At 37.0% G+C, this 576,716-nt stretch overlaps 2 protein-coding genes, 5 long non-coding RNA genes, 1 other non-coding gene and 1 pseudogene across 35 annotated transcripts in view, besides 13 other annotated features; 5 read left to right on the top strand and 4 right to left on the bottom strand.

The window, feature by feature from the left end:
- MMACHCP1 (MMACHC pseudogene 1) lies at nt 1,390-1,638 on the bottom strand (annotated as a pseudogene).
- On the top strand, nt 19,498-23,080 carry LOC107986052 (uncharacterized). The gene is made up of 3 exons (XR_001740575.1): nt 19,498-19,608; nt 21,207-21,354; nt 22,873-23,080. It is a non-coding gene; the product is annotated as an uncharacterized LOC107986052 (long non-coding RNA).
- Nucleotides 24,275-24,783: an enhancer, noted in NCBI's record as "OCT4-NANOG hESC enhancer chr3:172571656-172572164 (GRCh37/hg19 assembly coordinates)". NCBI's record gives its function as "activates a minimal SCP1, AML or CMV promoter by ChIP-STARR-seq in naive H9 embryonic stem cells {active_cell/tissue: H9 hESC(naive)}" and the evidence as "EXISTENCE:reporter gene assay evidence [ECO:0000049][PMID:30033119]".
- Nucleotides 24,408-24,702: a silencer, noted in NCBI's record as "tiled region #706; HepG2 Repressive non-DNase unmatched - State 24:Quies". NCBI's record gives its function as "represses a minimal TATA promoter and a strong SV40 promoter by Sharpr-MPRA in HepG2 cells {active_cell/tissue: HepG2}" and the evidence as "EXISTENCE:reporter gene assay evidence [ECO:0000049][PMID:27701403]".
- Nucleotides 24,784-25,291: an enhancer, noted in NCBI's record as "OCT4-NANOG hESC enhancer chr3:172572165-172572672 (GRCh37/hg19 assembly coordinates)". NCBI's record gives its function as "activates a minimal SCP1, AML or CMV promoter by ChIP-STARR-seq in naive H9 embryonic stem cells {active_cell/tissue: H9 hESC(naive)}" and the evidence as "EXISTENCE:reporter gene assay evidence [ECO:0000049][PMID:30033119]".
- Nucleotides 31,668-32,258: an enhancer, noted in NCBI's record as "NANOG hESC enhancer chr3:172579049-172579639 (GRCh37/hg19 assembly coordinates)". NCBI's record gives its function as "activates a minimal SCP1, AML or CMV promoter by ChIP-STARR-seq in naive H9 embryonic stem cells {active_cell/tissue: H9 hESC(naive)}" and the evidence as "EXISTENCE:reporter gene assay evidence [ECO:0000049][PMID:30033119]".
- Nucleotides 53,064-53,264: a silencer, noted in NCBI's record as "peak4926 fragment used in MPRA reporter construct". NCBI's record gives its function as "represses an SCP1 promoter by STARR-seq MPRAs in K562 erythroleukemia cells {active_cell/tissue: K562}" and the evidence as "EXISTENCE:reporter gene assay evidence [ECO:0000049][PMID:32103011]".
- On the bottom strand, nt 59,766-311,644 carry SPATA16 (spermatogenesis associated 16). Of its 3 annotated transcripts, none has more exons than NM_031955.6 (11): nt 311,512-311,644; nt 287,529-288,158; nt 219,358-219,503; nt 189,895-189,984; nt 147,377-147,461; nt 127,086-127,233; nt 95,755-95,901; nt 94,617-94,726; nt 86,726-86,890; nt 84,070-84,153; nt 59,766-60,101 (listed from the first exon to the last, which is right to left on the bottom strand). In NM_031955.6, exons 2-11 carry the CDS (start codon nt 288,138-288,140, stop codon nt 59,979-59,981), a joined length of 1,710 nt encoding a protein of 569 aa, NP_114161.3. In that variant the 5' UTR covers nt 288,141-288,158; nt 311,512-311,644; the 3' UTR covers nt 59,766-59,978. The 3 variants fall into 3 exon arrangements, with proteins under 3 accessions (NP_114161.3, XP_006713841.1, XP_016862797.1); XM_006713778.4 differs by lacking the exon at nt 59,766-60,101 and adding an exon at nt 76,309-76,508; XM_017007308.3 differs by lacking the exons at nt 59,766-60,101; nt 84,070-84,153; nt 86,726-86,890 and adding an exon at nt 92,571-92,693.
- On the top strand, nt 130,933-136,573 carry LOC105374221 (uncharacterized). The gene is made up of 3 exons (XR_001741022.1): nt 130,933-131,203; nt 133,120-133,179; nt 136,331-136,573. It is a non-coding gene; the product is annotated as an uncharacterized LOC105374221 (long non-coding RNA).
- LOC124906369 (small nucleolar RNA U13) lies at nt 145,551-145,651 on the bottom strand. Its single transcript, XR_007096336.1, has one exon. It is a non-coding gene; the product is annotated as a small nucleolar RNA U13 (small nucleolar RNA).
- Nucleotides 284,697-333,302, top strand: LOC105374220 (uncharacterized). The gene is made up of 3 exons (XR_001741021.1): nt 284,697-284,761; nt 324,069-324,167; nt 333,221-333,302. It is a non-coding gene; the product is annotated as an uncharacterized LOC105374220 (long non-coding RNA).
- Nucleotides 311,130-311,631: an enhancer, noted in NCBI's record as "H3K4me1 hESC enhancer chr3:172858511-172859012 (GRCh37/hg19 assembly coordinates)". NCBI's record gives its function as "activates a minimal SCP1, AML or CMV promoter by ChIP-STARR-seq in naive H9 embryonic stem cells {active_cell/tissue: H9 hESC(naive)}" and the evidence as "EXISTENCE:reporter gene assay evidence [ECO:0000049][PMID:30033119]".
- A 43,684-nt stretch (nt 333,303-376,986) lies between the features above and the next one.
- Nucleotides 376,987-430,958, top strand: LOC105374224 (uncharacterized). The gene is made up of 5 exons (XR_007096171.1): nt 376,987-377,354; nt 381,275-382,167; nt 383,619-384,084; nt 430,104-430,222; nt 430,884-430,958. It is a non-coding gene; the product is annotated as an uncharacterized LOC105374224 (long non-coding RNA).
- Nucleotides 415,745-416,314: an enhancer, noted in NCBI's record as "OCT4-NANOG hESC enhancer chr3:172963126-172963695 (GRCh37/hg19 assembly coordinates)". NCBI's record gives its function as "activates a minimal SCP1, AML or CMV promoter by ChIP-STARR-seq in naive H9 embryonic stem cells {active_cell/tissue: H9 hESC(naive)}" and the evidence as "EXISTENCE:reporter gene assay evidence [ECO:0000049][PMID:30033119]".
- Nucleotides 423,842-424,380: an enhancer, noted in NCBI's record as "OCT4-NANOG hESC enhancer chr3:172971223-172971761 (GRCh37/hg19 assembly coordinates)". NCBI's record gives its function as "activates a minimal SCP1, AML or CMV promoter by ChIP-STARR-seq in primed H9 embryonic stem cells {active_cell/tissue: H9 hESC(primed)}" and the evidence as "EXISTENCE:reporter gene assay evidence [ECO:0000049][PMID:30033119]".
- Nucleotides 457,092-457,592: an enhancer, noted in NCBI's record as "H3K4me1 hESC enhancer chr3:173004473-173004973 (GRCh37/hg19 assembly coordinates)". NCBI's record gives its function as "activates a minimal SCP1, AML or CMV promoter by ChIP-STARR-seq in primed H9 embryonic stem cells {active_cell/tissue: H9 hESC(primed)}" and the evidence as "EXISTENCE:reporter gene assay evidence [ECO:0000049][PMID:30033119]".
- Nucleotides 523,379-524,086: an enhancer, noted in NCBI's record as "OCT4-NANOG hESC enhancer chr3:173070760-173071467 (GRCh37/hg19 assembly coordinates)". NCBI's record gives its function as "activates a minimal SCP1, AML or CMV promoter by ChIP-STARR-seq in naive H9 embryonic stem cells {active_cell/tissue: H9 hESC(naive)}" and the evidence as "EXISTENCE:reporter gene assay evidence [ECO:0000049][PMID:30033119]".
- LOC124909458 (uncharacterized) lies at nt 544,770-545,400 on the bottom strand. Its single transcript, XR_007096172.1, has 2 exons — nt 545,256-545,400; nt 544,770-545,125 (listed from the first exon to the last, which is right to left on the bottom strand). It is a non-coding gene; the product is annotated as an uncharacterized LOC124909458 (long non-coding RNA).
- Nucleotides 566,007-566,086: a silencer, noted in NCBI's record as "silent region_14900". NCBI's record gives its function as "represses an Ori minimal core promoter by ATAC-STARR-seq in GM12878 lymphoblastoid cells {active_cell/tissue: GM12878}" and the evidence as "EXISTENCE:reporter gene assay evidence [ECO:0000049][PMID:35858748]".
- Nucleotides 566,107-566,196: a silencer, noted in NCBI's record as "silent region_14901". NCBI's record gives its function as "represses an Ori minimal core promoter by ATAC-STARR-seq in GM12878 lymphoblastoid cells {active_cell/tissue: GM12878}" and the evidence as "EXISTENCE:reporter gene assay evidence [ECO:0000049][PMID:35858748]".
- The window catches only part of NLGN1 (neuroligin 1), an 898,421-nt gene continuing 888,065 nt past the window's right edge, over nt 566,361-576,716 (top strand). For 12 of the 26 annotated variants that reach the window (XM_047447708.1, XM_017005902.2, XM_047447707.1 and 9 more), the window contains exon 1: nt 568,153-568,472. The gene's annotated coding sequence lies outside the window, so the exon portion shown is untranslated. Of the gene's footprint in view, nt 567,105-568,152; nt 568,897-576,716 lie in introns of those variants that run through there. The other 14 variants (XM_017005893.2, XM_047447706.1, NM_001365924.2 and 11 more) reach the window with 3 other exon arrangements.
- Nucleotides 566,422-566,921: an enhancer, noted in NCBI's record as "H3K4me1 hESC enhancer chr3:173113803-173114302 (GRCh37/hg19 assembly coordinates)". NCBI's record gives its function as "activates a minimal SCP1, AML or CMV promoter by ChIP-STARR-seq in naive H9 embryonic stem cells {active_cell/tissue: H9 hESC(naive)}" and the evidence as "EXISTENCE:reporter gene assay evidence [ECO:0000049][PMID:30033119]".

A 576,716-nucleotide genomic window follows, 5' to 3' on the forward strand; every position in this document is an offset into this window, starting at 1 on the left:
TACTTCATAAGTGAGGGAATCCTGGCTGGGCACGGTGGCTGACACTTGTATTCCCAGCACTTTGGGAGGCTGAGGCAGGTGGATCACTTGAGGCCAGGAGTTCAAGACCAGCCTGGCCAACATGGTGAAATCCCATCTCTACCAAAAATACAAAAATTAGCCAGATGTGGTGGCACGTGCCTGTAGTCCCAGCTACTCAAGAGGCTGAGGCAGGAGAACTCCTTGAATACGGGAGATGAAGGTTGCAATGAGCCGAAATAGTGCCCCTGGGCCACAGAGTGTGACTCTGTCAACAACAACAGCAACAGCAAAAGTGAGGAAATCCAAAAGGCTAAAAAACTTATTTTAAAATGTTCAATCTAATCCATAATGCAGGATTGCAAATCAGATTCCATTGCACATGCACCATTGTGGCTTAGCACAAATGGAAAGCAAAGAGAAATTTCTTCCTTTACGAGATAAGAAGTTGCTGTTGGTAGGAGTGTAAATTGTGTAACTATGTATAAAACACTTGGTCATTAATCAGTAAAGTTTAAGATACGCATACTTTGAAACCCAACAATTCTAATCCTCGATATTGCCAGAGAAATTTAGAAATATGAATACTAGGATCCATGTGTAAGAATGTTCATAGTTGTTACTGTATATAAAGGCCTGAAACTGGCCAGGTGTGGTGGCTCACACCCGTAATCTCAGCATTTTGGGAGGCCAACGTGGGCGGATGACCTGAGGTCAGGATTTCGAGACCAGCCTGGCCAATATGGTGAAACCCCATCTCTACTAAAAATACAAAAATTAGCCAGGCATGGTGGTGCAGGCCTGTAATTCCAGCTACTCGGGAGGCTGAGGCATGATAATCGCTTGAACCCGGGAGGCAGGGGTTGCAGTGAGGCAAGATTGCGCCACTGCACTCCAGCCTCGGTGACAGAGTGGGACTCCATCTCAAAAAAAAAAAAAAAAAAAAAAAAAAAGCCTGAAACTGGAAAGTCAGAAATTTATATCAATATTAGAATGGACTAATACACTGTGTTATAATCAAGTTTGTTTTTTCCCAAATGTTTTACCTGTGTTAATTCAATCTCCACAAGAACCCTATGAGGTAGATATTCTAGGGGATGTTTGCCCTTGAGGCCCTATAAAAATTAGCATCTTGGGGCACTGCATAGAAATAGTAACACATGTAAGAGTCCCATATTCGAAGGCAGATGAGAATTCTAGATCTTCCTGGGCTTTTGACTTGCCTTGGCCAAACCTAACTTCCTTGAGCCTTGTTATCTTCATGGAAGATCTCTACCACGTTATCAAAAATAGTCATCTTGTACCCAAAATGAAACCTCTTGCTTTGCCAAAGGCCTATCAAGTACCACCATAAATTGGGGTCCCACAGGGAAGAAAGGTATCAAGGGACAGGGGATCCAGGTGGAGAGGCCGTGGGCTCTGCTGAGCTTTTGAGGCTTCTTGGGGGTGAGTGTGGTGAAGGGAAAGTCAGGGTATGGAGAGCGAGGCTTCTCTGAGGGCTGAGCCAAGCCACACAGGGCCAATCCTTGGGCAGGCAGACTGGAAAAGTAGGCCTTCTGCTCTTCTGAGTAGCACTCCTGGGGTGTCACAGCATCCTGATAAGTCCAGTGACGCCATTCATAAGATAAGTTTAATAAGTTTCTAGTCAATAAGTAAAAATCAATTCTATTTCTATACCCCAGAAAAAAATCAGAAGCTGTAAAAAAAAAAAAAAGGCAACCATTACAATAGACAATAGCAATGAAAAATATGAAATGCTAGAAATAATTCTAACGGAAAATCTGCAAGACTTTTATGGAGAAAATTGAAACCTTCTTAGAACACATTAAATAAGATCTAAGTAAATGGAGAATTCTTAGATAGGAATCTCCCAAATTGATTATATATCTTGAATAAAAATTTTAATTTATGAAACTAGCTGATTTTAAAATTCACTGCATAGAGCAAAAAGCCAAGGGCAGTTAACATATTCATGAAGAACAGGTGAAATAATTTGCTTTCCCAAATATTAAGGCTTATAAACAGTATCTTATTTGGTGCAAGGATAAATAAATTGACATATTGATAAGTAAATTGATTTATTGAACAGAAGTCAGTTTGTTATTATATAGAGAAGTTGTACATGACCAAATTTATATCCATTCTTACCTAGGGAAACACATGTGCACAAGCAAACATGTGCACAAGAATGTCCGCAGCTGCACTGCTTATAATATTCCCAAATTGAAACAACCCAAATGTCTATCAATAGGACAATTGATTGACATATAGCCATGAAAATAAATGCTTGCTAACTATATGCAATAACATAATTTTCAGAACATACTGAGTGAAAAAGCAAATCGGAAAAATATCCATAGCATTGTTCTACCTACATAAAATTTAAAACAAGGAAAATTGAGTTATTTAGGGATAGGTCGCGCTATCACTCTAAAGATGAATGTGCTATTCCGGATAATAGTAACATCTTGGGGGAATGCGTGTAGGCAGAGAAATGGCGGTCAGGGAGGAGCACAGAGCGGCTGTCTAAGGTACTGGAAATTTTTAAGTTCCTAAACAAGATGGGATGTACATGCGTACTATGTACACGCTGTACACGTGTACATGCCCTCAAATTAAAATGCACTCTTACCATTTATCAGTTTCTTGTAACATTCTGATCTTTCTTCTGGATATTTTATATTGTTTACTAATCTAGTTGTCTATTACCATTACAGTACTAAGTGGCTATTTATTTTGTTATTCTCACAACGTGCACTTTATATTTTAAGTTGTGTGTATTATATATTTCAAAGTAGAATTTTTAAAAAATACAATAAAAGTTTCTTTATTTTCTTCTTTTTTTGAGATGGAGTCTCACTCTGTCACCCAGGCTGGAGTGCAGTGGCGCCATTTTGGCTCACTGCAACCTCCGACTCCCGGGTTCAAACAATTCCTTGCCTCAGCCTCTGAGTAGCTGGGATTACAGACGCCCGCCACCAAGCCCAGCTAATTTTTTTTTGTGTATTTTTAGTAGAGACGGGGTTTCACCATCTTGGCCAGGCTGGTCTGGAACTCCTGATCTCGTGATCCACCCACCTCGGCCTCCCAAAGTGCTGGGATTACAGGCGTGAGCCACCGCGCCCGTGCCCGGCCTATTTCTCAAATTACAGAGGTGGGTGGTCCAGGGCTGCTAGGGTTGCTTTGCCATTCTTGACAGACAATTTCCCTTTCAGCATCTGAAATGGCTGCAGAACTCTTACTCCTGCCTCAGCACTCCACAGAAGGAATGCGACGAAGGGCAAGGAAATGCATGCCCAACTACTTTTTAAAAATCTCAAACTAGAATTTTTTAAAAGGAAAGATATCATCCAAATAAAATAGCAATAGAGGATAATCACCTAAACATGTAAAGACTTTTTATAACAATGAACAGATAGCACAGTACATAATAAAATATTAACACCATTGCATTAGATTAAGAAAACGTTAAATTAACCCTCCATTACCACAACTATTTGGTTTTTAAAATTTTAGCTAAGTCCAATAATACAAGAAATTATTAATTAATTAATATAATTTTAAATCAATTAATTATTAATTAAATTATTAATTAATATAATTTTTTAAAAAAGAATAAGCAACAGTGTTATTCTTTTGCAGATAATGTGGCTATATATTTCAGAGATTTCCTAAAAATCTCATAGAATTAATATTCGACTGGTTACACAATAGATATACAAAAATCAAAAGCTTTTCTTCAACATAGAAATATCCAGTTAGCATTTGAAGAAAAAACTTAAACATTTAAAAATGAAAAAAAAATTTTACAGTAGTTCTAAAGTATATGATTTGTCCCTTGGGATAAATTTAATAAAAAGGTACAGGTACTATGGAAACCGTCGTTAAAAGTCGAGAATCAATCTTTAATGATTGTAGAGACTGATTTATCCTAGATGGGAATACCTAATATTTAAAACAATTTCCCCCAAATTAATATATAAATTCACTGCATTTCCACTTAGAGTCTTACTTTTTGACTTCTCCTTTTTTTTTTTTTTTTTTTAAACAGGTTGAAATGATTCTAAAGTTTGTAGAGGAAAACAGCTGAGACCAGTCAAAATTCTTTTCTAAATTAATGAGGGAAGACTTGTCTTCTCAGGTATCAACACCTCAAAGCTACCATAATTAAATCCACGTAGTACGGTAATGGTAATGGAAAACTATATTAGTAAACAATATAAAAATATTCAGAAGAAAGATCAGAATGTTATGAGAAACTAATAAATGGTAAGAGTGCATTTTAATTTGATGGCTAAGGGTAATTTATTTATAAATATGCTGGCATAATGGGCTATCCGTCTGGAAAAAGCAAAATTATATCTACAGTTCATATCATTTTGAAAATAAATTCAGTTTTAAAATATAAAAGTGTAAAATATAGAATGAAATTTAGGAAAATATTTTGTAAACTTGATGTGTTAGAAAAACCCAGAAGCAAAAAAGTCAAGATAGTTGTGCTTAACTTCATAAAAATAACTTGTTTTTATATGATGAAAAATTCTATATACTCAAAAGATTTTAAAAGACCATAAAAAAATTTTCAAGTCATATGGCAAAGGGCATATATATTGAAAATACTTGGCTTGGTGCAGTGGCTCACACCTGTAATCCCAGGACTTTGTGGGTAGAGGTAGGGGTATCATGTGAGCTCACGAGTTCAAGACCAGCCTGGGCAACATGGAGATACCCTGTCTCTACAAAAATACAAAAATTAGTAGGGTGTGGTGGCGCACCTGTAGTCCCAGCTATTCAGGAGGCTGAGGTGGAAGAATTGCCTGAGCCAGGGATGTCGAGGCTGCAGTGAGCTGAGATTGCACCGCTGCACTCCAGCCTGGGCGATAGAAAGCCTCCCCAACCCCCAAAAAAACTCTTTTTTTTTTTTTTTTTTAATTTGAGACAGAGTCTCATTCCAGTTGCCCAGGGTGGTCTTGAACTCCCGGACTCAAGCAATCCGCCCTTCTCGGCCTCCCAGAGTGCTGGGATTACAGACATGAGCCACTGCACACAGCCAGTACCAAGGGATCTTATAAAATTATTTGTGAGGAAAAAAACCAACAAAATTCCAGCAAAATAATGTGTAATGAAGTCTTTTAAAATTTACTTTTAAATATTAAAAATGATAATAAAATTTACTTTTATTATCATTTAAAATTTTTTAGCAGAATAGCATAGGTTGCGTTGAAATAAGTCTGCCTGGGATTGAATTCCAGCTTCATCCATTTGTAACTAACTGGGTGGCTTTGGATAAATTGCTTCACCTCTTTTTATATCACTTTTGTCTATAAAATGGAGGTAATAATAGTGCCTCCCTCATAGGTCGACTGTGAAAATTCCACTTAGAATAGTGCCTGATACCCAACTAGTAGTTAACAAATTATTTATCATTATTATAATTTTTTTAAAAATGAACTGGAGATGATACTAATAGTCCCTTATATCATTGGATACTATGAGAAGTAAAAGAGATGATCTATGTAAAGCATTTAATATGGTACATTGCACACTGGCATGTAGTAATAATGTTAATTATTATTCTTATTGTAAATGTTAATTAGTGTTCTTATTGTTAAAAATTCAAAGTGGCAATACTTAGAACATTACGGTACTGGCACCAAAACAAACAAATTAATGGAATAGAATAGAAAGTTTAGAAAGAGACTTAATAATATACAAAAATTAAATTTATGACAAAGGTTTTACTTCAAATCATTTTGGAAAGAGAAAACTATAGTATTGATAAATGAGACTCAATTAGCCAACCCTTTGGGGAAAAACAACTTAGATCCATATGTCTCATCAAATACCAGGATAAATTCTAGCTAGATTAGAATTTTTAATGTAAACACTAAAAATACTAGAAAGAAACAAAGGCAAATATTTATATAGTTTTGGGGAGCCTTTCTAAGCATGGCATCAAGGGCCATAAGTGAAAAAAGATATCCCTGAATATACCAAATAGAGAACTTTCATGTATTTTTGAAAATACAAAAATATATTTCAGTTGATACTGATTAGCCCCGGGGCTTAAAATTGGATGGAAAAAAAATAAGATTTAGTTATTTTTGAACATACCTATTTTTTATAATGGAAGAACTAACAAAATAAAAAGTGCTTTAAAGTGCCCCAGACAAAATCAAAAGGCAAATGAAGAGCTGGAAAATATTGGTAACATCCCTAACAGTCAAAGTCAAATGCCATATTTAATACATAAAGCTGTTGTATCAAGATATAAATATGATGAATGGACAAGTCATTAGCAGGCAGTTCATCAAGAGCTACCAATAAATATATGAAGACATTCAACATTACGAGGAAACAAGCAAATACAAAAAAGTAAGATGCTATTTTAAAAATCACATAGGCAGATATCAAAAAGAATGATGCAGCGTTGTCAAGGGTATGCTTTTACAGAATGCTTGGGCTATAAACATTCTGGTGCATCATTTTATCAGAATCTTTCAACAAAATAAACATATCCTTTAATCCAGTCAGTCTCCTAGAAACTGATCCTGTGCAAATAGGCAAATGTGTATAGTTGTATTGCAGAGTTGTCAATACAAAAATGTTTTATGTCCTTTAACAGGGAATTGGTTATTTAAGTTGTGATACATTCGTGCCATGGAATCTACACAGCCGTTACAAATGACATTGTAAATATAGATTTATAGACCTGGAAAGATGTTCATTACCTATTGTTATACAAAGAAAACAGGTTATAAAGTGTTATATAGAATATGGTGACATTTTTGCTAAAAGTAATGCATATAAATAAGAGAAAGTCTAAAGGGAGATAGACCAAAATTGTAGCAGTTGTTATCTATGAATGGCACCAAGGGTGATTTTTAAAAATCTTTCTTCTTTCCTCTATTGTCTGAATTTTAAAATGATGAACAGGTTATTTAGCTGTCTATCTATCTATCCATCCATCCATCCATCGCCAGTAGGGGGAGCAGAGAATCTTATGTTGTTGTTTCTGCCTGTCTTTATTGGTCCCCCAATTACTCTGTAATCCTCTGCTATTTGGCTTCTGTATCTACTTCTCCATGAAAACGAATTTGCCAGAGTTACCAATGACTTCCTGTTTGTCAAATCTAATAAATACTTTTCGGTTCTCATCTGTTGGACCCTCTGGTTCTGTCTTGTAAACTATTTGCACCTTTTAAAAACACGGTTCTCCTTTTTTCTTGAAACAGAGTCTCACTCTCTTTGCCCAGGCTAAAGTGCAGTGGCGTGAACTCGGCTTACTGCAGCCTCAACTTCCTGGGTTCAAGCCATTCTCCCACCTCAGCCTCTGCAGTAGTGGGAATTACAGGTGCAGGCCACCACACCTGGATATATTTTGTATTTTTTTTGTAGAGACAGAGTCTTGCCATGTCGCCCAAGCTGGTCTTGAACTTCTGGGCTCAAGTGATCCACTTGCCTTGGCCTCCCAATGTGCTGGGGGATTACAGGCATGAGCCACCCCTCCCAGCCTCTTTTTTCCTTTGAGTCCTCTGTGTGATGGTTAATTTTAGGTGTCAACTTGACTGAATTAAGGAATATCTAGAGAACTGGCAAAGTAGTGTTTTTAGGTGTGTGAGAGGGTGTTTCCAGGGGCCATTGGCACTTGAGTCAGTGGACTGAGTATAGGAGATCCACCCTCAATGTGTGTAGGCTAAGAGCCCCGATAGAACAAAAAGAGGAAAAGATTTAGTCTCTTTCTCTCAGAGCTGGTACACACTCTTCTGCCCTTGGTCATCAGAGCTCCAGGCTTTGGACTGCAAGACCTACACCAGTACCCCCTTCTCCCTCATCACCACTTCCTGGGTTTCAGACCTTTGACCTTAGACTGCGAATTACAGCATCAGCTTCCGTGATTCTAAAGCTATAGGACTTGGACTGGACTGAACCACACTATAGAAATCCCAGGGTCTCCAGTTTGCAGACTGCCAATTCCCCTAAGTCTCTCTCTTTCTCTGTCTCTCTCTCTCTCTTTCCCTCTCTCTCCTCTCTCTCTAGGTATTCATCCATCCCTCCCTCCATTCATCCTATTGGTCACCTCTCTAGAGAACCCTGTCTAATCCACTGTGTCACCACTGTTTTCTCCTACATATTGAACCACAACTCAGTGTATTTCACAAAATCTTTTGCCCACCCCTTACCTGCAGATGTTCCCTAAATGTCCATCTTTCCTCTTCATTTCTTTGCATCTTACACATTTACACCATGTATATATATGTATGTAAAACTGCCACAGGGCATCGTCCCCTTGATTTAAAAGCACCTCACACTTGCGTGTTCAAAGACCCACATACCCTATAAAAGACTCGTATCTAGGATATAGAAAGAACTCCTACAAATCCAAGAGACAAACACCCTTCCTTCATTTCTTCAATACCACTCTCCTTTAAAAAAATATTATTATTATTATTTTTATGGATACAGGGTCTCACTATGTTGCCAAGGTTGGTGTTGAACTCCTGGGTTCAAGCAACGCCTCCTGCCTCGGCCTCCCAAAGTGCTAGGATTACAGGCGTGAGCTGCTGTGCCTGGCTATTTTGTTTCTGTATGGCTTTCTGTGAATGGTATCCCTATCCACTCCACCACCTGAGTCAGATACCTGAGAATTCTCCTAGGCATAGGCTTATCTTTCTTCCTTATTCCTCATAGCCAAGGTGTTGATCCCACGTCCTTGAGATCTTGTGAATGAATAATCCATTCCCTTGTCTCCATTTTCATTACCATGCCTTATTTCATGTACACATGACTTTCTCCTGGATTTATCTGGTAATCTTCATTCTTAAACTAGGTTCCATAAAGGCAGAATCTGGAACAAAGACTTGTGTTAGGTTTATTTAGAGGTTGTTTATCATGAGGAGTTGAAGTGAAGAAACAGAGAAGGAAGGAATGCCAACACGGTTTTGCTATATCGGGTTAGCCACTACCACAACCCACTGTTGCTGAGTCCTGTGGGAACTTTTCATCTGGGGTGTGAAAGGGAGAAGCATTGATCACTCAGCTTCCAGCCCAGTTGCTCAAGAACGGTCCAATAATAGTAAGTCCCTGGCAATTCCAGATTGTACTTGCATGAATGCCCAGAGGTATTGATACTCCAAAGCCTCAGAAATTCCTGGGACAGGAGTGAGAAGTGGTGGCACATCCTCCAGCAGTGGCTCCAGTAGGAAGAGGTGGGGCTGAGAGGGTTTAAAGTGGCCCATAAGACATGTCTGGTTCACCTTTCAACTGATCTTCCTGTACTCCTTCTGCTAGCCACTTTTTATAGCCAGAATAATCTTAAAACAAAATGACTATATTATTTTTCTGCTTGAAGTGTTTTGATGTCCCTTTTAGAGACCTTCAGAAAAATATTCTCTCCTTAGCACATCATAGAAGCCCTCCCTTTATTATCTGGCCCTCTTCTACCTCCCTAAAAGTATGACTTCTCCATATAAACCCTTCCCAGCTCTTTATCTGTGCTGTACCCTCTACCTAGAGTTACCTTCCTCTCCTTTTGTGCTTGCCTATTTTCTCCGTATTTGCAAGCCTTACTTGATGCTCTACTCTTCTTCCCAGGCTGAGTTAGTTCCCTCCTGTATGTTCCAAGAGCACCCTGTGTTTATCATCATCATAGAATTTATTACATTCCATTACATTTTTGTCTGATTTATCTGTTAGACTACATTGTCAACTCCTAATACAGAACCTGACAAATAGTAGGTGATCAATAACTGTTGACATTGTTTCACTATCTATTGCAAAGCTGTATACAGGGAAAGTGAACCAAGTTTATCACTAAAATGAAGAATAACCACCTTCAATGTATGCTTAAATATCATTGGGGTTTTAGTCCCTCCAGAAGGTGTTAATCTAACATCTTCCTGTAAGATGCGCCTTAGGAAGAATACAGATTATAATCATTGTATGGAGGAGTGTTGGTCAAAGAGATGAAAAAGGCGTCGGCTCTGAGAGACCAGAAGGGTCGAAGAGCTGTCGCATTCCTACAGGTGGTAATAACCCTTCACTGATCACCTGCCTTCAACAAGTGTGAAAACTGACAACCCATGTAGCCATCTCTTAGAGAGAGTGTCTTAGCCTTCCACACAAGTTGCCCCCACAAGCTGTAGCCGGGAAGCAGACACATGAGCCATATGAAATTGGGCCAAGGGCCAGTAGAATTTTAGTGCAGTTTGAAACTGTGACATACGGCACTAATATTATATTTCCCCAAGGTTGGAGTCTCGCTGCCAAGAGGTGTGGCATTGCTATCACCCTGGAAAGTGCAGCAAAGACTTGGGAAAATATCGTAGGCTGAGAGATTACTTTTCACTTCCAACTAAAGCTGGCAGACTGAATTCTCTTGTAAAAGAATAGATTCAGCTTGATTTGTTTGGCTTTGGGGATTTTGGCATTCATAGAATTGCCAAATGTATGATAACTTTATTTTAAAAAGAATAATTGTGTAATTATTTATTTAATTAGAAAAAATAATAAATGCTTGTAATTATTTCTGGTTTAAGTGTTTCTAACTTGAAATACAAAACACTACTTTTTCTTCAGCTGTCAGCTTTAGACGTCACTTATTAGCTGAAGTTCTGAGAAGCTGAAAAGTGTTTAGTCTATTTAAGCTATGTCTCCCCTCCCTTCCTCTCCTCCCACCTCCCAACATACAATAATTGTTTTTTTTTAGATTTAAAAGTGATTTTTAGATTTGAATATTAATGGTGTTAGATAATATTAAACATTTGAGTGCTTACTGTACGCCAGGCACAGTTCTAAACACTTCACATACAATAAATTCATTTTCTCCTCATATCAGAGAATTATTATCCTCATTTTGAGACATGGAAACTGAGGCACAGAGCAGTTATGAAACTGACTTGTTCAAGGTCATCAGTTAAGTGGTAGAACTGGGATGGTTGTATTATCTGTGCAGTCAAGAGTATGCTTTGCTGCTCCCCATAGAGGAGGCTGTTAGAGCCCCTAGCCTTGCCTGCACTTCACCTTTCCCCTTTCACCCTGTGTCTCCTGATAACAATTACATTCTGCTATGTAACGTTTTTAAGTTTCCCAGGTTTGGTTTGTAGGTTAATTCAAAAGCTGAAAATTAGTATACGATATTTACATTATTACGACTAAGTGAATATTGTTCATTATAGAGACAATTAATGCTTTAGGATTATAAATTCGATGTTTCAATTTTGGTACCAGTCAAAGCCAAATGATCCTTGCATCCAGTTCTAATTAATTTTTATTTCTTATTAATTCTCTCAATTGCTCAAAATCATGTCACATTTTAGTTTCCATGGTTTTTGGGCATGACTTTCTCGTACAGTTCTTTACCCTGCTATTTCTTATTACCTTCCTCCTTTCTCCTGTTTTGATAACCCTCCCCCTCCCCCTCCTGGAGTGTTGTGTAGTAGAATTTTAATTAACCCCTTCCTTTCAGCTCCCTTTGCCCCGATTTGTTCCTCTGACCCTGAACTTGGAGCCTGTCTGCAATCAATGTTAACCTCCTTCCCTCCCTCCCTCCTTCCTTTCCTTCCTTCCTTCCTTCCTTCCTTCCTTCCTTCCTTCCTTCCTTCGTTCTTTCCTTCCTTCCCTCCTTTCTGAATTCTGGGTCCTTGCCTTCTCGTTTGGTTTCATCTTTCAATAGGCTTCCATCTTCTTTCCATCTCTTAGAAATGTGTTTAAACCTCTTGCCTACTGATGTATCCCCCTTCTGTCCACTTCTACCGGATTATTTCTTCACACTTTCTTGGAATTATTAGATAATCATTTGTGCTTAAACTGCAGTTTGAATTAGAAACCCTATTTGGTCCACATCCTAAATAGTCAAAGTGATATGTGTATGTATATACGTATGTGTGTGTGTATATATATATAATGTATGTATGTGTGTATATATATATGTATATAATCTTAAATGTGTACAAATAGCATTGTCAGGTATAAACAGCATTTGCTTCTTTAAAATTAAATGGCTTACACATAGATGAATATTTACTTAGAAATACCTAAACATTAAAGAAAATGATTTCAGAACCTTATTCGCCACCTCCTACCCAACCCAGGCTAATAACACAGAGAAAACTTTGTTATCAGATCCACCATTATTAATTGGAGTCCTCTATCAACTTAATCACACTTTTAGCACAATAAAAATGGATGTTCATATTGATGTCTTTAAGGCAAAGCAAGACCCCAAAGCATCTTCAGAATCACTAGAACAAAGTTAAATTATGTTCAAGATTAATTTTAGTGCAAATTATTTTAAGCTAGGTCTATAGGCATTTGTGATAAATGTATTTATTGCCCTGCCACAGTACAGAAAGAATTTGAGATGGCTTACATAAATACATACTACACAAAAAGATAAATAAGAACAATGAAGAAAAGAGTAGGAATGGTAGGATGAAGCTGGGATTGAGATTGGGACCCAAAGTTACTTCAGAGTGACCGGTGCATTTGTTAGGAATGTACCACACATTTTATTCCGAGCATCTAACGGCTGACCAAAACCATTTCCACAGCCAGCAGGTCAAGTTCATTAATCCACATTGCACACAGCATAAAAACAGTTTGCTGTGGAGAACTATTGCTGGAAAAAGACTGGGGCGAATTACTTCCTGTGGGTTCTAGTAAAGCACATATGTGAAATGTAGAGAATGATGTACTTCGTAACTTCTTTACAGTAAAGATAGCAATATGATGCACGTAGGAGTTTTAGTAATATGAACGAGCAGAACTCCATAGGGCAGGATTATAAGCAACTTTATTCTCCCACTTCCCACACCACAATCGCTAACCATTTAATGCCATTAGATTTTCCCCACCCTTTTTATGAAAGTTAATCTCCCAGTTTTCTTACTCTTTTTTAGTTTGTTTGTTTTTGGTTTTTTTGTTTCGAGGCAGAGTTTCGCTCTTTTTGCCCAGGCTGGAGTGCAATGGCACGATCTCAGCTCATCACAACCTCTGCGTCCCGGGTTCAAGCAACTCTTCTGCCTCAGCCTCCTGAGTAGCTGGGATTACAGGTGCCCGCCACCATGCCCGGCTAATTTTTTTTGTATTTTTTATAGAGATGGGGTTTCGCTGTATTGGCCAGGTTGGTCTCGAACTCCTGACCTCAGGTAATCTGCCTGCCTCGGCCTCCCAAAGTGCTGGGATTACAGGTTTGAGCCACCGTGGCCAGCTCCAGTTTTCTTATTCAAAAACAAACAAACAAAAAAACAAAAAACAAAAGAAAACAAAAACCACTGTTTCCATTCAATTTCATTCACTGGGATAGTCTCCTTGTAGCCATCATTCTGTTCAGTCCACTGAGATCATCAACACTGTACTTCATGTGAAGTGAAACTTTTCTCCTCCCCCAGGTTGAGTTGGAAGCCTGTGGTGGTAAAGAAGGCGTCTTGCTTCTTTCCAGGTCTTACCATTTTCTCTCTCTCCTTCCTTGCTACACCCTTACCTTCCACCGCCATGTCTCAGTTTCCCCTGACTTGGGGAAGACAGAAGAAGTCAGGGACAGGAAATACCTTACTTGCCTGGTAGTGCCATGCCTCTCTACTGGTGCATGTGTAGGGAGAGCCTTCTCCAACCTCGCCTCTTTCTGGGTTCTCCTATCTCAGGGGGTAAATCCTCCAGGGTATGTCAGACACCAGTGCCCTACACATTGCAGGAAACCCTTATCAACCTCTATAAATGTTCTCCTGAAAGCCTTTTTCTTTAAGCTTGAGGTAAAAGGGAAACATCTTTCTTCCTCCTCAGTGGATGAAGGAGGGAAAATGTGAGAGCACATTCTCCTAATTTTCTTTCTTGGCCTTTTCTACAAAGGCCTCTTCTATAAGGGCCTCTTATATCCTTTATGTGGTGTTGAGCTAAAGGTTAAAAAATTAGTTTTCTGACACCTCCTTTGCCTTCTTAAATGATGCAAAAAGAGTCCCATTTAATATCTTATTCGATCTTTACTGAAATCTTATAAGTGTATAGGAAATATTGTTGACGAGCTTTTCTGCTTTGAGGCTCAAAACAATGTAGGCATGAAATACTGTGTTAGTCTAGGTAGATGGCATTTCAATCTAGCAATGTATCTATATTCTCCATTTAAACTATAAAATTGATACCTATTCATTTTAGATAGACTAGAAACATTGAGGAACCAAAAGAAAAATTATTAAAATGATTCTGTCCCAACTTTCAGGGATGGTTACTATTAACCTTGATTTATGTCCTTTCATATTCTCCTTATACTGTAATGGACATCCCTTGCCATCTGAATCTCACTATCCAAATATTTGTTTTAAGAGCTTGTAAAATTTTTTTCTTGAATTCACTATCTGAAAGGAAAACTTGTTATAAGAAATCTACATTGTCACAGCAGTAAGACTGTTTGATTTGTGCACAAATTCTGGGGAGAAAATAGAGTTGCTGCGGTAGATTCTCAGCTCTTCTCTTGACAACACTGAATCTTGTGCTTGCAGTTTCAACATGTAGTGCATTATCGTATCAGATCCCCACATTATTATATGAAAATGTCTTCTAAGAGTGCTGAAAAGCCTGTGAAGAAGTACGAGCCTGTGAATTGCTGAACGCTATTGACAAAGGTGATTCAACTGCACAGCACATTTTTAATGTTGATGGAATTGATCTGCTTTGGAAATGTATGCCATCTTGTATGTTCACTTCAGAAAAGAAGACAAAAATGCCAGAACATAAAGCATCCAAAGTAGTCTAACACTACTTTTAAGTGAATGTGAAGTTAAGCTAAAACCTCTGCTTGTGTATCACTTCAAAAGCCCCAGTGCCTTTTAGCGACTAAGGGAGAGTGAATTGCCTGCTGTGTAATATTCAGCTCGTAAAGATAGGATGACCAAGGCAGCTTTCAGTGATTACATGAGGAGCTGTCTCTATTCATCAGAGTACACACGGATGGAAAACTTGCAAACAAGGCTCCTTTGATAATAGACTAAGCTCCCAGATGTCCTTCTAGTGTTGACAGTTATGGAGATAATATCGCAATGGACTTTTTGCCTTCCAGCATGATGCCATTATCATAGCCTCTGGACCTGAATCACTACAGCCTTCAAGGCATATTGTTTGCAGATGGTGATGCAGTATGTGGCACTTATATGCTGATATATGGTGTGATGATGCAGGCAACACTGTTTCAGCACAGAATTTATAGAAGAGTTTTGACATTCAGAAGGTCTTCACATTTATCAACTGGGTTTGGCATGTATCATAACAAACAATGAATGGACTATGGGAGAAACTAGTACTGCAATATGTTGCTGACTTCCAAGGTTTCAGGGAAGTGATTAACGCAAAGCAAAAATCCTAAATCTTGTGAAGAGGGCTAGATTTAGTGAAGTGGATGGTAAAAAGACCTTAACGTATGACCACAGAACTTGTTCAACTAGTTGCTCATTCTACAGCCCAGGAAGGGAAAGAAGAGGAGCAATAAATGCTCATTGCTGGGTCTTTAGGAAACGTGAAATTATGCAGATAAAATACTTGTTTTTGCAAAGTTTGTTTTGTTTTGTTTTGGTCCATAACTTTATCTGCCATTACAGATAATGGTTCATAGCCATGCACCTCTAGTGTCTCAAGATCCAAAAAGAGATGAGCGTACATAAGATCCTTGGACTTGAAAACAGGTGAACCACAGGCATTTGACGCTCCACTCACTCTCTGCCAGCTCATTCCCACTCGGCTTCACATCGACTGAGCAGTATTAACATCTACCTGCCTGCAACCTCCATCTCCCTCTCTCTAAACCTCTCTTTATTTGGTTAGTAATCATTTTGTAAAATTTCCATGTTTGCTTATTTTATTTAACTAAATGTTATTTGTATTTATGACATAACTTTAAAACACACAGTAGCTTTTATTTTATATTAAAAATTATGCCTGCTATAGTACATAAGGAAAACTAATTTCTATTAGATATTCTGTTGTATTGTTGCATATTACATAAAAACATACCCACTAAAAAGCCCATTAAGTATGAAATAATTATGTAGTTGATATTTTGTACAGTATATTTATGCAAAAATCCTTGGAAGTGTTACTATGCAGGTGCATAGGAAGGTTTAAACAGGTTCACGCCTGTAATCCCAGCACTTTGGGAGGCCAAGGTGAGCAGATCACGAGGTCAAGAGATGGAGGCCATCCTGGACAACATGTTGAAACCCTGTCTCTACTAAAAATAAAAATTTTTGTAAAAATACAAAAATTAGCTGGGCGTGGTGGCGCATGCCTGTAGTCCCAGCTACTCAGGAGGCTGAAGCAGGAGAATCGCTTGAACATGGGAGAATTGCTTGAACCAGGGAGGCGGAAGTTGCAGTGAACCAAGATTGAGCCACTGTACTCCAGCCTGGTGATAGAGCAAGACTCTGTCTTAAAAAAAAAAGAAAAAAGAAATTATCTGATCTCCTGTGTGGGCCAACAAAGTGCAAGCCGAACAAATCACACCTATGTTCCACATGTGGCTTGTTTTCAACTTCTGACCTTTCCAAGGGCAGTCAATGTGTGAATGTTCCAGTGACCTCTGACCTATGAGACAGCTGTCACAAAAGCTTGCCCAGTCAGTGATGATGGCAGTTGTCTTAGTCTGTTTTCACACTGCTATAAAGAACTGCCTGAGACTGGGCAATTTATGAAGAAAAGAGGTTTAATTGACTCACAGTTTCTGAGGCTTAACAGGAAGCGTGTCTGAGAGGCCTCAGAAACTTACTATAATGTGAGAAGGGAGAAGGGGAAGCAAGCACGTCTTACCATGGTGGAGCAGGAAAGAGAGAGCACGAGCAAAGGGGAAGTGCCACACACTTTCAAACAACCAGATCTCGTGAGAACTCACTATCACAAGAATAGCAAGACAGAAGTCTGCCTCCATGATTCAATCACCTCCCACCAGGCCCCTCCCCTGATATGTGGGGATTACAAAGAGATGAGATTTGGGTGGGAATGCAGAGCCAAACTGTATCAGCAATTAATACAAAATATCATATTCCCTTGGGAATTTATATAATATATACAAGGATTTAGTCAGTGATAAGGGGAGCAGAAGATAGAATACCCTCATGGAAAAGGTTGACAGGAGGAAAATAAAGCAGTAGATGCTACGAGTAAGAGAAAATTATGATTATTGTAAGCTAAATCATACAGCACAGGGGAGGATATAGTTGGTTAGTAGGTAGAGTAGGAGTAATTAGGTAGAGCTGAGTCATGATGCAGTCAGGATGAACAAATTCAGAGTGATGACAGGAGAACAGATACTCTGGTTTTTTAAGCTGCTGGGTTTTGAATAGCTCTCGAATTCTCTGAATTTTAGCCTTTGGGAGGTCTTCATGGATGGTTGCACTTGCACTTCCTTTGGGAATTGTATTTGGTTCCATGAAGCATGATCATGTAGATAAGACTCTCAACTTCTTTTTGTGCCATTTATAGTTCCAATAGGTACTGACTTACTGGAGACAAATTGAATAAGTCTCTCTTTTTATAACCCAAAACATTTAACAGTATTTATGTACCATAATATATTTAATCAATTCCTCATTGCTGAACATTAAGATCATTTCAAACTTCTAATATGCATACAATTTTTGTCATGAAATTCTTTGTACATTTATTATAGTGTACTTGATGTTCCTCAGAATAAATTCCTCTGGGTGAAATTCCTCAATCAAAGAATATATGGGCATTCTAAAACTTTCTATATGTATTGCCAAGTTGCCATCTAAAAAGATTTTATAGATTTACACTCTTTACTGGCAATCTACAAGAGTGCCAGCTCCTCACTCCTTATGAGTACTGGATATCATTTTTTATTTTTACTTACCAATATTTTGAGTGAAAAATGCTGACCTGCTTTATTCCTGATATGTTTTATTGCTCCTCTAATTGAACATAATTTCTTGGACATTAATTGTCCATTTGCATTTCTTTTGTGAATTATTCTGGTATGTTCTTTGCTTATTTTCCCAAGGGTATAACTTATTTGTTTATTAACAGTAGTGGTATTATTAATTTAGAGCTATGTGCCATTCATTATGCTAAAAACTCTATAAACTTCATTTCATTTAATCCTCACAAAAACCTTTGAGGTAATTATTATTATTCACAGATTAGAGAAATGCAAACTAGGTTTAGAGAATGCTATGGTCTGAATGTGTCCCCAAAATTCATATGTTGAAACTTAATCACCAATGTAATAGTCTTAAGAGGTGGGGACTTCAGGAAGTTATTAAATTATGAAGGTGGAGTGATGGGATTTGTGCTTTTATAAAAGGTGCAAAGGAGCTGCCTCTCTCTCTCTTATCCCTTCCATCCCTCCCACCATGTGAGGGCACAGCATCCTCTTGTGCAGCAACAGGGCACCATCAGGTGGATGCAGGAGGATCCGGTAATGGGGCACCATCTTGGAAGCAGAGAGCAGCCACATGCCATCGCCATGATTTTGAGCTTTACAGTCTCCAGAACTGTGAGAAATAGATTTCTGTTCTTTCTAAATTACCCAGTCTAAGATATTTTGTTATAGCAGCCCAAACAGACTAAGACAGAGATTTAACATGATCAAGCAGCAAGTAGCCTGATGTATACCCAGGTTTACTGAATTCAGATCATGAGGTTAATGTGCTTTCACAGTTGCCAAGCAGAGTCACTGCTTATGGTTGCGAAGATTATGCTCCTGTCTTATCTAGAAGCACAATATTTTTAAAACAACAAATACAGACACATGCCGATGTTGTGAATTACATAATTTAAAATGTTGGAATTAACTTGAATTAAGATGAGACATGTCATTTCTGGTGAATACTTCATATATTAGAGAAAACATATACTTAAAAATCAAAAGATCTGGATTCAAATCCCAGCTCTGCTATTTACTGGCTGGGATATCCTTGGTAAGTTTCTTCTGCATCTTTACTTGTAAGATAAGGATAATAATGCTTTCTTTTTTTTTTTTTTTTTTGGTTGTTATCAAGACTAAATAAAATTTCATATGCAAAGATGGTATCCCCAAAATGTTAATTAATTCCATTCCTTCATGTGTATAATAAGCATGTCAATACCTTCAAATGGTGACTAACCTACAGAAGCCTCATTATTTGGGATTGTAACCATGATATACCAGAAAAATAAATATCAGGAGCCACAAAAGAGCAATAGGTTCTTGTACCATATATTTTCATTTTTATTAAAATTCTCACTCAAGTTACAGTGGTACAACCTCTAATAATTTGCCTGACTAGCCAAATGTAATTATTTTTTCCTAAGAAGTAAAGCTCTTCTCAAATCTTTCATCCTTACCAAGCACCTAGGGCAAAATACATGGAGTGGGCCAGAGGACTCATTTTACAGATGAGGAAGTTATTTGTTCTCTCTAAGCCTCAATATTTCCTCCTGGGAATAAAAGAGCTAATAGAACGTATGTTTCCCCACTTTTCTTTCTCCAAGGGAAATAGTTGGATGATTAATGAGATAATGAATGTGAGGAGAACTCCCTGGAGGAAAGACATTTCACAAACATGAAGTGAAGACTCTGGCTGACTCACTGATTTCAGCAGCTCAGAGGTATGGATAAATCTATTGGTATGAATCCTAGCTACTTAATCTACCTACCTCATGCACACCTTAAAAGCTGGATTTTGCAGCATTTCTTAAGTGTCAAACTGATCCTACTTATAGCAAAATTCATCATCCAGTAATTAACACCAAGTGTTTATGAAATTAAATGATTCATCTCTCAATGTTTTGCAGGGTGGGAGGCAGAGAAGTACGCAGGACAAACTTGGAATTGAATCACTTGTATAATGTAGCCAGGAGCTGCTTTGCTTGGGTTTTCATAGTCTTTCAGAATAAAAAGTCCTATCCCAGAACCACTCCCTTTAAAATAAATTGATGTTTTCAGTGTCTGAAGCTTTTCTAGGAGAATGGAAATGAACTGGTAAAATTTTAAAAAGCCAAAGGCAAAAGAGAAAAACTAACAGCTGGAAGAATTAAATGAATACTATATCCAGCTGTTTTCTAAGGACCTAAAGTATGTCATGGATGTCAAGATGTTACTGTAGATGTGGCTGGAAGCTCAGTATTATGCCTCTGACTCTGTGGGTTGAAATGGAAAACAATTCCAGAAGAACAAATAAAGAAATGATTTTTTCCAGCCCAACTCTTATGTCAAATGAGAGCCATAGCACTTTTGTTAGATTAGAAAAGAAGTCAAGAGATGCATGGCAGTTGATACCCATTTAAGATTGTTGTGTATTCTTGATAAATTGGCTTATAAAATATTCCTCCTCGGCATGTACTCTAGGGCATGGCTTCCTTTCCTTTCCTTATTGTTGTAGATTTAAAAATTAGTTTATTAGGTGCCATCCAGCCTGGGCTTTTAAATAAATGGTGCTGGACAAATGGGTGGCCATTTGAAAGGAGATAAAAATTAGATCCGTATCTCACACCATACACAAGAATCACTCAAGAAGGGATAAGGATTTAAATGTGAATAAAGAAAGCATATGAGAATGCGAAGAAAATGTGGGTAAATTCCTTTTTTACCTTGTAGAAGGTACAGGGAAAGCCTCTCTAATCATTACTCAAAATCCAAGGTCAATAAAAGTAAAGATTGAGAAATCTGACTACATAAAAAATTTAAAAAAAAACTTTCAAGACTAAAAAGCACACATCCTAAACAACACCAAAACAGCTGACAAACCAGGAGAAAATATTCAAGACATACATACAGAGATTGAGAAATGGAGAGAAGAAGGACCTAGACCTGTTAGAGAAAAACCATGAACAGACACACAAATATATAGCCCTCAAATATATGAAAAACTTATTCAAATTCACTTATAATTAGAGATAAATACTCAGGTACAATTTCTCACTATCAGACTGGCAAAAATTAAATAGCATGTCCACACATTCAGCTAGTGAGGCTGTGAGGGCACAGATACTAGCTCACAAATTGCTGGTAAGAAGGTTTCACTCGTGAAACGCAAGTTGTTCATACCTAACAAAACTACATATGCACTTACTCTTTGACCCAGAAATCCCACTGCTAGGATCCACCGTGACTATATACTTCCCCAAATACAAAAATGTATATACCAAAGTTATTTATTGTATCATTGTTTGTAACTGAGAAATATTGGAAGCAACTTAAATTTCAGCACTTCGGAGGAGTGGTTGAAGAAATTCTAGCACACCTACACAATGGAGTACTATGCTCCTGTAAAACAGAATGAGGAAGATCTCCATGAGCTGATACGGAATGATTTCCAGGACATACTACTCCGTGAGACGGAAAAGCACAAAAGGGTATATATAACATGTTACCTTTCATGTGAGAAAGAACTAGATATAAAAGCATAAGAAAATACACATGCATCTGCACATGTGTGCGAAATAAATTCAGGAAAGATAAATGAGAAACTAGAGACTGGTTACCTACAGAAGTTGGTGGGAAAAATATGAGAAGAAGTGAATATGGGCACATTAGTAGAGAGGAAGAGGAAGAAACATGTTTCTGAGTATATTTTTAATAAAGTTTTGACTCTTAGACCCATAGTAATGTTTCACATACATGCTTTTCCCCTAATAAATAGTTACAATCAACCAGGAAGTGGGATAAACCCAAAATGGAATGTAATCAGTAACAAATGAACCTAATGTGTGACAAATTAATTCATAATCACACTGAAGTGAATGTGTGAAAATAATACGTTGACTGGATACTGTGAGACTAAAGAGAAAAATAACTATATACAAATACTGTTATCTGGAAATTTGCTTCTTATATGTATAGATTAGTAACTGTTTAACTACCTTATATGTACACTATTAAATAAGTGAATGTATTGTAGATAATGAGAGCCAGGTTTCTCACTGCTGGAGAAAGAAGTCACAGTTAAATGAAGGGGAAGCATGGAATGAATGTCATGATGTTGGATTGGTATCAGAGGTATCGATATGTACTCATGATTTTATATATATATATATATATATACACACACACACACATATATGTACATATATGTGCACACACAAATAGATGTAGAAATAAGTATAGATGTGTGTATGTGTGGGTTAGTATTCATATATATATTTCTTAGCTTTGTCCACTGAGAGGGCCTGAGAGTAATGATACCTGAGTAGCCATGAGCATACCTACTGGCAGAATCTTAGTTTATAAATACTATTCTCCAAGTAAAAAAAAAAGAAAGCAGAGCTCCTTGAAAAAGTGGTTGATTCTAGAGTTGGGAAAGAGAATATAAAAGATGAGACTGGAACATCGTGTGGTACCAGAAAATAAGAAAGCGCTCAAAAAAAAAAAGAACGAGGTCATGTCCTAAGGACATAGGAGCTCCTGATGGCCAAACATGTAACAATTTGAGCAATCAAATATCTAATGATAATATAGGATTATAACCAATAAAATAAATAAATATCCTGAATTCCACACTTATAAATAATCCAAATAAATAAATGTATAGGGAGAAGGGACAGCTCTTCCGTATAGAAAAATTCCAATTAACAAATGTAGAAGACATGAAGGACATACAAAGTTATTACTAGGTAAACACAGCAGTAAGATCCACTAAATAAGAGGGATGCTAAAATCATTGAGCAAAAGTTTGAAAATATTACCACAATCTCAAACTATCTTCATTAATTTCAAGGAGAATAATGAGAAGTTTAGAGAGAAAAAAACCTTGTAGATACTACATTAGCCAATGATCAAAGCTAACACCACTAGTGTCAAGGCATGATTCATTTACCCTCTGATATATACTGAGAAAGAGAAAACATTACTTATGTAGTATTCTTTCCCAAAAGGAATAATGTTGAAAACATGAGACAAATTCATATTGAGGAACATTCTAAAACATAACTGACCAGTACTCTGTCAAGAACATTAAAGACAAGAAAAACATGAGGGGCTGCCACAGATTACGTGGAGAAGAATGAGGAAGCAGTGTGGGATCCTTGATTCGATCCTGGAGCAGGAATTGATGGAATTGGAATAAGGTCTGTATTTGTTAGAAGCAAGGAACTAGGTCCAGCTCACACTCAACGGCGGGAGGGGGGGTGGTGGGGGTTGCACAAGGGATTTACTGGGGACTCTCTCAGAGGCTGCCTATGGCAAGCAGCAAACAGCAAAGGGAGAGCAAGAGGAAGAGCAGGGTTGGAAGTCAGGGAGGGGTAATCACTTCCATTTTGGACATATTGTGTATAAAATGTTGATGAATCTTTAGGTGGAGATGTCTGTCTGGAAGTTGGATGTTGAACCTGAGGCTCAAGTACCAGATCTGAACAAGAGGTGAAGATTTAGGTATCTTTAGCCTGCCAGTGGCAATTAATGCCGTAGAGATAGTAGTGAACATCACTCAAAGAAAATGTGCAGGCTGAAGTGAGGAGTACCAATATTTAAGATACATGCAGATAAAGAAAAGTCCAAAAAAGAGATACAAATGGGATGACCAGAGAGGCAGAGGGATAATGAAGAGTGAAAACCTCAGAAACCAAGAATGAGAGGGTTTCCAGGAGAGGGGAGAAGTGTCAACAACCACAGGGATGTTTGTTAAGATGAGTATTGGGAAATAGGCAATGAATTGCACTTTTATTTTCTTAGTCTCATTCTTCCATCTCACAGAATGAATTTGAAATTAAGAGATCTTTGGGGACCTTGGCAGAACTGGGTTCGGTGGACTGGTGATAATGGAATGCAGGTGCTTTGGTTGAAGACTGAACATGAACTGAAAAAGGGGAGACACAGAATGAGTTTAGTCTACCATCTTGAGAAGGCTAGAAGGAAGTTATACACCGCCTCTCATCTGAGTGTAGTGTTACACTCGTGGCTATTTGAGAATGAGGAAAAATTCCCTTGCTAGCAACCACTATCCAATAAAAAGGCTGAATTTTAAAACGTCTTCTGTTAGCTCTCTATATGTAAAAGATGATTCTAAATTTTTTGAGAATTTTTTGAGCATGTACTTGTTCCTATGCTCTTTAAAAATGGTAAAATATTTCCACAGTTGCTGACCATCTAAGATGCATTTTCTATCACCAGTCTCATAAATATTCAGCTATTGTACCTTTCCCCAAACAGCCAGCGATTTATTCATTACATTGAATTGCAATCTCACCCTTCCTTTCCGCTCCTTTGTAAAGAGATAGGCAATATTTCGGCAGTTTTTGTAACGCTTCTGTCTTGAGGGAATGTAAATATAAGCATAATTGATTTTCTGAACTTGATTTTTTTTCTATGTTCCAGTGCTTTATGCATTATAGGTAGGATGACTGACAAATCAGCCCTGATTGGTAATTAGGATGCAGAATATATTAAAAGCATAGCACATATATCCAGTTTGCTCTCAGTGCAAACCCTGGAAATGTGAAGCTTCTCAACGCTCTAGTGCTTGTTGTCTAATTACCTGCTCTTTTGCTTTGACTCAGCCATTCAGGAACTACAGTAGCTTAGTCTGGCAGTTTAGGGGTGATTGCTAGCTAAATGCTGGAATTCACTTTGCCCAACTTTGACTCATCTTTCCTTCCTCTTCCCCCTCTGAAATGACATTCTTCCTCAAAAAGCATTTCTTCCCTTCACGTGTTGGCTGGATAATGAAGGCTTGTGTTCTCCCCCTTGTTTGAAGGCTAAATTCTCAAGGTAATTTTACTTCAAGGATTGGTGAAATAGGAATTCTGTCCCTTCCTTTTTCTAACTCCTGAAATAAATAGTTCTTTTTGTGTCAGTGTCAGTAATGGCAAGGCAAGATCCCTGGGGCTCCCATTCTTCCCTGCATCACCTCAGCAATCAGCCCATGGCCCTGAAAGGAGAGGCCATCTTTGCCTTTGTGTTGGAAATGAGAGTTCACTATTCACACCAGGAAATCTGTGGACACCTGGAAACTGAAAAGGAAAAATTGATTTTCTTTCACCTTCCCACGAATCTGAATGTCACTTCAGAAGCTCCCAAGATTTAATTGATCTGAGACAACTTCACAGCAACTCCACCCCCTGTTGAATGATTAAGAATATTAATAAGGTTGAGGGCGCTGGCAACACTGAGAGGTAGGTATCTGCTTCTCCTCGCAGGGCCTCGTTATGAAGCATTTGGATAGAACTTCATTCTTACAAGTGCTTTAACCGAATTTCTCTTTGTGTGTTTGAAGGTGGCTTGGAAGCATCATTGAAGACTGAACTATATAAAACTGCCAATATTTGTGTCTTTTTTGAACTGTAATGAAGGCAGTTTTATAAGATTCAGATTAATATTAGCTACTGCCAGAGAAATGGAAGTTTGAAGCTTGTATTGATGAAATGAATTCTGATTCCCCATCAAGAGTCTTTGTCCTTATAACTAATGAATTAGTAAAATAATTTATTTTTTCATTAACAGAACATTTGTTGTATATCTATTCTTCAGTGCTTAATTACCCAGTAGGCAGATCAGGCATGCATGTGGGGACCCATAAAATAAGGCATTGTGTTTTCTGTAATTTAGTTCAATATCATTCAGCATAGAAAGTATGACACATATGTGTGTGTTTAGTTAGTTTAACTTACCTCCAGGGGCACCTTGCTAATATTTGAAGAACCCTAATCAGAAATACACACTCTAGGGGAGATTAGTTAGCATTTGAAAGACTCTAATCAGGTAGCTACTCTAAATGTTTAACTCTCAGCAATCACAATTAGCACTAGAGGGTTTATTAACCAGCCTGAGGGATGCTAGTAATAATTTTAAATTAGTGAAATAAGTACTATTCAAGATAAGTATATTGGTTAGAAATAGGGCACAAGCACCACTGCCTTAGCATGAACAGAATACAAGAATCTAGGGTGCTTCTGACCCAGGTCTGTTTCCCATTAGAAGATTGTCTGAATTCTGCTACAAGGCTACAATCGCGTTTGCATTGAGTCTTTCATGAAAACGATTGAATTTGTTTTCAGAAAAAAAGCATTCTGACAGCAGTGCAGAGGATGCACTGGGGTGTTCAGGAGCTGGAGAGAGAGTGAAGATAGTGAGACCAGTTAGGAGGCTCTGATAGTAGCCCAATGAAGAAGCTCTGAACTAAAGTTGTGGCAGTGTGAGTGCATGGAGTAGAGAGGATAGATTGGAAAGGTTTACAAGAGAAAAAGAAATGGATTTGATGAATAACTGGACATGGAAGAAGGGTATGTCGGTGAAAAGAAAGACATAAAGACAGCTTCCAGGGTTCTGATTTTCACAGTTCCATTTACCAAAATAGAAAACCAAAGATAAAAAAGAAGTTCAGGGCCAGTGAAAAATCAGCTACTTTTGAATAAGTTAATGTGAGATGTCTGCAGGACACCAAGTGGAGTGATCCAACAGGTAGATATTTATACACACATGTACAGAAGTACATATCTGCTATCTGGGATTCAGGAAGGAGACCTGGGCTGGAAATAGATATCTAATGTGTTTAATAAACATGTATTAGTCATTTACTATACTCCAGACCAATATTAGTGGTGATCCTTGCCTTCATGATGATTTCAGTATTTGGCAGACACCAAGTAAGGGGGACATTTGAAGTCTTGAGAATGAGGTCACCCAGGGAAAATGTAGAGTTAAAAGTGCAGAAGCAGGATCCTTTGGACAATTAATATTTAAGATGCAAGAGAAAAAAGGATGAATGATATAAATGGTATATGAATTGAAAACAAGAAGGATTGGCCAAATAAATAGGAGGAAAATGAGAAGAGAATGGTACTAAGGAAGTCAAGAAATATAAAAGTTTCATCTTTTATATGAAAGATGAGGCCGGGCGCAGTGGCTCCCGCCCATAATCCCAGCACTTTGGGAAGCTGAAGCGGGTGAATCACAAGGTCAGGAGATCGAGACCAGCCTGGCCAATATGGTGAAACCCTGTCTCTACTAAAAATACCAAAAAAATTAGCTGGGCATGGTGGCACATGCCTGTAATCCCAGCTACTTGGGAGGCTGAGGCAGGAGAATTGCTTGAACCTGGGAGGAGGAGATTGCAGTGAGCCAAGATCGTGCCACTGCACTCCAGCCTGGGCAACAGAGCGAGACTCGGTCTCAAAAAGAAAGATGAGAGAATGGTGATTGGTATCAAATATTGCAGAGACCAACTAGAAAAAGGAATTAAAACATCCATTTAATATGACTCTTTGGAGGTGCATGAATGGGACCATTTTCTTGTAGTGAGTTGAAGGCAGAGGATAAAGGAGACACTAAGTAATAGAGTGGAAATGAATCTTTCAAAAGCTTGTCCCAGGAAGGAGAGCAAAAACTATTGGACAGGTGGTTTTGGAGAGACAGAGTTGGCCAGAGCTCTGCTTTCTGTTCTGTATGTTAGTGGGACAGAACTCTATGGAAGTGAGTGTCAAGGAAATGAAGCAGGGCAAAGTAGTCCAAAAATGAAATGCTAAAGTATTAAAGATACATTAAAATAAATTATTATTTCTAAATCTTGTTCATTTTAAATGAAACAAATGCCTTGGTAGCTATATATTTTCAAATGCAACTTGAGAAGTGTTGGCATCTTTAACACAGGCTTATCATGTAAGCATCAAGCAGACAGAAGGTGTCTTGTGAACATGCTGGCTGCAGTGGCGGGGAGAGGCGCCATGACCAGCGAGGCCCTTTTATCTCTACTAGAACTCTGACAGGCCACTTTATATGGGACATGGTTCCAGGAATGACATTCCATTACAAGTGAGTCAGCATTTCTGGGACTGTCACAGCTTTACTGGAAAGTACAACCTTATCTTCCTGAACAATTACTTTCAGGAAATATGATGGAAAAAAATTTCAAAGCTCTGACCTCTCCAAATTTGCTCTTTATTTTTTCAAATTTCCTGTAGAGTTGCTCATAGTTTAAGAATTGTTTTCATTAGAAAATACATGTGGAGTCTGTTGGCAATTAAAGGCAGCCAAATCCTGCCCCAAAAGCAAAGGTGAGACATTGCCTAGGCTAGAGCCAAAAACATAGCTTTTGAGGACAGATTGGCTTGGGCATAAGTTCCAACCCTGTAATTCATTAGCTGTGTGACCTTGGAGATGAATTACTTAGCCTTTCTGAGACTCAATTTCTACAGCCGTATAATCAGAGAAAATAAAAACAACAGATATGTTGTGAAATAATATACATGAAATGTTTTGGAAGAAGTAGTTTGTTCAATAGCCAATAGTTTCTTTTTTTTTTTTTTTTTTTTTGTATATTGATTAGCTTGACTTGATTGGTTAAATTTGAGTAACATTTGTTCAGCACCCATGATGAGCAAAGTACTCTGTCCACATACACTGCAAAAAGGTAAGAAATAGCCAGTATAAATGACGGTAAGTAAGTTCTTCATTTACACCAATAGCTCAAGAAAGAATGGAGTGAAACTGATGCAGGAGGGATTTAAAGTGAAGCAGAATACAATTTCAAACCACAGTGAAATGCCATCAGGCCACTATAAAAAGAGTCAGTAAGAAATCTCTAGTGGAGATTTAAAAGAAAAGGATAGTAATTGTTATTTTGAAATGATTTAAGCATCATCACCATGGTTTCATGTTATCTTTATTATTTTATATTCTCAGAGAGGCTTGGACCATTTCCATGTATTGAAGCACCCAGTGTATATACAAATGGAGAAATGTCAAAATAGGATTAAAAACTGTGCTGTATTAAAAAATATGTGTGTGTTTGTATATGTATATATATGATCAATTATTTCTTTTAACACCAAAATACAGTGTACTATAAATAAACTTTTCACAAGATAGTAACAAGATTGATTTTAAAAACCCTATTTCAAAGTGTACTATAGGCACTATGAAGAACATGTTGTTTCAGTCTAGTCACTGTGTCTTTGGGAAGACTTTACAAACCTATGTTTGATGGGACTACACTGGCCCTTTGTGTATGTGAGGTCTGAGCCACAGTGGGGTGGCCACAGACTCGTGGTGATGGACTCCGACCAGTACCTCTGAAAGCACAACCCTTGGCATAACGTAGATGCTCAAGAAAACTTTGTTGAATTAATCAGTGAATTCCTATGTCCTGATTACCACTTACGAAGTGTGCTGAAGATCTTTAAAACTGGTGTGCTGCTAGGTTTGGGTAACAGTTTAAGATTCCATTGTTACAAAGGGAAAGAACACATTGCCTTTGTGGGGCTTCTGCATTCTTTACATGGGTGACTGCCTTAGAGAGGGCTCGGTGCAGAGAAGAAGAGGGGAAGTGGAACATGATGAGGGACATGGACCAAGGAGCTCTCTCAGGCTCAGTTTGCTCGGGTTGTTACTGTTCAGAGTGCTTGAGGATTTTGGGGTTTTTATAATGCATAAATGACACAGCATCAACCCTGTAATATATTAATAGGAGAAGTTAATTCTATCAGCAGCAGCATTAGAGCATTTCTAATTTCCCTAGAAATTAAGAGAAATCATCTGTTTTTAAACAAAGGCTTTTTTTTCTAATCTATAATGCCTGTTTTAAATAATAATTCAAAAGTGTGCTAACACCAGAGATATGACCGCCATCTTTAGAGTTTGTGTATCTAGAGTAGATTATGTCAACTAACCTCATGCAAGATGCTTCCTGTCATTGCCAGACCACCTTCTCATCTAACTGTGACTCACTACTGACAGAGAAAGCAGGGTAAAGGATTTAAATCCTCCTCAAGTTGATGCAGCTTAGCAGGCTCAGCTTTGAAGCCCTCTGAGTCCGGAGGGCCTGGTTTTCCCATTCTACATGGAATAATGCTTCTGTTCATTCCCCCAAAGTAGGTAATTAATTCTTGGTAGTGTGGTGGAGAGAAGGTGAAGGCAAGTTGCTTTAGTTTTGAGTCTTTCAAAGACTCTGGTCTCCTTTACCCATGGGATCTTTAAGTATTCTGGTGCACAAGAGGTAGAAATAGTAGTAATGATAATAATAGTAATAATAATAATAATAAACTCATTATAGTCTTGTATTTAGGAATGACTCATCTACAAAAACCTGTGGATTTTTAAAAGTATGACTTATCTACACATCCTCCCTAAAAGTGAAAGAAAGATTCACTTCACTGAGGAAATTCAATTTAATGTACATACATTGAATGTTCAGTGTGTGCTTGATTCTATGTTAGGCATTTTGTCTGGAAGAATATAAAGATGATTCTAGATTATGGTCTTTTTAAGCTCAAAATCTAACCATGGAGGCCGGCAGCACCTAAGTAAAGGAAGCCTTGCATGTCTCAGTGCCAAAGCCCTGGCCCCATCATCTTGCTGACACTTCCCGTCTCCTTTCTCTCCTCCCTTCCCTCACTCACTTCAACTACCATTGACTGGGTGCCTGTTTTGTGTTAGGCCAGAGGCTAAGTGCTAGGGGTATGGACATGAATAAAATTCTGGAAATGTTCTCCAGAAGTGCACAATCTCACAGTGTCTTTCTCAAAAGCACCTAGGCCTCTTGCAAGCACCTGCGCATACTTCAAGGTAGTAAGAGGCCCAGATGCTTTGAGAAAGACACTAGGTGTGCATGTGTGTGGCCTGGAGCGCAGACACATCGGCCTCCACTCTTCCTCTGACTCTCTTCCCAGACACTTTCAGTGAGAAGAAAGTGGAGAGTAGGGCTCAGAAGAGATCTTCCCAAAATTCTTGATATGTCAAAAACCTTAACTTCCCTTTCTTTTGCTTAATAATGTTATGGGCTGGACTGTTCCCCACTGACCCATCCCCCTCAATTCATATGTTAAAGTCCTAGCCCTCAGTACCTCAGAATGTGGCTGCATTTGGAGCTAGGGTCTTTAAAGAGATAATTAAATGAGATCATATGGGTGGGCCTTAATCCAATATGACTTGGTCCTTTTAAGAACAGGAAGAGAGGCCGGGTGCGGTGGCTCACACCTGTAATCCCAGCACTTTGGGAGGCCAAGGCAGGCGGATCACCTGAGGTCAGGAGTTCAAGACCAGCCTGGCCAACATGGCGAAACCCCATCTCTACTAAAAAATACAAAAATTAGCCAGGGGTGGTGGCAGGTGCCTGTAATACCAGCTACTGAGGCAGGGAGATTGCTTGAACCCACGAGGCAGAGGTTGCAGTGAGCCGAGATCGCACCACTGGACTCCAGCCTGGGTAAGAGAGCGAGACTCCATCTAAAAAAAAAGAAAGAAGAGGAAGAGACACCAGGAGCACACGTAGGGAAGACCATGTGAGAACACAGGGAGAAGGCAGCCATCTACAAGCCAAGGAGAGAGGTCTCAGCAGAAACCAACCCTGCTGACACCTTGATCTCAGACTTTCAGCCTCCAAAGTTGAGAGAAAATAAATTTCAGTTGTTTGAGCCACCCAGCCATGATGCTTTGTTATGGCAGCCCTGGCTAACTAAGATAACTCATTCATGCACTACCCTGCACAAGTGAGAGTAGCTAGACTTTTCTACTTCATCTTTTTGAGGAAGCTCCGAGGTTTGAAAAGCTAAGGTAGCTAAAGACTAAAGATGTTTAGTTTTCCAAAAGTTGGGAAATGTGGGATCATCTTGAGCAGTTTGGTTGCTGAGGGACTTACAAGAGGATGAATGCCAGGAATCAGGCACCTTAAAGTCAGCACAGCTGATGAAAGATTATTTAGAGATTTGTGGAATGTAAGAATCTAAGTATATCAATTATGGGTGGGTGAAAGATGTTTATATTTACTTGAACAACATAGTAGGGACATACAACTATCTACTAAATCAAGTTTAAATTCTGTAACCTAGATTTTGAGATCCTTTGTTGTTGATCTTTGATGGCATTCTAATTTGATTTCTTACTACTCCCCAGTTGACCTTCTATGCTTTGGCTGAATGAACTGCCCCCTGAATGTATTTTCTCACCTCAGTGTGTTTGTTCATGCCAGAGGGAAGTCTCTTTGAGGATGCCTTTCTCCACCCGAATCCCTATCTTCCTATTTATTCAAATCCAATCTATCCTTTATGCCCCATACCTCTGCTTTCATGAAATACTAATCTTTCCCAGCATGGAGCCACCTCCCTTTCTTTTGAAAGTCCATTGCACCTAATTTGAATCTCTTTCAAGCTTGCATGACAATTTTCTTTTCATGTTCTCTCCTTTAATAGGCCATATGCACGTCAAGCCCAGGGTCTACATTCTGGATCATTTTTGCATCCCTTACAATGCCTTGTACATAGTAGAAACGCAATAAATATTTGATCAATAAATACATATTGTCATAAACTGAAATATCTGGATAATAGATATTTTTGGCCATTATATTAAATTCTCAATTGTTTCAGTGGCTCTCTCTCATCTTTCTTCTAGATCTGATTCTTATCTTATAGCATCTTTTCTCATCAATTTCTAATTTCTAGTTACCCAGACTCCCTAGAGCTATTTCTGACCATTTCTTCTTCTTCTTGACTTCATAACTGGTAATTTCTATATCTTATTAATTTTTTACTTAATAAGATCTGTTGTTGTCTAGATTTTAGTTGTCTGGGGTTTTCCAACAGCCTGATTGTTTGCCTGTAGGCTTGCCTTCTCTAACATCCCTTCCCACCACCCCACAAAGCCAGACTCATGTATTGATATGGTTTAGATTTTTGTCCCTGCCCAAATCTCTTGTTGAATTGTAATCCCTAATGTTAGAGGTGGGGCTTGGTGGGAGGTGATTGGATCATGGGGCAGAGTTCTCATGAATGGTTTAGCACCATTCTCCCTTGGTACTACATAGTGAGTGAGTTCTCGTAAGACCTAGGTGTTTAAAAGTGTGTGGCACCTCCCACCCCCGCTTCCTCCTGCTTCCACCACATGAGGTGCTCGCTCTCCCTTTCCCTTCCGCCATGATTGTAAGTTTCCTGAGGCCTCCCCAAAAGCCAAGCAGATGCCAGCATCATGCTTTCTGTATACCCTGTAGAATCATGAGCTAATTAAGCCTTTTTCTTTATAAATTACCCAGTCTCAGGTATTTCTTTATGGCAATTAGAGAATGGACTAATACACGTATTTAACAAGTAGTAGTAATCATAGACAATATTTATTGAGTACTTCGGAAGCACTGTATTTATATATTGCATCTCATTTTACCTTCTGAATAAACCTAGGAGGTAGTGTTTGGATTGAATGCTTGTGTCCACCCCCAAATTTATATGGTGAAGCCCTAACCCCCAATCTGACTATATTTGGAAATGGGGCTTTTGTGGAAGTAACTAAGGTCAAATCAGGTCATGAGCATGGGACCCTGATCTGATAGGATTAGTGTCCTTATAAAAAGAGACACCAGAGACATGGATTTCTTTCTCCGTGTGCACACACCAAGGAAAGGCCACATGGGGAAGCAATGAGAAGGCTGTCATTTGCAAGTCAGGAAGAGAGCCCTCATCAGAAATGACTAGACTGGCACCTTGGTCTTGGACTTCTAGCCTCCAGAAATGCAAGAAAACCATAAACATCCAGTCTATGGTATTTTGTTATGGCAACTTAAGCACACTAAAGTGAGTTAAGTTACATTATTATCCCACTTAATGAATGAGGATAATTAGGTTCAGAGGAGCTTGATGACTTGTTCAAAGTCTCACAGCTTATAGATTGTAGAGCTAGAATACTAATTGTTGTCTGCCCAATTCTAGATTCTTATTTACTTAAATATTTTGAGACAGGGTCTTTCTCTGTCACCCAGGCTAGAATGCAGTGGTGTGATCATAGCTCACTGCAGCCTTGACCTCCTGGGCTCAAGCAATTCTCTCATCTCAGCCTCTTGAGTAGCTGGGACTACAGGCATGTGCCACTGTGCCCGGCTAATTAAAAAAAAAAATTTGTAGAGAGGGCGTCTTACTATGTTATCCAATCTAGTCTCAGACTCCTGGGCTCAAGCGATCCTCCTGCCTTGGCTTCCCAGAGTGTTGGGATTACAGGAATGAGCCACCATGTCTGGCCCCTCTTTTTAACCACCATGCTATATTCTTCATTCTTTCATATTATTACTCCCAAAGGTGTGCTGGAAAACTGGCTTTCTGAAACAAACAAAAAGAAGCCTGATTTGTAGGGTTTGTTGATTTATATGATATAAATACTCCCACATTTTAAGGTACCCATAGTTTAACAAGCAGTTCACATTTCAAGTTACCAATGGTTTAACAACTAGTTCTAAATATTTATTTACTTATTTATTTGAGACAGGGTCTCACTTTGTTGTCCAGACTGGAGTATAGTGGCACAGTTGTGTCTCACTGTAGCCTGGAACTCCTGGGCTGAAGGCTCAGCCTCTGGAGTAGCTAGGAGCTAGGACTATAGGTGCATGCCACCATGCCAAGTTATTTTTATTTTATTATTTTTTCTTTTTGGAGAGAGGGAGTCCTGCTATGCTGACTAGGCTGGTCCCAAACTCCTGGCCTCTAGCGATCTGTTTGCCTTGGCCTCCCAAAGTGCTGGGATTACAGGTGTGAGCCACCATCCCCAGCCTGGTTTTGAATATTTAATAATTGGCTCTTGTAAGCCAGGACAAGCTGCCTCTAGCCCACCACTGGTTGCTCCTTTGCTCTAGAACCTATCAAGGGAAAAAAGAGTCTAATAAGAGTAAAAGCTCCATGAAAGCAGGAACAATGCTTGTCTTATTAATTAGTGTAGTGGGCCTTCCATAAGTATTTATTGAACATTTATTAGCTACTTAGGAGATTTTATGTGTATTACTTCAATTAGCTAATGTTCTGTGCAGGTAAGCATTATTATCTTCATTCTACAGATTTTAAAAAGTGAGATTAAGTAGAGTAAGTCCCTTGCCATCTTTCCATTCCTATCCTGGGGCAAGGATTTTGCCTCCCCTGTAGTGTCAATAAGCTGAGTTTTAAGTAAGAGCTCAATAAATGCTTGATGGATGATTGTTTACTTCATCCAGAGAATTCTGACTCCCAAGGCTGTTACATGCACAGCCATTCCTGTTAAATGGTTAAATCCTGTTTTACATAGGTGATATGTGTGTGTATGTGTGTGTGATGAGATTATTATATGTTTGTGTGCATGTACCTGAAGTAAAAGCATTGGGAAGTGAGGAAAATAATAATAAAAAAAGCGTTTTTTTTTTTCTTAAATCCACTCAAAATAGTAAATCCAGAAACAAAACAAGAGGTGTGTTTCTGCTCCACTCTGAGGGTTACGCACATACTGTTCAATGCCTGCGAGGAGCCAGATCCAGGGGCCAACCTCCCTTTGAGGAGAGAATAAAAGATGCTGTTAATTGGAGCCACATTTAGTGCTGTGGATTTGCCTGGCATCCTCTCACTCAGACTGAGACAAATTTCTGTGCCAGAAATGCAGGATCTGGAGAGAAGACATCCAAGCTTGATTAATTTTTAGACCTGCCTAAGAGTATATCTTCTGGACCCAGAACCAGGGTTGGAAGAGAAAGTGCTGGGCCCCCAAATCCACTCCATGAGGAACAGCTCCAATCAAAGGCCTATGTACTGAGTGGGAAGTCAGCTGCAGGAGGTAACTACTACATGTGCATTATGTTTAAAATACCATTTCACTCTCTTGAACCTAGTTTGTAAATGGCAGCTTGTTTAAAGGCCCAAGGATGAAGTGGGTGAATACATACTGATGTCTCAAATCCAGCGAAGCAGAAAAAGGTGCTGCTTCTTCAGGACACTTGACTGCTATTTGTCTGCAAATTTTCGTACGGAATGGGCAGATGTATGATCGACAGGATGTGAGTGTCATCCTCTAGAATAGAGCAGGGCATAATCTACACATGCTGGGGCCCTGCAGGGATTATCCAGGGTGTGTGAAAGTATAGTGACGCGGAGGGCAGGGGAGTGAACAGGTAGAAATATAAATTTAGTCAAACTAAAAAAGGATTCTTATCCAGGATCTATAATGTGATGTAACATTTATATAATCTTCATCATATTCTGAGTGGCACGAAAATGTTAAAATCTAATTAACCTTTAATGCACTCATCTGAGATTATTATGTCAATTTTAAATGGATCAAAGTGAAGGAAGGAGAGCAAATTCCTGGTCCAAGAGTGTTGAGGGAGCGGCATGGCTAAGGTTTAAATGTAATTTTCTCTAGCTCTCGGTTGGAAGGGCTTGCTTTTTCCTCATCTATCCCTGGCCACCAAGATGAGACTTAAGCAAAGCTTTAAGATCCAAGTGGAAAGTAGCAGAGGCTGAACATATAAATGGATTTGAAGAAGGTTTAGATAAATTAATAGATGACAGACCCATCATGGTAACCAAGTGACACCTGAAAAGCATCCATGACTATTGTATGCAGTGGCAGCAAACAAGGATGTCTTTTAAGGGGGCCACTGGCAGAGTTAGAGAACTAGGACTCGGGCTGGTATGTGTATGTGTTGCCTGTCACCCTGGGCCACCCTAAAATTCCTACTAATGCCTATTAATGTTCTCTCTCCCCCCTCCCTCCATCACTTCTTTCCTTTCATTTCCAATTTTATAGTCTCCTGCAGGCATAGACTATTGCTGCAAAAGAACAAACAGAACTGGGGCTTTATTTCCAATTGCCTCAGAACCATGGAATGAATGTTCAGTGTGAGACCTTATTCTTGTCTATTTACTGGAACATCTATTATGATCCTTGCTTTTATAGTTGAGGCCTCCTTATTGTCTGGAAAAAATAGAAAGGGCAGGCTTACTCAAATCCTAGTTTCAATTTCAGCTTCCAAATTTTTTCTTCCTTCACTGATTGATTGCTTTATTGACTGAGTCATTCATTCACCAGGAGTAACGAAGAGCTTTCGTGTACAAAATATTTGACTGGGGTCTCTAAAGATGAATAAATCACAGTTCCTGGTCTCAAAGAGTTATGTATTAATAATGATTATGGTGACAACTAAGTAAAAATGATAATAACAACAGCTAACATATATGGAGAGCTTACTGCATGTTAGGCACTGAACTAATTTCATTATGTACAGACATTAATCCTACTCACAATGATCCCATGGAATAGTTATTATATCCTTTTTATAGACCCAGAAACTGAAGCATAGCGAGGGTGAGGGGTGACAGCGTGCTGGCAGTCCTCACAGCCCTCGCTAGCTCTCGGCGCCTCCTCTGCCTGGGCTCCCACTTTGGCGGCACTTGAGCCCTTCAGCCCACCGCTGCACTGTGGGAGCCCCTTTCTGGGCTGGCCAAGGCCGGAGCCTGCTCCCTCAGCTTGCAGGGAGGTGTGGAGGGAGACGCGCGAGTGGGAACCGGGGCTGCGCGCGGCACTTGCGGGCCAGCTGGAGTTTCGGGGGGGCATGGGCTTGGCGGGCCCCGCACTCGGAGCAGCCGGCCGGCCCTGCCGGCCCCGAGCAATGAGGGGCTTTAGCACCCGGGCCAGCGGCTGCAGAGGGTGTACTGGGTCCCCCAGCAGTGCCAGCCCACCTGCGCTGTGCTCCATTTCTCGCCGGGCCTTAGCTGCCTTCCCGCAGGGCAGGGCTCGGGACCTGCAGCCCGCCATGCCTGAGCCTCCCACCCCCTCCGTGGGCTCCTGTGTGGCCTGAGCCTCCCGGACGAGCACCGCCCCCTGCTCCACGGCACCCGGTCCCATCGACCACCCAAGGGCTGAGGAGTGCCAGCGCACGGCGCGGGACTCGCAGGCAGCTCCACCTGCAGCCCTGGTGTGGGATCCACTGGCTGAAGCCAGCTGGGCTCCTGAGTCTGGTGGGGACGTGGAGAAACTTTATGTCTAGCTCAGGGATTATAAATACACCAATCAGCACCCTGTGTCTAGCTCAGGGTTTGTGAATGCACCAATCCACACTCTGTATCTAGCTACTCTGGTGGGGACTTGGAGAACCTTTGTGTCCACACTCTGTATCTAGCTAATCTAGTGGGGACGTGGAGAACCTTTGTCTGTAGCTCAGGGATTGTAAACGCACCAATCAGCACCCTGTCAAAACAGACCACTCAGCTCTACCAATCAGCAGGATGTGGGTGGGGCCAGATAAGAGAATAAAAGCAGGCTGCCGGAGCCAGCAGTGGCAACCGGAGTCCTTTTCCACACTGTGGAAGCTTTGTTCTTTTGCTCTTTGCAATAAATCTTGCTGCTGCTCACTCTTTGGGTCCACACTGCCTTTATGAGCTGTAACACTCACCGTGAAGGTCTGCAGCTTTACTCCTGAAGCCAGCGAGACCACGAACCCACCGGCAGGAACGAACAACTCCAGACGCGCCGCCTTAAGAGCTGTAACACTCACCGCGAAGGTCTGCAGCTTCACTCCTGAGCCAGCGAGACCACGAACCCACCGGAAGGAAGAAACTCTGAACACATCCGAACATCAGAAGGAACAAACTCCGGACACGCCGCCTTTAAGAACTGTTAACACTCACCGCAAGGGTCCGCGGCTTCGTTCTTGAAGTCAGTGAGACCAAGAACCCACCAATTCCGGACACAAGGGGAGCTGACTTTCATTATAAAGATTTTCTCATTGCAAAGTGAAAAAGAGAATAATAACTTTAAAACAAGGCAGAAAGTAAAGAGAACTGGAAGCGAGGAACATGCTCTGAACTAGAACTGGCAACATGAGAGATGAGCTCAGGCTTCAAAATGGTGTCTGCACTGGGTCTTGAAGGAAGAGCAGAGTTTGGGCATTTAGAAACCAAGAATTCCAGGTGAGGATAATGTGTCATAGATATTTCTTGCGTTTGGCTGCCCAGCCTCTATTATTTGTTTTTTATACCCAACACTCTGATTTACGGTTGGGGAAATTCTCTCCATCCATTGGGTAAAGTTCACAAAATATTATTTACAGAGATGCTCTGATTTCCTCTAGCTAAAGCCAGGTCAATTGGATTTTCTCTGTAATCTGAGCAGAGTGGCAAAAAAAAAAAAAAAAAAAAAAGCAATAATGTGGCCCTCATTTGTTCACTCTGGTTGTGCCCTGAAAAGATTGTCCCACAGTTTTTGTTACTCTGAGATCTTGTCCCCCAACCCCAAACTGAGCTTTCTAAGCCTAACACTTCAGTTTCTGTGAATTTCTACACATCCTTCCGGTATATCCCCATTTTTCTAAGGTAGCCAAAATCAGTTTTTGTGGCTTGAAACAAAGGACTGTGAAGTGCCAAAAGTAAATCCATGTGTGGGCTACACTGCAGAATGCCAAACCTTCCATAGTGTCAGCAGTGCAGAATGCATGAAGGAGAGTAGTGAGTGACGCATCTGGAAAGGTAATTGGGAGCCAGGTGGTCTGAAGTCAAATGACAGGTTAAGGAGATTGAATTTCACTTGGTGAAAAGGGGAGAACTATTAAAACATCTGAACTGGGTAATATGATTACATCTCTTCTTTAAGATTACTCTGGCAGCAATGTGGTCATAAATTGGAGAATGTGGATATTAGAGATAGGGAGACCAGTTAGGAAGCTATTGTATTGGTCCAGGCAGGTGGTCATGAAGGTTTGGACTCATGGTGTGGAAGTGGAAATGAAGAGATATGCATGGATGAAAGGGCATTTTGTTCTTCTGGATAGGAGCCAATGGGAGAGAATGCTGATTTGCAACAGAGCTGGTGGGGAGTACATCCCACAGGCATATAGAGCTGATGAATTCTGCTGCATTGTACCTTAAGCACCCCAGAGAAGGCTCATAAAGAGGAATGCAGCAGCTCAGTCTGGAAAGCAAATCAGTTGGATTTGGACCAAATTAATATCTTGAGTTGTCAATGCTGAAGCTTTGACCACTCTCTGGACAAATAATTTTTAGTTGAGACAGCAGGCAAGAGAAGTTCCCATTGGGAAGATTTGGTATTTCTGTATTTTTTTCTGAAAAAATTAAAATAAAAGCCCCAGTTTTTTTTAGTGGTTCATAAAAAGTTGCAAAAGGGAAAGCATTATTGAGCAATAAAAGGTGTGTTTATGTGTATTCATAAGAAGTGGGCTACAGGCCAACTCCCATAAATGCTTTAGACTTGTACCTCGGTACTGAGCAATTTCAAGAACCCTGGAGGCTCCTATTTCACTGGGAAAATGGAATGGAGGCAGCTTCTGCAGCCCTTTCAGGCTAATCAACTTGATACAGACTGAATTGGGAAGCCTGCCCCTTTAAGTGTTGACAGGAAGCAAAATTGTAGTGTAGCAAAAATGGTCTTTGGAGTCCAATTCTTTCTATTCTCCTCTCTGGCTTGGCAAACATCTGTGTCTCCATGTGCTCCCTTGCGTTTCCAGCCAGTATCAACGGCTGTTAACCTATCTCAATTAACATCCACTGCTTATCAGGTTTGGGGACACCACTTTTCAATGGACATTTTGTCATCCAGGCACTATAGCATTGTGAAAACTAGATCCTTGATATCCACAGATAAAAGACTTTCTTACAGAAAGCAGGGATGATAGCCTATTCAGCTGGCTGTGATATTACTTTCCTAGGTCTCAGATCCCAGTAGAGAAGTGGGAGGGACATTTCTAGGGAAGTAGTTGGGGAAACCCTTATCCTTCCACATGAAATCATACTGCAGAAGCAACTGTTCATTCCATACAAGAACAAGGCTAGTTCTACCTCCCATAGTGTGTATTGCCTGAAACATACAAGGGTCTTGGAGGCCGAAGATTTTGCCCTGTAGTCACTTGGCTCTTCAGTCCTTATTACATAGAAACCATCTGGTCATACAGGATTTACGGTTCTCTTGAAGGCAGAATCTATCAGGAAGGAAATGCCTCAAATATTAAACTTCCTTCTTTTTGCCTAAGTCTTAGCTGAATGCCTTGGATTTTTACTGCTTCTGTAACAAATTTCCATTAATTTAGTGGCTTAAGACAACATAATCATGGCCTCCTACAGTTCTGGAGGTCAGACCTGGGCTAAGAGCAAGAAGTTGGCAGGGCTGCATTCCCTTCTGGAAGCTATGGGGCACAATCTGTTTTTTTGCCTTTTCCAGTTCTTGGAGCCTGCTTGTGTTGCTTGACTTATGGACCCATTTCATTTTCGGATCCAGCAATGGCTGTAGGGCTTTCTCACATAGGATGCTCTAGCTCTTCTTCTGCTTCTTGCTTCTATTTTTAAGGACCCTTGTGATTACATTGAGGCCATTCAGATAATCTTCCTGTTTTAATATCAGCAGATTAGCGATCTTAATTCAACTGCAATATTAATTCTCCCTTACCATGTGACATAACACATTTATGGGTTCTGGAGATGAGAACTTGGACATCTTCGGGAGGCTATTACACTGCCTGTCACAGTGAGGAAGGATTAAAAAGTCTGCTCCTTCTCTTCTGTGTTCTGGTTACTCTTAAAACCTTTAAAATTCTTAAAATGTATTCACACTAGCTTACAGGCCTCAAAAGTAGTACATCAAAAAATAGTTTTCAAATGAATTCAGGGTGTAGACCCTGTGTTAGGAGCCACCGGAAGTACGCAAAAGAACATGTGGGATTATAATGCCTTTAAGGAATTTTTAGACACTGTTTGAGTGAATGAAACACATACACGCAGACAACAGAGTAGAGCAGGATTTGAGAAATGCCATGGACTGGTTCAGCTGATTCATGCCGTGGGATAATTTAGAAGAGGGAACATCACTCTGAATCCCACTGATGGAACGTTTCCCCTCCTCCCAACCTACAGTCAGTCTTTCCAGTGGAGCATTTCAGTAAAGGCTTCATGGGAGCAAATCTTCTATTATTTTTTATTGTTGCAGGTATCCCTCAGCCTGGGGGCTGGGCGTGGGGGAGAACAAATGCCAAGTATTCTCACCAGCTGGCCCTAGATAGCTATAACTTACATGATCCTCCCTTTATACTACCCAATGCTGGAGAGTGTTCCCCCCTCACCGCCGCCTTTTCTTTTAAAACAGCCGGTTTCTTCAGACTGATAACAAGAATCAGCAAAAGTCTGAGAGCAGGAGTGCAGCTCATTGGTACAGCAGCCATAGTAAACAAGGAGGAAGGGAATCCCTTCATGAGGACAGGAGGGAAAGAAGGAGGATTTACTTTAAACCTGTAAGTATTTCCAAGGCGACTGCTGGAGAGAAGTAAACAGCAGCTATAAATAATTTTCTACCCCAAATGCTTTGGGGTCTTTTTAGCTACCTTCACCTGTGAGCATCATCTGAGACTTGACATATTTAGTGAGGAGACACTTAAAGAGGGGATGGAATGAACATAAGTGCCGTTGGGGGTAGCTCTTGTAGACATTTTAAAACGGAGTCTTTGTGATTTGCTTCTGTGCCTCCACTATTTGCCGAACAACATACTACTGGTGATACCAGAAATGTGCTATGGTGACTGCTGAAGAGGTAATCTCAGAGGTGGCTTCCTTCTCTGCAGTGACCATCCAGCCTCGTAAAGAACAACAAAGGTTGAAGGGCTGCCCCATGATTAATATCTGTGGTCAAGAGGGAAAGCCTGGTTTTTAGTCTGCTGGTAAATGCAGTCAGTGGCAGGTCAGGTTGCTGTCCCCTGGACTTCCTTCAAATTAATTGCAGCATTTCCTATGATAGTGGCTTGGTGATGCTGGAAGCCAAAAATTTATTTTCTTGATTATTTAGAGCGGCAGTAAACTGTATATAAGAAGTCAGGTGCATTACCTAAACCATGGTCATATAGGGAATGACTTCCTTTTCTACAACTTGCAATGCTGCCCATGATAGGGATGTCGGTCAAATATAAATGAGGGAGTATGACTTGTTTTTGTCATAGAAAAGCAGGCCTATAATCACAGACCTGTCCAGAGTGAAGGAACTGTAAAGGTTACCATTCTCCCTTTTAAAGAACATATTCCTTCTATACCCTGGATAGATCCAGCCTCTACTTGAATATTTCCTATAATGAAAATATCACAGTCTCAGCAAACTTTTTCAACAAAGGGCCAGACAGTAAATATTTTAGGTTTTGCAGGCCCTTGGGTTTTTATTTTAATGTAACTACTAAACCTGCTAATGTAGGAAACCAGCTATGGACAATATGTAAGTCAATGGGTATGACTGTGTTACAATAAAACTTTATTTACAAAAACTGGCGATGGGCTGAATTTGGCTCACGGGCATAATTTGCCTATCCCTGAGATAGGCCATTATTTTGCAAGACAGCCATAGTTTTTAGAACTTCTACCTCGAACTCTTTGAGGACTTTCACTAGTCCTGCAGTGAGTGATTTTCCAGCTTCCCTCCATTCTCTGTTCATTCCCTGATTTGCCTCTGGGCTTCTGAGGCCCCCTGTGCACACACTGTCAAATAACTCAACGCATCGTATTATTATAGTCTGACTTGTTTCTCCTCAACTACACTGTGAAAGTAGAGATCCAGCTTTATTTCGTGTTACCACATTAAGCACATTACTTGGTACATAATAATAATTGCTGAACCAATGTTTGCGAAGTGAATAAATGAGAGAACAAAGGAGATTTATCATATATCTTGAGCCAGAGTCTTGATTAACACTGGCTAGCCCTTTGATTATTTGGAGATGACTACCAATGCAGAGTGGTTCAGGGAAGGGAGGAACACAGATAGATGCTTTTGTACAGACCTGTACTGTCTGATACCACAGCTGCTAGATATATGTGACTATTGGGCACTTGCAATGTGGCTAGTCCAAATTGAGATGTACTGTAAATGAAAAACAGGTACTCAATGTTAAACAGTCATTAATGTCTCATTAATACTTTAAAATTATGCTTACATTAAAAAATTATAATATTTTGGATAGATTAGACTACATAAAATATATTATCAAAATTGTATCTTTTTTAACTTTTTAAATGTTGCTATAAAAATTAAAAATTGTATATGTGGTTCACCTTCGTGACAACTCATTACATTTTTATTGCACAGCACTGATGTGTCTTAGTTTGTTTTCTGCTGCTATAACAGAATACTACAGACAAAGTAATTTGTAATGAACAGAGTTTTATTTGGCTTCTGATTCTGAAGGTTGACAAGTCTCAGAGCATGGTGCTGGCATCTGGCAAGGGCCTTATCCCATGGCAGAAGGCAGAAGTGAGTACACAAGACAGAGGGAAGAAGGAGGCCAGACTCCCAAGGTAATCAATTCCTTCCCAAGAGAAAAGCAGTAATATGTTTATGGGGGTCATGGCCTAATCACCTCTTAAATGTCCCACCTCTTAATACCATCACAATGGTAGTAAATGTTAACATAAGTTTTAGAGGGAGTATTCAAACCATAGCAACTGGTATAGAGAGCAGATCCTCCCTGGGGAAATGGTTGCTATACCCTTCCATCTTGAAAGTTTGGCAAGTTGTTTTTGCATTCACATATTAGGTCTTCTTACCAGATCATGTGTTTTCATTTTGTTCTTAGAAAACAAAGCTTGATTACCACATAGCTTGATTACCATGGCAGTAATCAACCCCTTGAGAAGTTGCCCTGTTCTATGACCCGTGGCATAACTGCACTGGAGATATTCATAAGGTGTAGGAAGGCAGGAGCCATTTGCTCAGCCAGTTCTTGCAATACTACAGCTGAAGACCCTGTGGCCTGAAATTTTGGCTGACCCCTTTGAAAATGTCTCATGCCCTGGATTAAATATTTCTTTCTTTCTTTATCATTTATTTTATTATTACTTTTTTTTGAGACAGAGTCTAGCTCTGTCACCCAGGTTGGAGTGCAGTGGCGCAATCTCAGCTCACTGCAACCTCCGCCTCCCGGATTCAAGCAATTCTCCCACCTCAGCCTCCCGAGTAGCTGGAACTACAGATGCTTGCCACCACGCCCAGCTAATTTTTGAATTTTTAGTAGAGACAGGGTTTCATCACATTGGCCAGGCTGATCTCGAACACCTGACCTCAGGTGATCCACCCGTCTCGCCCTCCCAAAGTGCTGGGAATACAGGAGTGAGCCAGTGTGCCCGGCCTGGCTTAACCATTTATTACTCACCTGGGTAAGTCTTAGTTACTTGGCAATACTCAACAAGTTTGGTTTGATTAATTCCTAAGACCTGTGAGATCAAGGGTGATGACAGTGTGAAAAGAGCATGTTAGTTGCTGTTTTGTGGTTATTAGTAACAAAATCTCACCTTTGTTCATACCGCTAAAGAGGAACAGAAGCAAAGTTCCAAATTATTTGTACTGGAGTTTTGCCTGTGTTATGTGATTTAGGGAAGAGAATGGGGAGGCGATGAAAAGTAGATATCCTTTACTTAATTATATTTTGCTTAGGCCGGAAATAAAATTGTGTTCCCTCTGTATACATCTCTTTTGCTCTTTCCTTGATCAGGGATTCCTTTGAGCTTTCTCCATTTGGAAATGTCCTACTCATCCTTTAAAATCCAACTCAAATAGCACATCTTCTATGTTAAACATGCCTGCTTGGGTCTCTTGGCATAGATTTTTATTTGATTTTGAATTTTACAACAACACACAGATAGTTCTGTAATTTAACTGTTTATATTTCTCTTCCCACTAGACTATATGCTTTTTGAGAGCAAGCACTATCTCCTTGCCATTTTTGTATATCCCACGCTTGCTACCTTTTCACACTGCCTTGTGCATAGTATATGTTCAGTAAATATTTGTGGAATAAATGAATGAATAAATGAAAGAGTTATTTTACTGTCTGAGAATAGTAATGATTATAAAAGAACTGGGTGATTTTTTTTTTCAAGTATTGCTTGCCAAATCTACATGCAAATAATGAAGAGCAGAGTGCACATTTCATTTACATTTGTTTAATGACCACAATTAAAATAACAAACAAGAGGCTGTTTATATATCCAACTGGAGTTCCTGAGGCTACCACATCCATCATAAAACACTATGCAGAAATGCTCTAATGCTACATATGATAGGATTTACCCCATTTTGCAGCCTCCAAGAGCAAACACCTCATAGGTCCGAAATGTCACCTGTGTATAAAGCCATCCAAGAGCAGATAGAGGATAACATAAGTGATGGGTATGGGAGTGCAATTCTTCAATCAGGTCAGTTGTCAGCATCATACCAATTTCTTATGCTTGATATATTTTCTATGGTATAAAAGGATAAGCAGTACCGCTGGACCAAGAGGAAAAAGAAATCAACAAAGAGAAGAAAAAGGTCTCCTTTTTAATTTTGAAATCACTGGATTTTTATGTTATCCTTTCAGTTACCCACTTTTGGGATTTGAATAACACTTAAAAAATGTAACATAATCTGTGTCTTCTTTTTTCATTTCTCTTTCTCTGGTGCAGCTATAGTTTTCCATATATAGCACAATAATACAAGTAAGTGCACACTGCCGTGGCCCCACTGTGGGCACTAACAATTAATAGCCAGAATAGAGCCCAGAGGCATTGGATCCAAGATACTTGCATTTGTTTCTTTGCATATGAGCTTTGATACCTTCACACTGCATTTCATGAACAGGAAATTTCTAGAAAAATCAAGATTTTTGTTTGTGATAGCAGTCCTTATCAATTTGATAGAAGTTCCTTTAATACATGCAGGAAAACAGATTGAGCTGAAAAAATTCCCTACTAAGGAATAAAGAGCATTCTATTGTAGTAGGGTGTTGTAGGAAAGGGAAGGGTAGAAATTTCCCCTGGGTTACTGGTACATAAAGTACGTATGGCCAGAAAGCATTAGAAGAATGTCATTTAAAAACCATTCAGGAAGAGCCTCGCTTTGTGTCGTTTCTTATGATTATAAACCGTGAACATGGAACAAGATATCAGCATTTAAAACCTCAGCTTGTTTATGAAAAACACTCAGCAGCAGGCTTTTTGGCTTTAACCTTTTTAATATTCTGGATGCTAATTGTCCAGACCATCTCACCCTTCCAGGTTAATGAGGTGGCTAACAGGCCACAAAAGAAAATGACTGCCCAATCAAATTATGATAAACAAGCAAAACCAGAAAACAAAAAGCAAAACAAATGGAAAGGTTGCAAGTTACACAGGCTTTTATTGTCTTCAAGGAATGTACAGCAACATTACCATTCCGTTGTCTCCTTGTGATGGATTGCAAAAAGAATCAGAAAAGGCACAACATGAATCTGCTCTCAGGACAATGATCGTAATCAAAATAGGAAATGGTACAAATGTAAGCCATTCTCCTTGCAGTTTAAAGATTATAAATCCCTTATTCATCTGTTATGATCCAGGGCCTACTTGTGATTTTTATGGTTCTTTACACGCTTGGAATTTTAAAACTATAATGTGAAGGGGCTACAGCTGTTCTCTTTCTGATCTTGATGTTTAATCCCCGCTTGTAGCATTGCACCCTGGTCTCTTCCTCTGTCCATCTGCAGCCTGAGCCTGCTGCCAATGCCTTTCACGTGAGAAATTCAGCCCATCCTGGTCCCTTCCACTCCAAATATTAAAACACAGCCTCTACTTCTCTAAGAGGTTCTGGAAAAGTTTAGGAGCACTTGTTAAGGGTTTTGCTCTTTCTGGGAAACTTGAGCTATTCTCATGATCATTATGTAACTTATAATGGAAATGGGACCTACAGCAGGTTTGGACCCAGAAGACTTGGATTTTTATCTTCAATGTGCCTCTTTCTGGGAGTATGACCTTCTTTCTCTGAGCTTTTGTTTTTTCATTAGGAAAATAACTGCCCTGCCTACTGCGCAGGGCTGTGTCGAAGATCAAAGGAGCTAATGCATGTGAAGTGCTTTGGGAACTGGGGCCAGCTTTTCAAATGTAAGATGTTGTCAGTATTGCTATCTGGCAGTGAGGTGAAAAAGGCAAGTGGGACATAGTAGTAACAGTGATTTGTAGCCTTGTAGATTTCTTAAGTACATTGAGTGCTTTGAGCTAGAGCTAGATGTTTCCTGTTTGTAAAAGACTCTTAACAGTGACTCTTAACCTCGTGGTCCCTTGGGAGGCCTAGTTTTTCATGTAGTAAACTTGGGAGCCGTTGGGTGTAAGAGAAATTATTTTCTTACCTGCTTCTGGGGGAACAACACAGGCGATGCATGCTCTAAGGTACTCGGCTTATACCCTGGAAGATTCTTGTTTGTTGGGTCATGTGTTCTCACATATATTTTTCATTTTTTCTTTTCATATTGAAAATCTTCAGTAATTATCAAGATAAATATTTATGTTCCAACATATTTACAGTGAATGAAGCTTAATGCTTATTGCAATCCTTTCTATTGATCATCATAGTCATGTTTTGAAAATGACATCAGGCTAGGCGCAGTGGCTTACGCCTGTAATCCCAACACTTTGGGAGGCCAAGGCAGGTGGATCATGAGGTCAGGAGATTGAGACTCTCCTGGAAAACATGGTGAAACCCCATCTCTACTAAAAATAGAAAAATTAGCTGGGTGTGGTGGCACATGCTTGTAATCCCAGCTACTCGGGAGGCTGAGGCAGGAGAATCGTTTGAACCCAGGAGGCGGAGGTTGCAGTGAGCCGCGATGGCGCCACTGCACTCCAGCCTGGTGACAGAGCGAGACTCCATCTCAAAAAAAAAAAAAGAAAAAGAAAAAAAGAAAATGACATCAAAGCTTGACACTGACACAATTTTACCAAATATGCCCTTTTCCTGTTCTTTGAAGAGTCCATTTCTCTCTGGAATGACCATCCTTTCAACTTTGCTCTACTTTTTGCCTAAGAAGACTCTTTCTCATGGCATCTACCTTGTTGGCAAGTTCTTCCTGTTTTCAGCTGTGCTGGGATGGCAGAATCCCTGTTTCCTCGTCACACACTGCTCCTTCACTTGTGGCTGTGCCTTCCTGCATAACCCATGGGACCTTCTATTCGTGAACAATTTCTCGTTTCCTATGGTCAAAGCTGATGCAGAGCCTAACGCTTTTAACTATTGGCATCTTTGAGTTGGATGCCTGACACTTCCAAATTTGGGTAGCACAATTTATTCTGTGGCTATTTTGGTTTTGCATTTTCTAATTTCATTCATGTCTAATTTCTTTCATTTCTAATTTCTATGGAGGGAAAAGCAGTATTAAGCCTACCTTTTACCAGGTGGTGTCATGATTTTAAAGAATCTCCACACATTAAAATTCCATTTTTGTGTAATATCATTTTAATAGAAATGCTCATTTTATGGAAGGAAAATGACTGATAAAATGTGAATGATTCTTAGGAGCCTCTTATACCCTTTTTATTGAATTTTGGTGTGGCTTAATTCATTAATAAAGGTGGAAGAGTTGGAACTGTGGCATGTTTTATCTCCTCTCATTATTCAACAAAAGAGAATTTTTTTCAATAAATATTTAGAGAAAATTTCCAATTTTTCTTTTCTCAATAGTACATTTTTTAAGAAATAGAATGACTGCAGACTCAATTCAAAATTGGTATTTTAAAGCCACTCTTTCAATTCATTTATTCTCTTAACAGTTCCAAGGAAGTAAGATATAATATTATTATTTCTATTTTGCAGATGGGGTGAGTGATATTCAGAAAAACAATGTGGGTTGTCCTGGAACACAGTGCGGCAACAGCATTTCTAGGAACTAGGCTAAAAACCAGTTGTTTTAGATTTTAAACCCAATTGCTAAACACTCTTTCCTTCTCTTTCATCTTCCCCTTCTTTCCTATAAATATTCATGGAGAATTCACTCTATTTTAGAAACTGGAGGAGCTTTGGGGACAAAAAGAAAAAAAATCCTTGCTCTCTAAAAGTACACACTGTAATGGAGAAAAATAATGTGTACACAATTCATTCTTATATGATATGACATGACCAGAGTTATGCTGGTGGTATGAAGAAAGTGTTACACGAAGATCAAGTAAAGTATGATTAAGTCTGCCTGGATGTTGGGGAAGGGAAGTGACTGGGTGAAGGTTTTAAAGAATGAGGACATTTTGAGTTGAGAATTTGAAGACTGAGCGGGGAAGAAAGGAAAGGGTATAGGGAAGATCATCAGGGTGTAGTACTAATATGGTTTGGTTGTGTCCCCATCCAAATCTCATCTTGAATTCCCATGTGTTGTGGGAGAGACCTGGTGGAAGGTAGTTGAATCATGGGGGCAGGTCTTTCCCATGCTGTTCTTGTGATAGTGAATGGGTCTCAGGAGATCTGATGGTTTTAAAAATGGGAATTTCTTTGCACAAGCCCTGTCTTTTGCCTGCTGCCATCCATGTAAGATGTGACTTGCTCCTCCTTGCCTTCTGCCACGATTATGAGGCCTCCCTAGCCATGTAGAACTGTAAGCCCAATAAATCTCTTTCTTTTGTAAATTGCCCCGTCTTGGGTATGTCTTTACCAGCAGTGAGAAAATGGACTAATATAGTAAATTGGTACCAGTAGAGTGGGGTGCTGCTAAAAAGATATCTGAAAATGTGGAAGCAACTTTGGAAATTGGTAACAGGCAGAGGTTGGAACAGTTTAGAGGGCTCAGAAGAAGATGGGAAAATGTGGAAAAGTTTGGAACTTCCTAGAGACTTGTTGAATGGCTTTGACAAAAAATGCTGATAGTGATATGAACAATAAAGTCCAGACTCAGGTGGTCTCAGATGGACATGAGGAACTTGTTGGGAACTGGAGCAAAGGTGAGTCTTGTTATGTTTTAGCAAAGAGACTGGTGGCGTTTTGCCCTTGCCTTAGAGATTTGTGCAACTTTGAACTTGAGAGAGATGATTTAGGGCATCTGGTGGAAGAGATTTCTAAGCAGCAAAGCATTCAAGAGGTGACTTGGGTGCTGTTAAAGGCATTCGGTTTCAAAAGGGAAACAGAGCATAAAAGTTTGGAAAATTAGCAGCCTGACAAGGCAATAGAAGAGAAAAATCTCATTTTCTGAGGAGAAATTCAAGCCAGCTGCAGAAATTTGCATAAGTAACAGGGAGCCAAATGTTAATCCCCAAGACAGGGAAAATGTCTCCAGGATATGTCAGAGGTCTTCACAACAGCCCCTCCCATCACAGGCCCAGAGGCCTAGCAAGAAAAAATGGTTTCATGGGCTGAGCCCAGGGTCCCCGTGCTATGTGCAGTCTAGGGACTTGGTGCCCTGCATCCCAGCTGCTCCAGACATGACTAAAAGGGGCCAAGGTACAGCTTGGGCCATGGCTTCAGAGGGTGCAAGCCCCAAGCCTTGGCAGCTTCCATATGGTGTTGAGCCTGCAGGTGCACAAGAGTCAATAATTAAGGTTTGGGAACCTCCTCCTAGATTTCAGAGGATGTATGGAAATGCCTGGATGTCCAGACAGATTTGATGCAGGGGCAAGGCTCTAATGAAGAACCTCTGCTAAGACAGTTGGGAAGGGAAATGTGGGGTTGGAGTCCCCACACACAGTCCCTACTGAGGCACTGCCTAGTGGAGCTGTGAGAAGGCCACCATCCTCCAGACCCCAGAATGGTAGATCCATCGACGGCTTACACCGTGTGCCTGGAAAAGCCACAGACACTCAACACCAGTCTGTGAAAGCAGCTGGGAAGGAGGCTGTACCCCGCAAAGCCACCATGATGGAGCTGCCCAAGACAATGGGAACCCACCTCTTGCATCAGTGTTACCTGGATGTGAGACATGGAGTCAAAGGAGATCATTTTGGAGCTTTAAGATTTCACTGTATTTCTGGATTTTGGATTTGCATGGGGCCTGTAGCCCCTTTGTTTTGGCCAATTTCTCCCATTTGGAATGGCTGTACCCAATACCTGTACCTCCATTGTATCTAGGAAGTAACTAACTTGCTTTTGATTTTACAGGCTTATAGGTGGAAGGGACTTGCCTTGTCTCAGTGAGACGACTTTGGACTGTGGACTTCTGAGTTAATGTTGAAATGAGTTAAGACTTTGGGGGACTGTTGGGAAGGGATGATTGCTTTTGAAATGTGAAGACCTGAGATTTGGGAGGGGTCAGGGGTGGAATGATATGGCTTGGATGTGTCTCCATCCAAATCTCATCTTGAATTCTCATGTGTTGTGGGAGGGACCTGGTGGGAGGTTATTGAATCATGGGACCAGGTCTTTCTTGTGCTGTTCTTGTGTTAGTGAATGGGTCTCATGAGATCTGATGGTTTAAAAATGGGAGTTTCTCTGCACAAGCCCTCTCTTTGCCTGCTGCCATCCATGTAAGATGTGACTTGCTCCTCCATGCCTTCTGCCATGATTGTGAGGCCTCCCCAGCCATGTGGTACTGTAAGCCCAATAGATCTCTTTCTTTTGTAAATTGCCCAGTTTCAGGTATGTCTTTACCAGCAGTGAGAAAGCGGACTAATACAGGTACCCGTCGTCCTGAAATATGGGGTGCTCCAGGGTGGGGTTACCCAAAAGATAGGGCAGCAAGTTAGGTAGAGCTGGGTCTTGAAATCTCAGTGCCTTTAAAGTGTCTGGAATCTCTTGTGGAAATAGGGAGCTGCTGCTGGTGTGAAAGTGTATGACATTCATACACCCATGCAGATTCAGATCGTGAGATTCATAAAGATTGTTCTGATCACGGTGTGGAGGAGGGATTGGAGTGAGGAGAAATCAGGGAGAATAATACCTGTTATGGGGTGCATCATTGTGACTCCCCAAATTCATGTGTTGAAAGCCTAAGCTTCAATGGGATGATATTAGGAGATGGAGCTTTTGGGAGGTAATTAGGTCATAAGGGTAGAGAGTTAATGATGGGATTATTGTCTGCATAAAGAGATACACAGTAAGCTTGCTTCCCTTTTCTACTCTCTATCAGGTGAGGATACAGCAGGAAAGCACCCATCTGTAAGCCAGGAAGAGGGCCTCACCAGACATCAGATCTGCTAGCACCTTGATCTTGAACTTCCTAGACTCCATAACTAGGAGTAATAAATGTTGTTTACGCCACCCAGTTTATGATAATTTGTTATAGCAGCAAACTGATTGAGGCAGGGCCCACCTGCAATGACAACTTGTAGGAGATGTGAAAAAGTCTGAACTAAGGCAGTGACAGTGGGAATGAAGCAGGCAGGGTGGAAAAATTTGACATTTTGAGCTAGAATAGAAAAAAAAGCCTGCCTTGTTGTAAAGTATAAGGGAGAAGACATACTTCTATCTTAAAAAGATCTAGAGTTCTGGTAGAGCACATATATTTTTAGTTTTAAATTGTTATTATTTGGACCACAGCTCATTAAATACCTCAAATAACTGGCTTTTCTGTGTTAAACATTTATGAGAAAGGCAAATGGCAATAAAATAGCTTGAAAGCAATTTTATTTTCAAGGAAGCCATTTCTACTTCCTGTTTTGGGACCACTTCATATTAGTTCAATTTCATACATCTTTGGTGTCATATTCCTGTCCCTCTGTCCTCTGAGCATTCATTTTCTGGTTGTCCTGCATTCACACACCCACGCAGAGCTAGCAGCTCCTTCCTCCCTGCCACATAGAGGTACTCAGGCAGCACTATCAGAGATATTTCAGGACAGTCCTTTGCAGGCCTGCCCCTTCTGCTATAGTGTTAACTCCTTTAGGCCAGGGACTGTTTTTTACTCTACTTTCTATCTCAGAGGGAGGACACTAATATTTAGACTCTCCATTATGTGTCACACACTATTTATACCATTAAAATATATGGGGGCTCTCAATACACATATGAGGACTATTATCATCATTTCATGGATTTGGTAACTGAGATATGGATTACACAATGAGAAAGCCAATGCTTTCTGTATTACCTCACATTACTGTCCTAATGTCCATTCTGTGTCCTGGCATATATTTGGATGCTCTCATTTAATTAGCATTATATGGAGGTCAATTTTCTTATCAATAGATAGCTCTTTCTCTGCTAGTGGAAAGGAATTCTCTGTCCCTGGAGTATATAAATAGTATTGTGTTTCTACTTTGTTCTTGGTTAAATGCATTGTGTGTGCTAGTTCAGGAACTTCGCTTTGCTACCACTTATGTTTTTATGGGATAATGTGACTCAAGGGACTAACACTGGTTACAGATGTTCCCAGTATATCCTTGGCTTCTCCTGTGTTAAGTAACCATGTGTTACATTAACGATAAGATCACAAATCTCAATGCTCTTTGAGTATCTACCTTCCTACTAGTAGAAAATTTTGGGCTTTTCCTAGGATTATTCTGCTCAAGTATTCCCAGGAGGCACTGTTGTGCAAGGTGGGTCCTTTAGCGATCACCATCTGTCTTAAGCCAAGGCAAATCCTATAGTTCTGCTTTATAAAGAAAGGCTTTATTAGGGAAACAATGCAAGGTTCAGTCAGATGTAATATTTGTCATGTCCACAGCAAGATGTGCTGGCTGTAGGGCATTGTGTTGGACACACTGTGGGTGCACATTCTGGGAGCAGAACCTTCTTCCTTGTTGATCTCTCATCTTAAGGAAAAGTATTAAAGGGGATAGATACTGATGTGGTCTGGCTCTGTGTCCCCACCCAAATCTCATCTTGAATTGTAACCTGAATTGTAATCCTCATGTGTTGGGGGCGGGACCTGGTGGGAGGTAATTGAATCATGGGGACAGTACCCTCATGCTATTCTCATGATAGTGAATGAGTTCTCATGAGATCTGATGGTTTTATAAGGGGCTTGCCCACCTTTGCTCTGCACTTTTCTCTCCTGCCTCCATGTGAAGAAGGACATGATTGCTTCCCCTTCACCTCCCACCATGATTGTAAGTTTCCTGAGGCCTCCCCAGCCATGTGGAACTCTGAATAAATTAAACCTCCTTCCTTTATAAATTACCTGGTCTTGGGCTGTTCTTTATTAGCAGTGAAAGAACAGACTAATACAGATACTAACAGACTATAGGACTTTCATGGCCGGTTGTCTGGAAAAGCCAATTGCCCTGCTCCTGGGGACCTTGGGTTCACAGAAACTTACAGTCAGGGACTGAAGGCTGAGATCCAGTTCAGCTCATCCTGCCAGAAGAAGGGAAGAGCTCTCAATTCCATCTGACTTATTGTCCAGGCCAGTGCTGTTCAACAGAAATATCATTTGAGCCACCTACGTAATTTTGAATATTTTAGTAACTACATTAAAAAATTAACAAAAAATGGGTAACATTAATTTTAATAATATATTTTCTTTGAATCACTATATCCAAAAATTGTTGTTTTATGTAATCAATATAAAAATTGTTATTGAGGTGTTTTACATCCTTGATACCAAGTCTTTGAAATTAAGTGTGTATTTTACACTTACAGCACATCTCAATTTGAATGCTAAATTTTCATCCAGAATACTTGATCTGTATTTAGATTTCATAAAATGTAGAGTTAAAAAGTCAATATTCATACCCAAGTTGTTCCAAATATACTTCAACATTTTCCAATAACTGAATTGAGTATCAGTTTTTAAATTTAAATTTAACTTTAACAAGTTAAATTTAAAATTAAAAATTCAGTTCTTTGTTTGCACTAGCCAATTTCAGGGCCTCAGTTGTCCCACATGAGTAGTGCCTACCTAATTGGATGGAGTAAGTTCCCATGGTCATTTTTGGGCAATCTTAGGCATGTATATTTCTAATTTTACTTAGGACCCACAAGGTTCTAAAAACAGTGATATAAAAATAAAACACAGAAAAGCAGTATATCAAGTCCCTATTCTGGAGTAAAACTGCCTGGTTCAAATTCAAGCTTTGCTACTTTCTAGCTGTAAGAAAGTCACTTCACCCCTTGGGCTTGACGTTACTATTAGGTAAAAAGAAGATAACATTTCTTGTCTCAGCATTGTGATAAGGACAAAGCTGAACAATGTTTGGTTTATAGTGAGTTGTCAATACAGGTAAGGTATTATTGCTTCAGTGTTTAAAAATTATTTCATGATTCATTATGTCATTTATTCCTTACTAAAACCTTATTAGGTAGGAAAAGAATTATCCCTTTTTACACAGAGCTAGGATTTGAACACAGGTCTTCAAAATCTAAGCCCATTTTGCTTTTCATATGATGATTACTATCATCATCAGCTAACTTGGGTGGCACCTGTGAGAGGTATCTTTCTATTTAACAGCTGTACTATACCAGCTTTCCCTTCTGGCTTTATGGAAGCAGACCTGAGACAACTATTTATATCTGTCAACCTGTTGTATGAGTTTTAGAGAAAGGGCTGACTTCCTGTTAACATCAGGGATTTGGTCTTCTCATTTCTCACTAAATATTTGCCTTGCTACTTTTTCAAACATTTATTTTAAAAGGAAGCTAAAGTCTTGATTATTAATGCATATTAATTCTGCACATTGCCTTGGATTGGTGGATCACAATAAAAGCACATATTCAATATACAATTTTCAAGTTCCCATACTATTTATTATATCACATGCATGGAGAATAATTTTGAGCTTTGATTATCTCCTGTGGTGTGAGTGTCTCTGGCTTTTTTTCATTAAGATACAAACAGAGTATGCTCGCATTAAAACTTTTGGGATGCTCTTTGGGTCTATTTTCTGACTTACCTTTCCTTTGATGGTTTGTCATAAATAGCTGCCTGCCTCCAGGTGTCATTACACTCCATCTTGACAATCTGCTGCTTGTCAAGATTGTACAATAGTCCTTTGTATCCATGTCCATGAGCCCAGGAAACTGCTGAGTGGATCAGGCCACTTGTGAAATATCTGATTGAACTTAGACTCCATCATATCATCTCAATGAATCAAGCCACTGTAAATCACAGCTTTGCTCTGCCAGTGGTCTCTCAACCTTCAATACATTTTGATTTAAGGGACGTTGGTCTGTGATCATCTCATATTTCATGAGATGATATACTGTGAGTACAGGGAAAGAACTAAACAAAATAATCGGAGGAGAAAGTTATAGGGAACACAAGTGAGAGAGACAAGGGACAACCCACATATTACCATATTTGTTATTTGTAAACACAGATAAAACACCATAATTGGTTCTTCGGTAATAGTTACCTAGTGACCTTCTGGACTTCCTGCACCAGGGATGCTTGGTGGGGGCAGTCATAAAAATTTTTATACCTTAAAGAATTCTTTAAGTGAAATGCTTCCTTTGGCTTCTGTCTGTGCAATCACCATTATTTATGATGCCAGTATCAGAATATATATATATATATATCTCAGAATATATATGCATATATATGTATACTCTGAAAAAATAATACTTTTTTCTTATAAAGAAAAAATACATATTTTTTATATAAACTAGGAAGAAAAGCTGATCTGAATTAGTTCTTTCTCTGCAAAGTGATAATAAATAATAATAATTTTTAAAGACTTTTTTTATTATCAAGGAACATATTCCATAACATTAAGGAAAAGATAACAAAATTACTCTTAACTACTCCTACTAAAGATAGCCATTCTTAATATCTTATTTCTTTCCAGTGTTTTATAGGTATATATTTAATAACAAATATATATTTAATTCAAATTATAATGTAGTTATAATTATGTGGCATATATTAGTAGTTTTATATCTTACTTTTTTCTTTTAACATTATAAATTTTTGAAAAGTTTTATTTTCAATTGACAACTCATAATTGTGTATAATGCGATATTTCATTATATGTGTGTATTGTGGAATGATCCAATCAGGCTAATTAACATACCCCTCACTGCAAATATTTATCACTTCATTATGGTGAGAACATTTAAAATTCTCTTTTAGCTATTTTGAAATACACATTATTATTAACTTGTAGTCACCATGCTGTGCAATAGATTACCAGAACTTACTCCTCCTTTCTAACTGTAATTTTGTCCTCTTTGATCAATGTTTTCCCTTTACCTGTCTCTCCCAAGTTTCTGGTAACTACTATTCAACTCTCTACTTCTGTGAGCATCCTTTCTGTTGCAGGGGTGTGTGAAAATGTGCAGCCACTCCTCTGCTTGGGAGGGTGAGTTGCTGCCAGTGGTTTCTGTCTTGGCTCCATTAGTGGCAGCTATAGGTGGGGAATGTCAGTGGGATCCAGGAATGTGGAGGTGTAGGGGTGTCTGGGCCCCAGGGCAAGATGCTGTGTGGTGGGCACTGGCTTCTCAAACTGGCATCCTGCTGCAGCTACTTAGGACCTGGGTGTTCCTGGGACTCTTTGTGAGCTCCCTCTCTGGAGTACAGTCTTCAGGCCGTTCTTTATGTTACTCAGGGCCTGCAAGGGTCAAGGGGCTTTCCAGTGGCTAGGACTGCAGGAGTCTGCAGTGGGAATATGGACCAGTTGAGGGGGGGGTCTCTCACTTACCCTTCACCTGCATTAGAAAGCTTCTCCAGGCTCCCAGCCAATCCCAGCTGAGCAGGCTGACCTGCTTCCCTTTCCTTCCTTGCTCTCAGTGTTTCCTGTCCCTTGTCAGATGAATTCCAGTGTTCTCTCTCATATAATCTATTTGAAGTATAATTATCTACTTGCTATTTGGTTCTTCTTTGTGGAAGAAGCAAGTGCTAGATGCATTTAGTCAGCCACCTTGGACTGTTTTGTCCCCTGATAATTCTTTTACCTTATTGAGGAATCCCCATATTGTTTTCCAAAATGGTTGTACTAATTTACAGTACCACCAATCATCTACAAGGGTTTTCTTTTCTTCAAGTCCTCAACAACACTTAATATCTTTAATCTTTTTATAAATAGCAAATCTAGCATATGTTAGGTGATATCTCATTGTGGTTTTAATTTACATTTCTCTGATGATTAGAGTTGTTGAGCATTTTCTTATATATCTGTTGTCTACTTGTATATCTTCATTTGAGAAATGTCTTTTCAGGTCTTTTGCCCATTTTTTAATATGGTTATTTGTTTTATTTTTACTGAGTAGTTTGAGTTCCTTGTATATTTTAGATATTAGTCCTTTGTCCAATAAATGATTTGCAAATATTTCATCCCAATCTGTGGGTTGTCTCTTCATTCTGTTAATTGTTTCCTTAGCTGTGCAAAAGCTCTTTAGTTTGATGCAATCCCAGCTGTTTATTTTTGCTTTCATTATATGTGCTTATGGGCTCTTAAGAAATCACAGCCCAAACCAATGTTATGCAGCTTCCCTTCTATATTCCCTACTAGTAGTTTTACAATCGCAGATCTTACATTTAAGTCTTTAACCCATTTTGAATTGATTCTTGTATAAGGAGTGGAACAAGAGTCCATTTTTACTCTTCTGCATGTGGATATCCAGTTTTACCAATGCCTTTCATTGAAGAGATCATCCTTTTCCCATTGTGTGTTCTTTGCACCTTTGTCAAAAGTCAATTGACCATAAATGTGTGGGTTTATTTTAGGGCTCTGTATCCTATTTCACTGGTCAATGTGCTGTTTTTGTGCTAGTACCATGCTGTTTTGATTCCTATAGCTTTGTGATCTATTTTGAAATTCAGTAGTGTGATGCCTCTAGCTTTAATATTATAATTTTTTGTATGTTATTAGGTTAAGCATTGGATAAACTGTCATAAATCATTTAGTCTATTACTTCTGCTGTGAAATTTTGATTGGGTTCATTTTATTTTTTGAGCTTTTATCAATGTATTCCAAAATTCTATTTATTTTTCACTATTAAACAAATTATGTTTTTCTATTTTACTCAGGATCTGGGCTCCTCCTCCTTATTCTATTCTCAGATCTTTTTATTGGCATCAGTTGAGGTCTTCAGTGATGGCTATCAACTCACTACCTTGTCAAACATGCAAACTTGACTATCTTGTCAAATGTGTGTTGCATAGCTTAAGGGGCAGAGAAAATACAATATAAAGGATCTAGAGGAAAAAAACAACTTAATGAGACAACTTAACTGATGTCAGACATACCATGTATGACTATCTTTATAAGAGTTGGGAAAGTACATTATTAGTTTTATAAGTTCAATTTTGCATTTATATTGTTTTCTGTATTTGTAGGTGGCCTGTGAATGATTCTTAATGAATATACATGATTATAGATGTATACTATAAGCATTATTGGGTAGACCTGATATACCTTTGTCCATTTTGAAAGATCAAGGCAGTGAAAGAGGTATCAATGGTTATTTTATAAGCTCTTTAACTAAACAAGAAAAATCTGAACAAAAGTCAAGTCAAACTTGCTGAGAATATTTATTGCTGCCAGTTGAGATTAATGAAACATAGAGTGTCTTTGGTAAAGATGAACTGAGGGGAATACCACCTCTTTCTTTTGGTGACAAGCTTTTGTTATCCAGCTTCACAGTACTAGGTGGGCATTGGAGTGGATGCCCTTGCCTCTTCTTCTGGGATATCTTAGTGGTAGTGCCTGCTCCCTAATGACTACCTTTGCTGAACAGTTTGAAGTCGCTTCATTTTTGTTTTTTGCCTTCGAGCAGTTCTCAGTTTTTTAGTTTTTAAGAAACTGTCCTCTAATTGGTATAGAAAATCTTCAATTTGTCCAACCTAGAAGAAATAAACAGATGCAACAAGATTTGTTGTTGTTTTCCTGGGTTTTGTATACTTATAAAAACGGTGAGGTATTTAAAATAAATGGCACATACAAATCCATGTTGGAACAGAACTGGCAGAAACAGAAATGATTACACATAAAAGCCTTCTTCTGTTTCCATTACAGGTCTCCCTGTTTTACTAACTTAACACAAAGCAGAAGTGCAGGAGTTTGCCTTATCACTTGGTCCAAGGTATTGGGAATGGAAATGGGGATTACTGTCACCATGCAGTTTTTAATGGTCAGTAAAACCAGGGATTTCAAAGGAAAGTGAATGGTAAAAGATTAATCCATGGCAAGCCTTTTCTCCATCTCCTTTATCAACAATAAGAGTGAAAACAAACAAACAAACTTACCTCCTTCAAAGCCAGAGATTCTAGCATTTAGATGCTCCTAACCAACATGGGAGAAAAATGAGTATTTGTATAGTCTTGGCAAGAATCATGTCTCCTTTCAATCAAAATTCTGAAAGAATGCATTTTCTTAAAAAATGCCACACTCCAGGGAATAAGGTAAAATAATGTTATACACAACAATTCTTGAAAAAGAATTAGTCTTTCTTCAAAGAAAACTTGCAATTATTCAATGGCAGTTGATAGAATGTAGTATACTGTTTGTCAGAAAAAACTATAGAATAAAAGTTTACACATATGCTGAATTGATTTCTCATGAAAGTCAGTAGATATACGATTCATACTTAACCCTGACTCCTAGGACCTGCATATTGTATTAGCCTAACATTACTCACTGAAGAGCTCATTGTCATAAAGTTAACTCAAAGCTAGAGCACTTACTATTCAAGGTACATGAACGTATCATCACTTAAGATAAAAGCACTTACAACTTCAATTTTCCAATTTTGAGTTCCACTTTTAAATTGCTTGATTTATCATTCAGAGTAATATCCAAAGGATAATTCAGATTGTCAAAAAGAGAATAATAAATGGTAGCACTCATCCATATGTTATGCTTAGGTCTCATATCATACCAGTGACATAAATGGTCCACTGTTTTTTTTTTTTTAAGAAAACAAGATAAATTATTTATATGAAAACTATTCTTTTTGAAACCCTTGTAAAAACTATTTCAGGTACATTTTTTAAAAAGCACATTGTTTTTTATGATGTCTGATCATTGCAGGACACATAAAAATAATTTGACAGAATCTTTTTGGATTCCTCCATGAAGTTAATGCATTATTCTATGTATTCCATATATATATACATATATATATATAATATGTGTATATATATATACACGCACACACATACACATATACACTATCTGATTTTCACCAAAATAAGACATTAAAAAATTAACATGGAGCACAGTCAGTGCAAATATAATGGATGGCAGCTTACCATTACTTCAATAGTTGAGTTGATGATTCATTCACATTATTTGTATTGACAATGTATCATTTAAATCAAAGTTCTTTACAATAAGAATATTTGCAATTAGCCCAAATATAATTTTAAATTACAATTCTAATGCAGCAAAAAGCTTCCTTCAATAAGACAGTGAAATAATTGTTTTTAAATATCCATTAGGTATCTGCTGTCTTTTAAAAACAATTGTGTTCATTAAGAGCAGTACTGAGTAATGGGGTTGCATTTTATTTTAAAAAGACAAGAAACACAAGATATGTCACTGGAATAAAAGAATTCCGCTGAATTAACTGGGCAGGTCCAGAGCACATACTATGTGCGTGCTGTATCTGGCCTGTATGTTCACCTCCTACCTGGCCTGTCTCCCTCCTGTGCTTTAATCCATCTCATAATGATGCTGGAATGAACTTTTAAACAGATAAATCTGATCTCACATCTTTCCCTTGCTTAATTATATTAAATGGATTTCTAAACCCTTAACATGGTCTATACACCTCTACACCTGGGTTATCAGGTTTCACTTGTATCTCTGGTGCTGTCTAACATCAATCCATCTGCTTTAGCCATGTGGGACATCTCTCAATTATCTGAGCACAGCCATGCATTGTTCTATGCCCCCTCGATCTTCCTAATGGAACATGTCCATTAGAACACTTACATATCCTCTAGATTTCAGGTCAAACATCAATGCTTCAGGGAAGTCTTCCTTCAGAACCCAGGCCAAGTTGGTTGTCTCAGTAACATTTTTTCATCTCTTTAGATATTGTAATTTTTAAACTTAATTGTTTATAATGATTTATATAACATCTGTCTTCTCATCTGGACTTTCAGCTCCATAAGGCAGGGACCAGGTCCATGTTGTCCACTATTTCCAAAACCTAGGATATTGTAGAACCTCAGTAATCCTACTCCCTGATAAAAGACTTGAAGAGTTTCACAAAACCATGTGTTTTTCCATATTTAAGTCATGCCTGGAATGAGGGATATCAGAAGGCATTCTTTTCTTCTATAAATTAAATAAACATTACTTTCTCTTGCCACCATTCTTTTACCATTGTTTAGCTTTGAGAGTGTCTTGCCTGTGTACTTGAAACAGCCAGGAGTAGAAAGGGCACTGGATGAGGAGTCAGTAGGAATGTTGAATTCTGCTCTCGGGTTGGCTTCTAACACTGCTCTGTGACCCCAGGGAAATTACTTGGCCTTTCTGAACTTCAGTTTTCACCAACAGTTGGTATTAAAAGAGGGTTGGCCTGGATAATTTCCAAAGACACATCTGGTCATAAAATTCCATGACTCACACTCACATCAGAGCCAAGTAGTCCAATCCTAAAACTGAGTACTCACATTTTCAAATCAGAGGTTATTCCCTTAGATTACACCATTAGATAAATGACACGATATGCAGCAAAGTAAGTCAATTTTAGCTTCTATACTTACTGACGTGTAGGAGAGCTGCAACATGTTTTTTAGAAAAGCTGGTTCTTTATTTTCTTTTTTTTATGTCAAGGAAAGAAAAATGCTGGTTAAAGAGAAAATAGATTCATATAACTAGAAGAACAGATTGCAAATGATAGAAATTTCTGTAAAGCCCTTAGGAAAATAAAACACAAAGAAATATGTAAGTACACAAGAAAGGACACAGTTTTTGAAGCAGAGGCTTTATTAGACTCTCTTTGGTACAGAATCTACTTGCTTAACTGTATCAGATAGGCTACTTTGTCATTCTGGGTCTAATTTTCCCCGTTGAAAAATGGGCAGATAACTTTTTTTGTGTATATATGCGCCAATGCAGACTTGACATTACAGTGATATGGACATTAGACCAAATGAGCTTGTAGAGAATTTTAGGATGTCTGATGATTGAGGGGAATGAAATATCTCAGTAGGAGGGCAGGTTCTGACCCATCATATGACTGTTGGTCATAACCCATATCAAAGAGTAAGGAAATTGTCATCAGTCAGTTTCTCAACACCTTTTAATTCACACTTAAACACTACTATTATGGGTTGAATTGTGTCCCCCTCTAAATTTATATGTTAAAGTCATAACCCCCAGTACTTTAGAATGTGGCCTTATCTGGAGATAGGGTATTTACGTAGCTAATCAAGTTAAAATGAGGTCCTTAGGGTGGGCCCTAATCCAAAATGACTGGTGTCATTATAAAACAGGGAAATTTGGAGACAGATGCACACACAGGAAGAATACCATGTGAAGAGGAAGGCAGAGATTGGGGTGATGCCCCCACAAGCCAAGGTACGATAAAGAATGCCAGCAAATCACCAGAAACTAGGGGAGAGGCAGGGAACAGTTTCTTCTGCACAGCCCTCGGAGGGACCCAACCTTGAAGACACTGATTTCAGGCTTTTACGCTCCAGAATTGTGAAATAATACATTTCTGTTGTTTAAGCCCCTCAGTTTGTGGTACTTTGCTATGGCAGCCCTAGCATCTGAATATAACTACTAAGCCATAAAGTGAAGGGAAGAGCAATTAAGTTATAATTTTCCCCTCAAACATGACTTTGATCCTTTCCAAAATTATCATTTCCCACTGATGTTCCCTACTTGGTTGGTGCCCCCTGGCACAGGCTTAGTGTATACCTTGGGAACCAGGCTTCTCTCTTGCCACTAATGGCCGTGAGAAGAAGTTGATCTCAAACATGAATGAACAAGTAAATTATACTGAGAAGGAAGATGCTGGGCTTGAATTTAGGCTTCCTATTAAATTTCATGTAGTCTGAATCAAGGAGAGAGGATTAGGTGTGTTTATATGGGTTTGCTTGCGCATGTTCATGCCTTAGGAATTGAGGGCTCAAATAATTTTTTTTTTAATTAAAGCTTTAAAAGTTTTTTTAAAGAAGAAAGTTGAGGAAATAGGAATAAAATTCATCAGGAATAAATATCAGGTTTATATGAATGTAGTGGTAGTTACAGAATGGGAATGTGTTTTCAGTGATTAGCAGTTTGGACCAAAATCCTCTCGGTAAAACAGACATTTCACTCCACCACAGTGGATTTGATAACATTAGTTTCTTTGCTCTGTTCCAGTTTTATTTCCAGACCAAAAGCTTTTAAATATTTATCATCCAAAATGGTTTGAATTTTAATTCTTATTAGAATTACAATTGTTTTCAAATAGGCTTGAAATTAATTTCTAAAATAAACTTAAGTTTCTGAAACGGAGTTGTTTCTACTATTCATAATATAGCAGTTTCCTTTAGCTTTTGGCTAGTATTCAAACAGACAGACAAGCCCCTAAGTTTTTTCTTTTTCATTTAGTGAATTTGGTATATTATTTAGTATTTTAGTCATAAGAGTGTAACATAAAAATCTGGGGTACCTACCCCTGAGATTTTACAAAACATGCAAAAAAAAAAAAAAGCCAAACTATATCACCAACTCTTGAAAATACCCATAATGATAACACTTTTCAGTATATTTAATATAGAGTTAGAAAACTATTATGAAATTTTGCTATCACATAGTCCAGGAAACTATGTGTTATGGTCTGAATGTCTCTGTCCTCCCAAATTCATATGTTGAAATTCTAACTCCCAAAGTGATAGTATTAGAATGTAAGATCTTTGGGAGGCGATTAGGTCACAAGAATGGAACTCTCGTGAATGGCATTAGTGCCCTTATGAAAAGAGGCCCAAGGGAACTTGTTTGCTCTGTCCACCATGTGAAGACACAGCTAGAGTGCACCAACTATGAACCAGAAAAGGGGCCTTCAGTGGACACTGAGTCTGCCACTGCCTTGATTTTCCAGCCTCTGGAATGATGAGAAATACATTTCTGTTGTTCATAAGCTACCCAGGCTATGGCATTTTGTTATAACAGCCTGAACAGGCTAAGGTACCATGTATCATAGTTAAAAAAAAATTAATTTTGGTAAGATTTATCTGAAGGTTTGAATATATATTATTAAATTAAACTTTTGTGTTGGGATAATTGAGGATTCACACACATCAGTAAAAAGAAACTCAGCAAGACTCAGCATATTTTTTACCCAGTGTCCGTCAATGGTAATATCTTGCAAAACTGTAGAATTCTACAGCCAGGATACTGACATTGATACAGTCAAGATACGGAACAGTTCCATTACCACAAAGATCTCTCATGTTACCTTTTTATAACCATCTGTTTTCCTCCTGGTCCCTAACCTCTTCTTAAGCCCTGACAACCACTAATAAACTAATAAGTTTTTTTTTCTTGTCTTTTGTTTTTTGAGACAAGAGTCTTGCTGTGTCACCCAAGGCGGAGTGCAGTGGTGTGGTCTTGGCTCACAGTAACCTCTGCCTCTTGGATTCAGGTGATTCTCTTGCCTCAGCATCCCGAGTAGCTGGGATTACAGGCATGTGCCACCACAGTAGGCTAATTTTTGTATTTTTGGTAGAGACAGGGTTTCACCATTTTGCTCAGGCTGGTCTTGAACTCCTGGCCTCAAGTTTTCTGCTTGCGTCAGCCTCCCAAAGTGCTGGGATTAGAAGTGAGCCACCGTGCCTGGCCATAGGTTCTTCATTTATATAATTTTGTTATTGCAAGAAGTTTATCTAAATGGAATCATATAGTATATAACTTCACACTTCTATGGAGATTTATTCAGGTTGTTGTATCAATAGTTTATTTCTTTTTATCACTAACTAATATTCCATGGTATGAATTTACCAGTTTGTTTAACCATTCATTAGTTAGATTATTTCCAGTTTGGGGTTATTGTAAAATAAGTTACAATAATTTGGGCTATTGTAAAATAAGTTATAAACATTTGTATACAGGTCTTTGTTTGAACGTAAGTCTTTATTTTTCTGGGATAAAAGCCCAGGAGGGCAATTTCTAGGTTATATGGTAGCTGCATATTTAATTTTTTTTTTTCAGTAGTGCTGATTGGTTGGATTGGAAATGAAATCAAAGGGAGTCAAAGCTGTCTTGTGCTGAGTCAGTTCTGGGTGGAGGTTACAAGGTCAGATGAGCCAGTTTATCTGTCTGGGTGGTGCCAGCTGATCCATCACGTGCAGGGTCTGCCAAATATCTCAAGCACTGATCTTAGGCTTTATAATAGTGATGTTATCCCCAGGTTATATTTAGTTTTATTTATTATTTTATTTATTTTTGAGACGGAGTCTCGCTCTGTCACCCAGGCTGGAGTGCAGTGGCGTGATCTCGGCTCACTGCAAGCTCCGCCTCCCGGGTTCACGCCATTCTTCTGCCTCAGCCTCCCGAGTAGCTGGGACTATAGGTGCCCGCCACCACGCCTGGCTAATTTTCTGTATTTTTTAGTAGAGATAGAGTTTCATCGTGTTAGCCAGGATGGTCTTGATCTCCTGACTTCGTGATCCGCCTGCCTTGGCCTCCCAAAGTGCTGGGATTACAGGCGTGAGCCACCGTGCCCGAAACTGCCGTATTATTTTCCACAGTGGTTGTACCATTTTACATCCCATTAGTAATGTATGAGTGATCTAATTTCTCTGTGTCCTTACCAGCATTTAGTATTGTCATTATTGCTTATTTTAGCCATTTTAATAGGTGTGTAGTGACATCTCATTGTGGTTTTAATTTGCATTTCCCTAATGGCTAGTGATGTTGAACATGTTTTAACATGCTCAATTGTCATTCACTCTGGTAAATGTCTGTTCAAATCTTTGTCATTTTCAAATTGGATCGGCTTTTTTTTTTACTCCTGAATTTTAAGAGCTCTTTATAGAATCTGTATATAGTCTTTTGTTGGATGTAGGGTTTGCAAGTATTTTCTCTCATGCTGAGCTTTTTTTCATCCTTTTTTATTTTTTTAACAGAGTCCTTCCACAGGTAAAGTTTTTAATTTTGATGAAGTCTAATTTATAAACTTTTATGGATTGTGCTTTTGGCGTCAAGTCTGAGAAGTTTGCATAGACCAAAATCCTGTAGATTTTTTCCTATTCTTTTGTAGAAGTTTTATAGTTTTACATTTTGCATTTAAGTCTATAACCTAATTTGAGTTAATTTTTGTATGAAGTGTAAGGATTAGGTCAAGGCTGTGTTTTAGTTTTCTTTTATTTTTGGTCTACAGATGTGTAAATGTTCCAGCATCATTTGTTGAAAATGCTATTTTTCTTCCACTGAATTGCTTTTACTCCTTTATAAAAACAATCAGTACAGGATATATCGGTTTATTTCTGGGTTCTCTATTCTGTTCCATTGAGCTTTGTGTTAATCCCTCCATCAGTATACAAATTCTTGATTACTGTAGCCATATAAAAAGTCTTGTATTTCAAATTTGAGAGTTTGATGTCTATATTATGTGAGGTCTTTCAGTCCATAAACACAGTATATCTCTCCATTTATTTAGATCTTTGATTTCATCACTGTTTTGTAATTTTAGGCATACAATTCATGTAGATGTTTTGCTAGATTCACACCAAAGTATTTCATTTATTTGAGCAATTGTAAATAATACTGTCTTAAATTTTAGTGTCCCTGATCATTGCTGTTATATAAAAATACAACTGAGTTTTGTACATTTGTCTTGTATCTTGCAACCTTGCTGAACTCATTTTTTTGGGGGGATTTTTATGTAGACAATTATGTTATCTGCAAATAGGGAAGGGCAGATTTATTTCTTCCTGTTTTACATGCCTTTTCTTTCCTTTTTGTGCCTTAATGCAGTGGTTAGAATTTCCAGCACTATGTTGAATAAGAGTGGTGAAAGCTAATATCCTTTCCCTGTTCTTGATTTTAGAGGGAAAGATTTTATTCTTTCACTATTAAGTGTATTTAACTATAGAATTTTTGGAGGTGCTCTTTAACAATTTGAGGAGGTTCCTCTTTATCCCTAGTTTTCTGAGTATTTTTTAAATCATAAATGAGTGTCAATTTTGTCCAATGCTTTTTCTGCATCAATTGATATAATCTTGTAATTTTTCTTCTGTAATCTGTTTATATGGTAGATTACACTGATTTTGAAATATTCAAACATTCTTGCATCTATGGGATAAATTCCACTTAGTTATGGTATATAATTTTTAAACATATTGCTAAATTCTATTTGTTAATGATGTTAAGATTTTTGCCTCTATATTCAAGAGAGATTGGTTTGTAGATTTTTTGCGTACTATTTTTGTCCCATTTGGTACTGGGATAATACTAGATTTATAACATGAATTGGGAAGGGTTTGCTACTCTTGTTTTCTCTGAAAGAAATTGTGCAGAATTGGTGTTAATTCTTTAAATGTGTGGTAGAATCATCCAGTGAAAACGTCTGGGCTTGGAGATGTCTGGGGAGTTTATAATTATGAATAGTTATAGGGTTAATGAAACTATTTTATATTGGGTGAGTGGTGGTAGCATGTTTTTTGAGAAATTGGTATATTTATCAAAGTTGTCAAATTTATATATGTAGAATTGTTCTAAGATTCTCTTATTATCCTTTTACTGTCTGCAGCATCTGTAGTGATGTTCCATTTCATTCCTGGTATTGGTGATTTGTGTCTTCTCCCTTTTTTATTTGTTAGTCTTGCTAGATTTTTTTTTTTTAATTTTACTAACCTGTTCAAAGAACCAGCTCCTTGTGGCATTGATTTTCTTTATTTTTCTGTTTTCATTTCCATTGATTTCTAGTTTAATCCTTATTGTTTTCTTCCTTCTGCTTGCTTTGTTTATTTTGTCCTTCTTTTTCTAGGTTTTTGAACTCGGATTTCAGTTATTGATTTGAGATAGCTTCTTCTTTTATAGTGTATGCATTTAGTGCTATACATTTTTCTCTCATTGCTATTTTACCTGTATCCCACAAATTTTGATATATTTTCATTTTTTTTAGTTCAATATATTCTTACATTTCCTTTGAGACTCCTTTTTTGATCCATGAACTATCCAAGTATTTGCAGATTTTTCTTTTATTGACTTCTAGTTTGAGTCCATTGCAGTTGTGGAACACATTCTTTATGATTTCAGTTTTTAGAAATTTGTTTAAGTTTGTTATGATCCAGAATAGCATCTATTTTGGTGCATGTTCCATGGGCACATAAACGTTGATTAGATTCTGATGCTTGATAGTGTTATTAAGTTATTGCATATTCTTGTTGATTTTCTATTTAGTTGTTCTGTCAATTGTTGAGAAAGGGAAGTTGAAATCTCCAACTATAACTGTGGACATGTCTATTTTTTCTTTTAGTCCCATCAGTTTTTGCTTCATATATTTTGCAGACCCTCTTGTTTGTGCATACACTTAGAATCGCTTTGTCTTTTTGGTGGATTAATAATTTTATTGTTATAGAATATCATATCCCTCCCTGTCTCTGGTAACTTTTTTTGCTTGAAGTCTCCTTTGTCTGATATTAATATAACCACTATTGCTTCCCTTTTGTTAATGTTTACATGATATTTCTTTTTACATTTTTTAACTCTTAAGCTTTCTACATCATCATATTTGAAGTGAGTTTGTAGACAGAATATTTGGGTCATATTCTGAAGTCTATTTTGCCAATCTCTGTCTTTTAATTAGTGTATTTAGGCCACTTAAATTTAGTGAAATTATTGGTATGTTAGACCTTAGTCTGCCATTTTATTTTTTATTTTCTTTGGTTGTTGCTTGTTTCACTCCCCCTACCTTTTTGAGGTTAAACATTTTTCAGAATTCCATTTTGACATAACTAGAGTTTTTGATATATCTTTTTGTATGGCTTTTTGAGTATTTGCTCTAGATATTACATGTGTGTGTACGTAAAATATGTGTGTGTGTTCATTTTAAATTTGAAGTATAGAATCATTGCTTTGTCTCTTCACCCTCTCCCATTTTTAATTACCTTAAATCCTTTATATAAATTCAGAACTACATTAAACAATGTTATTATTTTTGTTTCCCCCACCAAACATGATGAAGAGGAGAAGAAAAGTGTATTATTTTTAGTCATACTTTTGCTTACTGTGTTCTCTCAGCCTTTTTGATATTTCTAGGTCTTTCTTTTGATTCCTTTCTATTCAGAAAACTTTCTTAAGCTATTCTTTTTGGGTAGGTTTTCTGATGATGAATTCTCTCAGTTTTCCTTCATCTGAGAATGTCTTAATTTCTTCTTTATTCCTGAAAGATGTTTGCATTGGGTTGGCAATTCTTTTCTTTTAGTGCTTGAAAAATATTATGCCACTTACTACTGGCCTCCATAGTTTCTAATGAGAAAGCCATTGTCATTTATTTTTTCATATAGATAATGCATCATTTCCCTCTTGCTGCTTTTAAGATGTTTTTGCCTTTAGTCTTCAGAAGTTTGACTATGATGTATCCCGGTATAAATTTCTTTGGGCTTATCCTAGTTGATATCCACTCAACTTCTTAAATTTATAATTTTGTCTTTTGCCAAATTTGGGAAGTTTTCAGCCACTATTTCTTTGAGAACTTTTTTCATCCTGCCCACTCTTATTCTTACTCTGAAACTCTGATGTCATGAATATTAAATCTGTTATTACAGTCTTACAGATCCCAGAGCCTTTTTTTTACAGTTTATTTTTTCTTTGTTGTTAAGAAGAGGTAATGTTTTTTTTTGTTTGTTTGTTTTTGTTTTTTTGGTGGAGTCTCACACTGTTGCCCGGGCTGGAGTGCAATGGCATGATCTCGGCTCACTGCAACATCCGCCTCCCGGATTCAAGTGATTCTCCTGCCTCAGCCTCCTGAGTAGCTGGGATTATAGGCACATGCCACCACGCCCAGCTAATTTTTTGTATTTTTAGTAGAGATGGGGGTTTCACTATATTGGCCAGGCTGGTCTCGAACTCCTGACCTCATGATCTGCCCACCTCTTCCTCCCAAAGTGCTGGGATTCAGGCATAAGGCACTGCGCCTGGCCTAAAATTGGGTAATTTTTATTGTCCTGTCTTTCTTTCACTGATTATTTCCTCTGTCCCTTTCATTCTGCTGTTGAGTCCATCCAATAAATTTTTTGTTATAGTTATTTTATTTTTTCAGTTCTAAAATTTCTATTTAGTTTTTCTTTATATTTTCTCTTTGTTGATACTTTCTGTTATTTGTTGTGACTGTGTTTTTCACTTAAATGTGTTTGTAATTGCTCATTAAATCATTTTTATAATGCCTGCTTTAAAACATCAGATAATTCTTCTTTTTTTGAGACAAGAGTCTCACTCTATTGCCCAGGCTGGAGTGCAATCGCATGATCTCGCATCACTGCAACCTCCACCTCCCGGGTTCAAGCGATTCTCCTGCTTCAGCCTCCTGAATAGCTGGGACTACAGGCATGTGCCATCATGCCTTGCTAATTTTTGTATTTTTAGTAGAGATGGAGTTTTGCCATGATGGCCAGGCTGGTCTCAAACTCCTGGTCTCAAGTGATCCACCTGCCTTGGCCTCCCAAATTGTTGAGATTACAGGCATGAACCATTGCACCTGGCCTAAAATGTCAATAATTCTAATATATCTGACATCTCTGTTTTGGCAGTCATTGATTGTCTTTCTTCATTCAGTTTGAGATCTTTCCGGTTTTTGGTGTGATGAGTGATCTTTGAAATCTGGACATTTTGGGTATTTTATTATGAGGGAACTGCCTTGTTACTTCCACGTGGAAACAGAGGTTCAGGTTCCCAATTCACCCTCCATAACACCTGACGGAGAGGCTTCTCATTACTTCTGGGTGGTGATGGGAGTTCAAGCTCCTCACTGGGTTTCCACTGATACCTTCGTGGCTTGGAGGGTAGGAATATCTTATCACTGTTTCCCACGTGGCCTTCACTGACACAACATTGTGGGAGAAGACTCACTACCATTGCTGGGTGCTAAAAATCCTGACTTTCTACCAGGTCTCCTCCAACACCATACCAGCAAGGATGGGGAAGGAAAAGGGGAGATTTACTTCCTACTGGGGATAAAAGTCCAGACTCCCTACTTGTTCTTCTCTGACACTACCCTGTTAGGGTAGGAAGATTGGGATACCTTGTGTTTTTATTTTTGAGAGACGGAGTCTTGCTCTGTCACCCAGGCTGGAGTGCGGTGACATGATCTCGGCTCACTGAAACCTCCGCCTCTCGGGTTCAAGTGATTCTCCTGCCTCAGCTTTCCAAGTAGCTGGGACTACAGGCATGTGCCACAACACCCAGCTAATTTTTGTATTTTTTTAGTAGAGATGGGGTTTCACTCTATGTTGGCCGGGCTGGCCTCGAACTCCTGACCTCAGGTGATCTGCCCACCTCAGCCTCCCAAAGTGCTGGGATAACAGGCATGAGCCACCACGCCCAGCCATGTCTAGGGATTTTAATTGTATATAATGGGGTGAATGGGGGAAAGCAAATCTACTCTATATTCTTCAAAGTAGAAGTACTCTATCATAGGTTTTTAAAAAATGATTTTGACCCCTGTGCCTTAGGAAGATGTGCTTTCATTTCTTGAATCAGTTTGACCAGTTGCTTCTAAATAGCTTTATTAATATGATAAAGTGAATCACCTATTGTAAAGCTGAAGGAGCCTTCTTTCCATAAGAGGTCTTTGGAAGTTAAAAGCCTTTCAAATTTCTTGTAATAAGAGATAGGTCTTACTTTATTCTACATCTAAGTTAGGGTCTCTCCAACATATGTCCACACTCATCTTCTCACCAGCCCTCTCATGTTCCTCTCCAGAGTCTATTCTCCAGCAGAAAGTCATTTCGGTAGAGTACACATTAGTTTAATTCAATTTTGATGATGCTGAGAGACATGGGTATATTTTGCTGTGGAATTTGTGTGTGTTTTAGATTCCAGTCTTGTCCCCTTCTCCACAGGTATCATTTTAAGAAAATCATAATCAGAAGGATAAATGATCCATGTCTTCCTTTAGAGCTGCATGTAAAGGCACTTTTATTTTTGCCCTTCTCCCAGAGATGAAAGGTATAATGAATACACTACAAATGACTGAATGAGCTACAAGTCAATTGCTCTGAACTCTGTATTAATCCCACTTTCAATACAGAATGGAAGATGTCCTATGGTTCATTTAGCTACCAAGTGGTATAAGCTGTTATTCTGTTATTCTCCAGAATTATAAAGGATTGCAAAACGTAATGTATAAAAGACAGGCAATAAAATGCTGGACTGCCAAGCAAAGAAGACATTTTTAGTAATTTAAAGGAAGCAATGTATAGAAGGAACTACAAACTTACTCTTCAGTTCAACATGCAATTGAGATATATGTTTCCACTCCTCTCACCAGAATATTACACTGAAATTTGGAAAGATGCATTTTGAAAAACTTTTGCAAAGATAAAACTCCTCTAATAGATTTGGACTAATACGAGCATTTCCAATTTCTGTTTTAGTCACTTCCATAAATTAGCTCATAAGTGGATCAGGCAGAGAAAGTGCTCAGGAAGTGGAGGTGGTAGACTTTGTGTTGGTCCACTTCCAGCCTCAAGACCCCCTGTGCTGTGATGGTAAAACTTGGAGGGGTTATGGCAATATATGCTTATAAAATTGTGTTTTCACTGAAAGCCTGATGCATTTCTGGATGATAATTCAGATTATTCACTAGAGAGTGACCCTCAGGGCGACAGTAAGTATACTGCAGAAATGTCTAGATTTCTAAGCTGTTTCCTTGAAGTTCTGAAGTTGCAGAAAGAGGGAAAATAGTGAGCTATCAAAGCAAACCTTAACATGATATGTCTACAAAGGGAAGGATGGTGAGGGAGGACAGTAAGAGCATCATGATTCAGGGAAGTGCAGTGGGTCAGGCAGCTACCACGAAGCAGTGTGGGCAAGTCGCCAGATGGGCAGCAAGCTGTGACCTAGTGACAGACAAAGGATTCCCTGCCAAAAAGAAGACTCAAAGATTGTCTCATTGGCTGTCTTACAGAATCTGAACTTAGGTCAGGCAACGTTCTTTGTGCCATTGACTTGTGACAGCTTTGTTTGGTTTAATATAAGTGTGCTAGTCAACAATTAAGAACAAGCCTTTGACCCAAACAAATCTATTTCAAAATTAAACCCTGTCACTACAAAGTTGGGCTTGTTTTCTTAATTCTACACAGCTATTTTCCCTCATCTTTCAAAAGAGAGATAAAGATGTCTCTCTTATAGGGTTGTTGCAATCATTTAAATGTGATAATGTATTGAAATGCTTGGCACACACTAAGACATCAGGAATAATAACTGATAATATCTGTCATCATCATTATCAGTTACTTATCTGAAATAAATTTTTCTATAGCTTGTTCCAATTGTGATAGTTATTCAAAAGCAAGCTTCAGACAAACTAACATAGTTTGATAATTTGTGGGGTAATACAGTATTTTATTAGGTACATGTGAATGGTGGCAGATTAGCTTTGTCTGCCCCTTGATAAATTCTTGTTTAAAAGTGGCCGAGCTCCTGGATACATGCTCCCTAGATGAGGGCCATGCCATGATTTGACGCCTGCTCAGAAATACTTCTGCTGCAGAGGTTTCCTGCCAAATCATCAAAGTTTTAGAAGACAGTATTTTCAGCCAACAAAGCACTTAAAAGAGGTGTTTCCAGTTTTGGAGGCAAGGCCAACTACAGGTGCAAAGTGGGTGATTAGCAAATGCAGCTGCTGAAAATGTTTTACCTATTAACCTTATACTTTTCCCTGGAAGTCAGAGGAGAAAGATGTTGGTTTAAATTATAATTGAAGTTTACCATCTAGATTTGGAGCATTGGACTGTGGTGGGAAAGATGGCCAGACCAAGGCTTTCGGCTCTCTCCATTCCACAGGCGAGGCTTGGGCTTTGCTCTGTAAACCATCTGGAAATGAGGTCCTCCCTTCCCGGGTCCGATTGCCCCAGGGCTTAGCTTCTGAACACAATCACGAGGCTCTGCCAGGACTTTGGTTAAGGCTCTTCCACTGCAGTTGCTGGCCTGGATGCCATTAACACAGATCCATTAGTCCCAGGAACCTGGCCTCTTTCAGCCCCTTGGGTCTTGTCTCCCTCCCTGCTTGTCCTAGGAAACTTTCCTCTCCTCCCCAGCGTGATCAGCAGTAAAAGCACTTAGGTTTCTTTCCCTGCATGATCTGCACTACGCCTTGGACAGAACTGCTTAGTAGTGCTTGGAGCACACACACTGTAAAGGAATTTGGGGATATGCTAATAAGGAAGCCCATAACCAAAAGCAAGAAGATTCACAATCAAATTGCAATAAATCTGCAGAGACTCCTTAAAGAACAAGACACACAGGAAAAGGCTGACTGCTGGAAAGACTGCTTTGCAAATGAATGGTACGGCTGCTGAATCTTCGAAAAGACAGCAGTACCCTCAGAAGTACTAACCCAGCCACATATTAGCCCAAATGACTGGCCGATGAATGATAGTGCCATGTGTACAATCTCTCTCAGAAGAGTTTCTGGAAGGATTTGGGCTTAAATGCTGATGTGGAAAGTAAATAAAATGTTCCAACTGGCTTTTCCCTCTACCTCCTCAACCAACTGCCCCTGCCTCATTTCCCAAATTTGTATTCTCTCCTGTTTGCTTTGCCTACCTCAACAGTCTTGAACAGAACAGAGTTGCTAAGTAACATGTAACTCCATCACATTTTCATCCTAAAAGACCAAATTAGTATATCAGTGAATGCCATTTCCGTAGGATCACAATAAGTATGATTCATAAGTTAAGATTTTGAGGTTAAAAAGGAACACAAGAAGCAAAATAATTTTGAATAAATTCATATGGATGGTTTAAAGGATTACCTATACTCTATTTGTTGGATTCATTGAAGCTTAGGAGGTACTATATTATATTAGATGAAATTTTAAAGTGGCATTTCTCCTCAGGAAAACTCACAGGTCCGAAAGTATATGCTGGAGCACTTTTCTCATTACTTTTAATGTAACAAAGTTTTATTTTCCTCATTTAGTCTTCAATCAGTGATCCAGAGGCATAGCAGAACAAGACAATACTGTATGTCATACCAGGTTAAATGCTGATCTTCTCAATGCCAGGTTTAGGCTTTATAAATGAAGAGCAAATAACTTTTTCTTCTTAGTTGCAGACAGAGTGTTGCTTAGCTGTTTGATTCTATGACAAGAAGAAATAGAAGTGTTCCAACTTAACAGTTGGTGCTTTTTTTTAAGACCCCTTTTTCTATTTACTTTAAGCCTAGTTCTTAAAACTCCAAGGGACCTTGGGATTCAATGGTAACAGAAAATCATGGGATCTAAAAGTGATGTGGGCAAGGACACATCATGCTTCTCAGAAGGCTATAACTTGCCCACTGTCCTGTGAGTGGGAGCTGAATTAATGGTTAAGGATTTGCAGATTTAGGCTCTGTATTCTTTCTGGATATAGATGGAAAACTAAGGAACAGAGATGGAGGATCCTATACAAGTAAGTTACAGAGGTAGACTAGCATAAATTCCTCAGTGACTCTTTGGCTCAGATTGAAAGAACTTTATTTTGAGAACTGAAGACAAACTGGGCTGGTTTATAGCCAAATTCCACTTTGGTTGGAGGTCACCTTAATTCCCCACTCGGCCTCACACCTGAATGTTCAACTACAGACAACAGTGCTGGTCACTCAGGCTGTTTCAGGCAGCACAAAACTTGGGCTTTTATCAAGAAAGAGTTTAGGCTCCAGGGTCAGATGAATTCCTAGCTCTGCCATTTACTGGCTGTGTGACTTTAGGCAAACTGCTAAACTTCTCTCTAATACATTTTACTTTTTTATTTTTTATTTTTGAGACAAAGTCTCGCTCTGTTGCCCAGGCTGGAATGCAGTGGCGCAATCTTGGCTCACTGCAACCTCCGCTTCCGGGGTTCAAGCAATTCTCCTGCCTCAGCCTCCCCAGTAGCTGGGACTACAGGTGCCCGCTACCACGCCCGGCTAATTTTTTTTGTATCTTTAGTAGAGATGGGGTTTCACCGTGTTAGCCAGGATGTACATTATACTTTTTACCTCTCATGAGGATTATGAGTTTGGTATATGTAAAGTAAATAGGAGAGTTTGGGTCCCTATTAAGAGCTCAGAAAATATTAACTCCTATCCTTTCGTTTGATGATCTGACTTTCAAAAGGCCTGTTCAATCACAGCTGCAAGGGGACTTAGAATCATCCAGCGCAATATCCTTATTTTACATGAGAACACTGCAGAGAAAGGAAGTGGCTTCCGACTTAATTTGTGACAGACACAGGTCCCCAAATTGCTAGTTCAGGGTTTTCCTGTTTTATTTTGTTTGTGTTTTCTTATACTAGTCTCCCTCTAAATCAGCCTTTGCCCTTCTGAATAGATCACTTCTCACCTCCACTCCTACCACTGCGTTCAAGGGTTAAGCCACCATTATTGCTCTCACTGCAATAACCGACTAACTCATTTCCCTACTTCTATTCTTGCCTTCTTCAATCTATTTCCAACTTAACAGCTTAGAGTGCTTCTTTGCAAAGCATTATGTCCTCTCTCACTTCATCTCTTACTACTCTCATTCATTCAGCTTGTTACCCTACCCTGCTTGCTGTTCCTTGTGCATGTTGGCACACTCCAATCTCAGGTTTGGTGTTTTTTTTGTTTTTTTTTTGAGACAGAGTTTCACTGTTGTTACCCAAGCAGGAGTGCAATGGCGCGATCTTGGCTCACTGCAACCTCTGCCTCCTGGGTTCAAGCGATTCTTCTGCCTCAGCCTCTTGAGTAGCTGGGATTACAGGTGCGTGCCACCATGCCCAGCTAATTTTTTTGTATTTTTAGTAGAAACGGGGTTTCACCATGTTAGCCAGGCTGGTCTCAAACTCCTGACCTCAGGTGATCTGCCCACCTCGGCCTCCCAAAGTGTTGGTATTACAGACGTGAGCCACCGTGCCCAGCCCAGTCTCAGGTTTTACATGTGCTATTTTCTTTACTTGGGATGCTTTTCACCAGATATTTGCATGATATGCTCCCTCCTCTGGCACTTTCCATTTTCCTATTGCGCTTTCTCCCCCATGGGGCATTCACTACTTTATAACATATCCTGTATTTCTTTAGGTAGTGTTTGCCTACTTCAGTAGAGTGCAGACATTATGAGGGCACTGCTTGTTCATGGCTGTTTCTCCAGTGTCTAGAATGATGACTGACACAGAGGAGGTATCCAGTAAATGTGTGATGAGTGCATAAATGAGCAATGTGTCAACAGGATTTGTGGGATGTTCAAAAGAGTATGTTTCCTCAGGTGTTTTAGTCATATAATAAAACTAAGCAAATGTTCTATCCTTAATTAAATATGCTGTGGCAGCGGACTTTCCAACACATAAAAATTTACCTTTTTTTAAAAAAAAATCATAACCTGGTCATTTTGTATTTGCATAGCTAAACCTACAGACATCTATCTTTCTTGAGTTAATTGTTAGGAAATACTCTGCAAAGCCAAACCAAAACCACAACCACTTTCTGAAAACTCTGTAAAGAATATATTTCCATTCTGGTGAATCAAGAGAAAATACATTTGTTTCATTCTGTCTCTTTCTGGGCTCTGAGAGAAACTTCAAAGAAAACAAAATGTAGACAGGAGGTCAGCTTTCATGAATCAGATTTCATCTTGATCGGCTTTTTATAGACCTATAGCAAAGTAGAGCCCTGAAAATTGTGTTAGGTAATGGGGATTCTGACAGACCCTTTAACTATGTGGAACTAGGAGGTTCTGCTATAATTCTGCTGCTTCAGATGAAAATTTCAAGTGTTTTCATTAGTTACAACAGCTGTTTCTATTACAGATAACAGATCTCAGAGGTGGTGATGCTGATATCAACTTCTACTGGGCTCAGAACACAGTGTAGCTTGTACAATTAGGTTTTTTTTTTTAATTATTTTTTTTTCTGCACACGCAAATTAACTCTGTAGCAGTAAAAGGAAATTACTTACTTGCTACCGGAATTGTCTGAAAGTGATACAATCATCTTTTGTAGAGTCACATTAACCAAATTAAAAGCCCTTGGGAAAAATTTGGCACCCTGTTCCTTCCCATTCACATCTTCCTCAAGACCTCTCATTTAGAAAGTGATGATCATTATCAGGACTTTTAATTTGGAAAGATTGGCTGCTCACCAGTGAGCCTTTCTAGATACCCAGTGGTTGGGTAGAGTGGCTGTACTGTGTTTCAGCCTTGGAGGCCTTGACTTTACTATCCTCCTGCTTGCTTGAATGTATGATTTCTAGCCTGGGACACACAACCACAGTCCTGCTACTCTACATTGTTACCAAGATGGTGCCATCATTTTATTCTCTCATTGAATACAAATATTAATCCTTCATTGAGAGGAGGTGGATTGATTCTTCCAACTCTTGGAACCTAAGCTGGCCTGTGACTGCTTTGATGAGTGGAATGTGGTGGGATTTGCTGTGCAAGTTCTAGGCTTACCCTTTAAGAGGATTGATGGTTTCTACTTCCTTTCTCTTAAAATACTCCCCTTCTTGACACCCAGTTCATAGGAGCACATTCTGTGATGGATTTGCCACTATTTTGCCACGCTGTTTAAAGCCCAATTCACATAGAGAGGCCACGGTTAGGTACTCCAGTCAACTACCTCAGTGATTAGTGTCAACTGTAAGCCACGTGAGTGAACCATCTTGGATTTCAGTCCATTTTAGCCTTCAGATGACTCCAGCCCCATGCATGGAAGCCATTTGACTAAACTGCATGAGATGCATTGAGTAAGAGCCACCTACAGGAGTTTGGTCAACTCAAAGAACTAACTGTGAGATAATTTTGAATTGTTGTTTTAAACTGCTACATTTGGAGTGGTTTGGTTTGTAACGCAGCAATAGATAACAACTGTAATGTCGCAAAATAGTGGCAAATCCATCATAGGATGTGCTCCTATGAACATGGGTATCAAAGATCTTTTAAGTGAGATGAAATTAGTTGTTGTTTACATGATATAGACAGATATCATGTCAATCCTTATTGTATCTTTTTAGCTGGTCCCTAGAAGTTAATAATTGGATTATTGTTCTGTTACCGTTTGGATTTGTAAATACAAATATTTACTGTACAAATGCAATTTTTTTGGGAGAGGTAATGCTCTACACCAGAGTACAGCAAATGCTTTTTTTTTTTTTTTTTTTGAGACAGAGTCTCACTCTGTCGCCCAGGCTGGAGTGCAGTGGTGCGATCTTGGCTCACTGCAACCTCTGCCTCCTGGGTTCAAGCTATTCTGCTGCCTCAGCCTCCTGAGTAGCTGGGATTACAGGCATGTGCCAACACACCTGGCTAATTTTTGTATTTTTAGTAGAGATGGGGTTTCACCATGTTGGCCAGGCTGGTCTTAAACTCCTGACCTCGTGATCCGCCCGCCTTGGCCTTCCAAAGTGCTGGGGTTACAGGCGTGAGCCACTGCGCCCGGCCAGCAAATGTTTTCTGATGGTGCTAGATAGTAAATATTTTAGGCTTTGTGAGCTATTATGGTTCTTGTGGCTACTACTTAACTCAGTCAAGTTGACTTAGATAATATGTAAATAAATGGCATGGCTGTGTGAAATCAACTTTATTGACAAAAATAGATAACATACTAGATTTGACCTGCAGACTGTAGTTTGTTGACCCTTGTTCTAAACAACTATTTCTATAGCCAACAGAGATATGTGATTATATTGCTTGAGTCTCATGAGGACCACGTTTGGCTGCTCTATCTCTAATTCCTCTTGCCAGTCCTTCTTAGTCTCTGTCATGGGCTTCTCCGCCTAAGTTTGAAATGTGCTCCTCAAGGCCCTCTTCTCTCCTTACTCTATTATACTCTTTCTAAGCCATGATTTCAGCTAATGACAATTTGCCAATGACTAAGAAATATCTATCTTTATTCAGTCTTTTATCCGGAACCCCAGGCTTTTGTATTTCCTGTTGGATGTCTTGCCAGCACCCTATGTGAACATAGGTGCACTTTCGTGCCAGTTGTTAACCTATAGCCTTGCAACTCCAAATCCGCTCTTTTATACTCAGCTCTGTGATAAATATGGCTGGGACTCTGCAATTCCATTTCTTTTTTGCCAACTGTTAGATTCTGTCATCAGAGGGCATTAGAAGGAGAAAGAAGGGACTTGCTTCTTCTTTGCTTCTTGTTTACTTCTGTCTGCTTTAGGGTTCCTGGGAGTATCTCTTCAACAAACCTTCAATCAGAAACATACTTTCTTTTCTGTAGTAGCAGCCAAATTTAGTTTTTCCAAAAGTTGCAAACTACATCCATTACTACCCGCCTCCCCATCACTTCCCATAGCACCGGTGGGTCAGTGGCCCCTTCTTGGAGGTTTGGGTCCCAGCCCTTCAGGACTCTAACCTCAGGGACACCAGTACCAGCTGAGCAGCACCTTCTAGTGGGGAGTCTGAGTTTTGGCTTAGTAGGGTCCCTGCTCCAAGTTTCTAAGTTTTGGCCATTCCAACTTCTCTTTGATTCCCCAGCCCGAAGACATGGTGGTTGCTTTCTTTAATGGTTTTCTTTGTGACAACTTACTGTTCTCCTTTGCTTCTTCAGTTACCTAATTAACAACTTCATAAGTTACTTAACCATTCTTTATATTAAATTTCCATTCATATATCTGGCATGGTTTCTTTCTCCCAACTGAATTCTAAAGGCATTTATATTCTTGGCCAAAAGCTGCTCCTATGAGAGTGTCTTCTTCTTTAGTAAGTGGCACCAGCAAACCTTTCCCTATTCCCTGCTCAATTGCTCAAGCAAGTATCTAGGCATCATTCTTAACCTTTTCTTTTCTCTCAACTCCCAGATCCCATCAGTTGAACAAGGCCTATAGATGTGGCTTCCTGAATATTTCTTAGGTCCGTCTGCTTTCTCTTCTTCTCTGTGCCCACAACCCTAAACCAAGACACCAGCATATCTCACCTGGATGATGATCCCTACTTTATAACTGACTTCCCCACATTTCTGTAGCCCCTCAATCTCTTCTCCCCACCACAGCCCTAAAGATGTCTTAAAAACATTTTCTAGTTAAATATACTCTAAAACATTCCAAACCTAATTTATAAGTCCTTCTGTAATTTCTCCTGCCTCTGCACTTCATTTTGAAATATCTTCTGTACGTTCTGGTTAGTTTTTGAATGTGCCATGCTTTTTTAAAAAACACTTCAGTACGAAGTGGTCCCTCTGTTTAGAAATATCCCCTTTTACCTGGAAAACCACTACACATTCTTTAAATGCTGTATAAATATCATTTTCTTAGAGGCAGTGTTTCTGACCTCCCAGACAAGGCTATTCTGCCATTTGTTTCCATAGATCATTGAACATCCCCTTTATTTTGCAATATTCAGTTAGCCCATAAGTAGCTTTGTAGATCATAAGGACCATACAGGCAAGAGCTGTGCCTGTCTTGCTGAGCACAATATTTCCAATATCTAACTATTTTTTCTGGCATGGTAGATATGTATTCAACACATATTTGCTGACAGTCAGTTTCTGGGTTTTTTTGTACATACAGTGGACTCTTGAGCAACATGGGTTTGAAATGTGTAGGTCCATTTATAGGCATATTTTCTTCTGCTTTTGCCACCACTGAGACAGCAAGACCAATCACCTCCTCAGCCAATTCGACATGAAGACAACAAGGGTGAAGACCTTCACTTCCACTGAATGAATAGTAAATATATTTTCTCTTCATTATGATTGTCTTAATAACATTTTCTTTTTTCTAGCTTACATTATTGTAAGAATACAGTATATAATACATATATACAATACGTGTGAATCAACGCTTTATGTTACCATAAGGCTTTCAGTCAATAGTAGGCTATTGGTAGTTAAGTTTTTAGGGAGCCAAAAGCTAATTGTAGATTTTTGACTGTGCTCCTAACCACCACGTTGTTCAAGGGTCAACTGTATATCACAGGGCCTCTGAGTTCATTACAAAAGACACGTGTTTCCTCAGGTGCTCCAGAATCCCTTAGGGTTGGCTTTTAAACTGAAGGTTCTTTTGTTTGTTTCACATCTCCTGATGCCAGTCTCCCCTGGTGGGTTCTTACAGTGATGGGAGGAAGATGAATGGGGAGTTGATTGATCAGAACTTAATACTTTGAGTTTGACTGGAGAACCAAGATTACTAACTTTCACATTTTCAGAGGGTCCTGTTGTGTCACACAAGTCTCCTGAGTACTTGGGTCCAGGTGCATCTCGGCACTTCCTGCATTTAAACCCCAGTAGCCAATGATGGGATGTTCCTCTATTTCTAACAATTAGTATGTTAGTTCTTTACTAAAAACATCAATGTGCTAGTTTCTTTGTAGTTCCCTGAAATGTAGTCATTATTCCTCAAGTGAAAAAAGTGGAAATATAGTTGAGGAGTGGACTAAAACACTGATGAAAGGGCTTTAAAGAATTATAAAACCGAGAACGAAGGCGCAGATAATGAAAATAGAATATGAAAATGAGCATGATAATGAAGAAAAATCACGAAAGCATATGAACACAGCCTGTTGGAAAAGAAGCAGATTAAATAAATCCATATTTGATTTTGGTCACACTTCCAGGGAGAGAGCTGCATTTAATTAAAAAAGGAAAACAAAAAAACAAACCAAAGAACTTGGGTTTCTTTTTATCCTCCAAACAGATTTGACCCAAAATGGACATTTTCTTTGAGAATAATAGATCTTTTTCCTTCAGCTCAAAGTTTTACCTTTTGGATCATATTCCACACACGTTCATTATTGTTTCTTCTTCCTTCAAGGGTGTCCATAGCATCTGCCATTAGTGACTGCAGCTGTGGCACCAAGATAAAAATTATCAGTGTGGAATTCACACAGAAATAACTTCTCTAAATACACAGATTAAAACCTAATTAAAAAATCATTTGTACGCTGATGATTTTATTACTCATCTTTCCTACAATGAATATTGCCACCTCATCTTTGCTTGTCATTGCCGAATATTATTGCAGATATAAAATACTGAAACAATGAAAAGATTCTTCTCGAAAATTTGTAAAAAACATATAGGTTTTAATGTAGTAAGTGTTGATGTTTTGTGAAAAACAGATTGGGGTTGTAAAGAATGAAGGCAGTAGTTAATTCTCTCAGGAAATGGCATGTAGTACATGAAGGCATTTTAGCGTTTTCTCCTGAGGCTAATGTATCATAATTCTAGGCATCAAGCAAAAGCTCACCAGAGGACAATACTACAATTATGCTGTTTTATTGCCTCTTAAAGAATCTAGCTCATTTAACTTCTTTTACTGTTTTTTTCTTTGTTAAAATTTTAAAATAGCCAAGTTTTTTTTATTTTTAGGTCCCATTCGAAGGCAAGTTTTAAACATTCTAACCTTTGCCCCAAACAGGCACCTGCTGTACTCTAATGTGAAAGTATCCTGTACACATGGTGTGTATTTGACCACGAAAGTGAAATGAAGTTACATCAAGCCATGTGCTATTCAAAGGTTAAAAAAAGTTCTTAAAAAATACCAGTTCAGTTCACTATGACATCAAACAGTAATGGACCTTAGATAATCTTTCTTTGGTTTAGATATTGCAGCGTGAAAGCAGGAGGAGAGATAATTGAGTCACTCAAAATCTTCTATTAAGCAATCACTGTTTAGATAGCAGCATACAGGGTATTACTAGGATTAATTCTCTAGGTTAACCCACACTTGTAAGTTGCAAAGTAAAATCTATTATTGAAGGTCATCAAACCTTATAAGATATATAATGTTTAAATGCTTGGCATACAGATATACATCCACATATATTTAAATATTTTTCTGCTGGGTATATAAGTACAAAAATATCCAATGAAATTTCATTTTATAGGGTTTCAAATAGAGAAAAATTACACTTTAGAAAGGAATGTCAATAATGCTAGTTTGAGGCTCTTTGTATATATTTTGAAAAATAAGTATTTCCAGTAAAAAAAAAAATATAGATGTGTGATTAAGAAGACTTAAGTGCAGAGAATTCCCCTGTATTTTTCATTTAAATCTTGAATGTGCTTTTCAGGAAGACAGGATCAACATTTTGCCGGCTTCTTAAATTAACATTTTCTTTGCTTCCTCTTATCTCAGAGGAGCATTAATCATCTAAAATAGGCTACAATATGCACTTTGAAAGCTCCATACTTACTATACTTCTGAGTGCCTTATGAATGGCAGGATAAACATTTAACCTTTTAGAAGGTGTTCTTTTGCACACAACCATAAAGTTTAGAAAGTATTATTGCCAGTTTTGACTTGGTAATTCCTTGATTCATAGACTTATTTCATAGTTTTCATCTTTAGTATGCATAGTTTTATTATTTGGCTAGTCATACAACTTCCTGTGCTTACTCTGAATATCAGTATTTATTTAACATGCTTTTAGCAGGTTTAGATGAACATTATAAATGTTGGCAGCTCATTTCTTGAGTAAATCTTAAAAAGCTCAAAGGGGGAGGGTTTCTTTAGTCATCTGAAAATTACAGGTAATCAGTTTGGGCTGTTCTCATCATTACTATGTGAATTCAATTCAGGGCTATAATTAGTTTTAGCTGCTCTCAATTAAAGCTTCTAAGTAAAGGGCCTTTCCCTACAACACACTAGGAGCTTCATATAGAGTAAATTTTACCTTTCCTTGAACAGGCAGCACACTGTTTAGTAAACTGTTTTTCAAATGAGGTGCTATCATTTCTAATATTAATTATGGTTATAATATGCACATCTGTCTGAAGATTATTTCTGTGAGAATCCCTTCAACTAGTTTTTGCCTGGGTCTGTGTGTGGCTAAAGTGTCTGGTTTTCTGAATAAACTCATCAGTTCAGCTAAAAAAACCCCATCTATTTTGACTAGCTATGTTTTCCCTTCAAATAAACAGCTTTTGTTGATTTATCTAAGTGTACTAGTGTTGGCACTGCCAATATCTATTTTAACCCTAGAAGTGATTAAGAAAACTCTAAAGATGATTTTCTAGGGTCATTTTTCTATACAGCAATTACTCTTTTGTCCTCTCACTTTTTCATAAAAGAGAATCATATATCAATATATCTTGGAGTTTATTAAACAATCTCATTTTACCAAAAACCAGAAGCCTGACACATGATATAAATAACCAGCCTCTTTCTATGTTTTTACACATCACAACGTTTTTGCTGTAATAATGGAAGCTAGTTAATGTGAGCAAATAAAAACCAGACACACACCTTCCTACATTTTTCAGTTTTGCCATTAGAATGCTTCAAGAAGGTTTGGGAGTTTGCCCTCAGGCTACATTTATTACCACAGGATTTTTTTTTTTTTTTTTCCCCAGACCATATCACTTTTCTGTTGGCTCTGGGCCTATGAAACCCTTAAACAAAGAAAAATACTTACCAATTCTGCCTCCTGTTGACTGATGTCCTGTAGGTAGGGAATGGTTGCTAGCTCTGCCATTGCTTGATTAATCACCTGGGACTGCTCCTTTACTCTCTGCAGCTGGCTGAGGAGGCTGGCATATTGCAACTTCTCCATCACACCTGAGGATGCAGGAAAACTCCCCTAGTCTCAAAGTAAAAGAAATGTTTTAGAACAAAACCACGGAAATAGACCTCTCCCCAGGGCTGGAAGTCAGGGCTTGTGATAACGTATTTACATCTTTTGAAATAACGGAATCTAGTACAAATACATGTTTCCTTCTACCATTTTACAGAATTGTCTTATACCTCTTTTTCTAGTAGGTAAATATACATAAAAGGGAGTCCTTTGGAGAACTGTTGAGACGGATTTGCTGATTGTCTTGCATTAGGGAGCTAGGCTGAGGGGAAAAGAGGGGACTAAATTTGAATCTGCACTTCACTCACCCAGGAGTGATCCCACAGAGCTGTGTCTGCCTAGAAGGGGCGACTTTATCTATATCACCAAAGCATCATAAAAGGTAAGAGTTGCCTACTATCTTGTTTATCTGAAAGAAAATTTTTTAATGCAAGTTGAATCTTGACAAACGTTGTATAAGTTGAATTCTGTTTACCCCAATAGCTTACATGAAACCTCTAAGCTCTGCTTTTATTTCCAGTTCTTATTGGATAGCCTTGCACAGTCTCCTTTTCTTTTTGACTAGCTTCCCTCTGTCTACTGGGACCATTTCAACAACTAACATGTTCCATCTGGACACAGACTACTGTGTGCCTTTGTAAGGACTGCCAACTCCCATGGCATTTTGGGCTTTGTTAAGATGGGGCGCATTTAGAAAAAAGTGGCCCACCAAGGTGCCTGTTACTGCCATCCACAAAAGAGGAGACATTATCTTCTATAAAAATGTTTAATACAAATTGTAATGCTTGATAGGAGAGGCAACGTTAGTCATGAAATTCTTAAGTTTATCTTTAAGAAAAAGTACTTTTGATTTGGGGGTATATAAGGGTTAACATAAAAGCCTTGAGTTTCTGCTGCATTTAGAGGGTGATGAGAAATGGGAATTCAAAAGAGGACTTAGTTTGGCAATTGCATTTTACATCCTGGTGCTCAGAAGAGAAGTGACCAAGTGCCCCTTTAGAGCAGGGGCCCCCTGGACTGCCTACACCAGAATCACTATGCTCGCTTGTGGACTTGGCAGTTAGCAAACTGAATATTGGGCTTCACCCAATCACAATCTCTTGTTATGTGGCCCTAGAAATACAAATTTCAGCTAGGTGCCTCCCCAAATATTCAAATATCTCAAACAGAAGTTTGAGACAAACCACCACCTTAAAGCTTAGTATCTGAGTAAAGACTATTTTGGTTTGCGCATACTTATGAAACAGAATTTCTTCTAGAAATTAGAGAAGGCAGACATATAATTTCACTTTCTTAAGAGAATCTCCTCTAAGGAGAAAAACTGCTAGAAACTAATATTACTGAACTTCAACTTAAAATTAGAATGCACTTCTTTTTGAAAGGCCACACTCGTATTCTGACTGACAGCAACCTCTGGAAGCTGACATTTTCTCTAGAATCTTGGAAATAAAGAAAGGCTGGCACCATCGTGCTGTATCTGCTTTATTTGTCCCTAACACCTACATATGCTGTTCAGTGAATGTCTTCTTACTCACACTAATTTGTTCTTTCTGATTAATCATTTATCTGAAAATCTATAAATCTATAAGATTGATGATTGCAAATGGTAGATATGGGGTTCCTTCCTGAATTGATGAAAAACCTAGCCTACCCATCAGTTTAAACATGTAGCTAAACAATGGCATTCTGTCAAATAGAGGAAAGCAAGTTGGAGGAGAAACGGTTTTCATTCTGAAGAAAAATTGCTTTCTTTGTCCTTCTTTAAAATAAACAATGGGGCTAGTTGTAGGAAAGTGGTGTAGTGACTCAACCCTAAAGAGCAGAAACAACTGCAGGCTGCTCAGGAACATAATCTGTCAGTGTAATTTTCCAAAACGTCAGGAAAATAAACATAGTGGAAGGCAACAGTTTTAGCCTGATTGTTGGATGCATAACAAAACAGGAAGTGCTCTATTTGAATAAGATAACAGGGAAAGAATACAGTTGACTGCTAATAGTCACCCCTCCTCCCCCCGAAGCCAAATGCAGTTTTGGTTATCAGGAAACTGTAGATTAATATTTTACCTATCCAAGATAGGGGTTTTTGAAAGACAAAGTGAAAAAGAAATAAAATTGATATCTAGTGTGGCAGAAATGTTTTAATGCTGTTGCTTTAAGGAAATAAAGAAAATAATAAAAAATAGGAATTAGCTTAAATATCTAATGCTAACAAAGACTAAATCTAAAGGCAGGTAGCCCTCCCAGTGAGACTTCAGGAATGATCAAAGGGCTCCTTAGCTGCTGGAGAGAGTGTAATAAAGTGGCCACGACTGAAGCTAAAACCTCACACAGGTACAATGAGGGCTAGGTGATAGCAAGTTCAAGTGAAGGTTTCAGTCAGAGAACTGTCAAGATTTAATAGCAGTTACAAATAAATATTTGGCAAATAAGTGGCACTATATTATACTGCTGAAAAGCGGAGTCCAAGTCTTTGGAATGTATTTCCATTTGGCATAAGATACAGAAACATTCATTGCAAAAAAGGGGTAGGAAACACTTATTATTGTTCATTTCAAATGTGCATATGTAAACATTTTTTATGCTTCACTTGGAAGAAATTAAAAGTAAAATTAATGAAGTATTAAAAACATGGTTAGTTAGGTCATTTTTTGGCAAGTCATCCTGTGAAGGCGGCTTCATGCATGGCAAGAGATTTGATTATTTTAACTCTTTAACATTTAGCCCAGAAAGCACAGTACATAAGGTTTGAAACTGACAGCAGCCAATAAAGTTAATGAATGGAAAAGTATAGTGCCATCCAGTAGCATGTGAAATAATTAGGACAGAAATCCAGAAAATGAAAAATACCATAGCAGCAGGGCTGCTGGCTGAATGGGGTTGAGGTTCAGTAGGATTAGAAGTCACCAGCAAGGTTGTATCATATTGTAGATTATAACTCTTAAAATGCTAGAATCATCCTTGTTTGGCCATGTATTGTGTACCTAGTAGACTAATCTACAAAGATAAGGAAACCAGGGTCAGAAGTGTAAAGAGAATCATTGTCTGACACATAGAAACCTCTCTGAGACCAGGAAACGTATTTACCGACTGTATTCACCACCTCATAGCAAGAGTTGAAAATTCATGTTCTTTAGCAAGCTTTTTACAGTTAATTTTTGGAGTGTAATTTGTACATTATATGTTCATTTTAATTTTTTTTAATTCTTTATTTTTTTTTTTTGAGGCAGAGTCTTGCTCTGTTGCACAGGCTGGAGTGCAGTGGTGTGATCTCGGCCCACTGCAGACTCTGCCTCCCAGGTTCAAGCAATTCTCTTGCTTCAGCCTCCTGAATAGCTGGGACTACAGGCATGCGCCACCACATCTGACTATTTTTTTGTGTGTTTGTGTGTGTGTTTTTAATAGAGACAGAGTCTCACCATGTTGGTCAGGCTGGTCTCAAACTCCTGGCCTCAAGTGATCCACCCACCTCGGCCTCCCAAAGTGCTGGGATTACAGGCGTGAACCACTGCGCCCAGCCTATATGTTCATTTTTTAAAAATTGAATCCAGCTATGGAATCATTCCTATGTTGTGTGTTATGCATGTTTTGCCTCTGGCAAGGATCATAACTTTAAATCAAAGAGATGTAATATGATTTAGTAAAAGAATATTGGCACAATATTCTGAAGCTCTGATTTTGAGCCCTAGCTGTGTGAACTTGAATATATCACTACTCTGAGCCACAGTTTCCTCATTGGTAAAATGAAGGTGACACAATGTCACCAAATTGTGAGGGTCAAATTAGAGAATGTGAGGGAAAAATGCTTTTTAAATTGCAGAGCACTATGCATGTGCTTCTCCTAAACCATAGTTCCAAAGTAGAAATTTCTGCATGCAGTCAGCACCTAGTTAATGACCAGGACTGCTCTGTACTTTAAAAAAGATATGTTTGAGTAAAGAAAACTTCTTGACTATCAAATATTTCAAGGGTTTGGAAGCAAGAGTGTTTTGTTAGCTTTAGAAGAAAATTTTACTCACTTTATATTTAAAATGCTTTGGTTGAGAGTAAGTTGCTATACTATCTCTTTATATGTAATTTGTGGAGAACAAACATATGTATCTTTTAGTTTAATGGAGAAAAATTGAAAATTAGGGCAGCCAAAAAATATTCCCTATGATATTATAATTTAGTGTATTATTGCCAAGTTAACTTTTTTCTAATTAGATATTAGGTAGGTATTATAAACCTAATATTTACAAAGTGACTAAATATTCAATATGTTTAGGGAACAGATCATGAGAATTCTTGGCATTGTTTAAGTATTGTTTAGAAATCTACATATTTATCATTATTTATGTGACAGTATAAATGTGATAATAAAACATTGTGTAACTGATTCTGGTCATGGTATTATGTCAAGGACTAGTATCATCTTTTGGGTCTCCTGCTGTTATGAATGCTGAAGTTTTAATGCATTGCATTTTCATATTCCAAGCCCATTTTCATTAAATAACTTTGTCCAAATGAATTAAACATCTCTGAACATATATGGTATGAGGCAAAGTATATTTCCTAGCCATTAGTTCCACTTTTTTTGTTTTTGTCTTTTTTTTTTTTTTTCCATTTTGGGTAGAATGGAGTCTCACTACGTTGTCCAGGCAGGTCTTGAATTTCTGGGCTCAAGCTGTCCTTCCACTTCTGCCTCCCTAAGTGCTGGGATTACAGGCAATTTTTTCCTAGCCATTAGGCCTTGATGAAAATGTGACATTCTACTAGGGTAAAGAGTTGTCTGTTTGAAACAGACAACAGAAATGTAAACTAAAGCCTTAGCCACTAGTATTAAGGATGACTGAAAAATCTAAAATTCTTTAAGATAAATGTGTTGCACAAGACACTGGTCACTCACTGTCTTCTAATGGAAGTGTCTTTGATATTGGCTCTGTTCTACCAAGACATGTGAGGCTGCTTGTCACACGAGCATGGTCACAGCCTGCTGTCAACAAGACTGCAGTCCTGAGTCCAGTTCATGGCTGGAAATGGCATCTCAAATCCTGCCTGAGTGAAGGGATCTGAGCAAATCACTGATCAAAGGAAAGTAAGCTAAGGAAAAAAAAAATCAAAATTCACAGAACACGAGTGGAATCTTCATATTAGAAGAAAAATAGGTAATTTCAAACTACACAGCTTGGATAAAGAAAAAAAGAAGGTCTGTAAAACAGTCTCTTTGTCAAAGCAAACCAAAACCAATACAAATAATTAAAACTAAAATTCTTAATACTTTACAAAGTGCTTCAAGAACATGGATTATGTATTTATGGTTCACAACAACTCTGTGAAGTGGGCCTGGCAGTTATCAGCCTATTTTATAAATGAGAAAAAAATAGTTCAGAGGTTAAGTGACTTGCCCTAGGGTTACTTGGCCAGAGCATGGCCTTGGGCAAAAGTCTTTGTCTACACGTATCACAAATTAGGGTAACAAATAATGACAATTCAATGCCTAAATATTCAAGTGAATGTCATTTGGTATCTGACAAGAAAGAAAGAACACCTTGAAGGGTCTTAAAAACACTACAGAGGGCTCCTTGGGTTACAGTCAATGGTACCGTGTAGGAATAATTTCTAGTCACCAATTCATTATTTGCTTCATTAAGCTAGTTTACCTTTGCAGCCAATTTTATCAGTCCTCCCTTATGAAGCTGTGGCTGAGCAAATAATAAGAAACCTAGTACCTGATATTTAGATATATTTGTGATCCCTGGGCACTTTCAGGCTTACCTACTTCAATTTCATTAAAACTCTTTGAAACAATCTTCCAAAAACTGTTATTTCCCTTAAAAGCAAACATAGGAAAGTTGATGAAATTCCTTGCAGACAGCAAAGTGGTACTGAGACTCAATATGAGAAGACTGAGTTATTAATTAGATGTTAAGAATCTCATTAATTATGGTTTTAAAGTCTCCTTTATAGTCACATAAAAGATTCATGTCTAAACAAATTTCCAAATGGCCAGAATACTCTTTAAAAGGTGATAAGAAAATGAGTTAAGAACACTGAAAAAGTGCATAATGCCCAGTAAGGCCCAACCTATGTTCACATTGTGAAATCGGAGCTGGCAACAGATGATGTGGTCAGTTTCCTGACAAGTGACAAGGTAAGGCAGGCATTGCTTCAAAGAGCCAGGCCTGGCCAGGCATGGTAGCTTATGCCTGTAATCTCAGCACTTTGTGAGGCCAAGGCAGGTGGATCACTTGAGGCCAGGAGTTCAAGACCAGCCGGGCCAACATGGCAAAACCCTGTCTCTACTAAAAATACAAAAAAATTAGCTAGGCATGGTGGCACATGCTGTAATCCCGGCTACTCTGGAGGCTGAGGCAGGAGAATCATTTGAACCCTGGAGGTGGAGGTTGCAATGAGCCAAGACCGCACCACTGCACTCCAACCCGGGTGACAGGGTGAGACTCTGCCTCAAAAAACAAAAAACAAAAAACAAACAAAAAACCCCAAAACCCAAAAAACTAAAAACTAAAAAACAAAGAGCTAGGCCACAGGCAGATCACATCCACAGCACCCGATACACTGGCTCTGCTAGGCTAGCCATGCACGGATGAGATGAAATAATGCTACACGGTGATGGTTCTGGTTAGCAAAGCTTTCCCTGCTTGCATGGGCCTGATGATGAGGGTAATGATGTGTGTGGGTCTTTAGGTTGGTGTTTTGTTATGGCAGCCTGAGCTGACTAAGGTAGAGATGGATTTCTTATTAATAGAAATATAGAGGAGATAATTGAAACATGGTTGTGGGGAAGGGGTAGCTTTGTGGTAGGAACATCAGTGAAAATGTGTTTTTGTATTTGTAATACATGGAATCGCAAATCGTGCAAACAGATTAGGTGTTTTTTAGCTTTTCCAAAATGCTGAATAATGTTATTGAGCAGATAAACTGCTGAACAGATGTTAAGTAGCTGTTTGTGATGACCCTCTTAGCTCCCCTTTTAAGGTAAGAACATCAAATCAATGATGTAACACAAAAGAGGGAACAGGAAGGAAATTCTTTAAAATTTCCAACTTACAAGCCTTTTGAAAAATATTAAAAAAGGAGAAATCTGCAGCCTTTATAGCCTATTAATGAGAAGTTCTCTTTATATACTTTCAGTACAATGGCTTAAATTTTGTAAAATAGCAGTGTAATTCAGGTCTTATTTTGGGCTCTTTAAGACTGAAAAGTAGAAAAGGCATATTTTTCCTGGATCATAGAAAGAGATTAGATAATTTACCTTATGGCTATATAAAGATCAATTGCCAATGTTTAGAGAAGCATCCAATTCATCAGTGTGGTATGAAGGCACTATCTTGAAAAGGTCTGAATTCTTGTGTAGGTAATGAGATGGTTATATGCAATAGCTCAATAAGTGAAATAGAGAAAACATTGTGCTTGCTAAAATTTTCTTATTGATTTGAAATGAGAAATTCACTGCAATGTTGAATTAGATATTAGGAAGGCATAAAGAAAAGGTTCTTTAAAGAGACACTATCCTAATAAGTGCTTGAAATTGCAAAGTGTAGCATTATAGTATGTTTTAGAATAACAGAAATAAAATCATTAGCTAAAATTTGCTTGTTTTTGCAAATGAGATTTACTATGAACGTTTCCAAAATCCCCTAACACTTGCACTATTTGCCATGTAAGCCTTATATACTTCTAGAATTCTCTAATATTTGTACATTGGACAAATATAAAAGACTCATATACCTACATTCAATTGGGTGCTTCTAATAAAATCCAATATTGGCAAGATTCGCTTCCCCATTGTCTCCATTTGCCTCACTGTATCTTCTCTGGTCAGACCGAAAGGTGTTTTATGCTCTAAAAATTGTAACAATAAACTTTTATACTATTTTCTCCAGACTTCCATTTCAAAATATTTTCTTTAGCAAGCTATAAACGAATATCTCAATATTAATAGATACAAAATCTTTAGTATAGAAACTAGTCCCATCCCTAGACCATATGTATAACAAAGAAAGATCTATGGGGAGAAAGGCAGAGGAGATGCTGCCCTTTCGACACTATCATTTATTTATTTTGTTGTGTTTCTTGATTGAGAGATCTAAGAGACAGCCTATAACAATTCACCTATCTCTTCAGACTCTGTTTTTCCTGAGTTGTGAAAAAATGCGTCATAAATGTGTCTGATTCTTGTCTTGTTCCTCCTAGGTATTATTCAAGTGTGCAGATCCATTGACTTTGAATGTAGCTCAAAGTTCAGATAAGCCTCAGAGGATACAGTGCCAGACAAAACACAAATACTTAATTATGTGGTTAGAGCTGCAGGAATAAATTTAACCTGGTCATGAATTCAGCCCATAAGTTTGAGATTTCAACTCCATGTGAATATTTTCTTGAGTTTTGAAAGTTTCGACTCGGATTACTGAACACCATTTAACTGTAATACTCTCCAGGAGATCTAAACTCTTGGCTAATTACATAAGAAAAGCGGGGAAGAGACATTAATACAACAACAGAGAATACAAGTAATTTAAGATTGTCATTGGCTATATTTTTGATTTCATATAGTAGTTTTATTGCATAATTTTCTTCTACCTCTGCTAATTGATAATGATGAAAACTAGTATTCTTTAAGCACTGTATGATCAGGCATTGATGACTGCGGTGGGTGGGGTAAGATGATTAGATGATTAGAGTGAGGGGGGTGGGCATTCCAGGATTGTGTGTGTTCTTGGGGAAAGATTTCCTGGAACCAGAATTCCAGGTATTGTTAACTAACCCACAAAGAAGATTAGAAGGAGTTAATTTTAACTCAAACATTTTTTGGGGCCCAAAACTCATCACAGGCTACTATATGCTAGACCTTGTAGGTTCAGATGATTTACCTGTGAATATCGGCAGCTTCCTGCTTGATATTTTTTCCAAAAATTTTCCATCATCTTTGTTTTTGAACCCAAGAGTCAAGAGATATTGTTGGGGAGGAAAAGATGACCAGTCAACTGTCTGAGGCAACATGTGGAGTGCTTGAAGATCTGAAATATGACAGAAAGAGAACTAAGAGGCTTTGTTATGGTTTTAATATTTTTAGGGTTTTCCCCCCCAGATTTCAGGAATTGTACTTGGAAAAAATAATAACTATAAATGTGAAAGGTATGAAGTAATATTATGTGTATCAAAAGGTCAAATAGATAACATATCAAAATCATATTTCATTACACTTTTCTTAGTAATCTAAGCATACACAAAGCATAACAATAAAATATGGCTAGATCACATGGTCATCTTTCCTCGTCTTCAGAATAATAGACATTCAGGACCAGCTTGCAGGCTTATTATTTTTTGCTTTGACTCTTTACAAGAGACTTCGATTTTTCTTTTTTTTTAGATGGAGTCTTGCTCTTGTCGCCCAGGCTGGAATGTAATGGCTCAATTTTGGCTCACTGCAACCTCTACCTCCTGGGTTCAAGCGATTCTCCTGCTTTAGCCTCCTGAGTAGCTGGGATTACAGGCGCCCGCCACCGCGCCCAGCTGATTTTTGTATTTTTAGTAGAGACGGGATTTCACCATGTTGGCCAGGCTAGTCTCAAACTCCTGACCTCAGGTGATCTACCTGCCTTGGCCTCCCAAAATGCTGAGATTACAGGCATGAGCCACTGCGCTCAGCTGAGAATTTGATTTTTCTCTTCCTAGCTTAAGATGTAAGGAAATAATGTTAGTTATAAAAAAAAAAGGAAAAAAATTACAAGTGAGAATTAAAATATAAAGCTAATTAATTTAGTTACCATCCTTCATCTAGCCATAGGAGGAAATTTAAAATGATAAATGTACTGACTATTGTAATTAGACTTGGAAATAATTCGTGTCATGAAAATGGTTCTAAAACAGACTCAATTCTTAATGACTGTAAGAGCTAATATTTACTGAGTACTTATTTTCTATCTGCCCCTGTTCTAAGAGTTTTGTGTGCACTGTTCTTTGAATTCCACATAATAACTTCACAAGGTTGGTGCTATTGTCCTCACTTTATGGATAAGAGGTTGAGGGACACAGATGGGAAGTAACTTGCCCAACAGCACAGCTCCAAAGCAGGCAAAGCCAGATTCACAACCAGGTAGTCTGACTCCAGACACCACAGGCACAGCCACTGCACCCTTCTTCAAGATCGCTTGGCACTAAGTTACTTTTGGGGTAGGGATAGAGGCCCACCTTACAGATGATAAGACTGGTGCTTGAAGAGGTTACAAACATACCCAAGATCACGAATTGAGCAAACAGAGGGACCAGAATTGAAAGCCCAAGTACAAAGGCTAACCTCTTGGGGACCTGGAGGCAAGATTCACTTAATTCATTTCCATTTTGAGTAACAAGGCTTTGGTTTATTAAAATAGATTTCTCAAACGAAGGATGATGAACAGAGAGGTAAGCCCTCTTCGTTTAACACTGCCAGAAAGGGGGAAAGGCAAAATCCCAAATATCATTGAATGATGGTTTAGTTAAAGGTAAAATATTAACGTAGACTCAGAACTCAAATGGTAATTGTTCAAATATAGCCTTCACTATTTGTCTGTAATACTTCTTTTAAAAATAAAATAGTACACCACGAGTGTTTTTTTTAACACCATTCCCCTTTTTAAGCCTCAGAACCTTTTGTCCAAACTAAAATTTTCTGACAAGCCCAATATTAAAAGCCAATAAAAAGTAGGGATGTTCTGTTTGAATCCTGGCACACTGATTACCCATCCTCACTACTGAACTCTGTTCTATACCCTACTCACAGATGCCACCTCGAGCTTCTCCACAGAACCTCAGTTTTTCAAAACACTGTTTGGAAAACACTGCAGTAAGTTATTTGTCACAGTTTGGTTAAGTAAACAGTGTATGTCTGTCAAATTGAGAGTTAAAATATATGCTGATTATTGAAATAATTAAAATATCACAAAATGCCTTTTAAACCCAAACACAGAGCAAAAACATCTTAATCCCAAACATATGTTAGTTTTTCTTTGGTGACTTAGGATCAAGGTCACCCCTTACTGTTAGTGAGGGCTAATATTCATCTGGCGCTTCTTCTGTGCCACACACATTATCAGGGTTATCTTTTTCAATCATGGAGTGGGAAGCAGGGCATATTATCAGGCCCACCTTACAGATGATAAAGCTGGAGCTTCCAGAGGTTCCAAAGTTGCCCAAGATCACACACTGAGCATAGGGACCAGAATTGAAAATCAGGCAGCTGGATGCCAAAGTACAAAGGCTTACCACTCAAAACTATCCTTGTGACAGTCTAGGGTCATGGTTATAAAAATCGACGGGAAACATGCCATAGGAATGCCAGTAAACACTCTCTATCTAGAAAAGTATACTAAATGCTGAAGAGTTCCCAAACTAACAGAGTGACTTTTAGGCATCTTAACATACAGATTGCAAGTATTAGATGCTTCTTCTTCTTTTTTTTTCTTTTTTTTTGAGATGGAGTCTTGCTCTGTCTACCCAGGCTGGAGTGCAATGGCACTATCTTGGCTCACTGCAAACTCCGCCTCCTGGGTTCAAGCAATTCTCCTGCCTCAGCCTCCCGAGTAGCTAGGATTACAGGCACGCGCCACCACACCCAGCTAATTTTGTATTTTTAGTAGAGATGAGGTTTCTCCAAGTTGGTCAAGCTGGTCTTGAACTCCTGACCTCAGGTGATCCGCCCAACACACCCTCCCAAAGTGTTGGGATTATAGGCATGAGCCACTGCACCTAGCCTTAGATGCTTCTTTAGTTGGTGGTTGTGTTACAAAATGCCTCTTTTTAAAAGGATGGCTCATTTTTATAAACAAGGTAAAAATGTGATTTCTACTTTTCAGTTTCAAAAGTGCAGGAAGTTTCTTTGCTTTTGAAATCTGCAGCTGATCATCACAGACACGCCTCTCTTTGCAAGCGAATACTATTTTGCTGAAATATTAGCAAGGGGAGAGCTTACTAGTTTTACTGAAGTTGCCAATAACTGGATTGTATGAAAAGGCAGCTGAGTAACCTCGAGATTTGGCATTTTCTGGTGCAGCACTATTGCCAAAACCAGCCTGATGTTTGAGGACCCCCTTATGTAGATAGATAGCATAAAGACTTTGAATGGTTTACCTCTTCTTGTCCTTAAATATTTGATAGATAGATAGGAGAGCAATACTATTATTGGCAGTGATTAGATGGAATAGAAACGAGTATCAGTACTATACTATGGCTAATTTATTATAAAACATGCTTGCAAAAATGTAAATATTCTCTGTTCCTTCTGATCCTATATGCTTCATCCTGTGAGTATTTGACCCATTATTAACTTCCAGTTGAAGTTTTAAAATGTAGGAGGCTCCTATATACATATGGTTAAATTTAGAAAAAAATTTTTTTTCAAGTATCATTCTTTTTCCATTTGTATGCAGGGTAAATTGCTGTTGTATGAACATTTAGCCTAACAGGTGGTCTATGACCCAAAATGACAACACACTTACCAGATGTTGAATCTCATGTAACATTAATTTGAGTGCTAATTGTTCTCGATTTTGTGCTCATAAACCTCTACCTGTGTCCGAAAAGCTCTGTGCCTCTGATGGATATAAAAGTTAACCAGATTATATTACCCTTCTGTAGGAAAGTAGAATTGATTAAAAAATGTCTTCTTTGCTCCTGTCATGTCAAAAGAAACTTGGGAGAAACACATCTTTTAATGCATTCCTTTACAATTTATCCCAATTGGAGATGAAATTTATATGACTATGACTGAATTTATTATTAAAAAAAAATCAGTTTGCATGTGTGAACAGCTCCAAATTTTTACCATTAGCAAAGTGGATGCTTTAGAAAATAATATCAAAGATAGATTATGCAGATTAAATTTCTCACAGAAACATAATCTTTCAATTTCTTTTCCCCTAGAGAAAAGATGTCAAACTTTCACTGAAAGAGGTAAACAGTTTTCCCTTCTTCAGAAATATTTTATTGTACTCCAGAAGGCTGAAACTGACCACCTTGCAAGTCCTCAAGCTATTCTGGCTTCTTGACTTTCTGGTATTATTGTCCTCTCCTTAAAAATCATCTTCCTGGAGTTCAGTAGTAGTCTCTCTCTCTCTCTCTGACACACACACACACATTCCCCTTTCTCCTCCTGCCTTCTCATTCAGTGCTCCTCACAGCTGTCCCCAGCTCACTGATACTCTCTTCATACATACACCCTTGGGAATATCTCTAGTCTTGTCTGTGGCTACTATTTTTAACCAAAAAATTGGACATCAAAGCTACAGTCGCAGCTGGAAATTTCCACCAAATTCCAACATGGCATTTCCAAATACCTACTGGGACATTGCTATTTGCTCATCACTCCAAAAGTTAGTTAAAATAGAGCAAATATGTTCCTCAAAAGTGATTTTCATAATCTCTACAACTTCTCTTTTCCTTTTTCTTCACCAGCCTATTATGAGGAAAGCCATTATTCACCCAATTATTCTGGCTTAAAAATTTGAAGCCATTGTTGACTTTTCTTTCCTCTTATTCCCCATTTAGTGAGTCTCTCAAAAGCTAATTAAACCTGCACATTGCAATGCATCCCATATCAGCCTGTTTCTTTGCATTATCATTGCTATTATCTTGGCCAAATTTCTCATCACATAACATCTGGATTATTGAAGAGTTTCCCCACCAGTCTCACTGCTACCAGTGTTGTTTCATGCCAATACATCACTACATCACCACTCGATGAATATTTTTGATACATCACCTGCCTTTTTCACTGTCACATCCTTCCTCAGGAACTCTGGAGATGTTTCCTTTCCTGGCATTCAAGGCTCTCAGCAGTGTGCATCTGCTTCACAATCTAGCCATGATTCTTACATTTTCTCTAGTATCAACCTTTATAACCAGCTCTGCTGATTTCACTGCCTTTGCTTATCTGGCCTCTGAACTTTTGCTTGTGATTTTCCACTCAGAAACAACTACCTAGTCTCCCCATTTTTCCTTTATTCAGTCTATCACTGTCCTTCCAGATGTGTCTAAGTCCCATCTAGCTCATAAAGGGTTTCCTGAATATTACAGTATCTTCCAATCTTCCATTCAAACTCTTTTTTTTTTTTTTTTTTTTTTTGAGATGGAGTCTCGCTCTGTCGCCCAGGCTGGAGTGCGGTGGCGCGATCTCAGCTCCCTGCAAGCTCCACCTCCTGGGTTCACACCATTCTCCTGCCTCAGCCTCCCGAGTAGCTGGGACTACAGTTGCCTGCCACCATACCTGGCTAATATTTGTATTTTTAGTAGAGATGGGGTTATGTTAGCCAGGATGGTCTCCATCTCCTGACCTCGTGATCCACCCGCCTTGGCCTCCCAAAGTGGTGAGATTACAGGCGTGAGCCACCTTTTTGAGAGGGAGTTTCACTCTTGTTGCCCAGGCTGGAGTGCAATGGCACCATCTTGGCTCACTGCAACCTCTACCTTCTGGCGATTCTCCTGCCTCAGCCTCCTGAGTTGCTGGGATTACAGGCGCCTGCCACCGTGCTCAGCTAATTTTTGTTATTTTTAGTAGAGATGGGGTTTCGCCTTGTTGGGCAGGCTGGTCTCGAACTCCTGACCTCAGGTGATCCACCCACCTGGGCCTCCCAAAGTGCTGGGATTACAGGCGTGAGCCACCGTGCTCGGCCTCAAACTCATAAGGAACATTTATGTTCACTCCAGAGTGAATCTCCTGTTTCATAGGGGCATGTCTTAACACCCTGACAACTCTTAATCCTCTTCAAGATCCCATCTTTTTTGTTTAATTTTTGGTTTTCATTTTTGAAATAGGGTCTTACTCTGTCACTTATGCTGGAGTGCAGTAATGCAATCATAGCTCACTGTAACCTTGAACTTCAGGGCTCAGGCAATCCTCCTGCCTCAGACTCCAGAGAAGTTGAGACTAAAGGTACATGCCCCCATGCCCAGTTAATATATTTTTGTTTAATTTTTAGTAGAGATGGGGTCTTGCTATGTTGCTCAAAGTGGTCTTGAGCTCCTGGCCTCAAGCGATGCCCCTGCCTTGGCCTCCCAAATCACTGGGATTACAGGTGTGAGCCACTGTGCCTGGCCACATCTTTAAATTATCTTCATGCCTCAAGCACCTAGCAGATGCTCAATCAACATTTGAATTTAATCTGAAAACATACATTCCCAAATCTTGAATTTTTAATGGTCCAAATAAGAATAGAACTGCAAAAAATCAAAACTAATAAAATATCTAGAGCTTCTGAGATATGATTTATTTTCTGTTACTAAACTTAGAAAAAAAATCACCTTATCTTTGTTCTTCATTTTGCCTAAACCCCAAATGGGTTCTGTTCACCTTATGAAGGGTGAGTGAAGTAAAATAATTTGTACTGTGTGACTCAGTAGAGTAGATGCTCAAATGAACAGAGCAGCTTTGCCTGGATGGAAAAATTAGTTTTATAGTTGGCTTGCTGCAGCTTTTTCTCTGGGAAATATGAACTCAGTCACAAAAGATTGGATTAATGGGGAGAGTTTGGCTTAGTGCAACCAATGGCAGCATCAGAAAAACATCTGCAAAAACATGAAATATAGACTGTAGATGAACAGACTCATCTATATATGTGAGGGATAGCTGTATTTGTTATGTAGTTAAATATCCATAAAATAAATTTTAAGCTCTATGGAAATAAAGCACTAAGCATAGACACTATTGTTATCTGTATTTTCTGTTGGACACCTCATCATAACCACAGCCAACAGATCATGAAGGAACATTGCAAAGCAGTTTCTTAAAAAGAAAAATCATAGAGATTTAAAAACTTTTTTAGAAAGATGCAGATTTGTTGGGGTCTATCATTACTTTTCTATAAGTTTCATTTTCTCCTCTCTTTTCTGGTGTCTGTGTCATTTCCCTGAACTTTGTCCATAACAAAATGTTCTGACATTTAGGTTAAAGCAAAATCTCATTTTTAAGGTCCTGATTGTTTAGTGTGAGATAGGACCATGTAAGTTTTATATGACTCCTTTTTACTGATCAGTTTCAGACTTTCGTTTCTACAGTACCTTCGTAATGCCAACACTTTGTCATTACTTCTTTCTCAATCGTGTTCTGAGTTTTATTTTGTACTCTTTTTAATGCTAATACTTCTATCTTGGAAGTTATCCACAAATTCACATCAGCAAGAAAATAGCAAAAGGTGGCAACTTTGAAGCAAAGTTGTTATTATTATTGCCCCCCCATAAATAATAAAATGGTCTCTACTTTTAAAAACAGATAGTATATTTTGATTTTTATATTTGATATCTGAGAAAGTCATATGTATACTATATAGATAATAAATTGTACAATAAATTATATTTCCCTTTGACCTTCATTATAATTTCAGAGTTATAGACAGAAATAGAAAAAAAATTGGTTTTCATTCCCGAGATTCCTAATTTTCACTTCAGGCTGGTGGTCTACTTCTCCAAGATCAATTTTTGTATATTTAAGTTTTCTCTTGCAACCCACATAAAAACTTAGAAAGACACATAATCCCACAGGAATTTTATACACAGCTCATTTCTCTTTCATTTGAAATTCTTATTGATTCCAAAGTTTTATGTTTAATGAGCTGTATTGGATCTTTATTCTGGGCTTTATTACACTGAAGTTCCTTGATCCTACTTTTATCAAAGTAGACTAGAGACAATACAAACATTAAAGATATTAAATACAAACATTAAAGATTCCCTCTCAATGTTTATTAGACTCACATCATTGAAACTGATGTCTTCTTGCACTGTATGAGAGTTGGAATGATCACTGGTTAATTGGCTATCTGGCATGCATTTCTCTCCTCCTCCCCTTTTTATTCCTTGGTGAATTCTCTCAATCACCCCCTACTCTAAAAGTGAGACCCAATTGACCAAGTCAATCAATCCATGCCATTTCCCTCGGTCCCTGTTATTCATTCAATCATAAGCATATGATGCAGTTTGGGCCAATGCAAAAGAGTGGGATCCGGGAATTGTGTGGAAGGGGCACTCTTATTCCTTGGTAATAAGTGAGATTTGAGATCTGTAATGGCATTTGAGAATGTTGCTATTATATTCAAGAAGCTAGCACTTGAGGGCATGGCAGAGTTAGCGGAACACCAGGTAGAATTTGAGAATAAATTCTCAAGTTGACTGTGGAAACAGAGTGGTGAGAGATAGTAAGTGAGCTATTGGTTGGATCAAGCTATGCTTAAAAGCAGTCCCACCTGTGGATCTTCAAGTTATGTAAATCAGTGTGTTCCAATGTGTTCTGCCCCTTTAAAACTGACTTCACTAAGTCAGTTTGAGCTGTGATTCCTACCACTTGAAACCAAAGATTCCTTATACAGGGATTTAGCTAGTAGTTCAATATATCTTACAAATAATATAGGATCCTTACTATAGATGAGATGTAAGACAGAGATGAAACTGTCATGTTGAATTTCTAGGAAGCACGTTTTTCTTATTTAAGAAAAATAACAGTTGGGGGATTTGGAATTATTACTTTTTACAGCTAGCACAAAGGTAGCAATATTGAATACATCCTGGTGATGCCATTATTACAACATTATTACAATATTATCACTGGTAACAAGACTTACATTTATAAGTATAATAAAAATAATAAATGTTTAACATAATCTTTCTTGACCTAAATTATAATTATTATTTTCCCACTTTGGATTAAATTCTACATCTCACAGAAAATGACTTGTGGGTAGTTAATTTAAACATCACACAATAAAAGTCATGTGATCTCAAAGCCTTAATTTTCCTTTCTGTTCAGACTGGTAACCTATTCACTTGTTTATTTGTTTATATTTCCCTTTGTTCTGGAAGTGTAATGACTTGCCCTACATAAATTCATATGAGATAAGAAAAAGTGTAAAGTAGTGTGTTTGAAGAAAATAGATCAAAAGAAAAATTAAGAGATAGATGATGAAGCCATAAGTAAGATTAATATACAAAATGTATTTTATAAGGTCCTGTATATTTGCTAAAAGTAAAGAGGATCGAATATGTCATTCACAATGTTCTTAATTAAAAAACTTCTATCATCACAGAAAAGCACAGTGATTTCCTTTCCTGGAACAGAGACTTTCTTTCTTGCTTTTTGTTGAAATTGGTTTATAAGTACTATAACTTTTCATGTAATAAGCTGAATTATTAATGATAATTTAAAAACAAAGAATTATGTACAAAATTATTATTACTCATGAATTATCATGATTCATAAGCAAATAATCTTATCAGAAATTTCCTGTAGTTAACATATATACCAATTTTGAAAGTCAGCAAGGCTTTGACTTAGAATTTGAGATGAGATGCTTCTTTATATATGGAAATCTAAAAGAAGAGACACCTTGATATATAGATATTAGATATTGCTATCCACTCTTTACTATTAGTAGTTAGTTTGGTTGTGATGAAACAACTTTTAATCTGTTTTATTCCTGTTAACCTCAGAAACAAAATAACTGTTTTTGACCACTATTATTATTATCTACGGCTTTGGAACTTTAGGACAAAGTAATAAGACCTGAAATAAAAATGAGAGATATAAACATTGGAAGTAAAGAGACCACCGTATTATTACTTAATAATAGATGGTTGTAGAAAATCCAAGAGGATAAACTGAAAATCAGTTAGTATAGACAAGAGTTCACTAAGGTATCAAAAAAGAAAATATATAAAACTCAATACAAACGTGTAAGATTTAAAGCTTGACATGGTGGTACGTGTCAATAGTCCTACCTACTTAGAAGGTTGAGGTGTGAGGATTGCTTGAGGCCAGGAGTTCAATGATGTAATGTGCTGTGAGCACACCTGCGAATAGCCACTCAAAAATAGCCATTGTTTGAGACCCCATCTCAAACAAACACACAAACAACAAACCATGTAAGATTAAAAAACCCAAAATATGTAGATATGATAAAATATGCAGTATATTGTAAACAATGGTTTGATCCATAATAGAAAAAACATAAAATATTAGAAATAAGCTTAGTAAGATATATAATTTTGATAAATAATTTGATTACCTAATTTACTTGACAAATATTTTTAGGCTCTTCTTGCAAGAATTTACAAATATAAGTCAGACGTTAGAAGGAAAAGGTAAGATAATAGAGGGCATGGTGTTGTTTACTATTTGGTGCCTGTAGTACATAAGTACACAGTCAATTATAATACAGCATGGTACATTATTAAATTAAGGTGAAATCGGGGTATCAGTAAAATGATAGAGATAAAAATTTGAATGATTGACAAAGGGAGAATAAACTTGTTTGACTTGTTTGGGGCCTAGACTAGAATTTTTTTTTCCTCTGGGAATTTTCACTATAGGCATGTGGGTTAAGGTTTGAGTTTATGCTACCTGGGTAGTTTAGGAACTCTCATGTCTAGGAATAAACTGCTCTGATTGGTAACATTCTATGGTATGGAAAAAGAAAAAGAAAATCCTCTGGGGAAGGATGCAAAATAACCCTAGACTGCACAGGATTCTCACAGATCAAGCCCCACTGAATAATGGCTTACATCTTACACATAAGAGTGGAAAAACACACAAAGATACAATTTTCAATGAGTGAGAGGTGGTGTGGTATCATAGAAAGATATTTGGTCTTTCTTCCTAGTTTCTGGCACAAAGCTCCTAAGACCTTTAGAATTACCTGAATTTGATAAGGATGATAGGAGTGTCTTTTGTTCTAATGAGGCAACATTTGGAAGGCCTATAATAGCTTCAGGATGGGGCTGGTCACTAGAAAAACCAACCAACCTCCAGGGAGGAAATAGGGAGTAAAGACTGAGTTAATCACTAATAGTCAATTATTTAATCAATCATGCCTACATAATGAAATCTCAATAAAAGCTTCTCAACAGCAGGGCTTGGAGAACTTCTGGGTTGGTGAACACATTGAAGTTATAGGAGGGTGATATTCTCAGAAAAGATATGAAAGCTCTGTGTACCCTCCCTCTTCTGTCATGCATTTCTCTATACATGCTTCTCTTTCATTTGGCTGTTTCTAAGTTGTATCCTTTACTTGCTGTTACTGCATTCACTGTTTTTGTTGCTCTTATGGTATTTTGTTGCTATTATGTTGCTAAATGGTAAGTCCCGAGTTTTGTGAGTTGGTCTAGCAAATTATCAAATCTGAGAAGGGGATTATGGGAACTCTTGATTTATAGTTGCTTGGTCAGAAGTATAGGAGGCCTGGGACTTTATTTATTTATTTACTTATTTTTTATTTATTTATTTTTTTTGAGACAGAGCCTTGCTCTGTCGACCAGACTGGCATGCAATGGCGTGATCTCGGCTTACTGCAACCTCTGCCTTCTGGGTTCAAGCCATTCTCCTGCCTCAGCCTCCCAGGTAGCTGGGACTACAGGCATGGGCCACTATGGCCAGCTAATTTTTTTTGTATTTTTAGTAGAGATAGGGTTTCACCATACTGGCCAGGCTGGACTCAAACTCCTGACCTCAAGTGATCCACCTGCTTCAGCCTCCCAAAGTGCTGGGATTATTATAACTGGTATCTAAAGTGGAGGGCAGTGCTATGGGACTGAGCCTTTAACCTACAGGGTTTCCAGGTAGTTAGTGTCAGAATTGAATTGCAATATCGAACACCTAGTTAGTGTCAGAAAGCTAGAGAAATAGTGATGTGGAAAACCCTACACATTTGACATCAGAATATTGTGAGAAAAAAAAATCACTTCAGAACTGGTATCAGAGGTGGGATTTGCTAGAATGGCCCTGACTCACAGAAGCATGTGGTTTGGGGAGAGAAAGGATGAAATGGTGAGGGAGGAGGAACCTTTGATTGGTTATTCATGGTATGGAGCAGCAGCTGTGCTTCAGTTAGTTATTAAATGTAAAAGTTACCAATGGAATTTAGCGGTGAATCTGATTCCCAGCCTTTTGGTTTGCTGAATACATAGGGTAATACAAACTAATAGAAAAAAATAAAATATACAATCCCTTGGCTATTATTATCTGTAAGAGCTAAAATGAAATTAAAAATGACTTCCAGGTTAAACTTCAATGCTGAACCAAGCACAGATTTCAGTTGAGCTGAACTTCAGTCACTAGCACCCAAAGTCTCTCAAGGGAGGAAATTATGCAGGAACAACTGAGAGTACCTTTAAGATCTCTGATTACTAAGAAGGTGGTCCACATTGAGGGGTGGGCAAAACCGAGAAACTACTAAAACTAGGGGGTAGAGTGTAAATATATATACCCAGGGGGTATATTTTATTTTGTAGATCAGTGTCATCAGCTTCCTTTACTAAAATGCATTGTAAGAATGACTAACTTAAAAAAAAGTAACTGTTTTTCAATTTTGTAGAGTAGGAAGGCATGTTTGGGTGGATATAGGATCCACTGCTCACTATGGAACCATTGCAGACGGGTATACATCATCCAGACAGACAGCAAGTTATTCCTGAAAGAACAGCCAGCCTGGTGAACTAAATAAAAGTGACTATAAGATCTGTTTATCCTGAGAAGGGGGGTAAACAGATCCCCCTATAAATGACAAGTGGGAAATCTCAGATGAAGCAGCTGATATGTTTCATATGCAAGCCACGTAAGATTGGCTTCATAATAAGCAGGATATTTATCCACTAAATATGCCCATTACCCAGGTTATGGTAAATTGGTGCCCCATGTAACTTAACTGTTGCAAAATGGAGCAACAGTTCTTATGAAATTTGCTTTCTCAGCTTCCCTTCATGGGTCTTACAGATGCTATAAAAACATTAGATTATTTAACAAGAGAATGAGGAGAGGTAAAAGGGAGAGGCGAAGGACTTGTCCCCGTGATTTGGAAATTGTTAAGTGGTTATTAAGAAATGGGGTGAATACAGCAAACATTGATAGGAGCAAACAATAGGGAAGAAGGAGAGAGTCAAAGGACTCACCTCTGCAGGTGGAAAGCTTTAGATGGTTATTAAGAAATGGGATAAATAGATGGACATTGACGAGGATGAAACAAAAGTCTTAATACAGCACTATACAAGGTTGGGTGGACCAAAGGGATCCTCTGCCAGTCCCTCAATAATAAAGCGCCTCTAACAAGTTCTATTTACCCCAATGTTAAGACAGAGCAGAGACCCCCTCTTTGGAGTCTGCGGGCCTCCTTAAGTGTGAAAATGAGAAAAATATCTTGAGTTTCTTCAAAAAAAGTTTCAGGCACCTAGGTAGCCCTGAAAAGTAAAGTAAATAAATAACTTGATAAGCAAAAATATAGTAATAGCTTAAAACAATAGCCAAAAAAGTTAGAATCACAGAAAGTTTGGTTCTCCTATAAAACCTAAAAATAACATCTTAATATACGTCTCTGAGTTGTTTTTCAGAGATCCAGACCCCCCCACCCCCCCGCAACAAATGGATCCCCTGGCATATAAACCTCAGATAAAGGAGAACTGAGGACTGAACTCTAACCATGATTCTTGGTTCTAAATGTCTTCCTGAGGGGTCTGGAGGAAGTCACACCCACATGCCAGAGCTAACATTCTTTTCTGCTGACCTCAAATTTTAAAAGAAAGCTTCTATTTGTTAACCAATTAGAAATTAAAAAGTCTTTAAATCTACTTATGACCCGGGAGCCCCCGCTTCAAGATATCCTGCCCTTTTAGGCCAAAACCAATGTATACTCTCCATGCATTATGATTTTGCTTATAACTTCTGCCTTCCTAAAATTTACCCTTGCCTTTAAAAACTGTTGCCTGCAATACGTCGGGGAGTTTGGAACTTACGCGTTAGCTGCCTGATCCTTCTTGCTTGGTGCCCTGCAAATAAAGCCTTTCTTTCTCCTACTATAAACCTTGATGTAAATATCTGGTCATAATGTACCAAGCAAGTGAACCCCAGTTTGGTTCATAAAAGTGTGGGGATTTTAAAAAGCTGGAAGGCAAATATTACAATGAGAAACCTGGTCTGTAGTCATTTGGGGCAATAGACAGGCAGACTAATCAAAATAATTATTGACAAAAGGGCCAGAGTCTCTTAGCTTGACCCCTGGCTGCAAACCCAAAATCTTATGCAAATGAATAGGTAAAATGTGGTGAAGAAAAGGTTATGGAATTTTTTGACACGGAAGCATCATGCACTATGGTAGCAAAATTTGTTGGTGAAGCCCTAACACAGACTACGATTACACTGAAAGAATATAGAAATGCAAGGGCTAAGAGTAATGTCCTTTTAAAATAATATTTGGTCTTTGTCCCCAGTTCCTGACACAGCTTCTAAAATGACTGAAATTTCCTGAGTGATAGGAGCATCTGTTGCTATTCATAACAAGCCCCTTTCAACCCTATCTGAGTATATGCTAATGAGGTGACTCTTGCTGGGCCCTTAGATAGCTTCAGGATGAGGGCAATTTGCCAAAGAAACCAACTATGTGATTAGAGGCTTGGAATGTTCAGCTTCATGCCTCCCCCACCTCTGGAGAGAGGAGAGATGCTGGAGACTGAGTTAATCACCAATGACCAATAATTTAAACAAGGATGCCTATATAATGAAAAATCCATAAAAACCCATAAAAGTTGGGGTTTGGAGACCTACCAGGTTGGTGAACACATCATGGTGCAGGGAGAATGGCATACCAAAGAGGGCCTGGAGGCTCCACATCTCTCACCCCTACTATCTTGCTCTGTGCATCTCTTCCATTTGGCTGTTCCTGAGTGATATCCCTTATAATACACCAGTACAAGCAAGCATTTTCCTGAGCTCAGCGAACAAATTACTGAACATGACGAGGGGGTTGTGAAAATTCCTGATTTGTAGCTGGTTGATCAGAAGTATTGCAACTGGTATCTAAAATGGGCACAGTTTTGTCATACTGAAGCCTTCAACTTGTGGAACCTGACACTAACTCTATGTGGATAGTTATCAGAATTGAATTGAATCTTTGGACATCCAGTTGGTTTTGGAGAATGGGAGAATTGATTGGTTTTTGAGAAAATATCCCAGAGATGGCAAAACAACAAATAGCAGAATTAGCTTTCCGAAATCTTGAGAAATAGCACTATTAGATACAAAATATAAAACGTGTGTAAAGTACTAAATATAATAAAAATCACAAGAATAAAACTAGGTTTTTAAAAGTTGCCTTGAAAAAGATTTTAAACACATGGACACATAGAAGGGAAAAACACACACTGGGGCCCCATAAGACAAGTTTACCTATATAACTTGAACATGTACCTCTGAACTTAAAATAAATGTTAAATTTAACAAAAGGGCTGGGTGCAGTGGCTTATGCCTGTAATCTTAGCACTTTGGGAGGCTGAGGCAGGCGGATTGTCTGAGCTCAGGACAGACCAGCCTGGGCAACATGGAGAAACCTTGTCTCTACTAGCATACAAAAAATTAGCTGGGCGTGGTGGCACGTGCCTGTAATCACAGCTACTCGGGAGGCTGAGGCAGGAGAATTGCTTGAACCCGGGAGGCGGAGGTTGCAGTGAGCCGAGATCATGCCACAGCACTCCAGCCTGGGTGACAGAGAGAGACTCCATCTCAAAAGATAAAAATAAAAATAAAATAAGCAAATTACATAAAAAAAAGATCTCAAGAGAACTTCTAGGAGTGGAAAAACAATTACTGGAATGAAAATCTTGAATCTATTAAGGAGTGATCTAGACAGAGCTAAAGGAAGGATGAGAATGCAGATCTGAGAAAATTTCAAAATGAAGCAGACAAAGACATGGAGAACATGGACAATTTAATAAGCAGCCTCAATGATCTGGAGGGTAGAATAAATAAAAGTAACAAATGTCCAGTTAAAATTCTTGAATGAGAGAATAGAAAGAATCAGGGACTAAAGTATTAAAAAGGAAACGGATTGCAGTTTTTCAGAATTTATGAAAGACTTGACCCCTTAGATTGTGAACACAGTGACCAAGCAGGTTAAGAAAAAAAAATTATTCCTGGACACATCTGTAGTTAAACTGTAGAACTTCAAATGAAGACATGATCTTAAAAGCATCAGAGATAAAAGAAGATTATCTACAAAGGAATGAGATCTGACTTCCCAACAGCAATGACACAAGTCAGAAGACAGTGAAATAATATCTTCAAGGCACCAATATTTTAGATTAGAAATTTATAACCTGTTGAACTGTTATCTAAGAACTAGGGTGAATTAGAGACATTTTAGACAATCAGAAATGAAGGGAGTATACTTCCAACAGACTCTCACTTTGGGAACTTCCAAAGGATGCACTTTAGAAAGAAGGAAATAAAATTCAGAAGAACTGAAATGCGAGAAAAAATTGGTAGACATGTGTATATAATAATTATAGATAAATGTTGATTATGTAAACACATTTATGACCATAATAATTAATTTAAGGATGGTGTCAGGGAAAATATCAGGTTAGAATAAAAATATATTATGTATAATATTAGGGGGTGATTTTCGTTAAAGTATTCTATGACCTTTATCTTGCTCAGTTGATAATCATGAAACTACGATTTTGTTAAGATGTCTATGTTTACAATAACATTTAATGTTATTGTAAATAAAGAAAAAATGAATAAAAGAAATCTTGAAGAATATGAGAGAAGGCAGGTTAGGAGGGGGGAAAAGCATGTGGACTAAAGCCTATAATATGGCAGAAATAACCAAACATAACACAGAAATCGACAAAGATCTATTTAGCACTTACTATTTGTCAGGCACTATTTAAGCCTATGGTGAACAGACAGAGATTTCCATGTCTCAGGGACTTATACTCTGGCAGAAAAACTCAATCAATCAACTCAGGAATTAAAATAAGCTTACTTATTCAGACAGAGATTGACTACATAAATAAGTAATTAAATAGATAAATAAGTCAGCTGTATGTCATTTTTAAGAGAATATTTTAACACGAGGGCATAAAATGTTGAAAGTAAAAGGATGTGAAAAAGAAATACTAGAAAAATACTAATCAGAATAAAACTAGTGAATTTATTAATATCAGACAAAATAGATTTTAATACAAAAAACGTTAACATTAAGGTGAAGAGTGTAATTACATAACAATAACATACAATTAATAATCTTAAAACAGGCACATTGATGCTGAAACAAAAAGTGAAAACTGACAAATTATAAGAATAATTGACAAACCTACCACTATTTTGGATTACTTTAACATCTTTTGTTTCCTATTTACTGATGTCGAGTAGACAAAAAATTGTAGCATCTAAAAGATATAAGTAATTTTCAAGCTTGATCCAGGTAATGAATACATTAAAAAACCCTGCATTCCAAAATTAAAAAATGACATTCTTCTTGAGCACAAATGGTATATTAATGACAGTTGACCATATATTAGGGCGTAAACCAACCTTAACAATTTCAGGAATTATTAAAATTTAGATTATGTTTTTGAACATGATGCAATTAGGTTAAAAATCAATAACAAAGGTAGCTAAACGTTTCTATACATTCAGACATTAAAAACTGTGTATTTAAGTAAGTCATGGCTCAAAGAAGATTTCATAATGAAAGTTAGAAAATATTTTGAGATGAAATACAATGAAAGTGTTTTTCAAAATTTTTAGGGCACAACAAAAATCATTCTTGGAGAGAAATTTATAGTCTTTACTAAAAACAAGGGAAGATGTTGAAAATTATTGACCCTAGAATTCAGTGAAGAAAATTAAGCAATCTGTTATAAGTTTCCAAAACAGGACATAAAAGAAATAATAAATATAAGAGCAGAAAGGAGTTAAACGTAAGAAAAAGGATGCAATAGAAAGGTTCGACAATGTCAAAACATCTGGCATAATATGAATAAACGACAACTTTTAAACCTGATAAAGAATACTTATCAAAGATCTACAGCAAACTTTATACTTAGTGGTGGAAATTTAAGTCTTTTTAAATGGAACAACATGTAAATGCCTGCTATCACTCCTTTATTCAACCTTGTGTTGCAATCCCAGCCATAACAGTAGTAGAATGAACAAACCAAAAAGAAAGAATGAATATCTATGTACTGGAACAGGGATGGATTTCTTAAATATGATACCAAACCACAAGCTGTTAGGCTGTGGTGGGCAAATCACTTGAGGTCAGGAGTTTGAGACCAGCCTGGCCAACATGGTGAAACCCCATCCCTACTAAAAATACAAAATGTAGCTGGGCATGGTGGCGCATGCCTGTAATCCCAGCTACTCGAGAGGCTGAGGTACGAGAATTGCTTGAACCTGGGAGGCAGAGGTTGCAGTGAGCCAAGATTGCGCCATTGCACTCCAGCCTGGGTGACAGAGCAAGACTCCATCTTAAAAACAAAAACAGAAAGAAAATTATCAAATAACATTAAAATTTAAATCTCACTTCATCAAAAGTCACCGCAGAAAAGTCAAGCTCCTTGATGAGATAAAATATAAAAACTTCAATAAATCAATAATAAAACTATTCAAAAAACCCAAATGAACAAAGAGCACAAACATGCAAATTGTAAGAATATAGAAATAGTAAAAATACCATTTTCATAAATTTGAAAATTTTTAAGAATTCTTCTATTTATCCTTTAAGGAAATGGAACCACAGGACAAATAATGACAACAAAGATGTTCAACCCAATTAACAGTCATGGAAATGCAGTGAAAAGGCAACCTATAGAATGGGAGGAAATATTTGCAAATCATACATCTGACAAAGAATTTGTATCTAGAATACATAAAGAACCCCTACAATTCGAAAACAGCAACAAAAAACAACTCAATTAAAAAATTGGGAAAGGACTTAAACAGACATTTCTTCGAAGAAGACATAAAAATGGCCAATAAGCACATGAAAGATGCTCAACATCACTAATCATTAAGGAAATGCAAATCAAAGCCACAGTGAGATACCACTTCATATCTGTTAGGATGCTATTAGCAAAAACCAGAAAATAGCAAGTGTTGATGAGGACATGGGGAAATTGGAACACTCGTGCACTTCTGGTGAGAATGTGAAATGGTGTGGCCACTACAAGAAATGACATGACACCTACTCAAAAAATTAAAAATAGATTTACCATATGATCCAGCAATTTATATGCCAAGAATAATTGAAAGCAGGGAAATACTTGTATACCCATGTTCATAGCAGCATGATTCACAGTAGCCAAAAGGTGGAAGCACCGAGTTTTTCTCAGTGGAAAAATAGATAAACAAAATGTGATATACACATACAATGGAATATTATTTAACCTTAGAAAGGAAGGAAAATCTGACATTGGCTACAATATGGATGAACTTTGAAGACATTATGCTAAGTGAAATAAGCCAGACACAAATGGACAAATACTATATGATTCCACTTGGAGCTGTCAAATTCACAGAGACAGAAAATAGAATAGTGTTTGCTAGGGGATCTGGGGGGAGAAGAAAATGGAGAGTTATTATTTAATGGGTAGAGTTTCAGTTTGGGAAAATGAAAAGGTTTTGTAGATGGATGGTGGTAATGGTTGCACAATAATGCGAATGTAGTTAATGCTGCTGATCTGTACACTTAAAAGTGTTTAAAATGGTACATTTTACATTGTGTATATTTTACTATAATAAAAAAGGAATAATAAACAAATTTATGATAGTGATTACCTCTGGAGGGGAGGGAGTAGATTAGGATCCGAAAAATCTTGGGAACTTCAACTATACAATACTTTTAATGTTTTATTTCTCAAATAAGATGGTAATTATGTAGGTGTTCATTATTTTTGTGTCTTTTAGCATATTTCAAATATTACATAACTAAAAAAATAAAAGCTTCTGATTCTTGTAATCTCAGAACAATTTGGACCAACCTTCTTTCTGAAGACAACTAATATTCCTTGAAGAAATCTAAAAAGTAGATTTTTCTAAGAACATCAAAGAGCTAATAAGGAGGAGGCAGAGCAAGATGTCCAAATAGAACTCTCCAGTGATTGTCTCCCTCATGGGAACACCAAACTGAACAACTATCCATACAAGAAATACCTTCATAAGAACAAAAAATTAGATGGACCATTATAGTCCTTGATTTTAACATCACATAAAGGAAAGAAGCACAAAAGAGGGAAGGGAAGATAGTCTTGAATTGCTGATGTCACCCCTTCCCCATTCCCTGGCAGTAGAGAGAGACTGTGTGCGTGGTGGAGGGAGAATACAGTAATTGTGGGACTTTGTATTGGAACTCAGTGCTGCCTTGTCACAATGGAAAGCAACATGGGGGCAGAACCCAGTCAGCACCCATGGAGGGAGCATTTAGATCAGCCCTAGCCAGGGAAGAATTCTCCATCCCAGCGGTCAGAACCTGAATTCTGGCTAGCCCCACCACCATGGGCTAAAGAAGCTCTGGGGTTCTAAATAAACTTGAAAGGTAGTCTAGGCTACAAGGACCTCAATTATTGGGTAAGTTCTGGCGCTATGCTGGATTTGGAGTCAGTGGACTTGGGGTACATGACACTAGGGAGACACCAGCTGGGGTGGCTATGGGAGTTCTTGTGTCACCTCTCCCCCAACCACAGGTAGTACAGCTCACAGCTCTGGGAGAGACTCCTTCCTTCTGCTTCAGAAAGGGAGAGGGGTGAGTAAAGAAGACTTTGTCTTGCAACTTGGATACCAGCCCAGCCACAGGATAGGGCACTATTCTCTCAGACAACATTACCAGACACAACCTGAGCTGGAAGGGAACCTGCTGCCTTGAAGGGAAGAGCCCAGTCCTAGCAGGGTTCATCACTTGCTGATTAAAGAGCACTTTGGCCTTGAATAAACATCAGAAGTACCCAGGGAGTACTCACCGGGCACCTTGGGTGAAATCCAGGCCTATACTGGATTCAGATGTGGCCACATTCCTAGCTGTGGTAGCCATGGGAAGAGATTCCTTCTCCTTTAGGAAAGGAGAGAAAAGAGTAAAGGGAACTCTGTTTTGCAGCTTGGGCAAGAGCTTAGTCAAGCAGGCTCCTGTGGTCCCCAGTTTCAGGCCTTGGCTACTAGACAGTATTTCTGGATCCGCCCTGGGCCAAAGGGAAGCCTCCTGCCCTGAAAGGAGAGACCCAGCCCTGGGAACATTCACCACAAGCTGGCTGAAGAGCTCTTGGGCCTTGAGTGAACACTGACAGTAGCCAGACAGTACTAGCCATGAGCCTGGGTAGCAGTGGCCCCAGGGGGAGACTCCTTCTGTATGAGCAAATGAGACAGAAAAATGGAAAGGACTTTGTCTTGTGGCTTGGGTGCCAGCTCAGCCACGTAGAACATAGTACCAAGTAGATTCCAAAGGTTCCCCTCTCCAGGCCCTGGCTCATGGACAGCATTTCTGGACTAGAGTTGGGCCAGCAGGGAACTCACCACCCTGAAGGGAAGGACGCAAGCCTGGCTGGATTCACCACCTGCGGACTGAACAGCCCTTGGGCCTTGAGTGAATATAGGTGGTAGCCAGGTAGTGACTGGGTGGGTCTTGGGAGGGACCCAGTGCTTTGCAGTCTTTGCATCTTATCCAGCATAGTCCCAGTTGTCATGGCCATAGGAGTGCTTGTATCACCTCTCCTGAAGCTTCAGGCAGCTCAGCGCAGAGAGAGAGACTCCACTTGTTAGGGGAAAGGAAAGAGAGAGAATTAGAGTCTCTACCTGGTAGTCCAGGGAATGCTCCTGGATTTTACCCAAGACCACCAAGGTGGTACCTCTAATGAGTCTGCCAGAGTCACAGTGTTACAGGACTTTAGGTGCCCCCTAATGCAGAGATGGCTGCAGGGATCAAAGATTTAGATCACAACACTCAATTCTCTTTAAATACTTGGAAAACTTTCCCAGAAAGGATAGGTACAAACAAGCCTAGACTGCAAAGACAACAATAAACACTTCTTTAATAACTCTTCAAATAAACTCTTTATGCCCAGACATTGATAAACATCTACAAACATCGAGAACATCCAGGGAAACATGACCTCACCAAACAATCTACATAAGGCACCAGGGAACCCACCTTGGATTTCCTTTACGTAATGTATGCTCTGAGTACATGTGGGTTTGACTGGATTTGTTCATACCTTTCCAGAAACACCTCTCCATGTTAGCTTACGTTTCGCTTGCATTCACAGAATATCTGAATATTGTTTACAATAGCAACACGGTGGTGTAGGGGTAGAGGTGCTGATTAGAAGTGGAATACTATGCAGCCATAAAAAGGATGAGTTCTTGTCTTTGCAGGGACATGGATGAAGCTGGAAACCATCATTCTCAGCAAACTAACACAGGAACAGAAAACCAAACACCGCACGTTCTCACATATAAGTGGGAGTTGAACAATGAGAACACATGGACACAGGGAGGGGAACATCACTCACCGGGGCCTGTCGGGGAGTGAGGGGCAAGGGGAAGGAGAGCATTAGGACAAATACCTAATATATGTGGGGTTTAAAACCTAGATGATGGGTTGATAGGTGCAGCAAACCACCATGGCACATGTATACGTATGTAACAAACCTGTACATTCTGCACATGTATCCCAGAACTTAAAGTAAAATTAAAAAAAGAAAAAAAGAATGAAGCATGCCTTCAAGATCTAGAAAACAATCTCAAAAGTACAAATATAAGAGTTATTGGCTTTAAAGAGGAAGTAGGGAGAGAGAGAGAGATTGGGGTAGAAGTCCTTCAAAATGATAACAGAACTTTCCAAACCTAGAGAAAAATATCACTATTCAAGTACAAGGTTATAGAACACCAAGCAGATTTAACCCCAAGAAGACTACCTCAAGGCATTTAATAATCAAATTCCCAAAGGCCATGGATAAATAAACGATTCTAAAAGCAGCAAGAGAAAAGAAACAACATGCAAAAGACCTCCGATACGTCTGGCAGCCGACTTCTCTGTGGAAACCTTATAGGCCAGGCCGGAGTAGCATGACATATTTAAAGTGCTGAAGGAAAAAGTATTTTACCCTAGAATAGTGTATCTGGTAAAAATATCTTTCAAGCACGAAGGAGAAATTAAGACTTTCTCAGACAAACAAAAGCTGAGGGATTACTTTTTCTCTTTTTTTCTTTTAATTTTCTTATTATTTTTTGAGACAGGGTCTTGCTCTGTCACCCAGGCTGGAGTTCAGTGCTGTGATCATGGCTCACTGCAGCCTTGACCTCCTAGGCTCAAGTGACCCTCCCACTCAGCCACCCGAGTAGCTGGGACTACAGATGTGTACCATCATGTCCAGCTAATTTTTAATTTTTTTGTAGTGATGGGGGTCTCGCTATGTTGTCTAGGCTGGTCTTGAACTCCTGGGTTCAAGTGATTCTCCCACCTCGGCTTCCAAAGTGTTGGGATTGCAAGGGTGAGCCACCACGCCTAGCCAAACTGAGGGATTTCATCAATACCAGACCTGTCTATTCATAGGACAGAATATTATACAGCAATGAAAATGAATAAACTAATGCTTTTTGCAACGTGGAAGAAGTTCATAAACAAATTATTGAGCAAAAGAAGTCAGATACAAAAGAGCATCTACTCTATGATTTCAGGTTTATAACATTTCAAAGCAGGCAAATTGAAGTCTAGAGTTTAGGAATAGATAGGTGGTAATGCTGTAAAGTAAGAAGATAATTACTCTGAACTTTAGGACATTAGTTACCTTGGTAGGGGGTAGGGAGTTGTTTGGGATTAATAAAGGGCCAGTAAAGGGTATCTGGAGAGCTGGTCATGTTTTCTTTTTTGACTTGATGTTTACTCCATAATAAATTAGTTAAGCTGTATTTTAAAATGGATTTTTTTATGTGTGTGATACCATAGAATGTTTTTAAAAATAAAACTACTAAAAGCAATAAATAAATAAATAAATGGGCTGGATGGGGCTCTACTTTAGTTGTAAAATGCAGTGATTATTTGTAGACCATAAGATCATCAAGAAAATGCTAATGCTCGTAAGGTGTAGGTTAATTGCGAGCCAAGTATTAGAGGAGAAATAAATAGGATTTGAATGCTGAATATACAAAGAAAAAACGTAACTCTACAAAGTAAAAAAATTTGTAATTCTGTGCAACATTGACTTCAAAATTTTTTTAAATTCTCAATTTAAAATTGTTATATACTACTGAGAGTTCAGTCTTCAGGGATTTTAATGCTTGGCTGCATGATTTATTAGATGGCAGCACCTAATGATTAACTATATTGTTGACAGAGAGGCTACATTATAAAACATAAGTAAAGTGATTCAGGAAAAATAAAGTGTTAACGGTTGAGCACTTACCTCACTCATATTGAGAACTCCGTCGCCTGCTAAAATGAGTTCTGCTTGTTTGGAAATGGCCTTGGGGCTTTCTTATGTAGACCGAGATAATGGGGATGGGTAAGAACCTGAGAAACTGGTAAGACCATCAAGAATGACAGTGGAAGAGACTCATCAATTCATGAGGGAATAAATTTAGAGGACGTATCTGGAGAATTTTGAGTAGGAAAGGAGATTGAGGGAAGCTGCCATGTGAATGTTTGTGTTTATGTACATGTGCATTTTACAAGGTTTTGCTGAGCATTATGGATACAATATCTACAATACCTGTTTAATTTCTACCACATACCCCATTACAACTGCCTACCCTACCTCAACTCATGGGTTTTCTTGAGAGGCTGCAGGAAAAATTTATATTACTTCCACTTATTTTTGGATTATTGACTGCTGTTTCTTTAAATGCAACTTGTCTGCCTTCTTCAGTCAGATCCCGTAAGACAATATGCTAAGCAGAAGACATTGTAGTTTCAGGGGTTTCAGGTGCAGTGGATGATGGAGACCAGAGGCAAACAGCGCTGTCACCTGCTACTGCAAAGGACAAGTGAACTGCTGGTTGAGAAGTGGTTAAATGGAGGTGAACTCCATTAGATGGAGCAATGCCAGAGCACCATACTTCCCATTGGGAAGATCAACGTTTTAATATTTTAAGAAAAGAGAATTTAGCCCCATAGATGAGGGATTTCTTTACCTTGGGAACAATTTTCTGATTCTAAGAAGAATTCTGCGGTGCAAATATTAGATGATTTATCGTCTTATAACCAAACTGGCTTTAACACTTTCATAAATATTGGGGCTGAAGACTGTTTAATTCTATAACTTTTTCTATTCAAGAAAACTAGTTACAAAGAGGAAAATAGTCTGATTTTGAAAACTCTTGATCATGATAAAATTACAATAATTTAAAGAAGAAAGAATAAAATGAGAAATGTTAACTTCATGTTTTAGACAACATAAGAATGTATTATTCTTACTGGTAAATGATGACTGAACAAGAACAAGGTTATAAATTTCAATGAAAAGTAATTTTTAAAGGTCTAATTTAAAACAATATATTATTTATGCGAACATACATATTTACTCTTGGGATTTAAATTGCATTGGAAAGACAAAATATGACTCTATCCACCTAAGTGTTAAAGTAATTGATATCTGATCCAGAAAACTTTTCTATTAAACATTACTAACCACAGATCCATTACTGAATATTTATTTATTTAGCAAATAAATCTTGATATTTTCATCAAGAGGAGACAGGATATGCGGATTGTATTACTTTATTATTATTAAAATACAACCATGCAAGAATAAGAACTATGCAGAATTGCATTATTTCATTGGAATATATGAATAAAAATCTCAAGCCAAATCTTTATAAATGAAAACATAAAAATTCTGGGGCTGGTAAATTATTATTTGTTTTATATACCCTGACTACTCTGTATGAATCAAGCTAGGTTTTTTTCTTAAATAATAAAAATGGATAGCTATACTGTGAAAAAAAATCAGTAATTTTTTTCTCCATGAAATATAATACAATACAGCTCTATTATAATACGACTTTAAGATTTTGATGGGTTTTATTATATTCCTGAAACAGAAAAGGATGCACAGTAAGTTCCTGAGCATGTATAAACCTGGTTGATCTACAAGGCAGATTTGAATTTTAACTCTCCCTCATCAGTCTCATAGAAATTATAAGGGTAATATAATCTTATACCTGCCACTGGAAGTGAATAGGTCTTCTCATGATAATCCACTGTAAAGTTCATAGATAATGCGATTGGCTTATTTGATAATTTAAAAAAAAAAAAATTTAAACCTAAATACATTTCAGAATGAATTAATTTTATACTTTTCCCCCTTGTGTCTGTTTTTCCCATGGATATCCCTGACAAGGGTGACTGTGAATTGGGGGCTGGCTGGAGAGAAAATACTGCCTGGAGGACCTCCATTGTGAATACTCTCCCTGCTCATCACCAGCACCTCTGCCAGCTTGTGCTGGGCTCATGGCACTGTCACGTGACCAGGGAGCAATAAACTCGACACTATCTATGCTTGATGAAGGTGACCTAAAGTTGGGCAGAGTTTCTGAGTTGGAGGTTTGCTTGCCAGCCTCCACTGGGTGAATTAAATATGCTAGTCTCCAAGTTTTAATGATAATAATTACTTCTCCAGCAAAACTTTGATAGGTAGACTCTTCATCCAAAATCTTCAAGGTACAGATTGTACGACCTTCATCTGTTGATTATTTATTTAGATGACTTCTATAATTTAGAAATTCTTACATATAGCTTCCATTTGTCTTGCTGCAGTGAAAGCTTCATAATTGTATTTTATCTCTTGGAGCATCAGTGTCTCTCTGGAAATATTATCTTTCTGTGGGCGGGTACAAACACATGTTTATGAGAACATCATCTGTAGCTGTCTGTGGAGGGGGGAGTGTGAGGTAGAGGAATAGATATATGTACAAATGCTGAGTGTTTTTGAGGATGGAGTAGGCTGCATGTGGATGAGTGTTTATTTGATCGAGTTAGCAAGAACTTGTTGTATACACTGTAGATGCAGTAGGAAGCTGCCTACTTGTTATGATGTAGGACAGAAAAATATGTTAAAGTTACCAGATTTAACAAAGAAGCTCCAAATCTCAGTGGTCTAAAGAGAGATAACTGTTTTTTGTTCATGTGGGTATTCAGAGTATTCGGAGGGTGACCATCTACATGGACATTCAGGAATCTACCTTCTTTTGTTTTGCAGCCTCTTTCCATGCTTCTCCCCACTCAGCCAGTGGATGGGGAAAGAGAATTTTACATAGGAGGGCTTTATGGGCCAGGCCTGGAAGTGACATATATCACATCTGTCCGTTTTTCCTTGACCATTACTCAGTCAGAAATCTTCATCTAATTGGAAGGGAGGCTGGAAATGGATTCTAGATGTATGACTGAGGTAAAAAGAAAAGAGTTTGGGCCGGGTGCAGTGGCTCACGCCTGTAATCCCAGCACTTTGGGAGGCCAAGGTGGGTGGATCATGAGGTCAAGAGATTGAGACCATCCTGGCCAACATGGTGAAACCCCGTCTCTACTAAAAATGCAAAAATTAACTAGGCATGGTGGCGTGCCCCTATAGTCCCAGCTACTTGGGAGGCTGAGGCAGGAGAATCGCTTGAACCCGGGAGGTGGAGGTTGCAGTGAGCTGAGATCTCACCACTGCACTACAGCCTGGCAATAGAGTGAGACTCCATCTCAAAAAAAAAAAAAAAAAAAAAAGAAAACAGTTTGGTAAACAACTAGCCAGTTTTTGCCATATTAAGTGACAACAACCTCTATTCCCAAACTGCTCTGTTTATCCTACATAATTCTTTTAATTAGAGTCAGCCTTCCATTCCACAATTAGAGCTTTGGTTTTTGTTGAAAATATTCTCTAGGAAAAGGGAAAAATATGGTCCAATATTCATGCTGAAGTATAGCTTACTAAAGTCGGATCCTTTCTTAGGAGCAGTTGTATTCTCAGTACCACCTAGAGTACTGTGTAAATAAATGTTCGCTGAATAAATGAATAGATGAACAACCCCCCTCCCACCTCAATCTCCATTGTAGATCCTCTTCTTGTCCTAAGGGTCCTGGCTTGCTGGAGAATGCAGCAAGGGAAAAATGGCAGAGTAACATAGCCAGTTGAAGAGAGGGCTACGACAACTTCTAGTCTTCTGTGGAATGGAGGGGATTTATTGAGTAAGACTCAGAAAGTGGCTGGGTTCACAAGCTAGCAGTCCAGCAGGAAGAGGAAATCTCAGAGAGTGGCTCTAGTTTGGGCCAACTGGTACGGTAAGGGTGGTTGGAGTACATACGAAGAAGCAACTACACCAATAAACAGAATGGAGAACCCATGTAGATGCCTTGGGTCACTTAATGGGCCACATAAATGAATCCATCAGGTCCTGCTCAAGACGCCAGAGCTGATCTCAGGTAGCACCAGCCGTCTGATAAGCAGCTGTACCAGCCTGCTACAGATTGAGAAGAGGATGTCTCCCTTATGTGTTCACTGACCCTTTTGGACACAGGGTATGCTTGAGCTCTATGAAAGCTAAACCAAACCACAGGGAGAAGAAAAACTCTTGAAAAGGAGAAGGAAGCTGGTGAATGTGGTTAGATAGGTTCTAAAGATAGATTAATTTTAGAAATGACTGGATTATACTGAGTGCCCTGGGATGAGACAGAATATATTTTGGCTCTGGGCAGAGCAAAGAAGAAAATAGATAGGTAAAACATATAGACTCTTATGTTTGCACACATCTGCTGTGTGACAGTCTATTCATACTGGTTGCATGAATATATGTTACAATAAATAGCTGAATAAATTTTCATCAGGATAGAAGCTTCTTAAATTCTATCTACAAGGCTGATAATAGGAAGATGCATTAGTTTGTTCTCACGGTGCTAATAAAGACATACAGAAGACTGGATAATTTATAAAGGAAAGAGGTTTAATTGACTCACAGTTCCACATGGCTGGGGAGGCCTCACAATCATGGTGGAAGGCAAAGGAGGAAGAAAATCACGCCTTACATGGCAGCAGGCAGGAGAACTTGTGCAGGGGAACTCCCACTTATAAAACCATCAGATCATGTGAGACTTATTTACTACCATGAGAACAGTATGGGGGAAACCACCCCCATGATTCAATTATCTCCACCTGGCCATGCCCTTGACACTTGGGGGTTATTACAATTCAAGATGAGATTTGGGTGGAGACACAGCCAAAAGACATCAGAGGATTCTGGTTTTTGGAAACTACCACGAAAACAAAGTGTTTACTCTTCTAGGCCCTATCTGTCTTTATGTTACTTACTTCTTAGCTATTACCTTCGGCTACTGATGCAGCTCTAATCACCTCTCTGCATCTTCTGGGAGAGGTGTCCAGAGCTAAAAATAACACCTGACCTTTCCTCTTCCCATGCTGTATGCCCTCAGCCACCTTGGAATTGCCTGGGGGAAAAAGAGTTATACCTCCAAGGCTGTGCACATACAGTTAGTAACAGTTCTTTCACCATTATTCCAGCAATGGCTTTGGGGAAACCCTTTAATAATTTGCAACAGAGGTAAATAATGTCACCAATGCAGTAGCATTGTTAACCCAAAGCACAGTTTCCACAGAGCAAAGAACTTTATCAGTCCCAACGAAATTTAAATTCTAGACTCCTTTCTCTACCTCACGTTCCTCCTCCAGAAGCTGTCTTTTCTATCAAGATTCTCTATAGCACTAGCATACTCTAGCAGTTTGTAATTATAAGATAATAGAAACAATCATTAGTAACTTATAATTATCTTCTCTCCCAAAGTGTAAGATTCTTTAGCATGAATCGTCTTGCCAACAGATCATAATTCATCTTGATAACAGGTTTGATAGAATTACATGAGACATGAGTCTGGCTCATTAATGTTATTATTGTTTTTAAACTCTTGGCAGTGGTGCTTCCGAACTATTAATTAATCTTCATGACTGCTCTGTGAAATGGGTTAAATATAACTAAACTTATTCTACCAGAAGAGAGATTGGCAAACTGGTGATCTCCTCAATGAATCTCTCTTCGTTACCAATGGATCTGGGAGTGGAAATGGAAATAGCTGAATCGAACTCATTTTTCCATAATGCTAGATAGATATGACTTTTATGTGCTGCTAGCATACACCCTCCAAAAAATCCTTTAAATATCCATAAGAATAATGAATAATTTGTAACAATTAACAAAAAATATGAGTTCGAAGACTTTTTTTTTAACCTGCTTTCTTATGAAATGCTCAAACTAAGTAAATCAGCACATATGGTTATTATGGCCCGTATTATGCTTCTCCTCTTCCCTTTCTCTGCCCTCAAATTACCATTGTTCCTTAGGGATTTACTATTCTGTTATCACTAGTGGGATTTATTTGATATCTTTCCCTTGAAGAGCGTGAGGGAATGTGGAGAAAAGTACGAAATCCATAGGACCTACATTTAATGGTTTTGTCACATGGAAATAGTGTAGCTTGATGGCATGTTCACGGGTTCAAATCCAAGGCCTGTCTAATTTGCTGTGCATCTTTGGAAAAGCTATGTGTCTTCTCTGGTTATTGTTTTCTTGTTCCTAAATGGGAAGCACCTTACCTCATTGATTATGGGAATATCAAGAGATAATGAATGTAGAGTGTCTGGCACCTTAATAGTGATCAATAATGGAGTACATTATTAACATTATAATTCAGTGACTCAGCCGCAAAACTCTGAGAGAAGGGATGAAGGGGCCTGAATAGAAGGATGTGATATCAGGTGTATGCATTTAGAGATTTTCTTAACACGGAAGTCATTGTTGAGTAGCTCCTAATTTAATGCCAAAAAAATCCTCCTCTTAAACCAAAATAATGCTTGATGCACAGTAGGTAGTACAAAATATTTTTTGCATGAGAATGAGAACAAGTGATTTCCAAAGATGAAAAAGGGGAAAAAACCTAATACCAGTTGTTGTGTCCTCTATGGGACTCTTAGCTATCCAGATCTCATTTGGATACCAGTGATTCAAGAGCATAAGGAAAGAAGAAGGTTTGAGATGTGAGATAGATGGGGGGATAAGTAGAAATAGTAGGGACTGGAAAAAAAATCCATCTGCAGGAAAATACTATAATCATCTGATTATCCTTTACTGGTAAAGGATAAGGGGAAAGATGGCATTTTACTACAGGTCATTCTTCCATTTTTTAAAATGTTAGATTTTCTAGGTTTTATCCCTACTTCTTAAAATATAGAAATATGAAAGTACAAGAAATATTGTGCTAGAACTATAAGGCTATCCTTATTTAAAACCTTAAAAATTTCTTTCCGTTTCAAGTCATCAGATGAAAACAGTGTACTCCTAAAACAGAAACAATAAACTAATAAACCAGAAAGAACCCTGTATTTGTTTTATTTGAAACAAAATATCAGCTGATAACTTGAAGATATTGAATCTTACCTGTGTACATATACTCTGCATATGCAGGATGAGTTTTTGTGAAAGCATCTTTTACTTTTTCTATTTTATCAGCTCTTATTTTTGTCGCAAATGGTGTGTACATAACCGAGAAAGATTCAGCTCTGGTGATGGCTTCCTCAATCATGGCCTAAGAGGAAACAAACAACCCATTTGGCATCAATAACAATATATGACTTTTTAAGAATGTAAAAAATATAATTACCTTTATGGATGACTTAAAAATCTATATACTGTACTGCAAAGATAACATATTTTGGTCTTGAATATTCATTAGAACAAAATTTTAATTAGTTCTGGAAATACTATTTCATATTAAGAAAACCAATTAAATGAAGAAAGTTTGTAAACAGGCACCTCTAAACTGAGCTTGTTTTAAGATAAAAATATAAATTCTGTTTCCTAAGGTGTCATGTTTTACTTGATTTTAAAAGTCAAATTCTTGAGTCTGACATTATAATTAACTTACTCTTGAGCAGACATTGGTGAGCAATTTGTATATGGAGAGATTTCTTTTAAAAACTAAAATATCTAAAGTATATTCTGTAAATAACACGGCAAACTAGACAGACGGTATTTTTTGTTTTCTTTTTCCAATACCTGGGAAAGCCTTTTGGAATTAAAAAAAAATCCTTCCTCAATTTCCTCCCAGAAAAGCTTCCCTTCCCTCCAGATCACAAGAGCTGTTTAAGGTGGCTTTGGCTATTTAAGAATTTCTTTACATTATTTTTGCTCATGTACCATTCTTGATAAAGCCCTGCCATCATCCTCAGCTTCCTGTTTTAAATAGGTCCATTACTATTTGTAACAGACCTAAAAGAAAGTTATGTGAAGTTTTAAGAGGAACTTACTCCTTTCCTACAACTTTTCCTTCTAATGAGGCTTGAACATTGAATAAAACGTGGAAGTGTCTATGGTTACCTCAGTTTTTTAATATGGCATAAAAGCATATTATAAAACAATCCATTTTTATTTATAGGAATGAAATTCTCCCAGACAACTAAGGTACTAACAAACAATACGGAAAAATAATAGATATAAGCTTTTCAACAGAGAAAAAACCATTTAACAAACAACAATTTACATTATTACCCTCACAGTATTTTGAAAACAAGTTTTCCATTGATAATAAAAACAACAGGGAGTGGATTTTAAACTGGGAAGTCTAAATAAACTTGTTCATTGCTTGCTTCATTTCTTAGTGACTTCAAATGCCTCTATGATCATCTACATTGCTTGTAAAAGAGCAGCTTTGCAATTATTTTCTGGATGCAAAGGGTCTTCCTTTCTCTGAGACTAGCTTAAAATTATGTAAAAATTAGTGGTGGACAAATTTCTGAATGAAATTCAACAAACTATTGGATAATTGAATGCTAGAACTTGCATGGCCTTCAACATTGTCCTGTTCAAGTTCAAGGAACTGAATGGGGAACAGAAAATACATAGCGGTTCTTCCAAACCCAGAGCCAGCCCTCAGATGGAGTTAGTGATGGAGTGCATGGCAAATAAAGGAAGAGACCAGACAAGGAATTGCTGGACGTAGAGACCTGGATGCCAGCTTTGGAAGGCTAATGGGGATAATGCAGGCAGCAGGTCTGGGATTCAGAGTTGTGGATTAGGAACTCAAATAAGGTGTTTAGGCACCAAGTATTAGCCCTTCAGGAAAAATGAAGGTATTTTATATTGAGGAGGAGGAATAATTCCTCCAGTTTGGTGCTTACCTGTGTTCACTGCTGGAACTGATCCTGGGATGGCCTGTCCAGACCATCAAGCGCGTGGTTGCACATGCCTATGTGCAGTGATGTGTCAAGGAGGAAAGCTGCTTTAGACCTCAGTTCTAAGGTCATGGCTGACTTTACTGCCTTTGTAAGCTATTGGTGCCTGTATCAGTTTCCTAGGGTTGCTACAACAAAGTACCACCAACTGGGTGGCTTAAACAACAGAAATTTATTTTCTCACAGTTCTGGAGACTGGAAGTCCAAGACAGTGGTGTCAGCAGGTTTGGTTTCTTCTGAGGGTCTCTCTACTTGGCTTGTAGATGGCTGTCTTTCCCCATGTCTTCACATGGTCATTCCTCTTTGTGTGTGTGCACGCACGTGTGTGTGTGTGTTCTAATTTCCTCTTTTTATAAGCATGCAGTCATATTGGATTAGGGTTCACTCTAAAGCCCTCATTTTAATGTAATTACCTGTTTAAAGATTCTGTCTCCAACTGTGGCTGAGTGTGGGCTAATGGAATGCAGTCTAACTCTGAGGCACTAGGGGTTAGGACTTCAACAGATGAATTTTGGAGAGGTACAGTTCAGCCCATAACAGTTCCTAACTCAGAAACAGCTTTCTGATGGTCTCTGAATATCTTGCTGAAGGGTATTTTGCTTTAATTTCTGGATTAACAAATCTAGCAAAGGTATAATCCTCCAGTTTGCTTCCAGAAAGATATTAGTGATATCCTAGTCAGGCTAGGATAGAAGAAAACGCTCTCTCCACCCCATTTCTTTTCCAACTGCTGGCAGCTTAACTGACTGCTGGCAGGGTAGCTTGGCGAAGCCATCTCACAGTGGGGATGGTAAGACTCGTGCCCAAGAACCTACACCAGCTTTTAAAAAAGTGGCAGAAGTGTAGGTTTTCATGTGGCAGCTTGATCTGCTCATTGAAGGATCTGTACTCTTGGCTTAATGCTCAAGGCATTGCCTTCAGGCCTTAACAGGGCTCTCACTCAGGAGGGTATGCGCTGGAGAGCAGCCTCCCTCTCTCCCCACTGAGAACCAATAGAGATGGGTTCTTCCATGGATTCTGCTCTCCAACCTGAAGACGATGGGTAAGGAAGTGGGTGAGTAAATAGAGAGAGTATGTAATTTACAAATAGAAATTGTATTCTCCATGGAGATGCTTTCTTAAAGGAAATTATTATAGCCCCAGGAAGAAATAGTACAACATAGAGTAGAAATGAGAATACAGATGACCCTTGCACCAGATCTTGAAACATCCTTTTGTGTTTTAATGTACTAATATTTTTTATTCTTCTAGAGACAGACAATCTTGAGGCTTTGAGCCTGTCCTACATTGCTGTTGTAAAGAAATAGAGTAATATAACATATATATATATATATATATATATATATATATTTAGCATTATTGGTATTGAATGGCATTATTGAATAACTAGTGAAATCTAGAAAAAACTTAGCCTTTGTATTCAATTAAAATAGTAGGATTTTTTTTGACTGTTTTGGTTTAGATACCAAAAGATTAAATTTTCACTTTGTGATGATAATAATTTGGCAATTTAGAGTTGGACTTGTCTTTTTAAAGAGTCTAATATGTGTAAATTAAAAATTATACTTAAGGACTTTAAAAACTAGAATGATTTGATATAATCTTAGACATTAAAATATAAAAGATAGATTTAAATTTACTTTTTATAATAAAAGATTTTCCTTGATTTTGCGAATAAAGGAAGAGACCAGACAAGGAAATGCTGGTTGTAAAAAATAAGCTATACTAAAAATGGAAGCAGATTTCAAATGATACTTCTTAATTTGACATAAATATTCTGTAATTGAATCATTCTTTCTGGACCTGTGAACTTCTCTGATGTCAGTAAATGTTGCACGTGTGCAGAAAATGGAGAAAACAATCAGTCCTTGTGCCCTGTTGTTAAATGTACATTGCTGTTAATTATGCTTTCTCTGCTGTTACTCAAAAATAAGCTTTGAAATTAAGTGTTTACCTTTGGGAGTTCTAATAACTCTCTTTTGTTACTCTCACATTTATCAAGTTGTAAAGCTCATAATTTAGTTACATAAGCCAAGAGTGTAAGTGGGCAGCTCATTTTCTCTACAAACAGTAACTTATAATAATTTCTCCTTGTACTGTAGCTAAGTAAAAAGAACCCCTTGCTACCTTAGAAATCAACTTGCCCAGGATGACTGTACAAAAGAGACCATGGGACAGCAAGGAGGAGAGATATTCCGTCAAGAGGAAAAGAAAAGCAATAAAAGTAGGGGGAAACATGACCAGCAAAAAAGAAACAAAATTCATCTCCCTCATCTAAACTCAAGAGGGCCGATTCTTCTTGGTAAAATTTTAAGAGCACTCAAGGTAGCCAGAATTAAGCTGGCAGAAACTATAAACTTCAAACATTTTCGGGATGATAGAATTATGTAACTTACTTTCTTTCTCTCTTTCTTTCTCTCTCTCCTTCCTTCCTTCCTCCCTCCCTCCCTTCCTTCCTTCCTTCTCTTTCTCTCTTCCCCCCTCCCTCTCTCTCTCTCTTTCTTTTTCTCTTTCTCTTTCTTTTTTCTTTCTCTTTCTTTCTTTCTTTTTCTCTCTTTCTCTCTTTCTTTCTTTCTTTCTTCTTTCTTTCTTTCTTCTTTCTTCCTTCCTTCCTTCCTTCCTTCCTTCCTTCCTTCCTTCCTTCCTTCCTTCCTTCCTTTCTCTTTCTTGTGGAGGAGTTGGGCAAATTGTAACTTTTGAACTATGTGCTTGGTGAAAGTGGTTTACTAAGAATCTTGTCACGTGAAATTAGAAAATGTGATGATGATTATTATAGATTATCATCAAATTATTCCTTTCTTGCTTCCAGTCTTAGGGTTGACTATAATCATAGTAAATTGATTTATTTAGAAGATTAGATCTGGAAGGAACCTTAGGAATCTTACAGCCCAACTTCTTGAGATTTGGAGAGGCTTAAGAGACTTTTCTAAAGGCTTTTCTTTTGAGATGGAGTTTTGCTCTGTAGCCCAGACTGGAGTGCAGTGGTGTGATCTCGGCTCACTGCAACCTCCCACTCTGGGGTTCAAGCTATTCTCCCAGTGCAGCCTCCTGAGTAGCTGGGACTACAGGCGCCCACCACCATGCCCGGTGAATTTTTGTATTTTTAGTAGAGATGGGGTTTCACCATGTTAGTCAGGCTGGTCTTGAACTCCTGACCTCAGGTGATCCTTCTGCTTCGGCTTCCCAAAGTACTGGATTACAGGCGTGAGCCACCATGGCCGGCCTTCTAAGGACTTATTAAATGACTTTAAAAAATTCTATAGAATTTAGAATTAGAGTCTCTAATGTTATATTTCACTTTCTTTTTTGAAAATTATGACTTTACCTCGCAGGCACATAATAGGCATTTTCCAGACTCCCTTACAATGAATTGTGGCAGAATGTGGACCAATGGAATGGAGGTGGGAGAGACATTAACTTTCTTCAGGCCTGGCCCATGAAACCCTGCCTAGCATAATCCCCTATTTTCTTTTCCTGTCAGCTGCCTTAAGAAAGAGGACTCAGCCAGGCACGATCCTCACGCCTGTAATCCCAGCACTTTGGGAGGCCAAGGCAGGCAGATCATATGAGGCCAGGAGTTCGAAACCAGCATGGCCAACATGGTGAAACCCTGTCTCAAATAAAAATATAAAAATTAGCCAGACATGGTGGTGAGCGCCTGTAATACCAGCTACTTGGGAGGCCGAGGCAGGAGAATTGCTTGAGCCCAGGAAGTGGAGGTTGCAGTGAGCAGAGATTAAGACCACTGCACTCCAGCCTGGGCAACAGAGCAAGACTCTGTCTCAAAAAAAAAAAAAAAAAAAAAAAAAGGACTCACAGGTGGGAAGGAAGATGGCACTACATAGTGGAAGCATTGTGGGTTCCCAAGTTGATGATTAGAGTAGATCCAATCAGAAACATCCATGTTGGACTATGAGTGAGAAATCAAATTATTTTTCTATTGTTTTAAATTTCTGAAATTTGGGGTTGTTTGTTATAGTAGCCTACCCTAACATACCAATACTAATAAATAAAATTTGAAACTTGGAATCTCTCTCATAATCCCTTTTTATCTACTAATACTTGTGTATTATTTTGAAAAGTAAAGAAAAACATGGCATTTAAAGAGATGAAACAACAACCTTTCATTTAGCAGTGTGATAAATGCTTTTATATAGGCTATTTCCTTTAGTCCTCATAAAATCCATCTGGGCAGGTATTACTAGTGATTGAATATTACAGTTTTATTGTTTTATTTTCAGAGTTAACATTATTAAATTCAAAGGAAGCAGTACTATACTTGCAAGCTATAAATGATTGAGGTAGGTACCTTTAGTGTTTAATGGCTAATAAACCTCTTTGTTATTATATTAATAATAATGCAATTTTAAATGATGATAATAATTTTCTAGAAAATGGAAAAATAAAATTTTGTGAGCTACGTTTTTCAAATTCAATTTTTAAAATATACATAGTGGTTTAATTTGGAGGATTTCAATTTTCTTGAAATTTAGAATTGATTTTAAAAACAGATTTTCATAAATATGCTACCTTGAGACAACCCTATAAACACAATCACTGTGTCGTTTATGTAATAGTCAAGATTTACATTTTTATGATGATTTTAGTATAATGGTGTGTCAGAATAGAATATGTAATAATTGACTGCTTGTCCCTGCTGCAATGATCAACATTTTGATGCTGAATATTACCCTGGGTTTATGGAAGCTATTTTATGAAAGAACATTCGCAATAAGTTTCATTTTTTCTTAATATAAAAGAATATTTGGCAGCTTTGCCATTACCTCTGTCAGCCCAGTGATGTGAAAGTTATAAATATTTCATGCAGTTTAAATAAAAATATTTAAATTTTACTTGCATTATTTAGAAATCACTAAAAATTGCATAAACAGGTTACTTGTAGCAAGGGAAATGGACTTTTATATAGCTTTTTTGAATTCTGTACTTTGCAACCCTTTCTGTTTAAAAATAGTCATAATAAATATAATATTAAATTTAAAGTATTTAATTTAGTTTTGTAGTGTGTTACTGCTATATAATTTTAGAACATATATATGTATATACACATGCATGTAATTGTGTAAATATATTATTTGAGCTACTGTCTACCATTCAGTATGTTTAGGGTTAGAGTTTTCATTATATGTGATGCATCCATTAACTAAATAACTTCTGCACTTAATGCCTAAAATTTACCCTGCATTAATTTTTAATCATTTATATTTTATAGTAAAATGTTATTTCCATGGTCCTTCAAGATAGAACTGAGGACATGGAAAGGATCTAAAATATTATTTTATAATCACTAAACTTTATAACTAAGGAAACTAAAGCTTGATGAGTACTGGTGATTCTTCCAAGGTTACAAAATTAGAAATGAAAGCAAGATGAGAGCCCAAGTCCCCTAAGCCAATCTTTCTTCTACAGTGAGCAACATTTTATTCTTTTAATTAGATTGTAAATTCTCGGAAGTATAAGATCAAGTTTTGATTCCCTTCTTCTTTTTTCATCACTATCTACTTCTGTCTCCACAGACAGCTAGAATTTGACTCTAGCACAAACAGAGAAACAAACAGACCACATCAAACCATATCCAGATCAAGATCCTCTTTATAACAATTCTAACACAAAATGGAATATTCATCACTCACACCTACTGGCCACAAGTAAGACTGTTTTGTCCACTGGCCCCTCATTAGATTTAGGACATGCTATCAGCTGGCATGCCAGTGTTGAAAAGAAACATTTACAAAAATTAGATGAATGGCTTTTTGATAGGGGGCTTAAATAATAACATGCTTAGGTCAGTCTAGCTTATTTAATGGCAAAACATATATAACTTATAAATAGAACTTAAAGTATGTTCTTGTTCTATAGACCCTGAATAATTTTCTGCTTGCACATTAGAGAAATGCCAGCTGAAAGAAACTCAGAGTTACAAGTGTGGGTTTCAGCAGCCTCCATACTCTTTAGGATGCCACAGAGCTTTTATTCTTGATGACTTAAAATGAATCACCAAAAGGTGTCACAGAAATAAATAGCTACATTACCTGCAATTAGTTCATAAGGACAACTGGGTATTACTAATGAGCTTTAGCCTCTGTGTTCAGTAGTAAATGTCAACACAGCTTGGGACCCTTTTTTGTCATTGTGCATTTCATCTCTATATTTCATTTAGTTGTATGAAGGTAGGTATTTCTTTTCCTAACTGTATGTTGTTTTTTGATTGTATTTCTTGACCGTGGTTTTAAAGTGGGGTATGCCTTGCCAGTACACACAACTAATTAATGGCAGGGTTGGGACAAAGACCTGGTGACTTCGTTCTCAAACTTGTACTGCTTTTTCTACTCAGAATTTGTTTTATCTTTTGGGCTATTATTTGAGATGACTTTGAGTGGAAAGATCAGGGATACCTCTGAAGAAGTGTATGTTGGAGAACAAATTAAAAAGATTTGAGGACGTTTCATCTGGAGACAAGATTTAGGTTTCAAGGACTAACTTTCTGTCATCAGGTAGCAACGTGTTCTCAGATTCTCTCTATGCAGACTTTATTTGGCTTACTGATAAACCTGAAAAACTCATTTATTTATCAAATGAGTCTTCACCTGTGCGTTGGCGAAGTGCTGTAGATAAACTATTCTGTTAGTTTGCTAAAACAATGCTGGAAAGCAAGCATTATTACTCCATTTTATAGTTGAGGAAAACTTAGTCTGTAAAGAGCTTCTACAACATGGTGAATTTCACACAGCTACTTCATGACAGAGATGGGATTCAAATTAGTTACATCTTAGGGCCTCTTCCTCTGAGCCATTATGCTATGCTGACTTGTAAATGATGTTTACAGCCCTGTCCAGCACTAAGATAGGATTCCAAATATATGAAAGGTTCTTGCACAGAGCTTCAGAGGGCAGAAGTGGAATCTTTAGCAGGAAACAGAGGCTTCTAAGAAGGGAATTGTTCATCTTGGAAGCTCGTAGCTCATGACCTTGGTGGTGTGCAGATCAAGAGAAATGAGTGTATCTGGAATCTAGTAAGAGGGATGACTGTGCTGTGGAAATATTACTCACAGTTTGTTCTGGTCTTCTCTTGCCTCCCCGTAATTTCTTTTCTTACATAAGTTTCAGCTTTGCCTGGCAATCAGACACCTTATATTTTTCTTTATTATTTATTATTTTTTTTTTGAGATGGAGTCTCGCTCTGTCACCAGGCTGGAGTGCAATGGCGCGATCTCGGCTCACTACAACCCCCACCTCCTGGGTTCAAGCGATTGTCTAATTTTTGTATTTTTAGTAGAGATGGGGTTTCACCATGTTGGCCAGGATGGTCTCGATCTCTTGACCTTGTGATCCGCCCGCCTAGGCCTCCCAAAGTGTTGGGATTACAGGCGTGAGCCACTGCGCCCGGCCTTTTCTTTATTATTTCTTTAATTTGTCTGCAATTAATGTCTTCCAGGTTGTGGCCTCTCCCAGAAGACTTTATATTTTAAAAAGAACAGATCACAGAAGGATAATTTTATGGGGCAGGTGGCCTCCTATACATGACTTCCCATGCTTTCATCCTAACATCAAAATGTCTCAGAGGGGAAATAATTGCACCTGTGAGAAATGCAATGGACTTGTCAAAATACATGTATAATATATAGATCCACATACATTATATACCTATATATGTTTCTATGTGCTTTGTGACAAGAAAAAAATCACAATGTCACGTAATATTAAATGAAATGAGATAAAGTGCTAACTTCAAGAGACCTGCCACTATACTACCAAGTTCTCTGTCCAGTCTCTGGTTACATCTCTGATTTGCATCTTATATGAACGTTACAGCAGGCCAACCTCCACCTGATGAAGAATAAATAATAAATGAAGTGAAGGCTTGCCAGCTAAATATGATATTTTCCATCCCTTTATGTTTGGGCTTGAAATAATCCTCCTGAGGTTTTCTGGAAGTTATTGTTCCTCATAGGTTGTTGGTTCCTGGTGTAGGCTGCACTATATATATATAATAGCACCTATGCTTTCTTGAATAAAAATAGGTTAGCTTAACAGTTACTTTATAATCCTGAGAAAAACGAAATCATGCCACATGTTAAAGGCTGACATTTGAAATGCCAAGGTCTCATTATTTGGAAGGGAGAAAATTATCATGAAAAAGAGAATGATTCAGCCCAGGTACAGATAAGTAGGCAGTCTTCAAAAATTAGCGAAGAAAATACAATCATATGAATTCAAGAAAAGAGGAGAATTTATTTTAATTGGTGTGCAATACCACCAAAATGATGGCTGAGTATAAATAAAAACATTAAAAGCTTTGAGCTTTACAGATTATCTTATACCTGAGTGAACACAGCTTAAAAAATTTCATGATTTCATGGAATAGTTATTACACATCTCCAACTGCTAAAAAAAGTGACCTCAATTTCTCTGCAAGCTTGTAAATCAATAACCCATAAAAATCTATGGAAAATAGAAAAGATAACCATAAAACCCTCTAAATTTGGTTTTGCTCATAACAAGTTTTGATTTTCAGATGCAAACAAACACAGAGAAGGAGTCAACATGTTTGTAAATTTAGACTGGAAGGCAAAGTCTCTATGAAAATAAAATAACCTCATGGAAACCATGCAGAATAGCCACAGGCCTCCTGGGAATCAAATATCTAGACCTAAATTTGTTAAAGTAAAGAAAGGCCTGAATTGCTTTACATCTCTAAGCGCATATCTTTCTCAAATGAGAGAAAATGAAAAGAAATTTGGAGGTTAGTTTTTTTCCTCCCATAGAAACCATCAGAAACCCAAAAGCTTTTTAGGAGGCAAAAAAAGTAAAGAAAAAGCTGCATTTAAATGATGTGGGCTTCTGCCGTCACCTACTAATAATACTGAAAAACCAAACCAGGAATATTTTGAAAAAATAGACATTTCTGAAGAAGATACAAAATAAACATTACTCAGGGGTCACTGAAGATTAATTGTCTTGCTTTTTATGATGCCTGAATTTTTTAGTTTATTTATATGTTATTTTCATAGTGATGGGAGTCTCATTATGTTGCCCAGGCTGGAGTGCAGTGGCTATTCATGGGTGTGGTTACAGCCTACTATAGCTCAGAGATCCCCAACCAGGCCACAAAGCAGGAGGTGAGTGGCGGGCCAGTAAGAAGCTTTATCTGTATTTACAGTTGCTCCCCATTGCTGGCATTACTGCCTGAGCTCCACCTCCAGTCAGATCAACAGTGGCATTAGATTCTCATAGGAGCACGAACCCTATTGTGAACTCCTCAGGCGAAGGATCTAGTTTATGTGCTTCTTATGAGAATCTAATGCCTGATGATCTGTCACTGTTTCCCATCATCCCCCGATGGGACTGTATAGTTGCAGGGAAACAAGCTCAGGGCTCCCACTAATCCTACATTATGGTGAGTTGTATAATTATTTCATTATGTATCACAATATAATAGTAATGAAAATAAAGTGCACAATAAGTGTTATGTGCTTGAATCATCTTGAAACCATCCCCCCACCCTAGTTTATGGAAAAACTGTCTTTCACAAAACCGGTCCCTGGTACCAAAAAGTTGGGGACCACTGCAATAGCTTTTAACTATTCCTGGACTCAAATGATTCTCCTGCCTCAGCCTCCTGAGAAGCGGGGACTGTATCAGCTCTGTTGCCTGAATTTTCTAACAAGCCTTAATTATCAACGTGCAGAGAAGGCTGATGTGCAAGTGAAGCACGCTGCCCCTTGCAGGGCATATTCTGAGGCACTGGCAAGGATTAGTGCCCTCAAATTCTTGTATGATCTGGATGCCTGACATTGTGTTGGTAGCAGGGGACTAAGCCATTTATTTCTCAGTGAGAGTTGGGGCTTCAAAGGCAAAAAACCTCCAGAGAGGTGGCATTGTGCTGAAATTCACACTGAGGCAAAGCAATTGAATGCTCAACTCATTTTCGAAAAAAACTGCCTATTGGCATGTACATGTTGGGTTGAAGTGGGGATAGCGTGAGGAGAAGAGAGGAATGGGGTAGTAAAAAGCAACCTTACCTACTTGACAGTCCGTCTAAATCAATGTCACTATGTATATGTATATAGTAAAATCTACACATTAATTTATATATGTGTATGGTTCAGGTTCTTGCCTCTCTCCCCCCTTTCTTCCCTTTCTTTCTAATGCCTGCAGCACTCACAGAACATCAACAGAAGAACTACACAAAACTATACAACCAGCAAATAATGTCACGGTCACTATCTCCTTCATGGGAACACTCAACCTTGGATCAAATACATGCCTCAATTACATCTTTCATTTAAAAGTGAACCTCTCCTACTGGCATACTACCTCAAATAGCATCAAAGCAAAATGAAACACAGGCAGCATTTAACAACGCTGGTAACCATGGAAACATATCATTAAAGAATGTATAAACAGGAATGAATAATTAGATGAGAAATTTATGTCTACATTTATCTTTTTGCAAGACCCAGGAAAGGAAGCTCTCTTTTACCTCTCACCTCAATTTGGATACTTCCTCTTTAGTCTGTCTTCTAATTGAAAAATATGAGAATTCATAAACTGGGAATTTTAATATTGTCTAGCTCAATAGACAAATTTCTTTGTAGGCAAGAGACTAAAGAATATTGCATGCCCATTGTTGTCTAGATGTGACACTTAAGCAGCCAAGAGGTTTGCTTCAGGGATGTGAAGTACACAGGAAAATCTGACTTACATCATGGGGAGAAAGGGACAGCAATTATTAACTGTTAACAATGGAAAACATAAGCTGCCTAATCTACTGGGAGGTAATCTAATAGTGGGAATATGGAGGGGAGAATCTGGGTCTTATAAAGTATTTAAATTGCATTGTCAGGTAGGCAGGATCACCTGTGCAGGTCATCCAATGTCATACCTTTGCACATAGGGCAGTCCCAGATAAACTCTATGGTGGGCTAAGTTGGTCACTAACTTAAAAATTGGAAATAGCTTTTGAGACATATGCCTGGGGTTGTGCATCAGAATCACCTGGTTGAAGGGGGACAATAGAAAAATACAGTTTTTAGTATCCCACTCAACTCTAGGAATCTAATATTTTAAATGCTTTTCTAAGTGACTCTGATGCAGTTGGTTACTAGACTGGTGTTTAAGAGCCACTAACCTAGGCCAACTTCCTCACTGGAAGGCCAACAGAAGCAGAAATGAAGGCCTAGAGCAATTTTGGTAGATTGAGTTGTGGGTCTCAATTTTTCCCCTCCTTGTTGCAACGTCATCTCCACCCCTTTGTCTTGGCTTTGTAGTGGGCAGAAGAATCTACCCTTTGCTCTTGGGCTTGATCGTGTGGCTTGCTTTGGCTAATAGAATGTTAGAAACGATGGTATGAGCAGTGGCTTAAAATGTGCTTATATGGTTTGGCTTTCTCTCTTGGAATCCTGCATTTTGCCATAAAAAGAACTTGCATCAGGTAATCATTGGACAAAGGAGAGCGAAAGATCCGTGAAATACACTTGGACCTCTCTGCAGCTTGGAGGTAAGCCAAGCCCAGTCGAGATTACCCTCAACTAGTCAAATTTGAGCCAACATATTTATTTGGTAAGCCGCTGAGTTTTAGAGTGGTTTGTTACACAGTATTATTGCAGCAGTAGCTGGCTAATAAAAAATTGCATTATTTATTAAAAATTGAGTCAGCTTTGGAACTAGAAGTTAAATTTCCTGAATCTCAGGCCCAACCTTTTTCTCCTGCTCCGTGATGCCTATTTTCCTTTGCTTCCTTTCCTTGACAGAATTAAGCACAGATGTCCATTGTCTTCGAAAGGTACTTCTCGTTGGCCTACATTTCCTATATTTCTGTCAAATTTTCTCATTAGATCTTACCTTTCCCTATATCTTATTCTTATAGAATTCTGCTTTCACCTTTCAAAGAAGACTAAGAAAGCTCAAATAAACTAATTTTTACAATTCTATTCAGAGGTAACAATGTACTTAGTTAAACACTTCTAGATAAAATTTCTTCTGCATATGACCTAGGGCTGACTGGACACTCAATGCCAAATGATAAGAATTTAAGTATGATACATAGTAATTGATGGGGAAAATATTTTTGGGTGAGTGTCTTTAGTGCTTCTCAAATTACATCTAATCTAAATACTATAGAGCCTGGGCTGCTTTCAGACATTCCTCATGCAAATAATTTAGAAACTCTCTGCCTGACAGGGCCAAATAAATAAATACACTACAAATATAGGCCACTAAGAGAAATGTTCAGATGGTATTGCTATTTTGTTCCTTTCTGTGGAAAAATTTTTCACATGGAAGCAAATCTTCAGAGAAAACACATTTCTCCAGAAAATGTAGGTGTTTTGTTAAAGATAAAAAATATTTTTCAGTTCCTTGACCTTACTTTGCCTGTAATTTCATGTTGAAGATTTTATATTTATTTGGGGTTAGCATACATTTTTATCAGGTAATGAGTAATATTGGAATGATTTTGCACTATCAAGAAGAAAAACAAAGAATAGAAGAGAAAAAGTCATCATTATTAGTATAAGTAATCAAGTCATGTTCAGTGTTAATTTATTGTACATGATTCTCTGGTCTGTTTAGAGAAATCTATTCACTTGCTGCTCCCTTGATTGTCATGTTTGAAAGAAGCAGTTAGGAGGCTAAGAACTTGGAACTTCCATGAAGACACCTCTGAGCACAGAAATTAATGAGCCTAAAAGATCTATTGGAAACCTGCAACTTTCTTCAAAAATTCTATTGATCCCAAACTCAACTGAAGCACAAAAGTTGTTTACAATTGTGAACTTGGAACACATGCGCACATACCTAGCAAAATGTTCATTGGATTCATAATCACTGGTTTTTAAAATTGTAAAACAACTATGCCAAAATATTCTCATGTCAAATGTTATTGGTCTGAGCTTCATGTCAAACCAATATTTAATTTGATTGATTGATTTAACAAATCTGTATCAAGCTGCTTTTTGCAATGCATTTTGATGGTGGTGCATTTTGAAAGCAGATTAACTAGAGGTGGTATACAATTTAAGTACCTTATAGTCTGTAGCTTTTCCTGGTAATAGTTTGCGCTAGAATATATGCTCCTTGAAGACAGGCAATGTCTATTTTGTTCACTCCTGTATCTCCAACATGTAGCACAGTGCCTTACATACAGTCACTAAGTAAGTATTTGTTGAATGAGTATGAATGACAAATACAATTTGAGCATAAATAATAAAGGTATCCACTAACTTAAGAAGACTCTGGACACTATTGCCAAGGTTTCAAGCTTGAATGACCATGGTGCAGTTTATGGAGTCACTCATGACAATAACATTGTGGGTGCTATTTTTTGCTTTGAATGTTAGAAGCAGTAAATGCCTCCTGGTAGGCCTAATAGCAAAAAGAAAAGGGGTTGTTGCAATAGTGACAATCATGTAAAGAGAAGGAGTTGTAAAAGAGTCTTAGCCTGTGGTCTGTGAACCCTGAAGTCCATAGAAAGGCGTTAGGGGCCCACAAACTATGGGCCGTCTTTGAGCATGTGGCTGTGGAAAATCTTTTTTGTCTCTCAGTTCAGCCAGCTCCCAGTTTTGTCCCTTGAGAGTAGGACTAATCACACCAAAGAGATATTTCTTTTTGGTAAGCTGCCTTTGGAAACCATATAGGCCATTGATAGCTTTGAGATGGGAAACATTTCAATGCCAAGTGCAACTTGAATTGGATGGGAAGTCTTGGTGTTCTCTGCACAGATGGAAGACCTGTGAAGCTGGCACTGCCTCAGCCTCTGCTGCTTCACTGAAGAAAGATGCTCCACATGTCATGCTTTCTACACGGGCCTGTGTTGGTGTCAACAGCTCTTCCAACAATCTCAAAAGAGGTCTTTCTACTGCTGTGAAAGTCTTCAGCTTCTTTGGAGCCAAGAGCTTGAATTAGTGCCTTTTCAGTAGATCTTTGTCAAGATACAAGAGCACACCATGAGGTTCTTTCCTTTTAGAGAAGTTTGTTGACAATCCAGAGAAGAGATTTAGATGTGATTTAGTTTGGTTAATTCTTTACAATTTTTTAAGAGAAAAGAAAACTCCTTCTTAGAATAATTTGATGGTGAGAAATTCCAGGACTAGCTTTGTAATGGCTGATACCTTAGGCACATAAATTAAACAAATCTTTTGATTGAAAATGCTGAAGTTACTATTAGAGATCCTGCTGAAAAACTATAAGCTTTTTTTTTGGCCAAGCAGCTACTCTAAATGAGGTGACCGAAGTCAAATAACAATATGGATTTTCCAACACTGAAGGTGAGACTGACGAAGACTTGAGAGTTTTTGGGGACAAAAATGTACAGACACTTGGCAAGTGGCTTATCTCTTATGAAGGTCACTTTTTGTTCAGACAGCCTTAAAATGGAAACAAATTGCCGACATAGATAGCGTTGATGATATAAGCCTAACAAAGATGACCTCATTTACTTGAGGACAAAGGAAATGACGTATTATAAATTTTAGTTGAAAATTTTGGTAATTGTTGATTCATGCTGACCCATCTGAGATATTGTGTAGTATTGGAGCTCTAACTCCATTTGCTAGTAGAGACTTTGTGAATCAGGATTTTACCCGTTATTGACATTAAAATGAAATGTTGAAATTGATGCAATATGAAATATTTCAATTCCTTGATCTAGAAAAGCTACAAAAGACTTTTCACAAGAGTGAGAAAACCATAATTTTCTGTAAATGCTGTTCTGGTATTCTGACTGTGTATAGGAGATCAATTTCCAATTCAATCAGATAAAAAGTAAGCATATATTTCATGTGTGTGTGTGTTTATGACTATTGTTCTAGGTGGATGCTTGTAAATGAATTAGATTCTCAGAGGGGTCTATAGCTCAAAAACATAAAAATAAAAAAAGAACCATTAAGGTAGGGGATGAGCTGATCAGGCAGCATGCCCCTGTTTAGTGGGGTTCCTCTGCACTTGTTTTGTGGGAGTTCTGTGATACAATTAGCTGTTACCTTTTCTCACTTCACTTTGCTGAGCACCGCAGACCAGGGTTGGCTCTGTTATTCACATTACATGAGTTAAAGACACACACATGAAAACTTTTGTGCCTCAGAATGTGGCTGAAAGTGAATGCAGCAGGACAGGACAGGAGAGTGGAAGATGGAGGAAGCTTGCTTGCTTGTTTTCCTCATGTTATTAAAACTAGCCCTGGATGTAGTAAGGAGCAGGGAGAGGTGGACTAGATTTTAATATAAAGTTCTTGTAATAAAATTAGTGTAGGACCAATATATAAATACGATAGGGCAGCTATTTCAAAAATAGCTTAGTCTAAGCCTGACTTGGTACTTTCTATTTTGCTAATTACTTCAGGATTGTGGTGAGGTCTCCAGGTGTTCTCAAGGAGAATGGCTGATTACAGATGCCTGGATGTCGGGTTGCAGAGGCATTGTGTGCAAGTACAGTCATGACAAGTTATTTTCAACCCTCTCTAGCTCTGAAGAGGTGACACTATTATAGAATAACATGTGCAAACACTTATTCAAAGTGATATATCCCAGTGTGAGCTGTCATATAGTATAGTGCTTTATGCCTTTCTTTTCCTTGCTGGGTTGATGATATGAAAAATGTTCCTAATGCAATTGAAAGGTTCTTGAGTTCACCAAAGCAAAGGTCCATTCTTCTGCATCTGAGAGTTTGTAAGTCAACCATGTATAAGAGTAAATATAGACGTGTTCTCAAATTTTTACATTCTGAAATTTTCCATTTCCTGTTAAGAAGAATAACCAACTAAAATGGTATGGATTTTATAGGGTTGAAAAGGAAGATATACAGTATAGTAACTTCTGGCAAAGGTGGTGAAAATAGTGTCTATCTATTTAACCTTAATGGATGCCTATAAAAGTGCATGAAAATACAGTCTCTAGTCTGTGATGTTTGGGGACATTCTTGAAGTCATCAGTGAAATTGCTAGGGTGGATTGGGTAGTGGGGCATATGTATCTTTAAAGATGGCATAGACTTGGCACTCTCTGGCAGGGTTTAAAACCCCCTTCTGATTTAGGACAGAACAAGGTTTAGGGATTCGAATGTATACATTTGAATCAAGATCAAGGAGAAGCTGGTTAGCAGCAGGAAGTATATAATGGGTGAGTGAATGGTTTGGTGTGCTGATGTTGGGGCTTGATAGAGGGTGTTAATTTATAGAATTTATCTGCAGGAAGTGATTTCTAATTATATTGCTTCTTTTTCCCTCAAAATTGGTGACATCATTTTGGATATGCCTAAGATTTTGGGTAAGATTTTAGTGCTAAAATGGGCTTTAAGAATAAACCTTCTCAAACACTTTATTCTAGCCATCCTCACTTTCCAGTTGAAGCTCGCTACAGACTAACTTGCCCTAAGTTCAATATCTAGTTAGTATTAGAACTTACGCCAAATCAGACCTGACTTCTAGACAAGAGCTCTTTTCCTTTATGCCAGGTTACATCCAATCAAGAAACAGGGAATACAAAAAGAACTATTTTTTATCTTTTATTAATGCATAATAGTAAAATATTCATTTTATTTCTTTTTATATCACAAACATGCATGCATTTGGTAAGTGGAGATTATTTTCTTAGTCTGAGGTAAATAAAATAGGGATATTAATGCTCTCTGAAAGCTAAAGGAAACAGAAAAATTTTTTCGCATCAGATGGATAATGTGCTGACATAACAAGATTGGAAGGAGGCATGTCTCACATGTGAGCGTAAAAACAGAGTTATCATGCTTGTGAACCACAACATGGTCAGACAAAATTTTTATTTACGAAACTTCCAAGGTCTTACTTTGTCTTAGGTTATGCTGACATTGGATCTATTATTTTCTTAGTTCAATGTAGAAAACAGGATAGGTACTCATATACATTTGTTTAATGAATAATTAAATTAAGTCAAGCATTCGCTGGGGACCTAGTATATGCCAGGCCTGCTGAATATTTTCCAATCCTTAAGATTCACAACTCCTTTCCCACCTCTCTTAAATCCTTTATAAAAGCCTCTGAAATCCTTATAAAAAAGTCCTCTTTGTATAGCTATAGCCCATATTATTTGCTTATTTTTCCCATCTGGCATTTTTAAACGACTATTTAGTTACATGTTCATCAGCCATTACTGCTGTTTGTATGTTCCAGATTATCTTAGGAAGGTCTTAAAATTATCAGAGAAGTAATAGGTTGTTTTGGGTTTAAAGGTTTGTCTACCTGGAGATCAACATTTGTTTTTTCATTTTAAAATAATCACAGAACTGAAGTATAATGTGACTAATTTAAATTTTTTTTTAATAGAAGGTAAATTGATCTCCAGATAGAACCATGTGCATTGCTGGAAATTGTGTATGATAAACCTGACACTTTAATATCTAACAAAGATAACATATAATATAGAGAGACAAAAAACTAGGGTCCAAGACATGGTAGTGAAAATGTGGGGGGAAAAAAAACAGGAAAAAAACAGGAAGCTTCAGAAGGCTGTTGATGATTATTTCTTACTTTACAGTTAGTGGCTTAGAACATCTTATTCTGGTTGGTTCAAAAGGTTCGTATTCAATTAAATTAAAACATCTTGAAATACAAGGAAAAAGCTCCACACAGTCTGGAGAAGAGAAAACATGGAGGAGAAAGTTGGCTTTTGTAGTTGATTTTCACATATTTATAACAATTTCATTGGAAATGGGTTTCATGTGGTTCATGTGGACTCATCAGAAACAATGGGATGGAAGTTTTAAGGGAGTAGAAATTCAATTTAAATGAGGAAAACAGTTTAATAGTTAGCAAACTGGATGTTATTTTTGTGGGGGTTAAGTGAGCTCTTCATTTTGGATATATGTCAGCAGAAACTTATTGACAGCTTGTTGGGGGAGGGTAAAGTAAGAACAGATTCATGTCTTATAAATGAGATTGAACTAATAAATCCAAAATTCTTCTTATACGTTTAAGAAATTATGAATTTCTTCTTGGCAGCTGATTGACCTTTGGTATGACTTCTTGCTGCCATTTTGAATAATAAATGAGAAACAAGATCTGCAATTTGATATTGGTTAAGTGTTTCAAATAGTAAATAGTAAACAAATACATCTGATCTTTGCATTTTTCCTTTATTATGTAATTAATATTACTTCTAGCATCTGTTTTTACAGGCTGTAGATCAGTAAGAATCTATGAAAATACAATGTTCATATTTTAAATAATCCTAATATTATAGTAGCACGCCTGGAAAAGTAGTTCCTGGGATCTCTAAAATTTATATTGAGTTGTAAAACTGAAGTATGGGCCATGGGTTAACAACCTTGAATTTTGCCCCTAGAATTAGTCTTAGAAAATCTACTTCGTTATGAATACATTATTATTCAGTACCTTCTTTCTGATTGATATGCCCAGAGCTACCTTTTTCTTCAGTCTTTTAAGCACCAATCTTTCATTTTGGCTCTAAAAATGAGATGGGTTTCTCCTCCCTAGTTGGGACATCAATTTTTACCTGCCAATACAGTTTGATGAGCTTGCTTATGCTCTCTTCCCTTCCTCCACCAAGCCAGAACATGTAGTCAGCAATCATGGCACTCCTAAGAACAAGGACAGATTAAAAAAAAAACAAAAACAAATGTATAGGACAGAAGGAAAACCATAACAGGCACTATATACAAATACTGAGGAAGATGATTTTTAATGTATAAATTTGTCTAGACTAATATTAAGCAAAACACAAAGCACATTTTAGAGTGTTGAAAGTAGGGATTTTTTTGGGGAGGTAGATAAACCAAAACTATAAAAGAGAAGCAATAAGCTATTTGTCTTCTAGGTGCTTTTTAAATTTGTACAGTATAAGAATATTTAAAGATTATGAGAGAATGTTTTGTTTTGGTTGGCCTATATTAAGCTTCAAAGCCCTTACAGAGTGACACAGATTTTAGGAACTTTTAGCTCTTCAAACCTAGCATAGCGTATATAGCTAACTATTAGATTGGTATTTAAGCATATCTCAGACTTTACCTGAGTTAAGTATTATTCACCTCTTAATAGTCTCCTGAAAACAGAAAATAAAAAAATCTCCAATTCAAGGAAGAATCCTCTCCCCACAGATTTTTGTGTAATTGAATTGATTTTAATGTCTAGTGTGTAGACTTTCTGCATTAATCTTATTAAGTTGAGGGGATATTAAAAACTATTGTGCAATGGATATTAATTCATTACTTAGTACCCTTTGGAAAAACAGTTTACTTTTATGACTATTTCTCTGCTAGGTCTCTCTATTTCTTTCTCCAGAGATTCCAAATCCAATTAAATGTGACTAGAAGTAATTCCAAATTGTCACGTTAGCCAATTAAACATATAATAATCCTGTGTACCTAATCACTAGTACCAAAAGTTTATTTACTTAAGTAGAGCTATGACTGTGTACCCCTGAATGTTTTTCTTATCTTTGCCTGCAGATATGTGTAGTTTCTTGACATCATTGTAAATTGAATTAGAAAATTTCCTTTTCTAAATATAAGTTGTATAAGTCATAGCAGTTATAAACTTACTCTGTTGAAATAATTTAAATGTTTAGATTCTTCTTCAGGACAGACAAAAATTAGGACTCTAAAAAATCAATGGTGGAAACAAATACCACCAACTGGAGGATTATTCAGCTCTCTCTCTCTCTCTCCCTCTCTCTCTCTCTCTCTCTCTCTATATATATATATAAACACAGGTAGTATTGGAAAGAAGCTGCCCACTGACATTTCAAAATAAATGACAGTAATTTAAGAATAGCTAATTTAAGAATCCTTTTATATTTTTCAAAGCTCTTAATGATAAGGTAAAGAGAGGTAGGAGGTTTTGATGTTGTGTGAATATGAATGGGACAGAAACAAGTTATAAAAATCATAGATTGTAGAGGGACAAAAGTGCATTTCAAATGTTTGCATTTTGATAGAAGCACATGGAAACATTTTCTTTTCATAACAACCTAAAAAGAAAGTTTACTCGACATGGAGGTGCCTGTTATTTAATAGAAATTCATTTAATAAATTCTGAATTTAAGAAATCGATGGAAAATATAGAAATTTTACTTTCAAGGACAACACGCCCTATATTTATAGGAGTTGGGTACACTTAGGTGACAATTTGGTCTGCACTCTGATTGCTTCTACCATTAACATTTGGATTTACAAATATGGTTCAACAAACATTGCTTAAGAAGTATACCAGCCATTAGTTAAATCAAGGGTGGGCAAACTTTTCCTGTAAAGGGTCGATAGTAACTATTTTAAGTTTTGTGGGCCATGTGGTTTAACAACTACTCAACTTTGCTTTGCAGAAGCAGCTATAGACAATACATAAACCAATTAGCGTGGCTGTCTTCCAATAAGATTTTATTTACAAAAAACAGATTGGGTTAGTTTAACTCTAAAATAAGAAAATTAGTAGGTTGATCAAGCCATGGTGGGCATTTATATAATTGTCAATCAATAGTCTGATGCTGGCCGGGCGCGTTGGCTCATGCCTGTAATCCCAGCACTTTGGGAGGCCGAGGTCGGCGGATCATGAGGTCAGGAGATCGAGACCATCCTGGCTAACACGGTGAAACCCCATCTCTACTAAAAATACAAAAAATTAGCCACGTGTGGCGGCGGGCGCCTGTAGTCCCAGCTACTCGGGAGGCTGAGGCAGGAGGATGCCGTGAACCCAGGAGGCGGAGCTTGCAGTGAGCCGAGATCGCGCCACTGCACTCCAGCCTGGGCAACAGAGCAAGACTCTGTCTCAAAAAAAGAAAAAAAAAAATAGTCCAATGCCAGTGTGTACATATTCCAGCCACAGTGCCCCTTGGATATTTCAATCTGCTATTTTCTCTTCAAGGGACAACATAACATGCACTAATATTACTGAGCAGAGTCCAGTAACTAAACTTGACAACTTGAAACATGCAAAAAATGTAAAAGATAATTCTGGATCATAGACACAGTGGCTTGAGTCAAGTAAAAGCTAAATTGATAAGAATTTTTATAATGTTAGTTATTGTCATTTTTGGATTACGACTATTGTGAAAGAGAAGGAGGTAGATCACCCCAGTGGGTTTCTAAGGCTTTCCTGATTTTTTAATGCTTTTGGTAATTTGGTTTTGTGTTCACCATTGTAAAATTAGAATTTTTAGCGCTTTTATTAATGTTATGCCAAAGTTGCTTTTTCTGTAATAATATATTGTCGCATTGTTTGCTACATTCTTAAGTGTGCTTTTTCACCTGGGGGCTCAAGTCTTTTTTTTAAAGGAACACAGCTCTCCAAATTGATATTGAAACCATGAAGAATTAAGATGCATTGAAATTCCTTACCTGCCATACCTCAGTGAAGCATAAGTATTATAAGAGCAAAAGGATATTAAAATTAAATAACAAAAAATGATTTCCTAAAGCTCCATATTAGCTGAGATATATTTCATAAGTATGATGTATTTCTTTCGATACCTGGCATGTATTCATAGAGGTGTGTTCATGTTTGGAACACAATTCAGATTGTAGTTGCTCCAAGCCCCTTTTTCTTCCCAGTGGAAATGGCAGCTGTGCTTTTACTACCTGCCTTCCTTTGTCTGGTTCTCTATTGTAACTCTGCCCTACTGCTCAGCCCTCATGAATCAGTGAAACTTAGTGAAATGATATGAAAAGTGCATGGAAATAACATTATGTCATGCAATATTTGTGAGGGAAGAGCCATGGGCTTTTCATCGTGCTGAATTTATAAAAGGCAAGATAATTAATTGATCAACCCATTGAGCATCCATAAGGAGTCAAGTACCATGTGAGATCCTGGTTCCGGCAGACTCATCCCATGAATCAAATGTAAACAGTAACCCATCATTCTTTCTATTCTCCTTCAGGTATCTCTCTACCATTAGAACAATATCTAGGTGCTAGTCAATGTGATTCAATGTTGCTTCCGACTATTTTCATTTCATTGTCATGATTCTGTTCATCTTATTTTCATTAATGTACTGAATGTTGTACCTGCAATGGAGCTATAAGATCATGTTAGGCAAACCCTTTTAACTGACGATCGGCGGCTTAACATCTGCTAATTTTGAGCCTTTATGAAGTGATAAGCACCATGTTAAGCACTTTATGGAGCAGAGTGTAAACCTGACCCACCCACTTCTGCACTAGATCTCATCCAATCGCGCCTAATCATGGAAACTGCTCCGCCAAGTATCTCACTCTTCTAGTTTCTTTTCTCTCTTTCCATTTCTCATTTTCTCCTGGAGCTTTTCTGCCAGCATACACAAATGCTGTTGTTTCTTCCTTTTAAAAACAAAACAAAATACCCCAAAAGCTTCTCTTGCTCCATGTCCTCCATTCCAATTATCACCTGAATTCTTCCCTTCACTATTAAAAAGCAAACTGGAAAACCTCGCACTCTTGAAAAAGCCGTGTGCATTCTCTACTTCTAATTTTTCTCTTCCTGTTGTCTCTGCGACTCATTCCAGCAGGGCTATCATTCCCACCACGTCACTGAAACTGCTCTTGTCAGTACCACTAATAGTTTCCGTATTGCCTAATGTAATGGTTCAATTTTCAGTCTTCATTTTCTATACATTCTCAGGCGCAAGTCATACAATAGCTCATGCTGTCATCTAGTGTACACTCTCCCACTTGGCTTCCACTGTGCCATTATTTCTGGTTTTCCTCCTATCTTTCTCGTTGCTGTTTTCATCCTCCCTTGCAGTTATCTTCCCAGCATTATCATCTGGTCCATAATCTCTCACCTGGATTACTGCAACGGCCTCCAAACTGGGCTCCCTGCTTCTCCATCGGTTTATTCTCAACACAATAGTCAGAGTGATCCCATTAAAATTAGGATGCTAGAGCAGGTCACTCCTGTGCTTAAAACTGCAAAGCTTCCTGTCTCTCTCAGAGTGAAAAACTAACCTCTTTATAGTGGCGTTTAAGTCCTATATCATCTGGACACATGTTGCTTCTCTGACCTCATTTTCAACTACCTTCTTAGCTCACTCTGCTCCTGACAGGGTCCATCCTGCTGTCCCTCACAAAGAATGGCCATACTGTTGCTTCTGGGATTTTGCACATGACAGTCCTTCTCCTGAAATGCTCTTTCCCTAGACATTCTTATGACTCTCTTGCTCACCTCCTTCGGTCTTTGTATGTGTCATTTTCTCAGTGAGAACTACCCTGACCAGATTCCAACACTATCCATACCCTCACTTGTACTTTTTCCATACTACTTATCACCATTCAACATAAAGTTTATTTTGTTTGTATTAGTTTTGGTGGTGTTTATTGCTGTCTTCCCTTACTGCAGGGTCAGCATATTATGGTCTGTGGGTCCCATCTGGTCTGCTCCCTGTGTTTATAAATAACGTGTTAACGGAACACAGCAATGCTCATTCATTTGTGCACTGCTTACACACTGTCTATGACTGCTTTTGTGCAACAATGGCAGAGGTGAGCAGTTACAAAGAAATCCTATGTTTCACAAAGCCAAAAATACTCACTATCTGGCTCTACTGGAATATAAGGTCCCCAAGGGCAGAGATTTTTGTCTGTTTTATTCACTGCTGTATCCCCTGTGCCTAGAATGGTGCCTGGCATGGTAGTCACACAATAAATATTTGTTGAATTAACAACTACACATTATCTTATTTATTTATATAAATTCAAAAAAATAAATTCGATGTTACAAAGAGCCTGAGACTAACAGAATTACATAGCTTACTAGGATTCTAGCAGAAGCAGTCTGGCCTTAGAGCTATCTCACTGTCCATATTTAAGAGAATGCTTTTGTAGTGAAAGTGGCATGGTAATGGAGTGACAGAATGGGCTTTGTCAGTCTAATTTGTCCAATGCAAAATTTAGCTCATATGAGAGCTTAATGAATGCTAATGGATGCTGATGTATTTATGGCATAAATTGAAGAGGAAAGGTATTGGGAAACACATTGGCCTAATGTGTTGTATCTAAAATTATTTTTTACATGATGCCTTCAGTCATATGTCAGCAGTTATTGCTTCCCTGCAAGGAAATGTTCACATTTTGTTTACTTAATACATATGTTAAGTATAAAAGGGCCAGAATCTGGTTTTTAAGTATCTACACATATAAAATAAAATGTTTTTTATGTTATGAACTCAGCTTATTGTGAATCAAATTTTGTTCCTATAGAATGGCAAATGCACAATAAAATAATGTGACATGTTATTATTCATCAAATAGGTACCAGTTTTATTTTCCAGTTTTATTTATTTATTTGTAATTAATATCACAAAAGGATTATGAGTACAAGCACATTTATGTTAGGTGCTTTTACAGATTGGATATTTCTAAGACTGTGCAATTCTAAGAGTATGAGAAAATACTACTGACATTTCTCAAGGCCTATGTTCAGATTCAAAATTTATAACATTTCTACTCAGTGTGGCCACATGGTGGTGTAAAACAATAAGATATGGGTAAACAAAAAAAAATCACAGCACACAATCAGCTGTGTGGTCTCATTGGGCTGACTGGCTGAGACCTTGAAAAGTCATTCCGTTCATCACCTTGCCTTTAGGCAGGATCACACTTAAACCTTTCAAATGAGACTGATGAGAATCTATTCCGTTTTAAAGACCTCCACAGAAGGACATTGCTCTGCTCTCCTCACTGATTCCAGAGTTTCAGAGCCATAAATAGCATCTTCTGCAGTTTTAGTCTGCTGGCTTTAGTTCTCTCTCCAGTGTTAATGCAACCCAACTACACCGTATTCTCTGAATAGAAGTCTAAATATCCTCACAATAATTTATTAATCTTCTTTTCCCTATGTTAATTAATTAACCCCAGTTGCTTCCATCTTTCTCCAAGTGACCTCTCTTTTTTTTTTTTTGCCATGAGTCAGTTTTGTGGTTGCTTTTCCAATTTATTTAAGTTTCTCCTTTTCTTCCTTCTACAATTGGAAAATGAACTCTCTCAAGAGTCTATGAATAATCTGTGATCTTTATATGCACCTATTTCATGTATGTAATTGTATAGGTACTTCTTAGAGGTATGTGTATGAGATCTAACTACAGAATTCTTTTGTATTATTGATATGTTTAGGAGGTTGTTTCCTTTCTCCTATACTTAAAAAAGCTCAAGAACATATGTATATACGTTGTTAATTTTAGATAAATTAATATTGTTGCAGAGTGTATTTTTCTTTTGACTATAAATACACACTAATATTAAAGATGATGTTCTTATGGGGAGAAGAGTGGAACTAGTAAATTCATTCAAGCCAACACACACACACAAACACACACACTCACACACACACACACAAAGCATCTTTATCTAGGCTCACATATTTTCCACACAGCAGCCAGTCACAATGTTCTTTCCAAAAACGTAAAGGAAAATTATCTCAAAACCCAACCTCCTATGGTAGCCTACAATTCTTAACAGGCTGTTTTCCTCTTCAACACATTTTCCATAACCCTCCAGTCAAGGCCCCACCCCCACCCCCTGGCCCCGCCCTGCTATTCCTAAACCAGAACCTTGTCCTTTTTCTAAATAAGCTTCACATTTTGTCATTACCTGTGTTTACTTGCTTATTGCCTCCTTTCTCTAGTCCTGTGCTGTCCAATATGGGAACAACTAGCCATCTGTGGTTATTTATATTTAAATGAATTAAAATTAAAATTTTTAATTTAGTTTCTTGGGTACACAAGCACATTTCAGGTGCTCGGTAGCCCCATGTGGCTAGTGGATACCATCCTCAATGGCACAGGATATCTTCATCATCTCTGGAAGTTCTATCTGACGACGCTGATCTAGACTGTAAGCTACAGGAGCCTACCATTACAGTGCCTCCTACAACATCTGGTAATAGTTGTTGCTCAGTAAATTTTTAATAAACACTTTGCCTATTTAAGTGATCAGTAATTCATATCTGCTGTGTTTGGGCTTTCCTTCGGTTATCCATCTTCCTTCCCCCTTACTGCCTGCCCCTAGTCATTTGACAATCATTCATAAGGAGACTCAGCTTTGATAATGCTCTGGGTTCAGGAGTTTCAGTAGTTGGTGGTCACTGAAGAAGTTTTTCGGTCTCTGGACTTTTGTAACAAGCCTTCTTCTATGCCTAATTGCCTGATTCTAATATCTGGAATTTTTTCCTGAGACTGAGTCTCTACCTATTGCAGCCCAAATCAAGTTTATAGGTTCCTGCCTTGATTATAATTCCAGATTCTGATGATTATTGGAGTTCTAGCCATGCTCCTGCAAGACTATCAAGTAATTGATGGGAATTTTTCTTGAGGTTTACTGCCTTCCTGCTAGTCTGAAATTTCAAATATTGCCTGTTCCTAGATTCTCAATTGGTAACAACAAAAAACAACGGTACTACTACTGCTATTTGTAACAGCAGCTGATATTTACTGAGAGCTTATCATGTACATAGCAAGTGCTTTTACATCTCATTTAATTCCTAAAATCAAGCTATAACTTGAAGAAGCTGAGGTTTAAGGAAGTTAATTTTCCAAAAAGTAGATGGCAGAGTTAGGATTCAACTAGATATATGGGACGCCTGAGGCTAATTTCATGTCAAGCTGTTGACTGTTGGTGTCCTCTCTAAAAACTATATTCACTGTGGTTGATTCAACTGTGTGTAATGCTATTGCCTGGTGATGCCTGGTCCTCCTCCCTTATCCCCCATGCATGCTTGTCTCACTAGCAGACATGTCCTATTCTTAGTTCTGGCTTATTAATATGACATGGTCAATTTTTTCTTTTCTGGCTGTGTCAAGAGAGGTGTTATTAAATCTATAGCAAATATATGCCTGATTGAAGAGGAATGGATAAATAGAACTCATTTCAGATATTTTTATGAAGTTTTGTTTTATTTTTGATTTCTTTTTCTGTGTGGAGCCCAAAAATCAGCAAATGTTTCTTGTTTTATTATAATAGGCAAGATTTGGAGTCATGGCAACATGCAGAAGTATGAAGACATGATGCCGATCTCTATGAGCTTCCAATTGGGCTATCAATATGACATCCATATTTAGCATATTTGACATGCCAAAATATCAGGCATTTTATATCCACAAAGAACCTTGCAAATGTTAAGTACCTTATGTTAACTAAGAAGTACAGATCATAAGTGCTATAGAATTTTAAAGAGGAAAACGATTACTTTTTTACTGTAATGGAATTTTCAGTGCTGAGACCTGAAGAATGGCTAGCATTATTTTTAAATAGTAATGAAGAAAAGGTAGCAGGTTTTTTATTTGGTTGGGGAGCAGGGACATATCACATGCTAGGGAATTGAAAGTAGAGGTATTAATGCAGAATCTCAGGAGAAGCAGAGGGTTTGTGTAGAGGAAGAAAGGGGGGAAACGCTAGAAAATTATGTTAGGGACAGATTATGATAAACCTTGGATTTCAGGCAGATGAATTTAAACTTTATTCTATAGATGCAAGGGACAATTGAAGAGTTTTTGGAGGGAGGTAGCATGGGAACTTCTGGTTTAAAAATCTCAGCCATTGCTAGTCTGGATTTAATAATGGAAAGGAGGTCTTACCTGGCCACAACCTGCCAGGCTTGTGTTTAATAGGGACAGTGATACTCTCTGGCTATATTGGGAACAATCCAGGGTTATCTGTATTTTGCTTTTTAGGTATGGGTTTGTAAGTGGTGTCTTTAATGTCTGGACCCCATTTGCTGTCTGGAATGAAGAAGATTGTCTTACCATGTTCATAGCTAAGTGCTCAGTAAATATTGATTGGCTGCTGTTACAAATAGTAATAGTAGTATTACTGTTGTTGTTTGTTGTTGGGTCCTGATAGGGCCATATGGATCTAGGAAGAGATGTAAATACATATGAGTACTGGACTTGTATTTGCATATTTCATGAGTTTCTCTGTTCCACAAAGATGAGGATACTAAGACGAGTCAGCCATTCCTATCATTAAGGTCTAATGAGGGAGGAAATATAATTATATAACAATAAGTAAAGTGGATAAATCAATATATGTACTAATGCAGCTGAGAGGGTTGGTGGTATTCAGGGAGGGGCACCTAGGTCAGCTTAAAATGATGAGTAGGAGTTAGCCAAGCAAAGGGAGCATAAGCCCGAGAAGGGCATTCTAGGCTTAGCACACAGCTTGAACACAGGTGCAGAGGTTAGAAGCAGGAGGAAGAGCAGGAAACTCCAAAAGTACTATCTTGCTGCATTTTGAGCAGGGGGGGGAATGCAGAGGAAAGGCATGAAGAAGCCTGGATTTCATCCTGTGGGTAATGGGGAGCTGTTGTACGGTTTTAAATAGAAAGTGGCAAGGGCAGTTCTGTGGTTGAGAGAGAGAACCTTGATAACACTTTAGAGGATGTATTTGAGTGAGAAGACTGGAGGTGGGAGGTGATTGCAGGAATTCTGGGGGACAGCAGACAAGTCTAAACTAGGGCAGTGACTATAAGAAAATAGGAAATTGAGATAATGACACCATTCTTAAGGACAAAGTCAACTAACAAGGAATGTGAGAAGACATTTATGACCTTAAATATGGTACATTCCAGGCCCTGTGTGATTTAGTCTCAGACTAGGGTGGGCTTTCATAGAGGAAGAGGCATTGAAGAAGTTATTGTTCCTATTAATAGTCCTATTAATCTTTTGAGGAAAGGAAAACCTAAAACTGACTTCTTTCCTTTTCCAGATGAATGAACTAATATCTGATGCTCAAGGAAACCATAAATGATAAAAGGATAATGGGCTCGGCCTGAAGCCAACCGTGTAACTCTTTGGTAGAGACTCACTGGTAATCACAGGCCAGCAGTCAAATAATCTGTTGCTCTGATTCTCTGGAGTGTTGATGGTGCCTGGTAAACCTTAGAGAAGCTTCCTTCGCACTCATTTTTCAAGAGCTCCTCCTGGAGCATCCCCACAGGGAATTTTCCTACCAGTGACCTGTCTCCTGTCCCACCATATCCCGGGTCACTCTCCCATGATGGACAGTCAAGCATCAGTTCTTGGAACATTTCCCTACCAGCAGAGGGAACCCTCACCTTCAGGTATGCATGGAAATCTGGAATGTATGGTTCTTCAATCTTGAACATGGATCCTGAAATTTTATTTAACGTTTTGTGGGATCAAAGGAAAGGAAACAATTAGGAAAAACTGAAAAATGTCATATTAGGTCATGCTGAAAGGGGACAAAAGCTAGAGGAGAGTCTGGCTGTACAAAAATAGGCAATCCTGAATTTAACTTCGCTTTCAGTTCTTCACAGCAGCAGTTTCTGGAGCCAATATAAAATGTAAAGCAGTTGGAAATAAGAGTACTTAGAGCAGAAAATAAACCCATTCACAGCAGAGAAACAGCTTACAGAGAAAGTAGCCAGAACTAACTGTCTTGTTACTCTCTAGAAGTAAAGAAATCAAAGCACAATCTCAAGCCTTGTAGCAAGTCAAGGGGTGTGCTTCGCATTCCATCTCCTGATCTCTGCTTGGGTAGGAAAAAAATCCCTCAGAATATATAGAGATTATACAGCCTGATAAAATATCCTGATTATTTAGCAAATAGTGCAACTCAACCACAGTCATAAACTCAGATGCCTATTTCTCAAGAGCCTGAGACCTGTAGGCAAAGAGGGAGAGAGTGAGGAAAACAGTTATTAGCCAGAATAGGCAGGCCCTGATATGGTAAACTGATTATTTGAAACTTGGAGCCCATTTTCTAATAGAACCAAAGTATCTTATACACTGTGGTGAGGTTGTCAAGGCAGCCTACAAACATCTGTTTTAAACCAAAGTTTACTGAAATGATACACATTTATCAGTTATGCAATGTTTTGCCAATGAAATAAAACTAAATAAAAGGGTAAAGTGACGTAAAACATCTGAATATTTAAGCTGAGTAGAATCAGGTTTCCTTTTCGGTGTTTCTCAACTGCAGTCACTCTTGTAAATTTTAGGTAGCTATACTGTGTAGTACGTGGGCTGTCCTGTGTATTGCAAGAAGCTCTGTACCTCTAGGCGCCTCCTCAATATGCCAATCGTGCTTGTCAGTTACTTTGGCCACCCAAATACCCTCACTCACTTTCCAAGAGATGGGGAGAGGCTGAGATCCACTCAGAGATGTTCATGGAGATTCTGGGGAGGAGGCACCTTAAAGGTTGATGGAACAGATGCTTAATATTTTGAAGTTGAATTTTACTTTATAACACTTTAATTTTTTGGGATGGAGTTTCACTCATATCACCTAGGTGCAATGGTGTGATCTTGGCTCACTGCAACCTCCGCCTCCCTGGTTCAAGTGATTCTCCTGCCTCAGCCTCCCGAGTAGCTGAGATTACAAGTGCCCACCATCACGTCCAGCTAATTTTCTGTATTTTTAGTAGAGACGGGGTTTCACCATGTTGGCCAGGCTGGTCTCGAACTCCTGACCCCAGGTGATCCACCTGGCTCCGCTTCCCAAAGTGCTGAGATTATAGGTGTGCACTCTTCCAAGAGAGTGGAGAGCTGTAAGATAATATATAAACATGTGCTAATTTTTATGAGTTACATCTATTCAGAGCAGACATTAGGCAGAATTATGATGTGCTTAAACTTGCTTTCAGCACTTTTCTAGACCCCTTTGGATAGTCCATATCTCTGCTCTGGAATCTTCTTTCTTTCCAATGTGTTCTGCTTGTACTAAAATCTTCCACTGTGAAACCCACCTAGGCCTGGTCCCTCAGGACAGTATTATAGGATTCAACCTTTCCCTCTCTCAAAATATCCATCCAAGTGTATCCATTCTGTATCTAATTTTTTCAAGTACACAGTTTATCTAGAGATAAGTAGGTAATTTCAGGGACATCAAAACATATTCTGGCTCACAAATCTTTCCATCAATGACTTAAAGTGCCATAAAATGACAGTTACTTCTTTAGGTTGAGATATTAAGTGGTATTGCACATTCGTGTTTCATTGGAAGGTGAAGGCATTATTTCTCATTAATAATTTTGAATAAATTATTTTTCATCAGAGTAACAGAGAGACAATATGGCACAGAGGTTGAAAACTCTGACTTGGGAGCTAGACAGCGTTTGTTTGAATCTCAATCCTGTTATTTGCTGGCTGTGTGACTTTGGACAAGTTACTTAACCTATCTGTGCCTCAGTTTCATCATAGTACAATGCGGATAATAATAGTTGCCAACCTCATGGAGTTGTCAGAAGGAGTAAATGCCCTGTTAAATGTAGTGCATATTAGCAGTGCCTGATACTTGGGAAGCACTCAGTAAGTGGTAGCTTCCCAGTTAGTATTCTGCCCAGGTCTTAACACTGATAGTTTGGAAAATAAAATACACATTGATTTCTTGAAAAGTTTATACCCCAATAGGCTTATTTAGACTGCTTGGAAAGGGTATTGATTATCTCATTGTTATTAAAATTTTTTCTTGTGCTTGCAAAACTTATAGAAGCTTACAACTAATATAGGTAGTGTAGGTTTGTGAGTCCACAGTGAGAATGCCATTTCTTTGGTGCAGCCCTCTTTAACCCTTATTACAGTTAACCCTTGAATATTCTTGTTTTCTACCCTGTCATAGCACTTTGCTTATGTCATCTCTTAGAGCCCTCTAAGTCTCCCTTTTAAATTAGCTATTGGTATTCTTTAAAGGCATCTACAGTAGAAAGTAATTTTCTGGAGGTCAGGGATCATGTCTTACTTATTATGAATTCACCAGAGTGAATTGCACAGTGCAGGCACATGCCATGTGATTCTTAATGAATGAATGAATAATTGTAAGCTCCATAAGGGCAGGCATTTTTGAAGTTTTGCTCATTGCCATCTATATCAGCAAGTATCTAGAATGGTGATTGGGACATAGTAAGTGAATAAATATTTGCTAAGTGATTTTGTTAAGTGAAGGGAGGCACAGATGTGCTGTTGAAGTTAAAATGGGATTCTATATATTAAACCAACATTTTCACTGATTACATTAAACATTTTGAGATATATTCCTCCAGAAAAAAATTTGCACTGGGGAAACCAACTATAATACATAAACTAGTACATTTACTTGCTCCTTTGGAAATATTTCTCTGAGGTAGGGGAGGATAGCAATGGTCAGTATTCATAAGCTATATTCTCCTATCTCTAGCCATAGGTACCACTTCATTCATTCAACCAAAAGCTATTGACCTCTTGCTTCATGAAGGGCACTCTGGCTGATGATGGGTCACATGAGACAGGAAGGATATGAAAAGATGTTGATCACAGACTTTATGTCTGAGTACCTGGAATAAAGTGTTATGCTCTTGCCAATTGTGAGTAAAGTGTGATGTTCTTAACTAGTCCACTTCTAAGAGAAAATGCCTTGCTCATATCTCTCATGAAGAAGCAGGTCTAGGTGAACTCATTCCCCTTTTCTGTTTGGACCAGGGTGACAGTCAAGTTTTAGAGATCAATGAAATCATCTAGTCCAAAAATCTTGGTCAAACCATGCTTGACTAGCAATAAAAATGTATGAACTAAGAGATTTAAAGGAAAATCAGTGAGCAGCAGCAGGAGAAGGGCAAAAGAAAACAAAGGGCAGAGGAAAACAAACCTCCATTCTCTTGTCATGACTGTGATGCCCACACTCTTGATCCCATGCTAGGGGTGACCATACACCTAGGTTTTCCCAAGATAGTCCTAGTCCATCCTTGATGTCCTAGGGTAATTAGGCCCCTTTCACTGAAAGGGGTTTAGATGTCACGGTTTCAATGATAAATTATGTGAACGCCTATTGTTCTCTCAGGGGAGATATTTCAGAGTGTGTATGCATGTTGCACAGCCAGCCTCCATGGTTAAATATACCTGTTTAGTACTCTATGAAGAGAACAATATATCCTTTCTCTACTAGGATTGTAAGCTCTTCAAGGGCAGAAATCTCATTTTCTTCTTTTCCTATTCCTTCTTCCTAGCAAGAGCTGATTATATAATAGGCTGCAATAAATTCTTACTAAACTCTATTGAACTTTTCCCCTAAGAGTCTACAGAAAAAAATGCGTATACATGCACACCTTTTTTCTTCCTATGAGATATATATTTTCTTAGAGATAACATGTATTTATCTGCAGCCAGCTGAACTGCTGGATGGCTTTCTTATAGAATTTATCTGATGCAATCCATAGCAACCTTGATTTTTACGCTGAAATTGTGCTTTCCAAACTCATATTTTCTAGCTTTTAATTTATACATTTAAACCAGAAAACGGGTTAATAAACACTTAGATGCATTTCACTGCTTCACAGATTATGCAACACACACAAGAACACTGATAACAGAAAGGAAAGTTTCTATACACAGTTCCTTAGGTAAAAAGGGGACACAAGCAAGGCTGAAGAAAAAAACAACAGGGAGCCAGATATGGTGAACAGCATAGGCAAAGTTATGGAGTTGGGAAGTGGAATGCTATGTGTATTGAAAGCAAACAGTTTTTTATTTATCAAGTGTTCACTATATGTGTTTATAGTATTTATATTACTTGGGCTTCAGAGACAGAATACATGGGAGAACTGAGAAACTGAATTCTTTTACCACAGTTGTTGAATTTACAGGGTAGTCTCGCCTTTCCTCTCCTTAGAAGTTTTGCACCCTTGAACTAGTTAATGGTATGGGCGTTAGGAAAATTCTGCATTCCTTTTGTGGCACAGTACAATACTCATTTGTTTCTTTTGAGGTTTGCTTGAAGGGGGGTAATGCAGGCAGATGATGCTCTTTTTTCTTCTATTTAAAAAACCACAGCTTGCATGACATTTGTCTTTTTAAAAATTGTTTTTTTAATTTTGCAAATGTGCCCAGAGGCATTAAGTAATGGTAGCATATTTATAAATTAAAATATAAATAAGTAATTTTGGAAAGCAATAACAGCTGGGAAGTATTTTTTCATGTGAGTTGCTTTTAAGGAAAGCAATAAACAGTTTTTTTGGGGGGAGTGAAGAAAGAAACCATACCAGTTCACAGAGGAGTAGACAGTGCAACAAGAGCTTCTTAACAAAATTCCAAATTTTATGAGGACTTGAAAGAGAAAAAGCACATCCCTTAAAGGAAGGTAGGGGACTCTAGGGTGTGTGTGTTGGCTTGGTGGGGAGGATTGAGGGCAAGGGGAAAGGGTTAAATACAAGAAAAAAATATTCATGACGCAGGCATGATGACTCTGCTTCTTACTGAGTTTATATAATCCACTTGATCCTGGGTAGAAGGGAGTTGATGGTGACCCTGTTAATGTACTTCTGAGCAGCTACTACTGCCCTGGGCATGATCAAAGATGAACATCAGAAGACTCAAGGCCCTGCCCAAATGGGATCCATTTTCGCTCTTCCTGATTTAGGAAAGGACTCCTCCCATCAAAGGGTTGGAGCTTGCACCCCTGAGAGACAATGCTGTGCTCTGGGAATAAGTGAAGATTTAGGAATTTACTGCCATGGCCAGGATTTTACAGAATTTATTTGAGGAAAGCAAAGTCTTTTACAGAAATCACTTGATAGAGGCAATTCAAAGACAATCTTTTGAGCAATTACACCTAAAATACAACAAACCCAGAAAAAGAATGTTTTGGAATCCCTACGAGAGTATCCAGACTACACTATTAGAGAGAGAATTCTCTTATCCCCCAGTGGTTGGGGCTTATCCCCAGTTCCTTGGCGAGGGATCCAGAGGCTGAAGATTGATCCCAAAACTGAGTGAACAGAAAGGTTACATTATGCAGGTTTAAAATCCAACCTTTGTTGGATTTTAAAATATTAGTGAAAAAAAAAAGAGAGAAAATGAAAATTAAATAGTGGCAAGTGACAGCTTGCCATTCTATTCAATAAGGTTAAGCTCACAGGCAATGGATGGAATCAGTCAAATCATCAATAATCAAATTTGAAACCTATTTTTAAAAATGTTTTTAAAATATGAGAAAGATGTAAGGGTTTCCTTGATCAATGGCAAATAAATCAAACATCTTGTGGGCAAGTGGGTGGTCCTCTAAGCCTTCCAGGAAAAAAAGTAGTAATTAATTGAGGGCCAAGGAAGAGTTTGTTGGACAGATAAAGTCATCTGTGAAAGACGGAATGATGATGATGAACAGCAAGAGCCAACAGGATAGAATCTGCATTACTTTGCTGAAGTATTCCAAGCAGAGAAATCCTTGAGTGACAGCTTCTGATTATAATCTTCCTGTGGCATAATTACAATAAATATTAAATGTTTATGTGAGCATATTTGTGTATAGGTTGTATACACAAAACAACACACATAGCAGCAGATGATACAAAAAACTTCTAAGGGTATTTCTGACATTACCTCTTTGCTTTTCTTCTCTTTCCCCCTCCCCCGCTTAAGATGCTAACCTCTTTGTACCATGCTGTTCTGCTCTATTCTTGTCTGGAATGCATGTTAGCTGGCCACCAGGAATCCCAGAAGACAGTTGGGGGGACTGAAGTCTTGTATTATTCTGGTGGGGATATAAGCTAGAATATTAACTTGTTGCAGTTCTTGTGATTTAATTTGTGTTCACATGTTAATAAGGCTTAGGGAAATTCAAGTCATGGAAGACATAGAGTAAAAGCCATAAACTTTTCATTACAGAGTCTGGGTCACATCATTCCCAATACTTTTGTTGACTTTTATAAAGGTCTGGAATAAGGAGCTCCCCTTTTATTATGTATTTTAATACACAGACACCTGTTCTAAGAAAATCTTACCTACTTTAGAATTAGATTCAAGATTTAGATACCAAGAGTATGTGACTCCTGGTAGGGAGCCCCCTTTGGAAGAAGAAACTCTTGGTGAATCAGTCAGTTCTAAACTCTCAAGAAACCCATGCTATTTTAAGTTCAATTAGCATTCACGGAATATCCACTAGTAGCTGTATAGGCAAGGCATAGAGATAGATAGCACAAAAAAAGAGGCGTTAATTCTACTGGGAGAAAGCAGAATCAGAGAAACCAGGGCAGATAGGTCCTGAGAAGGGCTTCAGAGGTGACCAAAGAGGAAAAAGCTATTTTGAGCACAGAAGATGGCATAGGCAAATGTGTGGAAGCATAAAATAACATGCTGTGCTTGGGGGGTATTTCAGTACTGAAATCTGTGTGTGTGTATGTGTGTGTGTGTGCACACGCACGTGATGGGAAAGGAGGCCAGAGTGACAAACAGGGTCTTAATTATAAGATAATTTTTAATTTTTTCTGGCCAGGAATTATTTTGTAGATTATGGAGAGCCATTTAAGGTAATTAATCTGGAAAGAGATGTGTTCAAATTTGTACTGCAAATAAAGCATACTGCACATACAGTTAACTTGCTTTAATAAATTAACAATATGGTGTGAATATATTCCACATTAGTAAATATTCATTTGTAGCATTAATTAAAATCTTTGCATTGTATTCTGTGGGCATTTTAACTTTTTAATTAATTAATCCCTTATGTTAGGCAGTTAGAATACTTGAGAGTTAAGTTTTTGAGACCAGTAAAAATTTAAGTTTAGAACATGTTTTGCTTGAAATGCCTGTAATACAGCCAAATGGGGGTGCTTGAATATTCAGATGGTGCTTGAATATAAAAGGTGGAGCTTGAGGGGAAAGATCTGAGAATGTAGACATAAATATGGGAATCATTAGTATATTGATTACTTAAAGTCAGAAGGGGATACTTAATGGACAAGGAAAAGAAAATGTGCAATTCTTTTTTAAAAAAGTAAAGGGGATAGAACCTTTGGAAATACTGTTTTTAGGCAGTGAGTTGAGTAATAAGAGATTGGGAAAGAAAAATCAGGGGGATGGGGTAAAATCTGAAGAGTATGATGTAGGAGGATCCAGAGGAAAAGAGAGAGTTGATTCCTATAACAACTTTTGGAGAAGTGAGACTAGGTAATACTATTATTATTATCTACTTTCCACAAAGGCTAGATGTCTTCTTGGGGCTAATACAATTGTAAACATTAAAACTGGATTGCTAATCCTGATCTTCTAGCTTCAATTCTAACAGAACTGGATTTTATGATTCAGGTAATTAAAGAAAGAGAGTATAAAAGAATAGCAGGATAAGCTTCAGAAGCTAAAATTAAGTTGGAATCTGTAGGAGATATAACGTATAGAAAAAGAACATGTTCTTAAATTAAAGCAGGCAAAGAAGGATATCCCAAAATAGGCTAGGAGAGAAAGCTGATAAAAATGTCTTGAAATGTTAAGTCTTGGCTTTCAAATTTGAGAATATGGTGGATAAGATAATCAGAGAAACCCTACCCAGTAGAACTGATACTCTTAAACATAATGGACTGAAAACAAACATAACAAACAAGCTATTTTAAACAACAACTTTTTTTTACTTTGAAAGAATTTTAAATACATAGAAAAGTTACAAAACAGTACATTAACGTATACTCTTTCACCCAGCTTCTCCAGCTTCATCTAACTTCAACAACTTACATAATTGTAGTACTACACAATTAACAAAACCAGGAAATTAATATGGGTGAATTAATATTAAACTATGGACTTTTTCAAATCTCACCAGGTTTTCCGTTAATGTCCTTTTTTTCTGTTCAAGTATCCAATTTAGTTACATAACCTTAGTCTCTCCAATCTTTGACATTTCCTCATTTTCCCTATCTTTCATAGCCTTAACACTTTTAATGAGTACTGACTAGTTATTACATAGAATGTCTTTCAAATTAGTTTTGCTTGATGTTTTCTCATGATAAACTACACATTTTAGGCGAGACCACCATAAAAGTGATGTTGTGTCTTCGTTGCATACTGTCAGTGGGTACGTGATGGTGATGTCTTATTACTGGTAATATTAACTTTGATTACTTAATCACTTATTATTATTACCAAATGGCAAATATGGCCAGTTGCCCAAGGTGGTATCTGCTGGGTTTCTTCACCATAAGGTTAACAGTTATTTTTTGTGATTGATAAATAATTGGAGGACATATTTTGAGACTATGTAAATACATTTTTCAAAGTTTTGCTCATTGATTTTGGCATCTACTAGTGGATGTTTTAAAAATTTTTATTTAAAAATTTACTTTAAATTAATAAGCTTTATATTTTTAGAGACACTTTAGGTTCAAAGCAAAATTGAGTGGAAAGTACAGAGTTCCCACATACTCCCTGATCTCTTCCTCAACCCACCACAACCTCCCCGACTGTCAACATCCCTCACCAGAGTGGTATATTTGTTACAATTGATGACTTATATTTACATCATCACCTAAAGTCTACAATTTACATTATAGTTCACTCTTGGTGTTATACATTCTATGGGCTTTGACAAACGTACAATGATATATATCCTTCATTGTAGTACCATATGTAATACTTTTACTCCCTAAAAATCTCTGTCTTTGCCTACTCATCCCTCCCTCCTTCCTAAGCCCTGGCAACCAGTGATCTTTTTACATATTTTGCCTTTTCCAGAATGTCATATAGTTAAAATTGTACAATAGGTAGTCTTTCAGACTGGCTTTTCTCACTTAGTAATATGCAGATGAGTTAAAAATTTTTTCATGGCTTGAGAGCTCATTTCTTTTTAGTGCCAAACAGTATTCTATTGTCTAGATGTTCCAAGAAGTTCATCTATTCACCTACTGAAGAACATCTTGGTTGCACTTATGTGTCTGCAATTATGAACAAAGCTGCTATAAATATCAGTGTGCAGGTTTTTGTGTGGACATAGTTTTCAACTCCTTTGTGTAAATACCAAGGAGAACAATTGTTGGATTCTATGGTAAGAATATGCCTTAGTTTTATAAGAAACTGTCAAACTGCCTTCCAGAGTGGCAGAGTGGCTGTACCATTTTGCATTCCCACCAGCAATGAAGCATTTGGTGTTGTCAGTGTTTTGGATTTTGACCATTTTAATAGGTGTGTAGTGGTTGGTATCTCATTATTGTTTTAATTTGCATTTCCCTGATGACATATGATGTGAGCATCTTTTCCTATGAGTACTTGCCACCTGTATATCTTCTTTGGTGAAGTGTCTGTTAAGGTCTTTGGCCTTCTTAAAATTATATTTTTTTTTACTGCTGAGTTTTAAGAGTTCTTTGTATATTTTGGATAACAGTTCTTTATCGTATGTGCCTTTTGCTAATATTTTCTCCTGGTTTGTCTCCTTTTTTATTTTCTTGACAGTGTATTTTGCAGAGCAGAAAATTTTAATTTTAATGAATTCTAGCTTATCAATTATTTCTTTCATGGATTGTGACTTCAGTGTTGTATCTAAAAAGTCATTATTATACCCAAGATTTTGTCCTATGTTATCTCCTAGGAGCTTTATAGTTTTGAATTTTACATTTAGATCTGTGATCCATTTTGAGACAATTTTTCGTAAAGGATGTAGATCTGTGTCTAGATTAATTATTTTTGCATCTGCATGTCCAGTGGTTTCAGCCCATTTGTTGAGTTGACTATCTTTGCTCCATTGTATTGCTTTGGCTCTTTCGGATTAAAGATCAGTTGACTATATTTATGTGGATCTATATCTTGATTACTGTAGCTTTATAGTAATTCTTGAAGTAAGATAATGTCGGTTCTCTGACTTTGTTCTTCCCCTTCAATACTGAGTTGACTATTCTGGGTCTTCTACCTCTCTATATATATTTTAGGGTCAATTTGTTTATATAAATGAAATAACACTGAAATTTTGATTGGGACTGTGTTGAATCTATGGATCAAGTTTGGAAGAACTGACATTCTGACAGTTTTGAGTCTTCTTATTCATGAACATGGAGTACCTCTCATTTATTCAGTTCTTTGATTTCTTTCCACAGAGTTTTGTAGTTTTTCTCATATAGATCTTGTACATAGTTTTGTTAGATTTATATCTAAGTATTTTATTTGTTTTGGCACTAATGTACATGATAACATTAATGTAATGATTTTAACTTCAAATTCCTTGATTATTGCTGGTTATAGGAAAGTGATTGATTTTCTGTATCATTGGTGTATCCTGCAATCATGGTACAATCATTTATGAGTTTCAGGAGTTTTCTGGCTGATTATTTTAGATTTTCTTCATTGATAATCATGTCATTGGCAGACAAAGACAATTTTATTTCTTTCTTACAAATGTGTATGCCTTTTATTTCCATTTCTTGTCTTATTGTATTAGCTAAGACTTCCAGTGACATATTGAAAAGCAACGGTGAGAGGTAATAGTCTTATTTTGCTTCTGATCTTAGTGAGAAAGTTTCAAGTTTCTCACCATTAAGTGCAATGTTAGCTGTAGGTTTTTTGTAGACTTTTTTTAAAAAATGAAGTTTGGGAAGTTCCTTCTTATTCCTAGTTTGCTGAGAATTTGTGTCACGAATATTTGTTGAGTTTTGTCAAATGCTTTCTCTGAATTTGTTGCTATGATTATGCGATTCTTCTTCTTTAGCCTGTTGATATGATGGATTACTTCAATTTATTTTCAAATATTGAATTATTTTTCTATACCTGGAATACATTCCACTTGATAAAGGAGTATGATTCTTTTTACGTATTATTGGATTCAATATGCTAATATTTTGTTGAAGATTTTTGTTCATAAGAGATACTGGTAGGCAATTTTTTTTTTCTTGTAATGTCTTTGTCTGGTTTTGGTATTAGGATGACGACAGCCTCATAGAATGAGTTTGGAAGTATTCCTTCTGCTTCTATCTTCTGAAAGAAATTGTGAAAAATTTGTATAATTTCTTCCTTATGTGTTTGTTAGAATTAACCAGTGAACCCATTTTGGCTGGATGCTTTCTGTTTAGGAAAGTTATTAATTAATTATTTATTTTGTTTCTTTAATACATATAGGCCTATTCAGATTGTCTATTTCTTCTTGTGTGAATTTTGGCAGATTATGTCTTTCAAGGAGTAGATTCATTTCAGTTATCAAATTTGTGGACATAGAGAAGTTAATAATATTACTTTATTATACTTTCAATGTCCATGTGACCTGTAGTGATATCCCCTATTTCATTTCTTTCTTTCTTTCTTTCTTTCTTTTTTCTTTCTGAGGCAGAGTCTCGCTCTTTCATCCAGGCTGGAGTGCAGTGGCACCATCTTGGCTCATTGTAACCTCTACCTCCCTGGTTCAAGTGATTCTCCTGCCTCAGCCTCCTGAGTAGCTGTGATTACAGACGTACACCACCATGCCTGGCTAATTTTTGTATTTTTAGTAGAGATGGGGTTTCACCATGTTGGTCAGGCTGATCTTGAACTCCTGACCTCAGTTGATCCGCCCGCCTAGGCCTCCCAAAGTGCTGGGATTACAGGCGTGAGCCACTGCGCCTGGCCCCCTATTTCATTTCTGATATTAGTAATAAGAATCTTTGTTTTTCCTACCCTGGCTAGAAACATCAGTTTTATTAATCTTTTCAAAGCACTAGCCTGGCTAGAAACATCAATTTTATTAATCTTTTCAAAGCACTAATTTTTAATGTTACTGATTTTCTCTATTCATATCTTATATTTAGTTTCCTTGATTTCTGCTCTAATTTTTGTGTTGCTGTTGATGTTGAGTTTAACTATATTCTTACTGATTTTCTGCCTCCTGGATCTGTCAATTTCTGATAGAGGGGTTTTCTAATCTCCAGCTATAATAGTGGATTCATGTTGAAACTTAGTCATCAATGTAACAGTTAATAAGAGGTGGGCCTTTTGGGAAATGATTAAGTCATGAGGGCTTCACGCTCCAGAATGGGAATAATGTTTTTATAAAAGGGCTTGAGGGAGAAAGTTCATTTCTGTTTTGCCCTTTCCAGCATGTGAGGACATAGAAGGAGCCATCTATGAGGAACAGGTCTTCACTAGACACAGAATTTGCCAGCACCTTAATCTTGGACTTCCCAACTTCCAGAACTGTGTGAAATACATTTCTATTGTTATAAAGTGCCCAGTCTAATGTATTTTGTTAGAGTAACCCAAATAGACTGAGATAGTGATTTTTTTTCTCTCAATACTTTAAATATTTCACTCTGCTCTCTTCTTGCTTGCATGGTTTCTGAGGAGAAGTTGAATTTAATTCTTATTTTTGCTCCTCTATAATTAAATCTTTAATCTTTGATTTTCTGAAGTTCAAATATGATATGTTTAGGTGTAGTTTTTGTTTTGCATTTATTTTGCTGTTCTCTGAACTTCCTGGATCTGTAGTTTGGTGTCTGACACTAATTTAAGGAAATTCTCAGTTACTTCAAATATTGCTTCTGCTCCTTTCTCTCTTTTTCTCCTTTTTGTTATTCCCTTTACACATATGTGACATCCTTTTTGTCCCACAGTTCTTGGATATTCTGTTCTGTGGTTTTTTTTTTTTCAGTGTTTTCTTCTTTCTAGGTTTGGAAGTTTTTATTGTCATATCCTCAAGCTCAGAGATTCTTTCTTTGGTCATGTCAGTCTACTGATGAGCTCATCAGAGACACTCTTCATTTCTGTTACAGTGTTTTTGATCTCTAGAATTTCTGTTTGATTTTTTTCTTAGAATTTTCATTCTTTACTTTTATTATTCATCTGTCCCTGCATGTTGTCTCCTTTTCCCATTAAAGCCCTAACAAATTAATCACAGTTTCTTTTAGAATTCCTGTTCTGGTAATTCCAGCATTCCTGCCATGTCTGATTCTGGCTCTGATGGTTGTTCAGTCGTTCTCTTCAAACTGTGTTTTTAGCCTTTTAGTGTGCCTTGCACGTTTTTATTAATGTAGTGGGTAAAAGGAACTGCAGTACAAAGACTATAAAGACTACGACGAGTAATGTAGTGGTAAGGTGTGGGGGTAGGGGAATTGTTCTATAATTAGGTCTCAGTCTTTTAGTGAGCCTGTGCCTTTGAACTGTGAACTTGACCAATGCTTCTCAGTTGTTTTTTTTTTTTTGTTTTCACCCTTAGGTGCAATAGGACGGCTAGAGGGAACTGGAGCTGGATATTTCCCTTCTCTCAGGTAAATTAGGTTCTAGTAAAACCACAGCAGGCTAGGCTCTTGTTAGTTTCTCCTGAGGGCAGGCCTTGTTAAAGAACAGAATGCTGTGGTGTATTTCAAAATGATTTCATTTCTCCTTCCCCTGCCAAAAGTATGAGGGGTTTTTATTCTGATCTTTACCGTAAGGACCTGGTATAGCTCTCAGAGGTAAAACCTTAAGCGTCACCTCTCATTTGAATTTGGTCCTCCAGAAATTTTTAACTCTCAGAATTGTCCACATTGAGCTTCCAGCAATTCATCAGTTACATTTCAGGTTTTGTACCTGGTAGTGGTTCCTGATGAGGTTTCCACTCAGGGTTTCTCCTTCAGTAAGCTATTATTCTTTGTATCTACTTGTCTGTCTCTCCAATTTTGGGGGCAGTGGTTTGCTCAGTGACCTCACTTCTCTGACTAATCTAAAAAAATTAGGTTAGTCTAGATGTTGATTTTTTCTGTTTGTTCAGCATTTTACTTGTTGTTAGTGTGGAGTAATGACTTCTAAGCTCCCTGCAAACTGGACTGGAAACCAGAAGACCATTAGTAAATTTTGCCTGCAATAATTATTACTGTGGTATTTACTCATATTGATTCTTCCATTCTTCCATTCTTTCTACATTTATTAGTTGGTAGTATTCTGTAAAGAAGAGCTTTTTTTATTTATCTGCCACACATTTATCTATCAAATTATTTTTATATCAGTATGGATGCATAGATATTCATTTAATTCTAGAGGTTATAATCGGATACTATCAATATTTATTTTGATTTTAAAATTGTTTCAGCTTTGGCCATTGGGAGTTTTTTATGCTTGGTTCCTGCATCTAATAGACATTTTTAAATATAGGGTAGGGTTATATAATTAAGAGAGTTTTTGGTAAACACACACTGAAGCTGGTGTTTTTTCTGAAAATATCTGTTAGTTCTTAGAAGTCTGGTAACTCTGTTTTATTAGGATATGCACATGGGGAAAAAGAGACAAAGACTGGAGTTTGAATAAAATGCAGACTGAATAAATGATTACCCACAAGAAAGTTTCCTTAAGAAACAACATGCTCAGTGAAAGAATTAGGAGAAACTTTTGCAGAGTGAAATGGTGGAACTAATGCCAGTCTTGGTCTTGGATCTTAGTGCAGCAACAGAAAAAGTAAGAAAGTCTTCCTTGGGAATTCCTAACCAGAACCTACACTATTCTGATTTGGAATTCAAGTTCTTTTACAATGTATATGAAAGAACAAAAGGCAAAGAATAGACATGGCATTCCTGAAAAAGAATCAGTTGGAGAGATTTGCTTTGCCAGATAACAAGACATGTTACAAAATTATCTTATACAGCATAGTGTGGTTTGGTGGTGCAATAGACAAATAAATGAGTAGCATACAGACAAAAGATCAACATATTCATATATGGAAAATGGATGTGGACAGAGCTGATATTGAAGATCAGTAGCAAAAAGATTTGATAAAATGGTGTCAAAATAATTGGTTATCCACTGAGGTGAAAACTTGATAGCAGATTCCTAGCTCTCTCATACGCAGAAATCAATTACCATTGGGTTGAAACTTTAAAGGAAAAGGGAAAACTGTAAAATGTTCATAGATATGGAAAACTATGTTAAAGAGCTTGATATTGAAGAAGATTTTTTTAAACTCAAACATTGAAAATCATAAAGAAACCTGATTATATTTGATACACTAAAACCAAGATTTTAAGCTTATTTTCATCAAAAGACACCATGAAGTTATCTTAAGTCAGAAGAAATTACCTACAACACATATTACCAAAAATTATTAGAACTGAGAATATATAAAGAAGTCTAATATTTGATGATGAAAGACAAACAATCCAGTAAAAAGTGAGCAAAAACAAAGATACAAATGAGTACTTTACAGAAGAAGAAACATGATTGTCTAATAAATGTACTAAAAATGCTCAGTAAATATACTTAATATGCTCATTAGTAATCAAGAAAATGAAAATGAGAACCACAATGAGACAATACCATTTCAAACTCGATGAAATGAAAAATACAAATAATTCTAACAATACCCTTATCATCCTTTCATGCAGGAATTTGGGTCTTGACATAAAATAAAGCACAAAGTCCAGATTTGCTGCTTATCGGCAGTGTAATCTTCGACAAGTCATTTAAACTCTAGCTTCAGTTTGCTCACCTACCAAATGCAAAACATAATTTCTCTGCAGAGTTATGAGAAACAAAGATAATACACAGCAAGCATCTGACAAAGTTTGGCATAGAGCAAAGGGTCATTGATGATGGCTGCTCAAACTGACATAAATTGGGATGACAGTCCAGGAACATACTGTTCATACCAGTGTTTCACTCAATAGAACTAATTCAGAGGGAATGTATTAAGGTTTTAAATACCATTCTTCAAAACTTGTATCAACAATGACAGCAGTAGCAGCAGCAATGACTAATTGAGGGCTTATAATGTGCCAGGCAGTGAGTTTAGTCTTTTATATTCATTATTTCATTTAATCCTTATGATTACTTTGTAGTGCAGTATATATTATCTCTAGATATATTATTATCTCCATTATGGTTGAGGAAATTGAAAGTCAAAGAGCTTAATTTACTTGCCCAAAGTCACACATAGGGTCATTTGCAATTCTGGGAGTAGAACACATGCCTCTCTGGCTTGACCGTGATTCTCTAGTGTACCTAATTACTCTTTAGCAGACCGATCCAGAAACAGAACTTTTCTCTTGTAAGCAACCTTCACAATTAGTGGCATCAAGATTAATTTATGTGCATAATAGTGTGATGAACTGAAGCCAGTATTTTTTAAAAAGAGTAAGAATTTCAGAGTTTGCTGTTAGAATTTCCAGCCTGATCTTTGTCAGTGTTACTGTCTTTGACAGAAATGAAGGAAAGGAAAGAAGGGGAGTTGGAGTCGGGACCAGCTGACTGATACAGTCTTGCTCTATGTAATTTGAAGTTCCACCTTTCCATCTTGGGGGACTCCACACTCTAACTCCTTTCAGGAATAATTGAAATATCACTCAGAATGAAGCAGACTGCTAAAATTCATGGCATACCATATACAAAAAAAAAAAAAAAACACCACCACCAACAACAGCCAGACTCTTGCTTGCCCCTCTCAACTCCTTAAATCAGCCAGAGTCTTGACCCTTCATCCTCTATGTTAACAGTGGGCTTTCCAAAAACATAGACTTGGAATAAGTTGGGGTTTAATAGTCTTATGCTATAATACCCCAGCTAAGTGATTACTCAACTCATTTGGGTTTCAAGATTGAGAAACTCATTGTTTTTTGAGGTAGCTTCATCTGTCTTCAAAGAGCTCTAATTGTTAACAATAACAAAAACAACGACAATAGCTCATTTTTAAAATTGAGAGTTTATGATGTGCCAAATACTGTGCTAAGTGCTCTATATAAATTGTCTCATTTAATCCTCATAACCTCCGTGACATAGACGCTATTATTATCTCTGATTAACAGGTTAAAAACTCAGAGATTTAGATCTATTTGTCATAATTTTAGTATTTGCAGACTAAACAAATTCACTTGGCAACACTTAGGTATTAGAAAACAGCACAGAACTCTCCAACTTAAACCTCCACTCCTTTTGGCTAAATATCTCTATGCTTAATTGGTTCTCTACATTACATTTTTGTAGAAAATGTAGAATCAGGCCGGGTGCGGTGGCTCACGCCTGTATTCCCAGCACTCTGGGAGGCTGAGGCGGGTGGATCACGAGGTCAGGAGATCGAGACCATCCTGGCCAACATGGTGAAACCCTGTCTCTACTAAAACACACAAAAACGTCAACCAGGCATGGTGGCACAAGCCTGTAGTCCCAGCTACTTGGGAGGCTGAGGCAGGGGAATTGCTTGAACCTGGGAGGCGAAGGTTGCAGTGAGCTGAGATTGCGCTACTGCACTCCAGCCTGGTGACAGAGCAAGACTCTGTCTCAAAAGAAAAAAAAAAAAAAAAAAAAGAAAATGTAGAATCAGGAGGACATGATTGAAAGGGAGAAGGGAGGGAAGAGATTTAACATGACATTTTGGGGCCTCTCTGTGTTCCCTCTTTTGTAGTTTTTGTTGCCCCCACCTCTGACTTTTCTTTAATATGCAAGGCTGGATCTAAGCAAAGAAAAAGTATCTTTCTTTGTACTCTGCCACAAGTTTTCTAAACCAATATTTGCAGAAAGTGCACACAACCCAAGAATTTTGCACGATAAATTATTTTAGAAATGTTTAGAGGTAATGCAAATTCATAGCATATCATTCAAAAGAAAAAAGGGGCAAAAATAACTATCATGATTAACATCAATGCAGGATGGAGAAATTAACAAAGTCAATCAATGTTTGTTTTTCACTAATGGGTTTTTGGATGTCCTTATCAACAGCCTGAGTTTTTAAAAAGTGTTTTTCTATATTTTTACAGAAAAAATATGTATCCTTGCCATTATTTACTAGTTATTTGGAACATGTTCAAAAGGCCATCTTTTCATAAGGTCACCTGCTTTTCTTCAACTGCCTGCTGTCACTGGAACATTAAAATTAGTGTTTTTGTTATAAGATTATATGTTTAAAATTCTGTAATTTTAAATCCTTAAAAGAGAAGAGATGACTATAAACTTGAAGTTTTACTATATTTTAACCTTCATCTATTTTCTCAAAATTACAAATATAAGACTTCTACTACTTACCTAAATATTGGATGAGCTGTAGTCTTAAAGTCAGATATTTGACCTAAGCTATGGCAAATGACTCAATCTGTCTTTATTAATGTCAGTTTTAGATATCATACACCAAGACACAACATTTTTACAGTGCTTAGCATTCATACAGCTTTATGATATTTAGGGAACAGGAAAGCCACTTAGTGGTGGAATTATCATGTCTATCTTCCAGTGTGTAAATGTATGTTACAAAGATTAATGCTAGAACACACTAAACTGCCCTGAGAATGGTGAAATGCCTTGAATAAAGAGAAAGCCCTTCAGGCAGATGGCCAGTTTAAGAATAAAAATTAGCCAGCCTGTAGGCTTCATTTAATCTATTTGTAGGCATAAATGAGAACTTATTTTAACCAAAAAAATCTGCGATGTATTTTTAGAATCTTGCATGATGAATGAATGCATCTTAGACTTCTAAGTGAATAAGAACTAAGTTAAACTCTCAACACTACCATCATCTCTTCAGAACCACTTGTCTTGAGTCTACCTGTGAGAATATTCTCCTCCCTTGTGAGATACATAATAATCTCATTTAAAATCATAGAGTTCCCTGACACCAAAAAAGCTGACACAGTTTCTCCCCGCTTGCTGGTACAGTACTTCTTCTGAGTGATTACTTATCTACAGCAATGCTACTGTTTTATGTTACTAGATTTCTGAACACCTCAATTTATTTTTGGATCACTCTTTTCTTTTGGCAGATTGTGATTTATATATGCATTATTTCCAGTAGGATTAAATTTTGTAAGCCAAGAAAAAAAAAAGAAAGAAATAAGCTGCTGCTTGGCAAAAATGGAACAAGGTATCTTGATAATCATTTATAGCACAGACCCTAAATGTTATACTAATTCTTGTTCAAAAATGAATACTTTAATGTGTCTCGTCTTAGGCTAGCAGATCATTCATTTCTAAAGGAAATGGCTGTTTTTAAGGCAATTGATTGTCTTTGAGGTTTTTACTGTACACTCATCCAGAGAGCAGGTTTCAAATATCTCAAACTCAGAGTGTCAAAATAAAATAAAACAAAAGCAATTGTAATCACTGATCAGTTAAAACAACAGCAATCACTAAGGAGGGCCAAGAGCTTATAAGACTGCATGAGATGTTTTGAGAATGGCTTATGAGTGAACCAGAGGGCGGGTTATGCTCACATGGGGGAATTATGCTAATCTCTGTGGAGCAAATTCTGAGAAGGGAATGGGAAATTCTGAAGAAGTGGACAGAGGTATAAAAACAAGAAGAAGGACAGGTGCGGAGGATGATAAGAGCGGCAGGCAGCTGATATGGTAAAATAGGAGTAAACAGAAAGACACTGTCAGAGGCCAAGAGTGAGAGAGGTGAAGCTGAGAATGAGCTCTGAGGGAGAAAATTCTTAGTGTAGTGGTAGGCAACTGACACAATTTAGTGGGATCTTACCAATTTGTTGTTTTTCTTAAATCCTGAAAGGCATGTGTAATATAAAATAGCTTTGAAATCCAGTGTCAGTTAGTGCATTATTTTAAAAAGGCTAAAGATAAGAACATTTTAGAATACCTATTTTTATTATTTAATCTATTTCTCATGATAATAAATGTTATATGATATTAAATAAGAGTATTACAAAATGAAAAGGAGAAGAGACCAGATTTGTGGCAAATAGTGAATTCACCAAAGCTATTGAATTGAACTTGGTAAAATACATCTTTTTTTTTTTTTAACAGCTGGCTTTGGACTAAAATATTTCCCTAAATGATTTAGGACAAAATTTGACATGGGAAGGATCGCTCTTAGTGGTGAAAGGAAGCTCAGCCTTTACCCTTAAGCTTTTACAACATTTAGGGTAAGAGTTTGCTAAAAACATATTTTAAGAAATAATCTTATTGAATATATTCAACTGATATGAATACATATTCATATGTACATTTAGCAATTTTTTATTTTAGCAAGAATTGTTAAAAATATATTTAGTGATATTTTTGATTTCAGTGCATTTTCAAATTTTCGAAAACGAAAGACATGGAATGGTTTATTCTGTTGAGACATTAAACTACAGGATTCATTTACAACTAGAAGACAGGCTTTGATCCAGGTTGCAGATCCGATACTGTGGCCCTCAGCCTTCCATGGGCTCTTAGTTATTTACCAGCTGATGAGTTTGCCGAATGACCAGTTTGTCAAATTCATAAGCATATTTATTTACAAAAATTTGTTTATTTTAACTCTTTAGACAATTTATAGCAATCCTACTAGATGGACTTGCAGGGAGCCAGGACTCCAGAGATCTGGGGCCTTCCATTTCTCTCTGTTCTTCAGTCTTCCACTCTGTGGGATCCGCAGCTCAGATTGTGCTAGGCGCTCACTGTTGATTTTCCCTATTTTGGCTTCTTTAGTTTCAGAAGATAAAGCAGAGAGCTGTTGCAATTGTCTGATTAATATGAATTCTTGCAAATGATATTACTTGTTTAAAATATATTTCATTAAATAGATACATTTGATCACTCTGCAAAAACTGGGGAAAATTCTAAAAATAATAAAATATTAAAAACAGGAAATTACTTTTTGCCTTTGATCTTAGCCAAAGGGTCTAGAAGCAACAGAATATGACTTAAAATTTTAAAAATAAATCAGTATAAATTTTTAAACTTCCAAATTAAAATTTTAATTGTATTCATAGGAATAGTAATAGAATATATTAAAGAACAACAGTCATAACTACACACAGAAGAAGAACATGTTAATGAGAATAAATCATTCCGTGACTTTAGCTTTTGAAAATTCTCTAAAATTAAAAAAATTGCTAAACTTTTTAAAGCAATTTTTGCTAAAATAAAAAATTGCTAAATGTACATAGGAAAATGTACTATATCAGTTAGATATATTCAATAAGACTATCTCTTAAAATAAGTTTTTAGCAAACTTTAAAATTCATGAATTCTGCAAATTGGTCACATGGTAAATTGATTCTACTGAACTCATTCATTTCATAGATAAGACCACTTCAGCTTTCTTAAGATGATTCTGCACTTTAAAAAAACTGAAATAACTGGCAATATTTAAAAATCGAGGGTTCTGGTTCAAGATGGCAGACTAGAAGCAGCTAGAGCCTGTGGCTCCTGGAGAGAAAACAGTGGAGAGAAAACACTAAGCTCTTCAAATGCATCCTCCAGGAGGCCAAGTTGGAATTCACCAAGGAAGCAATACACAACAGGACCCAAAAGAGAGGAGCAAAGCAGGACAGCCACCCACCTGGGATTGGTGCAGAGCCAGAGGAATTGCCGTGTCGTGGGGGAAAGGGTGATTGAATAAGAGCTCCTGGGGGATCCACAATTCCACCACAGGCCTTTGTAGTCCTGGCCATGGAAGAGCCCCTCTGACTCTCCAGGGTCTCCAGACAGACACAGAGAGCTGCCTGGAATCTGTGCGGAGGCACCACTCAAGCCCATGTGAAGCCCAATGGATCTTGGATCCCAGAGCACCCTAGAGCCAGCTACAGTAGCCCCACCAACAGGGGAGGCTAGGCTCTTTCGCATGCCCTTAGGATAGCTGCAGCAGCCGCAGTGCTCAGGAGCAGACTACAGACCGCACCTCTGCTGCTGCTCGCCAGGCAAGTCCCACCGGCTTGGGCCTCCAGTGTGCACACCTGCCTGTGTTACTGGTCATAGGCAGTTGTCCAGGTTCTTGGTGTTTTGAACAAAGAATTAGAGAAAATGCACACACAAAGCAAGGCAGCAAAAGCAGAGATTTATTGTAAACGAAAGTGCACTTCACAGGGCAGGAGCCGGCTGGAGCAAGCGGCTCAAGAGCCTCAGTTACGGAATTTCTTGGGGCTTAAATACCCTTTAGACGTTTCCCTTTGGTTTACTATATGCAAATAAAGTTCCGTGACCAGTCTGATTGGTTGTGGGAGGGAACCACTCCAAGTGATGAGTAGGCCCATGACCAGTCTGATTGGTTGTGGCAGGGGACCAATCAGAGGTACTTTCATTTTTCGACTGCCACGCAGGAAAAGGAGGGGTTAAAAAGGGAGTAGCCTCTGACACTCAGCATGAATCCGCAGTAGGTTCCTTACCTCCAGACCCTATTCTTCTGCCTCACCTGAGCACTCTGGTTGGCTGCAGCTCTGAGTTTCTCTGGGACACAACGGACAGACCTACCGTGATTGCCAAGGCCATTGTGCCCCCCTCTGTTGCCCCCAGGTTGGGAGGGAACAAAGAGCCTGAGCTCTTTTGCATGACTCCATCAGAGAGGAGGCCAGGCTGCTTTCCCTGTGAGCCCCTGCCCTACGTTGCTCTGTTACAAGGCCCACTGGTTGGGGCTCCCAGCATAGCTGCCCCACCCGGCCTGACCACTCTGGCACGTTGTGGCGTGTGTGTGTGTGTGTGTGTGTGTGTGTGTGTGTGTTTGTTTTTGTTTTTGTGGTGGGGCTCCCAGAGGTAAGTGACAGGCCCTCTGCCATTGCTGCTGCCGTGGTCCTTACCCCTGCTGCCCCCAGGCTGGAGAGGGAACAGAAAGCCTAAGTACTTTCGTGCCTCTAGCTTGCCGCAACTGCCCTGCAGACAGACAGCCAGACTGCTTTTCGCTTGACTCCGTGCCCCTTCCCAAACGGATCTTGGGGTCTTATGGCTTCCAGTGCACCCACCCAGCCCCGGCCTGAGCATTTCAATGGTGGCTCAAAGTACTTCCGAAAATCGTACCCCACAGGCCTGTGATTTCCGTTGGGCTCCTACCACCTAAGCAACTCTGCTTGCCCTCACCTGAGAGTTCAGCCAGTGACCTGAGGCTGCCCCTCCCCATTACAGCCAGCACCTGAATCCTCGAAACCCAACTCCCCTAGACAGACCAATATCGAGTTCCAAAGTTGAATCAGTAATAAAAAACCTACCAACCAAAAAAAGACCTGGACCAGATGGATTCACACCCAAATTCTACCAAATATACAAAGAAGAGCTGGAGCAATACTACTAAAACTATTCCAAAAAAAATCAAGGAGGAGGGACTTCTCTCTAAGTTATTCTACAAAACCAGCATCATCCTGATACCAAAATCTGGCAAAGACACAATGAAAAAAGAAAACTACAGGCACAAAATCAACAAAATACTGGCAAACTGAATCCAGCAGCACATCAAAAAGTTAATTCACCATAATAAAGTAAGCTTCATTCCTGGGGTACAAGGTTGATTCAACATAGGTGGATCAATAAATGTGATTCATCACATAAACAGAATTAAACACAAAAACCATATTATCATCTAAATAGACACAGAAAAAGCTTCCAATAAAATCCAACATTCCCTTCATGACAAAAACCCTCAGCAAACTAGGCATTGAAGAAACATACCTCCAAATAATAAAAGCCATCTATGACAAACCTGGAGTCAACATCATACTTATGAGATCAGGTGCATTCAGGGTGGTATGGCTGTAGACCAGCCAGCAACCTACTAAATGGGCAAAAGCTGGAAGCATTCCCCTTAAGAAAAGGAAGAAACAAGTATGCCAGCTCTTATTCAACATCGTACTGCAAGTCCTAGCCGGCAAACTTAGGCAAAAGAAAGAAATAAAAAGCATACAAACAGAAAAAAAAGAAGTCAGATTATCTCTTTTCACAGACAATATGATTCTATGCTAGAAGACTACCAAAAGCTCCTAGAACTGATAAATGACTTCAGTAAAGTTTTGGGATACAAAATAAGTGTACAAAAATCAGTAGCATTCTTTTTCCTTTTTATTTATTTATTGATGTTTTTAGAGACAGGGTCTCACTAGGAGACAGAGTCTGAACTCTAGGATGGAGTGCAGTGGCATGATCATAGTTCATTCCAGCCTCGAACTCCTGGGCTTAAGCGATCTTCCTGCCTTAGCCTACTGAGTAGCTAGTACTACATGTGTGTGCCACCATGCCCAGCTAATTAAAAAAAAAAGTTTGTTTTTTCTTCAGAAACAGAGTCTTGCTGTGTTGCCCAGGCTAGTCTCAAACTCCTGGCCTTGAGTGATCCTCCCATTTCGGCTTCTTAAAATTCCGGGATTACAGACATGAGTCACCATGCCTAGCATTTTTATACACCAATAATGTTCAAGCTCAGAGTCAAATCAAGAATGCAGTCTCATTTACAATAACCACACATACAAAAATGAAATACCTAGGAACACAGCTAACTAAGGAGATGAAAGGAGAACTATAAAACACTACTGAGATAAATCATAGATGGCACAAATAAATGGAAAAACATGCCAGACTAATGGATTTGCAGAATTAATATCATTAAAATGGTCATATTGCCCAAAGCAATCTACAGATTCAACACTATTCCTATCAAACTACCAATGTCATTTTTCACAGCATTGGAAAAAATATTCTAAAATTCATATGAAACCAAGCAAGAGCCCATATAGCCAAAGTAATCCCTAAGCAAAAAGAACAAAGCTGGAGGCATCACATTACCTGACTTCAGACTATACCATAAGGCTACAGTAAGCAAAACAGCATAGTACTGGTACAAAAACACACACAGAGACCTACAGAACAGAACAGAGAATCCAGAAATAAAGCTGCACCCCTAACATCATCTGATCTTTGACAAAGTTAACAAAAATAAGGAATGGGGAAAGGACTTCATATTCAATAAATGATGCTAGGACAGCTGGCTAGCCATATGCAGAAGAATGAAACTGGACCACTACCTTTCACCATACACAAAAATTAACTCAAGATGGATTAAAGATTTAAATATAAAACCTCAAACTATAAAAATCTTGGAAGAAAACCTAGGATATACCTACCATTCTAGACATTGGCCTTGGCAAAGAGTTTATGGCAGTGTCCTCAAAACATAATAATTGACAAGGAGGGCCTAATTAAACTAAAGAGCTTCTGCACAGCAAAATAAACCATCAACAGTGTAAACAGGCAACCTACAAAATGGGAGAAAATATTTCCCAATTAAGCATCTGACAAGGTCTAATATCCAGAATTTATAAGGAACTTAAGCAAAAAACAAGCAAACCACAATAAAAAACCATTAAAAATTAGGCAAAGAACATGAACAGACACTTCTCAAAGGAAGACATACAAATGGCTAACAAATATAAAAAAATGCTCAACATAGCTAATAATCAGAGAGATGCAAATCAAAACCACAATGAGATGCCATTTCACATCAGTTGGAAAGGTTGTTACTAAAAAGTCAAAAAATAATAGATGCTTGTGAGGCTGCAGAGAAAAGAGAATGCTTATCCACTCTTGGTGGGAATGTAAATTAGTTCAGCCATTGTTGAAAGCAGTTTGGAGACTTCTCAAAGTGTTGCAGAATCAGGAGGACCAGAGAGAGACCTTGGGATGTATACAGGAGGATATCTTTATTATTGAGTGCACTCAGACCCAGCAGACTTGACGTCCAAAGACTGGGCCCAGAACAAAGACAGCACTTGACTTTTATACACACTTTACAAAAGGGGGTGGGCTAGCTTGAAGCAAGCTTACAGTGGCCTGAAAGCAGGGATACAGAGGCGGGACAAAGACAGTTAATCAAATTGTAACAGGTTCATAACTCAGGATTGCACATGACTGTTGCTATGCAACCCAGATGTCCATTATCTTGGTTTGCCTAGGCACGGGCTTATCCCATAACCTTCACTATGGCACCCAGGTAGCTGTAACTCAGGCCTGCTCAGAGGCTCATGACCTTCATTCTACTGCTTAAATAAAACAGAATACTTGAAGTCACTAGTTACAGAGAACAGGAATCTATAAACTCATTCCATAAAACAAAGGAAAATTTGTTTTTCTTCTCCCTAGGTTGAGGGAGTGCTGGGAGAGTCTCCAGAGCACATTAGATAGTATTATCAAGACTTTTCCTGGGTCTGGGCTGTGCCTGTTGCTGCCTCTGGGACAAGTCAGCCTAATACAGGAAAGTTTATTTCTCTTTCTTTTTAATTTTGTTTTTCTTTAATTTCCCGCCTCAAAAGAACTTAAAACAGAGCCACCATTCAAGTCAGCAATCCCACTTCTTGGTGTATACCCAAAGGAAAACAAACCATTCCACCAAAAAGACACATACACTTGTATGTTCATTATAGCACTATCCACAATAGTAAAGACATGGACTTAACCTTGGTGTCCAACACCAGTGGACTGGATAAAGAAAATGTGGTACATATACATCATGGATTACTACACAGCCATATAAAGAATGAAACCATGTTCTTTACAGCAACATGGATGCTGCTGGAGGCCATTATCCTAAGTGTAAATTAACATAGGAATAGAAAACCAAGTACTGCATGTTCTCACTTATAAGTAGGAGCTAAACTTTGGGTACTTATGGACATAAAGATGGAAACAATAAACATTGGGTACTGCTAAAGTGGGGAGAGAGGGAGGGGCGTAAGGGTGGATAAACTACCAACTGGGTACTATGCTCACTACCTGGGTAACAGGGCCATTTGCATCCCAAACCTCAGTGTCATGTAATATACTCATGTAATAAACCCGCACATGTATCCCATGAATCTAAAATGAAAGTTGAAAATATTTTAAAAAGTAAATAAATTTATTGGAATGCTCTGAAGTTATATTAATACTATCTCTTGAAGATTCAAAAAATCTGCAAAGTTGAACCTACATTCCCATAGAGCAACATTAGTTGGACTTGAGTGATGGCCACTCTCTTTGGAAGGGCCAGTGGTAGGGTGATGATATGGCCGGTGTGCTTGTGAAAGTCCTGGTTTGTACCTGTTTTCCTGGCGTAATTCTTAATAGTGTCCACTTTCACTATCACAGGTATCTAGTTTGAAAGATTAATTTTATGGTCACTTTAGTGAGTGGTCTCCAGCTCACTGTAGTTCGCAGAACATATTTTATCTTTTAATTGGTCTGATACACACATCATCTGCCTGGGCTTTATAAGCATTTGAATGTGTTATTCCTGTTTTTGTATCCCTTATCTAGCCCATGCATGTAGAAATACACAGAAAATTCTTTTTTCTTTTTTCTCTTTTTTTTTTTTTTTTGAGACAGAGTTTCACTCTCATCGCCCAGGCTGGACTGCAATGGCACGATCTCCACTCACCGCAAGCCCCGCCTCCTGGGTTCAAGTGATTCTCCAGCCTCAGCCTCCCAAGTAGCTGGGATTACAGGTGTCTGCCAGCATGCCTGGCTAATTTTTGTATTTTTAGTAGAGACGGGGTTGCACCATGTTGGCCAGGCTGCTCTCGAACTCTTGGCCTCAGGTGATCTGCCCACCTTGGCCTCCCAAAGTGCTGGGATTACAGGCGTGAGCCACTGCAGCCAGCAGAAAATTCTTTATCAATGATGCATTAAAGAGACTTTGTTGCATTTTTTCTTTAGTTTTACCTTCTGTTAGCTGCTTCTTACACAATGTGGTTTTAAATAAAGACCCTGTGCAATGTTATATGGTTTTTTGCCTATGTATTTTCAATTTAGAAGTCATCATGCTATCCCATAATCTTCACTACTATGAGCACAGTTCTCATATTTATCTTTCAATCAGGGTTCTAAAAAGAATTTTATGTAATATCTTATTGATATAGCTGAATGGTTATCAACCACATAGTACCACAGACTCAAAAACCTGCTAATTTAATTCACAACCCCCTAACTGGTGCTTGGCATATTTTAGACCTTGTGCTAGTCATGGAGCACAAAGAGATAAAAGACACCATGATACCTGTATTGTCAAAAGTCATTAGCAGTCTTCACAAAACAGTCTTGGCTTTTCTTTGATTTTATGTCTTTGAATATTTTCTTCTCATGAAGGTAGTCCCAAATGGGGTGTGTGTGTGTGTGTGTGTGTGTGTGTGTGTAAGTATGAGTGCTGGAGGAGGAAAGGCAGATTTGAGTGATGACATTCATTCTATGTCAACACAGATTTTTTGTATGCATTGAAACAGAAAGATGTTAAAAAGCTTTGCAACTTTCTATTTCAGTTAAAGCTTCACAAGGTGGCTTGTTCTTGGTAACGGGGGTTAGAGCTATCTTAACTTAATTTGTGGTCTGAAAATGTGATTTTATCAATTTAACCAGTGCCAGCCATCTCCGCAATGTGACTAGCATCCCTGCAGAGCCTAAACCATAATAAAATATCTCCATTTTTGTTCAATTTCTATAATTTATGTATTCTTACACTTTCTTCTGGTAGAATGTTACTGAAAGCATATTGACCTGTAAAATAAAAGAATCTGTCCATTGTAAACCTGATATCTTCCCTCCAACCACAGGGAGTAGCATTTCCTCCAGCCTCTCTTGTTGAGAGTTTGGGCTTTTTAAATGAGGCTGTTCTGGGAATCATTCTGGCCTATTTACTAGAAATCCCTTCATGGGTGATGATGGTTAGGCTCAGAAAACCTAAGACATTCTAATTTCCAGGGACTGGTTATATATACCTTTATCTTGGATAAGATATGGGCTGATGCATTTCCTTTGGAATTATGGTTTTAGGATCTCCTAAGTCACATAATAATGGCATTTTTTTCATATGTGGTAGGTGCCTCTCAATCCAAGAAACATGACTGCGTAGCATGCTACAGGAAATAACCTTGATGTGTTGTCTTTACCAATGAATTTTGACATAAAATACTTGTAAGAGGCCTGAATCAAACTACTCAAATCTCCAATAGATTGATTGATAAACATAAATGCTGTAAGCCAGGTGCAGTGTCTCACATCTGCAATCCCAGCACTTTGTGAGGCCAATGCCAGGAATCACCCGAGGTCAGGAGTTTGAGACCAGCCTGGCCAACACGGTGAAACCCCATCTAGACTAAAAATACAAAAATTAGCTGGGTGTGGTGGTGTGTGCCTATAGACCCAGCTACTCAGGAGGCTGAGGGAGGAGAATTGCTTGAACCTGAGAGGTGGAGGTTACAGTGAGCGCTGAGACTGTGCCACTGTACTCCAGCCTGGGCAGCAGAACAAGACTGTCTCAAAAAAAAAAAAAAGCTGTATATATTGCTTTATATATGTTGATTTACATTAGAAATCTAGCTGCTAAGATACACTACGATATTTATGTTCACAGTTCATAGCATCCTTTCTCTTGGGGGGAATGACCTTATACTGTATATTGAAGGCTATAATTGCTAAAGAAACCAAGATGAAAAATACTTGTACCTGACAGTAATTGTATTGCATCTCTATAGAAACTGCACACCAGCATAACCAAGAATTACCAGGAATTTTCTCAAGAAGCATTATCAGGTCAGTCATCAAATGATATTAAGCAGATATGCCTATTTCACTGCAGATATACCTAATTCAGTATACATGACAAGGGCAGTGGAATAGTCTGTGCCAATTTCACAGGGCAAATATTGACAAATTCCAAATTTTTAAGTTCTTGTTGTTTGTTTTGGGACCCACGAAAAATTTATGTCATTACTTTGGCTCCAACAGGCTTGATACAATTATGTTATAGCCAATGGTATGCTGGTAACCTGGCTCTCCTAAAAGTAAAAAAAAGCCTGGATTTGTAACATTTGCAATTTCAACAGTGTAGCTTCTCCCAGCATTGCTAATTTCTCCTACAGTTTAGCAACTAGCTCGCTCCGAATTCCTGAATATTTAACAATTTGATCTTTAGAGTCTGTATAAGCACACCACTAGCATTCTTTTACTAGCTGAAATCTAGTTCTGAAATTGTGTCTAGCCTTCTATTGATCTTTCAATTGGATTCAAGATGTATCAATACACCACCTCTTAATGGAGGCTATTTTGCAGATGGCTGTTACCTGCTAATGCTGAACTTACTAGCTTCATTTGTAGCTAGTGACCTTTATTAAAACCTGTTTATTTAAATGTGAAACAGAAGGACACTTACTATCATCTCTTACATTCTCTCTCATTCATACTGCGAGGAAACATGTGTGGTCAGAAAGTGAGCCACAGAGACATTTCAGTGGAGTAAATAAAAAGTAGGAAGAAGTAATGTGTGAGTACCTTAGATAAAACACATTGCAGAAATAGTAGAGGGGGAAATATGCAAAAAAGAGAGTGATAAAGACCTTTTAAAAACTGTTCAAAGTGGATCTTCACACAGATAAAAAGATGTTGTGGCATTTTGGTTGTTTGACTGCAAAGTGAGAGCAATTGAGATGAACTCTGCTTTCCATATCTATTTAACTGAGTTCAGGCAACTCCTGGGAACATCTTACAAACATGGAATTCATGTAAACCTCACAATGTCAATTTTTTTTTTTTTTTTTTGAGATGGAGTTTCGCTCTCGTTGCCCAGGCTGGAGTGCAATGGCGCGATCTCGGCTCACCACAACCTCTACCTCCTGGGTTCAAGCGATTCTCCTACCTCAACCTCCTGACTAGCTGGGATTACAGGCATGTACCACCATGCCAGGCTAATTTTTTGTGTTTTCAGTAGAGACAGGGTTTCTTCATGTTGGTCAGGCTGGTCTCAAACTCCCGACCTCAGGTGATCCACCTGCCTCGGCCTCCCAAAGTGCTGGGATAACAGGCTTGACACAGTGTCAATTTTATGAAGCCATTTTATTATACACTCAAACTCTTGCTTCCAATGTCAAAGATAGTATTATTTAAAAATGTTCTAGACAGTAGTCACCTGCAACCTAGGCACCCCATCTCGATTCCTGCAGATTTATCCTTAGAAGTTGTGCTTGGAGTAAATCTAGAAACCAGCCACATTTTCCTGCTAGATTCCTGGGGCGGTAAAGTGGATGAGGAAGAAATAACAGGCACCTCTACATTAGGAAATAAGGAAAATTATTTGAGAGAGCTCATGGAACAGAAGAGGAGTCTTGTGAGCTAATCCAGGAAGGAAAAAAGCCTGGGTTGTCACAGGCAAGAAGGAATTCTGAGTGTAGCATTGAGGCTGTTGCACAACTCTTGCAATTCTTTGCCACAGTCTAAGTTCTGGGATGCAAATATTAGGGGAAGCTTCACTAGGTTTTTAAAAAATACATTGGAGTCCAAGAAAAAAATACTCTGGGACATCTCTAGCAAACTTGGTGTTATTTAACTGATGCCATCTGCTCCAGAAATGGGTTTCTAGGATCTTTTTCACGTGATTGGATTTCCTCTCCAGTGCTCAAGAGATAGTTATAGAAATGTGTCATTACAATGTGGACAAGAACATCCCCGAGAGCAAGAGGTCAAGCGCATTTCTATTACTTTATGCAAGTTTTTCCATCATCATCAGTGACCTCATGGCTGGAAAGTTTGAATTTTGTTAAGAGCTATGAACATGGAATAGCTTTAATTAAAGAGAAAGATAGTCAATAATTGCTGGTTTGACGTTGATAGACAATAATTTGGATAAAATCATATTCCATGAGAGAAATGGAGAGTTCTGTTATGCTATTACCAGAATTTGAGAATAAAATTAATTTGACTTGATATAAATCCTCACAAAAGTTAAAACAAACATACCGGGCAGCCTCTGAATACCTCTCCAGACATCTAAACACTGTTGCTTGACGAAGATGATTCCGGAAATAGGCTGGGTTTAAAACAATGCTCCTGTAAAAAGGTAAAAGAAATGCAAATGTTATTTGGGTTTTAAAAGACAATTACCACAAGTGCAATGGAATGAAATCACAGGCATTCAATTTTATATACTATGTGTTTTTAAAGATACTAGTGAAAGGAGCCCTTCCCCGCCCCCCGTAATTGGCAATTAAGACAAATAAACAAGCATTATTGAAAAACTAATTAAGTTTGCATTATCAAAGAAATTTTATTTATGGGACTGGATATTTTTACAGATATGACAATGGCAAAGAATTTGAATTCAACTTATGTTACATATAAGACATGGTGCTATTTTATTTGTTTTTAAATGAATTTTTATTTCAATAAATCAGGGAAAAAGCAGGTTATTTATGGTATGTCTACTTTTAATGAAGAAAGAGATTGTTAGTTGCTGAATTTCAGTTAAAAAAAAAAAAAGGAACTGGAGGCTGGGTGCGGTGGCTCATGCCTGTAATCCCAGCACTTTGGGAGGCCGAAGTGGGTAGATCACCTGAGGTCATGAGTTCAAGAACAGCCTGGCCAACATGGTGAAACCCTGTCTCTACTAAAAAATACAAAAATTAGCCAGGCATGGTGGCAGGCGCCTGTAATCTCAGCTACTCGGGAGGCTGAAGCAGGAGAATTGCTTGAACCCGGGAGGCAGAGGTTGCAGTGAGATCGCGCCACTGCACTCCAGCCTGGGGGACAAGAGCGAGACTTCGTCTCAGAAAAAAAAAAAAAAGAGGAACTGGAATTTGGGTGACATGTTCATTTGAATTCCATAATTAGGTTCTGTGTTTTCTCCCAGCTGGGTGTAAGAGAAGACCTGTACTGTTGGTTAAGGGATCTAGTCTTGGTCTTGACCCTTTTGTTAAGGCCTTTCCTCACTTTGGACCTCTGTTTTTTCTTGACTGAAATGACAAGGCTTGACTTGTGGATAAGATGAACTAACTGTCCTTACCTGCTGACTCTTCCATTATCTCACAGAGTTCTGGAATCTCAATCCAAACCTAGATGTGAAATGATCTCCCTAGCTGCCTTCTTCTCCTAGAGATAAAGGGGTAGACCTTTCTCTTCCTTGCTTCATTGAGAGCCTATTATGGGTAGGTATTGCTCAAGGTGTTTGATATAACAGGGTCAACTAGCTGGATGCAGTCCATGCCCTATCACCAAATGGGGACCCAGCCATTAGTGAAAGTTCGAAATGTAGCTTCTACTGTATTTATCAATGTGGGCTACAGAATGTTACAGAACCAACGCATGATTATTAAGCAACATTTTGTGAGCCTATTTTTACAAGTTGATGGGAATCACTTGGAATTAGTTCATTATTAAAGTAAGTGGTTCTTAACCTTTTTTTGAGAGGTATACAGTGCTTTCGGGAACCAGATAAAAAGTCTGAACCTCTGTCCAGAAAAATGCACATAATCATAATTGCACAAATTTAGGAAACTTGTGTGACCTCTCAGGGCTCTTCAGGTATTCCACATTAAAAACATGCAGACGAAAATAATTCAATTCCCAGAAACACTGCATATAAAAAGAATAAAGTAGAAAAAAATCTGTCTGGCCTGTGGATAATCATAGAATCGTATGATGATGAGATGGATCGACTGTATAACTTAGCTCACTTCAAACACAAATCAGCAGAAAGTAGAGGAAGACGGAACTTTCTAAAATCATGCATAACTAGTTAAAGAGCTGTCTAAAGTTTTTTGGTTCTCCATGTCTAGCCACAGAGCATTGTATTATATCACACTGCCTTTCCTATGGTGATTTCTGAATTAGACGGGTCTGAGTTAATGAGGTTTTACTGTACTCTATGACAAGGATTTTTGCAAATGAATACATTAATCCCTCAAGAACACAGATCGTTTGCTTTGGTGTGTTTTGATTAAAATGTTGGAAATGTTAAAATGATCACATGGGTTCATTTAATATCAAGACAAAACTATAATACTAATATTTACCATGAATATTTTTTATTACTTCAGAAAAAGAGAATGTTTGAAAATCATGTTTATATATTTTGTCCCTATAGAAGCAATTTTGTAAAGGTAAGTCAGAGTAGCTGAGGGCAGAGCTTTGTCCAGGGACTGGGTTTTCTGATTCTGACAACTTTCTTCCACAGGATAGGTAATTCTTCCCTATTACTTTTTATTTATTTATTTATTTATTTATTTATTTATTTATTTATTTATTTCATCCACAAGTCTATGAGGTGTACTCCCTATTACTTTATTCACTTATTCACTCATGCATGTTTAGTTAGCATCTACAAATTTGATGGGACAAAATCCTTACTGAATGGATGTTTCCAGCCTTTGGCATCTTTTTGCCTATGATGTAATGTTTTTGCTTTGCCGAGCTATTCTCCAAGAATCTTGCTCTGTCAGACAAGTTCTTCTGACAAAAGTAGATTAGATTGGAGACAAGGATGAGGTGTGCTGGGAAGGAGGGGTAGTGAAGAAAGAGCTTATCAAAAGAGAGAGAGGAGAGAGAAGAGAAGGCATCAGAGTTGCTTTGGATGTAGGCAGAGAAGATTTTTGTGAGTAGTGAGGGCTGGTGAGGTTGACACTATCGGAACCATTACAGTGTGATTTATAAAAAGATAGGAATTAAAAAAAAATTACTTGTAATTATAATTCCTCTGTATGGTGTTGAAGAAATGCAAGTAGAGGACATGAGTTTAGAAATCACTATTGCTAGACGGACTAGGTTCTTTTAATCATAACACCACTCTGCCCTAAACCATATGATTCCCGGCTTCATAAGAGGGACCGAAGGAAGACACAGACCCAGTCTCTACTCTGAAAGTGTAATTATAAAAGAATATTTGGTAATTTGAGATGAAATATTTTATTTGGCAATTTATTATTTTTGACTTTTATAATTATTGCAGCATTCACTGTGTGCTTATCTTACGCCCCTGTTAGATATTTGGCAAGGAAATGCTAGTGGCAGTTGTAAAGCCTAGCTTTTATACTTTTATTAATTTATCGATGCTTTCTAAAATGACATACCCTTTTAAAGATATATTTTATGTCGTGTGCAACTTGTAGGGGAAATGATGATCTGTCTTTTGAAAAGTTCTTAATCATTTGTCATTTGATGCCATTTGGAAAGCTGCAGGAGGCAGCCTGTGACCAAAATGGACAATCTCACTGCAGTTACAGTGAAAAAAAAAAAAACTACAATTGTAATCAGAGAGCAATCTCAGAGCTGATTGGTCTGATTTTATCACAGAGGAAAAAACTCTGATTTAGCTATGCTGATAGGGCTTTTGGTAAAAAACAAGAACCATGTTAGAGACTAGCTAAATGATAGACGTCATTGAATTTTTGTCAGAAGAAAAGGAGTTAGTAATGGGCAATGATTGCCTACTCCATTGATTCACCCCTTTCTAAAACAATGGGATCCTGTAAAATAATATATATTATAGTAAATGAAAGTTTATTTTTAAAACAAATTTGTTACCTGTGGTAAATCTTGTGCTTTTTATGATTTCTATTTGTGGATACTTTAAAATTTATCTTTTTTATTAAAGTTCACATGATTTGATGCTTGTGTATGTGTGTGTGTGTGTGTGTGTGTGTGTGTGTGTGTGCTTATTTTATTAAGCCCTAAATTTGTACACTGATGAGGCTCGAATATAAGTCTATTTTGGTAATTATCTCAGGTTTCCCAATTCGCTTGATAAATAATCCATCCTTCTCTCGTGATTTGATATGCCACGTTTATTATACACTAAGTTCATATGCACACTTGGGTCTATGGCTGGGCTTTGTAGCCCATGCTTTTGATCTGCCTAATTCTGTGACAGAAAATGCTCTAATTATCTTTATTTTATAATAGATTTTAATTTCCAGAAGGGAAACAACTGCCTAATGTCCTCTATGTGAATATATTTGTTAGTTAATATGGCATATTTATTCTTCCTGTTGAACTTTATCATTTTTGTTTCTTCCAGCTACAAAAAGATCATTTGGTGATTTTTATTGGTATTAAACTAAAGACATTAGATTAAAATTTAGGAAGAATAGACATTTTTATATTATTGTCTTCCCATACAGGAATGTGGCATTTCTCTTCTTTATTCAAATATTCTTTTGTGTCTCCCAGTAATATTTTAAAGTTTTTTTAAATAGAAGTTTTACTAATTACTTGTAATATTTTAACTTTTTTAAAAAAACAGAAATTTTACTAATTTCTTGTTAATTCTTAAGTTTGAAAACTCTGCATGAGAATATATGTCAATATGTCTATATTCACATATCTATGTATATGCACACACATATTTGCATATATATTCTCATGTAGAATTTTAAAGCTTAAGAATTATATAAAATGTATAGAATAAATATATATAAATATATTACTATGAATATAATCAGCATCAGGACCTGGGAGCTTGCTAAAAATGTGAAATCTTGATTCCCACCTCAAACCTACTGAATCACATTTTAACGAGATTCTTAGTTGATCTGTATGCACATTAAGGTTTGAGAAACACTACATGTATGCACAATAGGTATGGGATTTTTTTCTATTATATTTTCCAAACTCTTATTGATAGCATAGCATTTAAACATGTATTTTTAAAAATATTTATTTTGTACCCTTATAACTTAATATCGCAATAATTTAATTTTATTTACATCATCTGCAAATAATGATGTTTGGTTACTACTTTTCAGTATTTATAACTATTTTTTTCTCTTACTACATAGGCTAAATTTTTTAGAAAAAGAATTTAGATAAGTAGGGTGATCTAAGAGTGTTTCAATATTTCATTGATAATTATTATTATTGATCAATTTAAGAAAAAAAGAAGTATCATTCTATGTGTTATTTTCCAAGAGTTACCAGAAGTAAATAATTTTTAAAAATATTCTTTGAATCTATCAAAATGATCTTGTGGACTTTCCTTTGATCTTTTGTATTGATGAATTAGGTTAATTAATGATTCAAGAAAGGTATCAAAATTAATACAGAATATTAAAGCCAAGGATTGAGAAAGTGAATAATAAAATAAAACTACATCCAGGATGAGAAATGAACAAATAAAAAAATTCATTTAAAAAATAATGCTATGATTTTTATGAAATCGTATACTAAAATTAAGTTGCTAGAGGTTTTATATTTTGTCTTTTCAATCAAACTGATATTAGGTTTAGCTATTAATTCTACTGTTTTATTTTTGATTTATTCATTTGTTTTTATACTTATTAATCAATATTTGTCCTCTCTGAAATTTATTTTTATTATTTCTCTTATTCTTGACATATAGAAAATTTATGTTTTCTTTTTAAAGAAAGCATTTAGAGGTTTGAATTTTTACAATAATTTTAGCTTTGACCATATCCTTAAGAATGATAGAGTATATTTTATTCTCATTATAGTTTTTTCTCCCAGTCTCTAATTATAGATTTTAATTCCTCTTTAAAGAATTATTTAGGACAGCATTGTTCAATTTCAAAAGGGTATTTTTTTCTTATAACTTTTACTGTTAATTTCCCATTTTATTACAATGTAAATAGAGAATATCTTGGACAATTTCTTCTTCTGCTATATATGAAAATTAATAAATGGTTCAGTGTTGAAAATATTTTAATGGAATGTAGAAGAAATAATATATTTATTTCTAAGGTATTGTTAGTCTGAAACCACTGGAGATAACATTAAATTTTTAATGATTTAAATAAAACTTCTAGACACCTTTTACTTCATTCAAATTCCTTGGGAAATCTTTTGAAAAGTAAATTTTAATGGTGATTATTACCATTTTAAACCCAGCTTGTTTTTAAAGGCAATATTCTCATTGTTTATATTCATGTTCTATAATACTTTTCAGAAAGTTAAATTTTTTCTAACATGTTTTTATTTAAGTCAGTTTTATTGAGTTATAATTTATATACAGTAGTATTCACTTTTTAAAAGTATATAGTTTGGTCTGTTTCGACAAATACATAGCCATCAACACAATAGAGATACAGAAATTTACAACCGTACTAAACAGTTCTCTCATTTTCCTTTTTAATCAATTTTCTTCCCTTATGCCCAGTTTCTGGCAACCACTGATCTATTTTCCAAATTTATAGTTTTACCTTCTCTAGAATATCACTTAAATGGAATAATATAGTATATACCCTATGCGTACGGCTTCTTTCACTTAGAATAATGGTTTTGAGATTCATCCATATTATTGTATGTATCAATAGTTTGCTTCCTTTTACTGCTTAACTATTAGCAGTTTCCACAATTTGTTTATTCATTCACCAACTGATGAACACTCTGTTGTTTCTGTTGCTGTAAACATTCATATACAAATCTTTTGATATAAGCTTTCATTTCTTATGGTAAAATACAGGGGAGTGAGAATACTGGGTCCTATTCTAAGCATATGCTCAACTTTGTGAGAAACTCCTAAACGTCTTTCCAAAGCAGTTGTACTATCCTGCATTCTCTCCAGCAATGCATGAAAGTTCCAGTTGCTTTGCATCGTCGCCAGAACTGGTATGATCAGCATGTATGCGTGTGTTGTGTTTAAAGTTTTAGCGACTGTGATAGGTGTAGATGGTATCTCATTGTGGCTTTAGTTTGCATTTCCCTAGTAACTAAAGATGTTGAGGATCTTTTCATGTGATTATTGGCCATTTGTGTATATTCTTTTGTGAAGTTCTTGTTAATCTTTTGCCATTTTAAAAAACTGGGCATTTTTTTTCCTTATTAGTGTGTTGTAAGGGTTCTTTATGTACTCTGGATACAAATTCTTTGTAAGATACATATACTGCACATATTTTTCTCTGAGTCTGTGGCTTGTCTTTTAATATTCTCAATAGTTTCTTTTGAAGAGCAGAAGATTTTTGATGATGTCCAACTTATCGACTGTTTTTCTTTTATAGTTTATACCTTTAAAATATACTATTTAAGAAAACTTTGCTTAATCCAAGGTGACAAAGAATTTCTTTCATATTTTCTTCAAAAAGTTTGATAGTTTTAACAGTTATAAACTATTGGAGTTGAATTTGTTTATGGTGTGAGGTAAAGATAAAGACATTTTATTTTGCTTATAAATCTGCAATTTTCCCGGCACTACTCATTGTAAAGACTATTCTTTCTCTATTGAATAACCTTGACATGATTATCAAAAATCAATTAACCATATCTGTGTGAGTCAATTTCGGAATGGAATATTCTGTTCTGGTGATTTATTTGTCTATCTTATGCCATTATAACAGTTTTGACTACTATAGATTTATAATAAATCTTTAAATCAGGTAGTTTAAGTCCTCCCAACTTTGTTCTTTTTTTTCCCCTCTAACATTGTTTGGACTTATTGAAATTCTGTACTTTTCTGTTTACATTTTAGAAAGTAGCCTGTTAATTGCTAAAATGTCTGCTGGGATTTTGATAAGTGTATAGAAAACTTTAAGATCTATTGACATCTTAATAATATTGAGTCATCTGATCAATAAATATAGCACTTTTCTCCATAATTAAGGCTTTATTTAATTTCTTTCATCAATGTTTTGTAGTTTTCAGCATGAAAATCTCACACAAACTTCATTAGATTTATTCCAAACATTTGATATTTTTTGTTGCTCTTATAATTGGCAATGATTTTTAAATTTCAATTCTTATTGTTCATTGCTAATTTATAGAAACATAATTGATTTTTTACGTTGACCTTGTATTCTGCTACATCATACTACTAAGCTTAATTATTAGTTCCAAAAGCTTTTCCAAAAATACTTTGGGATTTTCTAAATAGATGATTACATCTTCTGCAACTAAAGATGACTTATTTATTTCTTTCCAGCCTATAACATTTGTTTATTTTCTTTGCCCTATTGTACTGTTTATCACCTCCAGTACCATTTGTTGTTGTTGCTGTTGTTTTGTTTTGTTTTACTTCCCTCAGAATTCTCTAAGCTTCTCAGACTTGAATTTTACTGTTTTCCCTTTAATTTTGGAAAATTCTTGCTTTTTTTCTCTGTCCCATTCCTCTCTCTCCTTTTCCTCCTCATTCTGGGACTCTTCCTTATAGCAGCCAACCCCTGCATTGAATATGTGGTTGGTCTCATTTTAGAGAGTGTTTTCTGCTTCTTGTCTAGTGGTAGCAGAACTCCTCTTGGTATCTTCCCCGGGCCCAAGAGAGGTTTCTATCTCTCTTTATCTCTTCCCCAAAGCAGAGGGTTTATGCTTTACCCTTCCTTCAGTGGCTATGGGAACAGGATAATTTCTGACTTCTTCCCCAGAGACATATGTTTTGCTTCTACTTCTCAATCAGAAGCTATGGATTTTTGCCTGGATGCTGAGAATGTGAATATCTGCTATCACTACCCCAGGTACTTTAGACTTTAGCTTTATATGAGACTAGGGATTAGGGAACAAATTTATTTTTTCTCCCTCCCTCCCTCCCTCCCTCCCTCCCTCCCTCCCTCCCTTCCTTCTTTCCTTCCTTCCTTCCTTCCTTCCTTCCTTCCTTCCTTCCTTCCTTCCTTCCTTTCTCTCTCTCTCTTTCTTTCTTTCAATTTCTTTTTTAGGCAAAGATGCCCATCTAGTTACCATTGTCTTGGCTGTTAGCAAAGTAGTGATTGTTTCATCCTCCCGAGGCAACACTCCTCTTATTCTTTTAATAACTTGCTGATGTTCTTAAAATAGAAATAGGTGGTAGATCTAGAGAAAGCTAGGAACATGGAATGTTTTAATTTCAGCGAATCATGATAACTTTATGGATAAGATGATGACATTTATGCTGGATAATAGCATCATTTCGTAGATTATAACCAATTGAATAACTGATTAATGCTATGTAAGTATGATCTGTGTTATTATGAAATAAGGAATCTAATGAAATGTCTTTAGCCCTTTTTGTGGACCTTATTTTCATTAGTGAACTAAGATTAAGAAATTGAAAGGATGTCGATAAAATTTTCAGACGGCATAAATTTTACTGCAACAGGAACTTATATCACTGATGACGTAAGCAAAATTTAAAATAATATGGACTGTTTAAAAATAAAAAATCTTAGTTATAAACAATCATTTTATAAAGATAATCATGGCTTGAGTTTGATCATATGGAAAAAATCTGAATATTTTAACTGCAAGCTAAATGATATGATAATATAATAGAGCTACAAAAATTGCACATAAAATTTTGTGCTAAATCAATATAACACATTGTTTTCAAATAACAAGTGATGTTTTCACTGAATTGTGCCTTCACCATATAGTCCCTTGAATTCATCTATAGTTCTGAGCATCTGTGAAGATCATCACCATATCGGAAGCTGTCTAGAATGAGTGATCTGGAAAACATAGTGTGTGAAGAATATGGAATGAAATAAATATGTTTAGAGAGTAAAATAATATCAGCCTCAGTAAATATATTCAAATACAATGCCCTTCCATATGGAATATAGAATAATTATTCTATGTAATATCAGATGAGGCCAGGCAAAAACCAGTTATAAAGCTACAAATAGCTCAGTTCAACATAAGGGGGGACTTACTAACCAATGATGCAACAGGCTTTCAGGAGAATTTCCTTTTACTGGAAACATTTAAATGATATTTAGAATGCCATCTGTCAGGACATGTAGAATAAATTCCTCACTGAGTGGGAGATAAGGCTAAATGACTTTCAAGTATATTCACGAAAATTTCTTATAATGCATTATCCAGCACTGTGAAGAGTCTGAGTTTTTTTTCCCTACTTGCAAACTAACAAGTTAGCTTGAAGCAGTTTTATGGAAGCTGGTAGAAGGTATGAGCCTCCAGGGTCAGAGACAAAGGACAGTTTATTGTTCACAGCAATAACAGTAATCAGAGTTTTTTTTTTGTTTGTTTGTTTTGTTGTTGTTTGTTTGTTTGTTTTACTGGTTCTCTGAACCATAGATCCCAGATGGTGGTGAAAGGAAGCTCAGGTGACACCTTCACATGCACTAGGTTGTACCACATGAGAAAAATATGAGTTTAGAGAATGTGAATATTTTGTAATGGGCTGTAAGGTTGCCTATCTTTTGCTCTAGGGGGAAACAGTACACCTGGCAAGGCAGTAAAAAGACTTGTCTTTCCTTCTAAGGCTGTTTGCCACACAACCATCTTTGAAAAGATAGTCTGGAGCAAAGACCAGTCAGCGCCTTGGTCACAAGATATGCAAAACTGCTATACACATGGGTAATTTTCTCCCCATAGGGATAGATTTTTATTTTTATTTTTATACAGGGCTTTGCTCTGTTGCCAAGGCTAGAGTGTAATGGTGTGATCATGGTTTACTGCAGCCTCAACCTTAGTAGCTGGGACCACAGGTGCATGCCACCACATTCAGAAATTATGGATAGCTTTTGTTCAGATGTGTAAGACCTATTTGTTACATTCATGCCATTAATAAATTTGAAAAGCATTCATAACAATGGGAAAATTAAGATATCACAGGTAAGTGACAGGATGCCTAATATTGAAGACAGAGTGGTTACTTTACTATCTATCTATCTATCTATCTATCTATCTATCTATCTATCTATCTACCCACCCACCTACCTGTCTATCTATATTCTGTCCTAGGAAGGGATTAAGGTAGCTTATAAAATACTTATGAAGTTAAATGAAAGTAAAAATAACTCACAGGAAATAAATAAAAATAAACAAATCGGACTGTATCAAAATTAAAAACTTCTGTTCATCAAAGGACAATATAAACAGAGTAACACAGCAGCCCACAGAATGGGAGAAAATATTTGCAAATCTTATATCTGTTACAGGGTTGATATCCAGAATATATAAGAAACTTCTTTGAGTTAACAACAATTTAAAAGACAACCCTGTTAAAAATGGACAAAGAACTTTAATAGACATTTTTCCAAAGGTGATATACCAAGGGCCAATAAGCATATGAAAAGATGTTTACATCACTAATTGTTAGGGAAATTCAAACCAAAACCACAATGAGATACCATCTCACACCCATTAGAATAGCTACTATAAAAAATCAGAAATAAAAAAGTGTTGGCAAGGATGTGGAGAAATTAGAATGCTTGTGCACTGTTTGTGGGATTGTAAAATGATGCACCCACTATAGAACAAAGTATGGAAGTTCCTCAAAAAGTTAAAAAATATAATTACTACATGATCCAGCAATTCCACTCCTGTGTATATACCTAAAATAATTGAAATCAGAGTCTCCAGGAAATATTTGTATCCTCATGTTCAAAGCAGCATTATTCAAAATAATCAAAAGGTAGAAGCAACCCAACGTCCATTGATGGATGAATGGATTAACAAAACATGGTATCTAACATACAATGGAATACTCTTCAGACTTAAAAAGCAAGAAAATTAAGACACATGCTACAACATGAATGCACTTCAGACATTATACTTTGTGAAATAAGCCAGACACAAAGAGAGAAATACTGTATGTTTCCATTTTCATTGATGTACCTGGAGTAGTCAAATTTATGGGGACAGGAAGCAGAATGGTGATTGCCAGGGGACAGGAGGAAAGGGGAACAGGGATTTGTTATTTAATAGGCATAGACTTTTAGTTTTGCAAGATTGGAAGAGTTCTGGAAATTGCCTGCACAACGTGAAAGTACTTAACACAATTGAACTGTACACTTAACACTGGGTAAGATCGTACATTTTATGTTATGTATATTTTACCACAGTTAAAACGACAACAAAAATAACTGAATGTGGAAGCAAGATTAAAAGTAGGGAGAGTTAAGATGAAGCCTGGATGAGGTTAGTGCACAAATATTATATCTTAAGATCCTAAAAGTTTGATTGAAATGACTACACATCTAAATTTGCTGGTAGCTAATGAAAAGAGGGTCGCATAGCCAGTATTAAACAAGCAATTGTTCAACTCAAGTATTTCTTGGCCTACAATCAGAAAGATGAGCTTATCCAAAGATGCCCTATAATGTAACAATCTGTGTTCTCAGTAACAGATTTACAGAAAAATCAGCGAGTGTTCCATATTGTTGCTTCTTAGAGAGTCTTTCAACATGGGCTGTTGGCATAGTACTAAATCTCAATCTAGTAACTTAAATTCTGGGGTAGGTAAAAAATGAGAATAGAAAGAAAACTTATGCAACAGTGCTGTCACTATACAGAGATTCAGTGAATCTTAGTGGTTTTGTCTTATTTAGTCAATTGACTTGCTACAAAAGATTGATCATTAGAATTAAATTAAAACTAAAATAAAGTATAATAGTCCTCTGCTTTTAAAAAGTTCATGCAGTCAGTTTAAATATCTTCAATAGATAATCAAGATAGAAAAATGGAATAACCCAATTTAATTTACATTGAGAAAAAGAACTGCTTTACAAAGTATTAGACCATAAAATTAGAAATAAAGGCATTGGATTTTGAAATAAGAAAATTACTGTAGATTATTGTCAAACAAAGCATATAGCTCTGCCAAAACACTAGCAGAGTATGTTTTTGCAAAAGCATGAAAGTAGAACCTAACTTCAGGGAAATAACAACAAGAAATCATTCTCAAATATTACTTGAGATCTCAGCATGTATGTGGCACAGCAGAAGAAAATGAGGTTTTGAGAAGTCAAACAGAAAACAACTCAAATATTGTCTTTCATGTTTTATCCCCAAAATTACAATTAATTCTGCAACTAATTAAATGTGAAAAATATTAAATTATTGAATTATCTCAAGTGAACAACAAACACCTATTTCTTGACATGACAAATAATTTATGAAATAATTACTTAAAAGAATTTGCTATATTGTCACAACACTGAAAAATATATAGTCAGAAAGAAATGTTATATGGTCTATCTTCTTTATAGAGCTAGTAATGAAAACACATTAAAAATCATCAGGATCTATGTTTAAGTATATTTTACTCTAAAATTTGAGTATGACATTACCTTGTTTAGGAAGACAGAATTTATAATTATACAGTGGGGGATTCAAATAATACATTTAATGGATCATCTATACCAAAAAATAAGAACTTTTAGAAGGGAGTCGCCTAGGGCTTCAAGCCTTCCATGTTCTTCATCCAAAGGAGTATTACCAGTTAACATGCATCAAATAACCATCAAAAGTAGGTATGATTACTGGATCTTTAGAGGCATGCAGTGAAATGCCTTCTTGAGCAATAGAGAACATTTATTTTTTTCTACATTTCTTCGACTTTCTTACTCAGTTAATTACTCTTTATCCACCGCAGACTTCTCCATAATGGGAAGTAATACTCACCGTTATCATTCACCTTTATATATTCAGCACCTAAGTGAATGCCTGGCACATAATAGGCAGTCAATAAATGTTTACAGAATAAAGCAATGTTAATAAAGTGGCTGAACAACATTTCCTCAAGAGCCTCCAGAGAACCTAATCATATCTAAGGTTCATGAATGAGATCTACATCTCTTGTGACCTGAATATATCAAGGATCACTCTCCACCAACTTTTGTGCCTGTATCCCAGTTGAACATCAAATGTACACAATCTTACAGTTTCTACCTTAGGCAGATGTGATCAGGAACAAAAGGCAGTTAATGTAATAATATCAGCGTAGAGATAGATAAGTAGGGCATTTGAAAACAATTCCCAAGAAAAAATATATATTTTTTTATAATTTGAAAATCTGAAAAAAGATCCTCATCTTTGTAGACTGTAATTGTGTCTTTCCATTTTTTCTTTCATCTGTCAAATGCCTGGATAGAGTGAACGTGAAATAAATTCCCATTTATTTCTTCATCTACATTGTAATCCCGAGTCTGTCTGGTAAAAGCTGTTAGTAAATCACTTGGTCAGTTCTCCCAACAAAATAGTCTTTAAGTAATACAGTATATCAACCTATCTTTTGACATTTTCATTTTTCGTTCTTGACATTTTCTCTTAAAAAATAATACAGTGTTGGCCCTATTATCTTTCCTTTGGAGTCTGTGAACCAAAATATCAGCTATCACCTCTCTTGTAGAAAAGCTCTCAAGGTTCAGAAACCAAAGATGTAGATGTAAGGCCCTACACATCTGTCTGTCTAATACTGGAGGGGAGGGTGGAGGATTGGTGATGGTGGTTCAAGAGCAGTGTGTTGAGTTTCACATGTTTTTTTCCATTCGCTGTGTTACTTGGGTGAGGTTTATTTTATTTTAGTTTAGTTTTTAGGGGGGACGGAGTCTCACTCTGACACCCAGGCTGAAGTGCAGTGGCATTATCTTGGCTCTCTGCAACTTCTGCCTCCCAAGTTCAAGCGATTCTCCTGCCTCAGCCTCCCAGGTAGCTGGGACTACAGGTGTGCACCACCACGCCTGGCTAATTTTTGTATTTTTAGTACAGACGGGGTTTCACTATGTTGGCCAGGCTGATCTTGAACTCCTGATCTCAAGTGATCTGTCTGCCTCAGCCTCCCAAAGAGCTGGGATTACAGGAGTGAGCTGCCGCGCCTGGCTGAGATGTATTTTAGAATGATTACTTTGAAAGGTACAATGAATAAACTTCCCTCTGTTCTACCTATTGGAAATTACTTATGATTCATTCGGCAATAATTTTTGAGTATAAACCATGTTCCAGCCACTGTTCAGGTTTTAAAGAAAAGAGCCAGAAAGGTAAATACATACTTAAACTAATATTTTGAGTAGCCTTATTGTATGGAAATAAGTGTTTGTCTGCATTCTATTATTTTTTATGCTGCCTTCAAATAGCAAATTACACAAGAAATTTTAAAATGAACTGAAATATAGTATACTGAATTCCATTACATAATTTTATTGGATAATAAAATCATATCCTTATTTCTTTTAGAGTCTGAAAATTAGAGGGATTTTTGATGTTAGAGTCTTAGAATTAGAGGGAAGTTTGACAGAAAAATCAAAACAATTTGTCTATCAGGTATTAAAATTACTCATATTAACATCATAATTTTTTGATTCGTGGAAGTATTAAATTACATCCAGGTAACAATATTTTACCTACTTAAGCCCTTTGTGGCCCTTTTACCAAAAGAGAAATATTGATTGTTATTCCTACGCTTTATGACATTGTAGGACTTCTAAATATTGTCTCTGATTTTCCTTTGCTAAATTAACAGAATTAATGGGAGTTCCACAATGGACATTGTATTTATGTAGATAATGTCCAGCCCAGCTAAACCACCAGGTTATATAGTATAGTTTGAAAGTTTAAAGTCAAAATTTGAATTGGATATGGACTTTGATATGGGAATTATCTCAATACTGGATTCAAGGTTTAGTTATAGATCAAACTACTGTTTCTTTAAGTGATTCCCATTAAGGAAATCTACTAATTAGTAATATTATAAATGAATGTATTAATGGTTTTTCTTTGTAATACACACTCCTTTCTTGATTGACACCGATTATTAAATCTCTCATTTTGACATTCTGTCTTCTTTGGCTCACTGTATTGAGTCTCAACCTGTTGTGACTTGCACCAAATAGAGTGTCACAGCACATTACTTTGGAAAGAATACGCTTTCCAGATATTTTTAGTAGTGCTGCCATTTCTGTGAATATAATGACAACAGCATATATTGTGTTGTGTTTGTTGAAAATGCTACATTGGATACTAACTGACTAGCCCTCAACTAAGTGTTAACCTACTTGAGAGAAATAATAAAAATACATACATAACCAGTAATCAACACATCAAAACTTGAAACAGTTAAACTGTGCGATGCTTGCAAGGGAGATGGAAAAATAAAAGGTTTAGGAAGGGGATTTGCAATGATAGGACAATTTAAAACTTAAAAAGGGCTAATCTGGAAAGAAATCCGAAGAAAGTGAGTTTTGAGCTGCCTTTGAAATAGTCACATCAAAGGAAGGAAGGTAGAAAATTCAAACTGGGAGAGTGCCTCAGAAATGACTTGGTGATAGAGGATGATGGTAAGCCATATTAACAACCGCCCTGTAAATTAGCTTGGCTAAAGCAATAAATTGATCATTGGGGAAGGTGGGAGTCTATTAAGGGCTGTTCAATAGTGAAAGGATTTTTAATTTTATGAAAGAAACTACTAATGCTTCAGGGATTACTAAGAAAGCACATAATGGAAACACTTTTAAAGAAGACAACTATTGCAACTATTCTGATGAAAAATCCAAATGCTGGGAGAATGCCAAGGATGCTGTGAAAAAGTAGAGTGGTTCTCAACGTGCAGCCTGCAAATTTTCTATAGGTTCCTTGACATTTTCAGGGGGCTCATGAGGTAAATTTTCATAATAATATTAAGAAATTATTTTCCCTTTTCACTGTATTGACATTTGCACCAATGTTGCAAAAGCATGGTAGGGAAAACAGCTGGCTTCTTTGCAGGAAGCAAACAGGTGATACCAAACTGTTCTGGTATTCACTGAGTGTATTCTTTACCATTATGGACACTCAGCCTCTATTTTTTTTTTTTTTAATAAATTTCAATCCTTGAGTACATGTCTCTTTAACATTTGGTAGGATGATGTAAGAAGTATGCATCAAGCACTTCTTCTGCATACCAAAATATAATAGCTGTCTTGGGGAAAAGCACTTCTGCACTTGTTCCATTGTTTACATTTGTGAGCTGACTTAGGCACTGTTTCTATGGAACACTATATTTTACTTGGAAGAATGGCTAACAAATTATGATTATCAGACTTGAAATTTGGCAGACATTTTCTAAAAAATGAAATGTGTGCCTGTCACTTAAAGGAACACAACTGACAGTATATATTGCTAGTGATAAAATTTTGAGCTTTCAAGCAAAAATTAGTATTTTGGAAAACTTATATCTGTCACTGCGAGCTTGACAGTCACCTAATGCTTTAAGACTTTTCTGATGAGGTCGGTGATATTAACAACTGCAATTTAAAAATTTGGTTTTGCATAATGAAATGTGTCAACATTCAGAAATCTGCATGTTTTCTAAATGACCAACAGGTAATATTACTAACTCATGAATGGATAAACAATCCAATCAAAGTATAAGATGAACTAATGGCTTTTAATGTTACAGAGTACAACATTGATTGATATGGTTTCAGAATCCATATTGCAATTAATCATTAAGAAACTACCACTTGTCAAGTCTTGGTGTAGTATCAAAGAAGAATATTCAAGATTATCTGAAAAGACTATTCAAATTATCTTTCATTTTCTAGCTGCATACCTTGTGTGACATTGAATTTTGTTCATATAAGTCAACCATATTATAATACATTGAATGCAGGATCAGATATGAGAACTCAGCTTTCTTTTATGAAATCACTCTTGCAAAATGTCAATGTTACTGCTTTCATGCATGTTTAAAAATATTGCATGGTTATTTTTTCATAAAATATTTAACATGTAATGGGATTATCATTTTGAAGTGAGTGAGTAAATAAATATGTTTTAATTTCTAAGTTGTCATTTCTATATGGCAGATATTTATAGATGAGACTCACATAAGCAAAAACCCTTTGGGATCTTTAATAATGTTTAAAAATGTAACGACGTTAAAATATAAAATTATATAATGTTTAAAAATATGGTAAAATCCTCAAAGTTTGAGGATCACTATACAAGTAAATAGTCAAAATTTGGATGAAGGCTGTAACTACAAGAATGAAGATGAAGAAGCACATGGAACATGCTTGTTGGTTAATTTGCATTATATTACACCATCTTTTTGCCCTCCTTCCTAAGACTAAAATACCCTCTCTGCCTTTTTTGGGTACTACATGTGACTTCTCGATGTTATTTTCACATTATTTTCTTTCCACAAAAACCAAGAACTACTTTCCCAGAGCCTGTATGTGTTGAACAGATTCCACAAGGAAAGCTTATAGGAACTAGAAGTCTAAAAACAAAGCAAAATGATAAGGTTAAATGCAGAGTGAAGTATATATTTCTTTCATCTGCTAATTTCTCATTGTTAAGCACTCAAAAATCAAACACTGCTTTGAATTCAACTGTCTTCTGTGTCAAAGTCATATTTGCTAGTAAAAGCTTAATAACTGGTAATAACATAAGAACATTTCTATCCAATTGTAAAATTATTTTGCCTAGGTGAGCCAGGAAAGGTACATGGTCTGCATTTTCCCCAGTGAGGAAGAGTCATAAGAAAGGTGTATGTCACATCTATAACCTGTGAGCAAAGTTATAGACAGTGCCACCAAGGAGACATTTCTTCTCAAACTAAAGGTGTTATAACTTAACATATGGCTGCTCTTCAGTCTTCAACAAGAAATGAGAAAAGGTCACAGGCCCAAGAGAGGATGAATATGAAGAATTCTTGTCATAGCAACAGAAAAGAAAATGAGGAATGGTTTAAGGAAGTACAGCAATAACAGTATAGCCACAGGATTTGCAAAATGCCTGTTAAGGCTAATGCTATGTTGTCAGTAATGTAGAATATGTATGGAATATCCTAAAAAATATCCATATCCATAAAATACACATTCTTGAAATGTGAAAAGTCGAAGGGATAGCAGAGTGGTATCTGTTTGTAAGGTCATCAGCTCTTCAAAGGTAAACTACTAGAGTGAGGGTGAGTCATGCATACTCAACAAGAGATTTCTATCTGGAAAGGAAGTAGAAAGAAAATTTTAAATATCAGGCATAGGCTGGCAAGAGTTATAAAATGAGTAGGGGTTGGCATCTGAGTCTTTTTTTTATCTCCTCCAATAAAAACTGGTTTGTCTCTTGCTACTTGTAACCTTGTATGTAATACCCTATATAGTGACTTCTCCAAGCCAAGTGTCCCAGAAAAGACCATTAGGGCAACAAAACATTGAGGGAAGTTGCCTTGAGAACAAGACACAAACATCAGTTTTACAGTATAGCCTGGGTGAGGCCGATTCAGTGGGAATGAGCCTTAGTTCTTTAAAATTGTGCTGGTTAAATTTGGAAATGTGGATAGTCTTCCAGTTTTCTTCTAAGCTAATCTTTTAAAATATTTTTGGATATCTAGTATTCATCAGCTCTCTATGTTTCCCTAGAATTTCTCAGTTTTAGTGTTGGTCCTTACCTATTTCAGTTTTTCACCACTTGTCTGGAAATCTTTTTGCACGTAGAGGCAACAAATTGGGAGGCTAAAAACAGACATGTCCCCATGGGGACCATCAAAATAGTTTTCTCCTTGTTGATAAGCATTAAATAGACCAGCCATTCACTGTGCTAAATCGAGCAAATGTGCTCAGGAAAAGAAGTTTGTGAATTCTAGACTCGTAAAATTTCAGGCTGGTCACTTGAGGTGTTTGAAATGTCACAAGGGTGACATTAAGGCTGAAATTTGCACAGAAATTTTCCATTTGCAAAACATTTTCACATCTGTAATATCATTTGACACCTTTCACAAGTGTTGAGGAAGATATTGTCATGATCTTATGTTTAGAAATCTAGAAATTGAGGCTAAGGGCAATTATGTGACTTGAGAAAGTCAAGGCTAGCCAGCAGTTTTGCAAGGATTCAAATTCAGGCCTTTGATTTCTGAAGTTTGTTTCCCTACAGTACAAGGAATCTTACAACTTCTCTCTTTATTTGTAATTATAGAGTTAATCCTTGACAATCTAGAACTTTTTTTTTTAAACCCCAGGACACACCACTTACATGTGTTAGAACTTTTAAAATCTGAAGTACATGAATGCTTTTAATGCCCCAGTGAGAATTACAGAGGAAGAGGTTGCAGAAAAGCCTAAATGACTTGTTCAACTCATTAGAATGGATTTTAGAACTGATATATTAGAAAGTAAAAAACAAATATAAAAGAATCATCTTAAAATAATATGAATAAACCCACCCACAAGGAGTACCTGTGCAGCCTTCTTGCCAGCTTCAAGTGTCAAAATGAACATCTCCCAAAGGCAGTCCTCAGCATGGGAGCACACCCTAATCTGTTTTCTAAAGACCACATGGAAATCAAAAGCAAACAGCAAATCAATAATAACTAGTAGATTCACATTCTAAAGAGAGTCTCCCAACAACAGATGCATTGTTTCATAACAATACCACTCCATTATGCTCATATATTGTTTCCTCATTTATAAACTATTTTCATATTCATGAATAAATGGGAACAATAAATGCCAAGTGGCCACCGACCTCAGGGATAAGATGAGGTTAAATTTTAAGAAGAGAAAGAGTGAAAGCTAAGATGAGAAAGAAAACATCAAGCAAGATGATTATAAACTAAACTGCTATCAACTTGAATATAAGGGTAGAAGATAAAATGTCTGGGTGAAGAGCTGTGGGAGGCATGGCAAAGTGTCATAGAGGCAATACAGGAGTGCTGTATGCAGAGCTATTTTAATTAATAATTGCAAGCTCTGTTATGAAAAAATGATCAACATATGCATTTAAAAGGTGGTGAGTGTATTTAATATAAACAGAGTGTGATCCCTTTATCACATCTTTTGCAATTTGGAAGGCTCCTCAGGGAATCTGATCCACCTTCAGAACATGCCTATGATTAAAAGCTCAAGAGGGGCCTAATCTGTTTTTCTCTGTCTTTGCTATGTCTTTACATTTTCCTCTCTTATTGTACATAGTCATGGTTGTCTTCCTCCTCCAGCCCCCCACCTCCTTCTTCTCTTCTTCCTCCTCCTTTACTTCTTTAGTAAAGAAACCTCTAATAAGATGTCTTAGCCATCTGGATCCTGTTTCTTGTGTTCATACAAGAGAAATAAATGATGACCCTTAGAAACTTAGCCATTTTTATTTGGATAATATATAGCTATATTTAATTATTTTCTGGAATTTATTTGCTTTAATCTTCATTATCATTTTTCTTACTTTTTATACAAATAAGCCTATGTATTTACCCTGCAAGGCTATTTTATTAATTCATATGACAATCACAAAGAAAAGGGAGGATTTCAGGTATAAGAAAGGGGAGGAAAGTGGACGTATTTTAGTAGAGTCTCGTGATTTAAAAGTTGTGTTGTGTCAATATTGTAAAATAGACTTGCTAAATGTTATTATTCACAAATCACACATGAGGAAAGCAAGGCTTTACAACCCAGTGAGTGAAGTGGTAGCTGAATCTGAGTTCTATGAGTTCAAAGACAATGTCTAGTATTTCTCAATGCTACCATAACCTGCAAGAGAAGTCCTCCAGATTTTAAAGATGGTATGATTTTCATCATTTTCAGGATGAAATGACATGACAGCTAGAATTTTTGGAGGAAGGATAATGACCGTAATGCCATAGGTTTGCTGGGATGTAGTTTATTTGCCAGGGAAATGGTAATAAGAAAACCTTCTCAGGAAGTTAGTGGAGAACTAAGTGAGATAGCTTATAAAGGGCCCAGTTTCCACCTGCCACACGGTGGGTGTTCAATGAATGCTTGTCCTTGTTCCTGCTTGAGAACTATTTCTTAATGTAGTCAACTTTGCACTGCAGAAAGGTGTTGTATAATAGTTGTTCCCTACAGTAGAAACAAAGGAAGTATAATCTTTGCCCTTTCACAAAAATTAGCATCCTTTATATATTTTTTTAGGGTTTCAAGAATGAGTTGGAATATTTAATGTGATCTTCAGAGGAAGCATATTTTTATAGGTGGATTTATTTTGGGGGGAATACAATAGCAAGAGACATAAAGTACTAATGATCCATATAGCATTTTTATTTCTCCTGACTTCTCAAGGAGGCAAACTGCCTAACTTGCAAAAAGACCAACCAGGTATCTTTAAAATAGCAATGCCAGGATTTCCTTTTATTTTCTTCACACTGGCAAGCCCATACAAACATAAACTCATGCACACATGGGCACACACACAGACTGTTTGCTTATTTAATTGGAAGAAACAATCAGTAATCTATGAATCACAGAAGGAAGTAAGTAGGAAGAAACATTCTCTTCATTGAGCCTTTCTTTTAAGAGTTGATGAAAATGAGTATGGATAATGTAATGTCTTTCAGAAATGAATGGCAGTATCATCAGAACAACCACCCATATGTTTTCCCAAAGCAAGACATTGTGAGGTGTTAAGAGATATATGCAGGTAAGATTACATCCTTTCCTTTTGTGTTCCCAATTATTATCCCCTAGAAGCAGTAACAACACTAATACTTAGTAGCCTATATATTTGTTCATATCAAAAAACTGGCACCCGCAATGTTCCCTATTATTTTACTATAGTATTGTAGTTTTGTTTAAGTTCATCCGAGATCATGACAATTATTTTATCTAATGTTGTTGATGTGTTACATTTAGTGGCCAAATTTTAAACCCTCAGTTCTGGTAAAGAAGAGAGGGGAACATCACACACCGGGGCTGTTGCGGGATGGGGGCGGGGGAGGGATAGCATTAGGAGATATACCTAATGTTAAATGACAAGTTAATGGGTGCAGCACACCAACATGGCGCATGTATACATATGTAACAAACCTGCACATTGTGCACATGTACCCTAAAACTTAAAGTATAAAAATAAAAAAAAGAAGAGGTTATTGTATTTAAAATATCTCATTTCTTGATATCTGCAAGAAATTTGCAAAATTCCTATTACTTCTATTATGAATCAATTCATTCTAAAACTCACGGGTATCTGTAATGCTTTAAGCGAATATCACCTTTGATCATAATTATCCACGAAACTGTGATTGATAACACCCCAAAAGCTGTATTTTCATAGACGATTTCCAATTGTCTACTTTATTGAGTATGTTATGTTCAGAAGGGTATTTTATTTATTAATTTATTATTATTTTTTGAAACAGAGTCTCGCTCTGTCTCGCCCAGGCTGGAGTGCAGTGGTGTCATCTTGGTTCACTGTGGCCTCTCCCTCCCGGGTTCAAGTGATTCTCCTGTCTCAGCCTCCCAAGTAGCTGGGACTGTTACAGGTGTGTGCCACCACACCCAGCTAATTTTGTATTTTTGGTAGAGATGGGGTTTCACCATTTTGGGCAGTCTGGTCTTGAACTCCTCCTGACCTCAGCGATCCACCCCCCTTGGCCTCCCAAAGTGTTGGCATTACAGGCAGAAAGGCATTTTAAAAATAATAGTCTCCTTTATGAAAATATAGAGCTTATTTCTATTACCACTGAAAATTACCTGTATTTGTTATTGGTGGTGGGATTACAATAAAACACAAACCTGATATATTTTGATATTCAGGGATGCTTTTGAGCATTTTACTTATATTTAAAGAAGAGAAAACAGAGGCCAAGGGAAGTTAATTATGAAAGTCAAAGCTAGTAACTGATAAAGCAGGGATTCAAATCTATGCCTTTGTTTAATTTTGATCCATGAGTTACTTAGATGTGTATGGTTTAATTTCCAAGTATTTGGAGGGGTTTTCTAGGTGTCTTAGTCTTAAATTGATTTCTAATTTAATTACATTATGGTTAGAGAACAAGCTCTATAAGGTTTTAAAATTTTTGAAATTTTAATTGAGTCTTATTTTCATCTCTAGTAGTACACCTTCTCTTAAATTCTACTTTGGTAATAACACAGCAAAATTAAGCATTAAAAATAGACTTTTATGTTTATTGTATAGTGTATCATTTTTCATTTTTTTACTTTCAATGTATGCTTTATATAGATAGCATTTAGTTGAGCCTTGCAATGTAATCCAGACTGATGGTCTCTGCCTTTTAACTGGAATTTTCAATCAATGTACATATGTTTGATGTAATTACTGACGTAGTTTGATTGAACTCTGCCATCATGCTTCTGTTTTCCAGTATCTCATCTATTTTTTATTCTTTTCTTCCTCCTTTCTTGACTTATTTTCAGTTAATTAAATATTCATTAGTAATTAATTTTAAGTCAATTATTGGCTTTCTAGCTATAATTTTTATATTTTTAATCATTTGCATCTTTATCATAGTCTATTTACAGTTAATATTGTACCATTTCATGTAAAAAAGCCTTACTATAGTAAAATTCCATTTGTTCTCCCACCCACAGGCCTTTGTGATATTGTAGTCAAATATTTTACATTGGCATGTGTAATCTTATTATTATTTTTAATTTAGTTAATATAATAAAAATGCTATCATTTTCTGTTTAAACATTTATCTTTAAGGACATTTTGAAAAGAAAATACAGTCTTTTATATTTACCATTTATCACTTCTGGTACTTTTATATTTACCATTTATCATTTTCATATAATAGTCTTTTATATTTACCATTTATCACCTCTGGTACTCTTCTTTCTTTTTTGTAGTTCAAGTTTCAATCTATTGCCATTTCTTACAAGTTTCAATCTATTGCCATTTCCTACAAGTTTCAATCTATTGCCATTTTCTACATTTCTCTTTATTATTCTCAAAGTGCAGATCTGGTAAAGATTAATTTTTTAACTTTTATTTATATGAAAATATTTTCATTTTACTTGCTGAAAATCAAATTCTAGTTTAAATTTTGCTTTCGGCACTTTAAAGTTGTCGTTCCATTGTATTTTGGCATCCATATTTCTGATTAAGAGTTACCAGTGATTTGTATCATTGTTCCTCCTGTGTAATGCGTTGTTTTTCTTTGGCTGCCTTTAATATTTTCTCTTCATCTTGGGTTTTCATCAGTTTGATTATGATGTTCCTAGATGCGATCGTCTTTGAATCAGCCTCTCCTGCTGAGGCTTACTGGGTTTTCTTTTTTGTTTTTAACCAAAATGGAAAATTTCCAGAAATTATTTTTTATATCCTATTTTCTCTTTCTTCTTTCTCTGAGACTTCAATTACATGTATGTTAGATTTCTTGTTACTATCCCTGAGGACAGGTCACTGAGCCATTGATTAATTTTTAAAAAATCTTTTATTGTCTATCTCTTGTCTTTATAGTGGATAATTTCTATCGATTTGTCTTCAACTTCACTAGTCCTTTCTTTAGCATTCTCCAAACTGATGTTAAAGTAATAAATTAGTACATTTTAAAGGTCAGATATTTTATTCATCTATGCTAAATCTCCATTTGGTTCTTCCCATAGCTTCTGTTTCTTTGTTGGGATTCTCATCTCTTCACTCATTACAACTATTTTTACCTTAAGATCCTTGAATGTACTTTCATAGGTTTGTTGAAATCCTTGTCTGCCAGTTCTACATCTGGGTCTCGAAGATCTATATCTGGTTCTACATCTTGAAGTCTATTTCTATGGACTGCTTATTTTCTTAAGTCTCATTTTCCTACTTCTTTGCATGTGTGGTAATTTTTAACTTTATGCTGGATATTTTGGGTGAGACTTTGTGGGGAATCTGGATTATGACATATTTCCTGAAAAATATGTTAAGATGTTGAGGTTTTTTTGTTTTTGTTTTTTTCCCCCTGTGAGAGAATGCAATGGCAGATACTCTTGTTCTTGTGAAGCTTAGTTGTATTTTTTGTTAAGACAGGTCTATTTTGTCTTTGAATTTAATCTTAAGGTGTGGTCCTTTTGGTAGGTCATGGTCCTTACTATTATAGTATGATCTTTCTGGGGCTCAACTGAGTACCTGAGGTGCTGAGTGAAGTCTCTTTACCCTAATACTCCAACATTTCCAAGCACTGCAGGTCACCTAAGTATTTCCATTTAGCACTTAGTTCTGTGGCAGGCAATTTCTGCTGTATGGAATCTCTTTCCTCACATGCATGGCTCAGACCTTGGCTAAGAACTTACAGTAAATTCCCATGCAGACTTCTGTCTCTCAACCCTTTCACACAGCTACCTCTTTCTTGGCCATGTTTCCTGTCATTATAGCTTCCTTGGCAGCCTTGCTATTCTAATCTCGGCCTCTTCAGTTTGGTGAGACTGTAGTTTAACTTGATATCCATGTCCCTGAACTAGGGCAGAAAAATAAACCGAACAAAAAGCTGAGAAGATTATGGGGCTCATCCTGTGTATTTTCCTTCTTTCAGGGATCACAGTCCTGCTCTGACCATTGTCCAAGGCCTGAAAGCCGTTGCCTCTTATATTTTGTCCAGTTTTACAGTTGTTTACAGCAAGAAGGCAGATTCAGTACCAATAACTGTGTCACGGTTAGAATAAAAAATTCATGGGTTTATAATTATTTTTCACAAAACCTTGTGAAATAGTACTTGTGAAGTAAGTACTATTATAACCTAGTTTTTTTGAAAGTTAAATTCAGTCTAGTGAGTGGAGCAGTCATAATTTGAACCTAGGCAGTCACATTCTAGACGTTGTGGTCTGACTAAATATACTATGCTGGCTCTGCAACATAACTTATGTTGATTTCCTTCACAGCATTTATCATACTCTTCATCTCATATATATGCTAATATTTATTTATTTATTTACACTCTGCTACTTCTGCTGGTGTATAAGCATCATGTATTTTCTATTTATAACTGTCTCTCCACTGCCTAGCACAGGAATAGGCTCTTGGTGGAAATATTTAATAAGTTTTTTAAAATGAATGAATGAATGTAGATACTACCATTATAAAATCATTTTTAAAATAGGGATTTTTCTTACATATTTGGTACTTTAGACTTCATCTTGTCTGCCACCTTGTGGCAATAAAATTTTGCAATAAAAATAAAAATAAAAAACCCTAAAGGTAGGGAATATACAAAAGGTGATATGTATCATTAAAATCTTTGCAAGTATATACATCAAAATATATTTATATAATAAAAGAATCATAGCAGGATTTTTAATCTTGATAAGAAAGCAGTAATTACAAATCGGTCTTTAGAAATGTTCAAAAACCTTCTGATAAACAGTGGCACTGGTTTGATGAAGTGAGCAGAGATTGAATGTATTAGGAGAGTCTGAGCATTACTTTTGGTTGAAGTAAAAAATAATACTTATATATGCCACTTCGGATATGTTATGAATAAAAAAGAAGAGCCATTTTGATAATAGTTGTTTTCAGAGCCTTTGTATCATTGACTATTTTAGTTTAAATGGCAGTGCTTAGCTGATTAATTTCAAAACGTATCTCTGTTGATCTTAAAACCATAAAGTTATGGTCCTTGTAGTCTTCTCTATGACAAAACAATAGAAGCAAAACTACATGATGGTTTTTAAGCTAATTTTTGTGTTAACAAGTCTCCTAAAAATATGCAGTAGACCTCACATTTACATAAAATTACAGAGAAGATGCTTCAGCAAATGCAAATAAATGCAAAAAAGGAATATTTTAATTTTGATTCATGATTAGTATCAACTTTCACAATGTGATAATAATACAAAAGCAGAATTCTGCATTGAGTATATAACTAATGGTTGTAAGCTGTTTATAGAGTAAATATCCTAATTAATTTATTTTATCAAATACATTTGTTGACTATATTTCAGACTGTTTTAAAATCTAAGATCTTTCAAGATGTTTTGATATTAAAATCATATGTATTGACTTATGCAGTTCTGCACTATGACCAGACCAGCAAAATGATTTATTTCACTTGATGCATTATTAATTGTACAAATTGACTGTTTAACCTTTATTGATTTACATTTCTTACTTAATGTTCAACTTAGGAACAGCAGCAAAAATTATTTTACAAAAGTTAATTGTAACGTAATAGGAAAGATAACTTTACTATTCACTGTTGTACACATTAAATTCGGTAATTTTCAAGGTCTTGAAAAAGCATTCTTACTTTCAAAGCAGAACATTTCTAATTCTAAATAGTGAACCTACTGAAGCTGATCTTTGCATTCTCAGGAATTGCAGCATCTTGTGGTTCTTATATTTGGATTATAGTGGAATTTTTGATCTTTCGTTCTCATTACTTTTTTTTTTTTTACTGAATTCTTGTTTACCAGAGACTGTTACTTATTTTTAATAACATTGAATTAATTACATTTTGACATGACCATGCCATTTGGAACCCTTTTATTATTAAATACGATTCAAAAATTCATCAAAATAATCTGATATCCAAGAAATATTTCTTTTAAAATGTAGGCCATGTAGGCGGCCCTTTTTATTTGTGATTATAACCATGGAGAAGGTGAGGTATAATTACTTTTAGTGCATCTCAATTTATTATTGTTTATGTATGCCTATGGATTTTCTGAATATTTTGAAGTCTATAAATAGCTTTCAAATGTTTGTTTCTATTTTTAAAATTTTTACTTATTTATGTTCTTTGCTTTTGCATGATCAAATATTTTTTAGTCTGTAAATAGTTTTCAAGTATTTTTCCCACAAATCACCCAGATAGCCCAAAAGTTGCAATATTTTGACATACTGAAATACACATTACTTTTCCAGTATTTCTTCTTTCAAATGGAAATAGAACAAAATTGTTTGACCGACCATATATCTTGATTTTTTTTTAAAACTATGGTTTCATAAAATGTTTCCAGATAATATAGGGAGTAAAATTTTCTTTTAATGTCAAAGAGAATCTGCCTCTATGTTTTGTAGTTTACTTAAGAGGGAGAATGGCTTTCAAACAGGTTGTCTTGTGAATTTCAAAGTGATTTTGTTGTCTGTAGGTTCTTGAGGTCAAGTTTAAGTTCACTACTAGGGCTGTGAAATATCTTGGGTAGAAACAACTTTTACATCCTAGTGGATGTGAGTTTGTAAATGACTTTTACCATACTAATAAATCTCCCATTTACAAATGAGTCTTAATATAACCGATAATCATGTTCCCCAGTTGGTTATTAAGAAAGCAGGAATTATATGTTCATATTGATACTAGTTTGCCATTTGTACCCAAAAGAAGTACAGGATGTGAGATGAGAAAATGAACAACACAAAAATTCTAGGTAAATTGCTCAAAGTCAGGCAGGGAGGGATAGAGACATCACAATTTCAAGGAAAGCGTTTGTTGAAAGGCATAATATAATCACTTTATCTTTGCTGCAGATTAAAACTGATTATTATCCATGAGAGAAAGACCCCTAAAACATAAAATACAGGAGAGATACACTTTTATAGAAGAAAAGACAGGCCTGGGTAACACTGGGGATTCTAGGAAGTCATATAGTGACACACAGATACATACTTCTAAAGAAGGATAGAAATATAAAAAAGAAAATTTTAAGGACAGAGATAAAAAGTATTTCATACCTTTGGAAAGCTGTCCAAAGGATCCTTTGAATCAGCTAATGTGATCACCAAATAAGCCATGAACTTTCAAGTCTTGGCTCATACTTCACAGTCAGAATTCCCTTCTACCATTCCACAACTGCAATTTCGACAATCCCTCTTACGATTCAATACCACCTCCCTTACTTACCTATTCTCTCCCTCGTTTCTTCCCGCAGCAATTTGCTTCTGCAGTTGTCTGCCTTTTAGTTTTGCCCTGCATTATGAATAGTTTCTTGTGTCTCTATTTCTTCCAGTAGGTTTTGAGATTTTTGTGGTCTCCATGATTGCCTCACTTGACATAAAACAAGCAGTAAATAAATGTTTGTTTCTTCTTTAAATTGAAATAAGATGGAAGGTGATCAGGCAAGCTCAGATAGTACCCTCCACTAGCATGAACAGCATTTACTTGCACTTATTAGTATATGATTTTACCTGTGTGCATGATTCAGGGCAAGATCTGGTTTCCTCATCCGTAGATAACAGGTAACAAGCTTTGTCTCAATGAAACTTGCCACGCTTGCTATATCTTCAGCAGGTGCATCAAATGGTTCTCCCAGAACTGCTCCTTTGCTGCAAAGCTTTAAAAAATATAGTACTTTCAACATCTTAATAATCTTTCATATAATTTATCTTTTAAATAAGCAAAACATGTGTATGTTTTATTTATATATGTTTTGCTTATGCTTGCTTATATGTTTTGCGTATATGTTAAAAGTATATATGATGCTTTTTCCAAACTACAAGTAAAATATTAATATTTTGATTATAAATTAAATAAATTGTTCCTGTTCACTATTAAGTGAGTGACTGTAATATAAAATAAGGGACACATTGTACTGTAAAATCCTTCCTGTAAAATATTTTAAAAGTATGATAGGTTTTAAAGGAGTGCCAGTTGCTAAGAATGTCTGTTTTAAAAATAAAGCACACAATAACCAAAGATATTAACAGAAAGCCAGGCATAAATCATATTAAATACCAGTGCTTTTATGAAAACCCAGCTGAGCAATGATCTAGCACACTATCAAGTTTGATTTAATATAATAAGAGGTATCGGAAGTAAACTCCTAGGAGCCATTAACATGATCGGTGATTAATTTGAGTCTGAATCATATTCTCTAGTATGTTATTGAAAGAAAAGAAGTGAAAATTTATTAGAATTTATTGGCAGAGGACACAGTATCTGAAAAACATGGCAAGAATATGAATTCTTAATAAAAATTCCAGGAAGTCAGTGGTTTCTGGGCATCATAGATAAACTGTAGAGAAAGAAAATAATTAATTTTTTTTGGAGAACCCCAAACATTATGAAGTGTCAATAATATGACAAGGGAAGATCGGCACTTTTTTTTCCCCTCAGAGTATTCTACTGTTCCTTGAAATTAAGGCTGATGGAAAAGAAGTCCTATCTATGTTTAGTGACCTTATTCAGGATATCGCCTTTTTGCTCTTTTCTACTTCCATCTATGCATATACTGGGGGAAATTTTCTTGCCAGAGGTAGTAATATTTGCAGTTAATACTTATTTATATATCCTTCAGTATAAAATTTATTGTATTCTAAATCCTGTTTGCTTAAATGACATAGTTTAAAATAAATTTTCTTTTATAGGTTAAGTCTTGAGACGGTTTTGCCATTTATATTAATGCTATTGTCATTTTTTAAATGCAGTTTGTTATTTGAATGTGGCTATATTCTGTTCTAAAATGCATTTACTTTCTTAGCAAAGGCTAAAAAAGACTAAAGGCTAAAAAATAAATCTAGAATCTAGATGTTCAGTATCCACAGTCTGAATTGGTAGTTACCTAATGCTGTTTTCTTTTGCTTGGCTATCTTATTAATCCTGGAGATTCATATTGTTCTTAAAACCCTTTATCAGTTGGATGAATGAAATATGTTACTTTCTTCATTTAGTAAAAAATACTTACTGAGCATCTACTATCTGCCAAAGTTGGTCTCTTTACATTTTAATTTGAATTGATTAGGATTTTTTCATAAATCTTGTCTATTTTTAGCTCTATATAAATACCCCTTTCCTATTCCTTGCCTATTTCTATTGACATGTAAATCTTTTTCTTATTAATTATAATAAATATTTAGATATTTAAGCTATTACCCCTTTTCTGGTAGTAATAATATACAAATGATAAAATGTAGGGGTTTCACCCTCAAATAATTTTTTGGAAAAGTGTCCACTTTTACTCATGTTTTGTAAAGGCTCTCAGAATACATAAAACACTACTCTCAATAATTTTGAAAAAAATTAGCAAAGACTATTTGTGGAAGATACACTGGAAATGACCTCAGTCAGTGCTACATTTGGATGCTTCATAAAAGTCACCTGATAAAATTGGTAATAAAATAGATAAAACATTTAAACCAGATTTAGTAATTATTCTAGAGAATCTGACCTCAGAAGTGTCAGCGTGGCTGTAAACAGGCTTTAAAACATAATTTTAGAAAGCATGATAGTTTGAAGATGGCAATTTGAGACAGCATCTCCTTTCTTCTGCCAATCTGATCCCACAGGATCCAGAAATACCTAAACAGAGTTTTCCACAAAAGGAAGATTTTTATATGACATGACTATAAAACACAAATAAATAGAAAACAAAATTAGTAGTAATTATGTAGTTTTATTTATCCATATCTTATATTAACATTCCAGATCTTCTCAATTAATTTTATCTTTTTCTTTTCTTTTAAGACAGAGTCTGGCTGTGTCTCCCAGGCTGGAGTGTAGTGGCGCGATCTCTCCTCACAGCAACCTCTGCCTCCCGGGTTCAAGCGATTCTCCTGCCTCAGCCTCCCAAGTAGTTGGGATTACAGGCAAGTGCCACCACGCCCGGCTAATTTTTTGTATTTTTAGTAGAGACGGGGTTTCACCGTGTTAGCCAGGATGACCTCGGTCTTCTGACCTTGTGATCCACCCACCTTGGCCTCCAAAGTGCTGGGATTACAGGCGTGAGCCACCGTGCCCAGCCAATTTTTGTATTTTCAGTACAGATGGGGTTTCACCATGTTGGCCAGGCTGGGTCTCGAACTCCTGACCTCAAGTAATCTGCTCGCCTCAGTCTCCCAAAGTGTTGGGATTACAGGCAGGAGCCACGGCGCTTGGCTCAGTTAATTTTATCTTTAAATGAAATCAGCCTTTGTTTCCTCAAATCTTACTCAAATCTCCTCTTCACATAAAATCTTAAAAAAGAAAGAAAATATACATTGTATGTGGTCTTTGCCCCTTCCTATCCTTGTTTCTCTCTGATGTGATGGTGTGGAAGAGCCTCTTTTTAGGCACACTTTTTTTTTTTCTTGAGACAGAGTCTCACTCTGTCTTGCTCAGGCTGGAGTGTAATGGCAGCATCTCGACTCACTGCAGCCTCCACCTCCCAAGTTCAAGCGATTCTCCTGCCTCAGCCGCCCAAGTAACTAGGACTACAGGCATGTGCCACCACATCCAGCTAATTTTGTATTTTCAGCAGAGACAGGGTTTCACCATGTTGGCCAGTCTGGTCTTGAACTCCTGACCTCAGGTTATCCACTCGCCTAGGTCTCCCAAAGCGCTGGGATTACAGGCGTGAGCCACCGTGGGATAATGTGGAAGTCATTATGGGATAATGTGGAAGTCATTCAGTGAGTAGTTTCCATGAGGACATTCAGGTTCTTCATGGCAGGCAGGAGGAAGCCACCTTCAGATTTCATAATAGTAAAGACTGTCTATAAACACTGAGAGAAAGTGAAGAGTCTCTGCTTGTATAAGATTCAAGGCAAGAAAAGAAATAAAAATGATCTATCTTAACACACTAATGAGAATACTTCATGAAACCAAGCTGAAAGACAGCAGTGAAAGACCAGGATAATTTTTCAATTCATGTTAAAATCAGAAAATAGGCAGCCTGCTGGGTAGGCTTTATGTATGTTTGTTGAATTCTTGCTTTACCAATCGAGTGTTGTAAGATTGACAACTTTACTGACTATATCGAAGATTGCTTTATTTATTCTCTTCCAAAGTAGTACATCTTTGAATTAAGCTTTGCAATAAGGCAAACAGTTAAAACAATGTGTTGAAGTTAAAGGTAGAGTTATAGGTACATGTAGACAAAATGTTGGCATCAGAACCATGAAACACATTTCAGATATTTTACTAAATTTTAACATTTCCATATAGACATTTGTATAGACTGAGCAGTTAATTCTCCAGAAGATGAAGAAACTTAATGTGGTGTGAATTTGTTTAAATCTAGGAAGGGTGATTTTGTTCACCTTGAAACAAAGGGTATTTGTCTAGAAATGTATAATTTAAATCTTTGGTGAAATAAGTCATGGAGATAAGGAATAAAAACTTTTAAATTACCTGAAATAGTATATCACTGAGAAGACTTTTAAGTAGGAAAAATTAAGTTAGGAGTTAACTTTTTATTTCAAAAGAAACCCTAAAATATTTTTGAATACAGTATGGACAAATTAAAAGTCAATATTTAAGGAAAAAATGCAAGTCTAAATTCTTATGAGTATAGCTGTTGTTTTGATAAGAACCTAGATGTTAAAAATGAAATTTCAGGCCTGGCACAGTGCCTCATCCCTGTAATACCTGCACTTTCAGAGACCGAGGCAGGCGGATCACCTGAGGTCAGGAGTTTGAGGCCAGCCTGGCCAACATGGCGAAACCCCGTCTGTACTAAAAATACAAAAATTAACCAGGCATGGTGGCGGGCACCTGTATTCCCAGCTACTAGGGAGGATGAGGCAGAGTTTGCAGTGAGCAAGCCAGGAGGGTTGCTTGAACCCAGGAAGCAGAGTTTGCAGTGAGCCAAGATCATACCACTGCACTCCAGCCTGGGTGACAGACTGAGATTCAGTCTCTAATAATAATAATAATAATAGTAAAAGGAAATGTCAGTACTAAATTGGAATCATAAGCTCAAATTTTAATAAGGTTTCTCAAAGTTCTTTTAAGAAATAAATATCTAACTTACTTTTAGAAATTGTGCACAAAAGGATTTCAAGATTTGTTTAAAAACAGATACAAATAACATAAACCACATTAGTTGCAGAAATAATATTAAATAATATATGGTGAGCCACATTCTTAAAAATGCAACCACACATTTTTCTTTAATTAGGATCATCATTATCCAGATTAATATTGCTGATAGTTTCTCCCTTATTAAAATTCTGTCTGATGAGTGTTTCCTCACTGTATCACTGGAATAAAATTTTCAGTGATCCCTGACAATTTAGAAGAGAACAATAAATCTGGAAAAGGCTGGCATTGTTTGAGTCATCAAATGTCTACAAATAAGGATATAGATAATCATCAATTGGTAATTTTTAAGGTTTTTGGAAATTATAAAAAAATCTAAAGATGGGGAGAAAGTTATCCATAACCCTATCACCATATATATAATTGCCATTAACTTTTGCCATATTTCTTTCTATACGTTTTGCATTTTTGTATCATAATAGAAGATATATCAACATAATTTTTACACTATATCAACATAAATTTTACAACATAATTTTTCATATGCTCTGCTTTTTTAAAATTGGAAAATAAAAGTATATTAATTATAATTATATTATTACATGTTACAATTATAGTTGAAGATTTCAATATTCCCCTCTCAGCAAATGACAGAAATATTAGAAAGAAAACCAGTAAAGATAGATCTGAACAACACAATCAACCAACAGGATGTAACTGACATACATACATAAATACTTTATATATATGAATAAAAAACACAGGACCCAGCAACCCCATTACTGGGTATATACCCAAAGGAATATAAATTATTGTACTATAAAGACACATGCACATGTATGTTTATTATAGCACAATTTACAACAGCAAAGACATGGAACCAACCCAAATGCCCATCAATGATAGACTGGATAAAGAAAATGTGATACATATACACCATGGAACACTATGCAACCATAAAAAGGAATGAGATCATGTCCTTTGCAGGGACATGGATGAAGCTGGAAGTCATCACCCTCAGCAAACTAACACAGGAACAGAAAACTAAACACCACCTATTCTCACTCATAAATGGGAGTCGAACACTGAGAACTCATGGACACCAAGAGGGGAACAACACACACCAGGGCCTATTGGGGGTGGGGTTTGAGGGGAGGGAACTTAGAGGACATGGCAATAGGTGCAGCAAACCACCATGGCACACGTGTACGTATGCAACAAACCTGTACGTTCCGCACATGTATCCTTTTTTTTTAAGAATAAAGAAAAGAGAAAGAAAACACATATGTAAAACATTCCACTCACTAGCAGAATACACATTTTTCTTACATGCCCATAGAAAATTCACCAATATAGACCATATCCTGGGCTATAAAACAAACCTCAACACAATGAGAAAACTGAAATAATTCAGAGCATGTTCTCTGACTATAATGGAATAAAAACTCAATGGTAAAAAACCCCAAAATAATCTAATTTGAAAGTGAACAAAAGACACGAGCAACCATTTCATACATATGGCAAATAAGCACATAAAAATGTTTGATGTTATTCATTAGAGAAATGCAAATTGAAACTACAATGAGGTATCACTGCACACCTACACACTGGCTAAAATAAAACAATAGTGGCAACACCACTGAGAATGTTGAGAAAATGGATTGCAAAAACTGAGAATGTTGAGAAAATGGATTGCTCCATCCTACATTGCTGATAGTAGTGTGAAATTGTACAGTCACTAGAGAAAACAATATGGAGAAACTCAATAGTTGCACTCCTGGACACTTACTCCAGAGACATTCTTATATTCACACAAAAATCTGTACAAGAATGTTCATAGCAACTTCATTTATAATAGCTCCAAACTGAAAGTGATCTAGATGTCCTTCAATGGATGAATGATTAAACAAACCAGTACATCCATACTAAGACCACTACTTTACAGTGAGAAGGCACCAACTAGTGATCCATGCAGTGACTTGAATGAATCTCTAGGGAATATGCTGAGTAAAAAAATCTGATCTCAAACTGTTACATACAATATGATTACATGACACAATTATAGGAATGGAGAACAGATTATTGATAATGAGGAGCTAGGGACTGCATAGGTGTTGTGTTTATAAAAGTCAACAAAAATGAATCCTGTAGTGAGGGAACTGTAATGTATCTTGAATTTGGTAGGTGGATATGCAGATTTACATGTCATAAACTTGCACAGACATAATACACACACACATACAAGAGTGAAAGTGCAAGTAAAACGAGAAATCTTAAGTTTGGTGGATTGCCTTGGTGTTAATATTCTAGTTTTGCAAGATATTACCTCTGGGAGAAACTGCATAAACGGTACATGAGATCTCTCTGTATTACAACTGCCTATGAATCTATAACTATCTTAAAGTAAAATTTAATTAAAAATAATAATGTTAAAAATTAGATGTATTTAATTTTATTCCTTCCTTTATTTTATTCAGGACAATTTTAATCATGTTTAACTGGGGTTTTGGATAAGAGGATAAATCGTATCTAAAGGAAGTAATTTTCCATAAGGTTTTACTGTGTTAAATTATAGATAGATTTCTATAATAAGGAGTAACAACTCATAATGAGGTTTGTTTTGAAGTTTCATTCACAAGCCATTATAGAAGCATACATCAGCCCCTCCACATCTTCATCATTATGTCTGTTGTTTTAGGATGTTTGCTATAAAATGAGGATTGTGTTTAGTGATATTCATAGAAGGAAATTGGCAAGTCCTTTTGTATAATGACTTTGTCATTTTTGTTTTTGTTTTTCTTAATGATCTTTTAGTTTGTTAGTACTTATTTACAAGTAATTTTTTTCAAAAAGAGCAAATGTGGATGGTAACTTTTCTAAGTTCATGAATAGTTGAGAATGTATGTTGCTGACATGTAAGAAATGCCGGGCGCAGTGGCTCACGCCTGTAATCCCAGCACTTTGGGAGGCCGAGGCGGGTGGATCGCCTGAGGTCAGGAATTCAAGACCAGCTTGGCCAACATAGTAAAACCCCGTCTCTACTAAAAATACCAAAAATTAGCTGGAAGTGGTGGCGGGCCCCTGTAACCCCAACTACTAGGGAGGCTGAGGCAGAAGAATCTCTTGAACCCAGGAGGCGGAGGTTGCAGTAAGCCGAGATAGTGCCATTGTACTCCAGCCTGGAGCAACAGAGTGAGACTCTTGTTTCAAAAAAAAAAAAAAAAAAAAAAAAGAAATGTGGTTGAGTATACATTTTTTGGGACATAATCATTTTTTCTGTAAATACATAGATCGCCATTTACATTATGGTATTTCCCATGCAGACAAGAAAAAAAATAATGTTTTTTAAATGAAACCAGGCATAATTTAAAATAACTTCTTATGTTGAAGTTTCTTCCTTTCCCCCAAATGTGTACTATTTTTTTCTTTTTATAACTCAAAATTACTACTACCGTGAGTCCACATATGTTCTATTTTCATGTATTTTGCCTGAAAAAAGATAACTTCTGTGTTTGCATACTCACGTATTTATTTTTCTAACTTAGAAAAGTTTTCTTCGGTTACATCTCTGATTATTGGTACCATTTCAACTATAGTATTTTCTTTTCTTTTCTTTTCTTTTTTTTTTTTTTGAGGCAGATTCTCGCTCTGTGGCCCAGGCTGGAGTGCAGTGGCGAGATCTTGGCTCACTGCAAGCTCCGCCTCCCGGATTCACGCCATTCTCCTGCCTCAGCCTCCTGAGTAGCTGGGACTACAGGTGCCCGCCGCCACGCCTGGGTAATTTTTTTGTATTTTTTAGTAAAGACGGGGTTTCACCGTGTTAGCCAGGATGGTCTCCATCGCCTGACCTCTTGATCCTCCCGTCTCGGCCTCCCAAAGTGCTATGATTACAGGCTTGAGCCACCATACCTGGCCTATAGTGTTTTCTTTCTTAAGAAAATAATTCTTAAGCTGCATCTTTCACCGCTATTATTCCTATCTATTAGGCTCTCTGATTTTTTTCACCTCTTTCAGGAGAGTGCTTCAAGATTGTTGGCTGTATCATTCACTTTATTTTCATTATTTACTTTATAGTTCATTTTATAAGCCAATGCTAGTGATAATAAATGCAAAAATTTAAATACTGCTAACTTAGTATGTGGGATTCTCCCCAAACATCTGGCCCTAGAGTCTGTGCGTTTAATCACGCACCAGAGCCACACAGTACCATTCAATGAACTAACTACAGATCCACATTAAGTACAGAAACGGAGTAAGCGTTTAGAAACTTTTACAGCAAATCAACAGAAAAACATTACATCTATTAAATCTCATAATAAACAAATAGAATTTGTATTTTTATGTCTTATTTTTACTTCGTTTTTCCTAGTAATTCTTTTTTCCTATATTTAACAAAGTCTTGGTCCACAACAGATTGGGACAGAAATACAACAAAGTAGAACTAGTTCTTCATGACAGATAGAGAAAACAACTCTAGCAACCTGTTAGGAATTTAGATAATTCAGAAATTATAAAGAAAAGACCCTCAAAATTCTATTATTAAAAAGGGACCACCATTAGATACTATCATGGATATATCTATATCTACAGTGTGACTAAATCTATATGAATTTCTATCTATCTCTATCCATCCATTTACAAAGATGGTATTGTTATCCATACTACTATGTAATCTGCTTGTTTCTCTGAATATATCATGAACATTTTCATGTTAATAAATATATATATCATTATTATAAGTGGCTGCATAATTTTATTAGATCTCCATTTAATGGTTTCCCTAATGAGAAATTTTTCTAGTGACATTGAAAATTCTCAGTATCATACATAATGTACAATGAACAGCCGTGTGTATACATCTTGCCCACGGGTTTGATCATTTTCAAATTGTTATATTCTATCTGTTATAATGTATGCTTACATATTGGAGTTGCTGAGTCAGGAGTATACAATTGAATCCAGAAAATACTAATACTTTAGAATATACATCATAAAAGTGCTCTCCAGAAAAGTTTTACACTTTTGCAACAAGGTAAAAGTTCTTGTTTCTATATACTAGTACCTACACTAGATATTAGCAATGTTTTACTGTATTTGTTCTTTGATAATTAGATGGACAAAAATGGCACCTCACCTCAAAATCAATTACTAGCTCAGTCTCCTGTGTTTATCGGCCATGGGTATGGGTATACTGTTTGCTCATAAATTTTATTCCTTTTACATTAGGCTGTTCTAAATTTGTTCACTTATTTTTATTTAGTAAATATATAATTAATTTTAAAAAATGTGTCATTTATTATAAGGTTATGTTTTGTTATTGGGCTTATGCTAGCTTTATAAAACAAACTGGAAAGATTGGAAAGATTGCCATCTTTCTAAATACTCTGAAACATTCTAAAATAGTTGAAAAAGTCTAAGCCCAGCTCCTTTCACCTTTTTTTTTCCTTTTTAATCATTCTGTTCAGGTTTTCCACATTTTGCATTAATTTTGTTAATTTATATTTTTCTAGAAAATCATAGGTTTTATTCATATTTTAAAATTTGTCCTTACAGTAGAGAACATTATATTCTTAGAACATTCAGAATGCCTGTGTGCTAGTGGTGTCATCCCCTGGGGCTCATTCTTAGCACTTTGTAGTTTTGTTTACTGTATTTCTTAACTAGAATTGCGGAAGGTTTGATTATTGTGTTTTCTCTAAAAACAACAAACTCTTAGATTAATTGATTAAGTCTTGTATTCTGCTTTCTAATTCATTAGTTTTGGCTTTTATCTTGGCTTTTTTTTTTCTTTCCTCTTTTGATTTCCTTAGGTTTTTGTTTTCTTAGTTCTTTTACTAATGTCTTTTTTTTTGGTTATTTTTTTTTCTCTTCATCTCCAATGTGATAGTATGCTAATGTCTTTAGTTGAATACTTAGCTCATTTATCTTACTTTTTCTTATTCATTATCTTACTTTTTCTTACTCATTATCTTACTTTTTCTTATATATAAATTTGTTGTATGCTTCTTTGCTTTACTTAGGAAAAAATTCACAGCTTTTATTTCCAGCTTTTTTATGAAGAGTTAGTTAAGAAAGTTTGGGCTATTATTTTTAAAAACTTTACCACCTACTTTTCTTAGTTACTTGTAAGATTAGACCTTTTTTGCATATTTGTTACTCATTATATTTAATCATTTATGGATTATCTGCTTAGTTCCTTTATGATTTGTATTTTTTGTTGTTAATTTCTGTGAGTTCAGCCATGGAAGCATGGGGTTTGGACATGTTATGCATTTCTTTTCCCATCCCACATAAATGAACTCCTCTGGATAAATGTCTCTATCCCATTTGGTAGCTTTTTTTTTTTTTTTTTTTTTTTTTTTTTTTGACGTACAGCTATTACACCTGCACAGAAAGCCCAGCATTTTGAGTGACTCTCCTTTGTTATGTGGAGGAAAGTCAGTCTGAGAATGAAGCTAATGTAGAAAAAACAGAGCTGGCTGGGCACAGTGGCTCATGCCTGTAATCCCAGCACTTTGGGAGGCTGAGGTGGGTGGATCACCTGAGGTCAGGAGTTTGAGACCAGCCTGGCCAACATGGTGAAACCCGGTCTCTACTAAAAATATAAAAATTAGCCGGGCATGGTTGCGGGCGCCTGTAATCTCAGCTACTCGGGAGGCTGAGGCAGGAGAATTGCTGGAACCTGGGAAGCAGAGGTTGCTGTGAGCTGAGATCGTGCCATTGCACTCCAGCCCAGGTGACAACAGCGAAACTCCATCCCCAAAAAAAGAAACAAAGCCAAAGATGGAGACGTGAGAAGGTCCAACACTGAATCCTAAGGATGTTCTCTTGAATCAAAATATAAAAAATAATTTTAAAAGTCAGTATTCTTTTAGTTATTTTGAAAAAGTAATTTAAATTAGGGAATTAGAGGAAAAATGAAAATTATAAAAAAATTAAATTACAGAATGAATTTTAAATTAGATGCAATAAGCAAAGAACCAATATGAGATAAGATCAAATTGTAAATGTGGAGGATAAGCTTTAAAAATAAACAATGTTAAAGATTCCATTACTAAAGAATTTTTACAATTTCTAAGATATTTTCATTTGCAAAATTGTACTTAATTTCTCAGAATTTCCATGAAGTCAATAAAACACTTACTATTGCCTTATTTTACAGGTATAAAACTCTGTGCTAAAAGATCTAGTGATTTGCCCCCATTGATAGCAGATGCTAGAATTGATTTGTTAAATAGAAGGTTCTCTGTATCATGCTAGGTGTCTTAAGCTACTCACTACTTTTTAAATCTTACTACGTAGCACCTCTGTTTGAAATTCAGTAGACCTTTTCTTTATGACTCTCAATGCTTTTCTTTTGGAAATATGGTTTCCGGATTCCAGTTGAGTTTAATGCTTCCATTTTTTTCACTATGTAGCATCTATTCAAAGGTCTATCTTCGTATAATAAGAGATTAATCCAAGCCAAATGATTGCTAATAGATTGAGTTGGTGGTTTTTCTAGGTTCTCCTGCAACTCACCACAGTGCTGTTAGATCTTTTACATATAGAACTTCCTTTGCTAGAATTGGAAGGGGAAAAAGAATCCCAGACTTCAGTCACCAGAGTTCACTACTCTTTATTTCACCACCTCTTCTTATCAACATCATATCTCAAAGTGAAGTATACCACACTTGTCCATTTCCACCTTGGACATGATAAATGAGATTAACATTTGTACGTGGATATACAGAGAGAGATACTAACTAGGGGATAAAATAGCACTGAGAGCCTCAGATATAAGTCCTTGAGCAGAAGAGAACAGATACTGTTGGCACTCTAGTTGCAAGGGTCCTGTGTCTCTGAGTTGGGCATGCAATGGATATAGGTAACAATCTACTTTTTATCTGCCGTTCTTTCTTGGGGATTTGGTTTTCAGAAATTTCACTTGGTGCTTCATAGATTTTCATAGTTATTGTACTTTTTAAAAATCTCTTCCCTTGGGTTAATGTATATGGAGGGATGAGAATTATGCACAACAATTAGCCACCATCCTAACCTGCAGATTCCTTAATGGGATCTTTAAAATTTCTTTTCAGATATCAAACTAAATGTTCAAGACATCAAGGGTATTGCAATTAATAGTTTTCAATTTCAATAAATATCTTTTTATACTCCCTTAACAGGGTGGAAAGAAGCTCTACACTGTAGAATAACACCCATTGGTTTTACATTTTCCATCATTTTGTTACTTGAAAGAGGAATGAATCAGCAAGCTCATCACTTGTAACTTTCTACATGGTACCTCATAGATCTACTAAAGTGTCTCCCTGGGAGCGACAGAATATGTAGGGCTAAGAGATGTGAAGAATTATATTCATACATCAGTGGACTTAAAAGTACTATCAGAGTTTCAGGAGCAATGCTTTTCAGTCAAGTAGGCCATGATGTGATCTCTATTAAATTTATGCCAAATGAGGTTACTCCCTGAGTGACAAGCTATTGAATGACAGTAAAAAGTAATTAATCACTCCTACTCCTATTTGTTAAAATAGCTGTGCTTCAACATTTTTTTTTTTTTTTTTTTTTTTGCCAGGTAGCCTTAAAATAGAGGTGTGGCCACCGTGGGTTCATTCCACTGTTTTTTACCTTGATCTGACCAACTAGTAATTTGCTTATGCTCTGAAGCATGTAGATGATACACATTAACCTTCAGAGTTTTTGTTTCAGAGACCACTAAATTCCAGTTACCTAATGTGAAAAGCAGATTGGAAATATGACAGGAGTGAGATGAATTAAAATAATAAACCTTCTTCCCTCCTTGCCTTGTGTTTTAACTCATAAGAGTAATGACTTTAAAATTAAAATGTTAGTAGTATGTTTATTTTAAGGTAGTTATTTGTATTGTAAAATAAATACATTATCACATGCAAACTCAGCTCTTGTACTTTGACTAATAGCTAGCATTTACTGAGTGCTGACTATGTAATTAGCATTGACTTAAGCTCTTTATACATTGTATCCCATTAAATATATACACGGTATCTTATTAAATCTTATTTAATATTATAACCCCAAATTTTCTGATGAGATAAGACTGACTAACTTTTCAGACAATAAGTGTTAGAGCTATGATTGAAATTCAGGTTTGCTGTCTCATTTAGATCCTATGTCCTCTAGGTAGTATAAAATACTGCTTCTCAACTGGCCATGAATGTTAGTCACAATTAAATATTAGAGCAGTGGTTCCCAATGTTTTTGGCACCAGAGACTGGTTTCCTGGAAGACATTTTTTCCACGGACAGGTTGGAGGGTGGATGGTTTCGTGACAAAACAGTTCTTCCTCAGATTATCAGGCATTAGTTAGATTCTCATAAAGAGCTCACAACTTAGCTAGATCCCTCGCATATACAGTTCACAATAGGGTTTGTACTCCTATGAGACTCTAATGCCCCCGCTGATCTGACAGGAGGCAGAGCTCAGGCAGTAATGCTCGCTGGCCCCCCACTCACCTCCTGCTGTGCGGCCCTGTTCCTAGCAGGCCACGATTGGGGACCCCTGTCTTAGAGGAACAAATGTGAATTCCAACAGCTATTACTAATATTGCTTTCTTAATTTATGACCAATTTATCCATGTCTATATTTGTCTATATACCATCTATATCTATATCCATGTCATCTATATCTATATATCACTAGAGTAGCATTGAGGAAATAATAGAATATAGGATATGCAGGAAAAGAGATAGGTCAACATGTATTGAGCAACAATTTAAGGCACTTTTACTTGCATTAATCACTTATGTCTTGCAATCACCTATTTTATAAATGAAGTAGGTAGTTCACTAATTCAAGAAGCAGAGAAGGCTAGAACATGCAAAAGTGGAAAGAAGAAGGACTCTACGGTTGGTCAGAGTGAGAAAAAGAAGAGATGGTGGAGGTTTTACAGAGAGAAAAGGGGCACGGTTCTTATCAAGATCACAGGGGTCCTGGTCTGGGTCCGGTGATGAAGGCCTTGGTTAGTAGCAGTGAGCAGCCTGGTCAGCCAACGTCTATCATGCCAGAACCGCCAGCTCACTAGGCAGGGGAGTTTCTAGTCTATTCTTTTGCTGAACAGTAGTAAGACAAAAGTTAATATTTTTAGGACATTGGATAATAACTGAGCTTTTATGAGGCCTTTTGCCTTAATATATAAACTGCAGATTTACTACAGATTTTTCCAATTTATATTTCCATTAATTAAATGTTTTTCATAACGTCATTTTGCTTAAATGTAAGTGGGGAAAATTGGGCTGTCTGGGAGTGTATATTTTGCTTAGAAATGTTGGAATAACCAAACTAAGGCAAATTAGATATTAAAAAGTTATATGCTTATAAAAGAAAAACTTCAGCTGAATGAAATTTTACAAAGTTTAATAGAGTAATGCATGATTCGTGAATTGGGCAGCCTCCCAAGCTGGAGTAGACTCAGAGACTCCAGTGCAGCCACTGGGTGGAAGAAGATTTATGGATAGAAAAAGGAAGGTGACATACAGAAGATGGAAGTGAGGCTGGGTGCAGTGGCTCATGCCTGTAATCCCAGCACTTGGGAGGCTGAGGCAGGCAGATCACCTGAGGTCAGGAGTTTTAGACCAGCTTGGCCAACATGGTGAAACACTGTCTCTACTAAAAATACAAAAAAATTAGCTGGGCATGGTGGCACGCACCTGTAATCCCAGCTACTCGGGAGGCTGAGGCAGGAGAATTGCTTGAACCTGGGAGGCAGAGGTTGCAGTGAGCCGAGATCACACCACTGCACTCCAGCCTGAGCAACAGAGCGAAACTCCATCACACACACGCACACCAAAAAAAAAAAAAAAAAAAAGGAAGGGAATTAAAAAAACCAATAATCCTCAAGTTCAATCCTCTATGATACATCACTTGATTTTAATCCCAGCTTTCATGTACATTTATAGCAGTATTAAGTATTTTGGCACAAACTCCCTGTACATTATTTAGCAATTGTCATTAAAATACTGCAAAACAGACCACTCAAAAACCCATTGACAACAATAATATGTAATCTTGTCCACACATCTGCAGGTTGGACTAAGGGTGGGCAATCTTAGCTGTGTTCAGCCAAGCCTAGCTCTAGGATGGAGTTAACTCTAAGTTAACTAGGACTTACAACAGCAGATGTATGCTTTTCATGAGACATGTTCTTCTCATGGAAAATGCAGGAATATGGGAGAGTAAGACAACTGTGCAAGCATATTAAAAGTTTTGCTTATTTCAGATCCATTAACATCCCACTGGTTATAGCTAAGCCCAAAGTCAAGACCCAAGAACACTGCCAGAGTGTAGATACAGAATGTGATGACTTGGCAGGAAGGGGAATGATGAAAAATCGGGATTGATAATTTTGTCTATTACAAGCAGAGGAATACATCTATTTCTCTAAGAATTTCTTTTCTAAATTTCTCATCTGCAACTCATGTGAAGGTGTACAGTGTGAGTTATGACACAAGTGGGTCTCTACAACTATTGTTCTTCCTTTTCTTCTAGTACCACAAGTTCTTTCAGGAAAAAAAGAACTGTTCTGAAACTGTCTGTTCTACAGGATGTTAAGGAGTTATTACGTTAACAAAGTTTTTCAGATCAAATAAGCTTGTGATATGCTTCATTGTAGGGCTACTAAAACCATTTAACCTACTGATGCATATTGCAGATATTTAAGAGAGATATATGGCATACAACAGTCCACAAACTTATTTGACAACAGAATCCCCTTCCTTCAAGAAACACTTTTTTTTTTTTAAAGAACATCTTGAGGACCTATAGTTTTGTGGAATTCATTGTGAGAAATGCTCTCTTAAGGCAACTTCCATCTCTGTTGCTTCTTAGTTCAAATGGTACTGACATCTGGTTAATATCCCAATTTCGAGATCAGTATTTCTAACAAGAATTTAAGGGAGATAGGCGGCAGAGCAAGATGGCCAAATAGAACACTTTTGCAATTGTTCCCCAACAACAACACCAAATTTAACAACTACCCACACAGGAAATCACTTTCATAAGAACCAAAAAAATATTAGGTGAGCAACCACAAACACCTGGTTTGAACACAGTATCATGGAGAGCAGTATTAAAGAGGGCAGAAAAGAAAGTCTTGCATTGCCTACACCACTCCTCCTCCAACCCCAGGCAAAGCAGCACAGAGAAAGAATCTGTGTGCTTGCGGGAGGGAAAGTAAAGTGAGTGTGGGGCTTTGCATTGAAACTCAGTGCTGCCCTGTCACAACAGAACACAACATAGGGCAGAAATCTGCTGGAGTATTAGATCAGCCCTGGGCCAGAGGGGAATTCCCTGACCCAGTATGAGGAGCCTGAGTTCCAGCTGTTTTATTTACCAGCTGACTAAAGTGGCCTGGGGCCAGAAATGAATTTGAGTGGTAGTCAGGCTACAAGGACCGCCGTTCTAGGGCAAGCCATGGTGTTGCACTGATCCCAGAGGCAGTGTACTTGGGGTGCATGCAGCTATGAGACACTGGCCATGGTAGTCAAGGGAATGCCTGCATCTCCACTCCCCCAAATCCAGGCAGTGCTCCTTCCACTTGGGGGAAGGAGAAAGAAGAGTGCAGTGGACTGTGCCTCACAATTTCGATACCAGCTCAGCCACAGTAAAATAGAGCACCAGATTTCTGAAGCACCAAATTTCAGGCATTTGGTGCTGGATAGCATTTCTAGATGCACCCTGGGCCAGAAGGGGAACTGCTGGCTTCCTGGCACGGATCCATCCTGACAGAATTCAACATCTGCTGACTAATGTGGTTTTGGGCTTTGAATAAACATCATCAGCAGCCAGGCAGTAGTGGTTGCAGGCCTTGGGTGAGCCCCAGTATTGTTCTTGTCTGCAAGACTTCAGATGTGACCCCACACAGTGTCAGCTATGATGGCCTCGGGAGTGCCTGTGTCAACCCTCCTCCAACTCCAGGCAGCCCAGCATGGAGAGACTCCTGACTGGGGGAAAGAGGGAAGGGAGCAAAAGACATTTCCTAGTAAGCCAGGGAATTCTTCCTTATCTTACTCAAGTCCACTAAGGCTGGGTATTTAACTCTGCAAGAGTCACAGTAGTCCTGGGCTTAGGGCACTACCTAGTGCTGAAATGGCTGCAGTGACCACAGGCTTAGGTCACAATGCTTAATCCCTTTTGAATTCATAAAAAACCCTCTCAAGAAGGATAGACACAAACAAGCCCATACTACAGAGACTAGAAAAATACCTAACTCTTTAATGCCCAGGCATAAACAAACATCCATAAGCAGCAAGAGCATTCAGGAAAACATGACCTCATCAAATGGTCTAAATAAGGCACCAGTGGCCACTCCCGGAGTGACAGAGATATGTGAACTTTCAGACAGAAAATTCAAAACAGCTGTCTTGAGCAAGATAAATGAACTTTAAGATAACACAGGAAAGGAATTAAGAACTTCATTAGAGAAACAAAGATTTTTAAATAATAAGAAATTAAACAAATTCTGGAGCTGAAAAATTCAATTGACAAACTGATAAATGCATTGGAATTTCTCAATACCAAAATTGATCAAGCAGAAGAAAGATTTAGTGAGCTCAAAGGTAGTCTATATTAAAATATACAATCAGACGAGAAAAAGGAAAAAGAATAAAAATGAATGAAGCGGACCTACAAGATCTAGAAAATAACCCCCAAAAAGACATGAAATCAACCTAGATGCCCAATAACAGTGGACTGAACAAAGAAAATGTGATACCTATACACCATGGAATACTACATAACCATAAAAAAGAATCCTTTGCAGCAACATGGATGATGTTGGAGGCCATTATGCCAAGCGAATTAATGTGGGAACAGAAAACAAATACCACATATTCTCATTTATAAGTGGGAGCTAAACATTGAGTACACATGGACACAATAAAGGGGACAATAGAAACTAGGGCCTACTTGAAGATGGAGAATGGGAGGAGGGTAAGGATTGAAAAACTACCTGTTGTGCACTATTCTAATTACATGGGTGACAAAGTTATTTGTACACTAAAGCCCCTTGACATGCAATTTACCCATGTAATAAACCTGCACGCATACCCCCGAACCTAAAATGAAAGTTGGGAAAAAAAAGAAAAAAAGAAAGCCTAAAAAGGACAAATCTAAGAGTTACTGGCCTTGAAGAAGATGTAGAGAGGGAGATAGGAGTAAAAATTAATTTGAAGGAATAATAACAGAACTTTCCAAACTTATAGAAAGACATGAATGTCCAGGTACAAGAAAGTCAAAGAACGACAAGCAGATCCAACAGAAATAAGACTATGGTATATAGTAATCAAACTCTCAAAGCTCAAGGATAAAGAAGGAATCCAAAAAGCAGCAAGATAAAAGAAACAAATAAAAATAAAAAGAATTGTGATATGCCTAGCAGCAGATTTCTCAATGGAATCCTTACAGGCCAAGAGGAAGTGGAATGACATTCAAAGTGCTGAAGGAAAATAACTTTCAACATAGAATATTACATCCAGCAAAATTATCCTTCAAACATGAAGGAGACAAACAAAAGCTGTGGGACTTCATCAACTCTAGGCTGGTCTTAAAAGAAGTGCTAAAGAAAGTTCTTCAATTTTAAATAAAACGAAGTTAATGTATAACAAGAAATCATCTGAAGGTATAAAACTCACTAGTAATAGTAAGTATACAAACAAACAGAATACTCTAACACTGTAATTGCAATGTTTAAACCACTCATATCTTTAGTAGGAAGACTAAAAGACAAACCTATCAAAAATAATAACTACAACTACTATTTAGATATAGACAGTATAAAATATATGAATAGAGACAATAAAAAGTCAAAAAGTGGGAGAAAACGGTTGAAGTGTAGAAGTTTGTAGTTTTCTATTTGCTTCTTTGTTTTTTCTTTTCCTTGTAATCAGAGTTATCAGTTTAAAATAATTGGTTATAAGATGTTATTTGCAATCATAATAGTAACCACAAAACAAAACCTATAACAGATACAAAAAGAATAAAAAGCAAGAAGTTAAAATATACTACCAGAGACAAACAATACAAACAAATGGAAATTAAACAATATGCTCCTGAATGACCAGGGGGTTTTCAAGAAACTTAAAAGAAAATTGAAAAATTTCTTGAAACAAATGAAAATGGAAACACAGCTTACTAAAACCTATGCAATACAGCAAAAACAGTGCCAAGAGGGAAGTTTATAGCAATAAATGCCTACATCAAAAAAGTAGAAAAACTTCAAATGAACAACCTAATGATATATTGTTAAATACTAGAAAAGTAAGAGCAAACCAAACCCCAAATTAGTAAAAAAAAAAAAGGCCGGGCGTGGTGGCTCACGCCTGTAATCCCAGCACTTTGGAAGGCCGAGGCGGGCGGATCACGAGGTCAGGAGATCGAGACCATCCTGGCTAACACGGTGAAACCCCGTCTCTAATAAAAATACAAAAAATTAGCCGGGCGTGGTGGCAGGCGCCTGTAGTCCCAGCTACTCGGGAGGCTGAGGCAGGAGAATGGCGTGAACCCGGGAGGCGGAGCTTGCAGTGAGCTGAGATGGTGCCACTGCACTCCAGCCTGGGCAGCAGTACGAGACTCCGTCTCAAGAAAAAAAAAAAAAAGAAAGAAAGAAATACAGTTCATAGCAGAAATAAGTGAAATTGAGACTAAAAACAAAACACATAATGAAATGAAAAGTGGCTTCTTAAAAGATAAACAAAATTAACAAACTTTTAGCAAGACTAAGAAAAAAAGAAAGAAGAGCCAAATAAATAAAATTGGAGACAAAAAAGGAGACAATGTAACTGATAGCACAGAAATTCAAAGGATCATTAGAGACTATATGAGCAACTATACATCAATAAATTGGAAAAACTAGAAGAAACAGATAAATTTCTAGACACATGCAACATGCCAAGATTGAACCATGGAGAAATCCAAAACCTGAATAGACCAATAACAAGTAATGAAATAGAAGCAATAATAAAAAGTCTGTCATTCAAAGAAAAGCCCAGGACCTTATGACTTCACTGCTGAATTCTACCAAATATACAAAGAAGAATTAATACCATTCCTACTCTAACTATTCTAAACAATTGAGGAGGAGGAAATACTTCCAGACTTATTCTATGAGGTCAGTATCACTCTGATACCAAAACCAGAAAAAGAGATAACCAAAAAAGAATACTACAGGCCAATATCTCTGATGGACATAGATACAAAAATCCTCAACAAAATAATTGCAAACCAAATTTAACAACACATTAAAAAGATCATTCATTATGATCAAGTAGAATTTATCCCTGTGATGCAAGGATAGTTCAACATACACACATCAATAAATGTAATACACCATATCAACTTAATAAAGGACAAAAACTATATGATTACTTCAATAGATGCTAGTAACAGCATTTGATAAAATTCAACATTCCCTTCATGATAAAAAGACGAAAAAAAAAAACTGGGTGTAGAGGGCACAGGCCTGAACTTGATAAAAGCCATTTATATAATATCCACAGTTAATATCATATTGAAAGGGGACTTTCAGTATGAAACTGAACACCTTTCCTCTAAGGCCTGAAACATGACAAAGTTACCCACTTTCAGCCAGGTGTAGTGGCTTACACCTGTAATCCCAGCACTTTGGGAGGCCAAGGTGGGTGGATCACTTGAGGCCAGAAGTTCAAGACCAGCCTGTCCAATATGGTGAAACCCCATCTCTACTAAAAATACAAAAATTAGGCAGGTGTGGTGGCTCACACCTGTAATCCCAGCCACTCAGTAGGCTGAGGCACGAGAATTGCTTGAACCCAGGAGGCAAAGTTTGCAGTGAGCTAAGAGCATGTCAATGCATTCCAGCTTGGGCAACAGAACAAGACTCTGTCTCAAAAAAAAAAAAAAAAAAAGATGCCTACTTTCACCACTTTTATTCAACATAGTACTAGAAGCCCTAGTCAGAGCAAATAAACAACAGAAAGGAACAAAGGGCATCCAAATTAGAAAGGAAGAAATCAAACTAGCCTTAGTTGCATGTGATACAATCTTACATTTAGAAAAATCTAAAGATGCCACCAAAAAACTGTTAGAACTGATAAGCAAATTCAGCAAAATTGCAGGATACAAAATCATCTTACAAAAGTCCGAAGCATTTCTATATGCCAACAGCAAACAATCTGAAAAAGAAACCAAGAAAGCAATCCCATTTGAAATAGTTACAAATAAAATAAAACATCTAGGAATTAACCAAAGAAGTAAAAGATTTCTACAATGAAAACTATAAAACATTGATGAAAGAAATTGAAGAGGACACAAAACACCGGAAAGATGTTCCATGTTCATGGTTTGGAACAACCAATATGGTTAAAATGTCCATACTACCCAAAGCAATCTACAGATTTAATGGAATTCCTGTCAAAATACCAATGACATTCTTAACAGAAATATAAAAAACAATTCTAAAATTTATATGGAGCCACAAAAGACCCAGAATAGCCAAAGCTATCCTGAGAAAAAACAATAAAGCTGGAGACGCCATATTGCCTGCCTTCAAATTATACTAGAAAGCTATAGTGACCAAAATGATATGATGTTGACATAAAAGCAGACATATAGACCAATGGAACAGAATAGAGAACTCAGAAATAAGTCCATGCATTTACAGTCAACTCATTTTAGACAAAGTGCCAAGAACATACATTGGGTAAAGGATGGTCTCTTCAATAAATGGTGCTGAGAAAACTAGATATCCATATGCAAAAGAATGAAATTAGACTCCTATCTCTTGCCATATACAAAAATTAACTCAAAATGGATTACAGACTTTAATATAAGACCTGACACCATTAAACGATTAGAAGAAAACATTGGGGAAATACTCCAGGACATTAGTCTGGACAAAGACTGAGTAAGACCTCAAAAACACAGGTAACCAAAGGAAAAATGGGCAAATGGGATCACATCAAGCTAAAAAATATCTGCACAACAAAGGAAAAAAAGCAACAAAGTGAAGGGACAACCCACAGGATGGGAGAAAATATTTGCAGACTACCCATCTTACAAGTAATTAAAAACCAGAATATATAAGGAGATCAAAAAACTTGATAGGAAGAAAACAAATATTCTAATTAAAAAATGGGCAAAAGATCTGAGACATATTTCAAAAGAAGACATGCAAATGGCCAACAGGTATAAGAAAACATGCTCAACATCACTAATCATCAGATAAAAAAATGTGAATTAAAACAACAGTGAGATATCATTACATCCCATTTAAAATGGCTTTTATCTGGCCAAAAAACATGAAAGAATGCTCAACGTCACTAATCATCAAAGAAATGCAAATAGAAACGTTAATGAAATGCCATCTCACACTAGTGAGAATGGCAATTTTTAAAAAGTCAAAAAACAATAGATGCTGGTGAGGCCATGTAGAAAAGGGAAGACATACACTGTTTGTGGGAGTGTAAATTAATCCATCCATTGTGGAAAGAAGTTTGGAGATTTCTCAACTAATTTAAAACAGAACTACCATTTGACCCAGCAATCCCATTACTGGATATGTATCCAAAAGAAAATGAATCATTCTACAGAAAAGACATATGCATTCACACATCCATCCCTGTGCTATTCACAGTAGCAAAGACATGGAATAAACCTAGGTGCCCATAAACAGAGGATTGGATAAAGAAAATGTGGCACATGTATGTCGTGGAATATAATGCAGTCATAAAAAAGAACAAAATCATGTCCTTTGCAGCCACCTTGATGCAGCTGGAGGCCATCATCATAAGTGAATTAATGCAGCAACAGAAAACCAAATACTGCCTGTTCCCACTAATAAGTGGGAGCTAAACATTGGGTACTCATGAATACAAAGGTGGTGATATGGTTTGGCTGTGTCCCCACCCAAATCTCATCTTGAATTTTAGCTCCCATAATTCCCATATGTTGCAGAAGAGACCCATTGTGAGATAATTGAATCATGGGGGCAATTTTCCCCACACTGTTTTTGTGATAGTGAATAAGTCTTATGAGTTCTGATGGGTTTATAAGGGGAATGCCTTTCACTTGGTTCTCTCATTCTCTCTTGTCTGCCACCATATAAGACATGGCTTCTGCCTCCCACCATGATTGTGAGGCCTCCCCAGACATGTGGAACTGTGAGTCCACTAGATCTCTTTTTCTTTATAAATCACCCAGTCTCAGGCATGTATTTATCAGCAGCATGAAAATGGACTAATACAGTAAATTGGCACTGGGCATGGGGAACTGCTGTAAAGATACCTGAAGATGTGGAAGTGACTTTAGTACTGGTTAACAGTCAGGGATTGGAATGGTTTGGAGGACTCAGAAGAAGACTAGAAAATGTAAGAAAATTTGGAACTTCCTAGAGACTTACTGAATGGCTTTGACCAAAATGCTGATAATGTTATGGACAATGAAATCTAGGCTGTTGTGGTCTCAGATGGAGATGAGGAAATTGTTGTGAACTGGAGTAAAGGTGACTCTTGCTATGTTTTAACAAAGAGACTGGCAGCATTTTGCCATTTTGCCTCTACTCCAGAGATATGTGGAACTTTGAACTTGAAGGAGATGATTTAGGGTATCTGGTAGAAGACATTTCTAAGCAGCAAAGCATTCAAGAGGTGACTTGGGTGCTGTTAAAAACCTTCAGTTTTAAAAGGGAAAGAACATAAAAATTCTGAAAATTTGCAGCCTGACAATGCACTAGAAAAGAAAAACCTATTTTCTGAGGAGAAATTCAAGCTGCCTGCAGAAATTTGCATAAGTAACGAGGAGCCAAATGTTAATGGTCAAGACAATGGGAAAAATGTCTCCAGGGCATGTCAGAGACCTTCATGGCAGCCTCTCCCATCACAGGCCTGAAGGCCTAGGAGGAAAAATGGTTTTATGGGCTGGGCCCAGGGACACCCTGCTGTGTGCAGCCTAGGGACTTAGCTGCTCCAGCCATGGCTAAAAGGTGCCAAGGAACAGCTCATGCTGTGGCTTCAGAGGGTGTAAGCCCCAGCCATGGCAGCTTCCACATGGTGTTGAGCCTGTGGGTTGCACAGAAGTCAAGAATTGAGGTTTGGGGACCTCTGCCTAGATTTTAGAGGATGTATGGAAATGCCTGGATGTCCAGGCAGAAGTTTGATGCAGGGCAGGACCCTCATGGAGAACCTCTGCTAGGGCAGTGCAGAAGGGAAATATGGGGTTGAAACCCCCACACAGAGTCCCCACTGGGGCACCACCTAGTGAAGCTGTGAGAAGTGGGCCACCATCCTCCAGACCCCAGAATGCTAGATCCACTGACAGCTTGCACCGTGCTCCTGGAAAAGCTGCAGACACTCAACTCCAGCCTGTGAAAGCAGCTGGGAGGGAAGCTGTACCCTGCAAAGCCACAGAGGCGGAGCTACCCAAGACCATGGGAACCCACCTCTTGCATCAGTGTGACCTGGATAAGAGACATGGAGTCAAAGGAGATCATTCTGGAGCTTTAAGATTTGACTGCCCTGCTGGATTTCGGACTTGCATGGGGTCTTTAGCCCCATTGTTTTGGCCAATTTCTTCCACTTGGAATGGGTGTATTTATCCAATGCCTATGCTCTCACTATATCTGGGAAGTAACTAACTTGCTTTTGATTTTACAGGCTCATAGGTGGAAGGGGCTTGCCTTGTCTCAGATAAGACTTTGGACTGTGGACTTTTGAGTTAATACTGAAATGAGTTAAGACTTTGGGGGACTCTTGGGAAGGCATGATTGGTTTTCAAATGTGAGGACATGAGATTTGGGAGGGGCTAGGGGTGAAATGATATGGTTTGGCTGTGTCCCCATCCAAATCTTATCTTGAGTTGTAGCTCCCATAATTCCCACATGTGGGAGGGACCTGGTGGGAGATAATTGAATCATGGGGGCGATTTTCTCCATACTGTTCTCGTGGTAGTGAATAAGTCTCATGAGATCTGATGGTTTTATAATGGGAAATCACTTTTGCTTGGTTCTCTCATTCTTTCTTGTCTGCCACCATGTAAGACGTGCCTTTTGCCTTCCACCATGATTGTGAGACCCCTGTCCCCAAGCCACATGGAACTGTGAGTCCACTAGACCTCTTTTTCTTTATAAATTACCCAGTCTCGGGTATATCTTTATCAGAAGTGTGAAAACGGACTAATACAGATGGCAACCATAGACACTGGGGACTGATAGATGGGGGAAGGAGGGAAAGGGACAAGGGTTGAAAAACTAACTGGAGGCTGTGGCAGGTGGATCACCTGAGATCAGGAGTTCAAGACCAGCCTGGAAAACATGGTGAAATCCTGTCTCTACTAAAAATACACAAATTAGCCGGGCATAGTGGCGTATGCCTGTAATCTCAGCTACCTGGGAGGCTGAGGCAGGAGAATCACTGGAACCCGGGAGGCAGAGATTGCAGTGAGCCAAGATTGCACCATGCCACTCCAGGTGACAGAGCAAGACTCTATCTCAAAAAAAAAAAAAAAAAAAAGGAAAGAAAAGAAAAAAAGAAAAACTAACTTTTGAGTACTATGCTATTTGGATGATGAGATCGTTTGTATCCTAAACCTCAGCATCATGCAATATACAAAACTGCACATGTACACCCTGAATCTAAAATAAAAGTTGAAATTATAAAAAAAAAAGGCCTTCATGGAGAAATAAAAAAGATAACAATATAAAATGTAGAAGAGGAAATTTTTAAAAATAAAATGAGAAAATAAAATGGCTTTTATTAAAAATACAGTCAATGACAGATTCTGCTGAGGATGGATGTGTAAAAAGGGAAACCCTTGTACACAGTTGGTGAGAATGTAAATTAGTAAAATCACTATGAAGAATAGTATGGAGGTTCCTCAAACAACTAAAAATAAAACTACCATATGACCTAGCAATCCCACTGCTGGATAGATACCTAATAGAAAGGAAATCAGTATATCAAAGAGATATACTTCCATGTTTATTATAGCAGTATTCACAATAGCCAAGATATGGAATCAATCTAAGTTCTATCAATGGATTAATGGATAAAGAAAATGTGGTACATATACACAATAGAATATTATTCAGCCATAAAAAATGAAATCCTGTCACTTGCAGTAACAGGGATGGAACGGGAAGACATTATGTTAAGTGAAATAAGACAGGCACAGAAAGACAAATATCACAGGTCCTCACTAACATGTTGAAGCTAAAGAAAAATTGAACTCATGGAGATATACAGTAGAATGATGGTTACCAGGGGCTGGTGTGGGTAGTGGGGATGGAAGGATAAAGAGGGATGGTTAGTGCATACAAGAATATAGATAGAAGAAATAAGATGTAGTGTTTGGTAGCACAATAGGATGACTATAATTAATAATACTTTATTGTATATTTCAGAATTACTGAAAGAGTGGAATTGGAATATTCCTAACACAAAGAAATGACAAATGCTTGAAGTGATGAATACCCCTATGATTTGATCATTAATTACCCCCGATTTGATCATTACAAATGTCACATGTACCTTGTAAATATGTGCAACTATCATGTACTCATAATGGTAAAAAATAAAAAGTAAACAAGAAGGAAGAAGCAGGTTTAGCACATCTTATCACAAGACAATATATTATTTATATGAACTAGTATGGTGTATTTCTATTTATATGTTACCCATGTTACTTTTAAGTTCGCGAAATCAGGCATGTCTCGCTATCTTTTAAAATTTTCTTTTTAAGTATTTCAGAGGTGTTTATGTGCATATTTAAAGAATACTAGAAATTGACGTTTGTGAATGCCAAGAGAATTATACTTCTAGGTCTAGGAAGAATGTAGTTCTGAGCTCATTTAATCCACGCCGTTACACCAGGTCTGAAATCCTGGTTAGTATAAAATTTTTTTTTTTTAAATCAGCACACAAATGTATATTTTTCCTCTAAGAATGCATGTTTAAATTAACACTTTGAGGCTATGCTATAGTGAGTAAGACTTTTTTTAAAAAACATCCATGAGGTTGGGACAGTTTCATCTCAGTAGAAAATATCTTTCACACCTAAAATTTTTATTGAATGCTATAAGTCTAAAAAAATTATTTTAAACAGCTGAGATTTTATAGCCACTCAGGGATAATAAAAATTTTGAAAAAGATATTATATTATATAGATGAGGGAAATATATTAGTCAATATTGTGACTTTTTAAAGAGTTTGCTCTTAAAAATAGGATAAAGGAAAATTATTCACTAATCTTTCAGGAAAAATGTCAGTATGTTTTTGCATAAATCCCCTTTTATCACTGTACCCTAAAGTTAATGGAAGGATTATGTGGTTCAGGATGTTCTGGCTGTAGTGAACTCTGATCCTTCCTGCTTGGCCAGGAAGTGCATGCTCTCTGATTATAACAGGCAGCAAATCCTCAGAACCTTTAGAGAGTTTCTGAAGAGCATGTGAATTGTTAATCCCATACTGCTAAAAATATATGAATGGAGCTTTGGAATTGATCTAACATCTCTACGTACATGATATTATTTTCTCTTTGCTGAGGCTCCAAGAAGCAATTTGGGTGGCCAGTCTCCCATATTGTGGGTAATAAAACTAGATTTAGAGAGATCTAATGATCTGTTCAATATCATATGGCTCATAAATAGCTAAGGAAGAAACAAAAAATAATTCTTCTAATTTAAAATTCAGTGCTTTTCTGTATCTTTCTACACTTTTTTTCTGAATTTTTTTTCACAAAGTTTGTTTTCTGATTCCAAGTATACAGTTCATAAGTTAGACTTTCTTCTTCACTTGAAAAATGGTAGAAGGCAGCGGGAATCTAGAAAAAAACCCTATTGTTTTCAAATTTAAATACTTTAGGAGAAAAGAGGTATAAAAGCAATAATAAAGGGATCGGAATTCCTGAAAGGGAATTTCAAGCATTATTTATGGATTTATGCAGAGAAAACTAAGTTTCTATAGTACATGCAAGTCATTCCTCCATAGGAGGATAAAACTTTATTTAAAGCACACCTTTGAGTTTCAGTGTAAAAGCAGGCATGCTGCTTCCCAGAGCCGGTGGTGAGATATAACAGAAAGAAGTACTTTTGCTAGAGAACTAATCAGGATTTCAAGGAATGTGAGAACGGGTGATAACTTACTTTCATGGCTCAGTCCAAGTGCACAAAGAAGAGAACGATTACTTTCTCTCTCACCAACTAATACCCTTATATCAGAGTCTCCTAAAGGCTCTGTGAAAATGTTTTCCATTTCTGAAAGAAAGAGAAAGATTCACCCAGACATATAGGAGGTGAATTTCTGTACTGACCTTGCTTAGAAAATATAGGTTAACATGGAGACGTCACTTCCAATCTCCTGTTTGCCTATTTGCTACTGAGAGGCAGCCCTGGGAGAAAATGTATGAAGAAAATAAATATTTCTACCTTAATATTTTGGCTAGTCATATGCGAGGGAAGAAAACCCATGAGGAAATGTGATAATTAAAGCACCTCTATAGTGAGACATGCTATAATATAAACAATATTTTATAGTAATGACAATAGCAATTATTTATTATTTACATATGTGATGAATTGTGCTAAGCCCTTTACTTGTATTACAATAGGAGATAGTTACTTATATTATTTTCATTTTATAGATAAAAAAAATTGGGCTTGAGAAATTTAAATAACTTCATCATCACAACGCTTTAGTAAATGACTGAGCTTGGATTTAAACTCACATAGCTCAGAGCCCAGAGGGTATGCTCTTAACCACTGCATTCTTAAATACTGTAGTATTTAAGTACTGGCTACTAACATACTGTTAGTGCAATACTGGCTCTTAGACAGGAAATTTCTACATCTCTCTATAGGAATCTGACTCTTAACGGTCAATGGCAATGTTAAGAGGACAAATGTATTGAAAAAACAGAGTTAAAAGCATCATATTTTTAGAATGGGGAATTTCTTGGCTAAAAACGTATCTGTTGGTTAAATATAGTCAAAGACTGAACTGAATTGATTGAACATGCATTGATTTTGATTTTAGTTGCTGCCACATCATATTGTGATTCTGACCATGCAAAATCGTTTTCAATACCTAAAATAATATTCAAAACACCATAAACAATGGGTGACCAGAAAGGAGAAATGATATCAAGTTTCCAGTCTAACTTGACTTCCCAACCGTCACATTTGCACATTGTTTTAGTCTCTTTTTACTGCCAAGAAGTGATATCAGAACAAGCCAGATGAATGAGAATTGTTTTTTCCCTAATTAGTATTGCAGACCTTCCATCAGCTCTTGGTGAGCCCTTGATGCCACGGCACTTTCTGAAAACATCCAGTGAGCAGACGCAGACAATTTTCTGTTGCCCAACCTTTATGACTGCTTTCTGTATTAGTCTTTGGTAATGAGGAATAGAAGAAAACAGGTCTGCAGACAAGTAGGAGGAAATCTTCATGCCATTATTTTTCATCCATTATGGTACACTAATTAAAAGGACTTGAAAAAGTTTGCAGTATAAACCCATTTTTGAAACTTTGTCCACGTTATTCCTAAAAATGTGTTTATTGTCAATGTCATCTGTCAAGTCACCCTGAAAATGCTTTAGTTAAGGAATTTCTCTAGGTGCCCAAATTTATAAAGTTACTGTGTGAAATATGTTATTGTCCAAAGACTGACAGTGAGTTGATATAGATAGGGCAATTGTTCAGGTACAATTCCCTGTATTTCTTGTGAGCTTGACAAGTCACAGATATCTTATATGCAGTCATCATTATGACGTGAAATCACTTCTAGGTCCAAGGAGTGCATTGTTGACAATGTTATGGTGAACATAAATAAGAAAAACCATGGGCAAGATGAAATCTTCTGTTAAAATAAGTGAAAAAATTAGAGCTTAATAAAGTGAAAGAATACCCTCTCCTTCCAAAAAATCCTATGATTATTGCTAAAATAACATTTTTTCCCTTTTCCAGAGGGTTACATAAATTGTATTTCTTACTTTTTAAATGCAATATGGAAGTAAAAGTAATGTTATTGTTATATCTTTTTCATGTGAATTTATCTCCCCCGTAAGATTTTACTTTGGCAACTTTATTTTTTATTTACTTCTAAATAAAAATATTTTATCATCACTTAGTACTCAGAATGAACTGAAGTGGTATGCACCGGTTAGCCAGTTAGCACATATTGAAGTTTTAACTCCTAATCAACAACACAAACCTGTAAACTAAAATCACTCTAATTTTCTTTAACATACTACAAATCAACAAAGGAAAGAGATAAAATTTTCCATCCCAGTGCATGGGTGATAAAATGTTATAAATTTCCTGAGCAAACTTATTTCTGAAATACTCTTCTACTGTTTTTTTTTTATTTTTAAAAATGTGGAATTATTAGTGAGGATATGTAAAGGAAAACCAGCCTGCTGGGATAAGAGCTGTAATAGAGTTGCCAGATTAAGCAAATAAAAATACGCAATGCCTAAAGTGAATTTTAGATAAATAATTGTTCAGCATAAATATGCCCCCTACCACACTATATCCTAAAGTACCAATAATGTTTTTCTCTGGATCATGGAATTATTTGTGGTTTTAATTTCTTTCTTCTTGATTACTCAGTGTGTGGTGTTTAGTGAGAATTGATTTTCTAGAACAGAAGTCTAGGAGAGGACAGAACACACCCCTTGTATTTTGGCACTGCCATAAAGTAAAAGATTCCTTAGGCCCAGACTGAGGTTCCTTTTATCAGAATCCACCGAAGTATCTTTCAGAAGGGAGGAATCAAAAAAGAATAGACAAATTGCTCAGAGGGTTGAGTAGTTAGGGACTAGGCAAAGACTGAAAAGAGTCAGAAAGCAAACAAGCAAACTGCAGGGCTGAACAGAGTATTTCCCTTAGAGGTGGAGAAACCAAGGACAGGTTTTTCATGTTGAAACGCCACAATGCTGGGTGAAGACATCTTGTGCCTTTCACCTGCTATTTGGTTGTTCTTTGTGAGACAGAGCTGGGGGTGTGATGGCGGAGAGAGGAAGGATGAGGATGACGGGAAAGTGAGGCCCAGTGGAGCAGTATGAGGAAGCCGCTGTGGGGAATTTTATGGACGGGGTGATCTCAGAGATCACTTTCATTGTCAAAATTATATTTGATGACTAATGGAAGAACTAGTTTTAGGCAATTTCTAATCTTGCCAAGGTTTTGAGTTTAAGTGGATAGGGCACCATTAGACAAATTCTGAATGAATTCCCTGATTTATTAACTTATAAAATGCAGGGAGGACCAACAGTTTATAAAAGCAGGGAGCAGCAAAAGCACACATCTGAAAGTCCTGCCTTTTGCATAATGTGCAAGAGTTCTGCATACATATGCTTGATGTCCAAAAAATTATCACAAGTCCTGAATTGTTGGAGAAGAAAAGAATGATATACAGGCTTGGAAAGAGATACTTTCTCTGAAGGTACACTGTGAGAAGCAGCAGCATCCCAGCCTGCAAGTGCTCTGTTGTAAAATTTGAAAGAGAATCGGAAGGCAACACCCAAACTGCTGCTTCATAAAGATGGCCTGTCTCTCCCTGGGCATTGTTTAATAATAATCCTTTGAACCCTAATATCAAAATATCAAAATCTTATCTGTAGATTTCTAGCTTAGAAATTTGTGAGAGAAAGAAGCTGAAAACACGGTAGCTAGCAGATGCCTGGCAGTGACCAGGCAAACAACTTTAAAATAGACTTGTATTCATACTCAAATTAAAAATGCCATATAACTTGTTTATATTAGATTAACCGCTTGTTCCTCATAGTCAGCCAGATCAGAACTTCCACCACCATTCTATTCCTATGCCAAGTTCCGGATTATGCATCAAGACTGGATGGTGTGGGGAATGCTACTTGCCTCCAGCTGATGCAGATCAATAACCCAGACACAAGAACCATTTGGGAGAATGAGTCGCTTCCTGGTCTAAGCACCAGCTCCAGGCAATGGTTGACCAAACAAATACAAAATCATAATGAACAAAACTGAGACTTCCATTGAATCGTTAAAGAGGAGAGTTTGTGATAAATGAATGTGTATTTTAACAAGCAGGGGGCAATTTTATGAAACTCATGCCTTAAAAAGGGACTCTAGACCAGAAACAACAATGACAAAAGACCAGAACAAGGTAAAGAACTTTAAAAATGTGGTGGAGTAAATGAAAACACAGATCTTCTCACATAAAACCGTTCGTGAGATTACCAGAAAAGGAAAAAAGAAATTAACATCCGCCAAAATGAACTGGTTAGAAATTCAACACCCATGTTAAATATTTCCATCTTTGTCTTTGGTTAAATTTAAAGGGAACTGCTAATATTCACCATTAAGTATGATGTCAGGATTTAGCTTCATACAGATATCATTTATTATGGTAATCATATGGTTATTCTAGAACATTAAGTTAATTTGAATGCAACTGTTTCTTGAATTTCATCGAATGCATTTTTGACACTTATTAAGATGAGCATGTGATTTTCCATCTTTAGACTATAAATGTAGATTACGTAAGTAGAATATTCTGTGGCTGAACCTATTCTACTGAACCATGACTTACTTTGAGAGGCTTTCTATGACTCCCTCCTATAAGTTTAGATCTTTCTTTTAGGTGTCCCCATAGCACCTTGTACCAGGCGTACCCCAACATTTGCAGGGCCTGGGGTAAGAATTCAAAGGAAGGCCCACATCCCATATGTCTAAATATTTTAAAACTACAAATCAAGCTAACAAACCATTAAACAAAGTATGTTCTATCCTCCTACCTTGACAAATATATCCTCAAAACCACCTGGAAAACTAGGTTCAAATTAGAATTCTCAGAATCCTTGGAGTTCTGTGCAGGAACATGACTGTGGGAAGAAATGGCTTCCAGCTGCTTGTCCTGTCTGTCGCCCCTTACCCTTCCTTCCCGCTTCTGCCTCCATCCAGAACTTCAGAAGGGGGCTTTTCTTGTATGTGCCTGGACAACCCAGACCAAGCATTTAAACTGTTCACTATCTCCCCTAAATAGTCACCCATTGGTGGACACACAAAAAACAAAGTCAGTCTTCAGGAGGGTGGACCTCTTCTGCCTGTGGGAGCAGGTTTGTATTGTTTGAGCAGGGAATTCGAGTATCCCTGGCCCCCAGAGGTGGGTCTAATGGGGGTTGTGGGCTCCAGATGGGCATGCCAGGATGCCCACAGATATCCCCTCACCCCGTGTGCCTCTCTCTTTGCCTAGAAGAGAGGAACACAGCTCAGGGCAGGCCTGGATGAGGTTCTCTGAAACCTGGGATAAGAGCAGAGGTCCTTTTATGCTTGGATCTAAGGGTACTAGTGCCTCGGACTGTCCAATCATCACAGTCATCCAAGTTTTTTTTTCTACTTCTTTACTCCTAGCTAGACTTTAAGCCCCATATGGGCAAGGATCTGCCTTGTTCACTTTTGTATCACCAGTCCCAGCACAGTGCCTGGCATCAATTAGGTATTTATAAATATTTATAAAATAAAAGAAATGCTAGTCATTTAAAAATGGGGTTGTATCTTTTAAAGTACATATGCAACATTTATAAAATTTATGTGTTAGGGCTTAATGAATAATTTTAATTAAAAGTCAAAGTTTTATAGGCTTTTTTTTTACTACACTGTTATAACATTGGAAATAAATAGCATAAATATAAACAAAACTCATCCACATAGAAAATGAAAAATTATTTTAAATGATAATAGAAAGAAGGGAAGATTTTAAAATTTGGCAAGATACTTAGGAAGAAATTAATACTTATGTTAATATTCTTAACAACATTTCTAAGACAGAAAACTAGAAACATTTTAAATCGCCAGGAATTGGGAAATAGTTATATCACATTGATAGAGTACTATTAAGCCAATGAAATAATAATAGTAAAGATGAATGATAATATGAAAATTTTGTACAATCTAATTTTAAGTGAAAAATGTACAATGCAAAAGATAGACCATATACTTAACTTTATTATTTATTTTATTTTAAGTTCTGAGGTACATGTGCAGGATATGTAGGTTTGTCACATAGGTAAACGTGCGCCCTGGTGGTTTGCTGCACAGATCATCCCATCTCCTAGGTATTAAGTCCAGCATTAGCTATTTTTCCTGATACTCTCCTTCCTCCTTCTCTCCCCGAAAGGCCCCAGTGTGTGTTGTTCCCTTCCCTGTGTTTATGTGTTCACATTGTTCAGCTCCAACTTATAAGTGAAAACATGTGGTGTTTGGTTTTCTATTCCTGTATTAGTTTGCTGAGAATAATGGCTTCCAGCTCCATCCATGTCCCTGCAAAGAACATGATCTCATTCCTTTTTACGACTGCATAGTATTCCATCATATATATGTACCACATTTTCTTTATCCAGTCTATCATTGATGGGCATTTGGATTGATTCCATGTCTTTGCTATTGTGAATAGCGCTGCAATGAAGTATTCACAATAGCAAAGACTTGGAATCAACCTAAATATGCATGCATGTATCTTTATAATAGAATGATTTATATTCCTTTGGGTGTCTACCCAGTAATGGAATTGCTGGGTCAAATGGTATTTCTGGTTCTAGGTCTTCAAGGAATCGTTACACTGTCTTCTACTATGGCTGAACTAATTTACATTCCCACCAACAGTGTAAGTGTTCCTATTTCTCCACAGCCTTGCTAGCATCTGTTGTTTCTTAACTTTTTAATAATTGTCATTCTGTCATGAGATAGTATGTCATTGTGGTTTTGATTTGCATTTCTCTAATGATCAGCGATGTTGAGCTTTTTATCGTTTGTTTGTTGGCCTCATAAATGTCTTCTTTTGAGAACTGTCTGTTTACGTTCTTTGCCCACTTTTTAATAGGGTTGTTTGTTTTTTTCTTGTAAATTTGTTGAAATTCCTTGTAGATTCTGGATATTAGACCTTTGTCAGATGCATAGATGGCAAAAATTTTCTCCCATTCTGTAGGTTGTTTGTTTGCCCTGATGATAGTTTCTTTTGCTGTGCAGAAACTCTTTAGTTTAATTAGATCCCATTTGTCAAGTTTTGCTTTTAGTGCAATTGCTTTTGATGTTTTTGTCATGAAATCTTTGCCTGTCTCTATGTCCTGAATGGTATTGCCTAGATTTTCTACTAGAGTTTTTATAGTTTTGGGTTTCACATTTAAGTCTTTAATCCATCTTCAGTTAATTTTTGTGTAAGGTGTAAGGAAAGGGTCCAGGTTCAATTTTCTGCCTATGGCTAGCCAGTTCTCCCAGCATCATTTATTAAATAAGGAATCCTTTCCCCATTGCTTGTTTTTGTCAGGTTTGTTGAAGATCAGATGTTGTACATATGTGATCTTATTTCTGAGTTCTCTATTCTGCTCCATTGGTCTATATGTCTGTTTTTGTACCAGTACCATGCTGTTTTGGTTACTGTAGCCTTGTAGTATAGTTTGAAGTTGGATAGCGTGATGCCTCCAACTTTGTTCTTTTTGCTTGGGATTGTCCTGGTTATGTGGGCTCTTTTTGGCTCCATATGAATTTTAAAGTAGTTTTTTCTAATTCTGTGAAGAACGTCAATGGTAGTTTAATGAAAATAACATTGAATCTATAAATTACTTTGGGCAGTATGGCCATTTTCATGATATTGATTCTTCCTATCCATGAGCATAGGATGTTTTTCCATTTGTTTGTGTCCTGATTTTCTTGAGGAGTGGTTTGTAGTTCTCCTTGAAGAGGTCCTTCTCTTCCCTTTTAGCTGTATTTGTAGGTATTTTATTCTCTTTGTAGCAATTGTGAATGGGAGTGCATTCATGATTTGGCTCTCTGATTGTCTATTTTTGGTGTATAGGAATGCTTGTGATTTTTGCACATTGATTTTGTATCCTGAGACTTTGCTGAATTTTCATATCAGTTTAAGGAATTTTTGGATTGAGATGATGGGGTTTTCTAATTATAAAATCATGTCATCTGTAAACAGAGACAATTTGACTTCCTCTCTTCCTATTTAAATATGCTTTATTTTTTTTTTCTCTTGCCTGATTGCCCTGGCCAGAACTTCCAATACCTTGTTGAATAGGAGTATTGAGAGAGGGCATCCTTGTCTTGTGCTGGTTTTCAAGGGGAATGCTTCCAGCTTTTGCCCATTCAGTATGATATTTGCTGTAAGTTTGTCAAAAATGGCTCTTATTATTTGAGGTATGTTCCTTGAACACCTAGTTTATTGAGAGTTTTTAACATAAAGAGATGTTGAATTTTATTGAATACCTTTTCTGCATCTATTGAGATAATCATATGGTTTTTGTCTTTAGTTCTGTTTATGTGATGAATTACGTTTATTGATTTGCATATGTTGAACCAGCCTTGCATCCCAGGGATAATGCCAACTTGATCGTGGTAAATAAGCTTTTTGATGTGCTGCTGGATTCAGTTTGCCAGGATTTTATTGAGGATTTTTGGATTGATGTTCATCAGGGATATTGACCTTGAAATTTTCTTTCTTTCTTTCTTTCTTTTGTTTTTTTTGTATCTCTGCCAGGTTTTGGTATCAGGGTGATGCTGGCCTCATAAAATGAGTTAGGAAGGAGTCCCTCCTTTTCAATTGTTTGGAATAATTTCAGAAAAAATGGTACCAGCTCCTCTTGGTACCTCTGGTAGAATTCAGCTGTAAATCTGCCTTGTCCTGGGCTTTTTTTGCTTGGTAGACTATTACTGCCTCAATTTCAGAACTTGTTATTTGTCTATTCAGGAATTCAACTTGTTCGTGGTACAACCTTGGGTGGGTGTATGTATCTAGGAATTTATCCATTTCTTCTTCTAGACTTTCCAGTTTATTTGGTTAGAGGTGTTTATAGTATTCTCTCTGACAATTGTTTGTATTTCTTTGGGGTCAGTGGTGATATCCCTTTTATGGTTTTCTATGATGTCTATTTGATTCTTCTCTCATTTCTTCTTAATTAATGTAGCTAGTAGTCTATCTATTCCATTATTTTCTTCAAAAAGCCACCTCCTGGATTCATAAATTTCTTGAAGGGTTTTTCATGTCTCTATATCCTTCAGTTCTGCTCTGATTTTGGTTATTTCTTGTATTCTGCTAGCTTTATGGTTTGTTTGCTCTTGGTTCTTTAGTTCTGTTAGTTGCAATGTTAGGATGTCAATTTGAGACCTTTCTAGCTTTCTGATGTGGGCATTTAGTGCTATAAATTTCCCTCTTAACACTGCTTTAGCTGTGTCCCAGAGATTCTGGTACACTGTCTCTTTGTTCTCATTAGTTTCAAAGAAATTCTTAATTTCTGCCTTAATTTCATTATTTAAGAAGTCATTCAGGAGCAGGTTGTTCAATTTCCATGTAGTTGCATGGTTTTGAGTGAGTTTCTTAATCTTGAGTTCTAATTTGATTGTGCTGTGGTCTAAGAGACTTATGATTTCAGCTCTTTTGCATTTGCTGAGGAGTGTTTTATTTCCAATAATGTGATCAATTTTAGAGCAAATGCCATGTGGAGCCAAGAAGAATGTATATTCTGTTGTTTTTGGGTGGAGATTTCTGTAGCTATCTGCCAGGTCCCCTTTATCCAGAGCTGAGTTCAAGTCCTGAATATCATTGTTAATTTTCTGTCTTGATGATCTAATATTGACAGTGGGGTGTTGAAGTCTCCCACTGTTACTGTGTGGGACTCTAAGTCTCATTGTAGGTCTCTAAGAACTTGCTTTATGAATCTGGGTGCTCCTGTATTAGGTGCATATATATTTAGGATAGTTAGCTTTTGTTGTTGAATTGAGCCCATTACATTAATGCAATGCCCGTCTTTGTCTTTTTTGATCTTTGTTGGTTTGAAGTCTATTTCATCAGAAACTAGGGTTGCAACCCCTGCTTTTTTCTGCATTCCATTTGCTTGGTAAAGTTTCCTCCATCCCTTTATTTTGAGCCTATGTGTGTCTTTGTATGTGAGATGGGTCTCCTGATTACAGCACACTGATGGGTCTTAATTCTATCCAGCTTGCTATTCTGTGTCTTTTAATTGGCACATTTAGCCCATTTACATTTAAGGTTAATATTGCTATGTGTGAATTTGATCCGGTCATCATGATGCTAGCTGGTTACTTTGCAGACTTGTTAATGTAGTTGCTTCATCGTGTCATTGGTCTGTGTACTTCATTGTGTTTTTGTAGTGGCTGGTACTGGTTTTTCCTTTCCATATTTAGTGCTTCCTTCAGGAGCTCTTGCAAGGGAGGCCTGGTGGTGATGAATTTCCTCAGCATTTGCTTGTCTGAAAAGGATTTTATTTCTCCTTCCCTTATGAAGCTTAGTTTGGTTGGATATGAAATTCTGGGATGGAAATTCTTTGCTTTAAGAATGTTGAATATTGGCCTCCAATCTCTTCTGGCTTGTAGGGTTTCCACGGAGAGGTCTGCTGTTAGTCTGATGGGCTTCCCATTGTAGATGACTTGACCTTTCTTTCTGGTTGCCCTTAATATTTTTTTCTCCAATTTGACCTTGGAGAATCTGATGATTAGCATTTTCTTTCCGTCTTTCTTTCTTTCTTTCTTTCTTTCTTTCTTTCTTTCTTTCTTTCTTTCTTTCTTTCTTTCTTTCTTTCTGTCTTTTCTTTTTTTTTTTTTTTTGAGATGGAGTCTTGCACTGTTGCCAGGCTGAACTGCAGTGGTGTGATCTCAGCTCACTGCAACCTCCGCCTCCCAGGTTCAAGCAATTCTCCTGCCTCAGCCTCCCAAGTAGCTGGTACTACAGGTGTGCACTACCATGCCCAGCTAATTTTTGTATTTTTAGTAGAGACGGGGTTTCACCATGTTGGCCAGGATGCTCTCTATCTCTTGACCTCATGATCCGACCACCTTGGCCTCCCAAAGTGCTGGGATTACAGGTGTAAGCCACTGCACTTGGTCGCCAAAGCATAGTTTTATAAGTTAATGATACTTATTTTAATTTGTTTTTGTTTACTCATGCTGTATACCTTGATGTAGCTTTATTTAGAAACATATTTTATATGGAATTTTTACACATATGTGTGTATTTAAGCTGAATTTTATACACACTTATGATTATATAGATTTGTATATACATAAATGTATTTTTTTGTGTATGTTTAATTTTTTTGGTTGTTTACCAAGATGGATTTAGACATGCTGGAAAAAAATCAGAGGAAAGGAACTGTATAGGTATTAAATTTGAAACTTACCTTGTGAAAAATGAGTAAAGGAGCTAAGGACTTCTAGCCTGGAGAAAACTCAGATTATATTTCATGGATGTCCTAGGTACAAAGTGCCTTCCCATAGGCAAGAACATAAACATTCATTTACTCACTCAACAAATGTTTCTTAAAAGCCTACTGTGTTGTAGGAGCATGTGCAAGGGCTGGGGAAGAAATGAGATGGTATTGAACACTGAAGCTGTTGTGATGGCTGGGATTATAAACAGAGCATGGAATATTCTGGAAGGCAGATTTTGGTGAATTCAGGTTAAACATTTCTCCTGGTCAAAGCTGTCCAAGGATGAACGGACCACCCCAGAATGAACTGAATTCCCTTTCCTGCTGTATGACCCACTGGCTGGGATGGTATTTTATAAAGCAGATGTGTAGTTGGACCAGGTGACCCTTGAACTTTGAGATCCCCGATTTCTCATGCCTAAATAAGAGATAGGTTCTCCAGAGAAGATCAAAGAGGGAAAATATGGCTCAGAATACATCCATAGAGAATTGGTTTGGGTCTAGGGGAAGAACTTATTTCAGAGTAATAATTCTCTCTGGTTGTGAATGGAAGGTAGAGGAAACACTGATGTGAAGACATGCGTCCTCTGTGGTGCACTTCCTTCTCCTCCAGAGGCAGGAGGCCACATCAAATGGCTTCTGCAAGTTTATTTTAGCTTCACTATACAAATGTTCTTATCTGAGGATGGCTGAGGAAATTGGTACCTGAAAGGAAACTTCAGGAAATAACTGGGAAGCGGATGAGGCAGTGACTGTGAGGAGTTAACAGCTGTAATGGAGTGCATGATTGCCTGTTATCAGTGACAGCAGTCAGTGAAGATACGGATAAGGGCCCATTAGCTTCTGCGGGAAAATGAACCAGAGGAGGCCCTGAAAAGGGGAGCCTGTGACTTGAGGGGACCTGAAGACATGGTGGTGGTGGATTGTGTCAGGAATGTGAACGACGAGGACAAGGAGCTGTACCTTGTAAGGTGTTTCTTATGGTGAACCTTGTTGAGATGTGGAGTGAGAAAAGCACTGAATTGGAAATAATGGGGATGAAGGAAGGGATTGGAACACCAGGCAGGAGGAAACGGGAAGGTGCTGGTAAACTGCGGAAGCACTACTCCTCCAGGACTCAGCACATGGGCCCTTACTGGAAGACAGGGCCTAAGCCGTGGCTGAGATTATGACAACTGCTCAGGAATTCTGACTTGAGCGTGTTGTAAATTGTGGATTATAATCACACTTCTTGTTTTTCAACTGGATACTGTTTTCTACTAAAAAGCCTGCTTTTAACAGGTGCTAAAGAACTACCTCAAAGAAAATTCTGAAACAAAATAAAACAAAGAGGAAGAAATCCCAGAAAAAATGTTGATATAGTTTGGATGTGTCCCTATCCAACTGTCATACTGAAATGTAAATCCCAATGTTGAAAGTAGGGCTTGGTGAGAGCTGATTGGATCATGAGGTCAGATTTCTCATGGATGGTTTAGCACCATTCCTCTTGGCACTGTTCTCATGATAGTGAGTGGCTTGTCATGAGACTGTTTAAAAGTGTGTAGCACCTCCCTCACCCCACCCTACTCCTGCTTTGTCATGTGATGTGCCTGATCCCCTTTCACCTTCTGCAATAATTGTAAGCTTCCAGAGGCTTCCCCAGAAGCCAATGCCTGGTATGCTTCCTGTACAGCCTGCAGAACTGTGAGCCAATTAAACCTCTTTTCCAATAAATTACCCAGTCTCAGGTATTTCTTTACAGCAATGCAAGAATGGAATGATGCTAAAGTCTTACATTTATGAGTTTGGCGCTTCCACAAATACTGCATCACCCTGAGATCAGAAATAGGGTAACATAATTTTATCCTTTTTTTGCAAATGAGGAAATTGAAGCTTAAAGCTCACAGACATCAGCTGAGGGGGAGCCAGATTGAAAATGCAGGTTTTCTGATTGCAGTTCCTAAATGCCTTCCACTGAATTGCGGTAGCATTTTACCTGTCAAGAAAAGCTGCTGCAGTTTGTCATGCTCCTTGGCAACTCCTAAGTGCTTCTTTGCCAGTATATTCAAATGGATACATTTAACATAGGACCAATGATCTGTGATAACACAAGGATATGGTAAAAGTAGAGACGGTGCTTTACTTCAGTTTTTCTGAGCCATGAATGGGACCAGAAGAGTGGCAAGATTGCATGTAATCACTACACATGTAGAGTATAAATACAATTTAGTTTGCTTCTGGGCACCTCTCTTTTTTGAATAAAGACTGCTAACTTTCCCTTGATCTGACATCTTAATGTTGGTTTCAGGCCTATTAGGTGGGAGGACATTGACAACTCACCTTACATATTACAGCTTCTGGGAAAAAAAAAGTTGCTCAAAGAATATGTCTTTCTGATATATGTCTACCACCATCACTTCTGCACAAAGATGATAGGGCATATTTCTTTTTTCTTCTGACCTAGCTCCTTTTTTATCATTAGATAGCTTAATATTTTTCTTGTAACCTTCTTTGTCCTTAAAACTAAAAACATATGTAAGCAGTAGCTTTAACTTAGTAGACTAATGTCAGTAAGAAGAGAGAATAGACCTATTAGTAAATTCATAAATGTTTATACTTTTAATGTCAAATATAATCATTAATTTATTTGACTTTTTTTTTTAACTTGCTGCAGTCATTACTTGCTCTTCCAATAGGTTTGGATTTAATGTGTAGAAATTATTTTGTCTGCTTTCCACTTCTTACTGACATTTCACATCAAGTTAATATTGGCTCTTGGTTTTTCTTCATAATTATCTGTTTGTATCAGGACCCTAATTAATGAATTTGCTAATATTTGTTTCCTCATTGTAAAGTGAGGTCAAGCTGTCTTTTGTAGCCAAAAAGTCAACATATTTTCATATAGAATTGTCCAATGATAAGACAGTAATAAGGAACACTTGCAAGACATTTTTCTAAGTGCTAGAAAAATGTTTAAATGAAATGTATTAATAAATGAAGGTTGAGTTGAACAAGAAGGTGGAAAAATGGTATTTGAAGAGAGGAAATCAAATCTTTTCATATAAAACCAATTGATTTTCAAATGATTTTGAAGGAACTAGCCCCTACGTTTGAGAAACTATAGGCCAGGTTATTTATAAAATAAAGATGCAGCATAATTTTCCATGGGTCTTTATAGCTTTTGCATGTCTTGTCAACAAGACAGTAACCACCCTTTGTTCTAGATTATCTTTTCCAGAATATTTATATAGAGAATAGCCTGGGAAGAGGCAGGTAGTGTCTCCCTCCATAAAAAAGGACAGGCATGCTTACTGCCCACTATAAAAGATCTAGGTTACCTAAGCTTGAAGTTCCTCTCCTGCACAATCCTTGTTGTGTGCAACCATTCATCAAGACCCATCTGGATCAGCCCTGTGGGATAAGCAGAATTGATGCAAATATGCTGATGCTCATACTGCTTGTGGTGCCATCAGCAATAATATTCTTTGTGACCCAGGAGTTTCTATCTCTTAAATACTGCCATCCATGAACTCTGGCAAGCTATTTTGTCAGCTTGCAAGTCAAGTAATATCTCATAGTCTTCACAGTTCTTGACAAGCCAGTAATTGAGAAGAAAGCAATTTAGCACAAAGTGTTCTGCATTAGCCAGAGGCTGTGGTAGGCAGAATAATGTCTCCTCAAAGATGTCTATATCCTACTCCCTGGAACCTGTGGCTACGTTATGCAACATGGCAAAGGAGAATGAAAGCTGCACATAGAATTAAGGTTGTTAATCAGATAAACAGATTATTTTAGATTATTGGAGTGGGCTCAATATAATCACAAAGTTTCTTTGAATGTGAAATAGAGATACAGAAGAGTCAGTGTCAAACTGGCTTTGAAGACGGAGGAAGGGTCCAACAGCCAAAGATTATAGATGGTCCCTAGAAGCTGGAAAAAGCCAAAACCCAGATTCTCCCCTAGAGTCTACCCAAGGAATTTAACCCTGCAAACACCTTGATTTTAGCCCAGTGAGACCCATTTTGGACTGTAAGATAATAAACTGTATTGTTTTAGCCACTAAATTTGTGGTAACTTGTTAGAAATTTCTAGTTAACCACAGAAAACAAATACAGAGGAGACAGTTAAACATTTCAGACAAAAAAGGTTTTGTTTCTTTTCTCATTGCCTATTTGGTTTATGCTTATCCTTTGGATTTCAGCTTAAATATTCTGCCTTTTCTGAGAGTTCCTGTCTTCTTTTTCTGAAGTAGTCCCCTCCTGTTATTCTCTATCATTGTACTGTATTTCCTTTTTGTAGCACTTTCCACAAATTGCAATTAAAATACAGTTTTATTGTAATTTTTATGCACCTAAAACACACACACACACACACACACACACACACACACACATATATATATATATGTTTCAAGTTATGATTGACAGTTATCTCTTTCTGTTTTGGGTGAAAGTCTATCCCCAATTCTAAGACTATGTTCTTCTTACATTTTTAATTTAAAATGTTCTTTAAATGAAATGGTGGTGTTAGAAGATAGTAGTTTCTATTTAAAAAATTGTCTTTCTTTGCTAACAAAATATGACAAGCTATGTTGACTCTTATTTTAAAAAATGGTACTGATTAATGAAATAAAAATTGTGGGAAGCACAGCTCTAGACTCTGTCAGATGCCATGTACTGTCACAGTACATTGTTCTTCCTTTACTGGAGCATGTTTACACATCTTATTTCCATTGCATTCTCATTTCTGAACTATAGTCTTCTGGAAAGGAGAGAACATGTCTGCTTTGGATTATATCCCCAGAGTTTAACCCAATGCCTGGCACAGAAGAGGCACACAATAAAAAAGTTTTGAATGACATTGAATGAAGAAATAAAAACTTCTAAAAGATTACTATGTATATGATGATACTATAAGGATTAAAATCATATTCATCATGCAAACACCCCAAGAACTTGTAAAATAAGCCTGCAGAAGTTATGTATTTGAGACAGAAATTGGGCCATCGCTATTGTATATAGCATGCTTCTAAAAGTATATTTATATGCCAAAATAGATAACCTCAAAAGGTATTGATACAGTCACTCCTTACACAATTCCCCTGTAACAAAATTCTTTTACAGCTCAGTAGTAATAAAAAGACTATTTCTTCTTATGGGTCAGTATTCCTGTAAATGAGTAAATGGGAGCTAGCTAAATAAATTCCATTTCTCTTTTTATCTTAGCTCCCAGTAAGCACAGAATACCACTTTGTGCTTATTTGGAGTGCTATGGAGCACAGAGCAGTCTTTCTGATTTACTTCATTTTCCTCTTTCCTGTGCTGCTCTCTCTGTTCCTTCTCTATTCAATTCCTTTTTCTTTTTTTTTTTTGCATCCCTTTAACTCTTATTTCAGTTATGTTTTCTTTGTATAGTAACACACCACAAGTACCTTCTGAAAAATAATTAAAAGTGCAATCTGGCTTAATCACTGATGAACCAAAGCACAAATATTTGTATTTTCATAATTGCTGGGCTTGTTCTGCATTCTTTTCTGTATATTTTGTCCAATTTTATCACCATAAGAACAACATCCAAGGGTCACCGTCCCACTATATAGTTTGCCTGGTAGCTATTTAAATAAATGAATTACAAATATTTAAAGCCAAATTCCCTGTTGGACATGATACTGTTTATGTAATGCTTTAAAGAGGAAAGTAATTTTGAGCCAAATGTGAATTTCAAGCATATAGTTGTGAAGATTCAGTAAATGACCATAAAGGATAGATATATATTTCCCAGCAGGTGTTTGCCAAAATGTACAAGGAGAGATTTCCCTAGGAAATAATACTAGAAAATTTAGAATCAGGGCAGGTCTAGTCAAAAGATATTTTAAAGGTTTTTGGATTAATCTGTATCTTTATCTTCAGGTATTCATGAAGAATACAAATGCAGAGCATGTAAGCTATTCTAATAGATCATGGATTGATGCAAATAAGGTGTTATGGGAGTTGTTTTTTTTTTTTTTTTTTGGCTTTTACTGTCAAATCCTGGTTTCCATGAAGTGAAGGTTGGGAGGGGTAATGGAGACGGAAGGACCTTCTTCTGAAAGATTGTGATGGGCAGGCCGTAGGGCTAAGCCCTGGCCATCTCCAGTCAGCCTCGGAGCAGCTCCGTTTTATCTTCCTAAATTTATTGAGCTTATATTCAGCACCTGGTTGTAAGCACATGTTCACGTTAATGTGTGTCCTTTTTTTGGCTACTCAGTGATTTGGCTATGTTGATTATAAAATATTTTGAATATCAGCCATGGTTCTATGTAAAATTTTATTTGTAAAGGGCTCTACTGCTAAATAGGCATTGTTATATAGTGGTCATAGTTACTACATATTTGGAAACAGATATGCTTGGTTCAAGCTCTAGCTTTGCTACTTACTAGTAGGGTGATCTTTATCAAGTTATCTGGCTTCTTAGAGCCTTAGTTTCCTCATTTGCAAAATGAGGCTAATGGTCGACCTACTTCTTTGGGTTATTGTAGGAATTGAAGGAGTATGGTAAATAAAGTGCTGGCATAAACTAAACACTTAATGAATGCTAACTTAAGTACACAAACAAAGAAGCACAAAACAAAAAAGCAAACCAGAGTTAAAACTATAACTCCAAACATTTGAATAAAAGGGACTTCCAGACAATAATAAAAAAACTATTAATTTTTTGTTGGCTATGAAAGTCAAGTTTCTTTTCTTCTTTACCTCTTAGAGGTGAAGAATAAATGAAAACAATGTAAATATCTACCTATGTATATGTCAGCTATCTATAAATTTCCATTTTTTTACAGTATTACCAGAGATATTCTGTACTCAAAGTTCAGCATAGGTTTTCTGATGTTGTGGAAGAAATATATCCCTTCTATCAATCATTGCCACCAGTCAGAGATAATTCCAAGTTGGGTATCATATTTGACTAAGCCATTATTGACAGTCTTTATATTTCTTGCTATAGAGTAAATACATAGTAGGAAGACTCAAATTATTTTCCTATTTGAAATCCATGGTTTATATCAGAGACAAATTAAAATGTAGCACTTTAAACAAAATTTAACAAGAAAACATTCACCCGGAATTAATAGAACTGTGCTACCACATGCTACTCATATAATGTATTATTGGAGAATATTTTAGGTGAAACCTACATTATCTAGCTATTAACTTCTATCATATTTACTTTTCCTCTAAGCATTTTTAAGAGAAATGACATTAGACTTGGTGCATTAGAAACTATATCAAAATCTAAAAGTTTATAAGCTCTAGTAATAAACAATTCCTAAATTGCCAAAGGAACCCTTATAGATTTTACAATCTCCCTATATAAAAGAAATAATGCTTTTATATAAGAACCTTACTACTAATAAAGAGCTTTCTGATTTTTATAGACTAAAAATATTTTTTAATAAATATTATTGCTAAACTACTATCCCATTTCTTGAAAATACGAACATGTGCTTTAGTTTAGAGACAGTTACCTTAAGAAATGGGCATTTGGGTCAGCGCTGGCACTATCATAGGATGGTAATCGGGTTCTAATGCAAGTTTGTAACTAAACAGAAATTAAAAGGGGAAGTCATTTTCTACTACTCTACAAAGAATTACCAGAATTACATAGGGGAAAACTTACTTGCCCAAAAGGGACTTTTTGAACTTGTTTTGAACTTAAAATCACTTAGAAACCCATTAGAAAACTGGGGTGAAATAATAGACATAGAAATGGAAATACCCAGAAAAGCAAGTGCAAATGACTCTGAAATGTAGAAAAAGCTGCTCAATTCATAATAAGAGAAATGCAGATTTGTCTTACACTCTGATTGTCTAAACCTATTATTTTGGGAGAGGATAAAAAATATTAGTAATACACTAACCAGTGTAGAATAAAGGAAAGAATAAAGTGGATAAGCTGGTGAGAATAAAGGAAAATAGACCTTCTAATACACAGCTGATAGGGGTGTAATTTAGCAATATTTATTGAATTTCAATATGCAACCTCTTTCATTTGAATTTAGGTAATGTATCCAGCAGATATATCTGTATTCATGCAAAATGACATGTGTACAAGGTGACTTATCACAACACTATTTCTAGGAGCAAAACACCAGAAACAACTCAAATGTTTATTAAAGGGAATATGTATCCTTAGCATGATGGAATATTATACAATCATAAAAAGGAAGAAATTTATTATATATTGATAAAGTATAACCACTAACACTTATTTTTAAGCAAAAAGAAATCAAGTTTTAGAAAGAATATCATATACAGTAGTCCCTTCTTACCCATGGTTTTGCAGTTTCAGTTACCCATGGTCAACTGCAGTCCAAAAATATTAAGTGGAAAATTCTAGAAATAAACATTTATAAATTTTAAATTGCACACTATTGTGTGTAATGAAATCTCATACCGTTTTGCCTTATCATTCCTGGGATGTGAATCATCCTTTTGTCTCACATATCCATGCTCTAGATGCCACCCACACATAGTCACTTAGTAGCCTTCTTGCTTATCAGATTGACTGTCCAGGCATACAGAGCTTCTGTTTAAGTAACCCTTATTTTACTTACTTAATGGCCTCAAAGTGCAAGAGTAGTGATGCTTGCAATTCAGGTATGCCAAAGAGAAGCCATAAAGTACTTTCTTTAAGTCAAAAGGTGAAAGTTCTCAACTTAAGAAAGAAAAAAGTCATATACTGAGGTTGCTGAGATCTATGGTAAGAACAAATCTATCCATAAAATTGTGAAGAAGGAAAAGGAAATTTGTATTCGTTTTGCTGTAGCACCTCAAACTGCAAAAGTTATGGCCATAGTTCATGATAAGTGCTTCATTAAAAGGAAAAAGGCATTACATTTGTGGGTGGAAGGCATGAACAGAAAATGTGTTCTGACTGATGGCAACATGTTGCGTCAGCAAGCATTGACAAAGACTTTAGCAAGGGATTTCCTGAAATGAATGACACCAAGCCATTTACTGCACGTAAGGGATGGCTACACAGATTCAGGAATATGTTTGAACTGAAAAATTATAAAGATTACTGGAGAGGCTACCTCTGCCAATGAAGAAGCTGTTGCTCTACTTCCAGCAGAGTTGAAAAAGTTTATTAAAGACAAAGGATACCATTCAACAAAGCCAGTCTTCAATTGTGTGAAACCTGGATCTTCTGGAAGAAAATATCCAGTAGAACTTGCATTTGTCAAAGTGCAAAGGAAGCACAAGGGCATAAAACATGGAAGGACAAATTAATTTTGGTACTATGTAGCAATGCTGCAGGGCATATTGTAAAGCCAGGCACAGTGAACAGAGAGAAGAAGCCACATACTATTAAAAAATGAAAACAAAAATTATCTGCCACTGTTCTGGCAACATAATCAGAAAGTGTGGGTGACAGCCATCTTGTTTATGGAATAATTCCACCAATCCTTCATCCCAGAAGTGAAAAAAAAAAAACTTGGAAAAAGAAGAGTTGGAGTTTAAAGCCCTATTAATAATAGACAATGTACCCAGCCATCCTGAATCTGTTTGCCACTAAAATGAAAATGTTGAGGCTGTATTTTTAACTCCATATACCACCTCATTCTTTCAGCCCCTTCACCAGGGCATCATCCAGTTCATCAAGGCCACGTGCACGCATTTGGTATTTTATCTCACTTAATCAGCAATTGATGTAGACCCTAATCTGGACAATGTCATGCTGTAAATCATTCACTATTACTGGTGCAATAACATTTACCAAAGCTACAATGGATAAGTTAAAACCAGAAATCATAAATGCCTTCTGGAAGAACTTACAGAGTAAAGCTGTGAATGATTTTAAAGGCCTCTTGGGGATAAATGGAAGTCAGGAAAATCATTTATGCAGCAAGACAAGGTGATAGGGAGAGATTTGCCAACATGCATGATGAAGAAGTGGAAGATCATATTGAAGGCCATTGATAAGTGTTAAAAAATGAAGAATTAGAAGAGCTTATTGAGTCACTTACAGACAGAAGACTGTGAAAAAGAAGAAACTGAAGTAGAATCAGCAATGTGCACTTACCAAAATATGCCATGGTGCTTCTAATGGCACAGATAGTAAAGGAAAAAATTATGGAATACTCTTTTCTGATAGAATGCAGCATTAAAGCCGCCCATATGATCACTAAAGGATTACAACCTCTGCAGCAACACTCTGATGAGTTAAAAAGAAAGAGATAATAATGTCAGATCACAATGTTCTTTCAAAAGGATTTGGCAAAAATCAACCAACCAACCAACCAACCAAACAAACAAAAAACCAAAAACCTTCAACTATCAAGGATCCCCAATCATCAACACTGTCTGCTTCTCATATCCAACCATTGACTTTGTCATGGCTTGATGACTCAGGATCACCTGAAGTAGATAATCCTCCTTCTGACATAACATCAGAAGGTCAATAGTAGCATAACGATACTTCACAATGCCTAGGTCATTCACCTCATCACACAAGCATTCTTACATCATCACAAGAAGGATGAGTACAGTACCATAGGATATTTTGAGAGAAAGAGACAGAAAGAGAGAGAGAGAGTGAGAGAGAGAGAGAGAAAGAGAGATGGAGAGGGAGAGACAGAGACAGACCATATTCACATAAGTTTTATTACAGCATATTGTTCTAATTGTTAGCTATTGTTGTTAATCTCTTGTGTCTAACTTATAAATTACAGTTTATCCTAGGTATGTATGTATAAGAAAAAACATAGTATATATAGAATTTGGTACTATCCACAGTTTCAGGAATCCCCTGGGGGTCTTGGTATGTATCTCCTGAGGATAAAGGTAGACTACCGTACTATTATATTGTTTATATTTATTAACTTAAAAGATGAACAACAGTTGCCCATTTGGAGGGAAATTTTGTGGTTGGAGAATAGGGATAGAAAGGAGCCATTACTCTATACAATTTTCTACCTCGAATTTTGAACTGTGTAAATATATTACCTATTCAAAAAATGAAAGAGTAATTTAAAATGGATAAAACAAAAGCAACAAGTGGCACAGCACATCTCCTTGTGATAGTCATGTTGTGTGGGGGTGAGCTGATGATTGACCCGAGAATCCCACTGTGCTTTTTCCTGTCGTCAGCATGCGCTTATGGAGAGGTCAAAATTCCATCACAGGCACCTACGCCCCTCTCTAGCTTCAGCTAAGCCTCTGGGATTCATTTTAATCTTTTCATATTTCTCCTTCACAGCCTAAATTAACTAGTGGCAGTGGGCAGCAACTGTGTGATTCCCTAAATGGAAGTCCCCACATAGAAGTTGGTGTTCTCTGAATGCTTCTTTGAAGAACTGTGCCTCAATTAATCAGCCCACAAACAGCAGTCTGGGACCTGTTTTAGAATGCACTCCCAGTGTTCATGCCACTAAAGCTGAGAGAAATATACAATAACTCAGTTTTAAAGTATCTGTGAGGATACCTCTCTATGGGAGCCAGAAATGCTGAGCAGGCCCCTTAGTGTCAGCAGTGGTCTCCTGTTGCCTCAAATATCACAGCACAATATTTCAATGACTTCTTTTGCTTAAGTGGATACTTGATTGCTGTTTTCATAACCCAAATAAGTAATAGGATATTCAGTTCATTTATAATTTGAGGCTAGTATTAGGGCTGAGCTACTTTAAACCAGCTTGGGTATATTTTTTTTGGTCCATTGCTGAATGAAATTTTAAAGTTATAAAATAATTGAAATAAAAACAAAAAAAACCAGCTGGTGTGAAGCTACCAGCTTTCAACACTGACACACTATAAAGGCATCAGAAAGTGTGAATATTGTTTCATTAGTTTTCACTTTTCATCGTTCTGCTTGGCATTTTAAAATATTTATTTGTGTGTTTAAAACTGAACATGCCAACAAATAATTATCATCCTTATCTCAAAGCCAGTTCTAGGAAACATCCAAAATAGAGTGTATTAAAAGCACAGATCACATAAACAGCACACACACACACACACACACACACACACACACACACACACACACACAGAGTAAATTCTTGTTTATCAATTTTTACAATTAATTTTAAAAACACAAGGTAAATAAGGGTAGCTACTCCATTAAAAAGATGTGCTTACCATTATATGTACTGGTATGTTTCCTCTGAAGTGGTCATAAACAATTACTTAGTAATGTTTCAAATATCAACAACAAGAGAAAAATTCAATAAATATAAATGAACATGTCAAAATATACAAACAACCTTGCTAACTTTAAAGGTGTATTACAAAAGCAATTTATCTTCATAGCAGTTTACATAATTCTAATAAACCTCACAGGTTTTCTATTAGTGCTGCATGTACATAGGAAAAATGATGCAGGAGAGGTGTGAGTAACTAAAGGAAGAAAATTACCCTTACACTTTACTGGGTATGAAAGACTCCTTTCTTTTTTTCCTTCAGGCTAGGGCTTGCTGAGCTTTGAAGAAGACTTCCAGTGCAAGTGGATTACATATTGACCTCACCTGGCCTAGATCATTGACCAATTGGAATGGTAGGGGGGATAATACTTGCTGCCCCAAGCATGTTTCACCCCCTCTTTGAATGAGACACTCCAAAAGCCTCATTCCAATTGTGCTGGAAATCTCTCCTCTCACTGCTGCTCACTGTCATGTACAGGGCAATGTAAACAAATTACTCCATACCCTAATCAAAGGTTTGAATATTCTCTCCACCGTTTTCAACTTAAGCTGGTTTCTCAAAGGAGCCCACATCCCCTACAGTCTCTGTCACATGGAGGTTTTTGTCTTTCCTGTCCCTCAGTACAATATTACAGAACACTATGTCATCTATATATTCTACTGTTGCTAACCCTGTCACCTACCAGACTTCCAATTATTTTCCCTCATTTACTAAGACTTGACACCTGGATTATCGTCATCTTTGCTCTTTGTCCTGACATCATCTGAGTGAGTTCAGATATCTGGCTGTGAATGAATCTTCTAACATCCTGGCCTTTCACATTTTTATCTCCTCAACTCCCCTCTAGCTTAGCAACCCAATCCCATGAAATTGCTTAACCTCTCAAAACCTATACTCTAGATCCAAGAGTATTACTCCTGGACCAAACCTCTATGCCTTTCATCTCTTTTACTCCCATATCCTCCAACATCTGTCCTTTCATCTTTAGTCCCTGAACCACTATGCATTCTCTTCACTGGACGCTTTCTTCTGTCCTCTCCTACCCAGCCCAGACCCACAATCCACCATTGTAACCACCCTGTCATCATTAATCACAATTAATGGTTCTCCCTTCTCATTCTTCTCATCAAAACCTCAAGTCTGAGTCAATAAAAACTTTTGGATTCTCAGAGAGACATTAGACAAAATCATATAACTGCAGTTTATTTTCATGTAGATTCATGATCCCTTTCCTTAGAGAGGTCCTGAACCCTTCCCCTTATTCCTACTCACCTCCTATATAATTTCTCTCTGTAGTCTGTCTAATCTTGGGTTTCAAGTCTCAAATTCCTCATTTGCTTTCAATTCAATTAAAATACATTTAAGCTAAGAATTTTCTCAACTTATTTTCTACCCAAAGAACTCTTCCTATCTCAATGGTACAGGTTCTTATATGTTCAAATATTATTGTGTTAGGTCATTCTTGCATTGTTATAAAGAAATACCCAAGGGTGGGTAATTTATAAAGAAAAGACATTTAATTGGCTTATGGTTCTACAGGCTTTACAGGGAGCATGATGCTGGTATCTGCTTCTGGTGAGGCCTCAGGGTGCTCTTACTTATGGTGGAAGGCTAAGCAGGAGCAAGTATGTCACATGGCAAGAGCCAGAGCAGTTGGTGGGGGAAACACGGGTAGGGGAAGGTGTCACAAACTTTTAAACAACGAGATCTCATGAGAACTCACTCACTATTGTGTGGACAGCACCAATCCTTGAGGGATCCACTTCCAGTACCCAAACACCTCCCCCCAGGCCCCACTTCCAACTTTAGGGATTACATCTCAACATGAGATTTGGAGGAGACAGCCAAATTGTGTCATTCCACCTCTGCCCCCACAAATCTCATGTCCTTATCACATTAAAGAAACATAATAATGTCTTCCCAATAATCCCTCAAAGTCTTAACTCATTTCAGAATTAAGTCAGAAGTCCCAAGTCCCAAGTCAAAAGTCAAAAATCTCATTTGGGAATGAGTTCCTTCCAATATGAGCCTGTAAAATATAAACAAGTTATTTACTCCCAAGATACAATGGAGGTACAGACACTGGGTAAGTATCTCAAATAAAAGGGAGAAATCAGCCAGAAGAAAAGGGCTATATGCCCCATGCATGTCTGAAACCCAGAAGGAAGTAACTAAATCTTAAAGCTCTAAAATAATCTCCGTTGCCTCCATGTCTCACAACCATGGCAATCCCAATATAAGGGGTGGGCTCCCAGGGCCTTAGGAAGCTCTATGCCTGGGGCTTTGCAGGGTTAGGCCCCTGTGGCTGCTCTCATGGATTACAGTTGAGTGCATGATGCTTTTCCATGTGTCAGGCACAAGCTGCTGGCGGTGCTATTGTTCTGGGGTCTAGAAGGTGGTGGCCCCCTTTCCATAGCTCCACTAGGCAGTGACCCAGTAGGAACTCTGTGTGGGGGGTCCAACCCCACATTTCCCCTCTGCACTGCCCTAGCAGAGCATCTCTGTGGGGGCTCTGTCCCTGCAGCAGACTTCTGCCTGGACACCCAGGCTTTTCCATACATCTTCTGAAATCTGGGCAGAGGCTGCCAAACTTTCTTCACTCTTGCACTCTGCACACCTACAGGCTTAACACCATGTCAAAACCACCAAGGCTTATGGCTCCAACCCTCTGAAGTGGCAGCCCAAGCTGTACCTGAGGGCTTTTGAGCCGCAGCTGGAGCTGGAATGGCCTGGATGCAGGGAAAAGTGTCCTGAGGCTGTGCAGGGCAGTGGGGCACTGGCTCTAGGACATGAAACCATTATTTCCTCCAGGGCCTCAAGGCCTGTGATAGGAGGGGCTGCTACAAAGATCTCTGATAAGTTTTTGAGGCCTTTCCCCCATTTTCTTGGCTATCAGCACCTAGCTACATTTTAGTCATGCAAATCTTTCTAACAAGTGGTTGCTCTGCAGCCTGCTTGAATTCCTTTCCTGACAATGCTTTTTCTTTCTCTGCCACATGGCCAAGCTGCAAATTTTTCACTTTTATACTCTGCTTCCCTTCTAAATATAGAGTGCAACTTTAAGTCATTTATCTGCTCCTGCATCTGACTACAGGCTGTTAGAAGCAGCCAGGCCTTATCTTGAATGCTTTGCTGCTTAGAAATTTCTTCTGCTAGATAGTCTAGGTCATCACTCTTAAGTTCAAACTTCCACAGATATGCAGCCAAATTCTTTGCTAAGGCATAACAAGGGTGACCTTTGCACCAATTCCCAAAAAGTTCCTCATTTCCATCTGAGACTTCATCAGGCTGGACTTCACTGTCCATATCACTATTAACATTTTGGTTACAATTATTTAACCAGTTTCTAAGAAGTTCCAAAGTTTCCCTCATCTTCCTTTCTTCTTCTGAGCCCTCCCAAACTCTTTAAACCTCTGCTCATTACCCGGTTCCAAAGTCGCTTCCACAATTTTAGTTATCTTTATAGCAGTGCCCGACTCCTCAGTACCAGTTTCTGTGTTAGGCCATTCTTGCATTGCCATAAAGAAATACATAAGTTTGGGTAATTTATAAAAGAAAAAAAGGTTTAGTTGGCTTACAGTTCTACAGGATTTACAGGAAATATGGTGCTGGAATCTACTTCTGGTGAGGTCTCAGGTTGCTTTTAATCATGATGGAAAGTGAAGCAGGAACAGACACATCACATGGTGAGTGCAGGAGCAAGTCAGGGGGAGGTGCTACAAATTTTTAAATAACCAGATCTCTTGAGAAATCACTCTCTTGAGGACAACACCAAGCCATGACCCAAACACCTCCCACCAGTTCCCAACTCTAGCACAGAGGATTACATCTCTGCATGAGATTTGGAGGGGACATCCAAGCTATATAATTTATCTTTCCATCTGTCTCCAGACCCCCATCCTTTTAAACATTCTTAGAGATTTCACCCTGTCAATCATATTTTTCTTGACTTATTCCCTCTCTCTATGGACTCTTTCAATATAATAATGGCCAGGGTTCATATTCTGAAAGAATTTGAAAATCAGCCCATCATTTTGCATTTCCCTTAGGCTACTGTTCCATTTCTATTTTCCTTTTAAAGGAATTCTATGAGTCATGCTGTCCACTTCTTTTTCCAAACTTAATTTTGCTTCTGGAAGTTGGCTTTGTTCAGAAAGGCTGTGCCCTGCAAGACCAGTTTTCCCTGGATTACAAACAATAAAGTCAGCTTTTAATTTCAGATGGTGGTCTATTCTTTTAACATGAGTCGTTGAAACTACATCATATGCTCTACTATATAATGAGTGCAAAGACTAATTGTGCCAATACATAAAATTTTGCAGTAAAAATTATGCTTGCTAAGTTTTAGTTGGCATCCTGAACACATAGTTAACATAGTCCAACTTTTCAGGTCAAAACTATTTCATCCCTGGGCTTGTTAAACTAGAGGGTGTTCAGACCCATTCTTGAGAAAGGAGGCTTCCTGGTTGGGTTGCAGTGATAACCATTAAAATTGTTCTCGCCAAAGACCCTTGACAGTCAAACAGGTTATTCTTTACTCTTACTGCTACTTCTAGAAACTCTGTAACTAGCAATTTCCTCAAAACCTCGAGTCCATGAGGAGTAACGTATTACAGTTTTCTCTCAATTAATTTCTTAGTCTCAGAGATAGTCCTTTCTGAATTATTCACACTTCTCCAAAATTCTTTCCTCATCCTTATTTTCCTTTTACAGTTCAGGTGGCTTCAGGTACTGATGACCCTTCAATGTCTGTCTTTGGTCATGAACTTTCCCCTGTGCTTCCGGCATGTTTCCAGCTAACAAATGTGCTGCTCCAACTGGGCTTGCCAGCAGCCTTCACATGCAATATATCCAAAGTTGCATTCACTAACTCTGCAAATTTTCCTTCCTCCCTCCCTCTTTTCCTCCCTCCCTCCCTGTCTTCATCCCTCCCTCTCTCCCTTCCTCCCTTCCTTCCTTCCTTCCTTCTTTCCTTTCTCTCTCTCTTTTCCTCTGTGTTTATATTTCTATTTATAGATAGATAGAGATATATCTGGATACGTAACAAAGTTTTTACAAAGTAAAACTTACCTTCCAATGTTCAATGAACTCTGATTTTTTATTGTATTGAATTTTTATTCTATTCCATTCCTTTCTATGATTTCAATTAAACATAATGCTGATTGCAATCCATTAAATTGATTTTACAACCCAGCAATAGGTAATAACACAGAGACTGAATACTATATTTTCTCTATATATACACTGGAGTGATAAAGCAAAATTAAAAATTAGACTTCATCATTCCCCATGTTGATCCTTTCTGAAGGCGTTTTGTTGCCTGCTGCATAAAATCTCAGAAGGCATGCATGGCCCCTGACAACCTGCCAGCTTCTTCAGCTTTATTTCTCCCTATTTGTTCTTCCCTGCATTTACTACCCTAGGAACACCCAATTCCTTCCTATTTTACCTTGGTGTTTTCTCTTTATATTCTCTCATACCTTTACCCCTCTAGCTGTTTTCCCCTAAAATCAACACGTGGATTATGGCAAATAAAATGTCTACTATATTTTAGCTGTAACTAAAGAATAAATAAGGAGCTATGATTGTGGGGTTGAAATCCAATGCTTCCCTGTAGCTCCTGTAGTAACCAGCACAATGTTGCTAATGTAGTAACTACTCAATAAATATTTTTTATGTCCTTTGCTGATTCCCAGTGGATCCATTTGTCATAACTTTCCTGCCCAAGAACTCACCTATTGCCTTCAACACCAATTCCAATGTCCTCTTCCTGGTTTAGATCCTCCAGAATCTCACTCTATCTATCCACCCTTATTTTATGATAATGTCTTTCTCTGGCTTGCTCATCACTTTGCTGCCCTTCTGTTTTATCCTTCTTTCACCAAGTTCACCATCCTTCTAGTAATGTTTCACACATCATACTCATCTTCCTTCCCCTCTCCCTCCCTACTTTTCCATTTAGCTATTTATGTTTCGAGGTTCATTCCAAAATCCTATCTTTTCCATTGGTACTTCATATATTTTAATCTATGTATCTTTAATAAGGATAATAAGAGTTTCCAACCCACTGGTTGGTTGTGAGAATTAGATAGGTTAATATAGATAAAGTGCCTGCCACACAGTTTGTGTTCATATTGTGTATATCATAGACTCCATTGAACTTTCTCATGCTAAGCCTTTGTTCTGTACAGCCATTGCCCATCACTGAACACTTAATAGATTTCTAATTGTCTTACCATTATAAGACTTCTTTCTAAAACCTGACTCAAATTCCTTGAAAACCAAAGCCCTGTCATATCACATCCTCTTACCCCAATGTCACTCTTACAGTGACATTGTAGTGACTTAATAAACTGTGGTTGATTTCTTGGTGTAATTTGCTCTGTAAAATCAATGATCAATATTCATAGGTGAATATCATCACTATCATCATCATCCACCCAAACAACACTCTAGAAGATATTTATTTATAGATATGTAATATATTTTAGTAGTGGCATTCAAGTATATATGAATCCAGTGTTCTAGGTATTCATAACAATTCCTACAAAACAAGGGAACCACACTGAGTGTGATGAAAATCTCTCTCTCTCTATTTTTTTTTTTTTTTACTCCCTAAGTAGCTACATCCTATTCTCTGATAGAAACAGAATCATCTCTTAGGCGGAAACAAAGTCTTCTCTATTTTAGTGAATGTCAAATGAGGCAAAAGAAGAGTTACATAATTTAGTAGAAGTTGAAACTAAATTTTCCTTTAATATTTTTCTAGATAACCTGAATTGAAAAAGCAATTGCAACTTCACTCTGCATTACATTTTTGTGAACACATTAAAGTGGATCTCATCTACTCACTATTTCAGAGTCTGTTTAACTATGAAGTTGTATGTGTAGGAAGGCTGGAATGGGGTCCGTAACAGAGGAAAGAGACGGAATTGCTGTTTTTAAGTCTATTTGGTTTCAGTAGACTTACACACATTTGGAAAGTTGGATAGTGGAAGAAATGTTTTGCAACATGATCCGATACTTAAGTCAGAATCATCTGACTTAAATTTTTCTGGGTGTCATCCCTAAACAGTCTTCAAACTGATTACAATTTAGGGTTGTGTAAGACTTCATGACAATTGGTTAGGTATTGATTCAGAAGAATGACAGAATTAACTATATTTAAAAATTTCATTAACATTTACTGTCATTTGAATCAAACACATAATGACCACCTGTAAACTATGGAAATAATCCCACTGATGAAAAAGATCTTCCTCAGCTTCCTATGGATTAATTGTTCATTTTTTTCGGTGAAGTTTTCACTTGTGGGATGAATTTAAAGTTTCAGAGACACACACTATCTAACCACTGGCCCAAGTTCAGTATCAATCTATTTTTTAGTATTAATAGAAAAGTAGTCATTAAGTAAGTTAATTTGTTTTTTAAATGAATATGAGATTATGTTCAGTATAAATTTTCAGAGTAAATTTTCATGACAATTTACATTTTTATATAATATTTTTAAATAGCTTTGTATATTTATTAATTCTCTTTTAAAAGTCACATATGGGTTAAAACCTATTGTGATTTTAAAAGAGAAGGAAGTGATGAGTATTTTCAATGCTAGTCGTTCTCAATGTTAAGCTGCTCCATAGTCAACCTGGGATTGTAAAAATACCAATGTTCCAGGAATGATCATTGCCTGGACCCCAGATAATTGTACTGGACTCTCTGAGAGTGGGTTTGGGCATCTGTGTATATCTAATAGCTCCCCAGGTGATTGTAATTATAAAGTCATATGCTGCATAACGATGTTTTGGTCAATGACAGACTGTATATATGACAGTAGTCCCATCAGATTATAATGGAGCAGCCCTATACAGGTGTACCATTTTTTATTTTTCATACCTTATTTTCACTATATCTTTTCTATGATTAGATACACAAATACTATTGTGTTACAATTGCCTACAGCACTCAGTACAATAACATGCTTCATAGCCTAGAAGCAGTAGGCTCTACCGTATAGCCTAGGTGTGTAGTTGACTATGCCATCTACGCTAGTGTAAGTGCAGTCTATTGTGTTTGCACAATGACAAAATTGCCTAATGACACATTTCTCAGAATGTATCTCTATTGTTAGCTACGCATGACTGTATTAAGAACCTACGATGTTCATAATCTTTTTTTATGGAATGTGATTCTCTTTTCATTTGTAAAGTGATACAAATTATAGTGTAGGCTTATTTATTGAAAATTCTCCTACTAAACCCCTCTTCCATACTCTACTACCATCTAAGTAATGGGAAAACTCTGTTCTCCCCGAGATGGTCAATGCCTACCTCCCGACCCTCATTTGGCCCCCTCTTCCACCCTTCCTGTCCTTTTGATTCTCTCCAAATCCCTCTTCACAACTTCTCCCATGTTATGGGGGCTGCATACAAATAGGAACTGTGGCTCTTCCCCTGCTGTGTCAATGGCTGCTTTTGTGTGGGAAAGGGAGGGGGACTTAGCATGAGTCAGATGAGTCAGACGGTGGGTGTGCAGCACAGCCACGACCATGTGGATAAAAAGCCTCAATAGTAAGGAAGAGTGGCCCATCAAAATGAGTAATTGCCTCAGATATATCTCCTATTTCTCATCCCTTTTTAATAATACTAAGCCTGAAAAATATTTTGTTCCTTTAATCAATAATCAACTCTCATCTATGTATCTTAAATCTTCTAATTTGTTTTTTATTCCATCGGGGTTGGGATGATAACCATTGAAGGTAAATAAATTACACTAAAATATGTTGGATATCTTTCTAAACGTCAACTTAAAGATCACATTTCAGAAAAAAATCTTTTAAAATATAAACAATAACACACTAAACAAAAAATAAAAATACATTACCCTAAAATGTAAATGAAGTCTTGGAATTCAGGCAAGCAAGACCCAATTCCTTGTCTCTACACTTTGGATCCTTGAGGGCAGAAACTGTATTTTATTTATATTTGTATTTCCAGCATCTAGCATTATGCCAGGTTAAAATAGCTGGTAAATGCTAGTGGTATTAACACACTTTTTTCTTATAATGGCAAATTTTAATTTTCTAGAGATTTGTATTATTTAATCAGTGTTTAATTATTATAAAGTATAATTAAACACACTGATTATAAAAATGTATGTAATAATACTTTTATCTTATTTTTTGGGGTTAAAAGGGAAATTCATTTCGTATTTTCCTGTATGTTTGCTAGCATTTTCCAAATTTTTTAAAATCATTAAATACTTATTAGTTATGGTGTCCCTGTATGGAACAACGACAACAACAATCAAGTTAAAATCTGAAATGTCTAATCTTGAACATGAAGAGTTCACAGTCAGTTTATACTTGACAACTAAGAAACAATGGGCTATCTCTAGAATAACAATTTGTGCATTTAAGTGAAGGCTTATATTTGTGCGAGAGGCAGTTAGTAGTTCAAAATAGTGTTTGGTTTAGATCACTGCTTCTCAAGGGAAGATAAAGTAGAACACGATGCATTACTTTGTCCCTTGCTTTGGTTAAATTTTAAATATAATTAAAAGAAGACTAGAAATTGTTAATGTTAATCAAAGAGTTTGGGCTATGGATGTTAAACAATGTTGGTAAACACATAGTTGGGCAAAATCCTTTGGAATGTTAAGCTTTAAATTAAACACATACCATACAGGGAAGTGAGGTACTTGAGAAGTACAGTGACAACTTGTACATGAATTTAGATTTCATTATGTTTTTCAATAAACAATTCTTGATGTTCTATGTGAAAGCACCTTATTATCTATCATTTCTACTTAATGGCATTCTAAGCGGCTAAGAAAGTTGCTCAAACTCACATAGCATCAGCGCAGCATCAAACACAGATAATCTGACTCCAAATTCAGTGCCCTGTCCATCACAGCTCTGGAGCCCTGCGGCCACTTACGACTACGTGAGCTACTGCTTACTGCTAATTTACTAGAGGGGCAATGGCAGTCACTTGAGAACCTACTAGTGGTTTGGTATAAATCCTTCTCAGAGTTGTCCCTGGACCAGCATTATGAACATCATTTGGGAACTTATTTGAAATGAGGCATCTGGTGTCCCGCTTCAAACATAATGCATCTGAATCTGCATTTTTAACAAGATTACTATAGAATTTTTATGCACATTACAGTATGAAAAGCAGGAGTGTAAAGAAGTCCAGATGTGAAATCAGGGGACCTGAATTCCATCTCAGCCCTGCCACAGACTAGCCATGACACTTTAAGTAAGTTATTTAATTTTTTTAGAGCATCAGTTTTTCTGCAAAATGGGGTGATAATATCCATCTTAGAGAGGGTTATTGCAATGATTGTATGAGTAAAAGTGCCTAGAACGTGAAACCCTGTCTCTACTAAAAATACAAAAATTAGCCAGGCGTGGTGGCATGCGCCTGTAATCCCAGCTACTCAGGAGGCTGAGGCAGGAGAATCACTTGAACCCAGGAGGCAGAGCTTACAGTGAGCCGAGATCGTACCACTGCACTCCAGCCTGGGTGACAGAGCCAGACTCCATCTCAAATCAAAAAACAACAACAATAACAAAATGCCTGGAACCCAGCAGTAGTTTAAGAAATGCATACTGGATTCATATGCAAATCCACAGATTGCAATGAGACAGCTCAGGCACTCAGAGAATTTGGTGAACCCCCAAATTTCTGATTATGTGGCACCAAAGAAATACCTGTGCTAGAATTTATTTAAATTAAGCTTTCTGAGATATCCACATTTTTGTGCTCTAGAGAGTTGCTACAGAGTTATTCTCAGCAGAGCAATTATAGGTGAGGCTGCCCTATAATGAGATATCTTTTCTACTTCATTAAATAAACCCCCTTGAATGGGCTCCAAAATGGACCTGTCTTATACCAAATTCCATTATCTTGGAAGTAATCTCATAAGAAGGTCCTGGTGTGGGTTCAATCATGTTGGATACCTAACATTTACCATAAAGAATGTGTTCTAGAAGAGTGATTCCCAAAAGCTGGTTCTCAGACCAATGTTTTACCGATCCAAGGGAAAATAAAAAATAAAGACAACATAGCTTTTCATAAAATTGAAATATAACTGTTTTTAAAATATCCTTCATTTTGAGAGTATGACCTCTCTGTTTCTTTTTATCTTTCCTTCTAACTTTTATGGGTAAAACTGCTCCATATTTTATGATTCAATGGTGGTAATAGATGGTAATTTTTGTAATGTTCTTGTACAATACAAATGCAATGCCAACCCACTCTCCCCCTACACACACTTAAAACATTTTTTTATGGATCCTTGAAATGCAAAAATTCTGAACTATTGTTATAGAAACACCTGCTTAAGAAGAAATTCTTTCCTATAAAATCAATGTTGGACATACAACATTTTAAATTATAAAATGTAGGGGCCAAACTTCAAAGTGTTAATTGGAGGGCAAAATCACAGAGCGTAGTGCTCCTCAAACTGCAATGTGCACAAGGACCATCTGGAATTTGTTAAAATGCAGGTTCTGATTCTGCAGGTCTGGCAAGATCTAGAATTTTGTATTTCCAACCAACTCACACTTAGAGTAGCAGAGGCACACTGGTGAGCCCTGAAACCAGATAAGCGGATCCCGACTCCACCACCTCTAGCTTTTGACCCTTGAGCAAGTTACTTAACCTGTCCACCCTTGGTTTTCTCATTAGTAACACAATAATAATAACAGTATTATCTCATTGGCTTGTTGTGAGAATGAAATGGAATAATGAATGTAAATAATCCCAGAATGTAAAATATAGTAGCTGGCACATACAAAGAGCTCCATAAATGTGAGTTATTACTTTAACTTCACACACCAGCGACTGGAGCGCCAAGATATTAAAAAAAGATTAGCACCTCAAGGGGCTGCTGCATGATGAAATCAGAGGAATTGAAAGTTCTGGTTGGTAATGGATGGGTCTTGTTCTGTCTTCTTTGATGGGTTTAATGGGATTGTTTGAAGCTGTGAATCTTAAAGGATACATATAGATTTGTTCTAATTCAGAAGGTGGAAGCCTCTTAATTATTAGGATCCTATGATTAAGATTGAAATGGTGGTGTTGTTTAAGTTGCATGCTATGAAGTTAGAAAAACCTTTGATAATTTCTTTGAGTGTTGTTCCAATAAGTGACAAAAAATATGATTACTGCATCTTCTGTCCTTTATGTATTCCTAATTTATTAATCTTTTCCTACTTTTTGTTGACAGCCAAGCAATTTATTACATAGTAGTATGTATTGCCTAATATGCAAATACAACTATATGAGGCAGTCATATTTTTTTAAATAGAATCCCTACTGTTTTTGTAGTGGGGAAATTGGTATAGCTGTCTTTAAAAAATTGCAGGGAATAGTATCTAGGCATGACAATATAAAATAATATGAATTTGTGTTTTTATCTTCAGCTTACACCTTTTGCCCTTATTGGTTTAGCTTCTGGTGTGAATACAAACATAAGAGCATACGATGACTGTTTTTAACGAAACTTGAGAAAGATTGATGAGGTGGTCATAGAGCTAAGGACCAATTTTACCCACATAACTGGTTCACCTTTATACAGTAAAAAGAAAGCATGCAAAAATAAGTTATTTCATTAAGCATGTTTACATAAATGCCTGCTATGTTACAAAATCCTAAAAGACTAAAGTTGACAGGTTTTTGGAAGTTAAACTGTTGTCTTCTGAATCATTGCATATCATTTGACCTTAATGATTATAAAATGTTATCATAAATTTACCTATCTAGTGACTATGTTATGAAAATAAAAGGAGTTAGTACTTTGTCAAGAACACAAAGGAAACTAACACATAAACAAAACATTCCTAATGGGTTTATTAGATGCATTGGAAATTGTTATGTCACTTAATAAATATTTAAATGCCTCCAGGGCCTTTGCTCCGTTCTTACTTTTCTGTTTCTTTTTTGTGGTCTCACCTTTAACCACAACCAGTCCTCTACACACTCTTACAGCTGACTTTGTACCACATATTTGGCAACCATTCTGAATGCCTCTGCTGGGCGCAGTGGCTCATGCCTGTAATCCCAGCACTTTGGGAGGCCGAGGTGGGTGGATCACCTGATGTCAGGAGTTCAAGACCAGCCTGGTCAATACGGTGAAACCCTGTCTCTACTAAAAATACAAAACTTAGCCAGGCGTGGTGGCAGGTGCCTGTAATCCCAGCTGCTTGGGAGGCTGAGGCAGGAGAATCACTTGAACCTGGGAGGCGGAGGTTGCAGTGAGCTGAGATTGCACCACTGCACTCCAGCCTGGGCAACAGAGCAAGACTCCATCTCAAAAAAAAAAAAAAAAAAAAAGAGTCTCATAACACTTCCCTCATAGCAAGCCTTCTATGGGAGAGATGCTACTTATCCTTCAATACCTATTTTCTCCTTCTTTCTCAGTAACAGAACTTCAGAATGTTAGAGCCATCTGGAATAAAGACCGTATTTCTCAGCCTCCCTTGCAGGTATGTGTGGCCACATGATTAAATTTTGGTTAATGGGAAAAAAATGAAAATGGTGTGCTCGTGGAGACACTGTGTGCCTCTCTTTTTCCTTTTTCTCATTTTTGGCTGGATAGAATGTGTATCTGATGACACCAGCAGGAATGGTTATTTTGGATCATGAAGTCAAGGCCACTTCTTAGGAAAGGAGATATAACCTGGCACCCTGACCATCATACCATATCAGCCCTTGACTACCAACATTTATGTATGAGAGAAATAAACTTCTACCTTCCTTCAGACACTTATTTTGCAGCCAAACCTAACCCTAATGTATCCACACTCAAATACTTGCAGCATCTATCAAGTGTGATCATTATCATTGTGCCTTGGCTTCTGCCGTCCATCCTATCTTATTCAAAGCCATGTTAGGACTTAAGGAAAAGGGAGAGATGCTTTAAATGATATGTGAGAGCACTCAGTATTAATAAAGTTAAATTTAGAAGTTAAATTCGGGAAAAGAAAAGAAAGGCTGAAAAGGCTACAAATCTTTTCTATTCCCAGTAGCTTTGTTTTTTTGAGATATTCTAGCTAAGATTTCAAAGTTAACTCCCTAGATAATTAGACAAAAGCTAGGCCAGATGTCTAAGCTAAGTTTTGGTTTCAAAATAATTATTTTTGTTAATTATCAGTAATTAGTGTCAGCATCCAAAACTTTCCTTAGAACCCTGGGAGAGAGAAGGAGAACAGGAGAGAGAAAAAAAAGAGGTAGCGGGGAAGGAGAGAGAGAGAAACACAAGCATTATGCAGTACAATTATATTTTAGGTTTAACAAAACCTGATTCAAATTTTATAATTTTGAACACAGGGTTTTATGGAAAACTGGGTATTTTGTTTCATTTAATGCAGATGTCTTTTGCTTTTACTTAAACTTAATTTGAAGCTTTTACAGTAGCTAAGAAAAGATGCCTTTCTTTTTTCTTGCCAAAATGATTATTTTTCTTTATCTATAAAATTATACCTTTAACCCTCCCTGCACCAGGAAAATAAATTTCAGCTGAAGATGGCCCTGGCAGAATGGCCTGGTATTCTTTGTAGAGTCTTTCATTAGCATTCTTTTCCTAGACGAAGGCTGCAGAGCTTTAGCTCAAAAGACTGTTCAAAAGAACAGAGGGTTCTTTTGGGGGTTTGTGGATAATATGGATTTTTCCAGCACTTATTAGATAGCTTAGAAGTTTACGTAGTACATCACACTTCCCTTATTTGTGTAGATGACCCTTTATGAGAACAGGAATATTTATAGATGCATCTATTTGTGTGCTACCTAATTACTTCATATCTACTCAGGTCTGTTTTTGTACGTAGCACCTTTTAAAATATTTAGGGACACCATTGTCTGGTATCATCTATTAATAATTCATTATAACTGTAGTCATTTTAACCTGCAAGTAACAATGAAAATAATACTTTACTCTTTACATTGCACCACTTTCACGACAACATCTCACATTTGACTCCTGCTCACTCTCATCACCCATGCTCAATTACTCTTGTGGGCATTTTTTTTTTCTTTTTTTTTTTTGACACAGAGTCTTACTCTGTTGCCCAGCCTGGAATGCAGTGGTGTAATTATAGCACACTGCACTCTCGACCTCTTGGGCTCAAGAGATCCTTTCACCTCAGCCTCCTGTTGTAGCTAGTAGTATAGATGTGTGCCACTATGCCTAGCTAATTTTTACATTTTGTAGAGATAGGGTCTCACTATGTTACCCAGACTGGTCCAGAATTTCTGGCCTCAAGTGATCCTTTCACCTTGGCTTCCCAAAGTGCTGGGACTACAGGTGTGAGTCACCATGCCAGGACTTTATGGCATCTTTATTTAAATGTTTACTGGTTTGTCTTCCTCACCAGGTGGTTAGAGGGAAGGAACCATGTCTTCATTCATTTCTTTTTAAATAGCTCCAGTGCCCAGCAGGCATATATAGTATGCATTGAAATGTTTTTTGTAAGATAGTTTTGTAAAATAAAATACGAAATATGCACTCATCAACAAAGCAAGGCCAATGGTGCATACAGTTTGGTCCTTCTATAGGTACAGTATGTCATGAGCTAGTATAATTTTCCTACTACCTATTTTGTGTTTTAGTAGTGATTCTGAAGTTTATTTTAGTCCATGGCTATTTTTTATGCCAAGGTATTCACAAACTTACCTGTTTACAGATAGGAAGATAATTATTCATAAAGATCACTAGAATGGGGAGAAAAATAAAGTTTGATGGTAAAGTAAAATGGTGTTATTTTGTTTGTAATAAGTATCACGTATAAATTATGAGCACATGCTAAAAAGTAAAGATGGTTATGTTTAATCATGAGGATACTACATATCAAAAGTGGACAATTCATATACTCATTAACTGCCTATTTCTAGAGAATCTATATTCTACCCACCACCATTGTACTAAAACTTTACGGCTTTTATAGGTGGGCAGCTAAGTGATGAAAGCAACTGCATTTTAAAAATATATCACCATTCACTTCAGGGTTTGTAAAAAGCATGAGGTATGCCTTTGGGGTTATTTCTATATATCAAGTGCACACAGGCATATTAATTTGCAGGCATAGCTTATTTATTTGCTTTATGTAAACTGGGAACTGCAAAATCCTAATATCATTACATATCCTCACCTCATGATCACTGCTTATTACAGTATGGCCAGAACCCCTCAATGTAATTGCAACTTTCCATTTCATAGTTTCCTGTCACCAATCTATATTTTCTTTAATCCCATACCTCAAGTGCTGTTCTGAACTGTCCTGCTGCCAAGGCGTATTTCTTTTGTCTATAGCAAGAGCTGGCATCCTTTAAGGCTACCTGAAGCCATTTGTCAATCTGAGGCAGAAAGCTGAAATTATGTACACTCAAAGGGTCTACTATTTCAGCAGCTTGGCATGTTGGCTGACTCCCAGTAGACATGAAGGACTCTACAAACTCATAGCGAACACCCATTTCATCAATGTAGACCAACTTCATTTCCACATCCATTATGTTCTTTAAGGGGATGTGAGGCAGAGGCATGGTGATTAACTGATTGTCAAGTTCTGTTATCTTTGCCTGTTTCTTTCTAGTTGGCTTTTCTTCACCTTCTGCCTTCCGTTTAAAGGCTGCTTTCTCTAAATCATTGCTTTGTTTTTCTTTGATGCCCTTTGTCATTTTTGTTCTTTCAAGTGTGATTTCTACCTGTTTACCTCCACAGTTTTTCTTAATCTCTTGTGACATTTCCAGGATGTTAGGTGGGTGCGCTAAGGTGGACATTTTCTTGCTTGTGTTTATCTTTGGAACAAGCTGATCATGATAGATCCTATTCACTGCATTCTCCAAACTCCTACTGCTTCCTGCATCCATCGATCCTGCCCAAAACTCCTGCAGGGGGGAGAAAAAGGAAAGTAATTAAGGCAATATTTTGAATTCCAGTGGTTTAGACTATAGTCAAATTCATTTTAAACACTATTTCATTCATTATTAGTATTTGTTGCCTTGTAAGTAAAACTGTATTTACATAATCTACTGACTATTTTAATAGAGGAGTGTATGTGTCAGTCTCAAAACTCACCAAGATAAGAATTTGTTGTAAACACATCTAGACATTGTCTTAAAAAATGATCCTCTGTGGCTGAACAACATCGAATGAATACTTTAATGGGGTATCCAAACTCATTGAATAGGAAAATTTTATACATAGCCACTGAGACAAGAAAAGCCAAAGTAAATCTATCTCAATATTAATTTCCTCAGAAAGGCAGGTGGTCTAGAACTCATTACAAAATACACTACTCACCTGAATAATAGACTTGGGAGTCTAAAGAAACCCCAGCTGCTTCCTCTGAAAAGCTTCCAAAAATGTGAGCACAATCTTTCCTAAATTTGTTTCTTTTATTACTAATGAAAATCTCAAGTTTAAAAAGCTCATAGACAACTATTGTTCACAACAGGCTCTAAAGAAGAAGAACATGACCTTCAATCTTACAGAAATGTGAGCCATAGACTTATCTTTAGTCTACTGTATTAGTCTATTTGTAGTAATGGTATCAACAATGTACACTGTATAAAGATGAGGTATTTTTCTAAACATTAATGCTCAAAATATGTAACAGTCTTTTGATTCCAAGATTCTGCATGCTATGTGCTTCTAGATTTGTTTCAAAATATCAAGTGTTCTAAGATATAATAATTATTTAGTATGGTTGATTCCTATCTTTTAGGACTCTTTCTTTTCACCTATCACATTCTATTCTGGAAACAACTTTGTGGAGTAAATAGGAACAGGGACCACATTTTGCAAAGAAACTAAGGGATAGAGGGATTAAGTTGCTTCTCCAAGGTCACATTGGTTGGTCATTAGCAAAACCTACCCATTCAGATTGCTATTACCTTCCTAGGACTGCCACTTGCCAACTCCTAGCCTGAGATACTTCCTCTATAACATGAGGTTCTTTAGTATAGCTAATAGACATAGATTAGACCACAAAGATAGGAGAAAATAACAAGAAAGAAGGGCTGCATATAATAAGATAACAATGAGATAAAAGCTAACACTTGTGCTTCCTTTTATCTTCAAGGTCAGTGTCCGACTCAAGATAAAAATCGTGAGTCACTTCTCAAAACTTATTAATGTTGTTGATTGTCTTCATTTGTTTGTTTGGAAGACAGTAGTTTGCCGAAGAAGACCCTTAAAACCAAACACTGCATATTCTCACTCATAAGTGGGAATTGAACAATGAGAACACATGAACATAGGGAGGGGAACATCACCTACTGGGGCCTGTCGAGGGGGTGTGGGGAAAGGGGAGGGAGAGCATTAGGACAAATACCTAATGCATGCAGGGCTTAAAACCTAGATGACGGGTTGATAGCTGCAGGAAACCACCATGGCACATGTATACCTATGTAACAAACCTGCACGTTCTGCACATGTATCCCAGAACTTAAAGCAAACAAATAAACAAACAAAAAGCATCCTGAACTGTGACCCATTAGATTTTTAAGTAAAGGGAGAACCATAACTGTTCCTATGGCTCTAACCTTTGAAGTACTTTCCCCCTTTGTACCATTGGACACATATGTTGTCAGAAAAGGTTTAAGGTCATACATGGACATACCAAAGGATCTACTGTGATGGTCTTTGTTATCTCATATGAATGACTGAATTCCAATAATTCTAATAATAGCTATCTTGTATATTAATTTGTAAAAGCTAAATCCTAGAATATTTCCCCAATGATTGATAATGACACAGTAGGGTTGTGTTTCTATAGGATAAAACATTTAAGTTTGAAATTTTAACCAGCCTGTGTTGTGTTTAGTATTGAAGATCAGCAGAACTGTGAATCACAGGCCCCACCAACAGCTCCACTTTGGGCAAGACCCTGTTTCCTTTTCCTCTCTTACAAATGTTGCTGGCCAGGCGCGATGGCTCACGCCTGTAAATGTTGCTGGCCAGGCGCGATGGCTTGGCCTTTGGGAGGCCAAGGCAGGTGGATCATCTGAGGTCAAGAGTTCAAAACCAGCCTGACCAACATGGTGCAACCCTATCTGTACTAAAAATACAAAATTAGCCGGATGTGGTGGCACATGCCTGTAGTCCCAATTACTCTGGAGGCTGAGGCAGGAGAATCACTTGAACCCGGGAGGCAGAGGTTGCAGTGCGCCAAGATCGTGTCATTGCACTCCAGCCTAGGCAACAAGAGCGAAACTCCATCTCAAAAAAAAAAAAAAGAGAGAGAAAAAAAGAAAGAAACATTGCTGGCATCCAACATCTTTTGGACTGCTAATGTGGCTACTCATTAGCAAGAGTGGCATGGGGAAACTGTCTTGGCCATCACTTTATTTTTTGTTTGCCCTTGTGCCACATCTACATATGATTTGGATTGAGTAAAAATAAACTTTAGTCCTTCAGTTAAGATCTCTGTTGAATGAACACTCCGGCTATGCATCTATATCGTTAAGTTTCTTTTGGTAGCAGAGAGGCAGCTCTTGTTTAAAGCTCAAAATACCTGATTTTAAGGGTTTCTGGTTCATTTTAATCCACAGTAGGCTGTTAAAAATATAAACAGGCAACATCGGTTTGTGAGCTGTTCCAACATTTTCATGATACCTCCCAGGTATCTTATCTTATTGATACTCTCTCTACTTCAAGCACCAGAGGCTAAAATGTACCAGAATATCTGTAGTTGATTGTCATTAGTAACATTTTTAGCATCTACAGCAGCATTACCTATCTCTGCTGTATTTATTTCACATCTCTTTAACACATATAAATGCATAAAGTTATCTTTATAGCCATTTCTTCTAGAGCATAATTGTTCTCTCTCTCTGCCTCCCTCTCTCCATTTCCCTCCATCCCATGCTCCTTTCCTCTGCCTATTTTCCTCCCAACTCCTCCCACTCCAATTCTCTTCCCAGATGTCCCTCACTCCGAGCCTTTTTCTTTCTGCAAGAAGGAAGGTTTTATTGTTTTAAGAAATAGGATTCTGAGTACTTCTGCATTAGTCTTTAAACTGCTCTATAGAAATCATCATTTTGGTCTTCAGTGCAGTTTTACACAAGAAAAAATAACAGGGGGAAAAATTATATAGGGTGTACATAGAGCACTCAGAGGGAATAAGTATCTAAGCAAATGTTTAGCTTTCAGACATCTGAAAGATCAATTATTCCCAATATATATAAGAAACTAATTCAGGTTCCCTCCCAAATTCAGAATAAATACCTGAATGTCTGAAAGTGTCTTAAATGTGCAGGCTGAAAAAGCATGGCCAAATCCAACCATTATTTTTCAGTGCTGGTTGAAAATCGGATGACTTTATTTCAGCTGTACAGCCTTTTTTTTTTTTTAATAAAAATTGTCACACATGTACAGAAGAGTTATGGAACTGCTGCTTATGGCTTCTTTAAAAATTATAAAACTCTATTTAAATAATCTGGAATTTGAGGCCTTTTACCACCTCGCTCAATGTGTGTTTTCAGCCTTATTTAGCACTTCTCCTATAAACTACTCTGAAGTCAAGCTGAACATCTTGTTTATTCCAAAAGATGTTCATTTTCAGTCTGTCAACTAAGAATTCCCCATCTTCCTATTCCCACCTCATTCTACCTTTCCAAACCTACCAAGGAGTTATCCATTTTTACCTCCTCAGAATAATACTGATGGCATTTATAGCACCTTTTTTATTTTTTATATCGCAATTATTCCTGAATGAATTTTTTCTTCCAATAAATTCCCTAAAAGCAGAAATATACTTTACTCTTCTTGACATTAGTTCAGTGCTTTGCATAGAGTAGGCATTCAATAGATGTTGATCAATATGAATGCTGTGAATCAACAGCTAATTTACACATTCTTGTTTAAGAGAAACAACATTGGATTTTTTTAAAAAGGTATGGACTATACCTTTGAAAAAGTTGTTTCTGAGAAATATTTCTGGATTTATTTTTTGTTTTAAATTTGGTCTTGGGTGAAGTACATTTTCTTCTTTGATAGTTCAAGTGAATCGTGTACCAACTAGATTTAAACTATCAACCTCTTCACTTTTTTTTAGTAGTCAAGTTGATTAAAATGACATTAGTCAGTGTTCCTGAGACACTGAGCTGCACTTTAATCATTACTTCAATAAAAATACTTAAAAACTATTAGACCATCATTATGTATGTCAAAGAAGTATTTGTTGGTAACATTCTATAAAAATGCTCATTCTTTAATTTAGAAGACAGCACTGTAAAATTGATTTCCTCATAGAAATATGCCTTTAAAAAATCGTTAGCAAATATTGACAGGCAACATTGGAACAATCGCCAAGGTTTTTTTTTAACAAATACAAGTACAAGGAACAAAGAGAAGTTAATGTTCAATCATTTCCAGTGGGTAACCATTTTAAATTCATTCAGTGGATTTTCCACACATTTATGTTTTTTTCTTCAAGTATTTCATCAAGTGTTCTGTTCTATGTGGGAGTTTCTATTGCTTCATAGATTCAATCAGTGGTTTACATGGCTATTAGTACCACAGCTTATTTATTAAATTTTTGGTTGAAATAGGCAGCTCAAACATGGGCAATTCAGCAAAAGAGAATCCTTAAAAATGTGCTCTCTGAAACATTCGACATCACAGTTGCTATGGTTTTCTTTCTTTAAAAAAAAAAAGATCTAATTTTAACTTGCTGTTAAATGTAACCAGTGAGACATTATGAGAAAAAAACACCTTGCTTGTTAGTCTACCAGTTCTTTTAAATGTTTTAAAAAACACACTACAAAATATTTCTTCAATCCAATAATCATTTATAGAGTTCCTACTATGAGCAAGGTGCTGTGCTAGGTCATATGAGAGAAACTAAAGATGACCGAGACAGGGGTCTTGGCATTGTAGTGCTCATAGCTAGGAGTGGAGGTGGAGGATGAAAAGAGGAGATGTTGTTTTACTAGACCGTGAACTGCTGGAGAGGCAGAAATGTATCACAATCCTTTTTCTATATTGATGTGTAGTTTCTTCAGAGCCTGGAACATAAGAGACCCTCAATGTACATTTGTTATTAGAAGGAATGTGTGTCTGAGGTGCTATATTCTACAGTATATGGTAGCAATAATGGACATACTTCTGTAAGAACATGGGACTGATGCAATTTCAAGATATTTGGGAAAGATTTTGAGAAGAGGGACAAGTGTCCCTGTGCAAGCAGTTGCTCTTCTCTTCTATCTGAGAACCCTCAAGAAATGGTACGTTATTATTAGAAGGTAGAGGGAAATTTGCCCTACAATGTATTTTAAGAAATGCAAAATAAACCATCCAGTGTTATATACATAATAATAACAACCAACAGGTACTCTCAGTTTATGAAGTTATCTCACTGGATTAATCCATTTGTTTCTGACAACAACTCTTTTGCATAAATATTTTAGCCATATTTTCATAATAAAGAAACCAAGAGGTTAAACAACTTGAAAGACATTACCAGGAGAGTTTACCAAACCTGACTTGAACCCAGCATGTCAAATTCCATGCTTTTTAGATAATAGGATAATATAGTCCTCTGCATTGCACCCCAAGTTGATTGGGATTTGTACTTTCCTTACTTTAAAAGTTTTTTTTTTAACTTAGTAACAAGATATTTGACTTTACTGCTGCTTTACTGGGTGGCACTCCCTCTAAAATGATAACAAAACAAACTAGCAATTTATAAGTTAACTTGAATATGTGAATCAAATTTGTTAAGAAAGGTATTAGATTTTTTTTTTTTTTTTTTTGAGACAGAGTTTCCCTCTTATCACCCAGGCTGGAGTGCAATGGTGTGATCTCAGCTCACTGCAAACTCCGCCTCCCAGGTTCAAGTGATTCTCCTGCCTCAGCCTCCCGAGTATCTGGGATTACAGGCGCCAACCACCATGCCCAGCTAATTTTTGTATTTTTAATAGATGCGGGATTTCACCATGTTAGCCAGGCTGATCTTGAACTCCTGACCTCAGGTGATCCACCCGCCTCAGCCTCCCAAAGTGCTGGGATTACAGACATAAGCCACCACTTCCGGCCTGGTATTAGATTTTTAGTGTTTTTAAAGATCTGTAGCTGCAAATGTAATTATGGCCCTGCTATATTGCAGCCGTCATTAGATGCAGGAAAAAAATGATGTGGACATAAAACTTCTACATGAATGGATTCCAGGGACTGAAACTTAAAATTGCCAAGCCATTTGCTGATCACTAAGCCACCAAATGAGGAAAATGGCATCAAAGCAACTGTACTTCGTCGTATCTCAAACACTGACATTTGTCATGTTGGGTCAGAGGGAGCATTAGAAGGGAGACTTTATCATGATATTAAGTAGTGGAAAGGGCATTCAGTTTGGAACTGCAAGAAAGGTTTGAATTCTCTTTTATTATTTATTAACTGCATGTTGTAGGACAAATAATACAACCTCCCTAAACTTTCTTTTCCTTCTCTGGAAATTGGGAATGATCGGATACATGAGAATCATGTGAGAATCAAATGAGATGATTTATGTAAGAGAAGCTGAACTTAGTAAGAGAAGAGGTTTGGTAATTCCACAAGCAGCTCCTTGAATGAAAATGCCTTGGCTCTTTCCAAGGTTAATTCCTTTTGTTTGGATCCTATCCCTCCAGCCTCTCAATGACTTTGCTGCTGCAATTGTCATCTTTCCATATCACCTCTTCTTTTGTTATTGGACTGATCCTCTTGATGCCTGCACTGATGTAGCAGCCCTTTTCTTTTAAGAAAAACAACAACAACAAAAAACTCCCTTGACTTTCATATTGCCAAATTCGGTGGTCACCCCAGGCTCATATCTGCCAGATCTCATAACAGCAGTCTTCACAGCTGATACTCTCTGTTTAATGGAACACTTTCTTCTCACTTTGTATGACACCATGCTCTTCCAATTTTCCAATTATTTCACTCACCACTCATTCTCAATATCCTGGATTGGCTGTTCCTTTTCTCTTCCACCAAGAGCCCACATGGAGCCCCTTCTTTTCTCCAGCTACATTCTCTCCTCAGGTGATTTTGTCCAGTTCTATGGCTTCAAATACCATCATACATACCTAACTACCCGTGTTACAACTCTAGTCCTTATATCCTCCTAAAACATCAAAATTGTATACTCCTCTGTCCATGTGACATCTAATATACATTATACATCTTAAATTATCTAATACATCTTAACAATACCAAATATACATCTTAACAATACCAGCGGGTCTCCTAATTCCCATTCTCTAAAATTGTCCCTGTCTCAGTCTTCCCATCCCAGTGCATGCCAACCACATCCCCCCAGTTGGCCAAGATAGAGCTTTACAAGTTATCCTTTATTCCTCTCTGTCAGTTAATCCCTATCCTACCATCCGTCATTTGGTCCTGTTGACTCTCCTTCCAAGGTCTGCCTCTTTCCATATGTATGATCAATACCCTCCTCCAGGGCCCATGATCTCCTCTCTAGATTATTGCAGGTGCTCCTCACACAGCAACCCAAGTCATCCTTCTAAATGAAAATCAGATCCCACCTCATTCTTACTAAAGACCTTTTAATGGCTGCCCATAACACCTAGAATCGAATACAATCTCTGATGCCTCTGCCTCCTTTGAAAACTCCTCACATATCTTTCCCCCTTGGTCTACTATGTTCCAGCCACCTGGCATTCCTTCTGTTCTGCTAATTTGACAAGTTCATTCCCAACTCAGAACCTTTGCACTGGTTGGGCTAGACTATTGTTTCCACTGTGTTTTTTATGTTATTCAGATCATAGCTTAAATATTTGTTCGCAAATAAGCCTTCTCTGATGAACTAGAGTAATCAGCCCTACCAAGTTGTGTATGTATTTTACGTCTCTCCATGCCACTCATCATAGTGGTATTTACTTGTCTGCATTTCATTCATATTTATATTCCCCCACCAGAATGTGAGAGACTGCACTTTGTATACTTAGTTCACTGCTATATACTCAGAATGTGCTCAAAACACAGTAAATATTTGTTGACTGGAAAAATTGATGATGGTATCTTATTACACAATTAATGAAACATTCAAAAGTATCTTTTTGTTGTTGTTGTTGCATCACTTTACAAAAGCTGAAAATTAGGCAATCACCTAAATGTAAGTTAGCTTTTTACAACTTGGCTTCAAAATGGAAAGCTTCTCTAGGCGCTGTAGCATCCTGATTCTTTTTTCTTATTTTTGTTGTTTGTTACTCTATGTCAACAATATTTATGATGTGCCTACCCCGGTCTTTTTTATTGTAGTCTTTGTTAGGGAGTAAATAATTTATCTTATTCTTTGTTGACATACAGCATGGCTTATTCAGAACCAGAACCTTCAGAAAAATCAGTCTTTTTTGGAGAAGTGATAATTGTACAACTTGCTATCCTTATAAGTGTGGTCCATGAGGACTCAATTGTATTTCTTCAAAATCCTTAACACAATTTGTAAAAACAATTACTCATTTGCTGTGGCAGGAATATGGAAGTAGAGGAAGTAATGTTTCAGCGTACTTTAGAGACCTTTGGCTACATTTCCTCTTAAAACATAAATGCAATCAGCTTGCCAAATTCATGAGCATCTTAAGACAAAGTTTGAATCTCGTTCTCTTTCTTTGCAAACACTGCTCTGTCTTCCTGTAAAAGTGATCCAAGTTTCTATTTACGTAAGAGGCTGTATAGATGTGTAAAGAAAAAATAATTTCATTTAACTTTGGTCAACTCTTTAATTCTTTTTATAAAGTTCTTAATTCTTAGGCTTTCACGTTTGGTTTCTTAAACTATAACTCAGTATTGTAGAAGTATAGAGGTGAAGAATCTTTCAAAATACTCTAATCTGTTTATTTTGCAGAAGAAGTAATGAAGTCTTACTCAGGTAAAATGACCTGTTTATAGTCACATAATAAATCAGTGCTTTTAACCACATCTTGCAGCTCATTCAGAATTCTGTCTGCCTTACTCCACTGCATCCCACCACAATACACAAGGTAAATTGTTGTCACAATTTCCAAATGAAGAAACATATGTTGGACAGTTCAGTGCTTTGTTTGCAGAGATCCGCAAAATTAATGGACAGTAATATGAAGATTTCTTCTTTTGAACTACCCTTCAATTTAGTTAATTATTCTCAAACATGTTTTAAAGTTAAAGCTACTGAGAGGTGGGAAGTGCATCTTTTAAAAAATTCACAAGTTTTTATTTAAAATAATTTTAAGTTTACAGAAAAGTTGTACGAATATCAAGAACTCAAAATTGTGCTTTACCAATTTTAAACCTCTTGATCACATTTATAATTCTCTTTCCCTAATGTGTGTGTGTGTGTGCACACATGCAGAAATATGTAGGCACACACATAAAAACATTTATATTATTTTTGCTAAGCTGTTTGAAAGTAAGTTGTATACATCAAGCCTCATTACCCCTTAAAGCTTCAGTGCACATTTCCTAAGACTGAGGATATTTCGTTACTGTAGCATAATACAGTTATCAAATCCAGGATGTTAACATTGATATGATACTATTGTCTAATCTACAGTCCCTATCCCTATTTTGCCTATTTTGTCAGTTGTCTCAATAATGTCCTCTTAGGATTTCTTTTTTCTCCAAGATAATGTATTGTGTCTCTTTAGTCTCTTTTACTCTGGAATAGTTCTTTCTTCAGCTTTTTTCTATCTTCCTTGACATTGCCAATTTTGAAGAGTACAAGCCAGCTATTTTACAGAATCTACCTCAATTTGGATTTTTCTGATACTTCTTCATGATTAGATTCAGGTTAAGCGGCCTCAGCCAGAATACTACAGAACGAATAATGTTGTGTGTTTCTCAGGGTATCACATTTGGAGGCATACAACGTCCGCTTGCTTTTCTTTGGTGATGTCAATTTTGATCACCTGGTCAAGATGTTATCTAGTTTTTCCAGAGTATAGTTACAGATTTTTCCACTTGCAACTTACATGCAGTCTGTAGGAAGACACTTTGCGACCACGCAATTTCCTGCTTCCTCATCAAACTTTCCTCCCTCAATTTAGCATCCACTGATGATTCTTGCCTGAACCAATCTAAACTATGATGATTGCAAAATGGTGATTTTTCCTTTCCTAACTCATGACATCATAAGAGTACTCAGATGGAGGGCTAGTCACCATCAAAGTACAAATATTTTTAAATATAAAAATAAATTTTTAGCATTGGAAAGGAATCACAGGGCAAATCTGTTCTAACACCTTTACTCTAACGATGAGGGCTAGAGAGGCGGCACATCCATATTTAGTGGCAATGGCAGGACTGAAGTTGGTCTACAGGCTCTGGTTCCAGGCTCCATTATATCCATCCATAAAGTAAATCAAAATTCATTTGTTAAAAACATAATGTCCTCAGCAGTTAGAAGCACAAACTCATGGCATAAAGTAGGCAGAATAAGGGTGGATCATATGGTGCTGACTTTATATATCCCTTTTTTTCTTAAGAATTTATTAATTAATTCAATCATTCATTTATGATTTACTAAGCAACAACTCTGTAATGACCTGTGTCAGTACTGGGATGCCTGTACTCACAAAAAGTTCATAGTTTAGTGGGAGATACTACTTTAGTATGCATCAGAATCCCCTGAAGCCTTCTAGGTTCCAGGCCCCACAGATTTTGATTCAGCATGTCTGGGGTAATGCATAGGAATTTGCATGTTTAGTAAGCAGAAGAGGGCTGTATTGAAAACACCAGAGGTTCACATCATGCAAATGGTTATGGCATATGCTCCGCCTCCTGACTTTCCTACTCCAACTCCCACCGCTTGAATTGAAAAGTATTAGTAAAAAACAATACTGTCATAAAATGAATTTTAAAAATGTTTAACAAGGGTCAGATATTATTATAATTACTTTCATGCTTCTTTTGAAATACTAAATGCTAGAGCAAGTTTTCCCAGAAAATTACTTTTTTGGTAATGCTACTTTTCTGGTGACGTAAGCATATTCATGATTAGCTTACTACAGAGGATACTGATATTGGTGGTCTGGTGAATCATGTTGGCCCCAGGCCAATGCATTCACATGCTTTATTTTGCTTAGGTAACACTGGCACCTGGGCTTCCACGGATGAAGCAGTCTGCCAGAAAGACAGAGGCTGCATTAGCTGTTGATGCTAAAGAAACACTTTAAAGTCTAAATGGCTACTCTCTTGAAAAATACGTTTATAAGAACGAATTATTGGTAGACATTCACTCATCCATTTAGTCAATAAACTCTTGTTGAGTTCCTGCTGGGTAAAAATACAGGGCTAATTCCTGGGGAATTACAAAGATAAATAAAATGGATTGTGCTTCACAGGAACTCAGGAGCAAGAGATCAGAAATGTTATCCATTTTTCTTGGGAGGACGTTCCAAACTCAAGAACCAAAGTAGCATGGAAGACAGGACATGAATTTTGGATTTGGAGAGATATGAGTTCAAATCCTAACTCTGTCTTTTCTTTGCTGAAGAAACTTTCAGCCAGATTACTTAACTTTGATGTATCTTGGTTTCCTTACCCAAAAAACATGAATACTAACTAATTCCTCATAGAGATGATTGAAAGATTGACAAAATAACATGTGTTAAGAACTAATGCATCATCTGGCCCACAATAAGTTCTCTGAAGAGGACAGCTATTATGGTGTTAAATATTGTGCTCTCTATATATCCTACTGCATGTACAGATTTCTGTGTATTCACTGTATTATATATATACTTATATATAATATTTATACATAAAACATACTAATAATGTTTAATTATTGATGACTTGTTTTACATTGTGAAACTGTTTATACATAAACACACATCTGTATAATTTTTCTTCTTAAAAATAGTAAGTTGGCAATTAATATTTACATGAAAATCGAGTCAAGACATTTGTTCCCTGAGGATTTTGTGTCCTGAAGAACAGTCTGTACAATTGGGGAACACCTATCACAAACAGGGATGGCTGACCTACCTTCCAGTGTTATCATACACCAAGCAAATAATGCATGATCCACTGGAATGGGTACACTACGGGTAATGAATGAATAGTATTTTCCATTACCTCACAAATAGAACCTGAGGCATGAAGATGAGACTCCTCCTTAATTATTTGCAGAGGTTGAACTGGATGTTTATTTTCTTAGATCATTACATATCACTGTAAAGTATCTTTTGGAGTAGAATGGAGACAGGTAAAGATGAACATACAAATCCTATAATCGCCCGGGCGCGGTGGCTCAAGCCTGTAATCCCAGCACTTTGGGGGGTCGAGGCGGCGGATCACGAGGTTAAGATATCAAGACCATCCTGGTCAACATGGTGAAACCCCATCTCTACTAAAAATACAAAAATTAGCTGGGCATGGTGGCATGTGCCTGTAGTCTCAGCTACTTGGGAGGCTGAGGCAGGAGAATCACTTGAACCTGAGAGTCAGAGGTTGCAGTGAGCCGAGATTGTGCCACTGCACTCCAGCCTGGCGACAGAGTGAGACTTCGTCTCAAAAAAAAAAAAAAAAAAAAAAAAAGAAATTCTATAATCCCCAAACATCTCATATAATACAGCTTTCACCATTGTCATTTTAATATTTTATAATCGTTTACAGTGCATTTTAACTTAACCCCTACACTGTCCTTCCTTTTACAAGTTGCAGAATAAACGCTCATTTTTAACACTTGAGAAACCATTGGTTGAGATTTTTCCATATGATTTGCCCGAGGATAAACAGCACAATGTTGTATGGCACTTATTACAGAACCTAGTAGAGACAAAGATAGTAAAAAATGATCTGTTTATCTACATATGCATGTCAAGCCACTTCCCATCATAAACAGCTGAGCCAAAAGTAGGGCTCACCTAGTTCTTTGCAAGATTCTTGCTTTGACATTATACTAAAGATAATATAATTATGAAGTGCTTTCAAATGTAACCATTTGGAATTTGTATATACTTATCCTTGGTAAAAAATAATAATCATTTCTTACTTGTATAGTGTTTTAGTGCTATTATTTGAATATTTCTTCTGAATCTTTTTCTAGGGTAAGTAACAATACTTATTTTGTGGAAATGCATTTGTCTGTGAGAAAAATTAACTTCGGAATTAAGATAGAGGAAATGTCAAAATAGTTTAGAAATATAATTTTTTACTTTTTCAATCATGTTTCAATTACATTTAATGAAGATTTACAGGTTTAAGGACTACGGAAATATTTGAGGACTGATTGCATATTGATCATCCACTAATATTTCCCCAGTTGATCTCAGCCAAAGAAAACCATAAAGCCAAAGAACTGCTTGGAAAAAAAATTTTGGTTTGTGCAAAACTTTAAAACAAAGACATAGTTTAAAATTTACTATTTTAACAAATGGAACCTAACAAAATACATCGTTCAAACAGTTACACGTTATACTCTGCTTATGGGTGGGATGGAGTAGTAGATCAGAACTTCTGTTGAGAACTAATAGAAAAGCAGAATAAAAGACCAAATCATTTGTTTCAATATAGCTAAGAAGGCTATGAAGAGGGTGTAACTCCCTCGTCAAAGTGAGCTGACTTTGACAGGGGCAACTTCTAGGGGCATTTGCTAATCGTAGGCATGGGAAAGAGTGTGAGCATCTCAACATTTCACTGAAGGAGTGTCACTGGTGGGTAATGTTGAAACCTGTAAGCTTTGGGTAAATATGTGGCAAGCCTCAAACACAGAGCTCTTTTACCACTCAGAAAAGAAAGCCAATTTCTGGGCATTCATGGGGCAGGATGGCAAAGTGGAAAGCCTCTGAAAGGAAAATAAAATTTTTGCGGTCTTACGAGACAAGGATCCACAGGAGAAAGGGCTTTGGAGAAACAGCACACTTTCAGCTGAAACTCTTGAGAACCAGGGTAGACTACAGGTAGACTTCTTTGAGGGTTGCAGCTCAGCCTCAATATGAAACAGTCCCTAATTAAATTAAGATGAAGTGCCATGTTATCTGCCTAGTGAAAGGAAGGATACATCCATTATGGAGGAAGATACATCATCGGGATCTTCTATAATTTTCTATACACACTATTCAGCACTTAAGGGAAAATCATTAAGTATGCAAAAATAAAACATCTCAAGATAACAATTAAAAAAAAACAAATGAAAAAGTAAACACTAGAAACCTACCTGTGGCTGATCAAGACATTAGAGCTAGGTAAGGAATTTTAAAACAACTCTAATTACTATATTTATGACAAGAGAGTGAGAAATGATAAAGAACTTTACCAGAGTTCTTTATAGAGTATTAGATTCTATAAAAAGAATAACAAATTCTAGAGTTGAGAAATATACTCTTGGAAATGAACTCATTAGATGGATTAAACAACACATTAGATACAGCAGAAGACAGATTTAGTAAACTCAAGAAACAGCAATAGAATATATCTAAATTTAAGCAGAGAAGTAAAATAATGAAAAATATTATTTAAAAAACCTTTGGAAACATGTGAAACATAGTGAAAAGGTCTTAACAGAGTATAGTTGGATCCCTAGAAGGAACACAGAGAATGAAGCAAAAGCAAAAGAGAATTCCAGGAGGAATTAAAGAGTAATAGTAAAAGTAAATATGTAAGAATATACACATAGAAGTAAATATTGACTGTTGTCACTTGACTGCATAAGACAATAATAGAAATGTCTCTACAGGATTTAAAACCTAGGCAGAATTAAAAAGAATGGCAACAATGATGCAAAAGTTGTGAGAGTGTAAACAGAGTTAAAGTATTCTAATGTTACAAAATTATTAGGAGTTTGGTAAAAATAATCATCTGTATTAGATTGGAAGAAGTCAAGGATTCATGTTTAATTTGTAAGGTAGAAGCTGGGGAATATAAAATATAAACTAATATATAATTAACAAATTAATGTAACAAAAAATTAAAATATTTTTGGATTAACCCCAAAGAGGAGAGAAATAAAAGGGATCAAATATAAAACGGATAGCAATGCGGTAGACATAAACCAAAATCTATCAGCAATTACTTCAGATTTAAAAGAACTCAATATTCTAATTCAGAGACCAAGATTACTACCCCCAACTCAGAGACCAAGATGGTCTCACAGGAAACAATTACTACCCCCAACTCTATAGTGCTTAAGAAAGCTACACCTTAAATATGAGAACACAGAGAAGTTGAAAATAAAACCATGAAGAAAGATACAGCATGCAAACATCAACCAAGATAAGGGATGGCTCAACTAATAATCAGACAAAGTGGACTTTATGGAAAGAAGCATTACTAGAAATACAGAAGGTATGTTATTTATTGATTTATTGTTCCTCAGCTCCAAACCCACCCATCACTCTGTATTGTGATACTGGAACTGAAACCTGCAGACTACATTTTTATTTTTCCAGCTGGTTGAAAGTTAGGCTCTGCCAATAGAGGGTACTGGAGAAACACTGCAAAGCTGAAAGGGGAAGAAGGGACATTTCCTTCTTGGAATTTTCTGTTTCTGCCAGCAGCAAATGTTTCTGTTTGTAGGGGTCTAGGCAGCCTTTACCAATGTGGTGGTGGCCCGCACAGTCAGTGCAGGTATTCTTTTGCCAAATTTCTTCATCACCACAGCCATGTTGTTCTCCTGGTTCTGAGATAAGTGAACCCTATCTTAGTGACTTCCCCCGGCCACACTCTCTCCTCAGAGATCTGAATCTTAGCCTTGTGGGACCTCCTCTGAGCTTCCAAGTTACTTACTTGTTCGTGTCCCCTCATCCCTAAGGATGCTATAGGGAACTAAGGAGAAGACAGCACAATTTAAATCTGTCTTCAGTGAATAACAAGGCTTTTACGTACATAAAATATAAAAAAATTGATGAATACAAGGAGAAATTGACAAATCTCCAATTATAGTGGGAAATTGTAACACAACTCTGTCAAAGGCTGATGGAATTTCAGACAAAAAAAGAAAGAAAGGAAAAAGGAAAGAAAAAACTTTCAAGAACATAGGAGCTCTGTGTAACATAAGCCACAAACTTGGCTTAATAGACATATGTCAAATCCTGTAACAAAGAACATCAGAATGTACATTCTTTTCAAGTGTACCTGCAACTTTTACCAAAATTAACCATAGCTCACTCATAAGTCAAGCCACCACAAATTTCACATTTTATATGGAAAAAAAAGGGCCAAGAATAGCCATGTTAATCTTGAAGAAGAACAAAGCTGACAGACTTGGCCGGATATTGAGAATTACTATAAATAAAGCTATAGTAAGGAGGCAGCATGGCTTTGATGCAAGGATAAATTACACCACCTGAAAAGAATAAAAAGTCCAGTAGTAGACCTACATATAAATGTTCATTTAATTTATGACAAGAGTGACCCTGGCACACAATGGGGGTGCTGTGTCTTAAGCATGTCCCCTAAAAGTTCATGTGTTGGAAGCCTGATTTTCACCTTGATGCAGCAGTGTGGGGAGGTGAGGTCTAGTGGGAGGTGTTTGAGTCATGAATAGATTAATGCTGAGTGAGTGAGGGAGTAAATTCTTGTAATCCCAGCTACTCAAGAGGCTGAGGCAGGAGGATCACTTGAACCCGGGAGGAGGAGGTTGCAATGAGCTAAGATTGCACCACTGCACTCCGGCCTGGGTGACAGAGCAAGACTCTGCCTCAAAAAAGAAAAAAAAAAGTAAGCCATTGTAAAGCAAGGCTGCCTCGCATGTTTGGTCTTCCTTTTGCATATCTGCTTCCTCTTTGCTTCTTTGCCACGTGGTAATGCAGCATGAGTTCCTCACCAGAAACAGCAGATGCTGGTGCCATGTTTCCTGGACTTCCCAGCCTCCAGAATTGTAAGCCAAATAAACTTATTTTTAAAATAAATTACCCAGTCTCAGGTATTCTGCTATAGCAACAGAAAACAGAATAAGTCAAAAACTAGAATCATGGCTTTTTAAATAAATGGTGCTGGCCTAAATCAAATGCAGCGAATAAATTTTGATACCTATCTTACATAATGCACAAAAATCAATTCCAAATACATTGCAACAGTAAATGTAAAAAAAACAACATTAATGCTTTTAAAAGAAAATGGATGATTTTATGACTTGGATAGGCAAGGATTTCTTGAACAGAACATACAAATAAAAAATTGGATTATATTATACATAATAATTTTTGTTCATCAAAACACATCTTTAAAAATGAAATGACAATTCGTAGAATAAAAGAAAATATCTGTAGTACATATATTTGACGTGGACTTGTATCCAGAATATATAAAGGAGTTCTGTGAAAGAAGACAGAAGAAGACCCAGTAGAGAAGTGGGCTAAACGTTTTAATAGACATATCACAAAAGATGATCTCCAAATGGTCAGTAAACTCTTGAAAGAGTTATTAACTCCCATTAGTCATCAATGGAATGCAAAGTGAAACCACAGGTTGATACCACAGCAAATCCACCAGAAGGCCAAAATTAAGAAGACAGACAATACCTAGTATTGGCAAGTATATGGCATAAGTGGAGCTTTTACACAAAGCAGATATAAATGTAAGATGGTACAACCAATTTGGAAAGCTGTTTGGCAGCATCTGCTTCCTCCTATATCCTGTACTGGCAGATTTTTTCCTATATACCCAGCAGAAATGCATACAAGAACGTTCACAGTAGCACTATTCACAACAACGTAATAACATAATAACATTGAAAACATTCCAAATGCCCATGAATCATAGAAAAGATAAAAATATTGTGGTATATTTATACAATGGAAAAATATTATTAGCAGTGAGAATAAAGGAACTACAACTACAAGCAACCACATGGAAGAATCTCACAAATAAAACATGGAGTGAAAGAAGCCAGATACAAAAGAATACATATTATATGATTCATTTAAATAAAGATTAAATTTAGGCAAAACTGATTTGTGCTGTTAGATGTCAGATTTGTGGTTGCCCTTGAGACAGTGAGTAGTAACTCGAATGGAACAGGGGGAGCTCCTGGGCTTACTGGTACCATCATTTCTGGATCTGAGAGCTGGTTACACCAATGTGTTCATTTGATTAAATCTGTCTTCATTTGTGCCTTTTACCAAATGTATGTTATGCATCGATAAAAAGTTTACATTAAGAAAATCAATCAAGACAGCTTGAAATTTTACATACAAAGACTCTGAGTTTTCCTAAGGCAAGTTTTGCCTAAACACATGCCCCCTACTCCCTTATCTACAACCTTTGCATTGTCTAAGAATATAAGCAAGAAGGCAGGGTAAGGATTTGATAGTTAGGAGGTGTTTTCTTCAAAATTCTCCAGGAGGGTAAAACCACACAAAACAAATGAAATGCAGTTGATGTTAGCGGCTTGGAAATTATCAGACTGTGTGTGTGGTAGATAGACTGAAAGAGATTCCATGATTACATTTCTGAGGGTTCCAAACACCAGGGCAAACAGCACTGAACATGTAGCAGTTGCTTGCTTTCATTGTCATAATTATTATTTTTTACTTTTATTTTTATGCTATCTTTTTAAAAATAATTTTTTATTTTTATTATTTGTGGGGACATAGTAGGTATATATATTTATGGGGTACATGAGATGTTTTGACATAGGGATGCAATGTGTAATAATCACATCATGGAGAATGAGGTATCCATGCCCTCAAGGATTTATCCTTTGTGTTACAAACCATCCAATTATACCGTTTTAGTTATTTTAAAATGTACAGTTAAGTTATTATTGACTGTAGCCACCCTCTTGTGCTGTCAGATACTAGGTCTTATTCATTCATTCTAACTAGTTTTTCATACTCATTACTGTCAAAATTTTTTAAATTTAGCTGTGGCAGAGGGAGGAATAAAGCCTCTGTGCTTGCTTTCTGACCCAAACTCCCTGCAGTTGTTTGTTATATTAATTGGAAAATAGGGTGACCTAATGACCAGACCAATGACCGCAGGCTCAGCCTTACCTCAGTCAACACCCAGTCCTAGGAGAAGGTGGGAAGAAGAAGGGTCTCAAGAGAGGCCAGTGGGAACCAGAGAAGACAGTGACTCAAGACCCCTTCCCTGTGCAGCCACCAAGTAGACGAATAAGCTTTCCCTGTCCTCTCTCTTGGGAAGGAGGGAAAAATGGTGACCACTTGAGAGGAAAAACGTACCCAAAGAACCCATTTAAAAACACTACTGAATTGTATTTGATGAGAAAGTTTAAATAATCCCTCTCTACATTCCCACATTTCAACATTAGTAGAAATGGGGTCTAAAGAGCTTGCCTGATAAGTTCTGCTATCAAAATAAATCTGCCTCTGCCATCACTGTACATCTAAATCAGCTTATACCAGTTTAGGGCAACACCTCCAGGTGGGAATGTCCCAGAAAGAAGCAGCACTCTGAAGCCTAGAGGAAGAGATGAATCAGGCTCTGAGGGATTCTTTTCAAATGGCACCTCCCGCCCATTATATCCCAACCCCATCCCATTATCTTGAAGGAATATTGTGGATGTGAAAGATCTGGAAGAATAAAAAATATTGCGAATTAGGGTGGTAGAAGGATAGGTGGAGAACAGAAATGATCACCTGCTACTGAAAGATAAGAAAGAACAAAATCAGATGACCACGATGTTAGACAAATTCTATAACAACAGAGTCACAGAAAGGTCCATGGAAGGCGGGATCTATGGGAGGAAAACAGGAAAAGAAATGGCAGCTGCAGAAGATAAAGCTTCTATGAACACTAAAACTTCCTCCTTTTCTACATTCATAAATGGTGTCAATTTCAATGTATTTCAAGTCTTTTCTTTCAATCTGGTAATGACTCTCATATTTAACATGATGCTTCTTCACTGTTAACTACATCAGTAAATATAAAGGGTGAGGAAGTTAACTGAGAGATCGGAACTTTTGAAAGCCTTTAATTAAGCCTTGGCCCCAATACCTAAGAAGGTTCAGAAGCCTTCTGTGTGTTTATTCCTCCATTATCTTCTGCTCTGAGGGGGATCCCATGGACTCTCAACACACACACACACACACACACACACACACACACACACACACACACACACAGACACACACACGTCTCCCTAAAGAAGAGACCAGATGTATTAGGTCTGGGAATGTATGTTAGAGAGGACTACTGCAATCCTTTCTTTCTTCACCTTAAACTTAGGTTTCCAAATGTCTGTTCAACAGGAATGAGAAGTGATTTATATCATGTTTTTGCTCCTTACATCTTCAAGTTAACAAAATTGAGCTGATTTCTAACAAGTTAAATGCATACTTTTTTTCTTGGTGGGGGGGTGATAATGCAATGTCTTCTCAAGCTATAACTTCGGTGATCGTTCAAGACAGCATTGAATTCTTCTGCCTGAGTTATGCTGGCTAATAGGAATTTAATTGAGAACCAGTGGGAGAGCACTGAAGCATTCATGCATGTGAAATCAGATGAACACCCACAATGTGGAATTTCCTAAGGAAAGTTATTCTGGCAGAGAAATACAGACCAGGTTGAGTGCCAGTAACTTTTAAGCTAAGATGTGGAGCTATCTTCCTAATAAGTAACGAGCTAAAGGTCCCTAAAGAAAAGTGAGGCCAATATTTTCAACTCTATATTTTCAAACATTTTAAAAACATCAGCTCAGAGTTATATACAATTCCCTTCCTCTGTAAGATATTAATCTTCCTTAACTTTGATTCCATATAATAATGTTTATGTTTGAAAGGCACATGCACAACTTATTTAGGTAAATCTAAAATAAACAGCAAGACAGAATAACTAATTTATCTATGAAAAGAAATTGAAATCAGGAGCTGATTTCTATTCAGTAATTATAATACAAGTCTTCCTGAAACATTTCCTTTCAACTGGCCTACTTAAAACCATGTCAATTTTCCACTTCTTGTGCAATTCTAGATGACAGTGTGAATTCAGCTTCAGTTTCTACTCATAAAGGTTAAAGAGACGCTTTCTAACACCTATCCTGTATCAGGTCAACTCAATTACCTTTCAAAGTTGCCTAAATCGTGAAATATTGGTGGTTCAAATACATGAATTCTGCACATTTCAGAATAGATGTACATAGGTGTACATAAATGTATATCACATCATATAGTATGCAAATACATTTACTCCTGGAGGCTTTCTAAAATGTAAAGCTAAAGCTGAATCTTCACCTTCCAGTAATTTTATAATAATTTTCCCCATCATATAGGGATTTGGAATTCTGATATCAGTCATAGCCATTGGGTTCTGTTTTCTTATTCGCAAAATGGAGTTAATTATAATATCTGCCTCATGTAATTGTTGAGAAGAGTAATATAGGAAGATTGCCTGAAAACAGTAACCGCTCAATAAATGCTAACTATTGTTCTATCATTATCATCATTTTTGTTATTGCTGTTATTATTGTTCAGCAATTTTTTTAAAAATTAGACAATTAGAAAAATGCTTTCTATTAGACAGATGGCTCATGCTCATTCATTGCATATATTTTGAAATTTAGCTAGAGCTATGATAAATTAGTCTTTATTTTGCTATATTTAAGCTAGACTGCTATAATATTTTATTTTATAACATCCCTGAAAAACTCAGCAAGCTCTTCGTGAGTGCAAAATGTTACAACTTGAACATTACTTTCCAAGAAGATGACTCAACATATTCTACACTAGTTGAAAGACAATACTCCAGGCTTTCTGATGTAAAAGGATTTAAAAACCCTTGAGCATATGGTGTTTGCACTGCTTTTGTTACTATGGCCTACAATTGTTGGGGTACCTATTCATTTATTTCAAACTGATGTGTCACATAAAAGGAACAACAACAAAAACACAACATGCAGTGAAATTCTATGTAGAGGAATGTAGCTTCAGTCACTGTGTGTCTTAATTAGAAAGAATAGCCGGGCGTAGTGGCTCATGCCTGTAATCCCAGCACTTTAGGATACTGAGGTGGGCATATCACTGGAGGTCAGGACTTTGAGACCAGCCTGGCCAACATGGCAAAATCATGTCTCTACTAAAAATACAAAATTAGCTGGGTGTGGTGGCGTGTGCTTGTAATCCCAGCTACTCAGGAGGCTGAGGCAGGAGAATCACTTGGACCCAGGAGGCAGAGGTTGCAGTGAGCCAAGAAGGCACCACGGCACTCCAGCCTGGGTGACAGAGCAAGACTCTGTCTCAAAACAAACAAACAAACAAACAAACAAACAAACAAACTCCTGCAGTAAGGATTAACTGTGGGTTTATGCCTGGAGATCATTTTAAGGTTCTGTATCTCACAGTTCATGCTCATTGGTTGCTTTCTTTTAGTCATAATCAATTTCCAAGGTGCTAGTTTCACTGCTCAGAGGATGAACAACTTAATGAAATTAGGGTAGTTTCTGTTATAATACTGCTAGTACATGAAACTTAATCATAAAGGGTTGAACAAAAACACAATACAAAGTTTTTATGCATTTCTTTCAAACTAAGTCTTACTAAAAATGGTAAACACTTCCCTGATGCTTCAAAAACAGAGAACTTTACTGATATCTATTAATATTTTATGGGTAATAAATCCAAAATGCAAATTTTAAACAAAGCTGGAACCTATTTTTAATTGCTCACGCTGAACAACCTTTGAACAGCAAGGTCCTTGTAAAAGACATTCATTCATTCATTTACTCATTCATACAGCAAACATTTCAGAGCACGCATTTTACGCCAGGCATGATGTTAGGATACAGAAATGATGACATGGTCTATGTCTTACAGGGAGCTTGGATTGTTTCTCTCCCTAATATCCTACTCCTTGACGTTCAATGTCTTCAATCCACAGTAATATTATGCGTTAAGGAGACAACAACCCGTATCACAAATGATAAAATGTGAACTCTGAATTAGCAGTCATCATCTCCCACTTGACTACAAGAAGATGTCCTCAAACTATACACTTTATTAGGGAATATATATTAGAATAAAGCAAAACAAAACAAAAAATCTGTTATTGGGAAACCAAGTGGGATCTTAGTCTTTACTTTCTCACCAGAGTGGGGAAGGATAGGGTGACCCGGTGCAGCGGACAGGGAACCACTTTGGAACTACCTGTCTTCTAACTGCCTGCAGGAGATGATTTCTTGGTTACTTATTAGGGCTTTTTATAAGCAACATTCCTCATTCCTCGCGTGGGCAGGAAGAAAGGAGCTCCTGTTTTCCCAGCTTACTCCATCTTCACCTGAGGGTCATCTCCCTTCCTTCCCACCCAGCCACTGAACGAGAAAAGCTTTAACTGGGCAGACCTGAATGATTCTCCTCCTACCTAAGCAGTTGTGGCTCAGCCCCGCGGGGACAGGGCGAAGCTCTGGACTCCTCCCAGCCACAGCATCTGCCAACACCGGCTTCCCAACGTCCCACTGCGAGGCCTGATCAGGCTGCTTGCTCGCGGGGACGCCAGGACTTGAAACGTCCCGTGCCACGAGGCCCATCGCGCCCACAAGTGGCGCGGGTCACTGGCACCTCCCTAGTCTTTCCTCTTGAGTTGCACTTGATGTTTCCAATAATAAAAACAAGGTTATTTATATTTTTCCGTTCAGATTCTAAAAGCAATATGATCAATAAAATAATCTGGAAGATACAGAAAGATGTACATAAAATAAAAATTATCTGTATTCTAAAGAGAAGCACTGAAAACATTTTCATGTATATCTTTGCAGTCTCTTTACTATGAATAGATTAAAAAAAAATCATACCATTCTGTCTCTTTCACACAAAACTACACAGATACAATATAGACTTTATACATACATTTTATAAAGTTTTGTATTTGTTCTCTTTTAAAGAAAATTATTTTAAACATTTTACTCTAAAACCATTTATGAGATCTCATAAGCTCCTACCTATGTATGTTTTAGAGTAAAATATGTATATTATATAGAATATATAAATGTATATTATATATCAAATGTATCATGTATTATACTAACATGTTATATGATAATATTATATAACATGTTATGTTATATATGTAATTATGTATATTTAAACATAAACGCACTTTACCTTCTATGCATTTTAGGCAGCACATTACTGATACATTTGAAGAAATCTATGTACCCCTAAGGACTGCGTCTTCCTCCTAGCCACTGTTGTGACTTGTATGACAAACATCCCTTGCTTTCCTTTATAGCTTAACAAATCATACATGCATCACTTTTTATTGAAATATGACATATATCCAGAAAAATGAATGAACTGCAGTGTGTTGAATAAATTATCACAACGTGAACCCATCAGAATAACCACCACCTCAATAAAAAATTAAATTCTTAGCACCCCAGAAACCCCTTCTAATTTCCATTCCTTTTCATTCACCGTAGGTAGTGACTGTTGTGGTTTCTAACACCACAGTTTAGTTTTGTCTGTTTTTGAACATAATAAAAATAGTCCAGTTATGGTTTTACTACTCTATGCTGCCATTGATTACAGTAGTATAATCTATCTTTTACAAAGTACACTAAATATGATGACTAAATTTCACTTCTTGGGTAAAAAGTTTGTCTTATTCACACTTTCCCACCCCCACTCTCTCCTACCTCTCTGCAAAAAACGGGGAAACTACGCTTCAAGGTAAGGTGTAAGGATTGATTGAGATGAGGTGCATGAAGCCTCTGCTGTGTGATAACAGGCTTTTCAATCCCTCTGCAGTAGTCATAATCTCCCTACTACCTCTCACTGATGTATCTCCATCCTGCCTTCAAAGCTCTGCTTCCTTAAAAAATTTTTTTAACCTAGTAAACAGTTCTGCAAGTTTTGATTGTAAGTGCCACACAATTCAAGATTTAAAACATTACTTTCACCCATAAAAATAACACTATGTCTCTGTAGTCAACTCAGCGGATCATTTCCACACCCTGGCATCTACTGATGTGTTTTTTGTCCCTTTAGTGTTATCTTTTCCAAAGGTCAAATAAATGGAATTATATAGCATGTAGTCTTTTGAATCAGACTTCTTTCATTCAGCATATTACATATGAGATTCACATTGCTGTGGTGTTTATCAGGAGTTCAGTCCTGTTTATTGCTGAGTAATGTTCTATTTGTGTGCATATACCACAGTTTATCTATTCACTAGTTGAGGAATATTTGGGGGTGGTCATGAATAAAGCTCCTATAAATATTTGTATACGTATGTTTGTGTAAATTTAAGTTTTACTTTACTTAAATACCTACTGATCAGATTGCTGGGCCATATGGGGTTTAACTTCATAAGAAACAGCCAAATTATTTTCCAAAATTTCTGTACCATTTTGCTTTCCCATCAGCAATACATGAGATTTCCAGTTACTCTCACATCCTCACCAGCACTTGGTTTTGTCAGATTTTCTTTTCATTTTAAAAATAATATTTCCTTTGGGTGTCTCCTTGTGGTTTTAATTTTCATTCCCTAATAGCAAATGACATTGAGTATATTTTCATGTGCTTATTTGCCATTTATATCTTCTTTGTTGAAGTGCCTGGCCCAATCTTTTGCTCATTTTAAAATAAATGGATTGTTTTATTACTTGGTTTTTTACTTGGTTTATTTTTACTTGGTTTATTACTTCTTTTATTCTAAATATAAGCCCTTTATCAGACTTGTGTTTTAAGTATGTTTTTCCAGTCTGTGCTTGTCTCTTTATTCTCTAAGCCACATCTTTCAAGGAGTAGAAGGTCCTAACTTTGATACATTTCATTTACCTTTTTTATGGCTTGTGTCTTTGATTTTATGTCTAAGAAATCTTTTTCTAACCCCAAGTCACAAAGATTTTTCTCCTAAGTTTTCATTTGAGAGCTTCCTAGTTTTTAGGTTTTACATTTACGATATGATCATTTATGACTTAATTTTTGTGTGGGGTGCAAGTTATGAGTTGAGGTTAATTTCTTTTTGCAAATAGAGGTCCAGTTGTTCCTGCACCATTTGTTGAAAAGACCATCCTTTTTCCATTGAATGGCCTTTGTACCTTTGTTGAAAAATCAATGCACAAGTCTATTTCTGTACTCTCTAGTCTGTTCTATTGATCTATATGTTTGCTTTTTCTTCAATATCACACTGTCCTGGTTACTATAGCTTTATAAAGTTCTAATTTCAGATAGTGCATATCCTTCAACTTTGTTCTTCTTTTCCAAAAGTATTTTGTATATTCTAATTTCTTTGCTTTTCCATGTAAATTCTAGAATCACCTTGTTGATTTTTATCGAAAATATCTTGTTACAATTTTGATTGGAATTGTTGAAATCTATAGAACAATTTAGGAAAAACTGACATTTTAGCAAATGAGTCTTCCAATCCATTATCACTGCATACAGGCATATATCAGAGATATTGTGGGTTTGGTTCCCAACCACTATAATTAAGTGAATATTGCGATAAAGTGAGTCACATTAAGTTTTTGGTTTCCCAAAAGCAAAAACTGCACATAAAAATTATGTTTATGCTGTACTGTAGTCTATTAAGTGTGCAATAGAATTATGTCTAAAAAATACATTCCATATTTAAAAATACATTATTGCTAAAAAATGCTGATAATCATTTGAGATTTCAGTGAGTTACAATCTTATTGCTGATTTAGAGTCTTGCCTCAATGTTAATGGCTACTGATTGATCAGGATGGTGATTGCTGATGGTTGAGGTAACTGTGGTAATTTCTTAAAATATGACAGTGAAGTTTGTTGCATTGATAATTTTTTTTTCACAGAAGATTTCTCTGCAGCATGTGATGCTGTTTGATAGTATTTTACCCACAGAAGAACTTATTTCAAAATTGGAGTCAATCCTCTCAAACTCTGCAGCTGCTTTATCCAATAAGTTTACAGAATATTCAAAATCTTTTGTTGTCCTTTCAACAATGTTCAAAGCATCTTCCCTAAGAGGAGACTCTATCTCAAGAAACTACTTTCTTTGTTCATCCATAAGAAGCAACTCTGTATCCATTCAAGTTGTATCATGGGATTGCAGCAATTCAGTCACATCTTCAAGCTCCACTTCTAATTCTAGATCCTTTCTATTTCTAACATATCTGCAGTTAACTTCTCCACTGAAGTCTTGAACCCCTGAAAGTCATTCATGAGAGTTAGAATCAACTTCTTCCAAGCCCCTGTAGTTAATGTTGATATTTTGGCCTCCTCACATGAATTGCAAATATTCCTAATGGCACTTAGACTAGTCAATCATTTCCAGAAGGCTTTCAATTTAGTTTGTCCAGATCCACCAGGGGAATCACTATCTATGGCAGCTATAGCCTTACAAAATGCACTTCTTTAATAATAAGACTGGAAAATCTAAATGACTTCTTGATCCAGAATGGATATTGTGTTAGCAGGCATGAAAACAACATTAATCTCCTTGTACATTCCCATTAGAGTTCTTGGGTGACTAGGTGCATTGTCAATGAGCAGTAATATCTCAAAAGAACTATATTTTTCTGAGCAGTAGACTTAAAATGTTCAACAAAGCATGTTGTAAACACATATGCTATCATTCAGGCTTAGGTTTTCCATTTATAGAGCACAAGCAAAGTGGATCTAGTATAATTCTTAAGGGCTGAAAATTCTAGGGAATTTTCACAGTGGTAACTGAGCATCGGCTTCAACTTAAAGTCACCAGCTGTATTAGCCCCTAACAGGAGAGTCAGCTTGTCCTTTGAACCTTTGAAGCCAGGCATTGACTTCTCCTCTCTGGTTATAAAAGTCCTAGTTGACATCTTCTTCTAATAGAAGGCTATATGTCTACATTGAAAATCTCTTGTTTAGTGTAGCCATATTCATTAATGATCTTAGCTAGATCTTCTGGATAACTTGGTGCAGCTTTTACAGCACTTGCTGCCTCACCTTGCACTTTTATGTTATGAAGATGGTTTCTTTCCTTCAGTCTCATGAGGCAACCTCTTCTAGGTTCCAACTTCTCTTTAGCTTCTTCACCTCTCTCAGGCTTCATAGAATTAAAGAGCTTTAGTAGGGCCTTGGCTCTGGATTAGGTTTTTGCTTAAGGGAATGTTGTAGCTGTCTTGGTCTTCTTTCTACGTCACTAAAATTTCTCCATATCAATAATTAGACTGTTTCACTTTCTTATCATTGATGTGTTCCTTTGCATTCACAACTTGGCCTACCTGTTTGGCACAATGTTACCTAAATTTCAGCCTATTTCAGTTTTTAACCTGCCTTTTTCACTAAGTTAAGTCACTTATAGTTTTTGATTTAAAAAAATGAGAAATCTGAGAGAGGGCGGAGCAAGATGGCAAAATAGAAAGCTCCATCAATCATGCCCCTGCAAGGACATCAAGTTAACAACTATCAACACAGAAAAAATACCTTCAAAAGAACCAAAAATTCGGTGAGCACTCGTAGTACCTGGTTTTCACTTTATATCGCTGAAAGAGACACTGAAGAGACTTAACAGTCCCGAATCATCGACACTGCCCCTCTCCCACCCCATGCAGCTATGTGGTACAGAGAGCTCATTTCTGGGTGCTGGGAGAGGGAGAACACAGCAATTGTGAGGCAATGAGCTCCGTGCTGTCCTGTTAGAGCAGCAAGGAAAACCAGACCAAACTCAGCTGATGTCTGCCCATGGAGGGAGCATTGAAAACAGTCCTAGCCAGAGAGGAATCACTGATCTCAGTAGTGGTCCAAACTTGAGCGACTGCAAACCTCACCACTGAGGGCTACAGCACTCTGTGTCTCTAAGTAAACTTGAAGGGCAGTCTACACCATAAGAACCACAACTCTTAGGTGAGTCCTAGTGCTGAACTGGGCTCAGAACAGTGGACTGAGAGGGCACATGACATACTGAGACACCAGCTGGGGCAGCCAAGGGAGTGCCGGCATCTCCCCTCTGCTATCTTCAGGCTGCACAGCTCACAGATCCAAAAGAGACCCCTATCTTTCACTTGAGGAGAGGAGAGAGAAGAGTGGGGAGGACTGTGTCTTATATCCAGGATACCAGCAAAGCCATAGCAGGACAGGGTGCCAGTCAGAGTTGTGAGGCCCGAGGTCCCAGACAAAGTTTCTAGACACACCCTGGGAAAGAAGGGAACCCACTGCGTTGAAGGAAAGGACCCAGTCCTGGCAGCATTCATCAGCTGCTAACTGAAGAGCCTTTGGGCCCTTTCTGCTCTTCCCTACCCTTCCCATAGCCACAACCAGTCCAGACTGCAAGGAGTACTCCCAGACTACTGCAGATGTTCCCTTCAGGCCCAAGTCTCTTAAGTCAGCTCGTCATGATCTTTTCCTGGCCTGGGACTCCCCATTCAGGGTAGTGGGCTCCCCTGTGGCCCAGGGAAGGTCCAGAAATACCATCCAAGAATCAAGTCTCAGAACTGGGGACCCTAAGAGCCTGCTTGTTGCTCTAACCCCCTGTGGCTGGTACCTAAGTTTCAAGACAAAGCCCCCTTTACTTTCCCTCTGCTTTTCTCAAGCAGGAGTTTTGCCCTGTAGCCACAATAGCTGGTAACATGTAGAGTCTCACCTGAAGCCAGCAAGTCTCAGAAATGCTAAAGGGAGTACTTCAGTATGAAAAAAATGACATTAATGAGCAATAAATAATCATCTGAAGGCATTTACAAAACTCACTGGTAATAGTAAGTACACAGAAAAACACAGACTATTATAGCACTGTAACTGTGATGTGTAAGCTAGTCTTATCCTAAGTAGAAAGACTAAATGATGAGCCAATTAAAAATGATAATTATAACAACTTTTCAAGATATAGTAAATACAATAAGATATAAATAGAAATTTAAACAAGTTTAAAAGTAGGGGGATTAAGGCATATAATTTTTATTAGTGTTCTTTTTGGTTATTTGTTTAAACAAACACTGTTAAGTTGTTATCAGATTAAAATAAGGGGTTATAAGATAGGATTTGCAAGCATCACGGTAACCTTAAACCAAAGAAACGTACAATGCATATACAAAAAATAAAAAGCAAGATACTAAATTATATTATATCACTGGAGAAAATTATCTTCACTAGAAAAAGACGGGAATGAAAGAAAGAAGGAAGACTAAATTCTTAAATCAAAAGACATAGACTGGCTGAATGGATGAAAAAACAAAATCCATTGATCTGTTGCCTACAAGAAACACACTTCACCTATAAAGACACTCATAGATTGAAAATAATGAGATGGAAAAAGATAATCCATGCCAATGGAAATCAGAAAAGAGTAGGAGTCACTACACCTATATAAGACTAAATAGAGTTCAAGACAAAAACTATAAGACAAGACAAAGCAGGTCACCATGTAATGATGGCAGGGACAATTCAGCAAGAGGATATAACAATTTTAAATATATGCACCCAACACTGGAGCCCCCCTATATATAAAGGAAATATTATTAGAGAGAGATAGGCCCTGATACAATAAGAGCTGGAGACTTCAACACTCCACTTTGAGCATTAGACAGATCTTCCAGACAGAACATCAGCAAAGAAACATCAGACTTAATCTGCACTCTAGAACAAATAGATCTAATAGATATTTACAGAACATTTCATCCAAGAGCTACGGAATACACATTCTTTTTGTCAGCACATGGATCATTCTCAAGGATAGGCCATATGTTAGGATGCAAGCCAAGTCATAAAACACTCAAAAAAGTTGAAATAATAGCAAGCATCTTCTCTGACCACAATGAAATAAAACTAGAAAGTAATAACAAGGTGAATCTTGGAGACTATACAAACACATAGAAAATAAACAGTATGCTCCTGAATGACCAGTTGGTCAATGAAAACATTAAGAAGAAAATTTACAAATTTCTTGAAACAAATGATAATGGAAAAACAAAATACGAAATGCCTCTGACAAATATGGATGCAAAACGTTTGGAATAAAGAAAAAGTAGTACTCAGAGGGAAGTTTATAGCTATGAATGCCTAAATTGAGAAAAGGAAAAACTTCAAATAAGCAATCTAATGATGCATCTTAAAGAATTAGAAGAGCAAGAGCAAACCAAACCCAAAATTAGCAGAAGAAAAATAATAAAGAGCAGAAATAAATGAAACTGAAATTAAAAAAACCCAAAAGATTAAAAAAAATTAGTTATTTAAAGAGTTAACATTGACAAACGTTTAGCCAAACTAAAAAGAAAAAAGAGAGAGAGAGAGAGAAGATCCCAATAAGTAAAATCAGAAATGAAAAAGGACACATTACAACAGATACTGCAGAAATTCCAAGGATTATTAGTGGCTACTATGAGCAACTATATGTCAATAAATTGAAAAATTAGAAGAAATAGACAAATTCCTAGATACATACAATTACCAAGACTGAATCAGGAAGAAATCCAAACCTGAACAGACCAACAGACCGATAACAACAAGATTGAAAGGTGTAATAAAAAGTATCTCAGTAAAGAAAAGCCCAGAACACAATGGCTTCACTGCTGAATTCAACCAAACATTTAAAGAAGAACTAATACCAAATCCTACTCAAACTATTCTGAAAAATAGAGGAGGAACTACTTTCAAACTCATTCTATGAAACCAGTATTACCCTGATACCAAAAGCAGGCAAAGACACAACAACAACAACAAAAAACTACAGACCAATATCTCTGAGGAATATTGAGGCAAAAATCCTCAACAAAATACTAGCAAGCCAAATTCAACAATACTTTAGAAAGATCATTCATTATGACCAAGTGGGATTTATCCCTGGGATTCAAGGATGATTCAACATACACAAATCAATCAAGGTGATACATCATATCAACAGAATGAAGGATAAAAACTATATGATCATTTCAATTGATGCTGAAAACACATTTGATAAAATTCAACATCCCTTCATTATTTCCTTAAAAAAACTGGGGATAGAAAGAACATACCTCGACATAATAAAAGCCATATACAACAGCCCCAGAGCCAGTATCATACTGAAAGCCTTTCTTCTAAGATCTGGAACATGACAGGGATGTCCATTGTCACCACTGTTATTCAACATAGTGAATAGAAGTCCTAGCTAGAGCAATCAGACAAGAGAAAGATATAAAGGGCATCCAAATTGGATGTGGAAGAAGTCAAATTATCCTTGTTTGAAGGTGATATAATCTTACATTTAGAAAAACCTAAAGACTGCATAAGAAAACTATTAGAACTGATCAACAAATTCAGTAAAGTTGCAGAATACAAAATCAACATACAATCAGTAGCATTTAAATATGCCAACAGTGAGCAATGTGAAAAAGAAATTTAAAAAGTCATTCCATTTAACAATAGCCATACATAAAATTAAATACCTAGGAATTAACCAAAGAAGTGAAAGATCTCTATAATGAAAACTATAAAACACTGATGAAGGAAATTAAAGAGAACACCAAATAAAGGAAAAACATTCCATGTTCATTAATCGGAAGAATCAATATTGTTAAAATGTTCATACTACCCAAAGCAATCTTCAGATTCAATGCAATCCCTATCAAAGTACCAATGACACTCTTCACAGAAATAGCAAAAAACTATCCTAAAATTTATATGGAACCACAAACGATCCAGAATAGCCAAAGCTATCCTAAGCAGAAATAACAAAACTGGAAGAATCACATTACCTGACTTTAAATTATACTACAAAGCTATAGTAACCAGCTGGTATAAAACTACTAGCATAAAAACAGACACTTAGACCAATGCAACAGAGTAGAGAACCCAGAAACAAATTCACGCACCTACAGTGAACTGATTTTTGACAAAGGTACCAAAAAAGGGGACAGTCTGGGGAATGGACAGTCTCTTCAATAAATGGTTCTGGGAAAACTAGATATCCATATGCAAAATAATGAAACTAGACTCATATCTCTTGCCATGTACAAAAATAAAATCAAAATGAATTAAAGACTTAAATTGAAGACCACAAACTATGAAACTCCGATAAGAAAACAATGGGGAAAATCTCCAGGATATTGGTCTGGGCAAAGACTTCTTGAGCAATACCCAACAAGCAAAGGCAATCAAAGCAAACATGGACAAATGGGATCACATCAAGTTAAAAAACTTCTGCACAGCAAAGGACAGAGTCAGCAAAGTGAAGCGACAACCCACAGAGAGGGAAAAAATATTTGCAAACTATGCATCTGACAAGGGATTAATAACCAGAATATATAAGGAGCTCAAACAACTCTAAAAAATCTAATAGTCCTGTCAAAAAATGGGAAAAAGATTTGAAGAGACATTTATCAAAAGAAGACATACAAATGGAAAACAGGCATATAAAAGGTGCTTAGCATTACTGATCATCCAAGAAATGCAAATCAAAACTACAATGAAATATCATCTCACCCCAGTTAATATGGCTTGTATCCAAAAGCAGAGCAATAACAAATGCTGGTGAGGATATGGAGAAAAGGGGAACCCTTGTACACTGTTCATGGGAATGTAAATTAGTACAACCTCTATAGAGAACAGTTTGGAGGTTCCTCAAAAAACTAAAAATAGAGCTATCATATAATCCAGCAATCCCACTGCTGGGTATATACCCAACAGAAAGCAAATCATTATATTGAAGAGATATCTGCACTCCTATGTTTGTTGTAGCACTGTTGACAATAGCTAAGATTTGGAAGCAACGTAAGTGTCCATCAACAGATGAATGGATAACAAAAATGTGGTACATAGACACAATGGAGTACTATTCAGCCATAAAGAAGAATGAGATCCAGTCATTTGCAACAACATGAATGGAATTGGAGGTCATTGTATTAAGTGAAATAAGCCAGGTACAGAAAGACAAACGTTGCATGTTCTTACTTATTCGTGGGATCTAAAAATCAAATCAATTGAACTCATGGACACAGAGAGTAGAAGGGTGATTACCAGAGTCTGGGAATGGTCATAGGGATTTGGTGGGGGATGTGGGCATGGTTTGGGTACAAAAAATAGAAATAATGAATAAGACCTACTATTTAATAGCACAATAGGGTGAAAATAGCCAATAATAATTGTATATTTTAAATTAACTTAAATAATGTAATTATTTTGTTTGTAACTCAAAGGATGAATGCCTGAGGGGATGGGTACCCCATTCTCTGTGATGTGCTTATTTCATATTGCATGCCTTATCAAACCATGTCATGCACCACATAAATATATACACCTACTATGCACCCATAAAAATTAAAAAATTGTAAAAAATAAAATAAAGTAAGAGATCTGGGATTCTTTTTTTCACTTGGACAATTTAGAGGCCCCTCTCAGGTTATTATTTGGCCTAATTTCAATATGTTTTGTCTCAAGCAATAGGGAAGCCTGAAGAGAGGGAGAGGGATGGGGCAATGGCTGGTCGATGGAGCAGTCAGAACACACACAACCATTTATCAATTAAGTTCACCATCTTATAGGGATGCAGTGAGTGGCACCCTAAAACAGTGACAAAAGTAGCAACAGAAATCGCTGACTACATATTGCTATAATACACAATAATAATGAAAGAATTAAAATATTGCAAGAATTACCAAAATTTAACACAAAGACCTGAAGTGAGCAGATGCTACTGGAAAATTGGCACCTATAGACTTGCTTGAGGATTTGTAAATTTGTAAAAAATGCAGTATCTGCAAAGAAGTGCCATTGAACAAAACATAATAAGATGATATGTGTTTGTATCTATGTGTTTAATTAGACCTTTGATTTTTGTAGTTTTCAGTATGCAGCCTTTGCACATATTTAATAAGATTTATTTCTAAACATTTCATGTTTTGGTGCTTTTGTAAATTTTACTCTTTAAAAAATTTTTATTTCCACATATTCACTGCTATTATATAGAAATGTACCTGATTTTTATATATTGATGTTATATTCTGTGATCTTGCTGGACTCAGTTCTAGGTATCTTTTTTTAAAAGAAGATTCTTGGAATTTTCTGCATAGGTAATCATGTTATCTGTGCAGAGAGTTAATTTAATTTCCCCTTTTCCAATCTGTATACCTTATATTTGTTTTCCTTGCCTGATTGTACTTACCAAAATCCATAGTATGATATCAAATAGAAGAGATGAGAGCAGACGTTCTTGCCCTATTCCACATTTTAAGGGGAAAGTTTCAGCCTTTCACCATTAAGTATGTTAGTTGTAGGTTTACTGTAGATTCTCTTTATCAAGTTGGGGAAGTTTCCCCTCTTTTCCTTTTTTTTTTCTGGGAGTTTTTATCATGATGAGGTGTTAGATTTTGTCTAATGCTTTTTCTGTACCAATTGATATGATTACACGGTTTTCCTTCTTTTACTTATAAATATGATGTATTATATTGGTTGAATTTTTAATTTTGACCCAGCCTTTTATTCTCAGGATAAACCTACCTTTAATGGACATTCAGGATTTTATTTCCTTTTGAGCTATTTTTATTAAATTATTCTCTCGTATTTTTGACATTACTTACATTTAAAAATCTGTTTTTTATGATGTTCTTTTTACCTTTAATCTTTACCATATTTGTAATTCAGTTGTCTTTTCATTCCTAATATTTTTTTCTCTCTTTTTTCCTTGGTAAATGCTGTCAAATGGTTGTTTTATTTTCTATTTTATTAGTCTTGAAAGACGCACCTTGCTATTTTATTTATTTCTCCTTTTATTTCTACTCCTTCCTTCTAATTCTTTGCCCATTTATTTTGACTATTTTTATTTTCCAATATAAATATTAAAATTATAAATTTCCCTCTTAGTACTGGTTTAGCTACGTATATGAATGTAGACATGTAGTACTGTAATTATTCAATTATAAGTATTTTCTCATTTTCATTGTGATTTCTTACTTGGAGGAATGTTTTTAAGTTCTTAACATATTGACTTTATAAAATAAAAGCTTTCAATTATTGGCATCTGACTTAATTTCATTTTATTTAATGCAGTGGTCCTTAAAGTATGGTTCCAGAACTAGCAGCGACAAGATTACCTGGTGTGAATTGAATTATGTTCCCCCAAAATATATGCTGGAGTCCTAACCTCAGGTACCTGTGAATGCATGTGACCTTATTTGGAAACTGGTCTTTAGTACAATCAAATTAAGATGATGCCATACTGGATTAGGATAGGCCCTAATTCAATATGACTAATATAATTATAAGAAGAGAAGAGACACAGAGGCACACAAGGAAAATACCGTGTGATGATAGAGGCAGAGACTGGAGTAATTGGAATTTTGTTTTCTTTTTTTCTGAGAGTTTCACTTTGTTGCTCAGACTGGAGTGGAGTGGCATAATCACAGCTCCCTACAGCCTTGACATCCTAGCTCAAGCAATTCTCTCATCTCAGCCTCCTGAGCAGCTGGAACCACAGGTGCAGAGAACTACGCTCAACTAATTTTTGTATTTTTTGTAGAGACAGGGTTTTGCCATGTTGCCCAGGCTGGTCTCCAGCTCCTGGACTCAAGAGATCTGCCCACCTCTACTTCCCAAAGTGCTGGTATTATAGGGATTAACCACCACGCCCAGCTTACTGATGTGCTAAAAAGCCAACGCATGCCAAGGATTGCTGGCAATACCAGAAGCTAAGAGAAGGGCATCGAGCAGACTCCCCTATAACCTTTAGACAGAGCATTGCCAACACCTTGATTTCAAACGTCTAACCTCCAGAATGTGAGAAAATATATTTCTGTTGTTTTCTGTGTCTGTTGTTTTCAGCCACCCAGTTTGTGATATTTTGTTAAGGGCAGTCCTAGGGAACCAATACAATAGAAAACCTGTTAAAAATGCAAATTCTTGGCCTCAATTCCAGACCTACCGTATCAGAATCTTTGTGGATGGGGTGGAGTAATTTGGATTTTAACACAAGTCTTTCCTGTTATTTTAATGAATGCTAATTTGAGAACCACTGAGTTAGAGAATGTGGTCAACGGGATACTAGTCCTTTGAAATTTATTAAGATTTAATTTGCAGTATAATACAGGGTTAATTTTTGCAAATGTTTCATATATGTCTAAAATGTGCATTTTGCAGTTGCTCAGTGCAGAATTCTGTATACGCCCATTAAATCAAGCTTGTTAATTGTGTTATTCAAATCTTCTGTATCATTAACAATATTTTTGGTTCTGTTTATCAATCACAGAGATACATTCAAATCTTCTACTATGATAATAGAATTATGTATTTGTTCTTGTAGTTCTGCCAGTTTTAAATATAGTTCTACAAATATACACATAACATATAATGTTATTAGGTACATGCATATTTAGAATTCTTTCTTCCTATGGCATTTATCTGGACAAGGTGAAAGTAAATTTTTGATTTGGGGTGTTAGGTCACATACACAGCATGAACTCCATTTTTAAGTCTACCTAAATGTAGGCTTATGATTAGGAATACACAAGAAAATATCCCTTCGTTCCTTCCTTCCTTCCCTCCTTCCTTCTCTCCTTTACTCATTTCTTTCTATTCTTGCTGAGACAGTAAATCGTTCCATTAATTTTTTTCACCTGTGTCTGTGCAAGGATTCCCACCAAACAGGCTTTGTGTGAGCAACAAGGCTGTTTATTTCACCTGGGTACAGGCGGGCCGAGTCCGAAAAGAGAGTCAGGGAAGGGAGATAGGGGTGGGGCCATTTTATAGGATTTGGGTAGGTAAAGGAAAATTACAGTCAAAGGGGGGAGTTGTTCTCTGGCTGGCAGGGGTGGGGGTCAGAAGGTGCTCAGTAGGGGAGCTTCTGAGCCAGGATGAGCCAGGAAAAGGAATTTCACAAGGTAATGTCATCAGTTAAGGCAGGAACAGGCCTTTTCACTTCTTTTGTGGTGGAATGTCATCAGTTAAGGCAGGAACTGGCCACCTGGATGTGTATGTGCAGGTCACAGGGGATATGATGGCTTAGCTTGGGCTCAGAGGCCTGACATTCCTGTCTTCTTATATTAATAAGAAAAATAAAACAAAATAGTGTTGAAGTGTTGAGGCGGCAAAAATTTTTTGGGGGTGGTGTGGAGAGAGAATGGGCGATGTTTCTCAGGGCTGCTTCAAGTGGGATCAGGGGCGGGTGGGAACCTAGAGTGGGAGAGATTAAGCTGAAGGAAGATTTTGTGGTAAGGGGTGATGTCGTGGGGTTGTTAGAAGAAACATTTGTCGTATAGAATGATTGGTGATGGCCTGGATACGGTTTTGTATGAATTGAAAAACTAAATGGAATAAGACAAGGAGAAAAACAGGTATTAAAGGACTAAGAATTGGGAGGACCTAGGACATCTAATTAGAGAGTGCCTAAGGAGGTTCAGCATAGCCCTGCCAGCAAAGATTATTTATTTACTTTAAGAGGGAGTTAAGAGTGGTGGTTTGGGGATAGCACCAAGAGATATCAGCTGTGATGGCTTGGAGAAACAGTGAAAACCGGCAGTGTAAACAAGAGCAGGGCATTTATGAGTAGTTGAGAAAAGTGAATAGGAGTGTGACTAGACAGAAGATAGTAGGGATGACAAGTTTTTTGGGGTGCAGTTCAAGTTGGTCTGGCATCTGGAATGAAGCTGGGGCCTAATAAAAAGAAGCATCTATACAGGAGCTTAAATGGACTTTACCTTGTAGCATTCCGAGGACAGGCCTGAATTATGAGAAAGGAAAGAGGTAAAAGTACTGTCCAGTCCTTTTTAAGTTGGAGGCTGAGCTTGGCGAGGTGTGTCTTTAAAAGACCATTAGTCCGTTCTACCTTTCCTGAAGATTGAAGACGGTAAGGGATATGAATGTTCCACTGAATACCAAGAGCCTGAGAAACTGCTTGGGTGATTTGACTAGTAAAGGCCGGTCTGTTATCGGACTGTATAGAGATGGGAAGTCCAAACCGAGGAATTATGTCTGACAGAAGGGAAGAAATGACTGTGGTGGCCTTCTCAGACCCTGTGGGAAAGGCCTCTACCCATCCAGTGAAAGTGTCTACCCAGACCAAGAGGTATTTTAGTTTCCTGACTCGAGGCATGTGAGTAAAGTCAATTTGCCAGTCCGGGGGTGGGCGGGCGCGGCGGAAAATCTCCAAGCTTGATGTGTAGGGGAGGGAGGAGGCCTGAATAATCCCTGAGGAGTAGTAGAATAGCAGATGGAACACTGAGAAGTGATTTCCTTGAGGATAGATTTCTATGATGGAAAGGAAATGAGAGGTTCTAAGAGAGGGCTAGTGGCTTGTAACTTACATGGAAGAGGTTATGAAATGACGACAGAATAGAATGGGCCTGTGAGGCTGGAAGGAGATATTTTCCTTGGTCTAAGAGCCATTTGCCTTGTGTGGGAAGAGATTGATAGGTGGAAGTTTCAGCAGGGGAGTAGGTGGGAGTAGCCAGATGAGAAGGAGAAAAACTGAAAGTGAGGGATATAAGTTGGAACGCTAGCTGGTTTTTTAGCTATCTTATCAGCATAAGCATTGTCCTGAGCGATGGGATCTGATACCCTTTGATGGCCTTTGCAGTGAATGACTCTGTCTTCCTTTGGAAGTAAAGTGGCTTTGAGAAGCATTTTTATTAAAGAGGCATTAATGATAGAGGACCTTTGTGTAGTGAGGAAACCTCTTGCATGGTGGTGCAGGATATGGAAGGCATATTTAGAGTCAGTATAAATACTGATGTGTAGTCCTTTTGCAAGAGTGAGGGCTTGACTTAAGGCAATGAGTTCGGCTTGCTGAGAGGTAGTGGAGGGGGGCAGAGCAGTAGCCTTAATGATAGATGTGGAAAATACTATAGCATAGCCTGCCTTTGCTGGTGAGTAGCGATTAGGCCTGGTGGAACTGCCATCAATAAACCAAGTGTGTTCAGGGTTAGGAACACATAAGAATATGGGGAAGTGGAGTGAATGTCAGGTGGATCAGAGAGATACAGTCATGAGGGTCAGGTGTGATATCAGGAATAATGTGGGAGGCCGGACTGAAGTCTGGGCCAGGAACAATGGTAATTGTGGGAGACTCAACAAAGACTGAGTACAGCTGAAGGAGCCAGGGAGCAGAAAGTATATGTCAGGTGTGAGGAAGAAAATAGATTTTGGAAGTTATGAGAGCTGCAGAGAGTGAGTTCAGCATAGTTTGTGATTTTAAGGGCCTCTAAAAGTATTAGGGTGGTGGCAGCCACCGCACACAGACTTGAGGGCTAGGCAAAACAGTAAGGTCAAGTTGTTTGGATAAAAAGGCTACAGGGCATGGTACCAGTCCTTGTGTAAGAATTCTGACTGCACAGCCCTGCACTTTGGCTGTGTGTGATGAAAAGGGTTGGGATGAGTCAGGGAGAGCTAGGGTGGGGGCAGTCTCTAAAGCTGTCTTCAAGGAACAGAAAGAGGAATGGGGAAAGGATTTAGGATCTATGGGGTCAGCTAGGTTTCCTTTTGTGAGTTTATATAATGGTTTTGTTAGGATGGCAAAACCAGGTATCTAAAGTCGAAAGTATCCAACCATGCCTAGGAAGGAAAGGAATTGTTATTTTGTAGAAGATGTTGGGGTTTGAGAGATCAGTCGGACATGATCGGCAGGGAGAGCATGTGTGTTTTTATGAGACTTATGCCGAGATAGGTAACAGATGGGGAAGAAATTTGTGCTTGACTGAAGTAAAGGGAGCTGTCTGTGAAGCCTTGTGGCAGTACAGCCTAGGTAATTTGCTGAGCGTAATGGGTGTCAGGGTCAGTCCAAGTGAAAGCCAAGAGAGGCTGGGATGAAGGGTGCAAAGGAATAGTAAAGAAAGCATGTTTGAGATCCAGAACAGAATAATTCATTGTGGAGGGAGGTATTGAGGATAGGAGAGTATATGGGTTTGGTCCTATGGGGTAGATGATAGGCAAAACAATTTGGTTGATAAGGCGCAGATCCTGAACTAACCTGTAAGTCTTGTCTGGTTTTAGGACAGGTAAAATGGGGGAATTGTAAGGATAGTTTATGCTTTAAAAGGCTATGCTGTAGCAGGCGAGTGATAACAGGCTTTAATCCTTTTAAAGCATGCTGTGGGATGGGATATTGGCATTGAGGAGGGGAAGGGTGATTAGGTTTTAATGAGATGGTAAGGGGTGCATGATCGGTTGCCAAGGAGGGAGTAGAGGTATCCTATACTTGTGGGCTAAGGTGGGGAGATACAAGATGAGGATGTGAAGGAGGCTTTGAACTGGGGGTAAAGGCAGCAGTGAGGTGTAGCTGTAGCCCAGGACTAGTCAGGGAAGCAGATAATTTAGTTAAAATATCTCGTCCTAATAAGGGAACTGGGCAGGTGGTGATAACTAAAAGGAGTGCTTAAAAGAGTATTGTCAAAGTTGGCACCAGAGTTGGGGAGTTTTAAGAGGTTTAAAAGCCTGGCCATCAATACCCACAACAGTTATGAAGGCAAAGGAAACAGGCCCTTGAAAAGAAGATAATGTGGAGTGGGTAGCCTTCGTATTGATTAAGAAGGGGACGGACTTACCCTCCACTGTGAGAGTTACCTAAAGCGTCTGTGATGGTCCAGGAAGCTTCTGAGGCAATTGGTCAGTGAGCCTTGGGCCAGAGTTCCATGGGCTCTGAGAGTGGCTGCCGGGCGAGTTGGACAGTCCGATTTCCAGTGGGGTCCTGCACAGATGGGACACAGCTTAGGAGGAATCCCAGGTTGCGGGCATTCCTTGGCCCGGTGGCCAGATTACTGGCACTTGTAGCAAGCTCCTGGGGGAGGAGGTTCTGGAGGAATCCCTGGCAGCTGCGGTTCAGGCGTTTGGAAGTTCTTGTGTGCTGGAGATGTGGCTGGGGTTTGTCTCACAGTGGAGGCAAGGAATTGCAACTCAGAAATATGTTGCTACTTAGCTGCCCCTACTCTATTATTGTACACCTTGAAGGTGAGGTTAATTAAGTCCTGTTGTGGGGTTTGAGGGACGGAATTTAATTTTTGGAGCTTTATTTAATGTTGGGAGCAGATTGGGTAATAAAATGTATATTGGGAATAAGACGGCCTTTTGACCTTCTAGGGTCTAGCGCTGTAAAGCGTCTCAGGGTTGCTGCCAAACGGGCCATGAACTGGGCTGGGTTTTTCATATTTGATGAAAAAGAGCCTAAAAGCTAACTGATTTGGGAGAGGTCGGATAAAGAAAAAGGAGCATTAACCTTGACTATGCCTTTAGCTCCAGCTACCTTTTTAAGAGGAAATTGCTGGGCAGGTGGGTGAGGGCTGTCTCGGAACGAAACTGTAAGCTAGACCGGGTGTGAGAAGGGGAGGTGATAAAAGGATTATAGGATTGGGGAGCAGAGGCTGAAGAAGAATTGGGACCTGGCTTGGCCTGGCGAGGGGCAGCCTAGAGAGAAGGGGAGAGGTCAGATGGGTTTGTAGAAAAGGAGGATTAGAAAGACTCAGGGACACTTGGGGTTGGGACTGAGAGGACAGGCGGGAGGGAAAGGAGGAGGATTTGGGATGAGTCGCATTGGGAACAGAGACTAGGGAGGGAATAATGTGTCAAAGAATGCCTGGACATCAGGCACCTCCGACCATTTGCCTATTTTACAACAAGAATTATCTAGATCTTGTAGGATGGAAAAATCAAAAGTGCCATTTTCTGGCTATTTGGAACCACTGTCAAGTTTGTATTGGGTTCAAGCGGCATTGTAGAAGAAAATAAGGCATTTAGGTTTTAGGTCAGGTTGAGTTGCAGAGGTTTTAAGTTCTTGAGAACACAGGGAGAAGGAGGAATGGAGGGTGGAAGGCTGCCCATAGTGAAGAAGGCAAGCCCAGAGAAAAGAGAGAGACATGGAGAGAAGGGGTTGGGGGTGCTTGCCCCCAGGAAAGTGGAGAAGGGGTAGAGACATGGAGAGAAGGAGTCAGGAGGTTCTTTCCTCCTGGAAAAGCAGATAAGGGGTAGAGACATTGAGAGAAGGGGAAGGGGGTGCTTGCCCTCCAGGAAAGTGGAGAAGGAGTAGAGACACGGAGAGATGGGGTCGGGGAATTCTTGCCCCTCCGAAAAGCAGTACTTGCCGCTAAGGGTGAAGGACCAAGGCAGGCGTCCCAGAGTGGTCAAACACCTCTGAAACGTGGGTGAATAATTAGGCAGGTGTCCCTGCATGATTAAACACCAAGGGAAGACTGTCTTCCCGAGTCTGTGACCAGTGCCGGAGTTTTGGTTTCATGGATAAAACACATCTCCTTTGTCTCTACCAGAAAAGGAAAGGAACTGAAATTAAGAGAAGGAAGAGATTGACGTGTGTCACCAAGATTGAAAGGAGAAAGAGGTTGAGGGATAGTGAGACAGACTGGAGAAGAGAGTAAAGAGAGGCCGCTTACCGGATTTAAAATTGGTGAGATGTTCCTTGGGCTGGTTGGTCTGAGGACCAGAGGTTGTAGGTGGATCTTTCTCATGGAACAAAGAGCAGGAGAACAGGGGATTGATCTCCCAAGGGAGGTCCCCCAGTCCGAGTCATGGCACCAAATTTCACATGCATCTGTGTGAAGAGACCACCAAACAGGCTTTGTGTGAGCAACAAGGCTGTTTATTTCACCTAGGTGCAGGCAGGCTGAGTCCGAAAAGAGAGTCAGGGAAGGGAGATAGGGGTGGGGCCATTTTATAGGATTTGGGTAGGTAAAGGAAAATTACAGTCAGAGAGGGGGGTTGTTCTCTGGCTGGCAGGGGTTGGGGGGGGTCACAAGGTGCTCAGTGGGGGAGCTTTTGAGCCAGGATGAGCCAGGAAAAGGAATTTCACAAGGTAATGTCATCAGTTAAGGCAGGAACAGGACATTTTCACTTGTTTTGTTGTGGAATGTCATCAGTTAAGGCAGGAACCGACCATCTGGATGTGTACGTGCAGGTCACAGGGGATATGATGGTTTAGCTTTGGTTCAGAGGCCTGACAATTTTATTTGCAAGGTACCTTTATATTTGAATCAGTCTCTGGAAATGGTATCCTTTAGGTAACGCAGAAGTCTCTTGTCTACCTCTGATCCCTCCTAGCACCCCAGGCTTTGTCTCTTGACTGTAGCATCTGTGGCCTAGTAGAACACAATCTCTGGACACAGTAGCAAGTACCCAGGAAAATGTAAATTCAAGTGCTCACCTACCTCAGTGGATTTGTCTTTACTCCTCTTTTCTAGTTTCTGAATAATTAATTCCCTTAATTTCCTACAAGTTCAGCTATGCATTAAAGTGATATTTTTCTATTTTATACAGCATTTCTAGGTGTGCTATACCAGGAATACTTTCCCTGAAAGCCCACCCTGCCATTTTGCATAAATTAGAAATCTACTTTGCCTTCCTCACTCAACACTAGGTAGGGTACATTTTTGTTGCGTGCCATTTAACATTCTGCTAAAAATTATTTTAGTTTCTGCATTATATTGTATTGGATGGATGTACCATTATTTTGTTAGAGATATAAGGGTTTTTTCCAATTTTTCCATGTATATTTATTTTTATGCATACCTTTTTATGTGCATCTCTGGGTTCTTTAGGATTATTCCTATAAATAGAATTCCTAAGTCAAGGAGCATTAACTTTTTAATGGTCCTGTGTTCTGCTGTCACATTGCTTTACCAAAAAATGATGCCAATTAATAGTCCTGGTAGTGGTGTGTGATAGTATTTCATTTTAACTTTCTTAACATCAATATTTTTTATTTTTGTTAATAGGTAAGAAATTTTTCTGTTGTTTACATTTGTGTTCCCTAAATTACAAGTGTTAATTTATATTTCTTCTACTGTGATGTGTTTGTTTGTGTTTTTTTTTTCCAGTTTCCTTGTTTTGACATTGATTTTTCCGTGAGTGGACAGCCTGCTATGCTTGAGTCCTTTAGGTTAACAGAGTGAATGGTGGTCCTTAAGTCAATGTTTGAGCTAAATCTCAGGGCTATCACAGGAATACCTTCAGGGTCCTTAAATATCTCTCAAGCCCCTGCATATGGCAGAAACCGTGCTGACTTCTTTTTGACTTAATATCATTGCAGTAACTGAGTGAAAAAACTGAGGTTCTACTACCATTATATTACCACTGAAGAAAATGAGGCTTAGAGTCCATAAATAACATGTTCAAGTAATTGAATGGGGATTTTGAAATCATATCTTCCTACTTAAGAGATTCCTACTTTTGATAGTCTTGAGCAGACAATTTTCCCTCTGTCTCCACAGATCAAGTAGTTGAAGTTTTGTTAGCTATGGAGTCTATATATTTGAGACTCAGGAGAGGAGTTGCAAAATGGGACAAAAAGGAAGCAAGTAAGTAGTTGCTGCAGAGTGTAAAACTTTTACATGGAATTTGCTCTTATGCTCTATAAGTAATGATAGGAAAATGAGCCCCATAGGAGATGACACCACTGTGTATGGCCATGCAGGTTGTACATACTTGAGGGGGAGCCATCCACATCCAGTATGGTGTGAATGGCATCTTTGGGAATTGTGCAGAGCTACACTGGCATAATCAGATCCAGTAACTTCTTCATATTGATTTAATTTTTATAATCACAAGTAGTTTTCAGACACAGGTCAGTATAAACTAGAAATAGAATAAATGATGTCAGAATGAAAACCTTCTGAACTTGCTTTGTTTTTAATCATCAAAACAATTAATACAATAATGTAATGCATCAAGGGTCATTGTCCCAGAAAGCATGAAATAATATTAAGGACAAGAAATTTAAAGCAAGATTGTACCTATAAAAATACAGGTACAACACTCTATGTTGGTGTGTATAAAGACCTCTCATGCACCAAAAAAGAGTAAGACATTTTATTGCAAATGCCGGGCAAATACAGTACAGACTCCCTAGCATTTTTAACACAGGTAACAGAGTTACCTGGTGAGCCAGTGAATAGTAAAATACTCAAACGGATAAATGGGAAAGTGGCCATGGGGTTAGACATGAACATTTTATAGGAAGAAGGGATTTTAGAAAGTGCCCTGTCCTGTATTTGGCAGCTGTGATTACTTAGTCAAAGTTACTCAGCATGAATGTAGGGGAAGAAATAGAGGTTTCTGCAGACGACCCTAATTGAGATTACCGGCTGAGGTTCTCTTAGGTTGCTGAAAATAGGAGACAGGATTATCCAGGTATCATCGTGTTTGGCTTTCAGTTAACCTGCTTTGCTCCCACTTCACCTGAATTTCTAAATATCTCCATAGTCAGTGTTTTACACACCTCAGTCAATAGGTTTTAGGTTGCCATTTCTTTTCAGGGAAGAAATGTATTATAGTACTAGAAAGAACACTATATTCAGAGCCAGAAGATTAGAGTTGAGCTCTTTCATGAGCAAACCAGCTGTTTCTTCATCTGTAGCATTTAGGCTTTGAATTAATTGATGACTAATACGATTTTCTTGTTTAAAACACTATATCTATACATACTTTTTAAATGAGTATTCTCTTGAATTGTGACTTGTGTGAATTTTTTAAAGAAATATCAAAAAGGCTTTTACATAAGCTCAAAGTAGAAAAATCAGCACACACACAAATGTATACATACTTATTTCTGATGTTATCCCTAAACATTCTTTTACATATCCTGTAAATGGCTATTACATTTGGAATAGTAAATGAAATGGTTTCTTATCTAAGCCAAAGAGCTAAAGGCTGTGTCTTGCACATACAGAGCAATTTCATAATCAGAGGTCTTTATCAGGACTGGCAAAACTGGTACAGAAAATGCAAGAAATTTCCTTTTCTTTGGAATAAGCTTAGATAATTACCTCCTGCTAAAGTGCTAAAGCAATTATTTTCTTGCTCATGCAAACACGGATTGTTCAAGGTTTGTTCCTGTCTTAGAGTTACAGAAAAAGCAAATTAATGGGCAATTCTGATACTATTGAACAAATTCAGGGGCTATCCCTGAGGATGCGGTCTGAAGCCTTCATTATTACATTTGGGATCTTCACTAGTGTGTGCATGTCCCATAGAGCCTCTGGATGCAGTTTTGCAAATTTCAGGTATAGCTGTAGTTTGTCAAATAGCTATTAGTTTCTATTTAGAAGCAAGCTGAGTTTAACTTTACATTCTTTTTGCTTATTTTTCCTCCACTAGCTCTGGCAACCTCGTTTGGGGCTATACTGACTAAACTTTTGAAATAATATTTCCTAGAACAGCAAATACAGGATTTGAATTTTTCAAAAGAAAGTTCAGGAAGCAAACAAAAATAAAAATGGACATGTTTTAGCATTGATTTCTGAATATTACTTAAAGGTCACACTTTCTCCCTTTCCTCTGCCTCAAAGTAATTTGAGATAAACTTCCTGGATATCTATTCTGAGTTAGATTTGGATAGGTAGGGCTTCTAGGTCTGGGGAAATTATGTCAGATCCTTCTTTACAATTCTACTTCTGGGTCTGCCTCTCCTACTCCAAGGAACGTATCTACATGTACACCTTCTTTGAAAGCATCCTAGGCCTGGCCTGTTGGTCCTGTACTGTCCCCTGTCATGTTTCCTTCACTGGATTTTAGGTAGTGAACAGTGCTGTGCTTGTAAACTAGCTCTCAAAAACAAAAAATAATACTGATATGTAGCCTTTGTGAACTTCCATGTATAAATACTCCTACTCTGGTCATTTTCACTTTCAAGTTATCAACATGAGGTCACTGTAGATGGAGGTGGGAAGAGAGGTACACAGTCAGCTCTCAGAAACTAGTAAGAGCTGGTTCCAGCACATCATATGTATCCTTCTTGGCAGAAACCTCTGGCTTCAGTCTTAGATGTCTCTATCCACTGCCCCTAATCTATTTCTGTTTGTCTTTAATTTTATGAATTATATTTATAAGTGTACTGAATCCTCTTTTGGTTGGCTATTTAGTTCCAAGTCAGATTCTACAGTTGGCATAGTCACTAGGTTCCTCTGATTATGGACACCAGCTTTCTCATGTGCCTGTTTATATCACATCAGCTGTAGTCACCAGCATAATGTAGGCCTGGTATTCCTTCTTGTTCCTAAGCACATGGCTATCTGCTAAATTTTTACGTTATATCTCAGAAAAGCCACCTGTTTTAAGCTCACTCTCAGGACAGACAATAGACAGATCCTGATCTTCATCCATGCTGAGGCCTTGATCCATTCAGAATATAAACTTCATCCATTTATTTGATGACTGAATCCTTCAGGAGCTGAAGGGCAAGGGAGGTTGTATTAATCAGTGCTCTCCAGATAAATAGAACCAACCAAAGACTAGATATACAGAGTAGATCAATAGATAGACAGATAGAAATAGATACATTTATTATAAGAAATTGGCTTATGTGACTATGGAGGCTAAGGTCCGCAGTCTGAAAGCATGAGAACCAGGAGAGTCAATGACATATATTTCAGTTCCAGTCTAAAGGCAGTAGAAAACTGATGCTCAAAGGCACGCAAGCAGAGAGGAAATTCTTTCTTTCTCAGCAATTTTTTTTCTTTTTCTATTCAGGCCTTCAACAGATTGAATGAGGCCAGCCCACCTTTGGCAGGGCAATCTACTTTAATCAGTCTACTGGTTCAAATGTTAATCTTATCCAGAAACATCCTCACAGACACACCCAGAATAATGTTTAACCAAATATCTGGGCATTCCATGTCCCAGTCAAGTTGACACATAAAATTAATAATCACAGAGTGTGATCTTGAGAATCTCATGCTTGTGATTTTACAGTATTAAAATTATATTGAGCATTATGAAAACATAACAGATGTCATATAGATGGATGTTTTACTTTTGCCATGCTAGAGGAGTGGAGTGAGAGCTCTTGTGGAGAACAGGTTCAGATTTTGACCCCACAAAAACAGTTGTCTTCAAGCGTAAATAGGTTTAATGTGTTCCGATGTATGTGTATTACTTTATATTGATTGTTTTCAGATATGTCTTTACACTGATGAGTATCAGGTGTGCCACACATAGCCTATCACTGGGATATAGACTTCCATATAGTACTGAGGGGGACTCATTCGGGTCCCCAGGGGCTTTTCTGTTTCCATGGATATGTAGACATCTTCAGCTACTAACTCTCTTTTTCACATCCTCTTGCTGCAGGTCCATACCCATATCCTTATTCCTGGGTTAGCCATTCATTTGCTTCACATTATATTGAATGCATTCAATTAAGTAGATATTAAGATGACTTTTAGGCTTTCTGAGGAAGGATCAATAGCCGTCTCCTACCCAACCAAGCTTAGCTGCATTTTGTCAATGGCATATTGAAAAAAAATAATTACACTGTTTTTTACTGTCTACAACCTTCAGGTAGTGGATAGAATGCTGGGCTTGTAGCTAACAGCAGCAGCAACAATAACAAAAGTGGCACCCTTCTCAGTTTCACTATCCCATCACCATGTGGTCTTGTTCAGGCCACTGAACTCTGAACCTTGTTCTCTCAATAGAAAATGAGGAGGCTGAGCTTGAACTTGGAGAGCTAAGCACTTTCTTGTTGCATCTCTGAATGGAAGCTTGCATAGCAGGGCTTTTCAGGTAAAGATGAAACAGGGGTGGGAGTGGGTAGGATGTGGCTGGTTAGAAAGTAGAAAGTGATTTTTGAGATGATACTTCCTGACAGTCACCCACACAGATAGGATTGCCAGATTTAACACATAAAATTATAGAATGACCATTTAAATTTGAATTTTAGATAAACAATGAATAATCTTTAGTATAAGTATGTCCCAAGCAATATCAGAGACACATTTATATCAAAACTATACATTATTTACCTGAAATTCATATTTAACTTAGTATCCTGTACTTTATCTGGCAACCCTAAATAACAGTAGATAACCTATTCTATCTCAACAGGTTGAGCTGAGCAAGTAGGGCATCTTAGTGAAAAATAGAACATCAGTTTATAAAGACAGAGGCTGGGTAGTTTGCTACCCATGCAGCATGGGATAAAAAAGGTGTTAGTTTTTCTTTTTTTGCACAGGTTGCAATATCACTTCTATGATTTAAAAAATTGTGTGACATTTTAATACTGACATAAGAAGTCATCAGGTGAATCCTTGAATAGACCTGAAGATGCTACATAGAGTTATAGATATAAAAGTTAGGTTACCAGAAGAAGAAAAAGAAGAAAGAGAAGCCTGTGAGGCTTTTTATTTAAGACAGAAAAATGCTAAAATTGTGTCTGGCTTAGGAGTGGAGTTGAATAACTTTGTAGTTTGTGTATTAAAATGGATAAATAAAACTAATAGAAGAATTTTAAAGTTTTAGTAGTAATAAGTGTGACATTTAATTAGGGTGCTGTTCTCAGTATGTTTTAATCTTCAGCTGCTTGAAAAAATGATGGTCATGCACCATTTAGTAGGTGAAGCCTATGAACTAGAGAACATAAGCCATATACTGGTGTATTGCAACTGCTGACATTTCCCTCGTCAACCCATGGGTCCAGTGGGCCTTATTACTGATGGCAAGGAAGAGATGCCTAAACTCTTGACTTGCCTGGGTACAAAAGTACAACTTACTTGCCTGGGTAATGCACATCCAGGGTCCATATACACCTGTCTGCCCCATATGCTGAGAGATTATCACATATTTTAATTCTCTCATTTTGAATGAATATTCTCACTTATCTAAGGAGGACACACATGTTCCCTTCTCTTCCACATTTCTTTGAAAATGAACCATGCATAATGTATAAACTCTTGGATAACAAATACCTGTTTGTGGGATGACTGCGTTTTCATTCATTTGAAACTGTTTACTTAGCACTTACTTCAGCCTTGTCATGATGCTAGTGAAAGGAAAAAAAAATTCAACTTAATACAATCTCATGATGCAGTATATATGTTAATTAAGAGAGAAAGCACAGGGCACTGAAGGACTACTGTGGAGAGCAACCAACCTACGGCGGGGGATGCAGCAGAAAGGTTTCCTGTGGTGGCAATCTCTGAATTAAGACTGGGGAAATAGTTGGAGAATTACACAGAGGAAGAGGGCAGGCTGAGTAGGCAGACACTAGCATTCTAGATAGAGTTATCAACATGTGCTAAGGTTTGAGAAGAAAGAGAACACAGCACTTACAGGGGATTTCAAGGAGTTCAACTACCTGGGATAGTGGGCAAAAAAAGCCAGCAGTGGCAAGGGATGAGAAGCAGGGGGAATAGACTGTGATGGAATTGAATGTCATGCTCAGGAGGTTAGAAATTCCTGCGTATGGTAGGAAGATATTGGAGTACTTACAAAGATTTGTGTTTTAAAATGATCACTCTGGGCCAGGCGGGGTGGCTCACGGCTGTAATCCCAGCACTTTGGGAGGCTGAGGCAGGTGGATCACGAGGTCAGATGTTCAAGACCAGCCTGGCCAACATTGTGAAACCCCGTCTCTACTAAAAATACAAAAAATTAGCCAGGCATGGTGGCAGGCGCCTATAATCCTAGCTACTCAGAGGCCGAGGCAGGAGAATTGCTTGAACCTGGGTGGTGGAGGTTGCAGTGAGCCGAGATCACACCACTGCACACCAGACTGGATGACAGTGCGAGACTCCATATCAAAAAAAAAAAAAAAAAAAGATAACTCTGGCTGCAGTGTTCAGTATGGAAGGAGGGCCACATTGGAGGCAGGGAGACAAGCTTAAAAGCTGTGCCAATAATCTAGGAGAGTGATTATGGTTGCACGAATTTGGCAAGCAGTAGTGGGCATAGAGAGAAATGGACAGATTCATGGTTTACTGAGAAGAAAAATTATACAATTTTGTGTTTAATGTAAAATGATTTTAGAAAAATAAAAATAATATCTCTATACTATAGATCTCAATTTGTACATACATATGTACATATTTGCATCTTGAGAAACTGGGAGAATTTGGGATGTAATTTACCAAGCCAGAGAAATTCACAGAGAACCATGAGAGAATAGATGGGTTTGCAACAGGCCAGATGAGTACCTGATGAGTTATGCTTTCATCATATGAATTTTAGGACTTTATTACATGCCTCAGTTAAAAAAATCTCATGAACAGTTGTATATATGGGTCTGAGTTTCAGCAGAGACATCTAGGCTATATAATTCTGGAGGTTATCAGCATATAGGTGGTAAGTGAGTCTTGGAAGTGGATTGAATCATCCACGGAAAATGTTTAACATTAAGAAGAGAAGCACGCTAAGAGTGGAGCTTCTGCCTGTCTGCCTTAAAAGAATAGGCAGAGCCGCTTGATTGGAGACCAAGAAAGAGCATGGAACACTGAGGGAAGAAAATCAGGAGAGCGTAGTGTCATAGAAGACACCAAGAGGGAGAATTTTAACAAAGAAGAGAGACAAATCAAAAATATCATGTGGACTTGAAAGATCAAGAATAGAATTAAGAAGCATTTTATTGGATTCAATAAAAGGAGATCTTGGTGGCTGGATACAGGCAGTTTTAGTAGTTTGGGGATGGTGTGAGATGCAAGAAATTGACAAATGTGTGGGAGGAGAGTAAGTGGAAGTAACTAGTACAGGAAAGGTCAAGAACATTCATTTTAATATCCGTAAGACTTGGATAGGGTAAGTGCTGGTGGGAAGAAAACAGTAAGCAGAAGAGTGTTAAAGAAGCAGGAAGGGAAGGGCATGAGTGTGAGACCAAGTCCTCTGAGGAAGGGAGAGCTGTGGTCCCAGACAAAGGTGGGGCCAGCACCTCTCAGGAAAAATAGTGCAGTTTAAGGCGCTCTCTCTCTGAATAGGAGAGGCCTAGTGTTGAGAATGACAGATTAGGAGATGGAGTGGGAGGTGTGAGGAAAGGGAGAACATTTGAAATTGCCAATTTGAGACTGGGAGAGAGGGCTGCCTAGAGAAACACAGGAAGTTTGCCAGGCATTTGTGAGTGCCCAGTAAATGTGGGAGCCATAAACTGGAATTGAAATCAATCCAAGCAGTTGTGTGATTTTCTCCATTAGAGCCCAGAAGCACTGATGTAGGGGCTAAGAACACAGGCAGTGAAATTTATCTAATGCTGGGGTGTGGCAGGCAGTGTGACAAATGGCAAAGCGTTCCTGGCCAGACAGGCAGATTTGAGGGGACACAGGGAAGAGGAACTTCACATACTCAAATGAGGACTGAGGACTAAAAGACATGGAGAACTGAGAACAAAGGATTGAGGGCCGTGGGAATTGAGGCACATGGAGAAGAGGACCTTCACGTCTTAAAACACTCACTTAGGAATTGTGGTTTGCAAAGACAGGTGTATGCCAAGACTTTCTTAAGAAATTTGTAAAACTAGGAATAAACTAGTTATAAATTATGACGATCCATCTTGTTTGAAACATTACATGACTGTAGAAAAATGGTGGACTCCTACATAAAAATGAAAATTCCATAATGTCCAAGGGAATTTATTATACATAAACATCTTTTAGGAGGATACAGTTGTAGCATTTTCATAACAAAGGGGTGCATATTTCAAGAAATGGGAAATGGAGTTTTAAAGTTTATACAAAATAAATACTGAAAGTCAGCAAACAAATTATAAATCATATGTAACTTGAATTTTATCATCTACAGATTTTAGTTGTGAGCATAAATATTTATTGGGACGTATGGAGTTGGACAAAAATAGGGTTACATATGGCACATGAAAAATAGGAAAGAAGCATATTGACAATATTAAAATATATTAATAGCAATCCACCTCTGAAACAGTTTCACTAAAGTCACAATTATGCCTATTCCAGGTTACTATTAAATCTCTTGTACAGGAACAGTATAGAAGTCTTAGTTGGGGTGTATAATTACTATTAAAAATATTTCAACTGTTAATTTTTTATTATACTTTAAGTTCTGGGATACATGGGCAAAATGTACAGGTTTGTTACATAGGTACACATGTGCCATGGTGGTTTGCTGCACCCATCAACCCGTCATCTACATTAGGTATTTCTGCTAATGCTATCCCTTCCCTTACCCCCTACCTACTGACAGGCCCCGGTGTGTGATGTTCCCCTCCCTGTGTGCATATGTTCTCATTGTTCAACTCCCACTTATGAGTAAGAACATAAGGTGTTTTGTTTTCTGTTCCTGTGTTAGTTTGCTAAGAATGATGGTTTCCAGCTTCATCCATGTCCTGCAAAGAGATGAATGAATTATTTTTTATAGCTGCATGGTATTCCATGGTGTATATGTGCCACATTTTCTTTATCCAGTCTAACATCGATGGGCATTTGGGTTCGTTCCAAGTCTTTGCTATTGTGAATAGTGCTGCAGTAAACATATGTGTAGATGTGTCTTTATAGCAGAATGATTTATAATCCTTTGGGTATATACCCAGTAGTGGGATTGCTGGGTCAAATGGTACTTCTCATTTTAGATCCTTGAGGAATTCCACACTGTCTTCCACAATGGTTGAATTAATTTACATCAACTGTTAGTTTTTAAAAGTAGAGGATCTACATTGCTTAAATCTGAGAGCATCACTAGGACAAGCCACTCATATTATAATGGGCTACTTTTGACATTTCCACTTAGTTTTCCCTTCATATTGCAGAAAACATTGTTTTCACACATTTAGAATGTTTGTAGGACAAAAAAGTGAAATATAGCTTGCCAGTCATTCAAACCATAAATGTAAATCTAGCTGAATTATATTTTAATTCAAATTGCTATTGAATGCCACTTGAAGGTCCATATTTAAAAATGGCTACTGCTCATGTTGAGCAACACTGTTTCATAAATGCCTTCATGGTTCTAATGTTGAACTCCTTTAAGTTCAGTTAGAGCTTTACAAATATAACCATGTGACCGGAAATTATTTTTAAGCAGTTAAAAAATAAAATAGAAAGTAGACGTAGGGCATATGCTAGTAGTTGGTGTCTTATTCTGTGAGTGGTGCTGCAAAAATTTTGACTTTCCCAAAATATCTCCTGTTCTGCTGTGATGTGTCTTCTGTTCTGTTTTATATGATTCATAATCTGTATCATAGTAGTAAACTTTCTGGGGTATTCTGAGGGGATGTCTTTTGGAGCCCATTGACAAAATGCTACCAGAAGGGAGGAAGATCTTAAGTTCTTCTATAAGCTTTCATTCTTATATGTCTATGCAGGGGAACACATATGCAGGTATGGACACCTCCTCATCTTGCTTGGGCATAGAAAAGGGAGAAGGTGGTAGAAGCGGAAAGGAAATTTGCATCTGTTGTAGAGGGAGGAGATACTGGCAAATATGTATAAGAAATAATGAAAAGGATGATGAGCATTTTGTAAATGACGAGTTAATGGGTGCAGCACACCAACATGGCACATGTATACATATGTAACAAACCTGCACGTTGTGCACATGTACCCTAGAACTTACAGTATAATAAAATATATATAAAAAATAATAATAATAAATAAATAAAAGATTGTGCTTCTACTATATGTAAAATCTTACCAAGAAAAACTCATATACATGACATTAAACTCTAAAAAATGAAAAAAAAAATGAAAAGGGAGAAACCTGGAAAAAGGAGGAGTGACGAGATTTAATTTTGGCTATTCTACAGTTTTGCCTGGAGCTAGCCCCTGTCCTTTCATACATTAGGAGAAAATAATGTAAAATCTTGGGAGCCGAACATGACTTAATAATTATGTAGACTTTGAAGTTTAGAGATATAACATCTGTTTTGGGCTACACAATTATCTATATTACAGATAAGGACCTTGAAATTTAAACTAAGTCACTTTCCCAGATCTCATAGGACAGTACAGGGATTTGAACTCATATTTTCTAATCTTAGAAATTACACACTTTGTACTACATTACAAGGTCCTCTAAAAGAAATCCCTTCCTGTAGCATAAAATACAAATGTTAATTTCATTTAATTCTTCCTTCCTACTGTTATTTCTTCTTCTTCCAGCTCTCTTTAAGTCTTTTATATTGTGGGGTTAATTGCATTTTACTTAGCATACCATTTTTGCAAATGCTTATTTTAAATTTAAAAAGAGAGGAAGAGAGGAGAGAAAAGAAGGGAAGGGAATTTTTCAGTGAAACACCTGGAAATTCCTAAGAACATTTCCAGTTACACATAGGTTTGAAGTTTTGAAGTTTTTATTTTAAATAAAAGTTTTCTAGGGTGTAAAGCCCATGTTTTATTCTTAGCTTTGCCACTGAGTCATTCTCTGCCCTTGGACACCTCACCTAACACATTGTAACCTAGTAAGATTTAGCGTTTTTCAAAACTAGATGGTGTTTGAAAAGAGAAATCTTCAGTTTTCCTCCTTGTGATGTTCCTGTTTTCTTAAAGTACTTGAGATCCTGGGTGTCCTGCTGTGACTTGTTCAAGCGTAATTTGTAACAGAAATGATTGAAAGGTTTCTAGATTTAGCATGATCTCTTCAAAAGGGATCTTTAAAGTTGAAGTATGGCTAACCTATTATTTTCTTTTCTATTGCCTTATACTGGGTTATCCTTCAACAAGGTAACATGCAACCATCCACTGCCTGTAACCCTGGCTTCCTGTGCAGCAAAGAGAATGTGACTGCCAGACTTTTCCCCTGAACTTTGCTTCATGAGTGAAAACAGGATTAAATTATAGTTTCCATTTTTAAGATTCTTAAATAATTTAGTATACTTTATGGTTATTTTCCTACTTACATTCCTCATCCTTTATGAGTAGCCCTCTCATTTGTTCCCTCATATCTTTAGGAATGTGTGCACTTAGATAATTAGACATTCACAGTTACGAAAACTAAGATCACAAAGGTTGGTCATTAAGTTTGATTTTCATAAAGCTTCTTTCTAATTCCATGTGAACTTTGCAACACAGTTATCTTTTTTAAAATTTTTGATTTATGTGTGTACATAGTAGGTGTATATACTTATGAGGTACATGAGATATTTTGATACAGGCATGCAATACATAATAAACTGTCCATGGAAAATGGGATATCCATCCACTCAAGTATTTATCTTCTGTGTTACACACAATCCAATTCTACTTTTTAAGCTATTTTAAAATGTACAATTAAATTATTACTGACTATAGTCACCCTGTTATGCTGTCAAACACTAGGTTTTATTCATTCTTTGTAACTAATTATTTTGTATCTGTTAACCATCCCCATCTCTCCCCAACCACTTCACTATCCTTCCCAGCCTTCCTATGCGGATAACTATCCTTCTACTCCTATCTCCAAGAGTTCAGTTGTTTTGACGTTTAGATCTCACAAATAAGTGAGAACATGTGATATTTGTCTTTCTGTGCCTGGCTTATTTCACTTAATATAATGATCTCTAGTTCCATCCATGTTGTTGCAAATGACAGGATCTCATTCTTTTTTTATGGCTGAATAGTATTATTGTGTATATGTACCACATTTTCTTTGTTCATTCATCTGTCGATATACGTTTAGGTTGCTTCCAGATCTTCACTACTGAGAATAGTGCTGCAACAAATATGGGAGTGCAGATATCTTTTTGATATACTGATTTTCTTTCTGTTGTGTGTATATATAGCAGTGAGATTGCTGTATCATATGATAGCTCAATTTTTTAATTTTTTGAGCAACCTTGAAACTGTTTTCCATATTGGTTATACTAATTTACATTCCCACCAACAGTGTATGAGGGTTCCCTTTTCTCCACATCCTCGCCTGTCTTATTGCCTGCCTTTTGGATATAAGCTGTTTTAACTGGGATGAGATGATTGTAGTTTTGATTTGCATTTCTCTGATGATCAGTGATGGTGAGCACCTTTTCATATGCCTGTTTGCCATTTGTGTTTTCTTTTGAGAAATATCTACTCTAATCTTTTGCCCAATAGTTATTATTAATATTTATTCATTGAATATTTTAATTGTTGTTTTAGTTATGATACAAATTTTGCAAATATTTGAATACTTAATAAAAAGTTTTATTTTATTGGAATATATGAAAAGATTCATTGATAGATTAAGTTAGACCTCAGAAGGTTGTAGGTGTGGATTTAAAGGTAAAACTTCTGATTTTATTTCTGTGGAAGTCAATCTTTCACATAGTTTTCTGAGTGACATCTATAAGCTAGGTGCATGGTGAGTGATTTGAATATTCTGGAAAACCATTTTCTGCTTTTGAGGTACTAATAATGTAGCTGAAGAAGCATTACATTTATATTAAATATTAGTGAGAGTTGAAGGCTATATTCATATAAGAGCTGTCACAAAATAGCGTGTGATTAACTGTCGAATGAAAATTACAGGTAATAAAACATTACCCTATTAGCTAGGAAGCAGGCCTAGGTAGAAGACATGATCCTGGAACTAGACTCTGAGGGATTATGAAAGTACTTTTTAGAAAGTTAGACATAGGGAAAGCCAAGGAAGCATGAAAATAACCAGAGTAAAGGCCAAGAAGTAAAAAGAATCAGACTTGTTTAAGCAGAAAATGCTCTCTAGGGAAACACATACCCTCTAGGTTGGTCAAGTAGAATGGCTTAGGGAAATAAAGGAGAAGCTAGAAATAAGGATCCAAAGAAAACTTTATGGCAGAGGAATGGTATGATCAACATATCGTTTATGAAGGAAAGACAATGTAAAATGTATACAAGATAAACTAGATAGAAGAGATTCACTAAGACCAGTTCTGAGAAAACTGCAGTAGCTATGTTAGAAGATAAATGTATGAACAAAGCCAGTGAGGGTATATATTTATTTATTTAGATGTTAACATAAAAAGTATAATGTAGAAATACTTCCTAAATATACTTAATTGAGTAAAATAATAATAAAGACCTAAAGAAAGATGTATCTATAATACTGAAAAGGGATTTGTTTAAATACCAAATTTACTCCCTTAAAAATTAGTTATTTTTGTCCTTGTGGTAGACAGCTTATAAGATGGTCTCCAATAATCCCTGCCTTGTAGCCCTTCTGTAAGCTGTTTCCCTGGAGGGTAGGACGGACTTGCAGACTCTCTCCTAATGAATAAACTATGGTGAAAGTAATGGGGTGTCACTTCTGAGATTAAGTTACAAAAAGATTGTGGCTTTCATCTCATCCTCTCTTGCTCTATTGCTGGTTTGTTCTGAGGGAAGCTAGCACATTTTGTGACGTCCATGTGACAAGGAATTGATGACTCTGGTCAATAGTTTAAAAAAAGACTTCAATGAGTGAGTGAGCTTGGAAGTGTACCATCCCTAAATCCAGACATGAAATGACCCAATTTTCAGCCAACACCTTGATTGAAGCCTTGTGAGAGACCCTGGGCCAGAGGCACCCAGCTAAGACATTCCAGGATGCTTAACCCCCAAAGAAACTATGAGCTAATAAATGTTTGTTGTTTTGTCATTGAGTTTTGGAATAAGTTGTTAGATAGCAATAGACAACTAATACATTATTATAGTGTTACATATTCTTCTACCTCTACCAGGACACCTGACTGAATACTATAAAGGATGCTTCTACTATAATACAACAAAATTTAAGCTAAAGTATACTTGTCAGTTTATTAGAATCACTGGAGTCATGGAAAATAAGAGGCAGTTCCAGAGATAAAATAAACTAAAGCCTGTAGGCAGAAAGCTTACCCTAGGAGAAATGATAGCTAATTCCTGGGAACAGGAGACCAAGCCTGGGGTTCACTGCAACGTAGCAGCTAAGAAGAGTTTCTTATGTAGGGTTAGAGAAGTTCAAGGTCAATAATGCCCCTGAAAAGTATACCCAATTTGAGCTTTTAGGCTCTTCCTCTGAAAAAATTAGATAAAATATTTGAACACATAATTAAAATAAAAACAATGACAACAAAGGAAACAGGCAACCACAGAGAGTAATGGAGAGATATTACCAAGGACTTTAGTTATTGGAATTGTCTGGAAAAGTGTACAAGTTAAGCATCTATGGAATTTGTAAAGAAAAAATTGCATATAAAATGAGCAAATAATAAGTGATCATTAAAAATAATCAGTCTTAAAAAAGGATGAAAAAGAATATTTAAAAATATAATCTTTTCTACACTTTTTCTTCCCCCTCATCCCTGTCCTCGTATCTCTTCTAGTCATGCTATTGCTTTTAGTTCTCTTAATTAAATTTGAAATTCATTTAATATATTAAGCCTCTATTTCATTGGTGTGTCAATGTTAGACAACGTTACTCGCATTTTCATGATGTAAGTTGATGGATTTAGTGGCCTTATGTAATCTCTCCTTGTCCCCTCTAATTCTCAAATGCTGATTACCATATTATTATATTTGTACTGTCATGGATATTATTATTTACATTCCATTTTGTTACTATATTATTCATCTTCCTTGGTATGCTTATAGATGACATCTAGAAATAGAAACAATGATCAGCATATATAAAATCACAATTACATAGATATTGACTGCAAAGCAAAAGTGAATTTCAACTCTTTAAAGGAAGGTGGCATGATCACTTTTCTGTGCTGCTCAGAAAGAAACAGCTAACAAAAATGAGTGGAGATGGGGAGAGAGAAGATGGGAGGGTACGTATAGTATGTTATAATTCCTCTATTTCATTCATTTGAAGATGTGCTTTTTGTTTTTAACATTGGGACATCTCTGAGTTTGGAATGCATCTTATAATCATTGTTGGCCAGGCAGTGGTAATGATCTGCTCACGTGAAAACTTGACCATAGCTGCTCGTAATATCATCATTTAAATGGAATGATGCACAATGCCAGTACTACATACATTGAGTTTAATTGCCATTTAAAATATCAGGAAGAGTACATTATGATTCAGCAATAGTACAGTTATTGTATACATAGAAAGGAAAGAGAGCAGTGTGATATGTGCTAAAATGCATACATAATCTAGAAGAGTTACTGCAAAGAGTATAAAATAAAAATTCTAAATAATAGGAAAGCATATGCCATAGTTTAATTAGGAACTTTTTTTTTCTTAGTGATTATAATAGTGCATCATCTAATTAATAGATTTCTAGGGTCAATGAAATGTAAATTTTAAATGTGTATATTATAATTTGCCTTTTCCTTTTCAGTAAAATATTTCAGCTTTCTCGTTTTGCTATTCATTATAGGGAATTCACTTTATTCTCGATTTTTGTACAGAACCCTAATCTAATTTGCTTTGCAGATTTGCTGTGATACAAGCAGCAGCTGTTCCAGCCCTTTCATCCCCATACCAATTACCTCTTTCTAGAGTAACAAGTTTTGGCTAGACACATTTGCAACTTCTCTTGCAGCTAGGGATGACAACATGACTAGGTTCTCCGCATGTGATGTGGGCAGAAGTGATAGAATAAAATGAAATCCCCCCAACCTCTTTCCCTTTACCTTCTTTATCCCTTCCCTGAGGCTGGAGTGTGGATGTGGTGGGAAGCCATCTTTAACAATGCACCCAAGGACCAAAATACAGAGGTTGTGAAATAAGATGGAAAGAAAAAGCCCCAACATCAATGAGTTGTCCTACTAGCATTGGATTATCTATGGTTACTGATACATGAGGAAAAAAATATATATTCTTTAAGTCAGTATATATTAAGGGACAATATAATTGCTCTTTTAGCATCCCTTTGCCTTTTTGTGTGTGTGAAGTAGGTCACATACTTCACACAAAAGTACTCCCATATTATCTTTATTATTGTCTATAAGAATCTACAGTGATGCTCCCTCTCTTCATTGCTGATGTTTATAAAATTTTCCTAAGAACTAACTTATTTGTTCATTTTTCTCTCTCTAATATTTCTATTTTATATTATATCATTTCTTCCCCTATTTTTATTATTTTTAGTTCGTTTACTTACTTTGGTTTTCATTAGCTTACTGTTTTTCTGGTTTCCTAAGTGGAGAAATTGGAACATTGATTTTACTTGCCTTTCTTCATTTAAAGCTATAAGCTTCTCTGTAAGAACTGCTTTATCTATATTCCATATATTTTATATTTTGTTTTCCTTATCATTCAGTTCAAATATTTATTGAAATTTACCTTTGATTTCTTCGACTCATGGATTATTTGAAGTATTTTGGTTTGTTTCCAAAAACTTGAGGATTTTCTACATAACTAATGTTACTTCAGTTTTAATATTATTATGTCTAGAATGTATACTCTGATTTACATTCTTTGGTATTTATTGAGACTTGATCTATGTAGGTCATGGTTTCTCAAACTTCGCATAGACATATTTGACTGGATATTACTTTGTTGTGGGAGTTATTCTGTATATTTTAGGATAGCTAGCAAAGTCTCTACTAGATCTCAGTTTCTCCCCTATAGTTGCAATAATCAAAAAATATCTTGAGACATTACCAAATGTTTTCAGGGAGGCAAAATTGCCTCTAGTTGAAAAATGCTGATCTAGAAAAATGTCCCATGCGCACTTAAAAAGAATGCATAATTTACAGTGATTGGGTGTGATGTTCTATAAATATCAGTTAGATTCAGCTGGTTATTAATGTTGTTCAAATCATACAAATCTTTACTCATTCTTTTGTACTTAAAAAATCAATTATTGATAAGGTGTCTTAAAAATTTCCAATTATGATCACACATTTTTGTGTTTTTGTCTTTAGTTCTAACAATTTTTGAATCACATATTTCAAAGCTTGTTATTAGTTGCATATACATTTATCATTGTTATTTTATGTTAAAATTGATGGTTTTCCCATTATAAAATTTACCTGTCTTGATACTTTTCCTCAAAGTCTAGTTATATTAATATACCCACTTCAATTTTCTTATGCTTAGTGTTATCATGGTATTTTTTCACACCTTTTCTCTTTCAGTTTACTCATGCTTTTGTTTTCAAATAATTTCCTTTAAACATAGTTTCATCTTGAATTTTTAAAATCTAACCTGACATTCTTTATTTGGAGTATTTATTTTGTTTGTATGTAATGCAATTATTGATGTGTTACGTTTCTCATCTTGATTTTTCTCCCTCTTTTCTTGTTTCTCATCTTGAGTATATTGCATACATTTTTAGGATTGCATTTTATCTCATGCATGTATTTTCAGCTATAACTTTTCATATTATTTTAGATAGTGGTTCTAGATATTACACTAGGTATTATTAAGCTAGCACACATGAATATGGGTATATATTTTTTGATGTATCTTGCATCAACATAATTTTCTTTATCTTCTTTCTGCTCTGTGTGCTCGTTTTCTATTTTTTCGTATTATTTTACAACTCCATAAAACATTGTTTATATTTTTGTTTTGTACAGTTCATGTTTATGTTGCTTTAAATAAATTCAGAAATTATTATACAGATATTATACCTACACACACACTAATTTTTAAATAATTATATCTATTGACTTTCTCTGGTCAGATTTTTTTTCTTTTTAATTTCTAATTTTACTTGTTTCTTTTCCTCTTTGTTTCATTTGGATACTTTTCTTTTTATTGATCAGCCCTCACATTCATTGATACTGTCTTCTGCTTTTTCCAGTCTGCTATAAGTTCGTTCAATGAATTTATAATTTTCAATCAATAACTTTTTACATGCAACATTTCTTTTTTTTTGTTTTTTTGAGACAGTTTCACTCTTGTTGCTGAGGCCACAGTGCAGTGGCACGATCTTGGCTCACTGCAACCTCCATCTCCTGGGTTCAAGTGATTCTTCTGCCTCAGCCTCCTGAGTAGCTGGGATTAGAGGCACCTGTCACCATGCCTGGCTAATTTTGTATTTTTAGTAGAGACGGGTTTTTACCATGTTGCCCAGGCTGGTCTGGAACTCCTTACCTCAGGTGATCTACCCACATCGGCCTCCCATACATGCAACATTTCTATTTAGATCTTTATGCAGTTATCATGTGTTTGCTGAAATTTCCAATCTTCCTACTTATTATGCACCATTTTTACTTTATTCTTTAACATTTTTATTGTGGTTATTTTAACTTATTTGTTTGATATTCCAACATTTGTGCTATCTCTAGCTTTGCTTCTATTGATTATTTTCTCTCTTGTTCATTGTTCGTATATTTTGCGTTTTGTTTGCTTGTAATCTTTCAATTTTTTGTGAAACATTTTGTAAAAAAAGGATAGTAGAAGCTGAAGGAAGTAACATTTGCTTCTAAGTAGAGGCAGGCACAGTTTTAATCAGACCATGAGAGCAAAGGTTGGGTCAATATACTGTAGTTGATTTGGGTTTGTGCTTTATTTCAACATTAGCTTAATTTAGTTTTCTGCTATCTTCAAATGTTTGGAGAATTGAATCAGGACTATTCCTTCTGTAGGGCTTGGGGTCAGAGCACTACCAATACTCAAGAGATCTGCCTATACTTCAAAGCTGAACCACCAGCTTTTGCAACTCTGGGATATATCTAGTTTACAGTCTGTTTGTCAGTTTTGTGGGTCCTGAAGCATTGTTTTTGCCTTTCAGACATACCCATTGCTTTCTGCATCTTGGAATGTCTCTTTCAGACCTGTTTTCTATCTCCCAGTCTTTGCAGGGCTGTGGCTCTATACTCTATAAAGATACAGAACTCTTTGAAGAGATTTAGCTTTAGCTTTCCCAATTAGCCTTCTGTCTTTAGTAATTGAGAGCCAAATTATAATGGGGTGTGTGTGTGTGTGTGTGTGTGTGTGTGTGTGTGTGTGTGTGTCTGTTTGTATGTGATCTCTTCAACCCCTCTAACCTTCCTTAGATGATGTATTTCCCTGCATTTGCTTCCCTGCTGATATGGTTTGGCTCTGTATCCCCACCAAAACCTCATCTTGTAGCTCCCATAATTCCCACATGTTGTGAGAGGGACCCGGTGGGACATGGTTGAGTAATGGGAGTGAGGGTGAGGGTGGGTCTTTACTGTAGTGTTCTCTTGATAGTGAATAAGTCTCATGAATCTGATGGTTTTAAAAATGGGAGTTTCCCTACACAAGCTCTCTCTTTGCCTGCCACCATTCATGTAAGATGTGACTTGTTCCTCCTTGCCTTCTGCCATGATTGTGAGGCCTCCCCAGCTATGTGGACCTATAAGTCCATTAAACCTCTTTTTTGTAAATTACCCAGTCTCAGGTGTATCTTTATCAGCAGCATGAAAATGAACTAATATAGTAAATTGGTACCAGTAGAGTGGGGTGCTGCTGAAACAATACCTGAAAATGCAAAAGTGACTTTGGAACTGGGTAACAGGCAGAGATTGGAACAATTTGGAGGGCTCAGAAGAAGACAGGAAAATGTGGGAAAGATTGGAACTTCCTAGAGACTTGTTGAATGACTTTGACCAAAATGCTGATAGTGATATAGACGATGAAATTCAAGCTGAGGTGATCTCAGATGGAGAGGAGGAACTTGTTGGTAACTGGAGCAAAGGTAACTCTTGTTAAGTTTTAGCAAAGAGACTGGTGGTATTTTGCCCCTGCCCTAGAGATTTGTGGAAAGTTGGATTTGAGAGAGATGATTTAGGGTATCTGGTGGAAAAAATTCCTAAGCAGCAAGGCATTCAAGAGGTGACTTGGGTGCTGTTAAAGGCATTCAGTTTTGAAAGGGAAGCAGAGCATAAAAGTTTGGAAAATTTGCAGCCTGACAATCTGATAGAAAAGAAAATCTCATTTTCTGAGGAGAATTCAAGCCGGCTGCAGAAATTTGCACAAGTAATGAGGAGCCAAATGTTAATCCCCAAGACAATGAGGAAAATGTTTACAAGGCATGTCAGAGGTCTTCACCGCAGCCCCTTCCATCACAGGCCCGGAGGCCTAGGAGGAAAAAGTGGTTTCATGGGGTGGGCCCAGGGTTCCATGCTGTGTGCAGCCTAGGGACTTGGTGCCCTGCAACCCAGCTGCTCCAGCCATGGCCGAAAGGGGCCAATGTAGAGGTTGGGTGTGGCTTCAAAGGGTGCAAGCCCCAGGTCTTGGCAGCTTCCATTTGGTGTTGAGCCTGTGAGTGCACTGAAGTCAAGAATTGGGGTTTGGGAACCTCTGACTAGATTTCAGAAGATGTATGGAAATGCCTGGATGCCCAGGCAGAAGTTTGCTGCAGGGGCAGGGCCCTCATGGATAACCTCTGCCAGGGCAGTGCGAAAGGGCAATGTGGGGTTGGAGCACCCACACAGAGTCCCTTCTGGGGCACTGCCTAGTGGAGCTGTGAGAAGAGGGCCACCGTCCTCTAGACCCCAGAATGGTAAATCCACTGACAGCTTGCACCATGCCCCTGACATTCAATGCCACAGACATTCAATGCCAGCCTGTGAGGGCAGACAGGTGGGAGGCTATACCCTGCAAAGCCACAGGGGTGGAGCTGCCCAAGGCCATGGGAACCCACCTCTTGCATCAGCATGACCTGGATGTGAAATGTGAGAGTCAAAGGAGATCATTTTGGAGCTTTAAGATTTGACTGCCCTGCTGGGGCTGTAAAGATTTGACTTTAAGATTTGACTAGCCCCTTTGTTTTGGCCAACTTCTCCCATTTGGAATGGCTATATTTACCAAATGCAAGACTTTGGACTGTGGACTTTTGAGTAAATGCTGAAATGAGTTAAGGCTTTGGAGGACTGTTGGGAAGGCATGATTGGTTTTGAAATGAGAAGACATGAGATTTGGGATACGCCAGGGACAGAATGATATGGTTTGGCTCTCTGTCCCCACCCAAATCTCATCTTGTAGGTCCCATAATTCCCACGTGTTATGGGAGGGACCTGGTGGGAGATGGTTGTATCCTGGCAGCAGATCTTTCCTGTGGTGCTCTCGTGATTGAGAATAAATCTCACAAGACCTGATGGTTTTAAAAGTGGGAGTTTCCCTGCACAAGCCCTCTCTTTGCCTGCCACCATCCATGTAAGATGTGACTTGCTCCTCCATATCTTCTGCCATGATTGTGAGGCCTCGCAAGCCATGTGAAACTGTAAGTCTGTTAAACCTTTTTTTTTTTTTGTAAATTGCCCAGTCTTTATCAACAGCATGAAAAAGGACTAATATACCTGCCTAACACAACCTCCTCTGAAGAAGATTTGCACTTGACAGAGGCCATGGACATTTCAATGGGGCTATCTCTTAGCTCTCATTCTTTGACACCCTCCCTAGTTTTGGTGTATTACTCCCTATATTTGGTGAATACTCATGAGCAACAGTTGACAGATGGGTGCAGTTTTGGTTTGTGGGTGGGTTTCTTCTAAATTCAAGTCTACCATGCCAACCTACATATGGCTGTTAACAATTCATAAAATATGTGTCTGATATCTAACATATTTTTTCTTCCCTCTTCTCACTCTAATGGCATATTTCTTCCTCAGCAGGCCTGTGTCTCTTCTCTTCTATGAAGGACCTGGCACTTCCTGATTAAAACTTTGCTTGGGTCTCATTATTTCTTTAATGCTTTGGTTAGTTTTAAGAGCTGTAATTTTTGCATCTTACCTGGATTTTTGTTGTTTTTATCATTAAGGTGGGAGTGACAGTTTTTTGTAACTTTCTCATTTAATTAGAAAATGAACTCCATTTATTATTATTATTATTAAATTGAAGTGCCTCTATTATGCATGAGATCGCTTGCATAGGTGCAAATGATACCAATAACATAGAAGTCAAACAATTACCACTCCCTCTTCTCACTGGAAAATGCTTATAGGAAATTAGATGGTTTTTGTTCTCTGAGTTTAGCAAACTGGGTCTTATAGTACTTCAAACATGAAGGATACTGGAGCAGGGCATCACAATGACTCATGCTCTCCTTCTGGTTTCTTGAAATTCAAATTTGGAAACATTTGGCAGAAATATTTTGGTGCTCTGAACTGGTGGTGGTGTATATAGGGCCCTAATTGTCACTGACTCATTCCACAAAAGATTTTTTTTCCCTTCATTCTATTTCCTACTTCTCTAACTTCTAAGAAATATTTTTGTTACTTAGGGAACACTTGTAATTTAATTTATTGCTCTTATTTTAACTTTACAAATTAAGACTTCTTTCATATTCATGGCCACACTTTTTCAGAGATTGAACAATGTAATTATGTTACTAATCTTTTTCTTTCCAAACTTCATATATTTACTTATTATAATACTTTCTTTTTAATCAGTGCCGTTATCTGTTTAATTACTTTCACTATTACTTGAATACAATCCAGATTATTTACATAAGATTTCTAGTATACTTAGCCAAACATACTCAAGCACAGTTGTGCATGTTTGTATATTAATATATATACATACCTTTTAACAGTCTTTCTTTATCTACATAAAACTTTCTGTGTTACATTTCTATAATCTAGACTGAAACAGAACAGACAGTTTTGTAACTTGTTTCTCCCATTCAACATTCATATACTCCTACATATATTGATAGTCTATTTTTGTTTCTGTTGTGGGAATTGTCATATATATAGACATAACTTCAATAGATCATCATGGCAATATGATCAGGTACCTTGCCCTGATTGAATTCTGCCTGGACAAGGATTAAGTAGCAATTTGACACACATTTGTTTTCCTTTGGTGCATACAGATCTCTCATTCTTGGAATAAAGAATGAGTGTCTTCATTGTATTTTATTTTTATTCTTAACTATTTTCTTGCAAAATCTTCACGGTAATTCCCATTTCTAGAATCTCTTTTATTGTTTTTATATTGATGAGTAGTCTTCATATAATGAAAAATAAAATTGCATAGATATAAGGATGAGCTGATTTCTTTTTTTTTAATATCATGGGTACATTACAGTTTGATTGTACAGTGTTGGATGGGACCCAGTGGACACTCTGCTGCACAGCTGATTTATACTTCTAGGTTAGCTAAGCACAGATGGGGTTAGAGATACTGTGTATCATTGCCAAACAAAAGTAAATCATGTATGGAAGTCCTGATTAGGTTAAACTTGAAACAACATGGAGAGACATCCAAGCTTTTGGAATTGGCTTCTTCAACAAATGCTCCTTTGACATTGAAAATAAGCTATGACACCTAAATTCTAGACCTGGACAATAGAGCCTCCTTCCTTGGGCCAGCAAGTTAGATATTTCTGTATAGTACAAACATACACAAATATAGAAAACATATACAAAAACAAGATCAAAAAAGGAATACTTCGGACACTTGAGAGCTGCCATTCAGCACTGGCACAACATGACCTATAGTCTTAAACATCTATTTTTGTGGCTGACTCTATTTGGGCCCCAAGGAAAAGCTTCATCTCTTTAGACTCATGTTGTAGAAATCATAGAAGACTTTCAAAATATGGTGAAGGTTTGAAGATTATGCCTTCATCAACATGAGAAATTTACACTGCTTTATAACAGAAAGGCAGAAATGTCTTTTCTTATTGGGAAAAAAAGACACATTAATTGACTCATCAAATGAAGTTCCTTGCAGTTACTATGACTGCCATAGGCTTTGCAGTATAATGAAGTATTATTTCTCAGTAGTAATGGCAGTCCTTTATTTTGTTTATTTTCCTATTCTAACTCTTAGTTCTGGAGGTATTAATAAAATAATGTGATATTTGCAACAGTTGCATGTAATGGCTAAATAATTTTTACAGTAAGAAATCACTCATATTTACTTTGAAACTTGTATATATGTAGATATAGAGGTAATTTAGGTGAAGTGTAATACCATTTTTTCACATTGGCAATGAGATGAGCATTGAATGAAAGAATTAAGAATAGTGGTTTCATTAAAAAGTAATGATTTAATTAAATTTTCAAAATTAAATATGAATATTAGATGTTAAGATGAATTTTAATATTCATTAATTTTAATATATATTTTTATTATTTTGATAGTTGACTTAGAATGTTTTATAAAAAATAGCTGGTTTAGGAAACATGAAAATAATTTTAATTTAAAAATTTGACAAATAACATTTGATAAAATATAATCAATTTTTTATACTTTTGAAAATACATTGTTTTTAATTATTTAATTCATTCCCATTAATAGAACAAAAACCATGTTATGCCACAATTATAATGATAAAAATCAGTGTTTCTCTTGAAGTGAAATTCAAAAAAATTATGTAATAATATGTAGTAACTTATGAATTATATTTATCTGTATTTGAGTATACATCAAAACATTACCAGCTAACCAGGGAACATTAACACATGTAGTAATAATTAAATGTAGTCATTGTCAACATTTTTTTCAACTTACAGTTGTATAAAAACCATAGCTGTACACATATTTTTAAGTTTTGTTATTATGTAAAGGTAGATTTTTTGAGTTAGAAGGCTAAACATCATTTATTTAATAATTTAGCTGATTTTAGATTTAAAATATTTAGATGTTTAATGGTTAAATATTTAATGTAAAATTGTAAATATTTAATTATAGTATATGAGCCTCATTTGGTCTCTAGTCCTGTCCTGTAAACATTAGGAGTCTTCCTCCTGTTTCCAAAGTATTAAATATGAACTGGTTATTTTATTTATAGAGTCATTACTAATTTCCTGTGGTATGATAATAGTATTACACAGCAAATATCTATATGTTGTAGATATACTTATGTAATTATTTAATAGGTGAAATATGTTCAAAATTTGCTTTAAAATATAACCAAATTAATAATGTTTTTGTTTTTATTATCTTCATGGAACACTTTGAGAAGTAAAGGGGTAGATACATGCTCCATTTGTAAATTAGGGTTTGACAAAGAAGTCCATTATTCCATTTAGTCAATAATTTTGTTCTCATCTTTGCCTGAAAATATATTTTGAAAGCTCTTTAAAAAGTTCTAGAAGCATTAGAACACATCTGATCTGAATTTCAATTTTACATTTTTACTATTTTTTTTAGTTTGATCATCTTTAGCCATCTGAAATCTCAATTTTCTCATTTTAAAACCTACAGTAATACTATCAATACTGATCTCAATGAACTATAGTGAGAATTAAACAAAATAGTATATTTTACTTAACACAATGCTTGACACAGAACAAGCACACAATAAGATGATAGCTACTTAAAAGCATCACCCAGCACTAGTTTTGGGTAATAAGAAGATTATTTAAATATGAAAGTGGTTGCTTTCCTTTATTTATGGAAATAGATTTTATGGTAATATTTAATAAAACATTTATTTTTGCCAAGGACAGTCAGTTAATTGTAGCTTTAGTTAAAAGTTCATCGTTTCTTTCTATTTACTACGAGTTTCCAAAAGGAAAGTGAGCATTTCTGCCTGGGAGATGGTAAGGCTGAGAAATGCTGGAATTCTTGCATTGGATGTTTGTGGTTGAGAACAGATCATTGTCTCTTTGTGCCAGGGTAGTAGGTAGTGGAAAAGGGGGGGTAAAGATGAATGATACTATAGTTTAAACATCTCCTCCAAAATACATGTTGAAATTTAATTGCCTATGTAATGGTATGGGGAGGTGTGGATTTTAAGAGGTGATTAGATCTTGTGCATTCTATTATTATTACTGTTTTATTTTTCACGTTTTACTTTGAATTATAAACTTTCATTCGCAAACTCTTGTCAATGATGTCTTCTGCTTCCATGCCTACCTGGCTTACTTCTGCCAATCTGTCTAGATACAATTCAATGTTTTGTTAAAACAACATTTGCCAAAGGTTTCCTTTTGCCTTTTCCTCTAGCATGGAAATGAACTTGCATTTGCTGCATACATAGCCAATGATTATCCAAAGCAAAATGCCTAATTTTTGCATTAGAATTAATGCTGTTATGGGAGTGGGTTAGTTGATGTGGGTGTGGCCTCTTGGCAAAGGATAAGTTTGGCCTCATATTTCTCTCTGTCTCACCTGCTCACTTCTCCCTTCCACTGTTCTGCCACAGGATGACCCTCACCAGTTGCTGGTGATATGCTCTTGGACTTCCCAGCCTCCAGAGCAATGAGCTAAATAAACTTCTGTTTGTTTTTTTTTAATAAATTACTTATTCTGTTATAGCAGCAGAAAATTGACCAAGATAGATGGGAAGAGAAAGAGAGAAAAGAAGAAGAGACAAGGATAATAGAAAATATAAAGCAAATGCTGGAGCTTTTTACTTTAAAAAGTCAAAAAATAAGGGGAAATGTTCTAATTTTTAAAATAATAAAAGTCTTCAAACTATACAATGTGAGTCGTTTTTAGCATTTGAGATAGAAATGGAAGATACACAAAACACACAGGAGAAAGCTGAAGGTCAGGGAGAATTAGAAGACAATTGTAAAAATTAACAGTGATGATTTTGCTGCCCATGGTCTGGAAATGTCCTTCATGGTACCACTGAGAGTCAGAGATGGTAGATTTTATATAAATTAATTAACAGACCAACTGATAAGTTGATAGCTCTCATGATTCTTTTGGTTGCATGATATAATATTAAATGAACACAAAAAGTAATCCAAATACTCTTAGAAAAATTACAGTGGGTTAGGTCGCTCATTTTGAATGTCCACTGGGTGAGACTTCTGGATCTTCTTACATATGACACTGTATTGTCAGCTAGTGTTAGGGACTTCAGAACTTTGGGATGACTAAAATAATACTCAAATATGTTCAGCATAGTCTAAAGTCTTAATATTATGTGGGCTGTGTCCTCTTTGTCTCTCTGACTTAAAACCTTGCGGTTACTTTTAGCACCATTCTTTCCACTTTATATTCTAATACACATAAGGTTCTTTCATCATACCTATTTCTCCTTTGCAATTTCCCAAGAAAACTCTAGCCTATTTATTCTTATGCTGACAGTTTTTTCCAGTCCCAAATTCCATATGACATAGGAGAAGCAGGAAATGCTACCAAAGCAAGAAAACAACAAAAAATATGTTACTGTGCAGACCAAATGCCCATGAGAGAGAGTGAATTCTATTGTAAGGTTCCATTGTATATATTCTGAGGGTGAGCAAGTAGAGACAGGGTTGAAATCTTGTTTAAAGCAGACCTTCTATAGCAGGTTTGCAGGTTAACAAGTAGGAGAAGATAGGTCTTAAGTAAGTAATAAGTGGCTCTTCCCTCTGGGAATAGGAGCTGCAAAGAGGCAATTCCCATAACAATTTATAGGGAGAAATATATCAAAGGAGCTAAAGAATTACCCCTGAGAGCCATTAAATTTGAGCATGATGGCATCTGTTCCTGTGATGTATAGCTTATGTGTTACGCATGTATTTTTGCTTTGGATGATCATTGGCTAGGTATGCTGCAAGTGCAAGTTCATTTCCATGCTAGAGGAAAAGGCAAAAAGAAATCTTTGGTAAATATTCTTTTATTGAAACAGTTGTTCCTAGACAGGTTGGCAGAAGCAAGCCATGTAGGCATGGGAGCAGAAGAAATCATTGACAAGAGTTTGTGAATGAAAGTTTGTAACTCAAAGTAAAAAGTAAAAAAAGAAAACAGTAACAACAATAGAATGCACAAGCAGGAAACTTATCCACCATGGGAATTTTAGCCTAGTTATAGGATTTTCTCATTGGAGTATGTGGAGACTGAAGAATCTGTGTCCTTTTCTCCTTAATTCACAAAAGGAGACCCAAGGCTTCACCAGATGGGAAGAATTTTGTTAATACCCTGGAAAGAAAAGACTTTCCATGACAACTCTTCTGTGATGGGCTAAAAGGTAGCAGCAGGTGGGCCTGACATGGCTGTGAGGCTTTTCATTTCATGTCTAGCAGAGGGAAAACCAGTATTCTCTTCTTTACATCATTTCTTATAACTGCCTTCAGCAGATACGTAAAACATCTAATCGGATATGGCCTGTATTCTAGCTTAGATTATTTTTCCAGTTTTACTTTTCTTTCACGAACTTTGAATTTTCTCATTCATCAGTGCACATTTCACCAACTCCTGATTCATCAGTTCTTGAACTACTTAGATTAACATCTTGAACTTTGACATTTCACTTTATATTATTTGTGTTAGGTCACCCATCTTCAGACAGTAGGCTGCGTAGCCATGTAAGAGGCTGCCTCTGGTCACTGACCCTTAGTTCTCTGAGCTGCTAGCATGGGCACAAGGTCATGAAATTCTGGGCAAAACCCTGTTCCATGGGACACTGCTGGCTGGATCCACAGTGCCACTCAGCTTCCTCTCATCTGATATTGAGAAGTAATATAGAAGTAAAAACAGAAACTCACCATGAGTAAATCCTATTACAGAGGCACAAACTAAGTGCTATGGGAATCCAATGAATAAGGCAAATAAATTGGTTTATTTTTATTAAGCCCTCTGAAAAATCTCTCATCATATCCAATGAGCAAGATGGGGAAAAATGGGTGAAAAGAAGTAAAGTGCTTTTATATCTAGTGGACAGCTATGCTCAAAGTGACCAAAGTATGTTGATCAATGAAGTGATTAATGGAGTGAAATTCTGAATCATGAGATTTAGTAACAAGCAAAGTAAAATAAAACAAGTGGTGGATTTGACAATGACTCATACTTAGGAAAACAAGAGCAGCAGTAGCAGTTACCATTTATCTGATGCTTAAACTGTACTGGAGCTTTGCATATATTATCTCAGTTAATCCTATCAAGAATCTGTGAGCTAGTGTATTCTTATTTTACAGGTTCAGGAAAGTGAAATCACCCAGGCTTGCATAGTTAGGGTGACAGAGCCAGGATTTTAATGAAGGTTGGTTCACGTGGAGAGCTCCATTACTTTCATTAACTCATTTCATTCTCACAACAACTGAATGAATTAGAGTCTGTCATTATCTGCTTTTTACAAATAAGAAAATTGAGGCAGAGTTTGACTCATCATGAAAATATACTGTTAGTCATAATAATAAGGGATAAATATTTGGTCCAATCTAATAGTAAAAGCTTAGCTAGAATAGAAATTAAGGCTTCAAAAAACACACTTGATTCATTATTTTGTGGATCAGGAAAGAGAAGTCCTGGGTTGTAGTCCTGGTTTATCATTTATTAGATCTATGCCCTTGGGCAAGTATGTTAAACTCTGTACCTCAATTTCCTTGTCTATAAAGTGTGGAAAATAATACCAGCTTCCATACCTCATAAAGCTTTGGAAGGAGAAAATGCGACAAGGTGTGTGAAATTGATTTGAAATCGTGAATGTTATGCAAATCTGTGCTTTTGTTTTGTTATTATTTTGAAGACAACTGGTAGAAAGATACTCAATATCCTGAAAATGGTGCAATAAAAGGGTGTTTTTATGCTTATATGAATTAAAATTATCCAGAAATATGGTTTTAAAGATCAAAGGAGATAGAAGTTTGCCTTTGCAATGAAAATGAAAATTAAACACACTTAAAAGCCAAACATAATAAGATAACATATGGGGCTGAAGTTTAGTTGTCCCCTGAAAATTCCTAGGGCTTTTTACTCTTTCAATTAAAGAAAAGAATGAAAATAAAGCTTGTAAACAAGGCAACCTGCGGGTAGTCAAAGCGCAAATGAATCTCTCACTAGACAATTTACAAGTAAATTTTTAAGAGTATATTCTTTTGAGTCTCAGAAATGAGTATAAATCAGTTTGTTAACAGAATTACACACCCACTTACCCACACTATTGTCAGGACACAATACTCCTAAAGGAAAATAATTACAATTAATAGTTAGTCTTCTTTAGAATCAAAGAAAATCTAATAAAAAAGAAGTAATATAAAAACTAATTCCAATGGCAGATTTTTAAAAATTAATAATTTGAAATAAAAATTGAATTACAATTTTGTGGGGTTTTTTCCTCTTAAAATGTAGGGTTTTCCATTAGGTTTAATAATTATATTTCCAAGTTACTGAGAAGAAAACTGACCTTTCTTTTTTTTTCTGTTTGCTTTAATCTTTGTACCCATCACAGAGAATGACCAAGCTTTAATTCTTAGAATTTACATGATACAGTCTTGTGGATGTTTTTGTCTTTAGAGGTTTTTATAATTAGACCTTTCACTCTGATAAAGAAATTTTCAATATTGAGTAGCAAAGAGAAGTTCTGGTGTATTTATAGCTAATACTAAGGAATAGAAACCTATGCAGCATTGATTACATGTGCCATCTTCTGAAGCTGTGACCCATGTGGGTCAATCTCAGAGTTATTTTTCTTTCAGAGATGCTAATCTAAACAAAGGTTTCATTGTTTCTTCATTTCTCTACAAAAATATAAGAAATGGAGTCATATTTTACAGAAAGCTTATACAAGTTTCAGGTTGTCTCCAATTCTCTAAAACTTTAAATCTTTAAGGTACTTACAGAACTGTTATGAGGAATAAGTAAGATTGATTGAGCTGGCTCATGGTAAGCACCTAATAAATATCAGCTATGTTTGGTGTTAGCTTAGACGATTCTTTCCCTCATCCATGACTTTCTGTGTCCTCCATTTCTCTCCTTCCCTGTCCCTAAATACAAAATGCCCCTCCAACTTAATTATGCTTAAGCCAGTTTGTCCTCATCATCCATCACTGCTCATTGAAGAATATTGTTCCGGTATACTCCCACTGTGTTTTCTTTCTTATACAATCTACCAGCAAAGCTATCACCTTTCCATGTCTTAACATTTTCTTCCAATTCTGCAGTGCTGAAATCCAAAAAAGGAACCTGGCAATTGCAGAAAAGTTCTTAGAGAGCTGGGAAGATCCAAGAATGGGCAGGTAAACCCAGGATCCTCTTTGGCAAACAAAGGAAAAGACAGAACACTCATATTTTGCATATACACAGGATTAGAAAGAGGAAGTTAATTTTTTCCTACTCAAGGGGGATAGGGCAGGACACTGACATTTATGAAATGCATTTTAAATGTCAGCTGCTTAATCCTCTGATAACCAAGTGAGGCTGATATTATTGTCATCATCCTTATGTTATAGATAAGGGATTCACATAACAATAAATTGTGAATCTGGGTTGTAGCTAGAAACCTTGGTTCTAAATACCCTACTAATACCCATTAAATCTGCTAATTTCCCCAGTGAAGTATGATGATTCTCCACAAAGCATAGGTAAAGGAAGTTTGAGTTCAATTGTGAGCTTTCTTTCACCAACAAGCATTAAAAAACGTTATTGATTCAATGCAAAGTGGTCTATTTTTTTTAAAAGTATTGAGTGGCAACTATGCACCAAATATTCTTCTAGGTACTATAGATACAGTGATTTATAAAGTCAGCACAAGTTTACATCCTAATAGGGAGGGCAACTAAGGAAGGAAGGGAGGGTAAAAGAAAGAGAGAGAGGAGGGAAGAAAGGGAGAGAGGAAATGATAAGAGCTGTAATAGATTCAGATTTACTATAGATAGAAAACCTCCCTGACAAGGAGAAGTTTGGATTTTATTTCAAAAGTGATAGATGAATCCTTATTTTTTTTATTTTCCCAAAACATGTAGGTTCTCAACTGATATGGTTTGGCTGTGTCCCCATCCAAATCTCATCTTGAATTCCCACATGCTGTGGGAGGGACCCGGTGGGAGATGGTTGAATCATGGGGGCAGGTCTTTCCCGTGCTGTTCTTGTGATGGTAGATGAGTCACATGAGATCCGATGGTTTTGAAAATGAGAGTTTCCCTGCACAAGCTCTCTTTCTTTTGCCTGCTGCCATTCATGTAAGATGCGAATTGCTTCTCCTTGTCTTCCACCATGATTGTGAGGCCTCCCCTTCCATGGGAAACTGTAAGTCCATGAAACCTTTTTCTTTTATGAATTGTCTAGTTTTGGGTATGTCTTTATCAGCAGCATGAAAACAGACTAATATAGTAAACTGGTACTAGGAGTGGGGTGCTCCTGAAAAGATACTCGAAAATATAGAAGCAACTTTGGAACTGAGTAACAGGCCAAGGTTGGAACAATTTGGAGGGCTCAGAAGACAGGAAAATGTGGGAAAGTTTGGAACTCCCTACAGACTTTTTGAATGGCTTTGACCAAAATGCTGATAATGATATGGACAATGAAATCCAGGCTGAGATGGTCTCAGATGGAGATAAGGAACTTGTTGGGAAGTGGAGTAAAAGTGACTCTTGCTATGTTTTAGCAAAGAGACGGGCAGATTTTGTCCCTGCTCTAGAGATTTGTGGAACTTTGAACTTGAGAGAGATGATTTAGGGTATCTTGTGGAAGGAAATTTCTAAGCAGCAAAGCATTCAACAAGCCACTTGGGTGCTGTTAAAGGTATTCCGTTTTATAAAGGAAGCAAAGCGTAAATATTTGGAAAATTTGCAGTCTGACAGTGCGATAGAAAAGAAAATCCCATTTTCTGTGGAGAAATTCAAGCCAGCTGCAGAAATTTGCATAAGTAATAAGGAGCCAAATGTTAATCCCCAAGACAATAGGGAAAATGTCTCCAGAGCACGTCAGAGGTCTTCACAGCAGCCCCTCCCATCACAGGTCCAGAGGCCTAGGAGGAAAAAGTGGTTTTGTGGGATGGGCCCAGGTTCTCCATACTGTGTGCAGTCTAGGGACTTAGTGCCCTCTGTCCCAGCCACTTCATCTGTGGCTGAAAGGAGCCAATGTAGAGCTCAGGCCATGGCTTCAGAGTGTGCAAGCCCCAAGTCTTGGCAGCTTTCATGTGGTGTTGAGCCTGTGAGTGCACAAAAGTCAAGAAATGGGGTTTGGGAACCACCACCTAGATTTCAGAAGATGTGTGGAAATGCCTGGATACTCAAGCAGAAGTTTGCTGCGGGTTTGCGGTCCTCATGGAGAACCTCTGCTAGGGCAGTGCAGAAGGGCAATGTGGGCTTGGAGCCCCCACACAGAGTCCTTACTGGGGCACTGCCTAGTAGAGCTGTGAGAAGAGAGCCACCATCCTCCAGACCCCAGAATGGTAGATCCACCGATGACTTGCACTATACACCTGGAAAGGCCAGGCACTCAACGCCAGCCCATGAAAGCAGCTGGGAGGGAGGCTGTATATTATATTTGTGTGTGCCTGTGAGGGTATTTATGGATGATACTAACACTTAGACTGGTAGATTGAGTAAAGCAGATTTCCCTACCCAGTGGCAATATCCCCAGTGAGACTGGGCCTCATATAATCTATTGAAGTTCTGAATGAAATAACAATTTGAGTAAGAAAAAATACATTCTTTCTTCACATCTCAAAGCTGGAATATCAGTCTTCTGCCTTTGTACTTGGACATGGTCTGGAACTTACATCTTTGGTTCTCCTGGTTTTCAGGTCTTCAAACTTGAACTTATATCACTGTCTTCAGGTCTTTCAACTCAGACTGGAATTATGTAATCAGATCTCCTGGGTCTTTGACTTGCCAACTGAAGACCCTGGACTTCTCAGCCACCATAATTGCATAAGCCACTTTAGGGAAACCAGTTGAGAGAACTTCTAGTTGTTGGGTGAAGCATCCTGAGGGGCCACACTGAAGAAACTCCAGTTGTGAACATTGCCCATTGTTCAGCTTCAGTTTGTAGGACTTTATAGATACAAGACAACCAAAAATCTCTAAAAAGATCTTGGCATCCAGGTTTTAGTTGCCTGTGACTCCAAGTCATGAGAGTGGAGGAAAAATTGGGAATGTTAGTTTGGAGAGTTGTGGCAAGATATTAGAAGAAACTAAAAGAATTGAAAATTTGGTAAGGACTGACAAATGTGCAAGATGGCAGAATCCAGGCCAGTTTATAGATAGATAACAAAAACCTCAAAGACAGTGAACATAGCTAGTATCTAATAACTCCTTTAGGTATGTTATAGTGTGCAATTAAAGCGTAACTTTTCTCTCTACAATCACTGCACTTTTGATTCTTGTTTACAAGATAAGTCTGGCCTCATTAGTTTTGGCCTGATTATTTACATAAGTGTGCAAGAATAGTAATTGATTATGTAGACTTTTAAAAAATTTGCTTTGCTGGAATCTTTGTGTTTTATTTCATTCTCACATTGCTATAAATAAATACCTGAGACTGGGTAATTTATGAAGAGAAGAGGTTTAATTGACTCACAGTTCTACGGGCTGTACAGGAAACATGCTTTGGGAGGCCTTGGGAAACTTATAATCATGGCAGAAGGGCCATAGGGAAGCAAGCATGTCTTGCCGGGGCAGCAGGAGAGAGAGAATGAAGGAGGAAAAGCTACACACTTTTAAACAACCAGATCTCATAAGAACTATTATCATGAGAGAGCACTAGAGGAATGGTGCTAAACCACTAGAAACCACCCACATGATCCAATCACCTCCCACCAGGCCCCACCTCCAACACTAGAGGATTACAATTCAGTGTGAGATTTGGGTGGAGACACAGAGTCAAACCATATCATTTGTATTAAAAATTTCATATTCAACTTTTAACAACTCTCAAAGCTACAAAGTCAAGCTAACTCACCATCAGATTTTACCTGCAGTATCTATAGACTTGTGTTAATTCCTTTCTTTCTTGAGGTCCCCAGAATATCCTGATTCCTGAGCTTCCCAGGAAGTCATTTTCCTTACTTAGCTGTAAGGCCAAAAACTCCATAACTCAATTACCAGGCTGGCTTTCCCAAGAGGACTTTGTAAGCATTGGCTCCAGAAAATCAACCTTTATTCCTTAAAACTGATCACATCTGATTCTATGCATTATTTCCAACTGTAACATTCCAGTCAAAGTCTTGGTTATGTAATCGTTTTTTCCAATTATGTCCTGTTACAGGAAGAATGGAGACTTATTGAACTTATTCAAACAACTATATTGCCATGAAAATAAGAGTATTGTTATTTGCACAAGTTAAATAAGAGTTTCTGAATTCTGGAGGGGTCAAAAAGGGAGAAAAAAATAAATGGTTCATTTCTAAGTACAAAAGTATAATCTAATACATTGTTATGAATTATAGATAACTTAAGAGAAAGGGGAGAAGGGATCCTTAAATCCAGAAAATAGAACACTAAAGCAGGTAAAAACAGCAATACAAACTCACTGGTTGTGTTAGTTCATTTTGTGTTGCTATTAAGGTATACTTAATATTGAGTAATTCAAACTCTTCCAACCTCTGTCTGTTACCCAGTTTCAAAGCTGCTTCCATATTTTCAGATATCTTTATAGCAACTTCTTGGTACCAGTTTTTTGTGTCAGTCCATTTGCATTGCTATAAAGGAATATCTGAGACTGAGTAATTTATAATGAAAAGTATTTATTTAGCTCACAGTTCTGCAGGATATACAAGCATGGCACCAGCACCTGCTTCTGGTGAGGCCTCAGGGAGGTTACAACCATGGCAGAAATTAAAAGGGAAGCCAGCATACCACACAGCAAGAGAGGGAACAAGAGAGAGAAGGAAGTTTCAGGCTCTCTTAAACAACTAGATCTCATATGAACTCAAAGGCTGAGAATTTACTCATTACAATGAAGATGACATCAAACCATTCATGAGGGATCTGTCCCCTTGACCCAGACACCTCCCACTAGGCCCACCTTCAACATTGGAGGTCGCATTTCAACAAGAAATTTGGAGAGGACAAAAGATCCAAACCGTATCATTTCAAAATATAATAATCTCTTTCCAATAGTCCCCAAAAATCTTAAATCATTCCAGCATCACTCCAAAGTCCAAAGTTCAAAGTCTCATCTGAGACTCAAGGCAAGTTCCTCCCACTTCTGAGCTATTTTGAGCTAAATAAAAAACCATCTAAATTGACTTCCAAGATGCAATGGTGATACAGGCATTAGGTAAACATTTCCATTCCAAAAGAGAGAAATCAGCCAAAAAAAAAGAGGCAACAAGCCCTATACAATTCTGAAACCCAGCAGGGCAGTTATTTAATCTTAAAGCTCCAAAATAATCTCCTTTGACTCCATGTCCCACATCCAGGGCACACTGGTGCAAGGGTTGGTTTCCCAAGGCCTTGGACAGTTCTGCCACTTTGCAGAACTTAAATCCAGAAAATAGAACACTAAAGCAGATAAAAACAGCAACACAAACTCACTGGTTGTGTTTTTTTGTTTGTTTGTTTTTGTTTTTTTGCAGGGTGCAGACCCCACAGCAGCCCCCAACCAACTCATGGGTTGGAGTTGAGTGCCTGCATTTTTTCAAGGCACAGGGCACAAGCTGCTGGTGAGTCTACCATTCTGGGGTTTAGAAGGTGGTGGCCACCTTCCCATAGCTCCCTTGGGCAGTGTCCTGTTAGGGAACTCTTTGTACTGTCCTAGTAGAGGCTCTTCCTCTGTAGAAGGCTTCTGCCTGGACACCTGGGCTTTCCCATACATCTTCTGAAATCTAGGGTGAAGATTCCAAGCCTTCTTCATGCCTGCATTCTGTGCACCTTAAGGCTTAGCACCACATGGAAGTTACCAAGGCTTATAGCTTGCACCCTCTGGAGTGGTGGCCTGAGCTGTACCTGGGGCCCTTTGAGCTGTGGCTGTAGATAGAACAGCTGGAATGTGGGGAGCAGTGTCCTGAGTCTGAGCAGGGCAATGGGACATGTCTGGACCCAGAAACCATACTTTCCTCCTAAACCTCTGGGACTGTGATGGGAGGGGCTGCCTGGGAAATCTCTGAAATGCCTCTTTAAGGCCTTTTCCCCATTGTCTTGGCTATTAGCACTTGTTTCCCATTTAATCAGGCTAATCTCTCTAGCAAGTGGTTGCCTAGAAGCCAGCTTCAGCTTCTCTCCTGCAAATGCTCTTCCCTTCTCTACAACATGGCCAGGCTGTGAGCTTTCCAAACTTTTAAACTCTGCTTCCTTTTTATTCATAAATTCTGACTTTAAGTCTTACTTTGCTCCTGTATCTGATTGTGGGCTATTAGAAGCACCCAGGCTATGTCTTGAACACTTTGCTGCTTAGAAATTTTTGCTTCCAGATACCTTAAGTGATCACTCTTAAGTTTATACCTCCACAGACCCACAGGACGTGGACACAATGCAGCCAAGTTCTCTGCTGAGGTGTAATAAGGGTGGTCTTTGGTCCATTTCCCAGTAACTTCCTCATTTCCATCTGAGACTTTGTCATCCTGGCCTTCACTGTCCATATTTACATCTGTATTTTGGTCACAACCATTTAACAAATCTCTAAGAAGTTCCAAAATTTCCCTTATCTTCCAGTCTTCTTCTGAGCCCTCCAAACTCTTCCAACCTCTCTCCATTACCCAGTTCCAAAGCTGTTTCCAAATTTTCAGGTATTTTTATAGTAATGCCCTATTCCTCAGTACCAATTTTCTGTGTTAGTCCATTTGTATTACTATAAAAGAATACCTAAGACAGGATAATTTATACAGAAGTTTATTTTGGCTCACAGTTCTGCAGGATATACAAGTATGGCACCAGCACCTGCCTCTGGTGAGGCCTCAGGAACTCAGGAAGGTTACAATAATGGCAGAAAATGAAGTGGGAGCTGGTATATCACATGGTAAGATGGGGAGAAAGAGAGAAAGAAGGAAGTTTCAGGCTCCTTTAAGCAACCAGGTCTTGTGTGAACTCATAGAAAACTTATTACTGTGAAGATGACACCAAGCCATTCATGAGGGATCCAACCCCATGACCGAAACACCTCCCATTAGGCCCACCACCAACATTGGAGGTCACATTTTAACATGAGATTTTGAGAGGATAAAGCATCCAAACCATATCACTGGTTTATCTACACTTTATTTTTTAATCTCAATTGTGTTTCTGGCAGATGAAATAAGTTTACCTACTCAATATGAAGGCTAACACTTTTTACCAATATTTGTGCAGGTGAGTTTTAAGACTTTTCATTTTACCCTGATATGTAATCTTATAGATTTGTGTACTAAATTTTAGATACGTGACTCAGGGATATTAAATAACTGTCTGATGTATCTGCATCCCATCTGAGTGGATAAAATATCCAATCTGTTTTCTATCAGACTTTCTGTTCCCTTTTCAGCCTCAGGTGGTTCCTTTTGGGTATTCCTGAATCTTTTGAAACACCTGATGAGGGTAGAGGGCTAAAGTTATAGTGACTATAGGGAGTTGAGGGGCTGATGTAGACAGGGAAAAGTCTGGCAGAGATAGACAGAGGGATAGAGGAGGTGGGGGATTGAAGAGAGACATATTAAAGGATTCAAGCAGCTAAAGGGAAAATCAAAAATAGTAAAAGAAAGAAAGAGAAACAGACGTAACGGGAAAGAAGTAGTCTTAGAGAAGCCAGTTTGGAGTGATCTTATATTTCCAAAAGAGATCACTAAAGTTTCAAATTATCCTTAACAAAATCATGACAACGAGAAAGGAAAGAGCTAGTGTCATAGTTGGGTAGCATATAGTTGGCAGGACTTCAAGAAGGGAGAGAAGTCTGACTTAAAAGCTCCCATGTTCTTAATTAATAATACCTTGCAAACAGAAGCTGAGGACACTAACTCAGCTTTGTTTGCTTGGAACTCTAACTCAGCTTCTAACAGAAAGGCCTCATGAAGATCTAGGAGAAAATTCCAGGCCAGGAGTCTGTAAGTTCATCTCCACTAGAAACAAGAAGGTGAGAAAACTTCCATCTAAGAATATTATTGCTCAAACAGGTAATTTTAAGCCTGGGACTCTAATATAGCTTCAGAGGGCATACTGAGAATCTTAAGAATCAAAATCTGTCCTTACTGTGCTTAAATGGACTGTCCTCTGGAGCACTGGTTTAGGAGATGGACCCGGCAATGGAGTCCTGATCAACCAGTCAGGAGGAGTAAAGACAAAGACTTCAAAGGGGCTTACTTGGGGTTCTGAGTGAGAGCAGGATTCTTGCTGAAACTAGGCAATGCAGGTTTGGCAAGCACAGGTGCAATGGGGCTTGAAGGGTTGTAGATCCAGTCTTAGTCCACAGACGATTTGCAGAAGCCTGACTAAAGTTTAATCGAGGAGAAAGTCTTTGTCAGTCTGTGGGGGATATTTGTCTCACCAGTATTGAATACTACCATATTTCAATTTTTTTCTGGTTTAATAATTACAAAAAGAAATTGTTCTCATGTCCTTCAGTTCTCTTTCTTTCTTTCTCTTTCTTTCTTTCTTTCTTTCTTTCTTTCTTTCTTTCTTTCTTTCTTTCTTTCTTTCTTTCTTTCTCTTTCTTTCCTTATTAGAAATGTTAAGTATTTTTTGCTGAGGTTTAGTTGGCCATGTGGAAAATAAATTTTTCTTAGTGATTTTTTCAGGTCTCTGTATCAGGTCATTCTTGCATTGCTATCAAGAAATATATGAGACTGGGTTATTTATAAAGAAAATAGGCTTAATTGGCTCACACTTCTACAGGCTTTACAAGAAGTACGGTGCTGGCATCTGCTTGGCTTCTAGAAGGTGAAGGGTGAGCAGGCATGTAACAAGGTGAAAATGTGAGCAAGGGAGAGAGAGTGAGGGGGGAGATGCTACACACTTTTAAAATGACCAAATCTCATGAGAAATTACTCACCATTGTGAAGGCATCACCATACCATGAGGGATCCACTCCCATAACCCAAACACGTCCCACTAGGCCCCACTTTCAGCATTGGGGATTACAATTCAACATGAGATTTGGCTAGGGATAAATATCCATACTATATCATTCAACCTCTGGATCCTCTAAATCTCATGTCTTTCTCACATTGCAAAATACAATCATCCCTTCTCAATAGTCCCCTCAAAGTCTTATTTTAGCATTAACTCAAAAGTCCAAAGTCCAAAGTCTTATCTGAGACAAGGTAAGTCCCTTCTACTTATAACCCTATAAAATAAACAAGTTAATTACTTCCAAGATACAATGGGGGTATGGGCACTGCATAAACATTTCCATTCCAAAAGGGAGAAATCAGACCAAAGAGAGGGTCTACAGGCCCTGTGTAAGTTTTAAACCCAACAGGGGAGTCATTACACCTTAAAGCTCCAAAATAATCTCCTTTGATTCTGTGTCCCATATCCAGGGCACGTTGATGCAAGGGGTAGGCTCCCAAGGCTTTAGGAATCTGCTTCTGTGGCATTGCAGGGTTTAGCCCCTATGGCTGCTCTCATAGTTTGTTCAGTACCTGTGGCTTTTCCAAGTGTGGGGTGCAAGCTGCTGGTAGATCTACTATTCTGGGATCTGGAGGGTGGCAGCCCCCTTTCCACAGCTCCACTAGGCAATACCACAGTGAGAACGTGTGGGGGCTCTGACCCCATATTTCCCCTCCTCACTGCCCTAGTAGAGGTTCTCTGTGAGGGCTTTGCCCCTGTAACAGGCTTCTACCTGGACACCCAGGCTTTTACATACATACTCTGAAATCTAAGTGGAGGCAAAACCTCCTTAACACTTGCATTCTATGCACCTGCAGGCTTAACACCATGTGGAAGCTGCCAAGGCTTATGTCTTGCATTCTCCAAAGTAGCAGTTGAAGCTGTATTTGGGCCTATTCGAGCCCTCCCTGGAGTTGGAGCAGCCAGGATATGGGAAGCAATGTCCCAGGCTGCACAGGGAAGTGAGGCCCTGGGCCTGCTCAACAAAACCATTCTTTCTTCCTAAGCCTCTGGGCCTGTGATGGGAGTGGCTGAGGGGAAGATCTCTGAAATGCCTTTGAGGCCTTTTCCCCATTGTCTTGGATAAGAGCACTTGGCTCTTTTTCAATTATGCAAATTTCTCTAGCAATAGGTTGCTCTGCAGCCTACTTAAATTCCTCTCCTAACAATTTTGCAAATTCTTATAGCAGATTTTCCAACAGCATATTTTCCAAATTTTTATGCTCTGCTTCTCTTTTAAATATAACTTCCAACTTTAGGTCATTTCTTTATTCCCACATATGAGCATAAACTGTTAGAAGGAGTCAAGCCACATGTTGAACACTTTGCTGCTAAGAAATTTCTTCTGCTAGATACTCTAAATCATCACTTTGAAGTTCAAAAACTTCCACAGATCCCCAGAGTATGAACAGAATGCAGCCAAATGCTTTACTAATGCATACCACTGGTGACCTTTGCTTTGGTTCCCAATAAATTCCTCATTTCCATCTGAGACCTTGGTAGCCTGGACTTCACCGTCCATATCACTATCAGCATTTTAGTCACAAGTATTTAACCAGTCTCTAAAAAGTTCCAAACTTTTCTGTCTTCTTCCGAGCCCTCTGAACTCTTCCAAGCCCTGCCCATTACCCAGTTCCAAAGCTGCTTTCACATTCTCAGGTATCTTTATAGCAATGCCCTCTTCAGTACCAAATTTCTGCCATTCTTCCATTGCTGTAAAGAAATATATGAGACTGGGTGGTGTCTACAGAAAAGAAGTTTAATTGGCTCACAGGTCTGCAGGCTTTACAGGAAGCAGGGTGTTGACATTTGCTTGACTTCTAGGGAGGCCTCAGGAAGCTTACAATCATGGAAGAAGGTGAAGGTGAGGAGATTTGTCACATGGTGAAAATGGGAGCAAGAGAGAGAGGGAGTGGGGAGGTGCCATACACTATAGTCTCTCTACATATCCAGCCTTCTAAACTGTGAGTACTTGGGAATATAGCAATGGCTTTCCCTTGCTGTCCTATTTGACCACTCACTTAAATTTACTGACCATTCTAAGTTTATTAATATTGGAAGCTCTTTTGTAACTTTTCTTACATATAAACTTACCACAACATATTAGAAGCAAATAGCTTTCTATTTACACATGTATATAAAATTAAATATTTATGCATGTAAGATATACATGTGTCTACATGTATGTTTAATACAGTGGAATAATGTTTCAGACAGGCGATGAACACATTTAATATATATTAACATAGAAAGCATTGTAATAAACATCAGCATTAATAGCTTTTTGAGATCAATTTAGTTATGGATCCATTTTAACCTGTTCTCTAATGGTTAAAGTTAAATAGTATTATAGAGACAATGTAATTGAGAACAGAATGGCCACTGGAAAAGGAAATTGGTGGGGGATTGAAACTTAACGGTAAGTAGACTTGAATTGCATCCTTAATGGTGACTTTTAAAAGCATTGTTAATCTGTCAGCATGTGGATAGCATTTGTAGTACTTGCATACACCTTCACAGTGTCCAGAACCTACCAAATGTTTTCCATTAAGAAAAAGCCTCTTCTTCCATTAAAAAAAGAGAGTATTTGTTATGACTTCAATAAACAAATATTATAGAGTACAAGAAAAACTTCTAAGGCACGTGAAGGAAATTAGACTTTGTTCCTGGCCCTGTTAGGGAGGTAAGGCATAAACATGAGTTAAGCAATCAGAAGAAGTGTGCCCAATATCACTAAACCATAGGAATCTTAACTGAAAATAAAGACTAATACAGAAAACAAAAATACCTGGAAGTGAAGAAAGGAGGGTTGACTGGTGTGGCAGAAGTGGTGTGGAATTGAATCCCTATGCAGAAAGTGGATTCTAGCTGGTTCTTGAAGAATGGATACAATTTGTACATTTGGAGATAAAAGGAGAGCATATTTACTTCATGGGGGGATAAAACGTTCCAGAAACTATTTTGGTTAGAGAACTAGAGAATTGGAATGAACTAGAAATAAGATTTGTACAACCATCTCTCAACCAAAAAAAGGGTCCAGGTACACTGACATGAGCTGAAGTTTTCCCAGATTGAGCCCTGAAGGAAGAAAGATATGACCTATGACTGAAACACAGAATCAAGGGATGTCTCAAAAAATAGCACCAAGAGCAAAAACTAATAAAAATCAAAGAGACCGGCCCAGAAGTGACCAACCATGTACTTTGGACATGGTTTTCTGGGCTGGTCTCTTTGGAGAGCAGAATTTAGATGGGCATGCAATAGGCAGAAATTAGGGATTCTCCAATGTGTTTATATATACTTATAGTAAGGAATGCAACTATAGAGACTGTCACCTCATCTGTGGCTGGAGATGGAGCTGCTAAGGCTATCATGCAGATTCCAATACAAATTTGGAATGCTAGTTTGGGACCAAATTATCAGGAATTGTAACTTTTAGACTGGGGACAGTCATAAATTTTAATTTACTCTGGAGGCAGTGATGATCTCCTGGAAGTTGGGGTAGAACTAACTGATGAAAGAAAACAATAAATTTAGAAAGATGACATAGGAGGTTGTTTGTGTATCCCAAGGTAAGTGGTGATAAGGATATTACCCAGAAATTTAGAAATGCGAATAGAAAAAATGAAAAAGATATGGGGCATTGAGAAAAAAAAGAGTTGTTAAGATTCAGTGATTATTTGGCTTCCAAAAGTGAGATCAATAACCGAATTGAGTCAAAGACAATTCTAAGGACTTGAGAATAGTAACTGGGAGAATATTCTGGGAGAACTGATGGGGGACAGGGAGTGTGAAGTTTACGGTTCTTTCAGTTGGCAGGTGTGGAAAGTAAAGCATAAAGATTAAGTTATTTACTAAATTTAACTAATCAAGAATTTGTAGCCAACTAAGTTCCTGAGGCCTCACTATTTTATAAAGGTAAAATAAATCTATATTTATTAACAAGTATCCATTTGTTATTATGATTGGCTCAAGCATTTTATTTTATTTTTCATGCAAATTGGCACAGCATTTTCTGTTTGAGTCAGCATGAATTAGTTAAGCTTAACTCTAATGATTTTGACCTGGTTTCTTGGGAACAGATGCTATTTTACTTCGTGTAGTATCTTTGGAGCTAGCTACCAGGATGGGAATGATCTTTTTGAAACCAAAGTTCACGCACCATTGAAATTTCTTCAGGTTACAGGCCAGTTGTGGTCTATCACAACTTTGAAACTTTTGTAGAGGAAGAAGACAAAGAGGCATTAGGAAAAGATACAGCAAGACAGTTGCCAAGGAGGTAAGAGATAGGAGAAGACACAATAAAATAAGATTTGAGAACAGTGCTTCTTAAACTTTAATGTGTATACAAATCACTTGAGGGATTTTTTTTGAAAGGCAAACTTTGATTCAGTAGTTCTGTGGAAAGGCCCAACAGTCTGTTATTCTAACATGCTCTCGGGAGATGCTAATGCTGTTGATCCCTGGACCACATTTTGAGTAGCTAGGTGCTAGCAATCAAAGGAGAGGATTTTAAACTAAAAAAGGTTTCTGTGCTGCATTCTTTCACATTGCATTTTCAAACCCGCTCTCCACCCTTTTCCACCTTGCAGTATGTCCAGGAGGTTGCCCTTTATGGAGTACAAGAGTGGGATTCTTTCCTCTGGCTTCCTGTTGGTTTTGGGCATTACCTAAGAGGCATCAGCAGAAACTGGAAAGAGAAATGTGATTGAGGACTTGGTATTTACAGTTAGTTTCACTCTACCAGGACATATGAATTCGTAAAAATCACCACAGTGTGTAAAATAATGCCATTAAAACCACAGAGTTATGGGAAGATGGTATTAGGGGCACAACATTCAAAAACTTTGTCAGTGACACACATACACACAAAGATGGGAACCTAATAAAAGCTGCAGAACAGTTTTGTACTTGTTAAATGCTTAAGAATACTCATAAATATGACAATCAATATGGTACTTTACCTTGAAGAGCACCTGAAGTATGCTTGTGGGTATTAGAAAGGTTGCAGATTGTGAGGTACTATGAAGTGGTAGAAAAAATATCATCTGAAATTGGAAGAAAATTTGTAATACCAGATGTGAATGGATGTGGATCATAACACACTCAATGAACTGAGGTAGCTGGGAGATATTTGAGGTGAATGTATGTGTGTGTTTTGTGTATTCCTACCAAGTGTGGTTCAATTCTGCAATTTTGTCTGTTCACCTAGTATTTCCTATATGTGAATTTGTGCATAAGAAAAAATCAAATTTGGTTATATTCAAATTATTTTGCAACATATCAACAGCATTGGAACAAATCTGCACTTAAGATCTGTGATGCTCGTTGCTCCAGCACCCTACTTAGAGACATGACTCTTGTAGTATCCTCTCCTATAGCTACAGAAATTACTCCTAAGTTATGACAACCACTATTCATTCACCTTGTCCTTCTGACCCAGGGGTTGTAACAGCTCCCTGCTATTTCTAACTTTGGATGATTTCATGGTTGACTCTTAGTTTCATTTAACCTTGTTCACATCTTTGTAAATAGTTCCTTTAATGCATGCCCATCAATTGCCTATGCTGTTTGAGTTTGCCACGTGGGTCTTTCCAGTCCCCAGACAATGTTCAAAAGTGATTAGTGATGTAAAGAGATCAAGTAGAATTAGGGCTTGGTATCAGCCTTTGAATTTAATTATTATTGATGTCAACTAATTGATATTTTAATGCACTGGTTCGACACACCGTGGCCAGCCAGACCCATTACAAAAAGTAAGTTAGATCAAGCCATCCCCTTTCTCAAAACCTTATGATGGCTTCATTTTGGTCTTAGAGTAAAACCAGTGGTACTTTCAATGGCTTAGAAGACTCCACATAGCCTGGTTTCTTGCTGCATCTCTGAATTCACCACATTTCAGGATCAATCATTTATTTTTCTCCCTTTGTTCCAATAACACTGGCCTTCTTGTGGTCTTTGAACATGCCAGGTGGGCTTCTGCCTCAGGTCCTTTGCGTTGGGTCTTCCTCTTATCTGGAACATACTCTCCAATATATTTACATGGTTAAGTCTTTCCTCTTCAAGTATTTATTTAAATGTTATCCTTTCAATGAAATTTATTTTGATCTCCCATTTAGAATGCAACTCAGTCCCCACAATATATTGGCCCTCTTAACAAGCTCTATTTTGTTTTCCACAGCACTGCCATGTTTTAACATGCTGTGTTATTTATTTACTTGTTTTTTAAATCTTTTTTGACTTTCAATACTAACTAGAATAAAATTTCTCGGGGGGCTGAAAATTTGGGGTCTAGTTTTTAAATAGGTATTTCCCAAATTATGAATGAACTGTCAAATGTGTGAAGATGCCACTACTGATGCAACATGTGCTTTGGGTTTTCTTTTCAATAATGTAGACAGGTGTTTGTGGATGTATCTTAACTGAACACATTTGAAGGCTATTTTCTGAATGAAGAGTACAATTTGTAACCAAGAACGCATTTTCTAAGTATGAAGGTACTTGACTTTTCTGACTGATCAGACTATTCATTCACTGAAAAACTAAGTGATATTGTCCAAATTAAAATATTTTCAAGTTATAAAGATATTACTTTAATGAAAAGTTGGGAGGGGGGCTACCAAATTACCACAGGCCCTTGGAAATCATCCCAGAAGTCTAATGCCTGACCCATCTAGGAATCTTCTTAACATCATCACTGAAGCTAATCATCCAGTCACAGCTTAAAAACATTTCAGGTTCTGGTTTACATTTTATTAGGTTTTAATTAGAAGTCATTGTTTGAATGAAAAAAAGTGTTCCTGTTCAATAGCTCCATGCAGGCACTATGGCAATAACAGCACAATTTCTTCCATTAAAAACAGGACTTCTTTTTGTGTTTGAGGTTCATTTCTATAAAGCTCTGAAACCTGGAAATTCTCCCTTGCAGTCTAAGCCACACTTAGCCTTATTTTTTGTCAGAACACAAATAGAATCTTGTCCACTTTTCAATATTTATCTGTATTTTGCTAGAAAGAGTTTGGTTTTACATTCTTATAATTATTACTAGCATCATAAGTTCTGAAGTTACTTAAGGCTCACAAATGAATGAATGACTTCTAATGATACAAATGAATTACATTTCATAGTTTGAAAGTTTAAAAAATGTGCCTTTGTTTTTCTCTCAACATTCTTAGCTTTAGCTAGGATAGATAAATTCTCCAAGGATTGGAGCTTTCATACATTTACACATGTAAATAATGAGGGTTCATAAGAGATCCAGAAAATCTCTTTCCTTGTATTTCTAAGAATAACTTTTATTGAACTTTCAGAACTAGTTTAAGACACATTTTATTAAGTTGAAGTCACTGAGTTAGGTATAAGATAAGGCTACTCTTTTTATTATGATGCAACTAATTCTAAAAAATATTTAAATTAGGGATCTATTTTACTGTTCTTAATTGGATGGCTCAAGACAAAGATAAAAGTAAAACTTTAATTCATACATTTAAAACAGATTTTGTGAATGACAGTTATGTAAATTCTTACAGAACATTAGTACAATGACATCTAAATCATAATATATATTCAATTAGTTTTTCATTTATTCAGTGTTTATAGAGCACTAATTATGTGAAAGTATTGTAGTAAAATGACAAAGAAGACTGGCACTTTATACTACATTTCATGTTTTCATATTGGAAGACACATTAGCCCTAAAATTGGTAAATGACAGGCTTTGGGCAACTGAATTACAGTTTTTGCTTCCTTATAATGAAAATCCTCCTTATATAGATGACCAAAAATAAATGCTATTCTCTAGTTGGTTACAGTATATTCATTTATGTCACACTGACTAAGAAGCTCGACACTTGAAAAAAAGGAATCTTACAGTTCTGTATTCCTGAAGTGCTTAACTGAAGTGTTAGGCAAGGAGTGGAAACTGAATAAATGTGTTGAGTGATGTAAAATAATTCATGTAATCATGTGTATGTTTAGTGACAAGCTGATGAAACATCTGTTAAGTTGAATTTTTGTTTATGCAGATATTTAGTTGCTCTTTATACATACTCTTAAGTTGGAAAAGTCTCTACTATAATCATATAAACACTAAGTATAGACCAAATTATACATAACTCTTATCAAGTTTTTGCAAAAGTTTAACGTGGGAAAATTCTGAACTAGGAATTATTTTTCTTCAGAGATTGTTTTCTCTTTCAGGAAAATCAAATACCCAGACATGATGGGAAATCACTGCAGAATACAGAAGACAAACAAAACAACAACAAAAACTCCACAATATCAATAAATCCAGTGACAATATTTTTAGACATTTACACTGAAAAAGAACAGAACAGTCATTGTACAGTTTCACCAGATAAAGAATGAGCATAAAAGTGGCATGCAATAAAATAATTTAGTATCTTCCTAGCTGCTGGCCTACAGTGAGGCTTGCAGATGGGAAGGTGCACTCTGAGGAAGGCATTGATGGTACCAGCATCAAGTGCAGATCAACAGAGATTCACTTCCTCTGCCAATTCTCTATTCTTGTGTAAAAAGAGAAAACATACATGAATGGGTGCAACATCTGTTGAACTGTTTTTAATGTGCCAAAGTAGAATGGGATTTTCAGTTTAAGAAACAGGGTTTAAAAAAGAAGTAAGGAGAAAAATGTGGTGCAAAATTAGGAAAGAAAATATTTATGTAAAGAAATCTTCATGAGAAATAATATGAATATCCCACTGAAGATAGGTTGACAGGCAGCTTGATGGGATAGCTGATTGAGACAGAGAAGAGATTCTGGATTTAAAAAATACAGTGACAATTAAATGCAACAGAAATTTGGTTCAGTTGGGCTTTAGGGAAAACATAATTTTTTTGTCACACACATTTCTGCTGCTTGCTGATTTATGGGGAGAGAGTGGCATTGAAGAAAAGGAGGGTATCAGCCAAACTGTCTGAGGTGAGGAAGATCTCATATAATGTTGCAGTCACAGAAAGGTGTCAGGCAGCTGACCAAGGGTGGTGACTTCCCATTCCCAAAAGTCAAGGAGGATTTAACATCAAGCACGAAGGCTCACTACAGAGAAATAAGAGCAAAGAACATCAATGATGTGAGTATAAGAAGCCTAGGGAGGAAGACAACTGCCATAATTTATGGGCTAATCTGAATATCTGTCTATCTATCTGTCATCTACATATCTATCTATCTATCTATCTATCTATCTATCTATCTATCTATCTCAGACTAGGATATTAATCAAACGTATTTATGTTCAATATTGAATATTGAATGTGGATTATTACCAATCAATAATTCCTTGGCATCCTATCAATTCTATCGGTTAGGATTCTCCTGCCTCAGCCTCCCGAGTAGCTAGGACTACCACACCCAGGTAATTTTTAAAATTTTTTGTAGAGTTAGGGTCTCACTATGTCGCCCAGTCTTGGCTTGATCTTCTGGCATCACAAGAGCCTCTTGCCTTGGCCTCTCAAAGTGCTAGAATTACTGGCATGAACCACCATACCTGGCCTATTATTGTTAAATTTTGATTTTAGGCCGGGCGCGGTGGCTTACACCTGTAATCCCAGCACTTTGGGAGGCCGAGGCAGGTGGATCACGAGGTCAGGAGATCGAGACCATCCTGGCTAACACGATGAAACCCCGTCTCTACTAAAAATACAAAAAATTAGCCGGGCATGGTGGCGGGTGCCTGTAGTCCCAGCTACTTGGGAAGCTGAGGCAGGAGAATGGCATGAACCCAGGAGGTGGAGCTTGCAGTGAGCCGAGATCATGCCACTGCACTCCAGCCTGGATGACAGAGTGAGACTGTCTCAAAAAAAAATTTTTTTTGATTTTAAAATGGAGAATATATAAATATTTATCATTAAGCAATTGGTCAGATTATAATTTATCTCTTCAAGATAACATATAAACTATTTATTATATGCAACTATATGAAAGATAAGAATAAGATAAGTACTTATGTGGAATTACTTCAAAGATAAGTAATAAAAAGGTAGGTTTAGAACAATAAAAATACTATTATGTGTATATATTATGCTATTATACACACACACAGATATGTATGTTTGCCTATGTGAAGGATGCTTCCAGAAAATGTACTTGGAGAAATTATTTGAGTGGTGAGTGGCTGAGAGACTGAGGTAGAAGGAAATTACTTTTTATTATACACATTTTGTATTTCTTAAATTTTGTAGCATGCATATATTGTAGAATGAGAACAACAAATACAGGTAGCACTTTGCATTGTTCAGGCATACATAAATCACAGTTACCAGTTAGTTAAATAGTGTCTGTCCCTCAAAAACATGGTTAAAATTTCAATTATCATTGTATATTAACTGCAAGTAATTGCATAAGGTACAAACTTGGCTGCTAGCTCTTCAGTTCACAAATCAAAATGCAAATAAAAGATGATGTTCATCATGATATATGACCAACCACATCACTTCTTCCAAAATTGGGTGATTAATAGTTACTGCACTACTGTTATTTGGTTCACTCACAAACAGCAAAGTGTTTTGTTGTATTTGTCTCTAGTTGATGAAACCATGTGGCATTTTATAGAAATGGATAAAGAGGAAATTGGCTAACAAAGATGAATGTGCAGCAAAGAAACCAAAGTGAAAATATTGAAATGTGAGGATAATGTAAATGGAGTTATAGAAGAAATAGCTGATGTGAAAATGTTGATAAGGCCATCGTTGGAAACACTAGATATACAGCTGGAGCAAAGCAAGAGGTGAACTTACCAACATAATAGGGAAAGTGGCCATGATTAAAGGATAAATATGTTCCAGAAGAATTGACACTGGCAATAACAACTTCACATTAAAGCCACACTTAGAGATGCTTCATGACATGGAAAGCACAAAGCATAAAATTTTGGAAGCTGATTCAAAGTTGGAAAGGAATATGACAATTTGCCAAGGCATAACAAAGATGCTTGATTCATACGAAGAATTATAAATGAGAGGAAGGCAAGCACTGTTTTGAACTATTCTCGGTAAGTTTTTACAAGACAAGAAATCATGTTTCTAATGTTTTAAATTACTGTGTATTAAATACACATTGGGTTCACTATTTTTTATTTCCCTATACATTTATAACCAATAGGAAAAGAGTTTTCAATGTTTTGATAAAGATTTTAAAAGGCCACAGACAATTGCAATTTTTCTCATTGATAAGATGGTTTGCATAGTTTCAGCTTGCATGATCATTTTTATGATGCCACACGACTGTGTGAAGCAAGGGCTACTTATACAATATTTTAAAGAAACAAAAATAAATTTAAGATTTATTAAATTTATAAGTAATTTCTAAAAATTATATAAAATCATCTTTGTTCTTCTTGCTTTTCTATGAGCAAGTTAATCAAAATAACACCAGAAATGGAAATTAATTTCTGTTTGAAAATCTAAAACATTTATAAGGGAGATAATGAGATAAAAAATGTTTGGTGTCTGCTCTGCTTTTAACTCAGGCCAACTCATCAACATACCTTGTGACTGATTATTGATTAAAATGAGCCCTTTGCACTCTAATATTATTGATGGTTTTCACTCTGTCCCACCTTTCTCTCATTCTTTGTTTTGTTCCCATGACAACTTTTTTTTCTGCTAATGTTCTTGAAAGCTCGCTCCAGCCTCTTTGGGATCTCTGGTGTACAGTATCTCAAGTCCAATACCTGGATACCTGGTTTAATGCCTTCCATTTACCAGTTATGCATATTAATTTTTTCGTACCAGACTTCTTTCTTCTGCATCACCTCTCTCCCAACTTCCAGGCCCATCCAAGAACTGGCCAAAAGAAAAGCATAGTGATTTGGATGCCTCAATAATACAAAATAACTGGCTTAGAAAGGATAGAAGATTTCTTTTTTTAATCTCTAATGAAAATCTGAGTTTGTAAATGATCCAAGGTAATAGTGCAGAGGGGATTATGGCTGCCTCTGTCCCCAGGGAATTGGGGAAAAGCCAGTAGCAATGGGCCTCACCCAGCTCCCATGCAGTTGGTGAGGCTGGTCTTGCTCCTGCCATGCCCCACTAACAGAGCCGAGTTTATATCCAGGCAGCCTGTGTGCAGGACTAAAACCTAGCCCCAGGCTATAAGTTTTCCTGCTGAGAAAACAAACATGGCTTTCAGGCCATGCCCCTTCCTGTCTGCCCACACTGTCTGTCACTACTCTTGCTCTTCTTTCTGGAGCAGTTCCCATTCACACCCAAATTACGCTCAAAAGAGTTTTACCCAGTCAAAATTATTACAAAGTTCGGCTGGAAGTTTCTTTCACCTTGTGACCCCTCCCAAACTGCACCAGTTGCCTTTTCCGAGTGTCCCCATGAGACTTAGTCAGGGATGGCTTCCCTGGGCTTGAGCTGGAGAATGGCTGTGCCTACAAGGCTTCTTCCACTGCTGCTTCTAGTTTTATATTTTATTCTAAATTCATTTCAGCTCTGGGTAAGGTTAAATCCTTCTCCTGTAATCTGGATTTTTGGGTTTCCAGGGGGGACATGTGTTCAGAGGCAGGATTTCCCCCTCTCGCACTTTGGGAACTCGCAGTTTTTTGCTTGTCTCATGGGATTTGCAGTGGCTTGGTGCTTTTTTATTTAAAGAATCTGTGAATTATTAGTTTTCCTGGTATGCTCCTGCAGTGGTTCCTGGAGCAAAAGTGCACAGTATGGGTCTCCACACACTGTTCCATCCATCCAAATGGAAGTTGCATGTCAGCCCTGCATCTATCTACCAAGTTCCCAAGTCTCAACATTGCTTCGTTTTTTGTTTTTTTTTGTTGTTTTTTTTTTCATTCTTTTTTCTTTTGTCTCCTCTGGCAGTGCATTTTCAAATAACCTGTCTTCAAGCTCAACAATTATTTCCCCTGCTTGATCAGTTCCACTGTTAAGAGACTCTGATGCATCCTTCAGTATGTTGATTGCATTTTTGAACTCTAGACTTTTGGCTTGATTTTTAATTCAATCTCTTTGTTAAATGTGTCTGATAGAATTTTGAATTCTTTCTTTGTGTTGTTTTTAATTTCACTGAGTTTTCTCAAAACAGCTAGTTTGAGTTCTCTGTCTGAAAGGTCACATATCTCTGTTTCTCTGTGTTGGTCCTTGGTGTCTTATTCAGTTCATTTAGTGAAGTCTTGTTTTTCTGGATGGTCTTGATGCTTGCAGATATTTTCTGGTGTCAGGGCATTGAAGAGTTAGGTATTTATTGTGGTATTCACAGTCTTGGCTTGTTTGTACCCATCCGTCTTCGGAAGGCTTTCCAGGTACTCGAAGGGACTTGGATGTTGTGATTATTGCAGTTTTTGGTCACTGCAGCCATATCTGCATTAGGGAGCACCCCAAGCCCAGTAATGCTATGGCTGTTTCAGATCTATAGAGGTATCACCTTTGTGGTCTTAAATAAGATCATAAAAAATTATCTGGATTACCAAAAAGAGAATCTTGTTCTATTCCCTTACTTTCTCCCAGACAAAGGGAGTCTCTCTCTCTCTTTCTGTATTGAGCTATCTGGAGCTGGGGGAGGGGTGACACAAGCACCCAAGTGGCCACTGCCACTGGGACTGTGCTGGGTCAGGCCTGAAGCCAGCACAACACTGGATCTTGACCAAGTCCTGCTGTAACCACTATCTGACTACTGCCCATGTTTGCTCAAGGATCTAAGGCTCTAAAATCAGCAGGTGACAAAGTCAGCCAGCCTTATGTCCTTCCCTTCAAGGTGACAAGTTCTCCCAGGTCATAGAAAGGCCCAGAAATGCCCGCCAGGAGCCAGGGCCTGGAGTCAGAAACCTTAGGAATCTACCTGGTGCTCTATTCTACTGCAGATGAGCTGACACTCAAACCACAAAACAAAGTTCTTCCTACTCTTCCTTGCTCTTTCCACAGACAGAGAAGTTTCTCTCCATGGCCACACCACCATAGGATCATGGGGGCTACTGCCAGGCCACCACTGATGTTCACTCAAAGGCCATGGGTGTTTTAGTCAGCTTGTGGTGAATGCTGCCAGGCCTGGGACTCACCCTTCAGGAAACTGGGCTCCCTTCTAACCCAGGTCAGGTCCAAAAATGTCATCCAAGAGCCAAGTCCTTAAATCAGAGATCGCACAAGCCCACTTTATGTTCTACCCCACTCTGTCAGAGCTGGTACCTACGGTGGAAGACAAAAACACTTTTTACTTATGCAGAAAGAGTCTCTCATTATAGCCACTACATGTGGAAATATGATGGGTCACACTTGGAGATAGCATGTTTCAGATTCTTGTTCACGGCCCATGGCATGTACTACCTGGCTACTGTGGCTGATAATTCAAGGACCAGGGGCTTTTTAGTCAGTAGGTGACTACTCCTACCAGGACTGGGTCCTTCCCTTTAAGGTAGGGGGTTCTCTTCTGGCCCAGGGTGTGCTAGGAATTTCATCCAGATCTAGGGCCTGAAATGCGGTCTCACGACTCTCTCTGGTATCCTATTTTACTGTGGCTGAGACGGTATCCAAGTCGCAAGTGGAACTTCTCTTTACTCTTCTCTCTCTCTTCTCCCCCAGTGGAAGGAAGAATTCTCTTTCAGAGCTGTGAGCTGTGCTGCCTGGGGTTGGGGGAAGGTTGGGACAAGCATTCCGTTGGCCCCTCCAGCTGGTGTCTCACTAGGTCATGTGCCTCTCAAGTCCACTGGCTCAAAGCCCAGCACAGCATTACAGCTTGCCTAGCAGTTGCAGTCCTTGTGGCCTAGACTGACTTTCTAGTTTATTTAGGATCCCAGAACAGCTTAGCCCAAGGTAGTGAGGCTTGCTGGAACTCAAATTCAGAGAGCTAGGATGGATGACTCCCCTCTGGCTAGGGCTGGCCTAAATGCTCCTTTTGTGGGTGTTTATTGAGTTCTACCCAGTATTATTTTTGCTGTGACAGGGGAGCACTGAGTTCCAATGTGAAGTTCCACAATCACTTCGCTTCCCTCCCTCAAGTGCACAGATACTCTGTGCCACATGGCTGCTGCAGGGTGATGGGGAGGGTGGCATCAGAAATTTAAGACTGTCTTTTCTCTCCTTCATTCTTTCAGTGAACAAAGTTAAAACCAGATACTGTTAGCATTCACCTGATTTTTGGTTCAGATGAAGACTTTTTTTGTGTAGATAGTTGTTAATTTGGTGTTCCTCTGGGGAAGACATTCAGTGGCGGCTACTTTTTGGACATCTTGTTCTGCCTCCTTCTTCTTCAATTTATCTTACCAGTGTTTTATAATAATTTTCCTTCTCAAGTCTGTCACTTCTTTGGTTAAATTGATCCCTAGGTAGTTTATATTATTTTTAACTATTGTAAATAGGATTGCTCTCATGACATCCTTTTCAGATATTTCATTGTTGGTTTATATAAATGCCACTGATTTTGTAAGTTGATTTTGCATCCTGCAACTTACTGAATTTATCAGTTCAAAGAGTTTCTTGGTAGAGTCTTTAGGTTTTTCTAAATATGAGATTATGTCATCTGTGAAAAAGGCTAATTTGACTTCTTTCTTTCCAATTTGGATGCCTTTTTTTCTTTTTATTGCCCAATTGCAAAATGTTTGGTAGAATGCAGAGGTGAAGCCACCAGGTTCTGGGCTTTTCTTTGATGGGATTTTTTTTTTTATTACAGCTTTGATCTTATTACTCAGTATTGGTTTGTTGAGGTTTTGTATTTCTTCATGGTTCAATCTTGGGAAATTATATATACCTAGGAATTTATCAGTTTTTTTCTAAGTTCTCCAATTTGTTTAAGTTTATGGTAATAGGCTCTAATGATTCTTTATATTTCTGTGTTCTCAGTTGTTAGGTCTGCATTTTCATTTCTGATTTTATTTATTTGTATCTTTTCTCTTTTTTTCTTAGTCTAGCTGAAGATTTATTGATTTTGCGTAACTTTTCAAAAAACCGACTTTTCATTTAATCTGTATTTTTATTACCATTTTATTTCTGCTCTAATCTTTATTATGATTTTATCCTTCTACTAATTTTGTGTTTGGTTTGTTCCTGCTTTTCTAGTTCCTTGAGGTGTTTCAGTAGGTTGCTTATTCCAGGTCTTTTTACTTTTTTGATATAGGTGTTTATTGCAATAAACTTGCCTTTTCATATTACCTTTGATGTATCCCACAGATTTTGGTATGTTGTGTTTCCATTTTCATTCATGTTAAGAAATTTTAAATTTTTCTTCTTAATTTCATTTTTGCCCATTGGTTATTCAGGAGCATATTGTTTAATTTCCATGTGTTTGTGTGGTTTCTGAAGTTTTACTGGTTATTGAGTTCTAGTTTTATTTCACTTTGGTCAGAAAAGACACTATATATGATTTCTATTTTTTAAAATCTGTTGAGACTCATTTTGTGGATTAAAACATGATCTATTCTGAAGAATGTTCCATGTGCTGATGAAGAGAATGTGTGTTCTGCAGCAGCTGAGTGAAATGTTCTGTAAATGTCAGTTGGTCCTATTAGATCTAGTGTGTAATTTAATGCCGATGTTTCTTTGTTCATTATCTGTCTGGATAATCTGTCTATTAGGGAGAGTGGGATGTTGAAATTCCTTACTATTATTGGATTGCAGCCTATCTCTCCCTTTAAGTTTATTAATGTTTGCTTTATATACTTGGTATTGTATGCATAGATAGTTATAATTGTTACATCATTTTCCTGAATTCATTCGTTTATCATTAAATAGTGACCTTCTTGGTCTCATTTTTGCAGTTCTGATTTGTAGTCTTGTCATTTGATATAAGTATAGTTACTCCTGCTTTTTTGGGTTTCCATTTGCATAGAATATCTTTTTCCACCTCTTTACTTTCAGTCTATGTGTGTCTTTATAAGTAAAGTTGGTTTCTTGTAGGCAGCACAAAGTTAGGTCTTATTTGTTTGTTTTAATCCATTCAGCCACTCTATGCCTTTTAATTGGAGAATAAGTCCATTTACTTTCATTGCCATTATGATAAGTAAGGAATTACTACTGCCATATTGTTGCTTGTTTTCTGGGTTGTTTTGTTTCTTCTCTCTTCCTTTCTTACTATCTTCTTTTGTGGTTAAGTGATTTTTCTCTGACAGTATGTTTTAATTCATTGCTTTTCATTTTTAATGAATCCATTGTAGATTTTTGCATTGTGGTTATCATGAGGATTACAAAAAACATCATATAGATATAACAAGTTATCTTAAGCAGATAACAACTTATCTTAGCTCAAAAGAAAAAAATGGAAACAAAGAAAGAAAAAAAAGGAAAACCTTTAACACTTTAACTGCATCCCTTCCTCATTTGGACTTTATGTTGTCTTAATTTACATATTTTAATTTTGCCTATCTCCTAACAGGTGGGTGTAGCTATGATTGTTTTTGATAGATTTGTTTTTTGGGCTTCATACTAGAATTATGACTGGATTGAATGCCACAATTACAATATTAGAATATTTTGGTTTTATCTGTGTGCTTAATTTTGCCAACGGGTTTTATACCTTCGAATGTTTTATTTTGCATATTAGCACTTTTTTTACTTTCAGAAGGAAGAACTCCCTTTAGCATTTCTTGTAAAATGAGTCTGGTGGTGGTGAATTCTCTCAGCTTTTGTTTTTCTGAGAAAGATTTTATCTCTCCTTTTTTGAAGGATAGCTTTGCTGGAGACAATATTCTTGGATGGCAGTTTTTTTTCTTTCAGCATTTTGAAAATGTTGTCCCATTCCCTCATGACCTGTAATGATTTTTATTGTGTTTGTGGCCAGATGAATTGGAGCTCTTTTATATGTTATTTGCTTCTTTTCACTTGCTGCTTTTAGAATCCTCTCTTTGTCCTTACCTTTGAGTGTTTTACTATTAAATACATTGAGGTGGTCTTATTTGGATTAAATCTCTTTGTTGTTTTCTGACCTTCCTGTACCTGAATATTTAACTCTCTTCCAAGTTTTGAAACTTTTTATTTTATTTTATTACATCTTTGAACAAGTTTTGTATCCTTTCCTTTTGCTCAACTCTATCTCGAACACAAATAATTCTTAGATTTGGTCTTTTGAGGTAATTTTCTATATCTCTTAGGAAATTTTCATTTTTTCCTTGTTTTTCTCTCCTCTGAGCATTTTGAAATAACCTTTCTTTTATCTCACTGATTCTTTCCTCTGCTTGATACATTCTTCTATTGAGAGCCTCTAATGAGTTCTTAAGTTCTTGATATGTTTCTGAATTGCTTTTCTGTGTTTAGAGATCACTGAGTTTCTTAAAACTGCTGTTTTTAATTCTTGATAAGAGAGTTTACATGTCACTGCTTTGTAAGTGTCGGTCACTAGTTCCTTGTTTTGTCCATTTGAGGAGGCCATGGTTCCTTGTTTGCTGTTTTTTTTTGTGGAAGTACAGCTATGTCTTTGCATTGAAGGATTAGTTATTTATTCCAGTCTTCTGTGTCTGACTTGTTTTGATTTTGGGGGGATATATTTGCTTAAAGATTCTTCACATTTTGCCTGTTGATATTCATTTTTCTTTTATTTCCCCCACTAGGTGGCCACCTACTTTTTGGCACTAGATGGTGCCTTAAGCCCAGGCTTGATTTCGTTCTAGCAAATAGTCCAAGTGCCACCCATCCCAAACTGGGGAGATTCCAAAGGAGATATCCCAGAAGTGTGAGTAGGCTGATTAGGGGTCCATGCCCTGGAGACCTGTGTAACAAACCTCCTACTATATGGTGCTGCTGAACAGCCTTTCTGTTTTGGCATCATCTTTGACTGAATTATAGCACACTGTTTCTGGAGCTAGGAATGATAGTCCCACCCTTTGTCTCTGGCTATCCTCAAGGATATTCTTCCCTCTAGATACTGCCAGTGTTTCCTGTGGGTTGAGGCATGAACGTATCTTCTGCCAGGGAAGCCGAAATGCTGCTTGGCCACCTCAATCTCACTTTTTCCAGTGTAGAAACTATGAATTGAAAGGAAATTGTCTCTGCACTTAGTGTCAGGTGGATTGCAGGAAGATTGTTGTGACTATGAAAGTCTGAGTCTCTTTCTGTTGGCTTGGAGTTTTTCCACTTCTCTGTGGTCTCAGGAACTGTCTTATCTTCATATTTGAGTTCTGGTATATTTCTGGTGATAATCTTAGCACTGCATAATTGTTTTCAGTTTCCTATGGAGGGTAGTAAAGCCAGCTTGCTCCTATACTGCCATTTTAGGACTTGAAGGTAGCACCTACTTTAGACAAAAGCTAACCAAAGGCAGAAGGAGTATTAAGATTTTTTTTAAACCATCACTAGGAACAAAAAGGATAATTTATTAATAAACAGGAACAATGCATCACAAAGATATAAAGATCCTGAAAACTTACATACTTTAAAACCTAACCTCAGGGTAAAAGATATATAATTAACAGAAATAGGAAGATCATGAATAAATTCTAAATCTTAATGGGTGATTTTAAAATACTTCTTTTTGACAACGAATGATAAAACAGACAAAAACAATTCTTGGGGATAATAAAAATTTAAAGAATATATTTAATAAGTTGGATTTGATGAATATATAGAACCTTGCATTCATAGAAAATGTTCACTCATTTCCAGCACACATAGAGCACTTATCAAAATGACCACATAATATAAACTCAAATAAGTATGTGCAAAATTATAATTTTTCATTCTTTGTGTTATAACCTCAATGTAGTAAATTTGGAAATTGGAGGAAGAAGAAAATTGCAATGCCTATATTTTTGGAATGTAAAGCAAACAAAAACTCAGCACTTTGGTAAAAATTCCTAAACCAAAAAAATTATACTGTGAATTACAAATAATTATTGTAGGGAAAGAAAGTTTTTTTTGTCACCTGTTAGAAGGTTCATAGTGAAGGCACATATAACAAAAGACAGATTAACAAGACATACATATGAACATATTTAATTACAAAGTTATATACAAATTTATTTAATGTAAATTTTATGTGATACAGGAGCCTTCATTAGAAAATGAAGACCCAAAGAAGTAGAAACCTGTGTATTTTTATGCTTAAGTTTGATGAAGAGTGAGCAGTCATGGAAAAATATGGTTGAACAAATGAAGTGTGATCTAATGGTAATAAATGAAGGGAACTTAGTAATGCCTATTTGTTTAGATTATTTTCTGTGCTCCATTTTCTTTAGAAATAAAGATGTTCCTTTCCTCTGGTTAGATAGTGGTCATCTTTCATGTGAAGGTCTTATGCCCTACTTCAGGGAGAGGTTAGAAAATTCTTTCTAGGTTTTTTGGTCTGCTTTAGGGGAGGAGGGTGGGAGAAGGTCAGAGAGACCCTTTTACTTCTGCTGTTTTCTCAAAAATTTTTAGCTTAAAATAGTATCCTAAAGTGCCATATCTAGATTAGATGTTCTGAGCCTGTCATTAGAATTAAATGACATGGGAAATAAAATACTTGTAAAATAAAAACATGACAATTTTTATATTTAAATTTATATATTAGAAAACACAAAGAGACACAATATTTAACCTACAAGCTTGGAAAATTAAAAATGATGAGGAGCTAACTCAGTAGAAGGAATGAGGTAAAAGAGATGTTAATAAAATATAAAAGAAAAGGAAAATGGAAAGGTTTTACAAAACCATCAAAAGATTTAAAACAGAATAGGCCTGGTAAGATTTATCAATGAAAAAAGAGAAAGAGCAAAACTGGACAATTTTAGGAAGGGAAAAAAGGACATGAACACAGATATTGTAGAAATTTAAAAAATCTCTACAGTGGCAAAAACATTTATGAAATGAACAATTTTCAAAGTAAATTTAAATTAAGAAAAATGATTTACAAAGAAAGGAAAAACCTACTGGACATATAATCATTAAATAAATTGAATTAGTAGTTTAAAATGCAGTCAATTGTCATTATTTTTAGTAGTGATGGTTTAGTAAGGCACCACAAACATTGAATTAGCAAATACAAACCACTGTTCTAGTAGAAATAAAAAGATAGGTTTTGGTGAGCCTCTGGTCACATTTTTACCACCTGATCAATACTTATCTTGTTTTACATGTATTTCTGTTTAAAGACACTGTTATTTAATATATATTGTTGATTAATTAGCATCAAACTCAGAGCCAACAACACTGTAACATGTCTGGACTAAATACATTTTCTCCATTAAGCACATCACAGCCTTCTCATGCTTGGGAACACTAGACAGAACTTCAGTACTACATTTAGGGGTCATTTCAAGTACCAAAATCATCAACCAAAAGCACAAAAATGAGAAAAATGTGGCACTAAATAGACCACAAAAAGGACACCTGTTTACAGTGTGACAGCTAAAACATAAAGGCAGAGATTCACTTTGACCTCAGATGGGACCAAGTGTGTTGGGATACTCAAATTTTTCACTGCTCTGCGTATTTTTTTGAATACTGCAAAAACACTCTATGAGTATTGACTTGGGGATTATAAACAAGTTCTAGTGAGTAGGCAAATTCACAGATACATTATATAGTAATAAAAAATTAAATTATATATCTAAATAATTACATAGCTTAATTTCTATCCATAGGAAGATTTATAATTTTTAAAAATTGGTGAGCCTCTTTCTTTCTCTTTTTCTTTCTTTCTTTCTTTCTTTCTCTCTCTCTCTCTCTCTCTCTCTCTCTCTCTCTCTCTCTCTCTCTCTTTCTTTCTTTCTTGAAATAGGGTTTCACCATGTTGGCCAGGCTGGTCTTGAACTCCTGACCTCAAGTAATCTGCCTGCCTCAGCCTCCCAAAGTGCTGAGATTACAGGCGTGAGCCACCGAGCCCAGCCAGTGATCCTTATCTTATAAAAATTATTTTAGAGAAAAGAAAAAATGGAAAAGTTTCCTAATACATAACCTTGATAATAAAACTAGAAAATAAAGAAAAATTGTAGGATAATTCACTTAATAACATACATGGCAAATTCTAAATAAAATATTAGCAAACCAAACCAGAAAATCATTCAAATTATCAAGTAGGTATGAAAAGATAGTTTAATTGTAGAATATAATAAAATGATTCTGAGAGATACAAAAAAAGAGATGTCTTTCCTGCTCTCTTGTGTTTACTCAGTACAGCACAGAACACTTCTGTGGCCAGATGTGTGGAAGATTTTCACCACACACCAAGCAAGTCTCCAATAGATACCAGTTGGGTGCCCTATAATTCAATTCAATTCTAACACTATCTGCCTGGAAATCATGTCAGATCCCACAGATTAAAAGCTCAGTCCCAAAAGACTTTGCCACACTTCGGATGCCAATCACAAGCCTCACACTGCGACCCATGCTTCTGTTACATGTACGAGTCTGCAGCAACCTCAATTCTTGCCTCCTCAGATGAAAGAATTTGGGGAGCATAAGGCAGAAGGAGAGACCTGGCAGGAGTGAAAGTTTATTAAAAAGTTTTAGAGCAGGAATGAAAGGAAATAAAGTACACTTGGAAGAGGCCCAAGCAGGTGACTTGAGAGATCAAGTGCATGGCTTCACCTTTTAACTTGGGATTTTATACCTTGGCATATTTCCAGGGTCTAGTGTCCCTTCTCCCCTGATTCTTCCCTTGGGGTGGACTGTCCGCATGCACAGTCGCTAGCCAGTGCTTGGGAGGGGAAGCACATGCAGTGTGATTACTGGAGTTGTACACATGCTCACTTGAGGCATTCTTCCCTTACCAGCCGAATGCTTCTGGAAGGTCATACACAGTTAGACTCCATCATTTTGCCTCTTAGTGAACATGCTTGAGCCCACTTGCCCAACTCTTGAGATCTTTTCAGGAAGCTGCTGATCACCAGCTTCAGGGTTTTCTGGCTATTGAAAACTGCCTTTCCTTGGCTCTGGCTGCAACAGATTATTATTTTAGAGAGGCAGTTTAATAATTAATTACCTGATCGTCATCTGATCGTTGCCTGACATTCCTGGTGTGTGTGTGTGAGTTTCAGGGGGAGTCCTTTCCTGCTCTGCTCGTGTCTGACTAGCTATCAACTCTAACATTTCTGACCAACCACTCTAAGTTGGTGTTTTCACAATCCACTCTTTGGGTTTGATTATTGCTACAGCAGCTCACTGGATTCAGGGAAACACTTTACTTAAGTTTAACACTTTGCTAGTAAATGATACAGATGAACAGACAGATGGAGGAAAAGCAAAAAGCAAGGCATGTGGGAAAGGGAACAGAGCTTCCATGCCCTCTCCAGGCACTCCACCATCCAGGCACCTCATGTGTTCAGCAATCCAGAAACTCCCTAAATCCTATTCCTCTGAGTTTTTAAGGAAATTTCATTACATAGGCATGATTGATTACATCATTGGCCATTGGTGATCAACTCAACCTTGCAAGTGGGTGGGGGCCTGAAAGTTACAACCTTCTAATAAGGTGGTTGGTTCTCCTGGCAACCAGCCCCCATCCTGAGGCTATCCAGGAACCCCTAGCTACCAGTTATCTCATTAGCATGCAAAAAAGACAATAATCATGTTGGGAATTCTGTCTTTTCGAAGTTGTGTGCCAGGAAATAGGGATTAAGAACAAATATAAATATGCTATTATAAATCACAATATCATAATGGTTTCCCCTGTTAACAGACTAAAGAAGAAAGTCTATACCATCACCTCAACACTTTAGAGAAATAAATACTTTAGAGAAATAAATATAATAAAATACTTTAGAGAAATAAATACAAAAATATTTCATATGGAACCAAAAGAGCCCGTATAGACAAGACAATACTAAGCAAAAAGAACAAAACTCAACACTTTTTTTAAAAAAACAAAACACAGCTCTGCCTTGCTGCCATAGATCAGTAGTTGTCAAGCTTTACATGCATCCAAATGATCTAGCAAACTTTTAAAAATACAGATTGCTTGGCCCCACCCCCAGCATTTTTGCCTCAGTAGATCTGGGAAGAGGTCAGAAATTCTCCATTTCTAACAAGTTCCCAATTGAAGCTGATGCTGCTGGTCCAGGGACTACATTTTGAGAATCACTATTATGAGAATTGCTGTTATGTAGGCCCAGTACTGACTTTTAAAGAGCACTCAGAATGTAAAATATCCACTTCTTAAAAATGTTAAGTAATCTAAATTAATCATATCTGACAGCAATATCAGACATGTGTATATACCTTAAAAATTTAGGGATGGATGTTTTGTGGTTTGTAATTTCCCTTCCCACTTACCTCTGCCTCAGTTTATATTGCTATTGAAGTTTTCCAGAACTATTATCTCCTTCATATTTAATCACTGACTGTTTTATAATCATCAATATCATGTGTAATTGGTCCCACTTCAATTATTCTAGTAGGCTTCCAACAGAATTTTACCTGCTTTGAACCATGCACTGTTTTCATATAATGTGCTTTTTTTCTTCCTTTTAGAACAGAACATATAATAGCTTTTCAACAGAGAAAAAATTCTTTTGATGTAGATTTTTGCTCAATGGACTTAATGCGTCTTCATTTATATTCAGAGTAGAAAAATGTTACATATTAGAAGTGGAAAATAATTCTATGTGCATATAGCTATGATTTTCAGTTATTTAGGTAGGAGATCATGAGCAAGAATACAAGCATGTTAAAATAAGGAAGGTTGATCAATGCATTAATTTTTTTTAGAGATGGGGGGGTCTCACTATGTTTCCCAGGCTGGCCTTTAACTCCTGGGCTCAAGTGATTCCTCCACCTCAGCCCCCACAAATAGCTGGGACTGCAGGCATGTGCCACCACATCTGGATAATAATCTTTTTTCGAAGTTGAATATGAATAGATTTTATTGTATGTTCATTATTTTTCCATCTCTTTATTGTAGACTTGTTGTTCCTGGCATCCAGGAATAGCTTTTACCATTATATGTAGGGATTCTTTAGAGATATTATGGGTTTTATTCCAGACCAACAAAATAAAGCAAAATCACAATAAAGCAAATCACAGAGTTTTGGTATCCCAGTGCATATAAAAGTTATATTTACACTATACTGTAGTCTATTAAGCATGTAAAAGCATTATTTCTGAAAAATGTGCATACCTAAATTAAAAGACTTTATTGATAAAAATTGTTATTGATCATCTGAGCCTTCAGGGAGTCCTAATCTTTTTGATGGTGGAGGGTCTTGCCTCAATGTTGATGATGTTGAATGGCTGCTGATGGATCAGGTTGCTAAACTTGAGGTGGCTATGGCAATTTCTTAAAATAACAGTGAAGTTTGCTGTATTGATTGACTCTTCTTTTCAGAAAAGATTTCTCTGTACCATGTGACGCATTTGATAGCATTTTACCCACAGTGGAACTTCTTTCAAAATTCCATGTTTATGGAATATTCTAATTCCTTTGTTGTCATTTCAACAATGTTCAAAGCATCTTTACTAGGAGTAGATTCCATTTCAAGAATCCACTTTCTTTGCTCATCCATAAGAAGCAACTCCTCACTCATCCAAGTTTTATCATGAGGTTGCAGCAATTCATTCCCATCTTCAGGCTCCACTTTTAATTCTAGTTCTCTTGCTATTTTTACCAGATTTGCAGTTACTTCCTCCTTGAAAGTCTTGAACTTCTGAAAATAATCCATGAGGGTTTGAATCAACTTTTTACAAACTCTTTTTAAGGTTGATATTTTATCCTCCTTCCATGAATCACAAATGTTCTTATTGGCATCCAGAATGATGAATTCTTTCCAGAAGGTTTTCAATTTACTTTTTCCAGATCCATCAGACAAATCACTATCTATGACACCCCCATAGTGTAATGAATTGTACTTCTTAAATAATGAGACTTGGCCAGAGGCAGTGGCTTATGCCTGTAATCCCAATACTTTGGAGGCCAAGGTAGGAGGATCACTTGAGCCAAGGAATTTGAGAGCATCCTGGGCAACATAGTGAGACCCTGTTTATATAAAAATAATAAAATACAAAAAATAGTAAGGCTTGAAAGTTGAAATTACTTCGTGATCCGTGGGCTGCAAAACAGATATTGTGTGAGTAGACATGGAAACAACATTAACCTTGTGCACCCCCATCAGAGCTCTTAAGTGTCTAGGTGCATTGTCAATTAACAATAATATTTTGAAGGAATTTTTTTCTGAGCGTTAGGTCTCAGTAGTAGGCTTAACATATTCTGTAAACCATGCTGTAAACAAACGTGTTATCATTCAGGTTTTCTTATTCCATTTATACAGCACAAATAGAGTAGATTCAGCATAATTCTTAAAGGCTCTAGGCTTTTTGGAAGTTAACTGAGCATTGGCTTTGACTTAAAATCACCAGCTGCATTAGCCCCCAGCAAGAGTGTCAGTCTATCCTTTGAAGCTTTGAAGCCAAGCATTGACTTCTCCTCTCCAGCTATGAAAGTCCTAGATGGCATCTTTTTCCAATAGAAGTCAGTTTCATATATGTTGAAAGTCTGTTATTCAGTGTAGCCACCTTTATTAATGATCTTAGCTAGATCTTCTGGGTAACTTGCTGCAGCTTTTACATCACTACTTGCTGCTTCACCTTGCACTTTTATGTTATGGAGATTGTTTCTCTTTTTAACCTCATGAACCAACCTCTACTAGTTTCCAATTTTTCTTCTGCAGCTTCCTCGCCCACCTCAGCCTGCATAGGATTGAAGAGAGTTAGGACCTTGCTCTGGATTAGGCTTTGGCTTAAGGGAATGTTGTGGCAGGTTTGATCTTCTCTTCATACCACTAAAACTTTCTCCATATCAGCAATAAAGTTGTTTTCCTTTTTTATCATTTGTGTGTTCACTGGCCTAACACTAAATTTCCTTTAAGAATTTTTCCTTTGCATTCACAACTTAGTTAACTGGCATAAGAGGACTAGCTTTTGGCCTATCTCAGCTTTCAACATGACTTCTTGACTAAGCTTAATCATTTCTAGCTTTTGATTTAAAGTGAGACATGTGACTCTTTTTTTCACTTAAATACTTAGAGATCATTGTAGCGTTATTAATGGGCCTAATTTCAATATTGTTATATCTCATGGAATAGGGAGGCCCAAGAGAGAAAAAGAGGAAGGGAATGATCAGTGGAGGAATCAGAACACACACAACTTTTATCAGTTAAGTCTGCTCTCTCATAATGGTGCAATTTGTGGTGCTCCAAAACATAATAGTAACATCAAAATTCAATGATGGTAGACCACTGATTATAGACTACCATAACAGATATAATCATTTAAAAAAGTTTAAAATATTGCAAGAATTACAAAATGGGATAAAGAAACACAAAGTGAATACATGGTGTTGAAAAAATGCCCCCAATAGGCTTGCTGAATGCAGGGTTGCCATAAACCTTCCATTTGTAAAACATGCAATATCTGCAAAGTGCAATAAAGCAGAATGCAATAAGATGAGGTATTCCTGTATTTAGATAGGATAACCAGGGAGAAAACATGAAAGACTTTTTGTTCTTTGGCAACATGTAAGTTGATTTTTATATAATCATTTTTGTTCTAAAGATATTATCATCAATGCGTATGTAAACATATTTCATATTCACACTTAAATGAATATTTAAAAGGAAATAGTGGGACTTATATATTGTGTTACCAGACATTTTCTCAAGTGCAAGTAAGCACTTTGATTTCAACTTAGTATTTTACTTTTTAGAAAAGAGTGGGTAATGTTATGTACCAGTAAGTGATTGATAAATGACAGAATGTCCCACTCTATACTTGGAAATAGGGTCAAGGGCATAGCTGCACAGGGGTGTCAGGGGAGGCCCAAGATCAGCCTCCAAAATGAGCATTACATTGAAGAAATTGTTCCTACAATCCAGAAATCTTAGAGAATATGATAGAAAATATTATAGTTATGTGTCACTTAACAATGGGGATACATCCTGAGAAATGTGTCATTAGGTGATTTCATTATTTTGCAAATATTATACATTTTCTTATGCAAATCTAGGTGGTATAGCCTACTGCATACCTGGGCTAGATGGCATAGCCTATTGCTCCTAGACTATAAACCTGTACAGCATGTTACTATACTGAACACTGTAGGCAGTTGTAAGACAATGGTAAGTATTTGTGTATCTAAACATAGAAAATGTACAGTAAAATATGGTGTAAAAGCTTAAAAACAGTTACATCTGCATAGGGCACTTACTGTGAATGGAGCATACAGGACCAGAAGTTGCTCTGGGTGAGTCAGTGAGTGGGTGGTAAGTGAATGTGAAGGCCTCAGACCTAACTGTACACTAATATAGCCTTTATAAATATGTACACTTAGGTGACACTAAATTTATAGAAAATATTTTATTTAATAATAAGCTTAGTTTACTATAACCTTTTTATTCTATAAACTTTTAAATTATCTTAAAGTTTTTGACTCATAATAGCACTTAAACACATTGTACAACTACACAACAAAAGTATCTTCTTTCTTGATATCCTTACTCTATAAGCTGTATTTAAAACTTTTAAATTTTCTATTTAATTTTACTGTTTAAACTTTTTTGTTACTAAGTAAGGCAGAGAGGCACACATGAGCCTAGGCCTATACAGAATTAGGATCATCAAGACGTCAAGAAGCAATTATAACCTTATGAGACCACTGTTGCATATGTGCAGTGTTATTGACCAAAGTGTTGTATTTCTTTATAATGTAATATTTTTTCTGTTAAGGTGCATAAACAATAAATTTTCAAGTAAAATATTGGTGGTTTCAGAAAAAAAGTGGATTGGTCATTGGTTTAAATTGAGGGACATCACTGCTAGGTGCTGAATAAAATATATTTTTTGAAAAAATAATTTACTTTCTCCATGAAGAGAAATAATTAAAAGCAGATGTGAGAAATAAGTTGGGTAAGAAAATTTATAATGCAAAGATTACTTTTATTTCCCTCAGCTTTTCTTAAGGATCAGTTTTCCAAATACAAACTGAAAAGAGAAGTGATTTTGAATTTTGTTCGTAGAATCCATCTTTTACATACTCAAAAGATTTATTTTGGTCTCTAATAATTAAAGGAAATCATATTGATTGCATGGATTGCTCTAAGTTCTCAACTGTCATTTAGACTTTTTGTACTTGGCTGCAGTTCTTTATCCATGGAATGTTTTTTAAATAACATCCATCATGATCTTAACTTCTTTTTCCTCAGTTCTCTTTGAAGCTCAATTATTAATTTTATTCCTCTTCCACCACCGAGGAAATCTAACCTTCAGTTTTATGTTCTCTTTATATTCACACATTTCTAGGTATGCTTGGAGTTCTTTTTTGATATCTTTTTAATTTCTGGATCACATCAGTTTTATTCTGACAGATGCAGCCTCTAAAATAAGCTGTGTGATGCACTCAAACCTAAAATAAACCATTATTTCAGGGTTAGGTGCGTCATACCTGCAAATAACCTCATTTATCTAGAGAAATGTATTTAATGCTTATTGTATAAATACCAGTGTTTCAGCGTGATCTATAATACCATCTGTCACTTCTTTTTGTCCAATACATAATTCAATCCTTTATTCCAGTTTTTTGAGAAGGAGAGCTCTTGCATATTATCTTATACATACTGTGACAAGAACCCAGGCATATTATGAAAATATATTAAATATTATCCAAGATAAAATTTTAATGCAAGTTGAATGAAATGCTATCTTTGTTGCTAAGATATGCATTAAAGTAAGCTTATATCATTGGCATCTTTCACGAACTTCATTTAAAGTATATTTTAAACACAATGTTCTGGAAAGTAGGAAAGTAACTGCTATTTCTATTAGAGGACTGTTGTCTCTGGTTATGACACAGAATGCTCTACTGCAGAAAGAGAGGAAAATAAAAACATAAAGTGGTAGCACGTTGCTGAAAAAGCAGCATTTTTTTTTCCTCACACCTTGCCTGAAAAACTTTTTGCCTGGATTAGAATAGAGCCTTAGATGGATATTTGTAGGGATGCACATCCAGAATATATGTCAGAAAAAATTTAGATTATCGAATATTTGTTGAGTGAATATGAGGTGCCCGACGTGATACTAGGTTGAGGACCCTGAAAAAGATCACACTCCAGGTGTTGATCTTCTAACGAGGAGAGAGACACAACAAGGATAGTATGGAGAACTACGGTCAGTGCCATAGCGGAAGAGATCCTGGGGGTCGCTGAGAGAGGTGCCTAATTCAGCTGCTAGAAAGGAGATTCCAGGGAAAGCTTTCCAAGGAGGTTTTACTGGCATTCCATTTTGAAGAATGAGTAGGAGTTAATTGTTTAGGTTGTTTTTAAATTGCTTATCTCCTAAGTAGTTTTAAGAAGAATGATATTTTGAAATTATCTTGTCACGCACAATTCTGTAGGTTTGATCAAAGAAGACAGTTCTTATTTCTCCTCTTTCCATCTAACGTACATGCATTCACACTCACAAGTTTGGTTTTTCAAATGTGTGGCTTTACTATCAGATTTATTGGTAAAACTATATTGATGTGTATGTATGTGTGAGAATAGATGGTAGGAATTACGTATAAGATCATCACTTCAATGTAAATAAAATTTACCTTCTAGGCCGGTCGCAGTAGCTCACACCTGTAATCCCAGCACTTTGGGAGGGCGGGCGGATTCAGAGGCCGAGGCGGGCGGATTCAGAGGCCTAGGAAGGCAGATCATGAGGTCAAGAGCTCGAGACCATCCTGGCCAACATGGTGAAACCCCGTCTCTACTAAAAATACAAAAATTAGCTGGGCGTGGTGGCGCATGCCTGTAGTCCCAGCTGCTTGGGAGGCTGAGGCAGGAGAATCTCTTGAACCTCGGAGGTGGAGGTTGCAGTGAGCCTAGATCGCGCCTCTGCACTCCAACCTGGTGACAGAGAGAGACTCCATCTCAAAAATGAAAAATAAAAAATAAAAAAATAAAATTTACTTTCCAAAGTCATACATACATATATATATACATACACACACACACACACACACACACACACACACACACACACACACATATATATATATATATATATATATTTTTTTTTTTTTTTTTTTGAGACCAGATCTTGTTCTGTGAATCAGGCTGGAGTTCAGTGGTGCAATCATGGCTCACTGTAACCTTGAACTCCTGAGCACAAAAATCCTCCTTCAGCCTTCCAAATAGCTGGGATTACAGGTGTGTGCCACCATGCTGGACTAGTTTTTCTTTTTATTTTTGGGGGAGAGATGAGGTCTCACTGTGTTTCCCAGGCTATTCTTGAACTTCTGGCTTCAAGCAGTACTCCTTCCTTGGCTTCCCAAAGTGCAAGAATTACAGGTGTGAGTCACCATGCCCTGGCCCTAGAGTGTAATTACATATTTTTCATCACACATTCTCTCTAAACACAAAGAACACATGCTCTTAAACAAGATCCAGAAACAGACAATTCTACTGGCTGTATCTGTATTTACTTTGAACACATTATCTCATTATACGGCAGATTCTTCATTGTAACAAACATCCCTAAAGTGGAATGAAGAAAATGAATGCATGCGTACTCCACAGGGTATTTTCTAGGGGAGAAATAACTTTATATTCTAGCTTGGAAACATTTCTATTCTACAATTTTGGAGAGAAGATAATTGATATCTTTGCACACATATCTTTTTGTCTGATAATGAGATACATATTTTATAAATATTCATGTTGCTATAAACCAGGTTGGTCTTAGATGGGATAGGCAAGACCTAACTTTGGCTATTAATTTAATTTCCTCACACATAGAAGATTGTTTTAATAAAGATGGTACATAATCCTAGAGGAAAAGACTCCTTTAGTAAGCTGTATGATTGTCTTCTTTGAGAAGAGCCTCTGGCAGTTTAGTAGATATAGGCAAAGATTTATGACTAGTGACTACATTTTCTCCCATTTATTCTGGAACGACTTTCTACTGATTCTTCTAAGATTTATCTTTCTAAACTCTAAGTAAGCCAACGTGATCACCGTAGGCTATAATGTTCAATACTTTTCTTCATGGTGTTTTATTTATTTTGCTTATTTATATTGTGATATACTTCACACTTACGAGAATATTTTTTAAAAGATTTCTTTTCTGCATCTACTATGCAGTCTAACAAAGAAAGCATTAAAAATACAGATGAAGCTCTTTCATGCATGGTATGATAATTTCATTGCATTAGATCATGCCTCAAGGTAACCACTATTTTTAATTTGTTGTTTAACCTCCTATATATTTGCATACTTTTACCACTGAAATGTGTATTGCTAAATAATATATAGTATCATTTTGCATATTTTAGTATCATACTATATATATATATATATATATATATATATCTCCTAGCAACTTACTTTTTTTAACCTAACATTGTTTTTTGGATTATTTTTCCCATATTGATATATGCGGTTCTACTTTATTTTCATTGCTGTATACTATTCCATTGCATGACTTTACCACAGTTTGTCCATTCTCACATTAATAGACTTAGTTTTCTAGTTTTTCTATTGCAAACAAAGCTACTATGAACATTTTTGTATTTGTGTCCTTGTGTATGTACATAAGACTTTTCTAGGTCATATCACATAACAGTGAAATTGTTAGTTTTGGAACTATGTGGTTTTAAAATTTTATAAAATGTTGGCTGATCAACCTCTAAAACCTCTTGTAACAATTTACACTTCCACCAGCAGTCTCCACACCATCACTAACACTTCGTAAGACTTTTTTGCTTTTTGTCAGTCTTGAGGGTCTAAAATGGTATATCAATTATGAGTTGCTTTACCCGGTAGAATCCAAGAGAGAAGAAGTTGTGCAAGTTTTGTGCAAGTTCTGTCTCAAGACCTGGCATATTTGACTTTTGTACTTGAGAGTCCTGAGCCACCACGGAAGAAACCACTGCTAGACAGACCATGTAAAGAAGTCATATAGTGGGCTGACACCCAGAATCACTTAAAGAGATAGAGCAGGCCAGCCATGTCAGCAACCCAACTGATCCAGCCCTCATCAACCCAGCAGAAGATTGCAGCCACATGAATGACCACTGACAATACCAGCAAAAGTCTCAGCTGAGCCCAGCCCACATTGCATATCTGTGAGCAAATAAAATGATTGCTGTTTTTAAGCTAGCTCCTAAATTTTGGAGTATTTTTTAACATATGAATAAATTCCTGAAACATCAATTAAAAATATTTTGATGGACAGTTTTTTCTTTAATTTTAATGTTGTCAAATATATCAATTTATTTTTCCCTATAGCTTGTAGTTTTTGTCTTGTGTACAAAAGCTTCCCAACTCAAAGATTATTAGGATATTCCAATAAGTGTTTTAAATTTTTACCTTTCACATTTTGGTCTTTGATGCAACTGGAATGTGTAATGCATATGGTATGAAGTGGAGCCCATTTTTTTTCCTAGACGGCTAATCAATTTCCCTAGGACTATTAATGATATAATCCATTCATTCTTCGTTGTCTTGCAATGGCACTTTGTGGCGTTTTTTAAGTATACTGGGGTCTTCTTTGAGCATCTTTAGTTCCACTAGTTTATTGGCCTATCCTTGTGCCAAGACCAAATACAGTGTTAAATAATTTTAGTTTTAAAATAATCTTGATATCTGTTAGGAAACCTCTCTCTAACACTACTTTTTACTTATTCTGACTTCTGTTTGTTTTTAGTATCCTGGCCCTGAATACTTCCATATACATTTTGAAATAAGCTTAAGTTACAAAAAATAAAACTGTTAAGTTTGACTGAAATTGCACTTAATTTGTAGCTTAATTGAGGAGAAATTACATCTTCACTATATTCTGTCTTGTCTTTCTATTCATGAACATAGTATATACATCTATTTACGTGGATCTTTTTAAATAACTTCAAATTTTGATTTTTTTTACCAAGTTCTTGCATATGTTTTGTTAATGTTATTGCTAAGTACCCTACATTTTTGTAGCAACTGTAATTATTTTCTCTGAAGTCAGCTTTAATAAGATAAATTAATATAATATAACCAGAACCTATCACATGTGTGTAATTTGATGAGTTTTGAAAAACATATCGCTCACATAATCACTACCACAGTCAAGATAAAGAATTGTTTTTTTTTTTTTGAGACGGAGTCTCACTCTGTCACCCAGGCTGGAGTGCAGTGGCTCGATCTCAGCTTACTGCAAGCTCTGCCTCCCAGTTCAAGTGATTCTCCTAATTCAGCCTCCTGAATAGCTGAGACTACACGGGCCCGCCACCACGCCCGGCTAATTTTTTGTATTTTTAGTAGAGACGGGGTTTCACCATGTTAGCCAGGATGGTCTTGATCTCCTGACCTCGTGATCCACCACCTCAGCCTCCCAAAGTGCTGGGATTACAGGCATGAGCCACTGCACCCAGCCAAGCATTTTTATTATTTAAAACAATCCCTTGTTCTCTTTCCCAGTCCACCAAATCATCTCTTCTGCCCACGGGTAAGCAATGATATGTCTTCTGTAAGAATAGATCAGATTGTTTTCCATTGTTTTATACAAACAGAATCATATGGTATACATTGTTTATGTCTAGCTTCTGTCACACAGCATGCTTTTTGAGATTTACTCATGATTTTGCATATATCAATAATTCTAGTTCTTTCCAAATTATTTGTCTATTCACCTGTTCATGAACACTTCGGTTATTTCCAGGTTTAGGCTATTATCTTTTAAACTGCTGTAAACATTTATGCACAAGTCTTTAGATTAATTACATTTTCATCTTTTTGGGGTACATATATAGTAGCAGAATAGTAAGGTGTCATGTGACGTGTATGTTTAGCATTTAAAAAACTCCAAAACTGTTTTTCAAAGTGGCTGTACAATTTTTCATTTTTTATTTCCTTAAGTTTTCAAATGTCGTGGCTTAAATGTATTTATAGTGTTATTTTATTTGTATGTCTTTGCTATAATTCTACCTTTATACTTCTTAAATTTATTATGGGTTTTTATTATGTTTTTCTTGATCAATCCTGAAACAGCTTTGCTCCTTTTAGTTGTTTTTTCAAAAACAAGTGTTTTAGGTTTATTGATTCTTTTATTGTATTTTTCATTTATTTGAATTTGCCTTTTTTCTTCATTATTGTTTTCTTTCAATGTTCTCTGGATTTATTTATCTTTTTCTAGCTTCCCAAGATGAATACTGTGATGGTCTTTGATTTATTGCCTCTCAGCTCCAAATTCACACTTTAAAAAAAGAGAAAAGGAGTTGGCCTTATAAATATTTCTCTTTTGCCTACTGAGAGATCTTAAGGGACATTGAAGGAGAAAGATTTTTCTTCCTGCTTCTGGAGAGGGTTGCTCATCGACTGCTATAGAATATGCCTTTTTATCCACTGCTTGGCCTGCACAGAATCTTCAGGGCTCGGTGCTGATAGGGATCAGCTTTATACAGTGTTTGGCTACTGTGTGCTTTTTGCAGCCATTGACTTAAGCAGCAGCAACACAGACCAAACTCTTACATAGCATGGGCTACAGCCTTGGCCAAGATCCCTACTCCCTGCACTCTCCCCTCAGTCTCACATGAACCAGGCTTGGGGCCCCAGTGGATTGGCCATTTAATGACATTGCTTCCCAATCTTAACTCCTAGAAGCTGTCCCAGAATCACTCAGCCCATACTGTACAAAAGAAGAATGCTAGATTCCTGTAGAGGAAGGCTTCTCCAGCTCCTGGTTTCACTAGCAACCATTGCGGTGACTTCCTCCTTCCCTCCACTCTCTAATCTCCCTGCCCACTCACTCTTCACTTCCGTACTGCCCCAAACCCCACTCTTCCGGAATGCTTCTCAGTGCCTATTTGTCATTCTAACTTGTTTGTGTCTTGAAGGTTTATTTTCTTCCTGACACAAACACAGCACTATTCTTCATTTTCCCAGTGATGCCTCAACTCCATCTGATATCTGTCCACAGCTTTAACTTCTCTGCACTCCAGAGAGTTGTTCCTGCTTGTCTAGCCACTGAGGACCAGCTTTGGTTTAGCAATCCAGCAAACTCTTTCCTTAACTAACTGAGCCACAACCATATTTTCCTCTACAAGGTTTGAACATCTTTTCAAATTTGTCTTTCCTTGGGCACTCGCTCTCAGGCCTTGGATCAATTTCCATTAGAGTTCTCTGTCTATCATTATGGTAACTCTTCTATCATAATCAATAATTCTTTATATCAAAATGATTTTAAACTTCCCCTGATTTCTTTCTCCTGATTAGATTCAGCCTATGTAAATACCAACTAAGTTTCCGTGTGTTTTCTAATAAAGGCATTTAAGGCTATTAATTCCCCTCTAGTAGTAAATTGTTATATATGGTAAGATTTCTGCTACTGCTAGTGTTCTGTAACAAGAATTAGCTCATGTAAGATTGGTAAATAAGAGAATAATGCTTACATAATGCCTATATTGTTTTGGTTCATACTTTTTTAAGAAAACCAACATGTTAAGATTACATCTTACCAAAAGTAATAGCAGTAAAATGCAAAGTGCACTAGAATAGAATGTGAACTAATAATGCTGGATACTGTCAGCTGTGGGTGAACATAGTGCTATAAATGACATTTATTCATTCCGTGGCCTTCTCTTTGGCTTAATTTAGTCATGTGCTTTCTCGTGAAATTGCTATTGTGTTTTTCTTTCCCTTATTTTTGTGCATTTCACCCTTCCTATAATTCAGCACGCTCTAAGCTTTCTAACCTAACCTTATGTTAGGGGAGATTTTAGAAAATAAAGTTTTATATTAACTATAGTATTAATTTATTAAAGAGTAAACATGTATTTTTAATTATGCTATTGTTTTACTGGGATTGTTACTATTTTTAGTAGTGCTTTAGTTACAAAGTTGTGTAGATTTTAGGTGTTGTATTCCAGACCTATCTTTCCAATATACCCTCTTATTTTCAGTGGGGAGTTTTGCAGAATCAAGGTTTCATAGGTGATATCCATATCACGTTACACACAGAAGGCCCATATTTTCATTCTCTTTCAAGTTCCAATCTTTCCTAATTTCCTTTTGAATCATGAGTAATGTTAAAATATGTTATTTTATTTATTATTATTATTATTATTATTATTATTATACTTTAAGTTTTAGGGTACATGTGCACAATGTGCAGGTTAGTTACATATGTATACACGTGCCATGCTGGTGCGCTGCACCCACTAACTCGTCATCTAGCATTAGGTATATCTCCCAATGCTATCCCTCCCCCCTCCCCCCACCCCACAACAGTCCCCAGAGTGTGATATTCCCCTTCCTGTGTCCATGTGTTCTCACTGTTCAGTTCCCACCTATGAGTGAGAATATGCGGTGTTTGGTTTTTTGTTCTTGCGATAGTTTAATGAGAATGATGATTTCCAATTTCATCCATGTCCCTAAAAAACATGTTATTTTAAAACAAAAAAAGGTCATGTGAGCACAGCAAGGTGGCAGCAGCCTAAAAGCCAAGAGGAGGCCTCAGAATAAAACTTATCTTCCTGGCACCTTGATCTTGGACTTCTCAGCCTGCAGTTTTTTGAGAAATAAATTTCTGTTTTTTAAGCCTGTGGTATTATGTTATAGCAGCCTGAACAGACTAATAGATCAAGCTTGTTAATTGTTCAAATCTTGATTGATTTTATATCTATACATAAAATAGCTGGAGCTCTCAGTTAACAAAAAAAATGCATATTGAACTTTCACAAATAATTGTAGATTTGTCTTCTGTGAAATTTGATCAAGTTTTGCATTAATAGTTGTGAGAAATACTATCAAGTACATACATATTTAGAATTCTAGTAGATTCTTGGGGAAATGTACCTTTTAAAATTATGAAGTAAATATCTTCATACAAATGCTTTTGACATCATAATCCATTTTGTAAGACATCTTTAAAGCCACACTAGCTTAGTTTTTCCAGTAATTTTCTTGTATATAATATTCAACATCTTAATCACATTCTACCTTCCATTGAATTTTACAATTTTGCATGTACATCTTGTAGGCAATTTTATTTTAAAAATCCATTCTTGCAGTTTCTGTATATACTGTCAACCCTGATACATTGTGAGTCTTCTATTTGTTCTACTTTTTCTGTGAGTGTTTTTCTATTCTATCTTTTGATATTTCAAGTTTTATTTTTTTTCGTTTCACTTTCCTACCTTACAGGTTTTCAAATTATATACTTTCTTTATACTTTGTAATGACTGTTCTTAAAATTTTAACATGTATGCATATGACACTTAACAAACTCTAAAATTAATCAGCATATTTAAGGCCACCAAATAGCGCACCAAAATCATAGAACACTTCATTTCTAGTTTCTTCCCATCTTATACGTTACTGGTGTCAGCTTTTAGTTCCAGCTTACTTCATAAGTCTTACAGTAATTAATATTTTTATTACTTTTTCATTCAATTTGTTGTTGTATATATGCACCATTGCCACATTTTTGCTCACCTTTATTTTTGTAATTTCAGCCCTAATTCAATTTCTATCATTGTGAAATATTTTCTTTAGATGTTCCACCAGATATAAAACTCTAGGTTGATTGTTATTTTCACTCAATATCTTCAGATATCATTCAGGTCTTCTGTTTTTCTTACATCTTGTGAAGTTTGCCTTTGGCTTACCTGTCTTTTTTTTTTTTTTTTTTTTTTGTAGGTTATCTATCTTTCAATTACAGCTACTAGGATTTGCTCTTTCTCTTTGGTATATTAAAGTATATCATACTATGTCCAGGTTTTTATTTCTTTTTGCTTATTCCAATCATGTGTTTTCTGAACAGGTGATTCATAACTTATCATTTCTAGGAAAAAATTCTAACTCATTATCACTTCTAATTTTGCCTCTTACCCATTCTTTCTCTTTACTCTTACCTTTTTTTCTTTTCTTTCTTTTTTTTTTTTTTTTTTTGAGACAGAGTCTCGCTCTGTCGCCCAGGCTGGAGTGCAGTGGCGCAATCTCAGCTCACTGCAAGCTCCGCCTCCCGGGTTCACGCCATTCTCCTGCCTCAGCCTCCCGAGTAGCTGGGACTACAGGTGCCCGCCACCACGCCCAGCTAATTTTTTGTATTTAGTCTTACTTTAACATCACTTAGATATACATTGGATCGTATTCTATTTTCCTGATCTCTCAGTTTTGTTTATGTTTTCCATCTCTTTATTTTGTATTCTTTATTCCAGTTAAACTCTTCAGATCTACATTCCAGCTTATTTATCTATTCACCTATGTCTACTCTTCTGCTTAATCTATTGATTGAGTTTTTAAGTTGGATGGTAATTTGATTTCTGAAATTTCTATTGTGTTTTTTTCTTCAATTCTGGCACGTATTATTTAATGGTAAACTATTACCAGTAGTAATAATTTAAAATAATAAAGAATTTAAAATAATATTTTAAAATAATATATTAAAAATAATTTAAAATATTAAAAATAAAATATTTTAAATTCTTTATACATTTTAAATATACTTGTTTATTATAAAAGTGAGAATTTTGTTATCTGATATTTTTAGAGGCCTGTGTCAGCTATTGTTGACTCTGTGGGTTCTCACTCATTATGGCCTATTTCCTCATGAGTTATGTAATTTTGAAGGTGAGTTTATTTTTGGTGAGACGTTATCTATGAGAATCCTCTGATGTTTTCTTTTTGGAAATATATATTTAAAGGCAGAAATAATTTTTACCAACATGGGACTTCTTTATGTTATGAGGTTATCTGGATCATGTGACTCAAATTCATGTCCGTGTAAAAGGAAACAATCTTTTTCTCCTATCTCTGTTAAGTACATTAAACCTAAGCCTCCTGGTTAGTGAAATCAGCTAATTTAGCTTCCATTCCGGTTGCTACCTTTAGAATCTTCCTTACTCCCTTATCCCCTTACCCCTAGGTGTTTTGTTTGTTTGTTTGTTTTTGTTATTTTTTTCTCCTACTTGAATTGCATTGATTTATTATGTGCTCAGTTATAAATTTAAAGGGTGGTTGTTATATTTAATCCAATATATCTAGATGTTTTATATTAGAAGTTCTTTCAGGTTACTTAGTTCATTATGTTTTTAAGCCACTCTGCTATTATTTTTTTAAAGGCTTCTGTAACAAGTTCTCATTGAAACATGGGTTAATTTATCACATTTGGTTGAAAGGGGGGAAATCCTAATATTTATTGAGTGGCTAAATGTGACAGGCATGGAAGTGGGTGCTCCAAACGACATTTTTTCTAACTTTAAGTAATTGACAACTTATGTCTTAAGAAATGAGTTGTAGCCAGTAAATTTCAAAGAAAAAAAGGACCCGTAAGTCAAGAACAATTTCCAAATAATGAAGAGCAACCTTGCTTTATATTTCAGGGGTCTTATAAAATAGTAGTGAGAAGAGAGGATTGTATCGAAGGCAACATTCATTTATTTCCTACCTGGTTTCAAGGCAACTTTATTTATGCCTTACACTGTCTAATAAGAGAGAAGGAAAGAACATTTGGCCAACAGAAAGTATTTTAAAAATGATGGGCTGTCCCATTGTTTACCCTCTACCCTCTGTTCCATTATTAAGAATTACTTTTATTCAGTTATTAAAATCAGTGTTTTTCTAAACTTTTCTAGGTGAGAAATTTCTTAAATGAGCACTTTTTTTCTCTTCATTAGACTGCTGGCTTCATCTGGCAGAAGGCATGTCTTTTCTTCTTCTTCTTCTTTAAATTCACCTTTGTTATTATGTACCCAGCAAAATACTAGAACAAAATAAGCACTGAATAAATGTTTCTTGAATGGAAGACTAAGTGATTCTCTCTGTTACAGAGCTTTCAGAATTGGAGGATCTTGCTTTTAAGATGGACACCACCAAGAGATTTTTTTTCAGTGAAGCTGAAAGGAAGAGAGTTGACAGTGGCATGGTCGTAATAGGTCTCTGGATATTAAGACTATAATAGATTAGTGATTTGGGAAAAGGCAGAGAAGATTCTGCATATTGCTTTGAATTATTCTGGGGATTTTGTCCATAAAACATGCAAGCTGTAAACCATTCATTGGTCATGAACCAAGTGGTGCAATGGAAAGAACGTGACCATTAGAATAAAACAGACTTTGCAAAATCACAATGTTCATTTATTACCACAAAATAAATTATTTTCTTTTGCTCCAGGAGAACTCTACTGTAGAAAAACCATCTTAAAAATCATACAGAATATCTTCTGTCTTCATAGATTTCTCATGAAGATTGTTTTGAATGAAGAATTCTTATTTTTATTCTTACTTTGAAAAAATACTTATTTTTCTTCCAGTTCAAAGTATACCACACTTACTTTCTATACTAAGCTAGAAAACTAAATAGGAAGAATCAATGGAGATATTATTGTACCTCCATAATCAGGTAGGATTCTTTTGTTTGCAAGAGAGAAGAAAAAATTGATTAAGCCAAAAGGGAATGTATTGTCTAATGTAACTGAACTACACTTAGACCTGACTTGAAATATTGGGTTCACACAATATCACTGGGGCTAAGTTATCTCCATTTCTTGGTGCTACTTAGCTCTGTTATTGTACTTCTTTTGAGTTAATTCTGTGGCATGCTCCTTCATCTTCACCACAAAATGGCTGCTATGCTGCTATCACTTACATTTTTCATAACTTCAGGCCAAATGGTAGAAAATGCAAATCTCTTTCAGTAGCTTTTATGAAGTCTTGAGATTAATTCTGGTTGGCTTAACTTAGGTCACATTCTCACTCAATCATAAGAATTAAGCAAATATGATGCCCTGATTGGATTAGTACTAAGTCATGCGCTCCAGTCCAAGGATGAGACAGAATTGACTCTGACAGGAGAACATAAACTAAAAGTGATAGAGATGAAAATATAGAAAGATTTTGGTATCTGAAAACAACATATTTCTATTACTACCTGCATTAGTCTGTTTTCACACTGCTATAAAGATGCTACCTGAAACTGGGTAATTTTTTTATTTTAAATTTTGAAGAAACTTAATTTCCTCATATTCTGCTATACCTTACTCTGTATGGAAAATATCTTTTTTAAAATAGTACATTTTCTTAAAGGTTATGACTCCTATCTTAGAGAAATTTTTATTTTTGCTTATTTTAAAAAAAAATTCCTGGACTAATAAATCCAAAATCTCTGCTATAGCTGAGTCTGATCCTTTTTCCTTCTGTATTTCAATGGTTTTGGGGGAAGGAGTGGCGTTTGGTTACATGAATAATTCTTTAGTAGTGATTTCTCAGATTTTGGTGCACCCATCATCTGAGCAGTGTACACTGTACCCAATGTGTAATCTTTTATCCCTCACCCCCCCCCACCACCCTTTCCTCCAAGTCCCCAAAGTCCACTGTGTCATTCTTATGCCCTTGTGTCCTCATAGCTTAGCTCCCACTTTTGAGTGAGAACATATGATGTTTGGTTTGCCATTCTTGAGTGACTTCACTTGGAATAATGGTTTCCAACTCCATCCAGGTTGCTGCGAATGCCATTATGTTGTTCCTTTTTATGGCTGAGTAGTATTCCATGGTGTGTGTGTGTGTGTGTGTGTGTGTGTGTGTGTGTGTATGTGTGTATGTGTGTGTGTATATATATATATACATATGTATATCCCATTTTCTTTATCCACTCAATTGATGGGCATTTGGGCTGGTTCTATATTTTTCCATTTGTGAATTGTGCTACTATAAACGTGTGTGCAAGTATCTTTTTTGTATAATGACTTATTTTCCTCTGGGTGGCTACCTGGGAGTGGGGTTGTTGAATCAAATGGTAGATGTATTTTTAGTTATTTAAGGAATTTTCACACTGTTTTCTATTGTGGTTGTACTAGTTTACATTCCCACCAACAGTGTAAAAGTGTTCCCTTTTCACTGCATCAATGCCAACATCTTTTATTTTTTGATTTTTTTATTATAGCCATTCTTGCAGGAGTGAGGTGGTATTGCATCGTGACTTTGATTTGCGTTTACCTAATAATTAGTGATGTTGAATATTTTTTGATGTCTGTTGGCCATTTGTATATCTTCTTTTGAGAATTGTATATTCCTGTCTTCAGCCTACTTTTTTATGGTATTGTTTTTTTTCTTCTTGGTGATTTGAGTTCTTTGTAGACTCTGATAGGATACTCAGCATTTCAAACAACAAGACTGGATGAAGACAGCATGAGGCCAACTGAATATGCATCCCCCCACTTTTTTGTAGTTTACTTGAAAGGCAAAAATCTTTCATTGTGTCAATGTTACATAAAAATTGTTTTCAAAAGGGAAAACCAAATTTCATGTTTGCATTACTGCATCTTTAATAATAACACTTCATTTTCATAAAATTTCAGAAATCTGTCCAGTTTTAATTCATTTGACCATAAAGTAAGATTTTCATAAAACTTTTAGAACCCTTTACAGTTTTCTGTTAAACAGCAGATCAGTTTTCTAAGAAAACCCTGTTATTCAGACACATGGGCCCAGATTCTGGTCCTGCATCAGTGTGCTTTTATTTAAATGTTCAACCTACAGAAAAAAGAAACTAAATAATCCCCTTCAAATCTTAGCTAGCTTGCTTATACCCACAGAACTTTTTTTTTTTTTTTTTTTTACAAGATCAAACTATCACAAACCCTTTTCAACTTGCTTACACCTTCAGTTTTGTCCCATTACTCTTTCAGGTTAAGACAATCTTTAAAACCCTCTGAATTAGACAAAATTACATCCCCTTTAACAGAAACCATATTCCCATGCCTTCTTATAATCACCCACCAAAACCATATTCTACTTTCCTTCTATACCTTGCAACTTTGTACGTAAAACTCTTTCCCTAGTAGTCTCAACTACATGTTAAAATGGTCACTCTTAGCAACTTTTATTTTGGTGAAAAACCTGATAAATTAGCAATTTTAATTATGTACTAGGTGTGGAGACTAGGACATCAGACAGAAGTGCAGACAAGGTCTGACTCTTTCCAGCATAGCCAGAGAACATGGCTAACTCCACATGTCCCCAGGCCTTATCTAGAACTAATGCTACAAAGTAGGTAAATTAAACAATTTTCAAAAGTCAAAGAAGCAGTTTATGACCTTAAAGCACATAGCAAATCTGATATCTGGCCTTAATTCAGACCAAATGTCTAAATTTTGAAGACGCTTTTGTTTTACCAATAGGCTTTAAAACTGTCTTTATTCCCAAACGATTACTTAAGTCATGTGAACAAACAGGCATTAAAGTTTCTATTTTTCTGCTGATATATGATTTAAGCACTTATCTTTCCAAGACAATTAATCAGAGCTCTTTTATATATAAACACCACACAGACAACACATATAAATACACAGACAGACGGAAGATCCAGTAGTTGTAAGATTTTTCATTTACTTGTTTCTTAGTTGCATTACTGGCTTCAGGGTGGAGCTCTTAGAGGAACAGGGCCAGGAAAGCTTGCAGTTTCTAGGTCCTAATAAGCAGGCACAGCTGGAAGGCAAAAACAGATCCCCCAAATTAAGGGTGTCATTTTATGATGAATCCTTTGTCCCGCAAAAGGAGAGGGATACTATGGGAGAAGATAGTGTAATGCTTCTATGGTGCATTTCATTGCAAGGCATCCCAAAGCCAATCAGCCCATTTTGTAATCAGCCAATCCCCCATGGAGGTCTCACCTCTCAATGGGTGGTGAGGACGTTTCCATGTCTTCTGGGTGGCCAAGAGCATGCTTCTCTAATCCAAGCGTGCAAAAAGCCAAGTATTTCTCCTCAACTGCCATTAGCCATCCCTTAAAATATATTTCCTACCTAGTTGTTAGACACCAAGGCTAAAAGCTCTCCCATAATGCAAAATAATTTCTGATACCCCCCAAAAGTTAAAAAAGTCAGCTAATGCAGTGTGAAACAGAACAAAGCCTTAGATTTTAGAGGGATCTATTTTCTCTCAATTCCTGGGGTTCCATGAGGAAAATGGAGGTTTTTCCTAAAATGGGGTCTGTGGCACCTTCTCTGCTTTTCCCCAGGAGTCCCAGGCTGTTAGAGTTTATCTTAAGTTCTCTCATGTTGACATCAAGAGTGGCAAGAAGACTAAACTGGGAAAAACAATTCAGTCAACTGAAAAGGAAAACCTTTTCTTTCCTTCAGAAAAATAAGATCCAAGAAGAGAAAAAACATAAAGGTCTTTTAAATATATGTACAGCTTGGATATCTTATTTTAATTAAGCTGATTTTAACTACAGAGCTTTTTTTTCTTTACAAAAAATCCTTTTAAATTTCTTATTGCCAGACTCTAGCCAGGATAGCCAATATTTCCGGCTTTTGAATTCTACCACAGAAAACCCTCCACATAAAATTAATAAGTTTTAAATAAGGTTATAACTTAACCATGAAGGCATAAGGTAAAGTGTCTCAAAGAGATAGTAAGTGGTTTCTTTCTTCTTTTTCTTTTCTTTCTTTCTTTCTTCTTTCCTTTTTTTTTTTTTTACAAGAATTAGATTCTCTTCAAAGGTTAGAGAGAGGAAGGAGAAAGGAAAATAAAGACAGGGAATCAGAAGCGGCCCATGAGGGAAAAGAATCAATAAATGGCAAAAATTTACTCAAATAACAAACTAGAAAGTACTCACTCCCTAAGCCAAGAATTGAACCTAGGCTACCATGGTCAAAGACAAAATCTTAGCTACTGAGTTACAGCATTGAGCAGTTTCTATTGCTCTTCTGAGAAGGTGCCTAGAAGCCAATTTAGAGCTTGCAAAGGCTCTTAAATGCTCAAGATAATTTTTAGGGATAACTATGACATGAACCCCCAAATTTCTGTCCTATTGATGGCAGAAACCAAGGCTTCAGCAGGCTTATAGGGATCCTAAATCCACGTCCTATCCTGTGATGCCCCTCTCTCCATTACAGAATGACACAAAAAGACAAATTCTTAGTACAAAGCACACCAGATTTGTTATAGCTTAAGACTAGTCTCACAGATCCTTTCTTCTATTAATCAAATGCTTGCAAAGGAGACAAATAGTGATGTTTACCATTTACACATGAATACACAAACAGAGAGTGTGAGAGACTAGAAACTTGATTGGTAAGAATTTCATACCCTTTTTGCTAGCATACCAGGTTTCCAGGTTCCCTTTCTCTGCAGCTTCCAGAAGAATGGAGCGGCTTTTGAGACATTTCTCACTGCGCCATAGTTGTGGGGGTCAAGCCACTTTACAAAAAAAAAATCACCCTTATCTGTTTTACGGAACCATAGGCAAGAGATTCTCAATTTTGCAAGATGCTCCCAACAGGCTACATGGGGAACCAAATTAACATTTTCCATCCCAGCCAAAGCAAAATACACATGACAAAACAGACATTAATCACCTCATTCAGCAACCAATATTGACCAGGCAAGGCTCAGGCTTTCTCCTATTGGTCCCTGTTGTCTTTGATCCATTCCAAGTAGGGAGGGATGACCTCCAACCGATAATTCAATGGGTGGTCTCTGGGCAACATGAAGAGTGAATAGTCACCCCAAATCAGCCCTGTTGAGCTTTCCTCAGGACTCACCAAATGTGACCAGAAAAATAAGGAGGATTCTCTGAGTTAGGCCTGCTAGACTTCTGTCAGCAATTCCTTCTGACACACACAAAGACAAGATGGACAGAAAGCCTTCCAAATCAAGATCCCTAACCAAGAACTCCCAAGAGTATCCCTTCCAAACCATCTTCCTATTCTCCATCTAAGAAATCTCTCCAAGATCATCCTGATTGGGGAGAAGTCTCCCAAACCAAGACTCTTCCTACTAATTAGGGAGAGCCAATCAAGACCCCCAAAGGAGTTGAACCAAGACAGAGACCCTGCAGTGGGGCTACAGACAGGCACCCCACCATGGGGCTACAGAAAAACCGAGACCCCTGAAGGAGTCAAACCAATTGGGAGCAGGAAGGAGGCATTGGCAGCACCTGGGATACTCACCAAACTAGACACCTCATAATGGGGCTACACCTACAGACACTCCATGACTGGGATACAGACAGACACCCTATTTTATGACTACAGTTACAGACACCTTGCTATGTAGCTATAGACAGATACCCTATGACAGGGCTAGTTATGGGACATCTCCCCAGGACTCTTTCTCTATTGCAATTAAATTCATGCACATTGGGTTGGCAGCACTGCAGTACCAGAGTCAGCCTCCAGTCCAAGAGAACTATGTGGCCGTTTGGGCTGGCCTCTGTATCCATTGCTGGAGGGGAGCTACTGAACCACAGGCAGGTAGCCACAGGGGCAATCCCAGATAAGCCCCCAGATTTGTAATCTTCCAATGGGTTCACCTTGCCCACTGCCCGGACAGAGCCAGTTTATCAAGACAGAGGAATTGCAATAGAGAAATAGTAACTGCAAAAGAGAAAGAGTAATTCTCTATCTCTCATCTGTGAGGAAGACTTGAGTTTTATTATTACTCAAATCAGTCTCCAAACTGGGTAATTTATAAAGAAAAGAGGTTTAATTGGCTCACAGTTCTGCATGGCTGGGGAGGCCTCTGGAAACTTACAATCATAATGGAAGGTGAAGGAGAAGCAAGTTCCTTCATAAGGCAGCAGGAGAATGAGGGCATACCGGGGCAACTGCCACTTTTAAAACCATGAGATCTCATGAGACGTCCCTCACTATCCCTAGAAGAGGATGGGGAAAACCACCCCTATGATCCAATCACCTCCCACCAGCTCCCTCCCTCAACACATGGGAATTACAATTTGAGATGAGATTTGGGTGGGGACACAGAGGCAAATCATATCACTACCTGACCAATTGACTGCTCCACATCTACTATACATCTATTTCTCTTAATCTATGTCACAAATGTTCATGTCTATATTAAATGTCCCAACCCTGTCCAAAAAGGGAGACAAGTGAACTCTTAGCTAATGGTAAAGTCAAGATCTCTGGATGATGTGTAAATCATCTTAGTCAATTCCAATTTTAGATCCTCCTACTTTTCTATGTGTGGATAATTGATACGTGTATCTATTCTCCAAACACTTAATATAAGATTAATAAAAAAGAACATGATTACTGCAATAAAATTGGGACTAGAAGAAAAAGTATATGGATTATTACAGGGTTATATGATATGTAGTGTTCTTCTAGGAAGGAATCACAATGAATCACTGCCCTGGGGGAGGACTGCGTTACTGGGTCAGCTAGTTTGGGCAGCCCCCAGGTCTATTCTTGGACGAATCTTCCTCATCCATGGTCTTCTATTCCTGCATTTGAGGCAATTATTGAACATGGTCTAAGTAGACAGAGATCATAAACCAGAACTTTTCAACCCATTTTGTAACCTTTCTGATACTTCATCAGGTAGCTCACAAGCCCCTTTCCCTCTATTTGACTCCAAGCTCTTTGAGGGGAGAGACTATGTTTTACTTACCATTTGTCTCCAACATAAAGTACTGCGATGGTTATAAAATTAGCACTTAATAAATGCGGTAAGAATCAATTAGTGAATGGGACTGATAAAGTGATTGACTAACAGAACTAGACAGGCTCCTGGGAAATGACCTGGTCCTTTTCAGAAAAATAATTACCTAAATAAGAATAATAGCAGGCCAAAATAATTATTTATTTTATGCAATACAAAGTTTGTTATGTTTTATTTCACATAGGATTGAATTTTCTTCTGGGATTACTATGTTTATTAAATAGAAAAATCTTGCAGAAGAGTCCAAATCAGATTCCTATATAAAAAATATTGACGATTTTTAACTACCTCTTTGGAAATACATGTACTTTTTATTCCCAAGTCAATCAAACATCTGAAATCATATAAAGATTTAATCACCTACATCTCCATGGGGCTATTGAATTTAGTTGGTGTTTTTGAAATCACCTTTTCCCCCTTGATTGCAATAATTTGCAAAGCAATTGCCTATTTATAAATTCTATTATATACATTGCTTATTTATTTTTTATTCTTTCTACAAAGGCCAGAGCAAACCGAATAAGATAGTTATCTTCTTCATTATTTTAATATCTCTATACCTGAGAGAGGAGGCTGGATGTTGGCAGGAATGGCCTTTGGACAATGGCCAATTTAATCTGGTCCTCTCTGGACTTGTTAACAATTACAAGACCCACTAGGATATCACTAATGTTGTGGAAATATTTGTGTAGTTAATTTCATAATTTTTATTATTTTTTGAGTAATTTGTTGCCTCTGAAACAAACTATTCTAAATGGTGTTTCACAAACTTCAGTTGTTTATGAATTATGTTTATGGTTTTTGCAAAATTCTGAAGACCATCATATCTTTATTTTTTTAAACCCAATTCACATTTTTACTTAAATATTATTTAAGAAATATTTTTCTTATTACCAAAATGTGAAAACATCCTTTTTAAAAATATCTTCTTTCATAAACAGACTGTAATCACAAATTCAATATAAGCAAATAAAAATCATTAAATCATAACTAGGTATTTGTATTAGTACATTCTTGCATTGCTGAAAAGAAATACCTGAGACTGGATAAATTACAAAGAAAAGAACTTTAATTGGCTAATGGTTCTGCAGGTTGTACAGGAAGCACAGCAGCATCTGCTTCTAGGGAGACCTCAGGAAGCAGAAGCAGAATCATAGCAGAAAGGAACAGGGGAGCAGGCACATTACCTGGCAAAAGCAGGAGCAAAGAGTGGGGGACAGTGCCACACAGTTTTATACCAACAGATCTCATGATAACCCACTCACTACTATGAGGACAGCACCAAGGGATGGTGTTAAACCATTCATGAGAAATCCCCCCCCATGATCCAATCACCCCCTACCAAGCCCCCCGTCAAACATTAGGGATTACATTTCAACATGAGATTTGGGTGGGAACACACATCTAAACATATAATTCCATCCCTGGCCCCTCCCGAATCTAATGTTCTTCTCATATTTCAAAATACAATCATGCTTTCCAGTAATCCCCCCAAATCTTAATTCATTCCAGTGTTAACTCAAAAACCCAAAGTCCAGTCTTAGCCAAGACAAGGCAAATTCCTTCTTCCTATGAGCCTGTAAAATAAGAAACAAGTTAGTTACTTCTAAGATACAATGAGAGTACAAACAGGTAAACATTCCCATTCCAAAAGGAAGAAATTGAGCAAAAAAGGGGCTACAGGAACATGCAAGTTCAAAATCCAGCAGAGCAGTCATTAAATCTTAAGGCCCCCAAATAATCTCATTTGACTCCATGTACCACATCCAGGCCACACTGATGCAAGGGGTGGGCTCCCAAGGCCTTGGGCATCTCTGCTTCTGTGGCGTTGCAGGGTTCAATCCCTGCAGCTGCTCTCATGAACTGGCATTGAGTGCCTGCAGCTTTTCCAGGAACAGGGTACAAGCTGCTGGTGGAGCCACCATTCTGGGGTCTTGTGGATGGTGGCCCTCTTTTCACAACTCCACCAGGAAGTAACACACTGGGGACTTTGTGTGGGAGCTCCAACCCCACATTTCCTGTCTCCACACTGCCCTAGTAGAGGTTCTCCATGAGGGTTCTGCCCCTGCAGCAGGCTTCTGCCTGGACATCCAGGCTTTTCTATATATCCTCTGAAATGTAGGCAGAGGCTCCCAAGCCTCAACCCCTGTGTACTCTGTGCACCCACAGACTTAACACCATGAGGAGACCACCAAGGCTTACAGCTTGTACCCTCTGAAGCAGCTGTCCAAGCTGTACATGAGCCTTTTTTTTTTTTTTTTTTATGAGGTGGAGTCTTGCTCTGTCACCCAGGCTGGAGCGCAGTGGTGCGATCTCAGCTCACTGCAAGCTCCACTTCCCAGGTTCACGCCATTCTCCTGCCTCAGCCTCCTGAGTAGGGGACTACATGTGCCCACCGCCATGCCCGGCTAATGTTTTTTGCATTTTTAGTAGAGACAGGGTTTCACCATGTTAGCCAGGATGGTCTCAATCTCCTGACCTTGTGATCCGTCTGCCTCGGCCTCCCAAAGTGCTGGGATTACAGGTGTGAGCCACTGCACCCAGCCACATGAGCCATTTTAAGAAGTGACTAGAGCTAGAGTGACCAGGATATGTGGAGAAGTGTCCTAAGGCTGTGTGGGGCAGCAGATCCCTGGGCCTGGCTCATGAAACCATCCTTTCCTCTTAGGGCCCTGGGTCTGTAATGGGAGGGGCTGCCTTGAAGTTCTCCAAAATGCCCTTGAAGCCTTCCCTGCCTCTCCCATTGTCTTAGCTATCAGCGCTTGGCTTCTTTTTAGTTATGCAAATATCTCTAGCAAGTGGTTGCTCCACAGCCTACTTGAATTCCCCTCCCAAAAAAGCTTTTTCTTTCTCTCCCACATGGTCAGGTTGCAAATTTTCCAAACCTTTATGCTCTGCAACCCTTTTATTTATTTATTTATTTTATCCTTTTTTTAAAAAAATTATTATACTTTAAGTTTTAGGGTACATGTGCACAATGTGCAGGTTAGTTACATATGTATACATGTGCCATGCTGGTGTGCTGCACCCAGTAACTCGTCATTTAGCATTAGGTATATCTCCTAATGCTATCCCTCCCCGCTCCCCCCACCCCACAACAGTCCCCAGAGTGTGATGTTCCCCTTCCTGTGTCCATGTGTTCTCATTGTTCAATTCCCATCTATGAGTGAGAACATGCGGTGTTTGGTTTTTTGTCCTTGTGATAGTTTACTGAGAATGATGATTTCCAATTTCATCCATGTCCCTACAAAGGACATGAACTCATCATTTTTTATGTCTGCATCGTATTCCATGGTGTATATGTGCCACATTTTCTTAATCCAGTCTATCATTGTTGGACATTTGGATTGGTTCCAAGTCTTTGCTATTGTGAATAGTGCCGTAATAAACATACATGTGCATGTGTCTTTATAGCAGCATGATTTATAGTCCTTTGGGTATATACCCAGTAATGGGATGGCTGGGTCAAATGGTATTTCTAGTTCTAGATCCCCGAGGAATCGCCACACTGACTTCCACAATGGTTGAAGTAGTTTACAGTCCCACCAACAGTGTAAAAGTGTTCCTATTTCTCCACATCCTCTCCAGCACCTGTTGTTTCCTGACTTTTTAATGATTGCCATTCTAACTGGTGTGAGATGGTATCTCATTGTGGTTTTGATTTGCATTTCTCTGATGGCAAGTGATGATGAGCATTTTTTCATGTGTCTTTTGGCTGCATAAATGTCTTCTTTTGAGAAGTGTCCGTTCATATCCTTTGCCCACTTTTTGATGGGGTTGTTTGTTTTTTTCTTGTAAATTTGTTTGAGTTCATTGTAGATTCTGGATATTAGCCCTTTGTCAGATGAGTAGGTTGCGAAAATTTTCTCCCATTTTGTAGGTTGCCTGTTCACTCTGATGGTAGTTTCTTTTGCTGTGCAGAAGCTCTTTAGTTGAATTAGATCCCATTTGTCAATTTTGGCTTTTGTTGCCATTGCTTTTGGTGTTTTAGACATGAAGTCCTTGCCCATGCCTATGTCCTGAATAGTAATGTCTAGGTTTTCTTCTAGGGTTTTTATGGTTTTAGGTCTAACGTTTAAGTCTTTAATCCATCTTGAATTAATTTTTGTATAAGGTGTAAGTTCCACCTTTAAGTAATTTATTTGCTCCTGCATATGAGTGTAGGATGTTAGAAGCATCCAGGCCCATCTTGAACACTTTGCTGCTTAGAAATTTCTTCTGCCGGATACCTTAGGTCATCACTCTCAAGTTCAAACTTCCACAGATCCCTAGGGCATGGACACAACGTAGTCAAGTTCTTTTCTAATGCGTAACAAAAGTGACCTTTGCTATAGTTCCCAATACATTCCTCATCTCTATCTGAGACACCGTCAGCATTGCCTTCACTGTCCATATCACTATCAGCATTTGGTCACAACCATTCAACCAGTCTCAAAGAAATTCCAAACTTTCCTAATCTTCTGTGTTTTCTTCTGAGACCTCCAAACTCTTCCAACCTCTGCCCATTACCCAGTTCTAAAGTCACTTCCACATTTTCAGGAATCTTTATAGCGATTCCACAACCCTCAGTACTAATTTTCTGTATTAGTTCATTCTTGCATTGCTAAAATATCTGAGACTGGATAAATTATAACATAAAGAGATTAAATTGGCTCACGGTTTCACAGGCTGTACAGGAAACAGCAGCATCTTCTTCTGGCAAGGCGTCAGGAAGCTTCCAATCGTGGCAGAAGGCAAAGGGGGAGCAGGCACATCACATGACAAAAGGAGGAGCAAGAGAGAGAGTGGGGAGTTGCCACGCACTTTTAAACAACCAGCTCTCACAGTAACTCACTCACTATCATGAGGACAGCATCAGGGGATGATGTTAAACCATTCGTTGAAATCTGCCCCCATGATTCAGTCACCTCCCACCAGGCCCTACCTTCAACATTGTGGATTACATTTCAACATGAGATCAGGGCAGGGAAACACATCCAAACTATGTCAGTATTGTTTACTACTAAAGTATGGGAGCTTGAGATATAATTAAAAAATAAAGATTAGCTCATGTTAGACAGATGTTAAATAATATTTAGTCTTAAATTGAAACTTCCTCTTTGACATCGTTGGGCTTGAAAGAAAAGAAAATAAAGTTCTCACTATCTAAATTCATGTTATTTTTTACTGTGTCCTTTGATATGGTTTGGATCTGTGAACCCACCCAAATCTCATGTTGAATTGCAATCCCTAGTGTTGGAGGTGAGGCCTGGTCAGAGGTGATTGAATCACGGGATGGGTTTCTCATGAATGATTTAGCACCATCCTCTAGGTGATATTTTCAAGATAGTGAGTGAGGGATTGTGAGACCTGGCTGTGTAAAAGTGTGTAGCACCTCCCCCCAGCTCTCTTCCTCCTGTGCTAGTTATGTAAAGTGTCTAACTCCCCCTTTGCCTTCTGCCAGGCTTGAAAGTTTCCTGAGGCCTCCCTGGAAACTGAGCAGATGCTGCCATGCTTTCTGTACAGCCTGCAGAACCATGAACCAATTAAACCTCTTTTCTTTATAAATTACCCAATCTCAGGTATTTCTTTACAGCAATACGAGAATGGACTAATACATCCTGTTATCAAATATCATGTCCAATGTTACCTAAAGCCCTTTCTAATGCCAATATCATTCCTGTTTCCCAATTTTGGGAAATAGCATTCTGAAGAGATATTTTTTGTATACATTGTACACAGTAGAAAATTGTATGTGTATCTATGTATGTATGTATGTGTGTGTATATGCATGCAATGTGTTTGTACTATAGGGATGTAAGACGTCTAAAGCTTATAGCTTGTATAAATGTAAAAATATTCTTACAGAGTTAGACCAACACCCTCAAATGAAATGTTATGTAAACTATATTTTGTATAAATATTTTCCTCAGCTTTCTGACTTAACTGATTGGTTTTTACTGAAATAACTTTATAGTCTCGTATCAGGAATAATAGGATTTTCTCATTTTCTTATTACCAAAAAAACAAAACATAACAAATGCTGGTGGTGGAGAGAAGAAATCTCTTTTACAATGTTAGTGGAAATGTAAATTACTAAAGCCATTGTGGAAAACATTATGTAGTTTTCTTAAAAAATTAAAAATAGAACTATCATACAGTCTAGCAATTTCACTACTATTTGCTTCAAAGGACAGAAAAAATATATATCACAGGGATATATGCACTCCTGTGTTTATTGTAGCACTATTCATAATAGCCAAGATAAGGAATCAACCTAAGTGTCCATTAAATGATGAATGGAGAAACAATATATGATCTATATAATAATGGAGTACTATTCGGACATAAGAATGAAATCTTGTCATTTGCAGTAACATTGATGGAACTGGAGGCCATTATGTTAAATGAAATAAGGAAGGCACAGAAAGACAAATATTGCATATTCTCACTCATAGGTGGGAGCTAAACAATTTTGATCTCATGGAGATAGGGAGTAGAATGATGGTTGCTAGAGGCTAAAAAGGGTAGTGGGGAGCAGGGGATAAAGAGGGGGTGGTTAATGGGCACAAAGATAGAGTTAGATAGAAGGAGCAAGATCCAGTGTTTGGTAGCATAATAGAGAGACTACAGTTACTACCATAATAGAGAGACTACAATAAATTACAATCATTTATTATCTATTTCAAAATAGCTAGAAGAGATTTGAAATGTTCCCAACACAAAGAAATGATAAATGTTCAAGGCGATGAGTATCCTGAATACCCTCATTTAATCATTACGCCCTTTATGCATGTATCAAAATATCAAGTGTTTTTACAAATATATACAATTATTATGTATCAATAAAAAGTGAAAAATAAAAAAGGAAAGATTTGCCCATGTTCAACTGAGACAACAAACTTTAAGTTAATTCCGATTTTTGTTTTATTAACTTCCGCCCCTGGGTCTCTCCTTTATTTCCTTCCTCCCCTTTGACTCAGACCCTAATGTATTCCCCACTCGACAGTCAGAATGATCTTTTATGAAATCAGATAAAAATCTTGGCTCTGCTTTAAAACCTTCCATGAGTTTCCTGTGCAGATCAGAATAATATTTCACATGCATGCCTAGACTTGAAGCTCTTCCATGGTTGGCCTGCTTCTTACCTCCATTGAGTCTCTCTCCTCTAGCTCACAAGTGGAGTCACACTAGCTTCCGTTTTGTTTTTCATACATGCTAGGCTTTTTCCTGTTTTAGGTCTTTTCCACTTACTGTTTTTCTTTTCTCCCTGGAATTCTCTTCCTCTGAGGTTTTACTTAGCTGATTCTTTATCTTCCTTAAGTCTTGAGTTAAATGTCTTTTAGGTTGTCCCTGTATACCCTTTATAAGTGGATCATCCCCTTACGTGGTATTCTCTACCTATTTCCTCCTTATGCTTGGTAGGTTGGAATTATATATGTGTCTCTTGTTTATTTTCTACTTCCCTATAAGAGTCTAAGTTCTATGAGGGCAAGGCTTATGGTTATTTGCATACACTGTCTCAGTATTATCCTTGGTATACAGAAGTACTCAGTAAATATGCATATATATATACACATCTATCTATCTATGTAGATATATAGATATCTACATATGTAGATATAGTAAATGAATCCTCTTCAAAGAGTTGTTTTATTTGTTTCATTGGCTTCCCTGATTATAAACTCACTTTTCAATAGTTTGTTAAGATAGGAGTGTGTGCCACGTTTAGCATTCAGAAAGATTTGAGTAAGCAATTGAATAAACAGCTTCCCCTAGTTTGTAATAATCCTTAAAACATTGTAGTGACTGAGCATAAGGGGCACCATAAGCATCAAAGAGAGATGAATTTGTAGCATCAAAGGCAAGCCAGCAATACTGTTTTAAATCTTCTTCTAATGACCTCCTTATAATTATGAATCCCTAAGAAGAAATTCAGCTGCTTTCTATGTCTGGAAGTCTGCTTAACTATGCTTAATTCTTTTGCTTTGGCTCATCTCCAAACTCTGTAACTTTCTTTGCCTAACTAGAATTGCATTTGGACTTTGGGAGGAAACAGTTATTGTTATGCATTTGTAGGTGTGAGCACCAGCTGCTTGTGGAAATTCCAATTCATTATACATTCGATTTTATAAAAGAATAAGCAAAACTTTGAAAGTATGGCTTTAGTCCTTACAGTTGAAACTCAAGTATATTATTGATTTATTGTGGAAATATTAAACAATTGGCCAAAATTTTGATGTGTCCATTACTTCATTAATAAACTAAATATATTCATTTATTTTTTTTTTTTTTGAAATGGAGTTTTGCTCTTGTTGCCCAGGCTGGAGTTCAGTGGCACAATCTCGGCTCACTGCAACCTCTGCCTCCCAGGTTCAAGTGATTCTCCTGCCTCAGCCTCCCGAGTAGCTTGGATTACAGGCATGCACCACTATGCCAGGCTAATTTTTGTATTTTTAGTAGAGATGGGGTTTCACCATGTTGGTCAGGCTGGTCTCGAATTCCCGATCTCAGGTGATCCGCCTGCCTCAGCCTCCCAAAGTGCTGGGATTACAGGCATGAGCCACTGCACCCGGCCTCATTTATTCTTATCTAGTTTCCACAGGGGCCTTACTTAATATTTCTGAAAACCATCTCCAAATACACATAATGAATATTTTTGTAGAACACATACATACACACTGGGGACTTTTTTCACATTTTGCATTTATAATTGTGGCAGATACTGCCAGCTGACCACTAATAATTTCTTCATCCCTTCCATAGTATGGAGATGTTGCTGGACAATGGCTGCCCCTTCAAGGACTATTATTTCCCAGCCTCTCCCCCTTGCATCCAGGTAGACCCTGTTACCGATGCATGTCTACGTTACCTCTAGGAGACAGGTAAGGTTGCAATATGTAATCCTCAGTGTTCCCTTCCCTCAGGACTGCTGGTTGGGTAACACTGATGCGTCTTTGCTCTAGCCAAACAATGTAATATGGGGTTCCTGAATCACAGCCTGTGAACAAGATGCTCTGGAGAAGGAACATCTGCTTTGAACTTCACATAAATGAGAAATACACTTTCAGTTTGTTATGCAACTGAGATTCTGAGTTTGTCTGTTACAACAGTTGCAATATTTACCCTGATGAATGTAATGTAAATTTATCAAATAAACTCTATAAATATATAAGTGTAACATATCTGCATACATTATTACAGAGCTAGTTCAGCACTCATTTTACACATGAGAAACCTGAAGAAAAAGAGACCTTGAAGAGTTAAGCAAACTCAGATTATAAAATACATTACTTAACAGCTAAACTAATTCTAGTGCTTATTCCATTATAGCAGGAGTGGACACAGTATGGCCCTCAGGCCAAATCAGGTCCACTGCCTATTATTTAGAAAAAATAACGTTTACTGTAACCCAGTCACAATCATTCATTTACATATTGTTTAAGACTGCCTTTTTTGCAACAATAGTAGAGTTAAGTAGCTGCAACAGAGGTCATATGACGAGTAAAGCTTAAAATATTTACTGTCTGACTTTTTACAAAAAAGGTGGCTGACCCATGCATTGTACTGTATGTCCACGGGCTTTCCAGGTTAATTCTGCATACGGGACATAATAAAAAGGTAGGCTCTAATTTTATATTGTAATCACCTGGTGGGTTCTTGCTTGCTGTACAGATAAAACCAATTCACTGAGACTGTGGTATTGCAATAAAGAAAGAGTTAATTAATGGTAGGTTAGACATGCAGAAGAAAAAGTTATTACATCAGTCTCTTGGAAGGCTTGGAGGTTTGGGTTTTTGAAGGATGGTGTGATGAGTAGGGAAGTAGGGAATGGGGACTACTGATTAGTTGGGGATGCAATCACAAGGATGTAGAAAACAGTCCTCATGTGCTGAGTCCACCTCTGGGTGGGGACCACAGATGAACTGAGTCATGAGTCATAGTCTAGATGGGGTCAGTCAACTGCCAGAATGCAAACGTTTGAAAAGCATCTTGAAATATCAATCTTAGGTTCTACAATGGTCATGTTATATATAGGAACAATTGGGGAAGCCACAAATCTTACGATCTTTGGCCACATGTGTCCTGTCAGTTAGGGATTATAGAAACTATGCCTACATTTTAGCAGAGTTCAGGCCCATCCCATAATCCTAATCTCATGGCCTTTTATTAGTTTTCAGTCCTTTAGCAAGAACAGGGGTAGCTTTCGGGGGGATTATTATCATCTTTGCTTCCAGGTTAAACTACAAACTAAATTTCTCCCATGTTTTCCTCGGCCTATGCCCAGAAATGAGCAAAGATGGTCAGCCTGTGAGGCTAGAAGTAAGATGGAACCAGCCATGCTAGATTTCTCTCACTGTCATAATCTTTGCAAAGATAGTTTTAATATCTCTCCTATTTTAGTGGAAACATTGGAAAATCCTTCAATTTTTTTTTCACTTTCTCTACTTTGTGCACTAACCTCCTTCTTAACTAATATTTGGAAACTGATCCAGCTTCCTCTCATGCTTCTGATATTATCTAAGATAGGGTCCTATGAAGCAGAACTTTAAAATGAAATGGTAAAAGGCTAAGGTATGCTTTCCCATCTCTCCTTCATTGCTATCCCAATGCTGAGACTGAGCACATGCCAATTAGTGCATTCCCTTAGACTCTACCCTAAGGCCTCTAATCAAATGCCCAGGAAAACAAGATCCTCACATTTCTATTAAACTCAGAAAAAGTTTTTTCTTTCTCCAGTTCTTTCTGTCTACGAAGATTCCATCTTTCTCTACAGGAGTGTTTCTCTACATTTTTTATACATTGTCACTCAAGACATATGATCATGTTTGCATTGATAAAGTAAGGGCTGTAGGCACTGTCAAATTCCCAACTTATATATACACAATTCCAGCACTTTCTCTCTCACTTTTCAAAAACACATCAGACTGCAAGAAAGAAGTCACTTATTATAGAACTAACCTTAAATCCATTATAAGTTATTTTTTAAACATTGCATTAAAACATCGATAATTAAACTATCATTAATCAAAAGTAGTTGCTCTGTCTCTCATAGCTGGTTCTGACAAACAAGCTTACTGTAATACTATGTATGAAGATAACTGAATCTATATGAAAAGGAAGAATTTGAGAGGCTCATAAAAAATTCTGTTTCCTCATTGTGAGTTGCAGTAAAAATTGATTTAAGCAGATAAAACTCAAAGAAAGCAAAACACCTCAGATAGTCCTTTTTGGTTTATTTTTGAAAAAGTGAAATAGGAAAAAAGAAACTGTTTCTAAGTAGACTTGAGAGGGAACAAACCCAGATCATAATTCAAAGACAATGCTATCAGAAATCTTACATTCTAACTTATCCTTGGGTTGACAAGAAGAAATAAAAGAGATAAGTGGCAAATGGCTACTGATGTGTTTCTAAGGCCCTATTATACCAGACACCCTCAGTTTGTAGCAATCATGCCTTTCAACTTGTCTTCCTCAACTCTAACTCTCACAACTCCTGCATTAGCTTAAAGCTGATAAACTCTTTGTTCTAACTGCCCCTTAAGCAGAGGTAGAGTTGGAAGGGAAATTTCCTATCCAGCTGCAGCAAATATGGGGTGTGTTCCTGGCATTTTTAGAAAAATCAATAACTGTAGTTTCCAGAGAATTGTTGTTATACACAATACATACTTCTCATAATTTATTCTATAATACTGGTATATTGTGGGTTAAATTTATTTCTTTAGTTGACCCCCAAGTATGGCACCATGGAAATCATTGTGAATCTAACAAACAGCCACCTGCAAAATATATTTTAGAATACAACTCACTGCAAGTTAGAAATTGCCTCGACATTTTTGTTTCATAAAGAAAACTTGTTTTGCAAAGTGGTGAAGACTGGGTAGTCAGTCTTGGATGCAATCCAAGTGCATTTATTTGGTGACATAATGGCAACTACCATAACAAAAGCCTTTTATAGGTAGTTTCTTCTACAAATTAGTCCTAAGTTGTGGCATTAGTGAGAAAAACACTCTTCGTTTTATCAGTTTTAATATGAATTCAAAAATTTAGAACCCCATGTACATCATGGCAAATGCTCCTAATTATGAAGCTAATTGTCCCTGCAATACATTTTACTACTTTATTTTATTCAAAATCTTTTTCTTGGGTCCATCAAAGACAGCTAAAATTATGCACTCTTATGCATGGTATAATATTGGCAGTATATCATTCTTTATTAAGTTTTTGTCTTTATTTTGACAACTAGTTTTAAATGTTGGCCAAGTGATGACTTTTGCAACTAATGTGAAACAGTTGCTGTGAGCTTTTTTAATTTGACAAGCTCATGTCTAAAATGTTAATAATTTTTCCAGATAGTAGAAAGTAAATAAAGTTGTATGCTATCATAAGAAATATTCATATGTGGATAATGACACAAGAGGATAATTTTAAGGATATTTATAATGCGATGTGATGACAGTGACATAATATTTTTTATTTTTATTACTGGCTTCAGTCACTATGTCTCTTATATTTGTAAGTACTAAATTCACAATTTTTTAGATATAAGAAATCAAGCTATGGGTAAATAATATTGTCATTTCCCTTGATATATAATAACATTTCCTTCAATAATTCAATTTATTGGAAGATATACTAAGGGCAAGCAAAGAACTTTTGGATTAATACAAATATTTTCTATTATTTTCAGATATCTTCTTTTATTGTATGAAAAGTCCCCTCTCCTTTTTTTTTCTTAAATTTGTTAATGCTCTTCTTTCTGTTTCATAGGAATAAATGTTTATCCAGCTTTCCAAGGCTGACCCTATGTGTTTACCCTTTATTCTGAGTGAAGATATAAGTTTTAAACTTGATTATAACTTGGCTTAATATTTGAGCAAGCAATTTTACTGATGGTGGAACATTTAATTTTGCTGATTTAGGGCAATATCATCATTTCTAGAAAAAAAATCAGCCTTTTTATATAAATATTCCGTGATATTTATTTCTTGTTATTTGGGGAAGGATGTTTGTCTTATGGTTACTTTTCTCTTGACATGTGCTGATGATATAATTTATCTTCTATTTTCTTGTTCCTTCCTTATCAACTTCATCCTTTACTCCCCAGATGCAGATTAACATAAAGATAATGAAATAAGCATCAGGTCCTCTCACTTCTCAGGCCCCGTCTAAGGTCCTGGGGGAGTCCTAGTTAAGTATTAAATGGTCAAATATATTTTTGTAGAATTTAGAAAAGTAAGATAGTTTAAGGTTACTGTGTCTTTTCATACTAAGAATAATGACAAGCTCTTATAAAGAGTCCTGATATTTAACAAAGACCACAGAAGTAGAGGTGGAGAGAGAGACAGAATTGTGAGATATTTGGGAGATAGACTGATATCTCTATTCTCATGATCTATTTTCTAACCAGCTTGAACTTATCTGTACTTCCCAGGCATTACCTAGGTGTTTTCACCTCTGTGCCTTGACAGTTACATTTTCTCTCAGCCTGGAGTCTCTCTCATCCCTTGAAGTCCAGTTCTGATGCCAACTGGCATTTCTCTAGTGCTAAACACATAGTCAGCTCTTAGTGCATAGTGTTGACTGCAGAAATTAAGCTAAGGCATGAGTCTTCACATGATTTTCTCTAAATCTGAAAACTTGGCTTTTTCCTTCTTTTCTTTTCTTGCTTTGGAGTGGGGAAGAGAATAGGACATTAGCCACAGCTTTTCTTAAGCAAAGGAAGCACTGTTCAGAGGAGACCCAGCATTACCCCTTGATTTTGATAAAGTCCAAAGGCCTCTGATCTTGCCCTTGGCATCACTGATTGTTTTGGAACCAGACCACGTACAGGTGTAATTTTTGGAGGGAGTCAAATAAATAAAGGTGTGATTATGGTATGAGGATGAAGTACTCCCACAACATTTGCTCTTTGCCACATAGGAGTATGAAAAGAGTTAGAACTTAGAACAACTGACTTAAAATTCTGAGTATTCCACTTACTAGCTGTTTTACCATGGGAAAAATATTTAACTTTTATGAGTTTTCTCCTTTGGAAAATAATGATAGTGTAGAGGTGGAGGGAGATTATCTTTTCTGCCTACTGAAGGTTCACCGAAAATGAACTGACAAAAGGCAGATTAATATGAGAAAGGTGTACAAAATTTATTTAATGTGCATGGGAGAAAATCGCAGAAGTGTGGTTATCCAATAACCCAATGAAGCCCAGATGCTTATATACCCTTCTTTATAGGGGGAGATGTAAAATGGCGGTGATTTTTTTGAGGGGTAGTGATTATTAGGGAGAATGAATAGATCCTTAACTTGTAAATGATTCCCTTTGGAATTTGAATGAACTAGATGTTATCTTGTGAAAAAGTCTGTCCAGGTGTGGTTACATTCCTCAATCTTCTTTTCTGTGACAGATGATGAGATTTCAGGGAGGGGATAGAAGGCAATTGTGTTCTGTTTGGCAGGTGCAGTCTTAAGGTAGATAGGGGAATATCAGAGTAGAGTCTGTTCCAGCCTCTTCTGACTTTTAAGGGTCTTTAATTTAAAGCAATCATCATACAACGGTGCCATATTTAGGAGTGAGGTTCCCTGGGCTCCTTCAATTGCATATTTCTATCTATTGGTTTTTTGGGGACTATAAAAAAGGAGTATATATCTAAATACCTTGTTCATGCTGTGCGTAATAGGAATTCTATGTAAGTTAGTTTTCTTCTTTCTTCTTCCACTTTTTACCTTCAGCATCTTTCTAAGTCAACATGTGATTCAAGCAACAAATTCATCCTGGTAGATTTTAATTAATTAAATTTATATTGTATAGATTACTTTGTATGTTCACATACACTATCCTAATTTGTCTTCTTACTGATGTAATGAGGTTAGCTGAGGAGTCAGAGAAGGTACCAACCAAAATGGGTGCACCCTTCATGCACATACACACACATACACACACACACATTTAGACATGTTGGTGTGCCCTAGATAATTATTATCCAATTTTTATGGATAAAAAAAACTGGGGTCCCAAAATTCAAGTTACTTACAAAAGCTGACAAGTCCCTTCTCTTTACACCGTTTCCTGTTTTTCACCTGTTTAACTCCTGTTTGTTCTGTTTGTCCTTCAAGGGTCACTCATGACAGTTTCTTCCCCTTTCCTGTCACTACCACCTCTGCCAGCCTGGGTGAGGTGCCCCTTGTCTTCTGTGCTCCCATTGTTTTCTGTACATGTTTATCATAGCCCTTATCACACTGTGTATACTTGTCCTCCAATTCACTGTATACTCCTTGATGAAAAAGAACGTTACTTTTTCATGGTCTTTTTGCACAGTGTTTTATATGCAGTATGTTAAACATTACCTGCTGAATGAAAGAGCAAAAGTTAATGGTGATTGGGAAATTGAAATTATTCAGGAGCATGTGTTAAAAAAATCTAAGGATTCTTTAGATGGAAAGAACCAGGATCTATTAATTTTTGTTTGTGAGGTAAGGGGTGTGTGTGTGTATGTGTACACACATGTGTGTAAAGACAAAGACTACTGTTTAATTATTGATGTTACCAAACAAGGCTTGGATCTGTGTGCCTGGTACACAAAAAAAGGCAAACATACCAGGATTTTCAGCAAAAGAAAGTGAGTCATTTATTACAGGTCACCAAGCAAGGAAGATGGGCAGCTAATGCTGAAGATCTGAACTTCCCGATGACTTACAAGCAACGGTTTTTAAGACAAGAGTACATTTTAAGAAAGCGGAAGTTACAGGCAAAATCATAAATCAACATAAAGAGTTTATATATTTGCTTGGCCCAAAAAGGTGGGATATCTTGAAGTAGGGCTCACAAGTCATAGGTGAATTTAGAGATTTGTTTTTGATTTGCAATAGGCTAAGGGAGCAATGCTTTGTTTAAAAGCTTGGGGTTCAACAGAAAGGAATGTTAAGGTTTAGCCTGTAGGCATGATGCTCCCCAGGACCCCCAGGAAGAAACTTAGGGCAAAGAATGGTGATCAGATACTAGTTCTTAGTTTTTCTCTTATCTGAGGTATATGTGACAATGTTTGGCATTTTTCTTTCTTTCTTTCTTTTCTTTTTTTTTGAGATGAAGTCTCACTCTGTCACCCAAGCTGGAGTGCAGTGGCATGATCTCGGCTCACTGCAACCTCTGCCTCCCAGATTCAAATGATTCTCCTGCCTCAGCCTCCTGAGTAGCTGGGATTACAGGCACCTGCCACCATGCCTAGCTATTTTTTGTATTTTTAGTAGAGACTGGGTTTCACCATGTTCGTCAGGCTGGTCTCGAACTCCTGACCTTGTGATCTGCCCGCCTCAGCCTCCCAAAGTGCTGGGATTACAGGCGTGAGCCACCAGGCCTGAATGTTTGGCATTTGTCATTTGGAGAGTCCTGGTTTCTGAAAAACAACTCAAGTCCATATGTTCAGATGTAATCTTTTAGTTTTCAGAGGCAACCAAAACACCATGTGACTCTGACTTGCTTGGGAGGCTATTGTTGAAGTTATTGCCATCTTCTTGGTTATCAGGTTGTTCATTTATTTTTGCTAACTAGGTGCCTAGAATTGTTTCAAAGGGACTAGAGATATGTATTTTTAAAATTTTATGCTTGGGGAGAGGTCCCAGCAGGCCCCTAAGAGGGGTCTTTGCTTTATCTCATTGATACGGGAGACTGTATCAATTCTTTATAGTACTTCTAAGCTAGTTTAATTGGTGTATACAGAATATGTCATGCTAAAATAGACATTGTGTAGGAACCAAGGCCTTTGGCCCTGTAAAGTTTCCCTGAAAAATCAACTAACCAAAGACTGATTAATTAAAGAAAAGGCATAAAAACTTACTGTGTATACACAAGAGGTTTCAGAATGAAGAGTCAACTTCCCAAGGAGATACAGAAGCTTATATGCCATCTTGAGGTTACAGAAAGAATAAGGGCTTAGATTCTCACAAAACCAGTTATGGGAAGTGGGAGAAGAGGAATTCTCTTGAGGGGCAATAAATGATTATTAGGAAGAATGAATGGATAGAGAACAGAGGTTAAATGATAAACAGTTCTCTTTGGAATCTGAATAAGCTTGTGAGGCATTATCTTGTAAGAGTTGGGTCAGATATGATTACATTCTTTGTCTTGTCTCTGCCATAGATAATGAGATTATAGGGAGGAGGAAAAAAAATTGTTGTCCTTGGTGGGCAGAGACTTAAGGCAGATAGGGGAACTTCAGACAACTTTACCCTGTGCTTTGGGAGAAACAGTAGGGAGTGGGAACATGCCAAGGGGACCTTGAGGCTTCTTCAATTTTTCTGAGCAACAACAATTATAATCCTTGGAGAAAAATAAAAGTCACAAAAAATAGAGTAAATGTTATTTGTGGAAAGGGGAAGAGTCAAACTTATCCTTTTGCTCTTCTAATGGTGCTTGACAAGAATGAATCATAGTAATAGGAAGGTAGACTCATCCTTCCTAAGCCATCAAAAGAAAGGTGGCTTTCTTCCTCTTCCACAAGCAATTTTGCTTAAAAGAAGACAGGAAGGGAGTGGCTTCTTATATGGATATGGGGAAACTTTGATAAATGAATCTGATTCTAAGTGTGGGGAAGGGAGAAAAGTAGAGGAAGATTAAGTTCATATCCAAAATGACTCCTTATTTTTCTTGATTCTCTGTAGGCGCTTTTAGAGAGAGAGCTGGGCACTCTGTGGAGTTTCTTTATATGACCTGAGGCCTTACTCTAGTGGCACAGTTAATACTGGTGAGAATCACAATAGACTATATTTGCATTCATCCTGGGGACAGCTTTGAATTCACCCACACATTGTAATAAGTAGAACGTTTGCCCACAGATTTCACATTGCTCTAGTGTCTTAATGATCTTCCCCCAGTGCCTGTGATAGACTTAAACATAATAGAAGCCAATTTTGACTCGAATTCAATGTTCTCTGTAGGAGAGGATGACTGAAGTTTAATTATAATTCCTTTATACCAAATGTGTATGCATTCTCCAGCATTTGATGGGATTCCTCCAAAATTTCCATCTCAAAATCAGCCCATCAGTAGAACAGTCACATGCTGCCCAGTTAATTATAATGGAATGTGATGGTTTGGGGCTGTATTCCAAACAGAGCACCATGACATCTATGCAAACAAGCTTCTGAAAAGCTAATAAGACAAGGGTCTTTGTGCTATTTCAAATGTTTTTATTTTGTTTTGTTTTTTCTCCTTATGTAAATATGCCAAAGATGGACTAACAAAAAATGTTGGTTATGTAGTTTTTTGTTACATATGTAGGCCATTTCATTTCCCCTCATCTTCTCTGTTTCCTATGTACAGCTAGGAATAAAACTCACAGTTCTTCCAAGACTCAGAAGTTTAAGACATATTCTAGCACATGGTGGATTTAAAACATATTCACTGTTACTTTTGAAAATTACATTTTCCCAATATAAGTACCTTTTAGAAGAGTGCATAATGGACTTTGTAGTAAAGGCAATAATCAGTCTTTATGTTTATTTTGTGTCTCCTAAATCACAGACCTGAATAAAAGATGCTACATAGAAAACTGTATTTCATAAATTAAATTGATACTTTGTGGATTACTATGTATGTTTAACATACATGTATGTGGAAGGGGATGGTTGAAGGTGTATTCCCCAAATAATACAACAGAGGGACTTTAACAGAGAAGGCAGGAGAAGTATCAATCTGAATGGACACTATAAAAAATGTTGCTGGGCAACTTCCAGAGGTGCAGCAAGGATGGAAACACTTTTAAAGCACTAGAAATATTATAAAATGAGCAAAAGTATATTTGTGGACCTGGTCTGGTACAGGTAGAATATGAACATATGAAAATATTTTGATGAGCCACTTGGAGCTGAAGGTAAGATTGCAAGAGGTGGGCTTGAGTGGCAATAAATAATCAATACACTGCCTCTAAGGAAGGTGGGCCTGGTTAGCCAAAAAGTTTTTATTTTCTTTAATGAATGATGGTTTGAGACTTTTTCATCAAAGATGAATTTTTCAGGGAAATAGAAGACAAACTAAACATTACTGTTAGAGTAGGCAGACAGACATGAGCAGGAAAGCGAGCTCCCAGGGGAGGAAGCTCTAGAAAGTCTTGCATCCCAGAGACCACCCCAAACATGCATGCTAACTGAGCAGAGAGGAAGGGAAATACCTATGGCAGAACAGAACACCCCTTAAGACACCCAGTAATTACTCATTCTATGATTGAGCTGGTCAGAATATAGCTAGCTACATGCTGATAAGAAGGGACAAGGGACAAAAGGAAAATTCCTGAAAGACGTGCAGGCACAATAAGTACAGATTTGACCACTATATGACCTTCCTGGGGTGGCAGTAATTAGCAACACTACCATTAGGTATGATTCATATTGATCATCAGGCCCCACATATGCACATCTACTGACAGCAAGGGAGAATCCAACAAACCTGGGCAGGAACTTGGGGATAACAAAGGCGGAGACTTAAGACAGAAGCAGGAAACAAGAAAAAGGCAGAGACTTAAGATAGAGGTGGGAACTTAAAGAAAAAGTCTGACATAATAAAAACTTCAACACAGAACTCTCAGGACTGTTCCTAGCCACGTGAGCCTGCTCCTCTCTTGGAGTGTACCTTTATTTCCTTAATAAACCTTTTTGGCTCCTTTACTAATTGGTCTCTTGGCTGAATTATTTCCTTCAAGAAGACAAGAATCTAGGATCCTTCACTTCCTGGTAACACGAAGAAAGTGCTCTTTCCTCTATATCCCTCTCTCTCATTGTGCTCAGTATTATCTCTAAATAAATGTTGGATAAATACCTAAATAATTCCAGTTTGTTGGGGTTCAATATTATGCACTGGACTTACATTCTCACAAGTCCATTTCTCTAGCCCAGTGTATGCACAGTTTCAGCCAATTAAGGACTTAGGTTCTAGTTGCAGAGTGACACAGAAACAAATTATTTTCTCTTCAAATGAGTGTGCTTGTATAAAGAGATTCAGAATCAGAAGTGTAAATAAATCCAAAAGAAGCATTAATATCCTCTTCTACTTCTGTACAGGTATTACAGGAACAGTCTGGTGAATTGTTGCCTTGGCTTATTAGTTTCAAAAGGCTTAAAAAAGTCTAATCTGAGATTCCTTATGAAAAAGTTCTAGCAAAGCCAATTTAAAAGGAGCCTATATGGGCAATCACTATTTTTGTTGAACTTCATGCAAATAATCAGACTAAGTATCATAAAAGTCTAGAACTTATTTCACTGATAAATTGGTCTTATTCTGATTTCTCTTTTGGTAGAAAAGGGAAATGTGAGACAGAAGAAAAGTAGGTTTCAGAAGACAACTATAGTACACCTGTTGTTAAATTCTACCCCTGACCATTGTTTTTGAGTTTTCATTATTTTCTTACAATTTGGACTGAATCCTGAATTATTTCCTGCCATAGCAAGTCTGTAAAGAAGTGCCTCAGTGTAATTATAGTTTTTAGTTGACTTCTCAAAGGAATAGGTTTTTATCTCTCATTGTTTTATTTCTTCCAATAAAACAAAAATTATGAAATTTTGAAGACTAGAGATGATTAAAAAAATGACAACTGTTAAAAAATTCAGTGACTGTGGACTATTAAGGAATGAGTCTCCCCAGAACTGAGGGACAAAAAGTATCTATTTTTTTTTTTCTTTTTTTGAGACGGAGTCTCGCTCTGTCGCCCAGGCTGGAGTGCAGTGGCCCTATCTCAGCTCACTGCAAGCTCCGCCTCCCGGGTTCACACCATTCTCCTGCCTCAGCCTCCCTAGTAGCTGGGACTACAGGCGCCTGCCACCACGCCCGGCTAATTTTTTTGTATTTTTAGTAGAGATGGGGTTTCACTGTGTTAGCCAGGATGGTCTTGATCTCTTGACCTTGTGATCTGCCCACCTCGGCTTCCCAAAGTGCTGGGATTATAGGCGTGAGCCACTGCGCCTGGCAAAAGTATCTATTACTCTAATCTCAGCAGAGGGCGATCATCAATGCTTCTATGGGAAGATTTTTAACCAACAGAGGGACATGAAAAAGAAAACTAGCTCAGAACAATCCAAGAATTATGTGAGATACACAAAATTTATCAGGCCCAGAGAAACATGAGTATGGGACTTTAGTTATGCCCTCTACACCCATGCCTGGGGACAATTGTTTAAAAACATTTCATTCCTGACTAGTTGCCTCAGCCATTATCTTATGTTTCCAGAATTTGTGATACAAAGAATAATGTATAGCCAATCAATAGCTTGTTGTTTTGATGTAAATTCTTAGTAAACAACGTAGGAACTGCCCCTTCTTTTCCTTTAAAAATCCACTTGTCTAGGCCAGTGTCCAAAAGAGTTTTTCTCAGGTTTTCTTCTAGGATTTTTATAGTTTCAGATTTTACATTTAGGTCTTTAATCCATCTCGAGTTAATTTTTATGTATTGTGAGAGGTGTGTGTCAGTTTCATTCTTCTGCATGTGGCTATCCAATTTTCCCAGCACCATTTATTGAATATACACTGCCACTTCCCCAGTGTATATTGTTATTGACTTTGTTAAAGATCAGTTGGTTGTAGGTGTGTGGCTTTATGTCTGGGTTCTCTATTCTGTTCTGTTCACCTATGTGTCTACTTTTATATTAGTATCATCTTGTTTGGGTTACTGTAGCCTTGTAATATAATTTGAAGTCAGGTAATGTGATGCCTCCAGCTTTGTTCTTTTTGCAGAGAATTGCTTTGGCTATTAGGCTCTTTTTGGTTCTATATGAATTTTAGCAATGCTTTTTCTAATTGTGTAAAAAATGACATTGGTAATTTTACAGAGATTGCATTGAATCTTAGATTGCTTTGGGCAGTATGGTCATTTTAATGATATTGATTCTTCCAATCATGAGCATGGGATTTTTTTGTTTGTTTGTTTGTGTCATCTATGATTTCTTCAGTATTTTATAGTTCTTATAGAGATCTTTCACCTTGTTGGTTAAATATATTCCTAGGCATTTTACTTTTTTGGTAGCTTTGTAAATTGCCTTCTTGATTTGGTCCTCAGCTAGATTATTATTGGTGTATAAAAATGCTACTGATTTCTGTATGTTAATTTTATATCATGAAACTTTACTGAATTCATTAATCAAATCTGAGAGTTTTTTTGGTGGAGTTTTTAGGGTTTTCTAGATATAGGATCATACTGTCAGCGAACAGAGAAAATTTGACTTTCTTTGTCCAATTTGGATGTTTCTTTTTTTCTTTTGCTTGATTTCTCTGGTCAGGACTCCTAGAACTATGTTGAATAAGAATGGTGAAAATAGGCATCCTTGTCTTGTTCTAATTCTTAGAGGGAATGCTTTCAGCTTTTTCCATTAAGCATAATGTTGGCTGTGGGTTTGTCATACATGGTGTTTATTATGTTGAGGTATGCTCCTTCTATGCCTAGTTTGTTGAGGATTTTTATCATGAAGAAATCCTGAATTTTATTGAATGCTTTTTCTGCATCTGTTGAGATGATCATATGGTTTTTACGCTTAATTCTGTTTATGTTATGTGTCACGTTTGTTGATTTGTGTATGTTGAACCATCCTTGTATCCCTGGGATAAATCCCAGCTGATCATAGTGTGTTATCTTTTTGATGTTCTATTGAATTATATTTGCTAATATTTTGTTGAGGATTTTTGCATTCTCAAAAGTAAAAACAACAAAAATAGACAAATGAGACTTAATTAAACTAAAACCTTCTGCACAGCATAAGAAATAATCAACAGAGTAAACAGTCTACAAAATGGGAAAAAATATTTGCAAATGATGCATCCAACAAAAGCGAATATCCAGAATTCACAAGGAAGTCAAACAACTTAACAGGAAAAGAACAAATAACCCCATTAAAAACAAGCAAAGAACATAAACAGACATTTTTCATTAGGAGACATACAATCGGCCAACAAATACATGAAAAAGTGCTTAACATCAATAAACATCAGAGAAATGCAAATTAAAACCAAAATTTGAGCCATCTTACACCAGTCAGAATGGCTATCATTAAAAAGTCTAAAAATAACAGATGTTGGTAAGGATGTGGAGAAAACGGAATGCTTACACAGTGTTGATGGGAATGTAAATTAGTATAACGTTTATGGAGAATGCTGAAAGATTCTCCCCGGGGCCTGAAAGCTTGAAGGGATGAGTAACTCCTCCCTTCTCAGGCCCAGTCTCAAGGTGCAAGGCTACTTGCACCAGCAGCATATGCCAGCAAGATAGCAGAAGCAGGAAGAGAGCTGGCCGCAAGACACCTACTCTTGCTGGAAGACACATACCCCTGCAGATTGAAAAAGAGGCCGTCCAGGTACTACGTAGCAGTCGCGTCAGACTGGGACACTGCCTGTTTACAGGAGACCATAAAACCCCTGCTCCATCCTCATTTGGTGCTGATGCCATTTTAGGCCTTAGCCCCCCTGCAGCCAGGTGCTCATTAAAACAACACGTTGCTGGGCTGGGTGCGGTGGCTCACGCCTGTAATCCCAGCATTCTGGGAAGCCAAAGCAGGCGGATCATGAGGTCAGGAGATTGAGACCATCCCGGCTAACATGGTGAAACCCCATCTCTACTAAAAATACCAAAAATAGCCAGGCGTGGTGGCAAGCGCCTGTAGTCCCAGCTACTCAGGAGGCTGAGGCAGGAGAATCACCTGAATCCGGGAGGCGGAGGTTGCAGTGAGCTGAGATCGTGCCACTGCACTCCAGCCTGGGAGACAGAGTAAGACTCCGTCTCAAAAACAAACAAACAAACAAACAAACAAAAACATGTTGCTCCACACCGCCTCGTGTTGTCTGTTGGCGCGCTCTCGGTGTTTGAACTGATACAAGAACCTTACATCTGGTGCTGAAACCTGGGAGGGGCTCAGGTCTGCGTCCCCTGTGGACCTACCCCTCCATCCTGGAGAGCAGGCCACAGCGGCAAGACAAAGGAAGCTCCTCAGCCTCCAGTCGCCTTTTCGTGCATGCACATAGGTCACTGATCTCGCCTACTGATAAGTTTCCCAGGAACCCCATTAACAGGGAAAAATCCACATGGCCTCTCTTGGTTTCTCCGGTCCGAAAATCCAATGTTGGTCCAAGAAGGCCCCGGCATGTACCAGGCACTCACTAGTCATTTGGTCTTAGGGGAACACCTCTAAGCCATTGATCCCTTTCCGGGAACGAAAAAGACAGCTGTGACAGTCACTCCTTTTATCGTCTCCCTCCGGCATCCAGGACTGTCTCCTTTAACCTGTTCTCTTGAGCCTACCCTCTGTTACGGGAAATTCCCAGTCTTCCATTCTAAAGGACGGTCTTCTAGGCTGCCTCATAAAAACCTGCAAACCTTAGGCCTCAGGCAAGATATCCACCCTAAGTGCTTTGTCTGTTTTTGCAATTCAGTCTGGCCACAATACGAATTGGATAATGGGTCCAAATGGCTCACAAATGGAACATTCGACTTTACAATTTTAACTGATTTACGAAATTATTGCCAACGAATGGAGAAATAGGGAGAAATTCCTTATGTCCAGGCCTTTTTGCACTCAGATCACAGCCTGACCTCTGCAATTCTTGCTCACCTGTTCTAATCATTCCCCTCCATTCTCGCTGCCCTGATCGCCTTTCTCCTCCCAACCCTACCTCTTTATCCTCCTTGGATCCAGCAGACTGCTGTCCACCCCTCCCAGCCCCTACATCTCCCTCTCAACTGTCTTCTTTAACCCCGCAAGCTTCCTCTTTATCTTCTCAGCTGCCATCTTTCCAGCCGCGGTCTTCTCAGTCAGCAGTATCCACCTCTTTTCCTACACTGCCCTCTCCTCAGGACAATTCTAGTATTGCCTGTACCCATTTTCCTCCCCTATTGCCCTCTCCTGAGGCTTGTAAACCCTTCCCACCACCTTACGCACCTATCTATCCTCCACTGCCTGTTAATTCAACCCCTTTTCCCCCATTCAAACCCTCAGCAGGAACCACTTCTAGCTTCTTCCTTCTCTCCCACTCATACTCTCTCAGGCGCCATCTTTGGTCTATGCCCCACCCTTACTTCAGCGCTGGTGCTAGAGTGCCCCCTTTAGGAAGTAGCAGGAGCTGAAGGTATTGTTAGAGTTCATGTTCCCTTCTCCCTCACTTACCTCTCAAATTAACAGAAGACTCGGTTTATTCCCAGAAGACCCTACCTCTTATATTAGGGATTTCAATACTTTACCCAGTCTTATGAACTAACCTGGCATGACCTCTACGTTATACTCTCTTCCACCCAAAACCCGGAAGACCAGGACCGTATCTGGACTCTAGCTCAGGCGCATGCTGATACAATTCATCACCAAGCTCTTGCCCGGACTACTGGTGCAGAGGCGGTCCCCAACCAGGACCCCCACTGGGATTATCAAGACGGGGCCTCAGGATGCTGCCTCGAGACCACATGATTGTGTGTCTCCTTGCAGGACTCAAAAAGGGTGCCCATAAAGCAGTAAACTATGAAAAACTTTCAGAAATCACCCAAGGTCCTGACGAAAACCCAGCCCTTTTTCTCTCTCATTTAACTGAAGTCATAAGAAAGTATACCAACCTAGACCCAGCCAGCCCAGAAGGAACCACTATCCTAAACCTTTGGTTCATCTCCCAATCCACCCCCGATATCCGGCGCAAGCTTCAGAGGCTTGACGACGGCCCTCAAACCCCACAACGAGACCTTCTTAATTTAGCCTTCAAAGTCTTTAACACTTGTGATGAGGAAAGTAAAAGGCAAAAACAGGCAGAGTTTCAAATGCTTACCTCCGCCATCAGGGGCCCTGCAGGCCCATGGGGCAGCAGCTCCCCACAGAAGCCTCCTAGCAATCCACCTTCACCTGACGCTGGATTCAAGTGTGGCAATGAAGGCCACTGGTCCAGACAATGCCCAAACCCAGGTGATCCCATCAGGCCATGCCCCCTCTGTGGAGGACCCCACTGGAAGTCAGACTGTGAGTGGCCTCCTCAAGGACTGCCCCCATCCCTTCCTGAGCCAGCCAAAACCTCCTACTCAGATCTCATTGGCCTTGCTGCTGAAGACTGATGGTGCCCTGGAACGGATGCCCCAGAAACTACCATCTCTTCATTCGAGCCAAGGGTAACTCTGATGGTGGTAGGTAGGCCAGTATGTTTTTTCATTAATACGGGGGCAAACTACTCTACTTTACCTAATTTTTTAGGACCCACCCAGTCCTCCCAAGTCTCTGTTGTGGGAATTGATGGACAAGTCTCCAAACCCCAAGCCACCCCTCCACTTTTCTGTTCCCTTCACACCTTTTCCTTCACTCACTCTTTCTTAGTCCTGCCCTCATGCCCAACTCCACTCCTAGGAAGAGACATCCTTTCAAAACTCCACACTATTCTCCACTTCCATTTTCCCCATAGTACCCTATGCATCAACCCAGACCCCTCCGGGGCATCTAACTTTCTTCTACTCCTCCAACCTCCCACCTTAAAACATGCAACTTTTCCTTATCCCCCATCCGTAGTTAATCCTGCTGTTTAGAATACTTCCACACCCTCAGTTGCAGAACACCACACCCCCGTCTGCATTAACCTTAGAGAGCCCACCTAGTTCCTATCACAGAAGCAGTATCCCATCCCCCAAGCTGCTCTCACAGACCTAAAGCCTATCATTTTTCACCTCCTTGCCAGTCACCTACTCTGCCCAACAAACTCCCCTTTTAACACACCAGTTCTACCTGTTAAAAAGCCAGATGGAACTTAATTAGTCCAGGACCTCAGGCTCATTAACCAAGCTGTATTCCCAGTATGTCAGTGGTTCCTAACCCATATACTTTCCTTTCTGCAATTCCCTCCAATACCACCCATTTTTTTGTTCTAAACCTAAAGGATGCTTTTTTTTCACAATTCCTTTACACACTGATTCCCAAAACCTCTTTGCTTTTATGTGGGAAAACCCTGACACCCACTTTTCACATTAGCTCACCTGGTGCGTACTACCTCAAGGTTTCAGAGACAGCCCCCACCTTTTTGGAAAGGCCCTTGCTCACAATCTCTGTATCTTATCCCTAGAACTGTCCACTCTCCTTCAATATGTTGATGATCTGCTTCTGTGTAGCCCCTCTCAAAGAGACTGCCACACCCATACTATCTCTCTTTTAAACTTCTTGGCAGAACAGGGGTATTGGGTATCCCCTAAGAAAGCACAAATATTCACTCCCTCAGTCACCTATCTAGGCCTAGCTCTTACCCCGCAAACCCGAGGGCTCACAACCAACCACATATCCCTCCTCCAGTCCCTCTTGCCTCCGCAAACTAAACAAGAAATTCTCTCTTTTCTAGGACTAGCAGGATATTTTAAGTTCTGGGTTCCCTCCTTTGCTCTACTTGCCAAACCATTGTACTAAGCTGCTAAAGGCCCTCTCCATGAGCCTTTAAAACCTGCACAGCCTATTACCCAACCTTTCCATCTACTCCAAAAGGCTCTCATCTCAGCGCCCATCCTCACTCTCCCAGACCTCACCAAACCTTTCTCCCTCTATACCTACAAATGGCATGGAGTTGCACTAGGTGTTCTAACCCAGTCTAAGGGTTAATTAGTCCAGGACCTCAGGCTCATTAACCAAGCTGTATTCTCAGCATGTCAGTGGTTCCTAACCCATATACTTTCCTTTCTGCAATTCCCTCCAATACCACCCATTTTTCTGTTCTAAACCTAAAGGATGCTTTTTTTCACAATTCCTTTACACCCTGATTCCCAAAACCTCTTTGCCTTTACGTGGGAAAACTCTGACACCCACCTTTCATGTTAGCTCACCTGGTGCGTACTACCTCAAGGTTTCAGAGACAGCCCCCACCCTCTGGGTTGTTGCCTACTCTCTAAACAGCTTGAAGCCACAGTTCTTGGATGGCCTACCTGCCTCTGAGCATTGGTGGCAGCCGCTGTCCTCACCCTTGAAAGCCTAAAACTATCTCTCCATGCCAACCTAACAGTTTATTCAACCCATAACATCAACGACATGCTAGCTCACCACAGTGTACTAAGTCTCATCTCTGCCCCACGGCTCCTGCAGCTGTATGCTCTATTCATAGAAACTCCCCACATCACCATGCTAACCAGCTCCTGTCTAAACCCAGCCATGCTCTTACCTGAAGCTACAACCACCCAAGACCCTACACACTTCTGTGTGAACACTGTTCAAATCTTTCTTATGCCTTTTCCAAACCTAACCTTCCAGATATCTCCTTTACTTGGTTTGTATATGGCAGCTCCATCCGACATCAAGGATGCTGACAGGCTGGCTATGCTATAGTGTCACTCCCTCACACTACTGAAGCCAATCTGCTCCTCCTAGGCACCACCTCCCAAAATGCTGAACTCACTGCCCTCACTTGTGCTCTTGCTCTAGCAGCCAGACAACAGATCAACATATATTCAAATTCTCATTATGTGTTCCACATATTGCACTCACACTCATCCATCTGGAAAGAACGGGGTTTCCTAACTGCAAAAAACACTCCTGTCGTAAATGGCTCTCTCATCAGCAAGCTCCTTCAAACTGCCAGGCTCCCACAGAAAGTTGCCATCATTCATTGCACGGGCCACCAATCCCCAGACAATCCTATATCAACTGGAAATGCACTAGCAGATCAGGTAGCCAAACAAGTAGCCCTACAACCCGTGCAAGGCCAGTTTCTGTCTCTGTCCTTGTTCTCTCCACTTTACTTCTCAGAAGAAAAGGAGGACTTCCGAGCCCAAAACCTTCAAAGGCAGGGACCATGGTATGTCAAGGAAGGGTGCTTCGTTCTTCTTCACTCTCAAATAATCTCTATCCTCCAAAGCCTCCACAACTCTTTCCATGTTGGTTACAAACCTCTCCTGCAACTTCTCTGCGCTATTCTCACTTGTGCTCACCTTTCCAGCCGTGTTCGAGAAATTACCCAGTTCTGCTCTATCTGCCACTCAGTGTCACCCCAGGGCTCCCTCTGGCTACTGCCTTTTTCCTACCCACCAAGCCTGGGGCCAGGTACCCGGGCAAGATTGGCAAGTAGATTTCACTCACATGCTGCCCGATAAACGGCTCTGCTATCTTCTAGTCTTTGTCTGTACTTTCTTCGGGTGGGTAGAAGCGTTCCCAGCAACTTCAGAAGGTGCAAATGTCCTCACACAAACCCTCGTCATGTATATAATTCCCTGTTTTGGACTCCCAACATCCATCCAGTCCAATAACGGGCCCACCTTCATCAGCCAAATTACCCAAGACATCTCTACATCCTTAGGAATAAAGTGGGTTCTCCGCACACCCTACAGGCCTCAATCTTCAGGCAAAGTTGAAAAAAATTAACTCTGTCCTTAAAGCGCAACTCACCAAGCTGACTCTAGAAACCCGCCAGTCATGGACAAAACATCTCCTTTTCGCCCTCATAAGACTCTGCGCAACACCAAAAGCACCCTCTTTTTATAGTCCCTTTAAAATCATGCATGGCTGAACTTTTGTCTTAGGGCCTCCACCCTTACCAGACTCTGAGCCACTCGGGAATTACCTCCCCTCCTTAATCCAGACATGGTCTTTCGTTCGTGAAGCAGCAAAAGAGGCCGTGCCTCTCCCTGTTGACACCTCCTTGTCCTCTCAACATAACTGTCTTGCAGGCACAGACATGTTTATCTGCCAATCCGACCCTCACCAAAAGCTACAACCGAAGTGGACAGGCCCTGACACTGTGATACTCAGCATGCCAACTGCAATGAGAGTCCAAGGACTCCCCACCTGGTAGCCCCAAGGCTACTACTTCCTCCAAAACATTAACAGCAGGCAACACCCTCGGAGTCCCTGTATATAATAACCTAAACAAAGAAAAATGATCCTTAAAGGTAGGAGGAAGCCAAAGATGGCAAGAGGATGAATGGCCTCTGCAACAGATCATCGAATATTATGGTCCTGTCACTTGGGCTGAGGATGGTTCATGGGGTTGTCACCCTTCTATATATATGCTAAATAGAATAATTAGACTACAGGCTGTTCCAGAGATAATCACTAACCAAACCACCTTAGCCCTGGAAATGCTCACACAACAACAAAACCAAATGCGTGCAGCAGTTTATCAAAACAGGCTAGCACTAGACTGCTTATTAGCAGAAGAGGGTGGGGCCTGTGGCAAGTTTAATATCTCCAATTGTTGTCTTAACATAGACAATAACGGAGAAGCAGTACTAGAAATCGCTTCAAACATCAGAAAAGTAGCCCATATACCAGTCCAAACCTGGAAGGGATGGGACCCAACAAACCTTCTAGGATGGTGGTTTTTTAATTTAGGAGAATTTAAAACGCTGGTAGGGACGGTAATCTTCATCATTGGGTTCCTCCTGTTTCTCCCCTATATTATTCCACTAATAATAAAAGCCATTAAAACTCTTGTTGAAACTACAGTTAGCTGCCAGACAATCCAGACGATGCTCCTGCTACAATGACACCATGGATACCAACCCATCTCTCAAGAATATCCCCCAAAATTAAGGTTTTCTTTTTCCAAGGTGCCACCCCCTATGTCGGGCCTGAAGTAGTTATTGAGAAAGTCGCCCCTTTTCCCTTTTTTCTATAACCAAATAGACAGGAATGGAAGATTCTCCCCAGGGCCTGAAAGCTTGAAGGGATGAGTAACTCCTCCCTTCTCAGGCCCAGTCCCAAGGTGCAATGCTACTTGTGCCAGCAGTGTGTGCCAGCAAGATAGCAGAAGCAGGAAGAGAGCCGGCCGGAAGACACCTACCCTGGCCGGAAGACAAGTATCCCTGAAGATCGAGAAAGCCGGAAGCCACCTACCCTGGCCAGAAGACACGTATCCCTGAAGATTGAGACAGAGGCCGTCTGGGTACTATGTAGCAGTCACGTCAGACTGGGACATTTCCTGTTTACAGGAGACCATAAAATCCGTGCCCTGTCCTCATTTGGTGCTGACGCCATTTTAGGCCTCAGCCTGTCTGCACCCAGGCGCTCATTAAAACAGCATGTTGCTCCACACCCCTCATGTTTTCTGTTGGCGTGCTCTCGGGGTTTGAACCAGTACAAGAACCTTACAAACACTATGGAGATTTCTCTAATAAATGAAAAACAGTATTACCAATCAATTCAGCAATCTCACTACTGGGTATATATTCAAAGAGAAAGAAATCATTATATCAAAAACATACCTGCATTCATGTGTTTATCACAGCACTATTCACAATAGCAAAGATACAGAATCAACCTTGGTGTCTATCAATGAAGGATTGGGTAAAGAAGATGTGATACGTATTTATACCATTTATACTACTCAGCCATAGAAAAGAATGAAATCATATATTTTGCAGCTACATGGAGAGAAATGCAGGCCATTATCCTAAGTGAAATAACTCAGAAAGAGAAAGTCAAATACCTCACGTTCTTACTTATAAGTGGGAACTAAACAATGGGTAGGCATGCACATACAGAGTGAAGTAATAGACACTGGAAACTACAAATAGGGTGAGATGGGAGTGAGAGTTGAAAAACTACTTATTGGGTACAATGTTCACTCTTTGGTCAATGGGTACACTAAAAGCCCAGACTTCACCACTATGCAGTATATGCATGTAGGAAAGCTGCACTTGTACTCCCTAAATATATAAAAATAAAAAATAAAATAAAATGTATTAGTAAACATCAATGAAAATTTTAAAATAGAAAAACAAATACAAAATAATAACAATTTACTTGTAACTTCTGCTTATCAGGCCACTTGAATCTTTGCTTCTTGGTTGTAAATCTCAAACATGGCCCAAATAAATTCTAATTTTTTAAGTTTGCTTCAGTTTTTTCCTTTAGGTCAACAGGTAGCAAGCAGCTAAGGATACCACTCCAATGAAATTAGCTCTTTATGAGTATAATTAGAGCATGGGAATGAGGATAACAACAAAAGAAAGCCTAATGATGCAAAAGAGAGGATTATTGATAGGAGTGATTTAATGATTATATGTTGGAGATGCTGGATAGGTGTGCTGGTCAAGTTACTTAGAAGGCTCATGCTAATTTTCAGGTATACTAAAACCCCAAGTACATCCTATGGTTGAGTTTTTCTAAATTTTTGCTTTGTGAATGTTTATGCCTTTGTCAATTTTATACGCTGAAATTATGATAAAAATCTTAATTTTAATGGAGGTACTGCAGTGTATTTGTATAATCTTTTACATTTATATAAAATAAACTATATATTCAAATACATATATACACACATACATACTTATGTGGGATTTAAAGTGGTATGAGATTTTAAAAATGCATTGCACACTGGCAAATGTATATATTAAATTTTGGCCCTAGTTTTACAAGGTACTGTATTTTTTTCAATAAATAGCCTTAATTAAATTTAATCTGCCAATTTGTATATAGGAAAATTGTATAATATATTCATATTAAACAGAATTAGTTGATTATATTAAATAATCATAAATGTAGATAGAAACATGTAGATGCATTGTTATACGTTAAGTACTTTTCCAGAATGTTCACATTTACTTTACAGTTCACACTGTTGCAGTTATAGTTAATGAAGTAATAAAATGATATGTAAATTGCTTCACCTTTTCACCTACTTATATGGGAAAAAAATTGCTTGAGTAATAACATTTAGGAAAGATATCTAGAAGCACTGCAAGTAACTTGTACTTGTATTTGTGTTTTTCCTTATTTGTCTCTTTTATCTCATTCCCATGTGAGATGAATGAAAGGATTTCCCTGAAACGAGCAGGTATACAGGAGAGCATAAAGGGCTTATGCAACTAAATGCTTCACCCCTTGACCTTTCATTTTCATCATTAAAGACTTATTCCTTTGGGTCTCAAAGATTTCAACTACAAGGGAAACTTATTGAAATGCAAATATTCCTGGGAGAAATAACATCTTAAAATGTAATCTGCTGATTTTTTAAGCAATTAGTTAACTGCAGGTGAGAGAAGAAGAGAAGCGAAGAATAGGCTTTAGAGGTAGAAGGTGAGAACAATGGACAGGAGAAAAGAATGTTAGAGGCACCAAATGTAAAATATACCCAAATTTTATTTAAAGTCAATCAACTCATTTAAAAAGTTTTAGATTTTTCCTTATATGTGAAAACTGCAGACTACAAAGGCTAGCATATAATTGTGTGTATGTCCACAACCTGGTATTCTCATTATGAAATACTTGCTATTCAAACGAATAGTAAAAGGGTTTTCTTATTATGAAAACTTTCAGATTCTAAAAGTGTTAATTTCTTGAGAATTTTTTTGGTAACCTGTGTCTTTTATACTCTGTACCCTGGCTTAGAATTTCTTCAGCCTAAAATATAACTGAACATCCAGCTTTGAGGACAAAGCACAAAAAAGGAGAGCTTCAGGGAACTGTAAAGTGCAGCAGAGATCATGGAGTAGAAGGAGCTCGGGAAAGAAACTTCACAAATTTGTTTATGATCCCCTGAGCTCACTCTTGAGAAGTACATGGGATGACTGGACCTAAAAAGCATGCCAAAGGCTTTGAGAACTGATCTCATGGAGAGAGTATTGTTAGTCCCAGACAGGCAACTGAGTGGTATTTACACAGGATAGTTTTTAATAGCATTACAATGACGTTAAAACTGAACTGATATTAAAATCACAGCACACGCTTGAAGGATCTGAACATAATCTTGTTAATTGCCAACCCAAACGAAAATGCCAACATTTCCCCTACTTAACAAGATTTAAACAAGATGCAAGGTCTTAAACAAAATACTGAAAATGTCAGCTGGGCGCGGTGGCTCATGCCTGTAATCCCAGCACCTTGGGAGGCCGAGACGGGTGGATCACGATGTCAGGAGATCAAGACCATCCTGGCTAACATGGTGAAACCCTGTCTCTACTAAAAAATACAAAAAATTAGCCAGGCATGGTGGCGGGTGCCTGTAGTCCCAGCTACTCGGGAGGCTGAGGCAGGAGAATGGCGGGAACCCGGGAGGCAGAACTTGCAGTGAGCCGAGATTGCGCCACTCACTCCAGCCTGGGGGACAGAGTGGGACTCCATCTTAAAAAAAAAAAGAAAAAAAAAAGAAAATGTCTAAGATAGAATACAAAGTTAGTGAGCATTTGAAGAATCAGGAATATCTTAGCTCACAACAAAAAAGACTATAAACAGATGCCAACTCTAACACAAAACAGATATTGAAATTACTTGACAAAAGATGTAAAGGACCTATTATCAAAATGTTGCAGCAAATAATAGTGAGCACTCTTGAAATAAGTGGATAGGTAGAAAGTCTCAACAGATAAATAGAAGATATAAAGAAAAACTCAATGAAAAATTTAGATCTAAAATATAACTGAAAATTAAAAGCTCAACAGCAGAATGGAAATAACAGTGGGGCTAGTGAATTTGAAGATAGATTAATAAATATTACCTATATTTCTAAGTAATTCAAGGTCAAAAAGTCTCAAGAAAAAAATTTGGACTAAGTGAAAATGAAAATACGATATATTAAAACTTGTTGGATGCAGCCAAATCAGTGTTTAGGGGGAAATTTATAGCATTCAGTACTTAATCCTAAAACAAAATCTCAAATCAGTAGTATAGATTTCCACATTAAGAAACTGGAAAGAAGACAAACAACAACAACAAAATAAAACCAATTTAGCAAAAGGAAGCAGATAATAAAGAATAGAAATACAATTTAAATCAGTAAAAATATAGAAAGTAAAAATATAGTCATTGGAAAGTCAATAAAATTGATACAACTTCATCAAAACTGCAGAATAATAAAAAAGGAGAAGATACAAATGACAACATCAGAAATAAAAGAGGTCAATGGCCAGTTGCAGTGGCTCACACCTGTAATCCCAGCACTTTGGGAGGCCAAGGCTGGAGGACCCCTTGATCCCAGGAGTTTGAGACCACCCCCAGCAATATCATGAGACCCAGTCTCCACAAAAAAAAAAAAAAAAAAAAAAAGGGCCGGGTGTGGTGGCTCACTCCTGTAATCCCAGCACTTTGGGAGGCTGAGGCAGGAGGATCACAAGGTCAGGCGATGGAGATCATCCTGGCTAACATGGTGAAACCCCGTCTCTACTAAAAATACAAAAATTTAGCCGGGCGTGGTGGCGGACGCCTGTAGTCCCAGCTACTCCGGAGGCTGAGGCAGGAGAATGGTATGAACCCGAGAGGCGGAGCTTGCCGTGAGCCCAGATCGCGCCACTGCACTCTAGCTTGGACAGAAAGAGACTTTGTCTCAAAAAAAAATAATAATAAAATAAAATTATCTGGGCATGATGATGCACGACTGTAGTCCCAGCTGCTTAGGAGACTGAGGTGGGAGGATCACTTGAGCCCAAGAGGTTAAGGCTGCAGTGAGCCATGATTGCACCACTGCATTCTAGCCTGGGAAACAGAGTGAGACCCCATCTCAAAAAGAAAACAAACAAACAAACATACAAACAAAAAGCGAAAAAGAAAAGAAGTAAAAGAGGGAATATCACCACCTACCCCCAGCACATTAAAGAATATTGAGGGAATATTCCAAACAACTTATGCATATAAATTTGCATGAAATGGACTAATTCTTCACAAGTCAAAACCTGCTAACATCATCCAAGGTGAAACAGACAGTACAAAAGGTACTGTAATTACTACAACAATTGAATTAATGATTAAAAACCTTTCAAAAAAGAAAACTCCAGGCCAAATCGAGACCATCCTGGCTAACACAGTGAAACGCCGTCTCTACTAAAAATAGAAAAAATTAGCCAGGCGGGTGGCGGGCGCTGGCTCGGGAGGCTGAGCCGGGAGAATGGCGCGAACCCGGGGGGCGGAGCTTGCAGTGAGCCTTGATTGCACCACTGCACTCCAGCCTGGGTGACAGAGCCAGACTCCATCAAGAAGAAAGAAAGAGAGAGAGAGAGAGAGGGAGGGAGGGAGGGAGGGAGAGAGAGAGAGAGACCAATACAGTGAGTCACACACAAGTTTGAAATTTATTTCTCTCTTACTTGCCTGCAGAACATGTAAGCATTTTCTCTCCATGTCATCCAGGGACCCAGGTTCTCTTTTTCTTCTTGTTCTATGATTCTCTAGGATTTTGGAATGGCCATTTTCTGCTGGTAAGGTTTTGGAGAATAAGGATTTGCTTTAGGACTTATTTAAAGGTAAACAAACAAACAAACAAAACAAAACACCACACACACACACACACACAGGTTTTGGTAGGCCAGGCTGTGCTGCTTTTGAAAGTGCAATCGCTTCAGAACCTCTTTGCTTCTAGTAAATTTCATATTAGTGCCCCAAACCAAAGATTCAATCTAGACAGATTTTTAAGCCTTTCAACTCACATTTATTAAATGAACTCCACAAAATCAGCTCAGCTCATTTCCCTGTCTCATTTTAAATGCAGCTACTGGATCACACACACACACACACACACACACACACACACACACACACACACACGAATTAAAAAAAAAAAAACCTTAAATAAGAAGGCAATAGTCTTAATCTGATTTTTGAAACTGTGCTACCTCGAACTGTTTGGTTTAAAGTGACAATTGTCTCCTGTTAAGGCAGTTGGCTTTTCCAACCCAATAAGGCCTCAAGCTATTAGACTCTGAGTCAATTAGACAACAGACTCAGGCAGAGAAAGCCTTCCTTGGCACAACTGTTATCTCTTCTATCTCTGCTAGTCAGCTAGCTAATGCCTGCCTGACTTCAACCCTCTCCACTACAACGGTCAAGGTACCTCTGGGTGGTTATTAATTAAGCATATGTTTAATTAATGTTCTTGTCAAACATGCTGTACCCCATACAAGTGAATAGGGCTGGAAAGTTGACTTTTGGCTTTTTCGTTTCCTTTGCTCTGACTGCTTAACATTCTGCTCAATCATCAACTACCCCTACACTGAAAATTCAGAATATAATGTTATAATTCTATCCCTTTTTCTATACCCTCCTCAATTTGTTTTTTAACCAAGCTTTTCACCATTTTCTCTCTTTTTAAAAATTTCCCTCATGTGTTCTCTAAGAAAGATTTTGTGATCCTAAGGCTTGTGAGCTCACAATTAGAATTAAGATTAACCTTGCTGTTTTTGGATCATGATATACTCTTCTCAGCCATTAGCCCTGAACCTCTTAGTGTTAAACTCTGATGACTCTAATGTTGCATATACTTAAAATATGTTTAGCTCTGGAGAGGTCTTCTAGAGCTCCCCATAAGCTATCACTAGGCTTAAGAGGGAGATTCATTTCATAAGGAATGATGCTGCCTACAATTTAGGAGGCCCTGATAAATATCTGCTGACTACATAATGGGAGCTACATATGTATTTATGAGATTGATTAACTATTATTTTATTTTCCTGACTTTAATGAGGGCTTGTTGGTACAAGGCCTCATTCTATCAATAAGTAGTTTAAATGCTTTGACGTATTTAACCTTCAAAACAATCAAACAAACTAGGTGTTATCATTTTCCCCATTTTCCTAATGAAGCGGAGAGAGATTAAGTAATTAACCTCAGGTCACAAGTGGCAGAGCTGGGATTCAATCCAACAATCTGGCTCCAGAGTCCGTACAGTTAACCATGACATTCACCCAAATAACTCTACAAACACAAAATCTATATTCTTTAAGAAAAAAAAAAAGACAATTCTGTTATAATATATTTTCCAGAGTATTCTACCATATCAGGCAAATAATTCAACATTTATTCTATAGTGTGGCATTTGTTAAATAACTAGTCTCACAACAGACTATTAAATGTATGCATTTGTATTGAGGGAAAATTAAAGAACTGATTTGTGTAGGGAATTTTTATTCCTTTTGGAAAATCCTTTGTTAAAAGATCTCTAAGTGATTAATTTTTTAAATTTGCATAACACAGATTCACAAAATAAATTGGGTTAATTTTCAGGTGTGAAAACCCTCTGGGAATTGGTGGTTTTTCTTGATGTAGCAAATATCTTGATCACAGAGACTAACATTTCAAATAACATCCCTGCTTTCACAATCATGGGGCCTTATTTTATAAAGCCAATAGGATGTAATTACATTAGAGGTGTTATTTTTAAAAATACCAACAAAATTAATTTATGCTTCAGAGGGCTATGGGGAATTTCACATTTGTGTGTAGCCACACACAGAACTTTAAACAGTAATATGAAACCATTCTAAAAGTTGGATAGTACCAAAACCTTACAAAATGATAATAAGAACTAGTTTTGTCACATATTTTAAGCAACCAACAAAGAAAGCATTCCACCTTTGTCTTTGTAATCCAGCCTTTACAGCTTTTTACTAGATACTGTATAAGCCCTTATGGAATGAATTTTAAATCCTGCATTAGTTTTTTATTGCTGTGGTAACAAATTACCACACATTTGGTGGCTTAAAACAACACAAACTTATTATCTTAGAGATTTAGGGGTCAAAGTTTAAAATCAGACTGACTTGGGCAGGACTGGTTGGCAGGTCTGGTTTTTTCCAGAGGTTTTAGGGAGAATTCGTTCTTTGCTTCTTCCAGCTTCTGCAGGCTACCAGCATTCTTTGATTCATGGCTACATCATTCCACCCTCTGCTTCCATCATTGACTTTTCTTACTTGGAGCCTCTTGCCTCCCTGCTATGTGGACCCTTTTGATTATGCTGAGCACACTAAGATAATCCAGAATAACCTCCTCATCTCAAGATCCTTAATTTAATCACATCAACAAAATTTATTCAGCCATATAAAGTAAGATATTCACACACTCTAGAGATTAGAGTGTTGACACCTTTGCCAGATCATTATTTTGTCTACCACAAAAAATGCTAACCTATTTTTTGTATTTTATTATATGCTACCCTCATTTTATCTAATCCTTCATTTTCACCTGTTGAATAGTACTACTGTCAGTAACATAAAAACAACATTTTTGAAATATAAATTAATTAGTTAAAGCAGTCCATCTATTTGTGCATCATTATTATGGTCTGGTAAGTTTACTGGGTGTCGTCCACTTTACTGTCTTGTCATCCTTGAAACTATTTTCTACAGCCAAGAGTTGGATTAATTGACTCTATAATTTTAAAAATAGTATAAAACACTTACCTTTAATTGTTTTGCATTCATCTCTTTCACTCTCTCTTTTTTTGTTTTAGGATATGGAGTCTCCCTCTGTCCTCCAGGCTGGAGTGCAGTTTTGCAGTCATAACTCACTGCAGCCTTGAACTCCTGGTCTTAAGAGCTCCCCTTGCCTGAGGCCTCCTCAGTAGCAGGGACTACAGGAATTAGCCACTGTGCCCACCTAATTAAATTTTTTAATTTTATGATTATTAGTATTAGTATTAGTGTTTTTGTAGAGATAGGGTCTCTCTATGTTGCTCAGGCTGTTCTCAAACTCCTGGACTCTAGACATTCCCCTGTCTCAGCCTCCAAAGTAGCTGGGATTATAGGTGCGGGCACTGCCCCGGCTCATCTCTTCTTTTCTAGAGACCTTATGTTTATATATTTAGTTAATTTTAACAAGACTTCTTAGTTAATATTTTGATTTTAAGTGCATATAAGAAAGCAATGTCTTTAAAAGCTGCCAGAGAGAAAGTATAACATAGACTTCAGAGCTAAATAAAAAGTAGGTTTTAAAAGATGTCAATAAATACATTTCCAAATGACAGAATGGTTTGAGGCTGTGGGATGATAACAAATCCGGGTTGAATAACAAATGGCAGAGACGTTGTGTGATGCTCATATCAGGGGTGAGTGTGACTCTAGGTTCATGTCATTTATATGTCCATTAATGAAATTTTAAGACCTTTTTAAATTCCCACGAAACTACAAAGAAAAAGAACAAGTAGTTTTGTTATTTTACAGTGGATCATCCTATGGTAACAATTAATGCTTCATAAAGAGACACTGTGGTACAGATGAGGAGCAGGATCTTGTTTATTGCCTTGTCAAGGAACAAATCTTTACAAAAATAAAGGAATTGGCTGTTCTTACAATCTTCGGCTGCTGTAGGTATTTTGATTTGTTTTGGGAGGTGGTGATGGTGTGAATTTTAAGAGATCTTTCTGAGAAGAATAAAAGGATGTGACTATAATTACCAAGCGAGTGGAAGAAAAAGGATACCTGGTAAATTAGTGAGCCTTTGAACACTACTTTCTATCCACTGGGCTGAGAAATGAACAGTTTGGAAAGAGGCTGGGAAAATGCAAGATTTTAGTTCAGCAAATGTTGAGATCAGAAATAATTGGATAATGCATGAAATTATGAACTGTTTACCTGACGTTTAAGCATATGGTAATACACACTGTGAGTGAAGAGTCTGGATTTTGATGAAATTAATAACTTTTTGGTGTTCTGCCATCTGTTTTCTCATTATACCTGAAAAAAATCACTCTAAAAAGCATTTACTGAGTGTTTATCATGTGTCAGACACTGTGCCAGTGCCTAAGTCAACTAAAATAATAACCTGCTTTTCTGGGGTTTATAATCAATTAGAAAAAGACAGGTGTATACATGAATAACTGCTGTTTCAGGTTAAAATGGGTTGAAATTCCACCCTAGAATTTTTCCCCTTCCCCTGCACCTCACAATATGGAACATGTAAACTGCAACAACAACAACAAAAATAATCAACAGAAACCAAATAAGGAAATTAGCATAAACTAGTGCAATAACTGAAAACTGGCCCTGATTAAAGAAAACGAGATTCTGGAGTGCAACAGGAAGGCTTAATAAAGCCTTAAATAATATAGATAAAACAACGAAATGCTATATTGTGGATTTTCACTAATACCCCCAAAGTTGGGGAAAAGCAAATAAGTGGATATCTGCATCTTTTTATTCTTCTTACCAGAAAGCAATAAAAACAATAGTTGGAAAGAAATAAGTGAAATTGAGAGACTGGGCTTGACTGGATATTTCTTAAGAAAATGAAGGCTCCACAGCTGCATACCCAGTTGGAGGAATAATCCAAAGTACAGGATACCCTCTGACCTGAGTAGATGGAGTGAATTCTAGTATAGTATATTTAACAAAATCTGAGAGAAGATAAAGTCCAAGCATTCCAACCAAGAGTACAAAGCTACCTCAACTGATCTTTATTCTCTTCTCCCCTTGGGCTGCAAAATTGTAGATGGAACAAGACCCATCCAGTACAGAAGGCTACCTAGTTGATACCAACATACAACAGATTGAGAATTACTAGTCTAAGGAAAAGAAAATGTAACTGCCCACCCCCCACCACCAAACCCGACCAAACCCAACCACAGCCAAAGTATTAATCTCACAAATGAGAAAACTCAGGGAAATTTATCCATTCCTGAATCAAAAGAAAGATGATAGAGAGGTAAAAATTTTGAAAATCTTCTGTGCACCCATTAACATACAGAACTACTGCTGGGAGAGGCCACAAAATTACTGACCTGTGAGCTTCCAAAAGATAATGGTTATGAAAGACGAAGACTAAGAATCTGTTAACGTTTAAAGGAGAATAAAATGACATAACAACTGAATTAAATGAAGAATCCTAGATTGTCCTGGAACAGAAAAAGACATTGGTGAGATAATTGATGAAATCTGAATGAAGTCTTAACTATTGCATCAATGTTAATTTTCTCTTTTTGATAATTGCACTGTGCTTATATAAGAAGATATCTCTGCTTTTCAGATGTATACACTGAAAAATTTAGAAGTAAAGAGAGCTTATGTTTGCATGAGGGCTTACTCTCATTTATTTCTGAAAAAAACTAGAGCGATAAAATGATAAAAAAAGTATAGTAAAATGTAACATTTGAAGAATCTAGATAATAGGGTAAATTGGAATTCCTTGTGCTTCTTTGTAGCTCTGAAATTATATCAAAATAAAAGTTAAAAGAGAAAAGTAAATATTAAAACTTGGACAATATTAAATTAATAATATAATAAAAAAATAGGTAGGCCAAGTGTGGTGGCTTACACCTTGATCCCAGCACTTTGAGAGGCTGTGGTGAGAGGATGACTTGAGGCCAGGAGTTTGAGACCAGCCTAGGCAACATAGTGAGACCCCATCCCTACAAAAAATAAGAAAAGAAAGGTAGAGTGGAAAAATAGATTGAAGTATAAAGATATTAAGGTCTTCATATTGCATAGCAGGAAGATAAAGCCATTTAAAATTTAAATGTACTTGTGAAAGAACCAGTCTGAGTCCAGTGTCTTAATGCTTTTTGTAAACTTGTTTTGTAAATGTAGAAGTCTTTTAAATGAGAATATTCTTATCTTGAGAAACAACTTACTGGAAGTTAAGTAGTTCCTTCAGGTGTTCTTTAGTTTCTTTTTTTCCATTAAAATCACATAAATAATATGTATAATATGATCCCATTTTAATAAAATGTCAGCCTACTTAGCCTCCTCATCCTATCTAGATATATACTTTGTATGATAGGGTTCATTTCCATGTAATAACATTTTAAATTTTTAAAAACATTCATCTCCATGATTTTCAGCACTATTTGAAATATTTACAATAAGCAGAATTTATTTTTACACAAAAGCAATTTTCTTTAAAAATATTAAAAACAAAAAGATTAAAACAAATAAATTAAAAATTCAAATGTGATAAATTGTGGGTGAAAGGAATATAGATGCTTGTTATTTGCTTCTTTATATTATTCTGTGTTGTTAAAATTTATCATATTTTAAACAAACTAGTTATTAACAAATACATAATACAATACGGTTTTACAGACATTGCCTTGGAAGGGTGTCTAGTGTCTAGTACAGTGGGATAAGGTACTGTACAATTCTTTTTTTTTTCTCCTTCATAGGTTATTGGAGAACAATAACCTATGTTATTGTTTGGTTATGTGTTATGTTATGTGTTTGGTTACATGACTAAGCTCTTTAGTGGTGATGTGTGAGATTTTGGTGTACCCATCAACGGAACAGTATTCACTGCACCCTATTGTTAGTTTTTTTATGGCTCACCCCCTTTCTTTCGTTTCCCCCTGAGTCCCCGAAGTCCATTGTGTCATTCTTATGCCTTTGCATCCTCATAGCTTAGCTCCCACTTATGAGTGAGAATATACAATGTTTGGTTTTCTATTCCTGAGTTTCTTCACTTAGAATAATAATCTCTAATCTCATATCCAGGTTACTGTGAATGCCATTAATTTATTCCTTTTTATGGCTGAGTAGTATTCCATCATATATATATGTGTATATATATATATATAATATATATATATATATATATATACATGATGTAGTGTGTGTGTTTGTGTGTGTGTGTGTATATATATATATGCTACAATTTCTTTATCCACTTGTTGATTGATGAGCATTTGGGTTGGTTCCACGTGTGTAATTATGAATTGTACTGCTATAAACATGCATGCAAGTATCTTTTTCATATAATGACTTCTTTTCCTCTGGGTAGATACCCAGTAGTGGGATTGCTGGATCAAATGGTAATTCTGGTTTTAGTTCTTTAAGGAATCTCTACCACTTCCACAGTGGTTGTACTAGTTTATGTTCATTCCCACCAGCAGTGTAGAAGTGTTTCCTGTTCACTGCATCCACACCAACATCTACTATTTTTTGATTATGGCCATTCTACCAGGCGTAAGCTAGTATCGCATTGTGGTTTTGATTTGCATTTCCCTGATCATTAGTGATGTTGAGCATTTTTTCATATGTTTGTTGGCCATTTGTATATCTTCTTTTGAGAATTGTCTATTCATGACCTTAGCCCGCTTTTTGATGGGACTGTTTGTTTTTTACTTGTTGATTTGTTTGAGTTAATTGTAGATTCTGGATATTAGTCCTTTTGTCGTATGTATAGATTGTGAAGATTTGTTTCCACTCTGTGGGTTGCCTGTTTACTCTGCTGACTGTTCCTTTTGCCGTGTAAAAGCTCCTTAGTTTAATTAAGTCCCAACAATTTATCCTCATTTTTAAGGCATTTGCTTTTGGGTTCTTGGTCATGAAATCCTTTCTTAAGTCAGTGTCTAGAAGGGTTTTTCCAATGTTGCCTTCTAGAATTTTTATAGTTTCATGTCTTAGATTTAAGTCCTTAATCCATCTTGAGTTAATTTTTATATAAGGTGATAGATGAGGATCCAGTTTCATTCTTCTACATGTGGCTAGCCAATTATTCCAGCACCATTTGTTGAATAGGATGTCCTTTCCCCATTTTAAGTTTTCATTTGCTTTGTGAAAGATCAGTTGGATATAAGTATTTGGGTTTATTTCTGGGTTGTCTATTCTGTTCCATTGGTCTATGTGCCTATTTTTATACCATTACCATGCTGTTTTGGTGACTATGGCCTTACAGTATAGTTTGAAATCAGGTAATGTGATGCCTCCAGATTTGCTCTTCTTGGTTAGTCTTGCTTTTTTTTTTTTTTTTTCCTCCATATGAATTTTAGAATTCTTTTTTTCTAATTCTGTGAAGAATGATATTGGTATTTTGATGAGAATTGCATTGAATTTGTAGATTGCTTTTGGCAGTGTGGTCATTTTCACAATATTGACTCTATCCATCCATGAGCATGGGATGTATTTCCATTTGTTTGTGTCATCTATGATTTCTTTCAGTAGTGTTTGGTGGTTTTCCTTGTAGAGATCTTTCACCTCCTTGGTTATGTATATTCCTAAGTATTTTATTTTATTTTTTTGCAGCTATTGTAAAAGGGGTTGAGTTTTTTATTTGATTCTCAGTTCGGTTGCTGTTGGCATATAGAAGGGCTACTGATTTGTGTACATTAATTCCGTATCTGGAAACTTTGATGAATTCTTTTATCAGTTCTAGGAGCTTTCTGGAAGAGTCTTTAGGGTTTTCTAGGTAAATGATCATATCATCAGCAAACAGTGACAGTTTGACTTCCTCTTTACCGATTTGTATGCTCTTTCTTTCTCTTGTCTGATTGCTCTGGCTAGGACTTCCAGTACTATGTTGAAGAGGAGTGGTGACAGTGGGCATCCTTGTCTTGTTCCAGTTCTGAGAGGGAATGCTTTCAACTTTTCCCCATTTAGTATTATATTGGCTGTGGGTTTGTCATAGATGGCTTTTATTATATTGAGATATGTTCTTTCAATGTGAGTTTTGCTGAGAGTTTTAATCATAAAGGGATGCTGGGTTTTGTCAAATGCTTTATCTGCATCTATTGAGATGATCATGTGATTTTTGTTTTTAATTCTGTTTATGTGGTGTATCACATTTATTCACTTGCATATTTAAACCATCCCTGCATCCTGTGTAATGAAACCCACTTGATCATACTGAATTATCTTTTTGTATGTTGTTGGATTTGGTTAGCTAGTATTTTGTTAGGGATTTTAGCAACTATGTTCATCAGGGATATTGGTCTGTAGTTTTCTTTTTTGATTATGTCCTTTCCTGGTTTGGGTATTAGGGTGATACTGGCTTCATAGAATGATTTAGGGAGGGTTCCCTCTTTCTCCATGTTGTGGAATAGTGCCAATAGGATTGGTACCAATTCTTCTTTGACTGTCTGGTAGCATTCTGCTGTGAATCCATTTGGTCCTGAACTTTTTGTTATAGGTAATTTTTTAATTACCATACAACCTCGCTGATTGTTATTGGTCTGTTCAGGGTATCTAATTCTTCCTGATTTAAGCTAGGAGGGTTGTAGCTTTCCAGGAATTTATTCATCTCTTCTAGATTTTCTAGTTTATGAGTGTAAAGGTATTCATCGTAGCCTTGAATGATCTTTTGTATTTCTGTGGTATCAGTTGTAATATCTCCTGTTTCATTTCTTATTGAGCTTATTTGGATTTTCTCTCTTTTCTTGGTTAATCTTGCTAATGGTCTGTCAGTTGTATTTATCTTTTCAAAGAACCAGCTTTTTGTTTTTATTCATCTTTTGTATTTTTTTTTCACTTTCATTTAGTTATTCTCTAATCTTGGTTATTTCCTTTCTTCTGCTGGGTTTGGGTTTTGTTTGTTCTTGTTTCTCTAGTTCCTTGAGGTGTGATCTTAGATTGTTTGTGCTCTCTCAGGCTTTTTGATAATGTAGGCCTTTTGGGCTATGAACTTTCCTCTTAGCACTGCCTTTGCTGTATCCCAGAGGTATTTGATAGGTTGTGTTGCTTATTGCCATTCAGTTCAAAGAATTTTTTAATTTCCATCTTGATTTCATTTTTGACCCAGTGATCATTCATGAGCAGGTTATTTAATTTCCATGTATTTACATGGTTTTGAAGGTTCCTTTTGGAATTGATTTCCAGTTTTATTCCACTGTGGTCTGAGAGAGTGCTTGATGTTATGCCAATTTTCTTAAATTTGTTGAGTTTCATTCTGTGGCCTATCATATGGTCTATCTTGCAGAAAGTTCCATTTGCTGTTGAATAGAATGTATATTCTGTGGTTGTTGGATGGAATGTTCTGTATATATCTGGTAACTCCATTTGTTCCTGGGCACAGTTTAAATTCATTGTTTGTTTGTTGACTTTTCTGTCTTGATAACTTGTCTAGTGCTGTCAGTGGAATATTAAAGTCCCCCACTATTATTGTGTTGCTGTCTATCTCATTTCTTAGGTCTATTAGTAATTGTTTTATACATTTGGGGACTCCAGTGTTAGGCATATATATATTTAGGATTGTGATATTTTCCTGTTGGACAAGGCCTTTTATCATTATATAATGTCCCTCTTTATTATTTTTTTTTTACTGCTATTGCTTTAAAGCTTGTTTTGTCTGATATAAAAATAGCTACTCCTGCTCACTTTTGGTGTCCATTTGCCTGAAATATCTTTTCCACCCCTTTACCTTAAGTTTGTGTGAGTCCTTATGTTTTAGTTGAGTCTCTCGAATGCAGCAGATGGTTGGTGATTTCTTATCCATTTTGCAATTCTGTGTATTATAATTGTAGCATTTAGGCCATTTACATTCAATGTTAGAATTGACATTTGAGGTGCCATTCAATTCATCCTACTATTTGTTGCCTGTATACCTTGGTTTTTTGTTTTTGTTTTTTAAATTGTATTTTTGTTTTATACATCCTGTGACATTTATGCTTCAAAGAGGTTCTGTTTTGATGTATTTCCAGGATTTGTTTCAAGATCTGGAGCTCCTTTTAGCGGTTCTTGTAGTGGTGGCTTCGTAGTGGCAGTTTCTCTCAGCATTTGCTTGTCTGAAAAAGACTATCTTTTCTTTATATATGAAGCTTAGTTTCACTGGATACAAAATTCTTGATTGATAATTGTTTTGTTTGAGGAGGCTGAAGATAGGACCCCAGTCCCTTCTAGCTTGTAGGGTTTCTGCTGAGAAATCTGCTGTTAATCTAATAGGTTTTCTTTTACAGGTTACCTGGTGCTTTTGTCCCACAGTTCTTAAGATTCTTTCCTTTGTCTTAACTTTAGATAACCTGGTGACAGTGTGCTAAGGCGATGATCTTTTTGCGATGAATTTCCAAGGTGTTCTTTATGCTTCTTGTATTTGGATGTCTAGATCTCTAGCAAGGCCAGGGAAGTTTTCCTCTATTATTCCCCCAAATGTGTTTTCCAAACTTATAGATTTCTCTTCTTTCTCAGTAATACCAAACATTTTTAGGTTTGGTCATTTAACATAGTCCCAGAATTCTTGGAGGCTTTATTCATATTTTCTTATTCTTTTTTTCTTTGTCTTTGTTGGACTGGGTTACTTTGAAGACTTTGTCTTCAAACTCTGAATTTCTTTCTTCCATTTGTTTAATTCTATTGCTGAGACTTTCCAGAGCATTTTGCATTTCTATAAGTGTGTCCATTGTTTCCTGAAATTTTGATTGTTTTTTATTTATGCTATCTATTTGCTTGAATAGTTCTCCCTTTACTTGTTGTACCATTTTTTGGATTTTCTTACATTGGGCTTTGCCTTTCTTTGGTGCCTCTGTGATTAGCTTAATAACTAACCTCCTGAATTCTTTTTCAGGTAAATCAGGGATTTCTTCTTGGTTTGGGTTCATTGCTGGTGAGCTAGTGTGATTTTTTGGAGGTGCTAGATAACATTGTTTTGTCATATTACCAGAGTTGGCTTTCTGGTTCCTTCTCATTTGGGTAGGCTCTGTCAGAGGGAAGGTCTAGGGCTGCAGGCTGTTGTTCATATTCTTTTGTCCAATGGGATGTTCCCTTGATGTTGTACTCTCCCCATTTTCCTATGGTTGTGGCTTCCTGAGAGCCGAGCTGTAGTAATTGCTATCTCTATACTGGATCTAGCCACCCAGCAAGTCTACCCAGCTCTGGGCTGGTACTGGAGGTTGTCTGCATAGAGTCCTGTGATGTGAACTGTCTGTGGGTCTCTCAGCCATGGATACCAGCACCTGTTCTGGTGGAGGTGGCAGGGGGGTGAAATGAACACTGTGAGGGTTCTTAGCTTTCATGGTTTAATGCACTATTTTTGTGTTGGTTGGCCTCCTGCCGGGAGGTGGCACTTTCCAGAGAACATCAGCTGTGGTACTGTGGGGAGGAGCAGGCAGTGGGCAGGGCCCTAGAACTCCCAAGAGTATCTGCCCTTTGTCTTCAGTTACCAGGCTGGGTAGGGAAAGACTACTGGATGAGGGCAGGGCTAGGCATGGCTAAGCTCAGACTCTCCTTGGGTGGGTCTTACTGAGGCTGTTGTGGGAGATGGGGGTGAGGTTCCCAGGTCAATAGAGTTAAGTTCCTAGGAAGATTATGACTGTCTCTACTGTGTCATGCAGGTTGTCAGGGAAGTAGGGGAAAGCTGGAAGTCACAGGCCTCACCCAGCTCCCATGCAATCTTGAGGGCCAGTTCACTCCCACCATGCCACCTCCAACAGCACCAAGTCTGTTTCCAGGCAGTGGGCGAGTAGGGCTGAGAACTTGCCTCAGGCCACCCGCCTCCCAGCTGCAAAAGCAAATATGGCTTTCCTTCTTCCCCGACCTGTGGAATCTGCACACTGGATTCACGCCCTCCCCCAAGTTCTGGCCAGGAGGCTTCTCAGTCGGTTCAAATTGTTACAATGTTCACATGGAAATTTCCTTTGTCCTGTGGCCTTTTCTCAGACCCTCTGGCCGTCCTCTTGAAGGACTCCTATGAGGCCAGGCAAAACCCACTTGATGGGGAACACAGCAAGCTCCCAGGACTTTTCCTGCTGCTTCCTCTACCCCTGTATTTCTCTCAGCTCTCTAAATGGACTCAGCTCCAGGTAAGGTCAAAATCTTCTCCAGTAATCTAGGCCTTCAGTTTCCCCAGTGGGGGTGTGTGTTCGGCAATGGATGATTTCCCTTTCCCACTTCCACAGTATGGGTACTCACAGTATTTGGGGTGTCTCCTGGGTCCTGCAGTAGCAATAGCCTTCCTTCAGGGGGTCTGTGAGCCTTCTCAGGTTTCCTGATTTATTCCTGCAGTTGCTCTGGAGCAAACATTCAAGACGTAAGCCTCCACACACTGCTCTGTCCACCCGAGTCGGAGATGCAATTTAGTCCTGCATCCCGTCCGCCATGATCCCTGAAACCTCAGCACTGCACAATTCTAATTGAAGGGCCAGGAAGCACTTCCAATAGATGGTGATCTCTTAGCTAAGCCTTGCAACATGAGAGGTGATGGGTGGATGGAGGTAAGAGGGCATGGAGAATGAAGAAAGAACCCTATGAGTGAAAGGCATTCTCTTGAAGTAACCTCATGTGCAAGCAGTGGGCTGGTTCACAGACCGTTGGGGTGGAAGAATGTGTAAAAGTGGAGGCGGGGTAAATTGGTGGCTGGGAGGGTGGTACAAAGTAAGTGATCAAAATAGAAAATTAGAAACAGGACTCTGGAGGGCTTGGTATGCCATATGAAAAGGTACAGACATTGTTCCATGAGCTAATGTGTTTATGATCAGGATTTTCTAGAAGAAAACTGCAGCTGGAGAGGCCTCCAGGAGATCAGTGGAGATGAGGACAGTCAGAGGGGTAAGCAGGGCTCCAATGCTTTATCCAGCTTCAACATGAGTAACTCCAAACTTATCTGTGTGGCATATTGAAGTTATATTTTAAGAATGGTTTTAGATCAACATGCTCCAGAATCCATACCTCCATGACCTCTAAGCTCTTGGGATAATTGAGACAGACAGTATTTGGTTTGCGGTTTCCTAGAATATATTATAGAACAGATTATACTCCCTGTGCTATGTTGTCACAGGGCTAAATCTGACATGAAGAGAGTTTTTTACAAACAGTTTGAAAGTGTTACACTATAACATTATTTTATGTCAATTCCATTTTCCTCTTACCACACTTTTTCAATCACTTGCATCAAAATAAAGGGAGAGATATTACTTAGGTGGTGGACAGAATCTTATGAGAGTATGGTAGTGGGAATATTCTGCTGATTCAGCCACCTTTGCTTTTTGTCCTGAGAGATTTGATATTCCAAATATGTTGTTTTCAAACTCCTCATTGTCCCCTGGTAATTTTTAGAAATAACTTAAATATGTGTACCAGAAATATGAATATATGTCCTCATCTTTCCTTAATTAGTATGGGAGGAAAGGAACAAAGGAAGAAATTGATTATTGTTGTTATCGGCCATTCCAAGCTATTCAGACTTTGGTAGCATGGAAGAAGAGTAGCAGATTTGACATTTGCTGTCTGATTTTTTATCAAGTCTACTTTAGAATTAGATGCTGAAAGATTATTAATATTTTAATAGTTTCCTGACACCTTCTTTCCCTTTTCACTTAATATGTGAACACCACATTTTATGACTATGAAAAGCCAAAGAAGGACTTTCAGTAGAGAAGAAACAGGACCAGATTTGTGTTTTCGAATCATTGTTCTGGCAGAATTGAGGAAGGTTTCTATGTTTTACAGGAATGATACTAAAGGCACAAAACACATTGCACCAAGATAATGAAAGCCTGAAATGGAAAAGCCTCTTCAGAAACATTTGCCAAATAAATGAACGAATAGGTGGGCAAATGAAAGCTTGAATTGAGACAATGGGAAAGGAATGTATTCAGATGCAAGGCTGCAAGGTATAGCAAAGAGGCAGGCTACGGGGGCACACAGACTAGATAGCGAAAGAAAGACGTGGGAGGGATCAGGGTAACCCCTGGGTTTCTGGCCAGGGCCACGGGACATTATAATTTTATATATACATTTAAGATAGGTAAATAGAGGAGGAAGGGAAAGAAAGATGATAAATTCTGTTCTTGCTAAGTTGCTTTTGAGACCTGGGGCCTGGGGTATCCAGGTAGTGGTGTTTAGTAGACTCTGGAGAGAGAATTGAAAGAGCCATCTGGACTGAAAAGAAATATCTAGGACTTACAACAATGGAAGGGGTAATTGAAGTCAATTATAGAGAAAGAAATCGCCCAGGGATAATGCATAGTGAGAAGAGGAGAAAAGAATGCCACAGAACACCAATTTTAAGGAGAAATCAGAGGATGAGGAGTCAACAGAGACTGAGCAGAGGGGCAGCATATTCTACTCCACCCTTATCACTGTGTTTACTTGTGTATGCATCTGTCTTCCTTTTGAGACTATGTCCTTTAAAGGGGAAAGCATTTCGTATTTTATTCCAAAAATCTAAAATAGTAGATGATAAAATAAATTTTTGCTACATAAGTTAATACGTATCTTTTCAGTATAAGACGTATTTTGATAACTTTATACAAGTTCTTTTCCTCTGTAATTGGTGGATGTACATGTTTATAACTTAGTAAAGTTATCCAATTTTGTGCAGCACTGCAGTAATTATAGTTATTACCCTTAAATAATTATGGCCAGAGAAATACTAGCCTAACATGGTTGAATTTTAGGAACATTGGCTCAAACAGTATGTGCAGATATCTTGAGACACCATGCATGCAATACCAAATAATCTCACAGTTTTTTTTTTCTGCTTTTATAAATCACCAGGAAGCCAAGACATCTCAGCAACAGCAACCTGACTATAGATGTAAAATACTCCTGCAGAGAATAGGAGAAGTATATGCTTTTCTTCTGTAAAGTTATTTAACATTCTGCACCACTCTTATACACTAATTTGCAGTTGAAGTAATAGCATTTCTACATAGGTATTTTGCATTAATGCAAATGTAGATTCTAATATTCAGGAAAATAATTTTATACTGTTAATATTATTTCTAGCTATAAGCTATTCTGACTGACACCAGCTGCCTATTGGGGTGATTTCGGGAGCATTCAAAGAGCCCTCTGCCCTCTCAAATATAGTTCTCCCCTGTTCTCTGACTCTTCTGATTTTCCTATCCTGTAAGATGTTATTAGATTTAAGGAGTACACTCTAAACACCCATTATAAAGAGGGCTTAGAAGCTTAATTTTTAAATAACAGGTTATGTGCAAATGTGAAATCTGGAAAATAGAACAATCTTACATTTGAGTACTGTTTGTAGTGAAAATTATTAGCTCTTATAATTAATCCTTTTTAATTATACAGGAAAATATATTTATTTGATCAATTGTTATAGCCTTTTGCAATTAATTCTCTAGATCACCCAAAGAGCAGGTTCTGACCATTGACTTGCAAGTTCTTTGAGGGTAGAAACTGCATCTTGATCGCCTTTATTTCCTGTCCTTGTCACTGTCAGTTAAAAGGGACTTGCATAGAGAGGAGAAAGAGGGAGGTAGATACACATATCACTGCCCTGAAGGGTATGATCTAGAGTAGGAAATGGGTAAAGACAAAGGAAGGAAGGAGAATCCAAAACTAATGAACTGTAAAAATATTTGATTGTATGAAACAAGATGATGATGGAAAAAAATAGAATAGGAAGGTTTCCTCCCTTTGAGAGACTGTTTCCAAGATTCTTCACCAGGAAGGAGGCTTTGTCATAGCCATGATGTTTGCTCCACAAGACATAGAGAGCAGCAGACAAAGAAGGTGGAAGCTCCAGGGAACCCTATAACTGATGTGTGCTGTTTTGAGAACAAAATACCTTCTCTTTGGAGTTCTGGCTTTAGAGGAAATTGATAGAACTAAAAGTACATTTGACATGTTCATTACTCAGGGAAATTAATCCATTATGGCAATTAGTGCACTCTTTTTGCACACTGAGGTCTAAATACCAACTGAAAGAAGTTATAAAGATGTGATGTTAATGAGTGTTGTGAGGTTGTCTTTTCTCAAAGAAAACTGAGTACATGAATTTAATAAAAATATTCAGCTCCCTCAAAAGTAGAAAGAATGTCTGAACAAGACCAGGCTTTTATCCCATCGAAAAAGGATCACATACAACCAAGTTTCACTAAACCTTTTAAAATGGCTATCATTTTTAATGCAGCAGACGTGGATAGCAGAACAGTATACTTTTGAAATGAGGATTAAGTCATCTCAATAAATTGTAAACCAAATATATAAAGTAATGTTTCAAATACATAAATTAGAATTTCATTATATAAAGTAGCATTTTATTTACAGAAAAATTTTAAAAACATTAAAATGTAAATGTGATCTTACATGTCAAGGTATATAAACTGTAAAGTAATACACATTGCAATATTTATCTTCCTAAAGTTTTACATACCATGTACCTACAGTGGGTCACCAGTCGGTGGCAATACATTTCTTTACTATGTCCAGAAATGAGTTGAGGGGGTAGATGATAACATTACATATAAATATACATTACATATATACATGTATGCAATGGAGATAAAAAAGACTTTACTAATTCAACTTTTTATAGGCAAAATATTAGAATAGAGTTATGTAAATTATACATTTACATATTGTAAGCAAATAGCAAATAGAGCATTCTCTCCTAGCATAAGGTTATGCTTAAAACATTAACATTTAAATTGCATGAATTTTAATAATGTCTCCGAACAATGTGTTTTCTGGCATTTATTCAGAAACTGAGTAATACACACTAAAACTTGTTCTGGTCTAAAGCTTTTTGAGGACTCTCTTGCCCTGTGTACTGATGGCTTCTGAAGTCCATCTGATAAAGGACCGAATAATATGCTAAAGTCAAACACTGAATATTAGCCCACTGTAATTTCTTAATTTTTTAAATTGAGTATAATACACATAGAGGAAGGTGCACATATAAATGCAGGGCTTAGTGAATTTTTGCAAATTTAATAAACCCATTCACAGATCAAATTGTACACAGATCAAATTGTACACAGATCAAACAATAGAAAATCACCAGCACCATAAAAATCCCATTCTTGCCTCCAGTCACTATGTCCCAACTCCAAAGGGTAACCCCTATCCTGACTTCTAACGACATGGTTTAGCTTTTCTTGGTTTTGCTTTTCCTTTTTATATATCTTATAGAACTAGAATTCCACAATGTATGTATTCTTTTGTGTTTGTTTTTTTTTTACTTAACATGATGGGAGTGAGAGTCATCCATAATATTACATTTAATTGTAGGCCATTCATCCTTATTGTTAAATTCTTTTGTGTGAACATATCATACTTTATCTGTCAACTATTGATGATCTTTTGTGTAATTTCCAGTTTGAAGCTGTTTTGAATAGTGCTGCTATGAACATTCTAGGACACATCTTTTGGTGAATATGAGTATGCATTTGTTTGTTCTATACCTCAGAGTGAAATTGCTGGGTCATAGGATATACCTTCAGCTTTAGTATAACAAATACTGCCAAACCGCTTTCCAAAGTGGTTGTGCTCCACCCTAATTAAAATATATATATATGTATTTATTTAAGAGACTGGGTTCTCACTATGTTGCCCAGGCTGTTCTCAAACCCCTGAGCTCAAATGGTCCTCCTGTCTTATCCTCCCTAAAGAATGGGATTACAGGTATGAGCCACGACTCCTGGCTCCACCTTCATTTTTTTTTTTTTTTTCTTTGAGACGGAGTCTCGGTCTGTCGTCCAGGTTGGAGTGCAGTGGTGCGATCTCGGCTCACTACAAGCTCCGCCTCCCGGGTTCACGCCATTCTCCTGCCTCGGCCTCCCAAAGTGTTGGGATTACAGGCGTGAGCCACCGCGCCCGGCCCACCTTCATTTTTAACCAACCTCCAGGTTATTATTATTCCAGGAGGTTTGTTACCTACATGGGCTTTTCTGATTTACCATATATCTGCTCAAACCTGAAATCATAGGCAAATTCTCAATTGTTTCAGACCTATTTCTTTGCAACCAATTATTTCAGACCAAACCATAGTCCTACAGAAAAAAGAAATTATGCAATCTAGTTTATGTAGCCCCAAATAAATAATTGTTGCCTCCTAATTTTGGTGTTGTTTCTTGTCCAAAACAATTGGAATGGGAATCTAGGGAAATGACTGTTGCAGCTGCCACTACTCTTAGTGTATATTACATTTTCTCAGTACTTTCACAAGAATTTCAGGTATTATTATCCTCATTTGAAGTGTGAGGAAACTGTCTCAGAGGGGTTAAGTGACTGCCCAGAGTAGAATAGCTAGTGAGGGGTGGTGCAGGGATCCAAACTACGTCTTTTCTGAGTCCAAAGCCTGGCATCTTTCACTCTGCTGAGCACCTCACACAGCACCGTGCCACCTAGTGACTTTTTCATGCTGTGTGGCTTAACTGGTCTCTCTGATACCTAGAGGGAGCTCACTGTGATTCAGTTTAGCCATGTTAATTTAGTGTCGTTGGTTTCTGATTGTTTTCCATTGACTTTCATAATGAAAACATTCAGTATAAAATATAATTTGAAATGTTACACAATCTTCTCTCCATATCAATTCATGCATAGGGATATGGTACTGTAGATGAAGACACAGAAACAGTGCTGTTCGATTTATTCTTTGTGTTTTTTGTAATGGTCATAATTTTGATTTAAATATTACAAGTACAAATGCTAATTCTGTGTCTTTGACACCTCTTCCTCTACTTTGAAGATATGAGCAAAGGCAGCTGCTATTCGTGACCATGCACTGAAGCTGCATATTGGTTGACAACTGGAGACATTAGTCACAAAAACCTTTCAGATTGCCATTCTATTTCTTCCCTCATAGTTTCAGCATTTTAATCAGAATGTACCATTTTACTCATACTGGCCATATTCCAAGTGGCCTGTATGTTTTAAATGTTTCTACTGTACATTGGTTCCACTTCATCTCATCATACAGCTACTGTCCAAATGTCCATTGTCTGCACACATCAAACCTAGTGGAGTTTGTTGAAGCAAATAACATGAGTAGTCTCCAATGTCAATACTCTGGCTTCATTCCATGACCTCTCAGTTGGTGATCCTCTCTTGCTATTTAGTGCTAATTATGTCTTTAAATGATGTTGGTGAGTTGTTCAAAGAATTAGATGTGATTAATATGAAAGGTTCAAATCTCTCATGGACGTAGAGTACATCACACAGTATCTTCATTCTACATACCTTTACTTTGGTCTGAAATAGTTGCTTTCACTTTTTCATCTTTATCATAATTAAGAAATTATGCTGAATGGCCACATTTGTGCCAAGAATGAATTGAATTAATTCACTGTGCTGTCAACCCCCCTAAAGAACAAATCTTTGCCCTTGAAAAGGTATCTATTGAGCACCATAGTGTTCTGTCCTTGGCCCTATGCAAGTCACTATTGTCAGCAATGTTTAGATAAAAGGATTGCTTATTAAATTTTCATGATACTGGGAAGTGTAGTAAATTTTAGTGTTTCAGAATTAAGACTTAAAATTATTCCAGGAGACTAGAATACTTCACCAAAGCACATGGAATAATATTTAAAACAGAATCAAGGAGAGTAATGAATTTAAACATAAAGGATTAATTTTACCTGTAGAAGATATGAACAACTGCCCTGAAAGAAATTCCTATAAAACTTTGGAGGATTTAGTTTTCTTGGTGTTAAGTATCAGTTAACAATATGATACAAGTATAATTCCTCTGAATTTTATTTACTGTTATCAAGATTTACCATGTATCTGGTATTATAATAGGCAATTTTGCATGTCATCTGCAGAAGATAAATAAAAACATTTCGGGTGGTAAATCCTTAAACTTTGTTTAAAACTCTGAGCATAACACAGAAGCAATTAATTGAAGGTTTTTTTTATTTAGAGAGGTAAATAAATGTATCCTAGGGACATTTCTTTCTGAGCATCTAAATTAATATAAGAATAAAATAAAGAAATATGTGTTCTTAATATTTTCATTGACTACACCCTCTTAAATTTAATTTGTTGCAGCCATACTTTTAGCAGCCTTAATTTACGTTAGCATTTTCTGACATCTAATTTGCCAATGGTTTATATTATTGAAGAAATATTCCTATTTTATACTTAATTACTAGGTTGCTACAGGTACGTTCAGGGTAAGTCTTTCCTCAAAAAAGTTTTTTTTGTTGCTGCTGTTGTTTTTTTTTAATACACAAGCTGTTTGCCAACTGTGTGATCAAAACTCCAGGGTTATATGCTGAAAAGAATAAAAGAGATGATTCTAACCAAGAAATGTTGTTAATGGTTATTTCTCATTGGCTCCTTCATCTTTAAAAGAAGCATCATAACTTAAAGTGAAGTATAACTGCTCCTGATGAATGTGAGCATGAGATTGCATCAAAATATACTCCCTAAGATAGGTATAAATAAATTTTCCATGGCAAACTGAAGAGACTCATTCAAATGTAGCTGAGACTACTCTCAATGAGGAAAATTGTAGAAGTGATTTTAATCCTGGGTCTCAGATTATACATGGTGAGTCTCAGGGAGGCTTAAATTCATGGATGTTTCTGTGCCATTTCTGAACATGATTAAAGGTTAGTTACTTAAGTGCCGCATAACAATATTAGTACTGTTCTGATCTCCATTCACATGTATGAATCCATCAAAACACAAAATGAGTCTTTCCAGTGGTGTATTTAAGCATTTGATCCAGTGGTATATTTAAGCATTTGAGTGAAATGGTGTTGGGATGATTATTAAATGTGAAAAAGAATGAATTCTTAGCATGAGAAAATTAATAATCAGTAAATATTTTAAGGCGTGTCTTGTCCTCTTATTCAAGGCAATGGGATTTTTGTATGCACTTTACGAACAGTAAGGGGATGGTCCTTAGGGTCTAGTAAATGTGAGCCATTTTTGGAGAGTTTCTAAGAAGCTTTCACAAAGCAACCAAAATTATTCAAAATTGATTTTCTGCACTGTAGCATGGACATCTATGAGAATAAGACTGGAAATAAATTTTTATTGAGTTATATCCCTCTTGAATATTTTCAAATTACATAGAGTAACTGTATTTTCCTGCTGGACTGTATAGATAAGAAGGGTCACAATTCCCATCTCTTTGGAATCTACAATGAGCTTCTATAAAGGAATAGCAAGTGGAAGTTAAAGAGACCAGGTAGCCTGAGAGTCTAGGTCAGAGATTGAGTCTACCTTTACTTCAGGAGACAAGAGCAAACGATGGCTACATACTGAAGTGGGTTTGAAAATATGCTGTGACAAGGCAGTTCGAGTTGGGAAACCATGATAACAGAAGCAGTTTGTGAGATCCTAGGCACATATTGGACATTTAAAAATACTGAGAACATAGCATTCTCCTGGGAGCATTCTGCTTTCTCTTACAAAAAAAGCGTACATTTCTTTTTTTTCTCCTCCTACATGAGCTGCACATTAAAAACAAATCTATATACATTAGGAAATTCTACCTGAAATGCTCACTTTAAATTTTAAAATTTTTGTTGTTCTTGTTGTTACTTTTTCTTTCTTCAAATTTAAGTCTCTGAGTTCCTTTGTAAATAAATCTCAGATCAGAAAACAATGATATTTTCTTTCAGGTAGACTTTGACCTATCTTTTGGCCCTCTTTTGATTTGGAAAATAATTTTCCTACAAAATTTATCATATTGAGATTTTTTGGAGTTATGTGTTAAATTGAACCTTTTTCACGGTTACTCACATTCCTTATTATGAAAACAAATAGCTTTACTTTCTCTTAGCTAAATGTACATTTGAACATCATAGAATCAAGGCCCCTCAGACCTGGAAGGAACATTAAACATTATATAACTCAATTACTCTCATATTACTAAATCTGTTGCTTTTCTGCTTGATAGCTGTGTTGTCTGAATCAATATTTCAGTGAATGGGAACATATTAACTTTTGAGATGGTTTATTCTTTCTTTGAAGAGTCTGACCTTTCAGAAAGTTTTTATTATTGAACAAAATCTCTCTCTAAAAAAAAAAAAATGGGAGCCATAAAGCAAGTGCGGTTTCTTTTTCCTTCTCTTCAATTGTTTGCACTTTCCCATCACGACCTTCCACTTGCCTGTTGAATCTTTTCTTCCCTATCTCTTTCTAGCATTTACAAGTCATTCCACTGAATATTATTTTGAATTCCTTTATCATCTTGGTTGCTCTCCTCTGATCATGCTTATTGATAAATATATTATGTCAAGTGTGGCTTCTATATCCGATCACCATTGTTCAGGAGTATTTTGTCCAGAGCAAACAAAAAGAAACTGCCACTTTTCTGGTTCTATTAGTATAGCCTGGTATACTATAAGACTTTTTGATGGGCATATTTATTGCTGCCGTATATCAAGCTTGCTACTTGCTAACCACCCCGCAACTCCCACCCCTGGCCTTTATTATTGCTGTTCTGAAGGCACAGCTCTTATCCTCTGCTTGTGAGGTGTTTAAGCAAAAATCTGCCACAAATTGCTATACAACAGGCAATTTGTGGCTACCAAACAATCTTTTTTCCCCCTACTTTAGTGTAGTTACTCTTACAAGTCATTCTGTTCATATTTAAGGTTGGAAGCTCAGAAAAAATATTTGATTTTTAATTTGTTGCTCTTTCAATTTTTACTTCTCAGATTTTGGTTTTCTGTGGTGGGTTAGAAAATGTTAAAGAAAAGCCAAAAGGATTATTTGAAATAGAAAGAAAATACACTATTCATTTGAAAGAGCACCTTTAGCAAGGTATATACGTCTTGTCTGGACTAAAATTATAGCTTCTTTGACATTTCTATCAGGTACAAGTTTTGAGGAACTGTTACTCCTTTTATTTTGTCTTTACTTGAAGATTCAGGCAAAGACGGCCTTAAAAATAATGACTGTCATAGGGCAAAGGCAACTTTTGCAGTTTTAGTACTAGTACTAGCACTAGTTTAGTACTACTTCTCTTTCATTCTGGGTTCTAACTGGCTGAAAAATCTGTGATTTTTTTATTTGTTTATGTTTGCTCTTTTTATAATTAAAGAGCTCTCAATCAAATCCTTTTAACTTTCTCTTTTATTTGTTCTATTCATTGTCTAAGCTGCAAACTGAGGATAATTTTCATGTTCATGTATGCTGATTTGGTCTTTATATGTATAATCAAAATAAAATTAATTAATATTTTAAAAGTAAGTGGGACAATCAAGTGATAGGAATTACTTTTGATGCTTCCATCCTTCCAAAATTTTAATTTTGGGGGTAGTTTTAGCATCTGAACTTATGTAAAACATTGCCTGTATTGACTTAGAAATACAAGACCCATTCAACATAAAGCACAGTTCAAATGACGTAGTGATTGCTCTGGCCCACTGGAATCAACAGCAGCTGGCAACAAATATAGTGCATATTAATTATTACTATGAAGGGCAGAGCTGAGAGAAAAACTGGGTAAAGAGCATGTATTTATGAAGACAAAGTTAAAAAGTAAAAATAATAGTCAGATGTAAGAGAAGTTTTCTATTATGTGTAATATATACATATCATTCCTTAAAGCCACATATAAGTAATAAAGAGCATCATTAATAATCCTGAAGTACACTTTTATATCTCTATGTATAATATACCTAGTGGACATCTCTGAGATACCCAATTATTATGTGCCATACTAACACATTTTCTCTTAAACTAGGTATTTACTCTTTTATCCAATAAGAATTGTTTCAGCACAAAATGGGTACTTTTGGCAACTCAAAAGACATCTAAATTAGTTTTGAAAACAAGAGTAAATATAGTCACAACATATCAGCATTTTAACCTCAATGTATACTATTCTAATTATTTAATAGAAATTAATGACAGCACTCATCTTTTGAGTAAAATATTGCTTTGTTTTGACAACACAGGGATTTTGCATTAGGTGTAAGACATCCTAAATCCATTAAATTTTGACAAGATCAACTATAGTGACCAGAAAAGGAGAGGGAGGGAGATTTAAATAGCAGCAAGACTTAACATTTCACTCAGTGAAAGTAAGCTCTGAGGTTTTACTCCATTGTAGCTCAAAGATAGGTCATATTTAAGTGTTGCCGTACATAAGTACGTAGTTTTCAAAAGCCTGTTAATACATTTTTCGTTTTTTGTTGTTATAGGCAAAAATGTAAGGCAGTAGAGCACTTCCATTTTCCCTATAAGATTATCTCATACTTACATAGCACTGTGTGCTAAATGCTGTTTTCAGATTTAAGTATTTTTATTGTCATCTTCTTTTCAAGGTGAAAAATCTGATGTATAGAAGGTCACAGCGTTCATATGAAAGTTGACCATAAGCAACTTGGCTCTAAAATCTTCTATCTTAACCACTATGCTCACACAATACACAAATAGGTTCACATGTACACTTATACATAAAAATAAAAATAAAAATGGACCATGTGTTCCTGATCTTTGTATCCACATAACTCCTACAGTAGGGCTTTGCATATTTTGAGCTCAGTAAGGACATGGGTTGCTTATCAATAACTGATTATAATAATCAACATTATTTTTTATCTCATTTTTCCTGACTCCAAATTTATGAAATATATTTTAAGGTCACAATATAATTTATTGACCCAACTGGAACACTTTTGAGAGAAAAAGTGGGTGTTATTTAAAATTATATTAGGACAACAAGGAAAAACAAGGACCGTCCCAGGTCAGCCAGGATTGAGGGTCAGCCCATGTATGTGAGGGTAGGAAGCTAAGCTCAAAAGTTTGTCCAAATTGAAAAAGTTGAATAGGTTCTCTGCCTGCAAAGACTATGCTTTTGTAATTTTATAATGTATAATCAAATAATTATAACACTTTAGAAACTGCATCATTATCTATTAGTATTGCAAACCACCCAAAACTTAGTGGCTTCACAACACGTATTCATTTATTTTAGAATTTTGCTCAAATTATTTTTTTGTTTGTTTTTTTTGTTTGAGACAGAGTCTCACTCTGTCACCCAGGCTGGAGTGCAGTGGCATGATCTCGGCTAATTGCAGCCTCTGCCTCCCGGGTTCAAGCGATTCTGCGCCTCAGCCTCCTGAGTAGCTGGGATTATAGGCCCACACTACCGCATGTGGCTAATTTTTGTATTTTTAGTAGAGATGAGGTTTCACCATGTTGGCCAGGCTGGTCTCGAACTCTGACCTCAGGTGATCTGCCTGCCTCGACCTCCCAAAGTGCTGGGAGTACAGGCATGATCCATCATGCCCGGCCTTGCTCAAGTTCTTGTAGTGTGATCTGGGCTTGGCTAATCTCATTTGAGTTTACCCATGTGCCTGCACTTAGCAGGCTGGACTAGAAGAAACTGGATGATCCCATATGATCTAACCAAAAACAGATGGTCTGGTGATGGGCTGGCTGTTGACTAGTACAATGATTGTGGGGGTGATTGGCTGACATGTCTGTCACCCTCCAGCAGGCTTCCTTGTCAGGTTTCCAAGTGCAGCAGAAGAAGAGCAGCCTAAATGTGCAAGCGCTTTTCATGTCTGATTATATTGTTTGCTAATTGTCCCACTGGCCAAAGCAGCATACATAGGTAAGCCTATAGTCAATGAGGAAAGAGCTAGCCCCAGGCATGAATACAGGAGGACTTGGCTTGAAAAACTGCTGTATTTTCACTTCAAATATGTCTATCACTCAGTAACTAGTGTGGCACTTTATGGTGTTGAGAACTCAGAATTAGCTTGAGTGGCTCTACCACGTGTGGCCTTAACCTCATGCTTCAAGGCATCAGCATCTGCTCCACTCAATGGGTAGAAACAAAAGTAACGGGAGGCACATGGTACAATTGCATTGTCTCTTAAGGAATATCCCCAAAAGCTCTTAAAAGATACATTTTCTCACATTCTCATCGCATCACATCTCTTCTCCTCCTATTAGCCAAATATAGTCACAGCACCCCAACTAATTGCAATGGAGGCTGAGAAATGCAGTTTTATTCGAAGTAGCCATGTGCCTAGCTAAATATTCTGTTAATATGGAGATATGAAATGGATATTGGGAAGTGACAAGGACACTCTGCTACATTTGGCTCCTGTGATTCATATATATGCACCAATATAGGAAAATTACATGTTTATATATATAGTACATTATAAAATAATACATTTTTTCCTCAAACATTGCAAACCTTCTCTCTTTCAAAAAATGGTCAGAAGCCAGTTAAAATTTACTAAGCACTTTAATGAAATGCTTGAGGAAACAATAATCACATTTAGAAACAGACACTTCCATTTGTTTAAGACCAGAAACTGATTTATGATTCCTGTTTTATGTTTTGAGAATTCTAGGTAGCATCTGCATTCCGGTGGTTGAGGACATTCTTTCAGATTTTAGCATCACTTAGTTACCCAGAGCACCATGCATGTTATCAGTCTTAAGCGGAGAAAGAGAGATTTTCTTCAAGTTAGGAATAAATAAAAATCTAAAAACTTGTTTATTCATCCAAGGTCATTTTACCGAGACAGTGGCAATCTGTTGTTATCTAGTTGAAAACCATTTATATCTGTGATTTGTGTCATATAAGCAACATAGAGAATCCAAGATGAGTCATATCAATGTTCTCATATGTACTGTGGCCTGATATAACTGAGTTTTACAGTAACACTTTGACAGTGTGAATTTTGAAAAGCATCTTTTACAAAAAAGTCTCAAAGCACTTTACATTTGAAACATAAAAGCTCAAAAGAAAAAAGTTAGAAATATGAAGCAGTAGGAAGCGTAGATTAATTTGGGAGTAATTACTTCAATTATTTCTAATAAAATCATTTTGTATCAAGTGAAAATAGTTTTAAGTTTTAAATATTCATTGAGGATTAAGAGTGGCAGGCTCAAGCCTTTATCTTTCCTTAAAAAATGAACCCCATTATTCTATATTGAGTTAATAGACTTTTATAGTTTTTTTTAAGATAAAGTATATAATTGCTTAGACTAATCAAGAGGGACAGCCAAATCTATTTATCTTAAGTGCAGTCACATTGCAATAACCAAAAACTAAGACTATGGATGGCAAATTCCTTCCACTAGTCAAAAATTTTGTATGTGATTGTAATCCAATATTTTTACCTTTATTGTGATACTTTCTACCTTCATTTGCTTGGGAATGATCCTTGGACTTATTGTGGTTAAGAATACAGACTCTGGAGCCAATTTCAAACCCCAACTCAAAAATTATTAAGCTGTGTAACCTAGGGCAAGTCACTTAAACTTTCTGTGCCTCAATTTTAATCTCTATACAATGCAAATAACAATACCTGCCAGTTGTTTTGTTGTTGAGATCAATTAAGTTAATATAATTAAAGAACATAGAACAATGTCTGTCACATAGTAAGTGTTATTTGAGTTTAGCAGTTGTTGCAATTATCTCTAAGGTTTCTTCCTGCTCTAATGTTTCTTCCTGCTCTAATGTTTCAAGATTCTATTATCTTCTCTATGATACTGTTTATATGGACATATAAACTGTCAATGGATTCTTTATATTACAGTAAATTGTATAAGCATCAATGTCATGCTGCAGATAACGTAACAGCTTATGATTAGTAACATGCTATATACAGTAAGAAATTAGTTTTAATGGAGCACCTTCTGGAAAGGGTGCCACTTAACTGAAAAGCCTGTTTTGAACTTGCAATAGTCAGGCGGAACCACATGTCCAGGTAACTTTCTCTAGCGGGTTTGCCACTTTTTCTCAACTTCAAATATGCATGTGTGTGGGGGTGGTGGGGGTTGGTGAGATGATGGGTGTGTATGTTGTTCAATGATATGTAGATTAAAATGTCTAATTCCTCCTCAATGAGGAAGAACTGGCAAACATCCTTAGCCACAAGAGAACAGGAGAACTGTTTCTTCTGGAACAGTCCAGGTGTATTTCTCTCTTGGAGAGTTTTCTCTTTGTAAGCAGTTCAGTTTCTAGTAATAACTTTCTATTGATTCCCAAAGTATCCTTGTGCAAGTGAAAGTTGAGTATCTATGTAATTGTAGCACAATTTAATCCTAAATATAAAAAATTATTAGCTACTCATTCCAACATTATTCAGTGCTAAAAATTTAATGCAGAGATTTTTATTAATTTTGTTTCTGTTATTCTGAATATTTCTATATTAAAGAAGGCTTTTTTTTTAACTTAATGTGCCCTCTAAAGTATTGGATAAACACTGTTATTCTCGTGGTTAGAATATCTGATTGCAGAATATGTTAATTCTTAACTCTGTCTCTCATATAGTCTTGAATTCGAAACATGCAAATGTATTACTTACTCAAAAAATTTTTAATCAATAATTAAAAAATACAAAAATAAAAAGATATTTTAAAAAGGCCTTAATGTATAAGGCAGTTTTAAGAAAGTATAAATATTAAATGAAGTTTTAACAAAAACCTCTCCCTGCACTGAGCTTTATTTTTAATTGTTTTTACTCTCATGTAGTCCATATTATCTTCAGCATGTTCCCAAATTAAAAACAATTAAATTCCAGTGTGTATGATAAATTTTCTCCACTTTTAGAAAATATTATCTTATAAATCAACTGGGTACTCAGGCTACAGAGTAGAAACATGCCTTTATCTTCCATTCAATGCTAGCAAAATTTGAAGGATGCTAAATTCCCTCACAGTGAAAAATAGATCTCCATGAGGCTGACACAATGTTTGAAATTTCCACATTATCATTGTTCCTTCAGGGCTTTGTGGAGACATGCATTTTAATTAAGTTAAGACATTATATTTCCAGGGTAAATCATTTGCTACCCAAACACAATAGCATGTATTTTTCCATCGTATTAAAACGCATTAAGACACAGCAGAACCTTGAGGAAATGACATGAAATAGAAAACAAGTGTGTATTTGAAAAATGAAGATGTAGAGAATGGTCAGATTCATGAGAGTTGCCAGGTTCCAGTGGGCATTTCTGGACACAAACATCACAGGGTTTCAGGAGTCTCTGGTGGTTTCTCATAAACTCTCCACCATATTATTTTGGTGGGAACTTTTGTTTTGTTTTCCCTGTTTTTTGTTTCGTTTTGTTCCATTTAATAATCAGCACTCTAGGACAAGAGCCACTACACTGGATGCAACCTTGTTTTGCCTGTACTTTGGTAAGCCATAATCTCAAATTGACATTCTATCCTAGTACTGCTGCGGAAACTTGCTTTTGCCACATATATCTACAAATTTCCATAGACTCTTTACTAAAACAAAAAACAAAAACTGCAGGCAAGATGGTAATAACACAGCAATTTATGAAACCTTAAGATAAATGGAAAATAAATCTGTTATTGTTTTTAAAATGAATATGAAAGTAATAGAGACTCCCATTTTTGTCATATATTTCATTAAATATTCTGAAAACCTCCCCCAATTTGAAACAAATAAAATAAAATAAAGCTATAAAACACCTAAGGGCTCAAGAAATTATGGAACAACAAAAGAAAACAAAACAAATTGCACACACACACACACACACACACACACAAACAGCTGAATTTGTGTATACGTATTTGTGTATACGTATTTGTGTATATGTACCACATAATAACTGAACAGCTGAAATCCAGAGGAATAAATTGATTCTGGAGTGGCAAAACTCCTGGGAGCATTTTGTAACCTCTAAAGCAAGAGGTTTTCATTTTACAAACTATGCAGAATAGGACACAAGTCTTTTGTTTTAAGTAAAGTGACAGTTGGAGCTAACTTATCTGTATAAAGTGGAATTTTGATGCATTTCAACCTCAGTAAAAGGGTCGAATAGCAAAATCTAACTCACCAACAAAAAAGACAAGAAAAATTTTCTATCTTTCCTTGAGGTCTACGTAAAAAAAACAAAAATTGTCTTGAGGAATGTTAACTACAGGCCAGCTTTTAATGTTCACACAGGTTTGAGATTCAACATTATATTATCTACATCTTACATTTTCAGACTCAGAAAATTCCAAACTGAGAAATTAACAGGAAACAATGCCATACTATGGCATTCTGGAAAACTGGGCATAATATAACAAATTCTCTCTGGAGAAATCACTAAGCTCAATGGGTTTTATCCCATGAATGTAAGGGCAATTCAATTTTTGAAAATCAATCAAGATAACTCACTATCTTGAGAAAACATTATGATCATATTAATTGATGCAGAAAATTCATTTGACAAATTCCAACATTCCTTCATAATTACACTCTTTGAAAACCGAGACTGGAAAGATACTCTCTAAGCGTCATAAAGGGCATGTACAAAAATACCCTAAAGCTAACAAAATATCTGATGATGAAACACTAAACGCTTTTCCCTTAAGATCACTTAGTGCTATTTTGCTTACAGAAGAAGACAAGGATATCCATTTTCTCCACTCCTGTTCCAGCCAGTGCAATAAGAAAAGAGAAAGAAAGAAATAGCATATGTATTGGAAAAAAATAAAGTCTCCCTATTAGCAAACAAGAAGTTTGTACATTTATAGAATTCCAAGGAGACTGCAAAAACAAAACTCCCACTACTACTAAGTGAGTTTTTAATGTCACAAGATACAGAATAAACACATAAAATCAATTATAATTCTTCTTTTTCCAGCTTTTATGTTAGATTTAGGGGCACACATGCAGGTTTGTTAAACTGGCATATCGTATAATGCTGAGGTTTGGAGTGTGATTGATCCCATCACCTAGGCACTGAGCATAGGACACAATAGGTGGTTTCTCAACCCTTAAACCTGCTCTCTCCCTTCCTTCTGTAATAGTTCCCAGTGCCAATTGTTCCCATCATTGTGTACCCAATGTTTAGTTCACACTTACAAGTGAGAACATGCAGTATTTGGTTTTCTGTTCCTGAATTAATTCACTTAGGATAATGATTTGGCTTCCTGCTGCATCCATGTTGCTGCAAAGGACCAAATTTCATTCTTTTTTATGGATGTGTGGTATTCCATGGTGTATTTGTCTATATGTACCACACAAATAGCTGAAATCCAGAGGAATAAATTGATTCCGTACCACATATTCGTTATCCATTTTCCCATGGATGGTCACCCAGGTTGATTACATGACTTTGCTATTGTGAATAGTGCTGCAATGAACATGAGAGTGCCCATGTCTTTTTGGTAGAATAACTTATTTTCTTTTGGGTATATACCTGACAATGTGTGGGTTCCATGAAAAATCTGCATGTTATAATTCTTCTTTCTAGCAATGAACAATAGAAAACAAATTTTTAGGCTGGGCGTGGTGGCTCACATTTGTAATCCCACCACTTCAGGAGGCCAAGATGGGAGAGTTCAAGACTAGCCTGACCAACATGACAAAACCTGTCTCTACCAAAAATACAAAAATTAGCCGGGCCTGGTGGCACATGCCTGTAATCCCAGCTACTCTGGTGACTGACGCAGGAGAATCACTTGAACCTGGGAGGTGGAGGTTGCAGCAAGCTGAGATCACGCCACTGTATTCCAGCTTGGGTGACAGAGTGAGACTCTGCCTCAAAATAAATAAATAAATAAATTTTAAAAATATGTATAAATAAATAATAAAACACAATTTACAATAGCTCCCCTCAAAAGGATAACTTTAGCTAAGTATATAGTCAACATCTAGAGGATTTGCATGCTGAAAATTATAAAATGCTGAGGACGGAAATAAAATACCTAAATAAATGAGAAGACATAATTTTCATGGATTAGGAGACACGGCACAGTAAAGATATCAATGTTTTTGGATATAATTAGGAGCAGATTAGATGCTACAGAAGAAGATACTGACTTGAAGATATAGTAATACAATCAATCCAAAATGAAGAAGAAAAAACAAAGACTGCAAAAGAATGATTGGAATCTGAGTAATCAGTGAAGAAACATAAAGTGACAGACACGTAACTGAAATTCTAGAACAGAAGAAAAATTGTGGGAATGGAAAAAATATTTGAAAAAGTTAGATCTGGAAAAAAAGATGAGAACAAGATGTACCCATGAATCCACACTCACAAAATCTATGTCAGAATAGATCATAATCAAATGGATGACTACTAGTAATAAAGAAAATTATTTATAGCAACTAGATGAGAAAAGGCACATTACATGCAAAGAACCAAAAATGAGAATGACTGTAGATTTCTCTTCAGAAACTATGCATGTCAAGAAACAAAAGAATAACATATTTAAAGTGCTAAAAGTGGAGAAATACTTAGAATTTTTACCAGAGAAAATGTATTTCAAAAACAAGAGTGAATTAAATTTTTTTTTCAGCAAAACACTGTGTGAGAATTTACTGCAATATGCCCTCACTACAAGAAATGTTGAAAGAGTTCCTCATAATACCAGAAGGAAACTTGGATGTACATACAGGAATGAAGGAAAACTTTTTGTATTTTAAAATTCCTATAAAATCTAATTGACTAAAGCAAAAACATGAATAATATTATGGTCTTCATAACATATGTAGAAGTAAAATGTATTATATTACATGTGAAATGTTATAATATTATTTGAAGGTAGGTTTTGCTAAGCTCAAGATATATATTGTAAGCCCTCAAGAAAACCTTAAGAGAATAATAAAAGGAGTCTTGGCCAAAGAGCCAATAGTAGAGATAAAATGGGATGTTGAAAAATATTCAATCCAAAAGATAAAAAGAGGATTAGAGAACTATGGAACAAATAGAAAACAAGTGTCAAAATAGTAGATTTAAACCTAACCATGTCAATGATGACATTAAATGTAAACAGTCTTAACACACCAATTAAAAGATTGAGATTATCAGACTGGAAAGAACACAAATCAATTATTTGTAGTCTGATAAATTAATTTCATATATAAAGAAACAAATATATTCAAAGAAAAATGATGTAACAATATGTACTATGAAAATATCAAGCATATGAAAAGATAGATTGACTATATTACATCACAAAGCTGACTTCAAAACAAAATATGTTACTAAGGATAAAGAGGGAACATAAATGTTCATAGCAGAATTATTTATAATAACTGAAAACAGCAAATATCATAAATGTTCATCAACAGTGAAATGGATTAAAAATTTTGGTATACCTATACAATGTATCAATACAACAAAAAGTAACAAGTTACTGATGCTGGCAAAAACATGTATGTATCTCATAAATATACTTAGATAAAAATGTCAGATACAAAAAAAGTAGACATGGTATAATTCCATCTATATAAAACTCTAAAAACATCAAATACACTATATTGTGACAGAAAGCAAATTAGTGGTTTCTTGGGTCCAGGGATTAGAGCAGGGAGGGAATTGACTGAAAAACGCACAAAGAAACTTTTACAAGGTGATGGAAATGTTCTAACATCTTGATTTTGGCGATAATTGCATGAGTGTATACCTTCCACATGTACATTTAAAAGGGACTTATTTTATTGCATCTAAACCATGGTTATATAAGTTCATTAAAAATGAATGAATTAATTATTATAGGAGTGAATAAAAAACCTGAAGCAGTAAAATTTTTGAGGTGTATAATTGAAAACAATTTCTTTTCTTTTTCTTTTTTCTTTTATTCTTATTTTCTTTTCTTTGTTTTTTTTTTTGTTTGTTTGTTTTGTTTTTTGAGGCGGAGTTTTGCTCTTTTTGCCCAGGCTGGAGTGCAATGGCAGGATCTCGGCTCACTGCAACCTCCGCCTCCAGGGTTCAAGCGATTCCCGTACCTCGGCCTCCCAAGTAGCTGGGATTACAGCATGTGCCACCACAGCCGGCTAATTTTTTGTATTTTTAGTAGAGATGAGGTTTCACCATATTGGTCAGCTGGTCTTCAACTCCAGACCTTAGGTGATTCACCTGCCTCGCGGCCTCCCAAAGTGCTGGGATTACAGGCGTGAGCCACCGCGCCCAGCCAATTGAAAGCAATTTCTAAGGATTAAAAGGACCAGAGCAAACTCATTATTTAATAATATATTCAAAACTTAAATAAAAAATTTAGTGTTTTGGGGCATAGAGTTCATAATACTATTCAGACTAGCAAAGGTTGATAACTGAAAGTTAAACAATCGCGGTTAGATTGTATGGGTGAAATGAGCAGGACAGAAAACCTTTGATTGGAAAAAAGTGTGTTCAGGCTTCTAGCATACTGCAGGACTTCTATTTCTTGACCTGGGTGGTGTTTATTTGATATTCTCTTTTCAGTAATTTAAGCTGTTGGCTTTATTCATTCTTCTGTGTATGAATTATTTTTACGGCACAAACGAGAAAAGCCAACTCTGGCTGCCTCCACACCAAACCACCATCAGAAACAGTGCCACACAATTCATGATAACTTTGGTTTCCCCCAGATTTACCTTATATTTTTAATAACTGTAAAGTGCACTTTTCCCTTAAACTGTTTTTTTTTTAAGGTAGAGTCTCAATCTTGTCACCCAGGCTGTAGTGCAGTAGCGCGATCTCGGCTCACTGCAACCTCCCGGGTTCAAGAGATTCTCCTGCCTCAGCCTCCCGAGTAGCTGGGATTCCAGGCGCGTGCCACCACGCTCGGCTAATTTTTGTACTTTTCGTAGAGACTGGGTTTCGCCATGTTGGCCAGGGGGCCTTGAACTCTTGACCTCATGATCCTCCCATCTCCGCCTCCCAAAGTGCTGGGGTTACAGGCGTGAGCCACTGCGCCCAGCCCCCTTACTCTTTTATAGGCTGTCTAGAGGTGATCTGGGAAGAGAGAGCCATCATCCTGTGCTAATTTGCCATCTTGGCAAGAAGCAGAATCCCTATCATATTTTTTTTTTGAATTGTCACTTGAATTAACATTCTTGATTACTTGATTGTCAGTTCTGAATGAGTTTTATCAGAAATCCTCTGATATATACATATGGGTATATATATTAGCTATATATTTATATATATTTATGTATTTTAAATATATAATTTAAAATATATATTATATAAGTATATGTAATTTAAAATATGTATATTATGTGTACATATTATAGTGTAGTGTAAATATACTACATATTTATATATGTAATTGGTGTCATAGTATAAATTTTAATTTTATTCTATTTCTCATTTAATATGTCATGAACATTTTTCATATTGACTATTTAAATGTCTATAATTTGAATGACCAAATAATATGAACATACATGCTATATTTTACCATTTTTGCATTTATTGGTAGATAATTTGATTGTCTCTAAATTTACATTGCTCATAATTTCACATTAATGTATTTTCACATCAAATTCTGATAATATTCTTAGAGTGAAATCTTAAATGTGGAATTAATTATTGGATTAAAATTCAATTAGGAGTTACTGGATTAAAGATAGAAATACTTTTGAAGTTTTTGATACTTAGCACTACATTTCTTTTCAGACAACTGTTAGTAATTTAAACCCTTAGCAACAGTATGTGAAAATAACTATTTCAGTATACATAACAGGTGCAATAATTTTTAAAACTTTGCCAATTTTGTGTTCTAAAAATTTCTATTGATTTGCATATTTTACTGCTGTCAAAGTTGACATTGTTTATACTTTGACTATTTGCTTTATTTCTTATGTAAGTTGTCTGTTTATCATTATTTGTACCCTTTTCATATGAAGATTATCATTTTTTATTGGTTGCTAGTAATCCCTTTTACTTATTTTTAAAAAATATTTTGTAGTAACTATTAAAACATATACACTTGTCTTACTTATTGTAAATCTTTTTTTTTTAGTGTGTGTTTTACATTTTAATATCTGCTTTTAGAAAATTTGGCTGGTAAACTGCAGATTTTTAAACCTATGTGGCATTGACCCTTTTTTATATTGTTCTTTTAGAAAAAAAAAAAATTTATTTTGAGATTTTTAGGTATTCAACTAAGATTTCTTCTATATTTGGGGGAGAGCTTAAAATTATATATATATACATACATGCATATATGTACATACACACATGCACACACATATATACACATCAGATTCAGAACAGGAATCTAACATTTTTTATTTATATGTCATGTATTTATTAAATATAATTGTTTTCATTTGTTTGAAATATGACATGTAGAAATTACATCTTAATTTTTATACAAAATAGGATATCTTTGAGGATTTTCTATTCTTTAGATATTTTTATACCCCTAAACATAAAAAATACTTGTCATCTTTAATACTGAATATATTTAGAAAGATATATATAAATAAGAAATCATTTAAAAGATTTAGAAGAAGAAATGAAAAAAAAATTATTGTACCCAAAATTTTGGGCAAGATTATAAGTGTAATTCAGCAGAAAACTTAGATGTGAACATTAGGGCAGGAGGAAAAAATGTATGGTTTTATATACTGGTAGTAAACATAAAATATAATATTAATTGAATTCACTATCTACAAGATATTATAAAATGTATTGCATGTCTAGTCTCATTGAATTCCCCCTACCACCAAAAAACAACATAAATGTAAACGGGGTCTCCTTTTTACAAATGAAAAAGCAAGACTTAAAAGAACTACATGATTTCCCTAGTCAGAAAAAGTTTGGACTAGTCCTCAAACCCAAATCTATCTGACTCCAAAGCCATCATCTTATCTACTGTGCTATATACTACTTTTGTCAGATTACAGAAAACATAAAAGTTTATCTGTTGAGACAAATACTTTCCTGTCCCTAAATTCTAGAGGAAATTTATGGTGTGGCTGTTGAGTAACAATAATGGATAATGTCTTCAACTCACATTTTACAGAAAATAGAGTAACATATTTTAAATGGCCATTTCTTATATCAGCCTTTGATAGCAACCCAGTTCATAACACTGAATCATAACTTAGTGCAGGCATTTCTATAGACATCTAGGCTGAGATAGCTCAGATATGTTGCTATCTCTGGTAAACCTGGTTAAGGAATGTATTTGTCTTATACCCACCCTGGGTGGGGTGGGGCATAGAGATTCAGAAGTCAGGGCTTAATTATGAAGAAATATCAGGCAAATGTCAGATTCTATAACAGAGGAAAGTAAGTCATGCAGAAAAGTCAATGTCAGTTAGCAGTTACCTGTTCTTAAAATAACTAACATAGTTTCTTAAAGGAAGGGCAGAGTTGAGAACTGAAGATGAGTTGATAATTTGTTTTTTGCATCTTAAACTTTTAAGAGTCATATAGAGTTAAACTCAAGGAAAAATCAAAAAATGGCAGAAGGACACGAAGAGCTTCAGAAGCCTGCATGATTTGCCACTTTATCCCAGCGTTTAGTTAAATGCTGAGCATACAGCATGTGTTAGATAAATACTTTTGTGTTAAATAAATGAACAATCGAATGAAAGAATAAGTGTATTGTTTTCTAAAAACATAATTTTATTGGTGCATTTTATAAAAGAGCTGTATGTAGAGTGAGACTCTGTTTCAAAAAAAAAAAAAAAAGAGCTGTGTGTGTTTCTTCATGGTTACTTTTAGGACCACATAAAACATTTTTAAAGATTTAATTTTGTACTTTTCCTGGCCTCATGAGAAAAAAAAAAAGATTTGATTTTGGCTTAAGTTTTGTTAATTACTTTTGTTGACAAGAGTTTTTCCATCAATTAATAATGGTAACAATTATATTCAGGCACTATATAAATATATATTATTTTATTTTATTTTTATATATTATATATCTATATATGTATAAAATACATAGAATAATTTTATATATTAATTTCTATATTAGATTACATACATATACACTATATATGTGTGTGTATATAGAATAATTTAGTGCATATATGGTATATATGCACAGGTAGACATATATATATACTATATATGTGCACTAAATTATTCTTTGTACATCATTTAAACAAATATTTATCAAAATTATTATACATTAGATGTTATTATTTTTTCTTTCTGCAGAAAAGAAAACAAAAGGCTCAGAGAGGTTAAGTATCTCTAAGTCTAAGGTTGCACAGCTGGTAAGTAGAGTAGCTAGGATTTTTGTCCTGTCTATATCTTCTCAAACCCATATGCTTTATAATTCTGTAAACCAAATATAGAGCTGCATTTTCTTCATTTTACCTCTTTGAGAAATGCTCATTATAAAAGTTTCAAATAATCCTAAAGCTTAAAGTGAAAATTGCTTTCATTTAGGATATATTTACATATGAGAGCAAAAGAGATACTAAGGCCAAGGGGAGAGAGTGAGAGATTTACTTTTGTTCTTTCTCTTCTTTGCTTGGGTAGCAATTGACTAGCACAACTCAGAGACTATGTGAACCAAACTTATTTTTTTTAGGAGTAAGTCACACAGCCCAGCAGAAAGATATTGCTGTATATATATTTGATCTCTGATCTCAAATGAACAGCTAACTCTACTTAGCATTCTGTGTTTCTCTTTCATGCTCACTACTCTATTCTCAGATATTCTGTGTGTTATTTTTTACTTTTCTAATTATTTCAGTCTCTGCCGAGGTACCAAGCCATCAGTGCACCAAGATAAGCTCATATTTTATAGAGAGTATAAAAGTACTTAGATGGGAACACTCTCCTATTCCCACCACTAAATCTACCAACTAACCTGTTTCTGCTGACATACTAGTGTTGTTGGGATTCCACAGAGAAGAGCATGACATTATGACTTCTGATTTTAAAATTGATGAAAACATTTTCATGGGCCCTGAAAGCATCTGGAGGCCCCTAAAACTGTTCCTACTGAGCCTAATGGGTAAGTAGACTCTGAGGAAGAGCCTTTCTTACTGTCAAATACTAACCTTCTCTGCACCCTGGATTGCATTTCCTCTCACCTGCTCAAGGAATTTTACTTTGGTTCTCTCTCCTCATTACATTGACTCCTTTTTTTGTACTAGATTTTTACCCCCAGTATGAAAACAAGCTTCAGTGTCTTTTCATTTTAAAACAAAAAAGAAGAAACAACGCATTTATTTATAATCTTCTGCCTCCTGCCCACCACTGTCTCCGCTCCCATCTAGAGATAAGCTCTTCTCATTCTGTTTTTGAGATTGGTAATTTTTATTAATAATATTTTTCTGTATTAATTTTTAATAATATATTATTCTTTTGATTGTTATCCAGGAGAGTTGCACTGCCTGTGGCCTCTGCTATAAAGTTGAATATGAAAGGCAATAGCAGACATCCTTGCATTTTTCACAATCTTAAGGAGAAAACGTTCAATTTTCACCATTACAAATGATGTTAGCTGTAGGATTATTGGTGGATACCCTTTAACCAAGTCTGGGAAGCTCCTTCTATTCCTAGTTTGCTGAGAGTGTTTATCAAAAATTTATGTTGAATTTTGTCAAATACTTGTTCCATATTTGAGATGATCATATGATATCTTTTTCTTCAATTGTTGATAGGTGCATTGCATTGATTGTTTTTTTCCCCCAATTTTTTTATCGTGGTACCATATGCACAAGATGAAATTGACTAACCATTTTAAGTGTACTATTCAGTGGAATTAAGTACATTCACATTGTTGTACAATGATTACCACCATCCATCTGCGAACCTCTTTTCGTCTTGCAAAATTGAAATTCTAATCTATTGGACAATAACTCCCTCCCTTCTCCCCTAATCCTGCCTTGCCTCAGACCCTGGCAACCACCATTCAACTTTGTCTCTGCAATTTTGACTGCTCTAAATACCCCATATAAGAGGAATCATATAGTATTTTTTCTTTTGTTACTGTCTTGTTTCGCTTAACCTAATGTCCTCTAAGTTTATCCACGTTGTAGCATTATGTCAGAATTTCTTTACTTTTTAAGGCCGAATAATATTTATCTATATATCATATTTTGCTTCTTCATTCTTCCATTAGTGGACAGTCAGATTACATCCACATTTTAGTTCTGTGAATAATGCTTCTATAGTCATGGTCATACAAATGTCTCAAGACCCTGCTGTTAATTCTTTCAGGTTCCACCCACACGTGGAATTGTTGGATCATATGGTAATTGTATTTAATTTCTTTATTTTCTTAAAAAAATGTTTGTGGTTACATAGTAGGTGTATGTATTTATGCGGTATATTAGATGCTTTGATACAGGCATGTAATAAGCAATAATCACATTATGGAAAATGGGGTATTCATCCCCTCAATCATATATCCATATCCTTTGTGCTATTACACTCTTTAAGTTATTTTAAAATGTGCAATTAAATTACTATTGACTATAGTCACCCTGTTGTGCTATCAAATACTAGGTCTTATTCATTTTATGTTAAAGTTTTTCAGGAACAGCCATACTATTTTTCACAGTGGCTGTTCCATTTTACATTTCCACCAATGGTGCAGAAGGGATCCAGTTTCTCTGCATCATAGCCAACACTTGTTTTCTTTTTTACTGTTCTTGTTGTCATTTTGTTTTTCTAATACTAGCCATCCAAATGGGTGTGAGGGGCTATCATTATAGTTTTGATTTGTGTTTCCCTAGTAATTAGTGATGTTGAGCATTTGTATATACTTTTTGGCCAGTTGTATATCTTATTTGGAGAAATGTCCATTCAAGTCCTTTGCACATATTTAATCAAGTTGTTTGGTTTCAGTTGTTGAATTTTAGGAGTTCTATGTATTCTAGATAATAATAGCTTGTCATATATATGATTTCCAAATATTTTCCCCAATTCTGTGGTTTGATTTTTTACTCTGTTCATACTGTCTTTTGATGCGCACAATTTTTTAATTTTCCTGAAGACTAATTTGTCTTTTTAGTTGTTGTTGCCTGTGCTTTGATGTCATATCCAAGAAATCACTCCCAAATTCAATGTTGTGAAGCTTTTGCCCTATATTTCCTTCCAATAATTTTATAGTTTTAGGTCATGCACTTAGGTCACAGATTTATTTTGAGTTAGTTTTTTATATGGTGTTAGATAAGGGTCTAATTTCACTTGTTGATGTGGACATCCAGTTTACCCAGCATCAATTGTTGAACAGACTGTCTTTTCCCCCATTGGATGGTTTTGGTATTTTTGTCAAAAATAATCTGATCATATGTGTGAAGGTTTATGTCTGGATTCTCTGTGCTACTCCACTGTTCTATATGTCTGTCTTTATGCCAGAACCAGGGTTTTTATTACTGTAATTTTGTAGCAAGTTTTTAAATCAGTAAATGTGATGCCTCCAGTTTTGTTCTTCTTTCTCAGAACTGTTTTGATTATTGAGTCCCTTGAGATTCCATCTGAATTTTAGGATGGGTTTTTCTATTTGTGAAAAAATATGTCATTGGGATTTTGGTAGGGATTGCATTAACTCTATACATTGCTTTAGGTAGTATTTACATCTTAACAATTTCAAGTTTTCCAATACTTGAATACTGGGTGTTTTTCTGCTTATTTATGTTTTCTTTAATTTCCTTCAGCAACTTTTTGTTTGTTTGTTTGTTTACAATATACAAGCCCTTTAGCTCCTTGGTTAATTCTTAACTATTTTATTCTCTTTGATGCTATTATATATATAGTTGTTTTCTTAATTTTCCTTCTGAATTGTTCATTAATATTTTATAGAAATGCAACCAATTTTTGTGTGTTGACTTTGTATTCTGCTACCTTGTCAACTTTGTTTATTAGTTCTAACAGATGTTTGTGTGTGAAATATTTAGGGTTTTCCACATAAAAGGTCATATCATCTGCAAAGAGAGATAATTTTACTTCTTTTCCAATTTGGATACCTGTTATTCCTTTTTCTCGCCTAACTACTCTGGCTAGGTCTTCTAGTACTATGTTGAATAAAAGTGGTAAAAACAGGTATCCTTTACTTGTTTCTGATCTTAGAGGAACAGCTTTCAGTCTTTCTCCAGGGAGCATGGTTTTCACTGTGGTTTTTCATATACGAATGTTATGCATTGACTGATTTTTAAACTTTTTTTCAGAGTCAGGGTCTTGCTATGTTGCCCAGGCTGGATTCCTGGGCTCAATTGATCCTCCCATTTCAGCCTCCCAAGTAGCTGAGGCTATAGGCACTATTGTGCCTTGCTACATTAACTGATTTTGTATGTTGAACCATCTTTGTATCTAAGGAATAAACTCCAATTGGTCATAATGTGTTATCCTTTATGTATGTATTTATATTTACATATAGCTGGATTGCATCTGGTGGCATATCGTCGAGACTTATTGTGTCTTTTTTCACATCAAGGTAATTCTGCTGTTAAGAAAAAAAATTGGAAAATATTCTTTCTTATTTTATATTCTGGAAAATCTTGATATTATTGATGTTATTTCTTCTTTAAATACTTGGTAGAAAGCCATCTAGGCCTGGAGTTTTGTTTGTTGGAAAGTTTTCCAATAGCAAATTAGATTTCTTTAATAGCTATAGAGCTATTCTAGTTATCTCTTTGTTTTGGCTGAGTTTTCACCGTTTGAGCTTTGTAAGGAATCTGTTCATTTGTTAATCCCACTTGTTCAATTTATGGACATATAATTATTCTTAGTATTCCTTTACTATCTTTCTGGTGCTTGTAATGTTTGTCCTGATGTTACTTCTTTAATTTCTGATATTTCTAATTTGAGTCTTTTCTCTTTTCCTGGTTAGTGAACTTGAAGTTGGTCAGTCGGGCTAAAGATTGTTAATTTAGCTAATCTTTACAAAAGAACCAACTTTTGGTGTTATCGATTTTTCTGTATTGTTTTCTGTTCTCAATTTCATAGATTTCTACTAATATGTTTATTATCTTCTTCCTTCTACTTTATTTAGACTTAATTTGCTCCTCTTTCTAATTTCATATGATGGAAACTTTGATATTGTTATTGTAATTTTAAATTTTCTGATTTATATCTGAATTTGGTTCTGTTAATAATTTTGTCTTTACAGTGTGCTTTTTTCCTTTTGTGTGTATGTGTATGTATCATGTAATTTTTGCTTGAAAGCCTGTTATCTTTAGTAAAACTGTAGAAACTAAGATAAATAGTATATATTACAGTATATAAGTATATATATAGTATACTAATATATGGTATTATATATTATCATCCATATTATTATAAAATAATAAATCATTTATTTTATGCCTAGAAATAGACATGCCTTTATTTACTTATTTTATTTATTTATTTATTGCTATGCTTCTAGTGTGAGAGGTTGAATCAATATAGTTATAGCTTAAACTAAGTTTGGATTTTCCTATTGCTGTGGTTATTGTCAGTGCACCACAGTCTCAGTTCTAGAATTACCTTGTGCTTCATGTGACGAATGCTTTGTCAGCTGACTTTCCTCAATTTATGATTCTATCTTCAACTTAAAGTTTTTTCTTTCTACCTGCACTCAGAGAGTCTTAATGCACTTGCCTCTCTCTCTCCCAGCAGTAGACTGCTTTTATTTATTTACTCTACACTTGTTAGCCTAGTGACAGGGGTAGGGGTTGTCTTCTATTGTTCTAGTTCAGCCTTAGTATTGGGCAGATGATCTGTCCCTGGATTAAGGGTCTTCTCAGTGATCTTGCCCCTTTCTCAGTGGCAGAGGCTCTCTAAATATCTGGTCCAGGGTGCTTTCTTGCTTCTTTTTTTGGGATAGAGGGATATTTATTCTATTCCTTTCAACCAATTGTAAAGAATCTTCCCCTATTGCTTGGGAGTGACAAAGTATCTGCTCCCCTCTCAGGGTCTTAAAGCTTTTGCACCACAGGAGAGATGGGAGAAAAGAACCTGGGTGGATCTTTGTCTTAATCAGTTTAAGCTGCTATAACAGAATACTATAGATTGGGTGGCTTAAGCAACAAGCATTTATTTCTCACAGTTCTTGAGGCTGGGAAGTCCAAGATCAAAGTACCAGCAGGTCTGGTGTTTGGTAGGGGCATTCTTCCTGGTTTGCAGGTGTCTATCTTGTATGCTCTCACAGTGAAGAGAGAGGAAGCAAGGCCTTTAAATTCTCTTTCTTTAAGGGCACTAATCTTATCATCAAGTCTCTGTTATAATGACCTAATTGCCTCCCAAAGGCTCCACCTCTTAATAACATCATATGGGAAGGTGGAGGCACAAACATGCAGTCCATAACAGCCTTTTTTGCCATTTCTGTAGTGGCTGATGTTTCCCTTCCCAAAACTGGCACCATGACGGATGGATGCATTCTCAGGTTTCTCACCATATTCTCAGTCTTCTTATGAATGCCCAGGAAGAGTCTGATGAAAACTTGCAAGTGGGCACAAATGTCTTTTGTGTATGTGGTTCCCAGTGGTGATAAGCTCTTAAACTAGCCCACATTTAGATTTGGGCCATTTATTTAAAATTTTAGCTGAATGTCTTCTCCCTGGCTTGTATAGAATCTGATACCTATCCCAGGTAAGCAAGTACTTGCATTCTTTCTTTTCTCTTTCATTGAGGTAACACATAGATTGAGGTCATAGATTCAGTTGGGCATCCCAGTTGTAAAATCCATGCCTTTTATATTCTAAAGGCTTGTCTCTTTTTCCTCATACAACTGAATCAAGGTTCTGAATTATCAGAATCAGCCACAAATTCAGTGACAACTCACAGCATTGGCTTTCTGAACCTTCTTTGCTTTTAGCCATTGGCGATTTCCTTTTTTCTTTTTTTCAGCTGAAACAATTATTTAAAGAACATTCACTTTTTTGCACCCAGGACTTTTAGATATTTTATGTTAAGCAACATTTATTTTGTTTATTCATTAATTCATTTATCTTTAATCTTCTATATTGCCCAAATGTCGGGGGCTTCAAGTATTGCCCATGCTGCCATTTGCAGTTCTCCTGAGATAAAATCTTATTTTTAATTTTAACATTTATTTATTCTTAAATTTTAGACTTGCCTCCATAAATACTATTTATATTTATACTAGACATATGTGTGTGATATTTGTATAAAATATATTAATCTACTGTATATATAAACAATCAAATGTAATCTCTTTTAAAAGATGAATTAACTCATTTTACATTTATTATTATTTCTGAGGAATTTATTTGAAGCAATTTAACTTGTACTTTCTACTCATAATGTTTCCCCATTTGCTTTCTCTTTGATTTATTTAATTGCTATTATTTCCCTCCTCGTCTTAATTGTTTGAAAGTGTTATGTTATAATCCTATTTTATTAGTGTTTGCCTTTGCATTTTTAGCATGCATATGTGTCTTAATATTCTCTGAAAATAAACAATATATCTACCCTACACTAAAACAATGTAGGAATGTTTGAATGTCTTATTTTTACCCACTCATGTTCCATTTAATATGCATTGTTGTCTACTATTTAACTCCACTCACTTTACTTTTTCAACCTCTTTAAAATGTCATTATAACTGTTTTATTATCGTTACATTTCACATTTATTTAGCTTTGCCCAAAAGCTCGCTCACCATAGCTTTTGACATGTTGTAAAGCATAGAGAGGATTTATTAATAATAAACTCTCATTTTCAGCTTTTATATAAAACTGTTCTTATTTTCCTCTTAATATTGAGTTATAGTTTTACAGATATAGAATTCTAAGTTTATAGTTATTTTCTCTCAACTCTTAAAGATATGATTCCACTCTCTTTTGGATTCTATTATTGGTAGAGAAGGTCTACGGTAATTCTAATGTAGATGATTTCTCTTTTCTCTTTTGGATTCTGTAACCTCACACTCTCCTTATTTCCTTCCTATCTCTGTTTATACCCTGCTGTAGTCACTTGTAGCTGATCTTTAAGTATTAGAGTTATTCAAGGATATAACCTGATTGTAGTCTTTCCTTAAGAAATATTACCATTCCCAAGTTTTTAAATATTACTATAACTCACAAATTGATATTTTATTCCACTCTTACTTTTACATCGCCACTTGAATGCATGCAGGCACTTCAGTCTTACTTAACATGCCAAATACAGAACTCTTGAGCTTCTTCTCTAAAACTATCACTCTAACAATTCTCTTTACTGCAGCAAATGACACATCTACCATTCAGTTGCCTGTGTCATAAATTTTAGAGTTATTCTCAGTTTGCCCTGACCTTCCTCATCTTTCCCATCACCACATTCGGTTAAATATACATTCACATTTATTCAAACTCTTTTTTTTATATCTTTCACCAAAGTAGTGCAGGTCTCTATCTTCTCTTGCCTTGACCACTGAAAGATCTCTTTCATTGGTTTTCTTGATTTCATTCCTGCTTCCTCTGCAATAATCTTCTAATCAACAGTGATATTCAAATTTTAAAAGCATAAAATATCACTTCTCTGCATGAAATTCCTCACTGAATTCCTTTATTTAAAAGAAAATGCAAAATCCTTTATGTGAACTATAGGTTCTAAGAAAATCAGCTCTCTAACCACTTCCAGGTAAGTGTTTACTCTGCCAGGAAAACACTCCTATTTCTACCTGGCCAACTCTTAATCAATTTTTAGGATTCAGCTTTAATGTCGCTTTCTTAAACAGACCTCTCCATTTGTTCCAAAAAACTATTACACTGCTGCAAAAGGAAGAAGAGATGATCAATCTTGGTAATCCAGATTTTGACTATATCAGTATTCATTGTGTCTTAGGATAACATCAAAGCTAGAGGTTAACATAACAATGATATTAAATAATAATAATAATGCTAATACAAACTAACATTTACTGCCAGGCATTGTTCAATTTATCAAAAAATATTGAGAGTCTCACTATAGCCCAAAAACTGTTTTAAGACCTAGCGATAAAGCAGTAAACTAAACAGACAAAGTCTCTGTCCTCATGGAGTACATAGTCTAATGGATCTATCATGCTAGGATTCTCACAGATAGCTAGACAATTGGGATAATTTGAAAAAGACTTAATTAAAAATAAGATATTTGCAAAGATTTTGGCAAAGTGTAGGGAAAGCACAAGGAATAGTACAACAAATGGGCCTTTGAAAAGTTGGAGCTGTCATTGCCTCTCCATGAAATGAAAAAACTACTGGAACCCAGAAAAGCAGTGATTCTCAAACTTTACCATGCCTATGAATCACCTGGAGCTCATGTTGAACTGTAGACTTTTGAATCAGTAAATCTGAATTGGGGCCTGAGAGTCTGTTTATCTACTCAGCTCCCAGATGATGCCAATGCTGAAGTTCCTTGGATCATGGTTTAAGTAGCACAGATGTAGAAGAAATCATTCTTAAGAAGAGAAATGATCTTCGCTAAAAGAAAACAATGAGTCTGAAGTGAATCAGTTACTAAAATGATCCAAGTAAGATACATAACCTTACTTCACTCTTCTCCTTGCCTCCTTTATGCTGCTGGGGTGCTCCATTAGTCAAACCTAACAAGATGCCAGAGAAGAGAATTTCTTCATACTGTCAGTACAGATAGGTGTCCTGGGCAAAAATCAGGCTACAGAAGAGTGGAGGTGTCTCTGGAGAGCCAAACAGAAGATATCTAACAAAGAAGACAGACAATAAACAAAAAAGATGAGTCAGTACATGGTCTGCAAAACAGTGATAAATGTTATAGAAGAAAAATAAAGCTAGATTAAGAAGCTAGAAAAGATTAAGGAATAGGAGTGGCACTCTCTTGGTTTTAGAAGGGCTCTCAAATAAAGTGGTCCCTCCTAAGAGCTAAATGGGAAGAGAGAGAAAGTCATATGTATATCTGAGCAAGAGCATTTCCAAAAGAGAGAATAAGTGAAAAGATTGACAAAGAACACAGTGTGACTGGAACAGAGTGTGTCGGGGCTAAAGTGGTAGAAACTGAGGCTAGGTTAGAGGGACAAGACCATGAGGAGAGTGGAAGAAATAGGGAGAACAGGCAGGCAGTTTTGCAATGGTCTCGGGAGAAAATTATAGCTTGTATCGTGGTAATAGCTGAGGGAATGATGAGTCCTGTTCTAGGTACTTTACATTTATTAAACCACTTAATCTTCATAACTACCCAGTAAAGTAGATGTTATGATTTTGTCTCAATTTCACAGATAAGAAACCTCTAGAAAGTATAGCAGAATCAATCATTTAATCTTAGGTAATCTGTATTGGGAAAAACATTCATTTTGAATACCAGAACTAATTTTTGAAGACTGTCTTCTCTCTCAGACATCAAGCTCATGAATACCATTATCAGTCATTAAGTTGTAAGCCAATTTAACTGCAAAATATTGTGAATATGATTTTTAAATTTCCTCTTCAACCTTATGTATATCCTTTTAGTATCCATCTTTGATTAATCTTTTTTATTTATTTATTTATTTTTGAGATGGAGTTTTGCTCTTGTTGCCCAGGCTGGAATGCAATGGCCCGATCTCGGCTCACTGCAACCTCCTCCTCCCGCGTTCAAGCTATTCTCGTGCCTCAGCCTCTTGAGTAGCTGGGATTACAGGTGCCCGCCACCACACCCAGCTAATTTTTTGTATTTTTAGTAGAGACGGAGTTTCACCATGTTGGCCAGGCTGGTCGGGAACCCCTGACCTCAGGTGATCCATCCGCCTCGGCCTCCCAAAGTGCTGGGGTTACAGGCTTGGAGCCACCGCGACCGGCCTGATTAACTTTTAAAAATCATTCACTCTTCATCTATGTCTATGGCTTCCTTTCCCACAACCAGTAAGAGTTTGAATTGCTCTTTAGATATTCTTTAGAGCTGCTCTTGACTACCAATAAGATGATAAATTTTTATCTGGAACTCTTTCTTTCAGCTCAAAGTTGGAGGACTTCCCTGATGACGCAATAGTATAATGGACATAAGTCTAGTTGTTCAGGTCTCTGTTATTGACTTTTGTCTTCATAATTTATAACTTTTCTTTAACTTTTAGCACTATTGCCAATTCATGCACTGAAACCTCCCATGAACATAACTTTGGTATGTATTTATATTTCTGTAATAAATCTGTTTCAACTATTGAAATATCTTTCTGTACTCACGTATTTATTTGCAAGTGTTGTGGCAAATATAGTTATAATGGTGGTATTGATTTTGTTTTAGTGGCAAATATAGTTATAATGGTGGTATTGATTTTGTTTTAGAAACAGATTGAGGATCTTCGAGAAATGGTGTCTCTTGCCTGTCATCCCAGCAGTTTAGGAGTCTGAGGTGGGAGGATCACTTGAGACCAGAAGTTTGAGACCAGCCTGGGAAACATAGTGAGACCCTGTCTCTACAAAAAGTAAAATAAATTAGCCAGTCATCCTAGCTGCTAGAGAGGCTAAGGCAAGGGTACTGCTTGAGCCCAGGAGTTCAAGGCTGCTTTGAGCTATGATCATGCCACAGCTTGGGTTACAGAGCAAGATTCTATCTCTTAAAAAAGAAAAAGAAATAGATGAAAATCAAGGACTATGATGTTTTTATTTGGCTAAATAAAATATACTCAGCATGATACTGAGTTATATATACTGTATTCTTTCATGTATGACTGTATATTAAACTAAATAAATTATTCCAGTTATTCAAATACTCTTAATACAATTTAATAAAGATCCATGTCTGCATCAGGCATCCATTGGCACAGATTTTAAAACCTATAAGAAAAAGTTTTCAAAATTGTTTTCTTTTGTTATTAATTATATTGCAGAAATGAGCACCAATTTTCAATTGTTTATGTTAAAGTATACATTTTCATTTATCATAATCACATTTCATGGATTCTTTAATGTTTCTTAAATGTACAGCAGTTTAAAAAATATAAGTAGACAAGGGCTACAATGCTAGATTTCTTCCTTTGTCTCTCATCTCTTTGCATATTATAATGTATATTTCTAATTCTTTAAGCTGCTTTATTATTTTTAGCTGATATGAAATTTGCCAATGCATAGGATATGGTATAAATATTGCTATAATATTTAGAAATTAGAAATCCAGGAGGTGATAGGTATTCAGCAAATGATAGAGAAAGTGCCTATTGCTAAAAAGACTCTTTTACGTCTATTTTGAAATATTGGTCCTCTTTTGGTATTAGATCCTAGTCATTTAGTATGCAGATTAACATTTCAGATCATTAAAATTAAAAAAAAACTCTCAAGTATTATTCTAATTTCTTTAAAATTCTCCTCATTGTATACCACTTTATTTATGGTATGGCAGCACATCATATGCTAATTGCATTATAAACTTTTCTAAAAATAATCTGAAATTCACTTTGAACCCTTTGACTTACTGTTAATGAAATTTTCCAAACATTCCTAAACATTCGTCTATAAAAACAAAACTATACTTCACCCAACGAGAAGAATCTGCAGTTTGAAGGATTTCTAAAAAATATTGGTTCACAGACTTTTTAAATGTCACATATACATTCTCATCCAGTGTCATTAATTATAATTTTTAACATGATGTATAAGTCAAATCACTAAATAACCTTATATATTGAATAAACAACATATCTGAAAATTTTATTTCCATATTTATGGATGTAAAGTCAAGATAATTTGTTTACCAAAAAACAACAAAATATTTAAAGTTATTATTTCATCCTCTCTTTGCTTTATACTTCTAGATGTCTGAAGACAAAGACTATGACAGGAACATTTGTAATTCATGTGATAAGTCTTCCAATGACAAGTACATTGAGTGATTGAAAATTATAGAAAATGAGTTACACATTTAGAAAAGCTCTAAGTGAATTGACAATGGAATATTACTAGCAGAGGATATAAAAATATTTAACAATGTACCTGTTAGCTGAAAGTAAAGTGACTTCTTATAATTACTCAAAGGTTGTGTTGTATCACAAACATTTTTAAATCACTATATTAGTCATAATTTTTCACATTAATGAAATTTCAAGAAACAGTTCCCTGTGGTAAATATATGAAACTTAATACATTTAGTCATTGCACTTAATGCATTTTAATGAATGTAAATTTGTCTGTGTCACTTCATTTCTTTCTTAATGGTCATTCAGTTTCCAGACACATATTAATTAAATATCATTAGTTTTAGATAAATATTATATACTCTACCTAGTAACTGAAAAGAATTTTAATTTAAATTTTGTGGAGAAAGCATTTTTACTAGAATTTCTGAAATGAAATTTTATGTATTCATTTGGACTGATTTTTTTCCTAGACATATCTTTTTTATTATGCATTTTATGTTTTTTAGTTTGTCATTAATTTGATTATTTGCTTTATGAGATCATGTTATCCTTTTATACCGATCTAACTACTTAAGTATTTATAGGCACATTTTGCTTCTTTTCCAACGTCTCAATGTAAGAATCTTGTTTCAACACCAATCGGATCAGTTGCTACTTTTTCACTTTTATGGAATTGTTATCATAGATATTTCTATGAAGCATACGTTCCTGTCTTTGGTTTTCCCTTTTCAGTGTCTTACATTAAATTTTCCCCTCAGCTTCACTGCTTGGCTCTAGGTTAAGTTAATGATAATCACCAATTTTACTGTATCTTCTAACATAGTAGACCAATGCTACTTTTTGTTGATTACTCGTTGTTGCCTTATCAGCAAGCCTTAATCAACCACAGGAATTGAAATATAGTGCTTGTTGTTGAGATAATATTCTTTTGGCATCTGACAATATTTGGCTATAAAATTGTGTTCATTCATTAATGCTGAGAAGAAATTTGGTAAGCTGCTCATATTTTCTCTGTTGAATAAAACTAAACGTTTCAACTTTTGTTTTAATCTGTAAAATGCTTTCTTTGAATGTATTTTTACATGGAACCCCAATATTTGAAATACATAAAATTTATATCGTGTGGCTTAAACAGGGTTGGCTGTTCTTTTTCAACTGCCTTAGCTAACTCTGAAGGGAATCAACAGAAAGGAAGAGAAAGAGACAGAGGGGGAGACAGAGATGCAGATAGAATTGGAGAGGGTAAAGAGAATGAAGATGTGTGTGATTCTTCTTTGAATGACTCTAATTTATATCAGGTTTGTCTGTTTGTATATGGAATCACTATTTATCGTATATTTATTAACACAGAAATAGGTTATTAAGTGAGAAGAACAATATATTATGAGGCTATCTATGCACACACACAAAAATTCAGACACCAATAATATTTTCAGTATACAATATTGAGCAAGTTATTTGCCCCATCTCTTCCTTAGTCTGTCATCTATAGAACAGGAAGAATAATAATAACAACTTCATAAAACTTATTATATGTAAATATATTTAGAATAAGGCTTGACAGCATCTACAAAGGGTTCTGAAAATATTAGTCGTTATTTTTCTGTCTGTATGTTCTATTCTTTAATTTCTGATTTTTCTACATTATTATGTATTACTTCGGTGATATGAAAACTTATTTAAAAAGTGAAGAATACTAGAAAGCATGTAGAATGTGTAAAAATACTTTATAAAAAATATAAGTGTTCCTGCATTACGAATAATCCTCAAATGCTGAAGTTATGAAGTAGTGTGGCTACAATTATACATTTACAACAGACTGAAAATGGAATTTGTGCCCAAGGCTCTGTGTGAAACTTGTTGCTTTGCCTTAGACATTTTCAATCTGAATGTTATAAGGTACTGGGAGTTCTAATGAGGTGCCTCTAGGGTTGGGGCAAGGAATGAAGGAAGGATGAATGGATGGGGCTCAAGGCAAACCTCCTTTTCTTCATTTTGAGCAACTTCAGTTTTTTTCTGTTTGATATAGCAGACTTCTGAAAAATGAAAAATGTCTTGAAAACAACATAAGGGATCAAGTAGAACATGTGCCACTACTGCTTGAAGCCCATCAGTCCTAGGAATAGGACTCATTTGAACAAGAGAAATATATGTGCAATGAGCAGAAAAGACTTTCCTTGGAATAAACACTACTTTATGAGAGTGATTAATTAGGCCGTTCTTTAGTAAGATAGGATACCACGATGACCCAAGATCTATTAATTATTGTAGAAAACTTTTGAATTTTACAGTGACTCTCATCAATTTTCTGAGTCTGTAGAGAAAAGTTATTATAGATCGCCCCACATGTTCTTAGAATTTTGAAGTCCAAGAAACCCTAAACATGTCAGTCTCCACTTTCACAAAGCAACTCAATTTCAAAAGAACTTGTAGAATTTGCTGGCTCAACAGGAGAGGCTTTTCCAGACACGACTGAAATTCATTTGCCAGCTCAAGTTGGAGTCTCAGAGCCTCTTTGCAATACTGAGATTATAAGCCAGATGCCTCCAATCAAGATGAATTCCAGGAAATGCTGGCCCAGTTATACTTTTTAAAAATGCTCAGAACTTTTTGGACTACACTCATCTATTCATGGAGAGTCAAAAATAGAAGGAAAAGAATCTTTCCTTAGAAATCCTTCAGTGTTTCTCAAAAATCTATTTGTAACATGAAATATGTTTATTTATCCAGCATGTTTGAAAAACTAAAAGTATAGCTATAGATTTTGCAGGGTGCCTGATTTCAATGGGAGTTGAAAAGTGGCAGGTGCTTTATCATGAAGGCTAACAGGCATATTACAGAAATGGTGTATTTTCTCACCTGTAACTAGTACCTTTCTGATGATACAGCCTAGAAGCTTGTCTCTTCAAATCACAACGATGGAATTTTCTAAATGGCAGATAAATAGCCCTTTTAGTCTTTCAAGTTATTAATGCAAAAACAAACCATAGAGAGAAAGATCCAGATGGAAGTTTTAGGGCTTGTGTTTAGAGACATGCCAACAGCAATATGGGTAAACAACGGCATTAAAGGAGGCAATGGTAGCATGAACACTGAAAGTTCAGAATGATTAGACAGAGGAAGAGTCATCAGCACAGAAACAGAAGAAGAAAAAAGTGAAAAGAGAAATAAATCTAATAAGAAATTGTACACATTAGACATTCTTGTTTACCTAAAGGTTATGTAACTTCCAGAGGAAGAGCGCAATTTGCTGTAAAGGTAATACTGTAAGAGGAGATGTGCAATATCTTAGGAGGAGTTAGCAAGGTCAATGACAATATTAGGCTTAATGTGAGGAAGGTGGACCAAGAAGTGAAGGGATAGACTGAGACAAAGATCTGGTCTTCATACCCCAAACAAAACTCTTTCAATCTCTCTAGCATAGAAGGAATGATGGTTATAATGGACTCAATGTTGTATAATTGTCTTGTCTACGTTTAGAATGAAGTTGGGTACATTTGATTTGATTATCATTCATCCATACTTCAGTTACTAAGGAATTCTCAAACCATTCATTTTTGTCCAAGTCTTTGTTTAAGAACTAAAATGGGTGTTTGTTTTTAATGATCCTGCCAATAACATTTCTACTTGCAATAAAAACAAATGAATACAGTTGAGTCCAAGTTCTTTCCTATACTCAGAATGGTGACCATTTGTTTTTTTTCTAGAAGTAACTTATACCCCATTTTATTGATGTTAAGTAGGATATTTTATGTAGTTATTTTCTTTGCCAGTCCCTGGTGTATATTTAATGCTCAATAATTACATTCATTGAAGGAATGACAAATCCATTTCTTAAACACCTTTTCTAAATTTTCAGTACTACATGTGAAAAACTATTACTGATGAGATCACCAAAAGATTACTACATTTAAATAAGATAATGCTTGTGTTTTCCCTCTTGATTAGGTATTCTAAATTAAATAACATTTTAACAGATCTTATTTTTGCACTTCTATAATTTCTAAGTACTTCTAAAGTTCATTTTGATTAAACTGAGCAGCCAAAAGCAAATTTATACGTGGCCTTATTTAACACAATATGATTGATTTATATATATATATAGTCAAAATAGCACATTTGATTGTAACCATAGGCAAAACTGCAATATTTAAGGGCTAAACTCAAATGCATAAATGGTTTAGAGCAAAAATGGAAAAGGCATTAGTTTGTTTTTAGAAGTATTGTAATTCGTGGAATATTAATTTACCTATCTATTTAGATGAAGAAATAATGAACCTCTTATTATGTTAGGTATCAAGGTAACTTCTGATAAATATAGCTTTCTGTGATCTTGGAGCAGTGTAACAAGTTGATATAATCATTTTAGAATCTCAACAAAATTGTTTTCCTTAAAGGTAAGTCTAAAGGAGGCATCTGTAAGTTAGATAGTGCCATCAATTCAGCCAAAACAAAGAGACAATCCTGCATGTAACTCAACTACTCCCACAGGAGATATTTTGCCATCAAGATCTATCACTTCTCAACCATCATCACAGTGCTTTTACTTTTACCCTCACACATTATTGCATCTTGAAATACTTTGCATTAGGCTCATCCTTCACCCCTGGGCAAAGAACTTCCCCCACATAAGCGTCTGTGTCAGTCAGCAGCCATATTGTCATGCTGTCTCTGCAACCATTGCCTGTCATGCTATCATGACCCTAGTTATGATCCAGCCTCCTGAAATATCATTAATATATGGTAGAAATGGCTCTACTTTGAACTAAGTCCATCCTGGCACTAGTGCCTTTGTTAATGCATTTCCCAGACTTTAGCATTCATAGCTATTTTAACCAGGGGCACAAACATAAGCGCAAAAAGCTTAATGCAAAATTTAAACTATTTAGCATTATTGTAGCCCCTTCTACCTAGCGTAGGCTACATAAAGCTTTTAACAGATCCTGAGCTCCCCATATAATAACATATTAATATTTTATCAATACCTAACATAGTGGTATTTTATGATGATGTTAAATTTAAAGATAGTTAAAATCACGTTGGTGTGCTTAATTATGACCAGAGGCTCATGAACAGGCTTATAATTCTGTGTTAAATAATGACTTAGTTCTAACAAATAATATAAATATCCCAGGTTATACAAGTAACATTGTGTCTGCAATATTAATTATCAGTACCAACTTGATGTCATTTTTATCAAACAATCAGTTGTGAATCATTCTAAAAATACATCTGATTTATCGAGTGTGGTCCCAGTATTATGTTAAAGGAGATTTTTTAAAAAGTATGATTAACATATGTTCTACAGCCTGAGGGCACTTTCAATCTAGTGCGTAGATGTGTCAAACATACAAACACTTAACAGAGATACAATAAAAAAGGACATGGCAAGAATAAATTATATCTGCTTCAAAATTTCAACTACCTGTGACTCAGAGAATTAAGCATTAACAAAAACAGACATGTCAATAGGAGGAATTGATTTGGTGGGAGCAGAGGATGAGTTTGGGCCTGAACAGTCAAACTTCAGTTCCAAATGAAGTATTCAGCTGAAAAGCTAGCACTGTTCCCATGAATCAAAAAGTGGCAATGTTTGAATTGTGCTTTTAAGCAATGGTTCTTGAACTTTTTGAACTTAGGATTCCTTTGTTCACTTAAAAATTACTAAAATATCCAAGGAGAAACTCTCTTTTTATGGGCTCTATTTATCAATACTTATAGGGTCAGAAATTAAAACTGAGAAATTTTAAAAATTTGTATTAAGTAATCTAAAATAATTAAAACGTCTTATATATCAACATAATCGATACATTTTAGGGCATAATACCACATTCTCCAAAACATATTAATGAGGGGAACATTATTGTTTAAATTTTTTTTGAAAATGGTAGTGTCTGGCTTAACAAAAGACAATTGGAATCTTAAAGCTACTTCTGTATTCAATTTGTTGCAATGTCACACATCATGTAGGTTCTTGAAAACTTCATTGTAAACTTGTGAGATAATGAGGGTGAAAATAGACTAATAATGCCTGCGTATTATTATGAAAATAGTTTGACTTTAGAGAACATGCTTTATATAATTTGAATCCTTTAAATATGTTGATACTGTTTTATTGCTCAGAATGCGGTATATCTTGTTAAATGATCCATATGCATTTGAAAAGAAAGTGTATTCTTCTATATTTGTGTGGAATTTTCTATAAGTGCCCATTAGGTAAAGATAGTTAATAATGTTATTCAAGTTTTCTATATCCTTTCTTTCCTACTAATTTCATGTCTACTTATTCTATCAATTAATCCTATTAATTATGATGAGATTATTGAAATCTCCAACTATAATTGTGGATTTTTCTACTTCTCCTTGGAATTTTCTCACTTTTTGCCTTAGGAATTTTGAAGCTTTCTTGTTAAGTACATAAAAATTCAGAATTGTTAAGTCCTCTTGAGTAGTGGAACCCTTTATTGTTTATGAAATGACCTCATTTACCACTGCCATTCTTTGCTTTTAAATATACTTTAATAGTAGTATAACTACTACAGACTTCTTTTGGTTAGTGTTGTCATGGTATATATTTTTTCATCTCTAATTTTAACCCATTTTTCTTATATTTAAAGTGTCTTTTTTTCAGAATTTGACCCAGTAATCCATTATTGGCTATATACCCAAAGGCACAAAAATTATTCTAACATAAAGACACATGCATGTGTATGCTCATTACCACACTATTCAGAATTGCAAAGACATGGAATCAACCTAAGTGTCCATCAATGGTAGATTGGATTTTAAAAATGTAGTACATATACATAATGGAATACTATGCAGCCATAAAAAGAATGAGATCATGTCCTTTGCAACAGCATGGATGGAGCTAGAGGTCATGATCTTATGCAAACTAACCCAGGAACAGAAAACCAGATACTACATGTTCTCACTTATAAGTGGTAGCTAAACTTTGAGTACATATGGATACAAAGAAGGGAAAAACAGACACCAGGGCCTACTTGAAGGTAAAGGTTGGGAGGAGGGTGAGGATTGAAAACCTACCTATCAGGTACTAGGCTTATTACCTGGGTGACAAAATAATCTGTACATCAGACACAGACAACACAAAATTTGCCTATATAAAAAAACCTGCACATGTACCCTGAACCTAAAATAGATGTTAAAAATAATATATAAAGAATGTTTTTTGTAGGCAACAAATATTGAGGAGTTACTTTATATTTAAACTAGAAATATTTCCTTTTTATTTGGGGCCTTTAGACTTTTTGCTTTAAATGTAATTACTGATGCTGTTAGGCTTAAAGCTATCATTTGCTATTTGTTTTCTGTTTGTCCCATCAGTTCTTCACTCCCTTTATCCACATTTTTAGAGATTAATTGCATATCCTTATGATCCTTTTCTATCTCATTTGTTGAATGATTGCCTATATAATTCTTTGTGGTTTTTAAAAATATTAAGTTATTTTAACGTTTATAGTATATAACTTTAACCTTTCAGTCTACTTTTAATTAATATTATACCACTTAAAGTATAATATTAAAACCTTATAATGGTGTACTTCCACTTCTTCCCTCCTGATATTTATGCTATTGTTTTCCTACATTTTAGCTTTACGTATCTTCTGAACCACACACTACTACATTTTTTTTGTTTAAACAATTTTATTTTAAAGATAGTTACATAAAACAATATATATATATTTATTTATTTATGTAGTCACCATGCTCAGTGCTTCTTATTTCTTTGTGTAGATCCAGATTTCTGACTGTTATTTTATTTTTATCTAAAGACTACCTAAATATTTCTTGTAGTATGGATGAACCTGGAGGACACTATGGTAACTGAAATAAGCCAAGTGCTGAAGAACATTTATGATGTCAATGATGTGTGGAAAAAAGTCAAGTGCATAAACGGAGAGTATAATTATGGTTAGCAGAGGATGGGGGATGGGGAGATCGGGGAGATTTAGGTCAAAAGACTCAAAATTTCAGTTAAACAATAGAAATAAGTTTAAGAGGCCTATTGTATATTATGGTGACTACGTTTAACAACGACATTGTGTACTTGAAAATTGCTAACAGAGTAGATATTAAGCATTTTCACCACACAAAAATAATAAGCATGTGAAGTAATGCTTAAGTAAAATAGCTTGATTTAGCCATTTCATAATGTATACATATATCAAAACATCATGTTGTACACCATAAACATCGGCAATTTTTATTTGTCAATTTGAAAAATAAATTGAAATTTTTTTTCTCTGATCTCCCTTCAATAAGTTCAATATTAATAATGGTGTAGCTTCTAGTACCTTGACTCTACAGATTCTTAATCGTCTCAAAACTGATGACTTTCTTCCCTAATGGTCACTTTTGTGTATACCTAGGGCCTGACTCCCTCAGGAAGATTAAATACATTTCTTCTCCTTTCTCATTGCACATTGTATAATACAATGGCAATCATCGTACTAAATTGTAATTAATGATGTTAGTTTCCACTGTTAAGCTGTTGCCAATTAGAACTATTCAACTTTTAAAATGCAAAACATAGACTTGCCCATTTTTTCAATTTTCTCACCCCAAGTTTGCTTTTCATACTCAGGGTTACAGTCTTTCCCTATTCTTTACAATAATATAGTAATTTTATTACTGTTACCTAACCTAGACATAATTATGATTAACGGGAAGGAGAAAATAAGATATAGTAAGTTTCACCTACAGAACAGGTACCCATGGTGGTAATATTGTCTTGGTGAATTTACTATAATTTAGACATGGATTCTCCGTGTTTTAGTTTCAGAAATGTATCTTTTCATGTTTCATAAGCCAGTCCTACCCAAATTAATATTTATATCCATTACAAATCCACATTTGCAACAATGACTATAGCTAATCTTATATCTTGAACTATGGGGCCCAATATTGTGGACTGGATAAAAATTCTGATCCCATACTAATGGATTTTTTGTACCAAAAAGGCTGTAATGATAGGATCCCTTGATGCTGCTGCTGATATTAATGACAATCATCATCATAATAAAATGATCCCTAACACTTATCTAGGACTTTTGTGTTCCTAGTGCTATTCTAAGCATTTAGTATTTAATCATCACCATAACCTGATATAATAGGCATTAATATTTTCTCTATTTTACTTGATGTGGTTTCAGTTTTAATTTGTTGGCTTCTTTTGTGGCCCAACGTGTAATCTGTCTCAGAGAACATTCTGTGAATGCTTGACAAGGATGTGTATTTTGCTGCTGTTGAATGAAATGTTCTGTATATGTCTGTTAGAAGTGTAGCATACGTTCAGTGTTTCCTTATTGGTTTTCTGTCTGGATGATGTGCCAATTGTTAACAATGGAAGATTGAAGTCCCCAATTGCAGTCTCTCTCTCTCTTCAGATTTATTAATACTTACTTTCTGTACCTAGATGTTGTCATACTGCGCATCTATATACTTACAATTACATCTTCTTAATGAATTGATCTCTTTATCACTACAGTTGGCCCTTGAACAACATGGGGGTTGGGGGCATCAACTTCCTATACAGTCAAAAATCTATGTATAACTTTTAACTACCCAAAATCTTAACTACTAATATCCTACTCTTACCAGGAAACCTTACCAACAATGTAAACAGTTGATTATTACATATTTTGTATGTTATATGTGTAATATGCTATATTCTTACAATAAAATAAGCCAGAGAAAAGAAAATGCTATTGAGATAATCATAAGACAGAGAAAATATATTTGCTATTCATTAAGTGGAAGTGGATCATCATGAAGGTCTTCGTGTAGCCTTTTCAGTGTGAGTAGACTGAGGAGGAGAAGGAAGATGAAGAACTGGTCTTGCTGTCTCAGTAGTGGCAGAGGCAGAAGAAAACCTATGTATAAGTGAATCTGTGCAATTCAAACCCTGAACAACCCAGTTGATCAGAGGTCAACTGTATATAATAACCTTCTTTTTCTTGAATTACACTTTTGGACTTAAAATGGTTTTGGTTTTTGTTTTTGTGTGTTTTTTTTTTTTGTTTTTTTTTTTTTGAGATGGAGGCTCTCACTGTCACCTGGGCTGGAGTGCAATGGCACCATCTCAGCTCACTACAATCTCTGCCTCCCGGGTTCAAGTGATTCTCCTGCCTCAACTTCCCGAGTAGCTGGGATTACAGGCGGCTGCCACCACACACGGCTAATTTTTTGTATTTTTAGTAGAGACAGGGTTTCACTATGTTGGCCTGGCTGGTCTCGAACTCCTGACCTCAGGTGATCTGCCCGCCTTGGCCTTCCAAAGTGCTGGGATTACAGGCATGAACCACTGTGCCTGGCCTTAAATTGTATTTTATGCGTTATAAGTATGGTTACTCTTTCTCTCTTTTGGTTTTTATTTGTTTTCTCTCTTTTGGTTTTCGTTTGCATGGAATACCTTTTTCCATTCTTTCACTTTCAAGGGTGTCCTTAAAGGTGAAGTAAGTCACTTGTGTATAGTTGGCTCTCCTATTATCCATTCAGCTAGTCTATGTCTTTTGATTGGAGAATTTAATTCATTTACATTCACAATATTTACTGATAGGTAAGAATTGACTACTGCCATTTTGTTAATTGTTTTTGTTTTGTTTTGTTGATCCTTTGTTTCTTTCTTACTCTCTTGCTGGAATTCTTTGTGACTAGATAATTGTCTCCAGTGGTATGCTTTGATTCCTTACTTTTTAGGCTTTTGTATATTTACTATAGATTTTTGCCTTGCAGTAACCATGAGGCTTAATAAAATATCTTATAATAATAACAGGCTATTTAAGTTTATAGAAATATTACTTTGATCACATAAAAAGATCCAATTTTAGTTCATCTCCTCATTTTTTTGATATCACAATTTTAATCACTTTATATTGTATATCCCTTAATAGATTATTGTAGATTTTAATATTTTTAATGTTTTTGTCTTTTAACCTTTATACTAAACAACATACAACATTACAGTATGAAGGTATTCTTAATTTGACTGTATATGTACTTTTATCAGTGAGTTTTATACTTTCATATGCTTTTGTGTTACTAATTTTTTTCCAACTGGAAGGACTCCCTTTAGCATTTCTTATAAGACAGATTGAGTGGCAACCAAGTCCCTCAGGTTTTATTTGTGAAAGTATCTCTCCTTTATTTCTGAAAGACAGCTTTTCTGCATATTCTTAGTTGGCAGTTTTTTTCCCTTCAGCATTTTGGATATGTAATCTCATTCTTTTCTGTTCTGTATGGTTTCTGCTGAGACATCTACTGCTGGCCTTAATAGAACTCCTTTACATGTGATTTGCTTCTTTTGCTGCTTTCCAGATTCTCTCATTGCCTTTGATATTTGACAATTTAGTTATAATATGTCTTTGTGTAGTCTTGTTTGGGTTGAATCTGATTGGAGACTTCTTACTTTTCTGTGACTGAATATTTATATTTTCCCCCAGATTTGGAAAGTTGTTTGCTATCATTTCTTTAAGTAAGCTTTCTTCTCCTTTGTCTCTCTCTTAACCTTCTTTACCTTCTATAGTTTGAATTTTGCTCTTTTGATGCTGTTCCATAAATCCTGTCAGCTTTCTTCATTTCTTCTTATTTTTTTCTTTCTTTTCCTCTAACTGTATATTTTCAAATAGCCAGTCTTTAAGTTCACAGATTCTTTCTTCTGCGTGATAAATTCTGCTATTGACAGTCTCTATTACATTTTTCATTTCACTATATTTTTCAGCTTCAGATTTTATGTTTCTTAATAATGTATATAATTTCAACCATTCTGATAAATTTCTTGTTTTGGACATTTACTTACTTTCTTGATTTTGTTGAATTATTTCTGTATTTTTTGAAGTTTACTAAGCTTTCTTAAAACAATTATTTTTAAATTCTTTTTGGCAGTTTGTATATCCTCATTTACTTGGAATTAACTACTGGGAAATTACTGTGTTCTTTTGGTGATGTTTTGTCTCTTTGGTTTTTCATGTGTCTGGTTGCCTTTTACATTGATGTCTGCATGTTTGATGTATTCCAGTCACCTATTCCAAAGTTTATGGACTTGTTTCTCTGTAAAAAGTCCTTTCCCAAATGAGGGAGGCTGTGAGGGCACTTTCTGGGTGAGGTGCAAAGGTACTGGCACTAGTGACAGCACTGCTGTGTAGTCTTTGTGCAGCTCTATCATCTGAGGTTTGTGTTGACAAACATTGCAGGAATCCTTAGCAGCAAGACTGGATGTTTGCAGTGGTAATGAAGATTGTTGAGGTCTTTGGCGGCAATGGATGCTAAGGTGTTTCTCTCTTTCTCCTACTGAGGAAATTTTGGCTGAGGGGATTCCTCTTGGCCCTGGGACTGGCTTGCAGACACAGCCATGGTGGCAGTGGAATTGGTATCTGATGAGTGACCATGAAACGAAGGCATGAAGCATGGACACATGTGTGGGCACTTTGGTTCTGGGATCTGCAAAGTAATTGCTCTAGTCCCTGAGATGCAGGCACATTTACCACCATGTTGCTAATAGTTTGTGAGGCATGGGTGCCTGTGAAACAGCCACGGAGCTAAAGGGCACACAGGCTTGTGCAAGTTGAGTGTCTCTGAAGTCAGTGTGGGGCCTGGATGTATATGGCATGTGCCATGAAAACTTGGCTTCAGAGCTCAGAGTGCGAACTAGCTCGTCATGGCTATGGTTCCAGTGTTTGAGACACAGGCAGACCCAATGCACCAATGGAGTTTGGGTCTAGAGTGTTGGGACACTTAGGGCAGCTGTGATTGTGAGAGATGGCGGCTCCTTTCCTGAAGCAGCTCAATAGTGGTTGCTTCTTTGGTAGAAGATGGGTGTGTAGCCATGTCTCCTTCCCTGAGGTTCCCTGGTAGAAATTGTAACCTCAGTGGCAAAAGATGCCAGTGTCCTCTGTGGAGCAGGCCTCTGGAAACTACAGTGGTTCCTGTCACAAGATGGATATCAACAGCCTGTGACTTTCTTATTTGTCCCTAGTCATCTACTGGCATCTCAGGTATGTCAGTCTCACCAATGATCCTTTCTATGTGGATATAGTGTCTTTTTGCTCTCCTATATTGCTGCAGATTCTTTAATAGGCCTTTGAGCCCTCATTGGCCTATTTTGGTTTGTGGATAGCTGTGTATATATTTTTATGGAGGGATAAAGGCTGGTATCCCCTACTCTTCCATCTTGGTGGCCTCATCTCCAGAAACTGTTTTCTTAAGCATGAAAGAATAAATAAATCAAATAATATTCTAAGGAGTAATTCAAGAAATGTCACAAAGCAGTGCAAAAATAATTGCTAATGCAAATAGTTTGGTTATTTAAAGAATATGTATGTGTGAATGTTATAAATGGCTTTTGTTGGCTCGTGTTGAGTCAGTACAGTGATGCCATGACAAGCAAGGCATAGTCTAAATGTCTAAAAGAAAAACCAAACCAAAACAACAAATACACTTTTAATGCAGAAAAATCTTTCAGTTAGATGGATTAAAAAAAAAAAAAAAACCTGTCAAATGACCCAAACACACCTTATGGCAATAGCATAAAGCTGTTCTACTTGCCAGCTGCTAAAGTTCTTTTCAATTTTTTTTATGTGAGAGGTCAGGGTCAGCAGAACTGCTAGAAAATAATGTCATAATGAATACACTTAAAGTTTTCTCTTAAGTCACACAAGATGTTTAATCAGATATAAAGATGTTTTTCTCTTTCTCTTCCTGTGGTTTAAAGAAGGCCACAGGAAAGCAGGAGGGAGCCCAGTCAGCTAAGTGGGAGAGATGCCTCCAAACTGCTATCTCTGGCCAACAGCTTGAGCCATTTGGGAGTGTTGCTCTACTTCTGATGCCCAGGTAGCAACATTTACTGCATCATTCTCATTACAACATGACACAAAAAGGATAAATTATAAAAGAAAAAAGATCTATAATTTTTAATTCATTAAAATAAAATTTTATATATGTGTATATAAAAGACTATATATATATATATATATATATATATACATACATATATATGTGTCTTCAAGTTTGTTAGATCCTGTTCATTATCTACCCTTTACTTTGTTTCTCCTGATTTTTATTTATTGTACTTAATAACAAAATTTTATTACCTTTCCAGGTATTCTTTGTAATATTATGGGCACTTTATATTTATGAGCTATCCTGTTCATTGCCCTTTTTTCCTCTCTTTTCTCTGACACAAACTTTTCATCTTGTCCATGATTGCACACCCTCACATTTCTTCTCTCTCCCTGATTTCTAGTATCATCTTACTTTCTCTCAAACTTACCTATATTCAATAATTTGTCATTTTTGAGACAAAATGTAATGCCTAGATTGTAAAATATAATGTCCGGTTTCTTGAGTTTTGATAAGTTTATAAACTTGTGCAACTCCAACTCCAACTGAAATAGAGATCATTGTGCTCCCCAAAACTTCCTTTGGGTCACTTCCTAGCCAGTTTACTACAATCAAGTGAGTAACCACTATTCTAATACATAAATTAGTTATGCCTGTTCTTAGCTTTCATATAAATAGAATCAAATAGTATGTACTCTCTTGTGTTTGGATTCTTTCACTAAATACAATATTTTTAAGATTTAATTTTGGGGGAATTGTCAGTAGTTCATTCATATTCATTTCTGAGTAGTATTCCATTTGGTGACTATGTCACAATTTATTCATTGACCTCTTGATGGACATTTGGTTGGTTCTAGTTTTAGCAATTATGATTAAAACTGTTATCAATATTTTCATGTGTGTCTGTGTGAAGAGACCACCAAACAGGCTTTGTGTGAGCAACATGGCTGTTTATTTCACCTGGGTGCAGGTGGGCTGAGTCTGAAAAGAGAGTCAGCGAAGGGAGATAAGGGTGGGGCCATTTTATAGGATTTGGGTAGATAAAGGAAAATTACAGTCAAAGGGGGGTTGTTCTCTGGCAGGGAGAGTGGGGGTCACAAGGTGCTCAGTAGGGGAGCTTTTGAGCCAGGATGAACCAGGAGAAGGAATTTCACAAGACAATGTCATCAGTGAAGGCAGGAACAGGCCATTATCACTTCTTTTGTGGTGGAATGTCATCAGTTAAGGCAGGAACCGGCCATCTGGATGTGTACCTGCAGGTCACAGGGGATATGATGGCTTAGCTTGGGCTCAGAGGCCTGACAAATATTATTGTATAAGTTTTGTGTAAATATTTATATTTACTTTTTGGGCTAAATATCTAGTTGTAGAATTGCTGTATCATAGGGTATATTTGTATTTAATACCATGAGAAAATTCCAATCAGTTCTCTAAAGCAGTTATACCACTTTGCGTTCATACCATTAAAGAATGAGAGATCCAGTTTCTCTACAAATTTGCCAACTTAAATATTCCCATTCTTTTTTTTTTTTGAATCTTAGCAATCCTACTGGGTGTAAAGCGATGTTTTATTGTGATCATAATCTGTTTTTTCCTGGATATTCATGTTGTAAAGCACCATTTTTGTGTGTTTATTGGCTATTCTAGCACACGATTTCTTTTGTGAAATAACTGTTAAAGTTCTTTGCATATTTTTTGTCAGTTGAATATCTTTTTACTATTGACTTGCAATTTTTAATATTTTTCTAAATATAAATTATCTTTCTGATATATGTTTTGCAAATATTTTTCCTCATTTGCAGATCGACTACATTCTTAATGTTACTTTTGTTCAAAAAATTTTTTGAATGAATTAAAAATTGCGAATCTTTTTTCTTTTATAATTAAAAAATATAAATATATATATATAATATATATTTATAAATAAATTAAAGGTTGCTGCCCAGGCATTAGAAGTAGAGCAGCACTCCTGAATGGCTCAAGCTGGTGGCCAGAGGTATAGGAGCATCTCTCCCACTTAGCAGACTGGGTCCCCTGCTTTCCTGTGGCTTTCGGTAAACAGACCATTCACGCATTTGCCTGTGAACTTAAAATAACCCACATCCCACATGCTATTTCCTTATACATATTGCTAGTTTCCTCTCTCTCTCTGCCTGATTCTTTATTCCTGCATCACATGACCCAAGGATGGAGGACTGCCCTCTTAACGCATTGCAACATCCCTGCCCAGGATCTGAAAGTAAAAGTATTTTAACTTGTTTTCTATTACGATGGTGTATTGAATTTGTGCCTTCCATATTTCGAACCAGGGGCTACCTCAGGCCAAACTTGCTTCAGAACATGGGGGTGAGATGGGGGTTCACAAAGTTATGCTCCTAGTGCCAGAGTGATGGTCAGGCAGATCTGAACAGAACACAGGGCAGATGAGAGCCAGAAGGGTGTCTGCCATTGTAAACAAGTTTCCTGTGTGGAGAACCCCTTGGTCATTGGTTGGACAAGTAGGCATTAGACCGCCTGCCAGGTAAAAAAAAGTAAGGAACACTGTAAACACCCATGACCAACTCCCCTTCATTTCCTACTAGGGTAGGGTTGCTAGCTGCTCTGGTACTGGAACCCAATTTAGCTGGGGAGTCTCAAAACATCTATTTAAGAAATCTTTGCATATCCCAAAGTCATGAGGATATTCTCCTATAATTTCTAGTAGATGCTTTATTATTCCAGTTTTTACATTAGGTATGTGATCCAGCTCAAAATAATTTTTGTTTGTAGAGTGAGGTAGAAGTTAATGTTCATTTTGTTTTTCATAGAAATAGTTGATGGCTTAAGCCCTATTTGTTAAAGCAAAACGAAAACAAAACCCTCTTTCCCAATTGAATTAACTTTATACTTTGGAAAAGTTCAACTTGCCATATAAGTATGTAGATTTTCTATATATTTCCTGGACTCCTTATTCTATTAAAAATGGTATTTTAAAAAGGTATTTCTCAAAAATTTACTCATAGTTTACAAAAATAAAATTTACTTTTGCCTATTGACCTTATATCCAGCAACATAGCTAATTTTGCTCACTAATTCTACTTAGACCTATTTGTTCTTTAGAATTCCATTGGGTTTTCTATATATAGACACTTCTGTACAAAAACAATATTCTTACTTCTAACTTTCTAATAATTGCATTACTTATTTCTTTTACTTGTTTTACTTCAATTACTAGGGTTTCTAAATCAATTTTGAATAGAAACTGTACACATGAACATTCTTCTTTTCTCAGAATTTTAAAAGGAAACAACCTTTCAGCATTAAATTTGTTAGCTAGATATTTTTTGTAGCTGCCCTTACCAGCTTGAGGAATTTCCCTTCCATTTCTAGTTTTTGAGTGTTTTTCTCATGAATGCAAACTGAATTTTGTCAAATGCTTTTTTGGTGTTTGAGATCCTGTGATTTTTCTCTAGCCTACTGTTAATGAGATGAATTACACTGATCAAGTTTTGATGGTTAAGTCATTCTTTCATTTTGGGATAAAGCCTGCTTTGTCATGTAGTATTATTACTCTTTTGAACATAGTGGGTCTTCTCCTAGGCACTTTGAAAATACTCTCTTTACTAGTTTTCAGAACTTACAATGTGCCTTGGTATAATTTTTTTCATGTTTCTTGTGTTTGGAGTTTGTTAATGCTTTTGGATTTGGGGGTTTATAGTTCCATCAAATATGAAAAATTTTCTACCTTTATATCTTCAAAGTTTTTTTTGTCCTGTACTTTGGTGACTTTAATTACAATATATTAAGCCATTTGAAGTTGTACTATAGCTCACAGATACTCTGTTCCTTTGTTTTTTTCAGTCTTTTTTCTCTCCATGTTTTATTTTGGGTATTTTCTATTGTTGTGTCTTCAAGTTCATTAATGTTTTAATCTTTTGTATCTAATCTGTCTTTAATCCCATTCAGTACCGTTTTCATCTCAGACATTACATTTTTTCATCTATAAGAGTTTATTAAATATTTATAAATATACATTTCACATCTCTATCTAAACTGCTCCATCTTCTCTACTTTCTTGAAAATATGAAATATACAGTCATCCTTTGTTATCTGCAGAAGATTGGTTCCAGGACCCCCATGGGTACTAAAATCATGAATGCTAGAGTGCCTTACATAAAACGGCATAATATTTGCATAAAACCTATGCACATTCTCCCTGTACTTTAAATTATTTCTAGATTACTTATAACACTTAATACAATGTAAATGCTATGCAAATGATTGTTATACTGTATTTTAAAATTGTCTGCTATTTTTATTGTTATATTTTATTATTTTTTTTTGAAATATTTTTTCATCTGATATTGGTTAATTCCATGGATACCGAACTGGTGGCCTCCTGGACTGTATTAGCTCCAAAGATTGTTCCACCTACACTTTTCTATTATTTTTCTCCCCAGGCCTTAGGTAGTTTTCTTACAACGCATTCACTGATGTCTCAGCTAAAGACTCTAGGGGAACTCTCTAGATATCCAGAGCTCTTTCTATACAGCTGTCTTCTCTAGCTGCTTGGCCTTCTTGGATTCCATTACCGTTTTCTCAGTACAGGAAGATATTCTACATTCTCACTGCAACCTGGAAACTGGGAAATTTCAGGTCTCATTTTGTTTGTTTTCCCTCTTTCAGGGATCACTGTTCTGATGGCCAATGACTGAAATCCCTATTTTATGTATTTGAGCTCAAGCCAAAGTCATTAGACAAGGGAACCAGTTATTAAAGACATTTGAGGTTGATCTTCTGGGATATAAAGCAGCATGATAAAAGGCAGAGAGAGGACTTGAAGGGGCGAATAGAAAATATCCAGCATACTTGACCAAAGAGGTTCTCATCTTAGCTACTTCAGAATTTATTCTTGTAAATAAACTGGACTAAGTCCTTTGGCCTCATTTCCTATTCTAAGCATCTATAGACTTTGCAGCATATGATAAGCTAAACATCCTCAATTTCAAAGTTGCGAAAATACATAGTGTCAGAGCAATTTTGCTTATTTGTTTATCCATGTTATTTAAAATAGAAGGCAAATTTTACAAATCCAAAAGTTAAGAGTTCAGTCTCCTGATTTTATTAATAATGATTCTTCAATATGTACAATGAAGTTCAATACATGTATCCAATATATCTGAATAACAATAATATCTATAATTTATTGAGAAATGTCTGTATAAAATGTACATAATACATCATTTACAGATACTTTTCTTGTTTAATCCTCAGAGTACCATTATAAAATAGTTATTGTCATTTTAATGCCGATTTACATATTAGAAAACAAAATTAAACTGATTCTGTACGTTCACGAAGATCATCTAACAGGTAAATAGCCGTGCTTGGATTTAAGCATTGAGCTTTCTGCCTCTATAGCTCACTCTCTTGTTGCCTCTTTTTGCTTTGGTAAAAAATCAAAAAACAGTAACACAAGTTCAAAGACAATTGTTATTGTTGGGATCCAGAAAAAAAAATTATTCACATTTTCAATTTCAATATGAAGGTTAACTCAAGTGTCACTTTGGGCAACTTGCCCAGACTCCACTGCTTCTCCTCCATAACTGGTTCTTTCCCTCATTTGGCACCTCTCTCATATTGAACGGTGAGTCCACTTTCAACATTTCTCTGATAGTGAAAGAGAGAGAAAAAGAGATAGTATGGAGCTTTAAGCCTTTTATTTAGTTAAGCTACTGAAATATTTTCATGCGTAAAGGCTGCAAAACTGTACTCAAAAAGGGTTGCTTGACATTTCAAAATGGTACCATCTCTGTCAAGTTAAGAAGAGCATGCTATTTACAAATCTTCCTTAACACAAATGCATATGATGTTTCAAGGATTCTTTTCATCTTAAAACTGAAGTGCTTATACCTGTTTTCTCATCTAACACTGCATTAGAACTGACAAAAAATAGTGTGAATCCAGGTCTGACTGCCAACGCATTGTTACGTACAGATGGTTAGAAGTCAGCTTTGTCCATATTAGCATTAGATGACCTTACTGACCTATTTACTGGTGTACAATATTTTATATCCAACTACTGAGAGGAATTAGTGCTCTGTGTGTGTGTGTGTGTGTGTGTGTGTGTGTGTGAGAGAGAGAGAGGATATATATATATATATCGAGATATATATATATCGAGATACATATATCAAGATATATATATATCGAGATATATATATATCAAAAATAACAGGAAAGTAACAGAGCAGATGACAAATTGGAGTCAAAAGAGTGAACAGCCTTGTTTTTTGGATCTGTAGTTAGAGGGCAGAAAGAAAAAGAGGAAACCTTCATTGTCTTTACAGTAAGTCCCTAACGGTTATCACCCTCTACAACTGCTATCAAAATAAAAGTATCCATTATAGGGCCCAATGCCAGCAAACAGGCATAAAGATGTCACCTATTAATCAATTCTCTGTCATGGGAGATGTCCTGGATAGAAGATCACTTCGGGGATATATTGATCATATTGTACCAAAGTAGATGTTTGATAGAATGTACTCAGAGGTCCCTTACAACTCCATTGTTCTATAATCTTAAGAGTTATATAGATTAATAAGTAATTCCTTCCACATTACTATGTATTTGTGATGCAAATAGAAATTCCTGACTGTCAATAAGACAGCAGCATGTAAGTGCACAGCATATTTCTGGCCTTTCCATTGCAATTCATTTTTTAAAAATTATAGAATTATTATATTTGAAGATCATTACCTTCAACTTTTCATTATTTCAGATGAAAAAGCAAAGACTTGGAGAAGTGAATTGACTTGTTAAAGTTCCCAGAGCTACCTAGTGGTAGATGACCTGCTAAGTAAATCGTGGGAGGTTTAACTCAGTGCTCTAACTTACACATGCTAAAAGATAGTTTGTAGTTACAGTGTGCAAGAAAGAGCCATGAAATTTACTACATTTTATATCACTATGTTACATCAGTTATTAAATTTTCTACATTTAATTGTTCCATCAGTACAGTGGACATACTGTTTTCTACCCAGAAGTCATATAAATGTTGTTTCATACTTACAATTTTAAGATAATCATATAGAAAACATGCCATATATTTCCAGTGATTTATATTTTTATATAGAAAGAAAGATAAAACAAATAGTTTTTAAAAACAAAGCATGAACTGACAGAAAACCTTAGTTTTATGTGGACATTTAATAGGTTTCTCTACTATAAGCAAAGTGTGAAGAATATATACACTCGGAATTAAGTTGAACTACTCATTGGTTATCTTTAAGCACCCCACATCAATAGGTGGTTTCAAATTTTCTTAGCTATAGACTTGGTTATCTGAAATAAGTCTTATATTCTGAGCCATCCTGCAACCCACATGTCAGCTGAGAGGCCTTTTCTTTTCTGAGTTCTGTACGTTATGTAAGTGACCTCAACTCCAAGGCCTATGCGAATCCAGAGCTCTCTCAAGTTTTCTGCAGATGTGCAAGCCTTCACAAGCTTATGATCTCCTTTATCACCTAACCTCCTGCTTCCATATGCTACTCTCTTGCAAAACCCAACTCCCTTGCCAATTTCTATCCACAATCAGCAATCATCAACAACATCCATCCCTCCCAAAACATTTGTGAATATGGTATGACTAAGGTAGAATTTCCTAAGTGCTAAAGAACCTGAGTAATGAAAAAGGATGAGAAGATCTTCGCTTATCATGCAGTAAACACTTTTAAGACTGAAATTAGACATTCCTTTTTTTCTGTAGTCCTCTGGGTTCCTCTCCTAGCTCTCCCCCAAGATATCATTCCATCTTATGTCCTTTCCAGATTCCTTTCTTCACCAGCCCCTATTTCCTCACCCCCTTCCCTTTCTCTTTCCTTTCTAAAAAAAAAATTATCTTTCTCTGTCCCAAAAGACCAGATCCATTCCTTGCTCTGAAGCCTTTGGCCTTTGGAATGTCCTTGAGACCCATCCAGGCAGTTATGATATTTTTTTCCCAACTCAAAGATAGTTCTCTTCCTACAAATCCTGGGGTGTATTTATAGATAATAATTTATTTGCCATTTTTCCAGTTTTAAAGTAAATCTAGAGAGGGCACAAGAAGACCAGATATATAGATTGGCCTCTGAAAGATGCTAAAATTACCAGCAGACCGTACTGGAGTAAATTATGTGCCTCTAGATCTTGGAAAAAAAAAGAGATAAAATAGGGTTGGCAAATGCCCACTTGCCTCATTGAATATTATTCAAGCTATAATTTTATCAAGGTTATTGTGTTTAATAATTTGAATTTAAGTGACCACAATAATGAAAACTGTTACCTTTATAGAGAGAAGTAAATAGTACTTTCTGCTTGCTAAGTTATTTTACATACTTCATCTCACTCGAGCTTCACAGAAACCTTCTGGGAGAAATAGATGAGGAAATATCATTAGTTTAGTTTTTTGTAGATGTCATGAAGGTATGTTATTTTCAGAAATGAGATTTCAACTTTAGTCCTTCCATATATAGCTACTCAAATTTAGCCATTTTTCTATATCTCTCTGCCACTTCCACAATGGTGACCTCCCTCCTGTCTTGAGTTTCTCTAATTCAGTCTCACTTCTGCAACCAAAGAGATATTTTAAAAATCCAGATTTGCTCATTCCACATCCTTTCTTAAATTGGCTCAATGCCTTCCCATTGTGTGATGGTTAGTATTAGCTGTCAACTTGATTAGATTGAAGGATGCCTAGATGGCTGGTAAAGTACTGTTTCTGGGTGTGTCTGTGACTGTGTTCCCAGAGGAGATTGACATTTGATTCGGTGGACTGGGAGAGGAAGACTCACTCTCAATGTGGGTGGGCAGCAATCAACTGCCAGTGAATCTAGAACAAAGCAGGCAGAAGAAGGTGGGATGACCTTGCTTGGTTGGTTGCCTTCTAATAATCATTTAATCACAAATTGCCCCATCTATGAAGTTGGGGTCTGGTGTCTTTACTATAGGAAAGCATATGACATCATGGTACCAGACATACTGTGAAACAACTGTTTTTATATTCACCTATTTCTGTTGGTGGACTTCAAGTTATATGAGGAGAGTGACCATATTGCTTCAAAGCACTTGTTGAGTAAATTCATTCAGGGGTCAACAAATGACATCTGTGGGCCAGATTTAGCTCACAGCTGTTTTTGCACAGCTCACAAGGTGAGAAGTTTAAAATTTTTAAAGGATTAGAGAGAGAGGAAACATAAAGAAAAAGAAGGAGGAGGAGGAGAGGGAGCAGAGAAAATATATAACCCTCAAAGGCAAAAAAATAATGTATTATCTCCGTCTTTACAGAAAAAAATATCAACCTCCAAATTAGTAAATATTTTTACTAATTAGAAGATATTTTGAATCTAAATGTTTGCCTCTTTCAATAAGCCAAGATCCTTCTCAAATATCTTACGACTATCTTTAAAATCTTTTGATTATAGGGAGAGTCACTAAGCCTGTTATATGAACATTCTAAATGTCAGTTCACCTTACTGATTAATAACAATAATAAACATCTCTGATGAGTATTGCCAGGTAACAGTGGCTGCTAGCGGCATTAACTAGCTTCATGAGACTGATTCAACAGAGGTTGCTTATATCTGCCGAAAGTATGATAAGCTTGGCAGACTACAAAACAAAGTAGAAGAAAAGTGTTTTTGAGAGTAAAATCAACCTGGTAATTTCGACTCTTATACTTTGTTTCCCAAAATATTTTATTCATCAAATTGAGAGCCCATATGCGAAAGAGAAGAAACAAAGCTTTCAGGTGAGTGGGTAGCACTTCCTCTACTGTTTTTATAAGAAAAGTGTGGTCTAGGTAGTTTTCAAAGGAGGAAAACAGTTTTTTATTTCTGCTGCTTTTTAATATGTTTTCAAAGTTGTTATTTAAATAGCTGGCATTCTTAAGATCTATTATGTATTCAACCACGTGCAATTTTATGTATTTTGCCCTTAACAACCATAATTTCTTTGTTGTCTGCATCAAAATAAAGATATTTAGGTGAAGGTTTTCACTTTTCAAGTTTTCACTCTACTTAGCAAGTTACTGTGTGATTGCTGATTCTCTAAAACATCAAATTATAAACAGGATGCTTAAATAAAAAAGACTTATTGGTAATTGATAATTCTATTTTGAAAATATATTGAACCTAGTGCTTTTTGCAAAGTCATGTGAAAATATTCTGGTGTACATAGTCTTTTTATTACAAAGTGTTTTAATAGGTGTTGGACAATAAATTATAAAAATATTTTTGTTAATTTTCTTTATAATACTTATAAATTTACTTACATGAATAATGTCAGTGGAAAACTAGAGCTCAACAATTTTACAGTGCAATTACTGAAAGTGTGTCCTCCCGTTCACTGGTTTGCTTATCAAAAGTCTATCAGCTTGAGGTATGATTTATTCTTTGGCAAGCAAGAGTGTGACCATTCAAACCAAAGGACATCAGCCCAGTCAAGTCTGAGCTTTCAGGATTTAGGGGAAGTGGAGAAGGGGAAGTATTGCGAACAGGGAGGGAATAGACACTGTGCTGAAAAACCTATTAATTTACTTTTTCTAGAGGAGATGATGAAAATGTTGATTGCCTGTATTCTTAACATATATAATCAGCTAATAAATAAAATTAGAATCCCTGAGCTTGCATATATTATTTCTATATATTATTTGCAACAAATGATATATTACCATCTAGCTCCAAGTTATGATCACGTCCACTGTCAGAGCCTTTACTGGGAAATTCACAGTAAATGCAGAATCTGTTACTGTTTTAGCTCAGAGTCAAGTAGCACAAATCATAGATTCACTATTCAGGAATTAGGCATTGAAATGGCTCAGAATATGGTAAGTAATTTTTTAATAATTCTATTCATTTAATCAACACATAGATTTTTGAGTACCTAATATATGCATGGCATTTCACCATAAATAAGACTAGTGTTTTTTCTCAAGGAGTAAGCAGTTTAATTGGGGGCAGCAACATATAAATACTATTATTTCAAATAGTGTTGAAAGTGTGAAATATGGGCTATGAAAACACAGAGCAGGTAGCAAAAAAGTTTGTGTAGAGTATCCCTTATGAGGTTCATATTGACAAATCACCAAATAACTATGATAAATGTTAAGAAAGAAAACATGTTTGAGCTGCAAAAGTATCCCACAATTTTCCAAAGGGGAAAACGTTGATACAAGTCTATTTTTTTTGTTTGTTTTGTACTGGGCCAGTTAATTAAATTAAGGGTAAGAAAGGTCTGGAAGACCCCGCTATTATAAAACTCTATTTATAACTTGAGTTCCTTTTATGAAATGCATTATAGACATACTTGCTTAGGAATTTATTACTAGAATATAGTAAATAGTTGTTAGGAAATTTGCTGTCTTGATGTCAATGAAATAATGAATAATAATGCTGATGCTATCTACCTCTAATTGAGCTTTCTGTAAAACTCTACCAAGTGTTTTATATCTATTTTTTCCATTTAATTATTTTAATGAGCTAGGTACTATTATTATCACTATGTTACAGATGAAAAAAACTAAAACATAGAAATGTTAAGTAACATAGGGCAGCTAAGCAAGGCATTGGTAGGTGAAAGAGCTGGGATATAAACCAAAGGTTGAAGGATTCATAGCTAAGCATTTAACTATTGTATTTTATGAAGGTAAAGACAAAATAAAGCTCAACATGCTTTTATCTGAAAAGTCAACAACAAAGGATATAGGCCAAAATTAATATGCCTATAATTTGGCCATAATCATTTATATATTTTTCTTTTAAAAAATGTTTCTTTGAAAGTAAAATTCTAGATTTTTTGTATTGTGGTCCCTGATATTTTTTACCTGCTGAATCCCAAGTATACAATTTTACTCTATTTATGTACTCATTTTGGACCTGTGCCAAATCAGACAGTAGTAATTTTAGGATAGAGTGGTAATTCATTGCTTAAGACAAACCAAGAATGGAGATTAATAAACAGTAGTCAAATGGTAGATATAAAATATGTGTTTGTGGGTTAGATTATATGCTATAAAGTCAAAGATGCTAGCTGATAAATAGCAATATTCCCATGCCTCTCAGAAATATTTATATATGCATTGTTGCCAAAAGTGGTAAACGTGGATGAATTGTAAAACTTATTGTCCCCTTTGCTTTTTTCACACATGCGCTTTGCACTACTTTTAGAGAATCACGTGCCCTTGGCATCTTCCCTAGTCTGTTGTAAACTTTGATTATAGGATTCCCCTGTGTGGCCCATTACCATCAATTTGATTAATGTAATATTCCCATTTTTTTTTTCCTGGGGCCTCTCAGTACCCAGAAACCTAGTTTTACATTTTCACTAAAAACTAAACTTTAATTATCACATCTGTGTTGGTTTCCTTTTGCTGCTGTAACAAATTACCACAAGTTTAGTGGTTTAAAATAACACATTTTTATTTTCTTACATTCCAGAAGTCAGAAGTCTGAAATGAGTCTTACATGGCTAAAATCAAGGTGTCAGCGAGCTGTGTTTTTTCTGATGGCTCCAAGGGACAATGTGTTCATTGTCTTTTCCAGCTTCTAGAGTTCACCTACATTCTTTGGCTCATGGCTACATCACTCCCACTTTTACTTTCATTGCCATATCTCCTTCTCTGATACTAACTCCCCTCACTCCCTCTTTCTTGTATAAGGGCCCTTGTAATTACATTGAGTCCACCTAGATAATCCAGAATAATCTCTCCCTCTCAACACTTAACTTAATCACACCTACAAAGTTCATTTTCCCTATGAGCTGATATATTCACAAGTTCTGGGGATGAGGATGTGAACATCTTTGGAAGGGCTATTTGGGACCATGATCCCTAAAAATGACATGGCAAGGTTTTGACAAAAAACCTGTTTGCAATTTTCAGAATATAAACAACAATCTTTTCATTTACAGGCAGTCCCAAATAATCCTTCCAGTTCTACCTGATTATTTCTCTTCTCATCTTTTCTTATCTCAAGTCTTTGGGATAAAGTAACTGAATATAGGAATATAAGTCAAGTAACTTCATGTAGTAAATTATTTTGGTTTTTTCCCCCCACCTTTAGTCCTTTTGGTATTCACCAATGAAATCTGTTTCAGAACCACATTAGAGTAAAAGAGGATGCATCGTGGTATGGAACCTAATTATGTGTTCGTATTATCTGTGTTTCAGGAATTATGTGGACATAGTCTGGTGAATGACACACAGCAAGTGCAAAACTAATGTTTGGTCTTGCTTTCTCCATCCTTTTCAAAGCCTAATAAAGGCTGTAGGATGAAATTCATCTGTTCTGAGCATGACCCTTGACTTGTCATTTTGGTCCTCCCAAACATCCATCTCAGTGGTTTGTATTGAAGCGGGCATTCACTGAGATTCTTCCATCTGTTCAGTTCCTGATCAGTGGTGACTTCAGTCCTTCAACAAATGGTGCATTTGAAAAGATTAATGGGTTTTTTATCCTTGATGATGTTTCTAAATTCTGCACTAGGAAACAGAACTTGGGCTGGAAGATTTTGCAGGTACAAGTTACCAGAGTCATAGCAGCTATGGTGTGGAAGAGTGTGCAACTTAAAAAGTTGTCCCCTCTCCCTATGCTTCTTGAATCTTTGAAAACACATTTATGCACAGAAAACATAAAACAGGGATAGCTTGCTTCAGATTGATTGGGGTTCCAACATTTGCTTCACTTATTAAAGCTTATAAAATGTCATTTAATTAATCCCAAGTTTTATTTCGGTAGGAAATTATTTAGGAGTAGAAGCCATTTTATTATCACAGAAGCAAGGGAAATAATGATAATTTTTTAAAAGATTATAAAAAGTATATTTAATTTCAACCTTTCTAATTTTTAAAATGAAATAATGAACATCTGTGACTAAATGATTTTAGTTTTATTTAAGAAGAAAAGGTTTAATGTAGCTTCTGTGGGCTGTTGTACCAATGAGCCCTTATCAGCTGAACGCTATAAACTCTAATACTTACATCTGGGATTCTTGGGACTTTATCTAGAGTCATCATAAAAGAACTTCAACATTTACTGGGCTCAACCAACAGCCATAGAGTGCCCACTGTGAGTTAGGGCTTTACACTATAAACTAGCAGTGCAAATATAAATAAGATACGGAGGTCTTATATATTTATATTTCTGCAAGAGATTTATATTCTAGAACAACATTCAAGTTCTATCCAAATACAAGTACAGCACTCCTGCCCAGTGGTGACACCAACATAAATAAATCTGGTCCCTGCCCTATGGAACACAGAATCTAATGTGGAGGCAGAAAAGTATGTGTGGCCCATATACATACTGTATGAAAATATACTGTAGAGTGAATGTACATGTATTAAATGGAGGAGCTTTCATTTGGAGAGGGTCAGCAGGCAAGTAGCCTCACAGAATGTTATGACGTGGGCCATCACACAGTTCAGAGTGTGTCTATTACTCTGGTATTTCCAGAAATTAGATATATCAGTGTACTCAGGGGAGATTATCAACCTTCAAACAAGACAACAGTAACTACATTCTGAACATTAGTGGATACATCATTGAAGATGTTCTTTTGCTATGATGAAAACGTTTACATTTCCTTTCCATATTATTCCATTTTCTCATATCAAAAATATTACCATAGAGTATACCATGAATTAGATATTTACTCATTCATAGAGCATACTATGAATTACATATTTACTCATTTAATCCTCAATACAAGTTTATGAATCAGAAAATCATTTTACAAGGAGGGAAAATGAGGCATAGAGAGGTTAAGCAACTTTCCTGAAGTCCTATAGTTGGGAAATGAGGAACCAGATTTTGAGTGCAGCTTCATTCTAAAGCTGACAGTTGTCACTTCTGTGCTATTTTGCTTAAAGGGTCTTAAGAAGAAATGGAAAACAGATCAAATAAAATAAAAATTAAAACATTTTTATTATATAGGTTATTATTCCTGATTAAATTAGAAGTAGGTGTTTCAGGAATACATTATCTCCCCAAATTATGTGTACATTTAAATAGTCTAAACTTTCAGAGACAAGCCTTATTTCCTTGGGTCTCATTTCTTGTCCTTCCAGATATGTCTTGAAAAAGGATCAGAATAATAAAGATGTGAACCAAGTGTGGTGGAAACAAAACAGAGAGATGTAAATGCTTTAAAGCTATAGCAACAGACACGTGCTAATTAGTGAATAGCTTGTCTCCGTCATTTCTGTATTGCCTGTGGTAAAATGCCTCCATGTGAGGGAGGTGATTTTATATATATAGAGAGGTGATTTTATATATATATATATATAGAGAGAGAGGTGATTTTATATAGATATATACATTCATATATAATATATATAATATATACATATCCATATTCATATCCATATGTATATATTATATATACATATCTATAATATTATATATAATATATATGATATATACATATCCATATATAATATATATATCCATATATACATAAATCTATATATATATAGAGAGAGAGAGAGAGAGGGAGAGACAGAGAGAGACAGAGAGAGAGAGAGAGAACATATTTAATTTTTCTCCTCTCAGGATTTATCTGAAGGATCTGTCAGTGTCATCCAGCTCTAAAAATGGTTATGATTCCATAAAAAACCCTTCCATTTCCTTGCATATATAACATTTTTGTCTTAATTGCAAAGTTAATGTTATTTCCCATTGTAGCTATTAGTGTTAATCTCCATGTACAATTCGCTTATTACAGTAAAGCTTGGCTATCTGGAGACCAGGCATCCTAAAACCCCAGGCTTTCATCCAGATCTGAAGACAATTGGAGAAAACATGCATACACAGGATCACCTCTGCCCATTTCCTTTTTGTCATGGAGACTTGTTTCCTGTAGCCACTTGAAATACACAACAGAAACAGCTTAGATGAAATGAAGATCCCAGGGCTACAGTTCCATGTTATAACTGATTTGTCTTCCAAAATGAAGAAAGGAAGAATAAGTCTAGATAAAATTAGATTTTTTTTTTTTGGCAAAAAGAGTAGCATTCTTTATGTAACAGGAAACAAAAAGATAAGGAGGGAGAAAATCAGAAATATGGAAGAGAGCAATGGAAATTAATAGTATCTGGTTTTCTTACTGAGGTTGAAAAATGAGGGTAAGGAGAGAAGGGGTCAGTAATTGAATCAGAGAATCTTAATTAAAAACAATATAATAACACTGGAGGGGTAAATCAATCCAGAAAATCTACAGTAGAAAAGATTTAGTTGCTGGAGACGAGTGGAGGATTAGAAAAAATGCACAATCTCAAAGGAGTCAGAGACCAGGATCAAAATCAGTATGGACAACAATGTTGAAGTGAAGTGTTCACCACAGAGTGAAGTGGAATATAAGCAACTGAAATCTACTGTAAGAGAGGGAAGAGTTCTGAGTGATAGTTTATAACTCAGCAGCATTTAGGGCTTGTTTTTAGGGTCACCAAGAACTCTTTGCAATGGTGAGTAAGTATGGCTTAAAGAGTCAGTGCTGGGTTTACCGGTAGCCACAGTGGTGACTAAATGTTAATGAAGTCATTGGAGACTGTGAACAGCAGACACTCAAATAGTGGTGAACTGCAATAAAAAGGCATGATTAGCTACATGGTGTTCATTATGCAATGATGATGATGGTAGAATTTCTAAATCTCCAATCCCCAGGTATCCTCTCTCATTTGTTGTCCTTCTAGATATGCCTTGAATAAGGATCAGAATAATAATTCATATCCTATACTGTTTTCATTTCCTATAATGAATTCATTCTTGACTCCATTTCCTAATAATGTAAGATATCACTCTCTCTCTGTGTGTGTGTGTGTGTGTGTGTGTATGTGTGTGTGTGTGTGTGTGAATGGCATCTGTGCATCAACATTGAAAACTTCCTGAAACTGTTGATACTTCAATGCAAGTTGCCTTGAAAGTGGTATCTCTCCATTAAACTTTGTTAAAACCAACTACTGCATGTACCATTGACCTAGTGAAGGGTGAGGTAACATGCTCAGTAACTATGGCTTCAGTCCAATGTGCTATTAGCTATGAAGGGCCACAAGGCCCATGATGACTTATTATCTTCCATCAGCTCTCTCAGGTCATGTCATTGTATCTGCAAGGGCTATTCCTTCTGCCTAGAATGCTCTTCCCTTGGGTGTCCATGTGGCTAATTCCATCGTCTCCTCCAAGTTTTGTTCAAATATAATCATCTCCTTGAGTCCTAACCTGACCACCCTATGTAAGATTCTAATTCATTCTTCTTGTCACACATAACCACCCCTTACTCTATATTTTTTTCTTTCCTTCTCACTCATCGCTTTCTAACATACTATGTCGTGTTCTCTTTTGTTTTGTAGAGTTATCTATCATTTGTTTCCTGTCTTCCCCCTCTTGAACAGAAACACCACAAAAGCAGAGGTTTTTTTGCTTATTTAGCTCACCAATGTATTCTAATTACCTAGAATATTGCCTGGTTCATAGTATGCACTCAACAAATATTTGTTGAATAAGTTGAAAAAATAGATGATGTGGAAATGAAATACCTGAACCTATGCCCCAAGCCTTAGGCTTTCAGTTTGGGCTGCAGTTGAGTTCATTTAGGTTAAAGTGTCCTCAATGGTAGGAAAGACTGACAGAGTGAAATCGCCATTCCTAGCTTTGCTATTTCTGTCTTTCAGTTTTAGTCCATCTTTCATCTACTTTTTGCATACAGAAAGCTACACAAAAGTGTGTACTTCTTCTGTGACAGAATTTTTCTTTAATTCCCTGCTTCTCCTGAGCTCCTGGGACCCCAGGATTAAAACATGTATTTTCTGAACATTTTTTCTCAGAATATTCTTCCAAATTTCTTTTCCTAACTGAAAATTGTCTATCCCCTGAGAACAGCATATGCTCTGCAGAAACCTCATGTATTAGTCCATTTTCATCCTGATGTGAAGAAATATCCAAGACTGGGTAATTTATAAAGAAAAAGAGGTTTAATTGACTCATGTTCCACATGGCTGGGGAAGCCTCACAATCATGACAGAAGGCAAAGGAGGAGCAAAGGCACACCTTACATGGCAGCGGTCAAGGGAGTGCGTGCAGGGGAACTGCCCTTCATAAAACCATCAGATCTCATGCGACTTATTCACTATCATGAGAACTTCGCAGGAAAAACCCGCCCCCCATGATTCCATTACTTCCCACCAAGTCCCTCCCATGACACATGGGGATTTGGGAGCTACAATTCAAGATGAGATTTGGGTATAGCCAAACCATATCACCTCACCTGGAGAAGGCTGATACTTTCAAAACCCATTTACCTCATGTGATATTGGTGTCCTCCTTGCTCCCATGAGCTGCTTCCAGACCACCGTTCATTCTCCGTACTGCCCAACTCTTGGTTCCTACGCTATCTCACTTTCTCTACTTCATTGCTTTGTTTTTTCTTCTTTTTTTTTCTTTTTTTTTTTTGAGATGGAGTCTTGCTCCATCACCCAGGATGGAGTGTGCAGTGGTGTGATCTCAGCTCACTGCAACCTCCGCCTCTCTGGCTCAAGCAATTATCCTGCCCCAGCCTCCTGAGTAGCTGGGACTACAAGTGTGTGTCACCACGCCCTGCTAATTTTTTGTATTTTTAGTAGAGATGGGGTTTCACCATGTTAGCCCGGATAGTCTCGATCTCCTGACTCGTGATTCTCCCACCTCGGCCTCCCAAAGTGCTGGGATTACAGGTGTGAGCCACCGTGCTCGGCCTCATTGCTATTATTAATCAACCTCCTGACCATTCCTTCTCATTTTTTAATGACTGGGACATGGTCCACTGTGCAAGTCCAGAGAGAGAGGAGCTCAGTATTCTGTCCTCCATGACTTTTAGATACTCATTCAGTGATATTTTTCACCAGTCCACAGCAGTTCTCAATTTCTATGGTCATAATCTTGATTTGTATTTCTCTGGACTGCTCCATTTGTGAAGTCACTAATTCAGATATCTTACTGTCAGATGACAGCTTTCTACCTTCAAGTTATCTGTTTGTCTACTTCCACTACAAGTTTTCTGACATCAGGGTTTCCAGACAGCAGAGTCCACGATCCATAATTTTAATTACCCTTTTTTCAATACTCTGAACCCCCTTGCCAATTACCTGGCCAACCTGCAAACCTGAATGAACTCAACTAAATGGCTTTCCTTTTCAGCTCTTGTAAATGCTGTTTGAGAAAACCATGTAACTAGTTGTTTTCTTTTTAATCAGAATGTGTGTTCATCATGAACTGATTCTTCAGTACTGCTTAGGAACTCTATTATTTGTTTTGTAGTCAGATCATTTCTTGTTTCCTGCAACAATTATTGAAATTCTCTGAATCCTGATATTTTGTTTTTGTACATATGTCGTTTATGCCTACAGCCTATAGTAAGCAAACACAAACAGCTAAGCAGTAAAACTCCAGGTAACTGAAGCTGGGAGCAATATCAGATGTTACAATCAAGCAATCTGGAGTTCATGTTTTCTGTGTAGAGAGGGAGCCTTTGTGAGGTAGGACTCAGCCTGGAAGCTCCAATAAACACAGTTCAGATGGACTGAGAAAGAGCCAGAAGGCACAGAGCAGAGAGCATGCAGGGCAGAAAGGCCATTCCCAGGTAGTAAGTGGCTGAGCCTGGCATTTTTCAGGGCTTTTGGAAGGACAAGTCTTCTTAAATTGTGCCGACAATGGAGTGGCTACAAGTCACAGAAATACCACTGATAAAGCCTCCAAGGAGTCTGACTGTAAGGAACCTTTATCCAGGGAGTTGGAGAATTCTCTACTATTAAAATTAATAACCTCAGTTCTGCTCCAATGTGGGACACAAAAAGTGTGGGATGCAGAAGAGGTCAGCAGATGGCAGCACTAGATGATGAGGAAGAGAATCCAAACGGATGGGAACAGAACTATTTCCTTATTTCCTTATTTCCTTTGACCCCCTAGCAAAGGGTTTCTTGAAGAGTGCACATACACAAGGTAATTATTTGTAGTTTTTGATATGCACTCATACACTGATAGTTTTTAAATGCTGTATGTGACTTTTTTGTAGTTTAGGTGTTCTGTATCCTATACTAATTCTTTTACTTCTTCATATATTTACATACAGATGATATTACCTTTAAACAGGTTATTCCTTGCTGAATAAGCTGTACTTTGTATAAGCATAGTCCAACTGCTGAATAGTTTTACAATGGTTTGGTATATTTAAACAGAAAGAGGAAATGGATTCTCTTTTTACGTTATAATAGCTACAGAATTCTATAAGCTTATTGGTGGTTGTTAGAAAGTATCATTATCCTAGAATTTTCAATTATGGAAAGCATTTTTAAGTACATTTTTAAGCATTTGAAGTGTTGATGGTTAATCATGAGAAATTTGAGTTTTCCTATGATGATGGTGATATGGTTTGGCTCTGTGTATCCACCCAAATCACATCTTGAATTGTAATTCCCATGTGTCGAGGGAGGGAGGTGATTGGATCGGGTGGCAGTTTCCCCCATGCTATTCTTGTGATGATGAGTGAGTTCTCACGAAATCGAATGGTTGTATAAGCACCTGGCATTTCCCCTGCTTTGCGCTTCTCCCTGGTGCTACCATGTCAAGAAGGTCCTTGCAACACCTTCGCCTGCCACCATGATTGTAAGTTTCCTGAGGCTTCCCCAGCCATGTGGAACTGTCAGTCAATTAAACCTCTTCCTTTTATAAATTACCCAGTCTTGGGTATTTCTTTACAAAACTGTGAAAATGGACAAATACCGATAGCTTGGATTGTAATGAAAAGAAAAATCACAAGTCATTTTATCAAAATGTTCAACAAACAGGGGGGAAGTGACCAGAATGTCAATGGGTGACAAATGTCGAGTGTTACCAACTATTATGCATCTAGTGAGGAAATATTTCACATTTAAGAGAAAAAGTAATGTATCCGGAGGCAGCAATGGTGAGCTAAGAGATTTTGTGCTTTCTGCACTCTCAGGTAACAGAATCAGGTATAGGAATATGAACAGTCACCACTTGACTTGTCTTCAGGGGAACCTATGTTCCAACTTGGTTTTAGTTGATGTAGGGAGTTTGAAGAAACATTAGGTAAAACATATGTGGATAAATATATTTACCACAAAACTAGGATTCTAGAAAAAATAAGGTTGGATTAAAAGGAGCATCAATTTGAAAAAAAAAAAAGGCAAAATGAAGAAATCACAAGGTTGTATGTGAATACTGGGATTGAGCAAGTAGCTCACTAGAGCCATCTTACATTTGTCCAGTGACCAAGAATGAAGTGGGTACGGGCCACAGTTAAACCGATAGTTTTTGAGGCTACCATCTTAGAAGTACAGGTGAGACTATTAGACAGCGTACAGAGAGTATGTTCCTGAATTTTTCTGCTGTTTTGGTTCGTTCTTTGAGGTAATTTTTTAGTAGTGAATTCTCCCTAGGCAATGGCAGGAAAATATTTGGCTCTTGAGGTTAACTTCCAGGGTGTGATCCCAGTTGCTATTGAGGGCATTTAACTTGCTTGGATAAAAATAGTCTTTAATTACAGTTCCTAATGGGTATTGGTTTGATTCTGAATTCTTACCTCATTATTTCGTGTAACCTCTAAACAATCTAGCAACTTAGGTAGTACAACCTGTTTTAATAATGAGGCTAAAATAACAGTTTCAGTGGCAGAGGCCTGCAAACATTCCTAACCTCTTCTCAACTGGGAAGAGCCACTGGGGAAGTATTCACTTGTGCCTGGAGTTATGCTCAAAGTCAAACTTAGGGAGAGTTTGGAGAAAAGTAAGCCTGTTGTCATGTCAGCAGTAGTACAACATTCTCTTCAGGGAATGATCAAGACTTTGACGGTTTAGGAATACACTTTTCTCAAAACACCCTAACAGAAGTTTTTTAAATGATAGAGAATATTATCTTTTTATAGTCATATTATAACATATGAATATGGATAAGTATGCAGGCTAATAAGAAGGTATATGGGCATTGTGTCATTGATATTAAATTAATAATAATTTTTTAAAGTAACAACAGTAAAAGCCAAAAGAATAATACGGCAACAGTGAAAAAGGTGATTTTCTGAAGAGTAAGAACACTACCAGTTGGCTAAATCTCTTTAGCCTTTTATTTAATAGCTAAGTTTAAGTTAAACCATTCAAGAAGTCATTCAATTTTATTCATCATTATATCTTTATTTAAAAGCAAAAGATCTAAAACCTGACATCACAGAGAAAAATCCAACATTTTGGCAGACGTATCTGGCATCATCTGCAATTTAGGGTTCCTTTTTATCTATCCATTTCTCAGCTGTAATAAGTCTTCTTCCACTGTGCTCTGGGAGCAATAGTTTGCTACATGCTCCTCCAGGGGCTAAAGACTTCTGTTTTATAAGGGCTAGGGTCTAGCTGGCTTCCTGGTTTTTCTTTGGAAAGGAGCTTTTCCTTCCTCCAGGCATGCACCAGTGAGAGAAGCTTTCTGTAATCTCCATGCCTGCCATCTTTGTTATTAGTATGCATTGGAAGGAAGCCTGTAGAGAAGAGATAGTGAGTGGGTGTGGATTCCACTTACCTCTGTTGCTCTGAGGGATTCTATTTTCTTACCCAAGCTTAAACTAAGCCTTTAGAAATTTGTTCACATTCCAGCTGGATTCCTCTTACTTGTTCATGTGTCCCTGACATCCATCTTTTCCTTACATGCTCTAACACAGGTGAAGCATGCTTATGTCATGTCTTGACTTGGATTTCAGGCTACTTAGCTCTCTGATGGGTTCAAGAGAAGTTATGATTTTGCAGTTTATCTGGCTTTTTCTTGTCCTCAGAGCAGTAGTAACACTCTTTACATATTTCTGCACCCTAGGCAGAAGCACCTGGATCCATAACTTCTCTTAATATTTAACATTTACCACCTTGTCCTTTCCCTGCTATGTTTTGAACGAAGTCCTCAATACTATATTTGTCTTTATCCAGTCTGCATTTTTTACTTTTTTAGTGATTTTTTTTAGTAATTACAGCTTTCTTCCAGGATTACTTATTTTCTGTATTTTTTCTGTTCTTAATTTATATTTGGTTGTTTTTGGTTTCTCAGTTTTTATTTTTTAAGTGTGCTATTTATTCCTCTATCTTTTTGACAACACTAAATATACTTAGGTTAAAGTAATTTTTAGATTGTTCTATTATTTTCAATTCACTGGGAGTGAATTTATCTCTAGGATTATATTATTTATTATTTGATTTTCCTCAATAATAGCTTATCACTTATGCTTTCTTTCTAGCCTTTTCTAAATAGTTAATTTATCTCTCTCTCTCTCTCTCTGTACCCATGATCTCTCTGCCACACATGTGGCAACATTGCATATCTCACCTCCATGCCAGTGGGTGGCCTGACCCATTTCCAGGTTATACAGTGGTCTCTTACCCTGCCCACTGAGCAGACCTAGGCAGAGGTCAGCGTTTTTATCAGTCCTAGTCCCTGATGTCACAATGGAGCCTGATTCTGGTTTTTGCTGTGTGTTGGATGCTTTTCATCTCTTTTATTTGTAGCAGTTGACTTCCTTGTGGCTTTTTACTTTCTTTCAGACCTAGAAGCCAGCAAGGCCTGTAGCTTTAACCTTTCTTAACACTGTGTGTTTCTCTTCTATTTTGGGCCAATGAAAATGTTTGTCTTTGAACATAATGACTGTATGACGGTTCTTCAGAGAAACAGAAACAAAGCATGTATATCTTGAATAGCATAAATAAAATATTTATTGTAAGGGATTGTGTCATGCAATTGTGGACACTTAAAGTCCAAGATCTACAATTGGCAAGTCTACCCAAAAGAACCAATTGTAAAGTTCCAATTCAAATCTGAAGGCCTGAGAACCAGGATAACTAATGGTGTAAGCCCCACATCCAAGTTCAAATGCTGGAGAAGACTAAAGTCTCAGCTCAAAGACAGTGGGAAGAGAAACAGAATGCTCTGTTCTCCCACCTTTTTGTTCCATTTAGGTCTTTAATGAATTGGATGAGACCTACCCACATTGAGGGGAGCAATGTTCTTCACTTACTCTACAGAATCAAATGTTGATCTCACCGAGAAACACTCTCACAGGCACACCCGGTATGATGTATAGCCAAATATCTGGGGCACCCTGTGGCCCAGTCAAATTGACTTATAAAGTTCACCATCATAACTACACCGTTTCATATCATTTTTTAAAAGTTATTGATAAAAGTTTGGTGTGAGAAGAGCACTTAATCATTGAACTTACACTGCCATTTTGGGAATCCAGAACAAATAAATGTTATTGCTTTATTTAGTAATAAACTTGGATAAATGTACATAGTAAATAATGTATGGTTAATAATGTATAGAAATTTATTAAAAAGGTAATGAGTTTATATATTATACATTGCTATATATCCTAGCTCCAGAAATTACTATCTATGTGGTAGTTTGTGAATTCCCAAATAATGTCAATTTTTTTACACTCAGTGTCTGTTTCCTCAGCTGTGCAGTGGAGATAGTAAAGAATACCTATTTAAAAGGATTATTGTGAAGATCATGTAAGGAGCTTAGATTGGTGTCTGACACATTGAAAGCTCTTGATAGCTGTTGTCTATTATTGTTACTATTATTATTATCAGTGTTTGTGTATGTATGCAAAATTAAATGGAATATATGCCTATCTTTGCATTCAGTTACTTATTCCTAGGGCAAAGCATAGGAATTAGACCTACACAGTCAGAGCCTTGTACTTTTTAACCTGTATATTTATTTTTGTTATACCAGCTGCCTTGATGCAAAAATTGTGCACCAGGCTCTTTACCACTAGCCTTGTAAACCTAAATCCATAAAATAATGGTCAAGTACACTTACACACTTACACACACACAAAGATTCTCTTTATCATATTATGTCTTTTTTGTGTGTGAGACAAAGTTTTGCTCATGTCACCTACGCTGGAGTGCAGTGGTGAGATCTTGGCTCACTGCAACCTCTGCCTCCCGGGTTGAAGCAATTCTCTTGCCTCAGCCTCCCGAGTATCTGGGATTACAGGCACCTGCCACCATGCCCAGCTAATTTTTGTATTTTTAGTAGAGATGGGGTTTCACCATGTTGAAGGCTGGTCTCGAACTCCTGACCTCAGGTGATCCGCCATCTCACCCTCCAAAAGTGTTGGGATTACAGGCGTGAGCCACTGTGTCTGGCCCCATATTATGTCCTTTAAATATGACATAACATGACATTACATTTAGCTTTTAGTTTTAATAACTTACATATATATAAAGACACATATATAAGCATATATATATATATTTGCTGCTTTAAATATTGCTTGTTCATTTCAAACTTTCAGTACTTCTCTACACTACACACAAACACAGATAAACACACATACTCACATACAAAATTTAAAGATGACTTTGAGTTTTATGCCATTGATCAAATAGATACTATCAAGTAGAAGCTCCTTCAACTTCCCTGCAAATTCTGCGAGTTTACTTGTATCTGCATTTATTGCCATCCTCTTAACTTTAGTTTTCAGGCTCTTCTACATTCTCAAGAACCTTATCAACCTTCCCTTCTCTCTGTTATCAATCTGACCCTCTCTACTTGGTTCTTTCGATCAACAATTCAAAGTTAATCTCTCCGATAGTAAAAGCAAAAATCAAAAAGAAAAATACCTGACCCAATTTCTCTTTGCAGCTACAAATCGATCTCTATCCTTCTCTTTACAGTCAAACTTCTGGAATGAAGTTCATGATGACTGTTTTCGTTTCTTCTCCTCTAACTGACTGCTAACACACTTTAGTTTGGCTTCGGTCCTGAATTTTCCACAACAACTGTTTCACTGAGGCCACCAGTGTCCACACTGGACACTTTACAATTCTCATTTTTATCCTCTCACCAGCATTTGCTGCTTTTCACCTCCTTTTTTCTCCTTTTTAAGATCATTTTGGTACGTACACCCTAAAATGCTGTTATTCCACCCATCTGTGTCAGAGGCCCTTTTCTCTTCCTTGTTTTTACACTCTGATTAACGATCTCTCCTATCCATCATGCACGTGCTGACAGTTCCCAAATATCCACAATATCCACAATGTCCACAGTACTCCCCTTGACTCCAGATCTATCATCAATGCCTAGCTGCTGTTTTCCACTTGGATTTCCCACAAGTACCTAAAATTCAACATATCCCAAGAAAGTAAATTATTTTTTATTCCCCAAACTGCTATTTCTTCAGAATTGGTTATCTTAGTAAATGGCACAATAAGCTACTCAACTCCTCAGGCAGGAAATCTGGAGATGGTCTCCAGTGTTTTGTCTCTCTCACTTTCCTCTCCATGTCCTATCAGTTCTATCTCCTGAATAACTTTCATAATTTTCCATTTACATCCATTTCCACTGCTACTATTCTATCTATACCACCACCACTCTAGTGTCAATAATGTGAACACCATTGAAGGTCTGCAATAACCTCTTTCTAAAAAAATTATATAAATTTAAGGGGTACAAGTGCAGTTTTGTTACATAGATATATTAAGTAGTGGTAAAGTCTAGGCTTTTAGTGTAACCATTACCTGAATAACGTACATTTTACCTATTAAGTAATTTCTTGTCTCTCACCCCCACCCATCCTCCCAACCTTCAAGTCTCCAATGTCTATCATTCCAAACTCTATATCCATGTGTACACATTATTTAGCTCCTACTAATAATTTACCTCCCATTATTTAGTTCTCACTGAGAACATGTGATATCTGACTTTTTGTTTCTGAGTTATTTGACTTTAGAGTAATGGCCTCCAGTTTTATCTATATTGCTGCAAAAGAAATGATTTTATTATTTTTATGGCTGTATAGTGTTCAATTGTGTGTGTGTGTACTTTCTATTTTCTGTATATATATTATATGTGTATCTATATATATATACACACACACACACACACACATACACATTCCATTATGTATATATACACGCATTCCATTCTGACTGGTTTAAGATGATACATCATTGTGTTTTTAATTTGTATTTCTCTGATGATTAGTAAGGTTTGAGCATTTTTTGTATGCTTTTTGACCATTTGTATGTCGTGTTTGAAAAATGTCTATTCATATCTTTTGCCCCCTTTTTAATGGGGTTATTTTTCCCCTGCCTCTGGCTCCACATCCAATGGGGTTATTTTGTTATTATTGTGGGTGTTGACTTGTTTGATTTCCTTGTAAATTGTGGATATTAGCCTCCTTTCAGATATCTAGTTTGCAAACATTTTCTCCCATTGTATAGGTCATCTGTTTACTCTGTTGATTATTTCTTTTGCTGTGCAGAAGTGTTTTAGTTTAACTAAGTCCCATTTGTCTATTTTTGTCTTTGTTGCTTGTGCTTCTGAAGTCTTACTTATTAATTTTTTGCGTAGATCAATATCCAGAAGAGTTCTATAGGTTTTCTTCTAGTATTTTTATAGTTTTGGATCTTACATTTAAGTCTTTAATCCATCTTGAGTTAAATTTTGTATATGGTGAACGGTATAGGTCCAATTTTATTCTTCTGCATGTGGCAATCCCATTACTCCAGCACTATTTCTTAAAAGGAGTGTCCTTCCCCCACTGTATATTTTTGGCAATTTTGCCAAAGGTCAGTTGGCTGCAGATACGTGTGCAATGACCTTTTAATAAATTTTCTTTCTTACATATTTCTTTTTATTCATTTATTCATTGATTATAAATATTTATGAAGTATTTACATGTGCAAGATAAACCACGTGCCGGGTACCCTAGCAAATTAAGACAAACAAACCAATCTGTGAACCACTTCTCAAACAGGGCAGATGAAAATGCATAAATAAAAATTACTGAGAAGCAAATGGTGATGCTTGCAACAAAGTTATTACAGATGAAGTGCCAGAGAAGTTCAAAAGAAAAAGTACTACTTCCATCTTGAAGGTAAAGGAAGGAGGTTTCATGGCAGAGGAGACATTTGAACTGAAATCTACGTTTTTTGGCTCAAGAGTATTGGGGTTAAAAAGATAAAGAGAAAAAAGTATTTGGAAAAGGAATGCTCAAAAAGAAGAAACCAGAGTGAAGTAAAAGCAAGTAGGGGGAATGTTTATGCACATCACTAAATGTAGCATCCAGGGGCTGGGTGCTCAAAGGAGTTCATTGGAAGATGAGGCTGAGAAGTAAACACTTAACATAATTTATGGGGGTACATTATTCCCACATTCCTTACCCCTCTGTATATTGCATTTGATTGGTAACATATAGAAAAAGAGGGCTGGGCATGGTGGCTCACGCCTGTAATCCCAGCACTTTGGGAGGCCGAGGTAGGTGGATCACCCGAGGTCAGGAGGTCAAGACCATCCAGCCAGATCAACATGGTGAAACCCTGTCTCTACTAAAATTACAAAAATTAGCCGGGCGTGGTGGCACATGCTTGTAATCACTGCTACTTGGGAGGCTGAGGCAGGAGAATCGCTTGAACCTGGGAGGTGGAGGTTGCAGTGAGCCGAGATCGTGCCATTGCACTCCAGCCTGGGCAATAAAAGTGAAACTCCAGCTAAAAATAAATAAATAAATAGAGAGGGCCATATCTGAGATTCTTTTTTGAAAGAGGAATGAGATCTAGTTGGACTCTTCAGGAATGAGATTTGACTCAGAAAAATAAAATGGCTCTTAAGTGCACATTTTCATCATGCCTACCCACTTTAGAGCCACATTTCACCTGGCTCCTACACCCACAGGCAATCTTTACGAAAGGGAAAATTTCTATTAGGAAATCCTTCTAGGCTGCACATTACCTCTCTATATGTGTAGGGGCAAATATCTATCACCTTCTAGCGATCAAAATGGTTTAGTTAGCTCAAAGCAGCTATTACATAAACCAAAATCTTAGATATAATAATATGAGCTTAAGGTAAAGTCTAAAAGGCTCCTTTTCATAATAACATCACACATATTGAGTACTTCTACTATATTTTCCATTGTGAGAGTACTAGAATAAATGTGAACCTGCTACTTCAGGCTTGCAACCTGATTTATGAATTTAAAAATTATAATTACTACTTTAAGCATTAACTATAGTACATTTATTTCTCTGAAAGACAGAAAATGAGAAAGAAATGTGAGAGGGCAATTATCTCCAGCTTGAATCCTAAGATACTTAAATCATCTCGTTTCCTTTGCATTAAATATTTATATTGATTTCTTAATACTGTAAGGGAGACTTAACTCTATTTATATATAAATGACTGGAAGAACATGTTTATACTTTGAACTGAACTAGATTATTAAGAAATAGGCACTTGATATTGTATAAAGAAGTATTTTGTTACTTTAATGTAGTCCATAAATTATAATTGAGCATATGAAAACAAAACACATTTACTCATTACAAACAGGGAAATTTACTCTGAACCAAATTTTTGCCATTTTAAGTTTAAGCCAATCATCATTTTAAGAGGGATTCTCCTAAAACATTTTCTTGCTCTTTTAAAAAATCATTTAAATATATGTTTTTAGAGTTAGCTTTGAACTCCATTTATTTTTCTGGATCTCATTTTTCTTTCCTTTTCTGGACAGAAACTTACATTTATCACCTTTTTTTTCTTAATGAACTTAATACATCTTTCTTCGTTAAACATGCTCAGTTCTCCTCCAAATTAAAAATAAATCATTTTTTTGGTAGCTGGCAAGATGGCCGAATAGGAACAGCTTCAGTTTGTAGCTCCCAGTGAGATTAATGCAGAAGGTGGGTGATTTCTGCCTTTCCAACTGAGGTACCCAGCTCATCTCATTGGGACTGGTTAGACAGTGGATGCAGCCCATGGAGGGTGAGCCAAAGCAGGGTGGGGTGTCACCTCAACCTGGAAGTGCAAGGGGTTGGGAAACTCCCTCCCCTAGCCAAGGGAAGCCCTGAGGGACTGTGCCGTGAGGAACAGTGCATTCCAGCCCAGATACTATGCTTTCCCCACAGTCTTTGCAACCTGCAGACCAGGAGATTCCCTCGGGGGCCTACACCACCAGGGCCCTGGGTTTCAAGCACAACACTGGGTGGCTGTTTGGGCAGACACCGAGTTAGGTGGAGGAGTTTTTTTTATACCCCAGTGGCGCCTGGAATGCCAGCGAGAGAGAACCATTCACTCCCCTAGAAAGGGGGCTGAAGTCAGGGAGCCAAGTGGTCTAGCTCAGCGGTTCCCACCTGCCACGGAGCCCAGCAAGCTAAGATACACTGGATTGAAATTCTCGCTGCCAGCACAGCAGTCTGAAGTTGACGTGGGACTCTCGAGCTTGATGCAGGGAGGGGCGTCCACCATTACTGAGGCTTGAGTAGGTGATTTTCCCCTCCCAGTGTAAACAAAGCTGGTTGGAAGTTGAAACTGGGCAGAGCCCACCACAGCTCCACAAAGCTTCTGTAGCCAGATTGCCTCTCTAGATTCCTCCTCTCTGGGCAGGGCATCTCTGAAAGAAAGGGAGAAGCCCCATTCAGGGGCTTATAGATAAAACTCCCATTTCCCTGGAACAGAGCACCTGGGGGAAGGGGCGGCTGTGGGCACAGCTTCAGGAAACTTATATATTCCTACCTGCCGGCTCTGAAGAGAGCAGTGGATCTCCCAGCACAGCACTTGAGCTCTGCTATGGGACAGATGATGCCTCCTCAAGTGGGTCCCTGACCCCCGTGCCTCCTGACAGGGAGACACCTCCTAGCAGGGGTCGGCAGACACCTCATACAGGAGAGCTCCAGCGGGCATCAGGTGGATGCCCCTCTGGGACAAAGCTTCCCGAGGAAGGAGCAGGCAGCAATCTTCGCTGTTCTGCAGTCTCCACTGGTGATACCCAGGCAAACAGGATCTGGAGTGGACCTCCAGCAAACTCCAGCAGACCTGCAGCAGAGGGGCCTGACTATTAGAAGGAAAACTAACAATCAGAAAGGAATAGCATCAACATCAACAAAAAGGACATCCACACAAAAACCCCATCCGAAGATCACCAACATCAAAGACCAAAGGTAGATAAATCCAGGAAGATGAGGAAAAACAGTGCAAAAAGGCTGAAAATTCCAAACACCACAAAACCTCTTCTCCTTTAAAGGATCACAACTCCTTGCCAGCAAAGGAACAAAACTGGAAGGAGAATGAGTTTGACGAATTGACAGAAGTAGGCTTCAGAAGGTGGGTAATAACAAACTTCTCTGAGCTAAAGGAGCATGTTCTAACCCAATACAAGGAAGCTAAGAACATTGAAAGAAGGTTAGACAAATTGCTAACTGATTAACCAGTTTAGAGAAGAACATAAATGACCTGATGGAGCTGAAAAAGACACCATGAGAACTTCGTGAAGCATACACAAGTATCAATAGCCGAATCAATCAAGCGGAAGAAAGGATATCAGAGATTGAAGATCAGCTTAATCAAATAAAGCGTGAAGACAAGATTAGAGAAAAAAGAATGAAAAGAAATGAACAAAGCCTCCAAGAAATATGGGGCTATGTGAAAAGACCAAACCTATGTTTGATTGGTGTACCTGAAAGTGACAGGGAGAATGGAACCAAATTGGAAAACACTCTTCAGGATGTTATCCAGGAGAACGTCCCCAACCTAACAAGACAGGCCAACATTCAAATTTAGGAAATACAGAGAACACTACAAAGATACTCCTCAAGAAGAACAACCCCAAGACACATAATTGTCAGATTCACCAAGGTTGAAATGAAGGAAAACGTGTTAAGGGCAGCGAAAGAGAAAGATCGGTTACCCACAAATGGAAGCCCATCAGACTAACGGCGGATCACTCTGTAGAAACCCTACAAGCCAGAAGAGAGTGAGGGTCAATATTCAATATTCTTAAAGAATTTTCAACCCAGAATTTCATATCCAGCCGAACTAAGCTTCATAAGCAAAAGAGAAATAAAATTCTTTACAGACAAACAAATGCTGAGAGATTTTGTCACCACCAGGCCTGCCTTACAAGAGCTCCTGAAGGGAGCACTAAATATGGAAAGGAAAAACTGGTACCAGCCACTGCAAAAACATACCAAATTGTAAAGACCATCAACACTATGAGGAAACTGCATCAACTAATGGGCAAAATAACCAGCTAGCATCATAATGACAGGATCAAATTCACACACAACAATTTTAACCTTAAATGTAAATGGGCTAAATGCCCCAATTAAAAGACACAGACTGAGAAGTTGGATAGAGTCAAGACTCATCAGTGTGTTATATTCAGGAGACCCACCTCACATGCAAAGACACACTAGGCTCAAAATAAAGGGATGGAAATTTACCGAGCTAATGGAAAGCAAAAAAGAGCAGGAATTTAAATCCTAGTCTCCAATAAAACAGACTTTAAACCAACAAAGGTCAAAAAAGACAAAGAAAGGCATTACATAATGGTAAAGAGATCAATGCAAGAAGAAGAGCTAACTATCATAAGTATATATGCACCCAGTACAGGAGCACAGAGATTTATAAAGCAAATTCTTAGAGACCTACAAAGAGACTTAGACTCCCACACAATAGTAGTGGGAGACTTTAACACCCCACTGTCAATATTAGACAGCTCAACAAGATAGAAAATTAACAAGGATATTCAGGACTTGAACTCAGCTCTGGACCAAGCAGACCTAATAGACATCTACAGAACTCTCCACCCCAAATCAACACAATATACATTCTTCTCAGTACCACATTGCTCTTATTCGAAAATTGGCCATATAATTGGAAGCAAGACACTCCTCAGCAAATGCAAAATAACAGAAATCATAACAAACAGTCTCTGAGACCACAGTGCAATCAAATTAGAACTCAGGATTAAGAAACTCACTCAAAACTGCACAACTACATGGAAACTGAACAACCTGCTCCTGAATGACTACTGGGTAAATAATGAAATTAAGGCAGAAATAGATAAGCTTTTTGAAACCAATGAGAACAAAGACACAATGTACCAGAATTTCTGGGACACAGCTAAAGCAGTGTTTAGAGGGAAATTTGTAGTGCTAAATGCCCACAGGAGGAAGCAAGAAAGATCTAAAATTGCCACAATTAAAAGAACTAGAGAAGCAAGAGCAAACAAATTCAAAAGCTAGCAGAAGATAAGAAATAACTAAGATCAGAGCAGAACTGAAGGATATAGAGACACAAAAACCCTTCAAAAAATCAATGAATCCAGGAGCTGGCTTTTTGAAAAGATTAACAAAATAGATAGACTGCTAGCCAGGTTAATAAAGAGGAAAAAAGAGAAGAATCAAATAGACACAATAAAAAATGACAAAGGGGATATCACCACTGATCCCACAAAAATACAAACTACCATCAGAAAATACTATAAACACCTCTATGCAAATAAACTAGAAAATCTAGAAGAAATGGATAAATTCCTGGACATATACGCCCTCCCAGGACTAAACCAGGAAAAAAAAGAGTCCCTGATTAGAACAGTAATAAGTTCTAAAATTGAGGCAGTAATTAGCAGCCTACCAACCAAAAAAAGCACAAGATCAGATAGATTCATAGCCAAATTCTACCAGAGGTACAAAGAGGAGCTGGTACCATTCCTTCTGAAACTATTCCAAACAACAGAAAAAGAGGGACTCCTCCCTAACTCATTTTATGAGGCCAGCATTATCCTGATTCAAAAACCTGGCAGAGACACAACAACGACAACAAAATTTCAGGCCAATATCCCTGATGAACATCGATGCAAAAATCCTCAATAAAATATTGGCAAACTGAATCCAGCAGCACATCAAAAAGCTTATCCACCACAATCAAGTAGGCTTCATCCCTGGGATGCAAGGCTGGTTCAACATATGCAAATCAATAAATGTAATCCATCACATAAACAGAACCGATGACAAAAACCACATGATTAACTCAATAGATGCAGAAAAGTCCTTTGATAAAATTCAACACCACTTCATGCTAAAAACTCTCAATAAACTAGGTATTGATGGAATGTATCTCAAAATAATAAGAACTATTTATGACAAACCCACGGCCAATATCATACTGAATGGGCAAAAGCTGGAAGCTTTCCCTTTGAAAACTGGCACAAGACAAGGATGCCCTCTCTCACCACTCCTATTCAACATAGTATTGGAAATTCTGGCCAGGACAATCAGGTAAGAGAAAGAAAGAAAGGGCATTCTAATAGGAAGAAAGAAAGTTATATTGTCTCTGTTTGCAGATGACATGATTGTACATTTAGAAAACCCCATCATCTCAGCCTAAAATCTCCTTAAGCTGATAAGCAACTTCAGCCAAGTATCAGGATACAAAATCAATGTGCAAAAATCACAAGCATTCCCATACACCAATAACAGATAAACAGAGAGCCAAATCATGAGTGAACTCCCACTCACAATTACTACAAAGATAATAAAATACCTACGAATACAACTTACAAGGGGTATGAAGGACCTCTTCAAGGAGAACTACAAACCACTGCTAAAGGAAATAAGAAAGGGCACAAACAAATGGAAAAATATTCCATGCTCATGCATAGGAAGAATCAATATCGTGAAAATGGCCATACTGCCCAAGGTAATTTATAGACGCAATGCTATCCCCATCAAACTACCACTGACTTTCTTCACAGAATTAGAAACAACTACTTTAAATGTCATATGGAACCAAAAAAGAGCCTGTATAGCCAAGAGGATCTGAAGCAAAAAGAACAAAGCTGGAGGCATCATGCTACCTGACTTCAAACTATACTACAAGGCTACAGTAACAAAAACAGCATGGCACTGGTACCAAAACAGATATATAGACCAATGGAACAGAACAGAAACCTCAGAAATAACACCACACATCTATAACCATCTGATCTTTGACAAACCTGACAAAAACAAGCAATGGGGAAAGGATTCCCTATTAGTAAATGGTGTTGGGAAAATTGGCTAGCCATATGCAGAAAACTGAAACTGGATCCCTTCCTTAGCCTTATACAAAAACTAACTCAAGATGGATTAAAGACTTAAATGTAAGACCTAAAACCATAAAAACCCTAGAAGAAAACCTAGGTAACACCATTCAGGACATATGCACAGGCAAAGACTTCATGACTAAAACACCAAAAGCAATGGCAACAAAAGCCAAAATTGACAAATGGGATCTAATTAAACTAAAGAGCTTTTGCACAGCAAAAGAAACTATCATCAGAGTGAACAGGCCACCTACAGAATCGGAGAAAAATTTTGTAATCCATCCATCTGATAAAGGGCTAATATCCAGAATCTACAAGGAACTTAAACAAATTTACAAGAAAAAAACAGCCCCATCAAAAAGTGGGCAAAGGATATGAACAGACACTTCTCAAAAGAAGTCATTTATGCAGCCAACAAACATATGAAAAAAACCTCATCATCACTGGTCATTAGAGAAATGCAAATCAAAACAACAAGATACTATCTCACGCCAGTTAGAATGGCAATCATTAAAAAGTCAGGAAACAACAGATGCTGGAGAGGATGTGGAGAAATAGGAATGCTTTTACACTGTTGGGAGTGTAAATTACTTCAACTATTGTGGAAGACAGTGTGGTGATTCCTCAAGGTCTAGAACCAGAAATACCATTTGACCCAGCAATCCCATTACTGGGTATATACCCAAAGGATTATAAAGCATTCTACTATAAAGACACATACACACGTATGTTTATTGTAGCACTGTTCATAATACCAAGACTTGGAACCAACCCAAATGCCCATCAGTGACAGACTGGATAAAGAAAATGTGGCACATATACACCATGGAATACTATGCAGCCATAAAAAGGATGAGTTCATGTCCATTGCAGGGACATGGATGAAGCTGGAAACCATAATTTTCAGCAAACTAACACAGGAACAGAAAACCAAACACCACATGTTCTCACTCATAAGTGGGAGTTGAACAATGAGAACACATGGACACAGGGAGGGTAATGTCACACACTGGGGCCTGTCAGGGGGTGCAGGGGCTAGGGGAGGAATAGCATTAGGAGAAATACCTAATGTAGATGACGGGTTGATGGGTACAGCAAACCACCATGGCATGTGTATACCTATGTAACAAACCTGCCAGTTCTACACATGTATCCCAAAACTTAAAGTATAATAATAAAAATATAATAAAATAAAAGCACCAAAACCCATTTTTTTCTTGATGACTCTACGTTTTATGGTGAAAAGCCTAATCTTTTTATCTTTCTGGATGATCTAAATTTCTATGTTTTATCAGTTTGCTCATTTACATCACTTCCTTCATTTGTTCGTTTTATTCCTTCAAAATAAATATGCACTGAATTTCAGTCAGTCCTTGCTCCTTTCCTTCACTGAGTTTCCATTGCCCTCTTTAATTCACTTGTGTTGTTTGTGTTTTGTATATGTGTTTGTTTGTTTGTATATGTGTTTTGTTTAACCTTCTAATTAAAAGCTCTTTGAGGATAGTGTCTCTGCTTTGTGTATTTTTACGTCTTCTGAATATCTAATCAATTGCTTGGACAAGTCTCTTCAGTGAAGCACAGAATATATACAAGTCATTAATTTCTAGAACTTCTATTTTAACAGGCAGGGATAGAAAAGGAATTAAAGTAACATAAACAAATTGAACAGAGACGCAGAGGTGGGAAGCCATGATTTGTAGGTTTGCAGCCTCAAGAATCCACTTTTGCAAGACTGAAGGAACTGGAAAGAGGCTAAAAAAGGGAGAAAAACTGGGAGTAGCATGTGGTGAACTATTATTATGGCTGAAGTTAAAGTTTGCCCAGCAAATTGTTTCACCTTTCTTCTTTTGGTAAGCACCCTAGGCTTTTCCTACATTGGCCTTTACTGTATGTGTAAATCTTGTTGTGCTACCTTACCTCATACAGGGGTATATGATGTGTCCTGCACTTGGTCAATAAAATTAACCCCATCTTCAGTCACAGAAAGGAAAGTGTGACCCAAGCAAAATCATTTTAAGTCCTCCATAGGATTTCTTTTCTGTAGTTAACAAGGTAATTTTCCCTGGGGATGTTGCCCTGAAGAGTATGTCTGGAATTGCTGACAGGCGTCCTGCCCCAAAGGTGAAGAGAGGCTTCCTGAAAATAAAGGCAAGCCAAGGAATGAAGAAAATGAAAGGAGAAAAACTTAAGGACCTCAGTTAAGGCTCTGAATACAATCAGGGTGAGAGCTAAATGCACCTTCAACTTCTCAGTTAGGTAACTGAGTTTGGGAGTTTGCTTTTTTCACTTAATTGGGCCTGAGCTGAGTTTCTATCACTTTCATTATAAAGAGGATGGGTGATGTTGAAAGATGTCTGTATTTTTAACAATGAAATGGAAGATCATCGAACATTTAAAAAAAAGTAGTAATGCACTATTCAACTTCTTTTTGTTGTTGTTGTTGCTACATAGTTCAGACACCCTTTCATCTCTTTTGTGTACTATTGCAATAATTTCATAACTAGCTTCCCTGCCTTTAGTTTTGCCTCTCCTTCCTTATTTCACTCCCCATGTTGCTACAGACAGACTTTTCTAAAAAGCAAATACGATCACACAATTTCCTTGCTTAAAGCTCCCCACTGACTCTGCTTGAAGGGTCAGGTCCAAACTTAATTGTCTGACACACAAGTCCCCTCATTATCTCACCCTGGTTACATACAAGCTCATTTATTTCCCCTCACCTACTTACCTCTCCATGCTCTAGCTAAATTGAGCTGCTTACCTTTAAGAACACATTTTGTTCTCTAGTGAGCTCATGTCTTTAAATATGTTAGTCTTCTGCTTAGAATATCCTTCCCTAGGAAGTCCTTTTGTATTATGAATGAGGGTATCATAAGGTCTAGGTAGGATGCTACCTCAGAGATACTGTAACTTCAAGTTGGAAGAGACCATGTCTCATAGTTCTTTTCATTCTTCAATAATGCAGTAAAAGGTACAGTTGGCACTCAAAGGATTGATGAGTGAAAACTCATTTACTGAATTACATTTTCTCAGGAAGGTACTTAATTCTGTATGTAAATACAGAAATACAAACTTCCAGGACTTAAATGTGATTGACATGAGAGAATGTAGTGTAAATAAACTTTACCAGCATACATACACACAAAACACAATCTTAGCTTTCTTAAGAGCTATATACATAGGTACATCGTAAATGTGATTTTAGGCTTAATAACTGCTTCTATAAATTTCAAGTTCTTAAATAATTACCAAAAATGTACTTTAGAACCTAAAACACACACACACACACACACACACACACACAAACACACACAACCCTAGATACACAGTTGAAAGTACTAAAACTCTGGGAAATGAGCAAATGTGCAACCTGTCATGTAATAAAGTACCATTGGCTCTTAAATGAGCAAAGTATCTTTGAAAATATGGCACAATTGCTTTATGAAAACATTTGGGGCTAATATATGCTCATTCTAAAAATTATCTCAAAAAAGTGGGGTCCATGTCCTGTAAGTATAGCTTTAATGTATTTTATGTAAGACATTCATTTAAAAAATTGTTTTTCAAGGATATCTGAGAAAATTCTTGTGCCTGTATGCTCAATTTTTAGCTAAAGTTAGAGATAGTCTATAATCGTGCCCTGGAAATTTATTATTGAGTCAATTTGGCTTCACACATTAACTGAACTACTTTTAGAGTACCAAAATGAGTCAGGCATACTGTTAGGTATACAGCATACAGCAGTAAACAAAACAAATTAAATTAAGTCCCTGATCTCATGGCACTTATCTTCTGGTGGGTAAAAAAAAGCTGGCAAGCAAACAAATAAATATAATCAGATTATAATAAGTATGTTCAAGCAAATTCAAGAATTTAAGAAGGCAGAGAGTGAACAGGGAGGAGAATGCTATTTTAGATAACAGAGTCAGCGGAGATTTTTAAAAATTATTTATTTAGAGATGGGGTCTTGCTATGTTCCCAAGGCTAGCCCTGAACTCATAGGCTCAGACCATCCTCCCACCTCAGTTTCCTAAGTAGCTGACTACAGGAGTATGCCACCGTGCCTGGCAATATTTCTTTGAAGGTAACACTTGAGCAGAGACCTATACGAATGAGGGAGGGAGCCTATAGCTATCAGGAGGAAGAGAGGTCTGGGGAGAAGGAATGGATATGTACAAGTTCCTGAGTGAGAGATTATTTTATATCTTATAAACAAGATATCAAACGATCCAGAAATAATGACGACACAAGATAGGCTGTGCTATTGCATTATGGGACGTGCAAATTAGTCAGAGAAGAAGGGAAAATGAAAATAATTTCTGGCTCAGGGGATCTTTAAGATAACATTTTTGGTAGTTTTCCAATAGGTAGAGATGGTGATTTGGATAGTCCAAAATAAAGATGTGTGGGATTGAGAGCCTGTTGAGCTTTGGTTCCTAGGATAAGAAGTTTGTATTTCACATGACAGAAAATACAGATTTATTAAAGGGTTTCAGAAACGGGGTTTGACTTTTTCAGGGCTAGATAAAAACAGGATGGATTTAGCCAAGCTGCACAGACCATATGTGCTAGAGGGATGGTGTGTGAATAGACTAGAGCTGGAGACCATGTGGATTCTGGTTAACTGGATATTATGTTAGTGACCCTAGAAGTCAGATTCCGTCTTGTTAGTATTAATAATATCTATATATTTTGTCCAGGTTATAATAAGACATTACCAGGAAGCTGTGCAGGGGGTCCACTTGGCAATGCTACAACTCAAAGACTATTTGGCTCTGTTTTTTCTTTTAGAACAGAAATATGAGCCGTCATTGCCCTATAAACTCTTTCTCAGTATATTATTTATATTTAACCAATTTTAAGTAAAGTACATCTAATTTATAAGGAAACTTGCAAAATAATTTCATCTAAGCATCACATTTTATTAATATTTGTTCTTCCTAAATGCCTTGGGAAAGAAAAACTATGTGCTAATCTCCTGCTGTGGGTCTTTGGGATTTTCCAAAGAATGAGTAATATTCCTGCTTTTTCTTTAAGATAACATGCTATTTAAGTTTCCTTATAGAAATAATTACTAAAGAAAAACATCTAGACAGGCGCGGTGGCTCACGCCTGTAATCCCAGCACTTTGGGAGGCCGAAACGGGTGGATCACGAGGTCAGGAGATCAAGACCATCCTGGCTAACACGGTGAAACCCCATCTCTACTAAAAATACAAAAAAATTAGCCGGGCATGGTGGCGGGCGCCTGTAGTCCCAGCTACTTGGGAGGCTGAGGCAGGAGAATGGCATGAACCCGGGAGGTGGAGCTTGCAGTGAGCTGAGATCGGGCCACTGCACTTCAGCCTGGGTGACAGAGCGAGACTCCATCTCAAAAAAAAAAAAAAAAAAGAAAAGAAAGAAAAACATTTTTCCACTTAACGACCTCTGGACTGAAAGCACGCTGAGTCTACACCCTATTGAGGTGTCTGAGGTACAATTTGCTATTTACACTCAAGCCTAGCTTTCTTTTCCAATATTTTCATTTTCATTCCTGGGAAAAACAAATTTTAACATAACAATGATTAGGTAATAGATTCATGCTTATAAAGTTGATTTCTCTACTTCTCTAGTGATTTTTCCTTATTCTCACTCATAGATTTGTTTTCATACTAAGATTCTTTCGAGAAAACATTTTCAGAAAATGCTAATACTCTGCCTATTTGCTACATTGAAGTCTCCTTCCAAATTTACAAAGGAGCAGACATGTGTAGGCAAGCTTTGTAGGGTTTTTATTTGTGTTTGACTTTCCAGAGTTCCAGTACTCATTTCAAACAATTCTTGACATGGTAAAAGGCAGTACACACAAGCACAGTTAATGTCACAACCTAGAAGGCCACATGATTTTCAATGTAAGTTGGATCAAATCTTCTATATTTTACTGATGTCTTTATCACTTATTCATGTGTTTAATGTCTTTTTTATGTCATCATTCACATTTAATATGTTTAGTCTAATATTAAAGTTAATTAATAGAAGACAAATATACCATAAGAAAAACAAAAGGCAAGGCCAGGCACTGTGGCTTACACCTATAATCCCAACACTTTGGGAGGTCGAAGTGGGAGAATCACCTGAGGTCGGGAATTCGAGACCAGCCTGACCAACATGGAGAAACTCCGTCTCTACTGAAAATACAAAATTAGTCAGACATGGTGGTGCATACCTGTCATCCCAGCTAATCGGGAGGCTGAGGCAGGAGAATCACCTGAACCTGGGAGGTGGAGGTTGCGGTGAGTTGAGATTGTGCCATTGCACTCCTCCAGCCTGGGCAACAAGAGTGAAACTCTGTCTCAAAAAAAAAAAAAAAAAAAAAAGATAAAGATAAAAGAAAAAAAAAGGCAGGAAGGACCTAGGAATCACTCTAAAATCACTAATGACTTTCTGGTTACAGATACCATATATTGCCAACAAATGTCTTTATCAGTTTTTAACACTAATCTAATATCCATACAAACACACGCATGTGTGTTGGTGTTTGAATCAGAAAACATATCATGAAGATACTAAAAATAGAAACATTGAAGAATTACATAATTTGTGTGCCAAGTGCTTTACATGCATTATTTTGGATAATCCTTACAACAATTCTACAAGGTAGGGAGCATAATTATCTCCATCTTGCAGTGGTGAAATTCGAAGTTTAAGGAGATTAAGTGACATGCACCGGGCAATAACAATTTGTCAATCCAGGATTCAAACTCAGGCAATCTGATTCGAGAGTCCCAGCCCTTAACTACATACCAACAAAAGAAAAAGTAAAAAACAAAACTTCTTGCTATGTAATTGCTTTTGAGATCAAATGGTAGGGGATGGGTTTATTTCCTTAAGAGGGTTTGATTGGTATAGTGGGAAAAAAATGAGCAAGGAGGTTTGGCTCATTCGTCTGTATTTACAGATTGTGATAAATGCTGTTTGTGTAACAATTCATTTTGTTAAAATGCTTAGGCTTTTTGTAAAACTAACTCACAGGAATGAGGTAATAATGGCCAACTGATAAAGTGTAGCCATGAAAATAATGAAAAGAACCCACAATAGAACCTATTTAAAATTAATCTCGTACTATAAATACCAAATATTGGAAGTGAAAAATGCTTAGTTATTACCATTAGGATTCTGATATTAACCTCAGCAAATATAGTTAGGAAGTGGTGCCCACAGCCTTGGGATACAAGAGAGTATATAAAACATTATGTTATGTAAATTATAATGGAGAACTTTATAGAATCATCCTTATTTCTTTTTTATTCTTCGCTTGTCAAAATCATATCCTATATCAAGTTAGGTTAACGATGTAATCTCATGAAAATTAACAGGACCCATTTAGGTACTTTCACAAATATTGAAATAGATACTTATTTCTCAACTTTCTTAGGAAATTCCAGACAAATTTCAAAGGGTTTAGGTTGTCAAATTAGACAAACTTGTGCAAGTTGGGCATGGTACACCTGTTACCAAGAATCAGATGCATGTTTTAGTAGAAAGAAACTTCACTTTCTTGGGAGCATTACCGAAATCTGCTGGATTTGTCAACATATAGCCTAAAATTTACTTTTAAAAAAAGAAAAACATGACAAGATAGACTGGATTCTAAAACGACATCAAGACAATGTGGTACTGAATTTCCTCTAAGCCAAAGGAACATGTCATATTTAAGACTGTTTTTTTAAAAATCAGAGCGGAAATGGTAGAACCTTGGTTTCTTACTTACTGTTATTAATTAATGAGTGAGTGATAGGGGCCATTGCAGTGTAAATGTTAAAGTTCCTTTCTTTTACTTGAATTGTGGAGATTAAAGCATACATGAGATTGAGAAATATGAAGCAAGCTCTTAAATGGTGAGAAAAAACATATCTCTAGTTCACGTGTCACTTCTAGCGATTTTTCTACTGCTAGGTTTTCCTTTTGGGGTTACGATTATTACAGGTGGCAATCAGTTAACTTAGTGGTTCTGTAGGCACCGCCCTATCTTCCAACTTACTTACATTTAAAAATTCACACAGAGAGGCTAGTGGGAAGCGGGTAGGTGTAAACAATGTGCTACAGTGAGTCACACCCGTCACAAAAGCCAACAATGATTAGCTGTGATTTTTTTAAAATCACCTATCCAGCGGCAGAAGCTGTGGGCACAGCCAGGAGGAAGAGGCCAAAGGCAGTGGCGTTGCGTTCACACTACTCGCACGGAACAGTCTACAGCCAACGAACGCTTCAATTCAGAGATTACTCTGCCTCTAGCTAGAGGAAGCAGAGGAAAGAGAGGGGAGTTTGGTGGCTAGAGATTTACCAAAAAGAGGGGGGCGGGGGAAAGAAGAGGCACAGTGGAAGGCTGTTGCCTCCAACTCCGCGCTCTCCGTCACCAAGACGAAAACGCCTGGAACCGGAGCACGATGACGCCGAGAAGACAGAAACTCAGAGCGTCCGACGCCTCGCGTCTGGGCGGTCGTGCCCGTTCACTCACACGCCGCTCTGAGTGGTTTGGCGAACCTCACACGTGACTCCCTGGGCCCTTCACCCCTCCTGCCGCCGCGGGCGCTGCGGAAGCTGCGGGCGGAGGACGCTCGGCTGCCGCGGGAGGAGTAAGGGAGGAGGGCGGAACTTGTAAAGGGAGGGGCCATCACCAGCACCAAGTCTGCCACCGCCGGACCCGCGCCCCCGAAGCCCACCCCCACCAAGATCGCGCCTCCGACCGGCGGGAGGGGCGCGCAGGGGAGGGGACGCTGTGCAATAAACCGGGCGGGGAGAGGGAGGCAGCGGAGGGAGTCCTGGCTCTGAGGGGGGCAGGATTGGGTCTGGAGGATGGTCTGGCTTGATTCAGACTCCTGCACCCGACAACGCCACGGAGTGAGGGGAGAGGGAGAGAGAGAAGGTGGCAGTGTGTGTGCGCGCGTGTACGTGTGTGTGTGCGTGTCTACAGGTAGCAGTGGCGGCGGCGGCGGCGGCGGCGGGGACCGGAGCAGGGGACGCATCTGCAGCCACCTCCCCGCCTATGATTTTCGGAGGCGATTGCTCACTTAGCTGAGGATCTGTAGCCCCGGGAGATCTTCTCATCCTCTCCATTTCCAAGCTTCATAGGTGTCTTCCAGTTTCAAGTGTGTGTTTTGGGTATTTTATTTTTAATTTTTTTCCTTCTCCCTCTAAATCTTCTCGGAAATTCTGCATATTGAAGCAGGTGGCTCCTGGTACGAAATCTCTGGATACATTTGGCTTGCCAAGTTTTGCTCTTCGCTGTCCCCTCCCGTTTACAGAAGCATCTGTGGTGCTTTTCATTTTGGATTTACATGCAGGAAACGTATATATGTTTATATACCGACCGCATAATATATAAATACATATACGCGTGCCCAAGGGCCTGGTTTTCGTCTCTCCTCCCCACGAAACGGAATGTTTTGGAGCCGATGGATAACAAGAACACTATTAACATTCTTTTGAGCCTGTTTTTTAAAAGGGGGAGGGAGCGTGAAGAATTGTTTAACATTTGGCCATCGTTTGGCTGCACACTAAGCACCACGAAGTATTTATGGTTGCAGATCAGGTGCAAACGGGGCTTAGAGAGAAAGGTAAGGGAGCTTCCTGCGTCCGCCGAGCTCCGGCGTTTACCTTAATCCCGGGGATTGCCGAGAACTTCCTATTCCCTGCCTCTCCTTCGCCTTCCCCACCTTCCACCCACCCTTCTCTGCTCTCTCTCTTCTGTAAACTCAACCCTTTTCCAATCCCATTGGGGTGGGGGTGGGGGGTGCTGGAGGTATAATCGTCTATTTGAGTTTAAATGCGTCTCTCTTTCCCAGGCTAGTAGCTGAGTTTTCCAATAGCCTTTCTGGCGGTTTTAGGAAATCGTGTCCTTTATAAAAAATAATGCTACCTAAATAAGTGTTTTAAACATCTGAAGATGCCAGTCCCTCACCCTATCCTCTGATGAAAATAAAAGCAATAAAAAATAATGAACTTTAATAAACTGGGTGGTTTTTTTTAAGCGTTGGGGTTCATGGAAGCTCCCAAACGCTTTTTTTCATTTAAAAAGAAAGATAACCAGCAAACAAACCAATCTCAGGAGGAGTCCACAGTGGAGGAGATTCGCCTTCCGTTTCTGCATAAAACCAATACATTTTACTTGGAGGGTAATTTGCCAGAGTTGAGCGAGACGAAGCCGTGTCTAAATAAGTACATGACACTAAATTTCCTTTTAAATCCACCTTTTACACCATGGCCAGTCGCTTGTTTAACTCCCGTTCAAGGGACACGGTTTTCAAACGTGACCTTTTGGGGAGATGTGGGAACTTCCCCTCATTTCTTCTTCTGTGCCGCTAACCTCTTTCCTCCTCCGCGCGGCATCTCCAGCCCCGGCAGTTTGTAAATTGCCCGTTTTGCCCACCCTCCTGGTGGGCGTTCTCTCCCCCACTCCACTCCTGCCCCCTCTGTCCTTTCTTCATTGGCGTCTTCGGAGCAGATGCATCTTCTTTCTTCTTGGCCTCACTCTCCCGTTCCCCCGTCAGTCCCCCCACCCGCGGCTCCCCACTTGCCCCAGCTCTCCTCGCCGCTCCTCCCCGCCTCCCCGCGGAGGGTTGACCCTTCAATTCGGAGTCCCGGCCTGTGGGCGGGCGGGGGAGCGCCGCGGCTGTAAGCCGAGGATCAGGCGGCGGCGCGGAGAGCGCGCCCGGGCGGCCAGCGCCGAGCGCGCGGAGCTGGCGTGGGGAGACACGGCAGGAAAGGCGAGTCGGAGTGGGTGATGAGAGGCCGGGAGAGCCCGTCCGAGCCGGAGAGACCGGAGAGAAGGGAGCGAGCGACTGTGCGGCGCTCACGCTGCCAGAGCCCGGGCGGAGTGCAGTCGCCTCCAAAGCCTTAGAGCGGCGCCCCAGTCACTGCAGCTCTTCACCCTAGAGCTGTGCCCTGGGACCACAGAGACCAAGAGCATGGAAATCGGCTGAGAGGTACAAAAGAAATAAGGAACAGATTACGAGAAAGCGGGGAGGGTTTCCTGGCGAAATACGGAGGCTGAGCAGATGGAGGAACAATGCCGCCTCCAGAAGAAAACCCTTGCCTGAACCCTCGGCGGAGCGCAGAGGAGCTGCTTTCAGCCTTCTGCTCTCCCCAGGCCCTCCGGCTAGTTCTGGGGTTGGTTCCGCCGGTTAGTTTGACAGGGATAAGAAAGTTGCTCTTCTTCCCCACAACGTTTCCTGAGAGGTGGTTTTCAGATCTGTGTGTTTCCAGTCAAGATGTCACTCCCTAGATCCCCCGCGTTGAGCAACTAATATATTATGCATTATTGGGCAATAAACTCTCCTGGGAAGAGAAGGTATTCCAAACATTTAAACCGTTCTCCACCGACTCCTGCCCGCCTCAACACAATGCCTTGTGAGTAGAAATGAAAAACCACCTGAATTTAAAATTATTTAGGTTGAGATTTTGCATTGGGAATAATTTCTTCCAGAGGAGGTTGTTAGTGTGTTATAGAGATGAGGGATATTACATGTCCAATATTTGATTCATTTGTGATAATTCTAAATCATGAACAGTTGGCCTCCACAAAGGTACTATTTCTTTTTGCATTTCCAGGGCCATAGTGATACATATAACACTTGGGAAACGTGAATTCGTATAGTTAACCCAGTATCTGTTACTCTGCATTTTTACAGGTAGTTAATATACTCATTTTCCCTCTTTTTATACTCAAACTCCGGTAGACTATTTTTGCTTAAGTCAATTGAGTTGTCATGCTGTACATGAAAATTACAGGGTCTTAATGCATTTCTCACCATTAATTGTGCTCAATTATTAATAGGATCATAGATATTAAAATGTCACTGAGAAAGGGTATGTGTACCTATGTTTGAGTGTAAAACCTATAAAATGTCTCAGCATTTCTATCAGCCATTGTAACCTAGCAGAACACAAGGTTTTTGAAATGAGCTCAGAAGCAAGGGCCATTCATATATTTAAAATATTAAATGTTAAATGCAAAAACATTAAATTTACTGTGCCTTTGGCAGAGAATGAATCTAAGTCTACTTGCACTGCAGAGTGATTGAGTGATTCACAGAGAAAGTGGAAGTTAATCATTACTCAGGCCTTCTGATTACATGGTTTGATTAAAAGAAGTAACTGTTTTCTGTAAGCCTGCTATTCTGCAGTTAGTCTTCCCAATCCTCTTAACATAAGCAGAAATTGAGGGAGTCAATCTTTCAGCAGATTCTACTAGAGTTCCAGTAGTGTGGAGTAAGAAAAGCTTCTTTAGTTCCCGTCCTTCCCATTGTCTCCCTTCTTCCACCCCCAAAGTACTTGCTGTCAATCTTTTCTTTATTCCCTCAGTATAGTTTTATTTTGTGAAATTTTCCACTTACATTTAGTAATAACATATTTTCAAATGTAAATGTTTGAATGGCTTTGAAGTTGAAGGTGAAATATACACTTAAAGAAGGTAGGCTGAGAACTCCATTGGTTTCATTTGCAGGGTGTTGGAAGGCCTGATGACCCTATGCATTCCTGGATGACTTTCTTGGATCACTCTCCAAAGTCTCTTCCAACTCTGAAATTCTTATATTTTATTCTGCTTTTACTATTTTCACATGGTTATCCAGTGCCAAGATCTACATATCCCTTCAAATTACATTAAACTAGCTGTTTCTGGTTTTCTTTATAGGATAATTAAGTAGCTAGAACTATAAAATACAGTTATAAATCTGAGATCTGAGTTTTTTATAAAATTTTTCACATACATTTTAATGCTATTGACAACTTTTTGTGAGACAATATTAATACAGATATAGCTTTGAGTGACGTATCTCTCTGGGTTTTCATGTATTGAAACAGTTTTTAACATAGTAATGGTTTATCTTGATAATTCTTTATTATTTTTACACAAAGGAGTTATTTCACAAATTACCTAACAAATACTAATTTGTAGTTTTTGTAAGCAAAACACAGTTAAAAGTAACAGTAGTATTAGAAACTGCAGCTGTGTAACATATACCTTTGCCACATTTTAAAGGCTTAGTTTTTGAAGTGAAGTTTGCAGTCGGTTTCCATCTTACTGGATTGTCAATAGGAAGATATGATTTTTCAGTTATGTTTTAATTATCTGTAAATGAAATCACCAAAGTCCAGTCTTCTAGACTTAATATTATTATTATTATTTCTGAAATATAGGTATGATCTTATTAACATTGGCCAGTGGCTCCTTATAGATTATTACATGCCAAAGTCCACAACCCTAATGCCACTCAATGCTTTTCACAATTCATTCTTAAACCTCCTTATGTAGATTAAAACACTGTCCTCCTGGCCCCCCTTCTGAATTCACTCTTTAGTCCATTCACAAGACTCTTAATTACTATTTTCCCCAACACTACATACCATTTTAGGATTTTGTGGTTTGCTTATGCTAATCTTTCTTCATTGATCCATTCCCTGCCCCTCTACCCCACCCCACCAAATATACACCAATGATAGGACAGAAAAACATTTTAGTTCCTTGGGTGGTCTTTCCTTCATCATGATGCTTCCTTCCTGTACCCTTACTCTGAGCTCCCACAACACAGTATTTATACTGGGAGTAGCCCACCTTTCACACTTCTAATGGTTGGCTTTCTCACTGCACAGTGAATTGCCAGAGATCAAAAGACATGCCTGATTTATCATGTCATTCGGAAATGATAGCTTACCTTTATGTCTGAACATAGAGTCTACCATAAATGAATAGTAAATGTATTATTTATAAATATATTTGGCTATGAAGTAACAGAAAACTTGGCTAACCGTGGATTAAGCAAATAAAGCTTTATTTATCTCACATAATAAAAAGTCAGGAGAAGAGAGTTGCTTAAGCATTTTATCAGGCTTCTTCTATTATCTCGAAACCTTTCTTCTCATGGGCACAAGGTCACTGATGTGCCTCCAAACTCGTGTCTGTCTTTGGGGCCCAAAATGGGGGAGAAGAAGATAACAGTATTCTACCTCAGGGTTTCTCAGCTTTGACACTGTTGTCATTGTGGGCTGGATAATTATTTGTCTTTGTTATGGGGGAGTGTACTGTACATTATAGGGATGTGTAGCATCATCCTTGGCCTCTATCCACCAGATGCTGGTAGTGCACCCCACCCCCACCTCATCATGACTATCCAAGTATCTCCAGACATTGCCAAATGTCTCTAAGAGGTCAGATTGTCCCAGGCTCAGAAGTTTTGCTCTGAGATCAGAAGGAAGGAAATTCTCTGTTTCCTACTCTTCCCTACCCCTGTTTTTTTTTGTTTTGTTTTGTTTTTTGTTTTTTTCCCTGCATTATGGTGGTGGCGAGGATCTTTTTGATTTTTTGCTTAATAAGTGGTAGAGGACACATGATAAGATTTAAAAAACAAATAAGAAGAAGGAAGAGGAGGGAAAGAGGCCAAACAAGGCTTCTCTGAGCATTGTGTCTTTTTTTATGGTGTGAACATTCTCCCCATAGACTTCCATTCTCGTATCACTGCCAGACTCTGTCAGCTGGCTACTTCTAGGTAACTGAGAGGTTGGAAGATAGATTTTTAGGGTGACATTTTACTACCCTCAACAAAATCAGAATCTACAAGAAAAGAAGGGGAAATGGATTTGGTTTTGAAAACTTAGTGTTTGCCGTGATGGCAGAGTGAATCAATACATAAAATTCGTCTAAATACTTCAGAAAGGAGAAAGAGTAAACACAAAATAAACATCCATCAAAGAGGGTCGATATAATTTTTCCACATGCTAAATGTTAATAAAGTAACCAGGATAATACTGTGATATTTTTCCTTTTGATGATATTTTACTTAGAAAATAAATGGGCAGAATGGAAACATATAGCGCTTCATAACATTTTTCTCTGCAGACGACATCCCTTCTCTTCCAGTCTATTGAATAAAGCAATAGACTTTGCTATTGATACTTACCAATTATTTAGTAATCATGTGAGAGATGTCAAAGGAAATAAAAATGCAGCTCTATTGTTTCAATATTTCTTTCTAATGCTTGTATTTAGAAAGATAACACATGCTAGTGAATGCAGTAGGTAAAATAATGGATTCTGGTACAGATGTGTTAGCATGGACTATAGTAACTTTAAGATGGGTTGCTTATCTACCTACCATCTACCTACCAATAAGTACTCTTGGATTCTATCATAGGAAATAATTCTGACTTACAAAGATATATTAACATTGCTATGGACGACCAATGATCTTGTCTGATTGATTGTAATCTTTTTTCTTCCTATTCTTGTTTATATTTTCTGTAAGTTCGTTGAATGCAAATTTTTGCTCAACTTTGTATAGAATATAGAAATATAAAAGATGGTGTCTGTTAGGAAGCTTTTGCCTGCAAGTAACAGAGTACCCAATTAAAGGCTTTAACAAAAAGTACATTCATTATCTCAGAACCAGATTCTGGAGGTGTGCTGATCCAGGGTTGACTAACTTAGGAGTTCAAGGATGTCATGGCTCTGGTACGACTTCACTGTAAATCTCTTGAGTCTTTATCTTGGAAACAAGATAAACAATATGATTATCACAGAGCCAAACATCACCTCTTCTCATAGCCCCACTCAAAGCAGAAATGAAAAAGCAGTCTTCTTCTCATGGATATATCTCTTTATCTAGAAGGAAACTTTTCACAGAAGATATCAGCAAACTTCCCTTTATGCCTGAATGACTAAAACTATGTCACATTTCACTCTTAACTTACAACTGTCAATGAGACAATGCGTTGTATGATTGTTTTTGATCATCATGGTCGGTCCCTTGAGGGCTGGGGAAGAGGTCTGTTTTCCTGTGGACTTGGCTGCTTCACACAAAAAATCAGAGCTCTGTTAACTGGGAAGAAGGAGGCAATAACTATCTAGGGCTCCTAACAGGGAGTTCCACAAACAAACTATCTGTCCTTCTCAGATCTCTTAAAATATGGAATGCCTATGTGAAAATTAAATTCATGAAAAAATAATTACATGGCCTTTGAATCCATGGAATAAATGGTGTATATGTCTGGCTGCATGCTTCTGATGTAGAATGCATACTTTCATGATGTTACAGAGTTTTTTTTTAAAATAGAAACTGAATAATTGGAAAATGTAGGAATGTGTACTGCGTAAAATTACAAATACTAAATTATACTATATTACATGTCTAAATTATAAACCTTGCTTTGTCATCGTATACCTATCTATATGATCATATAATGTAAACTATAGTTAAATCAGAGGATGTCCACCTTACCAAACAGATCACGTATCCTCATCTATGTTTGTCATATGATTTCACCATCATAATTCAGAGATAATATGAGAAATGACTGAACCCTTTGGCCAGTTACTCTCATAAAGAAGGACTTCATATATGCTTTGCACAAATAAAAATTACTTCTTTGTTTCTGATAACGGTTTATTTACTTGAGGGGCTCAAGGGAGGGATCTAATTTTCAGCTCACATACCAGTGAGCATCTCTCTCATTGAACATTATGACTCATTTTTGTAAACAAGGAAAGCTTTATTTTCATTCTTTTGCCTGACTTCATGGAAGCTCAGAGCCAATTTTGTGCTCAATTGAAAAAGATGTCCTTAATCATCTTCTTTTACTCTGCTTTATTATTTGGATTCATTTTTAAACTTTAACTTTGTTTAAATATTTGATTATTCTGGAGTTTTTTTAAATCGTAGCTGCTTCAAATTATTTTTTAGAACAAGAAATGATGTAATGAATACATGCACAAACAAATGAGTGCCATCGCGCATCACTCAATACGTGTCTTTTTTTTCCCTGAATGAATGTATGTTTGGAAATTAGACGATACTGTGTTCCGTAAACTGCTGAATTTGTGGCATGAGAGGAGCAATAGGTACAATATGGTGCAATAGGATTTCAGGGAAAAGAGATAGCAGTTGTGCTTGAGTTATTTTTATGGAGATACATATTGTAGTTTGCAGACAGGTGGGAAACTAAGGCAGTGTAGGTGAGATAAATTATAAATAAATTGAATTCATTATATTTATTTTGCTGTATGAGCAGATATAAATTGTGTCTCAACTTTTTTTCCCTCCAGTTTTAGAATTCTAATAACCTCATTGCAATAACTCTTTCTTCAGTATAAAGGATCCAAAACCACAATGTAAAGGAAACATAAACTAGGAAAAGAATGGGGTTGATATCTCTCTCTGTTTCAAAGCAACTTTTGTGATGGATGTTGGTGATCTTCTTGGCTTACCTTCAGTATGTTAGAATGTGCCTTCTGAGCATCTCATCATTCCATTGACAATGCTCTATTTTCAGGCTCCATGCCTAGAGCTGTTTACACCACAGCAACCACCTCTGAACTGGGCTCCTCGCCTCCAGGAGAATTGATTTTTGAATCAAGCTTAAAATGGTAATTAGTAACTCCATCTGTGTTTAGGGTCAGGAACAGATGCTTTTCCTTTTTGCTTTAATGGAAGATATATTTGAAGGTGGAAATATAGTGAAATAGAGTTTAAATAGATCTATATTGTGGTGGGCACTCCTGTGTCAGGTGATGACCATCATGGAAGTATGTTTTTGAGTATCTACCTGAACCCTCTTATCTGGACACAGTACAGATGATTAGAAGGTTTATTTCACAAATCCATTGTGAATTCATTATGGTTCATAGCAATGAGCCTAAGCTACTGCAAGTTCCTGAAACCTCTGCTAGGGAGTTAAATGTTTAATTATATTTAATAGACCGTATTTTATCAAAACCAAGGAGCACTGATTCTAGAACACTGCATTTTATTCACACTGTGGAAAGAACACCCCAGTATTAATTCCACAATCGTTCTCTACTACTTAGAATTTTTACTTTATATTTTTATAAAGGAGGATTTTTAGACAAATAGATATAGATTTTTAACATATATCCATCTTTTACATGAATAAAACATATATTAGCAAGATGCATTAGCTTAAGAATTTAAAAAAATTTATCCTATTCAGAACCTCTTCTGAATCATTTTTTGACTCATTCATAGCCATGTTTTTCCACAGAAAATAGTATGCATGTGTTGATGATGCACTGTTTTTGAAGGGCTCCGCGATTGTCTCCAGAATTTAATTCCAAGCAGCTGATACCTTCTGAATGATTTGATCCTGGTGTGTTGTTGATTTTACTAGAATGTGACAATGGAATGTTTTCAGACAACAACCAGAACTCATTTGCCTTCCTTAAATTGTCCTGAACTGTCAGGAGTGGTGGTTGTCTGGTCATGCTAAGAAGAATAAGAAGAATACCAACAATTTTCACATATATAGTCTATGGCTACTATGCCTCCACTACTGCTTGGCCATAAGAAATTATAAAATGCACCTTGATTTCAGATATGTTAAAGGTGTCAGAGTCAATGAAATATGGCAACTTTAATTATACATGATCCTCGTTTTTTAAACAAACTAATACCATAGCGATAACTAATTAACCAAACTAATAATCTCCAAATAGATAAGAGAAACTATTGCATAATTCTTAGAAAGTATGATTAAAATATAATCCTATCTCTTTTTTTCTCTATTTGCCCTCCAATTATGTAATATATAAAATATAGCTAGTCTTAAGAAAAGAAATAATAGTAGGATGAAAACAAATGAAGAGAACTAGACCAGGAACGAAGAGACCGATGTCTGGGGAGCAGACTCTTCTAGTAACTCTCTGTGTCATTTCTAGTGATCCCTTCACTCTAGGCTTTGGTTTTCGTTTTTCAAATGTATGTTTAGGCTAATTAAAATTAAACATGTTTCCTGGCTCTAAAATCTGTTTTGGGTAAAGATAATCAGAAATAAAGTCTGTAATAATATATTACACATTTAAGTTAGTATGATATAAATACATAATAGTGGAGGGATGTACTGTAAGCTGGTAAGCTTAAAATATATAACATGTATCATATAACTTTAAGATTTATTGTATCATATATAGCTTTAATATTTTACATGTTTTGGGAGACTTGTCCATACATATCTTACTTGTTCTTTAAAATAACTGTTAAGCAATGCAGAAGATTCAACAGAACAAAAGTAGGATTTAGGAACTCTTATCCTCAAATATACTGGATGAGAAAGATTACTAAATAAATCACAGCCAAATAGTGGATGTAAAAGTGGGAGGAGGCAAGAAGAAAATGCATTTTCCACCAAGAACAAAGAAAACTTATGCAAGGAATTAACTA

This window comes from Homo sapiens, chromosome 3, assembly GCF_000001405.40.
Source record: "Homo sapiens chromosome 3, GRCh38.p14 Primary Assembly".
NCBI classification, from domain to species: Eukaryota; Metazoa; Chordata; class Mammalia; order Primates; family Hominidae; genus Homo; species Homo sapiens.

Bases quoted from the DNA above. Each gene is read 5' to 3' on its own strand.
- SPATA16 (NM_031955.6), bottom strand. From the start codon at position 288,140: ATGGATGCAGGAAGCAGTAGGAGTTTGGAGAATGCAGTGAATAGGATC. The intron at 189,985-219,357 runs GTAAAATCATAT...ACCTTTTTACAG, and splicing joins GCCCTGAATCATGCACACAG to GAGCATTGTTTTAAACCCAG. The intron at 86,891-94,616 runs GTAGGTATATGA...CTTTGAGACTAG, and splicing joins TTAGAAGCACCCAATTGAAT to GGGAGTTTTCCTGCATCCTC.